The sequence below is a fragment of the Heterocephalus glaber genome, unplaced genomic scaffold (genome assembly GCF_053883595.1).
Source record: "Heterocephalus glaber isolate CG9 unplaced genomic scaffold, H.glaber_assembly_v1.0 deba00001729, whole genome shotgun sequence".
NCBI classification, from domain to species: Eukaryota; Metazoa; Chordata; class Mammalia; order Rodentia; family Bathyergidae; genus Heterocephalus; species Heterocephalus glaber.
In genome coordinates this window covers 977,607-1,554,322 of record NW_028258440.1, presented here as the reverse complement: position 1 = coordinate 1,554,322, position 576,716 = coordinate 977,607, and the positions used below count along the sequence as shown (strand labels likewise).

Here is a 576,716-nt window from a genome sequence, read left to right as displayed (position 1 = left end):
CTGTGCTCCCTCCCAAAGATCACGGACCACTCTTGCCCAGCGTCCTGCCTCTTACTAGAACACCCTGCTCCCACTCCTTGGCCAGCAAACATCTGTTCATCTTTTATTTAGGTCTTATGTCTCCTTCAGGAATCTCCTCTTGTTTCTGCAGCCAGAATACAGCAATCCCTTTTCTATGCTCCCATGACACCCTGTACATGTCTGTGCACAACACCTATCACACTGGGTTGAAATGAACAGCTCAGAGGGCCAGGGGTGTGGCTCAGGGGTACTGCACTTGCCTACCATGCACAAGCTCCTGGATTTGATCACCAGCACCCCCCCCCCAAGCAGAAGTCAGTGGCTTATGTGTCTGTGTCATCTGCTAAAAGGGTGAGATCCTTGAGTGCAAGGAGTTGTGATCATTTCTGAACATAATAGTGCCTAGCATTGGGCTTGGATATAATAGCCTAGCCCATTAAATGACATTTACACTGTTCTGAGTTGGGTTTTATGGTGGTTTTTTTTTTGGTTTTGTTTTATTTTGTTTTTAGCTACATCTCCAGCCACTTATTTCTTTGTTTGCTTATTTACTGACAGGGTCTCACTTAGTCACTAAATTGCCCAGGCTGGGCTCAAACTTGCAATCCTCCTGCCTTAGTCTCCCTGAGTGCTTGGATTATAGCCTGAGGAGTTTTAATGGGTAAGACCACAGTAAGACACCATTAGGGATCTTTGGGTTGAGGAGTGGTAGGAAGGAGAGACTAGGATACGCGGAGGCTCCCAATCTCCTTATAAGCACTATCATCTTTCATTTCTAGAAGCATTAGGATAATAGTCAAACAAATGCCCCTGTTGCCTGGGCTTCTCCAGGCATCCCACCCTTCCACTCCCCTTCCACCCTGCCCCACAGCCCACTTCCCACCAAGGGAAAAAGTGGAGCAGCATCTCCAATCTCAAGATGATCCCCTAGCTCACTGGCTAGACATTTGGGCCTTTGTCAGTCAGAGGGGCTTTCCAAGGCAACAGTAGACTTTGCTCTTCAGAGGGCCCCAGAGCCTTCTAGGGGCAGCCATGGCTGCTTGTCAGTGGCCTCACAGATTGCTTCAGGGGGCCTGAGCAGTGGGCAACCACCATGGTGCCTCAGTTCTGACTCACCAGGGGGCAGATTCCTCTGTGTGTTCCAGACTCATGTGCTATCCTACTTTATAACTGCCAGAAACTCTCCTCAAAAATGAAATTCTGGAATAGGGGAGCTGGAAAGGTCCCTAGCCGAGAACTTATCCAACTCACTCAGAGTACAGATGAAGACACAGGGCCAAAGCCTGAAAGGAGTTGATCCCCAACTCACTGGTTGATTGATTGATTGCAGAGCTGGGGATTGAAAGCACGAGTACTTTACCACTGAACTACACTCCCAGCCTTTATTTTTATTATTTATTTCTTTATTTCTTTTTTGGATTTGGAGACAAGTTCTCTCTGAGTTGCCCAGGCTACCTTCAAACTTGTGATCCCCCTGCCTCACCCTCCTTAGTAGCTGGGATTACAGGCTTGTGGCACAAACCCAGATCTTTGACTCTTGATTCCTAGTGCAGAGATCCTTTCAGCAGCCTCGCAAGTCCAGTGCCCTGGACTCACTCCTTCTGATGGTACTGCTACACTTTTGCTGCTGAGGGGCACAATGTAATGCATGTGTTTTTTTGCCAGATGTTCTCCCTGTTTTATTTGCTCACCAAAGTAGGTACCACATAGCTATACCCAGCCTAGGTCCTGTAAGGAGCCCCAGCCAGGTAGCAAGGCCACTATTGCCTCTCTTCCCCACCTGCCACTATTATGAAAGGTCTTGTGATCCACTCTGACCCCATTCCCTTCTTTCTGGGCCTTCTGTGAATATTCAGCCAGGTGGAAACCTGAGCCTAGGTCTTTCATACACAGGAAAGAAAGGCTCCCACAGTGGGCACGCCAGTGGGAAGGCCACACTCCTCCGGGAGGACTGCGGCTCCACCAGGGAGGTGTGGGAAGGTGTTGGTTGCACACTCTCTCCAGCCCTTTGGGGAGCCATCCAGCAAGGACACACATGCATCACTCTCCTGCCCCCCTCCTTTCTCTAAGAGCCCTGGCTGTCACGTGGCCTTCGTTCATTTGGAAGTCGGGACCCTATTACTCCCTTCCAAATCCCCTAGCCCTATTTGCTCCCAGTAAATTTAAACAACTGCCTGAGTGGGTCTAAACTCCCCTTTGTGCTATAATTAGGCTGGAACAAGGCTCACACCAAGACAGAAATACTGTACAGGGGCGGGTTATACACTGCTGCTGGTCCCCACAGTAGGGAAGTAGTGACCTTTTGAATGGGAGGATTAACACATTAGCACATAGATTCCTGTTTCCGGGAGGCTTGAATTCTAGGATAAGCACTCCAGCTTGGATGGGAGGGGAGAGGAAGGGGCAGCCATGCACACTGAAGACTTTGTGTGTTCCTGGGTACCTGGCGGGTAAACACAGGCAGCAATCAGGGAATGGCAGCCAAGACCCTCCCGGGCTCACCGTGTGCATGGCAAGCACTAGAACCCAGGACAGGGAAGCACTTCCTGTTGTCTCCTTCTTCCTTCCTCTCAGGCGGCATCGGGAGCTGGTGTGCTGTGGTGCAGCCCAGAGGCCAGGGTGCCCAAGGCAGAGCACCTGGAGAAGCCGTAGTGTGACCTTAGGCAGGAGCTTGCACTTCTCTGACTTGTTTCTTCATTTGTGCAGTAAGGGACAGTGATGACTGTTTCAGGAGGCTGGGAGGAGGATTAAATGAGATAGCATATAAAAGCACCTAGAAACAAGTACCACATTGCAGACCCTCAACAAATGGTAATGTGTCACCCCAGATAGGCTCTCCTGCACTCACACTGGCAAGGACCTCAAAGTCCCCACTCAATCTCAGCTTTACTCCCTTGCTGGCTCACTTGTTCTTTTTTTTTTTTTTTTTTTTTTTGGTACCGGAGATTGAACTCGGGTCCTTGTGTTTGCAAGGCAGGCCACAGAACCACTGAGCTAAATCCCTGGCCCCCATCGCTCACTTGTTCTTGTCTTTCTTTTCTCCTTCTTTTTCTCCTCCTCCTCCTCCTTCTCCCTCCCTTCTTTGTTTTGTAGTGTTAGGGGTGGAACCCAGGATCTCTTACATGCTAGGCAAGTGCTGACCCACTTGAGCCATGGCCCCAGACCTTGAATGTCATCTCTAACTCCATTTCTAGCTTGTCTTTTATTATATGAGGCCCAGTAGAAGTGGCTTTGGTCACCCAGCTCTCAGTGAAAGGGCTCAGGCCTGGAACAAGGTTGTTCCAAGTTGGTGATCAGCTCAGCCTGGCTATTCTCACAGGAACTCATTTGGAGGAAGCCTTCAAGTTCTCAAGGAGCATAGGGGAGGTGGTGGTGGAAGCTCCAGCATTGCATCCATTCATGGAAGTACGATAAAGTGGGTCCCTGGGTAACAGGTTTATTTAGAAGACACAGAGAAAAGCTGGAACATTACCAGCTTTATGCCCCCCCCCCCCCGCACTGGGGATTGAACTGAGGGCTTTCATACTGAGCTACATCTCCAGTCTTTTTTTATTTGGAGACAGGGTCTAATTAAGTTGCCCAATTATCCAGGCTAGGCTCAAACTTGTGATGCTCCTGCCTCAGTCCCACCAAGTGCTGGGACTGAAGTTCCATGTCTGGTTTAGAGCATTCCCTCTTTTCAAGGGGGAGAAGATGGGTGGGGAGGTGGGAAAAGAGAAAAAAATACCCTTAAAAACCTTTGAAATCTGAAAAGAACCTGACAGTAATAAAATTTGTCTCAAATTGAACAAAAACAAGATTCAGGGAAATGTCTCGGTTGTTGAGTTCCTAAAATAATTACCTGTTCCTGTACCCCTGGGGTAAGATTTGTGGCTTGGTGATCAGGCCAGTGCTTAACCCTGTGAAGGGACTGGAGTGAAGCCTCCCTCCCCCCACACCAGACTCTGCTTTACACACAGCATGGGGTGGGGTGGGGGCTCCTTTTCTTGGCTTTGCTTTCTCTGTTTAGCTCAGGATTGGCAGATGATGTGTCAGCACAAGGCACTGCATATCTGCAGGCCTCAGTTTCTCCCTCTGTAAACAGTGGATAACAAAATCTGCTCTGCCTGAATACCAGTGCAGGCATAGCAGCTGAGATTTCGGATGAAATCTTAACATTCAGCGAGCATGTATGTTCCAGGAGTGCTCCTTTAAGTCCAAGTTCTTGAAATTTTGCTTTGCAAATTGTAAATAGATTGCCCGTCCCTGACAATGTTTTTTTTTTTTTTTTTGGTACTGGGGATTGAACTCAGGACCTTGCACTTGTGAGGCAGACAGCTGAATCACTGAGCTAAATCCCCAGCCCTATGTAAAGTATTATTATTGAAGGTGGGATTCAGAAGTGTGAAGGCCTTCTTTGCAATGAATATACATTTGAAGGCCAAACACATGTACAGCTCAGATGGAGCTCAGGATGACTTTAAATCTGCCCCTTAAAACATCTCCATGTTGCGTCCATCAGGCCAGAATGGCTGAAATCTGCTTTGGGACTAGCAACTCTTTCAGGGGAATAATGATTTGTGGGGGGAGGGTCAAAGGTCAAGAATGCTAATTTCATGTCTTTTACTCTTGGAGTAGCTTTAGGGGACTGGCAAGCTAGTGAAAAATGGTTTGGAGTTTGTAAACATCTTGTATTTCCTTGCCAAGCTTTCTTGTTGGCAGCTAGCCCTTGGGGCAGAGGAAAGGACTTGATGCAGTGAGGGGCTAAACAGGTGGGGTGCAGAGCCTGCCTTGCACTCAGAAAGCCTGACAGCAGGAGGAAAGGCCAACACCTGGAGTGACTCCCCGAGGGTCAAGGCGGAGCACCTTAAGTCACTCCAGGAAGTGCTGCCTCTGGAGCCAGGCCCCAAGCAGGAGGTCTGCTCCCTTTGATTTCTAGAGCAAGAAATCCCCATTATGCCAGCAAAGCCTGGCAGTGTCCCAGGAACAAATAGCCACCAAGGTTAGGGTGCCAGGGTCTCACAGTTAGTCATTTTGAATCAGTTAGGACTTTGGATCTGCAAAGTTGGTCAGAGAAGCAGGATGCGTGGTTAGGACTAAATCAGAAACTTAAACACTCTCCTGCGTGGAGAACTCATTACCTTAGCAGACAACCTATTTAAATTTTAATGGCTCTGACTTCCTGGTAGAGAATTGAAATCACCCACCTTTTAACTTCTCCCCTTTGTTCCCAGCTCTGCCTTTAGGAACAACCTTGGATTAAATCTGCTCCCTCTTTCCCCAACAGACTTCAGCAACATTGTTCCTCAGACTCTCACATTTGGTTGTGGATTTGCTGTGGTGATATTTAGTTGTTTGGATGCCTTTTCATCTTGAGTGTGTGTGTGTGTGTGTGTATGGTTTTAGGGCTGGAACCCATGGTTGCTGTACCACTGAGTTATGTCCCCCCACACCCTTTTTGAGTCATTCTCAGTAAATTGCCTCAAATTTGTGGTCCTCCTGCCTCAGCTTCCCAAATAGCTGGGATTACAGGCACCTGCCACCATGCAGCTCTGTCCTGATGATTCTATGCAAGGAAGAATTTGATCCTAAGCAAGGATATGGCAGTCAATAAGGCATATGACTCAGTGTGCACTGTCCTCCAACTTCTGCAGAAGAAAAGGCCCCCTAATTTTTCCCTATCATCCAGAATGCTATGCTTCGGCTAACACAGGAAATGTTACAGTAATGTTTGGGAAATGAAATAGCCCCCAGAAGCAGTATCATAGAACCCCATAGAGTTTGTGCCTTTGCTATGGTAGTAGTAACACCCAAAAGACGTTTCCCACATTAAAGATATCTTAAAAGTTCAGGCATTTCAAAAATATGGCCCCATCCACCTCACCCCCATGGTCTTTGGCTTCTATCACTTTTAACAGGCAGTTTGCTGTCAAAAACTCAAATTTAGAGAAGGAAATCTGGGGACATGCCATAGAGGTGATTGCATCTGATCTACTGAGGGACATGCTGAGCTACTCCCTGGGCCACATCTGCTACTCCTGTGTGCTCCTAGCCTGCCTTTCCCTGCTGAACTGCCCTTGGTGTGCCTAGACTCTGGTCTCTCTGCTCAGTCTGCACCAGCCAACCAGCCACAATCATGTGAATGCCATTTAACACAACTGAAGCTGGGGCTTCTAATGAGCCTGTTGACCAAGTCCCCAAGGTCAGACAGTCAGCAACTTCTATTGAGGCCTTACCATGTTCTGAGTGCTGATCTAGTTGCCCTGAGAGGGAGAGGGGAACAAAAGGAATAAAGCCAGAAGCCCTTGTCTCCAGCGGGCTTACCAGCCTAATTAGCCATCTCCAAGCAACTCAAGGACCCTTAAACAGCTCAGACACAAGTGGGTCTAATAGGGAGAGGAGTGAGCCCAGGCGAGAGTCTAAGTTTCTTGAAGGGAGGGCCCGAAGCTTTGTGTCTCCTAAGGAAGAGCCTCTCTACTTCCTCATTAACCTTTTGTTTGGAGCAATTACAAGGACCTCAGGCCTGGCCAGTCTCTTCTTTCTCTCCACTCTCCCTTGCTTGAGAGTTCATTGACTTCAGATGGGGGCTTTTCAAACCTTGATGAGAGGGCTCCATAGGCCTATAATGTAAGGTACATCTATTTGGAGATCAATCTTAGGGATAGGAACATGAAGCCCTCCACCTCCTTTTTTGTTTAAAATTGTTCTACGGTTGCTGAGGATTGAACTCAGGGCCCTAGGCATGCTAGGCAAGAGCTCTACCATCCTAACCTTTTCCTTTTTCTTTCCTTTCTTCCTTTTTTTTTTTTGAAGTGCTAGGAATTGAACCCAGAGGCCTCCTGCATGCTAGGAAAGGGCTCTGCCCCTGAAGGTCTCCTCTTGAGTGTCTTCCCCCATTACCTCCTCCTTTATAATAATAAGAGAAGTGAGACAGGAGATTAGGGTGTGGTAAAACTGGCTGGAGAAGTGGGTGTGGCCTGTTAATTACAAAATCCCAGGACACATTTTGCAGAACAGTTCCAAAAACCCTACACATGGATGTCTTATGAGAATTTGAGCAGGTTTTGATAGGATAACCTGGACCTGAAGTCAGCCTGAGGAGTGGGCAATACAAAAAGGATGGTTGCCACTGAGTTTTTGTTCAGTGTTTGCTCTTGCGTAGATGGCCTGCCCTCATGATGTTGGATGTTCTTCTTTTCTTGCTTTTACTTGGCCAAACTTGCTCTGCAGAGCCTGTTTCTTTTCCTACCTTGAATAAAACTTTGCTACCATTTGCTCTTTTCTTGTTCAATTCTTTGCTCAGGGCAGAAAAAACCTAGAAACCATCTCCAGAAGGAGACTCTAAGACCCAAAATCCTGTAACAGAAGTAATAATAATAGCAGCTTCTAATTAGTGACTACCTCCTCTGTGCCTGGCACTTTGCCTTTAGTATCTCATTTAATACAAGTTTATATAAATTATTCCAATGGAAAGGATTCTGTTTAAATTAAATAAAAATTAAAATTATTCTTTTTTTATTTGCTCAGAAACCTTAATCTACAAAAATAAGAAGTCATTCTTCACTTGACTTAACAGTGATGAAAACTCACCCAGAGTCTTAGGTCTCATTTGGAGTTCTTCTGCAGGTTGGTGAAAATGAATCTGAAGAGGGCCCACATTATTGGATAGCACCTTCTGAAAATGGCTCACCAATTAAACGTCACCGGGTTCTGGGTTGTTCACCTCTCCCTCTGGAGTTAAATTCCAGGTTCTTCTCATGTGGAACAAAGAATTGAACAAAACAAGCAAAAAGCAGTAAGAAAGTAAAAGTGAAGAGTGGGAGAAGAAATTGGCTTGGCAGAGCGAGCTTGGGCTGAATAAAAGAAGAAAAAGCAATAAAAGGACACCCTGGAGAAAGTAGGGTGGGCTACTATGAAGCAAGTCACGACAGCAGGCTCTTTTGGGGTCTGTGTCCTTTATGTTGTCAAAATCTCAAGGAAACCTGTGAGAAGGTCTACATACAGGTCCTGAGAGGCGGTGCTAGGATACCACACCTCAGGCTGATGTTAAGTTTAGGCCATAAAACCTGCTCCAGTTCTCACTAGAAGTCCACGTGCAGGGCTTTGGGAAGTGTTTTGTGCAGTGTTTCAGGATCTTTGTAAATAACAGGTCACATCTAATTCCTCAGCCAGCTCTCCCATGCCCTAATCTCTTATATCACCAAGATAAAACCCAGAAAAAACACAAAAATTTCCCAATGTACAGGTCGGATCCTGCCACAAGACTTGCCATCACAGCACCATCTCCCAGTAGCAAAATGCTGGTAACATCTAGGCAGTGGAACATTTATTTATTTATTTATTTAGTATATCCTATTATTGGTACATTTTAGGTACACAATATAATGACATTCATCATTGGAGATATACACTTTTACATACTTTCTTCGTTCTTATTTTTTCCCCCTTCCCCTGCCCTCCCTTTAACCCCTCTATCCCTCCCTATTTACAAAGACTTTGTTTCCTTTTTTCATTTTCTCATATTAATTCCATTCCCTTCTTTCCTTTCCCCTACCCCTCCCACTTCCCCCTCCCCTTTGCCCCTTTTCTTCCTATTTCACATTATCTAGTGTACCTTTTAGTCCTTATTTACACTTTCAGTTTCTCACACCAGAGAAACTATTCGGTATTTACACATATGTGTCCTATTTCACTTAAGAGTATCACCTCAATGTGCATCCATTTAGCAATAAATGTCTCTAATCTCTCATTTTTGATGGCTGAGTAGTACTCCATTTTATAAAAATACCACATTTTCTTTATCCAGTCTCCAGTTGATGGTCATGTGGGCAGTTTCCAAGTTTTAGCTGTTACAAAATGTGCTGCTATGAACATGGGTGCACATATACCATTGTGGTATGATTATTTGAATTCTTTTGGAAAGATACCCAGCAGGGGAATAGCTGGGTCAAATAGACTTTCAGTCCTAGTTCTTTGAGGTATCTCCATACTGATTTCCACAGTGGTTGCACCAGTCTACACTCCCGCCAGCAGTGGAGCAGGGTTCCTCTTTCCCCACAGCCCCACCAGCATTTGTTATTGGTTGATTTCATGATAGCAGCCATTCTTTCTGGAGTGAGGTGGAATCTCAGCATTGTTTTCATTTGCATCACTGGAATGACCAGTGATGTTGAACATTTTTTCATATATATATATTTTTTTGTACCGGACTTCGAACTTGGTCCTTTTGCTTGGGAGGCAGGCGGCAGAACCACTGAGCTAAATCCCCAGCCCTTCATATGTTTATTTGCCATTTCTAATTCTTTGTCTGAGAAATGTCTGTTCATTTCAGATGCCCATTTTTGGATTGGGTCTTTAAATTTGGGAGGTCTGATTTTTTTAAGTTCTTTATAGATTTGAGATAGTAGACCTTTGTCTGAGGGACCGCTGGTGACATTTTTTTCCCACATTGTGGGTTGTCTCTTCACACTGCTGGTGGTTTCTCTTGCTGTGCAGAAGCTTTTTAGTAAGAAGAGATCCCACTTGTTGATTGTTTGTGCTAGTTCACGGGCAACTGAGGCTTTGTTCATAAAGTCTTTTCCTACATCAATGTCTTCAAGAGTTCTACCTAACCTCTGTTCCAGCTGGTTCAGCGTTTCTGTTTTAATATTTAGATCTTTAATCCATTTCAACTTTAGTTTAGTGCATGGTGAAAGATTTAGGTCTAGTTTTAATCTTTGGCAAGTTGAAACCCAATTTTTCCAGCACCGTTTATTAAAGAGGCTATCTTTCCTCTGGTGAGGGTGTTTGGCTCCTTTGTCAAAGATGAGGTGGCTGAGTGTGTCTGGAGTTGTTTCTGCATCTTCTAATCTGTTCCACTGGTCCTCAGGTCTGTTTCTTTGCCAGTACCATGCTGTTTTTACCACAGTAGCTTTGTAATGTAGTTTCAAGTTGGGGGTTGTGATACCCCCGCCATGTCTCTGTTACCTAGAATTGCTTTTGTTATTCGGGGTCTCTTCTTGTTCTGAATGAATTTTTGGATTGTTTTCTCAAGGTCTGTGAAATATGGTGCTGGGATTTCAATTGGGATTGCATTGAATCTATATAGCAGTTTTGGAAGTATGGCCATTTTCACTATGTTGATCCTTCCTACCCAGGAGCAGGGGATGTCTTTCCATTTTCTGATATCATATAGATGTAATGTTTCAACCACAATTTTGTCAGCATTGTCACTTGAAGTTATTTTTGTAATTGGCTGCTTGTGCAACTCAGTGGCCTCAATTGCAGAGAGCTTGCCTAGCATGTGCAAGGCCCTGGGTTCAATCCATAGCACAAAAACATTCTTATATTAGTTTTCAAATATTATTTCAAAATTTTTATGTCTTCCATTCCAGTTAAATGAAATCTTAGGCACATATTTAATTTGAGATCTGCATTTAATTCACATTTTATTTCCTTTTTTTTTTTCCGGTATGGGGGATCAAACTTGGGTCCTTGCACTTGCACAGCAGGTGGCGAAACCCCTGAGCTAAATCCCTGGCCCTATTTACTTTATTTTTTTAGAAAGTTTCTTGTTATGTAGTCTCCAAGCTGGCCTTGAACTCACTATATAGCCCATGCTGGCTTCGAACTTGTGATCCTCCTGCCTCAACCTCCCAAGTGCTGGGAATACAGGGATACTCCACCACTCTTGGCTTAACTCATACTTTAAAACCTAAATATACTAGAGGTTTATGGGTGTCTAGGGGCGCATGTGTTTATAGACATGCGAGCAAAAGTAAAACGTAATATTTAGTGAAAAGGGGCCCCAAAGAGAGAAATAGACATCCCAGCACAGGCCAGACATTATGAGGCAAGCCCTCCCCCCCCACCCCGAGATGCCAGTGAAAAGATCTATTCTGGATTAGCTCAAAGACTTCTCCTCCTGCCACACTGGTTAATGCCTCCACATATTTACAGTGAAGAAAGGGAGAGTCCAGCCATGTCTTCTACAACAGGAATCTGCTGTGGCTTTGCTGCTATTGTGTGAACTCTGACTTTTCAATCTGTTCTTTTGATACTTTCTTAAGTCCTATAAACCACTTCCAATATTTCATATCTAGATAGTTGACTAAATAAATCCTTTCCTGCCTACTGATTTTATATTTGGATGCTATTGCTGCTATTCTTCATCCCTTCCTGAATATGAAAGTTTCCCCCTGATATTACTTCCCTTCTATCCAAAACACCTCTATTTATTATAAAGCAGGGCTACTCATAATGAGATCTCTTAGTTTCTTTTATTTGAAAATGTCTTTTGTGTGTGCCTGTATGGTACTGGAGATTGAATGCACTCGGCTACAATACCAGCCTTTAAAAAAAAAAATTTCTGAGACAGGATTGTGGTAAGTTCTAAGTTGCCCAGGCTGGATTATTCGAATTTGTTATCCTCCTGCCTTAGTCCCATAGGGTGCTGGCATTACAGGTGTTCGGTGCCATGCACAAATGCCTTTTGTAGGACACTTCTACAATGGCCTTAGACCACCCCAGTTTGTCCCCTTTCTTGCTTGTTGATGTGCTGGGAATGCAATGTCCTGGGATAGGAGGGATGCCTGAGACAGCCTAGGCCTCATTATGGGGAGTAGGTACAAGTACATAATGTATCTTAATTCTTGTTCCTGCCCTTCCTTTCATCTCTCTCCCCCTTACTCCATCTCATTTACTTTCCCATTTACCAAAGATCTATCTTCCTATTTCCTACAATCTCTTCTTCTAAATTATTAAAAGATTTCTTATAGAAGAGAAGTTACACAATATTTAAGCTTATGTATCTGATTTATTTCACTTAACATTATGATTTTAGGGTACATACATTTTCCTACAAATGACTAAAAGTTTTCTTTTTTATGACTGAGTAGTACTCCATTGTATATGTATACCACATTTTCTTTATCCATTCATCTATTGACAGATATATAGAGTGATTACAAGATTTAGCTACTATGAGTTTTGCTGTTATAAACATGGGTATGATTACTGTAATATAATATTTTTAACTCCTTTGGCAAGATACCTTGAAGGAGAATAGCTGGGTGGGATGGAATTCCTAGTTTTAGTTTTTTGAGGAATCTCTAAACTGATTTCCATAGTGATCATCCTAGTTTACCTACTCACCAACAATATAGAAGGATTCCCTTTCCCCCACAGCCTCTCCAGCATTTGTTATAATTTGATTTCATGATGGTAGGCATTCTTTCTGGAGTAAGATACAATCTCAGTGTTGCTTTAATTTGCATTTCTATGATATGCAGAGATGTTGAACATTTTTTCATGTATTTATTCACCATTTGTACATCTAAAAAATGTCTATTCGTTTCAGTTGCCTATTTTTTGATTGAGTCTTTTACTTTGGGAGATATGAATTTTCTGAGTTCTTTATATATTCTAGATATTAGTCCAAAGAGGAGTAGCTGGCAAAAAGTTGTTCCTGTTCTGTAGGTTGTCTCTTTACTCTTTTGGTTGTTTCCTTTGCTGTGCAGAGATTTTAATTTAATATAATCCTATTTGTTAAATTTTATTTTTTTGGTATTGGGGATTGAACTTGGGACCTTGCGCTTGCAAGGCAGGTGGTGGAACCACTGAGCTAAATCCCCGGCCCCTATTTGTTAAATCTTGATGTTATTTCTTATGCAAATGTGTTTATGTTCAGAAAGTACTTACCTTGTCTATATCATCATGATTTTTACCTATTATATCTTCTAGCAGATTAAGTGTTTCTGTGTTAATATCTGGGTCTTTGATCCATTTTGACTTTATTTTGGTGCATAGTGATAGATATAGCTCTAGATTCAATCATCTGCAGGTATATAACCAGTTCTCCAAACACCATTTGTTAAAGAGTATCTTCCCACCAACATGAGCTTTTGGCCCCTTTGTCAAAGCTCAGATGGATTATTTCTTCACCTTCCATTCTGTTCCATTGATCCACATATCAGTTTTTATGCCAGTACCATGCTGTTTTTATCACTGTAGCATTGTAACATAGCTTGAAATCTGGAATTGTGATGTCTCCTGCTTTGTTTTTGCTGCTCAGGATTGCTTTTGCAATTCTGGGTCTCTTTTGGTACCATATAATTTTAGGAATTTTTTTCTAGGTCTGTAAGGAATGCTGTTGATATTTTGATTGGGATTGTATTAAATTCATATATTAGTTTTGGTAGTTTGGCCATTTTGGCAATATTGACTCTGCCTATCCGGGAACAGGAAATATCTTTCCATTTTCTGTTGTCCTCCTTGATCTCCTTTTTCAGTATACTGTAATTTTCACTATAGAGATTTCCCACTTTCCTGGTTAGGTTAATTCCTAAGTATTTACTTTTTCTTGATGCTATTGTGAATGGTATTGTTTTCCCAATGAGTTTATTATTGGTGTACAGGAATGCAATTGATTTTTGTGTGTTGATTTTGTATCCTGCTAAATTGCTAAATTTATTAGAACTAAGACTCTTTTGGTGGAATTTTCTGTCTTCCATATAAAGAATGATGTCATCTGCAAATAATGACAATTTGACTTCTTCCTTTTCTATACATGCCTCTTTTATTTCTTTCTCCTGCCTGATTGCTCTGGCTAATGTTTCGTGTACTATATTGAACAGGAGTGGTAATAGTAGACATCCTTGTCTTCTTCCTGATTTTAGAGGGAAAGCTTTCAGCTTTTTCCCTTTTAACATGATGTTGGCAGTGGCTTATAATAAATGTCTCTTATCAGATTGAGATAAGGGCCTTCTATACCTATTTTCTTCAAGGTTGATTTTATGAGTGGACATTAGCATTTGTCAAAGGTGTTTTGTGTATCTATTGAATGGGTCCTGTGAGTTTTGTCTTTGTTTTTGTTTATGTGATGTATTATATTTATTAATTTATATATGCAGAAACATCCTTGCATCCTTGGTATGAAGCCTAGTTGGTCATGATATATGGTCTTTTTGATGATTTGTTGTATCACTTGTCAGTATCTTGTTGGGGATTTTTGTGTCTACGTTCATTAAAGAGATTGGCCTGAAGCTTTCTTGTTTAATTGGGTCTTTCTGATTTTGGAATCAAGGTAATGCTAGCTTCCAAGAATGAGTTTGAAAGTACTCCTTCCTTTTCAATTTACTAAAGAGTTTGAGGAGTATTGGCATTAGATCTTCCCTGAAGTTCTTGCAGAATTCAGCAGTGAATTCATCAGGTCCTGAACTTTTCTTAGTTTCTACATTTTTTATTACTGCCTCAATTTCATTGCCTGCTATCGAACTGTCCAAGGTTTTTATATCATCTTAGTTCAGTTTTGGGAACTCATATGTGCCTAGGAATCTATCCATTTCTTCTAGAGTCTCTCATTTGTTTAATGGAAGCATTTACTAATTATCTGGATTTCAGCAGTATTTGTTTTGATTTCACCTTTTGCATTTCTAATTGTATTAATGTGGGTCTCTTTTTCTTTTGGTAAGATTGACTAAGGATTTGTCTATTTTGTTAATTCTTTCAAAGAACTAGCTCTTCAATGCATTGATTCTTTGTATTTTTTGTCTGAATTTAGTTAATGTCCACTCTGCTTTTATCTGGATTCAGACTATTCTGGTTTTTCAAGGACTTTGAGGTGCATCATTAGGTTATTTATGTGAGCTTTCTCTGTTTTTGTAATGTAGACACTCACAACAATAAACTTCTCTTTTAGAACTGCTTTCATTTTGTCCTATAAGTTCTTTTTTTTTTTTGTACCAGGGTCCGAACTCTGTTCCTTGTGCTCGCAAAGCAGGTGGTGGAACCACTGAGCTAAATCCCTGGCCCTTGTCCTATAAGTTCTGCTATGTTGTACTGACATTATTTTTTAATTCTATGAATTGTTTAATATCTTCCTTGATTTCTTCTGTGACTCATTAATTATTTGGGAGTGTGTTATTTAATGTCCAGGTGTCTGCAAAACTTTTGTGGTTTCTTATGATTTCCAAATATTTCTAATTTCAGTGTACTATATTCTGATAGCATACATAGGACAATTTTTATTTTACTATATTTTATTTATTTATTTATTTGGTACCGGGAATCGAACTTGGGACCTTGCACATGCAAGGCAGGCACCAGAACCACTGAGCTAAATCCCCAGCCCTTTACTATATTTATTTAGGCAAGCTATATGGGTTAGTATTTAGTCTATTCTGGAGAAAGTTCTGTGTGCTGCTGAGAAGTATGTGTATTCTGTCATGGTAAGGTAGCATACTTTGTAGATATCTATTAAATCCATTTGTTCAATGGTATGTTTCAGCTGTGATATTTCTTCTGATTTTTTTTTTTGTCTAGTTGATGTGTCTGTTTGTAAAAGTGCAGTATTGTGATTCCCCATTATGATTGTGTTGGTGTTCATTAAATCTTTTATGTTCACTAGTGTTTGTTTTACAAAGTTGTGCACTGGTATTCAGTGCATATATATTTACAATTGTTATCGCTTCCTGTTGAATTGTTCTCTTAACTAACATATAGTGACTTTCTTAACCTTTCCTGAGCAATTTTAGCTTGAAGTACATTTTGTCTGAGAACAAAAATGCTACCCATACTTGTTTTCAGGTTCACATTACATGGAATATTATTCTTTGATTCTTAGAATATGAATTTCTTTTAGGCTTAGATGTGTCTCTTGTCTGAAGCAAAGCATTATATTTTGTTTTCTGATCCAGTCCACAATTATGCCTTTTAATTGGAGAGTTGAGGCCATTTACATTGAGAGTTATTACTGAACAATACAGTAAGTTTCTAACTTATGAACGAGTTCCATTCAGGAGAATTGTTCAGAAGTCAGATTTGTTCATAAGCCAACAAAGTGAGTCTTATACAGTGCACCTGTGGAAGGTTCACAACTTGAATGTTTGTAAGTTGGGGACTTACTGTGTTGACTTATACTTGTCATTGCAATTTTTTTGTTGTTGATTTCTTTATTTTTTTCTTTTGTTTAACTGCTCACCCTGCTTGATGTATTCATTCCATTAGACTTCTTGGTATTTTTGGCTTCATTATCTCTGTCTAGGACATACTTGAGAGTTTCTTGGAGTGCTGATTTTGTGATTTTGAATTTCATAAGTTGCTCTTTGTCATTAAATGTCCTTATTTGTCCATCAATTTTGAAAGATAGTTTTTTAAAAAAAGTTTTGGTATTAATGACTGAACCCAGGGCCTCATGCTTGCTATGTAAGTGCTCTACCACTGAGCTGAATTCCCAACCCCTGAAAGATAATTTTGTAGGATATATTATTCTGGATTCAAAATTGTTTTTTTAAGGATTGAAACATTCCACTTCAAGCTCTCCTGGCCTTTATAGTCTGTGTTGAGAAATCTGCTGCAATCCTAATTTTCTGTGACAGTTTTTAAGATTCTGTTTTTTTGTTGGACTTCTGGGATTTTGATTATGATATGGGGAGTTTTATGATATGTGGGGAGTTTTTTCTCTACTCGTAATTCTTTCAGGTTCCATATGCCTCATTTACCTGTATGTTGAGTTCTTTCCCCATACTTGGAAAAGTTTTCTGCTATGATTTATGTAAACAGATTTTTTATTCCACGTGTCTTCTGAGTTTTCTCTAACTCCAATTTATCTTAGGTTGCTCTTTGCATCATATAGTAGCTGTTGGATCCATTCTCCTTGCCCATTTATTTTTTTCAAAGGTATATCTGAATATATAATATTTTGTGTCATTTTTGTCTTCCAGATCTGACATGTTCTCCTCACACCAATTGCTTCTATTGCTCAAATATTTAATAAAGCTCTTTATCTCCAGGATTTATGTTTGGCATCTTTTCATGGACTCTGCTTCTTTTGTAAATTTTTCATTCATGTTTTGAATGGCTTTGGTTAGTTCTTCTAATTTTTTTATGTCTTTTAAAAATGAATCATTTTTTTCTTATTAATCCCACTATCTGTTTCATTATATCATCTTTGAACTTGTCAAATTTCTTTGATTTCTCTTTGGTCATTTAAAACAGGTTAGTCATTTGGTGCTTAGTTTCCTCTCCATACATGACCCTTTGATCTGCTTTGGAGGAGTTGGCAGTTTTGGAGGCATTTCACTGCGTTTTTTCATGTTTCTATTTTTATTATGTTGAAAGTTAAGATCAAATAGTGAAGACAGTTTATTGTTGATATGAAGACCTCTTTAGTGAGGTTCTGTTTTCCAGTGATGCAATCTTTATTTATTTATTTTTTTTGGTACCAGGGATTGAACTTGGGTCCTTGTGCTTGCAAGGCAGGTGGCAGCGGAACCACTGAACTAAATCCCCAGCCCCTGCAGTCTTGATGTTGTTTGTCAAGAGGCATTGTCTACCACTTCAACCACTTCAGTTTAATTGGGCTTGACCCAATCACTGTATTGTAAGGAGAGAATTTCTATTGGTTATAATAACATCAACAGATTCAACCATATATCAATCATGAATGTTAAAACTTGTTTTTATAATTTTATACTTTTATCAATGCCCCTTACCTACTATATGATACTGCTATTTTTGGTTAGTCTGGGATGTGGAGGGTGGGCTAAATCAATAGAAAGATAGAGTAGTGAGAGGAATATCAATAAGCGAAAAAATAGACAGGATGTTGGACACTGTTGGAAATATTTTTATAGCTGGAGTAAAGGGCTAATGTGGGGTGGGTTTGAGAGAATATTTGTGGAGGTTGGAGGAGAGATACAGAGGGATAGAAGTGTACTTAGAGGGCCAGGGATTTAGCTCAGTGGTTTCGTCACCTGCCTCGCAAGTGCAAGGACCCGAGTTTGATCCCCAGTACCAAAAAAAAAAAAAAAAAAAAAAAAAGAAGTGTACTTAGAGATTGAGGGAGACTTTCTGGTTGTCAGAACCTATTAATATATTTGCAGTTAGTTTTGTTTGGATCCTCTAAGCACAATTTTATTATGGATTACCCTGAAATGCCCTTGAATAGTACTATTTAAGTTAAATCACTGGTTAATTCTTATTCCCTTTTGCACATATAGAAGCACCTGTTCTATATGTGGTGTATGAAAGGTTAAGAGGAAGACAGAGGAAACGAAGAGTCAAGAAAATGAGCAAGAGACAAGAAAAAATTAGGGAGCAGAGAAAGACAAGTAAATAAATAGGAAGAAGATCAAAAAACAGAGCCAGATAAGGGGAAAACCTTAACAACAACAAAAAAATAAAATAGCAAGAACTAGAAGGAAAAAATAGAATACTCAGAACAAATGAACAAGCAAGGAAACAAACAGACCTTCATAGAATTGCTATAGCATTAAACCGGAGAGTCCACACAGCTCCCCTTACACTGGAGTCATAGTCTGATTGTGAGCTGCCAAGCAGTTTCCCCACTGTGGATCACAGAGTTGCTTGCCTGGAAGTGGTGAGGGCTGCCAGTCTCTCCAGACCAGCCTCCTGCCTGCAAGCTGTGCTTCAGGCATGGCCAAATAAAGGCCTCTGTCACCATCCCAAGATCCAGTTGCCTCAGTTGATTTGGAAAGAAGCAGATGTGGTACAGTTTGCCCAACAACCAGTTCTCCATTGATTTCTGCCAAGGACCTCCCACTCACACTCCTTTCGCTGCCAAGTAAATCCCACAGTTATCTCTGTGTTTTATCGCCACAGGCTTTCCTTGCCTAGTACATCACCAGAAGTCCTCTGACCCAGGTGCCACTGTCCATTCCTCTGCTTGCAGTCTTCTGTCTCTGTCTCAAGAGTTGTGCTCTCCAACCTGCCTGCAGAACTTGGTGCAGCCCCTCGGCTTGGCCCAAGGCCCCTTTGCCAATGAGGGATGGTGGGTGGTGGGTAGGAACTCACACTATCTCATGTCTTTCTGGTGTTTAGGGAAACAATAGGAGAGTGCCTGCTCAGTTCTGGCTCAGCTAAATCATGCTTCTAGCCCCCATGTCTCTATTTGGATATGGTCTGTGGCTCTCCCTCAGTGGGACTCTCTTCTAGGATTCCTTAGCGTAGTTCAAATGGCTGTTGCTACCCTGGGTTCTGATATCTGATTTTTGAGACCAGAAACCTGGTATGTTTTATACCAGAATTTTAGCTGTCTTATGTCATGCTGCAACAGTAGCTTCATTTAAACTAAAACTGTAAAAATGGAAGATATTCCAATGTTGGTCCTTTCCAGTTTCAGCTCCCATCCAAAATTCACTTGTTTCTTTCTTCTCATTTTACAGAATTTCCAGGTGTCTTTCTTCCTAAAATATTTATATTTTCCCTAGAGTTTGTAGTTGATATCTTCAGGGAGGGTGCTCTGTTAATCACTTATTCTTCTGTACTAGAATAGAAAATTTTTTCAATTTCTGAATAAAAAAGACCTTGAAGTATTTACTCTCTCTCTCTCTCTCTCTCTCTCTCTCTCTCTCTCTCTCTCTCTCTCTCTCTCACACACACACACACACACACACACACAATTTTGTGTCTTAGTTACTTTCTCATTGTGGAGACAGAATACCTGATACCGATACCCAGGAGTCAAGGAAGAAAGTTTTATTTTGCCTCACAGTTTGTTGAGGTTTCATTCCATAGTCAGCTGGCTCCAAGGCAGGGCAGAGGAAAAACAGTCCACGGCAGGACAGGCGGGAGGTAGCGAACCAGCAGCAGGGAGCCTCTCTTTCCCTTTTATCCAATGCAGGCTACAAGCTTATTGGTTGGTGCCACCTACACACAGGGTGGCCCTTTCCATTATCCATACCCAAACACACCCCAAAATATGCTAAACTAATGACTATTTTGGTTATCACACACCTTTAATCAATACTCACCCACCTTAGATCTAGCCACCTCTCCAAAGTCCCATGAGGCTTTGGGGGGCCATCTAGATATAAGCTATAAACATATCCTCTTTAAAAGTTGTACAACAAGGAACAGAAAAGTACCCATCATTTCATTTCTAAAAAATACTTTCTATTAATATTTTGGCATAGTATTTCCTTCTAGTTTTTGTATATATATAACCCAAATGTTCATATATTGTTGTGGAATCCAAGAGACAAGAGAGACCAATGGGACTTTATTTCAGATTTAGGGTGAACACCAGCTCAACAGACAAGCAATGAACAAAGAAAAGTGTTAGTTTTTATACTTTTGGTTGAAGGGGGGTGGTCTTTTTAGTGATGTCAAGCAAGCTTATGGAAACAGGACAAAGTCAGACAGTTTTTTAACTTAGCCTTGAACAAAGACAGAGCCTTATGAATCACAGAGTGTCATAAACTTTGTTTATAGGATATAGTTGTCAATTTTATCTGTACCAGAACAAAGAGTTACAGCTGCAGGAAAGGGGGGGGGGAGAACTGCCCAAGGCTGGGAAGAACTTTTTCTTTAAGTGCTGCTTCAATATAAGCATTGAAAGAAATATTTCTTATACTAAAACAGGAGCACATTGTAGATATTATGCTGTAATCAGCTTCACTCCCCATCCTCCACACAATTTAGCAACATGTAATAAACACTGAAAAAGAGCTATTTTGGGTTTAAGAATAAAGCATTAGAGAGCTTAATGAAGATAAATTGAAAAATGAGAACTTTGATCTAAAAGGAGATGGTGCAGGGATGCACTTGAGGGTGAGGTCCACAGAAGGGCTTCAGGGCCCTGCCCTTGCTGCATAATAGAGCATAGGGAACAGTGTCTTTTTTCAGCCCTAACTACCTGAGGAGGAATGGAGCGTTTAGGATTGCACTGTGGTTTCTTCTGCTGACTGCTGGCTTTTAGAAACTCTAACAAGGGGAAGGCCCAGCCCTGGTGTCTGTGGTAACTAGGCCCACCACACAGATAGTTCTGGAGGACACTGGAAGTAACTGTGGTTCCTGGGTAGCTCCTCTGCCTGTAGGTCCTGATCAGTGCTAATCATTCATGGAAGAGGTGAAGGGTGGAGCACTGAGTTAGTGAAGTGCAGTTAATACTTGCTGAGTTAATTTGACTTTTCAGGTGCTGTCAATCATAGCTATGAAAGCTTCCTTCAGAGTCCAATTACATTATGAGAACTCACCTCTTCTTGTTTTGGTCCATCTCCCCTTGGATGGGTTTGGCCTGAGATATTCACTACTCTTCCCTAGCTATATATTTGTTCCAAATGTTGAGTCTTTGATTAGATGTTTAGACCTGGATCCTCCGTCTGATATTGCCAGTCACCAACTTCACACTCAGTATATTTAAGATCTTTATTTCTCTCCTGGGCTTACTCATCTTTTTACTTTACATATTTTTCTTCAGGACATCACTATCCCCCTCAGTTGTTCAGTTGCAGAGTCCTCATTGACTCTTCCCTCTCTCAGGCGTCTATCTTACTATCAACTCTGTCTTTTGTTCTATGAAGAGGAGTTCCTAAAGGGTTTGGAGTACAGGAGTAGGACGTGAGCAGATGTAGGCTTTATTATGGACAATGAACCCAGTGTAGAGGGAAAGAGACAGATGAGAGGTAGAGAGACCAGTCTGGAGACTGGCAATAGGCCACTTGAGATGAAAGCAGTAACTGGAATGGAGTAGAGAATCTCAAGAGACAACTCATAAGTAGAATACTTAGAAAATTTCAAAAACAGAGGGAGTCTTAAAAATTGAAAGGATGGTTAGTATTCAAGGTAAATTTTTTGTTTGTTTGCTCGCTTTTGAGACAGGGTCTTGCTACGTAGCACAGGCTGGGCTGGAACTTGTGATTCTCTTGCCTCAGTCACTGGAGTGCTGGATTATAGGTGTGTGCCTCCACACCCAGCTACGGTATACTTCTTTAAAGTAAACTTCTGGGCTGGGGATGCAGCTCAGTGATAGAGCACTTGTCTAGAATGCATGAGGACTTATGTTGGATCTCCAGTACTGCAAAATAAACATTTCAGGAGGTATAACATGCACAAAAGCTTCACTAATCACGTCAGTTTGGTGAATTTTCACATCGGCACACACCTATGCAGCTATGATCCAGATCCAGAAACAGAATATTACCAGCCTCCCAGAAGCTGCTTTAACGCCCCCTTCTAGTCACTTACTCCCCTCCAAGGGTGGCCACTTAACCTGACATTTAAAACCATAGATTAATTTTGCTGGTCTCTTAGCTGTGTGAATGGAATGCTGCAGTGTATATTTTTTTTTGTATCTAGCCTCTTTCACTTAACATTATTTTTGTAGGATTTCTGTACTTTTAAAAAACAGAAACAGTTCTTTCCTTCTCAGTGCTGTATAGTAGTCATTCTATAGTTAGCGAACATTCGAGTCTTTTTCTCTTAGAAACTCTTCTGAATAGTGCTGTATGAACATTCTTGTATGCGTTTTTGGGGTGTGTGTGTGTGTGTATTTATGTTGGGATTATAGAGTCAATGTTGCTGGTTCACAAGCTGAGCTTCCTCAGTCTTGCTGTCCTGTAGAAGGAGTGACAGGGAAAGCACCTTTAAGTGGGCATAAGGTGCACTCTGAGAATTCTTAGTGTATTACAGAACTGTATGATGGGAAGAAGAAATGAGGCAGTGCATGGTCTGATGTCTTCCAGCTAATGTTTTTCACTTGTCCTTTTCTTGAGTCAGTTTTTCCATCTTATATTTGTGGCTGACTTCTCTTATTTTCTTTTAGTTCTTTGGATCTAGCTCCATCCCTTTCTGGCTAGGCTGGTGGCAGCAATGGTAGAGTAGAACCATCTATTGTCTTGGATTTTTAATAACTGGGGAATTTGTAGCAGTCAAATCAGAATGAATTCCATTAGCCTTTGCTTCCCCTTATGTCTGCTTTTTGCACTGCCTGGGATCCCCACCAGTCATCAGCTCAGCATGCAGTCCTTACATTTTAAACCAGCCAGTGGAAAAGCGAAGGCACCTTATAATCACAGATTAAACTTGAGAAACATAAGCCTAGAAGCATCATCTTTCCAATTAGAAGGGAAAATAGAAGATGTTGTGATCCAGTGGGACCTTTAATGAATATCTCATTACAGTTTTAGCAAAAGTTTGGATGTTAACCAAAAACTGTCCATCAACTTGAAACTCCAGCAATTACCACTTTCACCTAGGACTGTAACTCTGTATAGGACCACATTTCATCGAGGAAGAATTATCTGGTGGCTTATATTCAGGATGCAGGTGTTTTGGGAGATGTTGAGTAGCTAACTTTTATAAAACATGCTGAGCCCTTTCTATGAAGGTTGTTTTGAGAAGACCCCATTGTTTTTAGCATCATCATCTTTTTGAGACACACCAGGAGTTGAAGTGTTTTCATACTAGTTTCAGAAATGAGGGATGTGGGACTTACCATGTTAATCCATTCCAGCAAAATGCCCAAGGATGCAGTGTGAATTGTGAAAGTGACTTAAAAAAAAAAGACCTTCTAAAAAGTCAAAGACCACCCAGTGCCAATTATGCCAAAAAAAATGCTAACCAAATTAGCACGTTGGCTAATTAAAAAATAAAGGTGAGAAGGAGTCAGTGAAAATGGTCCATCACCTTGATAAATAGTCCATCTATTTGAGTAGCATTTGCAGTGTTAATTGACACGTAGGTGACTCAGTGTCCGGGTGGCAAAAAATCAGTCCTGAGAAAAAGGAAAGAGAAAGTAGTCAGGGGCCAGGCCACAGAGCCCACAGCGTCCCACATCTGCACACAGACCCCAGGCCAGCCCTTTAGAACACCAGATGTTTGCACCCCACTTCCTGACCTCCCTTCCAAATGGCAGTTCTTAGAGTCCCACTGAAGGACTTTGCAGGCTGTTTGTTATTTGTGTGGAGAGCTGTGGATTTGACTTTTGCCTGAAATGACTTCCTGACAGAATTGGTTCCCAAAATGACAATATTTCACTAGGAAATGGTTTGAAAACAAGGGCCAAAATGTGACCATGGACTTCAGTGTTCTCCACGGGCCTGAGGCCCCAGCATTGCCCTGGGTTGGGGGTAAAGGTAAGGGGTAAGGATAGAGATTCCTAGGAACCAGAAAAGACCTTAATTTTAACATGAGTTATATTTTAGAACCCCTAGTGAGAAGCAAGCCTGGGAGAGTTCTTCCTCTGGTATGGAAACCACGCCAAGGGGAATGAGAGAAGTAAACGAAAATGTTGAGCCTGGCAGCATGAAAGATTGAGTAAACCCATAATTTGGTCATTTGCAAAGTGGCTGGAGAAATCTCCTTCTTACTGGCAGAGCAGACCCATGTAGGCGATGACATGTCAGTAATAAAGTGCCTGTCATTCCCACTTGCTCCAGGCTTTGGTTCTGGATGCCACCAGGAAGAAGAGACTGCTGACTTAAGGGGAGAAACAGACCAAATTACTTAAACTCAATCCAGTGCTTTCAACTCTCTGCAAGCCTACTCTGACTGTTGTTGACGTGCCCACATTGCTGTGAACAAAGGACCTGCCCTTGTATGACTTGCATGCCTTCTTGTAAGCCTCCTCTTTGGGGAAACTCTGTTAGCATGGAGTTGCACTTTATAGAGTCAAAGCAAATCAGCCTAGAAAATACTGGGCCCATTGTTTGCTTACTATAATGCTTGACACTGGAGGAGAAGTCTATCAGTTTGTTGGGGAAAGAAGAGGAAGACACAAAACGCCTAGAAAATGGAAGATGTTAATACAGCAGAGACCCAAGTGGGGGACTGTGGTGAAAGTGGACTTATATCTTTATGCCGTGGTTTTGGCGGTGCTGCGGGTGGAACCTAAGGCCTTGTGTGTGCCGGATAAGCACTTTACCACTGAGCTACATCCAAGCCCACATGTCTTTTTGGAGTCATCAATGAAGGTTCAGGCAGCAGAGGAAGAGAGTGAAAGGCATTCCAGGCAGAGAATTAGAGCATGAGCAAAGATTCAGGGGCAGTAATGAGTTTGGTCCATGCTGACTGGGTCATTAAGGCTGGAGTGAGGGAGGGTAATTAGTAGAGAAAATTTCAAGAGAAGGGAGGCCTTCAGGAAGGAGTTAAATGCCAGAGTGAGGACTTTGGACTGTGATCCCTACCAGGCAATATGGAGGACCCTGCAGAGGACAGTGATGTAGGGAAACCAAGGTTTGTGGCATCTCCCATGGCTGTGTGTGTGCAGGAGGAAGGGAAGGAAGAGGGTGAGGGTGTTACAGAGATACTGAGACACAGTGGTTAGTTCTCTGGGCGGGTTGAAGCTGGGCAGGGAAATGGAGGAAATGCCCAGCTTATGGATGTTACAGGCAATGGCTTTAGTGCCAGACTCGCCTGGGTCCACAGCTTCTTGTGATCTCTCACTTCTGAGCTATATCACCTTGAACCAGAAGCCTCTTGGGGCCTTGGCTTCCTTCTCTGTGAACAGGGGCAGATCCTCTTGCTCGTCACATGAAGAAAGGAACCATGCAGGAAGCACAGGGCAGGCCGGCTGCTCAGCGGCTTCTTGTGTTGGTGCTCACTGAGAGAGACTTCTGGAAAAAGAACCGACTGAACTGAGTAGGATAACTGTGGGCGACGAGGGAGTCACTGATGATTTCCATGGCTCAAGCTAGGCAGAACAGCAGCCCAACTGGCTGGGCCTGGGTGGGGCTGCTGACGAGCCAAGCTCTATTTTAGATGGAGTTTTCGAGGGCAAGAGCAACTGCTGCCTCCCAGTCATTTGTTTTATATGTACGGTATATTCATCTTCACAGGGCTCAGGCTCCAGGAGGGCCTTGTTTAGAGAAACACTGCAGGCAAGCAGGAGAAGGTATATTTTAAAGTGACAGCTCTAAAAATACTGCTCTCTCCTTGCCCTTTCACAGCTGCAGATTCCCAATCCTGATCCTCACTGGGAGAAATAATAAAATGCATATGTTTATAATAAAAATCATATTTCCCTCTTCCTGTGATGTCTCCCAGTTGTAGGTTCCCATCCGTTTGCTGTTTTACCTATCATTTAACAAATGTATTTTAGGAAAAGTAATCTTTTCCACTGACATGTCCTATAAACGTCACATCCTCAGCTTTGGTTCTCATTGAGGAACAGAGATGCATGTTTTGAATATTTTCAAAGATGCCTTTCACGCCATTCCCAGGCAAGGATTTTTCAATGCTTGGTTTGAGACAAAATACACAGACTATTCAGGATACAGTGATGTAGGTCCCATGGGCTCGACTGTCACAGGGCGAGATGAGAGTCTGGGGTCTGGGAAAATTAACTATAATTGGTGGCTGAATCCCAGGCCTCCATTCTTCTATGGGTCACCACTCAGGTGTGCTCAGTTTCAAGGCATACTTGAATGCCAGAACTTGGACCCTCCATGGAGTGGATTCAGTTGGTAAAAAGGGGTTTCTTATGAAGGGCAGGGAAGTCAAGGCCAAAGCAAGCCAGTTGGCTGGCTCAACACTCAGTGTACAAAGTGCAGAGAAAGCACCACTCTGTGGGAGAAAGAGAGGAGACCCAATCCAAGGGCAAGCACAGATCTGCTGGCATTTGGAGGGTAGTTGGCTTTGTTTGGAGGGATCTATCCATGTGTTTTTTTATGGATTAAATAAAATGTGTGCAATGCACTTAGTATGACACCTGGCACATAGTCCTTGAGCAAGCAAGGTTATGTCTAGTCTATGGAAAGAGCAAGGAAATAGATCTCAAGGCTCCTGCCAACTCTACTCTAAAAGTCTGACAGGGCTTGGGCTGGGGAATTGGAGTAGGGAAGAGAAGCAGAGATGGCGCAGTATGAGGCAGAACAGAGAAAAGAATGCAGGGAGCTGAGGGAGGGAGAAACAACAGGATGGGGGAGAAAGGAGTAGGCAGGGCTTGATTAGGGAGTAGGCAGGTGGGCACTTCACCTCAGTATACTTGCTCATTTCACTGGCTCATTCATTCATTCATTCATTCACCCAGCAAATATTTATTGAGAGCCTACTATGTTCTAAGAATGAATCTAGGTGCTAGGGACACAGTGGTGAAAGAGAGAGGGATCCTTCTCTAATGGAATCTACAGAGTCATGGTAATAGACAACAAAAAAGATCTGGGCATGGGCCAATAGTGTCGAGGTCCAGAGCTGGCCCATCCAAACCCTAGAACCCACTGAATAGGGGCCCAGACTTTGTCCATCTCAGTCCTTCGCAGGTACAACTTTTCCTGAATAATGGCGCCCAGCCCCCGAGCTTCTTGACACAGCCCACTTTGTAGGAAGGCACAATATACTCCTGACACTGAGAAAGATTTCTGGGGAAAGATGGGTTTTCTTACCCCTATTTCCAGTACTACAACCAGAAATGCATTTTATAGAGAAGGAAGCCTTACATTCCCCATCTCAAGGCCTAAGCAGACTAGAGGAATAAGAGCCTTGCCTAAGAATATCTGGATGCAAGGGGGCAGGAAGAAGGAGAGGAAGGGCAGGTTCTAGCATTAATTCTCCTAACACCCAATGGCTACTCTGTACCAAGTGAGATTACAGTAGACAGACAACAGTCTGTACCCTCAGGGACCTTACATTCTGCCAGGTAAGAAGCGAAATGATCAGCATGATGGAGGAAAAATAAAGCCTGACAAAGGAAAGAGAGTCTTGGGTAGAGAGTTTCAACTTTAATTGCAGGAGTCAAGAAGTTATTTAAATAAGGTAGGAGAGGGTGCAAGCCAAGCAACTCTGGGAAAATGAAAAGACCTACAGTAAGCCCTTGCATGGCATTTTCAAGGAATAATATGGAAATTGTTGTAGTGAGGGTGGAATGGATGAGGGGAAGCAATATAGGAGAGCACAGTGAAGCTGGGCATGGTGGGGCCTGGCTGCAATCTTAGCATTCTGGGAGGCTGAGGCAGGAAGATCACAAGCTTGAGGCCAGCTTGGGTAATTTAGCAGCTTAGTGAAAGCCTGTGTCTTAAACAATAACCAAGGGGTAGGGATGCAGCTCAGTGTGAAGGCCCTGGGTTCAGTCCCCAGTACTGGAGGAAATAGGGCAGACTAGGAGGCCACATAGATGGGGCCTTGTGGACAATGGTGAGGACTTTAGCTTTGACTGAAATGAGGAGCCAGGAGAGCATGCTGAATAGAGGAGTGACAATTTCAGGGGCTCAGTCTGGCTGCTGTGTTGAGAGTAGTGTGGGAGGATAAAGAAGGAAGTATGAGGAGGCTGTGCCACAGTGCGTGCGGAAAAGGAGATGATGGCTCAGGCAGGAGCAGAGATGTGAAGTGGTCAGTGTCTGGATACGGCGTGAAGATGGAATCCACAGCGTTTGCTAATGGATTGGATGTTGGGTTTGCGAGAAGGTGACAAGTCACAGTGATGCCCCCCATCTTTGATGATGCTGGTCCATGCACCTGGAAGAACAGAGTTGCACCAAGTGAGATTGAGAAGACTGGGTGATTTGGGGGAAGGAGGTAGACAAAGATCAAGAAGTTTTTGTGGTTGCACAAGAAATAATACCAAGAATCAACAACTGGGATCACATCAAATTTAAAAGCTTCTGCGCAGGAAAGGAAACCACCAACAGAGTGAAGAGACAACTTACAGAATGGGAAAAAATTTCTGCCAGCTGTTCCTCAGACAGAAGACTAATATGAAGAATATATAAGGAACTGAAAAATAATCGGACCACTCAAATTTAAAGACCCAATAAAAAATGAGCATCTGAAATGAAAAGACACTACTCAGATGAAGAAATACAAAAACCCAATGAATATATGAAATAATGTTCAACATCACTGACCATTTGAAAAATGCAAATTAAAACAACCCTGAGATTTCTATATTTCTCCAGAAAGAATGACTAGCATCAGAAAATCAACCAATAACAAATGCTGGAGAGGCTGTGGGGAGTGGTGGTGGGGGGCAACAACCCTTCACTGCTGGTGGGAATGTAAATTACTACAACCACTATGGAAATCAGTATGGAGACTCCTCAAAAAAACTAAAACTAAAAATCCAATTTGACCCAGCTATTCCCTTTCTAGGTATCTTCCCCAAAGAGTTAAAGAGGTCATATCACAGTGATGTATGCATATCCATGTTTATAGCAGCACAATTCATAATAGCTAAATCTTGGAAGCAGCCTATATGTCCATCAACAGATGAATTGCTAAAGAAAATGCAGTATTTACACACAATAGAATACTACTCTGAAATAAAGAATAAGCCTTAAGTCATTTATAGGAAAATGGATGCACCTTGAGACCAAAATATTAAGGGATATAAAATGGAGTACTACCCAGCCATAAAGAATGAAAAACTAGAGTCATTTATAGCTAAATGGATGCATACTGAGGCCATACTCTTAAGTGAAATACATAGGACACACATGTGTAAATACCGAATAGTTTCTCTGGTGTGAGAAGCTGAAAGTGTAAATGAGGGTTAAAATGATTAAAATGAATAATTGATAATTTGAAATAGGAAAAAAGGTCCAAAGACGAAGGGGTGAAGGGAGGGGAAGGGGAAAGGAAAAGAGGGAAAGGAAAAACTATGAGAAAAGAAAAGAATTAAAAATGTAAATGATATGTGTGTAAATAGGGAAGGGAGGAGTGGGTGAAGGGTGCACAGGTAATGGGGAAAAAATAAGAACCAAGATACATCATGTACAGGTACAAGCACCCAATGATAAATGTAAAGGAACTGTATACCTAAAATGTACCAATAAAAGAACTTAGAAAAAAATATTAAGGGAAGTAAAGCAGGCAGACAAACTTAAATATCACATGGTTTCTCTTATATGAGAAACACTATATATAAGTAAAGTACAAAATAAAAGACAGATGGTAGGGAAAAAAGAGAGAAAAAAGTTATTGTAATCTGGCATGGACAATGTACCTATAAGTGTACCTTGATTTAGTATAATTGTCTTTATTTTTTGGTACAGGGGATCCAACTCAGGACCTTGTGCTTGCGAGCAATGTAGCAGTACCACTGAGCTAAATCCCCGGCCCCTAGTAGAATTGTCTTATGTTTCATATTTTGGGGGCTGTTAGTCTGGCTGTTAATCTGCATTTATGATAATTAACTTGATAAGGACTTAAAATATAAATAAATTAATCTTTTAAAAAAGAGTTAGCTTTTTGCAGGATGATCACAAGTTTGAGCCCAGCCCAGGCAACTTAGAGAGACCAGGTCTCAAAATGAAATATAAAAAAGGTAGTTCAAAGCTCCCTGGATTCAATCTCCAGTACAAAAAGTATGTTAGGTTTCTTGCTTATTTATTTACTGCGGTACTGGACATTGAACCCAGGGCCTTTCCACAGAGCTACATCCTCACCCCTTTTATTATTTTTTACTTTGAGACTGGGTCTTACTAAGTAGCTAAATCGCCCAGGCTGGGCTCAAACTTGTGATCCTCCTGCCTTGGCCTCCCAGAGTGCTGGGATTACAGGTGTAAGGTTGAGATTCTTATCCTGTATCTAAGTGGAAATGTTGGGCAGACAGTGGACATACGAGCTTGGAGTTGATAGCTGGGGCCTGAGTGGATCTTCAGTTGACTGAGGGCAGCCATGTGGAAGCTGGGCCCCATGCGTGGGCCTCCCTTCTTTCACTTCTGCTCTCAGGGTTGGAGCTGGACCTGGGTGTGGGGTCCATCCTTAGCGCATGAAGCGGAGCATCCTCCTCCCTTTCCTGTCTTCTTGGCTTATCTTTCCCAGCTCCCAGTCTCTCTGTGCTATTTTGGCTCTTCAGAGCTCCTAACTCTAGGCCCCTCTCTCGTACTTTTTCTTTCCAAAGCCCCAGGAAAGTAGCAGCAGAGACAGGGAGCAGGCTGGACGCCTAGGCTGGGTGGAGCATGGTTGCAGTCAACCCAAGCTCTCAGGGTCACTGTCTATTGGCATCATCTTCAGAAGCAACTCAGAGGAATAAAGCGCTAGGGTATGGCAGTTAGTGAGTTCTTTGAACCAATCTATACAATTAACTTCTTCTTTAGAGATCACATTTCTCATGTTTGCAGAAAGGATTTTTTCCTGTGATGCTGTAGCAACATGTAAGTCACGTAAAATAGTGTGTAAATACTGGAGACTTTCTTGGACATTTTCCTGAGTCTTCTTTTCTGATTTCCTGTTTTGTATCACGTTGCCCTGCCCTGAGGTTTCAGCTGGCACTATCTGTTCTTAGCTACACCAAATGCAGAGGGTCCCTGAGTTTTCCAAACTCGGAAATTTCCAGATGGCATACCTCCATAACTTCAGAGCAGCTCAACTTGGTGCCAATGGCTTGAAGAATGAGCTGCTGTTTCTTAGTTGTGTGGCAATAGCACAAATGCTTTTGCCATGTGACCACGAGCCAATCAGAGAGAATGTCGATTTTGGGTGTCCTCGTGCATATGGAGATGCTGTAGTTATTAACCAGAATGAACTCTTTTTCCCTTGCCAACCCACACTATTCCTGAACTCTGCTCTTATGGAGTGCACATTTATGTACATGGATACACTTGTAGGAAGCATGGAATTATTTATTTTCTCATGAAGTTATTCTGACATAATTGCATAGAAACCTTATGGGGCTTTGGAAATCTTCTGTTTATGAGTCACAGAAATTAACTTTCTCTTCATAAGAGCTCTTTATAAAAAGGAAAAAAATAGAGCCAAATGCCTGTTCTTTGAACTTGAGTTGCCTTTCTGTGACTCGCTGAAACCTGAACTTGGATGCCTATTAGTTTTAGCCTTGCTTTAGCTTTGAATTTAAATTATTCTGCCTCTGCCCCAAGAGAAGGTCTGAAGCAAATGTTCCAACCTGGACCTCACCCATTTCTGAACTCAATCTGTTTCCTCTCTTGTCCCCATTGTCTAGGCAGCCCCCAAAGGGCCTATGGGGAGCCCATAGAACTCTGCAGCAAAGTGGCCATGCGGGTTTCATAAAACCTGTAAAGAATGTAGGTGCACAGGAGAGTATGATGCTGCCTAACATTGTAAGAACCACATTAAACTGACATCTACTAAAACATTTAACTGAAAATAAGTGTAAGGAAGCCCAACTAAGTTTTGATTTTTCCATAATGACTGCTTGAATTGTATTTTGTTTGTTTATTTTTGCAGTGGGGATGGAAACCAGGGCCTCATGCACTCCCACCACTGAGCTATACCCACAGCCTCAGTTTGTTTGTTTTTATAGTACCAGGCATCAAATCCAGGGGCACTTTACTACTAAACTACATTCCCAGTGCTTTTAAAAAACATTTGAGACAGTGTCTAGCTAGGTACTATGTTGCCCAGACTGGGATTGAACTTGCGATCCTCCTGCCTCAGTCTCCTGAGCAGCTGGGATCACAGGCACATGAGCACCCTCATGACCAGCTTCTGACCCTGGCTTATATGTAGGAATCCAACAACCCCTGGGCATCTCACATTCACATAGGATTTGAGTGGCTCAGATTCCTCTTTGGCATTAGCAATGTGCTCAGCACTTGTGCTGTCTCACTGTATCTCCTGAGATCAGGAAAGAGAAGGTCCCCTCAGTGATTACCGAGAGCTCTCAACCACTTCGCCTGGCCTCACAAGTCTTTTTTCAGCTTAACAGTAGCTTGACTTCTTAAGCTTTTCAGTGCACCTCTGTCAAACGAACAAAGGGCAAAGTCTCCAGAGACTGGACTGAGAACACATGAGGGACCCCTGCTGAGTGTGTTGTACTTGAAGTACTATCTCCAGACTAATCAGCAGGGGTCCGAGACAAGCCATGAGTTTTTACTTCTCCCCTTCTGAGAATGGAATTCTTGTTTTCCTGAGGTACATGCACAATTAGCATCACCTTCCTCTTTTCTTTGTTCAGAAATTCCTAATCCATTCAATCCTCTTCACCATTACATTCACTCTGTGTGGGTTAAAGATGAGTCTTCTCTTCTTTTCTTCCTCCTTTTTCTCTGCTTTCTCATACTTTTATTGTGACAAAAATAAATAACATAAACCAGCATGGTGGTGCATGCCTGTAATCCTAGCACTCTGGGAGGCTGAGGCAGGAGGATTGCAAGTTTGAGCCTAGCCTGGGTAATTTAGTAAGACTCTGTCTCTAAGAAACAAGAAAGGAATGTAGCTTAGTGTGAAACACCTAGGGTCAATCACCAGTAACAGAAAAAGAGCTATCTATCTATCTACCTAAAAAATAAAATTTGCATTTTATGTGTACAATTTGGTGGAATAATTGCATTTGCAATGTTGTATAACAATCACTTATTTGCAAAATATTTCACCACCTCAAACACAGACTCTGTACCCACTAAACAATAACTCTGGTAACCCCAAATCTACTTTCTGTCTGTATGAATTTGCCTATTCTAGATATTTCATATAAACAGAATCATGCATTATATGGCTTTCGGTAATCTGACTTATTTCATTTAGCATAATGTTTTCAAAGCTCACCTATGTTGTGGTACATAGTAGAACTTCATTTCTTTTTAAAGGCTGAGTGGTGTTCCATTGTGTGGATATACCACATTTTGTTTATTCACTCATCTGTTGATAGACAGGTGGGTTGGTCCTGCTTTTGGGCTACTATAAATAATGCTACTATTAGCATTGGTATACAAATAAATGTTTATGTCTGTTTTCCATTTGGGGGGACAAATATCTGGCAGTGGAATTATATGTGGTAATTCTGTTTAACATTTGAGGAACCACTAAACTGTCTTTCACAGCAGCTGCACCATTTTACTTTCCCGTCAGCATATCCTTACCAATAGTTATTATTTTTTCTTCTATTTTTTATTTGGTACTGGGGATTGAACTCAGTATCTCCCATTTGCCAGGCAGGCGCTGCACCACTGAGCTAAATCCCTGGCCCTACTTCTTTTGTTTTGTTTTGATACCGGGGATCTAACTCGGGTCTTTGCACTTGTGAGGCAGGCAGTGGAACCACTGAGCTTAATCCCAGGCCCCCTGGCCCTACTTCTTAATTAATCATTCTAGTGAGTGTGATGCGGTTTGGATCTGCATTTCCCTGATGACTCAGGATGTTGAACATTTTTCATGTACTTATAGTCATTTATATATCTTTTAAAAAAACATATCTATTCAAATCCTTTGCCCATTTTAACTGGGCTGTTTGTCTTCTTGTTGAATTTCATATATTTTTCATATACTGGATATTGTTCAAATTTTAGTATATATGCTGCCAAAGCAAGCACTATACACTGGATATTAAACTCTTCTCAGATATATGATTGAGAAATGGGAGAAATATTTTTTCCCATTTGTGGATTTTTTTTCACCCTTTTGACGGTATCCTTTCATGCATAAAGGTTTAAATTCTGATGGCCTTTACTTTATTTATTTTTTCTTTCGCTCTCTGTGATTTTGGTGTCATTTTCAAGAAACATTGCTAAATCTAAAGTTATACAGATTTCCATGTTTCCTTCCAAGTTTTAGGGTTTTAGCGATTAAATTTAGACATCTGATACATTCAACTTAATTTTTTATATGGCAGAAGATAAGGGTATAACTTCATTCTTTTGGATGTGGATGTCCAGTTTTCCAGTGCCATTTGTTGAAGAGACAATTTGTGACCATTAATGATGGTATGTCAAATTGACTGGACTAACAAACACCGAGCAAATTAGTAAAGCGTACTTTTGAGTGTGTTTGTGGAGTGCTTCTACAGAAGGTTGGCATGTAGGCCAGCACCCTGATTGAGGCTGGGTCTATCAAGTAGGCTTGCAGCCCAGATGCAATAAAAGGGGAAGAAAGAGGAAGTTGGCTTACATTTTAAAAGCTCCGTTTTGCTTGACTGGGCATGTCTTTTGCTACTGCCATCCCTTGTGGACACCAGATGCCAGTTTCATCAGCCTTTCATCATGGATTCACACCAGTGACTCTGTGTCCTTTGGTTCTCCTGAATGCAGTCTGCTGCTGTGGACTCTCCCACCTCTGATCCTATAAGCCTACCCAATAAATCCATATATATACACACAGACATACCTCTTTTAATGACCAAGTTCAGCTCCTGTGACTAAGTCGTTAAATACATTGGTCGCTAAATGAGGAATTGTATACAGGATGTACATTACAATATTCGGAACAAAGAAATGGTCAAAGGAAACTCCAACTTGATGACTGCTTTTATTTACATAACTCTTACATGAAGTACTGTAATGTGTAACAGAACATAAAACTACTGTATAAACAAGGTCTACTGTACAAAAAAGACACTGAGGCTCTATAAACAAGATGTAGAGAACTGTATAAAAAAAGATGGATCATAAGTCTGAGCGGCAGGCCATAAGTCTGAATAACGCATCTTTGTCTTTAAATCCAAACAATCTTTAAACAGGTAGGTCATTAAATGAAGAATATCTGTATATATATTTTCCTATTTACTCTGTTCCTCTAAAGAATCCTAATTAGGGCCAGGGATTTAGCTCAGTGGTTCCACTGCCTACCTCGCAAGTGCAAGGACCCAAGTTAGATCCCCGAAAAAAAAAAAAAAGGAATCCTAATCAACCACCAAAAAAAAAAAAAAAAAAGGAATCCTAATGAACACACCAGTCATTCTCCAATGAATGGTTTTGGCAACCTTGTTAAAAATCAATTGGCTGTAGATGTGAGGTTTTCTTTTTCTTCTTGTCTGTTTACTCTTTATTTTTAAACTGAAACATATTTGCAATTTGAATCATTTTTCATTGGAATGACTTTTTTTTTTTTTTGGTACGGGGATCGAACTCAGGTCCTTGCTCTTGCGAGGCAGGCGGCAGAACCACTGAGCTAAATCCCTGGCTCCTATGACTTTTTAAAATTAATTTTTTATTAGTACACATTTGTCATATATATTGATCACATTAATCATAAGGAATTTATTCCCCGTATATAACACATCCTGGTTCCCCCTTTTTCCCCCATTCTTTTCCCCTCCCTTCAACCCTTCCTCCCCCACGTTTTACACAAGCTTTATTTCCATTTTTTCCTTCCATTCTTGTTTTCTTTTTTCCCTTCCTTCCCTTTGCCCTCTCCTTCCTTCGTTCCCCCTCCCATTTGAACATGTTCTCCCTACCTTCCAATATCTATACTCCATTTACTCCTTATTTACTCTTTGCAACTCTCATACAAGATAAACAATGCAGCATTTAAACTTGTGTGTCCGATTCACTTCACTTATAGTCTGTAGATACATCCATTTTCTAACAAATGACTCAAGTTTATTCCTCCTATGGCAGAATAGTACTCAACTGTATATAAATACCACATTTTCTTCATCCATTCATCTTTTGATGGGCATATGGGCTGTTTCCAAGATATAGCTATCATAAATTGTGCTGCTATAAACACGGGTATGGATATATCATTGTGCTATGATGCTTTTAATTCTTTCTGGAAGATACCCAGGAGAATGGCTGGGTCAAATGAAACCTCTTGTTTTAGTTTTTTGAAGAATTTCAAAGGCTTTCTTCCAGTGAAGGTGTTTGGTTCTTACCTTTGGTAAGAAGGTGTTTGGTACCTTACCTTTGGTAAGAAGGTATTTGGTACCTTACCTTTGTTAAAGGTAAGGTAGCTGAGTGTGCTTGGAGTTGTTTCTGCATCTTCTATTCTGTTCCATTGATCATTGGGTCTGTTTTTTTTTTAAAATCACAGTAGCTCCATAGAATAATTTCAGGTCAGGGATTGGATTGAAATGCTCCCTGCCTTGCCTTTGTTGCCCAGAACTACTTTTGCTATTCTAGGTCTCTTCTGGTTCCATATGAATTTTAGAATTGTGTTCTCTAGTTCTGTGAAGTATGCTGTTGGTATTTTGATTGGGATTGCATTAAGTATGTATAGCAGTTTTGGAAGTATGGCCATTTTCACTACATTGTTTCTGCCTATCCAACAACAGGGGATATTTTTCCATTTTCTGATATCCTCTTTGATCTCCTTTTTCAGAGTACTGTAGTTTTCAATGTATAGGTCTTTCACTTCCTTTGTTAGATTGATTCCTAAGTATTTCATTTTTCTTTTCTTTTTTTCTCCTTGTACCCTATTTATTAAAAAATATACAGTATATATTGAGCATCTACTATGTACCAGACACAGATCTAGGCAGTGGAGATGTAATGGTTAATAAGCTAGAAGAGATATGAGCCCTTTTACAGTTGTAGCCAATCAAGATGTAAATCAATATATACTAAGACAATTTCAGATACATACTTTCTGGCTTGATTCCATTCCTTGGAACAACCTGTGTCACATGTATTTCATACAGAGCTGATTTCAATAGGAGGCATACCTGTCCTGAATATTAGATGTGTGTATTTAGTGAACTATTCAATCTGGAACTGGGGTCTGATTCCTGAATACTGACCCCATATTTTTCAGAAACCTGCTATTTTTCATAAGCTTCTCATCTAATTAGAATTTTAGGATTGATGATCAGGTTCTATATGTTGCTTCCTAAATCTCTGGGGCCACCAACAGGAAAACTCTATATTTGGCTTCATTTCCTGCTCCTTGGAGAACTCTTAACACGTTGCTGGTCTGAAAAATCCTGCAGTTCAGTTAGCTCTTCATCAAAACACAAGTACTGAACTCAAAGCTGCCTTATAATTCATCCTTTTAAAAAAAAGGTAAGGGCCGGGGATTTGGCTCAGTGGTGCCGCCGCCTGCCTCTCAAGCACAAGGTCCTGAGTTTGATCCCGGTACCAAAAGAAAAATTAAATAAAAATAAAAAATAAAAAAAGATAACATGAGGTAAGATATATTTGGTACAATCAGAAATAAATATTCCAGGGGCTGGGGATTTAGCTCAGTGGTTTCGCTGCTTGCTGTGCAAGCACAAGGAACCAAGTTCGATCCCCGGTACCAAAAAATAAAAAATAAAAAAAAAATAAATAAATATTCCAAATAGTTTAATTCACACAAAGCCTAATTTGGAAAACACAAGTGTACTGAACTATTTATTGAAAAAGGCTTTGTGTAAAACTTGCATCAGAAAATACCCATTAGTTATTAAATATGGGGGACAAAGGGATTGTGTACGAGAAATACTTTGGGGGGTATCTTCTGCTTCATCTTTTAAAAGTTCAGTTTGATTTTTTTCTTTCCTAAGCTAGGATCTCACTATATTGCCCAGACTGGTCTCAGACTCCTGGGATCCAATGATCTGTCCACATCAGCCTCTTAAATCCTGACACTACAGATGTGTATGTATCACCATGCCAGGCTCAGCTTAATGTTTTGAATTAATTATCTAGGATAAAATACAAAGGAATTCCACAGAAAAAGATGATGGCCAGAATGGTATTCCACCAGCCAGATTTTTGAATATTCTCTGCTCTGAAATGTCCTCTTTGTTTTTGTTTTTGTTTTTTGGTACTGGGGATCGAACTCAGGACCCTGTGCTTGCAAGGCAGGCGGTGGAACCACTGAGCCAAAACCCCAGCCCCGAAATGTCCTCTTTGTTGGCTAAAATTATTTTTAGGTCAATTTCCTGGTGAGCCTTGTTCACATTGCGTTTCAAAACCAATGCTGATATTTATTATTTTGGTTTAACTTTCCTTTTTGCTTCTTTATGTTTCTTCCAACAATCCATAAGCAAGCTGTTCGTTCGTGCCTCCCAAGAATTCTTGCTTATATTACTTCCCACATTTCTCCAGAGTAAGTCAGAACCATGAAGTCTTTCATCATTCTTAGAGCAAAAGAAAAATCTAGTGGTCTCTTTTTCAGGAAATGATGCTTCTTCGGGGCTGGGCTTTTTGTGATCTGCTTCTTCAGTAACATCTTCCTCTTCTGAACTGCTGTCTTGGAACCGAGGATCTTCTTGCCAGACGATCTTCCCAGGTTTCACCATTTCAACTTTATAGGCTTTTTCTTTTACATTTTTAGAGTATTTTTTCAGGTCTGCTTCTGCTATTCTGATGTTAACGTATGCAAAGACTGTCTGTGCATTTCCTTGGTCATCTTTCATGTGATGATCTCCACATCAGAAACTTCTCCGAATCTGCTGAACTGATTTTGTAGGTCTGTCTTAGAAATAGCTTGGCTAAGGCCACCCACAAAAAGGCGCTTTGTTTCTCTGTTGACTTTCATGAAAGCTGGTTATATACTTGGCGTATTCATGCCGTCTCTGAGCTTGTGCCCAGTGTTTCATTCTTCTTGATGCTATTGTGAAAGGTGTGGTTTCCCTAATTTCTCTCTTAGTGAGTTTCTCATTTGTGTACAGGAATGCTATTGATTTTTGAGTGCTGACTTTGTATCCTGCTATGCTGCCAAAATTGGTTATTAATTCTAGGAGTCTTTTGGTGGAGTTTTTGGAGTCTTCTGTGTAGAGTCTCATATCATCAACAAATAACGATAATTTAACTTCTTCCTTTCCTACCCATAATCCTTTGATTTCTTTCTCTTGTCTAATTGTTCTGGCTAATGTTTCCAGAGCTGTACTGAACAAGAGTGGTGATAGCGGGGATCCTTGTCTTGTTCTTGATTTTAGAGTGAAAGCTTTCAGACTTTTTTTTTTTTTGGTACTGATAATGGGATTGAACTCAGGACCTTGTGCTTGTGAGGCAGGTGTGGCATCACTGAGCTAAATCCCTGGCCTGAAAGCTTTCAGTCTTTGACCATTTAGTATGATGTTAGCTGTTGGCTTGTCATAGATGGCTTTTATCGTATTGAGATAAAGACCTTCTATTCCAATTTCCTGTAGGGTTTTTTTTTTAACCATGAATGGGTGTTGAACTTTGTCAAATGTTGAACTTTTCTGTGTCTATTGAGATGATCCTGTGATTTTGTCTTTAGTTCTGTTAATGTGGTGTATTACATTTATTGATTTGCATATGTTGAACCATCCCTGCACCCCTGGGATGAATCCTACTTGGTCATGGTGTATAATCTTCTTGATGATTTGTTGCATTCTGTTTGCCAGTATCTTATTGAGGATTTTTGCTTCTATGTTCATTAGGGAGATTGGCCTATAGTTCTCTGTTTTGATTGGATCCTATTCTGATTAGGGTATCAGGGTAATGCTTGCTTCCAGGATTCAGTTTGGGAGTATTGCTTTCCTTTTAATTTCATTAAAGAATTTGAGAAGTAGTGGCATTAGATCTCTAAATTTTCTGTAGAATTCAGCAATGAATCTTTCAGGATCTGGGCTTTTCTTTGTTGGTAGTTTTTAAGTTATGCCTTCAATTTCATTGACTGATATTGGGTTATTTAGAGTTGTGGTATCTTCTTGATTCAGCTTTGGGAATTCATATGTACCTAGGATTCTATTTCTTCTGAGTTTTCCATCTTATTAGAGTATAGATTCTCAAAATAGGTATTGATGATCTTCTGAATTTCTACAGGATCCATTCTGATTTTGACCTTTTCATTCCTAATTGCATAGATTTGAATCATTCCTTTTTTTTTTTTTTTTTTTTTTTTTTTTGGTACCAGGGATCAAACTTGGTTCCTTGTGCTTGCGCAGCAGGCAGCAAAACCACTGAGCTAAATCCCTGGCCCAATCTTTCCTTTTTTTGATAAGGATGGCTAAGGGTTCGTTAATTTTATTTAATCTTTCAAAGAACCAACTATTCAATTCACTGATTCTTTATACTGTTTTATTAGTCTCAATTGTATTAATTTTGGCTCTGATCTTTATAATTTCCTCCCGACTATGAACTTTAGGCTTAACTTGCTCTTCTTTTTCTAGAAGCTCAAGGTTCAATATTAGGTTATTTATTTGAGCTCACTATGTTTTTCTGATGTGGGAATTCCATAAATTTCCCTCGTACAACTGCTTTCATTGCATCTTATAAGTTCAGAGATTCTGTATTGGTATTATTGTTTAATTGTAGGAACTGTCTAATTTCTTCTTAATTTCATCTGTGACCTATTGGTTGTTCAGGCGGGTGTTATTTAATTTCCATGTGTTTATGTAATTCTTGTGGTTTCTTTTGCCATTGATTTCCAATTTCATTGCACTATGATTTGATAATATGCATGGGATAATTTCAGTTCCTTTGCACTTACTTCGGCATGTTCTATGAGGTAGTATGTGGTTTATTTTGGAGAAAGTCCCACGTGCTGCTGAAAAGAATGTGTATTCTATCCTTGTGGGGTGGAACTCTATAGATATCTACTAAGTCCTTTTATTCAAAGGGTTGGTTCAACTCTGGTATTTCTTTGTTGATTTTTTTTGTCTAGTTCATCTGTCTATTTGTGATAGTGGGGTATTGAGTTCCCCCATTACAACTGTATTGGTGCTTATATGATTTATGATTGTGATCTCTTCCTCTTGTATCATTTCCTTTTTTTTTTTGGTACCAGGGATCAAAACTTGTATTGTTTCCTTAACAAGTATGTAGTGACCTTTTTTGTCTCCTCTGATCAGTCTTGACTTGAAATCCATTTTGTCTGCAAATAGAATAGCTATCCCCTGCTTTTTTTCCAGGTTCTTGTGACATGGAGTATTGTTTTCCCATCCTTTAACTTTCAGTCTATGAATTTCTTTTTGAGTTAAATGTGTTTCTTGTATGCAGCATATTGTTGAGTCTTGTTTCTTGATCCATTTTAATTGGTGAAATGAGACCATTTATATTGATGGTTATAAATGATATGTATTGACTTATCCTTGTCATATTAATTTCCTGTTGTTGGTTCCATTTCTTTCTCTTTTGTTTAATTGCTTTCCTTGCCTTGTGGATTCATCCTATTGGGATTCATGAAATTATTGTCATAATAATTCTGAAAGTATCCTTCAGAACTTTTGGAGTGCTGGTTTGGTGGTCATGAATTTCTTCAGATGTTATTTATCATGAAAGTATCTTATTTCTCCATCAACTCTGAAAGATAATTTTGCAGGGTACATCAATCTCGGTTGGAAGTTGTTCTCTTTTGGGGCTTGAAATACTTCACTTTAAGCTCTCCTTAACTTAAGGGTTTATGTTGCAAAGTCTGCTGTGATTCTGATGGGTTTTCTTTTATAGGTGATTTGTTTCTTTTCTTTAACAGCTTTTAAAATTTTGTTCTTGTGTTGACTTTCTGGGATCTTGAGTATTATATGCCTTGGTGTAGGGTTTTTTTTTCTGATCATGGCTAATTGGAGTTCTGTATGCCTCACTTATTTGTATGTCAAATTCTTTTTCCATGCTTGGAACATTTTCTGGTATTACTTCTGTGAGCATGTTTTTTATGTCCTTTGTGCTTTCTTCAGATTTTTCATTGATTCCAATTAACCTTATATTATTCTTCCTTGCATCATCTAGCAGCTGTTGGATTGATTTTTCATGGTCCCTTGCTATTTTTAAGAAGCCTTTCATTTGATTATTGCTAACCACAGACCTGTCTTTCAGATCTGATATGTTGTCTTCACATTGGTTGATTCTGTTGTGTATACTTTCAGTAGAATGTTTAATCTCGTGGATATCTTTTTGCATCTGTTTTATGGCATCTAGTTCTTTCCTATGTTGGGCATTCATGGTTTGTTTCACTTTCCTAAGATCCTCTATATTTTAAAAATTTGTTTCTACTTTAGATTCACTAACCATATTTTTCACTATGATCATCATCTAGTTAATTGTGCAATTATTTCTGATTTGTTTTTGTCTAGAGCTTCATTCATCTGCTTTGCTACTTCTGCTGTTACCATTTCAGAAAGTCCAGCTGATGGATGGCTTTTGATTTCTTCCACCTCAATGCCCCCTGGATTTGCCTTGGGTGAGCTAGAGGTCTGGGATTGTATCTTGCTTCCATATTTTCTCATTTTCTGTTTTTTAAAATTTGTTTTCTGCATTGATGCTTGTAAATTGCTTATTGTCAGTAGCTTTGTTATTGGTATCAAGACCTCTTTAGGAAATGATTACTTTTCAGAGATATCTTCTATACATAGCTGGCTTTTGGTTTGTGAGTCTGTTCCAAGATCTTGCCTCTTTGATTTGTTAGGGATTAAGGTTTGGTGTCTATTTGGCCTAGCACCCAGTTCTTTGGTACTGGACTATGACATTATTTTTGACCTCCAGAAAAATCTCAGTACTGGCATACAAGGAAGAACAACTGATCACAACCAATGTGTCACATTGACTAAAGTAGTACAATCAGTAATAAACAATAACATCAAGCACAGTCCAGAAAATAACAAAATGTGATAACTATTAATTTGCCACCTTTAACCATAGGTACAAGCTTTATAGTTATATAGCAAACCTTTATAGTTATATAACAATCAGAAAATTATATACATCAAATATCCACTTAATGAGTGATTTTATCCTCAGGGGGAGAATTTAAAAGGCATAAGAGGGAAGAAATGGAGAAATAAAAAGAAGAGAAACAGATTAGAAGAAAGACTGAAGGGCAAAGGAAGATTACTCAAGCTTTGGCAAACTGGTGAAGAAAGGAGGGAAAGAAAGAAGGAAAAAACAAAACCAAGAACAAAAGAACACAAAACAAAAATACTAAAATAATGTTCACACTCATGAAAAAATAAAACCAATTGAGAACCCCCCCCAACAAAACAAAACAAGAACAACAACAATAAAAATAACAAAGATAACAAAGAAAAAGAACAAAAATAAATTTCTTTGTGACTTCAAGCCAGTATTTGGGGTAGTGTCCAAGTCAGAGCCAAGACCCATGCTGCATAACCCCAGTAAATCTGGATTAGGGTTAGGGTCAGGGGCGGGATAATCCCAGCAAGCATACAAGAGGTTTAGGGAAGAGTGTCAATTCTAGTGCTTTCAACTCTACAGAAGTTCAGGCTGATCCTGCCTTCTGGCTGTGGGGCTAGGGCCTGAGTCATTCAGCCAGCAACTCTCTGGGTGTCTCACACTGGCCTAACCATGGCTCCCCAACCCTGGATGTCTCCTGTGGCTGTCCTTTACCTAGTTCCTGTACAAATTCAACACTGAGATCCCTGAGTCAAAGCCAACCCATGGCTGCTCTGAGGCTCAGGTTCAGTTGGTCCCTCCCTAAAAGGAGGTCTAACGAAGTACCCTTCTCCAGAGAACTCAGCAGTCACCTGGACTGGAGTCATTCACTGGCTGTTGCAGCACACAGTATCCACTGCTTCACTTCACTGGTGTGTTTTTCCTTAGAGGCCTCTAGACTCACTTGCCCTTACCGTGTCTCTGTGGATTTGCTACTTCTCTCTCACACCGCAAGCTGGGAGTACATGCCTGTGAGCTCAGCGGGCGGGGTGGGGTGGGTGTATGCAGTTTGCCTCCTCTTCCTGTGCTGCACTGTCTCCTTACTTTCTCTGCAGGTTCTAATTTTCCCTTCAGATTCATCCTGGGTCCTGGGGATCAACTTCCCTCCTTCCTCTCTTCCCCAAGTTATTATTTTCCAGTGTCTGAGTTTTGAATCTTGGAGAGGATAATTTGTTGCTGCTTACCTCTCCACCATCTTCCCAGAAGTCCTTTTATTTCTACCCAAGGATGGTATATCTATAGAACAATTTGTAAAGAGAAAATGAAGCTTAAATTATAGTTTGGTAGTTTTTCCCATTAATAAGTACTTACTTGTTTGGATTGCTTGTCCTTTTATTCCTCTCTACAAACCTTTAGTTCATGTTATTACCTACTTATTTTTGGATTAAAATCTAACTTGTTCATAGTTTCCTCCTTCAGCACCTTCATTTTGTTTGCAAGTCCACTAAACCCTATTGTTGTCTTTCTACACTGCTGATTTTATCCTCTATTACTATATCCATTAGTACAGCTGCCCCTTACTAATCAGAAGACTTATTTTGCTCTCCAATTCCTCATCGCTCACCCACTTAGATTCATCAAATCTCAGTGCACCAGACTTAGGGGCATCTTGTCTAAAGGTTTTCAAACTGCCCTTCAATCACAAGGAGAAGCTTTAAGGACCACAATGGTAAGGGCCTCGCAGGCAGATATTGGCACTCCTACTTCTGTTCATGGCAAGCTATACAACTTTCATCTATTTTATAGGTTGGGGCTCAATGCACGGTCTTACTTGGAGAAGGGGTTAATTGCTAATCTTTTAGGTGCTAGTCAGTAATAGAGATTAACTTTGGATACGGAGCAAAAAGAACAGGAGATAACATTTATTAGAAAGAAATTAGAGGAGATGAAGGAAATGGTACCCCACTAAGTCTCAGAATGAACAGGAGCAGAGTAGCTCTAGGAATTTGATTTGCGGAAACCCAGAGACAGGCTTATTAGGCCAGGTCTGCTGGTATGAGTCACCTCCAATTGGTCTTTCCTCCTTTGTCACTTTACACTGCTATGCTGAAGAGAGACTGGCTTATCTTGGCTCAGCTGTTCACATTTGGCCTAGAGGAAGATAAGACATTTTCATAGACAATTCTACCAAGAGAGCATGAAACAGGAAAAAATTCTTGCTTCCATAAAGAAAATCTGGGTTTTCTGATCAGAAAAGTGTTTTCTAGAAAGGTAGAACAATAGATGTTCATTTTTAAGAAAAAAGATTTGAAACACCATGATTCAGACTAGGACTCAGAAAACTATAACTTATGGGTAAAATGTAGCCAGTGGTCAGGTTTTGAAAGGTGTGTGACCTGAGAATAATCTTTGCATTTTTAAAGAATTCTCTCTCCAAGATTCTCTCCCTCCCTACCCCCTTTTTCTCCTTTCATTTTTGGGATAATAGGAGATTGAACCCAGAGCCTCATACCTGCTAGGCAAATACTCTGCCACTGGGCTACACTACCAGCCCTTTTTAATTTTGAGACAGAATCTTGTTAAATTTCCCAGGCTAGCTTCAAACTCATGGGCTCAAATAATCCTTCTGCCTCAGCCTCTTGAGTAGCTAGAGTACAAGTATGTACTGCTACACCTGGCCTGTAAAGGTTGAAAAAAACCGAAGAATGGATAGAATATTTATAGAGTACATGTTTGTTAAGGGATTTGCATCCTGAGTATATGAAGAGCACACAGAACTCAAAAACAACACTAATAAAACAAAAACAAAAACTCAATTTTAAAATGAGTAAAGAATTTCAGTAGACATTTCTCCAAAGAAGATAAACAAATGGTTCAAGCGTACAAGAAAAGATGTTCAATATCACAGTTCATTAGGGAAACATGAATCAAAACCATAGAGGAGGGCCAGGGATTTAGCTCAGTGGTTTCGCCGCCTGCTGTGCAAGCACAAGGACCCAAGTTCGATCCCGGTACCAAAAAAAAAAAAAAAAAAAAACCACAGAGGAAGGAGGAGGAGCCTATCCTCTGCATGGTGCTCCCCTGGCCTACTCTGCACCCACAGATTCTGCCCTTGGCTGCCCCCCCCCAAACTCTAAGCCCATTATGTGTTTTGTTTCCCCTTGACCCCAGGCAGCAGACTCACCAACCAGCTAACCAACCAGATTATATATGAAGCCAATGCCTGTGGAGAGAAGGTGAGACTGAGAGAGTCAAAAGCTCCAGGGAGAAATAACAGACTTATTTGGCCCATAGCATTAGCCCCAAGAAAAGTCTACAGAGAAAATTGTGACTTGCTGCATTCTAAGACTACAGATCCTGGAAAGAAACCACTCATTCAGAAGCACAGAGGAATTTTAATTGACTCAACTTTTTTTCTTTTTCCCTTTTTCTTTTTCCTTCATTGGGTTTTTTGGGGGACTTGGTGTTTATTCTCTTTTCTCTTTTTAACTTTTTTTTCCTTCTTCTTGCATTTTTCTTACTTTATTTTGCCCTTTTTTCTTCTTTTTTGTTTGATTTTTTTTTCTGTTACTGTTATCTAGTACTATAGAAATCAATGGCAAAAGAAATCACAGAAATTATGAAAATCAAACAATACACAATTGAATAATCAGTGGGTCACAGAAGAAATTAAGGAAGTAATAAGATAGTTCCTAAGATTAAGTGATAATGACAGTATAATATACCAGAATTTATGGGACTCAATAAAAGCAGTCCTAAGAGGGACGTTTATAGCTGTGGATGCCCATATAAAAAAACCAGAATGAGCCCAAATAAATAACTTAATGATGCATCTCAAGGTCTTAGAAAAATCCTAACTCTAGTGCTAGTACAAGAAAGTAAATTATAAAGATCACAGCAGAAATCAATGAAATGCAGACTAAAAAAACAATAAAGAATCAATAAATTGAAGATCTGGTTCTTTGAAAAAATAAACAAAATAGACAAACCCATAGTCAGTCTTATCAAAAAAGGAAAGAAAAGTACAAAATCAATGTAATTTGAAAAGAAAAAGGTAAAATCATAGTGGACATCACTGAAATAAAAGATTATTAGAGGTCCTGGGATTTAGCTCAGTGGTGCCACCGCCTGCCTTGAAAGTGCAAGGTCCCGAGTTTGATTCCCGGTACCAAAAAAAAGATTAGCATTTATAGCTAAGTGGATGCACACTGAGGCAATACTCTTAAGTGAAATAAATAGGACACACATGTGTAAATACCAAATAGTTTCTCTGGTGTGAGAAACTGAAAATGTAAATAAGGACTAAATGTATAATAGGTAATGTGAAATAGGAAGAAAAGGGGCAAAGGGGAAGGAAGTGGGAGGGCTAGGGGAAAGGATAGAGGGGAATGGCATTAATATGAGAAAATGGAAAAATAGGAACAAAATCTTTGTAAATAGGGAGGACTGGATGGGTTGAAGGGAGGGCTGGGCAAGGGTGAAAAATAAGAACCAAGAGAGACTATGTAAAGGTGCAAATTTCCAATGATGAATGTCATTATATTGTGTACCTAAAATGTACCAATGATTAGAATGAATAATCGATAATGTAAAATAGGAAGAAAAGGTCCAAAGGGGTAGGGGTAGTGGGAGGGGCAGGGGAAAGGAAAGAAGGGAAAGGAAAAATGCTGAGAAATGGAAAAAATGGAAATAAAGTCTTTGTAAATAGGGAAGGGTGGAGGGGGTGAAGGGAGGGCTAGGAATGGGGAAAAAATAAGAACCAAGATGCATTATGTAAAGGTACAATTCCCAACGAGAAATGTAATTGTGTTGTATACCTACAATGTACCAATAAAAGAATTTAATACAAAAAAAAAAAGGATTAGAAACTACTTTACAAACCTGAATGCCAATAAACTGGAGAACTCAGAAGAAATGAATAGATTCCTAGATGCATATGAATTACCCAAATTGAACAAAATAGATTTAAAAACCCTGAATAATTAATAACAGGCAATGAAACTGAAGCCATCATTAAAAAAACTCCAGGACCTAATGGATTCATTGATGAATTCTACAAGAACTTTAGGCAAGATCTAATGTCAATACTCCTCAAATGCTAGTGAAATTGAAAGGGAAGGAGTATTTCCAAAGTCCTTCTGGAAGCTAGTATTACCCTGATTCCCAAACCAGACAAGGAGCCAACCAAAAAAGAGAGCTGCAGGCCAATTTCTCTAGTGAACATAGATGCAAAAATCCTCAACAAAACACTGGCAAACAGAATGCAACAAATCATCAAGAAGTTCATATACCATGACCAAGTAGGCTTCATCCCAGGGATGCAAGGATGGTTCAACATATGCAAATCAATAAATGTAATCCATCACATAAAGAGAAGCAGGTACAAAAATCATGTACTCATCTCAAAAGACACACAAAAAGCCTTTGATAAAATCCAACATCTATTCCTGATGAAAACCCCACAGAAAATAGCTGTCGAAGGACCTTATCTCAATCTGATAAAAGCCATTTATAACCAACCTACTGCTAACATCATAATAAAAGGGAGAATGGGCCGGGGATTTAGCTCAGTCGTTCCACCGCCTGTCCAGCAAGCGCAAGGACCCAAGTTCGATCCCTGGTACCAAAAATAAATAAATAAAAAATTAAAAAATGAAAATTGAAAGATTTCCCTCTACAATCAGGAACAAGACAAGGATGTCCACTATCACCACTCCTATTCAACATAGTACTCTAGACATTAGCCAAAGCAATCAGGCAAGAGAAACAAATGAAAGGGGTATGTATAGGAAAGGAAGAATTCAAAGTATCATTATTTTAAGATCACATGATCGTCTACTTACAAAACTCAAAAAAATTCCACCAGAAGATTCCTAGAATTAATAACCAAATTCAGAAATGTATCAGTACACAAAATTGACACACAAAAACAATAACATTCCTGTACACTAATAATGAACTCACTGAGAAAGCAATTAGGAAAACAATACCATTCATAATGGCATCAAGAAAAATTAAATACTTAGGAATTAACCTAAGCAAAGAAGTGAAAGACCTCTACAATAAAAATTACATCACTCTGAAAAAAAAGATTGAAGAGGACATCAGAAAATGGAAAGTTATCCCATATTCCTGAATAAGCAAAAAATATGGTCAAAACAGCTATACTTCCAAAACTGATATATAGATTTAATACAATCCCAACCAAAATACCAACAGCATTCCTCACAAATCTTGAGAAAACTTTCCTAAAGTTCATATGGAACCAGAAGAGACACAGAACAGTGAAAGCAATCTTGGGCAACAAAAATAAAGCAGTAGATATCACAATCCCAGATTTGAATTTGTACAGTGATAAAAGCAGCATCATATTGGCACAAAAAACAGACATGTGGATTGATGGAATAGAATAGAGGATGCAGAAATAATTCCAGGCAATTCAGTTATTTGATCATTGAATTGACCAACTAGGCCAAAAAGGGATACTGGGAGAAAGATAATCTTTTTAATAATTGATGCTGGGAAAATTGGACATCCACATGCAGAAAATTGAATATAGACCTATATAGCCCACCATGTACTAAACTAAAATAAAAATGGATTAAATATTTAAATGTTAAAACAGAAACACAATCTACTGAAAGATAAAATAGGTAAAACTCTTGAAGATGTAGGTATAGGCAAGGACTTTCTGAACAGAACCGTAAGGGCACATGAAATAGAACCAAGAATCAACAAATGGGATCATATCAAATAAAAAAGCTTCTGCACAGCAAATGAAACAACCAAAGCGAAGTGAAGAGACAACTTACAGAATGGGAAAAAATTTTTGCCAGCTATTCCTTGGACAGAGAGCTAATATTTAGAATATATAAAGAACTCCAAAATTTTTTCTTTTATATGAGAAACACACACACAATATATATATATTTATATTTAAATTTTAAATAAATATTTATATTTTATTTTTATTTATTAAATATATATTTAATAAATATATAATATTTTCTTATATATTTGTATATATACATATATATACACACACACACACACACACAAATAAAGACCAAAATAGAAGAGAGACAATCAGGAAGTGGAGAGAAGTCCAAATACTTCCCCAAATTACATATTCCTTTGTTTCAAAAATATTTTAATACATATGCTTATTTGTTTCATTTATACTACTAGTTTATCTTAGTTCATTGAAAAGAAAGTTTTGTGTTATTATCTATTTCTTTTTTTTTTTTTTTTTTTTTTTTTTGGTACCGGGGATCGAACTTGGGTCCTTGTGCTTGTGCAGCAGGTGGCGAAACCACTGAGCTAAATCCCCGGCCCTTTATGATTTCTTTTATATGAAATGAATAGAATAGACAAATTTAAAGATAGGAAGTCAGTTAGCGTTGGCCTAGAGCTGGGGGTGATGGAAGAAAAACGGAAGTGACTGCCATTTGTTTGTTTGATGTGTGTGGTGATGAAAATATAAATTGATTGTGGAGATGGTTGTACAACATAGCAAGTATGAAAAAACCCAATGAATTCTACCCGTTCAATGGGTGAATTGCATATGCAAATTATATCCCAATAGGGCCATAAAAATGAGAGAAAATTATGCAAGAAACCATTGGTTGTCTTTATTGCTTACATTATTTACTCTCTGGCCCTTCACAGGAAAAGTTGGCTGAACCCTGCTGCAGCCCAGTTGTCCCTATTTCCACGCCAGGACACTGACCAGAGGGGGCAGAGTATGGTACCTGCATGCTCACTTGGCTTCCTAGAGTTGTTCTTCAGCTCACCCCTTGTTAACACACAATGGAACCCTAAAGTGAGTTGTTTTTCCCACTACAGGGTTTGAAGATGAAACTCCTAGACTCTGTACCTAAAGGTTTCCCATTCTCAAAGTTCAAACTCTAGGTGAAAGTGGAAGAGTTGAGCAACTTTTCCTTCCTATCAGATGTTTCCAGTGGTACCTAGCTCTGTGCTACTTGGGATTTAAAAACACAATTTACTTCCCTCACTAAAGCCTAGTCTTCTAACGCCCTGCAACATTTACAAATTGCTTCAGTAGAAAAAAAAATCCTTAGAAAGTGTGCTAAGTAAGACTCTGTATCCCTTATCATAAAACATTTAAAGTAAATTTAAAGCATGGATTTAGAACAGAAATTAAAGGGTGACTCATCTTGCTCCTTCAGGATTAAAGGTGTGGCATGACCCTCTTGCCATTTATACAAATGGGCCTTGCTTGGCTCTAGGGAAGGTATTGACCTGGCCTCAGGGCCTGCCCCTCCATTCCTACCCAGGTGTCTTCGTTACTTTTTCTCATTGCTGAGACAAAATATCTGACACCCAAAGTTAAAGGAGGAAGGGTTTATTTAGCTCACAGTTTGTAGAGGGTTCAGTTCGTGGTTGGCTGGCTCCAAGGCAGGGTGGCTTGGCAGAGGGTCATCACAGAGGAAAGTTCATGGCAGGCAGAAGGCAGAAAAGCAGCAAGTGACAAGGGAGGACAGCAGCCCTCTTTCTGTCCCTCATAGTCTATCCAGGGTACACTTAGAGCAGGTAGCACTGACACCTAGGGTGGGCCTTTCCATTATCCACACTCAGAGCCACACCAAACCAATCCGTAGACTAATTTAGTAATCACACCCCTTGATCCCAGCATCACACACTGTAGATCCAGCCACCTCTGGAAAGCCCCACCTAGGACAACATGAGGCTTTGGGGGCACAACTAGACACAAGCCGTAACACCTGGTGTTAGATGTTTGTGGGGTTATGTGTTCCCCCAAACCCAATTAGACTGTGTTCTCTTTCCAGTGGGTAGGAATGTACACAGAATATGTTGGGGATGTTGTCATCCCACCCAGAGTGCGTCCTTTGAGGCCCTCTTTTTGGGCATGAGGAGGGCTCCTGGAAGCAGGGCCTTGCCTGGAAGCACCAGTCTCCCTGGAGTCTCTTCAGCTTTGCTACCCACAAACCTTTTGGCCTCTCCTCTGATTTACAGTGAGGGTCTAAACTGTCCTCATTCCTATTTCTTTGTGCCACCCCCCTACACACACCCCCCGTCCTTTTACAGCACCGGTGTTGGAACCTAGGGGTCTTCCACCACTAAGCTACATGCCTGGCCCTGTTTGATTTTTATTTTGAGACACGATTTAATTAAATTGCCCAGGCCAGGCTTGAATTTGTAATCCTCCTGAGATTATAGGCATTCGCCACCAGTGTTATGGACTGTGTCTAGATGTCCCCCCAAAGCCTCGTGGAGTCATGGAGGGGGTTTCAGAGGTGGTGGATCTAGAGTGTGTGGTGCTGGGATCAAGGGTGTGTGATTACTAAATCAGTCCACTGATGGGTTTAGCGTAGTTCTGGTTAGGATTAAGGGTGTGAGTGCTACGCCCGCCCTAGAGGGGTAGCCTATGTAAAATATAAGGGACAGAAAGAGGGCTAGTGTGCTGTCTCTTGCCTGCTCTGCCATGGACTATTTCTCTTCTGCAATGTCCCTCTGCCATGCCACCCTGCCTTGAAGCCAGCCTACTATGCACCGAAACCTCTACAAACTGTGAGCCAAATAAACCTTTCCTCTTTTAACTTGTGGGTGTCAGGTATTTTGTCTCAGCAACAAGAAAAGTAACTAAGGCAACCAGCCAGCTAGTTTTCCTTTTTGTGCCAGCCCAACCCATTCCATGTGCTCAACTCAGCCTTGGTTCTCTGGACTGTCTCCTGGGCGGGCACACAGGTCACTGGCTGCTGGAGAATTCTTGCAGCTTTCCTCGCCTCTTTCTGCATCTGGGGCTCCAGCTCGGCACTGGCTTTTCCTATCATGAAATGAAAGACTGGCCTGCAGTCTTCACGTTTTTTTTCCTAGCTTTGGGGTAAATTCAGTCTAATGGGATGTTGCCTGTACTTGTCCATTTTCTTCTTTCTCTTCCCGTTTTCCTTGTGAAGGTCCCACAGAAAAATCAATCAACACCTAATTTGAATATTTTTGAAAGTTTTTTAAATTTCTGAGGCAAAAATGTTAATGAGTAGAAATACATTCTTATACAATAACATGAGGTATGATTGGAGACTATGGTGAGTGTTTAAATTTTAAAAAATGAATTACAATAAAAGATATGTTGACATTAATCACCCTCAAAATACTCCCTCTCGCTTTGCACACACTTTCCTCATCATTTTGCCATTTTCTAAAGCAGCTCTGGAAGTTCCTCTTTCATGAGTGCCTTTAGTTGTGCTGTTGTGGCTACCTCAGTGTCCTGAATTAGTGTAAAATGTTTCCCTTTCGTGGTCATTTTGACTTCAGGCAAGAGCCAGAAGCTGCATGGTACCAGATCTGGGGAGTAAGGTGCATGAAGACTCATTGTAACGATTTTACAAGCCTGCCTTTCTGTTGGATGGCACTTGGCAGCAGCATTTACTGCCTTTTTCATCACACCTTGTAAAGACACTCATGAAAGAGGATCTCCAGAACTGCTTCAGAAAGTGGCAAGAATGATGGGATAAATATGTTTGAAATAGGAAATGTTTCGAAGGGGATTAATGAATGTCAAGGTGTCTTTTTCTATAATAAAATGTTAAAATGTAAACAGTCACGGTATCTTTGCATTATCCCTTTTACAGGGTATAGAAGAAGGGAAGTCCAGCTAGGGCTGAGAACAACTGTGCTCCTGGGATAATGCCTGGCACTTACATACATAACCTTGAAGATGCAGGCAGCCTGCACTAGAAATGCCCCAAATCATGGTAGGAAGCCTCAGATATCAGATATGAAATATTTATTTTCTGCCTTTCAGTCACATTTTCCAGCCCAGTTCTGAGGCTGGGAAACACAGAGACAGTCAAGCTATTTGTTTGGAGATTCTTCACTGAAGTTGATGAGCTTCTCTCTTTCCAGGAGTGCTTGGGAATGCCAAGAAACTTCACAGATGATTTCGCTGCTCTTGATTCTCTCTCGGGTCATTGTTGGCCTTCATCCCAGGCCTCCTCTGGTAGCCAACTCCCTCATTCCAGCAATCATTTCTTTGCAGGAGTTTGCTTCTAACCTTTCAGCGTGTGTCCCAAATATTTAGCCATGGACTCAATCCAGTAGGATGATTTTTTTTTCCTTAACTCATTTAAATCACTTAGGAAAAATGAAAGCTGTAAGCTGAATAAACATTGCAGTTGCCTCAGCCCAGTCACTCGTGGCTGGAGCCTCCCTGATGTGGCCATTCCTGGGGCCCCTTCCGTTCTGCCTCTCACCTTCCTGGCCTGTCCGAGGACACTGGGGCTTTAAGGAGCCCATACCACGTGCAGGGCTTCTTTGTACCCCGCCAGCCCACGGTGCTCCTTGAGCAATCAAACCTTGACTTTTCTCTATGCTCTTCTTGTTTTCCTTCAAGGTTTACTGTGGGGCGTGACATCCACATTGATTCCCTGACCCCTTAGCCTGACTCAGCTGCTCAGGCACAGAAAGAATCAGCTTCCCTCTGGAGGAGGGACGGGAGTGAGGGTTGGCACAGACGGGCCAGAGCTGCAGCAGGCTCCCTGGCTCTGTTTATCACTTGCTATTTTGAGACTTTCTTCCCATGGAAATGTCACAGGGTTCCAGTGCCAGAAAGAAGCGTGAGATGAGTTCCATGTGAGGAAACATTCCTAGTGTGTTGACACATCACGTTTATCTTCCAAGATTTGCTTAGGTGGTGTCTGCCCACAGAAAGTGAGGAGAGGAGAGGTCTGTGGGCATTGGAGTACCTGACTCCTGCAAGGCCCGAAAGGAGAGACAGGAAGGAAGGAAGGAAGGGAGGGAGGGAGGGAGGAAGGAAGGAAGGAAAGAAGAAAGGAAGTAAGGCAACCACTTGGTCCCACTTTTTTAATGTAAGCTAAGGGGACACGTGTATGTGGCCTCAATTAGGCATCTAACTGCTTTCCGCTCTCTTCAGCACTTGATGGGCTCGTGGAAACACCCCCAGTGAAGCCCTGTTTACTTAGTGGTTATTACTGCTGAAGCTCTGGGAAAGCTATGAGGAGTTTTTCTGATGCTAAGGTCACATATGGTTTTGAAGAGATAGACTTTTTATTCACATAGCCCTTCTGCTTGTAAGAGAGGAAGCACACATCTAGGATTTGCAGACAAAAGAACGCACTCCAGCCTCGGAGAAAGGACAGGGAGTCATGGGCAATAAGCAAAGTACCCAGGGAGTCCCCGGCCTGCTTTCAGGAAAAATAGAAAGCATATTAAAGACAGGGAGAAGCCATTTAGCCTGACTTTCTCATCTTTGGGGGATTTACTTTAATCACATCTTTCAGCTCTTTCACTATCCCCAACACTTCCTGATTTCTCCTTGAATAGATCTAGGTGTGTCTCTGGAGCCTGCGCAGTTCTCCTCTGGCTGGCTCTGTCACCCTGCCCCTGATAAGCTATTCCATATGGTTGGGGCTCTTTGTTCTCACAGTGCTAGGTTTTACAACTTCCCGTTGACTTGGAGTTTCTTATTTTTTTCGATGGACTCTTCAGGGATTTGCACCTCCTGCTAATACACAAATTATTTTCTCAGTTGTGTCATGCCCATGTTTAATTTTAGTAGCAATTTATAAGGAACTCTTCCATATAAGGACCGGTCAGAGAAATACATGGAGGAGCCTATGCAGAATCTCACTTCTCTAGGCAAACATCTCAGATACCATCTTGTGCAGCCTGCTCAGAAGAAACACACCCCAAGACTTTCGTCATAATAAATCAAAAGAGCCCAGGTAAGAATGTTTGGGGCCCACCTGTAGCTGTCTGTTCACTCAGTAGACTGGGCCAGGCCTGTTTTTCAGAGGTGAAGATAATCAGGAGGAAAGCATGTGATTCTGGGAAATGAACTGGAGCCTCCAGGACTAGAAGTTAGAATGGAATTGAGTTGCTTGTCCTCACTTCCCACAACAGATCACCGAGCAGCAGGTTGGGGTCACTCCATCACCGTTTATTTGATGCCAGGGCCTTAAATAATTTCAGTCTTGCTTTTTGCAACCAGCTTGTAACCAGGGCTAAAAATATAGGCAGCCTAAGAGTCGCCTGCACATCCATGCCAGGCTAATGTACCTAGCAAACAGCATGGTATAAAGCTGTGGTTTTACTGTTATATATTAGAATCGCCTGGGGAGCTTTTAAAACCTGCTCATACCCAGACTTCACCTCCGGGACTGTGCTCTAATTGGCCCGAGATGGGGCCTGGGTGTTGGGATGCTTTAGAGCTCCCCAGGTGATTCTAATGTGCAGCCAATGTTAAGAACCACTAGGGTGGAGGGAAGAACATAGCCTTCGGGGTTAGTCAGAACTAGGTTCAAATCTTGGCTCTGCCCCTTAACAACAGTGGACTCTCTTGAGCCTCTGTTGCCTTGTCCATAGTACCTTTAAGCCTCTAGGCAGACACACACCTGTAATCCCAGCTATTCAGGAAGCTGAAGCAGGAAGATGGAAAGTTTGAGTCCAGCCTAGTAACAAAACCATCTTAATCACTTTCTGTCACTGGGACACAATATCAGATACCCACAATTTAAAGGAAGAGAGGTTTATTTTGGTTCACATTTTCAGTCCATAGTCTTGGCTCCAAGGCAGGACAGCATGGCAAGAGGGGGATTGTGGAGAAGCCGCTCATGTCCTGGTAGCCAGGAAGCAGAGAGAGAGAGAAGGCAGGAGCCAGGGAGGGAGATTCACTCTACTAGGTCACGCCCCCAGTGGCCTGCCTATTCCAGCCAAGCCCCACATCCTGCATCACATTTAGCTATATGACCCCCATGATTCCATCATCTTCCAAAAGCCCTACCTATGAGCACATGAGGCTTTGGGGGGACATTTAGATATAAACCATAGCAAAGACCCCATCCCAAAATAAAATGAAAAGGGCTGGGGATGTAGTTTAGTGCTTCCAGGGTTCAATCCCCTGCACTGCAAAAAGACAAAAAACAAAACAAAAGGAAAAAAACCCCAATACTATCTCTATTGGAGAGAATGAGCTAATGTATATAAAATTCTTCCTGCCTGGCACACAAATCTCCACAACACACACATACTACCTTTTAAACCATTATGCTCCAGAAGTTTATAGACATGATCCCTCTTTAAATTTTGTCTAGGTTGAAATATATCAGGTAGAAAACCACAAAAGCTAATGAACTTGGTTCAACAATGAGAACTAGGTTTTCTAGCCTAGAATATATGACATTTTACTTCAATGACCAGAACTTAGTGAGATACACAAAAAGTGGTCTGCATAATTTAGAAATGTTTTGTTGTACAAAGAGCAGAAGAGGGAGACAGGATTTAACAACAATTCCTATGAAAATGACCTTGGGATTCTGAGCTGACCACAAATTAAATAAGCGTGGGCAGTGCCGAGCAACTGCTAAAAGAGTCAACACATTCTAATTCCCAGAAAAAAACAAAAGAGCCCGGAGTTGGCATCCACCCATGGGTATCTGTCACAGGGATTTGGTTAGATCCAGAGGAGGCCGATGGCGGAGATGAGTGCAATGTGTGTCACACGGAGAGCTGTTGAAGGAACCAGGGTTTTCGAAAGGCTACTTTCACTGTCATCAAATCCTCATGAAGGAGGAGGATTTGGCTGCTTCTGTGTTGTACCAGAGAGCAGGACTAAAACCAGTGCGTAGCAGTTATAAGCAGGTATGTTTCAGCTTATCATTAGTGCCAGGCCCAAGGAGATAATTAATTAATTTTAATTTTAATTTTAATTTTAATTTTAGACAGGGTCTGGCTATGATACCCAGGCTGGCCACAACTCCTGGACTCAGGCGATCCTCCTGCCACAGCCTCCCAAGTAGCTGGGGCTATATTTGTCTACCACCGCACTGGGCATAGAGCTCCTGTTGGCAATTCTAAGAGACTATGATTCTGGAAGAATCTTGTTTTCAGCTCCTTGTTTGTATGGACAGCTCACGATCTAGTGGAGGCTCTGTCAAGTTGTATGCTCATAGGCCAGTCACTTCTTTCGCCTGGGATTTAACAAAATGTTAGCTAATTCATATCAAAGAAGCTTGAAACATTGCTCCACAAATATTTATTGAGGATTTATTCTGAGCCAGTCGCTATACGAGACTTGTACTCGGATATTTCTGCCAACGAGGGCCATTTCAGTACTTATTAGCAGCACTTCTCTTTGTGACCTTTTAACACACATTCACTACAGCCTCCCCCATCAACCCACTCGAGGCCCAGGTGTTGGAACTGAACTAACGGAGACCCAAAGGGTTCTTAGACCAGAATAAGAGACGACAGAGGAAACTTGTTTATTTAGTTTGAGGAGGCCAAGTGGGAATCAAATCCAGATTTCCCCCTGAAGAAGATAAATGCTCCTTAGAAGAGGGCTTTTTAAGAAATTTCACTATAAGCAGCTTTTCTATATCAGATCTTTGGATCAAAAGCATATTCTGCACATGTGTATGAGTCTATAGGGAGGCACATGGCAGGTTTCAGGAACCTCTGGTTTGGTGCCTAGTTATATCCAATCTTGGCAAAATTCAGTCTGAAGTTTTTCAGTCTGCAGGGGTGGAACAGGTTAGGTGGGCTTTTTAGTGAATTGCCAAAGTACTTTCTGGAGTCATCGGGCTTGGAGGACCCTAACAGGAAGGCAAAACTGCAGTTGGCCTGAATCGCTCGCCGATTCAGTGGGGGAGCTGATGCAGTGGATGCTCAGTCCAGAGTGGGCCATGGGTCAGCTGGTGTGCCTCTGTTCTCCAGGAGCCTTTGGCATGTTCTGATCCCACCTCTGTGCTTACAGGGAGTGACATGCAGATGTGCTCTCAGGAGGAACAGCTGTGCAGCCCATGGTTTAGCTTCTTGCATGTAGCTAAGGGCAGCAGGGGCAACTTCAGGGGTTGTGTTCATTTGCCTTGGTGAACCTGGCGACTAGAGCAAGCCCCTTTTAGGCAGCCATCAGAGGCTTCTGGTTTCCATTATGCTCTGTGTCTCCATTGCCTGGACTTGGCCTGGTGGGGTCTGGGGCTTTCTGCTTTCCTCCCTAAATTCAGATTCATTCTGTGATTTGGGGCCTGAATAAGTGATGTCTGGATTTGCCCAGAAAGTCTGGAATGTAGGCTGCCTACAGTATGATGGGCATATTCCTAGCCTGGGAGTCTGGAGACGTGGGTTTTAGCCTCAGCTCTAAGTAGTAACCATAGCAAAACTTTGGTCAGTTTTCCTGTCAACAAAATTAGGATGTTGATCTGATTGGTACTTTAATTTCTCTCTCTGTCTCTCTCTCTCTCTGTCTCTCTCTCTCTCTGTCTCTCTGTCTCTCTCTCTCTCTCTCTCTCTCCTTTTCCATCTACAATTTCTATTCTATACCCATTTACTTCTCTGCCCTCCATCTTGTTTTCTTTCAGGCCTCCTTTGCTACCTAACCACTATCTTTCTTCTCCCTACACCTTTTCCAATCACCTTCTCTCTTTCTTTTCCTTCCTAGCTGTTTTCCTTTCTGTGCCCCTATTCCTATTCTCTGACATGCCCTCGCTCTCTTAAATAGCCACTAGAAGAAATGAAACATATTTTTTGAAGAATATTTGTTGATTCAATACTATGGTCCACTTTTAAAGGATCTAATGTGCGTTGCCTACAGGTAAAGCAGCTTCAGCATCTTCCCCTGCAAGAAGCAGTCACTGCCAAGAGAAGTGGCTTTTAATAACTAAGTATGACCTACACTTGACATTTGGTTTGTGGGTCAGTGGCCACCATGGAGGAGAGGTTCTCTACCCTTGGCTGTGGCATCTGACCCACTTGGTTAACTTAGGCTGTGAGTGGGGCGTTGCTAAAAATAGTTGGCCTGGGTGGAGGCATCTTCTGTGTAGCTTGAGACATGAATCAAAGAGAGAAAGGAGTGCCGCACTTACTATATTAAGCCTTGGACACATTGCAGCCTGCAGGTTTTGTGTTTTTTTTTTTTTCAAGACAGAACTCTTGTGTAACACTCCAGACATCAGCCCTCCCTGAATCCCTGAGACCAGGTGGGGATGATGTTCGGATGTGATGAAAAACTCAAATTCTGGACATTTTTATAAAAGATACTCACCAGTGAGCACATTACTTAAGTGGTTAGACTTTCATCAGTGAGCTCATCCTGGGGTAAGTAGCAGTGGGACAGCAAGTAGCAAGGACTTCACAGGGTCCTGAATGTCCCCAGGCTGCAAAATTGCCTCCAGGAGACCCACCCCAGGCCTAGACATACTGGACTATCCCTGCTTTTCCCATAGAGAGCCCAGGGTCAACTTATCCTCTGCTGATTGAAACGATTCCCATTCTCAATTTAGTGGCATGGGAATGAATAAAGCTTGAGTCCACATACTTGATTTCAACCTTATTACCCCTAGGCCCCTCCTTCTCTTGTTCCCAACCTCTGAGATTTGCCACACTCGCTGAGGATCTGGGCAACTGAGCATTCTTTTCTCTTACCCTAAAGGAAATTGTGTAATATGTAGCATTTCAAATACTCTTCTGCTCAGCCAGGCTCATTAGCTCTTTTTCCACTCTAGTGTGGATACATTTACAAATGTCACCTTAGCAACAAATGAAAATGTATTAGCTTCCCAGTCACGTGATCTAAGAATATAGTCAGCAGATGAGTCTGCCAAGGGGAGCAGAAGGAGCTGAAGTTTCCCACCATGACAAGATGATGGTACACAGGTGTGTGTGCTCATCAAATGTTAAACTCATCAAATAGTGCATTTCAGATTTGTGCATTTCTAGTGTGTAAATTCTATTTTAAAGAAAGAACAATAAGAAACTATTGTACTCTGATCAATGATACAATGTTGTTTTGTTTTTTTTTTTGGCACCAGGGATCGAACTCAGGACCTTGCGCTTGGAGAGCAGGCATCGAAACCACTGAGCTAAATCCCTGGCAACAATACAATGTTAAGATGTTTAGGGGTAAAGTGTACTCATGTCTGCAGCTTGCTTTGAAATTAATCAAAAACAGTGAGATAGGTTGAAATTAGTCAAAACAATGAAATGGATTGATGGCTGGTTAAGGACTGGTAAATGGATAAAATGTGATACTAAGCAAACGTAGCACAATATTAACTGAAAGCAAAAGCTATCCCTGGGGGCATCCAGCCAAGTGAGAAGACATTTGGTCTTCACCAGACCTTGCTAACTGGCACGGCACCCATTTTTTCCCAGAGTCTCCATCTGTGAATGCCCAGGGTCCAGTGGGTTGGGCACAAGACTCCTAAACAAGATCTGGTTCATCTTCTCCTGACCCAGGCACCAAATGACAACCGCAAAGCACTGGCAGCCTGGCTCCTCTGGGTCTCACTCCCTGCCTTCTGCTTGCTTGACTTCAGCACATTAATGGCTAGGAGTAAAAGAAACATGATGTGTTCCAAGCCCATTTGGTCACACTTTTCCAGAAACATGCTCTAGTCTACCCCTGATTTGATTGCCACGGGAACGGATTCCAACATGAGCTTGGTGGCAAAACAACTGTCCCAACCTTATAAGTTTGCAAGCTATTTTGGGGGGGTGGAGGGAGCTGTGCTGGGGATGGGATCCAGAGCCTTGCACACGCTAAGCAAGTACTCTAACACTGAGCTACACGCCAGCCCTGTTTGCAAAAACTATTATTTATTTTTTAAAGTTTTAAAAAAGTTTTATTTATTTATTGGTGCTGAAGACTGAACCCAGGGCCTCACACTTGCTAGATAAGGGCTCTACCACTGAGCTAAATCCACAACTGTAAAGCTTTTAAAGAGGAGCATCTTTCTTTCTTTCTTTTTTCAGAATTGGGGATCGAATCTCAGGCCTTCACATTAAGCTACATCCCCAGTCTCTTTTCATATTTTTATTTTGAGACAGGGGCTCCTGTTTTATGATGCATCTTTTCTCCTCTGAGCCCTTTCCCTCATACCTATTCTGCGTCCTATCCCACAGGAACACAGACCCTTAATAGCATCATCCCAAAGAACCACTAATGTCATCATGGCATTAGTTTCCAGCCCTTCTGTCCCACAGCTGTTGTCACTTGACACACCCTCACCCCAGCTCAGTTCGCCTAGGTGACAATGATTCATCCAACAAATGGATCTCAAATGCCTACTCTGTTCCAGACAGTAAATCAGGGGCTGGAGGACATGAGACTACAGTCAGGTGGGCTAACAGGCCAAACACAGTCAGCCTGCCCCTTGGCTTTCCCTCCTGCATGCACCTGAGGCTTCCACTCCACCCTGCTCCCAGCTCCTGAGGCTGCATGGCCAGCTCACAGCTCTTTCCTGAAAGGCAGACCCTAGTGTTGCCAACTGTATTAGTCAGCTTTCCTGTAATACCTGACATCTGCAATTTAAAGGAGGAGAGGTTTAATTTGGCTCACAGTTTCAGGGGAATCAGTCCATGGTCATCTGGCTCCAAGGCAAGAATGTCATGGCAGAAGGGCATGGTGGGGCAAAGCTGCCTATGTCATGGCAGCCTGGAACAAAGCAGGGAAACAGTGCCAGAGAGGAAAGGGTGAGGAAGCAGATATAGACGTCTAGCCCACGCTTCTATAACCTAACCAGACACATCCAAAGTGAGCTGCAAACTCTAAAGCCAATCAAGTTGACCATCTACCTCAACAGCCACACCAACTGCCTCCTCAACATCTTCTCCCAGAACTCCAACAGGTTTCCCTTACTGAGTGTGCTGCAATCTGAACTTGGGATTTTCCTTCTGCAGCCCTCTCCTTTTGCATCTTCTATCTGCAATTTCTTGCAATTCTTTTCAGACACAGATCACATTTCATCTCCTCATTGTACTTTTTTCTGACCCCTCCAGCAAGTTTACTGATCGCCTCCTAGGTATTTCCATTACCCTTTTTGCAACCCCCTATCATAGCACTCACTACACTATCTTGTCATTTCTTCTTGACTTGGCCTTCCCCAGTGTACTGCATGCTCCTTCAGGGAAGGACCTGTGTGCCTGATCACTATGGTACCTGAGCCTAACATTACATCTCATTTAACAGGAGCTGAGTACATGCTAGCTGAACTAAATGGAATTCAATGATGACCTCGGTCCCGAAAACTCAAAAGTTCACAGAGAGATTATATTTATATGAAATCTTGGAAAAAAAGCTTTGTCAGTTTTTTTGCGAGCAGGAGAGAAAGAAAAGAAGGTAGGGCTGGCTCATTCTAGGTAGAACACAAGCATGAGCAAAGGGTCTGAGAGTTAAAAAGTCTAGCATGTTCTCAGCATGGCAGGTAGTTTAGAGTGGCTGCAAGGATAAAGAATTGTTTCTAGAAGAGTAGCTGTGAGCTGATCATGAGGTGTCTCCAGTACTCACCTAGGAATTTAGATTTTAGTCTGTAGGTATTATCAAAGGAGAAGCATGGATGTTTTAAAGATGGGTATGACATCAGGAACTGTACTTTTAGAAGGTTACTGTGATGGTTAACCATTGTGTCAACTTCAGTAAGAAACACCCAGCTGATTGGCTTCGCATAGTTCTGAGTGTGACTGAATGATGAACTTATGGAAGAGGGACGACTCACCCTGGGTGTGAGTGGTACCAACAATTAGATGTGTAGCCTGAATGGAATAAAAAGGGAAAGAAGAAGGAAGTCTCGCTCCTGCTTCTTTGGAGGAGCTCCAGTCTTCACCATTGCCTTTGGACATCCATCTCCAGGCTTCCAGAGGAGACTCTTCATCTTTCTAACATAGACTCTTCAGCCTCCCAATGTAGACCCTTTAGCTTCCTCGCTTCCTGATACCAACTCCAATGGGACTTTGCAGTGAGCTCCAGGCCTTCCACCTTTGACTGCATCATTCAGCTCTCTAGTGTGCAGATGGGTCTTTTTCATTCTTCCGCCATTGCCTTTGGACTCTGCAGGCTGCCACTGTAAACCTACCTTGTAAATCATATGCTATTCTAGCGAATATATGTTATTCACTAGAAAATGTTATTCTAGTGAACTCTAATTGACACAGTTACCCTGTGTCAATGTAGAGAATAAATTTCAAGACTGGGGAAACAGGAGGCAGGAAGATCAACTAGGAGACTATTCTAGTAGTCTAGAGAGATAATGAGGGCATGGACCAAGGAAGGTATAGTAAGTAGGAAAAGAAGTAAAACTGAACACAGAAGAGAAGTGAAACTGAGCCCAGAAATAAGTCCCTTACTTTCCGTATCTGGTCTTGGATGTAGATTTCATGCAGGTGAATTACTTAAGTGAACTGAAAATAGTTTGAGCATGCCTGAGAATTTTTGAGCATTTTATTACCTAAAGTAATAAACTTTCATCAAACCTTTGTTGGGTTTATTGTCTATTTGTAAATGTCTAAAGCAGAGTGTATAGACTACTGCAACTGCATAGAAATATAGAATGAGGAATTAGGTGTGGTGGCTCACACCTGTAATCCCAGTGCTCCAGAGGCTGAGGCAGGAGGAGCACGGATTTGAGGCCAGGCTCCACTATGCAGCAAGACACTGTCTCAGAAGGCAAACAAAACAAAGAAATATGGAATGAGGAGCCAAAGAACATGCTGGGGTTTGGGGCTTTTGTGACTGAGTAGGTCTGGGCTTGTGGGAGTAGGGTAAGCACTGTCTGGGCATGTTGAGTATGTGAGGTGCTGCGAGACACCCAAATGGAGCCATCTGGGAGGCAGATGGGCCTGGAGCCCAGGAAAGAGATCTGGTCTGAAGATGATGATCGGGTGTGGCCAGCTTGGAGACAGAGGTGAAGCCATGGGGCAGATGAGATCACCCAAAGATAGTGTGTTTAGTGAGAACAAAACAATGCAGAGGACAGAACCATAAGGAAAAGCAAATTGGAGCAATGCGCAGAGCAGAAAGAGCCCATGAATGAGACTAAGAAGGGGAGGAAGAAATAGGACACAAAAGAATGGTAGGAGAAAAACCAGAAAACAAGGAAGGAGTTCCATCAAGAAATATTCTTCTCCAAAGAAGATATACAAATGGCCAACAAGCACATGAGAGGATATTCAACACCATTAGTCATTAGGGTAATGCCAATCAAAACCACAATGATGTACTTCTTCACACCCACTAGGATGGATGTAATTTTTAAAAATGAAAAATAGCAAGTGTTGGCTGAGATACAGAGAAATTGAAGGCCTCATACATTGCTGGTGGGAATGTAAAATTCCACCACCTTAGAAAACAGTTTGATGGTTCCTCAGTAAGTTTAACAGAATTACCAAATGACCCTGCAATTCCTTCCCTAGGCATATACCCAAGAGAATTTAAACATGTTTAAACAAAAACATGTACACAAATGTTCATATCAGCAGTATTCACAATAGCCAAAGGGTGGAAACAATCCAAATGCCCATTAACTGATGAAGAAGTAAACAAAATTGATACTCATACAATGGAATATTAGTCAGCCATAAAAACAAGGGATGTGTTACTGTTGCATGTTATAACATGGATGAACTTTGAATACATTATAGCTAAATCACAGATGCCAGACACAAAAGGCCACATGTTGTATAACTCCATTTATATGAAGTATTCAGAATAGTCAATTCCATAGAGGCAGAAAGCAGATTAGTAGTTGTCAAATGATGTGGGGAGAGGCCAATGCAGAATAACTCTTAAGGGTGTTGAGTCTCTTTTGGGATCTATGCAAATACCTTGGACTTAGATCATGGTTTAGATTACACAACTTGGTCAATATACTAAAGACTACTGAACTGTATAATTGAAAAAGTTTAATGGAATGACATATGAATTATACATCAATAAAGCTGTTACCAAACCAAAGAAGGATGCCTTGACTGGATCGCATTAGTGAATGGCGATGTCATTTGCTGGGGGAGAACAGATGGTGGGGAAGATGGAAATAAATAGATCCATTCAATAGGACAAATTTGAGGTGCTGACTTCAAATGAAGATGAGAAGAAGAAACAAAAAAGAAAGAAGGAATTCTAAGCTTTGCTTTTCTGAGGTGCTAGGAGAACCAGCCAGGGCCCCTGGCTGCTTAGCATAGAGTGGCAGAAGGGCTGAGGCAGCTAGTGTTTATTTGGAGCATCTGGCATTAGAAGTTGTCCGGTGGGGCAAGAGGATCTGAAGCAGATTTTGCCCAGTTATGAAGTAAGGGGATTTGGGAGGAGTCCTATACTGGGTCTCTTGGACCAGAGTCGATTTTCACACAGGTCCACATGTAGATTTTGTACTCTGTCATTCTACAGGCGTTCAAAAGCAGTCGCTGGCTCTTTGTAGAGCTCAGGATAGGTCATGTAGGGAGGGCTGGGACTTGGACTTGGTTTTCTTCTTACTCATCCTGGTAAACAATGGCATCGTTCAGTAATGGACAGTCTTCCTTAATGCAAACACATCTTCCTGAATGATCTGGCTTGCAGCTGCTATCTGTAGAGAGCATGTCCACACCATAGCAGTTGCCTCTCTTCCTTCTATATAACTTGTGTATGACCCTGCCAGGTGGATGCTCTAAGAGGTACTTAAGGCCCTGGCAAGTGTCCGCCATTACCTTTTCTGGGAGGACAGTAGTAGTGTCCCATCTGGCCTCAGAAAGAATGGATGGATAGAAAGGGTGGACGTATAGCTCCTCAAAACTGGGCTGGGGCAAATGGAAAAAACAGCACCAAGCGTAACCATTGGTGTTAGAATCTGGATCAAGTGAGACCAACGTGTTATGTGGTATAAGAGGAGCAAGTATCATTCCAGGGCTCCCAGGGGTCTGTATCAGAAAAAGCAGCACTTGCCCTGAACTCTGCAGGGGAAAGGAGGTCTGAATTAGGATGAGAGGCAGGAATTCGGGAGAGTAGGGACTGTTTGGGAATTGCAGTGGCGACAGGACAAGGTGGTAGAGCTACAGGCTTGGGCTGAGTGGATCAGAGGGCCCAGGGCTCTCTCACGTTGGGTCCTGGCAATGTGGAGCAAGAGCTGGTGGACCTGGGAGCGCCTTGGGTTAGGACGGAGGTCCTAGGTGGAGTTCATGTAATGCAGACTACAAAGCATGAGGGATTGTTAAGGCTGTGGGCTTGAGGATGCCCAAGAGGATATGATCCAGTTGAATGGTTAGAGGGAGAGAGCGTGAGGCCTAAAATGGAGACCAGGAGTGGGGGTAGAGTTGGCTACCGTGGAACAGAAGCAGAGGGGAAGCCATGGCAATGGATGACCTCACCAGAGAGGGCAGAGGAAAAGCCGAGGGCTCATGTTAGAACCCTGGGAGATGGAAGGGGCTGGCAGAGACAGTGGAGCAGGCAAAGGAGGCTGGGGAGTGGCCTGAGTGGCAGGAGGAATGAAAAGGGACAGTGACCGCGTGTCATTGGTGACAAAGTTGAATAGAATGCTTGAGAAGATACCTCTCCATTGGTGGAATGGGAAGTCCTCTGTGTTCCCGGCTAGAGTGCAGGGCGGAGGCAGGAGGGGCAGCCCACTTCCTCTCCTTGTTCAAGAGCAGTTAAGAAGCCACAGCTCGGTAACTCGGGACACCTTCTTGCAAGTACCTGGTGCCTCACTCTTGTCACTCAAGCCCCTCATCCTCCTCAGCTCTAGCCCTGTCTCTCTGCAATCCTAGCCCCAGGCCCACTGCTTGCTGGAGTTCCTGCATAATGCTGGCTCCCAGAGAGCTCAGGCCGTGCTTGCTCACAGCCAGCCAGAGCACTGTGACACCAGCTACCTGCCTAGCTCTGGACTAGCAGCCCTGGTGTAGCTCTTTAACCTCAGGACACTGGTGTGGTGGGATCCTTTCTATTGCTGTACTTTTTCTTTCTCTGCCTTATGCTGCTTTCTTCCTCTTTTTCTCCCTCTCTCCCTCCCTGCCTTCTTTCCTTTCTTCCTAGAACAAATACTTGTTCCTTTCTTTTTATTTATTATAATGCTTTTATTAAAAATAAAACTCAGATCCAGAAAACTATACAAAGCAAGCATATGACTCAGTGAATTCCTATAGTATAAGACAAATACCCCTGTAACTATCACCTAGGACATGATAGAACTTCTCCAGCAACTACGGAAGTCCTTCCACTTGCCCCATCCTAACTATAGTCCTTCCTTCAATGTAAGCACTGGGGTCTTCTTTTGTATATAGATACAGTGTCTGTTTACTGAGCAATTACTTCCTGCCAGGACAACGTTAAGCACTATTCCCGCGTTACATCTCAGTGACCAAACCCCTATGAATTAGATGCTGTTATTGTCTCCATTTTAGAGATGCAGAAATTGAACTTCACTTCAGGAAGATGTGGAAATGTGTCCAAGGTCACATGTTGTGAAAGCCAGGACTTCGTGGTGGTATATCAGCTTCCCATCCTATGCTTTACTTTTCCACTTTACCACAGGCTGCACCTTCCAGCTGAGCCCTGTGACTGATGCCCTAAGCAGGAGCTACCCACCTGCCCGTCTGCCTGTGCTTGCCTGACTTGGTTAGGATGGTGGCTGTCACAGAACTAAATCCAGTGGCCTCCCCAACAGGGACATGGTGAAGCTGAAGTAGCATCACTTGCAAAGAGCCTCAGAGAGGCTCTTACTCTGTGATCTGAACCGAGCCTTTCTTAGATCCTTAGAGGAAGTGAAAAGGAGATAGAGAGGGAATTGGAGAGGGAAAGAGAGAGGGAGAGGGAGAGGGAGAGAGAGAGGGAGAGGGAGAGGGAGAGGGAGAGAGAGAGTTCATCAACACATCTGCAACTGCCTATATTCTCCCCTTGTCATCTGATGCTCATGTCCCCCCATTACCCAATGGGAAAATAAACAGTGAATGGCCACATCAGTTAAAGTGTTTAGTTACGTAGGTTGGGAAGAATGACATTTGTGTACATTCCCAGAAGGCATGGATTAAAGAAATGACCTTTCCCTTGGTGTGAAACTAATCTGCTGTGCATTGGAACGCTGATGGCTTCAGTTGGGCCAGGCATTTGTTGCTCCAGTGTTTATGTCTAAGACTGCAGAAGAAGCTGAATGAAGCTTCATGTTAGGCTAGATTGATTTGTATATTAAAACATCACCATCTGAAATATATTTTCAACGAAGTGTCCCTTCCTGTAGCCATTCTGGTATTTTGTGAATGTACATGCATCTGAAAACATCAAAGGAATATAAAAGTGATCTTTGCGGGCCGGGGATTTAGTTCAGTGGCACCACACCTGCCTCACAAGTGCAAGGTTCTGAGTTTGATCCCTGGTACCAAAAAAAAAAAAAAAGTGATCTTTGCTATGAGTCATAGAATAGGAAAAAATGTCCATAGATCAATAATGACTATTCAAAAGACACAGGGGGGCATCATTGATGGAGCTAGTGCTCTTGTAATTAAAAACCATCTGGAACCAGAAAACAGTCACGGAACTAAATGTCAGGTATCACATTGTGAGAGGTTTATTAATTACTGTTAGTTCTTAATTAACTTCCTAAAGTTTCTCCAGGAATCGCTGGCTGTTAGTTAGAACAAACATATTCAGATGGTACTCTTCCCTTTCATTCTTATTTTGATATATATCATGGCTATTTCTGTATTAGTCAAAACATCCGGAGCATTTAAAAGTCGCACGTAACATGGTAGACCACATGGTTAGCTGGGCTCAATCTCAAGCACTAAAAAATAAAAATACAAAGTACAAGTACAAACTCACCTTTTCTCTATTTATTTCAGTTCTGGGAACTCTTGGCTGATTTTTCTTTCTCAAATACATAAAAATCAGTTTAAATTAGCTATGTCCATGGGGAAGGACTTCTTGTTACTCTGCACAATCTGAAATTTTAAAAAAGCATGTGGTATTATAAGCTCCCCAAATCTCCAGTTTCAGGAGAAATAATGGTGATCAAACATAGTGGTCTCTGGAGCTTCAATGACTTCCCCGGATGGCCACCACCACCAAAGACAGAAAGGGCCATAATTGTCAGCATGATGAGTTTGGGGCTGTGATTTGGATTTTTTTTTTTGTCAAATGCTTTTTTGGGGGATAAAAATCACCAGGGAAAATCTATATGATGTGGCATTTAAAACAAAGAGAACAGCTCCACTAGCTTCCCTATAGGCCAGAACAGTGGATTTCTAGTGAAATAATATCAGATGTTTATTTTTAAAAATATTAAACTCTGAACAAAATATCCTCTGCTTGATTAATAGAAAGTTTCTTAGACAACAAAATCACTAGCTGCATAAACATGCCAGGAGCTGTTCATTTGCTTCTAACAGCAATCCCCTTGCCTCCACTGTGGGGAAGGTCATTAAATTGTAACACCCAAATTGTGCCCTTCCCAGGTTCTGCTTACTTGTCTTACTTTCTCCCCTCAACCCGGTCTGCCCCAAAGAGTCCTAACCCCAATCATTGCCCAGGACACAGTGGTGGCCTAAGGCGATTCCATTTGCCAGTATCTGGGCAGAAGTTGTATGGAACCAGGCCAGGTTCGGTGGCTTCGCTTCGGCTTCAAAGTACTGATGTTGCCTCTTGGACAGTGACTTCAGAGCCAACCTATTTTCCTTTGCCCCGAGTTGAGCTCCCTGGGAGTCTTGAAACTCTTCCTTCTTGGCACTTTCTCTTCTCGCACATTGGGCTGCAGAGGCCCAGAGTAGCTCTGTTTTCCCATACATTCTCGGCGAGCCCCCTTTCTCTCAGAGGACTGCTCCAGTTATGTTATTCTTGGCCAGCCACAACCAACTAAAAGCCACCTTTTCATTACGTTGGCTCCCAGCAGCTCTGTTGCAGTTATACTTTCCATGAGAAACCAGCACCACTGGTACTGGGTATTAAATAGTTGTAAAAACACACAAGGAAGATGCAAATTTGGTCATGTTTTATTCAAATAGGTTCGCTTAAAAGTCTCATTTCCCTCCCTTCCTTCCCTCCAGACCAGTATTTCTCAAGGTTACAAATTTTTCAGACACAGAACTCTGTTTTAAGCTTTACTCAATGGACAACATCCATCATTCAAGGGAGCCAAAAATCGGAAAGCACTTTCCTGTCTTGTATTTGATGATTGCTGAGCCTGTGACAGTACCTGTACTGTAAGTCAGTGAACAGCTTTGGAGACAGCTAAAGAGAGCTTAGTGTTGAAATCAAACCTCACAACAGAGCTCACTGGACACTGGTTTTATGGGACATGATAACCAAGTATAAATGATGGATAGTTCATGGCAATGGTGGTGAATAATCAGATTTCTTTTGTTTTTATTTTAAATTTTGAGATAGAGTCTCACTAAGTTGCCCAGTATATGCCTGAGCAGAGATTGTCCAATGCACAGGCCCTCTGGTCTTCAGAGGGGCCTCAAAAGAGCTTCACTTGTATAGTTCACTTTATCCTTCTGCTTCCCAGCTAGAGGAAGGGATTGGGTTGGAAGTAAGATTACTTGTTTGTCACTACCCTGACCTACCAGGGTATGTTATGTGAAGAGGAGCAGTAGCAATTCTCAACCTTTTCTGGAACCATTTGGGTGGGCAATTTTAAAAAATACTGTTACTGGGGTCCCATTGCCAGATATTAATCTAATTGCTCTAGGTTGCTCCTTGCACACTGGGAGTTTCGAAAGTTCCCCAGGTGATAATAGGATATAGCCTAAGCCAAGAGGGACAATTTATAGCTACTAAGTAAGTTTGGGCTAGGAGTAAAGTTCAGTGGTAGAGGGCTTGGCTAGTGTTATTGTTTATATCTGCATGTCCCCCCAAAGACTCATGCACTCATAGTTGAGTCTTTTGGGAGGTTAACTGAATCATGGGGACATGATACTCATCACATGAGTTTATAGCTAAATGTGATATTTATCAGCAGGTTAGCTAAATGTGATGCTGGGAGGTGAAAGCGGGAGAGAATAGGTGGGTAAATGTGGGCATGGCCTGGAAGGATATATATCCCTTCTCTTCTCTTGATCCATTTCTGCTTCCTGCCTGTTATGCCATGGACTGTTTCTCCACTGCCACGCCCCTCTGTCTTGTCACCCTGCCTTGGAGCCAGCCAATTATGGACTGAAACATCTACAAACTGAGAGCCAGAATAAACATCTTCTCCTTTAACTTGTAGGTGTTGGGTATTTTGTCCCAGTAACAAGAAAGCGTCTAAGACACTTAGCATGAGCAAGGCCCTGGGTTAGGCAAAACAAAAGTTTATGCAAAATACTTTCAGGTTAGCACTTTCTAGACTACCTACCAGGAAGCTTTCAGAAGAATCAGAGTCAGTGGCATGTGATTTAATCCTGCCAATGATGGGGCCGGGGATTTAGCTCAGTGGTTCCGCCACCTGCTTCGCAAGAGCAAGGACTCGAGTTTGATCCCCGGTACCAAAAGAAAAAAAAAAAAAAAAGAAAGAATCCTGCCAATGAGTCTACTAGAAGGTCTCAGTCCCAAAGCATTTCAGCACCCCTGTGTTCTCTATAAGTTCTATATTCTGTGAAATGGCATCAAGTAACTCACTGTCTTCTCTGGGACTCCCCAAGATTCCTGGGCTCCAAAGTCTCACCTTAGGAAACTGAGGTCTGTCCTGTCCTGACCCTGTTGGGTTCTCCTCCTTGATAAAAATAAGGGAATAAACTCCACCTAGGAGCCAAGTGAAGGCTCCCACCATGGAGGGCTTTGCCTGAAGTTGAGAAGCATCTGTACTTGTTTCCTGTGGCTGCTGTAACAAATTACTACAAACTTGCTGACTTAAAAGCCACAAAGATATATTCTTTCATTAATCTGGAGATCAGAGGTCCAAAGTCAGTATTACTGGTCCAAAATCAAGGTATGGAGAGGGCTGTACTTCTTCTGGAGGTGCTAGGGAAGCATCTCTTCCTGTCTGTCTTGACTTCTGGTGGCTGCTAACCTTCCTTGGCTTGTGGCCATGTCACTCCCATCTCTTCCACATAGTCACAATGCCTTTTCTTCTCCTTCTGCGTCAACCTTCCCTCACTTTCTCTCTTATAGTGATGTTTACAATCACATGAGGGTCTACCCAGATAATCCAGGATAATCTCCCTATCACAAGACCCTTACTTTGAACACATTTGCAAAGATTCCATTCCATATAAGGTTTTATTTCCAGATTTTGGGGAATCAGGATGTGAATAACGTTCAGAGGGCCATATTTCAGCTACTGCACTTCCCGAAGCCAAGAATAGGTACTAAAATGGGTGTCATCGTGAGGAGTGAGCCAGTGCTGTTGGAGGAGCATGTCCCCACTAGCTTGTTAACGCCTATGAGAGGAGGCAGGATGCAGAGGTAAGTGGAGGGCTGAGGGCCAGGAATGAAAACCAATATGTTATCGGGACAGTTCTGGAAGAAGCAGGGGGTGGGGATAGGCAGGACTAGGAAGAGCAGACTAGGTGGATGCCTGTTTCTGGTATATGCTTCCAAGGGCTCAGAGGAGGGTCCCAAGCAGAGTCAGCTTGTCAGGAGCAGGCATCAAGTCCATGTGAGGTATGCAGAGTTAGCAGTGACAAGTCCATTTCCACCATGAGTGGAAAGAAGGGTACACGCCACACTGCCATCTTGCCTTTTGCCTTAGGAGGGTTTGACTCTTCACACCACTGACAGGTGTTCCTTTTCCCCCGTTAGTTTCCTCACTCCCCTTTCTTTTTTGTTTCAATTTCTATCATTTTTATTAATACATGTTTGTAGCACATAATGATTAACATCCTGGCAGGGAGTTGCTACGTGTACCTAACACATCTAAATTACTTTTGCATCACCTCTCCTATCTCTTGGTTCCCTTCCCTTTTGCAAAAGATCTTTCTGCCTATTTCCTATTATCTATTTTTATTTTGCTCTTTATTTATTTGTGCTTTTTATTTGTGCTCTCATAGAAGAGAAATCATGTTCTATTTAAGCTTGTGTGTCTGATTTATTTCACTTAACATTATGGTCTCACCCACTACTTCTAATGCTCCTGCCATGAACCCAGTGGACACGCCCATGTCTCTAACTCAGCTTCTCTGCGATCAAGTCCATTGTGGTGAGGGAGGAAAGGTGTGTGTGTGTGTGTGTGTGTGTGTGTGTGTGTGTGTGAGAGAGAGAGAGAGAGAGAGAGAGAGAGAGAGAGAGAGAGAATTCAGGGCTGTAGGTGTTATGGAAAGGTTTCTCTTTGAAGTGAAGAAGATGGGACCAGTATCAAAGATTCTGAGGAAACATTTTACATTTTTTGACTTAACATTATTTCAGTGACCATTTTAATGCACTGGGGAATTGTTGGTCAAAATGTTTTTTTTCTGTAATTTTGGCTCTTATAGTCATTAATGTTTGTTTTTAAAAGTCGAACACTAATACCATATTTAACCCATTATCATTTCCAGTTCACCAGAAGGACAAGATGGCACCTATTATTCCTTGACTAAACCACTAACCTCACGGCAACAACCATGCTGAAAATCTAATAATTCAGAGAGCTACTTACTTTCACACATTCTTGGCTCTGGCCTTGTTTCTGGACAGAAGGAAGAAGAGGAAGTGTTTCAGAATGCCACCACCTTATTGCATTGGGTGGGGCTTTATGAGAGATTGAACTCTTTTATAAGAGAGTAATAATAAAATTGGCCTCTTATTTTGAACACTTTGAATTACAGGTGCTACTTGCCATACGTGCAGCTGGCAGCTCACCCACATATTTCCCTCACCACCAGTTAGCCCAGGCAGAGCATGGGGGAAAAGCAATGTCCACTTTGGGAAGAACTAGTGCACTCCACATTTGTTTGGAAGTTGCCTTTGCAGACGTGGAGCCGAGGCCTACAGAAGCCACTCTCTCCTTGTCGCAGGGATGCCGCAGACCGCATCTGGAAATCCAGTGTTTGAACCCTGCTCTCAGGGAGACAGACAGGGCCATGTCTGCAACAGAGTCATGCAGAGAATATAAAAGCCAGAATAAACATCAGAGACTACCTAGTTCAGATTTGCAGACTGGTGGCCCTGCAGGTGGAATCATCACCAAAAGGTTTTATTTGGATCAGATAGGTTTTTTAAAAACTTTGAATCACAGTACTTGCTAACATTTTGACTTCTCATCAAAAATAAGGATCTGGCTAATTACAGATCCTTGTTACCCTGTGAGATGGGTCATATGTTTTCTTATTCACACAGCCATTCCCTGCCTGGCCTCCTTCCCTCAGGGACATTGCCTGCTGGGCCTCAGGGGCCGTTGCAGTTTGCACTTCTGCCATAGTTCAACCTCTCCCCTGACACACTCCTGAGGAGGCCGAGCCACACAGCACAAATATACTGTCCTTACCGCCGTTGCTGCTGTCTTGCAGCAGCGTGGCAGAGTAGAGACAGGGTGAACTAGGAGGCAGAAGACTGCTGTCTAAATTTGGCTCCACCACTCAACCTGCTGTGTGGCTTTGACCTCCTGAATTCCCTCATTGCATCTTTCCAGATGTCCCTGAAAAAGAATAGAGGTGATGTGGTGCCAGTGAGATTGCTGTAGACAAGCGCTAGAGCTTTTGTAAAAACAATTTTATTGGGGTATATTTCCTACACCCCTTTCTTTTTCCCCTCTCCCCTTCCTCTTTCTCTTCCCCCTCCTTCTCCCCTTCCTCCTCCTTCTGTGCTGGAGATTAAAACCAAAGCCTTGTGCATGCTAGGCAAGTGCTTTACTACTGAGCTACATCCCCGGCCACAATTTACACATTTAAAGTATGCAATTCCATCATTTGGAGCATACTACATTGTTAAATTTTGAAAATTGTGGTAAAGTACATACAAAATAATACTTGACAGTTTACTTACTTTTAAGCAAAAATTTAGTGTCATTAATTGCACAGTGTTGTGCAACCATCAATACTACCTATTTCCAAAAGTATTGCATCGTCCCGAACAGAAACTCTGTTACCACGAAGCAACACATTCCTGTTCTCCTTTCCCCTCAGCCCCTGGTAACATCTAATCTACTGTCTCTATTAATTTGCCTCTTCTAGATATTTCGTAAAAGTGGAATCATATAATGCTTGTTCTTTTCTTTCACTTGGCCTAATGTCCTTCAGGTTTGTCCATGTTGTGGCATGTATCAGTGCTTTATTTATTCTTATTGCTGAATATTATTCCATTGTATGCATATTTCACATTTTGATTATCCAGTCATATGTCCATGGCTCTTGAGTTGTTTCCACCTTTTGGTTATTGTATATAAGACTGCAAAGAACTAAATCTTTGGGATATATAGTACCTTGGAGTTGACTTTTGCTGAGTCATAAGATGCCTCTATCTATGTTGCACATTCTGAGAAACTCAGACTGTTTTCCAAGCAGCTGCACAATTTTACATTCCCACCAGCAGTATGAGAGAGTTCCAGTTTCTTCACTTCCTTGGCAGCACTTACTATTTTCTGATTTTTTTTTATAGCCATTTGAGTGGGTGTGAAATGGTATCTCATTGTGGTTTATATTTGTATTTCCCTAGTGGCTAATGGTGATGCAGAACAATCTTTTCACATGTATGTTGGCCATTTGTATATATTCTTTAGAGAACCAGCTATTCAAATCCATTTATGTATGTATGTAGTTAGTTAGCAGTGCTGGAAACGGAAGTCAGGGCCCCATACATACTAGACAAGCTCTCTACCACTCAGTGGCATTCCCAGCACCCTTTTTGCCCAATTTCTCTATTTATTTTTGAGTTTTGAGAAATCTTTATATATTCTAGATTCAAGACTCTTATTAACCATGTGATTTGCAGATGTATTTTCCCACCCTGTGGGTTATCTTTCCATATCCTTGTGCTATCTTTTGAAGCAGAAACTCTAATTTTTATGTTGTCTAATCAATCTATTTCTTTGTTTACTTTCACTTTTGGTGTTATATATAAGTAACCTTTGCCAAGTCCAATGTCATAAAAATTTACCCCTGTTTTCCTGTAAGACATTTAAGTCTTTGATCCATTTTGAGTTAATTTTTGTGTATAGGGTAGAGGGTCCTCTTTCCTTCTTTTGCACAAGGATATCTAGTTATCTCAGCATGATTTGTTGAGAAGACTATTCTTTCCCTATTGAATCATCTTGGCCTCCTTCTCAAAAATCAATTGACCATAGATATATAGATTCATTTTTGTACTCTCAGTTTTGTTCCACTGACCTATATGTCAATCTACTGCCAGTACCACACTATTTTAATTCTGATTGCTGTTGCTTTGGAGTAAGTTTTCCAACAGGAAAGTGTGAATTCTCCAACTTTGTTCTTATTTTTCAATATTATTTGAGCCATTATGTGTCCTTTGCATTACCATATGAATTTTAGAATCATCTTGTCCATTTCTGCAAAAAATAGCTGCGATTTTGATAGAGATTGGGTTGAATTTGTGGTTCTATTTGGAGAATATTACCAACTCTACTGCCTTGGGCTTTTTCAATAGCATTAGGTCCTGCTAGCTTCCCCTATTAGTGCCAGGCATTTAGGTGGCCGGTACTATAATAGCTAGAGAAGCCAATTACTTGTCCATTACTGAAATTTCATATTAGTTCTGGACTGCTCTGTTCAGTACAGATGCCATTGGCCACGTGTGACTCTTGAACACTTCAAATACCGACAAGTCCAGATTGACATGCGTTATTGATTACAAGACATACCTGATTTCAAAGATTTAGTACAAAAACACAAGTGGAAAATACCTCAACATTTTGTTTATGTTGATTGCATATTAAAATGATACTATTTGATAGTGATATATAGAGAATGGACAGCTAGCTTCCTTCATAGTGAGTGAGAGAGGAAGACAGGGCAGAGAAAATGGAAGCCAGCCTTTTTATTTTTTAATTGTGCACAAATATACATAAGAAAGCCACGCTCTTTAGCCTAATCTCATCATTTTTGCTCCATCCAATTGATCAGAAACAAGTCACCAGGTCCAGTCTGGATTCACGGGGAAGGGATCATGCAAGGGTGTGAATATCAAAGTGCCAAAGTATCATTGCAAGCTTTCACGGATGCTGCCTACCACAGTGGATCTGTGCCTTTTTCTTTTTTCCTGGGGAGAACTAAGCTTTAATGTGATTATAAAAAACAGAAAATTGGGCCAGGGATTTAGCTCAGTGGTTTCTCCACCTGCCGCGTAAGAGCAAGGACCCGAGTTTGATCCCCGGTACCAAAAAACAAACAAACAAACAAACAAACAGAAAATTAAGAACTGATTGGAAGGAATAGGTTTTAAATAAGGAAGAGATTTTCTTGCAAAAGTTCAAAGGTAAACACAAGATAAAACTGTTGTCAGCTTAAAAAATGTGAGGAAAGGGCTGGCTTGTGGAGGTACATACCTATAATCCCAACACTCTGAGAGGCCGAGGCAGGAGGATGGCAAATTTAAATTCACATTGGGCAACTTAGTGAATTAATGAGATCCTGCCTTTAAAAAAAGGCTGAGTATGTAGTTCAATGTGAAGGCCCTGGATTCAATCCTCAGTACTATCAAATGAAAAGTAAGGAAAAAGACCCATGTGCGACTAAAAAACCAGTGTATACTTAGCTGAAATGATGAAACGACCACAGGGTCTATTTTCTCATAATCTGCATGATTGACTCCAGGTCCATTAGATGTTCTGAGCTGCTAATGCTCTGTGTTCCCACAATGGGTATTTACTGCTCAGAAAGGTCTCATACATACATTTTCTTTGACTGTAGACTGGAGGTGCCAGTATAGACCACTTTAGGTCTGTACACAGTAAAGATGGCTTTACAGCTTATGAAGCCTTCTCTGGAGGAGCTCAGTTTCTCTCTACGATCTCTCAGGCAGGGCTCCTTGTATTTAATGAACCACCAGTGTCTCTGGAGAAGGTAGACCAAGGCCCAGGTTAGGCCAAATTTCTGTGACCCCAGAATTTAGTGTTTCTGGAGTTATAGTTCCAATCTAATTAGCTCCCACTGTAGGGAGTGTGCTAGTTTCTCCTCACTTATACTTACTTCCTGTCTCTGTCAACGTTTCTTCTTGGTTCTAAGAACCAAGTTGTAAACCTTTCCCAGAGCTGAGAGTCCCAGAGAAGGGCCTTGGCTAGGGCTCTGTGATGGGGGTGGATAAAAGGGAATGCCCAGCTTCCTTATTCTGCTAGCAAGTAAGAGTGAAAAGCGTAACACATTGGGCCAGATAGACCGTCATTATTGGAAAAGGATTTCTGGAATCAGTAGTTGGATTGTGCCTCCCTGTGATGAAAGGCTGAGTGAACTTGTGAGAGGCAGATCTCCAGATAAGTGCATTGCTAAGCTCCCAGGGGGAGAGGCAAGAGCCTGTGCGTGAGTTACTGCAGAAGAAAAGGACCATGCTTTTGAGCAAATGTGTTTTTTCTTCTCCATGGCCCTTGAAGTGAATCTCCATCTGTTTGTCTAAGGAAAATTCATGTCTTTCAGGGCTGGTAGGAAATGCCTATTCTAATAGCCTCTCCATCAACTGCTCTAGCATCTGTCCTCCAGCTTCCAGGCAATCTCAAGATTCCACAGTATCTTTACTGGTCTGATTCTTCTCACAAGTAGGAATGACAAGGTGAATTCATGATAAGAACCCAGGGGGTCTGAGATGGAGGAAGATCTGGATTCTGACCTGAAAGGTACTGTCTTGTTTCTGATCCCTCTCATGAGCTAGAAACCAGGAGAGCCCTAGATGGGAAGCCAGGAAGGCCCGGGCTGCAGGACCATCCCAATACCACTCATTTACCTTGCAGCCTTACTCTCCCCATCCCACTGTGGCTAATTGACCTCAAGGGCAATACTCCCCACCCCACCCCACAAGGTGTGATTTCTGTCTCCTCCTGGATGCTGCATGCAGGGGATGACATGCAGAATACCTTGCTCTGGGCCTTGGGCTGGCTGTAGTAAGGAGCTCTGCCAGTGCCCTTGTCTGAGAGGTACCAGCTCAGCTACTACCAGACCCTGGCCAGCCTCCCACTGGATCAAAGCACTGGAACAGGACTTTGGCCATCCTCCTACCCTGCCCTTGGTAACCCCAAATCCTACACCTTCACCTCCAAAGCTGCCACCCTGATTAACAAAAGAAAACCTGTGTGGGGACTCAGGCAGGAAATCAACACTCCCTGAGAGCCCAAACGGGGCCCTCAAATTCATTTCTCCTTGAAAAGCAGCATCTAAGAGCTAGTATGTCCTTAATCATCTAACAGTTTGATTCTTTTTTCCCACTCCCTCTCCCAAATCTAAATTGTTATAAGAATGTTGAGTGAGTTTGGACTTGGCACACACACACAAAAATGCCAGAGGTTTCCGGGGGAGAAACATGAAGCTGTGCAGCTTCTGCAGAATCCTTAGAGGAGGAGAATGTGGAAGGCACTTGAAACCAGGCCTGGCAGCTGCCTGCTCTCAAGCCTATGGTCTGAGGAGCTCAGTAAGTAAGGAAGTTGGGTGCAGTTGCTCTGAAAATTCTTTTAGATCTTAAGGCTGAAAGCAAAACAGGAGCTTCAGAAGACCTTTGGACCAAGCCACACCCGCTTGCTGGCTTCCATTTCACCTGGGAACATGGACTTCTGGGAGGGCCTGGTCCAGATCATGTGAGCAGGGCTGTGACTCACTGCGCTTTAAAGTACACCCCAGGCCAGAAGGTGTTTTTTTCAAGCAACAGGAGCAAGGCCTGAAGCTTGCAGACTAGGCAGGGGAACCACAGCGCCCAAATGTAGGGAGAAAGGATTTGCTGCAAAGCTCCTCTGTGTGAGAGCTGGCCTCTGCTGGGAGGGGTGTTGGTTGTGGGATGTGAGCGGCTGGACTTTGCTCACTGCTGGGAAAGGCAGTTGGTAACTGGGTAACTGAAGAGCTCATCAGGATCAGTTGGGTGGATGGACCTGGAAAGCTCTTGGAGACCATGAGTACTTTTTTCCTTGGGTCTGTGGCTGGCTTCTAGCACAGGCTTCAGCTATTCTGGCCAACTCTTTGGGGGCCTAAGATTCCCTCACAATTTGGTTATTCATAATGCATCTCCTATTAGACACTTCTCAGTGTGCTCTCAGTGTCCCGCTCTACTGTAACTGATACTCATCCCTAATTGCTGATGGCTTTGCAATGAACACAAGTACTGTGATCTTGAAAACCTAGATTATGACTCATGGTTGGCTGGTGGCATCAAATAAGTGACTACGTCCTGGAGATGACTATAATGTATGGACATCTCCTTGGCCTTAACTCCTGCCCCTGTCAAGAAATGAGGCGAAAGTGACTAAAAGGAAGGACCCTGGAGCTGGGCGTGGTGGCATGCACTTGTAATCCCAGCACTCTGGGAGGCCTAGGCAGGAGGATCACGAGTTTGAGGCCAGCTTGGGCAACTTGGCGATTTAGCAAGACCATCTCTCAAAATACAAAATAAAAAAAAGGCCCTGAGTTTAATCCTTGTACTGGAGAGGGAGGGAAGGAGGGAGAGACAGAGACAGAGACAGAGACAGAGACAGAGAGAATGAATATCAGAGAATCTGAGATCTGAGAGTCTTGAGCCCACACATACAAAAGATAGGGACTAGACTGAATTCCTACTGCCTGTTAGGTAAAATTAGGCCACTGGCAAGGCTTTCAAAAGTCCATTTTAGGAGAAATAAATCAAGAGATGAGGGAATACAGATTCAGAACAATTTCTGTAGCAGTCAGTTGTGCTCCTGGCCTTGGCTGTTTGAGAATTTTCCATAAATTCCCTTCAGAAGGAACATTGATTCTCAGCGTCAAATGAAGCCAGACTGTTCAATCAAGTGTCCATCTGAGCATCTTCTTTCTGAAAGTGATGTGTCATTCTCAAGCATGAGGAGAAAGGGTGAGGATAGGGAGGTTTGGGAACGCTAAGCTTCTTCCTTTGAAATGTGAAGCTCCTTTGATATGAAGACCACTGCTCATGTGAGGCTGAGGAGAATCCTAATCCCAACAGGAAGGCTCCTGAGAAGGTCAGGCCTTCCTGGACAGTTGTGAGGGCCCTTGAATGTGAGGGCCTCCCAGTCTTGTCAGGCAAGCTATGGGGTTCCCATGTCTTGCTCTCGTCATATCTAAAAATGTGGCATTGATGGTCTCAAAAATCTCTAAGAGACTGTCTTAGTCACTTTCTAGTTGTTGAGACACAATACCTGACACCCCCAAGTTACAGTAGGAGAGGTTTATTATGGCTCACAGTTACAGTAGAGGGTTGGCTGGATCCAAGGCAGAAACAGGCCTACAGATGGGCACGGCAGAGGAAAGCCGCCTTTCATAGTGTACAGGAAGGAGAGAGAGAGAGAGAGAGAGAGAGAGAGAGAAATGGGAAGAACCGAGAAGGGAGATATACACTTCCTGGTCATGTGGTCATGCCCCGGTGACCCGCTTCCTCTGACCAGGCCCCACCTCCCAACAGCAAGTCTGCTGTATCGCCCAAATGATTTGATCACTTTCCAAAAGCCCCTGCTTATGAATGCATGAAGCCTTTGGGAGAACATCTAGATATAAATCATAACAGGGATGTATCAAGCTATTCCAAACACTTTCCTATTCATTCCCTCGACTCAACCTCAGAGCCATCCTGAGAGTAGACAGTCCAGCACTTCAGGGAATCTATAGTGTTCTTAATGATGCTGTGGTTGACCGATGATAGTCAGTGAGAAGGTAACTACTTTTTGTTCCTAGACATTTTTTTTGATGGTACCAGAGACTGAACACAGGGCTTTTGCACTGAGCTACATTCCCTGCACCCTGCCCGCCTTTTAATTCCTTTGTTTTGAGACAGGGTCTTGCTAAATTGCTCAGGCTGGGGTTGAATTTTCAATCCTCTTTCCTCAGCCTCCCAGAGTGCTGATATGTGCCACCACACCCTGCTTGTTCCTAGACATTTTTGCCCTGTTGTGTCTTTGCAACCATATTTATAAATGAATCTTAGAAAAGTGTAGAGAGTAAAATTTCTTGTTGGTAAAATGGCAGAAAACAATATGATGTTATTCTAAGTTACGTGAGCCCCAAGGTACTAATGAATGCCTTATGGGTAAAGAGTCAAACCTGAATATGATTGAATTCTACATTTGATGAAAGGACATACTTGGTGCCCTTATTGCTGTATAAATGTGAAGGGCTATGATACTGCTTGTCTGGCAGAAAGTGAGTGACGTCCACCCCACTTCCAGAGTTTTGACCACTCAAGTGGAGGTCCATTCTGTAAAAAACTACTGTAGGGCTTCCAAAGGGAACAGTGCTGGCTGAATGCTCTAAGAGATCCCAGGCTGAATGACCTCGTTGACTGCAGACCTAAGTGACACCTTCTTATTTGGAATTTCTATCCTCCAGCTTCTGCTGTCACAGGCTCTGGGGGCAGGACATACCTTTTCAGATTTTCTGGAAGGATGAACATTGTTACTATCAACAGTGTGTTGTGATGGGAGAAATAGATGTGATCAGCCATGTAAATGTTGAAGCATAAGTCATACTTCTGTTTAATCCACGATAGTATAAACGTTCCAAAACAATTTGCATCAAGAGAGCAAATAAAACCCACCACGATTAAATGCCAGTAGCTTATGCCCTGCTATACCTCATACTTTTTGTCTTGCTGTACTTTTATTTCCTCACAGTAAAGTAAAATCTATAGATCCTCAATTGTCTAAACACATATATAAGCAGTCTCTATGATCCATGCAAATGGTAATTTTCTTTTCCAAAGAGACAGCATTTAGTGCCCCGGCTAAAACAATAAATCTGGGCAAAAATTTTATCCCAAATACTGTACCCCGAAAAGATTATGATGGTCCTGGGAGTATTTTCAGAGAGAACATTTCCTGCTTCTTCCATTAGTGAATTCAGTTCTTTCTGTGGTCATTTTCATGCTCATTTTGGCTTTTGGGTGCCGGGTGAAGGGGAGCCACCTCCCAGCCTGGCCAGAGAGAGAAGCTCAAAGAGGGTTACCTAATTCCATTGTGGGAGTTTTATCTGCCCGCTGGATGGTTCAGTGCAGGTCTATGTCTAGACTGATTTACAAAAGCACCAACAAAACAAAATAAATACCTAACATCTTACAGAAAAGGCACGGAACCAAAGAGTACGGTGCGGAGAACAATGCCTCTGTTGTGACAAGGAGTCTTCAGGAGGATGATGGAATTCCTGCACCCCAGGTTCTAATTTGTAAAGGCAACATTAAACATCTCGAAGCAGGCCCTGGCTTGAATGCATTAATTTGGAAAGGCAATGTGTTGTGTTAGATAAGGGATTAAAAAATAAACTGCCACTAGGATCAAAATGAACATCAGTGTAACCAACTCTGCATGGGCACAGATTTCAGAAAACAGCCTTTAGCTCACCAATGTGACCATTTGTTAATTCTGCTCTTTCACAGTGACAAGGTATATGGAATGTGATTTATAAGGCTCCAATTGAGTCAGCCCTGACTTTGTACTCACCTTGCTGTGTGACCTTAAGCAAATCTCCTAACTGCTCTGAGCTTTAGTTTCTACATCTGTAAAATGAAGGGGCTGGATTGATGATCATTTATCTTTGTCAGTTAAAGACTCCAACAAGGCAAAATAAACATAGCAATTTCACTGCATATAGCTGCTAAAAACTGGGGGATTTCACCCAAAAAAGAAAGCTGTAAAAATCATGTCTGAAGTGGCTCATAAATATGTTGTTACAAACCGAAGCTACAGTTGAGTGCTAGGTCACCTCCAAAATTCAAAAGTCAATTCTTACGTCACATAACCAAGGTTACACTGGTTTAGCCAATAGCCTCAAGTGGCTTGAGATAGGACATTTGCGTTGCTCATTTGTTCATTTGCTCAACATGTATCTATCAGGCACCTACTGTGTACCAGGCCCTGGAGACAAGATGCTTCTCACAGAGTCCTATGCCTTGTTCTCCTTTGCCCCTTTCTCCTCCTTCCTTCCCTTTCTTCTTTGGTTTTGTTCTTCCTGACCTCGGGTGCAAAGGACCGAGCTAAAGCTACTGCTCCGCTCATATTGTGTGATCATAGTTGCTCTGGACAAGGCCCCTCACTTGCTTTGTTTGATTTGCTAATTGAATCCTTTTTATTCCCAAAGCCCCCTCCCTTTTCCTTCTCAACAAAGGCAAATGTTCTAATGCTGTCAACAAATATCTTTTCGCTTGCTTGTATTTTTGGAAAATGTGTATCATTTTCTGGGCATATATTTTATTTAGTTATTCAAATAGTAAAAATGCCGTATAGCCTATTCAATGTCTTGTCATTTTTACCTACACTATGGTGGGATCTTCTCTTGTTTTATTTTTCTTTACCTGTTTGGAGAGATGGAAAGTGCTGGCCTGTCCTGGGCTGGAAGGGCAGGGCATGGATGGGGACAATAGACAGGTCACCATCACATGATGGTGCTCATGGGCATGATGAACTGCTTTACACACGTTTCGCATAACAAGCCAGCAAAACCACCTCTTTCACTTCTGAGCCTTTGATGAAGGAGTAGTTAATGGGCATCTTCAGATACTGTGTATTCTGCTGGTTCTGTTTTTCTTTTTTGAGACAGGGTCTCATTCATCTGTCTAGGCTGGCTTTGAACTTGTAATCCTCCTGCCTCAGCCTCCCAAATGCTGAGATTACAAGCATGTAGCACTATGGCCAACTTTCTTCTGGGTTCTTAACTAGACATTTATTTACAAATACCTGGAAATCTGGGCTGAACACACTGCTGGGCAGCTTAGGAGGTGCCTCATTCAATAGATAGTCTGGTATCTCAAAGATGGCTATGGCTACTTGGCTGTCCATCCTGTGATTGCTGATGTGGTACCCAGGGGATCCCTGTGATGCCGAGATGCTCTGAGGCATCATGACAACCAAAGGCCAGTGGCACTCCAAAAATGACCTCCAACATCTGAGATTGGGTGTGGAAACAGGGAAACTTCCAATGGATAGCTCCACCAGGGACAAGCCAGTACTCCCAATTCAACTGCTGTGAGAAGTGTGTGTCTTGTCATTGCTCTAGAGACTTGTAGGGTAAAGTTCCTACCAAGGAGTTGGCTATGGAGCCAATGAGCTGCCCGCTCACCACCCAAATCGCACAGCTTGATCCCCCTCTTTATTTAATCATGGTGTGAGAAGATCTCATATCTTGGCTCGCAATCTGGTGCTTTCCTCGGTAGTATGCCAAACCCCAGAGAACCATGATGTTGACCTTTGCCAGTATCTCTTCAGGGATCTTCTTGTCTTCATTCAATATCTGGCCCAGGGAACTGCCATCCATGTGCTCCACACAGATGCTGATCTCTCTGCACAGCAGAAGTCCCCAATGTATAGGGAGTTGCACTTGCACAGAACCTGCAGCTCAGATGATCTGGTTCTGGTGGCCAGCTTGACATCAAGGTAGATCAGCTTTCTGATCTTGATGAGGCCCAAAGGTGACAATGCTGTCACTACCAACTCCTAGCTCCAAGATCCTTTCAAAGTCAACATTTTGATCCCTTGGGTTTACCAATTGTGGCCTTCTGGGTGAGGAAGCCCTCCAGCTGATTCTTCTGCTGCTTTTTGAGTTCTAGATCCTCACACTTCTTCTGGAGGTCCACTATGTTTGCTTTGGTGGTGCCCTCAATGATGGGGGCCAGCCCTTGGTGATGGCAGGGTTGATGGTGAACGCCAGTAGCATTGGCTTCATCCAGGCCAGCATCGGTGGGCTATGGCTGTATCCTAAGCCTGCGCCAAGGCAGCCAAAGACAATGGCACTGCAAACCTTAGGCTGGGGCCCCTGAGTGGCACAGGACTCAGACTAAGGAGCCCGAGCAAGGCTGATACTGTAGCGGAAGCCCAGGAGCCGCACTGGTTTTAGCATCCTTCATGCTTCTTTGTGTACCTGTGGTTCATTGCTTCTAACTACTGTATAACCCTCCATGGTGCACCCCATCCGCAGTCCATCTCAGCCCTCACTCATAGAGGGCACCTCCTGTGGAGGCACCTGCAATGCCTCACCGTCGCAAGTAATGTGAAAATAAACTGCCTTGTGCATGGTCCAGTACGGACCTGTGTCCTACTGTTCTGCCTAACACACTCTTCTCCCTTTGTAAGCTAGGTGCCTTCTCTTTCTTCAAGTCCTCTATACTTTCCTTACAACCTGTACAATTTCTGTCATTTCTTCTATACTTTCTTCAAGGGATAAAACCCTTGCCCGCTGATCATAATATATACCCAACTCTGCTCTCCCAAACATTCTGTGCATAGTTCTATTACATGCCATGCTTACTTTTTTTTTCAATTTCTTATTTGCATCACTCCCCTAGCAGAAGTGAAACCCTAGGAAGGCAGAGAATGTGTCTGTGGTATATCGTGTGAAGTGTGATCAAAATATATGATGAATGTTCAAATTTTAAAAATGTATCATGTAAAAGACATTGCCATTAATCCCCTTCAAAATACTTGCCCTCATTTCAAATACACTTATCCCATCATTCTTGCCAGTTTCTGAAGCAGTTCTGGAAGCCCTCCTTCCTGAGTGTCTTTATAAGGGGTGATAAATACGGTAAATGCTACTGCTGAGTGTCGTCCAAAGGAAAAGTAGGCTCATAAAAAACATTACGGTGTGTCCTCATCTACTTTATTCACCAGATCTGGTGCCATGTGACTCCTGGCTCTTCCCTGCAGTCAAAATGACCATGAAAGGTCAACATTTTGAATTGATTCAGGACATCAAGGCAGTTGCAACAACACACCTAAAGACATGAAAGACTTCTAGAACTACTTCAGAAAGTGGCAAGAACCATGAGATAAGTGTGTTTTAAGTGAGGGGAGGTATTTTGATAGGAATTGATGGTAATGTGTCTTTTACTGTAATAAATTTTTATTATACTATTCACCATGTGTGATGGCTTGGTCTAGATGCCCCCCAAAGCCTCATACAGTCACCGGTGGGGCTTTTTCAGAGATGGCTGAATCTAGAGTGAGGGCAATGCTAGGATTAAGGGTGGGTGATTACTAAATCAGTCCACTGATTGTTTGGCACCACCCTAATCTCCATAGCCTGGATACAGTGTAAGGGGACAGAAAGAGGCTTGTCTTGTCCCTTGTTGTTTTGCTGCCTTCTGCCTACCATGACCTGTTTCTCATCTGCAATATCTGTCTGCCATGCCACCCTGCCTTGGAGCCAGCTGATTATGGACTGAAGTGTCTACAAACTGTGAGCTAAATAAACCTTTCCCCCTTTAACTTTGTGTGTTGGGTATTTTGTCTTAGCAGTGAGAGAAAAGTAATTAAGACAGAATTTGGTACCAGAATATCTTTTGATCACTCCTTATATCTCCTATATAACACAAGGTATGCATTAAAGCATTGTGCAAAAATACTAGGATGAACATTGCATTCATCAAACACTTATTAAGTGCCAACTGCATATCAGCCTTGGGTTCTATTTTTAACATGAATCTTGCTCCTCTTCCTCCTTTTCCTTCTCTTTCTGCTTCTCCTCCTTCTTTTCCCCCTCCCTTCTCCCCTCCTCTTTCTGTGGTACTAGGGATTAAACCCAGAGTCTTTGCACTGAGCTGTATCCTCAGCTCTTTTAAAAAATTTTATTAGTATATGTTTACAGGGCATAATGATTATATTTATAGTAGGGAGTTTGTACACGTACATTACACATCTTAATTCCTTTTTTCATCTCTTTGCCCTCCCTTCTCTCCTCCCTTCATCTCTTGTTCTTCTTCCCATTTGAAAGAAATCTCCCTATCTCTGATTTTTATGTTATTTTGCTATTTATACTTTGGATTTCTCATATGAGACACCATGTGATATTTAAACTTGTGTGTCTTTTTTATTTCTTATTTTGAGACAGGGTCTTGCTAAGTCATTAAGTTACCCAAGCTGAGCTTGAATTTAGGATTCTCCTGCCTCAGCCTCGTAGACTGATGGGACTAGCAGTATATGGAGGGTTGACACCTGCTTGGCATAAATCTTTCAAAATTAGTACATTAATTTCTAAATATATGAGTGAATAAAAAGCAGTAAGCTTGCTTTGTTGGTCCTGTGGCAAATCTACAAGACCTTCTAAATCAGAGATAGTACTGTACCCTTCCAAGAGGCACCTTTGGGAGGGAATCATCATGTCAAGGAAAGTGTCCTCAAACTTACTGAAACTTTTCCTTTGAAAAAAAAAACTTCCATTACCCATAGCACATTATTTGGACTCTTTAGGGGAAAGGCTTTGTTTTTGACAGCAGATTTCATTTTTGGAAACAGCTAAAAGCTGCTTGGCAGCAACACTAGTGAATGAGATGGATGATCAAGCTGAAGAATATTACTTTGGTTCCAAACAAGGTGTGAGTATAAAGAAATGAGGCTGATTTTCTTGTATGGCACATACACTGAATAGCAACTCCAAAAGAGGACTTCCAAATATGCCATGACTTGGGCAAGAAAAAAATCTGTATCCCAATATGTACACACACACAACACACACACACTCACATACAGTGTATAGTATCTGGCACAATATGTAGACAAGTACAAAGTCTTGGAATTTAGTTTTCAAAAATCAATTGTACAAGTGTGGGATGGAAAAGACCTGGTTTGGCAGATGTTCTTGTGAAAGCATCTGAGAGTCTCGGCCCCAAGCTTGTCATGCATTAGGAGTGTAATGTGGCAGCTCAGTAAGCATGTGCACTTTTGCACTGCTCTGCTGGAGGTCCAGGGCTTCCATGGGAACCTAATGACCCAATGTCCACTCTACTCAGGCTCCCCTTGCACCACGGGCTCATAGTCTCACAACACAAGAGGACCCCTGACCTTCTGGAGCATGGGATAGGCTGAAGGAGCTTACCAACATGGGAAGATGTGTTACAAAATGTAAACAACCCAGAAGAGACACAGTGATTAAAATTTATTGTTGAAAGATATCTGTGTGAAGAGTGAGGTCATCTTAATCTTAGGTTGCTCTTCATGGAAGACCAATGGGTGGAAATGACAGGCAGATTTAGCTCAACCTAATAAAGATTGGTTCCTATCATAGAAATGTATGTTAAGAATAATCTCATGTGTGAATACACATATGCAGAGAGGAAGAGAAAAATGATTGGAAGTATATAATTCATATATTTAATAGTAGGGGCTGGGAATCGGTAGAATGCTTGGCTAGCATGTGCAAAGCCCTGGATTTGATCCCCAGTACTGAAAAAATTTAATAGTCACTATCTATGGATGTGCTAGCTTTCCATCACTGTAGCAAAAACACCTGAGATAGGTAGCCCACAAAAAGAAGAGGGTTAGTTTGGCTGTTTGAGAAGTATCAGTTCATGGTCAATTGGCTCCACTGTTTTGGGCCATCATACTGGACAGCCCATCACAGTGGGAGCCTACAACAGAGCGAAACTATTCCCCTCAAGGCTGGGATGAGAAAAAGTGAGGAGGGGCTGACATTCCACAGTTCCCTTCAAGGGCAAGTGCCCAATGACCTAAGGACCTCCCACTAGGCTTTACCTCTCTGAAGATTCCAACTCCTCCCAATAGCTCTAACCTGGAGATGGAGCTTTTAACACATGGATCTCTGGAGAACATTCAACATTCAAACTATGGCAATGGGGTGTAGAATTATGGGGCAAATGTCATTTTAAAATTTTATATAACAATAAATTAGAATTTTTATTTCACATATTTCTTTGTAGTACCCCCCCCCCATAGAAGAAATCTGCTAAAAACTAGAGGTGTCTAGTAACCAAACTGGTTACTTTGTGACCCAGTGAGAGCCTTGCCTTATGAGGTGATCAAGAAAAGATTGTGGGATGAGCTATAGCATCTTTTTCAGTCTAGGGATTCAAAATCTGTTATTCAAGTATCAGAATTGAGCCACTGGGAATTCACATGGGCATCCAATGAGAAAGAGGTCTTGAAACTTCCAAGAACATGGGGTAACTTCCCAGCTGCCAGGTTTCTTCTAACAACAAAATAGTCATTTTAACATAATTCAAGTGTACAAAGCTTAAATCAAAGGGTAGAATAAACACTTCAAAGACGAAAAGCCACTAACTAGCTGTGAAACTGGATTCCGAACTAGAGCAAAAAAAAAAAAAAAAAAAAAGTGTAAGGGAATAGAAAAAAGCATCAACAAAAAGCTAAGAGATAGGCTATTGACAAAATAGTAAACACCAATAGGAGATGGTAGATTTGTCATGTTTTGTAAATGTCTGTGGTTATCTATTTTAATCCCATTGATGTAACTGAAGACACCAGGCTATGGTCATTGCAGGTTAGTTGTCTCTCAACTCATCACTCAGCCTGGATGGATCTTCACTGGGATTGTGTAAAGATGGCAGAAAAAATGGCTGCTAGGCTGGGGCGTAGGTACATGGTAGAGTGCTTACCTTACATAGGCAAGTCCCTGGGTTCCACCCCAGCACCAGAAAATGAAATAAAATAGACACTGGCTGCCCTTGTGTTATAGCTTGTGCCTAGATGTCCCCTCAAACCCTCATGTGGTCACAGGTGGAGCTTTTCAGAGGTGGCTGGATCTAGGGTGTGTGATGCTGAGATTAAGTGTATGATGCTGGGATTTGGTGTGTGATACTGGGATTAAGGGTATGTGATTATTAAATTAGTCTACTGTTCGGTTTGTCATAGTTGTGGGTGTGGCTAAAGGGAAGGCCTACCCTGGATGTGGATGGCACCACCCAAAGGGTGGGTAGCTTGGAAGAAATAAGAGAGGCAGGCTGCTGCTGCTTCACTGCTGTTGCCTTCTGCCCACCATGAATGGTTTCTACTCTGTGATGCCCCTCTGCCATGACACCCTGCCTTGCAGCCAGCCAATTATGAACTAAAACCTCTACAAACTATGAGCTACAATAAACCTTTTGTCCTTTAACTTTCTGTGTTGGGGATTTTAGCTCAGCAACAGGAAAAGTAACTAAGATACCTGGTCAGGTACTGGGAACTGAAGCATGTCAAATATGACCTCAGTATTCACAGAGTCCTAAGGGGTGTTGGGGGAACAGAACATTCATGACACCAGCACTGGGCAGAGGAACCAATATTTACTTCCTTTTAGGGCCAATGGTGCCACAAAACTTGAACAACAAAGACATAAAAATCTTGTACTAATTCTCCTCTTTATATTAGGGAAAATGGGTCTGAAGAGGAAAAGTGGCTGACAAGTGTATGTTAAAATGAACAATTCTCTTCACCTTCAGGGGTGGAGGAAGGGACTTTAAAACTGTTCTCTCTTGCTTGCTGAAACAAAACATGGTCACAGAGCTGCAAATTATTTTTACCAGGTTAAATAAAAACTTGTTTGTGGAATGACAGGGGCAGTTATTAGGTAACTGGGTTTTAAATCCTTTTGGTTTGGTGTTGCTAGAATCTCAGACTTGAGTCCAAGGAGCAAAGCTTTCCAGTGTGTAGGTTTCAAAAACCAAAGACCAAAGGCTCTTATTAACCTCATTCAAATACAGAAATAATTATGGTTTAAAGACAATGACAACTGGCTTCTTTAGCTTTTGGTCTTACCAAATATTACAAATCATGAAAGTCATGTTAACAAATGCAACTAATCGTGGCCTCAGTTTCAACAAAACCAACTGAAGGAAAGTTAAACCAACACTTCCAATTTCTGTGTGTGGCCACTTCTTCAAAAGACAACAATGGATAATGGATACCTATAATCTGCAGGAAACCAACAGAAGTTGTGTTAATAACAGTAAGAGGGGAAATGATAAGTTGTGAGAAATTACACCTTTTGCTTTCCACAAAGTTACCCTGTTTCACTGGACCAAAACCAGAGATTCTGATTGGGGCCATCTCTTAGAACCAAGGGGGACTTCCTATCCCTTCCTTGACGTTTGTTCATGCCCCTTCCCTGCATCTCACTCTTATACTGATGAAGTGATGAAGTGGGAGTTGTCATCTTTTAGAAGGAATCAAGGATGCCTCTACTAGTCTGATCCTGCAAAAAGGCAATGTGCTGAGCATTATATAAAGAATAAATGACAATTCCTTGGCAGCAGAATGTCCAAGTGTCAACATGAGTGCCATAATTACTTGTGATGCTGTATGTACAAAAAACAGAATTTACTGATATTACTGGGATATGGTTGATGGAAAGCCAACATTGGAATTAAAATTGGTGCCAGACCTTCATTCAGATCTATGAGAACAGTGATCAAATCCGTTTGGTTTGTCACTGTCTCCAGCATCTGGTACAGCACCTGGAACCTAGTAGGTACACAAAACCCAGCTGCTGAATAAGTGAACGCTGAAGAAGCCTACCTGAGGCCAAGAGTGAGAGTTACTTCTTACAGCGTTTGCTGATGACCACCTTTGCAAACTTACCCAGGGCAACTGCTGGCTCTGCCCTGTGGCAGCCCCTGGAGAGAAGTGACAGAGAACAAGCCCAAGGCAGCAGCAGCAGAAGCAGCAGGGAAGCATGGGGAATTATTTCCTTGTTCTGTTTATGCCCACCTCTCTGGCTGGGGGAAGGGAGAATATTAATCGTGCAACTTGGACATGGCCCACATAGAGGATTTTCTATTCAGGCAAAACATTTGTAGCAAGTGAAATTTATAAAGAAAGCCTAGATCGTGAATTTTTTTGTGATACCTTTGGCCTTACAGGCAAGAAACTCCAACTAAGGTTTCTAGATGGAGATTGTGGATTGGGTGTGTGGGATGGAAAGTAGCTTTGACTAAGGCTTGGGGCCGGGATTGATACTCACGCATAACACAGGCAGAGAGGTGGGTTTCAAGGATCCAGGTGGGGCCTGATGGGATTATCCTGAATAGAAGGTCGAGAGTAAGAGGGAGAAGGAGAGAGAGAGAGAGAGAGAGAGGAGAGGGGGAGAGGGGAGAGAGAGAGAGAGAGAGAGAGAGAGAGAGAGAGAGAGAGAGAGAGAGAGAGGAAGAGAATGGTTTACAAAGAAAGACTCCATACATTTTTATTTGAATATTTATTTTTTCCCGAAGAAATCCATGCAGAGAAAGAGAAAGAGGGAATGAGAAAGAGAGAGGGAGGGCAGGCGAACGAGACAGTGAAAGAGAGAAAGAGAGAGATACGGTAACAATTAGCAGCCAAACATAGGAAAATAATTTGGCACAACTTGATGGGTTTTTTTTCTTTGCAAAATGACAATCTATACTACTACTAAAATTTACTTTCCTCGTAAAGATACCATTTGATTTCGAAAACATAACACATGGTTAGTCTTCTACTTAATGGCTGGAGGAGGTATATAAGATAAAAAAAAAAGGAAAAATAAGGTGGCTTCCTTTGCGGAGGAGGACCACAGGGTGCTGCAGGGCAGCATGCATGCTGGGCACTGGGAAGTCAGTGCACTAGGAAGAAAAAGCACGCCACAGAGATGGCCATGCTGGTGAGGAGCTTCAGTGGGGAGTGTGCATTCCCAAGATTGTGAGAAATGATGACCTCATTGTCCTGCTGGTTCACATGTTGCTTGCTCCCAGGATCTTCATCCATATCCAGATCATAAGCCAGTTCTGCCAAGAAAAGAGAAGGATTTGAAATGTGGGATAACACAACAGAATCAGGTGTACACGATTCACAGCTGAAGCACTTGCCTTAGCTATTGGGAAGTCCCAGCTTTGATTTTCCTTTCTTGAGAGGGAAGGGTACAAAGAGACAGGAAGGAGGAGGAGAAGGATACGGGGTGGGGGGACATGGAAGGAGATGGGCAAAAGTGCTCCTTCCAGAGACCATAGCAGGAAGGAGGAGCAGGCCTGCCCTCTCCTCTGCTCCACCCACACCCAGGGTACACATCAGCAACATGTCCTTTTAGGCCAGGATGTGCTTGAAGTGAAGGTCATTTTCACCAGATCTTACTGGTATCAAAATGTTATGTGTGGGTGACCATGCATGTGTCCTTGAGTGTCGGCTGAGGTGGGAGTGTTGTGGGCTCCCTGTGTACTTGGCTGAGCCCAGTGCCCCATATAGATTTCCTTATCCTGAGAGCTTTGTTTTAATTAGAGTTGAAGATAAGAGTCATTTTCTGTTGAAAGTTGTTTTATTTTTCCCACGTAACTCTTTTATCTATTAGGTCTTTCTATTGCTCCTGAAACACACACACACACACACACACACACACACACACACACACACACACACACACACAGTCAAACTGACCTCATGCATAGGATTTAAACTAGTACCAAGAAAATTAGGTCTAAGAAGAGACTAGTGGGTAAGCGTCTTTCATTTTTTGACTGCCTATCATTTATAAATTCACGATTCTGAAAAGAAACTGGATGTCTTCAGCTTGGCCTGATGCAAAAGCCTCCCAAAAGGCAAATCTAAAGACAATGGTTTATTGGAAAATTCAAGATCATTGGCTCTGGCCCAGGGCTCAGTTCTTCTCAGATTTGCTTTACCAGGCTTAGACATCAATCTACTCCCTTGGCTTTCTGTAGATGCTGTTGTCAACGTTTGTATTTCAATATCTTGTGAAGGTGTTGTGATGCGAGCAACCCTGCCAGCCAGCCAACCGTCCTGTGGCCAAGGGCGCTGAAAAGATCTTTTGGGACACCGAGATGCACAGCAACCAGCCCAGAGGAAATGACTGGGATTCTACAGAGGGAAGGAAGGAAGGGGAAGGAAGAGCTCCTCTTACAGGGCATGAAACATGCAGTAAGTCACAGGAAACAAGTGTGGGGACTCAGCTGGTTCAGGATGTGTTCGGAGCAGAGCTGGGACCAGGCTTGCTCTGAGGCTGGCATTGGCTAGGGCAGGCAGCAAAGTCAAGGTGATCAAAGCCAGGGGGTCTGACTTCACAGACCGCAATCCCACTTCCTAAAAAGGCTGTGAGCCACCAGGAATGATGGGGGAACTGATTTTGCTGTGCTTCTACTGGAGGCAAAAAGAAAAAAGGATATTTTAGATCATACCTCCAGGCTTCTTCAATTTGTATGTATTTGAATACTAGTACAGATCAACTTTTTCTGTTTTGATTTACTACTTTTATTTTCCAATGCATAACAGTTCATATCCTCTGCCTTGTATTAATTTGAAGAATACATATTATAGTGAATCATCTGCCTATAATGCATACAAATATTTTTCTATTTTGTAATTAATTATAATTCTTTTTTGTTGCTGTACAAAGAAATGATGTCTTAACTTTTAATACATATATATGGATCTGATTACATTTTATGCCTCTCAAGCCAGAAAGCTTTTTCTTCCTGAGTGCTGATGATAATTCAAATCAAGTTTTCCAGAAACGTTCTTAACAAGGGAAGAGCAAGTTAGCAGACTGTAATATAGATCCTCTTCAAATAAATACATATAAACAAGCAACCAAAAAAGAGAAAAAGAACAAAGAGCAATGCTCTCCTTGGAAATCAGACCTCTTTCTCTGAAAGGTGAACTAGGGGCCCACAAGAAGGCTGAGGTCAGCTGTCAGCCCACAAGGATAGCACAGGCTTAGGTGCGATCGGATTTCACTAAAATGGAGAGCACATATGGCTGGATCTGTTGAAAGCCAACCCCGAGTCTCACAGCAGCTTCTCCACTAAAGTGAAGAGGAGTATTTTTAGGGCTGACCTGCATGAGAGCACTCTCAGCGTGGCCTCCGGATGATGCTCCTTGCCCAAGATCAAGATGAAACAACATCTAGTAACATTAACCACCCAGCTCCCCTTCTCTTTATTTTGTCCTTCAAACAATTCACTGACACAAAACAGGTGTGTTCACTACAGCAGTTATGATAAACCCAGTAGTTCTGTTAAGTCCAGTCATTTTTTGTTATTTCTATCTCTTGGACTCTATGTTTGGAAATCATAGTAATGATCTCTAATTATTGACTCTGCAATGTATTCCAGGTATAATTCCATAACATTTTATATGGATTATCTCATTTAACTCAACCGCTCCACCACATTTTGGAGTAGGTATTATAATTCCTTTCACTATGTACCAAATTGACTGCAATGACTAAGTAGTAATAGATTCTTATTTGAAACAAGAAAGCTCAAGTAGTGAAATATATACTGCCAAAGAGAACTTCCAAAAAACATGAGAAAAGCCAGTGTTTCCAACATAAAATTGACCTTGATTAAGTAAGACTTGATTAAGTAGCCTTGTTAAACTTTGTGAAATCATGAAAAGAATGCTGGCATTGGGTCTGTGAAGGGGAATTATCATATCAGGTCGGTTTCCCTGAGGAAATCAACAATAACAGCCAAGGCAATTGGACACTCTAGGCCCAAAGTTCAGCCAAGTCTTCCACCACTGAAGGGCACCCAGAGTATTCAGAGTGATCTATCCTGTGCTCCCTAAAGTGTGGGTATAGATGGCCTAAGGTTCTCAATCCAGCAGCAGCAAAAGTTTATCACCCAAGCCCAGTCAGGCTCCTGTGCCATAGACTGATGAGAATGCCAGCAAAGCCACACTCTGGGCCTGGGCCACCGTCATGAGGATTAGAGATGAAGCGGACAGTTTAGTATAACAAGGAAGCAGTAAGGGAGGTAGAGGAAATAGGATTTTGGTCAACGATAAATATTTCCTCTGTCCATTCACGGACAGGGGAAATATGATCCAATTTAATTCAACAAACAGTGCTAGCCTATGATGTTCCAAGAACTGAACCAGAAAGTTAGAAAAAAGATTTAGCGTTTGCCTCCAGGAATCCTACACTCTGGCAAGGGCAATAGACCAAGAGACAAACCAACTAGATGCTTGGCGGAAAGTTGAAAGGGCTCAAATAAAGGCATAGTAAAACATCATGGGAATAGAAGAAAGAGAGAGAAAAACTCCAAATAGAAGGATCTGAAGGTTTCTTGGAACAACGTGGATAGTCTACAGGGTAGTCTGGCTAGAACTATGGTAGAGGGGTCAGTTTGGACAAAGTTTCCACGAATGCAGGAGCAAGCAGCCTCCATGGTGTGAGGGGCCAGACAGTGAACACTGTTGGGGCCGTTTGAGTGCATGTGTGACCGTGATGAAGGTAAGGCAGGAAGGATCCAAATCGAGGTGGATTGAAAAGGCTACATTATTTGAACTATTCTGTGAGCAACAGGAAGCCACTGAAGTTTTGTTCTTATTTTGTTTGTTTTTTGGACTGGAGACTGAAACCAGGGCCTTTGCACTGAGCTACATCCTAACTCCTTTTAAAAATATATATATTTTTGTTTTGAGACAGGATATTGCCAAGTTGTTTCATTGACCAAGTTAGGCTCAAACCCAGGGTCCTCCTGCCTTAGCCTCCCAGAGTGCTTGGATTATAGGCATGCCCCACCACAATCAGCTCTTGATTTGTGTTTTTAGAAAGATCACTGGAGGACAGCCCTAAGTAGGAGACACTTGTCAGACATTTTGTCTTATTTGTTTTAGAAAAAGCAAGAAGCCTATGGGAACAGTATCTGGGGATCAGCCAGGAGTACACTTAAAAAGAAGCAGCAGGGCATGGTGATGCACATCTGTAATCCACGCACTCTGGGAGGCTGAATCAGGAGGATCACAAGTTTAAGTCCTGCCTGAGCAACTCAGTGAGACCCTTTCTCAAAGTGAAAAATGGGCTAGGGATGTAGTTCAGTGCAAAGGCCCTGGATTCAGTCTCTAACGCCATTAAAAAAAAAAGCTGAATTTATATACTAGACCAAAACATTTCTCAGTTTGTTATGAACCAGATGTATTATGGGAAATTATGGGACTCACCACAACCCCTTTCTTTAAGTCAGTCACATTTTTATATTTATCAATGATTTTCCAGAATACATATTTTGGTGTGTGGGGGCCAGGAAGGACATTCTCTGGCTAGCCCCAGAGACCTGTTTCCATTTGTAATCAGTGTAACTATGCCCAGAGGGTAGAACCAAGGAGCTGCACTAATTAGGGCCTCAGCCCGAACTCTCATTTTGCCTCCACCCTCTTTTGTGGTGTAGATCAGATGATCCCTTTAAAACAGCAGTCAGTCATTAGGGTCGGAGGTGTGTTTCTGCCAGAGTGGAGAGCCCTCCTTATTACTGAGTCTCCTAGTGCATTCCCTAGGGCCCTGGAGCTTGGCCACTGGCTTGGCCACTGACTTACTAGTTTGCCCTGGACAAGTTATTTCCTTCTGTGGGCTTCAGGTGCCTCATCTGGTAAAGTCATGGTGTTGAAGTGATGACTTCTAAGTTTCCTCCTAGTTTTTTTTTTTTTTTTTTCTGATTCCAAGGCTCTGTGGCCCAGGGAGGGGGCCACTCCACTGCAGGCTGTAATCATCCCTCTGCCTACAGCAGCCAATATGGCTGCCCCAGCAGGGCTTCCATAAGTAGGAAAATCCATTGCTTCTCTTGAGATGTTTCTCTAGTGATGTTCATCAGCTACCGAATTCTGAGTTCTCTTTCTTTTTCACAGCTGTTCTAATCTTGGGTAGCAGACCCCGGCAAGAAATAAATCCATGTTGGACTGTTCTGGTTTTGTTTTGAAATCTTAGCATAATAACTTCCACTGAAGCCAGTGCACAGAAAGCTTCAGGGGAAAAGTTGTTGAGCCTGCGGCGCATCAGGCAGGCACCCAGAGGCAGTGGAGAGGGTCTGGCAGCCAGGGAGATGAGCCTCTGGGGGCTTGAGTGTATTACAGCAAGCAAATGTACACCCTCTGAGGGCTGGGCATCAAGGAGGAAGATGCACTGCTCTGGAAGCTTCACCCACACCAACAGCAAGACTTCACAGGGCAGCCCGAAGGAAGAGCTGGCATTGAAATGCCAGGGGAGACAAGCTGCTGCTAAGACAAGCATGGGGATTTCTTCCTTGCCAGGGTTGCACTGGCAGATGGCTTTGCTGCTATCCCTGGCTTTGCATTTGCTGTGTACAGTTGGCCCCTTAATACATGAATATGTGAAATTTCGGGAAGCTGCCTGGCATACCCTGTGAATAAAATGGGGGGAATCTGCAAGGAAACTGCGTTCATGGGAATACTGCTCAGCTGCTGCCCCTTCCTGCAGAAGCCCTGTGGGCTCTGCCATTTGCTTCTGAATCCCAAACAGATCTGGGTTTACTTGTCCTCCCCTCAACACAAACCTCCTTCTTCCCACAACCATAGCTCCTCCTTTGTGAACTTGAAGATGTGAATGGCTGGGTGTGCACAAACTGTAATCACTCTGGGAGTCTGAGGCGGGAGAATCCTAAACTCAAACCCTCCCTGAGCAATCTACCAATCTGGCAAGACCATGTCTCAAAGTTTAAAAAGAAATTTTAAAAGGGGCTGCTCATGTAGCTCAGCGGTACAATGCATGCCCCTGGTTAAATCCCCAGTGTTGACAAAAAAATGTGTCAAATGACTGACTTCTTGGACTTAAGCAGAAGAAGGTGATGTATTTATTTATTTTTATTCTTAGGGGGTGCTGGGGATTAAATGGAGGGACTTTGTATTAAGCTACGTCCCAAGCCCTTTAAAAAAATACTTATTTTGAGACAGGGTCTCTCTAAATTGCCCAGGCTGGGCTTGAACTTGTGATTTTCCTACTTCAGCCTCTCAGAATGTTGGGATTACAGGTGTGCACCACTGTGTCTGGCAAGAAATTGACCTTACAAATGACACTCAGGTATTTGGGGGTCTAGATAGTCTTCTTATATATGAGATAAGGACAAACAAGAACACTTGAGGCCTCTAGCTTTGAACTGGTCTAATGGGACTCCTTTTAGAATGGGCCCATTTCACAGTGAGCCTTATTGACAAACAAGCAAGCTGCCAATCTTGTCTACTTAATGATTGTAAAACCTGGGAATAACCCAGTGGCATCTCCTGGAAGAGGGCTCGGGCAACGAGATACCCACTTCATCTTTTCTGGTAACAACAATGGTGTACCGAATAGACAGTGGCTTTTCCCCACTAGCTGAGCCACGATTTCTCTCAGGCCTGCTTCTCAGTCTGAGGCATGTGTATCTTCAGTTTGCATGGCAGTGTCCTGTGGGCACATGAACCCATGGCATGCTGCTTCCTGGAGATTTAGAGGACAGGCACTATTTTATTTTTTATTTTTTTCCTTAAATTCTTTTATTGGTACATTTTAGGTATACAATACATTTACATTTACCATTGGGTGCTTGTACCTGTACATGATGTATCTTGGTTCTTATTTTTTCCCCATTACCTGTGTGCCCTTCACCCCCTCCACCCTTCCCTATTTACATAGATTTTGTTTCCATTTTTTTCTTTTCTCATCATTTTTCCTTTCCCTTCTTTCCTTTCCCCTTCCCCTCCCATCAACCCTACCCCTTTGGACCTTTTCTTCCTATTTCAAATTATCAATTATTCGTTTTAATCATTTTAACCCTTATTTACATTTTCAGTTTCTCACACTAGAAAAACTATTCAGTATTTACACATGTGTGTCCTATTTATTTCACTTAAGATTATGGCCTCAATATGCATCCATTTAGCTATGAATGTCTCTAGTTTCTCGTTCTTTATGGCTGAGTAGTACTCCATTTTATTAAAAAACCACATCTTCTTTATCCAGTCTCCAGTTGATGGGCACTTGGGCTGTTTCCAAGCTTTAGCTCTTACAAACTGTGCTGCTATAAACATGGGTGCACATATATCACTGTGGTATGATTCTTTTAGATCTTTGGGGATGATACCCAGCAGAGGAATAGCTGGGTCAAATGGGACTTCTAATCCTAGTTCTTTGCGGTATCTCCATACCGATTTCCACAGTGGTTGCACCAGTCTGCACACCCATCAACAATGGAGCAGGGTTCCTCTTTCCCCACAGCCCTGCCAGAATTTGTTATTGGTTGATTTCTTGCTAGCAGACATTCTTTCTGGGGTGAGGTGGAATCTCAGTGTTGTTTTCATCTGCATCTCTCGAATGACCAGTGATGTTGAACATTTTTTCATGTATTTATTTGCTACTTTTACTTCTTCTTTTTTTTTTTTTTTGCTTTTACTTCTTTGTCTGAGAAATGTCTGTTCATTTCAGATGCCCATTTTTGAATTGGGTCTTTGAATTTGGGTGGTCTGATTTTTTTCAGTTCTTTATATATTCTAGATAGTGGTCCTTTGTCTGTACAGCTGCTAAAATTTTTTTCCCACATTGTAGGTTGTCTCTTAGCTCTGTTGGTAGTTTCTCTTGCAGTGCAGAAGCTTTTTAATAAGATGAGATCCCAGTTGTTGATTCTTTGTGCTAGATCTCGTGCTACTGAGGTTTTGTTCATAAAGCCTTTACCTATGCCAATGTCTTCAAGAGTTCTACCTAACTTATCTTGCAGCAAGTTTAGTGTTTCTGTCTTAATATTTAGATCTTTAATCCACTTCGACCTTAGTTTAGTGCATGGTGATAGGTATGGGTCTAGTTTTAACCTTTAACAGGTTGAAATCCAGTTTTTCCAACACCATTTATTAAATAGGCTATCTCTCCTCCAATGATGGTGGTTGGCTCCTTTGTCCAAGATGAGGTGGCTGAGCATGTCTGGAGTTGCTTCTGCATCTCCTAATCTATTCCACTGATCCTCAGGTCTGTTCTTTTGCCAGTACCATGCTGTTTTTATCACAGTAACTTTGTAGTAGATTCAAGTTGGGGATTGTGATACCTCCTGCCATGTCTCTGTTGGTTATAACTGCTTTTGCTATTCTAGGTCTCTTCTGGTTCCAAATTAATTTGTGGATTGTTTTCTCTAGTTCTGTGAAGTATATTGTTGGAATTTCAATCAGCATTGCATTAAATCTATATAGTAGTTTTGGAAGTATGGCCATTTTCACTATATTGGTTCTTCCTACCCAGGAGCAAGGGATGTCTTTCCGTTTTCTTATATCCTCTTAGATCTTTTCTTTCAGAGTGCTGTAGTTTTCAATGTAGAGTTTTTTTGCTTCGTTTGTTAGACTAATTCCTAGATATTTAATTTTTTTGGATGCTATTGTAAATGAAATTGTTTCCCTAATTTCTCTCTCAGTGAGTCTGTTATTTGTGTACAAGAAGGTTATTGTTTTTTGAGTGTTGACCTTGTATCCAGCTACTCTACTGAATCTGTCAATTAGGTCTAGAAGTCTTTTGGCCGAGTTTTTTGGGTCTTCTATGTAAAGAATCATATCATCAGCAAATAATGACAGTTTAACTTCTTCCTTTCCTATCTTTATTCCTTTTATTTCTTTCTCTTTTCTAATTGCTGTGGCTAATGTTTCCAGAACTATACTGAACAGGAGTGGTGATAGTGGGCATCCTTGTCTTTTTCCTGATTTTAGTGTGAAAGTTTTCAGGTTTTGACCATTTAGTATGATGTTGGCTGTTGGTTTTTCATAGATAGCCTTAATCAGGTTGAGATAAAGACCTTCTATTCCAATTTTCTGTAGCATTTTTTTTTTATCATGAATGGGTGTTGGACTTTGTCTAATGCTTTTTCTGCATCTATTGAGCTGATCATATGTTTTTTGTCCTTGGTTCTGTTAATATAGTGTATTACATTTATTGATTTACATATGTTGAACCATCCTTGCATCCCTGGGATAAATCCGACTTGGTCAGGGTGTATGATCTTCTTGATGACCCTCTGTATTCTGTTTGCCAGTGTCTTGTTGAGGATTTTTGCATCTATGTTCATTAGGGAGATTGGCCTGTAGTTCTCTTTTTGGGTTGGGTCTTTCCCTGGTTTTGGAATCAAAGTAACACTTGTTTCCAGGAATGAGTTTGGAAGCCTTGCTTCCCTTTCAATTTCCTTGAGGAGTTTAAAGAGTAATGGCGTCAGTTCTTCTTTAAATATCTTGTAAAATTCAGCAGTGAAGCCATATGGACCTGGGCTTTTCTTTGTTGGTAAATATTTTGTTAACATTTTCAATTTCACTCATTGTAATTGGGGTGTTTAGAATTTCTATATCTTCTTCATTTAACTTTGGCAGTTCGTATGTGTCTGGGCATCTGCCCATTTCTTCTGTGTTTTCCGTTTTATTAGAGCACAGATTCTCAAAGTAGGTATTGATGATCCTCTGGATTTCTGCTGGGTCTGTTGTGACTTCACCTTTTTCGTTCTTAATTGCATAGTTTTGTGCCTTTTCTTTCCTTTTTTGATAAGGTTGGCTAAAGGTTTATCGATTTTATTTATTCTTTCAAAAAACTAACTCTTTGATTCATTGATTTTTTTTGTATCGTTAGAGGACATGCACTATTTTATACTGAATCATGCAACGTTGTATGACAGTAGAAATGTACCATTTGCAAACTCACCAAAGACTTCATAGTACATTCATTTTTTAGTGGGACCTTCAGATTTTACCTGAGATCCTCAGGATCAAGATTCACTCTCACTTTTCTCCAGTACTTGGAGGACTTAGGTGGAAATGTCCTCAAAGTACACTTAGGCAGTTTGGGTCACCTGGGCTTTGTCAACTGCCATGTTGGGTATTCAGCCTCACAAATTCTTCCTTAGTCACTGGGCATGGTGGGGCATGTTTATAATCCCAACACTCTTGAAGGCTGAGGCAGGTGGATCACAAGTTTGAGCCCACCTGAGAAACTAAGAAATTTAGTGAGACCTTGTCTCAAAATAAACATTAAAAAAATGTTCTGGGGATGTAACTCGGTGTGAAGGCCCTAGGTTCAATTCCCAGTACCAGAAAAAAAATTCTGCTTATGTTTTCATGTAGCTCTTCTGTAACTTCTTTATCAGGAGGGCAAACACCATATTAATTGTCCCTAACTTGGGCTCTGACTGCTCAGCTTTCTAAAATACAATGTTTTCCAGGGGTTTCAACTGCTGCCTATGTTTCACTATTGTGTTGAGCCAGCATGCAAAAAGACAAAAAGAAGTCACCGAATTCTTTGAAAAAGATCAAATAATTTCATTGTATAATCTCACTATAATATGGGCCACTACTGTACTGATTGAGGGGGATCACAAGCCAAGACCCATTCTCAAGAAAGGAATGGCTCCATGAAACCCTGGAGAGTACAAGTGGGTAGGGAGGGTGCTGGCTGTCCTCCACCAGCCTCAACCACCTTCCAAGGGAGTGTCACAGACTTGCCACTAATGCTCTCCTGTCTACAGGTGCTTTTTACCAGAAGCTGCCTGAAGCCCCATGGGAATCAGCTTTTCAAAGCCTTTACTTCGCACAGAAGGACCTACTTCATTCCCGTGGGAAGTGCCGGGTCTGAGGGCAGTGAAACAAGAGGAGCTGGGGGCACAGACTCTATTTGGTTAGGCCTGGGGCAGAGATGGAAAGAATTGGCTTCGAGAAGGCAAGGGAACATAGCCCTTCTTTGATTTATGAACTCTTATTATTAGTAGTAGTGTTTTGCCTTTGTTTTTTGTTGTACTGAGGATGGAACCCAGGTCCTTGTACATGCTAGGCAACTGCTCTACCACTGAGCTACATACCCAGACATTTATTTTTATTTTTTACTTCCAGAAACAGTCTTGCTAAGTTGCCTAGGCTGGCCTCAAACTCATGATCCTCCTGCCTCAAGTCTCCCAAGTAACTGAGATTACAGATGTTTGCCACCACACCTGCCTATTACTATTTTGGAAGAGAGCATTTTAAAGAAATAAAGGAAAGACTGAGAAGTAGCTGCTGAATATGTCTAGTAGAAGATTACAGGTGATTTTTGGAGGAAGTTTTAGAAGGGTGGCTGGACCAAAACCCAGACAGTACTGAGGTGGGGTGAAAGTAAGCACTGAGAGTGAATGAAATAATGCACGGCCACCCTGACTGTCTGAGGTAGGTGGCAATGCTATTAGAGCCACAGCACCTAACCAGTATGTACAACTAAGTGTATTGGAAGGTGCATCCAAAGTTCCAATTCAAGACAGCCTTGAGATGTTCTGCTCTTGTTATCTTTGATGTATTAACAATCTGCAGTGGGCTCTCAGATACTTGTATGCCCATGTTTACTGGCTTGTTCTTCACAACAGTCAAAATATGGAACTGCAGATATGGCTCTTCATTGGGGAAAAGGGAAGAGGGCAATTTTTTTCAAGGATTTAAATCTGAGGCTAAAATTCTTCTAAAGACATTTCAACCTCAAGAAACTTACATTTGCTTTTCTGAATCACATAAATGATGCTGAGCTGAAATTATGCTTAAGAAATGAAATAAATACAAGAATACACTCTGTTCTCATAACTTTAAAAAACTGTTTAATGGTTTTGATTCATGGAGTGCTGGTTATAATATAAATTTCAAGCATGACACAGCTACAGAGGTATGCATCATTGGGCTTTGAGGATGTAGAAAACATAAAATGTCACTTATTGTAGCCAAATCCAATTACTGCTGAGGGGTCAGGAGAATAAGGGAGTGGCCTCCCTTGGAGCCCAAGTATATGAGGGGTTTACATGGACAGGAAAACTCAAAATCTGGTAAGCTTCCATTTAATGAGCCATAGTGGAACTTATAAAAAATGTACCTGAGAATCAAAAGGCTTGCAATGTCCTGGCAATGCCCAACAGTAAGGAAAATTACTCATACAACAGCCAAGGTGTCAAAATCAAGGCCCTAAAAATATTCAGACTGGGCGTGGGAACATCTTGGGCCAGAAATCAACAGCAGGCAGGTGTCCTCATAAATGAAAGATGAAAACTCTCCCTAAATTGTTCCATCTGAACATGTTCCTTAAATACTCCTCAGTTACAAAATTCCTCCCTCATCATCAATAGTTATTGGGAAACTGAGTCTTTTCCTCTCTGTTTACCTGGAAGCACACACTGGCACCCTGGCTCCATCCTTCTACTTCCCGCCTTCGGATCTGTAAGTCAGTGGAGGGTCCCTTCTCCCATCTACACAGGCACATCTCCTCTCTCTTTGGATGCTGACCACTGCTCCTCTCTCCTACAGCCCTCCACCCACCTGTCCTCAATGGCTCAGCTACAAAAGATACCATTCTTCTCCAATGGCCCACTGCTATTCAGGAAGGAGTGTTCTATTCCATGACCAGAGGAACAAGACAACACTCTTCCTGAAGCACGTGTTGAAGCACATCACTCTCTTCCTCTCTTCCTTTAATGAGTCCCTACTGCATGTGGGATAGACTCCTAATTCCTAAGTAGGGAATTCATGAGCTTCTCTAGTCCATCTTCTCTTGCTTTCCAGTTTCAACTGCTCATATATTTTTCTAGGTGCCATGTGCGGTAGTTGTACCAATGCTGAATATGCCAGTGATTTTCATGTTCCCATGTCCTTCTTAATAGTGTTCCCTAAGACCCTGGGCTGGTGTTTATAACCAGAGTCCAGGATATCCCCTCACCCACTGTCTCTGTTTCTCTCTCTGTCCCTTCCTCTTCTCCTTTTTCTATCGACAAGTGTATCTTTCAAGCCTCAACTTAGATGATACCTCTCCCAGGAAGCTTCCTTTCTAATCTCCGCCCAAACTAATCACTTCTCTTTCTCTGTTAACTGGATTGAACTTCTATTACAGCACTAACTTCCAATTGCATCATAGTAGAATCGGTCATTTCTGTGTTCCTCTCCTCAACTAGACTGAGTACCGCTGAAGTAAGAAATGAATGGTATTCCTTTCTGTAGCTCTCACACACTACTCAGTGAACACAGACACTTAGAATATGCTTGGTGAGTGATGGAATGAATGCATGAACCAATGGCTGCATGAATGAAAGCATACCCTAGGCTGCTGGGAGTGTGCAGGTGAAGGGCTTATCTCCTTCAAGCCACCCTTCTCAAGGGGCTCATCCTCACTAAATGATGATTTCCTCAGGGGAATGAGCTGCTACTGACTACAGTGAAGGCAAGACAAAGGGAAGGCCAGTGGTGGCTGGCTCAAACCCTGACCTCTAGATTTCAAGCACTTCTGAGCAATAGCCAGTTTTCAATACCCACCGCATTGTTTCACTGTGTTCAGTGCAGATGGAATCCACAAAGATTATTTTCTTATTCCTTCTGCTGCCTGGAACTTGATGCCTTGCTGTGAGAGCAGCTGACACAAACCGACATTCTGTGGGACACACTGAGCAGGAAGCAGGTTTTTTGGTGAGCAGGTTCCATTCACTTCTCACTTGGGACCTTCGCGATAGCATGATTGGATTCCTGTACCTTTGTCCTCTGACCTAGCCTCAGACTCTACCCACCCCCAGCCACCCTCCAGTGTTCCCATCACCATCGATTCCCCCGTGGAAGGGCTGCTGGTGACTGAAGTTTTAATGCCTGTCTCTGACATCAAAATATAGCCTCGTTAATAAAGTCCGTCGCTTGGCTATAATACTACAAAGCAGTAAGACTTCAATGCCTGCAGTAACACATCCCGGCACCCCACTCCGTTTGCAGAGGTCTGTGGGACGATGGCCAGGAAAATACAATTACGTGCTGGCACGGGAATAAAAACAATTCTTTAACCTAAAAGTTCTGTTTTCATCGTCCCTCCTTTTCCATTTCGGTATTCACTTCTTTTCTTTTTCCATTGCTCTTTAAACTAATTTCCTGTGTCCAATTGTTCCCCTCTCTTCTGTCTAGTGACAGCTCTACTAAACACTCTCCGGTCTCCACAGGACTCTTTTCCATATCCTTCGGCAAGGGGCAAGGTTGGAATCCGTGAATGGGTTTTGAATCTGAAGGTTGCTTTTGGAGCCAAGGTTGGTGGTGCACTGGTGAGGCTGAGGCAGGAAGATCACCATGAGTTTGAGGCCAGGCTGGGCTACATAGTGAGTTCAAGGCCAGCCTGAATTATATAATGAGACCCCATGAAAAAAGGATGCCCTTCTGTTCTTCTCACATTGATTTAAACTTGTAACCAGGGTTCTAATTCTTCTAGAAGAGCTTTGAATAACTTCTTCCTTCATCTTCCATGGGTATTTCCATCCCCTCACTGTTGACTTCTCAGCACCGTTTGTGATTCTTACCTCAGTTTTTCCCATTTCTCTGTTATCACCTGCCCTGCACCTGTGGGGCATAAACCCTTTTGTTATGTCCCTTCTCTTTCTCTAGCTTAGATGCTTCTTGCCCCATATCTTCTTAGTTATTGCCATTTTGTGATCATGTCTTTTCTTCTAAGGGGACTATGATTTGATTTAAAAGAAATTAAAAACTTTAAAAACCACCAGAGCAATCTGAAAACTGGACTTAAAAGAAAATAAAAGTTGGGTGTGTCTATGATCCCCACACTGTTGGAGGCTGATGTAGGAGAATCCCAAGTTTGAACCCAGCATGGGTAACTTAGCAAGACTCTGAGACTTTTGTCTCAAAAAACAAAAACAAAAACACAAACACACCAAACAAAACAAAAAATCAAGACTGAGGATGGTCATTGCGAAAGACCTGGGTCCAATCCCTAAATTCTCAGTACTGAGCTCCCCAAAAGAGCTTTCTCACAGTTAGCAAGGAGGTGGTCCTTAAGAGATCCCATGGCTCTTAGAGATGTTGGTGAAAGGATTCAAACATGAAATAGGGTGGGTGGAGGGTGAAGGTAAATAGCGCTTGTTGATCCTTCCAGCCCCGAGATTCTAGAATTTCATTCAGGTCTTGAGAGGCCTCATGTGGAGATACAGGGTGACGGGATAAGGTTAAAGTGTTCCTCACATACCTCCCTCTCACACTGTTTGGAGAGAAATCTAAAGAGACCGTTGGATCCTCTCTCAAAGAAAGAGAGCAGTGTTTTTTGGAGACTGTGACTAGTTTAGAGAGGAGGGCTTTAACTTTGTCATGGACTTACCAACCAAAACAAAATTTTAAGGGAATAAATACTGACTTGCCTGAAGTGGGAGAAAGAACCACATAAACTGTCCAAGTTGCTAAGCTAAGAGTTAACTCTCAGAAATGATGTGAATGTATATCAGGCGATATGAAACGTGCATGCACAGTTAGGTGTGGTTAAATAAAGACACAGCCTACATAGAAGATGGAGCAACCAATGCAGGGATTGTTTATACTCGCCCCCCCGAAAACACTTAGTGATTGGCAGGCAGTGGGCTTTATGCTCAGTGCAAGCATGCAGTATCATTGCTCAGGATTCAGAGGGAGAAAAGAACAGGTATCAGATGGAGAGAATTTTAGGGACATTAAGACATAAATTGGAAGAAGCCAAAGGGAAGACAACTGAGGTGAAAAGCTGGATGATCCGCACACAAAGAATTCTGTAGGCACTAGAACAAAGTAGGCAAGTGCAGATGGAGGCCAGGAAGGTGAAAACATGCCAAGTGGCCCAAACCCACAGCTATAAAGATGTAAAAGGGAAAAAGGAAAACTCTGCTACAAAGAGTGCCAGCCATCTCACTAAAAGGGGTGTAAAGACAGCGGGAAGATATTGAACCAAAATAAAAAGAAGAGTCACTTGTCAAGAAGTGAGCACTTTAATTAAATATGACCACTGGCAACCCTGGTCCTTATAAGGGAGATGGGGAAGAAGTTTCCCATTTTTTGTTTTTACTTAACTACAGAAGACATCAAGGGTGCCCATTACTGAAGACAAATTCCTCTTGTAACTGGCTAAGTTGAATTAAAAAGGAAATTGGCTGAGAAAGACAAGTCTTTCAGCATCATGGAGATCTCACAAAGTGAATGATGAGATTTCATGAAATTTTCGCGCTGAAATCTCACTTATTGCAGGGCCAATAAAGAATCCATGTTTAAACATATTAAAATACAACCAACAGCCCCAGATAAAAACTGGGGCTTTATAGCCTGCCATTCTAAACTTCTGAAAATATATACTAAATGATGATGGTGATGATGATGATGATGATGAAATAGAACAACCGATCTATAACTATCCAAAGGAAGATAGAACATAGGGAGGTAATGTTCATGGCTTGGTGAAAAACAAATCAAACACATAATTGATATCACAGATGGGGGACTGTAATCAGCAACCTTGTGGCACCAGTAACCTCATGTACTCCCTTGTCATTTTCTTTCACTGGGCTTTTCTCAAATTAATTAGGAAAAGGAGATTATTATACTGGAAAGTGTCTCTAGGAATCACAGCTTTCCCCAAACTACATTCAGTGTATTCTTTTTTTCCTCATTTACATTTTTAACAGTTTTATTAAGGTATGATTTACATATTATAAAATTCACCCATTTCAAGGAAATTTCAAGTTTACAATTCAGTGATATTTTAAGTTAATTTACCAGTGAGTGCAAACACATCGAAAGGTCATTTTAGAAGATTTCATCAGCCTAACAAGATCCCTCAGGCCGGTTTACAGCTCATTCTTCAGTGGATTCTTTTTAGCTCTTTGCAGCATCCAGTACTGCTGACCAATGCCTACCTGAAACTCGGTTTCCCCCTGTTCTCTCACCCTGCTTCTGGGTCCTCTCCCACTTTCTACTAATTCTCAGATTTCTCTTTTCCTTCTACTCTGTCCTTAAAGGTGGGTATTCTCTCATCTCTTCCTCCACCCTTCACTGTTCTCACTTGACAAGTCTTCCTGGACTCGCTCATCTGTGCCTCTGGTTTTATCTACCACTGAGGATCCTCAAATTTATCTGTAGCTGATACATCTTTCTGGAGATCTAACTTCTCTCTGGTCCTTTGCAACTGACTATCTGCCAGATGATTCAGGCTCAACGTTTTACCAATTGTGGCATTTCTCTTCCCTTTACTGCTGCTCCCCTGCTTTGCCCCCCACCCCCGCCATAAATGCCTTTTCTAGCAACCGGGGTGCTCAAGCCTTCTCCTTCTTCATTTTCAATAGCTGAAATAATCACCACATCCTATAATTCTATTCCTTTGATATTTGTGAATTCCTCTCCTTTTTTTTGCCATTGCTTGCTATTGTTTAGATTATGTTCTCATTACCTCTCCCCCGGGACAATTGTAGCAGCCTTCCAGCCTGTCTCCCTCCAAATCATCTTCCACACTATAAAGTTCTTTTATTTTGTTAATTTTTAATCTATCCAACATGTGAATAATTCTTGAAGCTAAAGATTCAAACAATACCTAAAGAATATACAGTAAAAACAACAAAGACAACAAAAACTCCTCTTATACTCCCTCTTCCCACAACTCTCCAGGGTTAACTACTGGTAAATATATTTTCTATGCATATTCATAAATGAGTTCATTCATGGAGAACCACTTCATCTTTTTTTAACTATTGCAAGGAATTCCATAAGATGAATATAACACAATTAGACATTTTCCCATGGATGGGCATTTAGGTTTCTTCTAATTTCTCCCTCTATAAACAATGTTTCAGTGACTATCCTTAGATATTCACTTTTGGTATGCGATGTATTTCTATAGAGCATATTCCTAAAATAACCCTGGCATGTGGGAATGAAGGATACATGGGGGATAAGTTTCAGGACAAAAGGTGGGGCAAAGCGGTTGAGGAAAAAGACTTTAAAAGAAGGGAGACTGATACATTTTTTTGTAAGAAAAGATAATGTAGAGGATAATAGCAAGGACATATAATGTTAAAGGACTTAGATGGGGCAATCATGTTATAATGCTATCACCTGAATGCAATAGGTATTTAAAAAAATATCCATTTAAAACAAACTATGTATTTTTATGATATGAAAAATCTGAATGGGCACAACCACTGTAGAAGATAAACTGAGAGTCACAGTGACCAACTGGCTGATTACATCCTGGAAATGGAGTGCTTTCATCATGGAAGCCAGCAGGACATTAGGCTACATATATAGGATTTGGGAACAAATTTTAGTATGTAAAGCCACCACGATGGTCCTTGGGCATTTTTATTTTCACAATTTTAAGATGTTGAGAATAATTCTCAGAGAGAGAATAGAAATGATTAAGGGGGTGGAAAACAGCTTCTTCTGAGAAAGCGCTAAAGAAAATATAATTGTCTAGTGACCCTTGAATCACTTTCAGAAGTGGTGACATTTTGGTCCTAAGACCCATGGAAAGTTTTTGATGTAGAGTTTTTAGATGCCAGTTGTATATTCACTGCTCAGCTTGCAAACCCACAGCTGCATAAGCAGCAAGTGACAATGCAGAGGGAAAATCAAAATGAGCAAACTGTAATTAGGTATGCAATGTCACCAGAGAAAGCAATTTACTAAAGGGATTACTACGTTTAAGATGAGTTCTTCTTAAAGAAAGATTGTTTTCTTCAATTGATTTGTCTCAATCGGTTCTCCTTATGCAGAGTTCCAGTTGGACAGCAATTTCTGGTTGTCTTTTTAATTTCTCTGCCAAGAGATTAGAGGAAGTAAGGCAAACCCCTCCAGTCACTATAATTTCCTCACAAATGGAAGAAGTATCAACAGCAGGCTGTAGAGACAGATTACAGTTTAGGTCACCCAGGGGAGAAATCTGAAGCCCCCTTTTGACTAACAACAAGGTAAGTAATCCTCAAATCTTTTTTCCTTACCTTTTTTTCCCTTCCTGAAGCCAAGACCAAGTTTAGGAAACCCCCTTTTCAATTTGATTTTTTTTTTTGGTTTTGCCTTTCTCATGCCCTAGCCAGCCAAGCAGGATTTAGAAGGTGCAGGGACCTCAAAACAGACTTAGCAGTGTTCTTCACTTACCATTCTCTCTCACCCTACCTTCTTTACTTCACTACATTTTTCTCTTTCCCTTATAGCTTCTTTCCCTAAAACCTCTAACCCTTGCCATTTCCTTTTTGAAATACCTTTTTGGTTAGAATAGGGTTGAAAATATATCAATGTCTGGATCCTGGTCTCTGTTACCATTACCAGAGTCCTTAGCAGACACTTCATTTTGATGTTTGATCATGAATAATAGTTTGAAGTGGCTGAGTGGTGGATGAGGCAGCCATAAGGGGATGGAAGTGTTATGGTTATGGTAAGTATATGTAGTAAAATGTAATTAGTTCTCCATTATACATTGATTGCATGCTAGGAACATTTAGTGATGTATGAAGAACCATGCAGCCAGGCACTGGGGGACACAGGATGAGCCAGGGAGCCTGTCCTGAAGGAGCTCTCCACTTAGAAGGAGATGAACACATGGTATAGGTATTGGGAGGCAGCACTGGATGGGAACTGGGCCTCTGTCCTTTGCTAGCCACTGTGCCAGATGTTGTGGTGACTACAGAGCTGAAAAAAACTTAATCTCGGCCTCGAGGAGCTCTTTAGCTCATGAGACAGATAATTTGAGCACAAAATCAACCCGTACTTCTAGACTGTTAATGCCACAATACAGGCACAAACAGTGCCATGGGAATTCTGAGCACGGGCAGAGTGTTGAGGGTCCTGAGAGTAGAAACCTGGAGAAGACTGATCCACTCACCTGTACTGCTCTGCCTGTAAGCAGAATACTTTGTCATTTAGCACCAAAGCTGTCCTATTTCTCAAGTGACAAAATATATGGAATTGAATTTATAAACCATAATTTGCTTCAAAAGAATAAGGTGTTGTTTTGCGTTTGGGAAAACTATAAACAATTCCGGTAAACACTACTTATGAACCTAAGAAAATCTCTCATACTTTCACATTACTCCCAACTCCTTTATATATGTCCATTTGTATTCTTTCTCTATTTTTATAGTCTCTCTGTGTGTCCAGTTGTATTCTCTTTCTCTCTCTGTCCATTTGTATTCTCTCTCTCTCTCTCTCTCTCTCTCTCTCTCTCTCTCTCTCTCTCTCTCTCTCTCTCTCCTCGATAAGCCCAAGTATTCTGGGAAGGATCTTGTGCTTTGGCCTTAGTCACTGACTGATTGACAGGAAATTCTAGTCAATAACCCCGGGCCGGATGTGCGGAAGGCCTGGATTGCCGGCCGGCAATGCCCTGTCAGCCGAGGTTCACTGTCACTGCACTCAGGCCATTTTCAGAGCCTGCCTCCCTCCCTGGTGTTCCCAGTATCTGAGTTGAGGGAGGTGGGGTGCAGTTGCTCTTCAAATGAAACCCAACACCCTTTCAAACACTGGGCAATCTTTCTACTTTCTCAGCTTGGTAGGCTCTGAAGATTTCTCTCCACATTTTTTCAGCATGATTTGAGATGCCAGTTAGTTGGGAGAGATTTAGGAGAATGTCTTTTAAATGTAGAGTCCTTTAAAAAGGAGTTCCCTTTCCCCTGGAGTTTTTGCCATTAGTTGCCAGTTTATTTGTACATTTTATGAAATGAGCACAATTAAAAGCTACACAGAGTTCATCTGAGATGTAATGCATCAAGGGAGTGACAAATCTTTTGTTGTCTCATATTCTTATTCTTGCTTAACGGAAGAACAGAGAAGGATTGGTCTTACTGAGGAAGGTTTTACACACACACACACACACACACACACACACACACAAACACATTTTTTCCTCCTTTCAAAGACCTTCTAATGAGAAGGGCTTGTGCTGGCTGCCATTAACTTCCAACTTGTCCCAGTGCCTTCTCCCGATTACCTATTTTAAAACATCAACTCACCTTAGGGGAGAAGCATATCTATACTGTAGTGATGGGAAGGTTTCAAAGGAAGACTAGTAAACAGACATTATCAGCTTGAATTACAGAAATTAGCAAGGCTAATGCAATGTCACTATTCAAAACAGTGCCAATTTGGAATTTCTTAATGGCCTCAAGAGAGAGAGTCTTTATACATCCTACAATCTCTCTCCATTCTTACCTAAATTCCTTCTCATAGATGTTGTGAATGGCCTGTTTTGTAGCCAACACAAACTTTGTCCAGTAAAATAATGTAAGGAACTCAGAATGAAAAGAGATTAGCTGTTCCTGGCTCCTGTTATGTTAAAGCAGAAATAATTTTGGCTTCTACTGATTCATAGACAAAGCTTGAAATGCAAAGCATGCTCAACTCTAGATTTAGCATGAAAAGGACCTTAAAATATGCCCCAGTGCAAGTAATGGACTTATTAAAGGGAGGAAAAGAGGCACTTTTCACACACTCCCAAACTCTTTAGTTCTGTCATATCAGTAATCTTGCCTAAGAATTTCATCCTATTTACATTTCTTCTCCCTTTAAATATCATCAGCACTCATATGGCATCAAATAGTGAAGCTTGTAAGACATTAATTTCTTTATGTTAATTATGAGAAAAATATGTAAAGTGCACAAGTGATAGAAATAGGAGCACTTGCAATGATTTCAATAGGAATTAAAAGTCAGTTCTGTAGTTTTAATCGAACACCTGATAATTTATCAACACAGATATTTTCGGAAGCAAACTTCAAGTGTCTCCTGTGACAGTTTTTGGCACTGTTCCAGAGCAAGTGCATTTTTCCATTTGGAAATTTAGTTTATATTTGATGACAAAAGCATGAACTGTACCAGTTGGGTGATTATGAAAATATTTGTTAAATCAAAATAACATGGAAAGCTTTCAAGCCAGAGTATATCACACACACACACACACACACACACACACACCCACACACACATTTTCTGTTTTAACCTTACAGGAAATAAAAATAATGAAAATAGTGCCTGAAAAACGTTTCTATATCTTGTAATATTTATGTGAAATTAAAAAGGCGAAGGAGTCACGAGAATCTCTCCAACCAGCATTAAAGTAAGGAGACAGCCTGGTTCCTCCCAGAGATAGTAAGATTTTGTCCTGACTTTCCCCATTGATTTTTCCCAGGATCAAGAATAAATTACTTAATGTCTATGCCTCAATCTCCATGTGATATAGTTAATACAGTAAAGTCTTCGATGGAGTTGGCCATGGGCAGGTCCACTGTGGTTAGATGCTAGTCTATTTCCACAGGATTAATTAGAAATGGGAATCAGCACAATAGAACCAGCATGTGAACAGCAGAATCTGGATAGGCAACTTGAGTAGCACCTCCCAGGTCACCTACCAGCAAGGCAATCACAATCCTTCAAATCGGAGCTTCTGTTTGATAATCTGCAAGATGGGGGCTATGCTATCCCATTCCAGGAATGTACAGGGAATTGAGACTATAATTTGCAGTTCGTGGATCAAAAAGTAAGAAATGGTCAGGAATGGGAAGAAAGAAAAAGGACAACTGAAATATGTTCCTATCCAAGAATAGAAATAGGGAAGAATTATGTACGGCCGAGTTTGAGAATACTTAAAATTTGTTTAGGAATGAATAGGTGAAGCTGGGCTACAGGAGTCCAAAATATTTGGAAAAACAGGCAAGCTAACTATACAATGCTATGATTGCAGGCCAAAAAAGACAACAGAGTTGTTTTGTTGAACTCCACTTTCTTTTTTCAAAAATCAATCCAACAGATCTGTATCTACATATCTGATACAAGAATATATATTAATGTAGTTCATTGTGGCGAGCATTAAAGTATTAAAATAATTAGATTTGCAAAATCTGCTCAAAAAGTAATTAAGGTAACAGCTAATTGATGATGATGATAGCTAACAGTTAAATCTAAAGTATGAAATATGTTATTATATTAAGTTCCAGCAACTATTTTGAAATACCAGGTCCCACACTGTCAATTATAAATCAAATTGTTGTTCCTCATAATTTTATTACTGATGAAAAGCTAGCACATGGGGTGGTTTTGAAATAAATACTTCCTTTTTCCTGTTGGGGAAATTCATTCTATTGGCTCTTCATTTTTGAAAAGATTCCCCTAAATTTTAATCCTCCATTGCTTGGACCCCAGTCCCAGGCATTAGTGAATATTTTACTTAGCCAGGCACAACCATACTTCCCATTTCCAGCTGCGGGAAGAGGTAGGGCTCTAGCCAACCGTTTTACCAGGTTTTATTTTCTACTCCCAGGCTGCATCTAGAATTACTTTGCAGGGAATGTGCTGGAGAGGCTAGGTCAAGTCCAGATCATGAAATCATAATTTAGTAGAAGAAGTAGGGAGCCTAAAGAGTTTCTAGGATCAAGCCTAGGATTTTTTTTTTGGGTGAAAAATTGTAATTTATTGAAACTCAACTCAAAAAATATAAGACGCTGTAGTGTACAATATATTACACAAAGCACATTCAAGTCAAGTAAGAACTCCATATCCCTTTCCCTAGGTTCCCCCACCCCGGGACCTTAATATTTGTTCCATATACAATCATGCACACTTAATTTGAAAAAGGAAGCCCCAGTATATTTTGATGTTATTAATTAGCACCAAACGAGTACAGTTCCATTTTTTTTTCCAGAAAAACAAAAACAAAACCCAATCAATAAACCACTGGAGAGCTAATGGACTCAGCCAATACTGCTGACATAGATATTATACATTCATGTAAATACACAGCCTATTCTACCCTAAACAATGGTGTGGCTGGTTCTCAGCCTTTGTTCATGTTGGCAACTGTCTCCATGTTGCAGTGTTGGAGCCAATCTGTTTCTAAAACAAAATTGTTATTTAGGAACTTCCTACACAAAGCTCATCTGTCTTTTTTGTTGGAAACAAGTCTAAAATCGGTGTGGAAAACTTAGATCTTTCAAGGACAACCACTGGCCGAAGATAATGAAGCTGTTTTAAGGCAAGCTCTCCACAGTCTGTTAATGCTTTGTCCAATACAACCCTCAGGTTTTCCAAGGAAGGAACTGTTGTTGTTTCAGCAACTATTAAAGGTGGGATTGCAGTCAGGTTCTCATGAATTGCAGAATCAGTGGAAGAATGAGGTATGTCAACTTCAGGGTCATTGTCATTGACCATGTTATTTGCCATAACACTCCCTGTTAAGTCACTACTGGGTGGTGAAGAATTACTTAATGTTAAGTGCTCTGAAGGCTCCCAATCATCAAAATCATCATCTTTCTCTTCACTCTCCTGAATAAATTTCAGAAATGAAGATTCAAATCCCATAGGTTTATAAGTCTTCAAATCAAATGACCTGGGCTGTGAATGCTTCCTAAAATTCTCTTTTGAGACATGGACTGAATTTTTTACAGTGTTTTCTTGCCCTGAATTATGCTGCCCAGTTTCTGAGTCTTTGATCCTTGGTAAAGGCAGCTGAAAATTTGTAAAGTAAGTCCCACTTTCAGTCCCATTGGGATTGGGTATGGAATTTTCTATTTTACATGGAGACTGAATTATCTTACATTGTTCTAAAGAAGTGGTTTCTGAATTATGGTTACATTTCAAAATTCCTCTATACAGCAGAGTGTCTGCATCAAACACTGGGGTGCTTTCTGCACACCCTTTTTGACCTCCATCCCTTTCACCTGGATGGGAAGAATCAGTTTTTTGGAGAGATGCATTACTGTCACCCAGGGAATGGCTGTGTTTTGCGTGCTCCGATGCACAGCTTGTACTGTCTTCTTTCTTTATACAGACTTCTTCCTTTATACAGGGCTCTGCTTCAGAGGGGGGCTCCTCCTTAATTTTGGTACTGTACTTAACACAAACAACAAGGTTCTCCATCTGTTGCTCTAAATAGGCACTACTCATCTGATGGGTAAGTTTGTAATGCCTCACTATGCTGCTCTCCAACTTCACCATGGATAAGCAGCCTTGAACCATGCATGGGTACTGTGTATGCTCGGCATGTTCTACACACATATGGAGGGCTTTAGCTCTTGTTTTAAAACTTATTGGAGCTTTCTTTTCTTTAGTTAAGCTACATTTTTTAGCTTTAGCACTAAATGACTGCCTGGCAGTCTGATGTTCGTGCCCCCGAGCTGTTTGACATACCTTTTCACTCCTTAGTAACCTTTCATTTGCTACTTTCTGGCTTTTGAACAGATCATCATAATAGTCCTTATGTTGGTAATATACATGTTGTGAGTAATTACTGCGGTGGGTGAAAATCTGGCCACAGCCATTAAGAGCACAATGAATTTCATAATCTGAAAGTATTTCTCCTTCAATATTATGCTGCTCCATCAAGTGGTGTTTCAACTTGCTGAATGTATAAAAAACAGCAGGGCACTGAGGCTGGTTACAGGAAAACTTTGCTGCAGATTCAGCTTCAGAAAGTACTTTTGGCTCTTCCATATGATCAAGGTTGTGAGAGTCACTACAGTGCTTTGCAAGAGCTTTGGAACACAGGAAGCGTTTATTACATTCCTTATATTTGCAGGCAAATATCTTTTTACATTTTACAAGTTCCCTTTTGGTTCCTGCTTTGTCTTTTTCTAAACACAACTGTTCTTTGTTGTACTGATGTACCGTTCTATAATGCCGAATCAAGCCTTTTAGATTGGTGAATGAGGAGTTGCAAGTTTTATGAATACAATGGAATGGTTTGTGGTATTTATTCAAAATATAGCACAGGTTTCCTTTAGCAACAGTTCGCCTGCTACCTCTCCCTTCTCTTCCTTCTTCTTCCCTATGACTGCCCATTGGTGATGAAATATCAGATGTTTTACTTTCTGTTTCTTCACAAGATGACTCCAGATCGGTTTCTGAACCGCATTCATCCTTTTTAGAATGGCAGTGTGGCTTCTCAGAGTTACTGCTGGGATTACCTCCAAGTTCTGCAGAACAATCACCTTGCAACCTGTCCACTGAGCATGGGCCTTCGTGATCACATATTTCACTGTCTGACAGTTTTTGAGGCGCTCTGTCACTGCCAATTTGATGCTTATTTTTATAATGAATCCTAAGATGTGTTTTTCTTGTAAATGACCTTTGGCAAATGTGACACTGGAATGGGGAATACAGATGTTGAAACATGGTTAACTGAAGGACTTTTTCTTTTGAATAATTATGCTTTTTAAGATAAAGCATTAACAAAGCCTCTCTGGTCACAAATTCATATTTGCATCCTTGAAGCTCGCAGAAAAAAGGCTTAGCGGCCAACTGAGCAAGGTATTGACTTTGCATGTTTTCATCTTGATTCTGAAAATTAAGGTCTGAGATAGCAGATGAGACCGACTGCAGAGACTTAGCACCACTGGATGGGTACCCCTGTAATGACCCTGAGAAAGTTCCATGTGCTATTGAGTTTTTCAAGCTTAAATGTTTCAAGCGCAACAGAAGCTCCAACATGGTGTCCTCTGTACATGGCCGTTTGGAAGCACAAATGGAGACTTCTGAGGAATAACCTTGATGTTCTCGTTTACATTTAGTATGAATACTGTGATCTAGACCTTCATCTGGGGAGTCACTGTTTGTATCTGAGCTGGGTTTAAGTTCTGCATCAAATTTTTCAGTTGTTTGATTATGTTCATTACCCAGACAAGGAAAGAGATCTTTTGTCTTTATCTTTTTGTGTTTGAAATGGTATGGATGAACCTTCCATAGATGCTTCTGCATACCTCTTGCATTTTTGTAGGTAGACCCGCAGCCATCAAAACCACAGGTAAACTTAGTCCCATCAAAACAAACTGCCATATTGGAGCATTTTTCTTTTAAATTGGAGGGCACAAATACTTTCTCATGAGATAATAATATATCCTGCATGGTTTCAGAGTGATCCAGTGTGTCAATTAACTCTTCATTCATTGATGCTGAAAAGCTATGACTTAACTGATCACTGGAATTACTGTCACTGTTTTCTTTCAGGTTTTCTGCAGTTTCTGCATCTGTCTGTGAACTAGCTGATCCTGCACAGAAAAGAAGATCTTCGGGTAACTGTGACTTATCAGTTTGGTCAAGCAGATGGGACTGATCAACACAATCTTGCTTTTTACCTGCTGCAGATTCTTCGAGTTTCACTGATTTCTTAATGTCTCCATTTGAACTTTGAACATTATGCATTGAGGGGTGATTCTGGTATTCAATTTTGGAATATAGAACTTTTTACAGCCAAGAAAGTTGCATGTGTAAGATGCATCCCTAAAATGTTGTGCTTCATGGTGGTAAAGCTGCCCCAAGTCACTGAACACAATATTACAGCCATTTAATTCACATTTATAATGAAGATCATCATGTTTTTGTTTATGATTAAGTAGTTCATTCACTGATCCAAACCTAGCATAGCAATCTATAGATACACACATATAAGGTTGGGGACCACAATGCACTTGTTCATGCTCTCACAGGTGAAAAGCAGACATGAAATGTCGTCGACAATAAGTACACTTCTCTCTTCTATTTTTCATATCCAAGTAATGCTTGGCATTTTCATCATTATTTTGGTGTTCAGCTTTAAGATGCACACTTAAGTATTTAAACTGTTTAAACACACGGGAACAGTCTGTACCAGGGCATGGGTACAAATCTGTCTTGCAGGTGGCAATCTTCTAACTTGCTGAATGTGACATATTCATGAGACTCTCCTTTGGCTTGTTCATTCAATGACTGATTCTGCTCCAGGGTTGAAGAGGGGCTCTTGGGACAAACACCCTTTTGAGAACCTTTCAACAGTAATTTCTTTCTAGAGCGGTCCCTTCTGCTTGGTGGCATTTTAACATGTTCCATGACATGAGGAACAAATATTTCTTTTCTTTTGAACTTTTTAATACAAACTGGACAAGTGTAAATGCCATCTTCCATATGCATCTTAGAATGATGGAGAATCCTGGCCTCTATACATTCCCGCTTACATAACAAGCAGAAAAACTTGTACTGAAGCCACCTTTGGTATCTTTCAGATGAACCAATAGGCTTTTTGTCTCTTTTCTCCTTTTGCTGATCTGCTAAATCTCTTTTCCTATATTGTTTATCTTCTTTACCTTCATCATAGTCACTGAGAAAGGACTCTAAAACATCTGTATCATTGATAGACATTTCATAACCACTTAAATCATCATCAGAATCTGAGGCTTCTTGTCCTAGGAGTTGGTGGCAGTGTCGTTTTAAGGTTTTCCAGTCCCAAAATTCAGGATCAAAAGGCCAGTGGGCTTTTAAAGCTAATAGGAGCTCACATCGGAGAGAATTTGGAACAGGTGCATTTTCTTCATCAAATTTTTGATCTGGTTGCAAATACAATTCTTCCAACATATTAAATCTATCCAAACTGGGTTCAATTAAGAATTCTGTAAGCTGACAAGCTCATCTGACTTCTAAATCTTCTGGTAAAAGACAGGAAATTGTTTTACAAACGGAGGCCTTCATTTCCTCATCCTCACTTGATTGGAGTTGAAGAGCTCTGATACATAGTAAAATTGACACTCCAACACCAGCATCTTGTGCCAATTTCTTCATGTCCACCAATTTCTTCAAAATTCAGCTCCATATTCCATATCCTGATTCTAATTTATTCACCATTCCTTAAGCCAGTAACTTCTTGGTAGATTTCAGTTTGTATAACTCTAATCAGGCAAAACAAATGCTGCTGTGTTTTAGCTATGACACCAAACTGCCGACAACACTCCAAAAAAGTATCTAAAGAAGAGTCAATTCTTCTTTGCAGTTTACTCCAAAAGAGAGTCAGCTCCCAAGAACAATATACACTTGCAGTTTGGAGCTGCTGGGTAAGGTAAGTCGTACAAAGAACAAATGCTGTGTTATCCTGACCCTCAGATTCCAGATTACATATGATGCCTAGTACTTCCTTGCAGTTGACTTTTGCAATCTCCTTAATAGCATCTTCATTAGGGAGCATGGAACATAAACATGTGATATAGGCTTGCTGAAAAGATGACACATGTGAAATTTCTTTAGATTCTGCACAGAGTTTTGATAAGGCAGTAGCCTGGGGGATGCAGTTAGCTTTCAACAAATGTTTCATTCGCATCTGTAGAAAGGAAGGTCCTTCTTGTGCAATCAATTTATTGAATTTTATTAAAGTTGATGATCTGATCTTCTCCTCCTTAACTTGGATGAAACAGATCGGGAATAGAGAAATGAATTATAAGCATAACTTCCTCCATTTCTACTGGCTGTTGAGACAATATTTTAAGAAGTACCGGGTTTTTCCACACCCCTTCCTTGGTAACATGAACCAGTATTTGTAGGTTATTATTCCCAAATTCCAACAGTGCTGCATGTGACTCCTGTAGAGTCTGAAGGAATGGTACCCAGATATCACATGGCAGTTCACTTTCAGGGACTGAAAGCAATAATTCAAAACGACTCAATACTAATCCGCCAAGTACTAGGAGGACATCTTCACATTCAGTAGTTAAAAATGGACGTGCACTGGCAAAGCTTTGGATGGCAAGTTGATACACCTCCAGAAGATACACAATATGTTCTGATGCATTCTTGTTGCTTGCATATTGCAATAAGGTCTGGCAGAAGCTCCGGCAGTAGCTCAAAGATGAGACCTCCGACACCTCCTGCTCCCTTAGCTCTGTCTCCAGCTGCCACAGACACGGTAGCAGGCCCGGGACTCCCGGAGCCGGAGATGGAGGGCGATGGCCCCGAGCCATGGACTCAGTCTCGGCTCCGTCTCTGGTTCCCGCTACTTCTGGAGGCTCAGCCCCGGCCCCGGCAACGACGGCGGCGTCTCCCTTTCCGTCCGCCATCTTCCCACGGCCCAGCCTCAAGCCTAAGATTTAAACCCACCTTGGAGAGACCTTCCACTGATTGCTTGCTTTGGACCCATTTATCAAACTTGAAATCTGCCACCAGCCCAAGAGCCTCCTGGGGGAGAGGGATCCACAGAAGCGACAGGGATCTGCTTCCAGATCAAGAAATCTGATGACATATTTTTCCAGTACTGGGAATTGAATCAGAGCCTTCACACTGAGTTTCACCTCTAGCCTTTTAAAAAAATTTTGAGACAGAGTCTCACTGAGTTACCCAGGCTGGGCTTGAAGTTGTGATCCTCCTGCCTCTGACTCGCAGAGTGCTGGGATTCCAGAAGGGCTCCATCACACTTGGCTTGATGACATTGTTATGTTTCTACCTGGGACAAAATATTGCCAAGCAGGACAAGCTGTTCCCCGCTTAGTGTAATTTCCTTTGTAATCCTTCCTTGTCCTTTGCCCTCTAAAGAGATTTGCTGACTTCATGCTGTCTTCAAGCTGATCAGGGGCAATCTTTTGGAACAGGCACCACTCAGTCACTACCCAGTTCTTTCAATAAGTCTTCTTCTGTTTGTCAAATGGAGGCTCAATCCCCATTTCTGCAGGACCAGGGCAATGGGTGCTCATGAGAAAGTCAGAGAATCTTGTTCCTTTTCAGTGATTCATATTGTGTACACATATGAAATATATCAGAGTGGGAGGTAGCGTGCTATCGTGGTAAAAGTCCTGGACTTGGAGCCAGTAAATGTAGCTGTCAATACCAGCTCTACTACATATCAATCCTGATTTGGGGTAAGTTATATAATTTTTCTGGGCTATAGGTTCCTCAACTATAAAACAGAGTTGCTGTGAGAATATATGAAAGCATTTAGCATGGTGCCTGGCATACAGTGGGTACTAAATAAATGCAAACATTTCATGAAAGGTGAGCAGGGATGGAAGATTCTTAACCTCCACTAGTCCTCAAGATGTAAAAGTCCTTTCAAAAATCCTATGTAGTTCAAGCCAAGTGCAGTGAGGCAGGAAGCTTTCAAGCTGGAGGCCAACCGGGACAACTTAGTGATACTTTATCTTACAATAAACAACAAAAAAAAGAGGGCTAGGGACGTAGCTCAGTGGCAGAGCACCCCTGGGTTTGGTTCCCAGGATCAACCAGAAAAAAAAGTTATGTACTTCAATCATGCAAGCCAATGGACCTAAGCTATATGGATCTTTAATTCTTGTGTAGCTCTAGATTTCTCTAAGGTAACAATTTACAAGTTCTTTCTCACAAGGATTTTGGCTGAACCAATACAAATATGCTAGTAACACAAACCCTAAGAAGAATGGAAGATGAACAATCAATACAACCACTACAGAAATAACAGGCAGATGCTCTTCTTTTGACTGGTTCAAAGTTGCTAAGTCTTCATGTTGGTATCTCCTTTCTAAACAAATATGTTGCTGCAGATGGTTTATATCCTTTCCATTAAGCTGTGGGATTTGAAATGTATGGGAGGTGCTAGGCAAAGATGCAGAAACTGTCACATCTTTAATATCCCGGTACAGTGCAGTCAGGCTTTTTCAACATCCACGGCCCCACGCTCTTCCGAATTGCACTCTCTTGACCCCCACACTAGCACTACAAGAATAAATAAAAGTATACCTTGGAAGTAGTTGTCACAACTGTTCTCACAAGCCACCAATGCCTTACCACTGTGTTTCTGGGATGAAGCCCAAATACATTGCTTCTTTTAGGCCTTCCTTCCCCCTACAAAGCAGGTACTATTGTAGTCTCTTTCTACTCACTGTTGCCTAACACTGTGCCAGGCACAAAGGAGATGCTCAGTAAATATTTGTGAGTTGAACTGAAATAACTGGCAGAATTGAATTACCTGTCTCTCATCACAGTTTCTTCATTCCTTGTGTCTTCTCAGTAAATGGCAAAAAGATTCCTATACCATTAACAAGGTTGCCTGCAGTATGCATACATAAGTAAATTGGGTGAAACTTGGGAACCACTGAAGATTTCTACTAACACTGGTTAAAGGGGCCACTCTCAAAGGACTCTTGTAGCTGTGGAGACCTTAATGGATTTATGCTTTTTGGTAGAACTGAGCCATGAAATAAGTTGAGATAAGAAGGAAAAAGAACTCTTGAGATGCCACGGAGCAGAATGGGAGAGCCTGATTGACTATGGAGTTTCATTTTAATCACAATAGAGTTTTACGCATAGATCTTGCCAGACTCTATTACGTTACTTTCTCATCCCCAGATGTGTACTACTGGCCCACTGGGTTTCTCTAAAAAGTGCTGTTTGTTTGGATGATGTTATGTCTTCTAGCAAGATGGACAGACCATCTGTCTGTGTTGCAGGTACCTGGGGGAGGGAGTGATGGATTCAGAAATGCAACTTGGGAACTATCATCCACCTCCATACTCCTGTAGGGTGGTTCTCCTCTGGAGCAGACACATGAGGCCTGTTCTCTATACAAGTACTTCCGTTAATTGCAGGAGGCTCTGGGGCTTATTTTGGCTTTTCACTTTTACATAAAGAAAGTAAAAACTCTACCCACATGGTGATAAAATGGAAGTCAAACATGTACTAGCACCACAACTTGCCTCCCCTCCCTAAAATCTTTAGCTGTACTGAACAGAAGCCTGGAAAACTATAAAGATCACCTGGAGTATCAAACTGATCATATCATGTATATAGCTGCAGGAATCCTATGCACATGAAAGAGTCACCAATTAATTTGTGCTGGGCGAGCTGAGCAGACTCAAGGCAAAATCATGTCTCAGGTCTCTTTTTCCTGCAGAAACCGTCTCATCCCCTCCCTTATCTTCCCTCTCACCACCAAATACACAGAGCCCACGGAGGCCAATAGCCCTGGATGCTACAATTTAGCTCAAGGCTGACTACTAGGCTTGAGAAATAGATTTGTTCAAAGTGATGAATGATTATCAAAAGCAAAAGTCTTAATGTCTGTTCAGATACTAACAGTTCTCAGGCAGACATAGAAGATAGAATAAAATTAGAACAGAAATTGTCTCTTTTCCTCTATTCCCATCCAAGTGTTACTGTCTCCTATACAGGAACTGTCTTAAGGGTCAGATGGTTAGAAGAAACCTTGGTGAAACTTTCTCCAATGTTTCTTCTGCACTAATGTCAGGAGGACACTTTAAGGAAGGCATTGTTGTCAAGTCCTTTCCATTCATTCAAATACTTTAGTGCGTGCATTCTGCATGCCGGGGCATGGGTGGAATCCTGAGTTTCCCAGGAAAACCCTGTCTTGCTTCCATCTTAGCATTCTTGTGGGTAAGAAAGACATATATATAACTATGTCACACAGCTGAATAGCCAAACTGTCCCACCCACTAGCCCCTTATTACAGTTCTAAGAACACAGAAACAACACACACTAAATGCCCTACACATTAAAAAATGGCTAAATTTATAAATGTGGTCAAACCACACTCTACTTAGAAGCTATCTTCCCATTTTTGAGAGCACAGCAAAGAACTGTACCTTCTGCCTGCAAAAAACCAAACTCCTATCCTCCCTGGCAGTCAAACCATTGGATCACAGCAGAGCCCTTTCAGTTGGTGGCTTTGATTCCATTTGAATTTACTGGCAAGTCTTTGAACTTATCCCTGCCTTATCTGCTGGAAATGTGCTCAAAAGCCCTTGAACAATGTCTCTGGCACTGGTGGCTTTTTTCTGCCTTTTCCTAGGAGCATTTTTCTTAAGGAAATATAGAATTGTAGTTGAACTGGAAGTCAGCCTGGAATTCAACATACTCCATATATTTAACAAAAAATGGGACTGCAGAGTGGACCAACCCTTCCCCAATAAAAACTATGGTCCATTTACAATGCATGAGTTTACCAGAGGGAAACTCTAGGAGAAACCAAAGCATTCCTTATTTATTTACATATAAAACATTTAATGATCTTTTGAATATACCAAAAACTTTATGGAACCTTTCAAAGAGACTTGAGAAAAAGGGAAATCTTACTGGCAGAGGATAAACAAACTACCAAACTAGTTGAGTGGATTCAGTCCTTAGCAAAGGATGAGCTCCAGGCCCTACCCAGGAAAACAAAAGCCTCAGAGGTTAATCAGAGAGCTGCAAAGAATCACCAAACACCCAATCTGCATTGCTCAACCTGATTCCCAATTTAGGAACAGAGAAAGCAGTTCTGCAATCCACAAAGGGCAGCTCCCTTTTGTAGGTTGATAAGGAAGCCATTGGAAGGCAAGTGACAGACACAACAAATGACCTCTCGGAAGCGCTGGAAAGCACTTCTCTCCCTCCACCATGTTCCTATTACTAAAGGTGTGTGCGTGCGTGTGTGTGTGCATGCGTGTGTGTGTGTGTGTGTGTGTGTGTGTATTCACTCCACAGACATTCACATAGTATCCTTCCTGGATCAGGTACGATGATGCTAACTACTGAGAGTCTATAGCTGAACAACACATATTCCCTGTCCACAAGGACAGTTACAATTGATGGAGCACCTACTGTGTGGGTTTTTAGCATATATGGTCTCCCTTAATACTTACATGAACCTCTAAGGCAGGTGTTAGTACCTCCATTTTATGAATTTAGAGCTTGAGATGCAGAGAAGAATTTTGTGCAAAGTTATACAATTTATAATTGGCTGTACCTTTATCTATTATGTTACACTGTCTGAATCAGGTACAGAGAAATTGAGGAAATAGAGGAGGAAGTATTTACTTCTGGGTTGGATAGGAGTGTTTTAGGATCAGGGAAGACTTTCTGGAGGGAGAAACACTTTTTAAAGTGAAGCTGGAAAACACAGACGGATTTGGGTCTGTGAAGACAGAGAGAAGGGGCTAAGTAGGAGGAATCACACAAAGGTGCTAGACAGGAAAGAATGGCATAGAGGTACAGAGGCATGGAAAAATGGGAAATCCCAAGGAAAGTGTGTAGACTGTGCGAGAAGATTTTAGACTGAAAAGTCCAACTAGAATGAAGTTGTGAAGAGCTATGAATAAATGAATCACAAACGAAGAAATGAATGACTAAGCCTAAAGCAGTTGGCCTATGCAGACAGGTTTTCAACACTGGTGTCACAATTATTTAGAAGCTGCTATGCCCCTTTGCACTTTCTGACTCTGGCTGAATACCAGGAAGATCTCAAGACCAACAATGAGACAGTAGGGGTGGGATGGAGTGCGTGTGTGTGTGCGTGTGTGTGTGTGCGTGTGTGTGTGCGTGATTCAGAAACCATGGTCCCAGTTCCGAAAAGCTAGGGACAAGAATTCCCTTTCTTCAGAGCAGAGTTCCCTGCTGGGAACCCTGTTTATCATCATTACTGTTTGTGGAAACTTTAATCGAGGTAAAGATACAACTTCAATTATAATTGCCTTGAAGCATCATTCCCTAAATGTTTCTCTAACCAGAAAGGCTTTATATTTTTCTGAGCAAAACTAACATTTGGGAATTAAACACCATATTTTAAATCACTCCATGTGGAATGGATGTTGGTATCTATTTTATGGTTAAATGTAAGACACATGTGATCATAAACACCTATCCATGCAGTGTCCCCATAGATATAAACAGTGAGCTCTTAAGAGCAATTTCCATATTGCATAACGAGTATTAGCAGATGGAATTTATTTCTAGATTACACAAATTTTAGTTACGCTAGAAACATCAGCCTTAACACATTTATATTGAAGAAGAGCATTTTAAAAACAGAGGTATTAACAATATGAGCTGAAATGGGCACATCTGTGGATGAGTCATTCTGAGTTGAACAAAAGAATTTCCTTAAAGGGATCCATTCTCCAAACTCCCTGCAGAATTAAGCCCCTCTGAGTATTGCTTCCTTCTTTTCTCAGTATGAGATTTAATGCCTTCACTAGCTTGATTTGCTAAGTAGAATTAGATACATGTTCTAGGTCTGAGAGCCTGGTGTTTGGTCCCATGATCAAATGCTTAAACTGATTCACCATTCCATGTTGGTCCTTGGCCATCTTTATATTGTTCTAGCCAGTGTACCCGATTTTATTAGTTAGAGACAGGATATTTTGCAGCTGGATTTTCAGAGTGCTCATATATGAACTCAATAATCTTGTAGGAGAAGTGGTTCTCCTGAATTTGCATCTCAAACCTACCTACTGTGAAAGTCTGTGATTTTATTATTGCATAGCTTTATAAACTTAAACATATGTGTATGGCATAAGTATCATGAGAATTTAGAAGCATGAAGAGATTGAAGTTTCTTTTTTTGTCTTTAAATCCACATCTTGGTTGATCATAATATTTTGATTTCTTTGATGTTTATTTGTATTACCTTATAAATCTATGAGTGAGAATGGTTTCTCTGACAAAAGGCAATATTGAATACCATTTAAAATAGGAAATTAGTTCCAGAACTTATTACTTGAGGCATAGCCATCTTTCAAAAATGGCATAAATGAGACCAACAGACAGTTTAAGTATCACGTATTCAGCCATTTGGTTCTGTGCATGTAGGTTGGCTACTTTTCTTGGATGTCCCAATGGCTCTTTTCATAGCTTATCTGATTAGGTGAGCAAAAAGGCTCAACACACAAGTTAGATGCTGTTTGATTTTCTGTTTCTTCTTCCTTTTTCTTGTACTAATTGGGTCTCTATGGCTTCAGTGACAAGTTAACAAACTAGCATGTACTAATATTTAAACTTTCCTCTCTTCTGTGCCATCTCCCATCAGTGGCCTGGGCTCAGGGTGGCAGAAAGATTAATTTAGAGAAGCATAACATGGCAAGACTTCTTTTTTTGTTTTTGGTACCCGGGATCGAACTCGGGACCTTGTGCTTGTGAGGCAGGTGGTGGAACCACTGAGCTAAATCCCCGGCCCCAACGGCAAGAATTCTTGTGGATAATTAAGTGCTGCCTTTATGGTTCTTTCTATATTGTGGGGTTAGGAATTGAACACAGGGCCTTGCACATACGAGGCAAGTACTCTACCACTGGGCTACACACTGGGTCTGCCTCTATGGTTCTAAAGGGCAGGGGAATTGAAATGGCAAAGAGAAGGCTTTCCATAAGGTCTCTTTTCAATCCTGAAATCTAAATGATAATTGTGAATCACACATTCTTTTCTGAAGGACATGGAGAAAGGATCATTAACTGAATCTTGTTTTTAAATATGAAGTTGAAGATGAAAACGTACCTATGGCTTCCTATTAATCCTGAAGATAAAATGGACTAGTTCACAGCCAAACACACATTCTTCTCAAGTTCACATGGAACATTCTCCAGTAAAGACCATATTTTAGGCCATAAAACGGGCCTCAATAAATTTAAGATGGAAACCATGCAAACTATATTATCTGATTATAATGTAGTGAAATTACATACACAATCCTACATAAAGAAGGATCAAAGAGGAACTCACAAGGGAAATTAGAAAATACTTTGAGATAAATTAAAATGAAGCTATAACATACCAAAACTTATGGATGCAGGGAAAGTAGTGCTCAGAGGGCAATTTATAGCTATAATCACCTACAATGAACAAGAAGATTTCATATCCATAATCAATCTTCCATTTTAAGACATGGAAAAGAAAAGAGAAATTTACACATAAAGCAATCAGAAGGAAGGAAATAATAAAGATTAGAGTTAAAAGTGATAGAGTACAGAAAAATAATAGGGAAGACCAACAAAACGAAAGTTGGTTTCTTAAAAGAGCAACAAAATTGACCATTAACTAGGTTATACAAGAAAAATCAAATTACAAGAAGACCTAATTATAAAAATTGAGGGCCAGCGGACTTAGCTCAGTGGCACCACACCTGCCTTGCAAGCACAACATCCTGAGTTCGATCCCCGGTACAAAAAAAAAAAAAAATCTAAAAATTGAGAACTAAAAAGGGACATTACTGTCAACCTTACAGAAAAATTTTAAAATGAATTACAAAGAAAGATTATGAACAACTGAAAACCAGAAATTAGATAACCTAGATAAAATGGATAAATTTCCTAGAAATACACAAACTATCAAAAACAACTTGAGAAGAAATAGAATATTTGAATATACAAAGGCTATGCTCAGATGGTTTTATTCACAACCCTTCCAAAATCGTGGAAGAGGAAACACCTTTGACTTACTCTATGAGGCTGGCATGATCAGTATTCTAAAGCCAAGCAAAGTTATCACACAAAAGAAAACTACAGAACAATATCTGTTGTAAATTTAAACACAAAAATTCTGAACAAAATATAAACAGAATAAATCCAGCAACACTGAAAAAGGATTATACGCCATGATCAATAAGCATTTATCCCAGGAATGCAAGTTTGGTTTTGTATTCGTGATGTGGAGAATTTAACACATCATATTAACAGGAAAAAGAAAAACTCCACATGATTATCTCATTAGATGCAAAAAAAACTTTTGAAAAACTTCAATATTCTTTCACGGTAGAAACACTTCACAAACCAGGAATAGAGGGGAATTCCCTTCATCAGGTAAAGGGCCTCTATAAAAACCCCAGAGCTGAAATCATACTTAAGGGTTAATGGATGGAAGCTTATAAGACAAGGATGTCAGCTCTGGTCTCTTCTGTTCAACAATGTACTGGAGGTGACAGCCTATGCCATCAGGCCAGAAAAAGAAATAAAAGGCATGCAGATTGGAAGGGAAGAAGTAAACTGCCTAAACTGTCTGTCTGTCTGTCTCTCTCGACAGTCTTGTTATGTTGGTGGACTTAAACGATCCTCCCGCCCCTGCCTTCCAGGCAGCACCGACATGCCTGGTATGTAAAACTGTCTTTATTTGCAGACAACATGATCCTGCATGTAGAAAAATTTTAAAATATCGTGAAAAAACTATTAGAACTAATAAATGAGTTCTAAAGCAAAGAGCAGAATATGTATAAGATCGAATATGAAAACCAGATGTATTTCCATATACTTCCAATAACTATCTGAAAATTATGTTAGAAAAATGATTCCAGGGGCCAGGAATTTTAGCTCACTTGTGCTGCTGCCTGCCTCACAAGCACAAGGTCCCGAGTTTGATCCCTAGCACCAAAAACCAACCAAACAAACGAACCATGATTCCATTTATAATACTATTAAAAATAAAATACATAGGAATAAATTTAACAAAAGAAGCATAAAATATATATTGTGACTACTATAAAATACTGTTACTAAGACCTAAATAAATGAAAACATACCCTCCGCTCATGCCTTGAAAAACTTAATATTGTTAAGATGTCAATATCCCTAAAGTGACCTACAATTTGCAGAAACTGACAAGCTGATCCCAAATTGCATATTGACATTCAAAAGATTCACAATAGCCAAAGTAATCTTGTAACAGAGAAATGAAGTTAGAGGTATCACATTTCTGCATTGTAAAACTTACTACATGTTTATAGTAATCAAGATAGTGTGGCACTGACATAAGTATATATTAATAGGATAGACTTAAAGAGTCTAGAAATAGAACTTCAAATTTATCATCAATTGATTTTGAACAACAGTACCATCACCGTTCACTGCAGAGTGAATAATCTTTTCAGCAAATGGGCATACACATGCAAAAGAACGAACTTGGGCACCTATCTCACATCATGTACAAAATTAATTAAAATGGATCAGAAATCTAAATATAAGAATGAAAACTATAAAACTTCTAGAAGAAGACATAGGTGCAAACATTCCTAACTTTGGATTATGCAATGGTTTCTTTGATATGACAGTAAAAGCCCAAAACACAAAAGAAGAAACAGATAAATTGGATACCATCAAAATTAAAACCTTTTGCACTTTGAAGGCAATCATCAAGGAAAATGAAATGCAATTCACAGAATGAAAGAATATATTTCTAACTCATATATCTGATAAGGATCTTGTATCCAAAATCTATAAGGAATACTTATAATTCAACAGCAAAGCAATAATCCAATTAAAAGTGGGCAAGTTGTCAAAACTAGACCTCCTAAAATAAATGACACAATAAAAAAATTGGCAATTGAAGTGAATAGGCACTTCTCAGAAGAAGAAGTATAAATGGACAATAAGTACATGAAAAAATGTTCAGCATCTTTAATCATTAGGGAAATATAACATCCCTGAGAGTCCATCTTACACCAGTAAAAATGGTTATCATCAAGAACTCAACAAACAACAAATGCTGGTGAGGTTGTGGGGGAAAATGAAACCTTCTACGTTGTTGGTGGCAATGTAAACTACTAGAATAATCGTTATGGAAACCAGTAGGAAGATTCCTCAAATAACTAAAACTAGAAATTCCATTAGACCAAGCTATTCTTCTAGGTATCTTCCCAAAAGAATTAAAGTCAATTATTGCAGTGATACATACATATCCATATTTACAGTAGCACAACTCATAACAGGTAAGTTAGAGAAGCAGCCTATATGCTCATCAACAAATTAATAAAGAAAATGACTCTATATATGATACACACACACACACACACACACACACACAGAGCTATAAAGAAAGATAAATTTGAATTTGAATCATCTGTAAGAAAATGGATGGATCTTGTGACCATAATATTAAGTGGAATAAATCAAGTTACAGGTTAAATATCACATAATTTCTCTAATATGAGAGACTAAAAATATAAATAATTTAAAGAGCAAAATAAAAGACAGATGGAAAAGGGATCTGGGAAAGGGGGAAGAGGGAAGGGTGAGGGGGAACAGGGTGTAAAAAGATCAAAATGTGATATCTTTATGTATCAATTCCCCAAGATGAATGTAATTACTATGTATTGCGAACATACACTAATAAAAAAGAATCTAAATAGATATTTTTTCAAAGAAGATACAAATGGCCAATAAAGGCAATGTTCACATCATTAGTCATCAGAAAAATGAAAATCCAAACCATAAAGAGATATAATGTCACAGTGCCTAGGATGGCAATAATAAAAAAGATAGTGTTGGTGAGGATATGGAGGAACTGAGAGCCTCATACACTGCTGGTGATAATGTAAAGTGGTATAGCCACTTTTTTGTGGCACTGGTGATTGAACCCAGGCCCTTCACAGTGAGCTACATCTCCAGCTCATTTTTTATTTTGAGACAGGGTCTCAATAAGTTGCCCAAGTTGGGTTCAACTTTCAATCCTCCTTCCTCAGCCTCCTAGAGTGCTTGGATTATAAACATGTGTCACCATGTCTGGCTTGGTATAGCCACTTTGAAAACCAGTCTGACAGATCTTTTTTTGGTACCAAGGATCGAACTCAGGACCTTGCACTTCCAAGGCAGGTGCGGTGCCACTGAGCTAAATTCCTGGCCCTTGACAGTTCTGAGAGTATTAAAAATAGTTATTATATGAGCTAGCAATTACACTCCTAGAATATCTTAGAGCAAGGAAAACATATGTCCACACAAAATCTTATTCATAGCAGCTTTATTTATAATACTCAAAAATGGGAAATTTCTATCAACTGATGAATGGTTAGGTAAAATATGATAAAGCCATAGAAATGAACTACTGATATACGTTTTGATAGGAATGAATCTTGAAAAATATTATACTAAGTGAAAGAAATCAGCCACAAGGGACCCCATAAAGTATGATTCCATTTATACAAAATTTCAAGAACAGGTAATTACTTACGGAAAGTAGGTCAGTGCTTATCTAGAATTGGGGGGACAGACTGGGAGGATTAGGGCATGATAGCTAAAAGATAGGGTTTCTATCTCAGGTGATGAGCACTTTCTAAAATTAATTGTGCTGATCACTGCACAACTCCATGAATATACAACAAACGACTGAATTCTACACTCAAATACAGTTGAACTGTATGTTTATATAAATTAAATCTCAATAACTCTCTTACTACAAACTCAGTTTATCAACCCATATCTACAATGAGATTTCATAGAAGGTTATGTAAATAAAAAGAATATTCTGTACAAACAGGAGATTATAAATTCTCATTGGCTACTTAGTAGAAATCAACAATAATCAGTGATTCAGTTTTTAAGTGTTTCAGTCCTGCTGATTATTTCATAATAGACATCTCTATGAACAAATTTATATTTTTCAGCTAAGATTGTAGATTTATAAAACTAATAGCTTCTTTATGGAAAATTTTCCAATCTTTTCTTGCCAGCAATGCTGACTGTGAACTAACTGAGCATGCCTGGGCCTAAGGAAAAAAGGAGTGTTTAACTAGATCAGATTGGCTTAACTTTTTACAAATTTCAAGAAAACCAATTTAGTTGGACCACAATGGTCCATCTACATTTTTTTTGGAGACACAGTCTTGCTGTGTAGTTCAGGCTGGCCTTGAACTCAGGAACATAGTGAGTTCAAACTTGCAGCTACCCTCCTGCTTCAGCCTCCCAAGTGCTGGGATTACAGGCATGCGCCATCATGCCTGGCTGCCATTTGCATTCTTATCTCTACCATCTTTGGTGGGAGAACCAAAAATAACAAGGCTAAAGGGTTGGGCCAGTGGAGCACAACCAGCATGTTGTGAGAATGACCAGTTTTAGGCCTTTGGTGTTGTATGCTGCATGTTATCCTTTTGTTGATCTCAGCACTGGGTGGAACACTTCCTGTGCACCTCAGCTAGCTGCCCTCTGAAGACTTATGACACAGGTGGAAGTACCACGAAGCAGAAAGGGAGGTAACACAATAGAGGTTAGTATGAACAGTTTCATGGCCTTTGGAGCCAGAAAGGTATAGGTTCCAATCCTGATGTGAGCCAATGTATTAGCTTTGTGACCTTGAGCCATTTATTTAATCTCTCTGAGCTTCATTTTCTTCATTTGTAAAATGGGGCTTCTATTACTAACCTCTTGTATAGTGTGCAGAGATTAAATCTAGTAATACTCATACCAATGTCAGCATGGAGAAAACAATTAGTAGTAAGTGCTATGATATTTTGGACCATTTTTATTATTGTCATAGCCAGAATAACATTAATTCCCACATTCAGTATGCATCTCTAAAACATGCAATTGTGTAACATACCAAGGACCTACTGAAAGCCAAACTTCCTCACAAGTATGCATTTTAAAATTTAGCACTGAGATGAAGGGATAATGAATAATTCTAAATGTATTATTTTAGCTGAGGCATTTGGCCCAAGAACAGCACAAAGGGCCTTTAGCTTGGCTGTCTGCTCAGTCTCCCAGAACCAAGATTATATGTTTCCAAAACTACCTTCTGAATAAGCTGTCCAAACCAGCTACTGCCCTAGCAATGACAGCCTGAGACATACTCAGTCCAGAAGGCTGTGAAGCACTAGAATGCACTGTGGATCAATAATCATAGTTCGCCTGTGGAGTGCAGGGGAGCAGACCCACATCTCCCAAGCATGCACGGTAAATTACTTTAATACCATATGTTCTTCAGTCCCTCCATGTTAGGCTCAGGTTCAGATACCTAAAAAGAACTAAGATTCATAGGGAAAACACAGGAGATGTACAGAAAGAGACAAAGTTCTGCGAATTCAAAATAGTCCAAGTCATTGGCCTGAGGAACACTGTTTTTAGCTCCTCCCTATACCATCTAACCCTAAAAGGCTGGAGAAGCTCTAATCTCCTCCTACTAAGGTTATTCTGATTCTAAGCATCAACTCCACGGGAAAGGTCAAGGGCCATTTGCTAGCACGGGAGGATTACTGCCATCATTAATGACAAATATTCATCAGCTACATGTGCTGGGCCATGCAGTCTGGTGGTTATGGAAATGAATTTGACATCAGAAAGATCTGGACATTAAAGCCTACCTTCTAGGGTTGCAATTGGGATTTAATCAATGAATGAATTTGAAAGTTATTAGTGAATCACCATCTGCTAGTTGGTTGTTGTTATGAATAGAATGGCAGAGATAAGGGTTTTGGAAAGGAAAGAGATGTCATGGAGGGCTGGGGCCATTGAGAATGGGTTCTGTGAAGGAGGTGCCTCTTAAAGCTTATAGACCGGAGAATGGAGGACATCACAGGCAGATGCAATGGCTTGAACAAAGGTGGTCTTGAGAATGGTATGCTTAGGCAAAAACTGCACAACTATAGTTTATTTTCAGCTGTTTCCAGAGGACACTGTGGGATCATTAGTAAATCCAATTTCATGGGCTGGGTTTAGGCTTATTAGGAAAGCTGGACTTGAGGTCCGAAAACCCTGGCAGCTGATACCTTAGCACACGCAGACTCCAACACTGAGCTTCATGCTCAGGCTGCAGGGCATAAACATTTGTCCCATCCTGGCTAAGGCACCTGAATTCTGGCTGTTCTTGCCACTGAAACACTGACATGGCTCACACAGCAAGAGGGTCAGATATGAAGCTAAGACGAAAAGAGCAACATGTCAATTAGCCCCTGAAACAGCCTGCTCCTTAAGCTAGTGCACTCCTGTAGCACTCAAATAAATGGTCAACCCAAAGTGCTTTGGAAAATAGGAAGTTATGCAACAAATGGATCAAATATAAACATTCATACATGGCTGTATGTAGTGTCATTATTGAAATAAGAAAAGGTTAATCATTGGAAACAACAGCACAATTTAGTGTGACATATTCTCTTACAATTAAATACCCTTCCCTAACCTTGCCCTTTTAATATGTTTTACAAGGTGGAGGTGTTTTTGTTATATCTTTAGTCAGATGAGGTGCTTTGAGGGAAGCTAGAAAGCTATCCAGGCCTCAACCCATCTCCTTTTTAATTTTTAGAATGGTAGGTGTATTGTATATTTAAACATTCATTTGGAAGTCATTTAGGTTATCATTTGGGTAGCTTGTTTTAATTTCTGTTCTTACTGACGTTTGCTCGTGTGAACAGAACAGAATGGTGAAGGCAAGATGGATTTATGCACAATGAAGTGGGCCTCCTCCCAGAGTGGTAAATCCTTTGGTTTCCAAAACATTAGCGATGAGCTGATATACCTTAGCATGCGTGGCTGGTGCCTGATTGGCTCTATTCTTACATCTAAATGACTCAGCGATGGGTTTTGAGCTTTTCTCACTCTAACATTCTCTCTAATGCCCATGATTGTGTCTGGTATTCAATATTCACTCCTGTCTGTGTAGTTTCATCTGCAAAACAGAAATAATAATGGTACCCATCCCACAGGGTTGTTGGGAGAATAAAATGAGTTGATTTACATAAAATGATTCAAACAAGGCAATAAGTCCCCCAAATGTGAGTTATTATTTCTAACCTATTATCTCCCTCAAGTTCTCTCTCTCAGTGATCTTGGTACCTACTTACCTGCCCAAGGTGGAAACACTGCTCTCATCTGTGACTGCTTTTTCTCCCTCATTCTGCCAAATCCGAACTGTTGGGTACTGTTGGTTCTTCTTAATTTTGCATCTTCATTTACTACCCTATCCCCAGAGTGAGCTTTCCAAAGTGCAAGTGTGGTTATGTCTCAATTCTTCCATCACTTCTACTGTCAGACCATCCCCAGTCCCCAAACACATACACTTAAGAGTCTTTCACTAGCAAACTCGAGTGCCACTTTCAAACTCCTGGTGTGCTATGCTGAGAAGGATTAGGAGGCCACATCTGGGTTCTGTCTACCATGGAGGGGGTGTTTTGCTGGGGAGGCCTGATGGCCCGAATGTTGTGAATTTATAGACCCTGCTACAGAATCAAGGCCGAGCTCCTTAACAAGGCAGGGAAGCTCTCATGATCGGACCCATAACAAAACTTCCAGCCTCACTTCTTGCTTCTCTCTCCTCTAGACACACCAAAGTGCGTATCATTTCCACAACCGCTGTGTTCTTTCTTGCCTCTATGTCTTTGCTCATACTTTCCAGCAAGTCTGCAATTTTCTCCCCTTTCTACCTGACTCCTACACATTGCTTCTTAGTCAGCTTAGTTTATGATCACCCCAGTCGGAGTTTTCAGCTTTTTCTTCATATTCCCACAACTACCTGTGCATACTGCAATCAATGCTTTAGCCACATTACATTATAATTATCCAGTTAGGTGTTTGTGCCCCTCTCATTGTCCCCTTTCCTCACCTCCAAACCAGACTAGGAGTTTTTACAGGCAGGTACTCTGCTTATTCATTTTTGTATGGCCAGGGCCATGTAACAAACACAAATTGAGCGCTAATTATGTCTTAGGTATGGGAGTTACCTGACCCCAAGTTGATAAATGCTAGAATGAATATTCACAAACCACTCCATCTAGGGAAAAGCTTTCACTGAGGAGGGAGGTGCATCTGAACAGTTTTAAAGACAGACAAGGAGAAATAATTATGGGCTAAGGGATCAGCATGTGAAGAATATTAACAACCACCATTTATTAAAACCTACCAAAGCATGGACAATGAACTAAGTGCTTTGTGTGTACTACAAATACAGAGCTTTACAAAGGTCCAGGAAGGCCTGAGAGACAAGAAGAGCAAGTGAGACACAGTGAGAGCAAGTTAGATACAGTGAGAACGTCTTGGTGGTTGGATCATAGGATGAGGTAAGAGCCAGTGGAAGACAAGATTGCGGAAGCGAGCCAGAGCCAGATTTAAAAAGGCAGGGTTAAAGGTTCCCATCCATCATCGTCCTTCCTTCCTGGGATCCAGGAGCAGCAGAGAGTGCCCTTCTTTCTGACTTCAAGCTGACTAGCAGCAGGAATATTATAACCTCTCCTTAAGGGAGGCTGACTTACTCTCATTCCTTAAGATAAACTTGATTCCAAACTTCTTTGCAATACTAAAGTGCTATCTGAAGCTAAAGCATGACTTGTGTATTCAGGTTTAGAAACCCTACAATTGAAACGTGCAGGATTTCCAGATACTACCCCAAATCCTTAAAACTAACCCCCCAATTTATTTTCCCTGTTCCAACTGTCATTCTATGTGAAGTGGTATGTAGGGGGAAGTAAAACTAGAACAGAAAAAATAATAAATGGAGAGAGAAATTCTACAGGGAAAAGTAAAGCTAGAAGAGAAAAAACTAACCAGAGAGACATTTGTGGCTCTATACTCCAAAAAATACCTAAGCCAAGAAGATATTAGTATAGAAAGGTACTATCTCTGGATATGGACTAAAAATGATGGAACATTAACCCACCGACATGAAATTGCTGGGTTCCTTTTCGTTACTGATTTAATCTTTCAGAATTGTATGTCACAGGCTTAGAAATCAGAAGCAATGTGCAGACACCCTTAATGCACTGCTTGCTACATACTTGTATAGAAAAATCTCCAGTGATCCAACCACATCTTGGTAGAATCTCGTTTCTTAGTCCTTCAGCAGTTGGTGGTGTATCTGAGTATGAGTAATATGGTGCCTCCTTGCACAAACAAGGAAGAAATGTTGAACAGGAGAGTGGGGGTGTGTTCCAAATTTAGCTTTCCTTCCAACCTCTGCCCATATGCTTGATGGTTAAAAAAAAAAGATTACTGAGACAACAAAATGTAACCTGATACTAGGAGCTCCACTCTACCTCTATGAAACCAGGGCTAATACCAGCACATGGTATTCATTTATCTCAATGTCCTCTGATATAAGAGGCTGAACTCTAAGAGTGGTCCTCAGTGCCCCAGGGAGCTGGCCTGTAAGACTCTCTCTCATCCAGGTTTAGGATAGGACTGATGAGATTCCTGTTAGTCAGCAGAGGCTTCAGAAGGATCCCGTCAACCTCAATAGGGAATGAGGAGTGACGAGAAAAAAAAACTTATGGATCTGGTTAACAGTTTCCAGGTTAAGGAATTTTCCAAGTCTAGGATTCCTAGAAGTCAGAGTCACTAAAGATGAGGAGTTCTTTCATTTGTCAGCATAATTTTGGAAGACAGGAATTTTTCTCTCATTCATGGTGAAAAGAGCTTTTGATTTAAGCCAAGAACCTTTAAGGATAAATGAAGGAAAATAAATTCTCTCATCCAGTGGTGTGCTGATCAATGTTTAACAACTGGTTCTCAAAAAAAGAAGTATATATACCATTTTATTTAAAACTTTATTGAAATAAAGAATGTGCTCAATTTTTTATCGACAAAAATATAATATAATATTCTATAGTAAAAATTCCATAGAGTCAACTGGTTCTCACAGAAGGCTTTCACTGATTTTTGCCAGACTCTTTGCTTTTGTAGCCAAAATGAGGTTGCAAATGATAAACAAGTACAGTTTGTACAGGAACGCTGATTGATCCACTGGAGCTATTCAAAAGTGAGATAACAAAGACATATATTGGAACTTCACTCCATAAGTGACAAGAGTGACTTCTTTGCTGAATCAGATATAGCTTTCAAGTGCTGGAAAGATGTTTCCTTGCTTTTCTGTGTTATTCACAAGGTAATGGGTACAGAAAGAACATGATTTTAAATTTAAACTGCACTATTAACAATTTCCCCATTACTTTCTTTTTTCTTACGGTACTGGTGATGGATCCCAGGGTCCTTGGTGAGGAGGGATACAAGGCAGAGACACAGAGCAAAGTTGACCTCCCTACTTAAAGTGTGGTGTGCTACTTTGCTATTTAGTGCTAGTCTGCAAGAAAAGAAGTATAGATATTGAAAGTAATTACTTAGAAGCCGTTATAATAATTTGACAGAGATATTTAGGTCTGTTGAATCTCACAGTATTTGTGGCTTGTATTTTGTAGGGCTTTTTGCCATTTCCTTTTCTTAGTAATTTATTTTTATTACACTCAACAAAAGCATTGGCCCATGACGATATTTTGGCGGGGGGATACCCCCAAGTTACATATTATTTGATATGTGCTGGCCTATTTTGTGTGGCCAAAATCAGAAGGGAGAGTAGTGCAGGAGATGAGTGTAAACAGAACAACCTTGATCTTGACAATTCAGCCTTAGAGCTTATCACTTGTAGCTGGGGGAGAGGCTCTATCTCAGTTTTGCTTTTCTACCAGAAGGGCAGGAAGGCCACAAGCCTGGAAATAATAGGGAGAAATGAGGATTGGATTCTCATAGTAGCAAAACAAATCCGGAGTCTGTGAGTGACAGAGGATGTTGATTGCTCCCTGGAAAAAATTTCTGCCATTCCAAAGGATTCATTTGCTTAGGAAAATAGTTAGACAAAATTATAACTGGTGACATGTGCTCAAATACAAACAACCAGAGATTCTCTTTTTCACTCTTTCCTTCCTCCAGCCTGAAAAACTGCCTCATCGATTTGCTCCACTATCTTGGTTTCTCTTTTGTTCTACTTACATATACGCATCATAAAATCATAGCACCTCAGAGCTATTCCGGACCTCAGAAATCAAGAACCCACAATGAAGGTATTTATTACTCTCTGACAAGTCACCCCCTTCCAGCCAATCTTCCAGATATATGCTTATTTAATTTCTAGTCAAATGCCTCCAGAGTCAGGAAGCTGATTGTTTCCTCAAGCAATCTTTTCGGTTGAGGAATAGCTCAAAGGGTGAGAAAGTTCATCCTTCTGTCAGTCAAAATATGACTCCTTGTAAATTCCATGCATTGGTTCCATATGCAAGACCTCTAAATAATAGAAGGTAGTATTTGCATTGCCCTGATTCTTCTCTTGTGCACACTGAACATTGAGACTTGTCGCTGTCCTCCCACTGCCCCTATTTGCAAATTTGTCTCTGTCCCCCTCAGTCTTCTCATTCTGCTTTCTAGGTTACGCACTCATCCCCTCCCTGCCTCCCTGTGTTCACTGGTACAGGGATCTCTTATCTCCTTGCTGACAATCTCAGCTGCTAGAAGCTGAAGGGCACTTTGAGGAAGCCTGTATAAGAAGCAACTGAGAGTGAGATCCACTTTTATCTTACCACACGTGGGTTAAAAGGAAGCAACTATGAAAAGTAAATGTTGCGCATGGGCCTGGGGAGGTAGCTCCATGTATTTACCAAGCATGCATGTGACCCTGGCTTCCAGTCCTCAGCACAGCAAAATAAGACAAGACAAAGTTGCACATGGATAAGGGAAGTGATTGTTTGTTTAGTGGTGCTGGGGATATAACCCAGGCCATTACACATGCTAGATAAGCACCTGACCACTGAACTACACCCTCAGCCCTGAAGTGTTTACTGAACACCTACTAAATGACAGTTACTCAACAAGAACCAGGAGGGAAGCAGAGGCTGGTGACTGACAGCTGAGCCATTGAGGCGAGATTGGGAGCAAGAGTGCAGAGAGAATCTCCTAATTTGTAGCTCATTGATGGATTTAAGCATTAATATACTTACTAAGGAAATAAACATAGAAAAGAGGTTATCCTACAAATTCCAGTGTCTGAGAACAGTCTGAGAGCATGGGGAAATCTCATTAGCACCTTGAGGATGAGAAGTGTCCACACAGGATGAAAAAGTTGTGCTTGCTCCCCTCCCAGGAACTCATGGGTAGCTGAGGAAATCACATTACTCTGAAACCCATCCTGAAGGTGCTAATGAGATTTCCCCGTCTCTCACACAGACTGCTCACAGACACTGGAATTTGTAGGATTGTCACTATTCCACTCTTATTAACTTAGTAATTGTATTACTGCTTAAGTCCATCAGTGATCTACAAATCAGGACATTCTGTCTGCACTAGTGTTCTCATTGCCCCCTTAAAGGCCATATACATTAGGATTGTTTTCAGAAAAAAAGGCCAAAATGTAGTTTTTAAAAAATCAGCAAGTATATTTGGAAATGATAAAACCATAAGCGCCATGGATCATTAAGCAACCTTTAGCCTGGTGTGGACGTAGGCTGGCTCAATGACAAGGCTTCCTTTCACAAAGACAAACCTTATAAGACTTGCAAGGAGCTTCATTCCTGCCAAATTGAAGGAGAAATCTCCTAAGATCTGACACAGACAAATAAAGGAAAGAAGTGACACCTGCATCTCTTCCTTTTGCCATCTTAACAAAAGAACAAAAGCTTAAGGACATTGCTGTCCGAACTGAAGAGCTATGATAGCGTGTGTGTGCACGCGCACGTTGCAAGCAAACACATGCAGTTCCAGGGCCCTCGTGGAAGTTCACTGACTGCAAAGCATTTGGTTCCTTTGAGTCTTTCCAGCAAGACTTCATTTCTGATCTCCATCTGCAGCCACTAGAACTTCCCACACTACTTGCTTACAGCTTCTATCTTGCTCCGCAGGCTCAAGATTCCTCATTACATTAGACTCTGCTGAATTGGGTCCCCTAAGAGACCACTCACTGTCTATCGGAGAACCTTCCAACTACCACAAAAGTTTAATTAGACTTCTCTATCTTTCTTTCTGATACTATATTTTCTTGCTGGAGAGCACTTCCCATCGGATAGCACATAAGCATGCTGTCCTGAGACCCTCTGGGGTGTTATTACCCTACAGAGATTGCTTCACTTCTGTTTGGCAGCTTGGTTGATGGCTTTGGCCTTGCTGCTTTCTTGCTGGTTCCTCCTACACTTTTCTGCCCATTGAGCACCAAATCTCCCATTCCATTCCTTTCTAGCCATACTAGATTACCACAGTGGAGTTGAGGCTCACTAAACGGGTCAACATGGCTTCTATCCAGATAAAATCAATTACATCATGTTGTCAAATTCATACATTCATGTTTCCCCTTAATTTGAAAACTGATTATAAAATATAAAAAAAGGTCTTAAATTTCTCACACTATCCTTAATACTTGCCTCATTCTTAGAGTTATATGTTATATGTATGGCCCACCAATCTACCTTACCCCTAATAAAAGCCGCATACAACAATAGCTCAGATGGGAAAGTATTACAGAGCACAGACCTAGAAAAGTAACCCTCCGAATCATCTCCTTGTAAATAATAGAGTTCCTGAAGTATCTCAGATTATAGTAACTTTATGGGAAGATTTTACCTTTTCTTACTCTCATCTTTCTTACCAGCTTGCCTGTAATAATTCTCTAGTCAACACTAAGGCATGAGGAAGGCCCCCTTTTGGGTACACTTCTCAACTGGCAGATGTTATCACTGCTAAATCTCACACCTAAGCCCTTCTTTGTGAGCCCCGATAGCTGCACAAAGCTCTAGAGTGACCTGGGATTGGCTGTCTTGTCAATCTATTAGCAAGAACCACCTGGTCTGTATCTGTGTGAAAAGTGCTATTATAGCGAGCTTTGCTTCCTTCAGCTTCCCTATGGCATTTAATCTCTAAAAGAAAAGATCAAGATATGAAAGCAAATTGCTTGTAGCTAAGAGCAAGACAGAATGGAAAGAATCAGGGGCCCTTTTCTTGACCTTCCCCAACGCATTGTCCACCCCTGCCCTCGTTGCCCCACTGCCACCAAAAAAAACAAAACATAACTAGCTGTGATTCTTTCAAGATGTAGGTGCCTACTACTGTTATGACTATGTGGTTATTTGCACAACTGGGCAGATATATTTGTCATTGTTCAAATATCTTCTCACTTCAGACCACCCTGGGCTAAAAGCAAGTTAATGAATAACTGAAAATGCCATCTTGGGGGTGGAGGATGGAACATATTTATAATGAACATTGTTGGCCAGATCACTGGGGACTTGATTTATAATATTAGCTAAAGGATTTTGGCAAATAAAATTAACTTGTAACTCAATGGCACTAAATAATATTAGAAGTATTACCCTAAATGAGCATGCTGCTTTACATTTTATTTAGTAAGCTTATATCCATTACCAAATGTGTTTCATTCAACAACTAATGGGGTGGGCAGGGTCAGCAAATATTTTATCACTATTTTTACAAATGAAGAAACAAAGGCTCAGAGCAGCAGAGTAACTTTGCCCAAGGCTACAACACTGGGAAGTGCCACAAACAGAACTGGGATTCAGTTTGTCTGACTACGGATGTAAGGCTCTTCCCATTATGTCTCAACCTTCAGCACCCTAAGAACTGGAGGGTGCCCCATTTGTCTGTCAGATGGGATCTACCTCCCAGTGGATACCATGGAGTCCTCTTACACTGAGGTCACACGCTTGAAGGATTATAATTTCAATAAATAAGTTTGGAAGGAGCCACTGAAAGATCTTGCCTAAGAGTTTCAGGAGTGGATTACTTAATGAGAAACAATCTGCAGTGTAATTATCAAAGATCTGAATGGTGGGTTTCTGAGTAGTGCAAGGGAAGTAGAACTATATTGTTCAAACTCTGGACACATTTTGGGAAATTTGCATAATTAACTCCTGGACTTGTTACCAACAGGGTCATATAAATATATAACTGTATCTACTATATTTTGAGCTCTGCACAAGACTCAACATCTTCCCCATAAAACTCCCCAGGACATTTCATTCCCTTATGAGCTTTGTACTCATCTTTTGGCAGGCAACATGATTTGTTCTAAATCATTAATATCTCACAGATGTCACCCATAATAAAAGGCCTATCATAAAGTTCCTCCATTGGTTTTACCTTTTTCATCAGACCAACCCATTAATTAATTTATCAATACAAATGTGGATTACACTCACATTTATGAGGGCATGACTTGACACTGTAGGAGTACAGTTAAGCCACTAAAGTGTCCTTCATCTCTCCTATGCATACAGGCTTGGTAGAAGTAGGAATGTAAGGCTACACTTAATCCAGTAAAAAACTAAACAATAAATAAAAAATAAAAATGATGGCTTAAAAAATATTTCCCTTGCCAGGTGTGGTGGCTCATGCCTGCAATCACAGCATTCTGGAGGCGGGGGGCTGAGGCAGGAGGATCGCAATTTCAAACCCAGCCTGGACAACTCAGTGAGAAAATAAAAAATAAATAAAAAGGACTGGGGATATAGCTCAGGCTGAAGGATACATTACTCCCCCTCCCCCAAAATCTTAGGTAGGGCTTGAGATTCTGCATTTTTAACAAACTCCAAAATGATACAAATGCTACTGGCCCATAGACCCCAGTTGGAGTAGCAAGGGGTTAGGTGATATTGCTGAAGGTTGGTTACGTGGTTTTATTTGCCTTTCATTGGTCTTTAAAAAATAAATACCTATCACAGTTCTAATTTACCTTTATAGGCTCTAGCAATTTATTAGCAGGAATGATAACAGACCACTAACTTTAATAGTAGATATTATTTTTCGAGTGTTTATTAGGTGCCAGGTACTGAGGTAGATGCTCTGCATGGATTATTTAATTTAATCTCCACAATCCTAGGGAATAGTATTGTTTGTAGTTTTTAGATGTGGAAACAGGCTAAGAGGGATCAAATAACTCACTTCTTTGAGTGTGTGACCCCTCCAAAATGCATGTTGAAACTTAGTCCCTGATGCAACACAAACTGTGCGAAATTAATTTCTTTTATTTATAAATTACCCAGTCTAAGATATTTTTATAGCAGCACAAATGGACTGAAACACCCATCAAAAGGGAAATGTGCTACCCTTGGTTCTAAGAAGTGAAAGGTTCAGGTGAAGACATAACCATGGGTTAGACATCAGGGAATGGCAATTTCATCAAAAATTAAACTCAACAATCAGAGAGAAGGGGAACCCTAAAATTTTATTTTAAATTTAGAAATAATGATTGTGGAAAAAGAGAACACTTGGGTAACTCTGATATGAAGAGCTTTAAAAGTGGATATATCCAGAGAGATTGGAAACTACTAAAAGCTTTAGTAGCATTCTGACTCACAGTTGTGCCAAGGGCCCAGTGTAGGCAGCCTTCAGTAAGAATCCTGGCTTGCCAGACTAGAAAAATCCCAGTGATTAATAGAGGGAAAATGAGATCTTTTCGAAGTGGAAATATAGCTTAGGATAAAAGAACAGTGAACTAGCAAATTTAGATGAAAAAGTAACAGAAGATAACTAAAAGACTGATAAGTAGCTCACCAGGGAATGAAGACAAAGCAATGAACAGAATCACAGAATCATAGACTGCTGGTGCTAGAATGGTCTGTAAGAGTTGTCTGGGCATTCTCTTTATTTTACAAATGGAGAAACTGACTTCTCACAAGTGAAAGGGGCTTGCCTTAGGACACTTGGAAGTTTGAAGCATAGCCATTGCCAAGAATAGAACCTGGGTATCCTGTACTTCATTCAGTGCATCAAAAGAAGGAATAACTGAGCCAGGGAAGCCAGCCAATAGGATCACTTGCTGGTGATGATGCAAAAGGTCTGCTTAGGCATAAAAAGAAGACACAAGAGAGTCTGAACATAATTTGAGCTGTACTCTTTGTTCCTGAGTTGTCTTTTGGAGGAGGCAATTTGGAGTGCTAAACGAAAAGGTGGAAGACACACATGATGTTCTAATTCAAGTTGACTAAGTAAACAGATGTTGATGAATCACCAGGACCTGATGGCGTCTTCCCAGATTTTGGGTAAAACTATGTAACTGCTGACCAAAATGTAGAGTGTGTCATGCCAAGTAACTATCGTGCCATGAGCCTGGCAAATTAGCAATGACCCTCTTTTCCATGAGGCGCATTTTAAAGGGGATCCAAAGAACTTTAGGTTGGTAGGTTCACTGATCATGTTAAGCAAGGGTAATATATGAGAGGCAAGGTATAATTTTCCTGTAAATTAAATTTACCACCTTTTGTATAATGTTTTACAGTTTGTCAAACACTCAGGGTTAAACATTCCTAACAAATTGATTAGAATACTTTGAGAAGATCAGTGAGCACGTAGACAAAGGGAAAGCCAGGATGTAATTTATTTAGATTCTGAAAAGGGCCTTGACAAGGTCCCACACCAAACACTGTTTTAAGAAGTTAACTTACGGAATTGCACAACAGTGTTTTGAAATGGATAGGGAATCATGAGTAAGAACAGACAAGGACTTTTCTGGAAAAGTATGAACAATGTGTCCCAGGGATCACCACTGGGACTTGTTAAAATTCAAAATCTGAGATGTAAGATCTCAATCTTTTTGAGCACCATCTCAACACTCAAAAAGTATTGGGCTCCACAGTATTTTGGGTTCCAGATTTTCAGATTAGAAATGCTCAACCTGTGGTATAAAGATATAAAGCTGACTTCAGTGTTTTTATCACCATATTGATGAGCAGAGATAGAAATGTCTGAATAGGCTTCTTTAAGGAGAGGCCTCTGAAACCTGGCTCTGAATTCTGATTCTGCCCTTATGATTTCATGATGTTAGGTAAGTCACTCACCCTCTTCTAGTATCAGTTTCCCCATGTGTGAAATAAGAATAATAACCATGATTCAGAGTGGTGTTGTGAAATGTGAGACAGTGCGGTATGAGACAATGCATGCAAGTTCTGGCATAGTGTTTGTATCACTGAAAACATTAAATAAATATTAGCTTCTAATATTTTAATGTTTCATCAACATTCTCCTACTAGGATGTCAGATTCTGGGTGATCATTTTATGCTACATGGAACCTGGGAGTCACTGTAGAACATTTTTGGAGATATTGGCAGAATTGGTTTTAGTAATTCAGAAAACAGAAAACTATGGATTGAGATGGTTGCAAACTATTTCAAGGAGGCAAACTAACAAATACGGAGCACCTGGAATGTGCCAGATACTGGGCTAGATGCTTTAGAAATTTCTCTACCCGATTTAATCCTGCAATAGTCCTATGAAGTTGGGATTATGACCTCCATTTGATGGGATGAGGGAATGGAGGCTCAGAGATGAGATTAATAAACTTGTTCTAGATCATACTAACTCATAAGAATTAAAGTCAGAATTCAAACACAGGTTTGCTCTGCCCCTATTTCCTTTTCACTGCATCATACTTGCATTGTATTCTGAATGACAAGTACAATTTAAGAAGAAAGAAAAGAGAAGTATGTATATAGAAATAAACATGGGCAATGTTTACAAGTTCATAGGGTACAAATACCGGTTTAAAAAAAAAGTGGAGGATTCCTGTGGGGTTAATTGTAGAAAATAAAGCCAGAAGGGTAGTTTAGGCTAGACCAGAAGGCTCTCTAAGAACTCCGCTAAGGATCTGAGCTTTATCCTCAAGGCAATTGGGACAGGATGAAGGCAGCTGAGCTGAGGAGAGGTACGAGATGCTTTAGAAAGATTAATCTGGCATCTGTGCATGAGGAATTGATGGAATCTTCTGTCCGGGTCCCTGATTCTTTGTTCCCTAATCTGCTAGCCTAAGGCTTTCAATACTCCTGCCTTAGCCTAGAAGCCTGGAGACCACTTAGGATATGATCACAATAGCATATGCTGGAAGACAGGGTCAGGGAATAGAAAAGAAGCTGTGACAAAAGTAGAAAAAAACAGCAAAGAAAGAATCAACAGGGATTTGGGGCCCAACTGCATAATGAGGGACAAAGGGGAAGAAAGAATCAAAGATGACTTTAGTTTAAGCCTCAGTGACTGGGAAAATGACAGTGGCATTACAAAAGTAAGGATATTAAAGGACAACCGATTTGAGAGGGTCAGTCAATATATCCGACTTAGGGTACAAGCTGAAGCTAATGGTGAGGAAGCCAGACCAAAGTGCTTAGTAGGCAGCTGGAGATGTGGGATGGTTGCTCAGGTGAGCAGTCGAGACTGGTGGTAATGATTTTCTCAATTATCTCTATAGTGGTATAATACTGTTCATCGTAGCATCATACACAATAGTCAAGAGGTAAAAAATAACCCCAGTATCTATCAATGAATGAATGGATGAGGAAACTGTGGTATTTACATACAATAGAATATTATTCCACCTTAAAAATGAAGGAAACCCTTCCCTATGCTACACAGAGAAGAAGCTTGAGGTCATTACACTGAATGAAGTAAGCCAATTGCAGAAGGGTAAATACTGCTTGATTCTGCTTTACATGAGGTCTCTAAAACCAAACAGTTCATAGAAGCAGGAAGTAAAATGTTTGCAGGAGACAGAGGAGAATGAAGAGTTGCTAATCAATAGGTATAAAGTTCCAGTTATATAAGATAAATAAGTTCTAAAGATGTGATTACAATATAACATTGTGCCTCGAATGAAAAATATTGTATCATGCACATAAAAATTTGTTAAGGGTGGGCTGGGGATTTAGCTCAGTGGTTCCACCGCCTGCCTCACAAGCGCAAAGTCCTGAGTTTGATCCCTGGTACCAAAAAAAAAAGAAAAATTGTTAAGAGGATAGATTTTAGGTTAGTTTTCTTTTCCTGCCATGAGAAAAATAGGACGTGAGTAATAATAATAAAAAAAAACCAGTTGAAAGAAGGAGTGTGGATAAGATCTGTATCTTCTCTGGAGAAGAAGGAAAAGAATGAGGTTTAAGAAGTGACCTCTGGACAACAGCCAGTTTCAGTGTAGGATTAAGAAGAAGAGCTAGTAGAGGAAGGGAGTTAGAAGGAAACTAGGGGCATGTACAGCATCTCAGAGACTGGGGGATGCAGGTTTTCAGGGAGAAAACTGTATTGCAAAGCAAAGAGCACTGTACTGGTAGTCTCAGGACCTCAGCTGGACTTCCAAATCTTCCATTTAGGGAAACCTTATAGCTTCTCTGAGCCCCAGTTCTCTTACCTGTGAAACGGAATAATGCTTATCCATATGAAAAGACTGTAAACTGTGATACTTAACAGAAATGTGAGGGGATTTTTGGTTTGGTTCTTGATCCTACTAGCCCTGTGCTTTTTTTTTCTGTTGTTATTGTTGTTTTATACAGCTTGCGAGAAAGAAAACAAAACCAACATGATGTTCGTAGAAGAGAGGGTCAGCTTATGGCTCTTCCTTTGAAAGTTATCCTATTACTGATTTTCATAAGATTCCCAAGGTTGCATTTCTTTTTATAACTGAGAAGAACCAAGGAAATGTCTAATAGGAACAGAGCCAACTGATTAGGTCAGTTTCTTTTAGACAGTCAAAGACAGGAAGTTACCTTTTTAACCCACTCAAGGCCGGAGATTTTAAAAAGGCAACCTGAAAACTTCATTTTTCTAGAGTGTGGTCATTCCTAGAAGAACTGAGGATATTGCGTGCTGAAGGGATTTTAGGGGAGGTATAGAGAGCAGATTCAATTGATTTTTAATTCCTGAGCGCCACCACTTTTAGCTCAGCTTTGAGCTAGCATGAATCAGTTACCTGCAAGGAAGCGGAGCTGATTCTTCACTTTCATCATTCCATCACCAGAGCCTCCGATGCACTCATCTTCATCATCGCCACAGTCTCCACTTTCAAACCCTTCCTCATCCAGGTTTTTATCCAGAGCTCTACCTTTGGGCACAGACATGGTTCTCAGGAGCTGAAAGAAAATAACCAGAAATGCAGAGGCCTCTCAGATTTCTCAGATAGGTCTAGAATAGGGTAGTACTAGCAGGAGGCAGTAAAATGTGTTGAACAAATCACACAGAAGCTTGTAAAAATCATTTTAAAATTTAAATAGGTATTGGCAGGGGATTTAGCTCAGTGGTGCCTGCCTCACAAGTGCAAGGTCCTGAGTTACATCCCCGGCGCAATAAATAAATAAATAAATAAATAGGTATAAACTGCTTGTGGTCTTTAGAGTTTCATACTCCTGGAGACTTCCACAGCATTCAGCATGAGTCTCCGATGCTTCACTCTACCTCACACAGTAGCCACAGTGTACGTCACATGAGGTCTTCCCAAACCATGGGATCTAGGTTTCTGAAAGTCTCTATGGCAGGAGAACACATTGATAAAGAACCTAAGTAATGATCAGCAAAGCATATGTATATGCCAGGAGCTCACCAAGATCAGGAAAGATCGCTATGAAAGTCCCTGAGGATCATATTTACATTCATTAAATTAAAATAATAGATGCTACTTGCCAAATGAAAATACTAGCAGTGCCCTTTTGTACACTTAAAATGAGTCCTTATAATTCTCATGTCCTATATCTGAAATACTAGAAAAACTTATTTTTAAAATAAAGGATAATGTAATTTATTTCTTTAAAATTTCAGATGATTTCCCAATGCCAGTACCAAGTTCTGTTTCTTGTACCTTCTATGGCTACATTCAGTTGCAGTTGTTCAGAGTAACACAGAAAACATGGGAAATGCCTCAAACCTCCAATCACCCCACTCACTTATCTCTAGCATTTCATACTCTGAAACTCAGAAGTTTTAGATATTTCCTTCTTCCACAATTTCAGAAAGATGCTGTAAAATTCATTTTGCTTTACTGTAGAGAATATGCTTACTAAGAGACCTATTTGTTTTGTTCTTGAGTGCCTGGCTTTTCAGTCCTTATGGTCAGGTCAATGCCTTCCTAATATTATGGGGCCCTGCCTCCCCACTGACCCAGAGACCCAGCCTGCAGTGTGAATGATACCTGAGGGCTGTTGTCACACTCCATTTTCTTTTTCCTCACCATCTCCTCCTAAGGCTTCATTTTAATATCCCGTGTTCCTACTCTAGCTTTTGTTCCATCATTCACTTCTAAGTCTAAATCTCAGTCCCACTCTCCCCTTTTCCTTAAATGACAGCCATCAAAAGCTTCTGGATATACAGAAAGTGAGATTATTGTGATAGTGGAAGACGTGGCCAGAAAAAAAGACTACTGCATACAGGGGCATGCTTTGGTGTCTGTGGTTTCCATTTTCTCTATTTATTGTCACTATGAAGTATACTTGTATGTTTGTTTTCCACCTGTGATTTAGCTGCTACCATAAGAGCTACTTAGAAGAAGCTATATGTCATAGAGAAATGTGGCTCTGCAGGTAATTTTTTAATGCAAAGAAAGAGTTCTTTCCTGGCCAACAACCTCTAATGGTGTTGGAGAAGCTAGTCACCTTATCATTTCTCATTCCAACACCACCTCCACCTTTCCACTCTAAAACTCCTCCCCCTCTCTCATTCTGCCACCTCCTCTATCCCATCATCCCACATACCAAACTTCAGAGCATATCAACGTGGACTAAAATAAGCTAGACTACTGGCTCTCAAACTTTGATCTCGGGACTCCTTCATTTTATTTTATTCTTGGTACCAGGGATTGAATCCAGGGCTCTGTGGATGCTAACTATATACTCTACCAAGACTCCTTTAGACTTTGACTGAGAATCCCAGAGAACTTTTATTTGTACAAGTTTTATCTATCAACATTTATCAATCTCCAAACTTCTGAGAAAATTTTAAAATAATTCATTTATAGCTCATTTAAATATAATAATAAATCCATGATATATTACCATAAACATTTAAAAATGAAAAATTAGTATATTTTCCCAGACATAAAACAATTTGTAGGAAGAGTGGGATTGGTTTATATTTTGGCAAATCTTTTTAATGTCCAGCTTAATATAAAATAGATGGAATTATCATATTTGCTTTTCCATTCAGTCTGTTGTGGATGAAACAGTCACAGAAAATCCAGCATCCCACAAATATGTAGTGGGAAAAGAGAGAAGCGTTTTAGTAACATTTTTCCATAATTGTGGATGTCCCCCACACACCAAAAGTTCAATAAGTGTTTGTGACGTGCAATATGAAACCATATCAATGAACATTTCATGCCCTGTTACCTTAAAATCTTTTGGTATGTTTTGAAATCTGAATGGACCTTTTACTCATTTTATATCATCTTGCATGGATCATGTGGAAAATACTGGCTCATTGAGCTACGCAGGTCCTCCAAATGTTGACACCTTTCATTATATGGTGTGAAAAAAATCCCATTCATTAAATATCACCTCTGATTTCATCAGAAAAGTCTAAGTATTGGGAAGCTCCAAAGCTTATGGTGGCAGATGCGAGTTTTCAAAAATTTTAGTTTTCTCTTGAAAGCTAGGAATTTATCATTGGCAAGAAAGAATATCAGTTGTTTTCCTTGAGCTGACAGGCTCTCTTTGTTCTTCTCCAAGAAAATGTCTAGCATATACTCGAGTCTGCAGCACCATAGTTTGTCAGTCATTCTCTCAAGTCAAACTGGAAAAAGAGGCGGGGTTGCCTCACCAAATACTCTCACAAGTGCTTTTCTCTGAGACATATGTTGACACACATTTTGCAGCATAAATCCAGTAAGGATACTTCGCATTTCATAACAGAATATTAAAAATCATACTCAAGGGTTGATGTTTCACAAAATTAATAACATTTTTACAGCTTTGGCAATGATAACCTTAAGTGAAACTGCCTTTTATTTTCCTGCAAGTGTATGCCAGTGATGATTATGACAACTAGTACGTTTTGCTGCCACTACCTTGAGTCATACAGCCGTGTCGACAGTCACTGCTCTTGTACCATTGGTGCAAATATCAACACAATAGAAAAGACAAATGACATTTTGGTATTATGCAAATAGTTTTGACCTTGTCGATTAATCGATTAATCGAATTCTGTGTTTCATGGACTCCCAGGGTCCACAAACCATTCTTTGAGAAGTGTAAGTCTAGCTTATAGCATCACTTCAGTTTCACCAAAATCCCCAATCTTCTTTCTCATCATTATTTCTTATGGGAAAACTGATTTTGACATAAGTATTTTATGTTAATTTTTAAAAAATGTATTCTTTGTGCATGTCATGCACTACTTGAATTAGAATTTTTTACAGAAGGGCAATTTGTGGTTCGGTAGAATAGTGAACTTGCTATTTCTCAAGCACATCTCATATCTTGGCTTGTTATTATCTCCAGTAAATATTACCTGAGAACATACTATGAGCTGTTCTTCATTTCTACTGAATGCTTTCTAAACTTTCAGGCCAAGTTCAAATGCTATGTCCTTATTAAAGCCTTCTTGGTGAACCCGACTCCCACCACTACTCCTTTTATCTCTACCCCCTAACACCACTTTTTGTATGAAACCTGGTATAACCTAATTGTATATATGACTTTTCTCTACCAGCAGACTGTGAGCTGCTCAGGGACCGCATCTTACATATCTCTGAATCTCAAAGCATTTAAAGTCATGTCTGAAACACAGTAGCCACTTGATAAATGTGCCACTGAACTGAAGCAAAACGAGGTGGCATGGTATCTTTAATTCTTTAAAAGCTATTTCCACAACCTCATGAAAAGGAGAAAGCCAAAGCCCAGATTAATTATGGAAGAACTTGTGAATGAATAGCTAAACCCTTCTGGAGGACCCTGGCTAAGACCTGTAGCTAATCTTTAAGAGACCGTCTTCCAACCTCGTGTACAATGCCCCCAGTATTCTCCGGTGGCTCAGTTTAAAACAAAGTGCAATTAAAAAAACAAACCTTTAAAACTCTGCCAGTGAAGTTACTTCTTTAGGTCTTAAATTACTAGCATTTTAGAGACAACTCCAGCATTGAGGAAGGATTATAATATACTTTTAAACCATTTTGCACAGACAGCTGCTGATTAGTCTAACATGCACATATTAACAAATCAAATCCAATAACTAGAAAGCTATTATTAAAGCAAAAATCTTAAGAGAAGAGACTGAAGCTCCAGAGTGTTAAAAAGAAAGGTAATAGGTCAAATTAGATTGCCAGCATGGACTAAGGAATTAGCACAGCCTGGAATTTAGCCCAGAAACCAAATCAGCTAATTACAATTCACAATATTGACCTTTTTGTTCCCTCTCTCACTCTTTACAATGTCTTTCAGACTGAACACTTGCTTTATAAAAAGAAAATTATGAGGGCCTTGCACACAAAAGCAGGTAACTTTTGGGGCCTAATGCTTTTGATGAACTGTTTACCATTTTCAAAGGACAGTATCCTGTTAGCTTTTTAAAAAGCTAAGCCTTAGAATAATGATTATCAATGTTAAGTATCTTTCTAAAGCACAAGCCTGACTATTTCACTCCACTCTCCCCACAGCAATGTGCAAATCTGACACCTTTGTCAGGCATTGCTTTCCATATAGCAAGGGTACACAAAGCTTTTCACAATCCAGCACTTGATTTTTTTATTATTCTATCTTAATTTTTAATACATCTGTGATACATACTTGTAATCATCTTGGTGAATTAGTATCTACACATACGGGATCTTGATCATTTTTATTCTTTCTTTTCCTCTTTCTCTCACCTTTCTCAACATAATTCAGAGTTTACTATAGCCATTAATCTCTGTGCAGCTCTTATAGCCACTAAGACTATCATAGATGCCTAAGCATACCATCAGTTTATATTTTTATTTTAAATATGTAAGTAGCACATATGGTATGATTGGATCTTAAATGTCCAGTTGAAAACTTGGTCACCAGTTTCTGCCCCTACTGGAAGGTGGTATATTAGGAGGTGTTCTTAGTGGGAGATAGTTAGGTCACTGGGTGTCTTAGTTACTTTTCTCCTTGCTGAAACAAAATACCCGACACCCAAAGTTAAAGGAGGAAAGGTTTATTTCGCTCACAGTTTGTAGAGGTTTCAGCCCATAGTCAGCTGGCTCCAAGGCAGGGTGGCATGGCAGAGGGGCATTGAATAGGAAAAAGTCTATGGCATGGCAAGGCGGAAGGAAGAAGCAAGCAGCAAGCCTGCCTCTCGCTTTTATGCCTTCCAGGCTACCCACATTTTGGGTGGTGCCACCCACACCCAGGATGGGTCTATCCATTATCTACATTCAAAACTATGCTAAATCAATCAGTGGGCCAATTTAGTACCACATACCCTTAATCCCAATATCACACACCCTAGATCCAGCCAGCTCTGAAAAGCCCCACCTATGACTACATGAGGCTTTGAGGGGACAACTAGACACGAGCCATAACACATACATATTCCGATTATTTCCTTAAAAGGCTAATAACCCAGGGGATATTAATGTACTATACTTATATTCTATGGGAGTGAGACTACAATTTCTATAAGAATAACTTAGAAAGCTAATTAAAAATGAGGCTTGCTGGGATGGGGGTGTAGCTCACTGGCAGCATAGGTATTTAGAATGTACAACTCCCTAAGTTTGATTCCTAACACAAACAAATAAATAAAATGGCTCCCTGGCCTCACTCACAGAGCTTCTGGTTTACTAGGTCTGGGGTTGAGTATAAAAATCTTCATTTTTAACTAGACCTGTCCTTCCAACTTACTGTGAGTGAACCAGAGACCACATTTTAAGAAAGGCTTCTCCAGTGTTAGAACTTCCCAGAACGCTCTGAAATCATCTTTGGACACAAGTCATCTTACCACCATGCATGATGGAATTCTTATTACATGGTTTTCGTACTATTTTTTTTTGTACTGGGAATCGAACTCAGGACCTTGCGCTTGTGAGGCAGGCAGCGGAACCACTGAGCTAAATCCCCAGTCCCTCGTACTATTTTTTAAAATAACTTTATTATCAAACACACATAGAAAAATTAAAACCACTCAAAGAAGAACAATGCAAGGGAAAAAAACTACAATAATATTCAAATACAGTAGAACTCAACCAAAACAAGACTGAAAAGCACTTAAACATTTTTCCATATAACTTAAAAAAGCATCTCAAGCACCAACAAGACACCAGAGGATGTGATTTATTTCCGAAAGATCCCCCAAACCAACATTGAACAAATAGTGGTCTGGAAAAAAAACTCCAGTTAGCTAGCAGACTCCACATAAGCCAAGCTTCTTGCTAATTTAAATTTCCATACAGTCATATGACACGTGATGGAAACACAATCCGAAAAATATTTTATTAGGCAATTTCATCCGTGTGTATTCTTTTACACTCAGTTTCTCACACTAGAGAAACTATTCGGTATTTACACATGTGTGTCCTATTTATTTCACTTATGAGGATGGCCTCAATATGCACCCATTTAGCTATAAATGTCTCTAGTTTCTTGTTCTTTATGGCTGAGTAGTACTCCATTTTATAAAAAAAAGTACTTTTAAAAAATGGAACTGCATTCTGACAATTTTCTTTTCACTTAGGTTGGTCTTTGTAGTTAGTGAAAAATATCCTTGTGTAAAGGGGACTGACTTCATTTAATTAGAAAGGGAAACATTTAAAGCTAGCTTTGGTACAGGTACTAAGGATTGTGTGATAAAAAGAAAAGAAGTCTGAAATAATTAAGAAAATTGAGAACACAGTGAAGAGAAAAATGAAAATGCTTTTTAGAATGTAACAGTTTTATATCTGTAGAGCCATATCCAAGATAACAAAAGGGCACTGCAGCAATGGACAACATGACTTGGCCAAAGCTCATCTCATGCTTGGCTGACAAGGGGCCAGAGAATCAAAGGATATATTTGTTGTCGTCAGGGAATCAAATACGAGAAATGAGGCCAGTGACAGCACCAATCACGATCTGTTTATATGGCATAAATACTATACCTCTTGTCATGATACTGATTGCAAAGATATGAGCCTTATCAGCCTCACACTGTGCTGGGGTTGAACACATGGTCTCTCACATAGTCCTCGAGTCTTCTCCTCTACCTGTGTAATGGGGAACGCTGTCATTCTCATTTCCCACACTGAGGGAAAACACTGAGGCTCAGGGAGGGGACATGACTCAGTCAAGTCAGTGAGTAAGTGATAAACATGTCATTAAAAATAACATCTTCTCCCCTCAAGTCCAGAACTCTTCAAGAAAAGCATGATTTAAGTAAAGACATCAACTAATTGGGGTCTTCATTTCACATTTTTTGCTATCTTGTCTTTTTTGCAGATAACTTCTTATTCAATCTCATTTTCTCAGATGCTAAGCATGAACTATAAGTTGATAAGGAAGGCTTTCACTGTTCGGGGGGTAGGCAGGGAGGGCGAGATAAGCACCAGGCACCTAGGGGCATTGGATGTCTCCTGCTTGTTTTCCCCAGCCTTGCCATCCACTGTGTCTCAAGTAACCAAACTATCTCATCGTGCACGGGTTTGTTTGGAAAAGCTTCAGACAGCTGGTTAGGATAGAATGAAAAATTCCATTACTGCTGGTACACAGCTAAGAGCTTTCTTAACTTTAAGCTCTTTAGCATTTAAAAAAATGAAGGATAAGTAACAAAATAGATACTGCAAATAAGGGGCCTGGTACATACTTGGAGGGTTTAGCTGGTTTTGTCTCTTTTGGCTACTCATAAACCCTCTGTAGGCATTTTTTAATATGTGGAATCCAGGTTACATTCTAAAGCTATTAAGCTGGGCTTACAAAACTGATTTTGAACAATTTGGATGTTCAGCCTTATACAACCTGCAAGGAATGCTTTGGGGGCCTGGCTTTCTGTGTCCCCAGCAATGTAAACACATGCTTTACTGTTTGTATTTGAGTAGCATAAGCTAATGGGAAACAAATGTGGGGACTCCAATGAATCCCAGCTCTTTTGGAATGCCATTAGTTTTTATATGTTGTACATATCCACAAGGTCTGGCACGTGACCTCTACTTTGCATGCACACTTTCTTTTAACAAATACACCAAACCACAGCCACAACTAATTGGAAACAATTGCAACTCACATTTGTGATGAAGCCAGAACCCAAATGTACAGGGCTCGAATTAATGGCTATATATGCACTTCACACACTGAGGAGGCACTAATGTAGAGCAGTTAAGAGTGTGAGCTCTGGAATCTGACCAGCATGGATTTAAATCTCTACTTAGCTTAATTATGAGCTGTGTGATTTTGGGAAAGTCATTTAGCCTCAGTTTCCTCATCTGTCAAATGGAGGATAGTATTATTAATTAACTACACAGGGTCACTGAAGTATTAAACAACACCATTCACAGTTCCACGGAGCCTTTTCTCGTAGAATTTCCCATTGTTTGAAATTAATTTTATAGCTCCCTGTTGCATCTCCACTAGAATAACAGAAGGAATAATGGTTGGTTTTGATTACCAGTGTCTACAGTGGTGTTTGGGAGAAAGTAAGGTAATAGTCAAATATATTCATTAAGTGGATGGATGAACAAATAAATAGAATAATGCATGTATAGCATTTAGCACATTGCCTTGTTCTTGGACATGTTAGCTCTGCTACTTGGATAGTGACAATGATTTTAAGGAGTAAGGAGGACCAGCCAACCCATAGCAGCAGACATGAGGAGCTTGTTATGAATGCCTTGTAAGGTAAAACAAGTAACACTCCATGGCCTTACATTGTGGCACCAGAGAGAAGCCTGGGGACTGGAAGTGTCTGAGAAAACCCTTCTGGATGTTGCTAGTAAGATTAAGGGCCTGTGCACCAAGGATGCATGCAGAGATGTAACAAGATGCAGAGAGACCTACTTCCTAGTGGCTATGCTTCCACATGGGATCAGCACAGTGCCCTGCACCCTGGACCCTGCCTCCACATCCACCCCTTACCCACAGCACCTGCTTTCCCCACCACTTCCAATTTTCTGTAATATTGCTTTATGTTATGAAAGTGATGCTGAAACTTAAGAAAATAAGTCTCCTAGATTAAATTAATGTCTGACAGTGAAAGAGACCAGGATGTAAAAAGCAGAAAACTTGAGTATGGAATTTAAACCATTTGGGTAAACCTCCTTTTCCAGTGGTACAAATGATTCTTTGTAGTTTTAAGATGACATCCACCACTTCAAAGTAGAAATTTTAAAAATAATATTACCAATACAGGTTGGGTTTCTCTCATCTGAAATGCTTGCAAACCTGAGTGCTTCAAATTTCAGAGTTTTTTGGATTTTGGAATATTTGTATATATATAAAATGAGATATCTTGGGGATGGAGCACACGTTTAAATTTGAAACCCATTCATGTGTCCTGTATAACTTATACATATAGCCCGAAGGTAATTTTATACAGTGTTTTTTTATGGTTTTGTTTTTGGTTTTGGTACCAGGGATCGAACTCCGGTCCTTGTGCTTGCGCAGCAGGCGGTGAAACCACTGAGCTAAATCCCCAGCCCCTATATAACAGTGTTTTAAATAATTCCGCGCATGAAATAAAGTTTCATGGTGTGGAGTTTTCCACTTATGTCATACTGACACTCAAAAAATTTTGGATTTTAGAGCATTCTGGATCTCAGATTTTCAGATTGGGGTTACTCAGCTTGTAGCTTAGAAACGTACAGTCTTTCATAAAAGAAGGCAGACTATGGTGGTCAGAAGCTCATAGTTTAGAGTCAGAAAACCTGGATTTAAATCTAGACTCTACCACTTACTGGCCTTGTCACTGGAGACAAGGCATCCTTTAGCCTCTCTGAGTTCTATTTTTCCTATTTATAAGACAAGTAAAAGTGATACTTCTACCTAATTCCTATACTGTATAACTGAGGGGATGAAATGAGGTATTTCATGGAAAGCACAAGCTTTACTATATGGCACACAGTATTCACACAGTCATATGGTAATATTATGTAGTAAAAACTATATGATTTATAAAACTTGAATTTTCAAACAGAACGAACTTTGAATGTTTTGTATTGGTTAAAAACTAGGTAGAGCTAATTCTGTGGAACACTGTAAAACATTACTAAATCTTAGTCCTTGTGTCATTACTATTAGCATTTTAAAAATTAATTAATTAGTTAAGCAATACTCAGAATTGAACTCAGGGCCCCTTTGAGGTACATTCCCAGCTGTTTTTTATTTTTTCCTTCTTTATTTCGAGACAAGTTATCACTAAGTTACTAAGCTGCCTGGGTTGGGCTCCATCCTGTGATCCACCTACCTCAGCCTCACATAGTGCTGGAATTACAGGTGTGTGCCACCATCCCTGGCTAGCATTTATTATTTTACTAATTTAAAGCACTTCCTTACCTGTTTTCTCAAGGGGTTCACTCAGGACCCTTTGGAGGCTGCAGGAAAAGTACTAGTAGCCTCATTTTACAAAATCAGGAAATTGGAATGGGGAGAGATTTGAGACAATGTGTTCATTTTTAGTCTGAAAACTTGTAAAAGGCTAACTAGAGTAAGGTTTATTAGGGTTTGGAGTGGGGCCATAAAAGAGGGGCTTTACATTCCAGCATCAACTCGGAAAGGACCTGGCCTAGCACAGTGCCTGATGCATAGTCAGTGCTCAGGATATGCATGGTAACGAAGAGAAATGAACAAACCAATGGGTTATCAAATGAAATGAGCCATTTATTCAGCCACTTTTGATTTCTCCCAGCTTCTGTCTCTTTGACTGTGGTCTAACATACCCTGGTATGGTAATAGCTGATTCCTGCCAGGGAGCTCTGGATATAGAGCTCAGACAGCAAGACAGAGGCATAGTCAGAGTGAGTGCCTGACTGCTGTCATTCACTTTTTATTGGGCTACCCTAAGAGGCAGGCCCCATACTTTACCCCAGGTGAGGGAGCCTCCTCCCCTGACAAAGTGAGGTGGAGTCAAAGAGGAAGGCAGACAACTGGTCTTTTACAGCAAATGAACCAACTAACCCAAAGGGATATGGCCCTGAACGGGGTTCCCAAGGCTACACAATAGGCCTCTTCTAAGCCCCCTCCCAGCTAAGCACTTGCTTTGCTAGGTTAGTCTGCATGTGTGTGTCATTTCTGGGCTCTGTAATGCCCTCCTTGAGGGTCTCCAGCCTTACTTGAATAAATCTCATTTTAAGGACTAAAAGGGTCACAATGTTGTAGTTATAAAGCTGGAGCCAAAACTGGTCTAGCCCCAAGAAGCTAGCCAGATCAGGCTGATTGGCCAGGTGTGGCAGCAAAGTGCAAACACAGAAAGGTTCCCTTGGCAGGCCACCAAGTCCAATTTCCCTCCAAAGGCCTCTGACCTTGGCTCTCCCCTTTGTTGAAGATTACTGACATTTTTGTCCCTAAGTCAATTTTAAACCACTGTGAAAAGCCACAAGGATAAAATACAACTTTTCCTCTCAAAGGAAAACCTGCTTCAGAGACATCTGCGCAATCCCATGGCACTGCTTGGTTTCCAAAGGAACTGCCTCAGTAAGATGAGTCCACTGACAAAGGGCGAGGGTCCCAGAGTGAGCGTGTACCAAGATATCACATATTTTCTCAGGGAACTGAGGTTATACAGACATGATCTGACCGTTTACTATTGTCCCAGTGCATAAAAGTGATTCATTCCAAATAGACAACTTGTGGTTATACTTTTGGGAAATGAGAATTCTTGCCTCTAAAAATAACCCATGTATGAACCACAGGAGCCATGTCATGGGGCATTGGGCTCGAAGAGTCAACCTCAGTGAGTGGGGGACAATGGTTCACTATTCTCCCAGAAGGCCTCTGGCCTGATGAGTATTAGCAAGACGCCTCTAGTTCCCCCAGCAATGTATAGATTGGGATTTATAAATAGGTTTGCAGTGAAAACAGCTTTCCTTTTCTGGTATGCCATTTGAAAAATACAAGATTTTAAGAATGTTTCAGGTAGGTAAGCCTGCATTATATTATTTTAAAGTACAATAAATGACCTGGGGCACCTGGCACAAGTAGCTGGTTATGACCTTCCAGTTTCTTTGCAGGTCAGAAAGTTTCAAACCTTCTGGCTTTCTAAGCTTTTAGCTCTGGAATCCTAAGGGGGGGATAGGCTCTCACAGGAAGCATGGGTAAAATTATTAAATTATTCATATCTAATCACATATCTTTAAAGGCTGAAATAGAAGAAGGCAAAGAATGGTGTTCTTGTATATTTTTTAGGCTCATTCATTAAGTGAAAGTTAACTTCAGAAAAGCTCGGGTAATACTTTTTAATATGAAAACCTAGAGCACACGTGAAAATACTGCTTTGTTTGGTAAATACGGCATTTAAGATGTTAAAAATGATTGACTCTTTCTGAAACCACCACATGTAGGTTTTGTAACAACTAGAACACTGGAATCTCAGGAAGACCGTTGACAAGCCGAGTTATGGACTGCAGCCACCAAATGATGCCCTTCCTTGTAGAAGAGTTTTCCTTTCTGTACCATAAGTTATTTGAATGGTTTAGTCAAACAGGGGATGAAGAAATGTGAGCTGGAACTGCTGATATTCTCCAATAGAAAAGTAATTTGAGTCCTGATTTTTGTTAACTGCTTAAGACACCATTTTAAAGCATATCCTTGAGCACTCTAATTTAACTCACGTTTGGCCATTAACACATCACATATATTCACTATTTTGTTGGAGTCTCAAATTAGATAAGTCTTTTAGCAAAATCCACAGCCATTTTGCATCTACTAATTATTGATATTGGTAAGAATTCTCTCAATTTAAGCTTAGTCAATTCTATCTAATACTTGAATGTTTTTTTTTTCTAGAAGTACAATTTTCTGCTGAGTTGATCATAAGCTTATAAAATAATTTCTATTAAACATGTGTCTAAACTCACATTCATAAAATAATAACACTTATTTTTCATCCACAAAACAGAACATTAGTTTAAGTATATCTATATATTAGCCTTGGAGTAACCTATATCAGGTTAAGTTCACTTCTCTGAAATAAGCATGGAGCTGGATCCTAATACTGCTACAAACATATCCGTTCCCATCTGAGTCTCTCTCACCATTTCTTCTTATTCATGAATTCCAAACCTCTTCAACCATTTCTCTGGCTGGCTCTGCCTAGGAATCCATTCCTCAGACAGGCCCCTTGTTTTTCCTAAGAAGCTTGTTAGAATTTAACCACAGGGTCTGGGAAGAGCATTATGTAACCAAGCCCAGCTAAGTTGTACTCAGTGTTGGGCAGAGCTCTCTCCTGTGCTATTTTGGCTAGGTATATGTTGGTAGAGATTATGGTGAATTCTTTTCTCTGCTGGGCCTCTCTGGTGAATACAGTGTGCACATTTTGCTTGTTCCTGGGGCTGAAGTGATTGGCTGGCTGTCTCACCTGGACGCCTTCTCTAGCCCACAAAATTATTTGGTGATAATGGTGGTGACAGAGTGACAAGAGCAGGAGAACGTAAGTGTGGGAGGGAGAAAGGACAGCTTATAACAGGCTATAGCCAACACATCCTTATAGTTCCACCTTTCTTTGTTTCTTTTCACTGAGCTCAGTATGTAAGAATGTCTTGACCAGTTCTAACATGGGCTTCTCCAACATCCTCTGAGATTCTTTGTGGTTATATTCAATTAACATCTTGCTTAAAAAACACCCCTTTTCCTCTCCCTTACCATTTAACTCTATACAAGTAATATACACACATTTGGAACATTGTGCTCATTCAATATAATTCAATAGCTATGGTAATTTTCAGTGTTGAAGAAATCAACCTGAATGCTCTAGCTAGAGGCAACAGGCAAGGAGATGGGCAAGAAACAGGGTACTTCTCAAAGGATGGCAAGTAGTATGACATAAGCAGATATTAGATGTGTTGAACATCCAGAAGTACTAAGTGTTATACTCAACAACTTACCAAGGGAATTAATAGGAGTGGTGACTTAGAATGGACTTGTGAGATCACATGGTCCAATCCCCCATTCTACAGAGTCCACACAGACAATTTCTCATTGCTAGGATACAATACCTGACACACACAACTTAAAGGAGGAGATGCTTAATTTGGCTCAGGGTTCAGAGGATTCAGTCCATGGTCAACAGACTTCAAGACAGGAATATATAGTGGAAAGGCTTACCAAAGCAAAGCTGCATAGTTTATGGTGGCAAGGAAGCAGAGCAGGGGAAAAGCACCAGAGAGAAAGGGGAAAGGGACTCTATATAGACCACAAGGCTGTTGTCCATGACCCACCCAGACATACCCACAAGTGTGCTCCACCATTTGACAACTGCATGTCAAAGTCAATCAAGTTGATATTCCACTCTAACCACCACATCAGTGCTATGGGTCATGCTAGATTTCTGCCTAATCCTTGGACATATCACAGGAGAATCAGTTGAGGGCAGGTAAAGTGAGAAAGATAGAAGGGGACTCAAGAGGTGAAAGATAAGTTTGTATCTGAGAAGTGGAAATGTTCTTCTTCCTAAATTCTTAGCCAAACCTGACCAGATAACAGGTGAAGGAAGGAATAGTATGGCCCCCAGGTGCATGTAGCAGGCAATTTCCAGGTTGCTATAGTAAGTGGTAGCCACAGAACCCTAAGCCTGCCCTTAAGAAATATAAGGACAAGGAGTTACCCTCTAGTAGGTGTGGAAATGTGGTAGAATAAGATGAGCTCAAAATGTTTTTTGGTTTATCTTTCCAAAAACAAAATGAAGTGAAATAAAACAAAACCCCAGTTCTGTGCATGAAGAGGACTTGTGGTTTCTACACACATACTATAAACTCCTCCAACCTTTCAAAGTCTTCATTCATGCCTCATTAGGTGGATAAATCGATCAGCCAAAATATATAGAACCTTTTTCCCCTTTACTCATCTGTCCCTCTAGTTTCAGGTAAAAGCATCTTAGAGCAAGGTGCAATCACACTGTGGCCCTTGTACATGCATTCAACTGAACATGCCATTTCACTTCCTTCTTTCCTTACACAAATTTAAGTATTTGGTCAATCTTATTAATATAAATGGTGAATTCCTAACTCATGGTGGCTTTCAACTAAATGGAAAGTTCAAATATATTGCTGCCATACTGATTAAATTTGGTGGGAGGGTTATAATTTATACATCTTTAAATAGCAACTATATTTTGGGACTACCCTGACATTTCAGATGGTCAGCATCTTGTGTTTTCATGTTTCCAGACAGAAGCAAGAACATATACAGTGCAAACATCAGTGAAGCTGTATAGACTGACTCCAAGTTTGAACTAAATTCTAGTATCACTATCAGAGACCTGACATCCGAGAGATTGAGACCCCAACAAATTCACATACATAAGTAGCTGCTCTTCTACAGGTGCTTTTATTAGTGGAAAGTAAATGATTCACAGCCATGGCAAGTAATGTTTGGAGGAGGGCCAGAGGGGTTTGGAGGAGGCTAATGTTGCTGCTAATAAAGTCCTTCTCCTTCTCAAAACATGTCCCTACCTCACCCTACCCCAGCTCCACTTCTGTTTCTTATTTCTAGGCAAAACAGCCAGAAATAAGATTTATTTTTCATTAACTCCACTGGGAAAACAGTTCCTTCACTTTAAGCATTTAGGGTTTAGTATTTTTATATAGGTCAAACCTGTACACTTGGAAATATTATCTTGCTTAGAGAAGCACACCCAAACACTGTGTTGCTTTGTGAGATTTTACTTTCTAGCTGTATGGAAAATAATTATCCAAGCCTATTATTTCTCACATTTCTGTCTCTTCATCCTTACAATTTCTAGCCCTTTTCACCACTCAGCCTAGCTGATGGGGAAATAACAAAGAAATAGTGTCTCCAACTGGACACGGTTGGTCTTCTCTATAGCTACTTCCCAGAGGACTCGGTTTTCTCAAATGGCCCCATAGAATCCCAAAGTCTGCCAATTCACTCATCAACTGGGTTGCCTCTTCCATTCCAGGACTTTCACCCTGCCAAAACTTATCCTTTAATTCACTCAGGACCTTGTTTTTTGTGATAAATTTTCCAAGCATTAATTTCCATGTCTGTCAGATGGAGATCATATCACCTACCTTTATGGGCTATCATGAGGACATAATTTTACACAGTGCCTGGGAACGCCATGGACAGGAAATAAACTACAGATTCTCTTGTTGATAGTGACTAATAATGGTTTTAGATAAGATTCCTCATTGGTAAACTTTTCCCTTATATCAGGCCTTCTGAGAGAATGATTCCCAAAGGCATGACTGGCAGTGGAAATTACACAGACTGAGGTACATGGTGGAAGAGATATTTTGGTGTAGACAGGTATCTTTGGATGTCCGTGCGCTTATCTCCCATTAGCACCTGTCAACTTCTCCTGTCTGCAAACTTTGACTTAAATTTCCTGTATTATAAAGAAAATGGTTTTGCCTTTTAAAAATCAAAACATTAAAAAGAAAAAAGCATCTGAAGTGAAGGAGCATGTAAAACAAACCTGACTAAAAATGAACTTCTCCCAAATGAAGAATTTTCTTAGGAGCCAGAAGTATATGCAAATATTTATGGCTTTTGGTGAATGTGACTGTTCTTCTACCCAGCTTGCTTCACCAAAGAATTTAATAAAAAATGTTCCAAGAGCTTTTACAAAAATTTTAAACCTATTTTAGTAACTATCTGGAACAATATCAAACACGAAGAATCAAAGAGACCAAACTGAGTTTGTACATAAAACAACATAGGAAAGTTATGAATGTCAGCAGGCTAAGGGTAAATGATAGGGAAACACATAAAACATATGCTATCATGGAAAGAGCCCTTGGCATAGGAGCTTCAGCTTTCTCATTTGTAAAATGGTAATAAACACATTTTTTGCCCTGGGAAAAGCACCAGGCTGCCTTTAGGAGCAAATGTAATAAACCTAAATAAGTATTTTGGAAACTATGAAATATAAGACAGTGGTTTTTATAAGTATAATGGTCCTACCAATATCATATAATTTCACAAGCATCCATTTACTACCTCATAGATAAGTGGAAATTTTATAAAAGGAATTTTAAAAATACGACTATTATCTATCTATCTATCTATCTATCTATCTATCTATCTATCTATCTATCATCTATTGAAACTGTACCTGAGGAAGCACAAGCATACAGTAGAGTTATTAGACAAAGACTTTTTTTTTTTTTTTAGACAAAGACTTTTTAAAAAAATTTATTTTTGGATGTTGGGGGTCAACCTCAGGGCCTTATGCATGCTAGGCAAGTGCTCTACTACTGGGCTAAGAAGACTTTAAATCATGCTACTTTAAATATGTTTAAAGAACTAAAAGAAACCATGTTTAAAGAATAAAAGAAGTATTTCATAATGATGTCACATTAAATAAACAACATTAATAAAGAAACAGAAATTATGGAAAACACCAAAATAGAAATATTAGAGTTGAAAAGTAAAATAACTGAATGAATGTTCAGTAGAAGGGCTCAACAGCAATTTGAGATGGCAAAAGACCCAGTGAAGTATATGTGCACTGAGATAACTCAGTGTGAAGACAAGTAAAAAGAACAAAGAAAAGTGAATAGAGCCTCAGACCGCTGCAGAACACCATCAAGCATATCAATGTACACATAACTGGCAACTGAGAAGGAGGAGAGAAATAGGCCAAACAAATCTATGAAGACATGATGGCTAAAAACTTCCCCATTTTCATAAAAAACATCAATCTATGTATCAAGGAAACTGAATAAGTACCCACTAGGATAAATTCAAAGAAATCCATACCTAGATATATGAATACAATGGTTGAAAGCCAAAGACAATGAAAAAAAAATCCTGAAAAGCCATGAGAGAGGAGATTCATCACACACAAGTAATCTTCAATAGTATTGATATCTAATTTCTCATTAGAAACCATGGAGGCGGGCCGGGGATTTAGCTCAGTGATTCTGCTACCTGCCTCGCAAGTGCAAGGACCTGAGTTTGATCCCCAGTACCAAAAAAAACAAAAACAAAACAAAACAAAACAAAAACTATGGAGGCCAGAAGGCAGTGAGATGACATTTAAAACACCAAATAAAAACCCTGTCAACCAAGAATTCTTTATCCCGCAAAAAAAAAAAAAAAAAAAAAAAAAAAAAGTAGCCTTCAAAACTGAAGAGAGGGCTGAGGGTTTAGCTCAGTGATACTGTATTTCCCTAGTATACATTAGGCCTTTGGTTCAATCCCCAGCTCCGCAAAAAAAAAAAAAAAAGTCAATGAAAAAAATGCTCAATATTATGAATCATTAGTGAAATGCAAGTCAAACCCACAATGAGATACAATTTCACAGTCATTAAGATGGCTATAAAAAGAAATATTAAAAATGGGAAAAATGGGAAATAGGTAAAATGGTAGAGCCACTATGGATAATAGTTTAGTTCTTCTTCAGTCACTTAAGCATAACATTATCAGATGATCCAGCAATTCTACACCTAGGTATAGATGTAGAATATTTCAAAGTAGGGACTCAAAAAGATATTTGTATACCAATATTCATAGTAGCATATCCATAATAGCCAAAAGGTGGCACCAGTCCAAACATTCTTGAAGAGATGAATGGATAAACAAAAAGCAATATTTCTGTACAATAGAACATTATTTAGCCATAAGAAGGATTAAGTGCTACAACATGAAAACATTATGCCTAAAAATGAAACCTGGGCATTAAAAAATAATGTGAATTATACGATGCCATTTATACGAAAAGGAAAATCCATATAAATAAAGTAGATTAGAAATTGATAAGATTTGGGAGGAAGGAGCAATGGGGAGTGAATAATGAATAAAATATTGGACAGTTATGTTTAAGTAGAGGAATTAAATTTACTCTTACTACTAATAAAAATAGCAACTGTATGAATGACTCTCTGGGTACCCAGCCAGAAATGTGGCATATGAGGTTGTTATATTTCTGAAATTTCAATCATATTTCCAGCTTCATCTTAGAAAATAAATATTACCATCCAATGTTTGTGGAACACAACTACACTCATGGAAACTAATGTTGCTGTCTGTCTGTCTGATAGATACAAATTCAACAAAAGCCCACTTCTTAATCCCGGTGAGGTGATTCAAAGGTTTATGTTTCATTCCATAGGTTTCTCACGACAGTACGTACATTGTTTTGGGAGCTTACTGTTACATAAACAGGAAAATAACCATCTGTAAACCCATTCAAAACACATAAACAAATGATTCTGTGGGCAATCTCTCTATGGGGAAATTGGGAATGCCTCTCTGGGCTCAGTACTACAAGTACTGAATTTACCAAGTAATTAATTCCTTTTACAAAAAGCAGCCTCCTAGGCTTCTTGTTTGCACGATTCTTTGACATTAGTAGATTACATGAGGAGCCTGGAGTCTGGGACTGAGGGAAAATATTGTTTAATCAGCTTGATTTTTAGTGTCACTAGCTTACCATCCACAAATCCACATTTATTTTTGTTGTTTATAATCTCTCCATTTGTACACCATTGTTTAGCTATCCTGAAATAATTAGACTCTACCTATCTCGATATTTGCATTCATAAACCAGTGGGGTTGTTCACTTATGGCTTCTCCCAAGTGACTATCAAAAACAAAATGCCCCAATTTAATTGTGCCCATGTGCTAAGAATCTCTGAAAAGAACCCTGAAATAAATAACTGGTTGATATCAGCACTGTCATCTTTGTTCATTGATTTTGATGGATTTAAAGCTGGTTAATAGCATACAGCCTTAAATATACAGATACCTATATGTTAATTGGCAAGTGGATAAGAACATTACTGAAGACTCCTCTTATTTCTTAGACAACGTACATTTTGTTTCCATTATACTCTAGCTGACCTTTCCTATCAAATCATATTTCCTGGTTTTAATTTAGTTCCATAGTCTATGTATCATTTACAAATGGGGCATATCATACATACAGTGTACCTATAAAGCCAGATAATTCACAATAAAAATTCCCTTCAGAATCTGCTATGGGCAACAAAACAAATCAAAGCCACCAAGTAATTCCAGTGGATATATTTGACCTAATTGCTATACGCTTACACATAAAACATAATGTGACATTACAGTTGACTGTACATTCTTACATGCTGTGAACACTGATTTATTTCAGGTTTTAAATCTCATGCTCAGCCTACAAATTGTATTACCTATGAGAAATCACATTCTGGCATTGAAATAAAATCCTTGTTGTTTGCTTGTCCAATAAATTGTAAACAAATCTGACCTAGAGTCGTAGATATACTGGGCCTCCACGGATCATTTTCTAATGAGGTAACATAGTGTGTTAAAAAGAGCATGAGGCAAACAGTTCTTTCCAGCTCTTTCAGTTTTTGAGTCTTGGGGAATATTTCTTTGCCTCTCTGGGCGTCGGCTTCCTCTTACTTATAAGAAGGGAGTTGAACAACATGAACTGTAAGTCTTCCCCAGCTCTGACAGGCTATGATTTTTTAAGATTGCTGAGGAGAGGAGAAAGGGAAATTAGTTTGGAATGATTTTTTTGTGTGTGTGAAAAAGAGTTATTTGGAGATTTTTTGGGGGAGGTATAATGTAAGGAAATTTGATCAGAATTTCTGGTTCAACACAGTAAGAAATACTTGCTAATCAAATGTTAATAAACTGCTTACAAGCTTCAAATCTGGAAAAGTAATTTTAAACACTTAGAAAAACAATTGGGAATGTCAGCTGCTTTTTCACTTGCTCCTAGAGGAAATTCTTGGTGTTTAACCATGACATCCTCCTTTAATTCAACTACAGTACATTTGAACCTACTAGCAACCTCTCGTTTTGAATTACACATGAAGACATTCAACCCAGAGAATTATCTTTCCTTTGATCTGAATTTTGTCTATCCAGATTTTCCAGTATAGCATTAAAGTTTTTATTGGAAATGCCTGCTATCTGTACCTTGAATGGCTGACTTCATGAAATTGTGACACTCTATAATCAAAGAGTGAAGACTGTTTCTTCTAAGAGTAACTTCTAAATTTGATGGCCTCTTCTCTCAGCTGCCAAAATGCTGGGCTGACCTTGCAAACAGGCAGAAGAATTGACTGTTGACAAGCAGAGATCTGAGAGGTGCTGGGTGGCCCAGTGCCCCAAACCTTGTCCTTCATAAGCTTTTGCAAGGCTTGGTATTTTATCTTTAGAGACACATTCCTTTGGGATAAACATTGATCACTCCAGGTGTCTCCTTGAAATCAAATGTCTGTTAGAGAGGTAAAAGTTTAAATCATTCACCAAAAGCTTAAATCACCAACATTTTATAGTAATATTTCCTAAAATGCATTCCTTAATACATTCTGCCAGTCCCACTAAATATTGGAAAAAGAGATCCATGTTCAGATAAGTTGGGAAAATAGCTTATACTCTGTCTCTTCACTGAGAGCCACAACGCAATTAGCATATTGAGGCTCTGAGAAGTCTTGCTGTAAACAAACTAAATTAATTTTGTTTGCTATTTCCTTATTTGAGTGTATCTAACATTTTAACAATTAATTATGGTAAAATACACGTAACATAAAATTTGCCATCTTAATCATTTTAAGCATGGAGTTCAGTAGTATTAATTATATTCACATTGTTGTGCAGCCAATCTCTGGAACTTTTTCATGTTATAAAACTAAAACCATATACCTATTGAGCAACAATTCTCCATTTCCTCCCCACAGTCCCTGGCAATCACCATTCTATTTTCTGTATCTGTGAGTTTGACTCTCTTGGATAATATCTCATACATTATTTTTTCTTACGTGATTGACTTATTTAACTTGGTATATTGTCTTTAAGGTTCACCCATTTTATAGGATGTGACAGAATTTTAAAAGCTGAATGATATTCTACTGAATGTGTACATCACATTTTGTTTATCTATTCATCTATTGACGGACACTTGGGTTGTTTTTATTTTTTCCTTGTATCAATAATGTTCCTATGAATATGGGGATACAAATGTCCCTTGAAGTCCTTGCTTTCAATTCTTTTGGATATATAACCAGAAGTGGGGTTCCTAGGCCATATGATTATTTAATTTTTAAGTATTTTGCAGTGCTGGTAATTGAACCCAGGGTTTCACACATATTAGGCAAGTGCTCTACCAATGAGCTACTCCCCTAGCCTTTTTATTTTTGTCGTATTGGACTTGGTTCACACACTCAATTCTCTCCACAGTTCTGGTTGCACACTGAACTGGACGAGAACTCAAATTTCCCCGTAAGGTCAACATTGAACCTAACCATTGAATTTGATTTGGTTCTCGTCCAACTTGATTTGCAACAAGAATAGTGGAAAGAATTAAGTTTGTGAACTGAGGTACCACTTTATATTCCTATCCCTTTCTATTTGTTTATTTTTAAAATTCTGAGATAGGGTCTCACTTAGTTCCCCAGGCTGGGCTTGAACTTGTGATTTTCCTGCCTCCATCTCCCAGTGTTCTGAGATTATAGGCATGCACTACCACACCCGGCTTCCCAGCCCTATTTTTAAATTTTTGAGGAAGTGCCTGAGCATTTTCCATGGGGGTATACCATTTTACATTCACATTAATGGTACACAAGATTTCTAACTTTTCCACATCTTCACCAAACAATTGCTACTTTGCTTTTTTAACAGCAGCCATCCTAATGGGTGTGATTATGGTAGTTTTAATTTTTAATTTACCTAATGATTAATGACACTGAGTATTTGTTCACATATTTTTTTGAGGAGCAATTTTACTAATAAAAGCTCTGTAGCACATACTTTAGGACACACTGCCAGGGAAAATGCATGATAATGATTGCTTTTAAGGATCAAGCAATTTTTGTTTATTGTATGAAAAATTAACATTTACTATTTTAAAAGAAACATAATATATACATAGTTAGTATGTACTTATCTCTGGGTAGTAGGATGAGGGGTGGACTGATTTGTTTTTACATATCTATAATTTTTAGATTTCTATAATGAACATAAATTATGTAATTTCAAAAGTTTAAGATAGATGATGGATGGATGGATGGACGGATAGATGGGTCAATGTATGCACTGATTTAGATAGATACATAGCTCAATACTTTCTAGTTGCTTTGGCCATAGCACAAAGTTTGTAACAATTCTCTCCTCACATTTCTTACTGTTTTTGTGCTCAGTTTAGTAGTCGCTTAGTTTCTGCCTTATATTAATTTCTAATTGTTCTTTCTGTGTGAATCTCTACTGCCCATAACTTACAAGGTATGGGTTTTATATTTCTCTTGTGTACCCTAGTAATAATAATATTTGCCAACTCCAACCATGGCATATCATCTAACAAAATATGTGTGTGTGTGTGCGCGCGTGTGTACATGTGTGTGCAAATGCTGTACTGAGTGGTGTGTGTGGGCAATCTGGGAGTTTTCACATGGATATTAAATACTGAAATTCACTCACATTTCCAATCATTTATGAGGCTAAACAGACAATATGATTAAAAATGTGCCCCTGAGCCAGGTGTGGTGGTGAATGCATGCAATCCCAGCACTCTGAGAGGCTGAGGCAGAAGGATCACAAGTTCAAGGCCAGTCTGGGAAACTTAGTGATTTAGTGAAGACCTTGTTTCAAAATAAAACAAAACATGAAAGGGGTTAGGGATGTAACTCAGTGTGAAGGCCTAGTGTTCAATCCCTAGTACTACATGAAAAATAAACCCATACCAAAAAACAAAGGCAAAAGTAGTGCCCCTGAATGAACCAAAACTGTTAAGCACCCACCCTGTCTAATAAAATTTTCCTAAAACCCTATGGGTCAATAAATACAATAAAAATAATTTCTCCAGCTGTAAATACATCAGTATTATAATTTCTCCATTTAATTTTTTTCACAATATTTTGACCTGCAATTTAACATTTTGTCAATTAAACATTGTTTGGTTGATTTTATGTAAACTGCTTTGTTCCTAAAATAACTCCAATCAGAATATACCATCTTATCTATTAGATTTCCTTCTCTCAACAGATGCTCTGAGTCCTCATTGTTCCCAGATTACATTCAGGTTGTCCATAACACAGAGAGCTAGACATCTGGGCCAAGGAAAAATGGGCAAAGCCATTTTAATCAGGTGAGGGAGGAAACACTGAAAGCTTGCCCTGCAGCAATTCTCACATGTGACATCCTGAAGGTGCTGATCTGGGCTCTGCTGGAGTTCTAACCCATGATACCTTAAAAGTCAATCTTAAAGTCTGATTTTAAGTATAGGGGATTTGCAGACCTGGGGTCAAGACTCAGCTATACTAATTTATCAACTAATCATCTTTGTACAAATTACTTAACCCGTTAGAGTCTCATGTATAAAAGTAGGTAATAAAAGTAATGCACTTCATGAAGCAACTGTGAAGATTCAGTGAGATAATGGATAGGAAAGCACTTTGTAACATTTCACCAAAAGCAGTTTAAGGTAACTTTACCTCTGATTTTGAGGAGAGAAACACTAGTTGTACTCCAAATGAGAAGACTAGCTGTGTTCTTGGAGAGTCTATGTAGCTCAGTGAATTACTCTGGACCATTTCAATCCTTTACTTGTTCAAAAGATAACAAATAAATCTCTTCAAAACAGTTAAAAGAACAAGCAAAGGGCAATTAATACTTATTAGAAGGGAGTGCGACAAATCTTCTGGCACAGTCACATTCTTTCCACATTTGTCTTCCTAATTATAAAATATCCATAAGAACTATTTTAATAGCCATTTCATCGAAGAACATATACAAATGGCCAATAGCACACGAAGAGATACTTAACATTATCACTCACTAGGGACGTGTAAATTAAAAGCACAGTGAGACACCAATATACATCCACTAGTATGTCTATGTAATCAACAAATGACAGCATCAAGTATAAAAGAGGGTAAGATAAAAGAGAACCTTATCCATTACTGGTGGGAAAATAAGATGGTATTCAGTTTTTCAACAAATTAAAAGCATATTTATCATAAAACCCAGCCACTACACTCCTAAGAATCTACCCCAAAGAAACAAAAACAGGTCTACACAAGACTTATATATGAATGTTTTTAGTAGCATTATTCACATTAGTCCAAATTGGGAAACAATCTAAATATCCATCAACTGGTGAATGGATAAAGAAAATGTGGTATATCCATAAAATGGAATACTATTTAGCAATAAAAAACAAGGTATAGATGTAACACAATCAACCTCAGAATCATTATGCTAAGTGCAAAGAGCCAGACATAAAAGACCACCTCATGTATAATTCCATTTATATGAAATATTTGGAAAAGAGAAATTTATAGGGACACAAAATACATTAGCAGTTGTCTAGGGCTAGGGTAGGAATGGAGTGTGACTGAAAAGAGGCACGAGGAAACTTGTTGGGGTGGTAGAAATGTTGTAAATTGGATTGGGGAAATAGTTACACACCTTTATAAAATCAGTAAAACTCTTTGTATGGCACATTTATAATAAGTGTAAGTTTATACAATATAAATTATACCTCAATACAGTAATTTAAAATATCTTTGTCAAAAGGGAGAGATTATGCTAGTCAATATGACGACTGAAGAACTCAAACTTAGTTTAAAATACCTGCTCTTGGAGTCAAAATCCAATGAGAACCTAGCTAGCTACCAATGTCTTACCAGACTCCTTTCTTACCTTAATACACTGGGCCCTTAACTTATGAACTCAATTCATTCGAGAAGGCTGGTTGTAACTCAAGTTGGTCAACTGAAGGCTCAGACTCCTCTACACAGCCTTCAAAGTCTCTCTCCTGTATACAGGCAGATCTCAGTGTCCTTAGAGTGACACTGGCCTGGGATTTCTCAATTAACTCCACACAGGAAAGGGTGCTGTAACGTTCCTTCCAGAACTCTTTAAGGGTTAAATCTGTATCTGAGACCATCTGGAAGCACAAGCGGCTGGCATTCAGGTTGTAACTCAGGACTTTGGTCAGAAGTTAAAACTATGACAGGCCAGTCATAACTCTAACGTCCACCAATACCTGTAATCCTGCCGTTAGCCTGGAGCCACATTAACTATGTGAATTTCAAGCTGACACTTTTAAAAACTCAATTACTACTCTTCTTGTAATCTCTTTTCCATATTCACATTTCTCGCTTTTCTCAATATTTGTGTTATTTTGCTGTGTCCCCCAGGAAATATATTTAAACTTTTTTCTATACTATGTTTGCGTTCTTTTCTCTAATTTCACTCGCAGGGCTCCTACACTCAAAACTTAACATCTATGCATCTACACTGGAGTAGATAGATCCTATGAGATGAGTAAGCTACTCTCCTTGTGAAATTAGTCATTTCCAACATTTCCAATGTATACTCACTTTTTTACTGGTGGCAAAATACTATTATTTATCCAACACCCCAGAAGTGACAAGACAGTGAAAGCGGACTAGTTAGAGTACTTCTTTGAGTTGTACTGTGAGGCCTGGAGGTCTCCGGGACACAGCCAAAGACAGAAGCAGCTAGAATAGTGACAGCTTTAAGCATCTACAATACATTGCAACCAGACAAGTTAGGCAAGTCTGTTTTAGGAAGGTTTCTATTTTTAAAAAACAGCTTACATTTTGAAAATGTGGTCGTAAGCTTTAGGTGTCAAAGACAAAAAACAAATTCCCTAAAAACTCTAGCCAATGTTTAAAATACACCTAAGAACATAGGCCAGACCATAGATGGAAGCACAATCAGCACACTCATTCAGATAACAGCGTGCTATGCAGAGTAAAGAAGATGGCCTGGATTCATATCTCTTTTTGTATTCTGCATTTGCTAAAAGTGAGACCTTAGGCAGAAACCTGCACCTCCCTGACTCTTAGTTTTCTACACCATAAAATAAGGATAACAGCTATACCTACCTCACAGGGCTGTGGGAATTAAGTGTGTTTTTGTATATCAAAAGCACTCTGTAAACAGCAAAGACCCATACAAATAGAGGCTATCTACCTTCTAGCAAACGCTGAAATTCTTTATATGTTATTCTGAATGTTAGGCCACCCTTTTAAAAAACATTCTGTTTTCATTTCCCTATCTCTAATGGGCCTTGTTGACCCTTGGCATACCTGGCTCTGCATATGGCCATTGCTTACTCTGCTGTACACATTAACGATTATTCTGAACAGTGCTTGGATCTGCTTCCTACACTTACACTTCCTGGCTCGTGAAAGAAAAAAATGCTGTTGCTCCAACGTTTCTATAGCATACTTCTCCCAAAGGGTTTCCACATGTATTGCCCGCTGGGTGAAATGCGATTGCTGTTTAATAGCACATAGCAACACGATACAACAGTCGAAGACAGGATGCGAGACAGGCAATAATGTATGCAGCTGAAAGGACAGGGGAAGCCAGTGTCAACAGATGCAATTACCAGATGTGAACTTTGGCCAAGAAGGTCAAGCCAAATACTCTTTTAAGAAGTGCCACAAGATCTTTAATGCCCCAAAGTCATTGCAGTCTTGGCATCATGTCTTACTCAAAACGGAATCCTTTGGAGCCCTGACCCTTGGCTGTTGGTTGCACTGATCTAGTTTTGAGGTGAGGGAAAGTGTCTCACATGGCTTCACTAGTAGATCTCCCCTCATTATTCAGAAGACAGGCTCTCTGGAAAACTTTTAAAATTAGAACTTGGCATTATTTAGGGTGATTTAACCGGAAGTTAGTTGGAGTGGATATGGACACAAGCTGCAATTTAACACCACCTCCCCTTGAGGCTGCCCATTCCCCTCCTTAACAGAGTGGGAAGAGCAATTGTTCTCCAGGCCCACACAGACTTGGAATGAGCCAATTGTCCTTAGTTTGTTCTCACTTTGACACTTACTTCCTTTCAATCCAGGACAGGTGCACTAGTCCTTGTAGTATAAGGTGATGGAAATGAACTGGGAAAAACGATGTTTAAAAGGCAACAGGTACCTTAATCAGCCAGATTCAAAGAAAGAATTAGGCAGCTCGCTTATAGTAAACTACATACTCCTGGGACTGCTGCTCTAAGACCATCCATGGGGATTTGTAGAATGCTGTCCAGAAGGGAATTCTACTGGGACCAAGACCGATTCATCCAACCACTATCTTTTAGACCTATGAAATTCTTACAGGCAAATAAGTATGTGTAAGCACCTGGCACTAAAAAATGAGTCATTACTGTTTTAATTGAAACTCTTTCCAATGCTGCAGGAAGTGTCAAGTATTTGTGTTCATACACGATGAGAAGGGTTTTTGTTCCCTAGGGAGTCTAAATGTGGGTCAGAGAAACTTCCCTTTCTCACACTTTGCAAAAGCAAAGAAATTTTGGCCTGCTCACTTATTCCATTTTGTACTATGAGGTGTTACTTAACAACATATGCACAGGTCTTTTATTCATAATAAACCAGGAGAAAAATCGATGACTTGGAATTTATTCTCAGTTAATTTTCTTATTTTCCAGACTAAAAGTGAGTTGCTTGTCTGTCAACTCTTTCTCCTCTGTCCCTGTCCTTCCCAACCACTAACGTTGATAAATGAAGTTTGTTCCTGATTTGTGGCAGGATTTGTCTAGGAAGGGTGTAACATTTGAAGGGGGGTGCATGTGCCAAGGCTTCAAGTTGGCTTCAAAGATGACAAATCACCAATCATGTGTCTTGTGCTTCCCTGCATCAACCCCCTGGCTGTACCCATGTATATTACATCTTTAATTCTGTTTTCCAAAGTATATGAATGCCTTGCTTCTAATTTACTTGCAGACCACCAAAAAGCAGATGCTGGGTTCTAACATCGTTGCCCAATGCACCTGGCTTGAAGGGAAAGATACAATACTCTTCAGACTTTTTTTTTTTCGGTAGTGCTCCTTATGAAATCAGGACCTTGTTCATGCCAGGCAAGTGACATAACACTGTGACACAGCCCCAGCCTTTCTTCAGACTTTTAATAAAAGTCCTGTTTTCTAGACTTTCCCTCCAGCTTCTGACACAAACAAATAATTGCCCAGTGTATTTCCACTCAACTTTCCCAGCTTTGGTTCTCACAATTCTCTCCACACACCTTCACTAATCAACATTCTCCAATGAATTGCACGTGCAGATATTAACATGTGCAGTTCCACACCTGTGTGGTTTTGCCCGATGCCCTTTTAGCCTTGAGTGATCTCTCCTGTTGACATTCTATTTATCCCCCAGGAACCATCTCATACATCATTTCCTCCATGGATTCCCGCCCCACCCCGTTCCTGCAGCTGAATCTAATCATTTCATCTGTGCTCCCACAATACTTTGGACCTGTCTGAAATCTCAATCATATTCTGCCTTGTATTATAATTATTCATGTCTATGTCTGTCTCCTCTATGAGGCCACAGGCTTTTTGATGGTGGGACTGCATCTGACTCATCTTTGTGCCTTTCTAGGTTCCCAGGGCCTAGCAGAGTGCCCTGCAGTCAGCGGCCGAATAAACAATAAACATTTAGAGTCAGAGCTCAAGTACTGTGTTGATTTATTGAACTGTCTGTATGTCTTCTAGCTGTTAATCAAGGAGCTTGGTACAGACCACAATCTCAATACAGAACACAGAACATCTGTGTATGAGTAACTCCAAAAATTTTTAAATGTCAAATTTTTGGAAATTGGTTAAAATTCTTTTGCTTGCATGAAATCTTTGTAGGCCTAGAAGTTAGGGGGGAAAAAATCTAAATCACTGCCTCACCTCCAAGAGTTTCTGCCACAAAACATTTTGCGGACCATTAAGAATGAGGGCTTCTGTTTAGGCAGTACTGGTTAATTTCTAACATAGAAAGTTATTTCTGGCCATAGTGTTAGTGGGTAGATTATTTTTTGCCTTTCTCAATGGCATCATGCCTTGGACAAACACTTCTTTCAGAGAATCTGTCTTTCCGAGGGGGGCTCAGTAATGGGAATTTCTGCCCCAGTGAAATGTGACAACCCTGCCACCACTCCAGCCAGTGTATCACAAGCTAGATTCAGGGTTTCCCTGCAGGATGCTCTTGCTTCTGCCACTAGAAAAACCAAAGAAATTACCTTTAATCCTTCTCTAGAAAAAGACTGAGGGAAAGCACCTTGGAACATACTCCTCTGATACGCAATAAATGCCATTTGAAAATGTTTCCCATGTCAGAAACAATAAATCAGTGGTATGCCAGGTGTCAATCTGTGGTGTATGTGTGGAGTTTTCTTTTCTTCTGAATCCTAGACAGCTTGGAATCTATGCCGTTGATATTCCAGCATGCAAGTTATTATCATGACTAACACAGACAGAATTACCTGCTGCTACATTCCAGGTATGTTTATGTATTTCCCTGTCTAACCTGCTTCCTCCCTCCAGCTGTCTTGGTGTGGGGGAAATGGGGATTTTTTCCCCCCTCCCTTGCATTTTTTCTAACAACTGTGATGTCAAATGCAATTATTTGTGGAGGAATCTGCTGTATGCATGGATGAAAGAGACACATGCAAATCCTCAACAAGAAAGGGAAATACCAGCTATCGGGAACTATGTCCCCAAAGCATGAGGCTCTGGCAGCCCCTACTGAAGGCCCCCTGTGCAGATATTAACAAGCTGAACACAATATGACTTTAGGAATGCAAAAGAAAAAACTGTTTAACATTTGAAAAATCTCCTCCTCAATCTGAGGTCAACCCAGCTAATAAAAAAGCTTCAAAAACTTCTAAAAAACCATGAATAAGCCCCAGATGTTCCCGTTCTCAGCTGAACTTTCCACCAAGTTACTTCGTACCCTCTATTTTTCACAAGTAGACCGATTTCAACCTCTTATGCTGTCCTATCTCTTTCCAAAGAAAATTGCCTCCAGCCGAATTCCTTCTCCCACCCACAGTAACTAATTGTCCATACTGTTATTCATCTCCTTTTCTGCAGAAGAATTAAACTGGCAAGACCCCTTAGTGCAAGGGTGGGGACCTTTTTTCTATCTGGGGCCACTGACTCACAGGGGGAAAAAAATCAATTAGGGGCCACACACAAGTAAGAAGCTGCTAGATTTAGTTTAGTTTTTGTTTGTTTTTGTGGATGAAAGAAAACCTTCATCTCATGACTTAAAAAAAAAAAACAGGCAGAGGAAAACTCCATTTAAAAGACATAATAAATAATAAAAATGAAATACTTTTATGTGTATGCTCTGCCAGATCTTGGGAATGAGGTGGTGGTCAAAAAGAAAGAGAGAGAGGGGGAGGGAGGGAGGGAGAGAGAGATTAGAAAAAGAAATAAAAGGTGAGAAATAGAAATGACAGAAATAAAGAGGCCAGGGGATAAAGGAGAGAAGGTGAAAAATAGACACAAAGAAAAAGAAAAAGGGCCATATACTGGGAAAGGCTTGGCAAGCTTCTAGTTCATGTGTAAGTTGCAGTAAACAGCTTCTTCCAACCTTGGCCCTCCCAGTATTGTGGGCATTAGAGTAAGTTATCACTGCCCTTTGAAATCCTTATTAGCTTTCTAACAGTTTAGGAAAAGTTCTTTCTGTGCTGAGAAACAGCTGCTCTGCTTTGATTTTCAAACTTCAAAGCTATTTTTTGAAATAAAGGTTATTTTCTCAAGAAGGTCTAAAGATTTTACACTTGTGTAAAGGAATGACTGAAAGTCTCTGACATTGCAAAGCTGTCAGATGGCCTTATCTTTGCCCTTTGAGAGATTAGGGCTGTCTTATTCCTTGGAGCCTGCATGTTACATTTGGAATCAGCATTTATTTCATTGATTTGGGTTTTCTTCCATTCAAATCAAACCCAGTTGGGGGTGTAGTTGGATGCTAGTATAGTAGGCCATATAAAGTGGAGATCACATGCACCTCTCTAAGTTAAGAGGAAATAGACCAGCCTTCACAGCTCTTTGTGCCCCTTCTTTTTCCACTGAAAGCTGAACTTCTGAATGTCTGCCTTGCAACTCACTAGGAGAGAGAAACTTGTTTCAAGCTGCTCTACTGATTTTAGAGCTACGTAAATGGTTACTGTACCCTGTTCCTGGAATATTTGGGGGCACATTCTGCTGGTGGCACATGAAGGAAAACAAAATGGAATAGGAAACTGTGTAGAGGAAGGGAAACAAAATAATGAAGTTTAGAAAATAGGGAAGGCGTCAGGGGATTTAGCTCAGTGGCACCATGCCTGCCTTGCAAGCGCAAGGTTCTGAGTTCAAGTCATTGGCCTCTTGAGTCTGATAGGAGGAAGGCTGGAGGGGAGCATAAGAGAAGTGCATACAACTGTGTAGGGCACAGTAACCTGAGAGAGATGATTTTAAGTTGGCAGAAGGGAGGCCCTACTTTGGATATCAAATTCTAAACTTAAGGAACTCATTTCCCTAAGGGGTGGAGGGGGAAAAATATAGAAATAAATTCTAAAATGTGTGGGTCAGTTTGCGAATGATGGATTCATAGTGGGTTTTTCTGGGAAGCTAGCTGCTTGGAGGCCAGGCCTACCTGTGCACACGACTGTTTGTCTGTAAGCAAGTAGTCCCGGGTGGTGTGGGTTACGGGGCTCGCCCTGGGTGTCATTTCTCTAAAAGGTTGTTGGTGCGGCCTTCAGAATTAATAAGGTGACGAAACCTGGGCTATGCGGCCAGGTCAGATAATATTCCTGCCACCTCCTCTTGGGGGTTTGTTATTTTTAAGACAGCCAATAGAGATGGAGGCAGCTCAGCTGGGTTCTGGGGGAGTCTTTGGTTTGCACCTGGGTGGTTTCAATTCTATATCTGTCCTCATCTACTTTAAAATTTGTTTATCTTGAACGCAAATACATTTATTGCTTTTTATGATTTGAAAAATTTGAAAAGGCATTTTGGCAGAGCAGAGAGGTAGAAAACAGAAAATGAAAATTACTGTAATCCTAACATTTTGATACACATTGATTACAGACTTTTTTTCTCCATACACACATATACATACACATTTATTTTTTGGATTAAACTTCAATACTGTCTGATAATTACTTTTATACTTAGCAATATAGCCTGGGTATCTTTCAATATGCAACAGTGTTTTCCAAAATAATTTTTAATGTCTGCAGACTCCTCCATTGTATGGAAGCAGCATAGTTCACATAACAAAACTCCAATTGATAGGTATTTGAATTGCTTTTTAATTTTTTGATACACACTAACAATGGCACTGAAATATTCTTATACAGACATCATTGTGGGTTATCATACTCTTTCTTTGGGAGAAATTGCTAGAGGTGGAAGTGCTAGTTTCCAGGTACTTCAATGGCAGTGTCATAATGGTTCTTATTCCCTCAACAGAGTAAAAGAAAGACCATAGGATTTTAAGTAAAAAGATGTGGTTTCAAGTCCAAGTTTAATCTTTCAGTCACGTATAATCTGAATGTTGGTTTTCTCATCTGTAAAAGAGAATATTAATGATAACTACCTCATAGGATAGTGATGAGGAATAAATATGGTAACATAAAGGATTTACATTGATGGATTTCAAAAATTTTAAAATGCTTAAGTGCAGCGAGTCTTATTTTCTTATTAACATCTCTCTGTTGTTAAGAACTTAGAAACACCTTTGGAGTAGGTCCAGTATCCTAGATGTTCCTCATACAGAGTGGGACTCCCAAATCTCCGAGGTCATGCCATTATCCAGAAAACTACTTCTGAATTCCCAGTCCTGATCCAGCTGTCTCTAGGGGCAAGTGGGTCTTTCAATCTAGCAGACATATGGCTACCATATATGTAGTGGCATTTGCCTCCCTAAAAGTTCTGTGCTGCCTAGCATTCACCTGGTGATTGTTTGCTATTGTCTGCTGTGCTGGGGAGGAAAGTTTATCATGTTCTCTTCCTCATTGGGCCCTCTATAAATACACCCAAATCGCGTGGGACTGAATTGAACACTGGCGAGAAACCAACTTTAGCAGGAAGAAAGAGATCAGTTGCATTACAACACAACTTGCAATTCCTTTTCAAACTTCTGGTGCTTTTGCTTTGGAAAAAAACTGCTGCTGTTCATCATTGCCAACCAAAGGCATTTATAGATTACGCGTTTTTTTTTTAAACCTACATGGGAGCACATGGCAAACATGGTGTTCTGGTGTTCTTTATGGTTGTGAGACATTCAGTCAAATTCTGGGATTCAGAAGTGCTCAATAAATGCCACTTGGTGTTGAGCACTGCCTTTCTCCAGGTAATTTTTCACCACTTTCCTTTAAAGACATAGTCACAAAGGTGATAGAGGGGAAAAAAAATCAACTTAAAATAGAAATTCTTAAATTCTGTGGAAGATAAAGGTGGATAGATAGGAAGGAAAGGAGTGAGAAGCCAAGGCAAAAGCAGTATTTTCTGCCCCAGGGAAGGTGGCATGGAATAAGTGGGAGTCAAAGAAATATGGGACTTGTAAAAGAAAGGCAACCCTTCTTTTTGTGCCAGAGGAAAAATGCTACATAAAAAAGTTGTTTGGGGATCAACAAAACAAACTATATAAAGTAAAATATAAACAGAAGTCATGTTGGAGACTAGAGCTATACGAAAACAAAGATTAAGAAAAAAAGATTATAGGTCCCTAGAAGCCAAGGGCAGCATTATCTTATTGATTTTTCCAGTTCCTGTACCTAACACAGGACAGATGGTGAAATAAGCAATGGCAATGGCCAGAGGACAGAAAAGAGTCTCGGACAAGGAATATTACAGGGAAGGAGAAGAAGGCCCCTGGGGATTGACTACAGGGAAGAGAGTTCAGGAACAGTGGCATCAGCAGGGAAGTGATAACTTAAAACAAGTGGGACACAGTAAGTCCAAAGAACGTGCTGAAAAGAAACCAAACTATCTACTAACCCGTCCTTCCTCACAGGGGAAAGCATGAGAAACGTGTGCAGTAAGGACAAGTGTGTAAAAGATTTTGATCACTTTATTCACTTTTGTAACCCACAAATAAGAAAGTTTTCTAATAGCTAGTTACCTACACCTGAGGCATGAATCACCACAGGACTTCAAGACCCAGGAAGACTGGAGTCTAGAAATAAAATAGGCACTTGAATTACTGTTTCATCTCAAGTGCTCAAGTCCCAACAAGCTGAGCTTGGAGTTGGAAGGAGGTAGCCAAGAAAAATGAAAAGTTCTTATTACTCAGGCTTTGACAGATAAAGTAGGTTTTCTATCTTTGTTCAATACCATATTTTAAAGCAACAAAATAGGCAAAACAGGAGGGAGTAAGCCACAGCCTGGGGTCTCTATTAAAAAAGAATTACATTGGATAAGAGCCACAACATAGCCACTAAGTAAGAGTCACAAATGGGAGACCGAATAGGATGAAACTTGGTGGATTTTCCAGCTTCTATCAAGTTGTGGAGCTTCCAAATTAGTGGAATGAGGAATTATGTATAATACATGATCTACCCTACTGTATTTCTCAAGAAGGTGAGCAGGGGCTATTCAAGATGACTTTTTTGGGGAAGACTCAATATTCTGTACAGGTTTTAAAGGCAAAACACCAATGTAAGTTTTTAGAATTGTTTCATTTGTTTGCTTTGTAGCACTAGATATTGAACCCAGGGCCTTCCCACTGAGCTACACACCCCCCCCAGCCCTTTTTGTATTTTTTATTTTGCATAAGGTTTGCTAAGTACCGAAATGGATTCAAACTTATGATCTGGCTGTCTCAGCTTCCCAGAGTCCCACCACACCCAGCGATTTTCCATTTTTTAATGGTTCACAGGATCTCCCTAGTTTTTGCTTTCCCTCTGGACATACACATACATTTTCTCCTCCACATTTATATCTGTCCCATGTGTAAAATACTTTCATCCCATCCCAAAAGCCCTGAAAGACTCAACCCATGACAGTGTCAACTCTAAGTCCAAAATCTCATCTAAATATCATTAACCCAGAAGCCCCAGATTTCATTATTCTAAATCAAGTATAGCTGAGATTATGTATATGGTCCATCCTAGGGAAAAATTTCTCTCCATTTGTGTACTTATGAAAGTAGAAAACTAGATATCTGCTTTTCAAATATGGTGGGGCAGCCATAGGACAACAGTTATAGATATTCTGACCAAACTAGGGGGGAAATCTTTCATTCGATCATGCAGTCAATGCATATTGGTTACTCCCATCTACCAGCCACTATTCTATCAGGTCTACAGTCCTCCGCTCTACCAGCTGAGCTATCGAAGGGTGCACAGCAGCCACTATTCCAAGAGCAGAAGGCATAGGCTGTAAACTAGCTCCTCTATTGTCTAACTGAAATACTTTGCTGGCCTTCGTGGCACCTGCTCTGACCAGTTAGAAGGGCACAAGTGTGTAAAGGAGAGAAGAAGCAACGGCCAGTGGCAGCCAGGGCATTGCGGTGAAAGATGAGGTCAGCTCCTTGTCAGCATGTGCTTAGATATAACTGAACAAGCAGGGCCCTATTTATAAAGTGTATAAAGTTCTGAGAGACTGTTGCAAGGAAATAGCACAAACTACACGTAGCTGCAGCAATTAGAAAAACACAGGAGTTAGTAACAAATAGGGAAAATGTGTTCGAAGAAGGTATGGAGATGGTGAACAGTCACTACTTCCCTCTGGTTGCCCCATTCCTCTTTGTGAGGCTGTCACGAAACACAGTGGTCTCTCCAACACATCTAAGCACCCACAGTGGCAGCTGAAGAAAAACACTATAATCTCTCCCGATCTTTCTCACAGTTTCGGTAATTTTTGAGACTTCAGTGAATGGATGGCACTCAGCATTCAACAGCCAAGGAGCCACTTTTAATTGGAATCCTGGCTAAAAAAAGTGTAACAAATTGATTAAAGGGTAATAGTTAACACATTCATCAGGGAATCTAAATACCTCATTGTGAGAACTTTTGCTTAAGGTTCAATGAGGGACAAATCTCTGCAGGTACTAGAATTTTCCTTTCATTTTCTACTGTGGGACCTGGAGAAGCTACTGGTTTGCTTTGAGAGGATCACACTGTACTATCTTCTTCTACTGAGGTCCAAACTACTGCCAGCTATGAGTCCCTCCTCTGTCCTGGCTAACGGCCAAAAGATGATTGGCCCAACTTTAGAGACAAAGCAATTCTCATTCGCTAAACTATTTCATCAGTTGGTGGAAAGGAAGGTTAATGAATTTTAATAACAGGCTTCATTTCCTTGCCTTGTAAAGCCTGTCAGGCTTAGCTGGACTCCTTGCCTCCAATTTCTGGTCTCTAAAACACCCTTCACGCTGCCAGCAGTTATCATCACAAAACATTGCTCTGACAGGACCATTCCCATGCTCCCATCCTTCACGGGCTCTCTACTGCCCACTGAGGAAAGCTCATATTCCTTACTGCACTACTCATGGCCCTCTGAAAGTCTGAACCACCTTTCCAGCCTCACCTTCCACTCCGGTTGTGGTGTCAGCCCTCTAGCTGCATAAAGCTATGAATACATTTTCCTGGCTTTGTGCTGCTGCTCACACCACATTCCTCTGCCAGGAAGGGCCTTCCTTCCAATCTCTGTCAAAATTCTCCTCATCTTTCAAAGGCTGGCTTAAAGATGACCTATTTTGAAGTCTTGTCTAATTCCCTCAGTAGGAAGTCTTCCTTCCCTTCTTTGGGCTAGCATAGTTGTAGGTTTGTATTTCTCTTGTGACACTTAGCACACTAGGCCTTGAAAGCAGGGATGTGCCCAAGTTATCTCTGCACCCTCGTGCACAGCCCCTACTCCCAGAGTTGGCACACAGAGCTATTCAACATTGGATTAATAAATCTAGGTGGAGAGGATATATGCATAATGTGATGACAAATGTGTAAGTGTGTGGAGGATTCTGTGTGTCCTTATCAATAAAACCCATCAAGCAGCAGTACACAAAACATGGGAATAGATAAACTAACTCCTACCTGGACATGGTGACACACACCTATAATCCCAGCACTCTGGGAGGCTGAGGTAGGAGGATCACAAGTTCAAGCCTAGCCTGGGGAACTTAGTGACTTAGCAAGGCCCTGTCTCAAAAATAAAAAATTAAAAAAAGGTCTGAGGATGTAGCTCAGTATGAAAGCTTTGGGTTCAATCCCGAGTACTACAAAATAAAAATAAAAGTAAAAACAAAACTCCTAAATAGTATATAAAAATTGAGCTTTATTTTTGCCTTATGCATTTCATTTTGTAAATGAGTCATAGAAGTAGAGTTTTAACTGACATCCAAGAACAGCAGACAAGAACAAAAGCCATTCAACTTAGCAGACACTCAGTTCTGAGCTCAATCTCAACATCTTATAATGAAACCTGTAGCTTTGAGAATAATTTGTAGTGTGAGTTATCAGATTGCAATTATTGATCAACCAATTTGCCGCACAATAGGTCAGAGAATGACATAATTAAAAAAGAAATCAGGAATAGGAGAATTGCTCCCCACAGAGATATCCTTATCCTATATTTGTGTCTGGCAAACAAAGGCAACAGCACCAGTGGGTTCTGGTCTGGAGATCTTTCAGCTCTCCACTGTCTTCAAGAATCCATATGCAGCTATAACGAACTGCCTCTAACTTGGCTTAATCTTTTGTATTAGCTCATTAATGAGTCTGGATTCCTTCCCCATTTTCCTTGGTACCTCAGGCAGGGACAAAAGCTCAGGCAGCAGGGGGCAGCTTTCTTTTTGCCTGACAACAAGTGGTCACTGGTCCCCTTGTGGCTCACAAAATCCACAGTTCTTTGAAGGCAGAGCTTGTGGAATGGGTCTCATCTGCCCCAGGCTCTGCAATACAAAATAGAGCTTTAGGAATTTGGGCCTTAAGCAGTGTTCTGGCATCTGTGACATCACCTCAACAGCTGACAGTGATGGTTCCTCAAGAAAGCTCAGCAGCCCCAAGCCCTGTGAATTCTTTCTGCTCTGTTGGCATGTGGAATATACACACACTCACAAACATATTCTATGCTGCTCAAAATCATTCTAAATACCTCCTGGAAGACATCTGCCAATAAGGATAATCATGTCACATTTTAAATATAGGAACCTTTCAGTGTCTTCAACCAGAGAGCAAAATGCAAAAAGAAATGTAGATTAACTTGCCTTGAACTTTATAGCACTGAAGTCTCTCTACTTGAGTCTAGCCTTCTATGAAAGGTCCTGGTGGGGCTGAAGATTAAAATGGGACTTTTGGATCATGTGCTAAGCTCTCGAAGCTGTGCTCCAAGGGCAGTTTGCCTATTTATAGAGCATTTACTTCAGGGCAGAGTTCAAACTTGGGAAAATCTAAAGAACTCAAATTTAAGTATATTCATATATATATATATATTTAATTTACCAACTTCGTTTTTTATTCAGTCACTTTGAGCCAAACTTAACTTTAAATAGTTCAAAAATCTGTTGAGGTTTGGCTAGATATATTTTTCCAAGAATCTTTAGAATTTAGCTTATATTTAGAATTTTTAAATCACTTAAACACCCCAAACTATAAAAGCTACAGTCTCTCCATTCCAGAAACGGACAAACTGAGGGCACAAGACTCAAATCACTTAAAAGGTCATTCTTGATTGTCCCTTATGATAACTCTTTATATAGCAACAATATGAAGAAAAAGAGTAGCTATAATTTTGAGTGTCTACTACATAGCGTATCTAATACTTGTACTAACCATTCAAGATATGTAATAGTATACCCATTTCACAGATATTAGGAAAACTGCACTTACGAATGTTAAATAATTTGCTCTAAAGCCAAATAACTCCAAAGTGGAATATCTATCAACTAAACATAGATCTGTTTGGCTCTAAAGCTACTGTTCTTTATCCCAAAGTAGATATCCTAGTGCTGTAGCCCCAAACTTCTCACTGTGACTCTAAATCATATGCCAATAATGCTTTACAACTAAAACAGGTATTATTGGTTTAATAGAAATTCCTGTAGAACAGTGAAGCTTACAATCGTCAAACAGTCCTTTTTAACCTTTAAGCAGGGTAAAGAGCATCTTTCTAGTCATTTACTTCCATGTCTCTCCCTTCTTATCTATCTGTCTATCTATCTATCAATCATCGTCTTCTCTGCCAATATTCCCCACATCTAAAAGGCTGTTAGGTGATCACTACATTTGAGGGATATTGTTTTGGATTAGTGAAGGTTTTATAGTCCCTCTTGCTGTTTCCATCATAAGTAAAAATAAACATGCTTTCTAAGTTGGGTTTCCCCTATCATGCTTATGTGCTTGTGCTCATGAATCTAGAATGTAATACTTTACACAAATCCCTCTAAAGTTTTACCTTGGTAGTTTTCTTCTGTCACTGCAGCCTGCTGAGATATTTTTGGATCCCAACCGCATTATTTTAGCTAATGCTACCTTCTTTTATGCCATCACTTAATATTAGAAGCATGCCTTCTCTGTCTTCAGTTAAGTCACTGGTAAAAACTTTAGGCAATAAGGGTCAAGTACAAAGCAAACAAGTAAAGGCTTCTCTCCAGACTGGTATCTGTTTGTTAATAATGTATTCTTCAGGTTTAATAATCAATTAGCTAAACATTTATCAAACTGGATGATCACTTTGCCAACATTTCTTATTACTCACTTAAAAATAAATCCTAGGAATCTCTGTCAAAAGCCTTGCTGAAATCCAGAAATACCAGTCTGTGCCATTCCTCTGATCCAGGAAGATACATGCACACATAAGGGGAAGTGGCCAGATTTGTTCTGAGTGAGCCCACTGTGGCTCCTAGGAATCACCATGACTACTGCTGACAGCTCATGCTCTCTACAAATCTAGAATAGAATTTTGCTATTATCAATATCAGCATCCCTAATATTGGTTTATGATTTCCACAATCCAATGTGCACCCATGAATGTGAAAGTAAATAATGGTGTCCAACTCCCATCTTTTAGCTCTTCTTCTATTTGTTGTGATGCCCTGAAGTTTACTGACAGGGATATCATGATACTAACATAGGACTCCTCATTGCCCTCTGACACAACTGACCTGAACTTGGCCCTAATTTTTCATGGCATATGATAAAAGTAGTTACTTAGCTTTCTGTGGGTTTTGTTAGCTACTCACCAGTAATATAGAATGCTGTGAGAAGGGAGGACTGAGGAAACTATGGACTCTGAGAAAACATCTAGATGAACTTATTAAGACTATATTTTAAAACTCTTAAGAAATTATCCAGTAAAAACCAGTGCATATAATAATGTGATTTTCACTTTGGACATTAAATAGAACTCTGCTGGAGACACTCCATTTAACAGTTGCTATGCGAAATCACTGTGGTTGGTATCTAAGGAAAGCATACAGTTAGGAATACAGGATTGACTTCATTAACAGCATCTAGTCTCCACTACGTACCAATCATGAGCACAAATGTGTATGGTCATGGGTCAAAAGAATTTATAGTTGAAAGGTCTCAAATAATGATGGATATACAGGACTGGGACTAAACTTTTGTCTGGGGCAATTAACAAGGGCCTATCATCCAGAGCCAAGCATGTCTGGTGTGTGTAGAGAAGCTAGTTCAAGACGAAAAAGCTCACTACTTTCTTCTCATTGCATTTTGCCACAATCTGAATGACATGGGTAAGAATTAGCACTGGGAAAATAATGCAATGACAGGATTTCAGAAATGCTTTTCAATAATAGCATTCAATGTCAATGGTCTTTACTTCCCAATCATACGCCACAGACTGGCAGGTTAGATCAAAAAACAAAACCCCAACCATATGTTACTTGCAAGATACATACCTCATACACAAAGTAACACACAGAGAGAAAGTGAAACTATGAAAAATTGACACTCCATGTACCTGCAACCTGAAAACAAGCAGGAGAAGCTTCGCTATTTTCATACAAACTAAATACTGATAAAAGGAACAATTTAGTAGGAAGAGGTGACTATTATACATGCATCGAATGTTGGCACATCCAATTTCAGAAAACAACTACTGGACAGATATAGACCAATACAATAATAGTGGGGAAGTTCAACACCCTACTCTCACAATAGATCAACTAGGCCAAAAAAAATCAACAAGGAAATACCAGAGTTGAAGCACACAATTGAACAAATAGACTTAGCTGGTATCTACAGAGTGTTTCATCCAACAACAGCAGAATATATATTTTTCTTAGTGGCACACAGAATTTTCCCCAAAATAAACCACATATTAGGCCATAAGTCATGCCTAAATAAATATAAAAGAACTGAAATAATATCCTGCCTCCTATTATATCATAATAGTATATGCAGAAAAAGGATAAACAAGATCAATAAACCCTTAGCCTTAGCAAAAGAAAAAAGACAAGACTCCTATCAATGCTATTAGAAATGAAAAAAGGTAAAATCACAATGTACACCACTGAAATCTACAGAATTACAAGAAATTATTTTGAGATCTTATATTCCAATAAATTGGAGAATCTAGAAGAAATAAATTACTAGACACACATGAATTACCAAAACTGAATCAAAAAGATATAAAAACACTTAATAGACCAATAATAGGCAATGAAATAGAGACAATAATAAAAATCCTACCAACTATAAAAAGCACAGGATCCAATGGATTCACTACTGAATTTTACCAGAACTTTAAGGAAAGAACTAACACTAATACTCCTTAAACTCATCCATGAAACTGAAACTCAGTCCTTGAAGCTGGAATTACCCTGACACTAAAACTGGACAAGGAACCCCCCCCCAACAAAGAAAACTATAGGTCAATTTCCTTAATAAACATAGATGTACTGCCTGCCTCACAAGCACAAGGTCCTGAGTTCGATCCCCGGTTCCAAAAAATAAAGTACAGAAAAACATAGATGTAAACATCTTCAACAAGATACTTGCAAACAGAGTATGACAAATCATTAAAAAAGATCATACATCACAACACTGACATTCCATCTCACTACAGAAAGAATGGCTATCATTAAGAAATCCACCAGTAACAAATGCTAGCAAGGTTGTGGGGAAAAAGGAACCCTTCTCTATAGTTGGTGGGATTGTAAATTAGTACAACCAATATGGAAATCAGTATAGAGATCCTTCAAAAAAACTAAAACTAGAGGTTCCATCTTAACCAGTTATTCCCCTTCTTGGAATCTTCCTGAAAGAGTTCATAGTACTGTACCACAGCGATATATGTACACTCATATATGTTTATAGCAGCATAATTTGTAATAGCTAAGTCTCGGAAACAACCCAGACACCCATCAACAGATAAATGGATAAAGAAAATGTGGTTTTATATACAATGGAGCACTATTCTGCCATAAAGAAGAATAAATTTGAGATATTTTTAGGTAAATGGATGTACCTTGAGACCATATTTTAAATGAAACAAGTCAGACACACATGTTTAAATATCACATTTTTTCCCTTGTGTGAGAAACCGAAAGCTTAAATAAGGACCAAAATGGCTGATAGATATTGGGAAGTAGGAAGAAAATGTTTAAATGGGAGGGTGACAAAGGAGGGGGGAGGGGAAAGAGAAGGAAGGAAAAAGGAAAATAGAAGGAAAAAATGAAACAATACTTGTGTAAATAAGGAGGAGAAGAAGTGTTGGAGGGCAGGGAGGGTAATGGGGGGAAAAAAAGAAGAATCAAGGTATATTATGTACAGGTACATATGATTCCCTATAATAAATGTGATCATTACATCTATCAAAAGAGTACCAGTAAAATTAATTAAGAAAAAAGAAAAAGTCACCTTCATCCCAGGGATTCAAGGACATTTCCACATACATAAATCAATAAATATACTACATGAAAAGAATAAAAATCACATGATCACCTCCGTAAATGCAGAAAACTCTTTTGACAAAATCCAACATAAATTCAATATAAAAACCCTGATAAAAATAGGTATAGGAGGACCTCACTGCAAACTGATAAAAGCAGTTTATGACAAACCCACTGCCAACATCATACTAAATGAGGAAAAACTGGGAGCATTCTCTCTAAAATTACGAACTAGGTAAGGGTGTCACTTTCACACTCCTGTGCAATGTAGTATTTAAATTAGCTAGAGCAGTCAGGCAAAAGAAAGAAGTAAAGGAGACATGGATAGGATAGCAACAAGTAAAACTATTTTTACTTCCAGATGACATGATCCTTTACATAGAAGATTCAAAAAAAAATTCACTGGAAGACATTTAGAGCTCATTAACAAATTCTCCACAGTGGCAGGAAACAAAATCAACACACAAAAATCGATAGTGTTCCAGCAAGCCAAAAAGGAACCCCCTGAGAAAGAAATCAGGAAAACAATCCCATTTACTATAGCTTCAAAATAATTGTCTAATAATTCACCTAACCAAATAAGTGAAGACTTTTATAATAAAAGCCATAGTACTCTGAAAGAAATTGAAGAGGATATTAGACAATGGAATGACAGGGCCGGGGATTTAGCTCAGTGGTTTCGCTGCCTGCTGCTCAAGCGCAAGGACCGGAGTTCGATCCCCGGTACCAAAAAAAAAGACAATGGAATGACATCCCCTGTTCCTGGATATACAGAACCAATATTGTTAGAAAGGTAATATTACCAAAAATAATACATAGATTTTAATACAATTCCAATTAAATTACCAATTCATCACAGAGGTAGGAAAAAATAACACTAAAATTGATATGGAACCAGAAAAGACCAAGAATATTTAAAGCAATCCTGAACAAAAAGAGCAAAGCAGGAAACATTACAAGCCCAGATTTCAAGTTATATTACAGAGCTACAGTAATAAAAATAGCATGGGACTGGCACAAAATAGAAATGGTGATCAGTGGAATAGAATTGAGGATGCAGAAACAATGCCACATACCTTTAGCTATCTGGTTTTTGACAAAGAAGCCAAAAACAAATACTGGAGAAAGGATAGGCTTTTTATTTTTAACAAAGAGGGGTGGGAAAACTAATTATTCATGTAGTGAAGAATGAATCCATACTTGTGTCTCTCACTGTGTACAAAAATCAAATCAAAATGGATCAAAGGCATATATATAAAAACAGAAGCACTTGAATCTGCCAGAAGATAAAATAGGTAAAACTCTTGAAGACACAGGCATAGGCAAGGATTTTCCAAACAGAACCCCAGTTGCACAAGAAATAATACCAACAATCAACAAAAAGGATTGTAGTAAATTAAAAGGCTTCTGCACAACAAAGGAAATAGCCAACACAGTGAAGAGACAAGCTACAGAATGTGAACAATTTTTGCCAGCTATTATTCAGGGGGCTAATATCTAGAATATATTAAAAAAAAATGCAAAATACTAGGTCCCTTAAAATAAAACTCAATCAAAAAATGGGCAATTGAAATGAACAGACCATTCTCAAAAAAAATACAAATGGCCAATAAGTACATGGAAAATGGTCAGCATCTTTGGCCATTCAAGAAACACAAATCAAAGCAACACTGAGATTCCCATCTTACTCGAGAAAGAATGGCTATCATCAGGGACTGCAAAACAACAAATGCTGGTCAAGTTGTGGGGAAAAACAAACTCTTGTACATCATTTGTGGGAATGTAAACTAGTAAGTACAACCACTATGGAAATCAATATGGAGAGTCCTCAAATAACTAAAAATAGAAATGTCATTTGACCCACCTATTCCTCACCTGGGTGTCTTCCCAAAAGATTTAAAGATATCATGTTACAGTGACACAAGCATACCTATGTTGACAGCAGTACAACTCACAATTGCTAAATCAGGGAGGCGACCTATATGCTTATCAACAGAAGAATGGATAAAGAGAATGTAATATATATACATATATATATATATATATCTCACACAATAGAGCACTACTCAGTCACAAGGAAGGATAAATTTGAGTAATTTATAGGAAAATGGGTGGATCTTGAGATTGTAATGGTAAGTGAAATGAACCAGACACAGAAGGATAAATATCACATGGTTTCTCTCATACACGAAACCTAAAATATAAATAATTTAAAGAGCAAAATGAAAGATAGTAGGGAAAAGGGAGGCAGACTTTGTGGAAATGGAAAAGGAATTTGGGAAAGGAGGAGATGTAAACATGGGGGAAGTAAAACTGATCACGATGTGATAGTATGGGCACCAACTCTCAAGATGAATGTAATTATGTATTGCAAAGATATACCAACAATTTAAAAAAACCTAAAAATTTAAATTTGAAAATATCAGATTAAAAAACAAAAACGCAACACTTTGGCTCCCTAGTACTAGAACAAGGACCTTCAATTCTCACTTCCAATAGGAATCATGTTACCCTCCCCCCAAGTCATTCATATTCTCCTGTTGGGTCTCTGTGTTGACCCATGTTCATTTTAAGAGGTTGCTGGTGGAGTCTGGGGGACTTTTTTGGCTTCCTTTTGTATTGTCGACATTTGATGCATTCATTAAATGAACGCTCAAATAAAATGGCTTACATGTAATTAAACCTTTTATGTGAGCTTGCCGAGCACCTTGAGATTTTTATAGGTTTTATAGTTGGAACCTCTTAAGTGAAATCTGACAGAAAACTAATAACTAAAAAAGACTTTGAAAAATTGATCTGTTCTGATTTCAACAGGGATGGGGGACTCTAAACAACACGTATCGCACCTCTCTCACATTCTGTATGGAACACAATATGAACACACTGCCCTAAACAACTAATCTGCCTGGCATATAAGCCCACTGACTAATATGATGCGAATTTTTCTATTCTGGAAGAAGGGAAGAGGCAGTAGGTAAATTAGTATAGGGCGTCCCCTAAGGTGGAAGAATTGAGATCCAGGGCTTGAAAGTGAAAGGATGACTGACTCTGAATGCAGACAAGAGCCTCAGTCAGCTTCTGTAAGAGGGTTTAAAGCTAGAGCAACAGGTCCTGCTGACTCTGCCTGCTTTGGGTTCAGTGATCCCAGCAGTGAACGGATCCACCCTATGTATCACCTGCTCAGTGGGTTTAATGAGGTGGTGAGCAACAAAGTATACTTGTTATGACCAAACCTAGTTAATATCCATAATGAGATAAATAATTAGCAAATTCATGTCTCATACCATGCAACCTTTTGTTCCAAAGATGAACTGTTCAATTATGGGCTGTCATGATTTTGAGTACTTATATGCAAGAAAATGTGTTTGCATATTTGCAAATGTGTTTGCACTGTACAATAGCTTAAGGTAAAAGAGTATGGTGCTACAGAATATCAATCTGTTTATTTCCCAATCCCAGTGATGTCATTTACTGGCAGTATGGCTTTGGACAAGTCATTTCCCTCGCTTGGCTTTAATTGTTACCTAGACCTTATGACTCTACACTTATATAACTTGACCTTTCAGCTTAGAAACTGGTCAGTATTGAGCATGAAAGGTGCTTTAAATAGAATCTAAATGCAGAAATTAAATGACAGCAGCAAAGGTTGAGTCTTTTGAATTGATTGATCAATTAAAATATATAAATATATATAAAATGCATAAATATGTGTATATATAGTTTTCAGTCTGTATATGCTACTGTGTTAGTTGCTATATAAAAAAATAACTATATATTTTATCCCATCCTTAAGGAGCTTATAGTTCAAAGATAAAACATGTTCATAAATACACATAGGTGAAAAGTTATCTCTGAATTCCCCAAATTATATATATATATATATATTTATATATATATAGATAGATATATTAAAGATTTATAGAGAGCAACCATTTGTAACTGTTTCTTAAAATACTGAGCTGGATGTAAATGTAATAAAATATGAGACTCTATGGATTTCAAAGATAATTTAGAAATATATTTTAACTTTGTAAACCTGGTTGTCTATACAGTTTGGTAGATTTCCCCTTTCATAGAGAATTTGTCTCTCTCCATAACTAACACTTCCAATGCTTCTACTTTTTAAAAACTTATGAGAAAGTACAATCAGTAATGAAAATAATTAATGCATTTTCCTGCATTGCTCAATCAGGAGTACCATAACACAGCTACTCACAACATGCTAGCTCGACATTCCTGAGTCATCTTCCATTTTTGAGTAATTGAATATGCAAGGACTACAATACATGATCCAATTTAAGTACTTTTAATCCTGTATATTCTAAATATAGCAAATGGTTCATTTTCAAAATATTTAATATGAACTACTTGGGAATTCTTTTTGGTGTGGAGTTATTAAACTGTACATAATAATTAAGATATTAAAAACACATGTTTCCCAAAGCCACCAGACATTGTAATTATTTTTCAGGCTATTAAGCAAAATGACAGACTATTTTTTAATGATAAATGTATTTTGGAATGTATCAGCTAATTCCCCTTTACTTCATGAAATAATATGTTTCTCCACAGAGTCTAGGTTTGGTATTTAAAGACTAATTCAAATTGTCCTTTTGTGACTCAGAAGTCATTCGTTGGCTCTTGTTAACACACAATTGTAGATGCTCTGTCTTACACACACACGCACACACACACACACATACCACACACATTCTGGTTTCATATGGAAATGGCAATTACTAGAGTTCTGCCATGCCATTTGTATGTGAAGAAGCATGATATAATTGCACCTGCAGAAGATCTTTTATTTAAATTCAGATTTTAAAAGGTTTCTTTTATTTAGAGATTTTAGATCAATGTTAGTTTTTCTAGCAACTATGGGACGAGATTGATGCTTTATAATTCACTGGTACTATTGTGAGAACACCATGAAAACAAGTTACTTAAGATTGTTTTCGGCGGAACACGCTGAATCAGCCTGCTGCAGACAGGCAGGTCTGCAGACGCCATACCAAGCTCGCCAGTCACGCGGAACACGCCGAATCAGCCTGTGCCTGGGCAGCAATCCACTGGACACCATCCCCCACCCCACCCCACCCCCGCTCCTCTGGCCTCTTCTCTGTACAGCCACCTGGTTCCACACTACAAAGATGCAGAGGACACCGGACCACCAGACCACTGTACTGGGTAAATCTTCACCTCCCATCAGGACCGGGATTATCTTCAGGGGAAGGGCAGCTGGAACCTGCAATACAACTCTGCAGAGTTCAACCCTACGGGAGGACAGGGAGCTCAACTTGGGACTTGCAGCCAGAAATCTGCCTGAATCTCACGGGTCTGCGACTAGCTTGCTGAGACTCACTGACTTATATCTGCACACTGCTACCCACGTTGTCTTTTGTGACAGCAGAGACATATCCTGAAAGAGGCCCTTCATCTTCATTGTTATTTCTTATTCCCCAAATTAGTATTATTAGTTTCTTTTTTTTTCAATTTTCTTTTCTTTTACTCCTCTTATCTTTAATTTTTTTCCTACTCTTTGCAAATATTTGTTTTTCCCTCCTTTTTTTTCTTTTCCTCTTGCTTTTCTCTTTCCTTTCTCTCTCTCTTACACTCACAGTCTTGCTCTCCCACATTGTTCATCTTCCCTTTTTGTCCCTGTTTTGGTCCTCATTCAGAGTTCTTCTTTATTTCCCTATTATTCTCTTTTTCCTTCTCACCTGTGTCCTCTGACCACACTGCTAACCTTCCCCTATCCTTCTTTCCATTTGTCCCTCCCTCTCCAACCCCTTCTAACTCCCCATCCCAAAGGGTAAAGTTGTTATATTGAAGAGTTTATTCACTATATGTTGGGTTGGTCCTCGATCTTGATTTAATTCATACAGCTAAAGGTGATAGATTAATAACTACCACAAAATGTCATTTTCAAAGATGTACTTGATGTAGTGGTGTTGCTGATTGTATCACTTGGGCTAAGGTGTTGTTATTGATCTAGTCAATGAACCTTCCTAGTATAAGGAAAATGAGATAGCCTTAGAGTCATTAGAGACTCAAAACTTAAAGACCAGCTATGTCTGGAAGACACCTCTGAGAAGCAATCATTCCATAAGGGTTCTAAGTGCAAGCAACAAAGATACCTACAATAAGCAATTTCAAACTATCAACCCAGGAGTTAAACCAAGGACAGTACCAAAAACAAAAATGAGAAGACATTTAAGCAAGGCACAAACTCAGACTTCCACCCCACCAAGGGTAAATCCTGGGGGAAATGAGATGGAAAAGTCCCATAACCAACCACCTGGATACCCTGAACTGATAGCACAGGAAGTAACAAAAAAGATGAATGAGGCTCTAGAAAAATTCAAAGCAGAAATAATCTCCTAGATATCTACAGAGATGGTGAGCAGAGTAAAAGACATGATTAGAGGATCTAGAACAGAAACAGATAAAAAAAATAGATGAACTCAGAAGCATGCTGGAAGTCAGGAATACCCAGCATAAGAAAGAAACGGAAACCATGATCGCCCAACATAAGAAAGAAATGGAATCCATGAAACAGATTCAAACAGGTATTCAGGAGATCAAAAACTCCACTGAGAGTATCCACAGCAGATTAATGGAATCTGAAGATAGAATATCAAATACAGAAGACAGGATCGCAGTTAGAAACCATGAAAATAGAGATTTCTTAAAAATAGTAAGGGACCACGAGAAATCAATCCAACAACTGCTAGATGATGCAAAGAAGAATAACATAAGACTGATAGGAGTCCATGAAAAAACAGGAGAAAGCATCATTGACATAAAAAAACTGTTCACAGAAGTAATAGTGGAAAACTTCCCAGACAGAGGTAGGGAACTGGACATACAGATAAGTGAGGCATATAGAACTCCACCAAGCCATGATCAAAAAAAAATCTATATCTAGACATATAATAGTCAAGATCCCAGAAACCCAACAGAAAAACAAAATTCTACAGGCAGTTAGAGAAAAGAAACAAATCACCTACAAAGGAAAGCCCGTCAGAATCACAGCAGACTTCTCAACACAAACCCTCAAGTCAAGGAGAGCCTGGAGTGAAGTATTTCAAGCCCTAAAAGAAAATAACTTCCAACCTAGACTGTTGTAGTCTGCAAAATTATCTTTCAAAATTGATGGGGAAAGTAGATACTTCCACAAAAAAGAACACCTGAGAAATTTCATGAACTCTGAACCAGCACTACAAGCAATTCTAAACAATATCCTAGAAAAAAGCAATGAAGGCCACAACTCCATGAGGCCCAACAGAGGGAAGCCACCAGGCAAGGTAAGACATTAAAGGGAAAGGGGGGAAAAATAAGAAATAAAAGAGCCAACAAAAGTAAAACATCATGACAAGGATAAATCAATATCTATCAATTATAACCCTTAATGTTAATGGCCTCAATTCACCAATCAAAAGAAATAGACTGGCAGAATGGATGAAAAAGGAAAATGCAACAATATGCTGTATACAAGAAACACACCTAACTCAAAAAGAAGCTCATAGACTGAAAGTAAAAGGATGGAAAACAGTTCTCCATGCCACAGGAACCCAGAAGAAAGCAGGGGTAGCAATCCTATTTGCAGACAAAGTAGATTTCAAACAAAACTAATTAAGAGAGACAAAGATGGTCACTATATCCTTGTGAAGGGAACAATCCAAGAGGAAGAGATGACAATCATAAATATATATGTACCAAATATGAATGCCCCCAACTCTACAAAACAAATATTAATAGACATGAAAAACCAAAGAAACACTGACACAATTGTAGCGGGGGACCTCAATACCCCACTATCACAAATAGACAGATCATCTAGACAGAAAGTTAACAAGGAAATTCTAGAGCTCAAACAAGCTACTGAACAAATGGACTTAATAGATGTTTACAGAGAGTTCCACCCCACAAAATCAGAATACACATTCTTTTTGGCTGCACATGGGTCATTCTCCAGAATAGACCACATGCTAGCTCATAGGACATGTCTAAGTAAATGTAAAAGACCTGAAGTTACCCCCTGTATATTATCAGACCATAGTGCAATAAAATTGGAGATCAATAACGTAAGAAACCACTAAACCCCAACAAACACACGGAAACTGAATAACTCTCTCTTGAACAACCAATGGGTCACAGAAGTAATTAAAGAAGAAATTAAACAGTTTCTACAAGTAAATGAAAATGCCAGTACAACATACAGGAACCTATGGGACACTATGAAAGCAGTTCCACATGGGAAATTCATAGCAGTGAATGCCCAAATTAGGAAAACAGAGAAAACTCAGATAAATAACCTAATGCAGAACCTCAAGCTCCTAGAAAAAGAAGAGCATAATGAATCCAAACCTCGTACAAGAGAGGAAATTATAAAGATCAGGGCAGAAATCAATGCAATGGAGACTAAGAGAACAATACAAAAAATCAATGAATCAAAGAGTTGGTTTTTTGAAAGAATAAATAAAATCGATAAACCTTTAGTCAACCTTATCAAAAAAAGGAAAGAAAAGGCACAAATACATGCAATTAAGAATGAAAAAGGTGAAGTCACAACAGATCCAACAGAAATCCAGAGGATCATCAATACCTACTTCGAGAAATTCTACTCCAATAAAATGGAAAACACAGAAGAAATGGACAGATTTCTAGATACATATGAATTGCCAAAGTTAAATGAAGAAGATATAGAAATTCTAAACACCCCAATTAAAATGAGTGAAATTGAAAATGTTAACAAAATATTTACCAACAAAGAAAAGCCCAGGTCCATATGGCTTCACTGCTGAATTTTACAAGATATTTAAAGAAGAACTGACGCCATTAATCTTCAAACTCATCAAGGAAATTGAAAGGGAAGCAAGGCTTCCAAACTCATTCCTGGAAACAAGTGTTACTTTGATTCCAAAACCAGGGAAAGACCCAACCCCAAAAGAGAACTACAGGCCAATCTCCCTAATGAACATAGATGCAAAAATCCTCAACAAGATACTGGCAAACAGAATATAGAGGGTCATCAAGAAGATCATACACCCTGACCAAGTTGGATTTATCCCAGGGATGTAAGGATGGTTCAACATATGTAAATCAATTAATGTAACACACCATATTAACAGAGTCAAGGACAAAAACCATATGATCATCTCAATAGATGCAGAAAAGGCATTCGACAAGATCCAACACCCATTCATGATAAAAACCCTACAGAAAACTGGAATACAAGGTCTTTATCTCAACCTGATTAAGGCTATCTATGAAAAACCAACAGCCAACATCATACTAAATGATCAAAAACTGAAAACTTTCACGCTACAATCAGGAACAAGACAAGGATGCCCACTATCACAACTCCTGTACAATAGAGTTCTGGAAACATTAGCCACAATGATTAGAAAAGAGAAAGAAATAAAAGGAATAAAGATAGGAAAAGAAGAAGTTAAACTGTCATTATTTGCTGACGATATGATACTTTACATAGAAGACCCAAAAAACTCCACCAGAAGACTTCTAGACTTAATTGACAGATTCAGTAGAGTAGCTGGATAAAAGGACAACATTCAAAAAACAATAGCCTTCTTGTACACAAGTAACAGACTCACTGAGAGAGAAATTAGGGAAACAATTCCTTTTATAATAGCATCCAAAAAATGAAATATCTAGGAATCAATCTAACAAAGGAAGCAAAAGACCTCTACACTGAAAACTATAGCACTCTGAAAAAAGAGATTGAAGAGGATGCAAGAAAATGGAAAGACATCCCTTACTCCTGGGTAGGAAGAACCAATATAGCCCAAATGGCCACACTTTCAAAACTACTATATAGATTCAATGCAATGCCAATTGCAATTCCAACAATATACTTCACAGAACTAGAGAAAACAATCCAAAAATTCATTTGGAACCATAAGAGACCTAGAATAGCTAAAGCAATTCTAAGCAACAGAGACATGGCTGGGGGTATCACAACCCCCAACTTGAAACTATACTACAAAGCTAGTGTGATAAAATCAGCATGGTACTGCCAAAGGAACTGACCTGAGGATCAGAGGAATAGATTAGAAGATGCAGAAACAACTCCAGACATGCTCAGCCACCTCATCTTTGACAAAGGAGCCAACCACCATCATTGGAGGAAAGATAGCCTATTTAATAAATGGTGTTGGAAAAACTGGATTTTAACCTGACAAAGCTTGAAACTAGACCCATACCTATCACCATGAACTAAACTAAGATCAAAATGGTTTAAAGATATAAATATTAAGACAGAAACACTAAACTTGCTGGAAGATAAGTTAGGTAGAACTCTTGAAGACATTGGCATAGGAAAAGAGTTCATGAACAAAACCGCAGCAGCACAGGAACTAGCAGAAAGAATCGACAAGTGGGATCTCATCTTATTAAAAAGCTTCTGCACTGCAAAAGAAACCACCAACAGAGCTAACAGACAACCTAAAATGTGGGAAAAAAATTTTTAGCAGCTGTACCTCAGACAAAGGACTACTATCTAGAATATATAAAGAATTGAAAAAAATCAGACCCCCCCAAATTCAAAGACCCAATTCAAAAATGGGCATCTGAAATGAACAGACGTTTCTCAGACAAAGAAGTAAAAGCAGCAAACAAATATATGAAAAAATGTTCAACATCACTGGTCATTCGAGAGATGCAGATGAAAACAACACTGAGATTCCACCTCACCCCAGTAAGAATGGCTGCTATCAAGAAATCAACAAATAACAAATGCTGGCGGGGTTGTGGGGAGAAAGGAATCCTTCTCCATTGTTGGTGGGAGTGCAGACTGGTGCAACCACTGTGGAAGTCAGTATGGAGATACCTCAAAGAACTAGGTCTAGAGGTCCCATTTGACCCAGCTATTCCCCTGCTGGGTATTTTCCCAAAAGAATTAAAAGAATCATACCACAGTGATATATGTGCACCCATGTTCATAGCGGCACAGTTTGTAATAGCTAAAACTTGGAAGCAGCCCAAGTGCCCATCAACTGGAAACTGGATAAAGAAAATGTGGTTATTTTTTTAATAAAATGGAGTACTACTCAGCCATAAAGAACAAAAAACTAGAGTCATTTATAGCTAAATGGATGCATACTGAGGCCATACTCTTAAGTGAAATAAATAGGACACACAGGTGTAAGTACCAATAGTTTCCCTACTGTGAGAAACTGATAGTGTAAACAAGGGTTAAAATGATTAAAATGAATAATTAATAATTTGAAATAGGAAAAAAGGTCCAAGACAAAGGAGTGAACGGAGGGGAAGGGGAAAGGAAAAGAGGGAAAGGAAAAGCTATGAGAAAAGAAAAACAAATGGAAATGAAATCTATGTAAATAGGGAAGGGTGGAGGGGGTGAAGGGCACACAGGTAATGGGGAAAAAAATAAGAACCAAGATATATCATGTACAGGTACAAACACCCAATGGTAAATGTAAAGGAACTGTATACCTAAAATGTACCAATAAAAGAACAACAATAAAAAAAAAGATGTGAGGGTTTTTTTATATAATGGAGTATTACTCTACTATAAAAAAGGATAAATTTGAGATATTTCTAGGTAAATGGATGTGCCTGCCTCGAGACCATACTTTTAAGTGAAATAATTGGACACAAATGTTTAAATATTGCATTGTTTCTCTGGTGTGAGAAACAAAAATGATAAATAAGGACCAAAATGTATAATAGATACTGGGAAATGGGAAGAAAATGTTCAAATGGGAAGGGGAACAAAGGGGGGGAGGGGGAAAGGAAGGAAGGGAAAAGAAAAGAAAAAGAATGAAAGAAAAAATGGAAACTAAGCTTTTGTAAATAAGGAGGACAAGAGGAGTTGAAGGGGTGAGGGGGTGGGGAATAAAGAATCAAGTTGTATTATGTACAGGTGCAAATTCCCTATGATGAATGTGATCATTATGTATATCTAAAGTGTACCAATAAAATTAATTTTATTTAAATGCTGGGATGTAGCTTAGTGGGAGAGTACTTGCCTCCCATGTGCAAGGTTCTGGGTTCAATCCCCAATACCAAAAATATTTTCCTAGGTATTCTATTCTTTTTGTTGCTGTTGTGAATGAAATTATTTTTAATTTCTTGAATCACAGAATTTATTAATTCATTGTAACATTTTTTGCAGAATCTTTAGTGATGTCTACATAAAGGCACATGTCATCTGTGAACAGAGGTATTTCTAATTTTCCTTTCCAATTAGAATATCTTTCCGTTTTCCCTTGACTAGTTACTCTGGCTAGGACTTCCTATACTATATAGAACAGAAGTGGTAAAAGGAGCAATTTCCTGATCTTAGGAGGAAAGCTTTCAGTCTTTTGCCTTTGAGTACGTAAGCTTTTTTTAAATGGCTTTTATTGTCTTAAAGAAAGTTCCTTCTATTCCTTGTTTGTTGAATTCTTTTTAAATCATGGAAAGGTATTGAATCTTGGCAAGTTCTTTTCTTTTTACTACATTTAATGAGGTGATCGTGTAATTTTTATTCTTCATTCTGATAATGTGATATATCACAATTATTGATTTGCATATGTTGACCCATCCTTGCACCCCAGGGATAAATCCTACTTGGTCGTAGTGCATGGTCCCATGACAGTATATAGTAATGTTGGATCTTTTTTGTTACCCGTTCAGCCACACTATGTCTTTTTTTTTTTTCCTTTTTTTGGTACTGGGGATCAAACTCGGGACCTTTCACTTTCGAGGCAGGTGGTGGAACCACTGAGCTAAATCCCCGGCCCACAAACTGTGTCTTTTTATTGTGGGGTTTATTCCATTTACATCTAAAGTAATCACTGATAAGAAAAGATTTAGTATTTAATTAGTTGTTTTCTATTTTATAGGATTTTCTGTTCATGTTTTCATCTCTGGCTACAGTCTTTTGTGTTTCACTGATTATTTTTGCATAATGTTAGTGAAGTAAATCAGACACACAAGTTTGTATTGATACGCTTTGATTCCTTTATGTTTATTTTTATGCATTCTTTATAGATATTTCCTTTGCAGTTACCATGGGGCTTGCATAAAGCAATTTATAGTTATAATAGTCTATTTTACGCTAATAGTACCTTAGTCCCTGGTGGGGAAAAAGAAACCCTTCTACATTCCTGGAGGGAACGTAAGCTAGTACAACCACTATGGAAATCATTATGGAGATTCCTCAAGAAAATAAAACTAAAATTTTCATTTGACCTAGCTGTTGAACTACTAGGTATCTTCCTGAAAGAGTAAAGACATCATATCACAGTGCTCTATGCATACCCATATTTATTGTAGCATGATTCAAAATAGCTAATTCTTGGAAGCAGCCTATATGTTCATCAACAAATGAACATCAACAAATGTGGTATGTACACATAATGGAGTAGTACTCTGGCATAAAGAGGGATAAAGTTCAGGGATTTGTAGGAGAATTGAAGGGAGGAGAAGCGGAAAGGAAAAGAGGGAAAGGAAAAACTATGAGAAAAGAAAAAAAATGGAAATGAAATCTATGTAAATAGGGAAGGGTGGAGAGGCTGAAGGGTGCATAGGTGATGGGGAAAAAAATAAGAACCAAGATACATTATGTACAGGTACAAACACCCAATGATAAATGTAAATGAACTGTATACCTAAAATGCACCAATAAAAGAACTAAAAAAAAAAAAGATTGTTTTCTATTTTACCTGAGAGCCACTTCAAAGATTCTTTAAAAAAGACAAAAACATGCTTAGGAATGTCCTGCGTACTTCTCTGTTATTTAACAACTTTACTAATTAACTTACTAAAAATTTTAACTTTCTATTGAAAACATTAATGTCTTCATTACAACAGACTCTGCCAGGCATCTTGAAAAACTTTTCCAGTGTTTACAGAAAGGGGTGGAAGTCGGGATATTTTACACCATTTAACATCATTCTATGAATTAGAGATAGAACACATAAAAATTATCTGCTGTCTGCAACTCAAACTTATGCCACTGAACTCCTTGGTTTCCACACCATACAGTATGATAGGTTCTTTTCTACGAATCATCTCATTTGGGGTTTGGTAAATGACATGTTTAATAGTTCTTTGTTGCTAATTCGAGTGATTCAGAGTATAGAAATGACTGTATGAGGCACATAAAAAGTATTAGGCCAAAATCAAAAGTTTCTATTTTTTGTACTCCTGCTCATCTGTTATGCACGGATCTTGCTAACAGGTGCACTGTGTCTTTATAGAAGTAGAAAGAAAGCACAGAGAATGAAATCAGTAAGCTTGGGTTATAGGTCTAGTCCTAGTGTTTACTTATTCTTCTAGTGCCTACAGTTTCTTCTGGTCAATGTAGGTAATAATGCCTGCCTTGCTTTCCTCTTACAGTCATTGTGATCAATTTACCTAGTGTACATGAGACAGCTTTACAAATTGAATTGTGCTACACAAATATAGGACAGAATTATTATCATTTATGCAGAGTCACAGGATTAACATAATTCAAAGACAGGTCACCTATCTGGCCCCAGAGGAGGGAAACTTAAGGGTGATAAATACAAAACTGTTTTGATAGTTTAATGTTTTCACAGCCTAATAGGGACAAGCCAGAAGAACAGGAGAACTGGGTGGGGGAGAAGGGCAAGTTTAAATTCCATCTGCCTAGAGTGGAAGACTGGTGGGAAGGGAACAACCTCTAAAAAGATGACAGGTTACAAAGTAGAAAGGGGTGACCCGGGGATAGGGTGTGTTAGAAAGACTAGCAAAGCAGAGAATACAGTCACAAGACTTGTTCACAAGAGCGTGCTGGGTTAAAGCCTGACCCTAAGCCACAAATCATGCAATCACATGGCTGGAAAGAATCCTAAGAGACCATCTCGTCCACTCCCCCAACCATTCAGCAGGACATTCAACCATCCCAAACAGATGAGACTTTATCCCACTTTGAATGAAAAGCTCTGACACCAAATGGGCAGGTATTTGCTGGTTTGGCTTCAACTGTGTACAACGGGCAGGAAAACAATTTCTGGAATTTCATTTGAACCTGAACTGAAATGGGAAAAAAAATAAATGGCTAGATTTTCCTTGGGAACAATAACTTCTATACAATTTAGGGATTGCTAAATTAGCACTAACTACTAGATATTTTAAAGAGAGAGAAAATATTACAAACAAAACTGGGTTAGGGATTAAACGGCCCACACCACATGGACAAGAAAGTATTAATGGTTATTCTTGGTATCAGTATCTGCAGTCTTCTCTCCATGCAGCAGCCCTGGAGGAGAATAACACTAACAAAAACAACACAGCCCAGAAAATTCCAGGACTGACATTGAGAACTTAAAAGAGTTCAGTTTCTTTCCTAACACAACACAATAAATCCTCACACAAGTTAGAAACTGAAAAGGAAATAAAAAGGTCCTCAATTCTAATCGTGGGAATGTTACACATGAACTCTGGCTTGGAAGGAGGAGGGGATATTCCACACCTGCAAGACTTCCCAGGAAAGGGCCCTGGGTCTGACCCTGAACCCATCTGCTCAAGGTTACACTATGGGACCGTCAATATGGAAATAATGTTACTTCATTCCCTTAGTGGGTATATTATTTCCAGTGCTATCAACAGCAACCATAATCTGAAAGGAGGCAGCTGAGAATTTCCACAGAAGAAAGTGAAGAGTTATTTTTGGATGTGTTCAGAAATGGTCTAGCTACAGTTCCTCAGGATGGGAACACATAGGCACAATGTATAGATAGGGAGAGATCTCTGGATCTACAGATAAGTAGTGCTGTAGGTTAGTAGGCAAAGCAACAAGCAAAGGGCTTAGGAAGATAACATTATACTCCTAGATTCACCATTTACATTCATGCGGACTTGCACAAGGCAACTTGATTCTACGTCCTCATCACCAAAACTTTAGGCCAATTTATTCAGGCAATCAGTGAATCCAGATGCTTGGCAGTGTATACAAAACAACATCTGGATGATTGATTGAATTTTCAACTGAACTCACTGGATGTTTTGGCAGCATGGCCACTGAACCTTTAATGATTTCCTGCCTCAGTTTCCCTAGCTATAAAAGGGGACAAACATTATTTATTACTTACCTCCCAGGGAGTAGCAAGGATAATATGTCCAAAGATAACAATGAGTTCTTGAAAAGAATGCTTTTGTGACATTATACAATTCCAGGTTGGTTATTTTCCCCTAAGCAATTAGTCTTTAGAACACAAATACTTTGAAATATGGCTAAATGTTATACAAACATGACACATTGTCATTATAATCAATACCACCACCACCACCATCATCATCATCACCATAAATTTCTTGTTTATGACTTCCCTAAACTGTCTCACTTTCAGGTTGAATTATGGCCAAAATATGAATTTTATGTTTTGGCCATATAAAGCAACATAAATGAGAAGAAAATCAATGTGGGTGTTTGGAGGCCAACCAATTTTAACAGCTCAACTTAAACAGGTAAAACTGGTCTCTCACTGAGAATTAATTGGTTGTGTGATGTTGTTTCTATGGAAACTGAAAATATTCACATATATATGTCTGACCAGAGATAGAAGAGAATTGTAATAGCCATCTGTCCCATTCTGACTATATATACCTCCTTCTCCATATGAACTGGTTTCAGCTTTATTGTATTTTATTTTACTTCATGTGGTCCTGGGGATTGCACACAGGGAGTGTTGAGCTACATGCCTAACCCTTTTTATTATTAAGATAGGGCCTTTATGAGTTTCCCAGGCTGGCCTCAAAGGTGCAATCCTCCTGCCTCAGCTTCCTGAATAGCTCAGATTCTAGGCCATGTACCACCATGCCTGGCTTGGTTTCACCTCTTGTGATTAAAAGGTAGAAGAAAAGAAAATAAAGTAACAATATTGGAGAAAAGAGATGCCTCAAAGGGATCTACAGTCATATCAAACAGGACGAGCAGACTTAGACTGGCAAAAAGTACTGGAATTCCCTTTCAAAGTAAAATCTTGCCTGTAGGGAAAAGTTTGAATATAATCTTAATAACTACCATTTAATAGTTGCTTCTCAGGAACATGCAATTATATACATCTGTGTGTGTATAATACGCATACATGTACACACATACCTACACAGAAACTTCTGATAGCTCTATCATACTACCAACGAGAGAACTAAAGTTCAGAAAGATTAATTGATTTGCCCAAGGTTACATATTTGCTAAGACCCACAACTAAATTCAGATTAATTTAGATCCGAAGTCCATATTCTCTCCACTGTATATGAAGCCTTTGCTGAAAGGGCTTGCTATAAATATTTGTAGTGACTGCTGGATCATATAGAAACCCTTGTCTGCTGTCCTGTTTTCTCAGGTAGGATCCACCAGCAGAACTTTGTCTGATCTTTCTTATGACTGTCCCTTCTTTTCTTGTCTTTCCCTACTCTAACCCTACGCATACTTACAACAGATCTTAACACTTGCCCCTCCCTGGACCCTTCTTTCTGGCCTGGCCCACCAGAGCCTAAGCATATTGTCCAGAACTAATAAGTAACACCCCTCTCCATCACAGGCTGTCCTTTATCTTCAACCACTTTCTATGCATGTGCTTCCCTTCCCAAGGAGGCTGCGGGAATAGAGGATTAGACTTGTTTTGGATCCCGATGTCCCTAGCATGTGGCTGAGTACAACATGTGTGCTTAAGGTCTACTGACCTATGGACAGGATTCCTCGTGTAGGATTAGGGAAATAGTGGTGGGCCCTGAGATTTTGGCCTCACCAGTGCTTGGATCGAATGATTTGAGTAGAGCCACCATGACACGTTTAGTCTGAGATAATCTGGAAATCATTTGATAGACAAATACTACCAATGTTCGCAGGTGAGGTACATCATGTCCTGAGTTCAGCATTTTGTGCTTCACATTGTCTGTACTCTAACCCCTTCAGAGATACATTTTTAAATAATCCCACTCTATCTAACAAGTCTTCATTGAACTAAGTGAGGCTGTGCTAGCACAGAAGGAAGGCTCGGTCATGTAAACACTGCCATTAGCATGTGTTCAGCAATGGGAGCAACCCCCATAAGTACTTACTGTGTGCAGGGCACTTTATGAGACACTGCAGCAGTTACACCCCAATGTGCTGTCAAGACTTTCACAGTGAAACTGTAGTGCAATATACCACTAGTAAGAAGCCCGTGCAAACATTTTTCTAAAAGACACGAAAATTCCACTGCTATACTTCACACTAAAAATCAAAATTATTCCAGTGTATTCACACAGAAACCTCTGTACTTGTGTAAGGATTTTAGTTCTATAAAGTTCTTCCTAGATACAAATAGAAGCCAGTGGTGCCAGGGTCCTCCCATTCATGGATCATGGAGTAGGATCACTGTCACGCTGGCATATGGGAGCCTTTTTGGTGGCCTTTTTTATTGTGCCCACAAAGCAATCACAAACAGATGCTACAACTAACTTCTATTCGTGTCTTGTTACTAAATCCTTACAAGAGAAAAAACTATGTGTACAGGTCAAGGGAATCTGTGGGAGTCTGTGCATGGCAGTGAGTCAGAAGTTGGCAAGAGTGCAGTGAAATTGGACCCCTTGTATCTTGCTGGTGGTGGGGAAAACTGATGCATTCTCATTGGAAAGCAATGTGGAGACAAACATTAAAACACTCATATCCTTTGGCTCAATAACCAATGTTTTAAGAAAATCTGAGATGAGGAGAAGACACTATATATGAAGAGATAGCTTTGTGGTAGTATACAATGGGAAGCTACTTGAATATTCAGTGAAAGTGAGCTGATAAAATATGATGAATCTTATGCAGCCACAACGAATGATTAATATGAAGATTTGTAGCAACATGTGAAAGTGTTGCCAATAGTGTCGTTTTTTTTTTTGGTACCGGGGATCGAACTATAGCGTCATTTTTTTAAGAACTAGAAATCTTATATACTTCCGATTATGAAAAAGGTCTATGTGTGATTCTCTGAACAAATATCAGAACAAAACAGGTAAAAATGAAAACAGTTGGGATAGAGTAGTGGGATTCTGAGAAACATTTTTCCTACTCTTAAGTGAAATAAATAGGACACACATGAATAAATACCAAATAGTTTCTCTGGTGTGAGAAACTGAAAGTGTAAATAAGGACTAAATGTAAAATAGGTAATGTGAAATAGGAAGAAAAGGGGCAAAGGGGAAGGAAGTGGGAGGGCTAGGGGAAAGGATAGAAGGGAAAGGGATTAATATGAGAAAATGGAAAAATAGGAACAAAATCTTTGTAAATAGGGAGGAATGGAGGGGTTGAAGGGAGGGCTGGGCAAGGGTGAAAAATAAGAACCAAGACAGACTATGTAAAAGTGCAAACTTTCAATGATGAATGTCAGTATATTGTATACCTAAAATGTACCAATGATTAGAATGAATAATCGATAATGTAAAATAGGAAGAAAAGGTCCAAAGGGGGAGGGGTAGTGGGAGGGGCAGGAGAAAGGAAAGAAGGGAAAGGAAAAATGCTGAGAAATGGAAAAAATGGAAATAAAGTCTTTGTAAATAGGGAAGGGTGGAGGGGGTGAAGGCAGGGCTAGGAATGGGGAAAAAATAAGAACCAAGATGCATTATGTAAAGGTCCAAGTTCCCAACGAGAAATGTAATTGTGTTGTATACCTACAATGTACCAATAAAAGAATTTAATACAAATAAAAAGAAATATTTTTCCTTTATTTTCCAGGCTTTCTCTCTCTTTTTTTTTTTTTTTTTTGGTGTTACCGGGATCGAACTCAGGACCTTGAGCTTGCGAGGCAGGCACAGCACCACTGAACTAAATCCCCAGCCCTCCAAGCTTTCTCTTATATTGCAATATTACCATGATAACTTAAAATTGGTGAAAAATGGAGATCAGCCCTTTTTAGCAGAGAGATCCTTTGAAGAAAATAAATAATATAGCTGCCCTTTCAAAAGCTCAAATGTACAGTTCAAATAGTGAACATCGTCCATCTTTCACTTTTTTGCCATTTCCACTTGTGCTGGGTATACAACATACCTGGTTAATGTGCTTCAGTTTGTCAATGATTTGACTGACCACTGGCTCCGGGCCCTTCATTTTCAGTTCATGGAGGTTGAACTGATTTTTCATCCCATTCCTTGCCGCCTTTTGGCTGTATCTGTAAAAGTGAAAGAAAACAGGTTTGTCAAAGAAAGTCCCAACCAATGGGAAAGTTGACTGTATTAAGCATGGCCAGTGAAGCTGATGATAAATTCTCTTCAGCCTTTAAACCATGGGATGATCCCATGGTATGAAAGTAAACCCCTCCAGGTAGAGTTCATCTGCAGTGGAGAATATTCATTGAACAGTCAAAGAATAGCAATTCAATCTTCTTCTTGTCTATGTGTTGGGGGATACAATACAGGACAAGATAAGGTCTCTGCCCTGTTGTGCTCTCAGTTTAGCAGGGCCTCTAGCAGAGTAAAGACCAGTGGCAAGGCAGAGTGATAGCAGCTGGGGGAGGTTCAAGGTCTGGGGTGGTGAAGCACACCAAAAGGACCTTACCTCACTGTGTTTTCTGATCACTTGATGGTGACAGGCTATCCTATGCTCTCTACCCCTTCCTTCTTCGCTCACCATTTCATTTCAGCCTTGCAGAACCTGGGTTTCTAATCAGGAGGCTTTCTCGGGCCATTTGCAGCATGCATTATGCCTGCCTGCTTCCCTCCGTGCTCTTCCCCAGACACAGAACACCAGCTCCGGGAAAAATCTTTCAATGTGCTGCAGAAGAAAACACAGGCTTCCCTTCAGCACAGCAGTTCCAAGCTATCTATGGGCATCCTACCCACATGACAAGGGGGAATATTTCCAGTCCTGGGCGCTTCTACTTTTATCTCCAATGGGGAGCTTTACCAGCTTCAACTGGGTCGGTATTTCACAGCTGTGGTGTTCTTTTGGGGGGCATTCATTTTCCCAGATCTCTACGTATTTTTCAGTTATTCCACAGTTTGCAAAGTAAAGTGAACAAATACAAATAAAAAACAAGAAACAGAGTTCCTTTCCTTCTTTCTCTTTCTCTTTCACCACTACCAAAGAGGTAAAAAGGTTTTGAGCTCCTTTTTGCTCTCTCCTCGTTCTGACAATAGAAATGCTTTCTTAAAGAAATGAAAGGAACCACAAGTCTTTTGCTATCTCTTTACATACCCTTCTCCCCAGTTACAATAGGGTGGTCAGGGTTAAGGGCAAATTCACACTTTTAATTAAAAATAATAATGCTCATTGTAATCAATTCAAACAACACAGAAATAAAGTGCAAGCAAAAGTTCCCCACTATCTTGCCTTTCCAAAGCAAAGCAGGATCCAGAGTTTTGACAGATATACTTGGAAGAGATTTTGCATGCATATGTTAATATATAATTTTAATCAAAATTGAAATCATGCTATTCATTTCATTTTATATGTACTCAGGACTAATTTCCATGTCAGAACATACAGAAGTGCCTTGTTTTTATTCCTCTATATGGCTATATCTTATTTATCCAATCCATCACCGATAGACAATTGAGTAATTTCTAATATTTTGCTAATACAAATGATGCTTCAGAGAACATCGCTGTATACTGATATTTGCATTTTGCATTTCTATCTATAAAGGATAGATTCCTAGAATTGAATCAATTTGAATTTCTAATCCCAAATCATGAAGTGTGATGAATAATTAATACCATTATATTCTACACGGCACTTTACAAAACAGTTTGGTATCACCCAGCTCATGTGAGCTTCTCCCCCACACTGTGAGGTGGGTAGGGTACTAAGTTTATCGCTGAAAATTTCACGACTTCAGAAGATATTGATCTGACTCTGTTAGATACTTCCTTCCATGATGTGATGTGATGTATATGCCGGTATTAAAGTCATGCTTTCAAAAACATGCTTGGTAGCAGAGAAGGGTGAGAAATGTAGTTTGGATTTTCATAATTAAAAGTTATCCTATGAAAAGGAAAACATTTTAGAGTAAAAAGCTGAAGAGAATATCTGATTGCATTTCTTATAAAATGGCACCCTAACATATCTAGCATATTTTTTAAAATTTCAAGTCTGATTTCCATTGTCGTTTTTTCCAGAGAACAGTTTTTCTTCAGTCCTCAGTGAGTGAGCTCTGTGCATGGGCTTCGGTGGAGGTCAGGAGGCAGCACAGAAGGTCTGGACAGGAGTGTGGCTGTCAGTCTTTCCGGGCCTCTCTGTATCAGCTCCTGTCCACCTTGCTGTGAATGGCGCCACCCACCCCATGATGCAGCTTTGCACACAGCTTGGAGAACACAGAGATACTGCTGACACTCCCTTGGAAAATGTCCTAGATGTCTGTGGGCTGTACTATCTTTTAAATGACAAACTTCTTAAAGGCTTTGTCCTTAGGCACCTAGTGACTGCAATTCATTCCTTACACTGTTTTTTCTTTTGTTACCTTGGAAGTGAGGATCTGAGCGAGAAGATTCAGTGCTGGGTGGGGCCTTGTTGCATAGCAAAATCTGTAGACTCACACAGAAAGCACTCTTGAGCAATGGGCATCCACAAGGGCAAATCACTTTACTCACAACTTCCAGATTACTTAGCATTTCTACTGAAATCTAGGATGGAAGGGTATTCCTGGAATTTATCTGTCCATGAAACAAAGTACCTAGGAGACTATTTAGCAACCTGGTAGAATAATAGTTACACGTTGCCTAGCAAGCATTACAATATCCTACCCACCCATATTTAATTTTAAAAGTTGGTTGAACCTGGAGGTGAGGCTCAGTGGTGGTGCATTTACCTTACTTGTGTGAGGAATGAGACCCTGGGTTCCATCCCCAGCATCCCACCCCCCCAAAAAAATCAGTGAATATACAGACCACCAACCATTACCTACCAACTGATACCAACTGATACCAATTGGGGACTCTTTAGATTTTTCATTGTGAAGTCAATGAGCTCACAACTAGCCTCCTCTCTTATGTTCAGATAATACTATTAAAATATCATCCACCTCCGGAAGATGTTAGCTCCATCTTTCTTTACTCCTACAGATGCCTGAGGCAGAGACTCTATTCACAGATAAAGACCTAAGGCACATTGTAAATCTTCTAAAATGCACTTCAGGAATGTGTCCCCAGAGACCTCTCTGTGGATTTGTTCATATCAAAGCTTGCAAGCCACTCTTATGCCCACTCCTACAAAATAAGTATCTTTTTGAAGCCAACTATCCTCGTTGGAATATTGCAAAGACATCAGCCAACTTAGTGATTTTACCCTACTGTACTCCCTCTTTCCAAACTATTATGAATATTAAATCAAATTAGTCTCACTGCTGATCCCTTGTGGCCCTACTGTAGTAGGACCATTCAGGAAAGTACCCCTTTAAACTCTGCTTAAAAAGAATTTTTTATCTTCAAACTACAAATAAGGACCAAACATTGCTAGGACTAAACATTGCTCCCTGGTCCTACAGTGACTCATTTTTTTAAAAAAGTGTTGGGTTTAAAAGTTTGCCAAGTATTTTTGATAGTTGAAATAGCATCCACTGTTCACTCTATCCATGTGCTATTTAAATCCTCAAAGGACTCTAGTAAATTAAGCATGGTTTCTGGTTACAGAAGTGTTGGGAAGAGCTGGCCTGTGGCTTAGACCTAAAACTTTGCTTTTATTTCATTTACTTCACAAAGCAGTAACAAAAAGTACTAGCTCGACTGATGTCTGTAGTTGCTAAAATTTAGTGGTACTATTTAAAATCTGTGTTCTTCTACAATCCCTTAGGTATCTCAATACCTCTCCCTCAACTCTCAGTATCTTCTTTCTTTCTTTCTTTCTTTCTTTCTTTCTGTCTGTCTGTCTGTCTGTCTGTCTGTCTGTCTGTCTTTTCTCCCAGGGTCCCAGTATCTTTTACTGTTTCTCATCTCTATATCCTTTTCTCCTTAGATGGAAAAATAGTGAACCAAATTTGAAGAGCAATGAGTGTGATAATGGAATATGACACAAACATCAAAAGAGCAAAGTATATCTATGTGTTAATGAGGATCCAAGTCCAAGATACACTGTAACAAATACAAAAAGCAGCAGTTAAGAATGTACAGTCTGCTTCCATTTGTGGTAAAAATGGGTCTGCATACACATGACAGTCTTCCCGCTCTTATCTGTGGTTTCTGCAGTTTCAGTAACTTATAGTCAGTCCTGGGATCTATTCCTAGCAACCCTCCCCAGAAAAGAAAGAAAAAAACAAAAAAGAAACTCGTGGCCAACTGCAGTCCAAAAATATTAAATGGAAAATAACAGAAATAAACATTATAAGTTATGTGGTGTTCTCAGTAGTGTGATAAAATCTTGCACCATCTAGTTCTGTCCTGCCCAGAAAGTGAATCATCCCTTTGTCCAGCGTATCCAGGCTGTATACAGTACCTGCCCACTAATCATTTAGTAGCTGTCTCAGTTATCAGATTGAGTGGTTGGGGGTGTGTGTGTGTGTGTGTGTGTGTGGTGGCGGCAGTGACATTCACATAACTTTTATTACAGTATATTGTTCAACTATTCTATTTAATTATTTTACTGTTGATCTTACTGTGATCAATTCACAAAGTAAACTTTATAATAGGTACATATGTACAGGAAAAGATATAGTACAGTTTTCTCTCTGTAGCCAACAAAATTGGTTCCAGGACACCCCTACCCATGGACACCAAAATCTGCAGTCTCTTGCGTAAAGTATGTGCATATAAATTAAGCATATGTAAATAGTTGTTATACTGCATTGTTTAGGAAATACTTACAAGAAAAAAGTCTATACAGGTTCTGGACAGATGCAATGTTTTCCCTAATATTTCCTCCCATTCTTTCTGTGTGTGTGCGTGTGCGTGTGTGTGTGTATGCGTGTGTGTTTTGTGGGACTGGGGATCACGCTCATGGCCTCATGCATGCTAAGCATAAGCTGTTACCACTAAGCCACATTCTCTAGACCTTTCCTAATATTTTCCATCCAAGGTTGGCTGAATCTTTAGATTCAAGGATCACCTGTTTACACATGATTCAATACTATCAATGGTTTGAGGCACGCACTAAGGGACTTAGAACAAATTCCTCATGGTCAAGGGGTGATTACTGTACTCTCTTACACTCCATAAATGTTCAAATATGTATAGAAGAAATTTAGATGAATACATAAGAAAATGGTAGTAGCAGTTATTTCTAGTAACTGAGAACAGGAAGATTCTGATAGTCTTCTCTTTCTCTTTTATGTCTTTCTGTATCTTTTATAATTTTTATCATGAACTTTTTTGTTTTACAGTGTTAGGGAGTGAACCCAGAGCCATGCACATGTGAGGTAAGTGCATTACCACTAAGCTATATTTCCAGCCCCCTATCAAGAACATTTTTAACCTTTATAATTATTTGAATTTCTTTTTAAAAAGCAGGGTCTCTCTATGTAGTCCAGGATGGCCTTAAATTATGATCTTCCTGCTTCAGCTTCCCAAGTGCTGGGATTACAGGCATGTGCCACCAGCCTAAGTCTTATTAACTGAATTTTAATGAGTAAAATTTTATATAGCAGTTGATTTAAAATTTTTCCAGCTTTCTTGAGGTATTGTATAATTGATCAAAACTGAATAGATTTATCATGTGCAATGTGATGTTTTGATATATGTATACATTTTCAAATGATTCTCACAAACCACATAATTAACATATCTATTAATTCACAGTCATTTTTTTCTTTTCTCTTGTGGTAAGAACATTTAAGATCTACCCTCTTACTGAATCTCAAGTATACAACATAGTATTGTTAACTGTGTCCACGCTGCATATTACATTCCCCAGGCAGTTAATTTTTCTAAAAGTAAAAGACAAAAAAAGCAGAAGAAAAATTAAAATGTGGGGCAAACTCATATGGTCATGGATTAGATTTTGTTAGGTTAAACACAGACCATGTTTTCTATTCTTAAGTGAGCTAAGTTCTGTTAGTGAAGATGTAAATAAAAATGTATACGATAGGGCTGGGGATTTAGCTCAGTGGTTTTGTCACCTGCTGCGCAAGCGCAAGGACCCGAGTTCGCTCCCCGGTACCCAAACAACAACAACAACAACAACAAAATGTATACGGTACAGCAGGGCCCTGTGGCACACACCTGCAATCCCAGATACTCAGCAGGCTGAGGGAAGAGGATCACAAGTTCAAGCCCAGCCTGGGCAGCTTAGTGAGACAATGCAGCTCCCATCAGCTCTATTTTGAAGATGAGGAAACTAAGACACAGAACAATTAAGTCACTTATGGAAGGTCACACAGCTAACCTGTAGCAGATTTGCAATCTGAACCGTGAGAGGACAACTCTAGCTGCCTATATCCTTAACTGCTATGCTGATATTGCTTCCTTAGAGATAACTAGTGTTGATTAAGTATTTGACATTTCTTTGTCCACTGCTCCACTGCAAGAGCCCACACAAGAGTGATCTGTGATGGTCTGCAGGACTCCCAAGAGCACCTGCAGCACCAGCTCTCTGGACTTACTCAGTAGACTCCTGGGCTTGCTTCTTAAAAGCTCTTGACGAGGGCCTTGTTCATGGAGCTTCTTCTGTCAAACTGAGATCTGACAGTATCATTATTCAGTGAAATGGAAGATAAGGTGTTGAAGTTAGAGAAATAAATCATTCAGCTCCACCACCCCTACCATCATGACAGCAGACAAACACCAAAGGCGATCTGAAGATTTCACATCTCTAAGGATGGGAAGAAAACAAATGCAGGAGAATATTGTGCATAATGCCTCCCTGCCTTTGTCACCTGAGCTACAGCAAAGTGACATATGTGATGTGTCCCCAGGGGATTTCATGTAGCTGGCACGCTCTGCAATTCAAGCCCAGAGGGAACCGGTTAGGGGTGCCTCTGTAGGTTCGAGTTAATTCATTCAGCATTTTGTTTCCATAGGCCCCCTCTGAGTCACTGATGCACAAGGACTCCACAGGCCCTTGAATGAGCATAAGCCATCATGGCCGGCCCAGACGGTGTCAGGAAGGGACACTCATTAGCCATGGGGAATTTAAATGAGGCGTTATCTGCTTAGTAATACTCATCTGTAATTTAATTAATTGTCCTCTTCTCTGCATACAGCCTCTTTCCTAAAGCTTTGACATGCCTCTGGCAAAGAACACTGGCCAGTGGAGGAGGAAAAATAGAGTGACAGATGGGCTTGCCTCCATAGTCTGTTTTCTTAACTGGACATGTCATGTGCGATGGCAGAGGTGTCACCTTTAAGCATTAGACATGGTGTCTTCTTCCCCCATCTAGTTAGGATCCACTTAGCACAAAACGATTGCCATAATACTAAGAAAACCCTATTTGTGCAGTGAAAAAGAGAGACATGCTTCCCCCTTTCAGGCAGATTGGTTAGGGATTGGGGAGGTGGGAGGGAGGGGGACCTGTGTAAAAGCTATACAGAGAAAAGGAGCCTAATTAAAACAGGACATCTGGGCATGCTTGTTTTGGGACAGTTGAAGCAAAGAGAGCACTTGTAGAAGAGGAATAGAGTCAAACAAGCGTAAAATGGGCAATCTTTTCTTCCTATTTCTTTGCTGGCTAAGGCAGCAAGGGTAGAGTGGAAGAAAATCAACAAATTCAAATGTAGACCTTTTGAGATCAAAGCGCCCTCGGGCATCAGCTGGTCAAATTCACTCTGCATGGATGGAGAAACTGAGAGCCAGAGAAGGATTGTTCTAACTGTTAGTGTCACAAGTTCCATATTTAACAGAAATCCTTTTCCTTAAAGATTCTTCCAGTGCACCCTGCTGATTTTTAACACTGCTAGTATTTTTTTTTCTTTCTTTTTTTTTGGTACCGGGGATCGAACTCGGGACCTTGAGCTTGCGAGGCAGGCGCTGGAACCACTGAGCTAAATCCCCGGCCCAGCACTACTAGTATTGATTAGGACACGGGAGCTGCTAGAAAATTAGCTTTCCTTCTTTCCCTAGGCATTAGAATGGTGGCAAGTGTTGGAGAGCAAGGCTCAGAAGGATTAGCTCCCTATTCAAAAATGTTTGATTTCACAAAAGTTGAAATTGCGGTCCAGTTATCCATGACTACAATAGCAGTTGCCGATCTCACATTCTCAGAGTGCCATCTAATGGAAAGACTGCAGCACTACAAGTACTCCTTAACCCAACTGTGATTTGTGGGACTGTTTCCTTGGAAAATAATTCCGCCACAATAAGCTTTGGGATCATGGGATCATTTAAAGAGCATAAATAGCTTCAAAAACCAACTAATACACCCGTTGCAAAAACAATCTTATTAAGAGACTCTAAGAAAATGTTATTCTTTTCTCAGTTGCATTCTTGATTTACATAAATGCACAGAAAAATAAAGCAAAGATGAAAATAGCTGAAAATTTTAAATATGCTTAATGAGAGTAGCAACAATTTGCTTATTTATTTATGCTTATATTCAATGAAACATGTTGTTCGTAATTGTCAGCATGGCCTTTCAGAAATTGCAAGTAGATTTTTGGTAGACCAAAAGCAGAAAATAGGAAAGAAACCAGGGGTCGCAAACCTATTTGCATCTCATTTAGTGGAAATTAGCGACAGAAGGGAATAACTGCACTGGAATCCATTTTTTGCCTAGTTTCAAACCCCACTGTGAAGAAGAACTAAACGATTGGTCTTAGAATATAATCAAGGAATCACTTAAACCCAAAGCAGCAAAGAATATTTTCCAGCTGGTGGGGAAAGAGCGAGAAGTTAATGCAATCCACCATAGGCAGGAAAGTCTCTGGTGGTGAGGAGCGGTCTCCAGCGGAGAGGAGAAGGCAGCGGGGGAAATGTCTGTGACAGCATCACCTGTATGTCAGTCTAAAGAAACAAATTCTGCAGAGGAGCCTGGAGTGAAGGAGGGAAAAGGGAAGCAAGACCTGCCCACATGATTTTGAGAACTGCAAGATAGCCAGATGTGTGGACAAGTTGGTGAGACTCTGTGTTTAACTCGTAAAAAATAAACAAACAAACACACACACAGAGAAATAAAAATATACAATTCAAAGCTCAACAATATGAGAAGGAACAAAACAAAGAGTGGGACAGGGACTTATCATTCAATCATCCCAAAGTCATTCAACCAAGTCCTTCTAGCTCTAAGAACTATGATGATTTTCTTGTCCTGCTGAAGTTAAACCAAAAGGAGATGATCCATACTTGTCTTTAATTTAAGCATATTTTTAAAATTAGATTTTAACTCACAAAAATATCAGAGTTATGCTGGGCATGGTGGTGCATGCCTGTAATCACAGCACTCTGGGAGGCTGAGGCAGAAGGATCACAAGTTTAAGCCTAGCCTGGGCAACTTAGATTTTGTTGCAAAATAAAAAACTGAAAAAGGGCTGGAGGTATAGTTCAGTATTAAGGTCCTGGGTTCACTCCCCAGTGCTGCTCCCCCTCATCAGAGTAAGAAAGGACTTTGAAGTCATTCAGTCCAGTGTCCTCCTCCTACAGATGGGAAAACTGGGGACAAGAGAGGCCAACCAAGCAATAGCCATTCAAGTTATTATTGTCATCAATATTAGTGTGGCATGAATGGGGTGGTAACTCCCCTCACTCCCTACAGAATAGCCAAGAACAAGGGAGCAGGGAACTGGTCGCATACCTCAACAACATGTGAGGGCACCTTATGAAAGTGACTTAGATGCAAAATAATGATCGATGATTATGTTTAAAGAAGTTAAATTCAGTTCTGCACACACCGTTTCCTGAGGCCAAAAGTACATAATCCATTTTCAAAAGGCTGAGTCGTGTGGTTAAAGGAGCACAGAGCTTGGCGTCAGAGATACAGATCTGAAAGCTGGTTCTATCACCTACTGTGTGACTTCTGAGAGGTAATTCAGCCTTGCTGCCCCACTGCTGCGCCATGGGAGTGATGCCGCTTGCACTGTTTGGAGGATCACTTGGTATGGCGAATGTTAGTAAGTTGAGCTCACACAATCAGCACTACATGGGTAAGTTACAAAGAAAAGAGTTTTAATTTGGCTCATGGTTCTGGTGTAAGCAGAGGGCCATGTGTGACCATGGTCTACTTGCTGGCAGAGTCCTGAGGCAGGGCAGGGCATGGCATGATGAGAGACCTAGCCATGTTGCCTTCTAAAACAGAATGACTCTCCCAACAACCCGTTCATCCATTCATGAGGTCAGAGCTCTAATCACTTCTTTTTTTTTTTTTTTTTCGTACTGGGGATCGAACTCAGGACCTCGTGCTTGCCAGGCAGGTGCGGTGCCACTGAGCTACATCCTGGCCCTCTAATCACTTCTTGAACATCTCAGTGCCCAGCACATAGAAAGTTCTAAATGAAGTGATGATGATGATGATGATGATGATGATGACAACGACAACGATGATGTGAAATCACCAAACACAGTGCTTGGTGTGCAGTAGTTACTCAATGAACATTATTTGCAAAGACCTTAAAAGATTCAATAAAAAATGGGCAACTGAAATGAATGAAGACTTTGCAAAAGAAATACAAATGACCCATAAGTACATAAAAAAATGTTCAGTGTCACTGGCCATTAGAGAAATGAAAATTAAAACAGCACTGAGATTCCATCTCACTCCAGCAAGAATGGCAAACACCAAGAAATCAAATAATAGCAAATGCTGCTGAAGCTGTGAGGAAAAGGGAGCCTTCTACATTGTTTGTGGGAATATAAACTAGTAGAACCACTATGGAAATCAGTGTGGAGATTCTTTAAAAAACTAAAACTAGAAATTCCTTTCAACTTAGCTATTTCTCTTCTAGCTATCTTCCCGAAAGAGTTAAAAACATAATATTACAGTGACACATGCATACCCATGGTTATAGCAGCACAATTCGTAACAGCTAAATCTTGGAAGCAGGCTATATACGTCCACTAACAACAGGTGAATGGATAAAAAAATGTGATATGTATATGTAATGGAGTACTGCTTTGCCATAAAGAAGGATAAACTCGAGCCATTTGTAGGAAAATGGATGCACCTTGATACCATAATGGTAAGTGATGTAAATCAGATACACAGGCTTAAATACCATATGGTTTCTCTCATATGAGAAAACCAAAGTATAAATAAAGAGCAAAATAAAGGAAAGGTGGTATTTATATACAATGGAGTACTACTCTGCTATAAAAAAGATAAATTTAATTCATTTGTAGGAAAATGAATGTACCTTGACACCAGAAGATTAACTGAAATAAATCAGAAACACAAGCCTAAATAATGCATGGTTTCTCTTATATGAGAAACCCAAAGTATAAAATAAAAGATAAATAGTAGGAAACAGGGAGGTAGATTTTTTGCAAAAGAGAAGGGGACCAAAAGGTGGAGAGGGGGGGATAAAAGAATGCAGATGTGCTATGTACATACACCAACTCCCCCAACAAATGTAATCATTATGTACTGCAAACATGTACAGAGAGAGAGAGAGAGAGAGAGAGAGAGAGAGAGAGAGAGAAAAGAAAGAAAGAAAGAAAGAAAGAAAGAAAGAAAGAAAGAAAGAAAGAAAGAAAGAAAGAAAAAAAGTTCTTCAGAGAATCAGTTAGGAGACTAAATGAACCTCCCAATCAATAGTTAAGAGAAGCTTCAAATTCTCTCATCCCTACACTGAGAGAACGTAAGAAACTGGGGTCTCAGTTGTCTTCAGGATGGCTCAAGGTAAAGTGTGAATGGAGGCAGAGGTGGGAATGGCTGGCACCAGGGAACATGGGCAAGGGAAAGTGCATCTGCAATTGCCTTGGCACTGCACTTCCACACTGATATGTGAGTGGCTGGCACTAAGCGTTCAGGCCTAGTTGAAGGAGCATCTTCACAGAGATGTCTTCATAAAGCTTCTAGATGACAGGCATTTGAGGGAGAGCTTGGCAGACAGGACCTTGAGTGGTGCAAAATTAATTTTAGCCCATAGAAGACAAGTCGTTTGTTCACCTGTGGCACAGGGCAGCCCCCACTCCCAGCTTCCAAGTGACCAACTTTGTGCGTCAGAAGGCACATTCCACTCCCTCCTCCTCCTCCAGCATACATTTCTCTTCTGAATGTTAGCAAATATTCTCCTTCCACTTTGCATAACTGTCACAAGTAATGAATTAGATGGCTCCTGAAAACATGTGTTATTTCAAATCTCTCTCTTCCAAAATGCTGCCTTGTTGGCTGCAGGTTCCTGCAGGGTCCACAACAAACATCTATTCATGAACGCAATGATCTTCACCATGATGAACAGCACCCTTAAGGCTCACGTATGATCACACTTCATTGACGCAAGGCCAGTTTGGGAGAGAGGCAAGGCTGAGGTAGGGAAAAGTATGACTTGTGGAGTTTTCTCTTGTTCTGCAATTCCAGTATATGCAGTAGCACAAAGTAAAAGCTCCTCATTGCTGCTGAACTTCAGTTAACATACTGCGCAAGGTCCTGAGCAAAGGGTACAGCTGAAAGACTTTAAAAGGAAGCTAAGCATTTCCTGCTTTAAGCGCCTCGTCTTAGCCACAGTTGCTTGGAGGCTCAAAGACTTCCACCTGGATGTTTAGGCCTACCCAGATGCAGAGCCAATGGTGACAAAGGCAGGAAGGTGTTAGCTTAGCTGACTGTCAAGCCCCAGGCTCTGGAGTAAGTATTGTTCTCCCAAAGCCATTACTTCATGTTTTTGGAGTGGGCTCCAGGTGTTCACGCATAACTTCCTCTTGCCTCAAGATGTTTTGTGTTTCCCTTGGCTGCAGGACCTCAGCTCTGTCCTGTTTTCCTCGTCTGTATTCATCTCTGGGTCTACTGCCTTTCCCACTGCTCGGCACACTGTAGGCTCGCAAATAAATGTCTACTGAACTGACCTGAGATGGAGGTCTTTTCCTAAAGCTCAGCTTAGGTGGTGGAGACTCTAACTGACTCTTGCCTAGTCTTTGTCAGTCTTCCTTAAGGCCACAACCATTGACTGGGGACCTACCATACACTGGACCTTTAGTCTGGACCCTGTCAGGGAACCCTGCCATTGTATCCCACTCACCAAATCACCCCACTTTGGAGACCAATGGCTACTTGGAGAATGTCAGTTTGTTCCCTATGCCTCACTGAATGTTACCATTCAAATGGTGAGGACACATCCTACTTGGGCCAGCCAACCAGTCAGGTGAGTTCCTACAGCTCAAGTCCTGCTCCTAGCCTCAGGCCCATTCCCATAGACCAATCACCATGTTCCCACACAGAGCCTACAAAAGATAGACACCTATTAGCAATATCGATTTGAATTACAAACTTGTTTCTAATAGTACAAATTTTGCTCACTTCAGTCTCTGAATTAATGGGATTTACTGTTGTGAAAAACATTTTTTGACATACTTGTTATGTTTAACATAGGCCAGGGTTTCAAATTTAGTGGTGAAGCATCTAGGTACCAACTTTTTGTTAGGTTAGAGAAAGAATCCACTGTCTTCCGTTTGCCACAGAGCCAGCCAAGAACAAATGCTGTCTATTCAGTATTTACCTAGTAAGGATCTAAGTTCTGCTCAGCCACAGAACCCTAGTTGCTGGAGATCCTGAATTTTCCAATGTCCTGGCCCATTAATTCTAATTTGGATGTCGTGGACCAGATGCATTTTTGATTTTGGCAAATTTGATCTTCAGAAAACGAAACACTCAACTGATGACCATGTTGGAGTTGCACTGCAAACCTATGATTGAGGGTATGCAGCTCTACTACAGGCTGAAAATCCCATATCCAAAATGCCTGAGAAGTGCTTTGGATTTCATGTTTTTTTTCCAATTTCAGAATATTTGTGTGTACGTAATGAGATATCCTAGGGATGGGACACATGTCTAAAGATGAATTTCATTTATGTTTCCTAGATACCTTATGCACATAGCCTAAAGGTAATTTCATACAGTACTTTTAGTACACCTGCATTTTGACTGTGGCCTGTCACATGAGGTCAGTGTGGACTTTTCCACTTGTATTTTGGACAATTTGAGATTTTCAGATTAGGGATGTTCAACCTGTACTTCATGGCCATTTGACAGACATACCTTTCTACTCACAGCATCCGGAGAGCTGAGACTGGGTGCTGGCATGTCTGACAGGAGGAGAAGACTGGCTAGGATAAGGTGACACAGCTAGCCATGCCCAAGAACCCTGAAAGGTCTTCTCTGCGGAAGCAGAACTGCCATTTCTGTTGTCCTCTCTTACAATCAATTGCTGAGTCCCAGAACCAAGGCTACAGTCTGAGCCCTGAACCATCAGAAAGAAACACATTCAGCAAGTCCTGACCTAGTGGCAGTGATGGGCGTGGGCAGAGGGGAAAAGCCTACTACTGCCAGCGTGGCAGTCTCAGAATAGTTCTACCATCCACAGGCCCAAGCCTGGCACTGTCACACTCTAGTTGCCAGCAGTAAACTAAAGATGAAGAATAATAAAGCAAGGGAGAGGTGAACTGAAGTGTCAAAGACTCCCAGCCCAAGGGCCCCAGTAGCTGCAGGTGCCCTCAGCTTCTGCACTCTTTGCACCTGCTCTGCTGTAAGAACAGGGGACCTATTGTGTGAGGCTGTGCGCTTGGAGGTGCTAAGCAAGTGAGAAGTGACTCTTTTCATCAGAAAGTAGCTGGGGTTCCAGGAAAACTTTACTAAGCCAAATAAAAGTGATTGTAAAGCACTTGGTAAAATATAAACGACTACATAGAGACTTAATAAAAGCTCACAGCAATGCACACAAGGACAACTAGGTCAAAATTATCCAAGCTCTCTAGCCTGGAGGGTCTTGGAAAAAGTAAAAATTGGCTTCCTCCTTCTAGTTTTCTCAGCCACTTTGTATTCTTCGGCTCTTACCTGCCCTTCAGCCCTTGGCACTTCTCTAGATGTATCTCTCCCATCACTGACACATCTCTGTGGCTAGAGGACTTCTAATTTTCATTCTGGGCAGTTGTGTCAAATACTATTTGAAGCAACAGACATTGAATTCCATTTCTTTTGCTCAGAAGCCCCATTGCAGCTATGCGATGCTATAGGGGAGACATTTTCTTTAAGTTTTAATTATGTGAATTTCACCCCTCTAGTCTTTCATATCAGAAACCGAGAACGAGTCTGACAACATCCAAACAGCCAACCCACCTCCTTCCCTGTAGCCCCAACCATACCTGGAAGAGTAAAATGAAGAGCTCACTGGTGTCTTAATGAGAGTGATTATACCCTGGGGCTCCTTTTCAATCACTTTCACTTTGGTCTATTTGGAAAGCCATCTGGGACAGAACTGGAAATTCAAAGTCATTAAGGTTCCTTTGTGGCATTCCTCCCCTTTTAGATTCCTCTCTCCCCCTAAAAAAATCTCAACATAGGATAGCATAGGCTAACAGAGATGGAAGGAGCTTTAGAAAACATTTTGTCAAATTCCTTCATTTTATTAAAAAGAAAGAAAGAAAGAAAGCAAGCAAGCAAGCTAAAGGACAGTGGCTTGTCCAAAATATCAAACCACAGTAGTGCTAGGGTCCATATTTGACTCTTCGCCTAGGGCTTAAGGGGGCTCTTTTGCATTGGCTCCAAAGTTCCCCATGCATGGCATTATTATAAGAGCCATGGTAAGAGCCATGCATGCAGAGGAGGCTGGTTGGAAGGCTAGCCTTAGAAGCAAAGGAAGGTTATCCTCTAGCAAGGGTCTGGAGTATCTCTAAGGCAAAGAGCTCCTTCTTCCAGGGGATGCCCGCTGTCACTCCTGAGAGGACTCAAGAGCAGAGAAGTATGGCGGGAGATGAGGGAAAGGTACTACTCCTCTTGTGGGTCTGGAGCTGGGAGGAATCAAGGCAAGGACGGGATTTAGCAGCACAGATCTGAGAAAAGCAGGCTAGAACCCCCATTCTGGGTCTGCTGGACTAGAAATTAAGATAAGTTCTGAACACATTCTCATCCAGAAGAGGAAGGAGGCAGAAGAGTTTTGAACCTGGAAGGAGAGAAGCCAGGCGTCTGGTAGGCAGGGTAATGTACTAGGTAAGGGCTTGGACTGGCTGTGTTTAAATCCCATCTGCCTAACTTATTAGTGCTGTGCCCTCTGGTAATTTACTTAATCTCGTCAATAAAATCTGAAAACTGGAGGTACTAATAATATTCAACTTAAAGGCTGTTGTGATAATTAACTTAGTTAATACCTGCAAAGTTCCTAGCACAGCGCCTGGCATGCACTAAGATAATGGCTATTATTAAAATTAACCACCTCTACTAGTTCAGTCCTGCTTTCTGTAGTACGACTGCATCACTGGGCCTGGGGAGCGCAAATACAAGAGAGCACTGCTCAGGATGCTTCAAGGAAGAAAAGGGGAGCAGAATTAAGAAGTGAAGGCAGATAAACCAACAGAATGAGTGGTCTGCAGCTTCCCCAGCTCTTCCCCATCCCTCCAATGTGATATCCCTACAACTGCATTTTTCCCCCATATTTAGGAGCTGCTAGAATCACAGGCTCCAAAAGGTAACAAACTGTCCCTGGTTTGCCTGGCCTGAGAGGTTTCCTGGGACTCGGCACTTTATCTGTGGAAACTCCCATGCCAACTGGAACAGATGGATCACTGTAGAGGCCAGAGGGTGTTTGCTGTTTGAGATTATTATTTGTTAAACTAGAGTGCAGAACACTGCTGCTAGATGCTACCCACTGGGGTTTGGAAAAGCTGGGTTATCAAGAAGCCATGCAGAGGGATTTTTAATGGGACTTTCTTCATGTCTATGAAGAAAAAAATAAGAGAGTTTCTTAAATAAATAGGCTTCACCAAGGGACCATTAGCCAATCTGAGGATGGTGATCTTCAAGCAGGACAGTCACACAGCAGCAGCCTCATTATCAATGATTCTCATTTGTTTGCTTTGATTCTCTGATACATGCTGTCTTTTTCCCAAGTTCAATTCCCAGCACTATTATATGCAGTTGAAAGTAACAAACGTGCATTTATTTTTAAATGGTCTGTCACTCAGACTTTCCATTAATTTAAACTGATTTTACCAATCTCCCAAAGTATTTCCTTATCCAGAGCCAACTGGTTTATACAACAACACGGGTTGACTTGTTTAAAAATAGAATTTGTGGGGATAGGTGGATTTGGTTAAAGAAAAAAAAAATGTAAAGTAGTATTTCTGGAGTGATTCACAGAGAGAGAAAGCTGCTCAGGATGCTGCTGAATAGACAGCAGCAGTTTGTAAAGAGAATCCAGCAATGCTGTGTTCACTATCCAGTACACAGTTCATCTATTCTGGTAGAACGTCTCCCATATGGTATCTACTCTTTTACATTAAAATCTAGTTTTATAATTTTGAAAGATAAAATCTAGCTTTATAATTTCTGGGATGTGTGGGGGGATTGAACCCAGGAACCACAGAGCTATATCCCCAGCCCTTTTTTATTTTTAAATTTTGAGATAGGGTCTTGATAAGTTGCTCAGGCAGGATTTGAACTTGCAATTCTCCTGCCTCAGCTTCCCAAAGTACTGGGATTGCAGGTTTGTACCATAGCACCCATCTCACATGCATTTTCTTACTGAAGGCTTATAACAACATTTTGAGGTAGGCAGGGGAAGCATTACTTTTACCATTTTTCTGAAGGAGAAAAGAAAGTACTGAAGGTTTAAGTAACCTGTCCAACACACACAAAGTTAGTAGGTCAGTTACCCACAAATCTGTGTGTTGGTTTACCCACCAAATACAGGAAAAATCCATGAAGAGTTTACACTACAACTAAATAATAAGATATATAGGTAGAAGATATACAATTTGTCTTCAAGGAGCTGGTGGAAGATTACAGACATGCAAAGTTTTTCAATAAAGAGTAACTGCAGATATGCTAGGGAGAAGTCGAGGAGCTAGGAGACTAGGGCACGAGAGACAGAAGGATTCAGAGTTCTCAGAAAAGGTGACATTAAAGATCAGTAAGGGTAAGTCAGCCCAACAGCTAGGCCTCATCTTAGTCCTTCCTGATAGTATTTTAAAATTAGCTTCAGAGCTTCTGTTCTTGCAGAGTACAACCTCCTACTTGTCACTCCAACCTAAACTGCTGCACTGCTACCTTGAATGGAAGCATTTTACTCTGGCTCCTGCTGAACAAAGAGTCATCCGAGCCCTGGACTCAGAGCTGTGCCCAGAGTCAAGAAGAAAGATGACAAAATGGGCAAACGAGGGACTCAAAACAAGGAAGAATTCATTTGGGTGGCTTTTAAGATCCATCTGACCATGTGTATCATTAAGATATAATGGGGCAGGCCGGGGATTTAGCCCAGTGGTTCCCTCACCTGCCTTGCAAGCGCAAGGACCCGAGTTCGATCCCCGGTACCAAAAAAAAAATATATATATATATAATGGGGCAAAAGGTAGGACGCTCCTATGACACTTGAGCTACAAATTAAAATGCAAATTCCTTCACATGGAAATGAAACTACATTATGAAGGAGACAAACCCAAGGATCAAAGCCACACTTACATAAAATAATAAAATTCACTGGCTTGAAAACTTGGGAAATCATGCCTGATTTTAATGATTGCTCTCCTTTTCCACAAAGGCTACCCAAAGGTGACAGAAAGGACTTCAGAGTACTCAGCAACTAGATGTGACCTGTAATTAGACTCATCCTAGTTTCTAGTGTAATTCAAGATTACCCAGCTCAGTCACTATAAAGAAGTTCTGGAGGAATGGTTTAAAATGGCTTTGCTATGAAACAAGATATTGAAGAAGAAGACTCTTAGTTGAAAATCACTCTCCTTTAGTTCCCAGTGGGCCCCGATGCTCACAATTTATACTGACCTGGTCCAAGGATAGGAATTTTGATGTTTTTGCAGGAGAGAAAGGCAATAAATATGAGAGGAGGCAGATAAGGTTGTTGTTAGTTAATGGGTCATCAAAGGGAACTAAAATCAGACCTATCTCTGTCTATCTTCCAAGTAAGATCTGCAAGGGCTGTTTTCGTAAGCCTTTTTGGGCATGTGTGGTGCTGGGGATGGAATTCAGAGCCTCTTGCCCACTAGGCAAATGCTTGACCATGGAACCAAACCTTCAGCCCCAATAGGCTCCTTTAAGACATGGTAATCATAACTACCACTTTCTGAGGGCCTAGTACTTCCCAAATGCTATCCCCGTCACTTCACAATCTGCCTGAATCTGCTTAACAATCTACTAAGCAAGAAATTACTAACCCCATTTTAAAGTGGGCAAACTGGGGTTCAAAGAGAAAAAGATATTTTGTAATGGAGCAGGAATTCCAGCCCTGGCTTAGGGACTTAAACATTCTGCACTCATGGTTATCATGTAACTTTGAAACTTATCTTTGTGTGCTTTTTGTTAACCCTCAACTCTTTGGCTATGTTTTTTTCTTTATCAATAACAATCATCAGAGAAGCTCAAGTAATATCTTGTACTTGCTTAAGTATAGGAGGAAAAGGCAAAAAAGAGAAGAGAGGAATTTCTCTCAAATAAGCCACCAAAACCCTGGGGCAAGAACTGGGCCCAGCAGCTAGACAGAAGTGGCACCTGCCAGCCATTTCCTGAAGAGGAGAAAAACCACCCCCACACCCCCACAAGCACAACCACAATAATCACAATAGCCAGCTGGGGTCTGAAAGCAGTGCCACCAGCAGGAAGCTCCTAAGAAAGAGGCTTCCCTGAAATAGCTCTCCTTGTCCTTCACTCTCCAAGTCCCAAGAGTCCATTTTCTGCGGTGCTTAGTGAGTGACCACTGGAAACAACTCTTCTGAATCAGAGTAATTAGAAAAATGTGTCAGGGGATGTTACTGTTTGTGAAGGTCAGAGGCATTCTGACAAAGTGACACTGACCTCACCAAAGGAAGGCCACCATCTGCCTCATCAGTAAAAGGTCAGGCGACTCATGACACATAGAAAGAAGCCTTGTTTCCATCAGTTCTCCACCTAACTTCCATGCTCTCTGAGGGGACAGATTTTTAATTTCTATACATCTACCAGAATGTGTACAGCCCAACACAATGGGCTTATGTTGTATCCATCAATGATGCTGATATCACCTGAACATTCTAGGAGCTTCTCTTTGGAAACCCCACTTAAAGCTTCTTTGAATGTCACAAAAGTAAACAGCTTTGTTATTTCACCCTCTTACTCCAAGGGGGCCCCAAATGGTGTAAGTCTGCTTGATCAGTCATCCCATTCAGTAGTTTGGTTCCCAAAGACCCACAGATATTTCCGAAAAGTGCAGTTTACGTTTAGAGGAAGAATCACTTATATCTCTTCATCTCTGCTCTGGACATTTCCCTTGCTTGCTCAACCATGCTATAATGGCAATGATAACATCAACAACAGCTGTCATATGTCCAGTGCCTATGTGCCAGAATGGATCATGACAACAGTAGGCATCATTACTCTTCCTTGCAGAATTTGATGTTATAATAAACTGCTCAAAGTGCACAATTAGTGTCTGAATTAAGAGTAAAAGCTCCATCTGGATCTTTCTAAAGACTGCGCTGTACCCAACGTACACCAAGCACCTGGCTCACATTTCCTAATCTCTTTGGGTCTTCTCACTATGATCCTGAGTCTGAACCCCTGATGATGACCTGGCTGAGAAGGAGTCAGGTGCAGACTGCAGGGACCAGTTATAAGACTGCAAGTCTTCCCCACAAGAAGGTGCAGAAAAAGTATTTGGAAGGCTGGAAGGATTAATAAAGTCAATCAGTGACCTGCCAAAGTACCTTCTTTGCTTTGAAGAACCAATAACACAGAGGAGGGACAGAAGTTCTCATATGTTAATTAAATAACTTCTTAAAAGCAGGTATTATCTTCATGGCCCACCACTTAAGCTTTCCAGGCCAAAACAGAAGAAATCTGTTGCATGGAGCAGTGACAGTAGAAGACATGCCTTTTCCAATCATTACAATCACCTTACAAAGAGATTATTAGGAGGGAATGTTCATTTGTTGACAGTCCAGATATGTTAGGACCTACGTTGGAGGTCTCCAAATGCTCTCTGTATAACAAAATTATCCAAGTAAGCCCGGAAAGAGCTGACACTGTGTACTAATAGGGTACAATTTGCTTAAAGTAACAGGCCAGCCAGCCTTCAACAGGTGGTCTACAGACATCAGTATTGTGCTATGAGAACATGTCTTCCTGCCACTCAGGACATGACAGTCGACCGAGTAGAGCCCATCCTGAATGTGGGACATGCTATTAAGTCATCAGTCAGCAGGATAAGCTGTGCTTTTTCTCACTCAATACTAAAGGTAAAGCTACTGTATGTGACACCATAATCTTAAGGCATAAATGTCACTGTATTGTTATGGAGTAGGTCCTGATAAATAGTAGTCACTAAGGACTACTTTTATGAGAAATTGGTGATGAAAGATATACCAATCTGAGCTCTTAGGCAGATTAATACTTGGAAGTACCCCCAAAATGTATTTGTCTTTCCCTACCAGGATTTTTTAGAATCCTTAGCTGCCATCAGTATTTCATGCTATATCAAATTGAGTCATTTTCTGCAAAATTCATTTCTCCTTCAAAGCCTTTTCATGACTTATCTAAGGTAGGGAGAATATATAAACTGCCATACTAGCAAGCAGACTGATACTGCAGTACTTTCATTTTAGGCCATACACTCAGGCTAACTAACATGATAATTCTCCAAATTAGAAAGAATTAAGTGTTGTGTTTTCTGCATCCAGGAAAAGGACCAAGAACTGTGTAGATGGACAGTGATAAACCAAATACTAAAGCCCTACTTGGTCCCCTCTTCGTCCTACCAAATTTTCATAAATAGAATTTCTTACAGAATAGAGGGCCAAGGACGAACTAGTCATGAGAAGAGAACTGGGAGGTTGAAGACTGAACTCTTGGTTTTTAACCCTCAAACCATCCCGGGGCTGTTGAGAAGAGCTACTGAGCCTCAGCGTCAGCATGATTTTAATCTGACTTGTGACTAAGTAACCTCTGACTCAGTTGTCACGATGGCCTGACTCATCAACACTAAATGTTATTTCCATTACCCATCATTTATTTTCCCTGTAGCTTCTTGCTCTTGACTAAGTATTTTATCTTATAGATTTGTTCCTCTGTTACTGCTCTTTTTTTTTTTCAGAAGTGCTGGGAGGTGAACCCAAAGCCTCACACACATACTAGGCATAGTACTCTTACCATTGAGCTACACCTCAATCTGCCCTCATTACTGCTTTCATTGGCTGTCTCATTATTTAAAATTATATGTACTCTGCCTTGAGCCCTTTGGAGAAAAGCCACACTATAAATCTAAAACTAATTCCAAACAACAAATAATAAACAGCCTACATTAGCAGTAGAGCGTAAGAGCTATGTATAGCAACTGCTGCATACCACTGGCCTCTTCTGATGCAACTGTAATGAGACTTGCTATATATATATATATATATATATATATATATATATATATATATATATATATCTGAATATGTACACACTCCAGCATGCAGATCTTTACTTAATTCCTTTACCAGCAGATAGAAGACCTGGAGGTCTTTTCCCTCTTGTTATATAAACCTGCGAAAAATTTGCTAGTGCTAGAAATCTGCCCTCTCCCCAGATTCCTCAGAGCACAGTATCCTTAAAATAACTACATTGTAAAATAGAATCAAGTATTTTTCGTTGTTTTTCATAGATCATAGGGAGAAGAAGAGATTTCATTCACTCCAGTTTTTTGCACATATCAGGAAGTGAGTGTTAAAGCTTTTCTTGTTCAGTTCTTCTTGCTGATATACCATAGTCTATATCCCTCCAGCTCAGCAGAAAAGAGAAAAAATAGTCTCCTTACTCCACTTTTTTCAAGCATCCATAAGGTTCTGAGACAAGAACAAAACACTTTGAGAACTAAAATAATTTCTTTGCATATCTTCATATCCACCTTTCTAAGTATACAGAGAAATCCTGGAGAGGCATTATAAACATTAGAAAACTTAGCTGGTCCATGAAAAGAAGAGAGAGACTGTGTGTGTATAAAATTTCTCAGGTGAAATAAAAGGTAAAATTGTGATGGAGAAGATGCATCTTAACAAAATGAGCTCCTTGCAGGTCTCGGGAAGAACTTATGAGTGTCCCAGGGTCATCCTGAGAAAATACAAGATGAATACGGATTCATAACAGACAGAAGTATCTATGTTGAACTGTTAGCCAGAAGACAAGGGCACCATCCTGGAGCTGACATCTGGATCTAGGCCCATCCAACCCAGCAACATCATGAATGAGCAGCGTGAACAACTAAGGCAGGCTCAAAAGGAGAACTAAAGCATCATACCACAAAGTCAAGTACAAGTGGTTGTCTACATATGGATGGTTGTACCTCCAAGCCCCAGAAGGTGTGCTAACTGTAGGAGAGGCCAGATACACACAGGACTGAGAAGAAAATACCTGGGGTAGAATGACTGCTAAGGAAAAGAGAATTGAGTCCATGTGGATGGAGATGTTAGCGTTCAGGTGGTAGCCAAGGATGATGGGGATGTGAGGCCTCAAGGTTTGGCCAACCTGCCTTCAGGGTTAAGGGTGAGCCAAACGGAGTCCAGAAGTAGTGACAGAGGTCTGATGGAGAAATAGCCTCTCAAGATTGACATAAAAAAAAAAGATTGACATAAAAATGGATGAAACACCAATGCATGAATAAATTAAATGTGTTATATATAAAACAAAATATTTGGCTATAAAAGGAATAATAAATGATTGATACATGCTAAAACCTGGATAAACCTCAAAAGTATCATGCTAAGTGAGTAATTCCACTTACAGTAACACCTTGGTTCAAGAACACTTCCGTTTGCAAACAATTTGGTTCGCAAACAAGTGTTCAGCAAAGTTTTACCTCTATTTGCAAACTCTGCTTGGTGACAAACACAACCACAGCCATTTTCTCTACACAAATACAAATGCAGCCATCTTCCTCAAAATCATAAAACAAATTAAGTTCGTCAACCAAGGCACTACTGTATATGAAACATCTAGAATAGGTAAATTCGTAGAGACAACAAGCAAATTGTTGGTTCAAAGGGCTGGAGGCAGGAAGGACTGGGGAGTGATCACTAATGGACACAAGGTTTCCTTTTGGATTGATGAAAATATCTTGGGAAGTAGATAGACATGGTGTTTATACAACATTGTGAATGTACCAAATGCTACTGAATAGTAGACCTTACCATGGTGGATTTTATGTTATGTGTTTTTGCCTTGACACACACACATGTTCAATGAAAATGAATGGAGCCTCTCAAATTCCTCTAAGGAGAACTTTCCCTGGACTTCTGCGCAAAGAGAATGCTTGAATTTCTTTCTTTTCCCTTCTCATTGGGTTCCGAACTCCTCAAAGAGGGCAGGAGCTGGATTCCTATCACTGGATATCCAAAGGCCCTAAATACATAGTAAGAGCTCTTGTGTTGAAAGATCCTGAATTGATAGATGTTAAATACAAAGATAAAACAGCATTTTTTCTCAAACTAGGCTTTACTGAACATGTATGGGTTTAAATAATTTCTCTGTTACACTAATTTATTTATTTATTTAGGTAGTTCTGGGGATAGACGCAAGAGCCACATGAGTTGTACTACTGGGCTATAGCCCCGGCCCTGTGAACATGGATTTCAAGACAAACTTGATTACACGATAAAACTGGCCTTGCAAAGTACAGACCATCCAGAAGAATGAAAATTTCGGCGAGTTATCCAGATACGTGGCCTAACAGTTTTAAAAGGGTGCCTGAGAATGTATTGACCTAAATAGTCACTCTTGATATGGCTATTATAGGGCCAATGCACCCAGAGCCTATATTTACCTATCAGCGAGCCAAGCGTTAACTTATTTCTGTGGGTTCCTCTATTTTTCTCTTGGTCTCAGGGACTCCCCAATTGAAATTCTCTGTAGTTTCACAAAGGGAAAAGCCGGAAGTTTTTCCACCTTTGGCAAATGGAAGGTATGTGGGAGGCTCACATGAAAGAGGATACTTCACATGGGTCACGTCCCTCGCTTATTAAAAGATTTCTCAGCTAAACCATGGAAGCCAAGCAAATGTTATCTCAAGCAAAGATGGAGCGATGGCTGGGAGGCGAGAAAGACAAATGATAGGTGTTAGTGGCACTTCCTGTGAATTTCTATTGATTAACTTTCTAAAAGATAACAACTGGAAGGATGTGAAACGTGGCCTTATTCAGAGAAAATGGATTGCTTAACTCTTCTTCAAGTTGAGTGATGCATACAAGAGAGTACAAACAGTTCTGATAACCCAGTTGTCACAGATAATGCTCAGTATTTTCTTCAGCATTGATATTTTCCTTTTTGATCAAGTATCTCCGATGACAAGACTCATTCTGTCACAATTCTTGATTTTCTTAATTTTTCTTGTTTAAAAGTAAAGCGTTTTCAAAAGAATACAAGCACAATTTATAAAAATAACAAAAGTTACAACCCATTTGTCACTATGGAGTAGCAACTGTTACTTAAGGCTAAATTAGATGGGAAGCTTAATGAAAAGGTCTGGAAAGAGGTTTTAACTATAGATGATGCACGAGAGCAAAGCTAATCTTTGTAAATGATACAAATAGAGGGCACACATGTCCTCAGGCTAAAGAACTTCATATTATTAAGTGTATATTTCTGAGGAAATTTTTTCAAAGAAATCTAGTTTGACACTATTCCCTAGTCTCATCATTGCATTAGGTCAGTAACACAAGTACAGGTTAATTATAACCCAAGGTTACTAACCAAGGGGGAGTCGCTTCCTGGATTATATTACCCTTATTCTGTGTGCCAACATGTTTATTTTTTTCCTCTTCCTTCTTTCTCCCTCCTTCTCTTCTTTGTTTCCTTTCTTTCCTTGATAGTATATGTCAACAATAGGAGTTGCTTTGAAAGAAATAGATTTTTCAGAAGTAAAAATTAAAGACTTTGTAATAACAAATTACCTCTGTATTGCAATATATCTTATTACTTTGTTCAGCCCCCTAAGGTATTTAAAGTTAGCAAATTAAACAGAAAAATTCAGTTAACAGGGGCTGAGGTGTAGCTCAGTGGTACAGCACTTGCCTAGCATACATGAGGCATCTGCAGCAGCACACAAAATTTTTTTTTTCAGTTTTTTCTTTGGTGAAAAGTGCATTTGGTTAACTTTTAGACTCAGGCTTTGGATTATGCTAGTTGATAGAAGAGAACTTTCTTGGTTGTAGGACATCTTTCACAAAAGTATACGGCCATGAAGTAGTTAATGTGAACAAAATTCAATAAAAATTTCCACTAATTCAAAATACATAGGCCTGGGAAGATCCTCTTGAATTAAGTAAAACTAGATCAGCTGATTTTTCCCCCTTAACCAATAGAAGATGTATTCAGCATGGTTGCATTTTCTTTAAACAATTACTGTACACCAATGAAACCAATATTGCTGCTTGATACACAGTAGGTGCTTAAGTGTTCCTTAAATGAGTAAATGAATGAATGAACACATTCATAAATTTATTTATTGTGAATTAAAATTTCTTTTTAAATAAGAAACCATGTTAGAAGATATGCTACTTAAGTACTCAAGAATTGTTCATTTTTCACCATATTAACTCAAGAATGGAAAAGTCACTGAGGTAGTTTGTTGTCAAGTTTATATAAGAACCACATATTTGGGCTGTATTTTCTTTTTAAAATGATACAGTGTTTGTTTACACCAATTTAAAAATAAAGTTGAATAAATCAAAGACCAATTGCTTTTCCCTGGCTATTAAAAATATTGAATAAAAGGTAAGTATGTTTTTATGATTCTACTTAGTATCTCATGAGCTTTTGGGATGACAAATACACACTAGTTCTCCAGAATGGAGTAGGTTGCATGAGACCATGAATCTTTCCAGTCTGGTTCACATTTGCTACAGGGAAGTCTGTCACCATGCAACTTCGGTGTCTCAGCCAGGGTGGCATGCAACCCCATTTTCACTGCCCCTGTCACTAAAGCAGCCTTGACAAGAAACATGCTATTTCAGACATGAATTCCTTCTTGTATTGAGAGTTAGAGGGGGAAGGGAGGGGAAAAAAGAGAAGTACAGTAACATGCCAGTCTCCTAGGGGCTTTAAATTTATGGCCTTACTTAAGAGAATTAACAGGCACAACAGCCCTGCTAGTTGCCCTTCCCTTACCAAGGAAAACCTTGAGACTTTCAAGGTTAAATGCTTCAGGCAAGGCCATGCACCGGAAGTAGCAGGATCGAGATGCAAACCCCAATATATCTGACTCTAGAGCCTTCCTATGTCCATAATTTTGCATTGTGAAGAAATTTGATTCAGCATCTCATGTCCTGGAGCTGGGGCCCACTAAAATGTAGGCTCTTCAAAGCCAATAACTTGCCTTTTTCACCTTGCTCTATGCTTAACATACAATATCTCAAAACAAACATTGAAAGTATCAATGAATGAATAAATAAGGAGAAAACAGACTATCAGAGTTGGAGGGGACCTAATCCAACCATCTCATTTTTTTAATGGAGAAACCAAGGCCTAGTGAAATCAAGTCACTTTCATTACGTTAAGATATTAATTAGTGAAAGACTTGGATCTTGATTTCAGGTCTTTTTTGCATTCTTCTCCATACCGTCCCAGTACACGTACAAATGGTTTTCCAAGCATGCTCATCAACTCCAAGTGGTTTAATAAGCATTCCACTCTCTTCATTTAATTTCTTAATTGCAAGTGATTCCTCACACATGCAAGGCAATGAAGGTTAGCCCACAAAAAGGAAAATTCTGCGAGAACTGGGAGTATTGTCTGTTTTGTTCAGTTCAACATGCCTGGCACTTAGTGCTCAGTAAGTATTTGCTAAATAAATGAAATAATTTCCTTGTCGGTGGTGAGAAAATTCTTCAAAGATGATCATAGTTAGCATAGACTGTACTAATAGATCCTCAAATGATCAAATGTTTCAGTGAAATTGCTCAGTGAAATGGTATTACTCTTTCTCTATCCTTTCCTTTTAACTCCAACTTCTTCTGTAAAATGGGAAAAGATAACAGTATACATTTCATAGAATTTTTGCAAAGATAAAATAAATACATGCAAAGTCCTTTGCATGAAGCATAATACATAGTTAACTTGCAATACGTGACAGCTATTAGCATGAATATGATTTCTTCAAATAAAATTAAGGGATCACAAATGAGGAAAGAAATGCAAACACACGAAAAAGAGTTGTTTTCCATTTTCTCATATTAATCCCATTCCCTTCTATCCTTTCCCCTAGCCCTCCCACTTCCTTCCCCTTTGCCCCTTTTCTTCCTATTTCACATTATCTATTATACATTTTAGTCCTTGTTTACACTTTCAGTTTCTCACACCAGAGAAACTATTCGGTATTTATACATGTGTGTCCTGTTTATTTCACTTAAGAGTATTGCCTCAATGTGCATCCACTTAGCTATAAATGTCTCTAATTTCTCATTTTTTATGGCTGAGTAGTACTCCATTTTATAAAAAAGCCACATTTTCTTTATTCAGTCTCCAGTTGATGGGCATTTGGGCTGTTTCCAAGTTTTAGCTATCACAAACTGTGCCACTATGAACATGGGCGCACATATATCACTGTGGTATGATTCTTTTAATTCTTTGGGGAAGATCCCCAGCAGTGGAATAGTGGGGTCAAATGGGACTTCCAGTCCTAGATCTTTGAGGTATCTCCATGCTGATTTCTCTTTGTAAATAGGGAGGAATGGAGGGGTTGAAGGGAGGGCTGGGCAAGGGTGAAAAATAAGAACCAAGAAAGATTATGTAAAGGTGCAAATTTCCAATGATGAATGTCATTATATTGTATACCTAAAATGTACCAATGATTAGAATGAATAATCGATCATGTAAAATAGGAAGAAAAGGTCCAAAGGGGTAGGGGTAGTGGGAGGGGCAGGGGAAAGGAAAGAAGGGAAAGGAAAAATGCTGAGAAATGGAAAAAATGGAAATAAAGTCTTTGTAAATAGGGAAGGGTGGAGGGCTTGAAGGGAGGGCTAGGAATGGGGAAAAAATAAGAACCAAGATGCACTATGTAAAGGTACAATTCCCAATGAGAAATGTAATTGTGTTGTATACCTACAATGTACCAATAAAAGAATTTAAGAAAAAAAAAGAGTTGTTTTATGCTTTACACTTTGTAACATGTCCCTGGGTACATACTTTTTTATATGTTCAAAGTTCCTAACTTCTATAAGCGCTATACATCATACATAGCATCTGTCCCATCATACATGCTCACTTTTGTTTAAGGCACTGAGCATTAAGCCCACGGCCTTCGCACCGACCTACAAGCCCAGCCCTTTTCAGAATGTTAAAATTTTGTGACAAGGTCGAGCTAATTCACTAAGTTGCTCAGGCTGGGTTTCAACTTGCAATCCTCCTCCCTCAGCCTTCCAGGCTGCAGGGATTACAGGTGTACACCACCACACCAGGGTTTTACGTATGTTTTGTATAGAAGTTCTCTTGTGGAATTAATTGAGGTAGGTAATTAACCTTCAGACAAATATATGATGATGATTATACCTCAAATACTGCTATATTTAACTTTAAAATGGTTACCTCTCCACAAGTTCTTGTCCATTCCAGCACAGGGTGTCGTTTTCAGCCACAGGGCTATGGCTGCAGATGTAGCCAGGCAAAGCACTATAGAAGCTGATGAAAGATTTCAACTTCTGAATTAGTTCCCTGAAAGAAAAACAAAACATCGGCGTGTAAGAGGAGAGTAAACCCAGTATGAGAAAAGTTAAATTTCCTTATCAGCATGACAGAAAGGCTCTGCCATGCTGATTAGAGCAATAAATGATTTTTAAAGACATTCTTGGCTATGAGGCTACAAATTAGTTTTTTAAAAAAATCAATAAAATGATATTAGGGGAAAAATGTTGCCTGCCATATAAGGTGCTGTTCTTATCAGAAGGATGATTTAATTCCAACATCCATTTTCTAACATGTTCAGCAGCTTCTATTTTTTGTTCAAAATGATGTTATCTACATTCTCAAAGGTGCTGATTACAAGGCACACTGGAGCGCCACACATCTTTTGGTTTCTGAGTGTAATTGAGTGCATTGATTATAATTTACAACGCTATTACCCTGGAGATAGCCCCTTTCCATACAGGATCTGGCTAATGGTTGCAGATCAGAATCACAGGGTGCTCAGAACAGCATAAGCTCTATGAAATTTTTCTGATAATACAGTCAGAGAAACCCACATTGCTAGAGGAGGAAGGTTTCTTTGTTCTTTGTCTGTATACTGTGGTTCTTGTGAGGTGATGGGAAAGGAAAATGGTCTAATATATTTTATTATTTGTTTGCTGCTGTTTTTATACTGTTTATGATAAGACAAGCAGGAGAACATACTGTATATGAAAATGTGTATAAACACACACATAAATACTTGAAAAATTTCATGCCTATTATGTACATGGACACACAAGTGTACATATTATACAAAGTAAGATTCCACAGAGTAGAGGGAAGTGAGTATGTTTAGAGGAAATGCTTAAATATCTATGTAACAGATGTTCAGTGGTAAGCAAACAGAAATAAAATATAGTTTCCTTGCTAAGGCAGTGCTCCTGATAGAAAATTAAAGTATTCCTAACATCCAAGACTGTAAGTATACCCAGTTTTTGGAAATTCTGGTTAGAGAATTTTCTGGCAGTGGTGTAAATCCTTAAAAACTGTCTGCAACTGTATTCCTCTCATTTCCTCTTCCCCTCCTTCTCAACCCTCATCCTTGTTCCCTTGGACCACTTCCCTATTGGACACATACAGGATTCTAATAACTCCAGTCAATGTAAGCATTATATGGCATGACGTGAGCTAAGACAAATAATATCAATAGGAATGAAAAAGCTGATAGGAGGAGGTGGGGGGAGATTAGGAAAAAAACCTGTAATGTGCGATGTAACCACTCCTCAAGATGATTGTAAACTGTGTGAATTGCAAACATGTAATAATAAAATAAAATAAAAAATTTAAAAAATTGTCTGCAGGCTAAGAATGGACTGGCTTGATGTACAGGCCTTTGGAGGAGCCAGACACTTGATTCTCACATGGATATTATTCCAAGTCCTGAGCCCAGAAGTATCTTCTGGGGGTTGTTCCCAGATCTGGCAAAAAGGAAGACTAGTGGAAATGACCTTCTTGCACTTAATGCCATTTTCTAATTTTTTTTAACCACAAAATTATTCATTTCAACTAATGACTTGAGAAAGACCACGCATGAGAGAGAACAAGTAGGAACGCTAGGTCTAGCTCTCAGCACATGTTTACGAAAGCTCATTTCACAGACAGGGTGATGGACAGAACAACCCAAGAAAGGTTACTGGGACATACGTAAATCCTCGTGCAACAGTTACTTCCTGCCGTGCCCATCCTGCCCTCACAGCCTTCTCCTGGTGGAATAGGTCAACATTATGAAAGAGTTTCCCTTAGGCCTCCCCTTACCTTCACACCCACTCTCACTAACATAGCACATAGAGAGAAAAACTGAACCCACAATAAGGCATTCCAAATTAATTTCCCTAGAAGTTGAAAACGAAAGCACCCTGAATTCCTCCCTGCATCTCAACTCTTGCAGTTTTCTTAGTTGGTCATAAACAATCATTGACAAATTGAAGAAGGTCCCAATGAGGTTCGATCTGAATGTCAAGGAGATAAGGGATTGTGATAACCATACCCCCCTTCATTTTTTTGAGACAGGGTTTCTGCTATGTAGTTCAGGCTGATCTTCACCTCATTATGTAGCCCAGGCCAGCCTTGAACTTACAGCGATCCTCCACAGATGTGCACCACCACATCTGGCAAGACTTTCCACTTTAGTATGGAAGGAGACTACCTGGAATGATCAAGATAAATATCTAAGGAAACCACAAAGTATGTGGATGATGTAACATAGTCTGGGTCATCACATTCTAGAACTCAGGGAAACACTTTGAAATCTGAACATGGTAACTTGGAGAAGAAATAAAGGGTCATTCTACTTCAAAGAGTATTAGTTACCTCCAAAGGACATATAGGACGGACATACAAAACTGTAGTCTGAAAACTTACTTATGAATTAGTTATTTTGAATTTAGAACAAAGTTTCATTTAGCAGCCATATTATACTTATGGTTAGGTTCTCAGATCATCTCCTTCAAATCTGTGATAAATAGTAGCTAAGAACATTAATTCTTGAGTTCAACCCAGCTGAGTTTCCAAACCCAGTTACTCCTGTACTTACTCAGCAGTGAAACCTTAGGGCAATTCTAAATTTCTCTAAGCTTTGGTTTCTTTGTCAGTAACATGACGACAATGATTATACCTATCTTAGAAGGTTGCGGTCATGATTAAATGAGACAAGGCATAGATTCCCAGGCGGCATCCACACAAATAAGCACTGGGTCATTCTTTCACAATGGCAGTCATGGCCAATGCTACCATCATGGAGTGTGTAGAATACATATATATATATATATATATATATATATATATGAAATATAATATATATGAGAAATAGATATTATATTCCAGATATATATTATATTCCAGATAAATCTATGCATGCAGGATAATTTTTAAAAATTTAAGTTTCAGATAACTTTGTATTAACAAATTAAAATCCCTCCTCTTTTGAGATGGGTACTAGTAGGTACAACTATTTCTTTTTCCAACAGATTTTCCCTGGTATTCTTTTTTCAAAGACTAGCTAGCTGAAATACACACATGTGCGGGCATGCACACACACACACACACATACACACACACACACACCCTCAGAAAAACGAGCTAGATACTGGGCTGAGTAAACCTCTTGACTAATACTGTACAGCAGTTGAATGGTTTTCCTTTTTCTGAGCCTCGTAGGAAAGTGGTGGTGGTTTTCCCACAAAGATTTATGTCTAAGAATATATGCATCAGATGGGAAGGGCCAAAACGAAGTCAAGTTTAAAAAGACAATCATCAGAGAAATGCAAATAAAAACTACAGTGAGATAGCACTTTACACTCATTAGGGTGGTTACAATGAAAAAGACAGACTACAACAAGTGCTGGTAAGGATGTGCAGAAATTGGAACTCTCACACATTGCTGGGTGGGAATGCAAAATGGTGCAGCCACTGTGGAAAACAACTTGGCAGTTCCTCATGAAGTTAAGCATCGAGTTACCAGATGACCCAGCAATTCCACTCCTAGGTATATATACCCAAAAGGATTGAAAGTAGGTACTGAGACAAGACATATTCATAGCAGCTCTACTGACAACAGCCAAAAGGTGAAATAAGACAAATGCCCACCCACTGATAAATAAATAAAATGTGGTATATACACTCAGTTGAATAATATTCAGACTTCAAAAGGAAAGAAATTATGGCAGCATGGATAAATGTTGAAAATATCACATATACTAAGTGAAAGAAGCCAGTCATGAAAGACTATGTATTATATGATTCCATTTATATGAAATGTCTAGAATAGACAAATTTGTGGAAACATAAAGTAGACTCACAGTTGCTCAGGGGTGGGGAAAATAATAAGATAGAAGAAACAGCTAAAGGGCACAGATTTCTTCTTGAGATGATGAAAATTTTCTAAAATTGTGGTGCTGCACACCTGTGATCCTAGCTACAGGAGAGGCTGAGGCAGGAGAATTACAAGTTTGAGCCCAGCTTGGGCAGTTTAGCAAGATCCTGTCCTAAAAACAAATAAAAGGGTTGGGGATGTAGCTCAGTATTGCAAAAGAATTGTGATGTTGGTTGTGTGAGAATATACTAAAATCAAATGAATTATACATTTTAAGTGGATGAATTATATGGTATGTGGATTATATCTCAATAAAGCTATTACTCCCACCCTTCCAAACACAGGGTAGAGAACAAAATGAGAAATATGTCTCAGAGAAAGAGAGGCTTGTCTAGTTGAGGGCTGCACCTTGGAAGAATGGAAGGAGACAGGAGAGCTTGGGAAAGCAGAGTTGGATGGATATAAACACACAGGTGAGTGACGAGAAGAGAAATTTGTAAGCTGAAACTTCAGCACCATAATAGCTGTAAAAAGTGGTTAAAATCTATTTCTTCATCTTTAAAAAAGTCTTTTGATTTTCTTTTTTATTGTAAAAAATATATGTTCTTAAAAAATAAAGAAAGATGGAAGGAAAAAGGAACATTTGTAGTCCCACCAATCAGGGTTAATCACTATTAGTATTTGGTTATATTTCCTTCTAGACTTTTCTCTTGAGTAAACTTTTACATTTATTTCTTTGAATCCTTTTCTTGACAGATTTGTTCACTGAGTTCTCTCTGCTTCTCAGTGTAAATTATCTCCATTACCAGCTACCTAGAATTAAGATGGATTTGATTAGAAAGGAATCTCACAATAATGAGAGAGGGACAGGGCATGACACAGTGCTAGAGGGCTTATCTAGCATGTAGGAGGCCCTGGGTTAGAGCCCCAGTATGGAGGGAGGAAAAGGGGCTGCTTCTCAAGTAATTCCCAGCCTTGTGGGACAAAGCAGTATCTTCCTCTGGAGAACAAAGAACAGGGCTCCCGCACAGCCAGTGAACTGGCCAAGACCTCAGAGTCCCAAAGGATAGTGTTACAGTGCAGGCCATTCCTTTATGCAAGACCTTCTGCATTACTGTAGGAAAATAAACCTTAGTTTCCAAAAGAAACTCTTAACTCTTCAAAATAAATCCAGACATACTATTTTGGAGGGTAGAAAAATACTTTCTAAACTGTTGGCGAGTCAATGAGCTTTTCAAAGTACAGTGAGCACAGGTGATAATGTCCTTTGACACCATGGCAGCAGAGTGTGACAGGAGTAGTTTACCCCTGCCAAGCCTACTGTGCCTCTCTCATTTCTCCCCTTCTTTGTCTCGACCTGTCATTCCTTCCTAAACTTGCTCCAGCATGGGAATTGAGAGTCTATTTTATTTTTAACTTTTCTTTAATATAGCTTGATATCCCCATGCTTGTAATTTAAAGGGTGACAAGTTGAATATCTTTATTTATCTCTTTAAAGAAAGATGCCTGAAATTAAGTGATGTATTAGTTACTCATGTATGGATCAGTCTAGATTCCTTTTTCTTTGTGCTAATAGTCCCTGACACACGACAAAAAACCTCCACCCATGAATTATGCAGCCTGTTCAATTGTTCCTAGAAAGTCTGCATAATCAGTTGCTTGAGATGGGAAAACAATTTACTGAAGGAAATGTCCTTTGATTCCAATTCCACTTTATTCTAAAACCATACATGCCAAATATAGCACTGACATATAAACAGGGGAGCTGATGGCTCTCACTAAGAATGAACCCAACATTTGCTTACAGCAGTCTGCTCAGGAGAAAGAGTCTCTTTACAGAGGCTTCCATTCCGTGAGTTGAATGTGGAGCTAAAGGACAGGGCTCCTATGCATGCACGAGCATTTTTGAAATATTGTGGCTAGGTGCTCGTGATCTTCCCTGGTGGGCTTCCATCATCCTGGAGAGGGGCATCCCTTTCTTTCGTTGTGGGGGAAGGGACTGCCTTTGCTTTCTTGCAATGATTTGCTTGGGCAGGCATCAAAGCAGTGCTAATTGGAATCCACTGCAAGTAAAAACAGTCTTTCATCCCCCGCTGCAGACCTTGAACTTTTAAAAAATTATTATTAAGGTTCTTTATTTCTTCATGTAAAGTAATATCAGCTCATTATTTATTGGAAACAAAGAGAAGTACATTAAGAAAAACCGAAATGATGCAAGATCATACCTAATTCTGCTGCAAGGAGCTTTTGACACTTTTGATTCCAAACTACAAATTTCTACCATTCTGGAAACGAATATACTTTTTCTCATTCTGTTTCTTTGCCTGGAACACCTTCCTTTTCCTCCTCCTCTGGGCTGAGCTCAAAATTGCCTTTTCCAAGCGGCCTTTCTTGACTCTCCCAGGAGAGTTGCTAAGCTCCCTATCGGTGTTGCTATTCTTTCTCTGTTTTGGTACTCACCCCCAATATATGAACTTACTTATTTGTGTGTCTGTCTTCCTAAATAGACTAGGAGCTCTTCCACTCACTAGAGCCTAACCCTTATACCACACTGCACCTATTGATGATGTCAACAAACGTTGAAAGAAGTGCAGTCCTATTTAGGGCAGAATGACTTATATCAGACCTGAAACTTGTTGATTCACTTAGGACATACCTTGTTGTTTTGTTCACAGGATGAAAGGAACCACTGAGCTTACAAAGCTGCCTACCAAAACCTTGAGAGGGGATGATAGTAAGTTCTGATTCTGGACCAGGAAGCTGAGATCAGCTTTTGTTATTTTCTTTCTAGGGCATTTACTAGTGTCATCTAATCCAATGCTCTTTTAGACCGAGTTAGAGGGGTAGGAGAAGAGGGAACATGCAGGAAGCAGAGGGATGAAACACACACATGTAATTTCACGAGGGTGGGGGACTGTGACTTTATCACGGGTGGGAGTTGAGCCAGCAGCTTAGTATATAAGAGCAGGATGAACAATTCACCTAAAGATATGAGGTTTGGAAAAGGGAAAGGTATTACTTATGTTTTCTACCAAGTAGTATCTGGGATACAAAAATGACAAGGTAAACAACATCCATGGGAAGTGGTGAAGGAGACAGGAAAGTAAAGGAGAGAGAGGATAACAACTGAGTTTGATGAAAATCCTGGACATGAAAGGGGCTCTGAAGTGAATCGCTTCTATTTTGATTGTATTATCTGTGCATCTTATTGAACCCTCCTTGCTTTAAATCTGATGACAGACATTTTCACTAGTGATTCCTTAAAGTAACCCTGAGTCGCATCCACAGGCCACCAGTTGAGTATAAACTCGCCTTTAAATTGAACTAAGTTATCTCTAAGATTACTTGTGTTGCAAACTACCCAGTTGGGGGCAGGCAAAACAAACAGATGCCTTCTGAATGCTACCAGAGGAATCTTACATTTCTTTGGGTGTTGATATTTTAATAAAGCAAAGGGCTTTTCAACTCACATCCCGATTGAGGCAAATTACTCACAATCTTCACAGACTGAATGCTACAATAGGGTTTTTTCTAATTATCCTATTTCCCACCACTAGGATGGAGAATGGGCATGGGTGTGGGGGGTGCTGGAGGCACACATTTTTCTAACAGTGTGAAATGCTGTGAAGAACATACTGAGAAATTTATAGAGGTACCAGCACTCTGCCAAAACAAACCTTTCTAATAACATCGGATAGTAGAGGGCAGTGCATTTAGCAAGAGATCATCTTAACTCCCACTTTGCCCCTTTCCCTAAGGGTTTCCAGTGACTGAAGGAGTTAAATGAAGTCAGACTCCTGTTGTTTTGCTTGCTTCTGCCAGAGAATTCAGAAAGAAAGGCTCAGTCCCAGACTCTTAATGCTTTAGTTTGCAAAAAAATGATGAGAAATGGGCTGGGGATTTAGCTCAATGGCAGCGCGCCTGCCTGGCAAGCACGAGGTCCTGAGTTCAATCCCCTGTACGGGGTGGGGGAGAAAAAAAAGGATGAGAAACATCACGGGGCAAGTTCAGGCTCCCAATATCCAACCGCCATTCACTCAAGCCTACAGGTTTGGTCAATTTCTCCTGCTATCTTTTCTTTTATTTGGTGGTTAGCTATAAGTTCAAAAATGAATTTAAACAAGTATAGTGCCCAGACAAAAACCCTTTTATCAATTCTTATTTGATACGGTGAGGTTGAAAAGGATTAGGTTCCACAGAGCTCAAGACAGAAGGCATGGGAGCAGGCCCTTAATACACCTCTCATTTGTAAATGTGTCTATGTTGACAGGTTAATTTCTTTCTTTTAAAAAAATTTTATGTATTTTTATTTTAAGCTATAACTGATAACATAAAAACTGTACATGCTGACAGGATAACTTCAAAATAAGACTGGGTTGGTGCGTTTATTTTTGAAAAAGCTCCAAACTCATATAGCACAAATTCGTACAGCACTTCCTTCATGAAGCCACTATGACAATTCCCCTGGGCAGAAGAAGTTCTGTCTATGTAGGACGCCTGTGTGCTCTGGACATTCTCTTCCTTTAGCACTCATACAACTATTTTGGCATTATTTTTATTTCAGTCTATTTCCCCATTAGACTGACCTGGAGAGAAGAGACTTTGTCTTGGTATTTTCACTACTCCTCATGCATTCTAGCACCAATAAGTATTTAATAAATTTCTATTGAATTGAATAAAGATATATGGTGTGATAAAAAGAAGATGAATGTTTAAATTAAAAATGATTTATTAAAGTAAAAGATAGCTCTAAATACTCCCATCAATTTTAACTCCCTTATCTCATCATTCTTGCCGCTTTCTGAAATAGTTCTGGAAGTCCTCTTCCAGGAGTAGCTTTAGTTAATGCTGTCACGGCTACCTCCATGTCCTGAATTGATTCAAAACATTTAGCTTTCATGGTCACTATGACTTTGGGAAAGACCCAGAAGTGCCACAGTGGAAGATGTGGTGCATAAAGTGGATAAAGACACACTGTAATGTTTGCATAAGCCTGATTTTCTGTTGGATGGCACTTGACAGCAGCATTCATCCCACTTTTTAAATCACACCTTGTAAAGACACTCATGAAAGAGAACATGCAGAACTGCTTCAGAAAGTGGCAAGAATTATGGGATAAGTGTGTTTGAAGTGATGGGGAGTATTGGGGGGGGTTGATGGCAATGTGTCTTTTACTGTAATAAAATATTTTAAATTTAAACATTCACTGTATTTTTTTCATCACAACACACACTCTCATTTCAGTCAAATATAGAAGGAATTCCACCAGTTCAAGATCTATGGCTTAAAGGGACTGACAGGTTAATTCCTCAGGTGGTCCAGTTCAAGAGTGAAAGCAATGGAGGAAAATGGGCAGAGGGCAGGCACAAGCTAAGAGCCTTGATATATGGTCTAATTATGTCTTCCCAGAGAGATAAAAATGTCCCAGAGAACCCTCAAGCTACAGAAAAATGGTTCTCAAACATTTTGATGCCAGGAGGCCTATTGTGGTTTTAAAATATATTCACAAATTCCTTGATATTTGTCCCTTCGTAGAGCTTAACTCCCCTCCCCCTTGAGTATGTATTAGAATTAACACCTCATATGAACAGTCATGAAAGAGGACTTCCAGAACTGTTTCAGGAAGTGGCAAGAATGATGGGATAAGTGCGTTTGAAATGAGGGGACATATTCTGAGGGAGGTTAATGGCAATGTGCCTTTTCCATGAATTTTAATGCCAGAAATGATGGTGTGCCACTCCTAAGACTAGGTCATAAAAGATATCAAAGCTTTCTCTTTGCTCTCTTCCACAGATCACTTATTCTGGGGAAGTCAACTCCCATGCTGTGAGGTAATTCATGCGGTCTATGTGGTGAGGAACTGAGATCTCCTTCCAACAAGTAGCAGTAACTTGCTAAATTTCTAAGTGAGCCACTTTGGAAGAAGCCACTTCTAGCCTCAGTCAAAATCGCAGCCCTGGGCTAGGGATGTAGCTCAGTGGTGGAGCACTTTCCCAGCATTAGTAAGGCCCCGAGGACAATTTGTAGCACTATACAACACAGTAAAACAAAACCAAAGGAACAAATCAGAAAAAAACCACTACAGACCTGGGCAGTATCTTGAATGAGATATGAAATTTCATTTAGAACTTTGAGAACCACCATCTAAGCCATTCTCATGTTTATGACAAACACAAAGCTGTGAGATAATACTTCTTTGTTGTTTTAAATAATTGTCTTGGGATAATGATTAAATCCTTTTCCACTGAAATTTATTGTGGATCCCCAAAAGCTTTAGTTTATATGGTATATACTCATCAATATGTACTGTTTTAGAAATTAAAACTCAGAAAAATTTCAATATCTGTTTTTAATTTAAAGCTAAAAATTATAGACCCATTGCATGCTAATATGAATAACACTTTATGAAAAAAAATTAATGAGGAATGTAACAGTTTCACTTTTGCAGGAAATTTTTACTGTCTGGCTTGATAGGGGATAAGGTTCTACTACTGACTTTTATGCAGCGTTACTGCTTTCTCTCATCCTAAATTGTACCCTATACGACTAAGAATTATCATTTCAAAACCTCCTATAGTACACTGAGAGGAATGGAATAATTTGGTCCAAATCTCAGATGTTACTTAATTCATCTGTTAATTTCCCATCTATAGGCCAATCTCTTACAACCTCTTCAAAGTTAAAACAAAGGAGAATTCATGCCTGCTCTTATTGAGCTAGGATTGGCTACAAGTGCAATCCTTTTAAGTAAGGCAATTCTCCTATAGTTGTTTTGGGCTTTCCATCTGATTTCTACCCCCTAATCATAAACAAGAAATTAGAATAGAGTTGGAAGGAACTTGCATGGGGGAATAACAATAAAGGGAATAAAACATGTTTTATCTCTTGACTGTTGTTCTATAAAATATGAACCAGATCCTCCACTTTATCATTTTAAACGAATGTGAAGTGTGCAGTGTTTACATGTATGTGTCTTGCCAGCTTCTTTCTGGAGAACTTAATCCTAACTCAAGTTAGTAATGGGAAAAGCCATAAACTGAGCCATGAAATTGTGAGACCTAATTGTAAAAGATCTTGAATAGGAAAGCCCATACTAACCCTGTGTCACTGTACTAGCTATTTACATATGGGAGGTTTACATTTAAATATAGTTTGCATATAATACAATATCTTCATTTTTTAACACTGACAGATGATGGCATTTAATTAAGCATTCTACTTGAAGTACTAAATAATATATACTTAAAGGATTTTATTCCAATAGTTTCTGACCTTAAAACACAATTTCTAACTATATGGTGAAAGACAGAACAAATCCTTCTCACCTTCTTCGGCTGGATAAAGTTTCTTCATGTTCAACACGAGCAACTTTTAATACTTTCTTGTCAATAAACAGTTCTTCAGGATAATAAGCAGATCTATACTGGCGTTGTTGAGAATGGGCACACAACTTGCCAATCTGAAAAAAAGAAATGAAGTATAATTGTATGATACTTTCACAGACGTGATAGCTGTAATAAATTCTGAAATGCACTTCAATTCCTTTCCCCAATTTCCTTTTAAAGAGCAGAAGAACAAAGCTATCGCTACAGTCAAAAGAGATGATGAGGTTTTAAAAAAAGTGACTATTGGTCTGGCACAGCCTACTCAGAGATTTACTAAGGTGAAAAATACCTTTTTTACTATAATGAAGTGTGCATTTGAGAGGGCCCTCTACACCAAGTCCCATGCTACTGATAACTTTCAAAGGTGCCTGGCGTTTATATGTATGAAGAAGTTCACAAAAGGGAACTGCAAAGTTGAGGAGGAATTTTTATAGGAGATGGAGTATGTAAGAGGAACTGTACGTCAAGTAGCCTGTTAGTACAAAGAGTGGCTTTCAATGCACAGAGGGCTCCGATACTGAAGAAAATTTTGTTACAAGACTTGAGCTAATGTATTCTGAAAAAATGTCAGTGTGGTTACTTCTCTGGCTCTCCTAGTTCCCCAAGGGAAAAAGGCAAGTCTACCAACAGCCAGTTTCACCAGCTGTGAACCAGATATCGCTGAGCAAGCCCAGGATTGAGAGTATTAAAGAACACAGTTCTCAAGACAGCCATCCAGGACTGGGGATTTAGCTCAGAGGCACTGTGCTTGCCTCACAAGTGCAAGGTCCTGAGTTTGATCCCTAGTATCCAAAAAAAAAAAAAAAAAAAAAAAAAAGACAGCCATCTGCCTCCTTTCCTCCATCCACTCCTTCTTTCCTACCAACTTTTATCATTCATTTAAAACATTTTATTGAATACCTCCTTCTCAAGCTCACTTTGAAAATGTACACGTACAAATGATTCTTTTAAAGATTGCATTTGGGGGCTGGGGATTTAGCTCAGTGGTTCTGCCGCCTGCCTTACAAGTGCAGGGTCCTGAGTTTGATCCCCGGTACCAAAAAAAAATTCCATTTGTTCTCTTGCTTAGCTCCATTCTAATTTCTTTGGTTAAATTAGCTGTAGATTTATTTTCTCACTTTCAGACACAAGCCTAAATGAACTGCCATGTAAAGATATGAACATTAACTTTCTTCTGTCTTCCTGTCAGTGCCAGAAACTATGTCAAATAGTATCACTCACATTTGTAGATGAGGAAATTGAGGTTCAAGGAGGTGAAGAGATTTGCTTAAGGCAGAGAGGCAGTGGAGTCACTTGCCTGCCTTTGAACCCATTTGTCTGACCACAAATCTTTTGCACCATGGTACTTGATTTCCACATGCTTACATTCTATTTTGAAAAAAGAACCCCCCACCCCCTACCCCCAGTCCTCAAAAACATAGCCAGCCGGGCCGGGGATTTAGTTCAGTGGCACCGCGTCTGCCCCACAAACGCAAGGTCCTGAGTTGGATCTCCAGTACCAAAAACAGGAAAAAAAAAAAAAAACATAGCCAGCCAACACAGCCAAGGTTAACATACAGAGTTTAAACTTTCAGGAAAAATATTAGAAATATCTTATAAGGAAAAGGGCTATGTCGTTGTCACTTTTGTACCTTCACACCATTCAAACCCCATTTTTCACACTGTTAGGTGAATTAACTGAAGTGAATTAAAGGAATTTCCCATTATCGGGCCCTGCATACCACTCTACTGATTAGCCAGGGCTCTGTGTTTCTCAAGATCCAGCCTCTGGATTTCTCAAGATGGCCCTGATCACATTTACTAAGTTACCAATCTTTATATAAAGGTATAAATGGCATTTAGTTTGTATAGCTGTGGAAGGCTTCCCATATAAATACTATTTTTTCTGAGACAGGGTCTTGCTAAGTAACCCAGGCTGGCCTTGGATTTAAGATCTTCCTGCCTCAGCCTCCCAAGTAGCTGGGATTACAAGTACATGCCTGGCTTAAATAAATTCTTCAATTAGAAAAATATCTAGAATCAGCAGCAGAATCACCTCCACTGATGAATGACAGCACCTATCATTTGATACTCAGACTAACTAGTCTCAAAATTTTATCCTAATGAGAAGGAAATAAGCATTATAGACACTTGAAAATATGTCATCTGGGTTTGGAATGTATGCTACTGAATTTTTTAATGTGTGCTTATGTAATGCTATTTGACTTAGGATAATATTAATTTCAAATAGAGAATGTATATTCTCTGAATATGTCTTCCCTGGTAAGTGCTTTAGGCCAGGGGCTGCCAGCTGGACTGTGCAGTTAAGCCCCAAGCACTTCCAAAGTATATAATACAGATACCAACAACTGAGGGCAGACTGCACACTATAAAATTATGCATACAGACATGTATGTTTATAACATGTATACTTATGTTTACTTCTTGTACATGTTACACTGCAAGTGAAATATCAAGAAAACTTTATTTTTGTTCCATAAATATCTGTTTATTGTTCCATGAATATACATCAATGTGAGAGTTTATTTCACCAGGACCAAAGTGCTCTTGGCATAGTCAGGTACACAGGATATATCCATTGACCTACACCTGTTCTGAATCCAACACCAAAATAAAATCTTTCATATATCTTTTACTGTAACTTGTCTACTTGCAACCCACAGCTGTGAAATCTCCCTACACATTGAAAATCAGTGCCCCTTTATATCAATGAAGACTAACTGGGCCACAGCAAGAGACCCCTGCCCCAATCCACTGGAAAAGGGTGCAGCTGAGGCAAACGTAGGAAGGTTAAAAACGAATGAGAATATAGCCAGCCTGCAGTCGGACCTTTCCTCCCAAGCCACCCAATGTGGCATTAGCAAGCAGTCTTCCCAAGGCTCTGTGTCGGGTAAGGGCTAGACAATGGTGTCGTGCCAATACCCTCACTCCCCCATCTGAAATGTGCCACATCTTATCAGACAGGCTGCATTTTCTTCCACAAATCTACCATGAAGAAGTCTTCTCATACACAAAACATTTGTCAAATGTATCCCACTCCCCTTTGGGATCTTCTCCCTACATCTTTCACCTCCATGCTGTGTGAGCTAGAGGTGAATAGTATGAGCTTATTTTGAGAAGTGGGCACTAAAAGAAAACAATTTACAAAGAGATGCAGCATTCACATTAAAGAAGTCCTTTCAGCCTCACACTTGAGAAACATCAGGCTGTGCTGGGAGACCGGGTCTTAATTCTTCAGATCTACTTGCTAAAGGAGCCAGCCTCCTAAGTGGCATTTCAGAATTCAGTAGCCTGCCAGGAGTTTCAAGCTCTTAAACAAGAAGTACAATCCAATTTCCTTTCACTGAGTAATGTACCTAGCCAAGAATGTTGTTACTTTTAAATACGGTTAGTTGGAGTGAATTTATTGGCTAGGTGGGTATCTCTATCAAAACATCTGGAGTATGATAACTTTTTGTTTTCCATTTTCCATGATTCCTAAAGGTGCCTTCATTTAGGTGTCATGATCTGTGGCAGGGAAAGCAATAGTGCCCTGAAGTGTCACAAGTCCTGAAATTTAAGAAGGTAGGGCCTCTCACTGTATTCCAGTCACAAGCCACTCTAGTAATCTTAGCTCCATCTCTCTTCCATCAGGGTCTAGGGGCATTGTCTTTGTACATACATGAAGCAAGTACATTTCTAGGGGCAGGCGAGATACAGTGAAGAGCCCAGCAGGCTGGACATCAGGAGATCGGACCTACAATCTCACTTCTTGTTTTTCACTGACACATTAAAATTGTACATATTCATGGGCTATGGTGTGATATTTCAACACATGTATACAATATGTAATTAGCATCGCTTCTTGGCCTTTTGGCTAAGATCAAGTGCAATATGTAATTAGCAAGTCAGGGTAATGGCATATCCGTTACTGCAAATATTTATCATTTCTGTGCATTGGAAACATTAAAATCTTCTTTTCTAGCTATTTTGAAATAGACAACAAATTATTGTTAACTACTGTCACTATACTGTGCTGTAGAACACTAGAACTTATTCCTCCTATCTGTGTTTTTGTACCAGTTAACCAACCTCTTCATAACTCCCTTCCTTGCAAACTTTCCCGAGCCTCTGGCAACCACCATTCTACTCTCAACTTGCATAGATTGTTTTTAACTTCCCTATACAAAGGAGGTCATGTGGCACTTGTCATTCTGTGCCTGGTTTATTTCATTTAATATAATGATTTTCATATACAGTCCCAGTATATGCTCTAACCTGGTGTCACAACTTCATTCCGCCTGTAACTCTAGCATGACACAAAAGAGGAAGATATGGCATTTGAAGTGCCATAATTTATTCTAGGCTCCCTTGTAAAAAAGGTGAAAATTACTTTGGTAGTGGAGTATGCTATTTCAGGGGAGAAAAAAATTATTTTCTTTATTCACTGACCAGTTCATAATGGAAACACCTATAATAAAAGACAGATTAACAAGAGAAAATCATACAAATACATGGGAGCCTTCACAAATGAAGGTCCAAAGAAACAAGGAAATCTGTGTGTTTTTATGCTAATTACGATAAAGAAGTGGATAAGAGTGAAGTGTGTTTGGACAAAGGTGCTATGATCTAATGGCAATATACTGGGGCAAACATGGCAAATCCTCTTTCTTCATATTCTTCTCTGTATCTCCAGTTACATAGTAGGTACCTCTCTCATAAATGTCTTATGATGTTCTTCCTGGGAGAGTCAGCCAGGTTTTACGACCTACTTCTGGGGAGACAGGGCAAGGGAAAGTGAGAGTGACCTTCCTGTACCTGCTGTTCTTTTGAATACCAAGGTGCCATATTTTGGAGTAGTGTGTCCTGAACCCAGTCATTACTAAAGATTTTCAAACTTTGGCGTGATGCAGTTCACACCTGCACCCTATAATCATTATGCCAAGAAACGCAAATACTTCATTGGTTAAAATCTAACCATATTCATTCTAAGCCTCCTACTTGCTGTTGGTTCTGGGTATTCTCGAATGACAGAATTGCAGACTTGATCTTTTACTTGGGATGGCTGAGCTTTAGTGAAAGATAGCCTATATTGTAAGTTTCTCAACAATATCAGTACTCCACATTTTGAACATAATACATTACTCCAGCCTAGTGCTCTACAAGTAACTTCTACATCTATTCTCCACTCTTTCCAGTGAGTCCTGCAAACCGGCGCCCCCACCATGAGGTATACAGAAAAAGTATTATTAATCCCATTTAGGAGATAATGAAACAAGTTCACAAATGCTGAGGAATTTAAACAAGGTTGTAGTGTAAATGGGAAAGCTGGAACCTGCACACTGATGTGTCAACTCTAAAAGTCGTGTTTTTGTTTTGGATATTTGCCTCTGTGCCATGGATTTCTGCCATAGCATAGACTCTGGGGTGCCCCGGTGAACAGCGATGATGGTGAAAAATATGAAAACATACTAAAAAGAAAAACTAAATTGATTCAAGACCAATAGAAAAATGACACTCAATTTTAACCTAGGCTTCAAGAAGTAATTCTAATAACTATAAGCCAATAGCAGAATAATTTCAACTACTTCCCGTCAGCTGAGAGTCAATTGTCAACCACACTGAAGCACTGGGTATCAAACTCTATGGGAGAGGCAGCTGCCAAAGTGTTTCATTTGCTATTTGCTGCTTGTAGGCTGTTCCTGGACCCTTGCTCTTGAATTCAGATTCTTGAGTAAGCTCTAAAATTTTCTGTAATTCCTACAATCAGACCAGGGCTAGGTCTGATGTCTGACTTAATTGTATCCTTTATAATTTTCTTCAAAATAGAGATTCCAGTTTAATCCTATGACTGAAAATTTGCAACAACTTCAAGCTTTTATCAGTAATAGCCTAAAAGGTTAGAAAGTTGGGGGTGGGAGGTGTTGCTACTACATTAATGTGTATCTTTGGCCCTCTCCCACTTTTAACTAATCCTTAGGGACCTATTTTGGTCTAGATAAATGGCATACTTTACATTTTCTTTCTCAAGAAATATGTAAGAGGTGTGCCTATGTTTTAACTTCAATGGCCCACAAAAGCAGAAGGGAGAGGAGAGAGGTGGGAAATCAAGGAAAAGGCATGTGGGAAGAAGCAACAATAGAAGAGTTCTCATCATTGAGTCCATGACAGTAGAAGAGCCATGGACACATGACACTGTCCTTGGCAATCTGATAGTCTTTGAAAGAGATGATGGCTGTCTCACAGAATTGTCCTCAGAGATCTGCACAATTCCCTCTCTGGAGCTGCATCTGAGGCAATCAAGATGGTAGGTTCTCTTGAGGACCTTTTCAGTTTTACTCAATTATAGAATAACTTGTCCGCTACACCTAAGCTCATTACTGTGATTCCAAAAATTGTTTTTTGAGAAATGTTGCTAACTACTTAGTATTTTAGTCTTTGGTCATTCATGGATTCATCAGATCCTTGAAGAATAAAAACTATAACCTCTTCTAGGGTTATGTAATTTAAATACCAACTTCAATCTTGTGGTCTACTTTAGATGAATATTACAGTAGCATTTGATTTGAGGTACCCTGGGGTAGAGTTGGGAATTCCAAAGGTTTCCAGTTAAAATAAAATAATGAACTTCATTCTCTTAAATCATGTGTTATGCCATTGTACAATTTTGTTTAATTAAATCTTAAAAGTTTTTAAACAAAATATACATTGAATTTATGTGATGTATAACATAAACTTTTTAATAGTAGTAACCATGCCCATTTAACAATTTTACAGGTATAATAAAAATGCTAATATATGTTAATGTTTAGTCTGTGGTTAATGTTTTGTCTTGTTAATTTCCCCAGGGCTTTTATTACTGATTTAAATCTGCCACACTACTCAACTGATTGTACTGCTTCCACAAACTGCAGGGAAGTAGCTCAAATGAATACTGATTAACAGAAATGAACAAACATTTGGCTAAGCAAACCATTCTTATTACATGCTTGTAATCATTACATACATTTTCTTACAATGAGATGGGTATGGCAGGCGCTTTCCACTCACGTTTTCTCCAAAAAAAATATGCATGTGAGCATCAAATTAATTTATAACCTTGTACTTCAGGAAGCACATCATTATTAATTAACTATTGATTGATCTGGATATAGAGCACAGAGGATAATGAACAGACTTGGTGACAAGGTAAGCATTTTTTTTTACCCCACGGACATTTTGCTGTGACTCATTATTAATTGCTTGACCATTAAAATAAAAGCTCTCTAATAATCTGTAATGCATTATGAATCAAGCTATGTTAAGAAATCAGGTGCCATTGTTTGAACATTTTATACAAGTCAGCTCTTGAAATTGAAATCTAAAAGGGAAAAAAGGAACCAAAGTCCTGCAGATCAGTCTGGTGCTAAACTGAAACAACATTTACCATTATTATAGTGAAAACAGCACACAATTTGGAACCAGGAGACCTGGGTCTCAGTTACAGCTCATTCTCTTACCATTTTGATAACTTTATAGACAAGTCATTTAACTTCTTTGAAACTCAATTTCCTCATCAGGAAATGGAGATAATACAGTAAGTACAACGCCTGCCATACCTGGCTGTGGCATTGAGGATCAAATAAACCAATGGTTGAAAGTGTAATGTCTCTTGCATCCACATAGAAATCCAACTAGTTCATTATATAAATGAAGAGAACTTACCTCGTGCTTTAGTGTGTCAGAATAGTGGCGTGGCTGGACAGGCACATAGGTAGCTATAGGTAATTATTTGGAGGTACTGTTTAACTTGGGACTTTAAAAGACAATGAAAGGATTTGATGAGACTGGCTCCTTATTCTGAAAGGGCACCACACATTGTTTGCCCACCTCTGATAGTCTTGCAGGCCCATGCTTTGCTCTGGGAAACCAAGAATATCCCCTTCTGTTCTTCAGAGCTCCACTTAAAGATAGGTGCTGCTTGATTTCTATGACTTACCCTGTACTGTTATCCCGCATGTTTGTGTCTGAATGCTGTGGGGATGGCAGGCAGGCTTTAAATACTCCTTCTGTAGAAGAGCCTTGCTTTCTACTAATTTATATCTACCACAAATGGAGTCTGAGCTAAAAATGGAATCTTGCATGTGTGCCTAACCCTTTTTAAGCAATACAAATTGCTTCCCAGCATCAGGAGCCCATGTCATTATTGTTTAATCCTACAAAACCAATAACGTGAGGGTTAAAAGAGTAACTGTAGCTTTAACACTAACTCGGACCCTAACTTCATGTACTCAGTAAACTCAATACTGAATTCAAATACTATCCCCCAAATCCACTCATCTCCTGTGTTCTTTGTCCAGTGGAATGACCTCTTGTTCAGTTGCTCAAGTCAGAAGAAACTAAAGGATTTCTAAGGATTTTTCCCATTCCCCCACTTCCCTGTATCCAGACACAAAGTTTTGTATTTTTTTGTCTCTTATAAAGAACTTTTAAAGTTGTACATTTTTCATCGTCCTCAGGGTTAGGGTGTTTCTCAAATTTTGATGTGCATATAAATCACTTGGGAATCATGCATATAGACTCATATTCAGTAGATCTAGGGGTGAGATCTGAAATGAGCAGCAAGGGCTTCATCCAGTAGTTCTCAGAGTGTGGCCCTAAAACAAGCAGCATTAGCACTCACCTTGCCAATGAATGTTAGAAATCCAAATTTTGAGACCTCCAATTTAAACCTACTGAATCAAAAACCTGGAAGTGTGGCCAAGCCATCTGATTCTGATGCACCACCAAGTTGGAGAAACAACCGCCTCTTAGTGGCTCTCTCAAGCTTGATTTCAACCTCTTTATTCATTTTTTTCCTCCAGCAGTTGGGGCAGAACTCAAGGCCTCATGCACGCTGCTAGGCAAGCACTCCACCACTGAGCTACACTTCCAGCCTTATTTATTTATTTGGTACCAGGGATCGAACTCAGGACCCTGCACTTGTGAGGCAGGCGCGGTGCCACTGAGCTAAATCCCCAGCCCTCTTTCTTTCTTTCTTTCTTTTTTTCTTTCTTTCTTTCTTTATGAGATATAGCATCACTATGTTGCCCAAGCTGGCCTCAAACTTGTGATCTGGCTGCCTGGGCCTCTGGAGTGGCTGGGATTACTGATACATGCCACCATACCCAGCTCTCTACTCCATTCTTTGCAGTCCTCTGAGACCCTCTCAGGGATCCTAAGGCCAAGCCTATTTTATAAGAATACTGACTTTATTTTTCCTTTTTACTTTTATTCTCTCTTAAGTGTTCAAAGGAATTTTCTACAAGCAATATGATATAAAATGACATCACTCTCTGAAATGAGGTGTGATAAAAAATATGGCGAATATATAATTTTAAAATTTTATTAGAGTAGGGGCTGGGGATTTAGCTCAGTGGTGCCTGCAAGTGCAAGGTCCCGAGTTCGATCTCTGGTACCAGAAAAAAATTTATTACAGTAAAAGTCACGTTGCCATTAATCTCCCTCAAAATAGTCTTCCTTACTTCTAATACACTTCCATCACATCATGCTTGCTGCTTTCTGAAGCAGTTCTGGAAGTCCTCGTCCATGATTGTCTTTTTCATCGCTGACTCCATGTCTTCAATCTATTCAAAACATTCACTCTTCATGGTCATTTTGACTATGGGGAAGATCTAGAAGTTTCATGGTGCCAGATATGTTGAATACGGGGATCAAGACACACCATAATGCTTTTATAAGCCTCCCCTCTGTCGGAAGAATCTCAGCAGTGGCATTTACCTTATTCTTTTTATCATCACTTATGAAGACATTCATGAAAGAGGACCCCCAGAGCTGCTTCAGAAAGTGAAAAGAATGATGGGTTAAATGTGTTCAAAATGAGAGGGACTATTCTGAGGGGGACTAATGGCAATGCGTCTTTATTATAATAAATGCAAAAAATTAAACATTCACTGTATCTTTTTTTGATCATCCCTTGTATGTGTATTCTAGAATGTTCTAAGATAGTAGGCAGAAGGTACAGATATGAGCATTTCCATAGGTTAACTTTAGGTTATAACTACTATAATCCTAAAACCTCATTGTCATTTCATAAGTTGTCATTTTGATGTTTAGAAGTTTTCTGCCTGTGTGAAAATGTGAGAAGTGAATACACTTTGTAACCTGATTTTGTGATACTTTATATGTTTTTGAAAAATTCTAAGTTTTTAAGTTTACCTATAACTTTATAAGTTTTATATGTTATACAATAAAAATATTCATTTACCAAATATCTTTTCTGATACTTAAGAATGGATGATTGGCCTCAAAGATGGAGATTATAAGCCTCATTTGCTCATCTGATAGCTAAAATATATAGTCCAAAGATGCTTCATGACTTATCAGAGAGTTCTCTGAGTCATGAAGAAGAGAGATCTTCTTTGTAGATTATAAATAAGAAACAAAAATATGATGGGTGCTAGAGATATAGCTCACATGTGAGGCCCCAGGTTTGATCCCCAGCACCAAAAAATAAAATGACAAAAGCTATCTCTCTCTCTTGAATATATAAATACAAATGATTTATCTTATTGTGTTTGATGCAACAGAACATTTAAGAATAATATTATACTGTAAGCTAAGTTGTAGAGTTATACAAAAATCAATCATTCAGAGTTTAACAAAAATGGAATTCAATAGTTAAAGTAAATGTTATGAGCTCTTTAAAAGTCAAAACTATTACAGCTTTTCCAAATAGAAATGAAAAAGCTACTGAAACATACTATAGGATAATTTATTGCATTACATTAGCTGGAGAAGTACACAAAATAGTGGAAAAAAACTAATAAACCACTGTAGGGTTGATATTGCTGAAAGCCTGCTGGATGAAAAGTCAGTAGGTGGAATCAAGCCACTTTCCAATGAGAAATGAACTCACTGAAGTAAAGGTCTTGCTACAAACATAAAAATGGAGTTAATATACCTTCTATGGATTGCATTTTGGTCCTTCAAATAAACAAATACACAGGCATGCGCTGGAATTGCTATTTTGCTTACATTCATCTAATGCCAGCACCAATTAATTATCAAAGATCTATTATGTGAAAGCCTGGTGGGGGGCATTAGTAGTGCTGAAATAGTCCAAGTGTTGAATAATGTTAAAATGCATGGTTTTTCCTCAAACAGATGTGATGACAACTGCAATGATGATGCAGAAGCTGTAAGAGGTAAAACCGCCAGGCATCTTACAGTGACTCAGGGTAATGACACCAAATTACAACAGTAGTCGTTATAGTTTCATAGTGAAGGACACATTTTTTAAAAAGCCTTCACTGGCCGGGGATTTAGCTCAGTGGTTTCGCCGCCTGCTGCGCAAGCGCAAGGAGTTCGATCCCCAGTACCAAAAAAGCAAAACAAAAAAAGCCATCACTTAAGAATGTACTCGAAGAAGTAGTAAAAGCTAATTTTAGTAAATCTGGGCACTACACTTTGCATATTTAAATATTACGTTTGATGAAATGGGAAGGATGCGTACTGCACTTACGCTGCATACATCCAGAGGAAGCCCACACATATGACTGAGCCATGACATCACCGAGGTACTTTTCTCATGAGACACTTTTTTATTTGAAAGACTGACAGACAAACTATTATTCAAACTTGAGTACTGGCAGGGATTTTCTCAGAAATAAACAAAGTGAGCCTGTTACTTCAAGGAAAAGAACTGAACGTGTTCTTAGCCAATGATAAAAGTTTGCAGTTTCAAGCAAAAATTACAATATAGGAAAAGACGTATCTTTCTGAAGCTTGACAACTTTCTTCTACTTAAAGCCTTTTCTGCTATGAAGAGCAGTGATACTCATGATTATGATGTTATAAAATGAAGTGTGTTCATGTGTGGCAGATCTGCAGAATCCAGTGACCCATATTTTTCAAACAAATAGTGCATCATGATCCCAAAACCACACAATGAGGAAAGATTCATGTGTAGTGCAAGATAGATTTTAATGTTAACTAAAAGTAAAATTTAATTGATATACTTCCTCCTTCCATATCGTAAATAACTCTTAAGAAACTACTTGCCATATTTTTGTGTAGTATCAGAGAAAACACCCTTAATTATCTGAAAAGAATATTAAAACACTGTTCCTTATTTAACTGTGTATCCATTAGAGGGCAAATTTTCCTCAATCCCACCATTTTGAGTGCAGAACCACATATTCAAAATCCAGTTGTCAACTGTTAAATGTGAAATTAAAGAGATTTACAAAAATACAAAACAATGCTATTCTTTGTACTATTTTGTTTTAGAAACTTTTTAAAGAAAAAATATATGCCAACAACTTATGACTTTATTATTAATTTTAAGCGAATTTGTAAATATTTGAAATTATTGGTTTAACTTATAATAAAGTAAATAACAACAGATGTATCTTATATAAGTACCTCTCTTTTGAGGCCTTTGTAGTTTTGTTTGTTTGTTTGTTTTCGGTACCGGGGATCGAACTCGGGTCCTTGCGCTTGCGCAGCAGGCGGCAAAACCACTGAGCTAAATCCCTGGCTGCCTTTGTAGTTTTTAAGATTGTAAAGGGTACTGATTTTACAATAATCTTTGCTTTACACTAACACTCAAAATAATTTGAAAATTTATAAGTAAACTGTGGATAAATCCAATTAATATAAATAAATACTATTTATGAAGCTATTAATTAATCACCTACTATGTGTTGGTTCATGTTTTAAATGTTAGAGATAATGCAATAATAATCTTCCAAAGAGGGCCAGGGATTTAGCTCAGTGGCACCGCGCCTGTAAGCGTAAGGTCCTGAGTTCAATCCCCGGTACTGGAAAGAAAAAGAAAAAAACCTCGCAAGGGTTGATTGGCTTCCTGTGGTCTTTATGTTAAGATATATATCTTTACTTATAAGATTCTTATCTTTTTCCTTATAAAACTCCTAGTTTCATGTCTCACCCTGTTCTTGTCACAATCTATGCTGTTTCTTTCACAGCATTATGAGCCTTTGTACATGTTTCACTTTCTACCTGGACACCATTTTCCTTGTCCGCTGGTGCCAATTTATATTTTATTTTCTTCCAGAAGCCTTCTGTACTGTTTCCGACTCTGAATTCTACCAGCTCTTACAATCTCCTACCACCTCTATACTTCCCGCATTATGGCACAGACATGCACATGTCCCTAGGTTTTATTCCCAGCACCATGGGAAAATATGCTTTATCATCCATAGACATTAAAATATTACCAAAAGGACATTAATAAAAATTCAGAGTAAGAACCGTGAAAAATTTTCTCCATCATAAAAGTAAAACCAGCAAAATTTGACAGAACTAAATATTTTTGTCACAGATTTATTAAGTACTCTTTTTTTCTCAGATTGTTATTCATGTTTATGAAATATAGCCAAAGTAGATTGTTTGACTTTTTGCAATATATTTAATATATTTTCTGCTTTTTCTTTTTGTATGAGTAAATTCAGTGGTACTGTCTCAAAAGGTATTTAAGAGTTGATACACCTAACATCTATAAGTACAAAATATTCCACTATTCTCTTTTTAATTCATCTATATATGTTACTTTTTAAAGCAGAATGAGACCTGGTCCATAATTTTAAAATGACAAAAACTTTGATCACCACCTTTTCCTCTTAGCATAATTAGTGTGTATATTTTTGGCCTATCTAAAAATGTTGCATGTCTCGAAACATAAGTAGGCCACCCCCCCAAAAATATACATACATACATACAAATATTCCATACAATCTGGAATGAGAGCTAAATTTTTACGAGCTCTGGAAATTAACAAATGGATTACAGCAATACGAGGAGCATTTATTGAAGAAAATGCTGAATGCTGGTAAGAACAGTGAATTTAGCTAGGCGAGGTAGCACACACCTGTAATCCCAGCATGCTGGGAAGCTCAGGCAAGAGGATCCCAAGTTCAACTCCAGCCTGGGCAAGTTAACAATTTAGTGAGACCCTGCCTCAAAATAAAAAATAAAAAGAAGCAGGGATAGAGCCCAGTGTGAAGACTTTGTGTTCAATCCTCAGGGTTGCAAAAACAAAACCCAGTGAGCTCTGTGGCATTTTATCTTCCTTCTTCCCACTTAACCATTCCCAGCTCTGTGGTTGTGTTGAAAAGTAGCACCCCACAGTCATGGTGAAATCCAGCAGCCTGGCAGCCACTGAAGGGGGGCAGAAGAGGGGTGGAGTTTGTTCAAAGCCTCACTCTCAGTAAACTGTCATTGGTTTACCTGTCTGATGGTTATCGAAATGACCCTATTATCAATCAAGGCTGTCTTTATTTGAACTAGTATGGAGTTCACCTGGTCCAAAAGCCTTTTTCTTTGGGGACAGGTGTAAAATCAATTAGAGGCAATTAATTTAACTATGCAGTGACCTTGTGAAAGCTGACAATAGTTGGAGAAAATGATAAGCAAAACAAAAAGTTTAAGGGAAAAACTGGGGAGTGAGATATCCATAAGGGCCAAAACACTTACATATTCCTAGGGATCCAGTAAGCTCAAGCAAGCATAGGGATGTGTGCAAGCAGAAGGCGGTACTATACTCATGCTCAAGAATGACCTAAGAGAGCCCTATGTCCTCACCTCAAGCTGACCAAGGGTTTCTGTGCACTTAGAGAGTGAAGACTTAAGCAGAGTTATCAAGTTTCAGGTGAATGTTAAAGGTAGACCCCAACATATACATAGAGCCCCTCAACAAAAACTTTTTGACTCTAGACATTTAGGCAAATCACTGTCCAATTATTAACTGACTACCACTAAGCTAACTGAACAAAGATTTCAGTGGCCATACAAGACAAAGTATACAGACTTTATAGAATTGATTCAGAAAAGCCAGCAATAGATAACTACTGTCACAATAACAGAACCCAATGATAGTCTGGGGAAAGAGAAGAATTGAATTTTCAGAGGTGCTACATGATATTAGTTCAAAATCTAGTCTTTGACAGAAAGTTATTACACATCCAAAGAAACAACAAGGCATGGCTCATAGTAGGGGAAAAGAAATCAGTCAAACTACTGGCCCTGTGGAAGTCCAGATGTTGAACTTTCTACATAAGGACTTTAAAGCAGACATTAAAAATATGTTCAAAACTGAAAGAAAACAATTTCTAAAGAAATAAAGCAAAGTAGGAGAACAAGCTCTTGCCAAATAGAGAACTTAGACAAAGAAGTAAAAATTGTAAAAAAAAAAAAAATCAGAAATTCTAGATGTGAAATTTATTTTAACTGTATTTATAACTGAAAGGAGGAATTCAATAGGCTCACCTTTTGCAAGCAAAAAAAGAATTGTCAAACTTGAAGTTAGGTCAAATGAGATTGTGTTGTCTGAGGGAGGAAAAGAAAAAAGGGAATGAAGAAAAATAAAGTCTTAGGATCCTGTGGAACATCATCGAGGGTATCAACATACATGTAATGGAAGCTCCAGAAAGAGAAGAGAAAAAGGAAGATTGATAAAGAATATTTTAAGAGACAATGGCTGAAAACTTCCCAAAGATGATGTGTTCATGTCCAAAAAGAAAAAAAGAAAAAAACAAATTCCAAGTCGGAGTAACTCAAAGACATTCACAGTCCATACATCATAATCAAACTGTCAGAAGACAAAGACAAAGAGACTCTTGAAAGCAACAAAAGAAAAACAACTCATTGTATTCAAAGGGTCTTCAATAAAATTAAGAGTTACTTTTTGATCAGAAAGTAGGATAAAAGAAAATGGCAAGAGACGTATTCAAGGCACCAAAAGAAAAAGACTTCGCGCAACAAATTTATGTCATTCAAAACTATCCATTGAAAATGATAGAGAAATTAAGATATTCTTAGGCAAAGAAAAAATTGAGGGAGTGTGTTGCTAGCAGGTATGTGCCACAAGAAACATTAGGAGTCCTTCAGTATGAAATACAAGTATAGCAGACCATAGCTTGAATCCATATGAAGAAATAAAGAAAACTTGCAAAGTTTATTGTATGTGTTGATATGGAAAATAATATACATTTTTGGTTGCAACTTTTTTCTCTTGTCTGATTTAAAATACATGTGAATAAGCAATAATTATAAATATGTGTCAATGAGCGTACAATGTATAAAGATATAATTTATATGACGGTAATAATAGCTCAAGGTGGGGGAAGAAATGGAGTTATAGACGAAAAATATTTTCATATATTATTGAAATTACTTACATTACACACGAATGGATTGAATGGATAAAATAAATTTAAAACGACATGGTACAAGTCTATGTTGTCTATAAGAGACATATTTTGGATTCAAAGACACAGATAGGTTGAAAGTAGAAGGATGGAGAGCAATATAAGCTACATGAACTATAATTAAAAGACAGCTGGAATAGCTATAGAAATATCAGAAACAACATTTTAAGACAAAAATTACTAATAAAGACAACAGAAGACATTTTAAAATAAGTGTCAATTCATCAAGATGTGAAATTTATAAGCTTATATGTACCTAACAACTGAGACCAAAATACATGAAACAAAACTGACAAATTTGAAGGAAGAAATAGACAATTCAACAATAGTATTTGTAATCTTCAATTTCCCACTTTCAATAATGGATAGACCAAACAGGCAGAATATCAACAAGAAAATAGCTGGGGATTTAGCTCAGTGGTTCTGCTGCCTGCCTCGCAAGGGCAAGGATCCAAGTTTGATCCCCGGTACCAAAAAAAAAAAAAAAAGAAAGAAAGAAAAGAAAGAAAAAAAAACAGAAGACCTGAGCAACACCATAAACTAACTGGGTTGAACAGAAATCTGTAGAACACTCCATAAAACCACAGTAAAACATATTTATCAAGAACATCTAAAATGTTTTTCAGGTCGGAACATATATCAAACTATACAACAAGTCTCAATACATTTAAAATTTTTGAAATCATACAAGTTTTGTTTTCTGATCATAATGGAATGAAATTAGAAAATAGCAGAGGCAAGTTTGAGGAATCATATATATGAGGAAATAAAATGTACACAATCTTAAATAACCAATAGGTCAAGATAAAATGCCAAGAAAAATTAGAAAATACTGTGAAATGAATGAAAATGAAAATACAACATAGCAAAAATTGTGCAGGAGAAAATAAGGCTTACAGAGAAATTTATTGCTCCAAGTGCCTATTTTAAAAAGAAGATCTCAAATGAATGAACTGTGTATTTTAAAGTAGAAAAAGAACAGAAAATTACTCAAAATAGGCAGAAGGAAATAATAAAGATTAGAATGGATATAACAAATAGAGAATAGAGAAACATTAGAGAAAATGAATGAAACTAAAAGTTGGGTTCAGTTTTGCTTCATGTATTTTGGGCTCAGTTGTTAAGTACATATAAGCTTATAAAGGCCAGTATCACCCTGATTCCAAAATTAGAGAAAGACATCACAAGAAAAGAGAACTACAGACCAGTATCATTTATGAAGATAGACTATAACATTCTCAACAAAATAATAGCAAGCTGAATTCAGTAATACACCACTGAATTTGGAACACCACCTTAAACCACATATAAACATTAACTTAAAGTGGATTAAGACTTAAACAGCTAAATATATCTATAAAACTCTTAGATGAAAACATAGGTGTACTTTTTTTTTACCTTGATTTGGCATTGTTTGCTTAAACATGGCATTGGAAGCACACGCAATCAATATGAAAAAAACATGAACCGGACTTCATAAAAGTTAAATCATTTTTGTGCTTCAAAGGACGCTATTACAAATGAAGACAACCTATGGAATGGAAGATAATATTATCAAATCATGTGTCTGATAAGGGTATAATATTTTGAATACATAAAAAACATAATTAAAAATAAAATAATATTACAAAATGGTAGTCTGATGAGCTCCTTATCTGATGCTATTATGCATTTATACTTCATTTCTTTCTTTCTTTTTTTTTTTTTTGGTGCCAGGGATCGAACTCAGGACCTTGTACTTGCAAGGCAGGCGTAGCACCACTGAGCAACATCCTCGGCCCTATACTTCATTTCTAGTAGCTTGCTGAGATTCATGGGTTTATCTCTCTATATTTTATATAATTAAGTCTGATTTAAGATACAATTTCTGGGAATGTATGGCACATAAAGCCAAGACTGACTACTATGCAACATTATATACCACCCTAGGACAAAATCCCAAATCCCATACAGTAACATCCCTGCCTTCCCAGAGTGTAGGATACCACCACATAGCACAGGATGTCAGGAGAGAACAATTTTCTATCTTATTTCACTCACTGTCATTAAATTCTCAAATGCTGAAAGAGTACTAGATGGGATAAAAGGAGAAAACATGAAAGGACATCACGTGTCATTTTCGCCCCCTATTTCTCATGCAAATAGTAAAAAAAAAAAAAATGCTGCATTCAAAAAGGCATCATTCCCAAAACTGTGTGGGAAGTAGTGTACTTGGTAGGCAGCAGCACTGGTGCAAGATTGTTCTGAATATAACGCCAGCCAGAGCTATGAGTCACAGTCCATTTAGATGAAGGCATCATGTCCGACCAGTACCTTAGGTGTCTGCTGACTGGTTTGCACCAAAGTTAGAATCACAATGGCTCCCAAACACTTCTGGGATGAGTTTTGAAAAGGACATGATTGAAAGGAAAGAGAAAAAAATCAGGTGAATAGAGAAAAGTTGTGACCCCTGAATAGAAATAACACAAAGAGACTCGTCTAGTGCATTGCCCTGTGTGACAGCAGCACTCGACACTGCTATCATCCTAGCCCTTCTTGTCTATAGACGCTATTTTCACTCTCTTCTTCAATCTCTTCTTTTGATCAGTTCCTTAAATGTCAGCCATGCTTTCTGGCAACCAACACTGACTTCTCTCTTTGCTCATTCTATTAATGAGGGAATACCACTTTGGCAGCTTGTGATTTCTTTCCTCCAATATTTGCCCAACTCCAGGTGCCCTACAAAACTTTGAGCATCACCTAAAACTGGATTTTCCTTGCTATCTTCCACATATCAAGACACATGGATATCGTGACAATTCCCTCTTTTATAGGTATATGAGTGAGGTTCAGAGAAGGGCAAAGATTTACATGTGACGTGCTCCTGGAAGTCTACCTCTGTTGAGTTTCACTGTCAGCGAAAACGTTTCAGGAGCTTCCCCAAACACAATGGAATCTAAACTCAAACAAAAATGGTATCTAGACGAGTTTCTGTGTTTTTATTTCCTGTGCTCCCCTCATCCACCATTAGTGTAAATGACTGAGAGGAGAGCTGTTCTAGCCTAACAGACTATCCAAGAACTGAAGGCATTCCAGAACTGTTTAGTGAAATACATATGATCGGCACTCTCATAGCTAACACTTTGGTTGACCATAGCTCTTTATTCTTCATAAAGCACTTGTTCACAGTAGGATATCATATAGGAGCTTTGTAACCAGATCTGTAAAGTAAGATAACATGCCTATGTTTATCAGTTGAGGTTCCAAGACCTTAAGTGATTGCTCAAGGCCACACAATTAGCAAAGGACAAAACAGAGCTTTGAAGCCAGGACCTAGATCTCCAGAGCCTAAGATGATAGCTTCTAAGCCCTGATTGATGAAACCCTTCTGGGGTGAGTGATGATCCATAATTCAACCAGCTGGAGATTTTTAATCTTCAGAAATTATGATCTTCAAGAAAATGGAATAAGTAATGAATAAGGAGAGAAATAGCCCTGGCCAAATGTTTTCTTTATTTTTCCCTTAGCAATGAATAGTCTCAAGTAATATCTACATCATATGAATCTCCAGTTGGACATGAAGGTTAAAAAGTGAGGCTTATTTCTATTTATGGTAAACAGTACTGATAACTTTGATTAAAATTTATCTTGGGAGACCCAAATTTGAATGCTAAAAGTTATTTACCACTCTTTCTGTGGCAGTGAATTAGGAGTGTGAATATACAAGTCTACAATCCTAGCCCTGCTATACTAAGATTGCATATCTCTGCTAAACTTGTCTCCTTTTTCTAGGCTTCAGTTTTCATACCTATAGAATGAAAAGGATTGGATTAAACAATGCCTTCCAATTTTGGCACCTTAATTCTATGGTCCTAAGAGCAGGACTGATACAAGAGATAGGAAATAATTTCTCTTTGAAATTAGAGGATGTCTCCTTTTTCCATCATCCTGGCATTTTGTCTTGGAGATAGTTCAACAGCCATATTAAAGCTGAATAAGACTTGGACAGAACTCTGTCTGTTCCTTGTGCCACAATCTTTTAGCTAGATTCATAACTGAGTATTTGATGTGACAAAGAACAATGGAAAATAAAGAAACAGCTACCTGGAGGCCACACACAGATGGGATGCAGTCTATTAGAATGGTACACTTCCAGGAGCACCTGGGCCCCAGGGCATATTTGAGGGTCAGGCCACAAAGACTCTTCCATTGATTTTAAATGGTGCCCAGAATATTGTGAAGATGAATAATCTCAGTGTGCTGCTACTCACTCAACTTGGACAAATCACTTAGCTTCTCTGTAACACAGGAGAATTTTCAAAGGAGAATTATTCCAAAGAAGAAACGTGATTTCAGCAAAACATCCCTAATACACCATCAGATTCTTCCCACGAGGGAGTTGTTTACATAAGTGACTTCTACACAAAATGTTGATAGATACAATTATGATAGTTCCACCGTTTGTATGGCAGGTGCACACTCCCATTTTGACTAGGGACAGCTGAAACATATTGTTCCACTTGAAGCAAAATCAAATTACTTCATTTTGGAGTTGATTTACAGGGAGTGAGAGCAAGGCCACAAAGACATAGGTCCAGAGGAGGGCAAGTATGAGAAAGAAATGAGTTACTGTGAATATGACTGAAGAAGAAAGGGAGGAAAAGCAACACTTGGTTACACATAGCTGGTGTTAATAATTCTTCCATCTTTTCCAGAGTCAGCCTCTAGCCTTTCATGAAGAGGAAGAGAAACAAAATGATATTCTCACCCTTTAAAGCAAGGGCACAGGTACTACTGTTAGTAATGCTGCCAGGGAGAATAGGCAGCTCAGACAACTAAAGTCCAATAGAGTCATGGGGAAAAGACAAGATGATGATTAACTTCTTTTATATTGATTTTCCTTTAGCAACTTTTGATTAACTGACAAATCAGCAGGGCTCTTGCAAGAATCATGAAATCATATATATCTGGGGCCAACGGGGGGCGGTGTAAGAACAGATGCATGAGTACTCCATCTATTCAGTTCTATTAAAAACTCATTGCTTGGTGCTAAGAAATATCACCAAAGATTGTTTTTCTAATAAAGGCAATCTCTTCACTCTCTTTTTGCTTATCTAGGCTTTTCTAATATACAAAACAGTATCTGTCTCATGCCACAGCCAATGACACTCATGAATCAGAAATGGATTGTTTTCTTCCGAATGTTTGTAGCTCAATAACAAAAGAACACGCTAGCATTCAGGTTACAGCTCCTCTGCAAAAGACTGCTGGGTAGGGCTCCCTTAGGACAATGCTTCAAATGTCAACTCTAAGATAGGGAATCTAAATTAGTGAGTCATCATAAACATTTAAAAAGCAAATAATTAATGGTAATAAAGACAAGCAAGAAGCAATGACTACATGGAATTAACATTCAGTTTTCTGGATCACTTCATAAAAATATGCCTCCTACAAATGGCCAAAGAGTAAACAATGTGGTTAGGCATTCCTCGGAGTGTTTTTGCTGTCACCTACTCATTTATATGCCTAGATAATCACCTGCCTACTCGATATACTGTTTTTCATCCCCTTCTGGCATCTCTCTCAAGAAGCAGTCACATTTACTCTCTAAATTAGTCAGCTTTCCTGTTGCTGAGACAAAGTACCTGGCACCTACAATTTAAAGAGGAGGTCTATTTGGCTCATGGTTTCAGGGGATTCAGTCCATAGTTTAGTTCAAGGCAGGAACATCATGGCAGAAGTGCATGATAGAGCAAAGGTGCTTTGTTCATGGTGACTGGGAAGCAGGGTATGGGAACAGCGCCAGAGAAGAAGGGGTAAGACACCAGATATAGTCCCCAAGTCATACTTCCATTGCCCTGTTGACATACCCAGAAATGTGTTTTACTAATCCCCTAGGTAGCTTCCAGGTCAATCAAGTTGACAAGTCACTCTTATTTTTTTAAATTTCTGGTACCGGGGGTCGAACTCAGGTCCTCACGCTTGCGCAGCAGGCGGCGAAAACACTGAGCTAAATCCCCGGCCCGACAAGTCACTTTTGATCTTATGTGTTCAAATATACTTTCGCCTAGTTGCATTCATGCTCATAAATCTTTCTGATGGCTCCATTCATCCAAAGAAGACTATCTATAAGTGGATGCCCTTATACATTGCCACCGTGTGGAAGCATTCAAGTGTTCTTCCTTTAGACCTAGATTTCCTACCTCCTGGCTTGTCTCACTCTGTATTGTCTTCACTGCTGATATGTGTATACTCCTTGAATTTGCTCCCCAGTTATACAGTCGGCAACGTGGGCCATGAGATAAGAAGCCTGACTTGAGTCTCTGAAACATGACCATCTGGTCTCAAGTCTCCTGTTTTACTCAAAGGGAAAGAAAATATTTTACACCTCTAAGCCTACATTTCCTCACTTGTAAAATGCGGGAAACAATGCATTCTATTTTATGTCTCTGTGGTAACAGTTACATGAAGGAATATATAAAGTGCCTAGAATGAAGCTTGATACACAAAAGGCACTCAACACACAGCAGTCCCCTCTCTCTATTTACTGCATTTCTTTGTTCCTATTCTACTCGTTATCTTTACCTACACAGTGCACTTTTTAACATACTTCCTAGTCTTCCTTTTGACTCTTTCTTGCCAAGGTTATCTCAGGATTCCTGATGTCTCTTCTCTGATCTGATTCTTTATTTCCTTGTTGGAAAAACAATGAGGTTGAAACCCAAAATACAAATAAACAGCAAAATAAAATAGAGATAATAGGAAATAGGGATATAGATCTTTTGCAAAAGGGAAGGAGACCAAGAGCTGAGGGAGGGGGTAAGGGAAAGGGATGAAAAAAAGAATCAAGATGTGTTATGTACACATACCAACTCGCCACAAGGAATGTAATCAATATGTACTGCAAATATATACCAATAAAAATGAAAAAAAAAGGAATGAGGTCAGACTCAAGGATCTCTATGGGTCTTATGAGCAGCACTATTATGTTCATAGCCTAGGTTCCAATGTTACCTAGGCAAACAAATATTCTAACCACCACATCATAAACAGGTTAGATAATCCTCATACATCATAGAGGAAATTGTCTTACAGGAAATTCTTAAGGCCATTTCACCTTATACTGAATTTTTTCTGATCATCAGAAAATGCACACAAAATAGTTAAAGGAAAGACATTTGTCATTTCAAAGAAAATCTCTGGAAAGAAAATATTTACTACTAAAATCTAGATGAAGCCTTGGTCCTTTGATTAAAAACAGAATTGATGGCCACCTCATCTTTGACAAAGGAGCCAACCACCCTCATTGGAGGAAAGATAGCCTATTTAATAAATGATGCTGGAAAAACTGGATTTCAACCTGCCAAAGATTAAAACTAGACCCATACCTATCACCATGCACTAAACTAAGATCAAAATGGATTAAAGATCTAAATATTAAGATAGAAACACTAAACTTGCTGGAAGATAAGTTAGGTAGAACTCTTGAAGGCATTGGCATAGGAAAGACTTTATGAACAAAATCTCAGTAGCACGGGAACTAGCACAAAGAATCAACAACTGGGATCTCATCTTATTAAAAAGCTTCTGCACTGCAAGAGAAACCACCAACAGAGCTAACAGACAACCTACAATGTGGGAAAAAATTTTTAGCAGCTATACTTCAGACAAAGGTCTACTATCTAGAATATATAAAGAATCGAAAAAAATCAGACCCCCCCAAATTCAAAGACCCAATTCAAAAATGGGCATCTGAAATGAACAGACATTTCTCAGACAAAGAAGTAAAGCAGCAAATAAATATATGAAAAAATGTTCAACATCACTGGTCATTCGAGAGATGCAGATGAAAACAACACTGAGATTCCACCTCACCCCGCAAAGAATGGCTGCTATCAAGAAATCAACCAATAACAAATGCTGGCAGGGGTGTGGGGAGAAAGGAACCCTTGTCCACTGTTGGTGGGAATACAGACTGGTGAAACCACTGTGGAAATCAGTATGGAGATACCTCAAAGAACTAAGGCTAGAGGTCTCATTTGACCCAGCTATTCCCCTGGTGGGTATCTTCCTGAAAGAATTAAAAGAATCATACCACAGCAATATATGTGCACCCATGTTTATAGCGGCACAGTTTGTAATAGCTAAAGGTTGGAAACAGCCCAAGTGCCCATCAACTGGAAACTGGATAAAGAAGATGTGTTTTTTTAATAAAATGGAGTATTACTCAGCCATAAAGAACGAGAAACTAGAGACATTTATAGCTAAATGGATGCATATTAAGGCCATACTCTCAAGTGAAATAAATAGGACACACGTGTAAATACCGAATAGTTTCTCTAGTGTGAGAAACTGAAAGTGTAAATAAGGATTAAAATGATTAAAATGAATAATTAATAATTTGAAAAAGGAAAAGTTCGAAAGGGGTAGGGGTGGTGGGAGGGGAAGGGAAAAGGGAAGAAGGGAAAGGAAAAATTATGAGAAAAGAAAAAAAATGGAAACAAAATCTATGTAATTAGGGAAGGGCACACAGGTAATGGGGAAAAAATAAGAACCAAGATACATCATGTACAGGTACAAGCACCCAATAATAAATGTAAACGTACTGTATACCTAAAATGTACCAATAAAAGAATTTAAAAAAAAACAGAATTGACATGGGGCTTCCCCATTCCCAGGGAAATAAGCCTTCTAGGTTCTGTTTATTTGCTTCTGTATGTTTTACTGAGTTTCCACTTTGAGTCTTACCACTTATGCTAAAGGCAAGGGGAAGAAGGTGCGCAAGGCTGGCTTTGGTTCTCCCCACATCCAAATGGCTATCCATGCATGCCAGTGGCCTATGTGGAAATGCAGACCCCTTTGGCGTCACTTTCTAGATAAGCTAAAGATCTGCCTCAAGAGACAAAACAGCCCATAACAGGCATTCCTTTAAAATTAAATTGGAATCTGTTATTACCAGTGCATTTTTCTTAAAGGAGAAAGGAAAGAGGAGGAAGAGGGAAGGAAAGAAGGAGTGAATGGGAGGAAAAAGAGGACAAAGGAAGAATAGAATTTCAAGAGAAAGCCTATTACCTTATAGCTTCCCAATGTGGGTCAGAAGCCATTATATGTATCTCTGATGTTATAGGCCTGGGCTTCCGTGGTAGAGCATTTTCCTAACAAGTGCAAGGCCCTAGGTTCAATCCCCAGCACTGCGGTGTGTGGAGGAGAAATAGGACCCAAACCCAACTCAGTGAATTTGCCCAGATCTAAGCCCACTAACTTAAAAAATGCTGATCCAGTCTAGTGGCCCCACATCTATGCATGTCCTTTGGCTTAGCATCTCTTTAGCAATGTTATCTAAAAACAAAGATTGAATACAGTATGATTTTTTGAGCTATGAATCAATGCAGTTTGAGACAGTAATTACATTTTACTGTAGAAGCTAGCATTTAGCTATTTGTATGCAATTTATAGTTAAATATAACCTGAGTCTTGATGGGCAATATGGTGAAAAGCAGTGCATTAGCTTTTCTACCACTGACTTCATGAAGGCATTTAAGAAAAATTGGTACTCATAAAACTCAAGTAGAAAAATTATTAATGATGTTAAGGTCTCTTAATTCTACATTTCCCTAATAGCAGTCTAAAAGCAAGGGTACAATGTTATAGAAAGTGATTTCTTTAGAAATAGGACCAGAGTTTTTTCCTCCCAGACTTTTTGGGGTGTTTTTCTCCCCAGAACTAGTCCAGGCCCTCCCAGCTGTTATATCTTCTATTTCCAAACTTGCCATCTATGCAGGCAGATGGGACAAGGTGGGAAGCCTGACCTGTCCAGACACTATGCTGCCTTCTTGCTGCCAAAGCCAGCTGTGGTGGGGCTGGAGGAAAGGCAGTATGATGGAGTCCTTTATTCCGGGGTTGATGTAAGGTCTCAGGATGGTACTGCACAGGAAATGTGTCTGGGCCATTGGATGAGTCTGGAACCAGAGTAAGACACTATTCCCTCTCTTATTCCTCAGCCTCCACCCAAGCCACAAGCTTCTGTTGCTCCTTACTACCAACCATCTGCTCCTCACAGACTATTCTATAATCACTTCAGTGGTTTGAAGAACTTTGACCCAGGGAAAGTCCTTCCAGGACACCTCTCTGACTGCCTCAGGTGAGCTTAGGTAATAGCTCCTTTATCTGTGCTCTTGGAATGCTGGTTTCTGTGACTGTGTCCCTCACTAGACTATGAACTCTCCTGAGGGCACGTGCTGTCTTTTTTCATCTCTCTCCCTGTCACATACCTAGTGTGGAACATATTAGAAATATTCAACAAATACTCATTGAATATAAGCATGGAGCTATGACCTTGATAATATTGCCTACTGCCACTTAGCCAATTCATTTGCTACTGAGGAAAAACCATATCAAATGAAATCAGTTCTCTGAAATTAACTAGGTAACAAAAGAATCGTCATACACATTGTCAAACATTTAAGAAATAATATTCAAATGTTCTTTTCTACTAATATTTTAAAATATTAGTTTAATTAACACTGACACTTTGAAAGTCTTAGAAATAATCAGGATCATTAGTGTCAGCCTGACAGAAAAGTATAAAGAAAGTTTCTGTAATATAGTCCAAGCTGCTTTCACAAGATTGTCTGGAAATAAATAGCTCACTGTGAAATTTATGACTTGCTTTATATATTAATCAATGGTACAGTGGTGCTCTAACAAGGTTAAAAGTGTTCTGTGATTTCCATTATTAAGATAATTTCAATCAAGCAGCCTGAGTCTAACAGCGTAGGTCATTCTATAATTCAATTGTACTAATGACTATGGCATGCATGCAAACAAGAGAATAAAAAAGCCTGAGAGACCAAACCTAGAAAAAATGCTTTATAAAAGAAACACAATGATTTGCTTCTTGAATTTTCAATGACCTTTATAGTACTCATCTGCAAATGAAATAGAATCATTCCTCATGGCCCCAACAGATACCTTTTATTCCTGCCCATCCATTTCATGTAAATTATATATGCTGACCTTTGATTGGCTATAACTGGAGCAACAGTTTTATACTGATTTGCTTAGAGTTGTGCAAGAGTCTAAACAGGGAGAAAGAAGACTGACAGTTTCTATTTGTTATTTCTACAGTGAGCCGTCTTTCAGTGATTCTCCTTATCTCAATTGTACATTTATATTTGATTTTTTTCCTCAAAAAGGAACCCTCAGGTAATGGAAAAACACAGATCCAAAAATACCTTAGTAAGAAATTTTATCCTCTGCCTATTTTATTTTTTTCTTCACATGAAAATGCTTATAATAGCCCATAGATTGAAATCTGTATTAATGATGCATCTATTGTGATTTCTAGGAATCCTACAATCAAAAAGCAAAGAAAATCAAGAAGCATTTTAAACGATAGTTTGAATATCTTTAGGTAAATGACAGAATTCTAAAAGCAAACCTTAGAAATATATTTACTGTATTATATCAAGGAAATGGGGAGTGCAGCAGAAAGAATACTGGCCTGATTTTAGGCAAGGGTTTTAGCGCTGGTTTCATATTAACTGGTTCATCTTTGGCAAATCCTTTGTCTCAAGTCATATGCCTTGGCTCTCTTGTCTTCAAAGTAAAGAGACAAGACTAGATCTTTAAATAAGGGTCTGTTCGAATGTCAGTCTCTGACTCTAAATGAGAAGTGAAGAAGAAATGATTTGAAAGAACCCCAAACTTTTATAACACCTAAAGCACACAGGGAAGAGGAAAGGCCAAGAGAAGATCATGTTGTGCAGGATCAGAGACAGGGCAAATGTTTTGATAATAGAAACAAAGGTCCAAACCCAAGGTCAGCATTTCCCGAGGATTTTTAAGAACAAACCAATAAGGACAGAGCTCATGATCTGGGAGGATACTTCCTGTAGCACTTCTAATGGAGCATAACCTGAGTTTACAGAAATACCATGAAGCTAATTCCAAGAACAAAGTTCCAGGTTCTATGGTCAGCATTTTCTTTTAGGTGCACACATACATGTGCCAAGCTGGATTATTTGGCTATATTTCTACACTTAAATGCTTCACTTTCTCCTACAAGTTGATTTTTCATTTGGCCAATTAGCCAAGCAGTACAAAGCAAACATCCTGAAATATTTATGGATTATCCTTTGATCCCAGGACTCACAGATGCTACAAAACTGCCCACTTAGTATTTGCTTTTCCTCTCTTTACAACAGGCAGCCCTTATCTCATTTGCTTACTGTGCCCAGTTTCTAACTCTCACTTTTTTACCTTGCTGGCTTATTTCCCAAATTCAGCCAACTAAATCTCCCTATTCTGGCTTGGAAAGATAAAACAAGGAAATGTCTGCCCTGTCTATGTTAAGCCTCCCTAGCAGCTGGGCTGATAGATTTGTTTCCTTTTTTTTTATTTTTTAAATACAACAGCCTCTTTTGTTTTGCAGAGTAAAGCTCCTGAAATAGATGTCTTCACCTGCTGTTTCTTGAAAGTCGTGTGTTTTCTTACAAGTTATGTTTAATGAGTATTTCCTCCTTCTTTTTTGTACTTTCCTTTCAAAATCCAAGGCCAGGATTCAGGATAGTTGGCTAGGGTGGGTATATATAAGGATTCTGGCTACTATTCTAAGCTGGGAAGTCTAAATGTATTAAGAAAAGTGTATGAAAGAAGGAATGGAGAAACAGGCAGGTAATTTAGATCCAAGAAGTCCCATGGCCTATATGATTAGGCTGCATGGGTCAGGGACTCTGATAAAGATCTCTGAAATTGGAGGCTAGAAACTCAAACACAGAGTCCTGGCAAGAAAAAAGCAGGCTCTGCACAATCTGAATGGTAGGCTCATGGAATTCACAGCAAGGAAACTTGAATCCTAAGCCCCTTATTGTCAAAGCCAGAGAGTAAACCAAAAGTTAGGGGAATGAATGAAGGAGCTGAGAAAGCATGCCTCACCTGACCAAAAAAGTCCAAGTTTAGTTTAGATCAGTTCATTTGGAAGTCCCAAGTAGGGCAGGCACAGAATTGAGTGATTAAGAAAATTTAAGAACTGGATGGAAGAATGAATGATAACTCTTCTTTGAAAAGCAAAGGTAAGGAAAGTCTAACAAATTTTCAAGTGATGAGAAGCAGTTAATCATCCTTATGATGAGTCTGATCAGGCAAAATAATGGAGACAGATCAAGGTAGATGTACGGATGGCTCCACTCAACTCACAATCTCCTAATCTCCAGTCAAAAAAGAAAATCATACACCATTCAGGGGAAAGAGGTCTACATCACCCAATGTGTCTTTTGAAATGGCTCAGATTCTTCCAGTCTCTGTGCAGCTTTTCCCTTGCTTGGTTCTTTAGTTTCGTCCTTTACTTTCAGAACTTTGATACTAAGAGTTCACATTCAAACTGGAAGACTTTAAAAAAAATTTACCTTATATTCTTTGTGGGCATAAAACTATGATAATTAACTGCATATTAACTACTTGTCACAAATTAATATTTGATTACCCAAAAATGTGCTCTAGATCTGTAGTGTATCAGAGAGATCACATCTTTTGTTTTCAGTCATTTTACTTTCACTTGTGGGCACTTGTCAACAGGGGAGCAAAAAGGGGAATTGTATTTGTAGAAACTGATATTCTTTCAGATACACTTGTGAACTCCTTCCCAGAGGTGAGGCTGGAACTTCCCTGACTAATCTGCATTGTGTAGACATTGAACACATTTTGGTACCGGGATTGAACTCGGGTCCTTGCGTTTGGGAGGCAGGCGCCAGAACCACTGAGCTAAATCCCCAGCCTGATTGAACACATTTTGAATCCAAGTTGAAATGATATAAAATATCTTCTTAACAATTTGTAAAATATTGATTACATGCAAAAATGATGATTTCTGGACACAGTTTAAATAAAATATTACTAATTTTACTTATTTCTTCTCATTTTTAAAATGTGGTTATTGAAATATTTAGAACTAAATACGAGACTTGCATTTTATTTCTGTTGGGCAGTACTAATCTGGATATTCCACTCAAATACAATGAAGCTAAATGAAAGTATGAAGTACAATGAATTGTAGGGAGAAAAGATTAGAATCTCAGAAAAACTGAGCATAAAAGAAGTGAATGGCTACAGAACAAGATTCAGAACCACTTAGCAGGACTGATAGTAGGAAAAGTATACTTGTACCCCAGGAAGGTACTCTTAGGAAGGAAGACCATTTTCGAACCCTAAGAAAACAGTTATTTGGCCACCAGAGTGGACAGGGTATTTGAGGAAAGCCAACAGAGTAGGATGTCTATATCTCACTCATCAAGTTACTATAAATCTACTACAGATTGTGATAAGATATGTACTATTAACTCTAAAACAACCCATAAGAAAATAACTCAAAAATATAGTTAAAAAAAACTTTAAAGGAATTGAAATTCTAGAAAATATTCACCAAATGAAAAAGAAAAAAAGCAAAGGGGGACTAAAGAGGAAAAATTAGAGATACAAAGAACAAAGTAAAATGGCAGCTCTAAATCCTACCTTATCAGTACTTACCCATACACAGTATTACATAGGAATGGATTAGACACTCCAGTCAAAACACTAAGAAAATACTAGAATGAGATGTCCTTACTGAAAAATTCTACCAAATATTTAAAGACTTGATATAATGCCATATCAATTCCCCACCCCCCCAAAGAAGAAAAATATCTCTACTCAAATCTATGAAGCCAGATACAGACCAGAAGAAAACTATAGATCAATATTTCTTATGAAGCTAGATATAAAAATCTTCCACAAAATCCTGGCAAACTGATTCTAGAAACAAGAAAAAAAATTGGACTGGGCATGTATCTCAATGGTAAAGTAACTGCCTATTATGTGCAAGGACCTGAGTTCAATCTCTAGCACCACACACAAAAAAAGATCATACACCATGATCAAATGGTACTTATCCCAGGAATGCAAGGTTGGTTTAACATCTGATAATCAATATAATACACTGTATTTGTAAAATAAGGAACATATCCAAAATGAGTATCACATTAGTTTCTGATGATACATTTGATAAAATTCAATATGTTTTGATAATAAAAATAAGAACTTAACCTGATAAAAGATATGGATGAAAATCCCATAGCTAACACTATTCTTAATGAAGGACTAAAGGGCTTGGATCAGGAAAAAGACAAGGATATTCACTCTTGCTAGTTCTGTTCAGGATTATACTAGAAGTTCAAGCCCAGGAAAGAAAGAAAGAGAGAAAGAAAGAGAGAAAGAAAGAAAGAAAGAAAGAAAGAAAGAAAGAAAGAAAGAAGAGAAGAGAAAGGAAACAAAAGGAAAGACAGGAAAGAAGGAAGGAAGGGAAGAAAGAAAGGAAGGAAGGGAAGAAAGGAAGAAAGGGAAGAAAGCAAGGAAGGAAGGAAGGCAGGCAGGCATCTGGATTAGCAAGTGTATTAGCCAGCTCTCCTGTCACTAGGACAAAATACTTGACACCCACAACTTTAAAAAGGGGAGGCCTGGTTTGGCTCATGGTTTCAAGGGATTCAGTCCATATTTAGCTGAGTTCCAGGTGGAAACATTGTGGAAGGGTGTGACAGAGCAAAGATGCTTTGTTTATAGTGGCCGGGAAGCAAAGCAGGGGAACAGCACCAGAGAGGAAAGGGGTGTGGGACCAGATATAGACCCCATGGTCATGTTTCCATGACCCATCCAGACATACCCAGAAATGTACCTCACCAATTTCCTGGGCCAATTCCCAAAACCAAATGAAAATGACATTCTACCCTAACCAGGCATTAACTCATCCCTTGTCAACTTCATACCAAAACATATCTCCTTAAGCCATACTTAATCTCCAAATAAAGACAATAGCAATTTCATAATTCCATTTCACCTAATACAACTGTTTTGCATACCACTGGAAATGCAACAGTCCCTTCCTCAAAGTATCAGCAGTGCCAGTATTTTTTCAAAAGACCAAGTCACAACTTCTTTTGAGACTCAAGGCACACTCTTAGCTGTGCACCTCTGTAAGACTGAAAAGCAGGTTACATAACCCCAAGGTACAATGGCACAGCATAAACATTTCCATTCCAAAATGGAGGAATGGGGGAAGAGAAAATAATTGGACCAAAACAAGATCAGAATCAAGCATGGCAAACATTAAGTCCTGCAGCTCCATATCTGGCATCAAGGGCACAAAGTGGTAAAATATGAGTTCTAAAGGGTTTGGATGGTCCTGTGACCTTGCTAGCTGCAGCCCAAATGGCCTCTCTCCTGGGCTGGCTCTATTCACAGCCTTCATTCAGCTTTCCTCAGTAGATATTTCACATTTCTGGCATCTCCAATTTCCTGGGATCTCCATTGCACTTTGAGCTTTATTCCTACAGCTTTATGCACTAACCTCGTAAGATCTTCCATGGCATTCCAGCTCTTCCTTTGAATTTTGCATGCCAGGAAATCCAGAATCATACAGAAGATGCCAAAGTATGCCATTGGCAGAAGCAGTAGCCAGGCCCCCTTGGAACATGCTGGCAGTGATCTCTGAGTGTTGGGTGGCTGAATATAGTGAAATGAATCCTGCAGAATCAATTCCCTAGGAGGCCCTTCTTGAGCAGGGGTCCCAGGTTTATACTTTGCACCTTCGGCCTGAAATAGGTGGGGTCTAGCTGATTTCTGAGATGTCCTCAAGGCATTTTTATTCTTCTCTGTGTACAAAGTACAGTGGTACCTTGGTTCATGAACTTCATTCATTCCATAATTCTGGGAAAGATGACCATGTTCATGTTCATGCAGGAAATATGGCCACGGTCATGATCATCTCCCGATGCAGAGTTTGCAAACAAAAACAGAATTTTGCCAAATGCTTCTGTTTGTAAAATAAATTATTTGCAAACAAAAGCATTTGTGCACTGAGGTACCACTGTACTTGATTTCTTTTTATAGCACGAATCTCCTGAGCAACATACCCCTTTCGGCCCCAATTTCACATGTGGTTCTTTTTGGGTTAAAATGTAAGTTTTAAAAAATTTTCTGCTTTGCCTTTTGCTGATGATTATCATTATAATTCTGGCTAAAAATAGGCAGAAGTACACATGCTACAGCCTGAATGTTGGGCTGTCTTGAAATTTTCTCCACCAGATTAGTTTAGTACCCTAAATCTCCAACTCTTGCTAAGTCTTAAAATATGAGTGAAGTGTAGGTAAATTTTCTACCAGAGTGTAATACACATGTCCTTTAGTTCAACTGCCAAAGTAATCCTTGTTCCCTGCCAAAACCTGTTGAGCCTTTAGTGTCCACATTCCTATCAGCATTCTAGCCTTCTGAGCTCCAAACAGAATCACCCATTAGGCTCTGCTTATAACATTCTAAAGCTTCTGTAGTTTGCATCTCCAGACCTTTCCAAACACTTCTCACACACCAGTTCCATAGGGTTCTAAACCACATGGTCAGATATAGTCACAGTATTAGCCTTACTTTTCTGGTACCAATTTTCTGTATTAGTCAGCTTTGCTGTCAATGGGACACAATACCTGACAAACCATAACTTAAAAGAGGGGAAGTCTAATTTGGCTCATGGTTTCTGGGGATTCAGTTCATGGATGATTGACTGTAAGGTAGGAACATCATGGAAGAGCATGATGGATCAAAGATTCTTGGTTCATGGTAACTGAAAAGCAAAGCAAAGGAACAGTGCCAGAGAAAAAGGGGTGCAGGACCAGACATAAACCCCAGTGTCATGTTTATTCATATTGTCAAGATGGCATTACTCCCTAAGTGATCTACAAATTTAATGTTATCCTTGTAGAAATCCCAGATCATTTATTTATAGAAATTGACTAGATGCTCATAAAATCCATATGGAATTGTGTGGGACTCCAAATAGCCAAAATAATCATGAAAAGAATGCTAAGGATGGAGGACTCACACTTCTAATTTTCTGAACTTACTACAAAACCACAGCATTCAAAGCACAGTGACACTAGCATAACAGATATATAGATCAATAAAATAGAGCTGAGTATCATGAAATAAGCCCTATAATTTAAGATCAATTGATTTTTGATGAGGGTGCCAAGACTATTCAATGGGGGAAAGAACACTGTTTTCAATTGGTGGTGCTGGAACAACTGGAGAGTCACATGCAAAAGAATGAAGTTATAACCCTACCTCACATGACACACATAAATTAAATCAAAATGGATCACAGACCTATTTCTGAGAGCTAAATCTATAAAACATTAGAAGAAATCATAGGTGTAAATTTTTATGACCAATGGTATTATTTTATAAGCAATGATTTCTTAGGTCTGATACATACAGACATAGATAAATTTGACTTCATAAAATAAAAACTTATGTTTTAAAAGACATTATCAGGAAAGTGAAAAGACACTGCAGAATATGGGAGAAAATATTTCCAAATCACATATATGATCTACAATATTTTGGAATATGTAAATAATTCTTATAATTTAGTAGCAAAATGACAAATAGTCCAGTTTAAAAATTAGAAATAGTAATCAAATATTTGGCTAATAAGCATATGAAAATTATTCAACATTATTAGTCACTAGGGAAATGCAAATTAAAATCACAGTGAAATCCCTCTTCAAATCCACTATATAGTTGCAATCAAAACTACAGATAATAATAACTTTTAGTGAGGATGTAGAGAAATTAAAACCCTGCTACCTTGTTAGTAGACATTAAATTGGCTCAACTGCTTTGGAATACAGTTTTGTACTTCTTCAAAAGGTAAATATAGAATTTTCATATGGTTTACAATTCTCCTAGGTGTATTCCCGAGAGAGATAAAAATATGTCTTTGTAAGTTTTTTTAAACCATCCTAGGTATTGAAATCTGCACCTCATGCATGCTAGTGAAGCACTCTAAGCCACATCTCCACCTGAAAATATGTCCACACCAAGATTTGTCCACAAATGTTCATAGCAACACTATTCATAATAACCAAAAAACAGAAAAAAAAGAAACAGCCACAAAATGATAATCAATAAAGTATGGTACACTGTAATATTATATTCAGCCATAAAAAGGCTGAAGTGAAATAGTGATATATGCTAGAACATGGGTGAACCTTGAAAACATTATGCAATGTGAAAAAAGTCAGAAGTAGAAGGCCATGGTGTGTATGAGATGTCCAGGGGAGACAATTCATACAATCAGAGAGTAGATTAGTAGTTGACAGAGGCAGTGGAGAAAAAGGAATGGGGAATGACGCTAATTGGTACAGGGTTTCTTTGGGGTAAAAAAATGTTCTAATGTTGATTTTAGTGATGATTACACAGCTCTGTGAATATACTAAAAACCACTAGATTGCTTACTTTAAATAGTGAACTGTATTCATTGTGAATTATACCTCCATAAAGCTATTTAAAAAAGAAGTAATGAGGTATACCATTAATTCAAAAGAAAAAAATGTTTGGATTTGAGATTAAATTAATTTAAACCTAAAGGTGATCCAAACAATAGAATATTAAATACTACAAGAAAATGAGCTATCAAGCCATGAAAAGACCTGAAGGAAACTTAAAGTTATATTACTAAGTGAAACAACCCAATTCGAAAAGTCTATATACCTTATGATTCCAACTATATAAAATTCTGGAAAAGGCAAAAGCATGGAAAAAGTAAAAGGATCACTGGTTACCAGGGTGAGTGGGGAATAAGAGAGACATAGGTGGAACATGGATGACTTTAGGGTAGTGAAGTGATTTTGTCTGATGGTGGATGTGTGTCATTATACATTTTTCAAAATCCAAAGAATGTACAAACCAAGATGAAAACTAATGCAAACTTTGGACTGTGGGTGATAATGTGTCAGTGTACGTTCACCCATTTCAACAAATGTACTTGATCAGAGTGAATAGCTGGAGGAGACTGCGTGTAGTGGGTGGGGAAGGAGTATATGGAAACTCAGTAACTTTCGGTAAACTTTTCTGTGAACCTAAAAGTGCTCTCAAATGTAAAATCTAACAGAAAATAAAACTAACCAAAAAAGGTAAAGAAAAAATGTATTCCTGCCTTTATTACTGAAGATTCATGAGCCCTTATGGTTTTTCACTATCCCATCAATGAACTCCATACAACTTTAGCTTGCTTTAAGAAAAAAATAAATAAATATCTACTTTATGTAAGACGCTGTATATTAAGCGGATGAAGAAGAGAGCATGGTAGCTCCATATCCTAAAACACGCTTGATTTAAGAAAACTGTAATAAGTCATAGTTGAGACATAATGCATTTTTCTATGTTTTTAAAAATTTAGTTGTCACATTTGTATTATGCTAGCGTGAGTGGCGCAATGATTATATTCAGTAAATACTGCAGAAGATGTGTACTTGGAAAAAGTCATTTCCAAAAAGTCAAAATGGTCTGATTCACTTCCCATCTTCTTTATACTCCTCTAACACTTCCTTAGTCTCTTTCCCCTTGCTTTCTCCCTTTCCTTCCATCAAAGGATTCAATGATAACCCAAATTCCAAGAATCACAAAGGTAGTTGCCATTCATTATAAATGGAAGAAGACTCTGAGGGAGCAGGATAGATAAGAACAGATAAGAAAATTCAGAGATCTAATAAAAGGTTAATATCTAAAACTAGGGGATATCATTAAATTATGCCAAAGATATGTAATAGACATCTATTTATTTTTATACCAACCTAAATTTAATCATCCTTTAACAGTGGTACCCAGCAAAAGCAATTTAGCATTATATGCACAATTCACACTCCAAAACAAAGGAGTCATAAACACAGCTTGAATCCTCCCTCTACTCCCAGATTTCAGCAGAAAGCTGGGGAAAAGAAGATAAATGTTAAAAAAAAAAGAAAAAAGAAAAAAAAAATCCCCATCAAGAACTGAGACAGATCACATTGCTTTTTTCAGGTGTCTTCTATGAAGAGCACTATAAGCAGCTAGAAAACTTGTGTGTTCAACTCCATCTGCTTGGTGGGAATAGATCTACTTGAACATTTTGGGGAACATGACTGAACCTCCTGGTTATTTTTGGCAAGGGTTGGCCAAATGGAGGAAGAAGCCTGCAGCTACATGGACCCAACAGGCTTGCTCAAAGACATAAAGATCGGAATGGCAAGACTAGCATTAATTTCAAGTACTTAGCAGAAGTGTGGAGAACCTGACCTTGCAGCCTCAACTGAAAGAGCTCTCCTAACATTAGGAAAAGAATTCAGAAGCTCAGTTCAGTGGCACACACCTATAATCCCAGCAATTTAGGAGGTAGAGGCAGGAAGATCGCAAGTTTGAGCCCAGCCTGAGCAACATGGCAAGACCCTGTCTCAAGATTTAAAATAAAAAAAGTCTGGGGGATGTTGCTTAGAACTCCCTGGGTTCAATCCTTAGTCCTGAAAAAAAAATCAGAAATTTTCATGCAGCCTAACTGGTTTACCTTCCTGAAACAGATTCTGTTTACTGTGTTGCCAGCTCCTAGCACAGAAACTTTGTCATAGGAGCTCATCGAATGCTGTATGTTTTAACGATGCTGCTGCCAATGAGAGTACTGCAAATATGAACACCACCATGTGAGGGTTTCAGGGAGGCTACTTTGTCTCACAGTAGATGAAATGGTTCATGTTATATGTAAGAATTTCACAGTGCTACTAACTTAGTTATTGTTGGTAATTTAAAAAAATAATTATTGTTATATGTTTGTGATACATAATTCCATTCATACTGGGGAATTGGGATATACACATAACACATTCTGATGATTTTTACTCCTCTGAGGTTGGCATTTTTATTCCCAATTCATAGATGAAGGAACTAAAGCTCTTTGTACAACAAGCCCAATGCCACTAAGATAAGGAAGGGCTTCGAGGAGACTCACACTCCTAACTCCTGAAGTTTATGTTCTTTCTCCTATGTTTCATAACCTTTTCTTACTCTGTTCCTTGTAATGCCAGGCTGACCTGTTCTGGCCCAAGTTATAGAGTCCAGTTCTCCACGTTGAAAGCTTTGTTCTTAAAAATGTCTATGGTGCTATTAAAAGTGAGTATTTTTTGTAATTTATTATTCTTGATATCTCATGTAGTCTTTGGTCAATGATAACTGGAGCTGGGACAATTCTGAATGGAGTCTTTCAGAGAATAGTTTAAGTCATGCATTAATTTTTTAAATCAATGTATTACAGATTCAGGAGAAGTGGTTGGGGAGGAAATAGACTTTATAACTTGATAAACACAGATGTGTGAGGGAAATGTTTCCACCAATGTGTATTAGTTCACCCTCTGTGATCTGGGGAATGTTAACATTCTTCTCATACTGGTAGGAAATCTACCATGGATTCTGTAGTGTCTGTCAAGTTTGATTATATTAATTTGTCACAATTATTGATTTACTTTTAATCAGAGTAAGGGCACTAATTTAGTTTCCTGTGTTTTTGTCTAAAGTACTTTAGGTCTAGAGAACTTGTGAAGAGACTGCTCGAAATGATTTAAAGTGTTCACAATTTTAAAAAAATCTGCTGTGGAGTTGCAAGAAATGCATTCATCTGGCATTAAGAATGTATTGGCAAGAATGACCAATTGAATGAATTAGGAATTCAGTAAACAGGGAACTCCTTCCATGTTTAGGAAAAGATCATTTTAAGGTTTTCTGCAGAATCCAAAAGCCACAGAGCTTGGTATTTCACAATTCTTTGGATTTCTGGCCTGAAAGGAAGAAAATGCAAGTGCTATATATCTTTTAAAGCATCGTTTAATACTAAGCTAATCAAAATGGATTTTTTTTTAAAAAGTAAATTAAATAGGTGCCAATCCTGGGAGAGGGCTGAGCTCCAAGCAGATTTAGAAAAATCTAATTAGGATTAATTAAAACAAGTATGAAGAAGAAAAGTTAAGCCGGTTGGAAGTTTCTATGTAATTCCCAAAGCCACATGTAGAAAACAAGATGAATAATAACTGAGAGAGTTGGCAGGAATGAAAGACCCTGAGCAATTTCTGGCTCTCCATCCTACCTCCTTGCCATCAAGTGAGTCAGTCAGCTTGCATTCAAGGCTAGGGCCTACCCATATAATCTAAGCCTGGGTCTGGCTCTGGGCAAGAAAAACACCTTAGGCAGGAGCTCTAGTTGCAGATAGCAGCTGAAGCAGCCTTATAGCTGGCACCTACTTCCAAGTCTCTGCCTTCCGTCCTTGACCAGTGAAATGGTAATAACAATAGTCCCCTTCTTATTAGGATTGTTGTAAACATTAAATGAGTTAATTCAGTAAAGAGTTTAGAACTGTGTGAGGCACATAGCAAGTGCTTAATAAAATATCACTCTCATTTTTTCTTTCTCTTCTCCCTCCCCCTCCCGCTCCCCCCTTCTTCATTGTGTGGACTAATAAGATAGCTATACTAGGAAGTTGCTATTTCAAGGCCTCTAGCCTGTAGCACAGAAGGCAGAGATCCTATATAAAAATTCTGATTTATGAATTGATATTATACTTTATGATACATAGAAGATGATTATATAAGGTCCAGCATACACATAGATATTTCTCCATACAATTGTATCACATAAGTTGTGATCCACCTTCCTTCCCTTTCTTAGAGTGTTCTGATGATAAATAATTGTGCAAAGTGCAGTGAATTTGTTTCTCAAGAGAGCAAACACATTAGAGAACCAGCAGAAACAGAAATGGAGTTCCTGTGATCCCTGAAGCAAGATCAAACATCATCACTCTAAATAGACTACAGGGCCTGAATGAATGAGCCATAGAAAAGGTACAACTCTGTAGGAGAAGAAGGGATAGACAGGCAATTGGAATACAAGTACAATGGTTTCCAAAAGAGGTCAGTGGGCTTCCTTCATAAACACTATGCACTTAGGTTTTATCCCGTGAAACTAAACCTCTAACTTAGATCTGATCATTCATATTTTTTGGTAGCAAAGGAAAAACACACGCCCAGAAGTGGAAAAGGTATGTATATGTTGACAGGTTGATTTCTATGCCAAATCAAAGTCTCCTTCAGCTATGCTGTAGGAGATAGATCGATAATAATTCACAGCATAGGCTTGAGTTTAAAAAAAGGAATCCATTTATTAGCTATATAAGAATACTAAGAACAAACTTTTTAAAAATCACATATATGTATATAATTTTTTCTTTGAAAATAAGATAGCACATTAACTTCAAACAGTGCTTTGGCTGCATATTTTATGAGGGTTATTTGTACCACACATCTTTGATGGGCTCTATTTGCAGCTGAAAGTACAAACATACCGATTACAATCACTCTTTCCTACATTTAGGAACAAAATTAATTATCTGCAGAAAGCAGAAAGGCTTAGATAGACACTCAGTCAGTAAATGATAATGGACAGCTCCCAAATATAATGACTCCGTTTCCTATTGTATCTGTTTTAGGTATTCTGAGTGGAATGAAAACGGAAAATTAATTCACTTTCTGAATATTCTTCAGAAAAGATTTGAATTGGGTAAAAAGGAGGCGGCTGCAACCAGCCCCCAAAGGAAGCAAGAAAGCAGCATTCCTGGATCATTCACTTCCCAAAGGGACATTTTTTAAAGGACATTAAGAAATCTGTACTTTCACCCAAACAACATTTATTTGTTTTGCCCCATTGACACCCGCTCCCAACAAAGAAAAGAATGTTAAACTGAAGACAGGACAGTGCCCAACACAATCCTCAGCAAATTGTGGCTGCAACTAATGATGAAGTTTGTATTTGATCCTACAAAGGCTGCAACACGCTGAAAGACATTTGCCCAGAATTTTCCTATCGTGGCCTTTTGTGACATTAAGATTACCCCTACTTGTAAGAAAATTACAATACTACACTGCAGCTTCTTTAAAAATGCTTCTATGGTGTTCAAAACATAGTTTCAGGTTTTTGAGGGGGCAAGAGGATTGGTCCTTTTAAGAAATGGTCCAAGTTGTAAAATATTTTCTACTGAAGACCTGAACAAGATAGCACTAAGACTTTCCTGAGCCGAAGTTACCTGTGGTGCTATTGTGAATGAATGATTAGCACCACATTTGTGAAGAGTAGCTTTACTGATAGTGAAGAAAATGGTAATAGCAAAGTCATTACTCTGTGTACATGACTTCATGGTTTTGAAAGCATTTCATTTTTTGGAATGAAGAAAGTAAATATCTAGGGACTTTTCATCCCTGTCAAGGTAGAAGGCTATTTTTACCATATTCTGATTCCCTGGTCACCCAACATTTTTTTAAAAAGGCATTTTGGACCCCCTCACTGATGTCTCGGGTACACATGCCTTCCCAGAATATTAGGGCATTAGGGATTTTGATATCTTCTTTGTATTCTCTGAACAGCTGGAAAACCGCCACTATTCCCAGTCTATGGATGTGCCTTCTGCTGTACTCCAAGCAGGTGGCACACAGCCCTGCCTTTTGTACAGCCAAGCAGAGTTTGGCTACTTGTCTTCTTCTAATTCCTTGCCTGGTCCTACAAAAGCACTGGGAACAAGAGAGGCTCTTGCAGCCACCGAAGTGTGGGGAGCTATGCACTGGCAGACAGTTCATGGATCCCTTATTCTTTTGCATGGCTTACAGATGCACTGACTGCCTTTTGTCCCAGACTATCCTATTCACCTATCTTTGTATGGGTAACACCTTTGGAAGATATGGTATCTTCTTTCAGAGAAAAGGCCAAGTAGACTTACCACCTATTATAAGAGATTTGAGTTCTTCAAGCTTAAAATTCCTCTCATGTAATGCAACTGTGTATGCAAGAGTCATCTGGTCCTCTTTGCTTTACCTCATGGGCATGGGGTCTTAGGTGTAAGAAACCAATGCTGATATTCTGGCTATTGCCATTGCTGTGAGTCACAGGTGCCTTCATCTCTGATCCAGGGATCTCTTGTCTTTAAGCAGCATTCCTGAAACTGTGACAAGGTAATTTGTTACCTTGCAATTGGGGCAAAAACCTCAGATCTTTCATAGCTGTCGTGGATGTGTCCCTGCCACACCAGCCCACTGACCATAGAAAAGAAGTAAAACTTCTTTCCAGAAAGCCAGAACAGGGGTCTGGGGGTGTGTCTCAGTGGTAGAGCACTTGCTCAGCATGCCCCCCAGAACAGGGAGAGGGAGAGGGATTATAAACGACTGAACATCATGCTGCCACTTTCTGTCAAGGCAAAGGTAAGCAATTCTATGAAGCATCTACCTATATGACCCATAATAAGTGCATATATTTTTTTCAGGATTAAATTAAAAAAAATCTTTCCTTGTGTGATTAGTTTTTGAAATCTGCCTTGAAATTAACATTCAGTACTAAAAGTCATACCAATTTTTATTTCATAATCTTTTGATAAATGGGTCATCTATGTTTAAAAATTGTATCTTTCCCCCATGGGAATCACCCACCGGAGCCAGTTTTACTGTGCGTAGGAAAAGGACGTCAGCCTGTAAAATTCTTTGTCTTTCCAGAAATGGACCTCATATCACAAAAGTCACGTATTATAGTTCTGTGTGCTGACCTGCTGACACTAATTAGGTAGTGAGACATTTACTTGTTTTTATCACTTTCAGATCACTTGGTAATGGAAACAGCTTGTATAAATTCAGACAAGCTATCCCTATCTGAGACTAAAATATGAAAGTCCAAAGTGATAGCATAAGGAGAAAAACACTGACAATTTGACACCTGAGAAAGGACCTCAACCTTCAAAAGCAGAGGAAGGAAGGGATAATCTTGGAAATTCTGATGAGTTACAGTCACTCACACAGGCAGCAAAATATAAGAATTTGATAGAATGGGGGCCGGGGATTTAGCTCAGTGGTTCCGGCGCCTGCCTCACAAGCGCAAGGTCCTGAGTTTGATCCCTGGTACCAAAAAAAAAAAAAGAATTTGATAGAATGAATTATTATTGAGGATCAAGAGGAGAATCTTCCCCAGAGCTTCCTCCTATATGTAAATGAACAGACTTGATTGACAGTAGCTTCAGAAATTCTAGCAAAGGTAATGGATGTACTCAGATACCAGAGTACGCTCAGTTCTAAGGAGGCAGTATCACTACCTAAGGAAACTGTATAATGGAGATCTGTGTGTTCATAATATTCAGAATTAAAGGCAGATGCATTAAAAAGTATCTGTTGGTTCAATTAGTAAATCCTCACAGTTGCAACTGGAAGATAACCAATTCCTAGCTGCTGGCACTGCTCATATGGATTCTAGGCAAACCCAGTTGCCTGCATGACTGGATCTCCTATCACCTACCAATAACTCACCAATAATTCCCCCGTTGTCCTAGAAGTCACCTGTGGCTTTAAGTGTTAGAAAGATGAAAAATCCCATGCCTTTTAGTACTTCATTGGAAAATACTAGATTAAAATCTCCAAGGAGGGAGAATAAATTAAAAAACTGATTGTGCAGCTGGAAAAACAGTAGGGAGTAATACAGGGTATTAAATAATACAATAAAAGCCTATTTAGCTTGTGTTTAGGGAATGAAGATTTGAGGGAAGAGAGAGAAGAACTACTTGAGAGAGCAATTGAGAATAAAGTTTAAGAGCATGATGAGCCCTAGAATCACATATCTAGGTTGGAATCCTAGCTCTGCCACCTCCTAGCTCAGGGACCGCTGAAGGCAGCAACAGAGTCATTCATGGTCATTTTTCCAGACTGCATATGGGTCCCATGTCTACCACACTGCTTCCATAACTGGATGCTCGATAAATATTTCTGGGAATGAATCCTCTTTCAAGTACAACGAGGAAAAAAGGGCAGAAATAATGGTGACAGAAAAGGTTTCAATTTTGCGCAACATCCAATGAAGCATTCTAACAAGCCAAAGTAATGAAATCCTGGAGATGATGCACTGACACAGAGACACGCCTAGATGATTCAATAAAGAAAGTACATGAGTACAAGCAGAAACATAAAGTGCAAACAGCCATGGAAGGACATGTGAACAATTACTTTGGTGGGGAAAGAAAATTAACAAAAAGCTCTGGAAAACTTTCTGGGAGAAAAATAAACATCTATCATGCCAATTATTGGTCATTTAATAAATGGATGAATTAGCCAGGCCTGGTGACACAGGCCTGTAATCCTAGCACTCTGGTCAAAGCAATAGCATAACGAGTACAAGCCCCGCCTGGGCAACTTTGTGACTTAGTACAACTCCGTCTCAAAATAATAAATAAACAAATGCAACTTAGTGAATTAGTACAAACCTGTCTCAAAATTATATTAAATAAATAAATAAATAAATAAAAGATCTGGGGTGTAGTTCAATATGAAGGCTCTGAGTTCAATCTCTGGTGTCACACACACATGAAAAAAGATGAATTATAGATGAAATGTACAAAGGCTACACACACAGTTCATGCACAAGTATAGGGTAACAAAAATCAAAATGATTTTCAGAGCAAAAATAGTTAAATTTTAAAAAGAAGCCATGGCATTCAGCAATTTGGGTGTAACAGGAATGTTGAAATGCACGTTGCTTCAATGTATAAAATGTAGAATTCAGTAATATGCTGATAAATTTAACAGTGATGCTTTCACTGTTACAGAGTGAAACTGTATTCACTTGGTCCAAGATATTCATCCTATTTCATCCTCTATGAAGTGACAAAATGGATCTATTCACAGTCGCTTATTAATAGCTGTTTGGACATTTCAGTACAAATTCTCTCTATTCCCACCAATACTCCCAAATTCATGCACACAATTTCAAACACTTACCAATACTTTTATTTCATTTCTTTGGACTAAAATAACATTAAGAAATCTTGGCAATTAAAAATCGTCTTGGGCCGGGGATTTAGCTCAGTTGTTTCGCCACCTGCTGAGCAAGCGCAAGGACACGAGTTGGATCCCCGGTACCAAAATAAATAAATAAATAAATAAATACCATCTTAAGGGCTGGGGATTTAGCTCAGTGGTGCTGGCGCCTTCCTGGCAAGTGCAAGGTCCTGAGTTCCATCTCTGGTACCGGGAAAAAAAAATCTTCTTAAGGGGCTGTGGACAAAGCTCGATGATAGAACACTTGCCTAGCACACGTGCAAGGCCTTTGGTTCGATTCCCAGTACTGAAAACAAAACAGTTTATAAAAAGTCGATTTTCCATTTGCCACTTAGAATTACATAGAAAGATAGGGCACTGGAATGGAGCTTAGCAAGTACTTGCCATGTTCCTGAACCTATTGTTTTATTTAATCCCTTATACCAACTCCGTTTCATAGAAGTATCTGAGGTCCTAGTTTTGCCACTAACTGTCTACGGAATATAGCCATTCACTTCAACCACCAAACAAAGTATCTGGATTTGCTCTCAAGGGGACACCAGAACCAACTGGGACACTATTGAAATAACTGGTTCTCTGGCCTCCCCACAGACCTATGATATCAGAATCTCTACGGCTGGACTCCAGAAATCTGTTTAAGAAGTTCTCCAGGTAATCGGACGATGAGCCAAGTTTTGGGGAAAGGGGTGCTTACCACCTCAAGGGTGCTGCCGGCAACAACAGCCCAACATTCACCTGCATGGCTTTAACTCTGAAGGGTGGAGAACACTCCTAGGAGAAACTAAAACACTAAGAAGTCATACTTCTGGAAAAAAAAAATCTAACAGTGTCACAGGCTCTTAGGAGACCAAAAGACCGTCACAACTGGTCAAAGTCCCTGTGTGGCATGCTTCATCCTACAACTCACAGCGAGCTAAAAAGGCTATGCAGGTTAAGCTCAGGAAGAGTACATTTTTAAACAGGTCTCTTGCCACAACTGAACCTCGGGCAGGACTGACTGCAGAGTTTTCCGCTTCATCACAACAGGAAGGTGAGTGTCCTCCAGCAGAATCTCATTAAGGCTTTGGTTTTAAATCTGCTTTTGCTTTGGGCCATTCTGGGGGTTTGTTTATAAGAACACAGTTCTGCAGTCTACCCAACCCTCCCTTCCCCTCACCTCTATAAATGGCCCTGCCCCTTTCTGGACCTTACAGAGTATAGGGTGGGACACACCAGGCCAATAATTCCCCCACCCCCACCATTTGATACATATTAGGTAGACTTGGTGATCATAAAACAGGAACAAGGCATGGTTTACATACGCTTTCTGGTTTAGTTCAGGCATTCCCAGGAGGTGGCAGACTTCATGCTCTCATAACCAGCTGGGAACTGGGAGCAATCAGGCCCTTAATGGCCAAAACAGAAAGGGACTGCATCACTGAGCACCTCTTGACAGCCAAGGGCCTTCCTACTGAATGATAATAACAAGAAATGTACCCCCCCCCCATGCATATGCACAAAGGACATGTACACAGGCACACATACATCCCTACATGCATTCACGTAAAATGTAGCAGGTTTGTAAGCCTGAAATAGTTATCCAGTTTAAGTTCACTATGTCTTTGCAAAATCATAATAAAGCTTTTAAAGTGAAAGACTAAAAGAGTCTAATGAGGGACAAAGTTGTATGACAGAAAGAATATCAGATTGTAGCAGAAGACCCTGGATTTTACTTCTGATTCTTTCATTAATTATATAACTTTAGGTGGGCCTCTTTGAACTTTATTTCTTAATTTGTTAATCAATGGGACAGGATGACCTAATTTCTCACAGTACTTCCAACACTCACATTATAGTGAAATGTTCACTATGGTGAAATTTATTCAGTTATATGTTTATCTACCAACTAGATTGCGACCTTTTCAAGATTTAAGGCCTACATTTTGGGTAGTTTGGAATATCCAGCACATAACAAAGTATCACAAAGCAGATGTTTACTAAATGTTTACTAAATAAAACTTTATGTCTAGAACAGTGTACTTAATTCGTTACCAGCTCTCCACCTCATGTTTTTTTTGTGATAAAAGCTCTAGAGGAATATATATATGTTCTAAATCAGTTATCTTGCTGTCAAGTGACCAATAGTACAGGCAAGCACGAAATACTCCTATACTTTGTCTTTAATGTTATCTTCTTTTTTTGGTTACTAAAGTCATTCCCAGCTGGGTGCAATGGTTCACACCTATAATCTCAGCTACTTGGGAGGCTGAGGCAGAAGGATCACAAGTTCTGGGCAGGCCTGGGCAATTTAGCAAGACCCTGGCTCAAAATAAAAAATAAAAGGGGCTGGGGGAAGTAGCTCAGTGGTAGAACGCTTGCCTAGCATGCTTGAAGCACTGGGCTCAATCTCCAGTACCACAAAAGGAAAAAAAAAGGCATTCCCACAGCACTAGCACCTTTGCTTTGTAACTGACACATGGTGGGCCATCAATCAGAATTAGGGAATGAACATTTGAATGCATTTACTTTTCATTTTTCTAGTTCTGTGAAATTTACTTTTGCACATGGCCCCAGAATCTGGCCTCAAATTATAAAGCAGTCAAGGGAATAATTAGCCAGTGAAGAACACCATGATTAGATAGGACATTTCTGCTCATTTTACTCTAAAATATTTTTCAGCAAATATGTTTTAAATGGCCAACAATGAGAATGGGGTGATTAGAGCAGCCCCATAGTAGCCATGCCGATGGTTGCATCATTTCCATCTTCCTAGTTTAATTCACCAAAGAAACCAATTACCCCTATCATTTTGTACTTACAGAGTTTAAAGACAAGGCTAAATGGTCCAATCTGCTCTCCACATTCTGGATATGCAATGGCTCAGAGTACACAGCAGTCGCACTGTATAGAAGCTAAGTGCAAGAGTCAACCAGGCCAATCAAAACTGGGTTGGAATCCCAGCTCCTCCCACATAACTAGCTTTGAGATCTCGGGCAAGGATCTTAACCTCTCCAAGCCTCATTTCTTTCTGCGTAAAAGGGAGACATTATGATGACCTTTCTCATGGGTTCTGTAAAATAATATTATGATACTGCCCAAAAGAACACCCAATATGTAGTAGGAACTCAATGATGGTAGTGTATTCTACTATTTTGATACCCTTTCTTACAAAGTTGGCAGCATTAAAGAATTGGTCACAACCTTAAGAGGACCTAGCTGGTAGCTGTTGGCTATTTACTCTGCCCTACATTGCAAAGATGGCTCCTGTGGTCCCTTGACAATGTATGACTGAAACTAAGCAAACCTGTGCCTCATTACAGAACTGTTCTTCTATATAACAAATTCCATGAGCTTTAGACCAGTATAATCATGGCTAGAAACATATATGTTAGGGAATATGGATGTTTTGTTTTCTTATACTCTTGTGAAGCTTTAATTAATGAGTATTAGCTGAGTCTCTTGTGCTTAAATTCACTGTTCAATGTGGTAATGTGATATACCTGATTAATAAGAGCACAAGAATGAAACTAGAATCAGAAAAATTGATGATAACCAAATTAAAAGGAGACTCGATCAATTTCTCAATCATGGCTCTTCCACTCACTACAGCTGGGTGCTTATAGCAAGTAATATCACTTAGCTTCGGTTTCCTCATTTATAAAATGAAGATAATATCTCCCACTTCACAGGACTGTCTCGAGGATTATGATAACTGACAATAATGGTAATAATAACTAACATTTATTGAAGACTTACAAGTACCAGACAGATCCTAAGTGCCTCATCCCATATCATTGCCTATGAAGATGTTCTTTTTATCCCTATTTCATGTTATCAGAAAAATGAGGCTCATGAAGATAAAAAGACTCCCCAGTGTCCATAGCAAGGAAATAGGGGGAACTAAAATTCAAAGCCAGGTTTTATGACTCTATGGACTGTCATTTCTACATATTGGCTAGCTCTGTGAAGTTACTCAGTCCATCTGTCATCCTAGTCCATCCTCTATTTACTCACTTCTCTTGATCATAACCTGCTGCTGGGCAGGCCACCCTACCCCAAGAAGGCCTAGGCTGACAACTGTAGACTGATACTCACAGTGGTGGTCAGCTTGCCTCCATTCTTCTGTGCATACTGGATAGAATCATGGATTGTTGAAAACAGACCAAGCAGTACATTCTCCATGTCGTACATTCTGTACATGCCAGTCACTAGTTCTTCAAGAGAGACAATGTATTCTCTCCAGTACTTGTCGATCTCCACCACACCTGCCATACAGCCTTGCATGACTACATTGCAGTAGCCACCACAAGGCTTAACCATCATCAGTCCCTGGCAATAAGAGCAATACCACATTCTGGTGAGCATCCGGCCACAGTCCTTACTGAACTTCAGGTGATCCGTTGTGTTGATCACTTCAATTCCAAGATTCAGGGCCTGAAGAAAGATCCTCGTGACTTGGAGTGATTTGGAGACCTGGGTCATAATAAGCTTAGGGAAATTCCCAAACACTTTCAGGTCACGTCTTGCTCCTCGGAGGCACTCATTGATGTCTAAGGCTGACTCAGGCAGGCTTGGATTCATGAGCTGGGTATAGATGACTGGAAACAGGCTGTCAAACAATTCATTGACCATATCATCCACGTTGATATCAGAACCCAATATGTAGAGAGACACATCTGTGAAAAATTCACCCACAAACTCAAAAGCTTGTGGAGTCAGGCTTGGATAGTTGTTTTTGAACATGGCATTGGTGTAGTTCTTGGCATGGCGAACAACAATTTCAAAGGCCTCTGTAAAATAAGAGATAAATGTCCATAATTTAAAGCATGAAAATCCAGGGTGTAATTGAACTTGATATTTCTCTATTGCTGTGGTGATTAAAGTCCCATTTGCCTTTAATAATTGACTCACATTCATTTTTGGCATTGCCTATACTTCAGCAGTTGTTTGCTCCTATAAATCAATTTTCCTATCTGAACATGAAGTGCAAACTCTGATGCACACATAAATTCTTAAACACACAAATTATATTTCAAAAGACAAATGCCAGGATTCAGTTAACATTTCAGCCTTTCATGAAAATATTGATTAAAAATTGACTAAATGCGAAGTTATTTCTCTTTCTCTTATTGATTTATTCACAGAAAAGAAATTGTATTTCAAGACATTTCATTTTTAGACAGAGATAAATATTTGACAACAAACCATATACTATATAAACTCACATAACAATGTAAGCCTGTTAACCCCAGAGGAGAGGCAAGTTATTAGCCAAGAATAAAAGCTCTCACGAATTTAATCATTTTGGTAGATTTTCTCCAGATAACTTTAAAGGGAGCTATCTGACAGATTGCCAGACCTGGAAATGGAATTTATCCACTGAAGGGGTGTCTGGATGGAAAAAACAATCTGTGCACTTATCTATAGATTTGATATTGAAAATAATTTCAAGCTGAACATCTGGAAGGATAACTGCTAAGCTTCCTTGGTAAGTTCAGCTTCCACATGACTTGGTAGCCTGATCTACTCTACAGAGACCACAAATACATGATTACATCTGCTGCCTCAACCCCTTGGCATAAGGCCCAATTAGTGGCACTGGTTTGAGAGAGAAAATAGTGATGCCACCATCTCATTTTCTTCAAACTGAAATACTGTAGTCACAAATTATATCCTCAATAATCAAGAGTTCCATATTTTTCTGAGGGAAGGAAATAAAGCCACAATAATAGCTTTTGTCAAGAAGAGTTTAAAAATAAACAACAATAACCAAGTTTCCTGAGATGTTTAAATTTAACTTAGAACTTTCTTTCAATTCCTTCCCAAATGCAAAGGTCCAGGACAGATGTACTCCAAATGATGTCAATTCATGAACCTTGAAAAATCAAATTATCACCACTCCCAGCAGTTTCTTGGGATCACTTAGTCCAACATTTCAGTCATCTGTGGCAGAACTGAGCTCTAGGTTGTGCCACCACCATCTGCCCTAAGATCCCTCACAAGGTAGAACATGCTCCCTAGATTCTCCCTTTAGGCTTATAACATGCCCAGCAAAGTTGAACAGATGCCAGTGAAATTCTATGGAGCTTCCAAGCCCACTTGAGAAAATAACTTTAAAAGAGAACCTAACTTTCTTCAAAATTTTTTGGGAATATGTGTGTTGGCTGTAGGTCTGAGCCCAGATGCATTACAGCTGTGACTGGGAGCCATTGCTTTGTACTGATTACTTCTACTTTATACCTGAGTGACCCTGGGGAAATTTTTCCTTTGCATCAATTATTGCATGTTAATGTGCTTGTTTTATTTTGCTTAGAACATAAGTGATTCCTAGAATGTTTATCTGTGTTATAACAATCTTCCTGGCTGCCCATGCTACTTGACTCTCAGTCCTGGAATCTAAAAGTTGGATGAGAACAAAAGATCTTCTAACCCAGTGCACAGGACCTGTCAATGAAATCTTTAAAATTATCAAAAAGTGTGAGATGTAAAACTCTTTCTTCATTTTAATTTCAGTGAGCAATTATGCATTACATATTAGGGTCTATGCTAGGTACTGGGGTACGTAAGTGCTGGCTAGATGAAAAGAAATTATATACTACCCTTGTCTCAGAAACATTAACAAGCTATCTGATTTAGAGTTTAGAAAACATTTCTAAGTATATAATGACAGCTACTCTTTACAAAAATCTTTTGAGTTTGGTACTGTAACTGCTATTTAACATACGACCAAATCTTGGTAGAGTGAAAGTACCTTCCTGGGGTCACATAGGTGCAAAGTAGAAGTAATCAAATTAGTGTCTCTCAGTGACAGTTACACTCCAGCTGCCCTCAGACCTATAGCCAGCACACATATTCTCAGAAACCTTTGTAGAAAGTTAAGTTCTATTTAAAACTCATTATCTTCCCATTGGCATCGCTTCTCTAAATGGAAATGTAAAAGAAGAAATTGTGGCCCAAAGAACAATAAGGCAGAATGGCATTCACTTTTGCCTTGGGGTACCATGAAGTAAGATAAGGGAGAAGACTGTTACCTCTGGAGATCTCAATCACTTAAGCCATGGGAAAATGAATTCTCTACAAAGCAAATTTAATCTTAAATGGATAGTGCATCTGTTCTCTAATGCACAAGATATATGGCAGGGAAATCCCATAGATTCTACTGCCAATAACCTTCTTTCAAAGTTTCTGTTACCAGCACTGCTGGTTCAATAGAAAAAGAAAATTACAAAAGATCATGAACTCTTCTGCAGAAAGAATAACAACAACATATACTGCAGGGGAAAAAGGCAGGGCATTCCTATTGAACCTTAAGCTCACATGTGCTTTCTGCTCCAAATTCCACAGCTCAGGATCCCTTTTAGCACATCTCTGAGTTTTACCCAACCCCCTCACTTCTCTGTGAGAGGACAATACAGCAAACCATAAGTGTTCAAAGGCTCCTGGTGGACTTATAGGATCCAACACTAGGTGAAAAAGGATGCTTGGTTTTTCTAGGCAACTTGAGGTTTGCCTGAAATGATGTCAAAGGCTAAAATAACTTCAAGGAAGTTTAGTCCATTGATTTTTTTTTTGCTCAGACAATAATGAACATTTTAGCTACAAGAGGTTTCCCTCTAACACTTTCTTGGGAAGAAGTCAGAAGCTAAGTCCAGGAAACACTGGAGCAAACAATGTATAAATCAGAGCTATCATGAAAAATTTGGCACTGAACATAAAGTGTTCTTTTCCTTAAAAAACAACATATAGAGAGATACATGATGCAGATATAAATAGACCTAAAAAAACAGTTAATATACATTCTGATATAGCAAGGTTTCTAGATATCTAGATACCTCATCATCATCTAGGTCACCATATTTGAACATGCTCTAGTGTTTTCAATGATCTCCTTAAATTATGGTGTCCTCAAAAGGACACAATTCTCTAGATGTGGTTTGATAGCTGAAGTGTAGAATCGGGCTATTACCTGTCTTTAAATGGTTCAGTGACTTCACTACCCTCCAGGACATATAGCCTATCACTGTAGCAAAATGACTATCCTTAGTATTTGGTACTGATATTCCTGCTTTAGGACCCAGGCAGAAGGAAATGTGTTATTATGAGCCTTTTCACTAGTAGGGTGGGCATTTTTTTTCGGAGGAGAATATACTTGAGGTTGGAAAAAGAAAAGAATAAATGAACTACTGAAACCCTTTCAAGCCCCGCAGAATAAGGCACTCCTTATAAATGCAGGTTATTTTTTGAAGGCAATTTTTCCAGCACTATAAGAATGACAAATCCTTTCTAAAAAGATCTTTTTATGTTACTAGGATAAATACCTCATAAAGGGTTGAACTAAAAAGTCTTTATTTTCAAGCATAGCTACCTTAATGGAAAAGGAGAACTAGTATTTATGAGGTACCTGCAAGGTAGATGCTAGCATCTGTGGTAAACTTTCTAACATCGGTCCTTTTATTCAACTTTGACATAAACATATATATTTGAATTCATTTTTATTTTACTGATGAGAAAACTGAGGCTGAGAAATTTAATAACTCATGAGAAATTAAATAACTCATGTCACAAGGTAACATCTCTATTTAAATGTCAAGGAATACAGTTGAATGTAAGAACACTCAGCATAGTTTTCATGAATTTCTAGAGGCTGAATGTGAATTAGTTTGAGAACAAACCCCTGAGGCCATAGATTTATGCACTTTCTACACTTCCATGAGTTTTAAAGAAGGGAAACAGAAGTTCTCACAGTGAATGTCTAAAAAAAATAAGAAATGAGAAAAGTAATAATTTTTAAATATATCATGAGCATATTCCATAACAAATGCCTGCTCTTAGTAGACTATACAAATTTACAAAAGCTTGATATACTGGGAGGAAGGGAAGATAGACAACTGAGCCCTTCTAGATTTCCTGTCATACCTGAAGGAGAATAAAAGGAGCAAGAAAAAATATCTGCGAGTCACAGCCTAAGGATTTATGTCCAATCAAATCCTGAGGTTAATAATAAAATTGTAGACAATTTCCATTCTTCCTACACCTTATCACTTGATCAATTAAAGCACAGTAAGTAACAGCACATTACCACTGACAGTGCTAAAAGACACAAATCCTACTTAAGAAAGAGTACTTAGGGAAATCCAAAACCAATAGGTAAATGAAAAAAAAATCAAAACAGCAGTAGAGGAAAATGAAACCTCTAGCACCTACAGCTACAGCAATCATTAAATAGCTCAGATCTTAGCCAAATCACCAAAACTTGACATTGAAAGTCTAACTACTTCCAATTCCTACTAGTCAATCTATCAGGTCTTGCTTTGAACAAGCAATTCTAAACCATGTTAAAACATAAGAAAAGCACATACTGAAAACACAAAGCACTTAACAACATTCAGATATGGCACAGATTTGGGGGATGGGGAATTTTATCAGATGGGGAATTTAAAACCACTATGATCAATATGGTAGGGGTCTAATGGTAGAAGAACATTCAAGATAAGATGACTAATTTTAACACAGAGATGGAAATGCTCACAGATATCAAAAGGAAATGGTAGAGATTAAATACACTAATACAGAAATAAAATATGCCTTTTATGGGCTTATCAGTATACTAGACAAAACCAAGGAAAGAATCAATGAGCTTGAAGATATATCAATAGAAACTTTCCAAACAGAAATTGGGAAAGAAAAACATGAAGGAAAAAAGAAATAGAAAAGAATATACAAGAATTGCTAGACAAATTCATAAGGTATAAAATATGTATAATTGTAATTCCAGGGGAAAATGGAGCACAGGAAATATTTGAAGATATAATGGCCAACATTTTTCCAAGATTTACGAGAGACATCATCCAGAGATGCAGGAATCTCAGATAATAATAAGCAGGATGGCTATAAAAATATTAACCCCTAAGGATATATTAAAAACTGCAGAAAACCAAAGACAAATAGAAAAATCTTAAGAAGCTGGGGGTGCAGCACCTTACTTATAAGGGTAAGAATTACATCAATCTTCTCCTCAGAAACCATGCAAGCAAAAAGAGTAAAATGAAATATTTAAAAAGTGAAATAAAAAGAAAACCCCACCAACCTCAAATTCCACATCCAGTAAAATTATCCTTCAAAAGTGAGAGAGAAATAAATGTGTTTGTAGACAAACAAAAATGGAGGGAGTTTGTCACCAGTAGACCTGCTTGGGAGGAATATTGAAAGAAGTTTTTCAGGAAAATCATATAGGTCAGGAAATCAGATCTACATAAAGAAAAAAAGAGAAGTAATAAATAAAGGTAGAATAAAGCTTTTTTCTGTTTCTTACTTAATCTAATAGAAAAATATATGCTCAAAGTAAAAATAGCGACAATGTACTTGGTAATTGTAGAATTTGGATAAGTGGAATGAATGACTGCAGTGTTCTAGGGGATGGGGGGAGGAACTGGGAATACTCTATAACATTATATAGTACAATACCAGGCATTACAGTGCTACTTGCAAATGGACATAGAATAGTGGTAAATGCATAATTGCAAATTTTGAAACAACCAATACAAAAATTTAAAAATAAGTATAACTGATATGCCAGGAAAAGATAAATAAATTAAATTATACTTAATGTTCAGATAAAAGCAGAGAAGACAGAAATAGAAAGGCAGATTTAACAAGAAAAATTCAGAAGTCGGGCACGATAGGATGGGCCAATACTCCCAACTATATAGGCAGCTGAAGATCACTTGATCCCAGTAGTTCAAGGCCAGCCTGGGCACTAGAGAAAGACAGAGTGGGGGAGGGGAGGATAATAAACAGAAATCCATTACAAATAAGGCAGATGTTAATCTAACTACATAAATTATCACTTTATATCTTGTTTTAAAATCTTTATTAGCATATACTTGGTATACATAATGCATACATTTATTGCGGAGAACTGGTACTTATACATACTGCATCCCAATCCTTTGTATTTCATCTTGCCCTCCTCTTCCTCCCACCTCTCTTCATCCTCAGATCCCCTTTCCATCTTCACAAAGTCTATCTCCCTGTTTCCTATCATCACCTTTTATTTTTCTCTTTAAATTATTTATACAATGGGTTTCTCATGTAAGAAAAGCTGTGTGATATTTAACCTTCCGTGTCTGATTTGTTTCACTTAGTATTGACTCCAGGTGCATCTTTTTTCCTACAAATGACTGAAGTTTAACCTTCTTTACTGTGGAGTAGTACTCCATTGTGTATGTATACCACACTTTCAATCCTTTTATCTGTTGATGAACACAGAGACCACTTCCAAGATTTAACTATTATGGACTGAGCTGTTATAAACAAGGGTATACATGTATCACTGTAACACGATTTCTTTAAATCTTCTGGGAAAATACTCAGAAGCGATATAGGTGGCTCAAATGGAATTTCTATTTTTAATTTTTTTGAGAACTTTACATGCTTATTTCCACAATAGCTGTACTAATTTACATTCCCATCCAAAATGTAGAAGGGTTCCTCTTTCCTCACAATCTTGTTAGCAGCATTTGTTTTTTTATGAATAATCTACATACACACACACACACACACAATGGAACACCATCCAATGTCCATGGATTAGAAGAAGCAATATTTTAAAAATGCAACCCAAAGTGTGATTTACACATCCAGTATAATCCCTAGAAAATACCGATAGCATTCTTCACAGAACTAGAATAAACACTTCTAAAATGTATAGAGAACCACAAAAATCTGAATATTCAATGACATTTTGAGCAAAGAGAACAAAGCAAGAAACATTAGTGTACCTGACTTCAAAATATACTACAAAGGTGTAGTAATCCAACAGCATGGTATTGACATAAAAAGTCAACTAGAACAGTGGAATAGAACAAAGACCTTAAAAACGAAGCCACACATCTATAGTTAACTGATTTTACTAACACACATTGGAGACGAACAGTCCTTTCAAAAATGGTGCTGGAGGGCCCAGGATTTAGCTCAGTGGTTCCGCTGCCTGCCTCGCAAGCACAAGGACCTGAGTTCGATCCCTGGTACCAAAAAAAAAAAACAATGGTGCTGGGAAAACTGGATATCCACATCCAGAAGGATGGAATTAGACCAGTATCTTTTACCAGTTACAAAAGTATCAACTCAAAATGGATTAAAGATTTGAATATAAGACCTGAAACTATAAAACTACTAGAATAAAATATTTAAGAAATGCTTCAGGACATTGGGATGGGAAAGGATTTTTTTTGCATAAGACCCCAAAAGAACAGGGAATAAGCAAAAACAAACAAATGGGATTACAAAGTAAAAATCTCTGCATAGCAAAGCTAATAAGCAACAGAGTGAAGAGACAACCCACAGAATGGGAAGAAAATGTTTGCAAACTGTTCATCAGACAAGGGATTAACATCTAGAATATATAAGCAAATGAACACAATAGCAAAACAAAAACAAACAATTAAAAGTAGGTAATAGAACTAAATAGACATTTCTCAAAAGACATACACATGTCTAAGAGGAATCTGAAAAATTCTCAATAGCACTCATCATTAGGGAAATGAAAGTATCACCACAATGAGATATCACCTTAATCCAGTCAGAATGGATATTATTAAAAAATAAAAAGAAGGGCCAGGGATTTAGCTCAGTGGCACAGTGCCTGCCTTGCAAGCGCAAGGTCCTGAGTTTGATCCCCGGTACCCCCCCAAAAAAAGTAAAAAGAAAACGAGTGCTGAGGCTATGGAGAAAAAGGAACCCTTGCACACTGTTGGAGAGAATGTAAATTAGTAAAGTTGTTGAGGAGAACCGTATGAAGGTTCCTCAAAAAATTTAAAATATATCCCACAGTCCCACTACTGCATGTATATCAAAAAGTAAATAAAAGCAGTCAGTCAAGAGACATGTGTATTCCCATGCTTATATGTCCAGGTACACCATGGAAAGCAATTCAGTCATAAAAAAGAATGAAGCCTTATGATTTACCACAATATGGATGGAACTGTAGAACATTAAGCCAAGTGTAATAAGCCAGGAACATGAAGACAAGTATTGTATGATCCCACTCATATGTGGAATCTTTAAAAGCTGATCTCATACAAGGGCTGATCAAAACTCACAATATGTGCTTAAATTTAAAAAACTATTACAGTGAAAGACTCATTGCCACTAATCCCCCTCAGAATATTTCCCCTTGTTTTGAATATACATATCTCATCATTTTGCCACTTCTGGAGCAGTTCTGGAAGTCCTCTTTTGTGTCTTTAGGACATGAAATTTAAAAATGTATGAATATAGCTGCCCAATGGCATCCAACGGAAAAGTGGGCTCATAAAATATCATAATAAGTCCTCATTCAACTCATTCACCAGATCTGCCACTGTGTGACTTCTCGTTCCTTCCCTAAATACAAATGACCATAAAAGAGAAGTATTTTGGGATCAACTCACGTCACTGAGGCAGCCATGACAATGTAACTAAACATATGAAAAAGGACTCCCACAACTGCTTCAAAAAGCGGCAATGATGAGACAAGTGTGTTCAAAGTGAGGGGGAATATTTAGAGGGGATGAATGGCAATGTGTCTTTTACTTCAAAAAGCTAAAAAAAATTTAAACATTCATCATAACTTTTGATCACACCTCCTTGTGTAAGCTGAGAATACAGTGGTGGCTACCAGAGGCTGGGGAGTGGGGGGTGTGGGTTGACCAGTGGTTACTAAGTTATAGTTAGATAGAAGCAAGAAGTTCGAGGGTACTATTGTCCAGTAGTGACTATAGATAATAATTATTTGTATATTTCAAAAAGCTAAAAAAAGAGTTTTAATGTTTTTACTGTAAAGAAATGATGAATGTTTGAAGACAGAGATATATTTCCCCGAAGATTACATGATACATGTTTATCCAAACATCACATAGTGTCCCATGAATATGCATAATTTTTATGTTTTTACATATTGATTATCATTTTTAATTTAAATTTTAGAAAGGAAAAATACTGGAGTAGCCACATTTCACACAAAGCATACTTCAGAAGAAGAAAAATAATTAGAGATAAAGAAAGAAATAACATAATGACATTGGAGTCAGTTCTCCCAGAAGACATAACAGTCTGTAAAGTGTATGCAGCTAACAATACAGCATCAAAATACGTAAGGCCAAAGCTGATAGAACTGTATACAAAAATGTAAAACTCTACTATTACACCTGTAGATTATAACATCTATCAGTATTTACCAAATTAGGCAAAAAATTAGTAAGAATATTATGTAGTTTAACTGAATAGCACTGTCTATTAACTGTCTGATATTTGTAAAATACTTCATCTACCAATAGCAGAATACACATTCTTCTCAAGTAGAAATTTCATACTGAGAAATAACATACACCTTAATAGGGCTGGAGGTGTAGCTTAGTAATAGAGTGTTTGTCTAGTGTGTTCAAGATTCTGGATTCAATCACCAGAACCAAAAATATTTTTAATGAAATTAAAAACACAAAAATTATACAAAGACTGTTACCAAATCACAATGGATTTGAACTGAAAGTTAATAGCAGAAGCAACTATTTCTCATCACTTGCAAATACTAAAATAATAACTTCTACAAACAGATGCAGGATAAGTGTATAACTCCACGATAGACCACTTGCCTACCATGTGTGAGGTCCTGGGTTTCATCCCTAGTACTACAAAAGAAAGGGTGGGGGGAGGTAAGGAAGGGAGGGAGGGAGGGGGAAAAAAGAATCTCAAATCAATAATCTCATATTCTACCAAAGAATTCTAGAGAAAGAAGAGCAATATAAATATAAAGAAAGCAAAGAAGATACAGTAAATCCTAAAAGTTAGGGCAGAAATAAACAAAATTGACAGACAAATCTAACAGATCTCAAGCATGGTTCTTTGAAAACATAAATAAAAATTTACAATATCTAGCCAAGCTAACCAAAAAAAAAAAGACAGAAGACAAAAATTTGCTAATATAAGAAATGTAATGGGAGACCATCACTACTGATGCTGTGGATATTAAAAGGCTAATAGGTGAATATTATTAACAACTCTATGCCTAAGATCTTGATTAATTTAATGAAATGGGCCTATTCCTTGAAAGCTATAAAATACCAAACTTACAGAAGAAGAATACATCATCTATCTTAATTGGCTTGTATCTATTAAAGAAATGGAATCAATAATTATTAATCTTCCAAAAAGAAAGTACCCAGCCCAGAATGGCTCACTGGTAAATTCCACCAAACATTTAAAGAAGAAAGTTACCAACGCTCTATAGCCTTTTTGAGAAAATAAAAGCAGAGGGCATGCTTCCTAATTCTTTGCGAGAACAGCGTAACTCTAACACCAAAACCAAATAAAGCTTTTACAAGAAAATTACAGACCAAGTCTCATGAACATAAATGCAAATGTCCACAACAAAATATTAGCGAAACAAACACAGCAATGTCTAAAAACATCCCTATACCATGTCCAAGTGGGATTTATTCTAGATATGCATGGCTGATTCAATATTTAAAAATCAGTTGATGTAATTCATCACGTCAACAAGTTAAAAAAGAAAAGTCAATCATATCAATTGATGCAGAAAAAAACATTTGCTAAAATCTGAAATCATTCATGATTTTAAAATCTCAGCAAAATAAGAATATAAGGGACCTACTTCCTCTACTTGGCAAAGAATATATATGGCTATCACCATACTTAAAGCTGAGAAGTTACCTGCTTTTTCCCTAAGATTGAGAACAAGGTAAGGATGTCTCTCTCATTGTACTTTAAGTCCTTGCCAATGCAATAGAGAAGGAAAGAAAGTAAAGAAATGTACAGATAGGGAAACATACAAAACTGTAATGAAAGACAATCAAAATTAATAGAGAGATAATCAATGTCCATGCATATGAAGAGTCAGAAAGAACTTAATACTTCTCAATATGATTTGTAGAATCAATGGACTCCCAACTGAAACCTTTGGAAGTTATTTTGTGGATGTCAATACTAATGTCTATATGAAAAGCAAAAATCCCAGAAAAGCCATCACAACACTGAAAAAGAACAAAGCTGGAAGACTACCACGACCCAAATTCAAGAATTTCAATAAAGATAATGTAATTCGGACAGGATTGTATTGATAAAAGAATAAAGAAATAGGCCAGGGATTTAGCTCGGTGTTGTCAGTGCCTGCCTGGCAAGTGCAAGATCCTGAGTTTGATTCCTGTACCCCCCCAAAAAATTAATGAAACAGAATATAGTGCCTCGAAATATATACACACAAATATAATCAACTAATCTTTGACAAAAGAGCAAAGGTTATTTGGGAGAGAAAGAATATTCTATCCAACAAATACGGAACATTCACATGCAAAGAATTGAATATAGACAGACACAGACCTTTCACCATGCATAAAAATTAACTCAAAAGAGATCCTGGACCTAAATGTAAAATTGAAAACTACAAAATTTCTAGGAGATAACAGAGGGAAGATCTTGGTGACTTAGAGCTCAGCAATGAGTTTTTAGATATAACATTGAAACCACAACCAAGTAATAAAGAACATCTGCTTTGTGATGTTAAGAGTACAAAGAGAAAAAGATTAGTCAAGAGAATAAAAAGATAAGCCACAGACTGGGAGAAAATATTTGAAAAACACATCCATGGTAAAGGTTTTATATACAAAATATAACCAAAATCAGTTAAAATTTACCAGTCAGAAAAAAATTGAAAATGGGCAAAAGACCCAAATAGACACTTCATTAGGTAAGATAGACTGATATCAAATTTACAAAAACAGTATCTTATGCCATTAGGGAGCTGCAAATCAAAATAATGAGATGCCACTGAACAAATAACAGAATGGTTACCAGCCATAAAAAATGACAATACCAAAGGCAACAGGGATGCAGAAACAGGAACTCTCATTACTGGTGGGAATGAAAGATAGTACAGCCACTTTCGAAGGCAGTTTGGCATTTTCTTATGATACTGAACATATGCTTACCATGTGATCCAGCAATTGTGCTTCTTGGTATTTACCCAATTCAAGGTGATTTCAAAACTCATGTCCACAAACAAACCTGCACGCAAATGTTTACAGCAACTTTATTCATAAGTGCCACAAACTGGAAGCAAGTAAAATGCTCTTCATGAGTTAGATGATAATTAAACCGTAGTGCATTCAAAAAACAGAATATTATCACCAGAATGAAATGAGCTCTCAAGCCATGAAAATACATGCTGCAAATTGAAATGCATATTACTAAGTGAAAGAAGTCATTATGAAAATTCTATATGATGTATGATTCCAAACACATCGCATTCTAGAAATGGCAAACTATAGAGGCACTAAAAAGTTGAATTGCCAAGGGGTTGAGAGGGCAGGAAAGAGGAAGGAAGAATAGTTGAAGCATGGAGTTTGAGTTTGGTGAAACTATTCTGGATGATATTCTAATGGAGAAAACAGGACACATACATTTGTCAAAACTCATAAAACTGGCCAGGCGTGGTGTCGCAAGCCTGTAATCCCAGCAGTTGGGAGGCTGAGACAGCAGGATCGCCATAAGTTCAAGGCCAGGCTGGGCTACATAGTGAGTTCAAGGCCAGCCTAAACTGCATTTAAAAAACTCAGAGAACTGTGCTATGGGCTTTAGTTAATAATGATGTACCAATATTAGTTCGACAATTGTAACAAACATGTCATGCTGATATGAATAATATTAAAAATAGAGGCAATGATGTACAGGGAAAAGAGAGCACATAGAAACCTTGTATTATCTGCTGGATTTTTCATTAAATCTAAAACTGTTCTAAATAAAGTTTATAAAATTTTTACAAATGAAACACTTTGACATTGGAAATTAGTCCTTGACAGAACTAGTTACCAGAACCAATGAACAATGTTAAATCACTCTCTTTCTTTTCCTTCAATCTGCTTTCACTTCTTTCATCAATTAGGGAGTTTTAGCCACAATAGATGCCATACGGTGTCAATGTATTTTTAATTGGAAAAAACACTGGAAAAAATTAATGGACCAAAATACCCAACAGGTAACATATTTCAATGTTATTTTTGAATGCTGAATGATTTTTTAAAAACCAGCCACACAGAAATGGCAAATTTGGGTTGTAAGAAAAACCCTACATTGAAAAAAATAATTTATAGCAGACACTGCAAGCATTGTTCCAATTTTTGTTGGATATTTCTAGCTTTCTATGTTTCACATTAATTTAACTACAATAGACCAAATTTAGAAATAAGTTGCTATTAAGTAGATGTCATTTGTGCAGGCCCATGAACAGCCTATATATGGATGAAGTCTTTTTAAATTTCACACACTAGGCCTCTAAATACAAGGTACATTAACTAGAAGTAGAGGAATGAGTGAAAGAATGGAAGAAATATATTTTTCATGGGCAACTACATATATTATTAGATAGACAGATACAGACTTTCCCCTCATAGGCTATTACAGACCAGAGAGAATAATTACTTGTAAAATAATTCATTCAAGTGTCCTTAGAAATAAGTGAATATCCATAACTACTAGAAAATTTATGAGTCTGCAACAGTTGACCACCCTTTTGCTCCATTAGCCCAATTAGGCCTTATCGTTTACCCTCCATTAGTTTTCCTGAGCAACTAGTTTACTTTCACCTTTTGGATACTATAATTCATGTAACATAATTTTTCTCTCTTCACATTTATGACTGGAAAACACAGAGCCAAGTTTATAGTCTAACTCTATCAAGTGTAATAAACTTCATGTCAAGCATTTTGTGTTATAACCTCACTTCAGGTTCCATCTTACTTTCTTACCTGTAATTTTTCCATTTGTTTGTTTTCCCTAAGTATTTTAGTTTTCATTATGTATTTTTATTTTTATTTTATTTTATTTTTACTTTTTTGGTACCAGGGATCGAATTTGGGTCCTTGCACTTGCGAGGTAGGCACCGGAACAACTGAGCTAAATCCCCGGCCCACATTATGTATTTTTATTATGTACCTTTTTGTAGAACACTTTAACCTCTTTTGGGAACAAGGTGGGATGCAAATAAATATGTAAATAAATAAGGAGGAGAAATAGAAAGGAGCTATGCCTATCACTGTAAGACAAAATATCGTTGCAATAATATATTATCATGTACTGATGTAGCAACTATAGTAATATTTGTATTCATAAATGACCAGGATCAACAATGTCCTTCCCAGCAGCTCTCAGGGCCTTCTTTTCCCACTCTTTAGCAACATCCTAAAAATTTGTGCCAAATATATGTGTATGTGTGTATGTATGTGTATATATATATATACATACATACATACATGTGTATATATATCTATATACATGTGTGTATATATATATATGTTACATATATGTATATAACAATTTGAAAGTTAGATTGGTACTGAGGTGGTTTCACCAAGGTTCAGAACATCTCTGTTTTCACAGTGAATTAGGAGCAAGAGACTCCTGAGAAAGCAGGAAAGTAGCTAAACAGAAAATTGTAGGAGAGCAACAAATAAAAATTTGTTTCTTAAATTGATAAAATTTTATTTTAAAGACGAATTTGACTTGCCAAAGCCAATGTAGTTTAGAAATCTATTTTATTATGAACACACCAAGAATAATTTTGATTTTTGTAAAAGAACTTGTGAGTCAGCATTTTCCATGCTATCTTCTTGATGATATGATAGATACTTGGTCTTTTTGTTGTTCTTCTCTTGTCTCTCAGGAGCTCATGTGAACCAGCCAATTCTTGAATTATCAGAAGAAACTCTTATTTATTAAAGGTTCTCATAGCTAATAAATGACACTCACTAAAATGGGTCAAATTCTTAGAACTTTAGTTCCCTCTTTACAAAAGAAAGTCTAAAGGTATCCAAAGAAGTAAATTTCTAAAATTCCTCCAAAAATCCACATGCTAAATAGTTTTAAGGTTCCCAGAACTCCCCAAATCATTCAGTTAATTAAAAATCTTTCTTTAACAAAAGGTCTCCACACAAGGAACGTAAACATTATGTACTGCAAACATGTACCAAAAAAAAAAAAAAAAAGAAAGGAAGGAAGGAAGGGGATCAAGGGTTGGGTGGAAAGGGGAAGGAGGGGAGGGAAAGGGGATGAAAAAAGGAATGAAGATATGTTATGTACATGCAACAGCTCCACATAAGGAATCTGAATGTTATGTACAACACGCATGTAGTAATAAACTAAAATTTTATAAAAAGGTCTTTCTCTAAGGAGTATATGGGGAGGAGGTACGGATTATCTCCAACAGCCATGAAAAAAATGGCTTATTTCATAGCTAGAGCAATAAATAAATAAATAAATAAACCACAAAGACTTCTTCTATGTCTGATTATTATTTTCTCAACTTGTGAAATTTTTGCTTCATAGTGCACGATCATAGTCACGGCTAAAGACTTTCTTCTTTTAATCACTTACTATTGTTAACTATAAATTAAGAAAATAAAAATAAGCTTTTAGGGATGAGTTAAATGACAGATTTTGCTCCATAAAGAAAGAATAGCTTCATTTAAATGTTTAAGTGTAAACATTTCTGAAAGTACCTTCATCTAATAAAAACTTGTACTTCTTTTCAGTTACCAAAAGTATACTGAAAAGAAAGAGCAAAAGAGGTAGAGGATCCTTTGTGTTGCTAGGACAATTAATGTGTACATTTCACACAGTCTTCTTTTTGTCCACTCTTTTTTTCCTCTTTAACCACTTACTCACGAAAGAAAGACCTTAAAAAGGGCACCTGTCAATAGTCTATGCAACCACTGTGGTTGGAAAGAATTGTACCAGCAACTTGTTATTAAGGCTCTCACACTACTGTGTGTTTTTGCAAGGCTTCACAGTCAAAGTTTTAGTGACTGCAAAAGCAAGAGACTAGACTCCTCTTCCCCATGGTTACTGAAAGGTACATTTCCATCCCTTCCTTCAGTAATGAGAAGTACCAGATCTGAATTCACTTAAAATTTACACAAACTCTCTCTCTCTCTCTCTCTCTCTCTCTCTCTCTCTCTCTCTCTCTCTCTCTCTCTCTCAACAAAGGCCTAATTCATTCATCCATTCAACAGGTACTCACTGAGGACTCATTATAACAATTTATTTTCAGTTTTTACAGGTAGAGAGCCACTGTCTGCTTTTGAGAAGGATAAGGTAGATCTGAGATAAGAGATGCACACTCTGAAGGTTTGGGATACTGCTTCTCCTGCTAAACCATACCAAACTCTTTCAAGATATATGTCCATTCCAAATTTCAACGTGTTGGGCATGGAAATTACCCCAGGACTCTCGCATGGGAAATTAGCAACATTTAACTACTTGCAACATTAACCAACCATTTAAAGACAATTTATGAGGCATCTTAGCTGTCTTATTAATTTATTGCACTCAGATAAAATATATCTTTTTTTTTAACATTTACTGAATGTACACTATCTGCTAGGCTGTGGGAAAAAACCCATACAAACTACATGGGGTCCCTCATCCCTAAAAGCCTGCAACAGTCAGGTGTGCTGAAATACTAGACAGCCTATCTCAATTGAAATGCATAAAATAACATATAGATAGAAAATACTTTTCTGAGAATCTCCTGTAGCTTAAATGTACATAGTGTAAATATACATAGAGCTCAGCATACTATATCTGTAAAGTGCTTCGTGTCATTCCAAATGTTTAAAATCTCTGTACTAATTCTCTTCCTTCTCTATCACTGAAAGTAAGTGTGTTTGTGTGCACTGGGGCATGCATCTGTGCGAACAGTAGCTAAGGGAAACACTGTTATCCCAATTTCACACATGAGGTAACTGAAAACTAAGATTGGCTTTAAGTCAGATTGCTATGTGGTTGATGGTAGCAGGAACAGAGCACAGGACTCCTGACTCTCTGGACAGTGCTTTGCCCATTATTTCCATCTCTTCAATGACAAATATTTAGATTATGTGTAGGTATAATGAAAAGTTAGCATTGTTGAAGCATTTGCCATCTTCAGACAGTTTCAAGCATTTAAGTGAATTAATTTTGTAATTATCAGAACAATCTTGTGAGAAGTTAAGTAAAAGAGCCGACATCTGAATATATGCAGTCTAAGGCCAGGGATTTAGCTCAGTGGCACCACGCCTGCCTCGCAACTGCAAGGTCCTGAGTTCGATCCCTGGTACCAAAAACAAACAAAAAAACCCCCCAAAAACTAAAAAGATGAGTAAATGCAGTCTAGATCCAGAGCTTACCCATTAAACCACCATGCTATGTGCCTCAATTGACAAGTAGTTTTCTGTTTTTCTTTTCCTTTTGCTTGATCAGGTTTTTGGCTACCCTGGGTACATTGGATATATCGGAATAATAACTCTGCAATGTGGTTAAGATGTGAGAAACAAAGCAAAAGCAGAATGATTCTAACTACAGAACTTAGTAGGAACAATAATTTCCCAGAAATAGATTACTTTTGGTGCCTTATCATCATGACGAAACAGAAATTCTAAGAAAATAAGTGAAAAATGGTCAGTATTATGTATTTCCTAGAGACTACTGATACAGAAGTGGAATCTCAGAGCTCTCTCCTCTAAGTCTATAATATGTAGTTGAAAAGCTAGCCTTTACAGAAACGCTAGGCCTTCTGTTGAGCCACAGTTCTCCAAGAGCTACTGGCAGAGACTGGACCGAGGGGCCAAGATCGTGACAGCTTTGTAGGGCTCAGTCTTCTGCAGGGTACTCCAGCACATGATGCACAGGGAAAGGAAAGGTTGAGAGGCTTGAGAAGCAAGGAGGGCTCATGAAAGCTGGTGTGATTAACTCAGGGAGCAAAGGCTGCTCATGTGCACTCAGTGGGCTGTGGCGGCAGGCAAAAACATGGCAGGAAGGTGAGTGTTGCCACAGGGACTCCATCCAAATTTAATGGCAGGTAGGGAGGAGTGGTACCCAAACAAAGGTCATCCATGCAGCTTTCCTCTGAACTTTCAAAAGGAAGGGATGCTTTATTTTTAGCAAACTTCCTTTATATTTTATATGCTTTATAATGTGTTTTTATTTCCACATGGGAACCGAGGGTGTGTGTGTGTGTGTGTGTGTGTGTGTGTGTGTGTGGTATGATTCTATATGAGAAAAAGGGGAGGGGTGCACTAAAGCAACTATGATTTGCATTTACCACTTGACTGCTGGAGAGTGACAAATGCTGGATACTTCTCAGAAATTCCATAGTTTTTACAGACAGAAGGCATCAAGTATCCAAAGTAAGAATTCTTCCTCCAGGAGGAACTTGAGAGTAAGTAAAGATATTCTATATACCGTCTCAGAATTTTCTTCTTTCTTCCAGCAGGTATTTGACAATCGCTCCTTAACGATGCCTTTCTTTTGTTAAAAAAGGAAATTATTGTCATGTACACCAAACTGAATTGTGTAAATACTTGAGAACTACTATTTATGGTGTCTCTTCTACTTTATACTCCCCACCCCTTTCTTTCCACCTTAATTTTTGGGTGAGGGACCAATTTAACTGGCATCTAAATTGATCAGATACAACAGAAAAGAGTTATCTTCACTCTCATGTTTGTTGCAGTATTATTGGCAATAGCCAAGATACAGAAACAACCGAAGGATGTTGATGGATGAATGGATAAAGAAAATCTGGTATATGTATACAAAAGAATATTATTCAATCTTTAAAAAGAAGAAAATTCTAGGGGCCAGGGATTTACCTCAGTGGTTTCGTCGCCTGCTGCGCAAGCACAAAGACCCAAGTTCAATCCCCGGTACCCCAAAAAAACAAAAAGAAAACAAAATTCTGTCACTTGTGATGCCACACATGGACTTGGAGAACAGCACACTAACTGAAATAAGCTAGACACAGAAGGGCAAATAGTACATGATACCATTCATATGAGAAATTTAAAATAGATTCATAGCAGCAGAGAGTGGAATGGTAGATGCCAAAGGCTTCAGCGAAGGCAAAAGAAGTAGGTATTAACCAAAGGGTATATATTTTCAGTTATACAAGATGATCTCTAGATAAATAACTTAGAGATCTTCTAGAGATCTACTGTCCAGTACAGTGCCTATAGTGAACAATAGTGGATATACTTAACATTTTGCCAAGAAGGTATAGAAAGGGTTCTAGTCACAGAAAATAATAATAATAAATTAAGAAAATGGTAGAAAACTTTTGGAAGTAATAGATATGTTTTTGACATGGTGATGGCTCATACTTATCTCCAAATTCATGAAGTTGCCCTGTGCACAATAAACATATGCATCTTTTTGCATGCAAATTATACCTCAGTGAAGTAGAAAAAATCCAGTGCCAGAATGATTTAGGAGGCAAGTCATCTAATTTCTTCAGGCATAGATAAAATATTAATTGGTATCTATTTGCATGAAACCAGCTAAATTCTAAGGCTTGGTTACTGCACGAATTCTAGACTGTGGCAATTGTTAGGGATTTCATCAACTATCCGAAGAGCCTAGAAGTCTAGTGAAAATTCAAAGAAATGAATTATAAAAACATTTTTATAAAAACAATTAAAGTACAATTATATATAAACAATAAATGAAATAATTTTGTACTGCAAATGTATACTAATAAAAATTTTAAAAGAATATCTAACTAAAGGGAAAAAGTTTCTTAAGTCTCCAATATATAAAAGGTATGCAACTATTCTTGAAATAATGCCAGATGCAGTGACTTCGCTGTCTGGATTGTACTATACAATGATGACATATAAGGTTAATGAATAAGAACCAGGTGGCCTTGTGGAATTAGATCCTCTGAACAATCTTGAACAGTTGATTATTTTAACTAAATGTGAAAAAGGATTTAACAGCAGGTTGCAAAAATGGAGATCCAGTCATGGAGATGATCCTAGAATTATAATCTAGAAGAAGTGTGGTGAAAAAGACAAGCAACCACTCCCACAAATACAAATGCTTGATTCAGTTTCGCTTTTGTGTACTGAGCACTGCTGGCAGGCATCATCTGTAATATCAGCATCTCTGAGAAGACCCCAGGTCCTTAGCTAGAAATAGAATGCCAACCACCCCGTGCTACCCTTGTGACTTGCAGGGTCAAGCATAAGGACACTTTTTTGTTGTCGTTTATCCCCAATCTTCTAACAAACTACACATCTTTATTTGCACAAGACCAAGCCCATGATTCTGAACTCTGGCAAACTTCTGGCAGCCCTCAGCAGTACTTCCCCATTGCTATTACAGATCAAGAGAGGAAGACTGAGGTGGCTTTTCGATTTTCTCTTAGGATTTCACCCTCAATGGTTCACAATAAATTTCTTTCCTCATAGCTTTGCTATTTCTTGCCCCAAAGCACAATTTAATATTTAAATCTGAAGGCAATGGGGGAAGGGGTGAATCAGAGGGGAGACAGTTTCATCTGGACAGATGAACAAGAGACAATATGCACTCTCAAGGCTCAAGCCATATGAAGAGAACATCTGTGGGAAAGGAAATCCAACTGTTGTCCAAGCCAGCACCATTTGTGTACACTGACATTTTGTGGGTTCAAAGGAAACAGTGCCTGAATTATTAAAAGAAATGGGCACCATTTTAAAATGATGCTGGGAGTGATCTGATATCTAAAGCAGCTTTCTGCCAGAAGGCCCTTTGCCACAGTGCTGCATTCGAGAGGGTTTATTGTAAATGGGCATTTTGAAATTGATCCATTGCTGTAATTTGGCAATGTGCCTGGAAAGGCTGAGTTTGGGATTGGGTGCTTTAAACAGAGCCACTAACATACAAGCTACCATTGCTTTCCCTAATGAGGTCTTCTGATCCTGTTGCTTAGCACTTTTCTTAAACATGCCTGGGGGCCTCCTTGGTACAGGCTTGGTGGTGTCCCCCATGCCAGTGTAACGGGAGACGGAACAATTGCACCCAGTCCTCTTCGACTGACCTCAGTAGCCTCACCTGAGCTATAAATCTCAGCTCATGGGCTCTAGAGCAGTGGAGATGACATCACTGAAAATGCTACCTGTTTAAAGAAAAAAGAAAACCCAAAGGGAAACGCCTCAAAATGATACCGTTCAAATTTGAGATATATGCCACAAAGACAGGAATTAAAATTCGTTAGTCATTTTCCCAAATCTGCATGTGGACATCACTAAAATCAATGCCTCTAGCCTAGAATGACCAAACTACAGCAATAAATACTTTTCCATTCTTCCTTAAGACTATAAGTCTGTGGGGCACAAAGAGGGAAAGAAAAAACTGATGCTGTGCAGTGCTGGAACACCATAATGTTAATGTTCCATTGGAATATTAATGTAAATGATATTCAAATTGCCCCTGTAATCGGATCATAATTAGCTTACCCTCTTCCTATGCTGTGTCTTTAAGCTTTTCAGAACTGTTCAGATATGAGCATTCACTATCAAACAGCTGCCAACACTTGTATTTGCCAACAAATTCTAGTATACTTCTTTCTCCTGTGTCCCTTTGTTCTTCCTCTATTTTTCTTCTTTCCATCCGCCCCTGAAAGACTGCAAGGTAGAGCTCAGTGGATATTTCTAGGAAACAAAAGTTTACTTGCCACTTCTCAATGTTTGTTATAGTAAAATGGCATAGGATGCTTGTTTTGCTTCTTTTTTTTCTTTTTTTTTTTTTCTTTTGCCAAGAGGTTAGGTGAGTCAGCTCACACAATAGCTTACAAACATGTTTCCAAAAAATTAACTGGGCCAGATGAGAATGCTACTTTATTTGAATATATGTGCATCAGTATTGGTAGTAAACAGAGGTATTGATGCATGCTGCCCACACATGCCAACACCAAGAAAGGTCTGCTGCTGCTGACCAGCAACCAGCTTAACAGATTCATCACTACTGGTCCCACCTGAGCTGCAATTCTATCTCTTTCATTAGCTTTCACTTCATTAGGCTGAGGTTATCATCATAACCTATCCCCCCATGAATGTTATGTGCCCTTTTTTCATGAGATTAAACCACCTTTTGATCATGAGATTAAAAGGAAAGTTCATTTTGTTCTAAGAACAAAATGGCTCTTGTGGAGACAGTGCCGATACCATCAATCCAGGTTGAATGTCACTGGCTAACATGATGTCAGCAGATGAATTTCATAATGACGATGAGATAACAACAGTAACAACAGTAACAACTCCTATCACATTCACACATCTGGACTAGGCACTACTGTAAATCTCTGCCATTTTATTAATCTCATCCTCACAGTGTCCTTTAACGTAGGTACTATTACTATTCTCACTTTCAAAGACCAGGAAGCTGAGGCTCAGAGACCAGGAGTAACTTGCCCAAAGCCTCATAACTAAGTGGTGCAGAGCTGGTCTTCAAAGTGAGCTCTTCCACAGTCCTCTCTGGTGTCAACATGGGAAATTAAACATTCTCTTTGGAGGAGAGGTGACGGCAGTTTGAAATGGCACATTCTCTGGGAATAAAACTTGCAGTGACATAAAAACAAGGTAGGAGATTTGTGTTTTTATTAAAAGAGTACAGGGGTTAGTCATGAGGGCTGAGTCCAGGTGGTCTGGGGACCAAGTAGGAAGAGCAGGGTCAACTCACAGAGAAGCATAATACCAGGCAGAGAAAATGACTCAACATGTCAATAACTGAGCTAACTTAAAATTGAAGGAAATGCAAAGAAAGTAAAAGCACTGTGTAGAAGGAAGGAGAGGGCTTCTTCTAAAGAAACAAAGCAGCATTTCAAGCAGGTGTTTGCCTGGCATGACCAGAATGTCTTCGGAAATGAGCAGAACTGTGAATTTGAGCTGGTTCGTGGAGTATCAGCTCTCACATGCTAGTGACAATTCTTTCTCCATTAAAAATATCCAAACAAAGGGAAAAGTCAATAAAGTGAGCATTACAAAAGAGGAGTGTGAAGGGCTCTAACTATGAAATGGTTTCCATGTGGCAGAATAATAATCATGTGGATTGTTCATCTTTGAATTTCATTCTTGGTTTCCAATACATTCTCTCATCCCTTCTTTATCTCTTGCTCTGCTGAGTATTTCTAAGGAATTCTTCATGTTTATATACAGGCCCATCTCAAATAAACCACCTATCACCATGAATAGGTCTTTTTCTTTTTTTTTTTGTACCGGGGATTGAACTCAGGACCTTGTGCTTGAGAGGCAGGCACCATGCCACTGAGCAAAATCCCTGGGCCCATGAATAGATCATTTTGTCTTTCTGGCCCTCAGGGAGAGAGGACTAGCTGAGTGCTAAAATCCCTTCAAGCTCTGTAATTTCATAATTTTTGTCTATTTCTTAATAGTTACTTTTTGGACAATGTTACACATCAAATCCAGTAACTATACTTCAGTATTTTGCTAAGGCACATAGAAAGTCATACACAACACACATAAAAAATCAGACTCCAGCAAGCATGCACAGAAGACATGAAATGGGGTTTTGGTTTTATTCTGCAGAATAAAGAAAGAAACAGAGGGAGTTAATTGGCTGGAGGATACTGGCAGACTGGCTGCTAGAAAACCTCATTAGGCTTGGAGATCGACCCTCCATGGAAGAGTACAGACTTCTCTCAGGGGTAGATTCACATCAGCCAAACTCACAGAGAGCAATGTTGAGAATTTTAAAACACCCAGAGTTTGGAGACTCCAAACTCAACTTCAATTGTATCCCATAAATATGCAGAATTATTACGTGTCAATTAAAAATAAAAATGTATGGGGAAAAAACCTTCAATTTTGAAAATGTCCTAGATTTACTGAACCCACAATACCAAACTCTCCAAAGATTACTTGGAATACAGCTAAACACCAGTGCACCAATCTATAATGACATTTATCTTTCTTGAGGTGACAGATCCTCAAGTAATCTCCCTACCAGCAAACAACATGGGCAGCCAAATTATAATCCAAAGCTTGCTTAGTAACTGGAGAATTGATATCAACTCAAGTTGTAAAACTCAATTATGCCATCATATTAAGCTAGATCTCTATAAATATGATATTCTAAACAAAATCATAACAATAGCTAATACTTATTGAGGGATTTCTAGGTGCCAGGCACTGTGTTAAATATGTAAATTATGTCCTTTTATTCTCACAATGGCCCTTTTAATCATGGTCAGTACCGTTACAAAAATTCCCATGTCACAGATAGTATCTGAGGCTTAGAAAGGTACAGCCTCTTGCCCAAGGTGAAGAAGCAGTAGGCATAAAATATGACCCCAAAACATCTTGATAGGAGACGCCACTTATCACCACTTTGCATGTTGTCAGTGTACCCAGCCCAGAGTCTGAGAAGGCAGTCTCTCTCTTGGTCAGAGTGGCCTGATCAGGGCTACTATCTGTCTCTGAGACTTTCTCTTTTTCATCCGCTACATGAGTGACAGCCCTTGACCCCCACTCCCTGATTGGCACATTCTTTCTTCAACTGTGTTAACACCGTCAATCAGGCTACTGTCTGGACTTTTTTCCCTCAGAGCCACTAAGTCTGTCGGCCTCTGTCTCAGTTTCACTTTCTTTTTTTTTTTTTTGGTACTGGGGATAGAACTTGGGACCTTGCACTTGTGAGGCAGGCACCGTAACCACTGAGCTAAATCCCCGGACCATTTTCACTCTCTTTTTGAAATTTAAAAAATAAAGTTTGAAGTAAAAATAGTAAGTCATCCATATTCTCACCAACTAGTATCAATAATAGCTGACTTTTGGCAATCTGTTTTCAGTATTTTTGCCTATATTTATACTTTGTTTAGACAAATAATACCTGACCACATGTTCTTTTGTATTTAGACTCTTCAAAGGGAATTTACATAGCTCTGTTCTCATCCACAACTTGTTGCTTTTGTTGATCCTCAAGCTTAACTCTTAGGGAGAAATTTCATTCTTCTCATTTTCAGGGTCTCAGGGAAGCCCCTCTCAGTGGGTTCTATGTCCCAACTACACATTATCAGATATATAAGGCTGATATAAACCAATAAGACTGGCATTTTATTACTATAAGAGCCCAAGGTTTTACTGTCTGTTTAGCTTACCTACCACTCTTAATTGTCAAAAAATCCATTGCAGCATAAATGATTGCAAAAATTGGTATCATGAAAGGTCAGTGACTACATAGTCTTTTCCCAACAAAGCAGAAGAATATGTATATTGACAAGGAAATTATGAGGTCGGACATAAACAGTTCAGTCACATGAGTGGCTTTGGCTGAGTTCAGAGTATCATTCTGAAAAAGAGAGACCTTGCAAGTAGAAAAATAACCCATTGAAAAGGCATCACAGAGACAACTCTAAGAATCATAAGCATGATTCATGATATCTGATAACTACAACATTTACTATATATTTCAAAATGAAACATTAAAAGGGGAGGTGGCCTACGAGTTTAAAGAAAGGTGCATACTCAGAACTATTTTCAAAAGTTGTCTGTGGAAAGGATAAGACCACAAAGTTAATGGAAAATAAAATGCCTCCCAGAAGGGAAAATCTGCAAGTATCAACAAGTGAGCACAGGGAACAATAGTCAGACATCTTTTCTGTCAAATCAAAGAAGCCCTTTTCCAGCCATGATACGTTACACTTTTAGGGTTGTAATTATAGTTACTTTTAGTTTATCTACTCTAAATATATCTTTCTAATGATATATATATATATATATATATCAGAAAACTAAGAGGATATTGTAAAGCAAATTTATTGCTGCTTCTGAACAAAACACTTTCCAAAAGAATCTCATTACAGGGCCTATGGGTAGCAATCAAGTGACTTGCGTCCCCTCCTGGCCTTCCCGAGAATGACATAAAGCATTCCTCATGCTTCAGTCCTTCACAGAGCCCTTTTCAAAGCTCAGCTTGGCCCATCTCTACTATGCACAGAACAACAGTGAGTCCTGTTGCTAGCGCTTGAGACCATCAACTGTATGACGCCAACATTCTTCTCTGGCTTCAGTTGAAGTGGCAACATGCACCTACACAGGTGATTGCTACTGTGCAGAAATCATTAAGTGCCTCTTCATTGAAATGTACCCCTGACGCCAAGAACCTTTCACTATTATTCATTATTTCCTGTTATAGCTCTCTCTGAGTCATTTGGTTGTTGTTTTTTTTTTTCTTTTGGTACCGGGTTTGGAACTCGGGTCCTTGCACTTGCGCAACAGGCGGCGAAACCACTGAGCTAAATCCCCGGCCCACTTTTTGATTTTTTTTTTTTTCCTTTTTGAGTCATTTGGGATGGACATCTCAGGGTCGTCAGTTCCACTGCTATCTTCCTGTTGCTCTGCCACACTGCCTTGTTGTTATATCTTTCCAGCTAGCCATTTCCCTCCACCCTTGTTGGGAGAGTCTAAAAGTCAAAAGAACGTTGGGTCTTGTGAATCCCCAATACCTTGTGACCTATAAGACAGTTCAATCACAATCCATGTACTTCTTTTCATTTTCATTCTCTTTCGTTTTGAGAAATGGGTGTGCTTAAAATAGAGTGCACAGTGCTGGGGATGTAGCTCAGTGGTGCCGCGCCTGCCTGGCAAGCGCAAAGTCCTGAGTTCAATTCCTGGTGCCAGAAAAATCAAAACAAAACAAAACAATGAGTGCACAAAGTAGGCAATGACATCTTTTCTTTTATTAATGCAGAGACCATAGCCATTTCAGGAACTAAGTTCCGATTCTCCTGGTTTCTACTCCTCTTTCTCTACCCCTCTCTTGGTCTCCATTCCTCTTTATTCCCTTCTTATTTGAATTCTATATCTCAAGCAATTCCTGTAAGATAGGATTCTGCTGCTACCTTCTTGCACTGAACCTTTGAACTCCAAATTCTTGTCCAGAAATCATGACCTCACGTTATCTACCTCCCTTTCCCATCTGCATGAAACCTGACTCCAGTGGACCTGATGGGTTTAAAACTTGCCAACAACTTCTTGGCGGGCCCAACACTCAAAATTCTGATTTCAAAAGACAAAAACTTAACATGAAAATGTTAATAGTCATAATTCCTCATATATTCTTTGTATCAATTCTGGCTGTAAGAGTCTTTGTTTTTTAGCTTTTCTGTCTATTCTCATCTATTGCTTAGATTGGAAGTCTTTGATATAAGAATTACATGTGTCTAAACCTCGACAGGACCTTAGACATCATCAAATTCACTGACTTCTAAAAATTGTTGGTTTGTAAACCTATTATACCACAATCTCCTGAGATGCTTATGAAATATAGAATTCTTAGGCCCTACAACAAACCTATAAACTCAAGAGTTTCCAGGCATTGGTCCTGAGAATCTATATATTAACAAGATCCCCAGGCGAATCTAATGTACAGCCAGGTCTAGGCACTTTGATTATCAAAGCCCATCATTTCACCGATGAGGACATTGATAGGAGCAGAAACAAAACTTCAAGTCTCATCAGCCCTATTTCGTTTGTACTTTTTTCATCATACCACTTTCACTCCTGCTAGTATTTTGGAACTGTTTTACATAAGAGCTAGTTATAAAATCCATTCGCAATCCAAAGCTTGTTTGTAAGGAACACAGTGGCTTGTCTGTTGCACTCTCTCAAAACACTGCTTTGAGGCAGGTTGCACACTGCCAAAGACAACCAGCTCACATTAACTACTGAAGATTTATGATTTCTCCCCTCCAAAACTTACATGGCTCGGAAGCATGAAAGACTGTTGAATGTTTCAGCAATGCACTGGAGCTCGAGAGAATTATAATGAGATGATTATCCGAGCTATCTGAACTTCTTGTTAACCCTTCTTTATGAAGTCAATGGAAGGAGAAACAGTGGGCCAAAAACAGAATAGAAAAAAAGCAATAACAAAGAAAAGACTGGTAGGTCCTGCATATCAGACAGCCCCCTTCTTCAGTTGCTTGCAGTTGAGCTATAACTCACATCAGAACAAATTCTGATAAACAAGTTTTTCTATTAAGAACATTTTGGAAACAATATTAGTAATGGACCCACTTAGAAAATGGCATTAATTTAAACAGCAATGTGATTGTTAGATTTTATAAACAACTGAGAATTTAAAATGGTTTTCGAGTACTTCTTGGCTGGGGCAAGGTGACCATAAAATCTACTGTAGCACTAATCATGATCTTCTTGACAAAAATGAGAAAGGTCACTTCGGACTTAGTTAAATATGGTGGTTAGACATGTAAGAAACACTCAGCCAGAAAGAGCAGTTTGTATTCTTGGCCAGAGACTATCTGGATGCTTCTGAGAGTTTGTTTTTTATATAATAATATTATAGAGCTCATAAATTAATTGCCAAATGACAAGCAGAACTCTTAAGAATCATACAAAGGGCAAGGGATTTAGCTCAGTGGCACCGTGCCTGCCAACGTCCTGAGTTCAATCCCTGGTACCAAAAAACAAAAAAGAAAGAAAAGAAAAAGAGTTGTATAAAGATGTGATGAAGGCTCAGGGCTTAGATAATGCTCAGAGATGACATCAAATAGTTGCATTTGTGTTTAGCCATATCCAAATGTAATATGGCTTGGAAAGCACACTTGTTTGGCAGCTGCCTACAAAATCACAGGACATCAAAGATGACAAATCTACACTGTGTGTGTAGTGGCTAGAACTAAGAAATTTTAGTTATTCATTCTTTCCTTCTTTCTTTCTTTCTTTTTTTTTTTGTACCAGGGATGGAACTCGGGTCCTTGAGCTGGCGAGGCAGGCAGCGGAACCAGTGAGCTAAATCCTCGGCTCTAGTTATTGTTTCTTAATTCTCAACTCAGTAGTATTTTGTTCATCTCAAAAGAGAGAACTGTTATGCACGTTTACAATTTAATGAAAAAATATTAGCAGTCTACCTGGTTTGGTCTCTCCTTCCTATATACTCCCTCATGGTATGTTCTGTGTACCTCTCACACTACATTGTACACACTGAAGTACAATGCCAGTCTATACTTACAAATCTATCTCTCTAGCTAGACTACCAGTGCCCTGAGAGCAAGGCCTATGTGTCTGCTTTACCTTAAGCCTGGTGCCTTGATAGGTTTTGGGTATGTAGGAGGTTCTCACATATATTTACAAAACTAAGAGATGAACGAATGGACAAGTGAATGAGAAGTCCAAGTATGCTACCTACACATCATGAATGGTTTACACTGTACCAAAATGAATGTGAAAAATATAACATTTAGTTAATCCATCGAACAGCTTATCTAGATGACACCAAACAGGAATCTGCTTGCTTGTTCCTGCCTTCTAAACTAAAGACATTTCAGACGATGCTGCCACCCAATCAGAGTTGGATATGAAATGCCATTAGACTACTGAACAAGACTTTAAAATCTGACAGACATCCAACTTTTAGTTTTCCAACCCCTAGAAAACTGCATAGCCTGCAGTTATGCTTGGTATTTTGAAAACAAATCTTTATTATCAAAGAAAACTACAGGCATTTGCTAATATTATCTCATTAATCTTCAAAAGATAGCTATATAGCAACAGAAAATTTTATTGACGAGGAAGCAATTACAAAGGAGGATAAGTGACTTGCTAAGTTATTCATTCCTGACTCAGTTGACATTTGACACTGTTGACATTCCCCTTCCTAAATTGTTTTCCCTTGACCTCCAGGACACTAAACTACCCTGGCTCTTTCCCTCTGAGGAATTTAAGCTTCTTTTCAGTAGAATGAATCTAATGTTAAATCTAATCATTTGCATCACTGCAAATCGTCTTTAAAATTGTGTTTATATGTGGATAGCTATATTTACATACTTTTTTTATTATTTTTCGAGTAAATGACAGTTGTAGTATAGTAGTTAAGAGGACAAATTCTGTGACCAAGATACATCCTTTCAAATTGTGGGTCTGTCATGTGCTAGATATGTGACAGTGGCTCAGTCACTTAACCTTTCTCTACTCTAGATTCTCTAAAATTGGAATAATAATAGTACCTAACCCCTCACAGGGTTGTTATGCGTATTACAATGACATACATGTATATAATACTTAGAACAATGCCTGGCATATAATAAGCACTCAATGTCAACTATTATTAGTAATACTATTTCACACACATTTTTATATAATACATGGTGCTCCATTGCGTTAATATATTACACACTGTTTAGCCAATTTCATCTTGCTTGATTTTAAGTGAGTTTGCAAGTCTGCAAATTCACTGAAAAGTTTAAAAAAAACAGGCAGTAGGTTGTAGCCATCATGTTTGTTATTCCATGTCTTTCTTCTCTTTCTCACCGTATCTTAGTCCTATGCATCCCCCTCTGCTGCACTCCCATACCCCAACCAGGCCCTTGTACAATCCTTGCCCAGGCACTCAGCACCTCATAATTTTTTTAATGTGGCCCAATTAGGAGCATGGTGAACTAATAAAGCTCCTAGCAAAGTGGAGTAATGTGGCATTAGATCACAACGCACCTAGCAATGTCTTACACATGGTGCATTTCTATAAATGACATATGAATGGATGCAATGAAACGGGCATGCAGACCATATTAAAGAGGAGGCTAGAAGCAGGCTGGGGCCAGGCTGGGAAGGGATCTAGACGCTATGCTAGGGAGTTTAGGTTTGCTCTTATAAGGTATGAGGAGCCATTAAAATTTTCTAATCTTATAAAAATGGGATTGGAGAGAAAGTGACTTAAAGGCTAGAAAAGTAGTTAATAGCTTCCTATTTACTAGTACAGTTCATTTCTCTTTAGCTTTAAGAAATTTATATTAAAGTTTGAAGGTGCCCCTTACACGATTATTTCAGTCTCCCTTTTTTATTTGCCCCCCACACACAGACACAAGGAGGCTTTTTAAAAAAGTGTAAATTTGCCTTTTTACTTTGTTTTAGTAACAGATTCTGGTTTTCTAGAGGACCCAGCCATACTTCATTTTAAATACCTTTCTGTCCTATAACATTTAAGAGAAACAATTTATATCCAAGATCATCAACCTACCTCAAAGACAGGTAGTTGCTGGTGACCTGGGAAACTTGGAGCAGAGCTAATTGTGAGTTCCATCTGGCCAGTTTCACAATAATTACCAAACTCCGAAAGCAATCCATGGGAACATATAATTACCTACCAACTTGCATTCACAAGACTGGGTCTTCAGTCTCAGTGAAAAGCACCTGTTGGAAATCTGGTCCCTAGCTTAGGAATGAAACAAGTTATATTGCTAGTGGTTTAGAAGATCATAAATGGGCAATATTATCACCTTGATGAAAACCCACTCTCTCTCTCTCTCTCTCTCTCTCTCACACACACACACACACACACACACACACGTCATTACCCCCATCCACGCCATATAAATAGTACTTGTAGACTGGTTTCCCAGAACGTTGGTGACCAATGGGTACATTCATTTTTGTCTGCTCAGCACAGGGAACGCACCTTTTTAAACACCTATTTTTCTGACGGGAGATCTTCTAAGAACCACCGCAAAGTGGAGTGGGAGAAGCATAGCCTCAAAGAAGGGAGTCCGCTGGAGGACCTGGCCATTTTAGAGACATTAAATGAAGTGGTACAAAGCATTGAGAAATTGAAAGATGAAGTACATTGTATTTTAAAGGTACTCTTTCTCTTTGAGTTTGATAAGCAAGGATGGGAATTACAGAAGGCCTTTGACGGTGCTTTGCAGCTGATGGAAAGGTCACTTCCAGAAATTTGGACTCTCACCTACCAACAGAATTCAGCCATCCCTGTTCTAGGTCCCAATTCTACTGTAAATAGTATCATGGCCTCTTATCGACAGCAGAAGACTCCATCCAGTTCCTGTCCTTGATGCTGAGCGTTTCATATCACCAAAGATGGACAGAAGAACCCAGGGGAAACTGAGCCTGCTAGAGTAACTGATGCAGTAGAAAGGCTCCAGCAAAGACCTGTTCCCTCTCGTTCCTAGTTGTCCTTCCATCCTTGCTTCTGGAAGCCTGGCAGTTGAGAACTGGAAAGTGTGATGATCGCATTGCCTACAGCTGCCGTGTGCACCAGCCCTCAGTAGACCCCAGACAATTCTATTCTTATTTTGGTGAACAATCACTAGCAAAACTTTAAGCTTTAGCCATAATTTTTAAAGAATTATTGTTCTTGTAATTAGTGCTGTCTGAGAGCATGGTTACTGTATATATGATAATCATAAGATTGGGCCTTAATTCCCAGCTACAGGTTTGATTCATATTAGGACTGTGGACAAGTCACATAACTGATTTGTACCTCAGTTCTTGTCTATTAATAGGGAATAGTGTTACATGGCTTCTACCTCAGAAATATGAAGACAATTATAAAAATGTTTCTAAATTGTTTTATGTTAATGGAAGAGAGCATTATAAACAACAGGCTATCAGTGGTATCAAATTTGTCAGATATAATCGCTTAATTGGCTTCTTTTCACCTTAAACAAAAAAACAGAATAGAAAGTTAAATGTATCACCTTGCCCAGTTTGTACATTTCCAGTTTTCATTGGGCTAGGCCCCCTGTTCACTGTTACAGGGACTGTTTTATTGTCTATGTATTTTCTGCTACAGAGTAAGCTGTGTCAGAGCTGGAACAGATTAGAATTTCTGGAACACTATCAGGCACATTTGGTGCGGGTGAGCAGTGCATGTAGTATGGCATTCATGGTTGCAAATTATTCATTATTGTCCAAATACTGCTTCCCTAACTGAAATGTTTTTGTCAGTGTCTAGGCCATTTCATCTGTTTTCTTTCTTTCTTTCTTTCTTTCTTTCTTTCTTTCTTTCTTTCTTTTCTTTCTTTCTTAACGGTATTTGACTCACCTCTGTTTCATTCAGTTTCTCAAGAGAACTTTCAGTTATTTTTTTTTGAAAAATGAGAATGTTTTCTTTTTTTCTGAGTCTAAAAAATGCCCAGTTTATTTTGACAAGAATTTTGTGGCTAATCCTTTGTTAAAGTTAAAAATTTCTCCCCTGTTTTTAATACAGTACCAGACCTTCATTACTGTATATAAATTAATCAGAAATGCCACTTTTGATCCCCAGAGTATAAATCTACCTAAAATTGTAATTTCAGAAGACTTTTCTTAAGTAAGATGTTAACTATAGAATCTAGGGGTATTTGCTGTATAATTCACCTTTTCTGCATATGTGAAAACTTTCACAAATAATAGAAAAAAAAGACAATATATTGTGCTTTGGACAAATCTTTTAACTCATAGCCATAATGGATTTGCTATAATTAGATATCCAGCTGTGAAAGGCTGGAAGTGCTTTGTGACTACTCTTTGCTATGAATAAATGAACATGGTAACTTATATGGCATTTAACATGTTATGATTCTTTTGCTTTGAATAAATTATTATTATTATTTTTTAAAAACACACACACAGTTAGGGCCGGGGATTAGTTCAGTGGTTATGCGCTCTGCCTTGCAAGCTCAAGGACCCGAGTTCGATCCGCTGTACCAAAAAACCCCACAAAAAACAAAACCCCACACAGTATACCTGGACTGGTGTTAACCAAAAGAGAAAGAGAACAATGAACTTGAGTATCTCAACAAAAACTTCCAAAAGGAAGATTCCAAAGGATTTCTGTTTTAGTATCATAGTACAGTCAGAGTGAATAGCAACTCATCAGAGATTTTTCCTCGTAATGGCTCATTCCAAATACTTGATTTTTCTCATATCTCAAGCCCTGTGGAATTACACAACTTTTACTGACTTATCGAAAATTATTTAATAAATGATGTTTTTGGTATGTGAGATATTATTGTATTTCCTCCTCCATTCAAGCCTTGTGTTTTGTTTCCTTTTAGTTTGGTATTTTTGTTATTATTTTCTCTCTGAATTGATCACCTGCATCTACAGAGCTGCTCTATATTTTCTTTCCAACTGTCTCACTGATGACGAGTTCTCTGGCAATACAGGCTAGAAGAAAATCTTTCTCAGTCTCATTTCCTTTGCTTCGAAAGCAAACCCATTTGCCTGCTTCATCCACAACAATGTAATGAGACTGTTTTCCTACCACATTCATCAGTCCTAATGCAAGAAGAGTGAAAGGCCAGGGCAGATGGCGACTGTCACAGTTGGCTGCCTACACTGCCAGGATCACAGAGCCTAGAGCTTAGCCGGGTATCAGGGTTCAAAATGAGGCAACAGAGGATTCCATGAAATTACTTTAAGTCCAGGCCAACAGAAGATAAATAGCACACTTTTTCTACAAACTGAGAAAATAACGTACAACATTATCTTTATTAGCTGATGTTTTCTATTAGCAAAGATGAACTTCACATTGTTTGGCAGAAGTGAGACATTGGGGTAGACTTTTCTAAAACCCTTGGATGAGGCTAATGAAGTCAAACCAAGGTGTAAATATTCTGAGTGGGAAGGTGCCAAAGAGCAAGTTGGAAGTGAGGGAACTGGACAAGACTAGGGAAATGCAGTAACCAAAGCTATCCTTATCTGATTAGCCTCCATTCCTACTGCTCCCTGCCACATACTGCACTGAAGGTGCCTAGAGCCTGAAAGAGAATGAGGCATGATTTTTGTCCTGAAGGAACTCCTATCTGCTATGAAATCCAATCTACTCTGTTACGCCCTGAACAGCTTTTCAAGGGATTCCTGGGGGCTTAAGTCTTCCTGGAACTTCTAAGGACAGAAATGCATAACTTTTGGGGGTCAGAAGCACTATCATTTGCAAAGACCTCCATGAATTATGCAAAACAGTGACTCATCAGAGAACTCACTCCCACAGTAACAATTGTTCCTCAAAGAGACAGCCCTAAATGCTATCTGAGGGACCCTACATATTGAACACCCCAGGCGTTCTCTTCTGTCTTCTCTGTGGGAGACAGAGGACCAGTCCTAAACCCCTGGCCCAGCACCAAAGCCGTATCATGGCTAATCACACATCCTGCAAGCTCCCATTCTCTGCTATGGGCTAGGACCTTTGCCATAGTTACTACCACTTGCTAAATTTCATCTCTACTGAGAGTATAATAAAAAAGTGACTATCATGGGAACACTTGTTAGAGTAATCACGCTTGAAATTCTGTGATAGAAATGCAAACCTGTGGTTACCATTTAGTATACAGAATGAAAGGACAGCCCAGCAGACAAGCCAGTTACCTTTGGAAGCACTCAGCACTCCCCTGGTTTAACTCAAAGAAACACAATGCCTTGTCAGTATGTCACTTCACATTTCCTATTCACATTTCTGCTCCCTCTTCTCTCTCTGTCTCTCTGTTTCTCTCTCCCTTATTATTTTCACTTCCCCCATTACCTCTTTTTTATCTCTGTCTAGCACCTTATTATATACAATGGACACTCAAGTTATAACTGGCCTGACATATGAACAACTTGGGTTAATTAGGTTAATGGAAGATTCATCTTCCTGTTATTATCTATAGCGTGTACCCAGGTAAACATCCAGATCTCAGCTGTACTGACTTACAACCAACCCTCCCTTGGGAACCCATCCAGTTCGTAAGTCAAGAGTCCACTGTATATTTTGATTTTTATTAGCAGCTTACTATAAAACAGGAGTCGGATTCTGAGCAGTTTCTGGTTATTTATGGCTGCCTGGTGGAGTTTGTGTGTCCATTCTAAATTTAAACACAAATGCATTACAGATCACTCACTTTTATCAGATTACCCATGATTTTACTCCCACTGACAAACAAGGAATGACTGAAAGGTTTAAGACTGGATGTCTACCAGTCGCTCGCGTAGTTACAGACAGAAATCTGCCACAAGAATATGTCACATCTATGTAAACAGGCTGCCAAAGCTTTTCATTCAGACAGCAAAGAAACAGGTCAGCAGAGGCCAGATCTGACAGTTTATCAGGTCAGGATTTTTTGGCAGATGTCAAGGGGTCAGTCAGTAGGCAGGTGGAAGACAGAGAGGCCTGGATGGCCACAACAAACATCAGGCCAAAAAAAGAAAAAAAAAAGATGTCCAAGTTTCAGGTATCCTAGGGCTCGGCTTGGTCAAGAGAACACAAGCAGATACAGGCCAGAGAGCCAGGTAACTCTAGATCTGGAAGTGCTGAAACCACAGCAGTCCATGATACAACCTCCCCTTCCCAGCATTTCTAAGAGCTACTAACAGCTGTTACTTCACAGCAAAACAGGTTGCACTTCAGGAAGCATCAAGCAATTTCAGACCATGGCAGTTAGTTTGCAAAGCTCTTTGGGGCTCTGTAAAATGAGATAGGAAGTGTGCTTTTATAGGGCCTTAGAAGGATAAGCCAACACATCTCAGGTATCCACAGCTGAATGTCCTTGCTTTCAAGTTCTTATTAACAAAGTTAAGTAAAGTAGGTGAAGATGCTTGATGTTGATATACTTCATTGTCCTGCCCCTTTCTTTCACTTCTCTGTAGTGACTGCAGCTGAGTAAGAGGACCTTTAAACACAGAAACACTTTTTGCCTTCTAGCTAGCTAGCAGAAGGCCCCTGTGGGTGAAGGGGATGATGCTGTCATTCACCAGCAGGCTCTAGAGTAGCACAGCTGTCTGAAAGGGGCTTTCAGGAATAGATCCTAGCCAGCAGGACTTCTTTCATGCTAATTCATCCCCAGAGCCAAATGTGTACCAATACAAACCCCAAAGGCAAAGACATTATTGTAAGAGGAGCCAGCCATACCACTGCTCTCTTACATTGGCATGGATAATCAAAGGCTGACCGTAAGCTGTTGCATTTGGATCCTTGGAAAACAAAACCAAATTTTATAAACACTTTCTTGGCCATTGTTTTAAGGGGACAAAACTTGATATTGGTTTGTATGACACTTATATCTATTAAGAGTTTTAGGGCACATAAAATAGTATCACAAGTCAGAGCAGATTGGATTCATTAATGGAATTGGACTGCCTCTCTAAACATCAGAGCAGCTTTTTAGTAAGGAGAAACCTTACTTCCTCCACTTAGTTGAGCTGGAAAATTAATGTACTGTGCTTCTGATGAAACACATAATGAACATTTTGAATTTTCATCATCTTGCTGGAAAGTGATTCTTTATGTTCTTATTCCAAATTTACAGCAAGTAAATTTAACATTCCAAAGCTGCTGAGCCTTTTTAAGACCTCACTATCAATTTGTGGGGCCCTTTAACTGATTCTGGAATTGATTAGTACTTTCTGGAAAATGCACGGGTATCAAATTGCTTCACTTCAAGATAAATCAAGTTATTTGGAAAAGTTACACTTTTAACCATTCATGTTTCTCCTAAGGAAAAAAAATAGCAGTCTTTACTTAAGTATCCTGTAGAGAAGCAGGGACCCAAACTGGCTCTCCTACTACATAGAAAACTTACAATCAGGAAGGTAAAAATCCCAACTGGAGCCCATTCTGACCAGCTCCTGAGCAGAGCAGATTTCAAAGTCACCAGTGTTCTTTAGTCAAGAGCCACAGGTCACAAATGGTACTACAGAGCACTGTGAACCCCAAGAATATGGAGACTTTAAGCACACATTCCATTTCTAGGAGCTTTTCTCCATGCAAAGCTGCATGTTCATAACACGCAGAATTTTGGCACACTGACACCATTAAAAAAGGAAGGGAGCATAATCGTTCCTTTAAAAAGATATTGTGATATAATTTATACCTCATAAAATTCACTCCTTTAAAGTGTACAACTCATTGCTTTTTATATATTCACAAAGACATGTAACCATCATCATGATCTGATTCAAGAACATTTTCAAGAACACCAAAAAGAGGCCGTGTATACATTAGTGGTCACTCCCCATTTTCTCCCTTCCATCTCCCAGCTGCAGGCAACTACTACTACTCTACATTCTTTCTCTATGGATTTGCCAGTTCTGGATAATTATTTCTTTTTGCATAAGTGCCTTGTTTTATATTTTGTTTTTAAGTAAGCACTGGATTTTTCCCTGCAGGCAACAAGTCAGTAGGAAACACTGAGGTGTTCCCATTAAAAATTCAGATTTCTAAAAGTATGAGATCTTTCTTGGAAGAAACTTCCCCGATGGGGCTTTACTTGTGGATGTAGATGGCTGCTCTTCCTTCTTTGGTTGGGTTCTTGCTTTGCTGTTTGTCAGAGACAGGAAGTATGTCAAAGTCAGTTCCAGCCTTTTTGTGCAAAGCAATATACTAGGTTCTAAGCCATGGCTCTACCACTTTTTACAGGTTCACAGGATTTATTTGGATGACTAAATGAGATAAATATAGACAGATGATAGCTAGATAGACAGACAGACACTATGCCAGGCATTAGTAAGATCTCAGTAAGTAGTATCTAAAAATTAAATACCCCCTGTGTGCCAGCAACTAGATTTTACATTTACTGGCTGCTTACTTACTGGAGCTTAAGTGAACACTATTGAGAGGAAAGATGGGATTCTGAATACAAGGATCAGCAATGTCTCTGAAAGATAGCAGTGTAATGAGATGACATGATGTCTGATCCAGTATGTGAAATTAACATCACATCAGTAAACATTAGCCCCAAATTAATTTGACAGGCAAGGTTAGTTGACATACCTAGGAAATTAAAATCCAACATGTTACTTCTGCAAAGAATATTATAGTCCATGAAAATCAGTATGTTTCACCCAGACGATACAACAGTCAGTTTCTCCAGTACTACAGCCATAGCTATTCATGCACAGTATAATACAAAATCTATAGATCAATAAATCATTTGATTTATAAAAGGTTACAGCAAGTCACCAGGGACCGAAGGTCTAGAAAAGATAAATATCTCTCATCAAAAGGCTACTTTAAACATAATGCTATAAAAATAAATAATACCTATTTTACAAAGAACATGTGAAAACCCTTATAGGATTTTTAAACACAAGCAAACATCTATCTTTGCTAATAAAAACTTCAAAGTCAAATATTTTAAAGCAGCACACATAGTCAATCTGGAAGGTGGACAAAAACAAGGGAACAGCACACGTCTTTACCTGTTGTGAATGTTTACCTCCTTTCTCAGATTTGGTGGACAATAACTTGACGTACTCACAAAGCAGTGGGAGCTCAGCAGAATTCTGTTGGTATAGTCTTTGCAAACGGAGATTTTTCAAATCTCGCATCCATACTACCCACCAACCTCATGAAATTATACCCAGGGAAGAACCAAACTGGAGCTCCTAACACTTACAAATCCCAAGGAATGAGGAATCTGACATTACTGTTTATTACTAACCCTATATTGGAATGTAATTTTTTCTCTCACTCTTAAGCAACAGCCATCTAGATGAAACACTTCTGAATTCTAGTTAGGTTCTGAGGGTCCCCTGCCAAAATCCATGATTTATGAAGCAGTGATTAACACTTAGAATTCTGCCCCCGACCAGTTGTGGGTGATCTTTACTTTGTCCAGGAAGCAGGCTTTGGTTCTAGATAGGGGAAACATTGCCTGAGTGGTGAAGAACTTCTAGGATTTCAACTTCCCATTTCTCTCCAGTGTAGAGTTTTCAAGAGCGGACTAAACAGAGAGTGGCAGATAAAGGGCCTCAAGCTGCTACCAAGAGGTTGGTTATTTGCTCAAGTCCTTCTAGGCCATTCCACTATATTCTGTAAATCAACTGATCTGGTTTCTGGTCCTACATTGCCAGTACCCTATGACCAGAAGAAGTAGCTCAAATCATCTGTGCTTCCCTGTCCACACCTGTAAAATGTGGAAGTTGAACTAGTTGATCTGCCTTTCTGAGCATCCTATGATTGAATTTATATGCCCTTGACCACGCTGTTTTAGTCATGAGGAATTGGAATAAATACTATGGGGCAACCACTCTCAAAGAAACCTTAATCAACAAGACCGTGACTTAGACTTTCTGTAACATTATTGCCAGGCACTGTGTTAATTCCTAGAGATGAAAAATGAATATGACTCCACCCTCAAAATGTATCGTAAGCTTCATACATAGGATCCAGAAACATTAGCTTCACAGGAAATTCACTTCATCCAGTTTCCTAGGTAGATATCTAGCAATCAGATGGGGGCCATAACAGAAATGTAAGGGGAAAATTCTGCACCTAGGATCTAGAAAATGCCTAAAAGGTGGGAAGATGCAAATCGAGTTTAAGGGGCTATTTGGATCTGTAGAAATGACATCAAGGGATTCAGGTAGGGGGTTAGGTCCCTTCTCACTATTATGAATTCTCTAAGCTCTGAAGCCAATCCCCTCTTCTCAGGGAGAGTTCAGCCTCACTGTTTCACTTCAGATATGAGTTATGTCCCTGACTTACTCACGGGATCTCTCCTCTCTTATTTTGCTATTCTCACCTTACGCCATGCCCAGTTCTCACTCCTGTGTACCTCACCTGGTAGAAAAGAATGCAGCAACGCCCTGTGCTACTTTTGGCTAGAATAGAATAGATATGTGACGCTCAGCAATTACTTTTGAAGTCAAACCTATTTTCTCCTTCATTCTCTCCTTCCTGTTCATCTTCCTCTTCTTCGTAATACTACCACCTTACATCTGGACAGTTTCCAAAGTTCTCTAAGGATGCTGACACTGAGGCTCAGAGCCCAGAAACAACTTGGCCAAGACTATATGACCTATGAATATGGGAATCTTTAAATATTCATAAGAACATGTATCTGATGATAATGAAGGATGTCACCAAGAAAAGCCAATGGTCCAGACAGCCACTATGACAGGGATGGCTTCACTTTGACAAACTTATCATGGTTCAAAATTTGGTCCTTAGCTTTGTTCATCCAGAAATTTGGTTTTGGCAGTGTTTCAGTGTTCGTCTGACTCATTCTAAGGAAGCTCTCATGAGACTGGCGTATGCAGCCAGAATGCCAAGGCATTTATTCACAATATGAAGTAGTGCTACTTAGAGGACTAAATACACTATCTGGCCACACTCTCCATAGATCAACTATGGGAAAGAAATGAAGTATGATCAGAACTTTGATTGGTGAGCCTAGAATCATTGCAAGGTGAGTTAGTTGAATCATGTAAATGGTCAGTAGCATCAAGACTTTCTAATCTAATGAATCACATCACAATGGAACTAAATCTGCCAAGGGAAATAGCCCTAGAAACCCTTGTCTTTGGAACTGGACACACCCTGCACAATGACCTCAGCTACTCTCCTGCCTCCATTCTCACTGACACATCACTTCAACTATTGGCAGTACCTTCCAAAGACACCTCTCTGCTTCTTGTTTAAGTTTAATTATCAGAGAACAAACTGCTTCCAGGGTCTTCAGGGGACATGTCTCACTTTTATGGACGGCTAACAAAGACTAGGTTTTCTGAATCTGAGTCTGCAATTCTTTTACCTGACTCTTGCTTTCTTGACATCAAACAAGGATGATCCCATATCCCTCCCAGGGTTATCACAGCAAAAATGAAATAAATGAATAAACAAATGCTTTTAAAGTACTGTACAAATATGTCATTATCATTTTAAAAGAAGCATAAATAAATAATTTTGCTATCCTTCAACTTTACCATATAAAGTGGTAAACAAAAGCAGAGAGAACCTAAGGGAAGAATTTCCAGAAAGGTAAAATTCTCAAGTCAGCTAAAAACCTGGGGAACTCCTGTTAACTACTGTTTTTTTAAGCTCCCCAAAGCTAGCACTTATTTCCAAAACAGTGCTGATGTGAGAGAAACGCAATGAAATAAAGTCAAAGAGTACAGGTTCCTCCCAGCCAGGGCTGGGAAAAGGGCTAGGGCAATCAGTGCATGATTAGCTGTTAACTGATAAATGAGCCAATTGGCCAAATGACATGAAGAAGTGAAAATCAGCCAAAAATAAGATACACTGGCTGATTTACAACAGAGAAAGAGGGAGAGGAAGCAGGAAAAAGGGAATGAAAATGAATTCCAAAGCTCTGAGAAAAAAGTACAAGTAGCAAAGTTATCCTGGCAATCAGCAAGCACCAAAGATAAAGAATTTCTTCCCCTCCCACAAACCACATGGAATATTTCTTCCCTGAGTAGAGGAGGTGACGGTTTCCTCAGGAGATTGATTACACTCATACAGGCTATACTAAAAGTTGACCTCAGGATTATATTCATCATATTTCATTTTGAACTCTCATTTTTTGATTGCCACCTGTGTTATTCTCTGAGTGGGGCTACAGAAAATGGTATATTATGGTAGGTGATAAAATATACTTATCTTTCAGAGGAACATATTTTCTGCTAGAAATTTTCTTACTCCAAAGACACTGATTAAAAAACAACTTCCCTCTGGTAAAACAAAAACTAGAAATAAAAAAGGCTAACCCACTTACTTATTACACACCTGTGCAGCCTACTTGTGTATGTTAAAAGGAATGTCCATAGCTAAGCTTTCAGATGTGACATCACATCTGCATATGTTATGGGTTATATCTAGATTTCCCCTAAGAGTCTCGTGCACTCATAGGCAGCACTTTGTAAAGGTGGCTGAATCATGGGGACATTATAGCTAAATGTGATGTCAGGAGGCAGGGCCTATTCAGAAGAGGCAAGTCCCTGGGGGCAAGACCTGGAAGGCTGTATCTCCCCCAACCTAGCTCCTCCCTTCTCTCTGCTTTCTGGCCACCATGATGGGATCAGCTTTCCTCCACTATGCCCCTCTGTCATGTTGTTTCTTCCTGCGAACTGGCTGAGCATGAACTGAAAAGTAAGCCAAAATAAACCTCTCCTCCTTAGAGCTGTGGGTGTCAGGTATTGCGTCTTAGCAGTAAGAAAGTAACTAAGACAGCGTATGACTGTAGGTCAACTACACAAATCCTCCCATCCAATCTTTGAATCATTATATAAAAAGAAACGAGAACAAGTACAGTCCCCTGAAAGGAATGGGAGTTGAGAGGTAAAAGCTGGGTGTACCAAGGGCATGACAGTAAGTGTGGGTGGTGTGGGATCTCACAAAGCAGCATCTCCTCAGTCTGTCCTCGGTGACTGGATTCGCCTGTGCATGTGGGTTCCAGTTCATTAGTGATTTGACCCTGTCTTTGAAATGAATGACCTTTGAGAATCATCGCTATCACTTGGTGAATAATAGAGACCTTCCATCCACAGTGTTCTCCTGTCTTGGCTCCTTTCAAATCAAGCCAAAATAGCCTCTCCCCAACCTCAACACAGAGCCTAGAAGAATGCAAGGAGCAGCCATTCCACTGGGTGTGGGGGGTATTGACCTGGCACTGCAGGCCTCCTGGAAATTCATCCTCTAAGGCACACAAGGCATATAGCACTCAACCAGCTATTCCAGAGGTCACAGGTTGACAATGTCATATTTGAGCAGTAGAGTGCCATTCATGCAGTTGACTCATGACTTCTCTATCCACAACACACCTGACAGACACACGTTTTGACATTAAGCCCTTTAACAGGAGGGAATTCACCTTAATGCATGTTTGTGTGTCCTCTACTGACTCGAGGTCTCGCTGTCTACCTGACAAACAGAAGCAGTTTGATAATGATTCTGTCTGTTATTTTATCTGAGTGCAGCCTACACAGAAAAGTACGGGCTTCAGAATCAGGGGACATGCATTCTAGTCAAACTTCTGCCCCAAAAGAGCCGTGAGCCTTTAGGCAAGTCTCTTTTCCTGTCCCAGCCTCAATTCCTTAAACAGGTTCCAGGTGGCTCGTTTCCTTACTTCATTCAGCTCTTTTTAAAATATTTAACCTACGACAGTCTTTTCCTCACCGCCACATCTAAAACATCATGACCAATCACATCTCTTTAATTCCACTTTATCTTTTCTTTGTAGCCTTGCCATAAACTTAAAATGGCCTTATTAATTTATTTTCTTGTTTGTTATCTCTTTGCTCTCCATCTCCACCCAGCAATAGAATATAAGCTCCAGCGAGGTGGGGACTTTTGTCCTTTTTCACGGTCGTATCCCTTACTTCACAGTACTATGTCTAACACAGAGGAGGTGCTAATACATATCCAAAGTTAAAACTGATAAACATAGTAGATGCTCAATAAATGCATATAGGCTACAACAAGGAAGACAGTGAAATGCATGACAGTCACACCTTGAAGGCTTTTCTGGTAAGGATCTGACATTCGAACAGGGATCTTCACACCTGCTTCCAAGTATCAGAGAGTGAACTCAAGCATCTGTCTCCCCCCAGTTCCCAGAGTTCAGAACTCCACTCTTCAGCACCTCTCCGAGCTGGACGCCGGAGGGCAGTATATCCACACTTACTGCTTCCATCCAGTAGCGGGCCAGAGGTAGGGGAAATCCAAGTTCTGGCTAAATGGCAGTACTCTGGTGTCAAATTGGCATGTCAGGACCGGCGCCTAACTGCCCCCCGATGTGAGAAGCTGCAGACTTCAGGACAAAGGGTTCAGTAAAGATTTCATTCAAAATTTGTAATGTGGAAATCAAATGAGAACAACAGACCCCAAAACCATCTGTTCTTGCCAAAGCCAGGACGGACTCCATGGCTAGCTGCCAGAACCGTCCCGAGTCGTTCAGTAGTGCACACTAGGGGAGGGAGCACCATTTCCTCCTAACAAAAGACCATTATGCAAAGGGATGCCAAATGCAATCTCCCTTTTGATGTTTTCTTTTTAAAAGAGTAATGTAATAAAATGATAATGATAATCTTTTGGCTTATGATTATTCTGAGTACACATACACACACACACACACACACACACACACACATATACACACAGCCAACTCCTGGCATAAAAGTAAGCTGATGTGACAAGCCGATTATTTGCCTCTCCAATAAATTTATCATTGTGACTTTGTGAAAAAGCATTTTAATTAAAACACTGTACACATTATAACTTGGGTATTTTTTTAAAAAGTATAATTAAATCCCAAGATGGAACACCTTGTTACAGCATTAAAGGTATACATGAAAATATATTCAGGAAAACCTATTACAGTTAACAAATATGGGCTTATACACATAATTTCTAAGAAATTTAAGGACTTAATGAATATCCAAAACCATTCAATATGTGTACTCTTTTTTAATATGTGAACTTATGATGGCATATTATATTACTTTCAAATTTTTGACTACTCTGATGTATACATTTAAGTTTAACATTGCCTTGTTGTGAAATAAAAAGGTTTGATGCTCTTAGTAAATATGCCCTTAGAACTAAACAGATTTTCCTCATATTTTTTCATAGTCACCAAACCCAGAAATATCCTGATTCTGCGCCCTGGGTGGCATTCTTTTATGAATTCCAATCTTGCGTACAGCCTCTCAGGCCACAACTGTATGACTACTCACAATACAAACAGCCTATATATTTGTGTGTAAAACCAACAGTCTCTAGCTTCGGCACCATCACTGCTGTGGACCTCTGAGAGGCTTTGGAATGATTTTCCTTCTATAAACCTGCATAGCCTCACTGTAAGCTTTTGATGAATTAAAGTGTTCGTATGGAATGAGATCAGCTTAGCAGGCTTGTCCCTATGAGTTCCTGTTAATAAAGTTGAGAGTGTTTAAAGCCTCAGGGGTGAAAAGAAAGAGCTGGTCCATCTTGTGCTGTCAGAGGTGATCATTTTCAGTTAGCCCCTTGATAGTACCAGTGAATGTATCCCTTTTAGCATCACTTAAACCGAGCTAATATAGCAGGAGGCTTCTCCTTCATCTGCACAGCAGAATGAAAGAAAAAATAAACAGCTCTAAACTTAGCAAAGTAACTCCACGGAGAATTGGAAAAAGCAAGCCCTCTAAAGCACTTCTTTTTCCTTTGAATAAGACACGTCCAGGAAGCAGGTCTCATTTAATGTTCTTTTCCTTGATGTCCTGGATTCACTTCACCTGGGTAGAGGGTGGACAAATAAGGAATGCCCGGTGTCTGTTCCATTTTTAACTTATCATTTCTATGAAAGCTTTAGTTTTTAATCAAGAGAACAGGAAATAAGCTGAAAGCAATAAAACACAGAACAGAGCAGGGCCTGTGAATTCCAGCGAAAAAACTCAAGTGCTTGAGAATGTCCCTAAGCACAAAGGGAGCCTCGTTTTGTGCAAGTTGCTAAGAAGAAATTCAAGGAGTCAAGAGATAAATATAGCATACTGAAAATATACAAAGGTTGCATCAGGGTCAGTCACCTTTTTGGCCTCGAAGGCACAGAATGGTGTGTGGGGAGGGTGCCCTATGTGCCTTTTTATTTTCTCTTCTCCTTCCTCCAAGCACTTCACTAGCTGTCTCCTCCAGTTTCCACTCATTGAAACACCACAAGTAACTATCATGAATTGGGGTTGTAAAGCTGCCTCCACGATGGCCTCAGGCATCCCAGAGCCTAAATTTATCCAATCTTAATTATCCAATCTCAACAGAATCCCCACTATAAATGCTCTTCCCTATAATAGGCTGGCTACTAAATGGTTGAAGATGTTAATGGCTTTTCGTCTAGTTTAGGGAAGAATTTTTAAAAATCTATTTAGTGAGTAGCAAATAGAAGAACAGATTAGAAAAGGCAGAGACAATGTTTCTGTATTGGCTCCAATGGTACATTTTTGTATACCTTTATCTGCATCGATCACAACATACTGAAAAATCTGTTTATCCATTTGTCTTCCCCATTGGCGTGGGAACCCCTAGAGGATTAGAACTGTGCCTCATCTTCTTGGGTCAGTATTTACCTCAGAGCCTGACACATAAGTTGGCAATCTGAAAAGCATTTGGTGGACTGAACCAAACTCTGCCTCAACAGTCAATAAATGGTGGATTCAGACTAAGATATGTGAACTGGAAAAAAAATCTGATGTGTGGATCATGAAATGTTTTTAAAAAATTAGTACCTAAGACACACATGGCTATTATAGCCCATAAACAGCTGATATAATTGAAAGAAGCATTTAAAAAGTCATTATATTCCTCAGAAAGAATGTCCTTTGGAAAGCCTAGCTTTTATCCGGTGTCAGAGACCATGTCCTCCCTTCATGGTAATTCACATAAAGTGGTCATAGCCATGAAAAACTACAGAGGTGGAGAGTCGGCTTGTGCTCTGCTAGGATTAGATATTCAATAAGTGGATAAGGGTCACACATGGTCCCAATTCCAAATTCACATTGCAATTCCTGGTCAAGGTGGGGTGAGACAAGAGAAAATTTCCAGCTTCTATACTGAACAACCTGGCTTAGGTCTGATAAGGTAGACTGTCATGAAAACTACTCAGTGAAATGTAATTTTTCCTTCAAATCTTCAAAACAACAACAAAAAACAATATAATTAGTTTACTATCTTGTATATGTATCTAAATACTTATAGACTTAAAAAATCTGTTTTTCAAAGGTTATATTATGAGTAATATAAATTTTCTTGAGGCTTTTGAAAAGCACATTATATGTTGGAAGACCTAATCTATTTTTCTGAACTGCTACAATATGAAAAATGGCAGACCAGCTCTCTCCTAAGAGTCTCCAAGTAAACAATCATCATCAATATCATACATGGACTCTGGTACATGTCATGGAGCAAGAGCCCTCATGGGCAGGGAACAGAGCCATATTTCATAGTTTAATATTTCAGTAATTTAGATTTCCTCTTTTAAAATTTAAAAGGTATAAGAGCCATTTGCAACACTTACCAACAAAATTTTATTTCTGAAGTATAAAAGGATTCCCAAGCTGATACAAGTACGAGTACCACAGTTTTAAAATATAACTTTCTACCATGTATGACAAATCCAAAAATGTGTATAAAGAGAAAGGTACTGACAATTACACCTTTCATAATAGTTAAACAAAACAAACAAACAAAAAAGCTGAACTTGGAGAAGACAAATTGTTTTAAGGTACAGTAATTAGAAATTGGATATACCTTATCTGAGACTCAAAACAAAAACAACTTAAAACACAGCCTTCTAACCAGGGGTGGCATGCCTGTAATCCCAGCACTCTGAGAGGCAGGAGGATTCCAAGTTCAAGTCCAGTCTGAGCACTTTAGTGGCTTAGTGAGATCTTGTCTCAAAAAACAGAAAGACTAGGGACATAGTTCAGTGAGAAGGCCCTGGGCTCAATACCCAGTACTATTTCAAAAAAGCTAGGCTTCTCTAACTCTGAAACATTCTCTATTTCTATAGATCAGTGCTTATTGAGATGCGGTTTTTCTAACATCCATTGCTTTGATTAATTTATTTGCCACTCAAATCAGGATTTAGAGGACACAGTGTTCCAAACTAACAGCCCAAGTAGTACAGTTTATAAACTGTCAGAAATAACATTTACTTATTTTAGTTTTCTGAAAATTATAATTCTTTTTAGCTTTTTGTTTTGTTTTGGGTACCAGGGATCGAACTCGGGTCCTTGTGCTTTCAGGGCAGGTGATGGAACCACTGAGCTAAATCCCTGGCCCAATTCTTTTTAGCTTTGCCTGCACAGTTAAACTAACTCAACTTCATTGCTACTATGTTCTTGAGTGACTACAGATGATATCTCTTTATGACTCCCCTAAGGAGACCAGCTTTGAAGCTGGGGAGGTTCCTAAGCAGCATCGTGCTCAGCATCAAGTCTTCCTGGGCTTCTCATCTGCTCTCACAGTTGCAACAACTGGACCTTTGGTAATTTCTTGTGATTTATATACCTCAGCCACTTCCGGAAATTCTGCTCCTATCTTGACATTATATGGTACCTGATTGAGTCCTTATTGGTTTGTTGGACAGAACCCTGGTTCCCCTGGACTGCCATGCTGTTGCTCCTTAGGGTCCTGCCCCTGAGCCTTAGATTAATAATCTAGGCTCTTAACTATAGTCAGATGGATTCGGCCAGAATCAGATGTCCTGACTGGGTGCGTACCTGCCTTCCCAGCTAGACTTTGCACTCAGGAGTGAAGATCTTATTATATTCATCCCTCATTATCAGCAGAGGGATTGGTCCGAAGACTCCCATGGACACCAAAACCTGTGGGTGCTCAAGTCCCTGATACAAAATGGTATAGTATTTACATATAACCTACACACAGCCTCCCGTATACTTTAGATCATTTCTAGATTACTTACAATGCCTAATATAATGTAAATGCTATATAGATAGTTCTTACACTGTATTTAAGAAATGATGACAAGGGAAACAGCCTGCATATCCAGAACAGATGCAATTTCTCCCCAAATAACTTCAATCTTCAGTTGCTTGAATATGTGGATATAATAAGTCAAAGTCTCAAGTTGACAATTTTTTGTCTCAGTAGAGTAAGTCTGTCAAAAAGTCAAGAAATCCCATTTTGTACTGCTTCTTTAGCACAAGGGAAGAAAGAACAATTTGAAATTCAACTGGAGCTCAGTAACAGATTATGATTTTATATTTAAGTTAATCTAGCTAAACTATAGAGAACTCTCAGATTTGCTTTCCTGAAAGAACAGAATAATTAAAAGGGCTCTTGGTCAGGCAGATGATGAGATGATGGCGTTCGTGAGACAATAGTCTGGTCCATGCATCTTCAGGCTAGTTGGCTTAGATGGGTCCATGTGGTGGGTATCCACATGATGAATGGGACCCCTTAACCTGCCACTATATCCCCATCTCATATGCTGTGGTACTCAAAATTTCCATCTTAACTGATGCTGGCCAAGAAGTAAGGAGCAAGACTCAGCCCTCCGATAGCCAGCACCAAGATTGGTAGGTATTGAGCACATATGACTTCCATAGGTCACAGGATAAACATGCTCGTCTGAGAGAGCTTGGCCTATCCACTTAGCATATTCACTTACCTTTTAAGAACAGAACACAGAAACTTGTGAAGGGATCAGAATGTAAGAAAAAGCTTTGTAAACAACAAATTCCAGTGTTACCATTGGCATTCTAACAGTGATGAACACCTTGTTTTTTAAAATCCACCTTAAAAATACATTTCTTAGAAAGCTACCTTTCATACTGACCTTTGCTTGCTATCCTCTTTGAAAAGGCAACTAGTCCTTGCAAGGAAAAGCCAGTGAGTCCTCTGAATCTGGGTAGGAATGAGTTTATCTGAAGTTATGCTCACTGGGACAGAGCTGAGATGACAGGCAGACAGAAAGGAGGTGGGTGTTTTGTTTTGCTCCAAGGCTGATACTTGTTAAAAGTAGAATGAGACACCAGCAGAGCCACCCTCTTATTTTGTGGTGCTCAGTACAAAATGAAAATGTGGTTTCCTTATTCAAATAAAAGTTAGAATTTCAAACTGGCAACACGGAGCACTAAAGTAAGCACTGAGCCCTTCTGAGTGACTACACAGGTTGCACTTTCCTAAAGGCAGCCGTGGGTGGGAAGGTTTGAAGTTGAGAACATTAAGACAAAGTCATCTTTTTTGTTACTGGAAAAGCAAGTCAGAATAGGTTTCCTACTGACTGTAAACTCCACAAGGGCTTGGCTTGTATTATATTCATCTTTGTACATGTGCTATATAGAGCTACATAGCTTCTGTACATGCTGTTCATTCCTACGACTGAAATTCCTTTTTTAAACATTCTCTAATTTTACATGTCAAATCCTTATTGATCTTTAAAGCTACGGTTTAGCCATTTCTTCTCCTGGAAGACTTCCTTGCCACTTTTTCTTCACCTTTCATGCAATGCTAGCATAGTCATCTCTGGTAAGACTATCATCCCACTTTTGGGAGAATGTATGTTATACTGAGGAAAGGACTTCACATAGCTGTAGCCTAACAGATCAAACATCTGAAGCTATAAAAGGAAAGCCAGAGTCTTCTACTAGCCTCTGTCTAGAAGGATGTGCTGTACTGCTTTCCAGGTTCCCCAATAAATCAGTGTGTCAACAGAAAGGACACACATGACTATAGAAAGATACTCTAGCCACCTAGAAAGGCAGCACCTTTCTGAACAGAGATGGACAATTAATCTTGCATTTTCTTTGACCTGTGGTACTTCCAATCTCTTCTTTCTGTGACCTCCCAAAGATTGACTGCCTTAGGGAGAATGAAATAGTGTAAAAGAAAGAAAAAAGAAAACATGCTTAAATAGTCAAATTCAGGATTTAGAACAGATAAAAATTATGTTGTCTTGTGACTGGAAGACTGTTTTGGATTCATCTGACCTCCTCCACCATCCAATTGCTCCCCAGAGCCACAGAGCTTTATTGAATGTACTACAGAAATGTCTTGTTTCTCCAACACAGAGGACAAGCAACATTTACAAATTCTAAACCAGCCTAGACATCAGAGATTACACACCAGGGTATTCAGATTTCTGTAGACACAAGTAATGATCTCAAGCCCTAAATCTGATCTAAATCTGATCACATCCAGTGTATTGCAACAATCATGCATGTACAACTCAGAAACATGATTACTTTGGTGTCACAAGACAGACAGTATATTGACGAATACTGTCAATCTAGCATGTTTAGGCTCATTTTGTTTTGAGGCCTTTTCCTGATCATTTAAAAAGAAGAAACAAAAGGAAAAAGCATATGCAAATAGCTTTGCAATTTCCTAAGCATTCTAGAGAGACTTTCTAAAGAGAGCCGTTAGTTCTGTGTACAGTAAGAAGGACTAGTTTGATCCCAAAATAGGGCCAACAGTCTGCTTGCAATTCACTAAGTTAAAAGAGCATCCTGGAAGAAAACCATCAATGTCTTTGAGTAGGACTTCCACATCAAACTGAAGTCCACCTTCTTTGCTAGAGGAAATAGGAAAAAGTCACTTTTTAAAAGTATATCTAATCCATTTCAAACAGTCAAAGCTGTGATTATGCCATCCCTGATTTCATTTGAAGTCTACTCATTTATGACATGTTCCCTCATAACCAATTAAATGAATAACCAAGCAGCCTTCTCTAAAAGAACTAGATTCACACACTAGTAATGAGGGTTTGGAGGAAAGGCAGAATTGATTAATAAATTCTGAAACTTCCTTGTAAGGAATGCCTAGCAGGAAAAAAAAAAGGCAAAAAAGTTTTTAAAAGGGGATTTGTTTTCATTCAAACAGAAATGTCTACCACCAAGAACTTTATTTCTGAAGCAGCCATAGAAATTAAGACAAGTGGTCCTGGTCTTTGAGATTCCCATTGAAATACATTTTCTACTTTTTAACAGGTTCAATTGAGAGGACTGTAAGCAATGGAACTACTGCTTGTTTCCTCCCTACTTGAAGGTTCACAGGTCTTATTTTTCATCAGGATATGCTTGCAAATATGTGCTTTCACAAGCATCTTATTGCTTAGGAATCTAGTAAGGCTATGTAAAGTCTAATGCAATTTTATCAAATTCATGCAGGAAAAAAAGTTTTCCCCTCACTCCTGGGAAATAGCAAGTTTGTTTTTTTTTCTTTAAAAAAACTGTCAGTAAAAGTAGCATTTCCCTTAACAAATGCCAATCTTTGGTAATTTCAACTAAATCTATGTCATCTCTCGAAACTTTCATTCCAAGGAATTGTAATTAAAAGGTCAAGAACATCGAAATATAGCACAACATGTATTAGCACATCTTGATTAAACAAAGAACACTTAGAGATACATTTTGTCAAGGCTGTAAAGATTCTTTATACCTCAGGCATTTAAATGAACTTCACTAATAGGTCTCTTAAGCTTTTGTTTTTTATGTGTCGTCTCCATGAAGTCTGCATTCTAAGTTTAATTGCACATGAATGAATTAAGCATCTCTCTGTGTGTGTGTGTGTGTGTGTGTGTGTGTGTTAAAAATGGTGATAGAATGCAATAGAGAAACAGAAAATGGGCCTGGGAAAGGAAAAAAAAACCTTTTTGCCTCTTGATTTCTGTGGGCCATTCCCAACACACTTTACAATCATAAATCCCAAGCACTGTAAGCCTTCCCCAATATGAGGGTCAGTACAAATAGAACATGCAGATGAATAATTCACTTGTTGAAGGTCTGGACACAAGCAATATTTCATGGGATTATGTACTCTAATCATAAAAGAGGCACATTTATAAATGCAAAAGCCTTCTATCAGTCAGATAAAAGTTAAGGAACTCCACTTTGTTTACATAGACATCCTTTCTCATCAGCACTTGAAAAGTTAATAGCATTCTAAGGAGAGGCATTATGTTCTAAAGAACATAATATACTGGGCCAACTCTGTGACTCAGTCCAGCAAGCAAACAGTCTTGCATGAACTCTGTGGTTTTCAAGACTGTGCTTAGTAATTTCCCCCCATACAAAACTCATGGTGATGCTGATCACTGCCCTGTAGATTTGCAGAACTATTTCAAAGCCTGTACATGTATATTCTTTTACCCACATCACTCCTCTTCTTGAATCTACAAGAATGATGAATTTCAAGGATCTTGTATTGAAATCATTCCAAGCCTCAGTTTCTTGTCTATATAATGCCAGTGTTAAACCTGTCCCACCCTCCCTATTGTGAGAAATAGATAAAACATATAAATGTTCCCTGAAAACTCCCTCCACCAAAATGTCAGAATAACATTTCATCAATATAAACAATCTATACAGTACACACTAGTAACTGATCATTTAGAAATCTTTCCAGGTTTCATATCTAATGAAAATTCCTGCCCAGAGAATAGGGAATGTGTCCAGCTCCACTAGAAAACATCTGTGTAGGTGACCAGAGGGAGAGAACGAGTAACATACTTGAAAATGTAGAAAGGATGCAAGGATACCATGAAAGAAATTCAAAAAGTAAAGTATGTCTCCAATAGAGGTGAGCCAAAACAAAATTCTGGACTAAGTTGATAACCAATAAATATATAATTTGTTTTAATTGCATATCTGGGAATTTGGCCCAACTTGTCCTTCGGAGTTCTCTATAATAGTCTAAAACTATCTTATTTTAGGCTTAGAAGTTATCTGAGAAGGTAGGTGTGGCTCCTGGCCAATGCAAAGTATTCTGACCCTTTGGGGCCTGTGATAGGCATTGTTCCCTCCAACTTCCATTTGACTACTTGGATTAGCCTTTAATGTGCCTGGAAGTAATGACTCATCCCAAGACATGGTTAAATGGGGAAAATGCTTGATAGGTCCATCTATCTCAAATGAGGAATAGATCTGAATCAGGGAGCCTGAAGTGTCCCTGGTTTACACTTAGATCTGGAGATAATCATTATAGGAAAACATCTGAAAGTTGACCTCAGATATGGCCTAGCACTGATACCTCATTCAGGTTATTTGTATCAGAACTATCATTTAACATATATTACTGTCCAAAGACAAATTTTTCTCAAATTCCAGGTACAGCTTTGCTTATCAATATGGCATTGCTTCTTGAAATAAAATAATGTTTTCAGCACAGAAGCCATTAGTAGTTGTTAAGTATACGTATTTATGTAATATAATAAAATTAGCTCAGCACCCTGATTTTTAAAAATAATTACTATTCTTTTATATGTCTTTAGAAAATATCCAAAAATTACCAATTCCACGTCTGGGTTAAATCCACAAAAAATAAAATAAAAGATTCCCTTTTCTTTCAGCAGACAAAAAAATCAAACCCAGGATTGCAATACAAATGGCTCCACTATTTCTAGCGTTTTCATAAATATTTCCTTAAAATATATCTTTAAAACTTTCCTTGTTTTGGAAACTACCCTCTTTTAAAAGGATAGGAGGAGAATCTTTCACATTTTATGATACCCTTTAGAGACAACAAAGCAAGAGCCAAGTCCTGAGTTGATGGATGAGCCAATGAACTAACCTGGCTGCAAATGGGAATGGCCTGGGGAGCTTGTTAAATAAAAATGGGAAGGCCTGCTCCCAGATGTGCTGAATCAAAACTTCCAAAGGCAGGACCAAGGAATCTGTGTTTTTAAATAGTTCTAAACATCTGTATTAGCTCAGCCCATCCTCAGGTATTATCTGTGCTCTCCTCTGAGAATTCTCACATCTCTCTCTAGCTCTGACCTTTCTACTGAGCACCAGACAAGCTCCCCTGGGCATCTTAAGGGCAACTCAAAGCAACAAGACCAAAAGGCTGAATCCACCTCTTTTCCTCTCCAACCGGCTCCTTCTTCAAGTCAAATCTCAGATTGTTTTTGTTAAGATTTTATTTTAAAAACAGAGTGGTGTCAATAATAGACTCACTGAGAGAGAAATTAGGGAAAAAATTCCTTTTACAATAGCATCCAAAAAAATGAAGTATCTAGGAATCAATCTAACAAAGGAAGCAAAAGACCTCTACACTGAAAAGTACAGCACTCTGAAAAAAGAGATAGAAGAGGATATAAGATAATGGAAAGATATCCCTCGCTCCTTGGTAGAAAGAACCAATATAGTGAAAATGGCCATACTTCCAAAACTATTATATAGATTCAATGCAATGCTGATTGAAATTCCAACAATATACTTCACAGAACTAGAGAAAACAATCCAAAAATTCATTTGGAACCAGAAGAGACCTAGAATAGTAAAAACAATTCTAAGCAACAGAGACATGGCTGGGGGTATCACATTCCCCAACCTGAAACTATACTACAAAGCTACTGTGATAAAAACAGCATGGTACGGGCAAAAGAACAGACCGGAGGATCAGTGGAATAGATTAGAAGATGCAGAAACAACTCCAGACATACTCAGCCACCTCATCTTTGACAAAAGAGCCAATGAGCCTCACTGGAAAAAAGATAGCTTATTTAATAAATGGTGTGGGAAAAACTGGATTTCAACCTGCCAAAGATTAAAACTAGACCCTTACCTATCACCATGCACTAAACTAAGATTGAAGTGGATTAAAGATCTAAATATTAAGACAGAAACACTAAACTTGCTGGAAGATAAGTTAGGTAGAACTCTTGAAGGCATTGGCATAGGAAAAGACCTTATGAACAAAACCTCAGTAACACAGTAACACGGGAACTAGCACAAAGAATCAACAACTGGGATCTCATCTTATTAAAAAGCTTCTGCACTGCAACAGAAATCACCAACAGAGCTAAGAGACAACCTACAATGTGGAGAAAAAATTTTAGCAGCTGTATCTTAGACAAAGGACTACTATCTAGAATATATAAAGAACTAAAAAAAAAATCAGAACCCCCAAATTCAAAGACCCAATTCAAAAATGGGCATCTGAAATGAACAGACATTTCTCAGACAAAGAAGTAAAAGCAGCAAATATATGAAAAAATGCTCAACATCACTGGTCATTCGAGAGATGCAGATGAAAACAACACTGAGATTCCACCTCACCCCACAAAGAATGGCTGCTAGCAAGAAATCAACCAATAACAAATGCTGGAGGGGGTGTGGGGAGAAAGGAACCCTTCTCCATTGTTGGTGGGAGTGCAGACTGATGCAACCACTGTGGAAATCAGTATGGAAATACCTCGAAGAACTAGGGCTAGAGGTCCCATTTGACCCAGCTATTCCCCTGCTGGGTATCTTCCCCAAAGAATTAGAAGAATCCTACCACAGCGATATATGTGCACCCATGTTTATAGTGGTACAGTTTGTAATAGTGAAAGCTTGGAAACAGCCCAAGTGTCCATCAACTGGAAACTGGATAAAGAAGATGTGGTTTTTGTTTTTTGTGGGTTTTTTTTGGTACCAGGGATCAAACTTGGGACCTTGTGCTTCAGAGGCAGGCACCAGAACCGCTGAGCTAAGTCCCCAGCCTAAGATGTGATTTTTTTATAAAATGGAGTATTACTCAACCATAAAAAATGAGAAACTGGAGACATTTATAGCTAAATGGATGCGTATTGAGGTGATACTCTTGAGTGACATAAGTAGGGCACACATGTGTAAATACCAAATAGTTTCTCTAGTGTGAGAAACTGAAAGTGTAAATAAGCACTAAAAGTTATAATAGATAATGTGAAATAAGAAGAAAAAGGGCAAAGGGGAAGGGGAATTCGGACGGGTACGGGAAAGGGAATGGAATTAATATAAGAAAATGAAAAATGGAAACAAAGTCTTTGTAAATAGGAAGGGATGGAGGGTTTGAAGCGGGGGCAGGGGAAGGGGGAAAAATCAGAACCAAGAGAGAATACGTACAGGTGCAAATTTCCAATGATGAATGTCATTATAGTGTATACCTAAAATGTACCAATAAAATAAATTTTTTTAAAAACCCTTATTACTGTACGTTTTCCCTTTTCTCCATACTGCATATATTTTTTAAAAAGCACTGTACTCTAAGAAATCTCCACTTAAAAAAATCTGACAGGTGTATTTATTATATTATCTGGATGCAAAGGTGGAATACTACCACTAGATACTATATAGGTATCCATTGAAATTAGTTCTGATTAGTGTATCAGTGACATCACAAAGACATATTCCACCATCAGTTTTTTTCCAAGTGACAAATTATTTACCTTGTTACACAAAATCAGGCATATCTGGGTCAAAACTGGCTCTGGAGTTGTGGTGAGTATAAGAAGAGGAAAAAAAAAATCAAACAAATACACAAAGTTGTGTCACAAACTTGACCACAAACTGGTAGTGGGTCATCTACAGGGCTTCATCTTTGGCCACTCCCCTTCACTCATCCCCAAATATCCCCCATCCCATCTCATACTAGGAAAAATATAAAGCTGAATGACCTAGCCTAGATATCCCTCTTCCTGAACACTTGAGGAAAAGAACTGAGCCCATAAAAAAGGGAACAAAGGACTTGGGACAGTGTAATATAAATTCAGATTATAGGCCAAAGTTAGAGCTAGATGCAAGACAGCTTCTCTTTGAATCTAGTCACTAGTGAATTCTTCCTTCTCTGCCTCACAATACACAATTCCCTACTCTCAATTACGACACAAAATGATGATACAGTTGGAAAAAGCTCAAGCTTGGGAATCAGCCTAATCTAGTCACCTTGCTGATTACTGTTTATAACTTTAAGCAAATTTATTAACCTCTCTGACACTCAGTTTCTTCTTTTATAAAGAGATGATACTGAGGAAAGCAGAAGCACCACATCCAAGATGATGGATAACAGGAGGCTGTTAAAAAAAAAGAGCATGAAGAACGGTACAAATGCAGAATTAACAACTTCCCAAATATCCAGGCTGACAAAGTCAATTGAATGAATTGGCAAGGCCTATTGTTCCTGATAACCTTTCCATTAAATAAAGGGGCCTTCAAAATCAACTTTCCAGCAGAATGCTCATTCAAAGCACTAAAGATCACATTTAAAGCAAGTATCTATCACCCGAACATCAATGAAAAGGGATAAATCAGTCTGCCAGTAGTTAGTGCTGAAAATCGGAGGCTATCAACTAAAACTGATCAAATTAATCTAGTACCTCAAATCATCTAGCCTTCACAGCACTTATGAACATCCAAGTCCCAGCACCCACTTTGGGCTAACCGAGTTGAAGAATAAGAACTGCAAAATATTCCGTAAGTCTGCTGAAGAATTATGGCCAAAAGCGACCTATGGACTAAGATCTGTCATGAATTATTCCAGAAAGTATGAGCAGAGCCCTGAGTAGTGCATTTAGGCATCGCATAAAGCAAGACTGTAGAAAACTGACATGTGCCACCACCTGGCATTTGCTTGTGGCAGTTACTAACCTTCTACAGTTTCTTAATCAAAAATGTTCCAAATAACCTGTAAAGGAAAGATTTAAAATATCAGAAGTTTAAAATGGGTGTGTGTGTGGAGAGAGAGAGAGAGAGAGAGAGAGAGAGAGAGAGAGAGAGAGAGAGAGAAAACAGTTAATAGTATTAATGGTACCTAACTCCTAATTCCTAAGGTTATTGAGAGGAGTTAGTGAAAAATCACATGTAAATTGCATGACATGTAGCAGGTCCTGTATAAATAGTATTTATTGTCCTAATCATCAACATCACCACCACCACCACCACCACCACCACTACCATCATCATCATCATCATCAAGTGCCTTAAAGAATTAATTTAAATTTCTATTTTAAACTTTATTGTTTCAAAGTATTAGGTTAAAACATATCAAATGGCCATTTCTGCAGATTTAAAAAGTCAGTTATCAGCAATTTATGTGGTTCATCCTAACATTTTAAGAAGTCTACCCTAGGAAAAGACTACACTATGTCTGATACTTGAATAAAGATGGGAAAGACACAGCCTGATTCCTTGGAACTAAGGAAAGTGAAGGACTACATGTGGTTTTAGGATGACTACCTGATGCTTAGTGCAACTAAATAAAATACCCATGGTTCTCTATGACACAAGGAACAAAAGCAGAATGTGGGAAGTTCTCTATCTTGTTTTCATTTTTATTGCTGGAGTTCCCTACAGGCCCATAACAATGTGATTTCCTTCTCTCCTTCTGCAACAAGACAAAGATACAAGAGTCACTGAGGCTAATATCAAAATTGATTAGGAGTGATAAGATCACAAAAATCTTAAAATTTTATCCCTAAGTTAGAAGTGTTTGGTCTATCTTTGCTGAGAAGTTACAACCAAAGTAACAGTATAGTGATCAAAGCAGAACATTCTTCATTTGAAGTACTAACCTGAGTCAGTAGTCAAGTTCAGTTAGGAAGTTTTGCATGGTTCAAGTCTGAAGAAATGCCTGGTCTTGATTTAGCACTCTGATCAATTCTCTTGTTTATACATTGAAAGAAATTATGCAGATTTTCAAAACATTTCAAGAGGTGATTGTTAAAATTTGGATCACTTTAGGGAAAAGAAAAAGTATGAGAAAAGGAAAAAAGTGGAAACAAATTACTTGTAAATAGGGAAGGGTGGAGGGGGTGAAGGGAGGGCTGGGAAAGGGGAAAAAATAAGAAACAAGATACATCATGTAAAGGTACAAGATCCCAATGATGAATGTAACTATATTGTATACCTAAAATGTACCAATAAATACACTTAATAAAAAAAATTGGGATCACTTACTTTAACCCTGTGGAGGTCGTGGATTGGGTGTTACTCCTTCCCTTACCAATATATAAGAGTTTGTATCTCTCTGATCAGCAGTGACTTCCAAAGGGTTAATGGAATTCTAAGGGTTCATTTTCAGGAAAGGCTAAAGGAGTGAGAAAAGAATTCTACAGCACATTCACACTTCAACAAGCACTGGGAGAAATAGTTTGAATCTAACACATTTGCTTGAGTAACAGGCACAGGGCAAAAGAAGAAGTAAGAGTCTCTAGAGGGTGACCTTGCTAAAGCAGGCAAATGCTGATTAGTGGCTCATAGGCTAGTAGCTTTTTCTGCAATGGAACAGGCTGACAAGGGGACAGGCACAGTGAAGGGATATGCACCAAAAACAAATCATTGACATGTATTGGGTATGTATCACGTGGCCAGGCACTGTGCTTGAGAGATGTACAAATGTGCAAAAGATAATGTCAAATGGTAAAGCTAATTTGCCTTCATTCTCTACTGCCATGGTTCTCAAGGTGTGGTCTCTGGAACAGCAGCATCGACATTACCAGGGAGCATGTTAGAAACATGAATTCCTGAGACCTCCCCTGGACTGGCTGAGAAAATGCTAGGGCCACTGTGATGTGTTTTAACAAGTCCTCCACGGATTCTGAAGCAAGATCAAGTTAAAGAACCACTAATGTGGTACACTGTCATCTCCAGCTTGGTTCCCTGCCTCACAAACATTTCTACCAATCCAAAGCAACATCTGAGCAAACAGAAAGCAACGCTGTTGACACTACCAGCCAACTGCGGAAAGCTAAGACACGAAAATGGCATTGCCATGACTTGGGTACACTACCATGAAGCGATCATGAGAGTAGCCTGAGAATAAGGAGGAGAAGTGTCCACAAAACACAAACATTAAAATGAGACAGGGCCCACAGGGTTGTTCCCTAGAAGAAAGGCAGAGTGCATAATGAAAACCATGCCCTCAAGACAAGGAGAAATTCACCACACTGCCTTTCCTTCTTAGTCTCAAGTGACAGTTTGATTTTTCAAAGAAATCCATATGTGTTGGGGAAAGAAAATGGGGGAGGTGCATCATTCAATCACAAAATATAAATCATATCTTAGAATGCTTCATAAATAGAAAACTGAGTCAATAGACTTTGGGCCATACAGAAATTGAGTACAAGAACACTGCGGCCAGTGGGGAAATATACCTGGTCCTTATAAGCCATAATATCAGGGAGGAGGAAAACCCAGAATCATTTATGTTTGAAAGCAGGGCAGTATAATGGAAAAAGGCTGGGATTTTGAAGCCACCCACTTCTGCATTCCAATTCCACTTGCACCACTTACTAGCTGTGACACTATGGGCAAGTTTCCATACTTTCATGGGATTTTTGTGAGAATTAAGTGAGACAATGTATTTAAAGTGCCTAGCGCACAGTATTATAAAACCAGAAAATAACCAAATACCTATTCTAACTTTACAAATTTATACCACCACCTACAGTTTCTACTGTATTCCTATACATGCCCCCACATACAAAAATACATAATGCACAAAATGAAATTTCATACATAATAAATATGATAGTCCTTGGCTTCAAGTATTCCCAAATACAAACACCAAACATGTATACACGCCAAAGAAGTTTCGAATGAATTAGAAAGTTGTTTTGTACAACTGGGAGACTAGCAATGGCAAACCACTTGCTTAGCATTCACAAGACCCTAGGTTCCAACCACAGCACCACAAATAAGTTGCCTTATTGGGACAGTCTCTCACTATGTAGTCTCTCACACTGGCCTTGAACTTGCTGTGTATCCTGGGCTGGCCTAGAACTCATGATCCTCCTGCCTCAGCCTCCTAAGTGCTGGTATCACAGGTATACACCATCATGTCTGGTTCAAAAGGTGCTTTTTTAATCTTCTGAATCAAGTCTCATTTTCCTAATTATTTCCTTGTTACATGGCTAATGGAGTGGAGAAAAGCCAGGAGATGGAGAAACACCACAAGGAAATGAGTAAGGAGAGGAAGACTTTTAAAATGTCAACTACACACACTGTGCAAAAGAGAAACAAGAGTAGTACAGAAGCAGATGACTCAGAAAAGTAAATAATTGACTAACCCACAGCTATACTTACACAATTGTATAGGCCTCCAACAACAAATGTTCTAGGAAGCTCACTTACAATGAAGTAACTTATGCTAGTGTTCTTTTTTAAAGTGGTTTGTTAAAATCTATAGTTTGTGAAGCCAAGTGGCTGGCTTGCCTGGCTATCCAGAGGTTTAATTTGAGGGGGAAGAGGAACATCTCAGGGTGATTAATTCACTAGGTAGAAAATACCAACTAGCAAGGAGAAAAGGAGAGAAGATAGAGCTAGAGACCACAGCTATACCCCACATCCCGACAGTCTAGCCTTAGTTATCCTTATAATCCGAATGTCCACCAGTGCTGTGCTGTCACTCCTGGTCACAGAACAGTCTCCTACTAGGAGGCATTAGACAAACATATGAAAGAACTCACACTGGCTTGGAGAATCAATAGTGACACTCAGCAATGCTATTTGGTCAACAAATGATTATTGAACTATACATAAAAGGGAAGTGAGATATTGATTTTAATGTTAAGGGCCTTGTATCAATCACATTCATATTTCCATTAGGATTTGACAATATTTTTTGGACAATATTTTTATTTTATAGGTCTGTGTTTCCCTGTGTCCTAAAACTCACATGTATAATTTCTCTATCATCTCTATTACTGGTAATGAAGTTTCTAACAAGAAAGTGTGCTGTTGCAGCCCATCCTCTTCATTACTAAGTGCATCACTAAGCTCCTTGTCTATCACCAGGGCAAATGAATCTAATGCGTGAACAAAGACCAAAGAAGATACACAGGATAACAGCAAGAGGATACTGAGCATTACGTTTATAAATTTAATCCAAGCTTCTGGTCAATTTACTTTCAGTTACATTTTGTTCAGTTTCAAAACACAGCTCAGCCACAGTTGAGAGTTGCACTCATTCTCACCTCTTACCCAGAAGCACAAGCTCAAGTTCATTATCTGAGGAAAAAATGTACTCCATTGCCTTCCCTTGCTGGTTACCAGATAATCATCCAAGTATGGCTAGTCTGAAAAGTGTGCCTCAGAATCAATGAAAGATTCACTTGCTTCCAATTTTAAAAGAAAAAATAATTTTGAATTTGAACTCTGAGTGTTTCCATATCTAATTGGCTTTGCTTCTATGGGTTTATCACCCTTCCTAAACTATAGAAAAGTGGGGGAAAGACCTCCAATGAGTTTGCAATAGGGCTTCAACCACTATTAGTGTACACTTACTTAGTTGTAAAGCTCTGGTTTTGGAGGGAAGAAGCGCTGGAGATTCTACTGAAAAGTTTTATGTCTGAATGCTATTCACTGGACAGGAACAAACTATGAGAAAGAGGTAGCTTTGCGCTCTATGTCCTTTCACGTTGCTGGAATGATGAGGCAGGGGAAATAGTTGAAAGAGATCTGGGCTGGAAGTTGGAAAACCTGGATCAGAACCAGTGATTGCTGCTTCAGTCTCCATTTACTCTTCTAAAGAGAACAGTCTAGATGCTTTCTCAAGCCTCTTACACCTAGGCATCCAGGTCATCTATGTGAATAGCACTAGTCCTGGTTTATACCTTGCAGAGCAAAAAATCTGTTAATTATTTCAGCACTTCCTTTCACTCTAAAAAGTGTCCCTGTTTGGACAATAATTTATACTGTCATTCTCTCTGTAAGTCATTCAGAAATAGAGGTTTTGTATTTCGATATGCAGCTCTAGCTAATTACATCTCTGTAGTATAACATGTAAAATTACAGAGCTTCGTTCCTTAAGGAAGGAAGAAGGGGAAAGGAGAATAGAAGAAAAGGAGAGAGAAGATGATAGAAGGAAGGAAGAGGGGAAGGAAGGGACTTTAAACTCAGTGAAATAAAAAGAAACAAATTTTAATAAGAGGAACACGAAGTTGAGATGCACTCATTTGGCGAAAGACATATAAAGACTCTCCTAACTGAAATTGGTGTGGGTTTTTTTCCCTTGTTTTTTGTTTATTTCAAAACAATTATACAGGAAATTCTCCTATGTAATTCAGCTCCTGTGAGGTAATTTTAAATCTCTGTTGCATATCTAGAGAGAGTTATTTATACTCTGCCTTATGGGCACTGATGTTGCTTAAAGGGACTCATTCCTTTTAACATCAAATATCATTTACATACAGTGTAGGTCAATGCACATAAGTTAAACTGAGAGCAAGAGGTCGAGTTGTAAAGTTAACCATTTTAGAGTCACCTAATCAACACAGCTGCTCTGGTAGGCTGAAATCTGCCTCATGTATTCACAAACAGTTCCCAACAGAATAATCACAAAGTTTAGGGGTGCTAGTTTAAACTTGTCATGAGAACTTCAGGCTTAAATGATTTAATTTTGAAGCTAGTTTAATTCTTAGACAAATATCTGGACCTAAGTAAAATGTGTAATTCTTGCGTAAATATTTTAGTTAAAAGCCAAATAAGGCAAAGAGATTTTGCTGAAAACAGTGATGAAAGACCCCAATCCTCTTTTTCTGGGATGAAAAAAAGGTCTACAGAGAGCTATTGTGAAACTCAAAACTCTAGTTAAACTAATGAAATAGCCCAAAACTTTAACAGACATCATTATTATTGGACAAAATTTTATTGACCCTATATTGAAATTTAAATGCAGAATCTCCATTCTTTCAAGCTAGCGATGGATATGGACGTGTCTAATGGACTTCATCATGTAAACATACGCAGATACTCTGGTGAAAACATATATAGCAGACAGGTTTAGTTTCAAAACCATTTATCCTTCTAGCTGGAAGGATGTACTCTTTATTCCAAAGCCATCTGAGAAACAAAATGCTGTTAATGTTTAAGCTCAAATGAGTTTGGATCTCACTGTGGTTGGATTAGGCTAGGTATACAGATGTGTTTGGAAAGCAGTAGCCTTGATTTCCATAAACCTATGGCAAACTGGGGTGGAGGGTGATGGGCACAGGGAGGTGGTGTGGAACAACTGAGGAAATAAAAAGAGGCCTCAGTCCAGATCTCCCAGGCTTGACATTAAATTGATCTCACTGCCTGGGACAGACTCAAGTTTCTTCAGTTATAACTGGATTCGTTTCCTCTTGGCTGTGAGCCTGCCTGGCAGTTTAGTTTCCAATCTCTCTACTCTGTTCACCACCACTACTCAAATAACAAAATCTACTGCCTGTAAATAGGTAAGCCTATTTAGTTTCCCTAAAACCAGTTCTCTTCTGTTCCCCGCAAAAGGAAACAAATAAACACAAGATGTCCTACCTCCTGTGAGCTTGTCTCTGACTCAGGAAGCTCATGTTCTTTGACTCTAGGAATCATATACCAGATAATCCAAGAAACAATCCTGTCCAGTGTTAAATTCTCTAGGTCTTTAGATAGATGTTTACATACCTCTCTAGGCTGCAGTATGACTATCAAAGTCACCTGCTTAAGACTTGTCTTCTGCTATAAGCTACGCTACTACCTGCCCCAATCTGAGGCTCAGTGTAGTGAAGGAAACATCTCCTAAGAAGGGGCCTATGCTGAACATTTTATCTGGGAAACTCTGTTTTCAGAGAATTCATTTGTCAACTTAAATAGCAAAGGTAGCAACTCCTGACAGAGTTTTTGACTTTACCAAATTTTCCCCATGGACTAGAAATCTAATTAAGTTTTCCCCGTTCTTGGCATGGCCAGTGCCTACTCATTCTGGCCTCCAAAAGCAGGCCTATAAAAAAGAGCTTTCAGCTCTTTTGGATCTCCTGGTAGCTGCTTAGCAATGCCTCTGTTAGGGCAAAGAATGTTCAAAAAGTAAGAGCTGTCCTAGCTCCTTAGCTAAAATGAACATCTACATCTTACTTACAAAGTTGATCACCATTCTGATAGCACTGGCTGTAGCAGAGATCAATAGATCTAATTACACTGGCCTATGTACTCTGAAGACTAATCCCTGGGGAAAGTATTACTGGTGGAAGCACTATGTGCAGCATTAAATATTAATGGCACACTCAGGTTTTTTGAAAGGATAGGTAAAGTCAGGAGATAGAAATTGGAAACAAAAAACAAAAAACCTTTGATTCTCTGGCCAGCATTAGAGAACCAGACTGCCAGTGAATGTCAATATCACGTCAATAATTCTGACACAGAATGAAAGAAATGTGGTGTACAGCCACCTATGAAATGGAAAAACACCAGGCCACATTTCTGGTGAGTTGCACAATTAATGAGGGTTTGGAACTAGTGGTGCACAGTGCAGCCAACAGTAGACAGTCCTCTGGTTAATATTCTGGAGGGCATGATAATGCTTCTTCATCCCACTCTCCTCACTGGAATACCCTAGTAGACTCGGGTCCTTGCACTTGAGCAGCGGGCGGCGAAACCACTGAGCTAAATCCCCGGCCCTCTAGTAGACATTTTAATGTCCACACAGACATGGGCACTTTGTGGGAAAGGTGGATGAGCAGCATTAAGATGCCACTCTACAATGCACAGGCTTCTTGAGCATAGATGGCATGTGCCATAGAAAAATGGCCCCTTAGCTCCAGGATGGGGTTCAACCAAACAAATGTCAGAAATTTAAAGGAGCCGAATCTGCTGTTGTGGTGTCAAGGAATGCAGAAGAAACATCTGCAGAATGGCATCTTGCAGGCTGTTAGGGCACACAATGAGGTTTGGAGCATGGCGAACCGACAGCTGTGCTTTTAGTGGACATTTTCGGACGCAGAGGTCACTGGAGAAATATGTCAGTTGGCGTGGTAAGTTACCCTATGCTAAGCGAAACCAGATCAAATTTTTGGCTGGTTACCCAGGACACTCCAGGATACCTCCTCTATAATACGATTTTCAACCCACATCCTCCTTCAGCAAAGGGAGTATTTGTTTACTTGGTTTTCCCTTTTCTCTGAAGCACACATACTTTGTGGGGCTCCTTGTCAGAAATAGTTCCCCACCCTGGAATGAAATCTGCTGATGTGGTTTCCTAAAACTGAGGCTTGTCTGCTCACTAGGAGAGACAAACAGTTTCAATTAAGGACAGCACATAAGCTTTGTTTGAGATGCTACATTCTGTCAAAGCCCAAGCAAGCCAGGGCAAGTGCACATAACAAAGTTTTAAGGTCTGTGGAATAGTCATAGTTTTATCAGAATCCCAGAGTCCTGGGAGGTCAACAGTGGAAGAGACTCAGAGTTCCACTTTGCTTGATGCTCTTGTTTAACAAAATTTTTCTGGGAATGAGGAGCATGAGGCGCCCAGCCCAGCACAAGTACATTTTGGCAGCAGGTTTTTAGCAGCACATTTTCAGACTTTAAACTTTGAAAGTTTGATAAGTCAACCAAGTTGATAAACAAATGTATCAAGCAACTACATGGGTACCACAAACTGTCACAAGAGAGCAAATAAGAGCAAGACCTAATTTGTACATGTAGGTACTTTGATGGAAGAATAAATAAAAAATAAAAGGAGCAGCAAAAAATCTAGTTTCATATTTTGCAATACTAAAAACCTTTAAGTAGCATGCAAACCATGCAGAACAGTATATAAGGCACTATTTGAGTAGTGTAGACAATAAATGCAAAAGAAATTAGGAAATGGCAAGATCTGTGGGGACTGTGGCTGTAAGGGAAGAGACAGGAGCTGGGGCTTGAAGGAAGACTGAAGGAATGAGGTCAGGCAATGCAGAATGAGGAAATCACATGAGCAAACTTTCAGAGGCAGTAGTGAAGCATGCATTGTGAGAGGACATTTAGGAGAGATAATTTGATGTACACTCCTTGCTGGGAGCAAGCCAAGATTGGTGAAGTAACAGCAGGGGCCAGTTTCTGGCAGGCCTGAAAGTTCAGACAGAGGATTTTATGTGCTGCGAGCTAAGCATTAGGGAGACATTTTATGCTCTTGAACAGGAAATAATAGCTCTCTCCTGAAAGCTTACAATGTGCTAGCACTGTGCTAAGTCCCTTACATGGATTATCTCATTTAATCTTCACAACAAGCATATGGGGTAGGAATATGATTACCCATATTTCCAAATGGGGAAAATGGGGACCAGAAATATTAAGCAACTTAGCTAAGGGTTACACTGCAAAGAAAAAGAAGATCAGGACTAGAACGTCGATTTGCCTGATTCCATGACCATGAATACTATGCCTTTAAATACCATGTTCTAAGTGATCAAGTTATTTTTCAAAATATTAATCAGGAGTTTATTGTAAAACAAAGATTGTTACAAAGCAAGCATACTGGCTAAGAGCAATCTCAAGAATCCAGACACAAGAAGAAGAGGTCTCAAGACAAGATGGTAAAAATAACAGAGGACGGACAAATCCTAAGACAATGTTAATGTATTGGATGTACAAGAGAAGGCAAAAGATGGCTTGGAATGGAGTACTGGCAATAGCAAAAGATGGAAAGAAGGGAGGAAGAGTAACCACCTTACACAGATCTGGTATAAAGGAGGATGTTAAGGTTTAAGCATGTTGAGTTCATGGGGACAATGGAAAACAGAAGGTATGAGCCTGAAGATACAATATAGGACTTTTGTTTTGGTTGTGGTGCCTAATAAAATCTATGAACCCATTCTCTGGAAAATGCACATGTGTACATACATGAAAACTTGCATCACATTTCAGAGGACCAATGACTCCTCAAACCCCACCCACTGAACCTTTGATATAGCACATGTGCAATAAATTGAGGATGGAGATGTGGGGATTGGAGACTTATTCATAGTGGGTATCATATGAACCTGTCTTGGCTTCTAGGATCCTGCCCTTCCTGCCTCTTCTCCTACCCTTCTGATCACTATTTTTTTATTTCTTGCATTGGCTCCTACTCTTTTACCTATCCAGTAAAATTGAGAGTTAACCAAGAATCTAGAACATCCTTTTTTTCTCTCTACAGATTCAACTGATTAACTTGTATAGAGATTTTTGTAAGGATCAAATGAAATAATACAGAAGTTCCCCCTTAGCTGCAGTTTCACTTTCCACTGTTCCCATTACCTCTAATCAAACACGATAAAAACATTAAAGAAACAATGTAAAAATAAGCAATTCATAAGTTTTCAATTTCATGTCATCCTGAGCACTATGATGAAATCATGCACTGTCCTGCCCTGTCCCACCAGGGAAATGAATCATCACTCTGTGTACACATGCTGTGTATGCTACCTTTTCATTAGTCACTTAGCAGCCTTCTTGATTATCAGATCAAATATGGTTTGTGTTCAAGAAACCTTCGTTTTACCTAACAATTCTTATATTACTTAATAATAATCCCAATGTATAAGAGTAGTGATGCTGGCAATTCAGATATGCCAAATAGAAGACATAAAGTGCTTTCGTTACATGATAAGGCAAAAGTATTTAATTTAATAAGAAAATAAAAAATCATATGCTGAGGTTACTAAGATGCATGCTACAATAAGATATTTTGAAATGATGTTAACATGAATTTCATTGATAGTATATTGTAGTACTCATCCTATTTTATTACTGTTTTAATCTTTACTCTGCCTAATTTATAAATTAAACTTTATCACACGTGTGTATGAATAGGGAAGAAACATGGTATATATAAGGTTAGATACTTTCCTTGGTTTCAGGCATCCAATGGAACCTCGGAACATGTTCCTAGGAGATAAGGGGGAGGATGTGCATGTACTTTGAACAGCAAGTCCTTGGTTTGTAAAATGTCTTCATAAGTGACAGCCATGACAAGAACTTGAGAGCAACTGAGTGAACTTTCAAATAACTCCACTATCAGGACAACAGAATACAAAGTTGCTTGGGTGAGACAAGGAACAAGCCATCAAAGTAGTTTTGAGATGTTTCAAAAAAGACCAATGTTACCAAAGCTTTCTGGAGGAAGAGGAAGAAAGAGGATGCTTAGTGGTGTAATGTCCCACAACAAGGAGGAGGACAATAATGCTGAATTTAATTTGAATTCAAAGATACCTCAAGTTAAAAGTAAAAAAGGAGACTTCTTACCCAAGAGCAAAACAATCACTGCCAAGCAACACAGTGATGAAACTCCTGTCCAATAGGAGGCCTTGTACTGACACAAAAGACACCTGTTGTAATGGTAGTGAAAATTCCTAGTTTATAAGATAAATTTGATCCTTCTACCTCAGGAAACTTGGAAAATAAGCCCTCCAACAATATTCCAATAAGCTCAGAATACAGTTTTGAAGTTGAAACCTCCGAGGTTAAGCATCTCTCAGAAGCTAATTCTCCCATAATCAGGTTCCATGCATTTGGAACAATTACTGAGCCAAGAACTATGTGCAGACCAGGTTCCAGCAAGCTTTAAAATGAAACAGCACTCTCTTATCAGTCCCCAGCCTTCTCAAGGTACAAATCAGTTCCATGCTCTTATAGCTGCAAATAAAAGAATCAGGCTTCTTGTAAAAATTGGCAAGGTTTCTTCAAGTTTCAAGGAGCACAGCTTTTTTAGTTTCCTAAGCTATGGTGAGTGTTACTCTACAGTGTAACTGAGAAACTTCTACAGCTTCTTAGCTGTAGTTTTAACTTTCCTACAGCAAATGTGACAATTTTAGGGATCTAGTAGATAAAACTAGAGCTCTAATGATTGACTTTAAGTGCTTTCAGCTGCTCCTGAGTAACTTATTAGAAGTCAGCAACATTCCTGGGAAAGCTTGTTTATTTTTTTCCCAGCAACTGCATATTATCACTAGAAAATATGTGTATGGAAGAGGGAGAAGGTGGAGAGTATTTGAACTGTTTCTGTAAATAAACAACTCAGTGAGTATGATGCATAATTCCTAAAATTTGCATCTGCAAATTTGCATTTCAGATTTCTCAAAAATTACAATGCAAATAGCTGGCTTTTCATTCCTGCTTCTCCCCCTCCTGTGATCATCCCCATTTCCAGTCATGATTCACTAAATATTTTTCCCACTGGAAATTATAAAATGATATCCTAGCTCATTGTTTCATTTTATATTGAGCTTCATTGGGTTTTCAGACATTTACACTGTCAGCTCTCCTTCCCTTACTGTAAAATCTTTTTTATTGACAATTCAATCATGTCAAGTTTGGAAGAGGAGAGGCACTGATTTGATCAGCTATCATTGGATTTACAATATATAAATGACAGCACCATATCTGGCCCTCGTCTAAAGCAGCTGCCTTTTATCGATTTATATTCCACTAGCAAGGAAGAAAAATTGCAGCACAATGTAGTGGTATGGTCTAAGATCAATACCAATTTTTTTCTTAATGACACAAAGGCCAAGATAAGGACAGCATAAGTCAAAGCTAGACAGATCAAATTTGCCCGATATCCCTTTCAATTACTGAAGAACATGCACAGGGATGTATAACATTAAAGCAAAGGAGAATATTATTCCAAGTGGTTTAAAATTACGATACCAAACAAGACAGCTTAGCATCCTCCAGGAGATACAGAATTGAAATGAGACAAGAATGGAGCACCACCTACCCCCAGTCCCTGCACCTTGATCTAAAAGCAGTTGGGTGTTTCCAGACTTAGTCTAACTACACTGATTCAGATGTGTAAACCAAACAATGAAGATTTAAACCAGGACTTCAGCACCAAATGCCCTGGAATCCTTAAGTAATGGTATAGAACAACAGGTAACGAAGAGTGAAATACACTGGTTGCCCCCACAATAGAATATGTGTTACTGGAAGTTAAAAAGCAAATTACCCAAACAGCTTAACAAGTCCAATCAAGTGACAGGCCACATAAACTGGCGCAAGTTGTAAAGTTAAAACTATCTCCAATGGGGCAAAGGAAGGCTTCCAATCCCCAAATGAATCTGGGATGATTCCCTATTTCAGCAAAATAGGAGCTGGGTCGAAGTCAAAGTATTTCTTTCGAAAGATGATATTCTATGATTCCAAACAGTGTACCATGTTTATCATAACATGGCAAGTTAGGATAAGATCAGTTCAGAGGAATCCTGCACTGGAGACTCCTTTTGTGCTTTTCTGTGTTGATGGATTTTTAAGGCCTAGTACTAACACTTACAGGGTGAAGAGTTTTCCATTATTGAACTAAAGGCCCCTGCTACTTGCACGTCTTTCTGATAGGCCCCTTCCCTTCCATCCAACATAAGACAAACATGGCTATGCACTTTAAATGACAACAATTTTTGAATACAATCTCAATACAGATGGAGTCAATTATAGATAAACTGAGGTGTTCAAGAGAAATGTTTATGAAATCCTGCAAAGATTTTGTGAAATACATTGTGAAAGAAATTAAAATATCTGATCAGTGGCATAGTGATGATATTTGAGGACCTTCTACCTCTCAGCCTTCTATTTCCAGGTAAGAACAGCTTAAATGATCTATTAAAGGTAAAATAAGAACCACAACAGATTGAAAGAGCATGGATCTTTGGAATCAAGCAGGCTTGATTTCCATGCAGATTTTGCCATGGACTCAGTGTGATTAATCTTGGGCAAGTTACTCAGCCTTTCTGTATATAAGTGGCAGGCACAATGACAAGTGTGCTATAACTGTATCTCATTTGATCTTCACAACAATCCTATTAGGTTAATTTTAAAGATGAGAAAACTGAAGATTAGCAAGTTTAAGTAAATTTGCTTGAGGTTATACACAGAGGTAGAGTCTACATTCAAATCATAATCTATATGGTTCCAAAATCTATCCTTACTAATACTGTCATTGTGCTACAGGCCTTTAGTCTAGCCTAAGCTTGTCCTGTTTTCCTCATTGTCTTTCTGATCACCGAGTGTGTTAGCTTCATGTCACTTATGATGAAATACCTGACAGAATCTATGTATGAACTAAAGAGAGATTATTTTGGCTACTCATTAAGTAAAGACAGGTTTATTTTATTCTGGAGGTTCAATTCCAGAATTAGGCAATCAAACCTGTCTGGGCATCTTGTCTGGGCAGCACATGATGGTTGGAGTGCCCATCAGAGTTAGTAGTTACATCTCCATCCGGGAAGCAGAGAGAGATTAAGAAAGATCAGAGATCCACTGTCCCCTTCTATGGGATATCCCCAATGACCTAAGGACCTCCAACTAGGCCCCACTTCCAAAAATTCTACCTCCTTCCAATAGACTACTCTGGGATCAAGCCTTTGACTAATGGACCTTTGAGGAAAATTACACACAGTCAAACCATGCCATGAGGAAATCAAGTTGAAGCCACTAAGATAACCACAACAAAACTGTAAAATCCCATCTTTAATGTGAGTGGCCAATAACAACTTAGATGTAGGGTCAGGAAATGCTTCAGAATCAAACTTGGGAACATCGCTTCTTCAAGTCATGTTTCTTATCAGTGTCACCATGACAATATATCTAACTGGAAAGAAATGTGTCCCAAGCCTAAGGACTAGAATGGAAGTTTTAACAAGAATGCATAGGGAGACATACACCGTATGTCTTAAACAGTCAATTTTGACTTGATTTTCTATTTGTGCTGCTAATGTATTTTTTTCTTGCAAATTAGTGCAATATTTACTGATCATGACATCAGATGATGTAGTTTAGCTGTGGGCAACAGAAGTAGGCATTCAACCTGATGTGAAGTAATCAGAAACGGGATGCTTTGATTTCAATAAAATGTCATGTTGGGACTTTGTGCAGCAGTAAAGTTGAGGTTACCAGATGGGTTGTAGGGCTGGGAGATTTGGTAAAACTATTCTAGTGGTTACAGTTAGCACAATCAGGTTGTCAGAAGGCCAAAGAGGTAAGACAGAGAGAAAGAAATATACAAACATCAGAAGTCAGAGCAGGCAGGGGAGTCATGTGTTTGAGTGGAGCAAGTGGAAGGAAGTCCATACAAAAAATATTAATTAGGACACCTATTGTGTACCTGATACTCCCACAGAAAGACAATATCCACTGTCCTCAGCTAGCAGCAAAGAAGGTAAATAAGTCTGAGCAGTGAGAGCTCTTGATGGTAAAGGGCAACCTGTAAATTGCTGAGCAAAAAAAAATTAAAATTAAAATAGAGGAGCAAGTAGTTGATGAGTTAAAAAGAGTAAAGGAGCCGGTAAGGACCCCCGGGCTCGCCCACCAGCCTCCAGTTTGGCCGTGCACTTGGGGAGAGCAGGTGCAGGCTGAGTGCGCCCTGCTCAATCCAGCTTGTTCCGCACACTTCTACCACGAAACCCAACCAGAGACCCAGCCGGAGACCGAGCCAGACACCCAGCCAGAAACCGAACCGGAAACCCAGCCGGAAACCCAGCCGGAAACCCAGGTGAGGACCCCTGCACTCGCCAACCAGCCTCCAGCTTGGCCGCACGCCTGCAAAAACATCCCCCGCCCCCCAGCCTCTTGGCTGTACAGCTATTTGGAACCACACTACAGAGGCAAAGGGGAGCATAAAGACAATTTTCCTGCGCTGCAGAAGTGAACAACAGAGAGAGGGCCTCTCTCAGGCTCCCTGATGAAAAGTGAAGCCCACTGGAAAAGTGAAGAGAATCTCTGCAATAAAGGCACACCAGACCACCGTGCTGGGTAAATTGGAGGGATCATCACCTCCCATTGGAACCTGGACTATCTTCAGGGGAAAGGCAGCTGGAACCTGCAATAGAACCTTGCAGAGTTCAACCCTGCAGGAGGACAGGGAGCTCAACTTGGGACTTGCAGTCAGAAATCTGCCTGAATCTCATGAGTCTGTGACTGGCTTACTGAGACGCATTGACTTATAACTGCACACTGCTGCCCACGTTGTCTATTTTGACAGCACAGACATACCCTGAAGGAGGCTCTTCATTTTTATCTTTTATTTGTTATTTTCAAAATTACTATCTTTTTTGCTCTTATTTTTAGTTTTTTTTCTTCTTTGCTATTCTTTTAAAATTTTTATTTTTCTCTTTTTTCTTTCTTTTTTCTTTCTCTCTCTGTCTACCTCGCTCAATTGCTGTTCCACATTGTTCTTCAACTCCCTCTGTGTTCCGTTCTGCCCCTAATTCATATTTCTTCTTTATCTTTCTTTTCTTCTCTTTTCTTCTCTTGCCTGTGCCCTCTGGCCTCACTGCTAACCTTCCCCTATGCTTCTACTTACCTATTCCTCCCTCCCCAACTGCTTGTGACTCCCCATTCTGAAGGGCAAAGTTGCTATATTGAAGAGTGTATTCACTATAAACATCTAAATATTAAGACAGAAACACTAAACTTGCTGAAAGATAAGTTAGGTAGAACTCTTGAAGGCATTGGCATAGGAAAAGACTTTATGAACAAAACCTCAGTAACACAGTAACACGGGAACTAGCACAAAGAATCAACAACTGGGATCTCATCTTATTAAAAAGCTTCTGCACTGCAACAGAAATCACCAACAGAGCTAAGAGACAACCTACAATGTGGGAAAAAAATTTTAGCAGCTGTACCTTAGACAAAGGACTACTATGTGGAATATATAAAGAACTAAAAAAAAAATCAGACCCCCAAATTCAAAGACCCAATTCAAAAATGGGCATCTGAAATGAACAGACATTTCTCAGACAAAGAAGTAAAAGCAGCAAATATATGAAAAAATGCTCAACATCACTGGTCATTCGAGAGATGCAGATGAAAACAACACTGAGATTCCACCTCACCCCACAAAGAATGGCTGCTAGCAAGAAATCAACCAATAACAAATGCTGGCGGGGGTGTGGAGAGAAAGGAACCCTTCTTCATTGTTGGTTGGAGTACAGACTGGTGCAACCACTGTGGAAATCAGTATGGAGATACGTCAAAGAACTAGGGCTAGAGGTCTCATTTGACCCAGTTATTCCCCTGCTAGGTATCTTCCCAAAAGCATTAAAAGAATCATACCACAGCGATATATGTGCACCTATGTTTATAGCAGCACAGTTTGTAATAGCTAAAGTTTGGAAACAGCCCAAGTGCCCATCAACTGGAAAGTGGATAAAGAAGATGTGGGGTTTTTTTATAACATGGAGTACTACTCAGCCATAAAGAACGAGAAACTAGAGTCATTTATAGCTAAATGGATGTACTCAAGTGAAATAAATAGGACACACATGTGTAAATACCGAATAGTTTCTCTAGTGTGAGAAACTGGAAGTGTAAATAAGGATTAAAATGATTAAGATGAGTAATTGATAATTTGAAATAGGAAAAGGTCGAAAGGGGTAGGGCTGGTGGTGGGAGGGGAAGTGGAAAGGAAAGAAGGGAAAGAAAGAATTATGAGAACAGAAAAAAATGGAAATGAAGTCTATGTAAATAGGGAAGGGTGGAGGGGGTGAAGGGCGCACAGGTAATGGGGAAAAAATAAGAACCAAGATATATCATGTACAGGTATAAGCACCCAATGATAAATGTAAACACATTGTATACCTAAAATGTACCAATAAAAGAATTTTTAAAAAATAGAGTAAAGGAACGCAATTAAAGACTCCAAAACTAAAATCTCAGAGTGACTTGTTCAAGCATATTCGAACTTGGTCCAATGCCCAGCACATAGGAAATTTTCAACACATTTCTTAAAAGTTGCACAAGGGGCCGGGACTTTAGCTCAGTGGTTCCGCCACCTGCCTTGAAAGCACAAGGTCCCGAGTTTGATCCCCTGGTACCAAAGAAAAAAAAAGTTTCACAAGAAGGGTCATGCCTAAAAATCAAAGGATGTAAGTGTTTAAGTATATACTGAGTGGTATTTGTAGGCATATATCTGTATAGCAATATTTTCAAATGAATCATTTTTATCATACAATAACTGCAAAATTATGTTAAGCTAATGATTAAAGGAAGTCTCAATATAGTTCACCAGCTGTTAACATGTGTACTACATTGACCAGTAGGCTTTTTTACTCTATCAGAATAAGTAACTGAATTCTGGTAAATATAATGGCCAATTATTAGTATTTTAAATTTTTGTATAATCCTGGAACATCCTTAAAATATAATTATATGTGAAGAGCAACACTGTCACAATCTTTCCATAGTCAATTGTATCTGTCATTTGGGAATATTAGGAAGTGGATAGTTCTGTCCAAATTGTAGTGGAATAAATAGCTGCCTCATTTCTCCACTGAAACATTTATTTCAATTTGTCTCAAATTGTGCTTGATAGAAGTAACCTGAGGCTCTTGAGTCAGAAGACAAAGTTATACCACTTGCTGGCAGAGCAACCTCTCTGGGCTTCAATTCTTTCACCTACATAACAGAAGTAATAATATCTACCCCTTTTAGTGTATGTATTGTTCATCAATGTATCCATCAAAGGTCTGAAGATTGTGACAGACACATAATAGCAAGCAGATACTCAAGAAACATTTGTTGTTTGGTGTTAAAGAATTTCAAACAAATATAGTATTTTTGACCCACGAAATTTGTGTTTGTCTGGAAGATGCTCATGTAAAAGATAAATTATTTTGGGCTGGGGACTTACCTCAGTGGTGCCACCGACTGCCTCACAAGTGCAAGGTCCCAAGTTCAATACCCAATACCAAAATAAACAAATAAAATATTTTGATAATCGTATGATTGTCACTCATGCTCAAAATCATTTGCTGAAATAAGACTGCTCTGCTCTGATTTAAGATTCATCTTTGAATTGGCATCACTTTACTCAGTACATTTAACTATATATTACAGAGTTTTGCATTTTTGCCTTTCTAAAAGACATGCATAATTATCATTCACCAAACATTCACTCACATTTAACAGATAAAATTAAGCTAATTACTATAGGCTATAAATAAAATCTAGAGCCTTGTAACATAACATACAAGACAGTCAAGATATAATCCAACATTACTTGACATAAAAAGAACTAAAAAATAAAATCTGAACTCGTGTGAGCAAATGTAATCAGTGACTGCCAACACTGAGATGATACACATGATGGAGTTGTCAGAAAAAGATGGTGAAGCAGCTACTCTAATGCTCTAACAAGGACAAATATTCCTCTGTGGTAAGGAAAAAATTGAATGTCTTAGCAAAGAAAGTGAAGGTATAATTAAAGACCAAATAGAAATTTTAGTACTGATCAACACAATCAAAAATTTAAAAACTTAACAAAGGAGGAGTCAATAAACTTGAAGATAAGGCAATAGAAATTCTCAAATATGGATGACAGAAAAATATTGAAAGAAGAAAATTAATAGAATCTTAGGAATCTGAGGTACCACAACAAAGTCTAGTTTTCATGTCATCAGAGACCCAAAACAAAAAGGAAAGTGGTACAGAAAAATATATTTGTAGAAGTAGAGGGTAAAATTTTCTACATTTGGAATATATATTGACATATTCAAGAAGTTTAGCAAATGGCATGGTAAATAAACCCAAAGGAATCTAAACCCAGGCAGCTAATGTAGACTAAAAAAAAGGAAAATAACTCTTGAAAATGGCTAGAGAAAATGACATATTTACAGGAGTCTAACTACTTGAATGGCTCTAGGTTTCTCATAAGAAACCATGGAGGCAAAGAAAAAAGCAGCATATTTTAAAGGACAGAAAGAAATGAATTATCAAACCAGAATTCTGTATTCAGTGAAAATGTCTTCCAGAAATGAAGATGCAATAAAAAATATTCTCACCTAACTGAGATCTAAGATAATTCAAAGTTACTGAATGCTCTGAAGGATATTCTTCATGCAGAAAGGAAATGATAACCAAAAGAAAAATTGGAAAATCAGAACTAAAGTAAGAGGAACAGAAAAGGTAAATAGCTAGAAAAATAAAATAGTCTCCTGAGTTCATTAAAAGCAAACATTATATGGGCCGGGGATTTAGCTCAGTGGTTCCGTCGCTTGCCTTGCAAGCGCAAGGACCTGAGTCCGATCCCTGGTACCAAAAAAAAAAAAAAAAAAAAAGCAAACATTATAACAATGTCCCCTGTGATTTTCAACATGGATGAATAATATAACTGAAATATATAAGAGGGAGAAAAACACTGATATGGTGGAAGAGTTCTGTATTTATATTAAAGTGGTTAAATAATTGATTTTTTTAAAAGTCTATAAAAATTAAAGTATACATACTGGAATCCCCTAAGAAACCACTAAAAAGTCCAAAAACTATAGAAAGATGTATAGTGAAAGGAAGATAAAATGAACTAATAAAATAGTTCAAGTAATCCAAAAGAAATAAGAAACAATAAAAAAAGAACAAGAGATAAAAGAAAAAAACATAATAAAATGATAGGTTTATAGTCATACGTATTAATAATGATATTAAATGTAAATGGTCTAATGTCCCAGTTAAAAGACTAATACTGTAAACTGCAAACTGTCCACAAGAGAAAGATTTCATAGATACGAGACATGCCGAATCTTGGTACGAATGGTGAACTTTACAGAATTTTAACTTGCTCTAGATCCATTTCCTGCTCTCCAGATCTGCAATAGCCTTGAAAAATAACAACCTACATGCCTTGTACAACCTGATAATCACTCGAAAGAGCAAGATGAAGTGGAGCTTTCATGAAGCCTCATTCCCCAGAAATTGTCTTTACATTATTTGACCTGTGAAGAGATTCCCTGGAAGGCCCAAATTACAATACTGTCTATACCTGATTTGATTTGGAATTCACACAGTGTGCAAAGCATTTTACCCCAGGGAGCATTTGTGGAAAAGTAATACTCAGAAGTGTTTTAGCTTCATGAATTCTAAAGTGGTAGATACAGCTGGGCAAAGGATAGACTAAGCAAAAAGCTTACCAGGAAAAACTGGGGAAGGAGATAGCTACTGGGGAACTGAAAGGGCTGGGCCTGTGCTCATTCTCAAGAAAGACCCAAGAAGGCACTCAGCTCATAAATATGTTTGCCCTTGAGGCTCTGGGCAGGCAAGAAGTGATGGTTAAGGCAGAGCTCTCAGCTGCCTGGCTAAGTGTTGAAGATGTGCCCCAAAACACACACAGAGCCCCTCAAAAACACTGGAAAATGACTTAGTTTCAGGCATTTAAGGAAATCTCTATTCCATCATTAACTGACCACTAATCTAATCCAGCAGAGACTTCAGTGGCCACACATAGGCATTACAGAGTTAGTTCAGAAAACTCAATGAACAAATAAATGTAATGAAATCAAATAGCAACAAGAACACACAGGGAGTGGAGGAGAATCTGATATCCAGAGTAGCCACACTATATTATTTAAAATGTCCAGTTTTTGACCAAAAATTGAAAGACATTCAAGGAAATAAAATATTATGGCACATGCAAAAAGGAAAAAATTAATCTGAACTCTTCCTACAGAAGCACAGTCATTGGACTTACTTGGTAAGACTTTGAATTAGCTATTTTAAATAGAGTCAAAGTGCTAAAGGAAATAATGTCTAAGGAACTAAAAGCAAGAATGGGAATGATGTTTCACAATGTAGACAATATAAATAAAGCAATAGGAATTGTATTAAAAAGAATCAAATAGAAATAAAAATTCATTAGAAAGGCATGGGAAATCTGAGTGGACAGAAGAAAGAATCAACAAACTTGAAGATACAGCAATTGAGATTACTTGATTTGGAGCAAAAAGAAAAAAGAATGAAGAAAAATGAGCAGGGCCTCCAAGACTTGTAGGATACCGTCAAGAATGGTACCTCAGAAAGAGGAGAAAGAAAAATTTGCAGAAAGATTAGTTGAAGAAATAATGGCCAAACACATTTCAAATCTTATGAAAACATCTGTACATCCAAGAAGCTCAACAAACTCAGGAAAATGCAAAGATATCCACACTTAGACTTATCACAAAACTTTGAAAGACAAAGACAGAATCTTGAAAGCAACAAGAGAGAACTGACTTATGACAAAGGATTCTCGGTAAGGTTAACAGTTGATATCACATCAGAATCCAGGGAGGCCAGAGGACAGTGATAAACACATTCAAAGTGCTAAATGAAAAATAAAACTGTCACTGGAGAATTCTATATCCATCAAAATGATCCTTCAAATGAGAGAAGGATGTAGAGTAATTACTTAATGGTTACAGGGTGTTTGTTCTTTGGGGGTAATGAAAATATTTTAGATGTAGACAGATGTGGTGATTGAACAATATTACCAAGGTACTAAAAGTGTCACTAAATTGCTTACTTTTAAATGGTTAATTTTATGATATGTGAATTTCACAGCAATAAAAAATGAAGGAGAATTTAAGATATTCTTAAGTAAAAATTGAAACAGTTTGTTACCAGTAGACCTGAATGATAAGAATTATTAAAAGGAGTTCAGTGGTAGGGCACTGGCCTGGCATGTGCAAGGCCCTGGATTTTGTTCCTGCTACTGCAAAAATAAATAAGTAAATAAAAATGAAATAGTAAAGGGAGTCTTCCAGGCTGAATTAATTTATGGTAACCAGGCAATGACTCCAATCTCCATGAAGAAATAAAGAACACATTAAAGGTCAATGCATAGGTAAATATAAAGATGATATAAATGCAGTTTTTGCAGTTGGGCATGGTGAAACATGCAGGTAATCCTAGCTCAGGAGTAGACCACTTGGCTAGTAGGCATGAGGTACTGGATACCATCACCAGCACCGCAAAATAAATAAATATTTTTTGTTTGTTACTCCTTTTCCCTCCTATCGGATTTAAAAGCAGTTACATTTTAAAAATATAAATCTGTGTTTATGGGCACACAGTGTGCAATGTTGTAATTTGTAATGATAAAAGCATAAAAGAGATGGAAAAATGGAGCTAAGACCAAAGTTTTTATTTAATCAAATTGGTATTAATCTGAACTAGAAAATTATAAATTAAAAACTTAATTATGGCTGGATGCAGGGATGCACACCTGTAATCCCAGCTACTCAGGAAGATTGCAAATCAGAGGTTAGCTTAAGCAATTTATGGAACTCGAATCTAAAATAAATCGAACAATTGTAATGCGGAGGGCAAGCACCAAGAAAATAACTCAAAAATATGCACATTAAAAATTATAAGGGAATTAAAATAGCACTGTAGTAAAACTATTTGAAACAAAAGAATGCAGGAATACTGGAACATGACTATTTACCTATGTAATACTGTTTCCATAAGACATATAGGAAATGCATAATAAAATGGCAATCATACCTTATCAGTAATTAGATTTAATGGAAATTCATTAAACTCTCCAAGCAAGCTCACCTAAGTGGTATCTAAAAATGTTGAACTCCTAGAAGCAGAGAGTGGAGCAGTAGTTAACAGTGGCTGCGGTAAGGGAGTGAGTGTAGAAAGGGGAGATACTGGTCAAAGGGTATAAAATTTTCATTGGACAAGAGGAATAAGATTTTAAGATTCATTGCATAGCATGGTGACTATAGTGAATATGAATATATTATATTTTTAAATTCCTAAAACAGATTTTAAGTGTCTTCACCACAAAAAAATAAGTGAAGTGAATGTATATTTTATATATATTTGTATATTGTAAATATATGCAATTATTTTTGCCAATTAAAAATATAAATAAATGTAACTGGATTGAACAAGATACAGGCGCAGCAACCAAAATGTCTCCAATAAAAAGCAGATATTGGAAGGATAGGTGTAAAAATGCTGTCTAACTGCATGGAGTCTTCAAGAGATATACTTTAGATTCACAGACACACAGGTGGAACACAAACAAGTGGAAAAAAGATATAGCTATTCCATGAGAAAAGTGACTATAGGATAGCTGAAGTGTCTATATTAATATCAGTCAAAAATGTTAATACTGTAGAGAAAAAACTTCTATAATTATGAAAGTTATCCTGTCAAGAAGGTAATGCAATTATAAATAAGTTTGAATATGATAAAAGAGCCACAAAATGCATGAACCAAAAACTGACAAAACTGAAAGAACACACAAACCAACCATGATAGTTGGAGGCTTTAATACTACACTTTCTATAATGTAATAACACAACTAGACAGAAAATTACCAAAGAAACAGAATATTTGAACAGTATAAATAAAAATTTTCAAATACAGTACCAAGCAAACCTCTATAGAGCACTCCTTTTCTTTCCTCTGGCACTGGAGGCTGAATCCAGGATCTTTGTGTTGAGCTACATCCCCAGCTCCTCCCCTGACCTTATTTTGAGACAGAGTCTTGCTAAATTGCCCAGGCTGGTCATGAATTTTGTTGTTGTTGTTGTTGTTGTTGTTGTTGTTTTGGTTTTTGGAGGAGGTGTGAACTTTTGAACCTCCTGCCTCAGCCTCCCAAAATGCTGGGATTACAGATGTGTTCCACCATGTACAACTAGAACATTCCTAAAAGAACAAAATACATATTCTTTTTTTTGTTTTTGTTTTTTTGGTACTAGGGATCGAACTCAAGTCCTTGCGCTTGCACAGCAGGTGGCGAAACCACTGAGCTAAATCCCCGGCCCAAACACATATTCTTCTTGGTAAATGTCAGATATTCTCCAGCATATAACAAAAATTAACCAACAATATTAAACAAATTTTCAAGCATGGAAATGATACAAAAGATATTCTCTGAATATGATGGAATTAAATCTAGAAATCAATAATAGAAGGATATGTGAGAAATTTAGAAATATGTTGAAATGAAAATTAAAAGGATAGAAAATGACATACCATGCAAACACTAATCAAAAAATAGCTAGAGTGAAGAAGCTATTTAATGTAGCTGGAGGCTACATTAAAATCAGACAAATTAGATTACAGGGCAAAGAAAACTATGAAAATAAAAAGAAACACTACATAATAATAAAAAAAGATCAGTTCATCAATAAGGTATAGCAGTTTTAAATGTGTATTCACCTGACACAGCTTCAAAATATCTATAGTCTTTCCTAAGAAAATCCAAAGGACTCAGAATAACCAAAAACTTTTTTTTAAAATGAAAGAATAAAATTGGAGGAATCCCAGTGCCCAATTTCAAGACTTATTATAAGTTCCAAGTCTTAAGAGACTATATAGTATAGTATTGGTCGAAGGACGGACAGACAGATTTCCAGAATAGGACTGAGAATCCAGAAAACAGACTTACATACACATGGTCAAATAAGTTTGACAAAGATTTAAAAGCAAGTCAATGGAACAAAGAAAGTCAAAGTGGTGTTTAAAAATAACTTATGGAAAAATAATGAACTGGTCCTTGAAATCATACTTCTTACAAAAATTAAATTGGTACCTCAGGTCATGAATGTTTTTGTTCATGCACAATTTGCTTTGCAAACAGAAGCATTTGGCAAAATTTTGTTTTTGTTTTTGTTTGTGAACACTGCATCAGGAGACAAATATGACAGAGGCCATCTTCCTCACACAAACATGAATGTGGTCATCTTTTCCAGAATCACGGAATGAATTAAGTTCATGAACTGAGGTCCCACTATAATTCAAATGTAAAATGTAGAACTAAAAAAATCTTTGTAAGAATACAAAGGAGAAGTTTTTTGACCTAGGCTTATGGAAAGAGTTCTTTTACATGACATTAAAAACACAATCTATAACAGAAAAATACTGATAATTTGGAGGACTTCAACAGAATTAAAACTTCTGCTCTGGGAAAGACACTTTAAGAAAATGAAAAGACAAGCTACAGACTGAAAGAAAATTTCTCCAGATCACACATCCCGTAAAAGGCTGTGTCCATACTATATAAAGCTCTCTATGTAATGCATCTCTAAGGGCATTAAGCTGAGAGGGGGAAAAGCCAGTTTCAAAAGATTATTGTATTATTCCACTTATGTAACATTCTTCAGTTAAAAAAAATTATATTGAGAGAATAAACCAGTCGTCACTAAGGGTCAGGGTGGAGGAAGAGTTTGACTGTTATTTGTTGTGATGAAATAGTAATATATCTGATTTTGACAATACTACTCAAACCCATACTGGCAACAAAGTTTCACAGAACAATACTTGAATAGCATGCATGTAAAAACTAGGTCCATACCTGATTTAGTATTGTGTCAATGTCAATTTCTTGGTTTTCACAATGTACTAAGATTCTATAAAATATTATCATCATCATCAAGGGAAGCTAGTTGAAAGGCACAGAGGAATTCTCTGTACTATTTGTGAAATTTCTTGAATCTTAAACCATTTCAAAATAAAAGGACCTATTTTTAAAACCCAACAGTGGGCCAGGGATTTAGCTCAGTGGTTCCACCGCTTGCCTCACAAGTGCAAGGTCCCAAGTTCAATCCCCAGTACCAAAAACAAACAAACAAACAAAAAAACCCAACAGTAAGGAAACAAACATTCACTTTAAAACTGAGCTAAAGATTTCGAAAGAAACTTTGCCATATGATACATATATGGCCAAAAAGATCAACTCATTTAATTTTTATAATACTTGTATGAGGTATATTACAATTTATTTTCCACACAAAGGAACTGATGTATACTGAAGGAAAACAGTTTGTGTAAAATGACAAAGCTTCCTACTGGTGAGGCTGGGATTAAAGTCAAGTTTCAGTCTGACACCAGTGTCTGCTCTTAATCGTGCTCAACTGCACTTTATGCCTTTGAAGACACTACTCCCTATTAATAAACCTATTTCAGGTAACTATAAACTACTATTTTTTGAAGAATTTCCTTAAGATTTAGCAAGATAAATTCTGATACCCATTAGCGAGAAAGAGACAAAGTGAAAGATCTTCCATAATTTATACTTCAATTTCCCACATACTATACTGATTAGCACACATGGCTGGCTTATCTCCATTCATTCTGTTTGTTTTTCTTGCATAATAAATCCATATAAGCTTGCTACTTAAATATAGAGAAAATGAGCCTTTACCATTGACAAAATTGCCAAAGGAAGTTTGAGTTTTTTACAATAGCTATAGGAGGAGAATCTGAACTTGTTCATTGGTATTAAAATTAATTTCTAAAAGCATGCTGGACAGTTACTAAAAAGATTATTAATTTATGCAGCCTTGATTTGTGTTTGTTCCTACCACATTTCCTTTGCCTTCATTCAGAATAGTTAACGAAAATGCACACATGCTGAAGTGCTGAGCAAAGACAAAAAGCAAGTGATACAAAATCCCTCTTTGGGGAAAAGAAGTAGATGTTACAGAGGGCCATGCTTAATTATTGTTTTGAAATAAAACTTACCAGAAAAACTAATTAGGTGGTGCTGTTTAAACCTTATGATTTCTGAAAGTTCTGATTTCACTTTTATGGGAAAATAGAGTCAGATATTTTGTTGCAGGAGGGAAATGGAACCTATAGGTTTTTATAGTTAGGATGTCTTTGGATCAGCTCCTTTTATGTGTTCAACATAAACCCTAAAGTGAAGGAGTGCTTTCATGAGGTAGACAGGAAATAAGAGTGATTAGAGGTTAAAGAATGCATAAGGGCAAGAATGTATATAAGGAAAACAGCTAAACAACCCTGCACACGTTCAGTGACCACTGCCAAATCTACGTTAATGTACCATACACACCTGTATACTATAGGTACATCATTTGAGAAGCAAACTACCTCTTTATATTTAAAATGCATGACTCTACCAATGATTTGAAAGTAAGATGGCAAAAGTGCACTAGGGACTAGGAATAAGTAGGCAGGGACCACCTGATTAAAACTGGCAAAAAGTATGACACATTGGCCATTCATTCAACTAACAGGCACTGAGTATCTGCTAAGTACCAGGCACTGGAGTATGTGCAGAAGATGCAGAAACGGCAACGAGCTAGTCACTACCTGTTACTAGGAGCCCCTAATCTGATGTGGGAGATCCCAGATTACTTGGAGAAATTCAAGTGGCCCTGTGTGGCTGGAGTTTTACAATGTATGTAACAAAAGATGAGAGATCATCAAAACAGAAGCTAAAAGAATATGAAGTGATTGCATACTGAAGGGCTTTGTATGCCATGCCAAAGTGTTTTATATTTTATCTTTTGTTTAAACACAATCCAAATTTTAGATATACAGAACAGTAAAATGCAAACTAAAAACCAATACCTCTAATTCCACTATACAAAGCTGCACGATATCTCTGTTTCTGTATGTGTTTATCTACTATCTCTGTCTTCCTTGATAGGTGGATAGATTACTTATAGTATATATTTATTATATATGTATATAAAGTCAATGAGTCCATAATCAGAAATACTTGTATATACACATACACATATGATATTTTTCCAATTTAAAATTTTATTATGGATATTCACCCATGTCATTAAATCATCTTCAACAACATCTTTTTAACAGCTACACAGGATTCCTTCATATTGTTCCTTCATAATTTAATCAGTCCTTATTGATGGTTATTTCCTATTTTTGTAATTATGGCAGGAATTATTTTTGAAATGCAATTGTTTTTGCATTCTCATGACAGCTGTTGCACAGAAGCATGGCAGATGCAGGCCACACAAGGGTAGAACGTGGAAAAAGAAAAAGAGAGGAGAAGATTATCAAGGGATAAAGAAGAGAGAAATCAGTACATGGAGAAAAAGATTCAAGTACAGTGATTTGTAGTAGAGTGAATATAAGAAGGAGGAAAGAGTCAGTTACTCCTTCAAACAAGCTATATGAATGCCCACTCAAAACATAGGATAAGTCTATAAGATTTACATTGTGGCTTCCATGCTAACTTTTACTGGTCAGTGGTTTCCTTGAGACATCTGACAGTTGAAAAAGAATCAAGTGAGTATATTAGCTAGATGAACACCCACATTTACCAGGTTCTACTTCTGTATTAAATTAAATTATCAGAGTCACAAGTACTGTGACCATATTATCTCAGTCTGCAAAGAAATGTCGAAAGTGAATTACAATTTAATATTATACTCTCACCCCTTATAAAGAAGGTCAATACAGGAATTATCCATTTCAGTAGGGTTGTTGTTCTTTTGCAAAACTGTAGTTGAAGATGTCCACTATAACCTATTATCTCTCACCCAAGGGAGCATATAATAAATTTCAGGATGAAATTTGTCTGAGGAAAAGAAGCATACATAGTTTTCTTCAGCAACAATAAAAAACTATGCAAGCCAATGTATTTTCCTGTTTACTTTTGCTGCTAGGAAACAAGATTTGGATTGGCTTGTCCAGATACTTCATGGCATCCGTTCTTTCTGGTTCTTTCAGTTGGTCTCCTTGGTTTTTAAATTTTAAAGATCTTATATTTTACACTTTTTAAATTCTTTATACTATCTCAGATCCTTTTCAATGCATATGGAATGAAATAATCTTAAATTAATTTGGCCATCTCTTTTTTTGTTTTGTTTTTTTTGTGTGTTTTTTTTGTTTTGTTCTGTTTTTGGCCAGCTCTTTTGTAACAACTGGACCACCTGCTACTAAAAAGTGGCTCAATGGCTGTCAATATCTATGTTGGGGTCTTTCGCACTTGATATTCATAGGTGATACTCTTGATTAGGATGTAATTAGGCAGTCTCTATATGATTAACTTTTTGAAGTGTGCCATTCTAATTTGTTTCCTTAATAGATATGTAAACACATCAATTCTAAAAATACAGTGTCTCAAGATGTCTAAATGACTGTAATAATCTTAACTCCCATCTTTAATGAAGCTAAGCAGTTCTTTTTCTGTGCAGAAAGCAGAAAACAATGGAATGAGTTAAATTCAAAATTGCATGAAAGTGCTCTCCTCTCTACCTTTGGTGTGAAGAGGAAGGACTTATAGGGACAATTACTTAAAACCCTTAATGGCTCTCTACTGACTTCAGGATAAAGTTTAACTACTATGGTAAGATATGAATACTACAGTGTTGAGGAAAAAAGGCAGGTCCCAGAACAATATGATCCCAATTGTATTACACTTGTATAAAATAAAAATATGCAATAAAATGGTAAAAGGATTAGAAGTCATTCTTTTAAAAATGTTTCCTTATTTTTCCAAAGTAAACATATGTTCCTTCTGTTATGAGAAAAAAGAATCGGCCTTTAAGAAGTTCAAATATTCACATATTACAGAATTTAGAGATGACTAGAGGTAAGTCACAGCAAGTAGAGCACTACAAAATCATTTGACCTCTGTCTTCTTTAGATCTGGGTATACCTCAGCTGGGAGAGGACAAGTGACATCTGAAAATGACCTTCTGGCAAGGAATTACTACACAGATTTAGCCCTGAGGTCCAGCCTGCCCCATAGGAGTTCAACATTACTTGCACCTTTAAGAGCCTATGAAATATAGTCTGGCAATGCAGCCTTCTCTCAAGTTAGAATTCCTAAAATCAGACAAGAAAGGAACAAAATAAAATTGCTTTAAGGAAAAATATTTTTTAAAAAACAGATCACTTTTGGACTTTCATAGCTTCACAAATCAGTATTTCTGTAAATTTCAGACTGTATAACTTACCAATTTTAAAATAACATTTCTACCTATGTGAAGAAAACGTGGCAGATAGAAAGAGATCTTTTGGCTGGCCTCCTAGCTTCTTGGTCCAGAAGCTTATTAAAGGCTATGTCAGGAGACCAATTTTTCTTCAGGGACTAGGAGTTGGCCTGCACATCCAAATTCCACATCTTTCCTTCCAACAGAATGGTCTTTTCCTTCACAGCCTTAAGCCTCTCATGTGGGTCTACATAAAGCTTCAGTCAAGTCAGTTATTTTTTTGTTTTTACGTGGCAGATGGCGGTAAATCAAACTGGCATATTAACGTTTGAGCCATGGGGGCCCTCAACCTCAGGTCACAGGCAAAATGATGGTGACCGAGAGATATCCTCCATGATTTTGTGGCTAAACATTGAGTCCTATATGGAGTACAGACTTTGTTTCGGAATGAAAAAGTAGTTTCAGAACCAAATTCTTCTAGATAATAAAGACGGTAATGACCATGGTGCTTTGTACTGTCGGGAGTAACTCCCAAGGATAGATCAGACCAACAGTCTTTTATAGATTTTCTTGGCCCTAGCCTGTGTTAGGACACAATTCTCCATGGCTCTTGAGTATTTCCACATCTTGTGAACAAAAGCAGCATGTCCTTGTTCTCAAATATTTTTTCAAGGGTACTTTTATGACAAACAAACAGCCTTGAAAGATAGAGATAATGTCTTAGGCTTGCTTACAGCCTTAGAAGGTAGAGAATGACTAGTGTTCAGTATAATAAAGATAATGTCATCTCTGGAGCAAAGGGTCGGTGTGCTTACTGCACATTATAAAAGATTTGATTTTCTTATTAAGAATGAGGCTCCTCTCCCATAAAGTAACCCATGAGTGTGAAGATATCATGTGGTCTCTGCACATCATATTGTGGGTACATGGGGCTCAGAAAATAAGGTAAAATACTGATATTCTGGCTACTGCTACTGTTTTCAGCACTAAACTGGTCTTTGACTCTGATCCAAGTCTTGTGCCTACTGCCAACATCCAAGAAACTGTTTGAGGCTAACTTGCTGGCTTACAAGTAAGGTAAAAACCTCAGACCCTTCACGGTTCTTAACAGTCTGTACTTCCTGGCTATAATCCTACCAAGTACATGGAAGGAATTAGGAAGAAAGAAAGCAACCTACTACTTAACAGTTACAGGATGGCCATTCCCTAAGATAATCACTGTTCTGTAATAATTGCTGTGCTTTTGACAATTATTAACTGGGCAACTGGGGCCTCCAGATCAAAAAATTTCATCAGTGTTCGATGGGGGGATAGTGATAGAAAAGAGGTTTAAACCTAGCCCAACCTATACTGAAGGGCAGGCTTAGATGAGGTAAACTGCCTGGTGAAAGGACTCCTTGGAAGAATTAAAAATCGCAGGCACAAATCAGTTCTGTACATGGGAGACTTTTGGCTTAACTCCCAGACTAAATACAGTCAAGCCTCTTTTGACATTTTATTCAATTTATATAATATCACTGTTAGAAACATAAAAAATTCAGAATAACCGATTCATTGTTGAGGTTCTGTGGCTTTTTGTTCATTTTTGTTTTCAGCTCATTATAAACCATTCTATATGCCAATGTAGTCTTTTAGTGAAATTATCCAGAAAAAATATAATGCAGGCCTCGAACCTTTTATTCACCATTGGCCATGTTCCAAAAATTAACTGCAAAAGATGTTATTTCCACTTCAAAAAACAAACAGTAATTCTTAAATGCTTTCAGAAAGCTGAATGGATTTTTAGAATTACTAGATTATGGCTTTACTATTTTAAAAAGTCAGTAATTCCATCTTAACGGGGATTTACATTATTCAAAATATGTCATTTTAACAGTCTACTTAGTCTACTTTCTCCATCCTAAAAGGAACTCCATTTCTAATTCATAAGTATTCTTATTTTTTGAGACTAATATGATTCATAATTTATTGTTTTCTTGAAATAATAGACTATACCAAGAAACCCTCATGTTCACTTTTAAAGATGAAGGGAGGTGGGAGAGATGTTCCCATCTTCATTTCTATGTCTTGCAAATCAGTCAAGGCTCCTCACTGTCTTTGCCTCAGAGGATCCCAAAAGTGTTTCTGGAAACAGATGTGATGTAAGCCTCACACTGAGTACTTGGGTCTTCTTGTTCCCTAAACACATTAACTTGACATTTGAAAATATTGTGTCTGAAAGTTATTATCCCACTTAAATTTCTTCAGTTTTTCTGATCAAAAAAACAATCTGCAGGGTGTTGATGAAAATAATAGTTTAATCAATTTTTACATACAGAAAAAGTTTATATCACCTTCCTCTTTACACATTCTCTTGGTGGTTGGCCAAATTTATTCTTCCAACACGGATTCAGATGTTTACTGAATCTGTCAAAATCACAGCAACCTCCTTGCTCCTGGCCCAACTGAAATGCAGGTTTTGGTAAAGTTAAAGCAGTGCTGAGGGACATAATCCTGTGGGATCTTCTCCCCCAACATCTAACCACCTTCTGCAAGGAAGGTAGTAGAAACCTTTTTAGCAGGTCTCCTTTAACTCCCTTAGTGCGAGGTAGCAAGAGCAGCTCCACTGGGCTGATGGTGCAAGATTACTAACCCAGTGCCAAGGGAGCAGACTTCAGCAGGCAATCGATCCAATTCCCATATACACTGAAGAAAAATCAGCTTTGCAGGACAAAGTTCTAGCAGAAGAAAGAAATACATAGTGCTAACAGGTTGCTCAAGTGGGCTTTGTCTCTCAAGGTCAGTGTCTTCAGACGGAAGCCCCCAGCTTCCATATATATATGTCCATATATATAAACACCCTGCCAGCAGCATCAACACACTATCTGCTTCTCCTTTCCTGAGACTATGCTGGGAGAGCCGACTAGAAAAAAAAAAGGAAGAATTTAGGAACCCGTTACTCCACTGTTTTCTTCTCTTAGCCTCCATTGCATTTTTGGCGTCCCCTTGTGGGGAGTAGCAGTATTAAAGCACGCCTTGCAGAAGGACCCAGGACCTCTCAGAAAAATCTGGGAATTTTTTTAAACAAGTCAGATGTGTTAACTGGCTTGACTGTGGTAATAAATTCACAATGTATATCAAGTCATCGTCTATATTATATATAATTTTTTCAATTATACTTCAATAAGGCTGGGGGAAGATAAAGGACTCAAAAGGGCATTTGAATGAAGGTACATAAGTCATAAATATTTTGGGAGTGAGTCATAACCACACGACTGGTATTGCTCTTTGTTTCCCAATTTAAAATATCTACATCATTTGAGAATCTCAGAACAGTCATGGTATCTACTGGCTAATGGCAACTAGAAGTATAGCTCAACACTCTCAACTATGAACATTAAAATAGAAAAAAAACAATGAACTATACATTAGGAGACCTATATTCTAGTCCCAGCTCTGTCACAAGCTTATTGGATGACTTTGGGGGAGTCACTTAGCCACTTCAGTTACTATTCTCCCATAAATGGTGATAACTGCTTTCACAGATGCTTCACTGAACTGTTGAGAGCTTCAAAATAGAACAGGAGAGTAATAGCAGAAGTTATAGTGTCTCGCATCTAGCATATGTAGATTTATAGTGTTCCTACATGCCCTTTAGAGTTCCCTCTAACTCAGTGATTCTAGGCAGCAGCATCTCCTCCAAGAAAGCATACAGCAGCCACTAAGATAGGAGAGGCCAGAAGAGGTGGAGAGGGTACACAAAAAGACCTTGAGCACAGAGACATCATTCTCAACTTCATTTCTTACTACTATGTGACCTGGGGAGTCTCAGCTTCCTTTCTCAAATCAGTTAAAGATAACAGAACCCATCCCATGGAGTTGTTTTGAGGGTTAAACAAGATAATGCACACATACCACTTAGCACACTACCTGGCACATAGAAAAAACTCAGTAGATGGTAACTGTCATCACCCCCCCACCACCACCACCATTCTCTTGCCGGTCCTTGGATAGAAGTTTTAGTGTAAGCCTCTCAGCATCCGTGTACTGTATGGACAGTACAGGTCAAAAGACAAAGCTGGAGTTCTGCTGGTGTTGGAGCAAGAGGTGGCTGTAAAAGATCTCATTAGAATACCCAATAATGGACTTTTTGAAAAGGCATAAATTTGTCCTCATCCCAATGATACCTAGGATTATGGGCTCCTTTTGGCAGTTGTGAGCATCAAGATCTCAGGGAATAGTTTTTCTGGCTCATAAATAAATGGTGCAAAAAAAAAATCAGGGCATGGTGCAGCATGCTTGTAGTCCCAGCACTCTGGAAGGCGAGGCATGAGGTTCACATGGGCAACTTAGTGAGGCTGTGGCTCAAAATTTTTTAAAAATACATGAAAGGGCTAAGGATATAGCTCAATGCGAAGGTCTTGGGTTCAATCTCAGTTACTGCCAAAATGTATGTATGTATGTATGTATGTATGTATGTATGTTATGTATGTATGTATGTACTTTGGCCCATTTAACCTTGATGCATTACCTATACTTTAAAAATTCCTCTCAGCTGGGCATGTTGGCATGTACCTGGAGTTCAAGGCCAGAGTGGGCTACAGAGCAAGACTGTGTCAAGAGAAGAAAGATGGAAGGTAGGTAAGGGAGGGAAAAGAAGAAAGGGAAAAAAGAAAACTTCTTCTATCAAACTTATCATACTTTATACTTATAATTTGTTTTTGCCACCTTGGCATTCCACTATCCTAAAAAACATAAAATGCCCACAGATGGAGATTCACAATGCAAACACTCCAGTATCAACTGCATGCCAGACATTAGGTTAGGCAAAGGATTAAAAAGATAAGAAACTGGTCCTACTCTCAAGGAGTTCACAGTCCAGCGATGAGGCAAGCTTTGCATCCAGAAATAGGGTACAGGAAAAGCAAGCTTAGAGAGGAGAGTGGTCACTTATTTTTTTGTCATCATAAATTGATTTGCAATGTCTTTGAAGATAGGTACCTGTAATGTAAGAAAAAGGCTAAAGATACATATTTCAGTCCTCAGTAGTGACCATGCATGAGGGCACACAGGTAAAGTGTGTACAGTGAGAATGCAGAAGGATCAAAGATAAGCCTCTCAAGAAAGGGTAGATGGAAGAAGTAATCCATAAAAGTAACAGACAAAATAGAGGCAAGGAAGAAAGAAAAGGACCAGAAGTGAATGCCAGCCAGAAACGACCTAAGGAGTTTCTACACAGAAATTTATAAGAAGGAAAGTAGTAGCTACTATTATTGTTGTTATTTTTTTTATCACTACTAGTACTTACAAGGTTTTTTCCTCATGTGGCTGGTGTGGCAGTAGCCTCTCAGATGGCCCCCAGTATTTCCTGGTATGCATGCTATTGGGTGGTCCCCTTCCATAATGAATCAGGCTTGGGCCTGTGTGAGCACTAAAATACAGTGGAAGCGATCATGCGTGATTTCCAAGCCCAAATTTTAAAAAGGCATAGTTGCCACTTTAGTCTCTTGGATGGCTTGCTTTCAGAAAAGCCAGTTGCTATGCTAAGAATATTCCAGGTCACCTATGGAGAAGCCCATGTGAGAGGAACTGAGACTCCCCAACTACAGTCAACACAACTTGCTAGTCACATGAATCAACCAGCCCCAGACAAACCTTGTGATGAGTGTAGCTCCAGCCCACACCTAACCACAACTCAAGTAGAGTCCTCCAGCCACAAGCATCCAACATAGGCATTTCCAAATTCATGACCCACAGAAACAATGAGATAATAAATAATCATTGCTATTGTAGACAAGTAAGTTTTAGGGTGATTTGTTATATAGCAATAGACAATCATACAAATGGTTCCCTCATATAAATCTAGACAATAACTTTTAAAAACCTGGAAAGTTTTTGGGGCAACTATACATTTCTTGTACAGAGTCATTTTTGGTACATTTCATTGTATTCTTTCCCTATCCTTTATGTTAGTTTATATATTCATACTACATAAACTACATGGCAAATGGCAAGCATCTCTCCTTGTTTTATATATCCTTTAAGGACGAGATGAAGCCCTAGAAAATAGATCTCATAGAAGACAATCATCATAAGAAAGCAAGGAGAGTAATCGACATATCTTCTAAAACAGGGAATATGGTTGGCAAAATATACCTGTGAGGAAATAAAAGCTAACCATGACCTCTACGGCCAGTAGAACCTAAAAGTCATGATTGGGTACGGAAGGAAGAGGAATTTTAGGGGCAATGAGGAAATGTCGGTCAAGAGTATCAACTTTCAGTTATAAGTTCTGGGAGTCTCATATACATCATGGTGGCTATAATTAATAAAACTGTATTGTATACTGGAAATTGCTAAGATAGCAGATCTTAAGAAATTCTCACCACTGGGGAAAAAGTAACTATGTGATGTGATGGTTTTGTTAATTAGATTGATTTTGGTAATCATCTTACAATGTATATGTATACTGAATTATCACACTGTATACTTGAAGCATGTACAATTTTTATTTTTCAATTGTACCTCAATAAAGGTAGAAAGAAAACACATGACAGGACAGTCCCTGATGAGGCATAACATACTTACTCTGCATAACAAAAAACACGAGGAGATGATTAACCATACAAACATGGGGATGTTTGTATAGAGGTTCTAGAGCAATAGGACACTAAACATAGCTATTGGTGAAAACTTACTTGTTGAATCCATTGTTTCAAAAAAATTAAGAGAATAAAAAGGAAGGTAAAAGAAAAGAAAAACTCAGAACATTTTCTTTTTTCATCCAAGGGAGGTACACCTTATTTCACAAAACCTTTTATTTCCTTCTCTATCCCTCACCTACATGCTTATGGAAAGTGGAGGAAAGATATGGTTGCATTGCAAGAACAACACCATATAAGGGAAAGATCTGATTTTAAATATTTTTTCCCATTTATAAATGCACCCAACATATTTAGTTCAAGAAAATATTCTCTGTACATGAAGGGAAAATCAATCTGTGTGGCTGCTACTGGAAGGAGCTAGAGAAAAAAATGACTTGTTTAGAGCCAAGCCCTGAGAATCCTGCTCAAAAGGCAAGGACGATGTAAGTAGCAGGGGAAGAACAGAAGTATAAAGTTCTCTTTGTGCACTCTTTGGTGAGGGTAGGATGCTGCCTTCCAACTTTAGACAAATGACTTTGCTTATATATGCTAATTTGACCAGAAGAAACACACGCTGAGACTTAATAATATATCCAATGAAGTGAAAGGGGAAGTCAGGCTGGGAAGGAGTAGGAATCTGTGAGGAAAAGGACAAAATGTCCAAAAAAAGGGATGAGGAATGCATAGCTACAAACTACGGTCATGCTGAGTCAAAATAAAAATAAAAATAATAATAATAATAATAATAATAGAAATAGGCCTGGGATAACAATGTTCCTGGCTAAGAGGCAGAAATTGGGAGTACAGATGAAAGCTTTTCTTTTGCCAAAGATGAGGAGAGCTTAGGAAAAGTTCAGCCGTGCACAAAAAATAATTGACGGAGAAAGAGAACACCCATTTCTCAGACCCATGGGGAAACGAAGCTCTTGTCTGAGATCAAAAAGAGCTCCAGTAGTTGAACATAAATACTTAGGACCTTTGTTTGGCTCCCTCAGAATTCTCCCTTGAGTTGAACAAAGGCACCTTCCCTGGATTCCCTGGAGTTCAGGAAACTGCGGTTAGAAGTGACCCTAAGATAACTCTTACACATATTTGGTAATGTTCATCAAAATAAAAGGATAGCCGGGGGATGTAGCTTTTTCATCTCCTGGAAATCTATTTGCATCTGTTTTATGGATTCAATTTGTTTCCTATGTTGGGATTCCATCATGTTCCTGAGCTCCTCTCTAGATTAATCATGTCTTGCACTAGGGGCACAATTTCTCCTGTTATCTGAGAAATTATTTCTGATTTCATTTTTTCCAGATCCCCTTTTGTTGCCAGTTCAGTGGGTCCAGGTGGTTGAGTATCAGAGTGTTCCATCTCATTTCCCTTTGGGGTTGCTGGAGGTGATCTGGAAGTCTGGTTTTGAGACTTATTTACGTATTTTCTCATTTCGACTGAGGCAGGGTGCTGTTGGCACCTGCGCGGCTCACCTCCTCTGAGCTGGGAGAAGTAGGACAGGGGCCAGGAGCGGCGGTAGGGATGGCGGCCCAAAAGCCCTTTCCTCTGGGCGGGGAATGTAACTGCTTTCTTTTTAAGTAATTTTAAATATAAGCTAACCCTGATACATATGAAAATAATCCTCCTTTCACCCCAATGATACACCAAACTTTAAAGCTATAACTTCTCTTTCAAGAGCTGCTAAAAACGTCTTGCCAGAGATTCATTTTCCAACAGCACCCTTCTGAAATGAATGATGAATACTGATTTTTATCTCCTTTCCACATGACATGGATAACAAAAGTACATATTTGTTTTCTCTGCCATTCTTTTCATATTTCTCTCCAAAGACCTGAAGGGATGGTGGCTTTCACAGTTATCATAAATCTATTACACTGAACTTGTGACCTACTGTAGATGAGAATCAGAACAACATCCAATATGAAAAGACAGAACTCACTAAGTTCTGCAAAACTACCTAGTTTCACATATCCTCAAAAGTAGCTCCCTTTATTTTTTTAACATTGTTGTAATGACCATTAGAGATTTTCTATGGTTTAGCCCTAATGAACACAAGTTAGATTGTTTTTGTACCTATGAGTTACAAATGAAGAATTCAAATATATACTGTTGCCAACTTTGAAATCGTTTCATCAAACTAAGTCATCACCTAAACCAGATTTGCCTGTAGAGCTCACTCAGAATCTTCCATTCTCCAAGTTGCTCCTTATGAGAACTAATAGAAAACAGATTTTTGTTTTTCTAAGACTGATGCCTTAAATATTCTTTATTTTGAAATTTCTGGTATGTGACTCCCCTCCAGCCTCATAGCAAAGAAAACACAAAATAATCAGTTTAGGTGGATTTATAGAATCAAATTTCTATTATATATAAATATACGAGTGTATGCCTATGATAAAGACAAGGTAGAGACCACAGACATCCAGCAAGGCAAAACTCCTAAAACATCTTATAATTTCTCATGAAATTATGTAATTATACAAGTTACCACATACAGGGCATTTATCTATAATTTCCCATCTGTAATAAGGAGTATTTCATTTCTTTCACTAAAGTGTGTGTTTTATCCTCTCTTACTCTAGAGTGTATGAAGACAACTTTTTAAAAAGTGCTTTAAAAGGGCCAGGGATTTAGCTCAGTGGTTTCACCGCCTGCTGCGCAAGCGCAAGAACCCGAGTTCTATCCCCGGTACCAAAAAAAAAAAAGGGCTTTAAAAATTCATTCCCATATGAAGATTTCTTCCCCTACCGCAAGCTTCATTACTTAAGCAGAATATCTTATCATATGGATTTCAAATTTCATATACTCTCAGTTTCAGGTACCACTGCACATGTACTCACTGAATGCAGACATCCAACTGCATATATAATAGTTTTATAAATGGAACAAGTTGGCTTAAATTGGAACAATTTTAGAAGACTTTTCCATTGCCTATTTTCCATGACAGCTCTCCAGCTCAAGGCTTTCAAATCTTTAAGAAAGATCTTTCCCAACAACAGTGAGCACAGGGACATATCTACAAAAGAGGAATTTTTTTATAAGTCATGCTAAAAAATAAGAATAAGACTCCAAACTAGAATGAGTTAATCCTCAGGGTTTTGTCCATTTACAGAGAAAAGCACAATGCAGAGTGCCTGACTTGGCGGGGAGTCAGAATCAGTATTAATATTTTGGGCTGCCTGCTTCTTTTAATGTACAAAGGAAGTTGATCATAAGAAAGGAAATTTGTGTTAAAAATACTATTCAATAGAGACAAAAGAAACATCTACTTGCAGGGTCCTGTGTCTTTTTTTTTTTCTGAAAACAAAAGCGAGATTAACAAAAGAAAATCAATGCGCCACATCAATGAAGATAGGAGTGTCATTTCAAATACATAAAGTGATAAAGGGAAATAGTTTCTGTATTTCTTATGCAAGTTCAGTCAAGATTAATAAAAACAAAAGTGGAAAGAGATGTTGTCTGTAATTATCAAGAAAATAACCAGGTCAGTCAAGAATTCAAACTTAATTCAGACTCAAACCAAAATCAGAGTCTAATGACCCTTTATGGTCTCTGATTCTTTGGGGGTTTTTTTGGTGAGGAGTAAAGAAATGTAGAGTCCTTGTGAGAGAAGAGGTTAAAGCCAACATGGGGAGGGGCCAAGAAGAAACAGAGGAAGAATATGTTATCTGAAAAAAATCCATCATACCCCTTCTTCCTCAAAGATTCTATGGTGTTCCTCGCATAGAGCACACAGATAGAGAAGTATAATGGACTGAGAGATGAACCAAGAGATATGCAATCTTCACATAAACTAACTGAAGTGGCCACAGCAAACAAAAAGCAGCTTTGAAGCATGAATGCTGATAGTATGCAGGAATATCAGTGCCAATCACAATCCCAGTGGAAGGTGAAATCAATTAGAAACAGACAAGAAATCTAGTATTTCCAGTGACGATTTTTTTCACGAAACTCTTTAAATGTGTGAGATTCAGGGACTAGGGTGTGCCTCAGTGGTAGAGCACTTGCATAGCATGTGCAAAGCCTTGGGTTGAATCCCCAATCCTGAAAAAAAAAAAAAAAGTGATGTTCAAAGGCACACCCTTCCTTTTTGTTCTATAGCCCTTATAAGAGCATGTGGTCCCATAATCAGTACCAGAAAGGTACACCTTAGTGTTGTGGGGAAAAGAGGGCTGACACATTGCACTTAGCATAATTGCTGACACACACTCTAAATCTTTGTTGGAGGGCAAGAGGAAAGGCAGATGTATAGAATACAGAGTATAGAAAAAAGATCATGAAAGGGTTGCACAACACGGTTTGAGAATACAGGTAATGGTAGTGGAAGTATTTAACTGGGATAAAATGGAGGAAACATTTCATAAATCTTACAGATATTATACACGTGGCTGATCTCCATCTCTACTAAAAACAGAACAAGATAAAGTAAGTTTCTAAGAGTTACATTAAAGATAAATAAGTCTTGAGCAGATTACTAAGGGAAACTAAAGATATTTTCAAATAAAATGTATTCCTGCCTAACCATGATAAACTACGCTGGACAACAGACTAAATAAATTCACTGAAGTTTCCTAAGCCTGTGATACCTTTCTGATCCATTCTAGTAAGAACTCCAAAAATTCAAATGCAAAATTTGGAGAGACTATGGAAGTACATCTGTCCTGATCTACAAAGTATAACAATAATATCCCTATAATTCACCATAATATAAGTATTCAGCTGAAGACAACCATTTCTATTTCATCAGCCTCTTTTTTTGTAAGCTCCCTTCAACCACTTTGAAATGTTTTCCATCTGTCAAAAAAAGTAACAGAAAAATCTCATTTCCTGTGCCCAGCCTGCCTGATCCTTGCAGGAGACAAGGCCCACTTAACTGTCACCTGATCCTTTGGTCCAGTTCTCACCTGATCTCCGTACTCCCCTCAACTGTAATCTCACCCACTCCTAACTTCACAAAATGCTGTGTTTATGTCTCTTACTACATTTGACATATCCCACCTTGGATTGTTAGTGGACTGTGTCTTCTCATTTCTACTGGAAGAGAAGTCTCTAGAGGGCAGAGATCATGGCTGACTCATCTGTGGATCCCGGTGACTCTCAGGAAACTGCCTGTGTACTGTTTAATGAAGTCAACAATAGTCACCTTCTGTACTGAAAGATTTGCCTAATGAGTACTTCACTGACTGGCATTTACCAAATTCTCTATTTCTTTCATTTCACGTCTGAGTTGTGCAAAGTATTATAATGAGTACAATCAATAACTTTCACTTCAAGCCCCAAGATTACAATTTCGAACCTCAAGATACTAAAATTTTTGTTAGTTGGATATGCTCATCTCTACAATATGACTTATGTTTTCTTCTTTTAAAATAAAGCTAGCTGAGCTGTTCCTTAAAGCTTAAGATGAAAAAGAAAAGTTCAAGCTTTATGGTTCAAACCCAGCAAATTCACAGGATTCTCATTAGCTCCTCCACAGGTTCTTGTAAAATGGTTTAAAGAGTGGAGGTTCAGAACTTCACACAATTATCAGAACCTCCATACCCCGGGAAGTATCCTGAAGAATGGGAATAGATCACTTTTCTCAAATTTCAGGGGTTGAAGGTAGAGAACAACTGTTAATATCACTTTACCAAACAAAGCAGTAGTATTTACTTGGTAACCCTCACTAAAACATTGCCGGTCTCAGTCAAAAGCTTCCCAAACAAACAATGAAATGTTAGCTGAAGCAATGGGATCAGAATCGTGCAAGTTCCACTTAATAACAATATAACAATCATGCAGTTTTAAGTATGCAAAAGACACATCAGCAACAACTTCTCAGCATAAGGTACCAAAGTTGTGGTTCGGGTGAGAATAGTCGTCACCTATTGAACATTCTCTTCTCTCCAGTTAGGAGTGAAATAAGACTAACACTCAGGATTAAACATGAACAGTCATTTGTTTAAATGAGCCATTCCAATAGTCCTTTCTCAAAGATTCGACTCTTCATTTATATTCAGCTGTTCTCTAGAAAGGCCTCAACCCTGGCCTATATGGGTATCTATTCAAAATGGGTACTTCTCACATGTGATTTCTCAACTTTGCCAAGGCTTTACAAAGGCACATCACTCCAATCACAGTGTCATCAAAGTTTTTCTTTACTTGTGATTTAAAATTCGTGTATTACTTAGCTCTCCCGGTATTGCACTACCATCAGACTCTTCAGGTAAATCAGTATTTTCCTATATCTGATTCCCTTCCCTACATCCCAGTACACTACTTACAGTGGAGATTACATAGGTTTTGTGCCATCAGTCTTGTTCTCTCAATTTAAAAGCTATTCCTTCAAAGTAGGCCCCATTTCTTCCACTTATTTCACACTATTACCCTAAAATCTCTCTCCTCTAGACTCATTTCCAATGACATTAATATACATTCTACTATCCTTTCCTGCTGTTATCCTCCTCTCATACACGGCTCCATCCTCATCTGAATGCAAATCCATGATGAAATCAGCTATACACTTTCCAAATCTGCTTACATCCCTGCAGACTGGGAAGATTTTTCATTGTTTCTACTGTACTCCAACCCTGAGTACTTTTCAGCAACTTTCAATGTCATGCATCTCCCTAAGACTTCTAAATTGCTCATATCAATTGGGCTTAAAAGAACAGATGGAAGGGAATTCAAACATTAGAGAGAGCTTCTTGACCATGAGAGAGTTAGACTTAAACATTGGAACAGGCTACTGACAAAAGGAAGATACAAAATATCTATCCTTAGAACCCTTTTTAAATACAATGAAAAATCCTGCTCATTTAAGATGTAGGGATTTGGGCTCCTAAGCAGAGGGATGAACCAAATGGCTTATTTATGTACCTTTCAGGCCATATACCCTAAGATATAGTCAACTGAATTAAAATCTCTCAAATTTTGCTAAGAATGTGCCTTTGATTCTTGTAAAATGTTGAAAAAAAGCATTAAGAAAACACAAGCCAAGGTAGTCTACCAAGTGACCCGTATTTCATTCAGTCTGAGTTCTCTCCAGAGCAGACAGAATGTGTAACTTAATAAGGCCTTTGAGAGGTGGAATAGTGAAACAGACTCATCTTCCTGCATTCCCTTAAACTGGTGCCAGACAGCCTCAAGAAGGGACGATGGGAATAATTAGAAAATCTTTATTGGCTCTGTAATATTGTTTAGCCAACTAGGTGCAATCAATTGCTATGGATATTAACTTTACTTTTGAGAACACATAGCTAAAATGGGATTTTTGAAGACTGAGGCAAGATTTCCTCATTCTTGGGGAACTAAATAGGTCCTTAAGTTTTAAAATCCTGGAAAGCAACAAATCACTTCTAATGAGCTGCCATTTGCTTGTAAGAGACTAAAAGTGGGAGCTTCGCCAGTCAAGAGAAGAAGAGCATGCTGAGATGGAGATCAAGAAGCTGGTAGAAGATTTGCTAGAGCCAAGAAAGAGGGAAACATGCAAGAGTTGGACTAAAGGTCACCAGGCTTCCAAGAGGGACACAAGAGCTGGCATTTTACGCTTTCAACAATAAGACAAGATAATGTCTGTAAAATCTGGTGCTTTCAAAGACTGCTGTCTTCTTTCATTAATATCGCTGTCACCTGTAACTTCTCCTTTGCCTTACCTTGCAGGGCCTTCACAGGTAACACTACTGAAATACACTAATACAAAGGGTAAGAATTATCAGGAAAATGTAGAGGTGATTCCAAAGAAGGTACAGCATATCATTAATATTTGGTTGACGTGATGTGCAAGTTTTTTTCATTCTAAACATTCTAAATTTAATTCTGAACAATTCATTCTTTATAATACCAGTGACCACCTACTACACAGTGAGAGGCAATGTGGAGTATTAAAAAGACATAAAGAGAAATATACCTTTTGAAATTGGACAAATATGAATTTGGATTCTAGCTCTGCCACTTTTTAACTGTGTGACCCTGGTGAACAAGTCAGTTAACATTTTCCAATTGTTTCATGCGTAAAATTGCCAGGACAACACACCAAGAACTACTGTGAGTCATGTACACACAGCACAGCACCACATAATAATGGTTCATTTCCTTTGGGATCTCCTTCTACTTAATAATCCCTCCTTTCTCCAGCCTCCTCAGTTTTTCCTAATCTGTTTTGTTTTCCTCATATTCTGCTTCCTCGGCCTTGTCTTTTTTTTTTTTTTTTGTACAATAGTCTTTCCCTTTCTTCCTTTTTTTTGGTACCGGGAATCAAACTCAGGACTTTGCACTTGCCAGGCAGGCATGGTGCCACTGAGCTACATCCCAGGGCCCCCCTTCCTTCCTTTCTAAGTGCAGTCTTACTCATGCAAAACCCTAACAACTAGCAGAAATTATTAGGAGTGATTAGATACCTAGCAAATTAATATGACGAGGCACATTCTCACATGCTTAGTGTTTGAATGCTAAAGCATAACAACAGGTTTGATGATCAGTATGATATCTTTCAGAATTAACATTAAGCACCTAGATGCACAAAGCATTATGTTAGATACTGAGGTTGTAGAGATGAGAACCATGTCTCTGCACTCTGGGGGAGACAGACATAAAAACAAGTTAATATAGCATGTGTAAGAAGTGCAAGAGGGGCTGGGGACTTAGCTCAGTGGTTCCACCGCCTGCCTCGCAAGCGCAAGGTCCCAAGTTTGATCCCTGGTACCAAAAAAAAAAAGAAGAAGAAGAAGTGTAAGAAAAGAGATATGCATGAAGTACAGAGCTGGCAAGGAAAACAGGGAAACCAAAACTGCTTCATGGGATTGCTGTGAGGAGCAGGGAATGAGCAAGAAAGATCTGATAGAAAAAGACACTTGTCTCAGTCCTAGCTATGCTCTTGGACAAGTTATATTACATTGGCCAAATCAGTTCACCTCTTTGCACTCCAGTTTTCTCATCAGAAAAATGAAGCAGACCTCAACAACATCCACTGTTATCTTTTAGCTTTACTGCTCTATTTCCCAAGCAGGAAAATGAAGGGAAAATAATTCTGGGTTTAGTATTTCCTCTTCTATCCTCATATTTCTTCTTATCCATTCATTTTCCTTTGTATCCAACTGGTCATTTCGAGTAGCTTTGCTTTTGATTCATGATGAAGCTGTGTTTGCGGATTTCATATCATGGTGGCTTAAGGGATCTTTTAGTAAAAAGAAGTTCCCTGGTATGGAAAGATCTTTTTTTATTTCATTATTCCTTACAAAAAGAGATGATAAAACCAGTCGTAATCAATGGTTTCCAATTCTGGTTTCTAGGGATTCTTTTATTCATATGACAAGACTTCAAAAACTATTTTAGTAACTTAACATTGACCCTCACAAAAGTTCCACTTCCATATTCATTTAACAAACATTTATTAAAGCTTTCTCTGTCTCAGACATTAGGCCGGGGACTATGAAGATACCGAAATGATTAAGATATGCCCTGGTTGTCAGGGAGCTTATGATTTATTTAGCGGCTGTGGCACTGAGCCCAGTGCTATATTAAAACATATTAGCAAAGCAATCTTTGTTCTGTCACAACTGGAGCCATGAGTCCTAAACACATATATGTGGTTTTGCCTAGAAGTTGTGCATTCAGTAGGCGTTGAAAGCCATATGTCAGAAACTGAGTTGTTAAAAAAAAGAAAAGGTGCAACCCCATTAGCAAAAAAAATGCATGTTCAAACAATGTGAGTCTATCTGTCTTCTAGCAAACTGGCAAAGACAGAAAAATATAAAATGCAATGTCAGTGAGAGTGTAGTGAAATGTGTCCTCTCATATACTGCTAGCAGAAATAGTAAATAAACTATAGCACATCCAACATAAATTCTATGCAACCATCCAAAATAATGTTTTCAGGTATATTTAATGATACAGTAAGATATTCATGTTGTAATATAAAGTGACGATAGCAAGTATTGAACTGTACGTACAACATAATGCCATGATAATACAATATTTTCTCTTTATGAACACATAGGAAAAAAGACTAACAGGCCACATACCAGAATGTTAGCAATTATTATTACTTGCTGGAATGATTACAGGTGATATTAGTGTTTAATATATATTTTAATATTGCAAATTTTCTGCAACAATACTGTGTCTTTCTAATAATTAATAAGCATTAAATTCATAGAGAAGGAAGAATATATACTAAAATGTTAATAGCAATTTTCCTCAGACAGTAGGATGTTACCATGAGTTTTTTGTTGTTTTCCATATTTTTAAAACGTTCTACAGTGAACATGCATTAACTTTATAAAATTAAATTTGGACCTCAACGAAGAAAAAGTGGACAGTCAAATGAATTAGCAACTACTAATTTGAGCAGGATTATATTACTTAAATAAGTCAGTTCTGCTGCCATAGAACTATGCAATACTCTTTTTTTTGGCTCTATCACCACTGATTATGGTTTGAGGCAGGTCACTTAAGTTGTGTATGCCTTAGAGAATCAATAATGACTGCATGCTTCTAAGGGATACTGTGATGGTGAGTGTGATAGCACTGGTGAAATGCTTAGAACTCAGGAAAGAAGGATATGCAGCAAGTAGTAATGGATATTTTAATTATCTACTGTGTAATGATTCTGTTTAGAATGCCCTCAGCAATTTCATCCATTCTCATTCAACTGTCACCTCTGAACAGAGGGCTCCTAAATCTTTATCTACCCCTCTCCACTACGCACTTTTCTCTAACTCTCTTCTCTTCCCCTATTCTTCTTGTCCTCTGGCTTCTTTTTCTTCCATCTCTTGTTTTTACCACAAATAACTTCATATCAATTTAAATTGACTATGAATTAATCATGGACTTGATTAAACAGTTTCTCAGATCAATACAAGTTTGTTTAATTAACTTGGAAGTGAAGTACATAGAACTATTTTAAATTTATCATTCTTTGGCTCCTACTGGGTATAGCTATCTATATAAATTTCACATGTTAGAAAGCATTAAAATATAAATGTAATCTGCCCTTTCTTCCTATGAGGACAGCAGCAAAGGCTCAGAGTTCAAGTGCTCTGCTCTCAGGGTCATAGAAGCTGTGTTCTGCCTTGATCCCACCAACCATCCCAGGGTGTGGTCTTGGGTAAGTTACAATCTTTTTCTGGAACTGCAGACTGGATCATCTCAAAGGGCCAGATGTTAGATACAAAAGTATCTGAACAAATGGGAAAGTGGGAAACACCACTACACAAATGACCAGCCTCCACTGTTGAGCAGATCCCACCTTAACAGTGTTAGGCGCAAATCAGGAGCTCAGTACAGACAACATAATTGGCATGACACACTACACACAGCAGAGGAGCCCACATGCCAAGTCATCAAATAACCCCTACCAGCAAGTACAGTCCACTAAGGCTTTTGGCAATTATTCCTGAACAATAAAGCTGTCAGCTCTTATTTTTAAAAGTACTTACAGATAAAAGGATGAAAGATGGGAGGGGGCTACTCTTGTTATAAGAGTGGGTTAGCAGAGCTGGAGGGATATTTTAATCTACCAGACAATGTGCTGAGATGGTATGGTAAATGGAAGATGAGACTGTTATCAGGATGAATGGCTATCGGGGTATAATAACGAGCCACATATGTGTAGAAAGTCTAATAAGTGGTACAATGGGCAATTCAGGAAAGGAGGATGGGGAGAGAATGCCATGATCTGGAGAAACTTCCTAAAGATCATTTATCTTCCCTCCACCATCCTATCTCATACCAAATAGAGTCTTCTCTTTACACCATCTCCTGGAACTACCCTTAGGGCCACTGCTAGCACAAGGGTACCTCTGGTGCTAAAAGCCCCAGCCCCCTGGGGGCTATCCAGCTAGAAAAAGGACGACAGGATTTCGAAGAGCACTCTCTCTGGGTGGACTCATTAGAAAAACAACTTGTGTAGCACCACCCTGGCTAAATTTCTGCTCCCCTTTGCATTTCTCAGCCTGGCACCTACCATATTCTAGGACCCTGATTCATATATTTTCTTTGTCTGTCTGTCTTCTCTCTCTGTCTCTCCCTCCCTCCCTTCCTCCCTCCCCATCCCAGCATTACTCCAGGACCAGATTAACCAGTTAAATTGGCACACATGTTAGTTCTCATTGTACTTTGGATTGGAACTAGATTCATTCTTCATTGACTAGAAACTAAAGGTTTCAATAAACTAAAGGTTTGTTTTAATGAAAAAAATATCATTTTGGAAGATGGAAACAACAGTGGTTCTCTTTTAATGCTTTGTGGGGGGAGTAATATTTCCAAAGGCAGGTTTCAAGTTAATATTTTGTCCGATAAACTATACCTTAGAAAATAAGGGTCTTTTAGTTTGGTAAGTATAGCAAAGGCTCTATGTATACTATATCTCTCTTGGAGAGCAAAATCACACATTATTGAATTAAGGCTCTGTTTGACACACTATTTCCCCAAATTATTAACCAGGGAACCCTTTTGGAAGCCCTCATCTTCCATTCAAGGCTTTGTTCCCAGGAGCCTTTCCTACAGCACTGACCACATCTCTGCTCCAGGCCAGGCAACCCGCTTGGAGAGGATTTTCTATGACAGTTCTTGGAACCTGAGGGAGGGGTTCCTGGAGAGCAGCAATTCCAGACCAAAATTCCCTGGCTCCATTCTCCTTGGGAATTCCCTCAGGAGGCCCGCCCAGGTGCTCATCTGTGTGAAAGAGAGCTATTGTGAAGGACTTTGGCTCCGCCAGGGACCCCTAGGGGCCCGGTTGGGGTTGTAAGGGTAGAGATGAAGGGGAAAGCTCGGGTTGCTTCAGATACAGTGAATGACTTTAGCAAACAAGATTTGGAGCTTGGGAGAGCAGAGACAGAGCCTGTCTGTGCAGGTTTCGGGCTCTTGACAAAGAGAGAATTTTTATAGAGATTTACAGGCACCGTCTCCACCATCACTTATTTCTATGTCAAGATTTTCAGTTTCCAGAGCACTACTGGAATTATCTCACTGGATCTTTGGCAATTCTGCGAACTAAAAGGGAAAGCAAATGTCAGTGGACTACCTAGTATATATGAATCGCTGAGGCTTTCATCCATATGTTAGCTTAGCAAACAGTTTAAATCTTCCCAACACTGGGACAGTTAATGCCATTATTATTCCTCCTCTTTCCAGATTTTGAAGCTGAAGCTCCAGGTGCCTACTTTACAAACAGTCACTGGGCTGCTTGCTGGAAACACAATGGAGAAACAGGCAGATGAATTCCTTTCCTCAATGGATTCAAGCCTATTGAGGGAGGCCAGCAAATAAGCAGCTCTCAGAGAATTCTGTGAAAAAACTAAGACAGTTAAGAATCCTTAATTAACAGCTAGTACTCAAAGAGCGCTTACTCTGTGCTAAATGCTTTGAATGTATTATAGTATTGAACCCAAACAACATTCCTATGAGGAAGGTTCTGCTCTTATTCCCATTCTAAAAGGAAGAAACTAAGACTGAAAGACATGAACTGTTATAGAGTTGACCCCCTAGAACAGAGTACAGCCATGATTCTAACTCTGTTTGACAATACAGTAGATCTGCAGTTAACTACAAATTATAGAGTCCTGTGGAAGGAGTTATCCTACAACATGTGGTAAATCATCTTTTTAAAAGGTTGGAATATTCATTTTAATCCAATTGAGAAAGGGCTTTGTTTGTATAGGTGTGAAACTGAAAAGGCTTATAAATGTAGTTATCATCTCATCATGGAGACTAATCTGCATGTAATCTGGTTACACTGAACTTGTTTCTGCTAGGGCTGCTGCTCTGTCAACCAGACAGAGGCTGGGTGTGGTGGCTCAGGTCTGTAATCCTGGTACTCAGGCATCTGAGGCAAGAAGATCGCCTGGGTTAGGGAGTTCAAGGTCAACCTGAACTTCACAGTGCAACCCTGTCTCAAAAACAAGACAGACAGAGAAGCTATGCCTGGGACCATTTAAGTTACAAGGATGAAACTGCTTAAGCATATCTGAAATTTGGATCCCAAGAGATATAATCTGGCCAGTTTGCATATAGAGTTTCAACTTTGGGTTCTTGTTTCCATTAAGATTAATAACCTCAAAATTAGCAGTTTGGGCATGTTTTCTGTTTCAGTTTAAAGGAGAACTAGATCGTGGATGATATTTAGAGATGCTTAAAGAAACTTAAGAGTTTAGAAAGCCCAATTCATACAAGAAGTTCTCGGCTTCTTAAATCAAACTCATAAATTAGTCTCATATGTGAACATGACCTTGCATTTCCTCTTGATTGGCTACAGTCTTGGTATTTTAGAAAGGGGGGATTAATTTTTGTCCTTTGGTAATAGAAGAGTGTAACTTTTGTACTCTACTTTCAAGAATGGAACAGTTATTTAATAAGTCATACCTATCTTCCTGTCTCACTTGCATATAGCAAAAATCATTTGCCAGGCTCCCCCCACCATAAAAACACGATCATTTCTAGATGCCAACCTAGAGATGCATCAGTATATGGTTAATGTTCAACCAACAGACAGCATAAAAAAGATAAAATAGCCAGCTCTCACCTTTATAAGGTGCTAAGTCATAAACTACAACTATATCATGGCTGTATCTTTTTTGAAAAAAAAAATCCTCACTACGTTCATTACAGAGGAGACTAACAGTTACTCCACTGCCTCCTAGACTTCCATATACGGTTATGCCCTGCACAACCTTAGAGGCTGCCTTTCACGTGGACTTTCACGAAATATGAAAGTGCAGAGCACAACCTATCCAATTACACACAGCAACCTACTACCTCTGCACACCCTCCACGGCACTGAACATCACTTGGGTAGTTTTGATTTTGCACACTAAACATGCTTTTGCTCACACAACCTCTCAGCATTGAACTTTGGCTCTGTTTAGCAGCACCAGGAAAAGCAAGAGATCTCTACTCATTGCTTAGCACTGCTTTTCTCATGTCCATTCTGAGAACATTCAACACCATTTGGATTCTTTATTAGGCATTAATGAAAACAATAAACAAATTTGGGTCAATAGTAATTGGTCTTATGTAGAAAATGACAGCTAGTCAATTATTTTTGATAAGCCCCTAGAAACAGCAAATAAAACATCTGTACAATAACCACTTGTCAATAAAATAGTCATAAATCCAGGTCTCAATATTCTGACCAATGCTCCATGGAAAAAATATTTTTCTTTAAGCACAGGAACCCAAGAATGTTGAACAACAATGTCATCCTTCTCTACAAATGAACATTTTGATAATCTTGAAAGTTTCTTCATGGCTCCACTACATGGGAACATTTTAAAATTTGTTTCTGGCAGGCTTTAAATAAATGGATGTAAACATCCTCTGTTAAGTGGTAGCCTTTGCAAACAGATGCTGGGGGGAACCCCCAAGTGATGCGATGTGATGAGTGCTGAGAAGGCCATAGAAGTAATAAATGTTGTCATTCATGTTTGATCCCTGTGCATTTAAGGCACTGTGCAACCACTATTAGCATCGACACATGCACGTACGCATGCACACACACCCCAGGTTAACATGAAAACATTATCGAACAGAGATAACACATTAAACCTCTTTTGATTACTGGCACACTGCCCTTCTCATGGATAGTGTCTGGAAGAACAGGAGCACCCAGCTAACTTAAAGTAGAAGGAGAGGAAGGTAGGGGAATAAATTCCAGACCTTGGGCACAGGTTATTTTCTGGAAAGGATACAACAGGTTGGTGGTGTAAAGGTGAGAAAGACAGGGTAGGAAGAGGGACAGTTAGGGTAGTATTTTAAAGGCATATGATTGGGCACCTTAGGAGGAGAAATGAGAAGGAATGACAGATGAAGGGAAGGTTAAAGGGCATGAAACCCAAATTGCGCTCACTTCATGGTTTTGACTCAAACCATTCTTGATCCCATTTCACAGGGATTGACTCTAAAAAAATTTCCCATAATAGAATTAGGGAAGGAGGCTGTTATTTGGTATGTGTTCCTGGAAGGCTCACATTAACCAACAGTAGCTCCCAGGAATTTATAGCAAATTTATTCTCCAGCTGTTGGCATAGCATGATGGTGGGTAGATACTAACAGCTGCAACTCCCCTAGCCGGCCCGTCCTTTCCACCTGGCCCCATCACTGTTCAGCACTATTCCTAATCTCTGTGAATAGTCAATGCTCACAGCTCTGCAGCCTTGTCTGTGCAGAACTCAACCGGAACTGAAAGATTGGCTCTGCTTCCTGATTTTCAAAATATTTTTTTCTTGAGAGGGTAATTATGAAGTTTTGGGGAAATTCTATGGGGAATTGTATACAATTTACCAACACTTAATTTGAAATTTTGCTGTTGTAAAAGACTTATTTATAAAGCAAGAAAGTTTCTTATTCAAATATGAGAGTGAAACACAACTCAAACCCTTGAATGAAATGGAAGTAAAATGCCAAGTGTTAATTTTGGATCTTATTTCATTTTGAATTTCCTTTGTATTTAAATTGCTTATAGGAACATACCTGGTGTTTCATATAGATTACAACTTACCAGTGGGGAAAAGGGTGTTCCTGTTCTTCCTGGATTGACAATGTGATGTGTACACCATAAACTTCTTCTTAGACAGTAGTACTTCAAAGGTAGTATTGTTATCTATGTTTTAATTTGACGTGTCCAGCTGTTGCCCTATTTAAACGTTCTCGTCCTTCAATAAAATTCAATTACATTTATCTGTAGGATGTCTTTTTATTTATATCCTACACAAAATAAAAACATATTTTAATGTTAATGTTTTCTCTCTCCGTAAGGTAAAAATTCAAGTCCATCATAGCAAACATAATTTTTAAAGGGGGTAACTCATCACACTGTGATTTTGGCAGTAGGAAGCAACAATAGTCATTCCTGGTATTTATATGTAAGCAACAAAACAATTTGATTAATGCGCACTATTGCAGATGGCATTTTGCAAAATAAATTACTTTTGCAATTTTCATAAAGTAAATGAATATAAATATTGTGATTCCATAATGGAAAGTCATAGGCAGGATCTCCATGGAGCACCTGCTCTATAATGAGCTGTGTATGTTTTTACTGAATCAAACAAAAAAGAAAAAAAAAACCACTTCACAAAGGAAAATGCACTGATGGAAGGGGAAATAAGTTTGAATTTTGGTTGCTGCAATAAAAGTCCATACAAAGTTTGCTGACTTAAAAATGTATAGGCAAATGTAAATTAGTTGATTCATTGTCTCAGTAGAATACAGTGCCCTTTTCATCTATTTTTACATGTAGTAAATGATACACAACCAAGCTGATAGTTACAAAAACCTACAGCACACATCTAATTAAGCCCTAGCACCATTATGGCATTAAATCTTAAACACAATTAGGAGCGCCAGGCAATTCACTGCATTGTATACCAACAAGCTCAACCAAGGTACTTTATGTGAGCCAGACCCACTGGACCGCACTGGTTTTAATAGACAATGTTACAAGGGACATCTAGGGCATTTTTCTATCCATTTAAGCAGCTCTGTAAAGCAACTGTTACTTGCCATGCAAATTTCTAGTTTTAAGCAGTAGCCAGCTACTGAGATTACTAAGATATATAGACAATTTAAGTATGAAAAATTGAAATAAAAATAGGCCAGTGTATGTAGTATTTCCAGACACAATCATCTGAAGCTATTCTTCTGCCTTCCTCCATTGAGCAACAAGGAAAGGAAGAAAATGATACCTAAACTGAGAGAAACTAAAGAGAAATGACCTCATGTTCCATTAACGAAAATCAATACCGTATATATGCAAAGTTTCAACAGTGCATCCATATGCAAATTGTAAATATGAAGCAGCATTCCTTCAGTGCGCAATCAAGCATTCGTTTGGTGTGTATTTAGGGGATTTTCAGTAAATTGCAAGCTTTAATCTCTGAGTTATGGGAAATGGTCCCCTTCACCTCCTTTAGCAGTTACCTATGGCAGCTATTAATGCCCACAAGCAATGCAGTGACCCCGGCAGTGGATAATTCCACAGTGAATATTTAAGTTTGAAGGTGAAAAATGAGGTATACTCCCCTCATAACACTTCTTTTTATGACTGTCTTAATTCTCTGAAATTTATTCTTTTTACTAAAAGCACCTAGAAGGTAATTGAAACAGATTTTCCAGATATATTTCTAGATTATCTTAACCTACAATAACATATTGACTCATTCATAATATTTTTAGCAAATACAGGAAATAGAACTTCCCTGATTTAAAAATACCCCAACTAACCTGCTAATTCATTATTCTTTGGGGAAAAAAAAACCTCAAGTCAATTTAAAAGATATTCTGGATTTTTTTAAGAGATCAAGGTACAGCCCCATAACTTCTTTAGTCAATCACTAGGACAAGAAAGGGAATAGGTAAATAAGACATGGAAGTGGACCTGTGGGGACAAACTACTAAGGAAAGAGCCAGTTTCTCTCAGACTCCGGGCTTACCGTTTAGTGCCTGAAAAAGATCACTCACTCTAAGACTCCTTTGTGGCTCAGGATGGCTGGGTAGGTCCCAGAAAGTCAGCTTCAGTAATGAGTCTTCACAGAACCAAATATTGAATTACTGGATTACTAGGCCTAGGAAAATAAATGCCTCAAAGAGAATTCATAACAGTTTTCACAGCAAAGAGATTAGCAGCTAAAACTGCACTTTGGGAAAATGAGAAAGGGAGATGAACAAGTCACTAGCTATCCTGGAAGCAAATGGGCCTTGTGGAATCGCAGGTGGAGCAGTCATGGGTGTCTACCTAGAAAAGCAGCTCCTGGAAGGCAGGCCTCCATCTAAAAAATGTTCTTTATCCTCATAATGGTAGTGCTTAAGATATACTTGTGGAATAATGTGACAAATGGTATATACTAGCCTACACTCACTTGTTCATAGAGTCAAAATGAAATAAGCAGTCACTACAGGCAAGGTACTGCAGTGAATGATGCAGGACAAAGAGCCTGTCTTCCCTCTAGGAGCTTATAGTCTAACTGATAAGACTGAGTATGTTTACAACTACAGTCAGGTATTGCTTAACAAAGGCAGGCGTTCTGAGAAATGAACCATCAGGCAAATTTGTCACTGTGGGAGCATTATACAGTGTGCTTACACAAACCTAGACAGCTATGACATCACTAGGTGCTATAATTTTATGGGACTACTGATGTAAAATGTGGTCCATCACCGACCAGAAAGTTGTTAAGTGGTACATGGCTATAATTGCCAAAATAAGATAAAAACAATAACAAGCCAGATGTGATGGTGCAAGCCTGTAATCCCAGCACTCTTGGAAACAGAGGATAGAGGATCACAAGTTCAAGCCCAGCCTGGGCAATTTAGTAACTTAGTGAGATCCTGTCTCAAAAAAAAAAAAAAGACTGGTAATGTAGCTCAGTGTGAAGTCCCTGGGTTCGGTCATCAGTACTGTAACAACAAAAACAAAAATACAAGGTATGAAAAACAGACTGCCGTAAAGGGGCATGGGTAAGGTCTAGAGCAAGGGAAGAGGAGTATCCACTGCAGGAAAAGGAGAGGACCTCATGAGAAGGTGTCATTAGAAAAGGGCACCCTCTCCTGGGCCTTCGCCAGAGTCCCTCAACCCGACCCTCCTCCCTCTTCAATGAGCAGGAGGTGCTGGTTTCCTTCCCTGTCTCTACTGGCAACACTCACTCTTTGACTCAGTCGTTCTCTTGGGCTGCTGCCAAGCAGAACACAGCTATATAGTTTCCCCTCTTCCCCATCTGTATCTACTTAAGCCCAGAAACTCTTTTGAGGTTTCATAAAGGGTTTTACAACTAATAACTGGGGAGCGGGGAGACAAGGTTTAATAACACACACAGAGAAGTGGTAAGAAATCTAAAAAGTCCCTGGAATAGCTATCACACGTCTTCCCTCAGTGAAAGGGAGGTGAAGTTTAGCCTGATTTTCTTAGTAACTTATACTGAGCTCAAGTTTTCTTCAGATATTTTTCTTCATCCTTGTTCCCATCTTTTTCTTTCAAACACTTAAAACTTGAGGAAATGTAGCAGGAGAAAATCATACGTCCCTAGTAGTACCCAGGACAGTGTCATACAACTCAGAAAATATGGACTACCTTTAATATCTTTTGATGTTGCTCACAAAAATACCAAAATAGTCATCTTAGGTCAGAAGATGCACGGTACCTAGGAAGAAATAAAGAGGTTTGGAAAGAATACCTTGCATACTCAACCCCAGTAAATAATAGCAAATATCACGAATATAACTTCATTCAATGTGCACGCAGCATCTATTGTTAACAGATGTCCTCATGAATCTTTTCTTTAGGGTCTGTACTAAATCATACCCCTTGGGGTTCAGTAAAAACAAGCAACTCTAAGCTCAATGGGAAAGACTATTGACACAAACCATGGCAACACAAACATATTTCTAGCATGAATGGCACAGCCTACTTTAATAAGAAGTACAGAATAATAACATGAACTTTCCCCCTCCTCCTTCTCCTCCTCTTCCTTCCCCTCCTTTTTCTTTTAGGTTCTAAGAGTAATGAGAAACTGCAGAAATCATCACTGTATATCACATATGTCTTCAATGAATTCTCACACATGAAAATTTTTCAGTGATGACATACCAATCATCATTCTAACAGCAGTAAGTTAGGGAATGGGGAACCCCCTTTTTTCAAGCCACATTTGGTAAGACAATTGGTTTTATTAGTTGCAAAGGGAATGAATGGTGAGAAAATGTATTATTTATGTAATCAATTTTCTTATTCTAAATATTAGATGCTCTTGGTTGTCCCCCAAAGTCCTCGCTGTGTGACTTTCCTCTATCCTCATCCTGCCAGTTCCCAAATCATTTACTTTCTCTGTTCCCATTCCTAATTTCATGACTTTTGTCTCCAGGAAGTTCAAAGTGTTACTGGAAAACGTCATGCCATTTTGCCATTTGATGGTATAAATTCTCAGTATCTCTTAAATTTAACTGAGCCCTAGCTGAGGCTGGACAAGGCCCTTTGTGAATCCAGGGCCTTTGCACTGAGCGACACTCCTACCCTTTTTTAAAAAATTTTCATTAAGATCTAAGTCTCTCAATTGCGCAGGCTGGACTCAAACTTAGAATTGTCTTGCTTGAGCTTCCCAGAGTGCTAAGATTACAGGTGTGTGCCCCCATGCCTGGCTGACAAGGCTTTGATTTGTATTTTGCTGATTACTTGTCATCTACCAGGGCAGCCAATCTAAACCTTTCCCATTGGTCACTGTTCAGAAATTTCCCAAATCCCAAACCCAATTCTGTCTTCCTCAATTTTAGCACATACTTCTCTGATGAAACTGAGGATATGAGGCATGATTTGCTATGATTCTCCCAGCCTCTTTTAGTTTCTCTCCCCCGCCTTCCCCTTCTGTCCCCAGCTACCACCCTCTCCTTCCTCTTTCACCCTCAAAACTGTCACTGACACTCATTTACTCAACTCCAATCACTGTGACATTCATGGTCATCACTAATGAAATTAGAGTCTCAAAGGTCACCCATCACTTCCGAGTTTCTAAATGTAATGGCTACTTTTAGCTTACATCTTTTTCTATACATCTGTGACATGACACTGATTCTTCCTCAGTCTTTCTTCCTTCCAGGCCAACATACTCTCAAGGTTATCATTCTGATTCTCTGCCTATTCCTTTGCCAAATCTTTTTATTCTTTTGCCAGATCTTTTTTCTAAAAACTCTTCTTTGGCAAGCTTTCCTGACTTCAATGATGATGCCTTACGTGGATAACTTCTAGATTTTTCTGAAAGTCTCAACCTTTGTTCAGAGCTTTAGGTCTGTCTTTTTGACTCCTTCTTACCCATCTCTCCAGATCTGGGCCACATGTAGTGTAGACTCAACATAACCAAAGGCATTCAGCACCTTCCTTCCCATAGTGCCTACCCCACACTCCTTATCGCTTGAACTGACTTCACTATTTCTGCTCATGACATCACTTATGTCTCTTTCCAGTAACTGGTAACTCTCAAAGTAAAAAACTCTCATTCTTTCCTTTCATTCATCCTTATCCATCCACTCACCAAGTTCTATCAGTTCTCATTTCCTCAGCATCATTCATCGCCATTTCTAGTTTTTTGTTATCTCTACTGTTACAGCTTAAAGTAAGATCTTTGTCTCTTACCTCCTATGTCAGAGACAGTGTTCGCAGGGTTTTAGATAATGTATCTCACAAAAATGGAACATAAAAATCTTTGTTCAATATGCCATTTTCCCTATAGATGATGCCAAACAGAGTACCATCACCACAAAGTGGTACTCTCAAAGAATTTCCTTTTAAAATGTAAAAGCCTTGATTAAAAAACATCACATGAGAGATCATATATTTTAACCACATATAAAATAGAATGGAAGAAGTATTAGGTGACAAATACTGGCACTCCACCACCCTTTAATAATGCAACTATACAGTACACAATAAGCAGAATCATATTATTTCTTAGAAAGAAAATGAAGCCAGGCATGGTGACACATGCCTGTAATCCCAGCACTCTGGAACTTGAAGCATGCAGATCACTGTGAGTTTGAGGACAGCCTGGGATACACAGTATGTTTAAGGCCAACCTGAACTACATGGAGAGACCCAAGAAAGAAAGAAAGAAAGAAAGAAAGAAAGAAAGAAAGAAAGAAAGAAAGAAAGAAAGAAGAAAGAGAGGGAGAGGAAGGGGGAGGGAGGGAGGGAGAGAGAGAGAGAACAATAGAAATCAGGCACAGTTGCACATACCTGTAATCCCAGCATTAGGGAGGCTGAGCTAGGAGGATCAGAAGTTCAAGGCTAGCCTTGGTGACATAGCAAGTCCTAGGCCATTCTGGATTACATAGTGAGACCAGAAAGAGAGAGAAGGAAAGGAGACAGACATACAGCTCTTAAAACTTCCTTCAAACCTGTTTAATGTCCAAGAAAGCTGAAGGTGATCACAGGTTACATTTTATATTAAATGTCTCCAGGCACATCATACAATATTTCCCTCAAAGATTTTTTAAAAAGATGACAGGAAGGGAATGTGCAGTTTCCTATTTCAAGTACCCATAAACCACATGTATTTTTTCCTGGGGGCTCAAATATTCTCCTTGGTATATAAATGTCAAGGGAATGTTAAAGAATGCAAATGTCGCTTCTTGCAGAAGAAAGCAGGCCATATGTTTACCTGCCTGATAGTCTCTGTGGGCATCTTGATGTCCCTAAAACACAGTATTATTTAAAGAGACATCCCAGTTTTTATAAACTTACATCATGGTCATTTGGAACTCAAACTATTCTTTCAACAAATAACGCTGGGGTATAAGTAGGAGAGACAGCAACTAAAAGACTAAAACAATTTCTCTTTCAATGCAACCATCCTTTCCTCACTCTTATATTGCTCTGGGACTCTGAGAAGTATGGGGATGGAAGGAATTACAGATGAGAGGAAAAGAAGAGAAAAGAAAATATGAGTATTGCTTCCAAATGTTCGCAACTTAAGTGAACCTAGCCGCTTATCGTGAACATTTGCCTACTGGCTGCACCATCTTCCTGTATTTTTCCCTTCAGTTTTAGCTGTGCTGTGTGGGTTTAAGAATTCCTGGTGCCACTGACTCCTACAGTATCAGTCAGCAACAGCGCCACTGGGAGAAGAAATATGGCTGATCTAAATGCCCTGGGATAGGGCATTTATTAATTGTTCTTTGGCCTCTCTTACTGTCCCCAAGTCACAGATGTTAAAAATCATCTCTTCTAAGTGATGGCTGCCTCCTTCACTTAGTGCCAACTACCAGGATGGCTAACATGTTTAAAAGGCACTCACAGAGAGAGCTTAAAAGTCTTTCCTTTCCCTTATATTTCCTGGTACAGACTATTTTCCTGAAATAGGGGATGTGTGGTGCCTAATAAAAAGCTGAATTTGCTAAGAAGTTTTTATACCCTCATAAAGTAGCTCTAGTGAAAGGGATCTAAACTGGCAGGAACTGTACCGGTAACAGACAGCTGGAACCTCCATGCCACATATTCTTCTAAACTTTAGTTAATGGGCCCTGGCCGGCTGCCATCCCCAAAGTTTACTACAAAAGTAAAATGCAAGACTAATGAATTTTAAAAATGGTGCCAAGCATAAACACTACCCTTTTGGCTTTCTTTGGTCAATGAATAAATATCACAGAAAAAACTCCAGGCTTCCAGGCAGGCCAGCCAACAAAAAAATGTAGGCAGTACTGTGTTACTCCCAGTGTGTATCTTTCACTCCAAAACCCAAAGAATAAGTTAGAATGTTACTGAGATGTAAATCATCCACAAAGTAATAAAATGAACAAAATGGTGCCAGGGATATAGGCAAAGTGCTTTTCTTCCTATATTGCAAAATATTATTCTGGATCTCACAGGTGACATGATAGAATAAAGCAAGAGAAAGTTAACTGTTACCTTCAGTGTGACGGAGAAGCCGCTATATGAGGGCAGCTCCAGCCAGCCTGGGCACTCCAGGATAGAAAGATGAAGTTTGAGAAGGGATATAATCAGTTTGTCAAATAATAATGGATAGTGACAAGGTACACTGAACTTGTTCACAAAATTCTAATGCATTACAGCTCAGGGAGACTTCTGAAACTAAATAAAGATAAGCTTAAATAGATTAAAATGAAAAAAATAGATTATGGCTGAGTAGTACTCCATTTTATAAAAAAAAACACATTTTCTTTATCCAGTCTCCAGCTGATGGGCATTTGGGCTGTTTCCAAGTTTTAGCTATTACAAACGGTGCTGCTATGAACATGGGCACACATATATCACTGTAGTATTATTCTTTTAATTCTTTGGGGAAGATTCCCAGCAGTGGAATAGCAGGGTCAAATGGGACTTCCAGTCCTAGTTCTTTGAGGTATCTCCATACTGATTTCCACAGTGGTTGCACCAGTCTGCACTCCCACCAGCAGTGGAGCAGGGTTCCTCTTTCCCCACAGCCCCACCAGCATTTGTTATTGGTTGATTTCATGATAGCAGCCATTCTTTCTGGAGTGAAGTGGAATTATAGCTAAGTGGATGCACATTGAGGAGATACTCTTAAGTGAAATAAATAGGACACACATGAATAAATACCGAATAGCTTCTCTGGTGTGAGAAACTGAAAGTGTAAATAAGGACTAAATGTATAATAGGTCATGTGAAATAGGAAGAAAAGGGGCAAAGGGGAAGGAAGTGGGAGGGCTAGGGGAAAGGATAGAAGGGAATGGGATTGATATGAGAAAGTAGGAACAAAATCTTTGTAAATAGGGAGGAATGGAGGGGTTGAAGGGAGGGCTGGGCAAGGGTGAAAAATAACCAAGAGAAACTATGTAAAGGTGCAAATTTCCAATGATGAATGTCATTATATTGTGTACCTAAAATGTACCAATGATTAGAATGAATAATCGATCATGTAAAATAGGAAGAAAAGGTCCAAAGGGGTAGGGGTAGTGGGAGGGGCAGGGGAAAGGAAAGAAGGGAAAGGAAAAATGATGAGAAATGGAAAAAATGGAAATAAAGTCTTTGTAAATAGGGAAGGGTGGAGGGGGTGAAGGGAGGGCTAGGAATGGGGAAAAAATAAGAACCAAGATGCATTATGTAAAGTTACAATTCCCAATGAGAATGTAATTGTGTTGTATACTTACAATGTACCAATAAAAGAATTTAATAAAAAAAAAGAAAAAAGAAAAAAATAGATTAAAATGAGTAGGGGTATGGGAAATATATTTAAACATTAGAAACTCATCATATTACTCAAAAATAAAGGTACTACTGAAAGAAAATACGCTGTTTCTGAAAAACTGGGTCAGACATATCTACAAGACTTAAATCCACAATGACTTCTTGAATGGGGATACTTTTTACCAAACCTTCTTCAGAAGCAGACTCCTCGCCTAGAAATGATCCAGTTCTAATTATGACACCTAAGAATAGGTTCAAGGTTTACTTGAAATTCAATTCATTCCATATTACAACATCTTCCTTCTTTTAATTCAGGGGTATCAGTTAAGGAACAAGGTTATTTTCCTTTGGTTTTTCAAGTAAAATCTTACATTTCACTCATTGCATGTTCTTTAGGCACCTGGGCACCTAAAATCTTTCACAATTGCATTTTGAGAATGCATAAACCATCTGTTCTAGTGTGAATCTAAAATGTCCCCTACAATCGATATGCTTGGGGCTTGGTTGCCAGCTGAAGCACTTTCAGAAGATGACCAGAACAACGGATCTCTAACTTCAGCAGTGGGTTAAAACAATGGATGAGATCAGAATTTGATGCATTACTGGGAGGTGATGGAAATAGGAGGTGGGGCCTAGTTGAAGGGAGTGGGTCATGGGGAGCATGACCTTGGGGACTATATCGTGTCCCCAGATCGCTGTCTCTTTCCCTCTCTCTATGCTTCCCAGCTTTCAGGAGGCGAACAGCTTTCATCTGCTACACCCTTCCACCATGATATTCAGCCTCACCACAGATATAGAAACAACACAACCAGAAAACCATGGACTAAAACCTCTGAAACTGTGAGCCAAAATAAAATTTTCCTCCTTTAAGTTGTTATTCTCAGGTATTTTGTCCCAACAACAAAAAGGTAACACATCATCCTATTTCTTTATCTCAAAGAAGCTCTTTTTCACATTGTGTGTGAACTTTTGTTTGGTTTGACCAATAACATTTTCAGCATTCAATGTCATGTTGTCTTTATTTTGCGTCAAAAATTTTTTTATTTTATTCCATCTTACAAAGATTTCTTTATGTCACTGAACCATAACCCGTTTGTTTTATGCTTATATTTCTTTTGCTATAGTTCCTTTTACACAGCTATCCTATTTTTCCTTTTTTTTTTTTTGGTACCGGGGATCGAACTCGGGTCCTTGTGCTTGCACAGCAGGCGGCAAAACCACTGAGCTAAATCCCCGGCCCCATATTTTTCCTTTTTGAAGTCCTCTGACCATGGTCCCTCCCATGTTTATTGAGGACAAACTAAGAGGAAATAACTTTAAATCACAGAATAAAATATTTCAGTTAGATATGTCAGTAGTACTTAGGATGATGCTATGTAATAGGCTGGACAACAGGCGATGTTTTTATTCTCTACCCAGCATAGAGCAAGTCGCAGGAAATTAGGCCAGCCTCGCAGTAGCTCAAGTTAGACCTTTACAGTATGACCTCATTATTTAGTTTGAAAGTGAATTTCAAAAGCAGACTCACCCATAGTCAAATGTAAGTATAAACAGACTTTCCAAGTCACACATAAATGACTTATGCATTATCTGCCATTTGCAATCACCCATACCTCTGGTTGCCTGCCATTCATTTAAAACATGACAAAATTCACCTAAGAATATTTATTTGAAAGGTAAAATTCTAGGGTCTTCCTTTTAAAAGAACGTGCCAGATGAAGGCAGTGGGAAAGATCATATAAGAGGAAAAATAATGTGACAAAGACTGATTCTGGACCCTTTCTGGCTAGTGGAGTGTCTCATACGAGGGCTCGTATATAAGATCACTTGATTAACAACTTTTACTTCCAAACATCCAGAAATATATACTACATCATTTAACTAGGGAGCAGTGAGTTTAAAAACATACAGCTGGTCACCTTGATCCAATGAGATCTTAACCACTGTGGCAAAATTTTCTAATCCAAGTCTCTTATTTCCAACTGGCCTCGCCTCACTGGGTGGCCCACATAATATACAGAGACTAAAGAGAGAACTGTTTAAAATAGGACACCCTGAAGGGTTATTTTACAATGCCACACGTTGTACAGATTAACTTGTAATTTTGTTCTTTGAGTGTTACTTTAAATTAGACAAGTTTTTAAAATTTATTCATACTTATTGAGTTCTAGGCATATAGCCCTAGAAAACAGCTGGGAAATGGAAATGAGGGTATTCTTCTCCGACTGCCTTTTCAACTTTCTCTTCCACTATATTATTTCCTTTGAAGAACCTTTTATTCTGGCCCAAATAGGTTTTTGGCACCTACCAAGCTCATTTTTCTCGCCTCAAACACTTTGCTCAGGCTATTACATCTACTTATAATGGATGTCCTAGTCTCTCGTATCCTTTTCTTTTTTTGGTCCTAGAGATTGAAAGCAGGACCTCACACATGCAAAGCAAAAGCTCTACCACTGAGCTATACCCTCAGTGCCTCTCATATTCTTTTATCAACAGCATGCTTATCATCCAAGATCAAAGCAAAAGGAGATAGCACATGTACAGCCTCTTTGCCATGCAAACTATATTCTCTTGTGAGTAGAAATAGGATCTTATATATCAGCCCCACAGAACCTAGAATAATTCTTGGCACTTAGCAGACTCTCAGTAAGTCCTTGTACGTTGAATGAACCTATGATTCAGTATCTGTCTCAGGTAACATGAACATTCTTGAGAGTCTAACTTCAGTAGATGCACTAAGTCAAAATATAGTCCCTGCTGCCTGAAAACAATTAAGCAATAAGATCTACACTATTATCAATATTTGAATTCACTATAAGCATCTTGATAAAAATGTTTTTTGCCATTTTCTGAAACACTGAAGAACTGCTATATTCAGAAACATTATTAGGCTATTTAGATCTTTATTACTAATGCCATTGAGATTTACCATCTACCCCAAAGGTTGTTCAACGCAAAACAACTGAAGTGAAAAACATTAACGCCACATTTTAGGCAATCAGTATAACATGATCCTAATTCCTAGAGATCGTTAATCTTTTGTCAAACACAACAAAATTCATATTACATAAACTTTTATTTCATTAAGATAATGTGATTTGAAATAACAATGGCAAGAGCCTAAAACAGAATACAGACTCTCTTAGCACTTAAAGCGCCCCCTCCAGGCCTATCAGGGTATTGATACAAAGGCTTTAGGCAACACACTCCTAAGCCCAGAAGCAATGATACATATTAAGCACTTAGGGGGACTCCAGAGTAAGGTGATACAAAAGAAAACATAGCCCCAAATAAGATTAAGTGTTATCTTGGCTTTCACAATCTGAATGTTGTAGTTCCAATTTATGTCCTATCTATCAGGGAATCCAGAGCAAAACAATGTTATCACATTGATTCTCTTAGCCAAAAAGCAAGAAGCATTGGCCAGAGTCCAGATATTGCTCCCAGGTGACCTAGAAGTTTGAATGGGCTATATCATCAAAGGCCATGGTTTCAAGCTGTTCTAAGAATTAAGTGCTAATGGGGAAAAAATGAAGACTACTGATGCTGTTTGTCCTTTTTGGTATTATTGTCTTATTTTTGTTTGGGGGAAGGGGGTAGGTATTTGTTTTATTTTCTCCATTTGGTTTGGTTATGTTTCATGTAAGGAGACCATGTTTAATTTCTCTAACCCATCTCATTCTGAAGCTCTCACCAAAAAATCATTTTTTGCCTTTTTCTAAAAATGAGAATCAACCAAAGTAAATTCTGTAGATGTTAAGGGTTACTTATGATGGTTTGAGAATGAATTTAATCTTGACAGAAGTAATCTTTTCAATGTCTTGATGCTGAACTGGAAGGACTATTACTTGACAATGAATAATACTGTAAATCAGCTTTTGGTGACCAAAAAGCTACAATAAAATCACTGTAGGCTATTATTTCTCCATTAAACATAACCTCTGTAGCAGATATTTTAGGTGTTAAGTCAGAAAGCATAATGAAAATTTAAAAGAATGCCTTTGGGAAGCAAGCCCTCACTGTATATATCAAATTCCACATATTAGTTTTTAATAATAATAATAATAATAAAAGGTAAATTTATTTTAAGACCATGGCTTCATTGTTTGCCTTCACAGACACCACAGCTAAATCACTATAGATCTGTCACCATATTTTATTACAACAGTGGTAGTGTGCAAAGAACACAGATCTCACTCTGAAAAACAAATCCTTAGGTGACCTTGGGCAAGTCTTGAATCTCTAGACTGGAGCTTTTGCATCTGTAAAACTGAGCTAATACCAGCTGTTCTCTTCTCACACACTTTTGGCAGAACTAAACTCAAACAACTTCTCAAAGTGCAATTTGGAAACGCATCACAAAACTTTTGTGGATTTAGTGGCAGGGTGTTTATCTAGCATGCACGAGGCCCTGAGTTCAATCCCCAGCACTAGAAAAAGACAGAAAGAATTTTTACATCCTGATCAAAGTCTTTTGGCCCATTAATGCTGATCAAAGAATCAGAAATGCACCCAAATATTTATGTACAAGAATGTTAATTGCAGCACGCACTCTAATTACAAGCATTGGGAGTAATCTAATAGACGCTTAAGTAAAACCAAATTATTCCACATACATACAATGGAGACTAGGCAGCCATAAAGAATGAGATTTTATAAAGATATTTAATGAACTAGAATGTTCACTAAAAATAATTCATGAAAAAAACGGATTTCAAGGCAGTATATATAATACATTGCAACCTATAATGCACACACAGACAAAAAAGACTGAAAGGAAATATACCAACATATTAACTACTGAACTATTGCTATCTTTGGGTAGAATATGAATAGTTTTCTTGTCTTTTTATACTCTTCTTTATTTTCAAATTTTCTTTAAAAATATTGAAATAATTTAAAAATGTTAAGGTAATATTTTCTCTCTAACTCCATTTTTTAAATTATGAGATATTTGGAAAGGTATATTTGTAAGCTCTACAATAACATTACAGAATAAGATCTTATTGTTAGAGAAGTCCATGTCTTCATTGTCAACAGACAAAAATTACATGATTCAACTATGCAGCAAAGACTAAAACAAAAAGATGTTTCTGAAAAGAACTGGGCTGAAGGATCCACCAGATTGACCTTGTAAAAAGTACAATACCACTCCTATGTTGGATTCTGAAGTCCCCTAGACCTTCTCCTTATCCTCTTTGTGGAGGCTATTACTAGTTCTTCCTAGTAAAAACACTTGTTGGCTATATTTATGAAAACGCTGGTGACCTTATTATTTAGCCAATGTATTCTTAACTGTTTCTTTGCCTTTTGTCTCCTCCAGAATCAAAGCTATACAGCTACCAAGATAACAATGCCTGGTACCTATCGAGGGCCTTAAGGTAAGACTCTGTAGAGTAACTCTAACTGCTGATCACAAGTACAACCCTCTTCAGCTCTAAGTAGCCAGAACGGTCTTCGCCCTTTGCCCCCGGGGTCACAGCAGTTAGGGGTTCTTCTTCAGAGGGGGGAATATTGCAGATAGCTAAGTAGATATCTTGTAGGCAGGTAGACAGGACCAGCCCTCCAGGAGGCAGGATCTTCCTATGTAGTCCACACTGGCCTCAAATTTGCTGTGTAGCCCAGGAAGGACTCAAACTTGCCATCCTCCTGCCTCAGCTTCCTAAATAGCTGGGATTACTGGGGTGTGCCACTATGCCTGGCCTTGTCTCATAGTTTAAACTGTATAAAAGACAAAAGTATCAACCACTCTCTTTTAAGAGGATTTTTCTATACTGTCCCCTAAAACTAAATAAGGAAGGAAGAAACAGAAGTCTACTAAAGAGAAAGCACTATAAAGGAGGGCAGCAGTCCAATGATGCTTCCATTCCAATGTTTACTGTCACAAATCTGAGAGAGAAAAAATAAACACAACTTTTATGGGCACAGTAGCTAAATTTGAGGCAAATGGTAATCTTATCCTCATGATAGAAATCCAGGTCAGGTCTTCCTAGAGAAATTAGATATCCTGATAGAAGCCAGCAGTGAAGGATCTCATATTTAACAGATGCTATTAAATAATTTTTCACTCACTCAACCTCAGAAACATTCACTTGAACTTTCAACAACTTATTAATATAAATTGAAAGCAAAATACTGCTGTTGTTGTATGACTAGGGCCACTTTCTCAGAAACATCAACCTGCCCTGGCAAGTCACCAAACACAATGGACCACATATTCTCTCCCACCTTTCCACAGTAAAGATAAAAAACCTGCAGGCAGCATCTTATTGCTTTCAACCACACACACTGAATAGATTACAACAACAACCACTTTGCACATTTGACTACTGATTTTTTAAAAAGGAAAAGTCCATTTAACATTGTCCTTTGCCTTGCCTATTTGCTAATAAGGAAAATTATAAAACGTGACCCACTGTGCTATAGAACTGGTTGTTAGGAAACTGTGAATGAGGACTACTCAAAGATCAGGAAAAAAATCAGAAAGACAATGAAAATAAGCCCAAGTGTAAGAGGAATGTGTTGCCACTTTTATCATCATTTCCAGTAATTCTGGAATGAAGTTCTTCCTCATAAAGTGAGTTAGATATTTTCCAAGTATCATTCTGAACCACAAAGCTTATTCTGAGATCTAAAAAACAAAAAGGTAACGTCAGTTTACCAGCTTAATATGTCATGACCTAGTCTATATTGCTATTTTCTGAACATATCCCAATTGTTCAGGGAAACCCACCGAAGTTACTTGTTTATAGCAAGTAATATGCTTCTTCTTAAATTTGTTAACCAATCTGCAATCATTTGAAAGCTCTCTGCCCTGAGATATTTCAAGAAAAGCAAGTTTGTTAATGATTTGGTCATGCTGCGATTCAATACCAGCAACAGAATCAAGCCTTAAGCCCCACCAAATTCTAAAATACCTTCCTGAATCTCTCACAGTATTGCGAAGGGCTTTGCCTGCTGTCACTGTGCACATACAATTTCCATCAGTATTGTGTGCACATGCACCATTTGTCACTGACACTCATCTAGAGACACAGACAGACATGCTCCACTGGAGGACCGATTTCCAGAAAGAAGAGATACTTCAAATGAGAAAAACAATCTACTCTGCGTGTTCTAATTGACTGACTATTGTGTATGATTTGAAAGAGAGGGAGGAAGGAGATAGGGAAAGCAGTAAATGGATTTTAATCTATAAAGTTAACATTAATCCGTGCAGCATTTTATTTTCAAATTTAAATCCTTTCCATTAAACTTAATTTACCCAATTGTTAATTAATTAGCAAATGAATTTAGCAATCAAATCACCTACTAATTGGATACTAATGAAAACTACTTAGCTGCTTGTTTTCATGTTGATCATCATGTATATTTTACCCCAGTGAACTATACACTAGGCTTCTGGCTAGTGAAACTGTACTTTCCATTTGTCTCTCTGTTACCTGGATCCTCAAAGGGTAAATTTAAAAACTGAGTCATTTTTCCCTCCCTCTAGGGTCAGGGATGGTATTTGATGCAAACTATAAAGCAGCACAAAATATTCACGTCAAGGAACAAGATCACCCAGCTCCAAAAAACTCCATATGCCACTGTTTACTGATGTGCTAGTAAAAGAAACTGTTTCCCAGGTTGCTAGCTGAGTCTTCTAAAGATCTGCCAGTTTTCAATACAAAGCCTGAAACTGGGGTTGGAAAATCTGGAGATGCTTTAGAAAGGTCTTCATAGGATGACAAAAGCCCCCCTCCCTTCCCTCCTACCCACAGCCCTCCTCTCTTTGCCTTTCTTCAAGGCTAAGGGATGTAGCCAGAGGCAGGCCTTCTTCCTGTGGAATGTATGGCTAATTAAGTGACAGTCCTTAAAGCACTCTGGGCTCCTTCAGTCTGGGGACCACGGCTTCAAATGAGGGCCTTCCCATTGATTCCAGATAACAATCTTGAAATCCTTTCTCTTTCCTCTATAAACACAACCCAATGACCTGCTTCCTTTTGTAACTGGTGCCAGACCCCAAGTTGATTTCATCTGCTACCTTTCCTAATCTCTGGCTTGACCTGGGTAAGAGGCTTTTAAATGGGGACGTTGACTAAAATATTTTCTAAATGCTACTGAGCAAAACAGCCTTTATATACTCCCTGGGAATGCCTATTTTTGTTCCTGAAAGGCACTAGACCATGGATGTGCTATTTAGAAACAACTGTTTAAATGCATCATCTTATTTTTCCTAGAATGAAAGACAAATAATTTGGTTTGGCTTCCATTTAAATGGCCACCAGGTATTTTCTACAGCTCTTTATAGCTTAGCTGCCAGTCGAATTCACAAGGAGTTACCACTTGACTTACTGACAGGAGTTACCAGTCAATAAGCATTTACTACAAACCTGAAGAGTAACCCTGAACTTTGCCCCAAATCATGAGAAATGGTACAGACCAAGTCTTTGCCTAAAAAGAATTCATAATCTGGCTGTGTCATCAAATCATCATCTGGCCTTTAAAAAGTTCTGTAAAGAGGAAGGAAACAATGAAGAGGCCAGAGTAAAAATGAGAAGACTCCTGCTTAGAAGCAGGAGGCATGGTGAAAGAAAGCCTGTCCGACTCCTGGAGAACCTCATTTCCAATTGTATTCCTAGTAGGCCAAAGAATTATGAATAGACTGTCTCAAGGTGCTCCTGCTTTCTCCTCCCCAGATGGCCTAAGATCATATCCCTCTTCTGCTCAAGTAGTCCTCCCAGGCCCATCACAATGTCTTAAACTGAGACATCACTTACTTAAAGATAGGTTCTGAGCTTTGCTTCAAATGCCTTCAAAGTCTTCAGCATAAATTTACAAGTACGTATTTGTGTATATGTGTGCATGTGTGTGAATGCTTATGTGTGTATACAAAATCTTTCCCTAATCGCCTTTTCAACATATAAAAAAAAAAACCCTGAAAAGGTCAAGAATACCTGTATACTGACTCTGCCTTTATTCGGGGGGGGCTCTCAATACTTATAGATGCCACTTGTACTCCTTTCCAATACAATTATAGCAGAGGTGGTAGAGGTACTTACTCAAAAACACTACTGCTCTAGAATTAGCAAATGGCCCCTTTTGTACAATCTACCCTATACTTTCATTTCTGTGATCATTTATTAGATTGCAGATTAGCATGACCAAATCAAAACCCTGTGGTAGGCACTTATTTAAATAAGGTTCTAGAACAATGGTCATTTATGCCATCCTGCCATTAAATAGAATTTTATTTGTAATATATACGGAATACATATGTACTGAAAGGACACAGAGTTAGGTAGAGCAATATAAAGTCAAATTGTATAGAATATATAAAGGATAGAACCATGGAAGGCCATTCAGCTAAAGAAACCATTTAAGTCACTATGTTATGTTAAGGTAGAATTAAAAGAGGATTGAGACAAGCTCAATCTCTAGACACTTAAATTCTGAATACCATCAAGTCTACTTGTAAGGCATTCATTACTGACATTCTTCTCCCAGAACCCACCCTCCCCTTACTTACATTAATTTTAGCTTTCATTACTGAATTCCATTTGTTTAGAGGAAAATGTTTTTCTTCAACACTGCAACCTTAATATGCTAACTGCTTCAGATATGTGTCACATGAGTTGTAAAATCTGTTAAAGTGTTAAAGTAAGGCTCTCTTCCACTTTCTGGCTCTTTGTCAAAGATACGCTAAATGTTCTCTTAAATTTTTTAAATTATTTAGTTCCTAAAATTACAATTATTGCTTATGCAATAATTAATCCATGGCTTGCAACAGTGACTGGTGAGCCTTTACAATGGCAATGATGGTTCATTCACAGATGAAGTTTTAGCCTATAGTTCAGAGCTCACTGAGATACCAGAACAAGAAAAGTTTCCAGTCTCCACTTCCCAGAGTCTCATTCCTCCAGACTGCAAGAAGTCCCCAAGACTTCAAGAGATTTAACAAATTGCAAAAATAGATATAGCAAATATTAAGGCTGAAGCTAGCTTTAGGTGATAATATTAACTTGTCATTTATTTCCTATGATGTGCAAGTACTATATACTAGGTGTTTTGCACATATTCCCGTCCCTTATACATATTAGGAAACTGGGACACTGAAGTAATTTGCTCCAAAATACAAGTCAATAGTTGTTATTGGTCTGACTGCAAGACCCCAGGTGCAGTGTTGTAATTGTGTATCTGTTAGGGAGAACCTCAAGCACCTTAGTAGCCAAGAATCTTCCTGAAAGAGAATTTTAAGTCATCTGTTTGTAAACATACAAATGTCAAAGCTAGAATCTGGCATTCATTTGAAAGGTCAATGGAGGTTTAACATAAACCATAATACATGAAAATTCACCTGAAAGCCTATCAGAGATGAACTATTCATTGATCATATGTCAAGGTGAGAAAGGTACAAAATCACAAAATCAAAGTCTTGTTCAAACTTAAACTGGGTACTCCGGACATTTTCTGTATACTCTCAAAACATTAGTTCCCCGGGCCGGGGATTTAGCTCAGTGGTTCCGGCGCCTGCCTCGCAAGAGCAAGGTATGAGTTTGATTCTCAGTATCAAAAAAAAACCCATTAGTGCCCAATTCTCAGTATTGTACATTAGTCTATTATCAAATATTAACCAGACATTTTGGATAGAAATATTATCCTTTTGTCTGTCACAATTACATTGCGACCATGGCACTAAATATTTTATTCTTACAAACAAATGTCATTTGACTTAACTTCAAATTTTCCCCCTTCTCACTTGATTCCATAATGCTTATGTATAACTCTTGCTAAGCTGTGTTTTGGTAATATCTGACCAATGTAACAATTCAGTGTCAGAGAGTTGTGACATGTAGTTTATGGACCAGTTCCTTTTAATGAAGAAACCAGAAATCCTCCCATCTATTTATCAGGGTCACAAATTTTCCTGAAAAATATTATTTGGATATACATTATCTTCAAATATCCAGAATGCAGAAAATAATCAGAATATAATCAGAGAAAGGTATCTCAGTGGCTAAAATGGAGACTACTCCTGCAAACCAAGTCTTCATTAGGACCTGAATTCTTTTACTTTACCCAAAATCCAAATAAACTTTGAAAACAAGTTTTCAAGTCCTCAACAGATTAAAGGCTGCAAGTTAGAAAGAGAGTGGAAAGTTACTAATAGTTAGTTATGATTTAGATCCAAAAATGTCCTCCTGGACTCATGTATTCAGAGGGGGCGCTTGCAGAAGGTGGCTGGCTCGTGAAGACAGAATGTAGCCGAATGTGCTGCTAGGTGGGGCATAGTTGCAGGAGGTGGTCACTGGGGCCAAGACCTACTTATCATTTATTCCTCCTGTCTAACTGACACAATGCCCTTTCAATAACATGTTTCCATCCCCCCACCATGCCCTAGTCCAATAGTGGCAAACCTATGGCACCCGTGCCACAGAAGGCTGTTTGTACTGATGAAAGCTCTAAAAGGTTTGCCATCATTGCCTTAGTGTCTGGTAACCACCACTGTTCTCCCTGCTTCTATGAGTTCCACTGTTTCGGATTCCATATGTGAGAATATGCAGTACTTGTGTTTCTGTGCCTGCTTTATTTCTAACATAATGATGGCCAGCTTCATCCACATCATCACAGATGACATAATTTTCCTCCATTCAAAAGCTGAGTCACATTCCATTGTGTATATATACTACATTTTCTTTATCCATTCATTTGTTTTTTGTTTTTTGTTTTTGGTACCGGGGATCGAACTCGGGTCCTTGCGCTTGCGCAGCAGGCCGCGAAGCCACTGAGCTAAATCCCCGGCCCCTCCTATTCATTTGTTGATGGATATTTGGGTTGATTTTGTATCTTACACTTGTGAATAATATCAAAGTGAACACAGCAATGCAGGTATCATTTTGATATATTGATTTCAAATCCTTTGGCTATATACAAGTGGGAATGTTGAATCACATGGTAGCTCTATTTTTAATTTTTACAAGAACTACTGCTCTCTTTTCCAAAATGGCTATACTAATTTACACTCACTAACAGGGTATAAGTGATTCCTTTCTCTTTCCATCCTTGCCAGTACTTGTTCATTTGATAATAGCCATTCTCATTCTAACTGGGGTGAGATGGCATATCATTTTGGTTTTAATCTGCATTTCTCTAATAATTAGTGATGTTAAGCATTTTTTCACATATGTGTTGTCCATTTGTATGTCTTCTTTTGAGAAATGTCTAGTCAGGTCCTTAGCACACTTCTCAGCTGGGCTTTTATTTTGCTGCTATTAAGATGTTTGCGTTTCTTATATATTTGGATATTTACCCATTATCAGATATATGACTTGCAACATTTTCTGCCATTTCATCAGTTGTTTCTTCACAGTGTTAACTGAATGCTGTTATGCAGAAGATTTTTAGTTTGATGTAAAGCAATCCTCTCTTATCAACAGTTTAATCTTCTATTATTTTAGTTACTGGTAGTCAAAATGATTAAAAATATTTAGTGAAAACTTCAGAAATAGGGCCGGGGATTTAGCTCAGTGGTTCCGCTGCCTGCCTCGCAAGCGCAAGGTCCTGAGTTCGATCCCCAGTACCAAAAACAAAACAAACAAAAAAACCCCTCAGAAATAGACTACATTCAGACAATTTTGCTTTTGGTTAACTATTATAATGGATTTATTATTGGTTAGTGTTTCTATTGTTGTTAATCTTTTATCATGCCTAAATTACAAATTAAATTTTATCATAGGTATGTATGTATAGGGAAAACATAGTATATAGGGTTTGGTACAATTTGTGGTTTCTGGCACCCACAGAGACTGTGGAACATAGCCCCTCTGGATAATGGGGGACACCGTAATCTCACTTGCCTATTTTTTAGTTTTGTTCCCTTAACTCTTGGGGTCAATTCCAAAGAACCATTGCCCAGGCCAGTTATATACATTTTCCTCCAAATGGAAATTTTAATTCTATTTTATATCCTGTCCACAAAAACCAAGTATGTTCAAAAGAATGTATTCATATTCCTTTTGGACCAAGCTCATTTCATCTCCAAACGGGATTCAGAGTGGTTGCATGTCAACAAAAAACCAGCTTGGATCTTTAAAACTGACTTTTGGTGACTGGCTCCATGTGACAAGGTAGTCACAAGGAGCCAGCCAAAGCAACTGAACTGAGTTTGTATCTGCTGATGTAGCCTAAGGCAAGACTAGCTTATTATTAGAATATACAAATCTCATTTATGATGTAAATGGAGCAAAGATTTAAGCTTCCTCCACACAACAATGGAATGGAATGTACTAACACTTTCTGAAAGACTTTACACCAGGCTGATAATCAATGCTTAATGAGGTCCTTTTCTCTAGACTCAAGACCTTTATGTTACTGTCATCCTGTTAACCATCTCATTTTTCTCAACTTGAAAAGCTTTGTCCTCTCACAAAGGCCCATCACTATGTGAAAGTGACAGTATAATTAATTTTTTCAGTGAAAGCCAACTTGTTTGCTCTCAAACATCCTGCAGTTCAGGAAATGTCAAAATGTCAGAGTGTGTAATTGGAAATAAACTCTGCATTCCACTTCCAATCACTTTCTGTAAAAAAAAAACAAAACAGGAATAGCTAGACATCCAATGGAGAAGCCAGAGAGGGATGTATAGAACCACTCCAAAAAAGTGATTCAATGTCTTTCTTATCTGATAAATGTCATCAGTAAATCTTAATCTATTTGGAGTTAAAACATAACACCCTACTGCTTCTTGTAAAATCCTGCCACATCTCCAGAAGTTGGTGCAGGTGTATGTGTGTGTATGCAATGCCAAATTCCACATACTCTTTTTTTGGATTTCTTTTAATAATAACATTGTTTTATCTACTTTCAAAATGTCTGGCACATAGTATGTCCTCAAGAAGTCACTGTGGAATAATTTTAGAAAAATCAGAAAATACAGATAAAAAAAGAAAGCAACCCACAATTATCCTTCCATTTAGAAAGAACTACTGTTACCTTCTTTTTATGCATATAAAATACATTTTTATAAAAAATTGGATCGTACTTTATGTACTATTTTCTTATTTAAGAACAAGTTGTCAACATTTTTCTGTGTCATGAATTCTCACACAGCATCACTTTAAGTGGTATACTATATTCTATTACATAGATGTCCAAAAACAACCAATCCCTTAATGTTGGAGACCCAGGTTATTTCCAGTATTTCACTTTTTTAATGTCACAATAGTATAATCCATTCCTTATGTGCCACCTTTGTTGCTTCCTTAGAATAAGTTCTTGGGTGTGAAGAAAATGGAAACAACCCAAATGACTATGAACTGATGAATGGATTAATAAAATGCAAATATGTATCAGTCCAATGGAATATTATTCAGACATAAAAAGAAATAAGTACTGATACATGCTACAACGTGGAAGTATCTTGAAGACACTGTGCTAAATGAAAGAAACCAGACACAAAAAGCCTCATACTGTATAATTCTATTTATTTCATAAAATGTCCTGAATAAGGAAATCTATGGTGGGGGTGCAAGAGTTGAGGGCTAAAAGGCTACTAGCTGAAGTGTAGAAGGGTGCCTGTCTGGCAAGCGCAAAGTCCTGAGTTCAATCCCCAGGGTGGGGGGATAAATAAATATAGTGTAGAAGGTTTCTTTTGAAGTGATAAAAATACTGTGAAATTGTGGTAATGGTTGCAAAACACTATACTAACAACAACCGAATTGCATATTTTAACAGGGTCAATTTCATGGCATGTGAGTTATATCTGAATAAAATTTTCAATAAAAAATTCTGAGGCATTTTATTGTTTGTCCAATGGATATGCCAAAAATGTAAACACTGATATAAAAGAACTATTTCTTAAAGTAAGCTAAAATTAATTTCCCTTTGAGAATATTCTGAAGGTTATACAACACTCAGTAAGATCACCTAGATGGAGACTTTTAAAACTTTACATTACAATGTTAGTATCTTGCTGGGTGTGATAGCACATGCCTATAATCTGAGCATTTGGGAGGCTGAGGCAGGAGGATCATGAGTTTGAGATCAGCCTGAGCTATGTAGCAAACTGAAGATTGGCCTGCATTACACACCAAGACCCTGCCTGGAAAAAAAAAAAATCTCATCTGGTCACGGTGGCTTATGCTTGTAATTCCATTTACTCATGAGCCTGCAGCAAGAACACAAGCTTGAGGCCAGCCTGAAAAGTTTAGTGGGACCCTGCTGCAAAATAAAAGATAAAACGTTCTGGAGGTGTAGCTCAGTGGTAGAGTACTTGCCTAGCATGTGTGAAGTCCTGGGTTCAATCCCTGGTATAACAAACAAACAAACAAACAAACAAAAAGGTAAATCATAAACACCTATAGACTTGTCACTTACAAATTATAAAAATCCAAACAGGACAGGATGCTTTCTTAGAGAGAGAAAAAAATCTATATATACAATATATATACACATACTTACACAGAAACATGCGTGTGTCATTTAATGACAGTGATATGTTCTGAGAATTAATTACATTATTAGTCAATTTCCTGACTTTGTGAGTATATAGAGGGTACTTACACAAACCAAGACAGCTACCATGTCACTAGGCAGTATAATTCTGTGGGACCACCAACCTATCTATATACGTGGTCCATTGATCATAACTTCATTATGAGGCCTAAGATTATATATGCAAACATTTCTTAAGCATGAGGGAAAATCAATGTTTTCAGCAGTCAAAAAGGTTACCTGTAGCATCATTAAATAAAATGCCAGATTCTGGGTCAAGACAGAAATGACAAAGGAATAAGACAGTTGCATCCAATTCAACCAAGATATTGAGGTGCTTAGCATGTGTCAGATGCAGGACTAGCAGCATATCAGACACTAGGATCAAGACACAGTCTAGTGTTGCTTCTATGACTTCCCATGGGGAAACACTGCACCTCTACCCTCCCAGCATCCCAAGTGGAAAGGCTTGGGGAGACACTAGAAAGGAGCTCCACAGATACTAGCACACTAGCTCCTTATTTGTAAGCAGCACTGTGTTAGAAAGTTGTGGCAAGCCTAGCACGGTGGTGCACAGCTGTAATCTCAGCACTCAGGAGGCTGAGCCAGGAGGATCCCTGTGAGCTCAAGGGCAGCCTGGGATACATAGTGAGTTCAAGACCAGTCTGAACTATATAGCAAGACCCTGTTTAAAAAAAATTTTGTGGCAAAGCAACAATCCTACTAGGCTCAGAGCCAAAAGACCAGTTTAAATCCAAGCTCTTCCTTTAGCTAGTATATCTATACAAGTCCTTGAAACATTAGGAGCTTTGAATATTTCATCTAAAAAATGGGCCCGCACCTCACCAAGCTGTGAGAATTAAGTGAATAGATAGATAGATATACATATCTATCTATCTATATATATAAAATCTGAAGTGCCTGACACACAGAAGAATCTCCACAAGTGTTAGATGAATGCGTACATGCAGATTATTTATTACTGCAATGTTTCTGAACACAAAGCCCTTCTCTATGAGCACCACCAGGCTTAGTCCCTGACTCTGAGGACTGTCTCCTCTAAGACATTGCTTTTTAAGGTTCCCTTTACTGTCTCTGAACAAAACCTCAGAAAATACCACTTTACTTCCTGAGCAGAACTTTAAAAAGCAGAACTACAGACAGAGCCTTCAGTGTACATTATACTTTTTTCTTGGTGCCCTCTTTATTTCAAATGCCACAAGGAACTCATTTTTGCCCCTTCGCTACTCCTCTCTGGTATGCTGTTCCCATGGGTGCCTCCTAAGTGGTTCAAGCAAAAAAGCCCATCCTTGCTCAGAAGTCAGGGCAAGTTAGAGCCACAAGTCAAATACCTTCCTGAGACCTTTAACCTTGCTGAATGTATTGGGAGAGTGATGAAAGCCATTCTGCATACCAGGAAGGTCTAATGTCACAGCTTACAACCTGTCCAAACAGGATGCTAGGACTTTTCTTTTTTTCTAAATAGTGATCAGGGTGGCTCAAAACTAGTATTTCTATGGTGACACTCTCCAGCTACACCATAATGAAAAGGAAGGAAGGTCATGCTGGAAGGAGCCTAAGAAACCACTGTCAAGAGCTGTCTGAATGAATTCTTGGGGAGAAATGCTTTGTAAGTCTTTGTGATGAAAGTTATATATCTCAGAAAGGACTGAAAGAAGGTGAACAGGAAGTGCCCACCCACGTGGCTACTCAGGAAAATCTTGGCCAGCAGGGTGCAGGTTTGGTTAAGCAAAAGCCACCAACCAGAAGAAATGAGAGATTTATATGCATGTTTAGTTACTTCATTAGGTACTGGCCTAAATATTTCTCAAGGCCCTGTTTTTCTTTTTTGTTTGTTTGTTTGTATCGGGTCCTTGTGCTTGCGCAAGGCCCTGTTTTTCAAAGAGCCATCAGCACCTTCTTAAGCTCTTAATCAAGTTACACTTTTGAAGTGTCTATTGTTTCTCAGTGATTTCTAAAGCCATCCTGACACTTGTTGGGGAAAAAGACTGTACTTTCCCATTAGATCTAGTCTACTTAGTCTTTTAATATCATCTTCACTCTATATTAGAAGGTCTCCTTCAAAGTGCTTACATTTTAAAAAAACTAATCATTGTAATCAATAAAGTGATGTGTGGCAGTTCTCTAGCTCCTATGTATCAGCATCCTTGTAGAGAAGGTATGTTATCACACACAAGTTAGCCCTCGGGAAGCTTGAGAATCCTATGAAGAATAAATACCCATGGTGTAGTCACATCCAATGTTGTAGGGTATAGTGATAAAAATCTTCTTGAGGAAGGAGGTCCCCTTCTACCTACACTCCCTTCTTTAGGGTGTTTTGAAGACATAATAGGCCTATCAAAGGTTTGAGCTTTTGATGTTACGATGCAAGTTCATAGGCCGCTGACCCTTGGAACTGCAAACACTTACCCTGGAATTGGCTCAGGGGTCTCTCTCAAGGTATACGTGAGATAGTCCCCATGTGCATCCTCTTACCTCAAGAAAATACAAGTTTAAATTGTTCTGTCTTCTAGTTTTTGTAAGAGCTTGTTTGAAATTCATTTCAGATTTGCTAGTTATTTTTGTACTGTCTTACACATATGTAATTCTGATAATGCTTACCCAATATTAAAGCGATATTTTCTCTCTCTTCTATATTGTTATGGAGGACCTTTTTTTGATGGAACTGTTTTAGTTCTGTAAAGATGATAAGCTGTGAATGTGGGAGTTGTGATTGAAAATGCATACAAACACCTGAAGAAAAAGGGGGAACACCATCATTATATGGAAGTCTATTTATTTGCAATTCTGAGGATTAAACTTGGAGCCTTGTGCATGTTAGGCAAGAGTTCTACCATTGACCTACATCTCAGCTCTCAGAAGCCGATTTAATACATTTGATCCAGGCACCAAAGACATCTGTTGTTTTCTTTCAAGTGCATCTTCAGTCAATCAACATTTTCTGAGCTCCTACTATGATCAGGCCCAACATTACAAATAAAACATGGTCTGGATCCTGGAAGTGTTTATTGCACAGAGGGGGAACCATCAGATCACTGGACCCCTACACATCTACTTCAGAAAACAGAGGTCTACTTCTGCTCAAAAAGACCAATCTTATACACTAGCTAGGACTTTAAATGGGGACTAATAGTGAGACTTTTGATACCTCTAATTGGTAGCCTATTCTCCCTTTTGGCAGCTTAGACTGTTAGAAAGTTATTGCTTGGATTGAGAAAGCTATGCCTCCTTTTACTTTCATGCATACTAGTTTGCCTCCTCCCACTCCAAAGCAACAAAATATTAGTTCAGTGCTATTCTGACCTAGAGTCCTTCATGGCTCCCTGAATCTCATGCTAAAAAGATTCGGTTATTTTATTTTTTCTCATATAATATCATACGTTATTTTTAGTATACCGTGGGGCGGGGGGGGGGCGTGTTTCTGAGGATTGAATTCAGGGAGGGCTATGCTATATCCCCAGCTCTTTTTTAATTTATCTTTTCAAGTTTTAAGTCAGGGTCTCATTAAGTTGCCCAGACTGGCCTCAAATTTGCAATCCTCCTGCCTCACCCTCTCATGTTGCTGGGATTACAAGCATGGACCACCAAGCCAGGCTTCCTTATTTTCAATATTTAAAAAAAAATCTCAGGTAGTAGCATATAGAGGTGTTATTTAGGGGGCTGGTAGTTGGACCCTAATGACAATTTACAAGCTTATTCTGATGGGAAGAAAAGGATGCATTAGGACTTCAAATAATAGTGTCCCAGATTGTAGTCTTTATTGTCAAGTACAAGCAAAATTAATAATTCATATCCTCTTAATGTACAGCAAATCACATAACACCTTCGTCAGTTTTAGAAAAGTCTTTAAATGGAGTATATATACAGGGCTCAAAAGCACAAAAACAATCTGTAAATCCATCCCAAACAATCAGGCTTCTTGATTACTAAGGAGACTTCCCTCACTTACAAGAAGAGCATCTGTCCTTGCTAAGCTTCTCTGCAACTGGACACAGTAATGGTCACCATCGTTTTCACTCTACATAGAAACATTCACTCTCAATGAATAAGGTTCAAAAGCCCACTATCCCCGTGGATTTAGAGTATGAGCAAAGAATCATAGTGTTGGGCTCGGGATTTAGCTCAGTGGTTCCAGCGCCTGTCTCAAAAGTGCAAGGTCCCGAGTTTGATCCCCAGTACCAAAAAAAAAAAAAAAAAGAATCATAGTGCTTCTCCAGTCCAACAGTTTTTAATTAGATGAAACTGAGTCCTAGAAAGGAAAGGTGGCCTGCAAGTGGCAGAGCCCTGATCTCTTTGCTTTCTTCTCCATCAAAATGTCACTAAGGCTGGTGATTTAGCTCAGTGGTTTCGCCGCCTGCTGAGCAAGTGCAAGGACCCGAGTTCGATTCCTCGTACCAAAAAAAAAAATGCCACTAAGTTTTTTTTTTTAAATTGCCAAAAGGGCCAGGTGTAGTGGTGCTTGCCTGGCCTCTCATCACTAGGGAGGCTGAGGTAGAACAATTGCAAGTTCAAGGCCAACATGGGCCACGTAGCAAAAACTTGTATCCAAAAGAAAAAAGCTGGCAAAAAGCATCAAGAGAAAAATAATTCGCTGATAGTCTTGGATAAAGGCTGCTAATGATCAAAGTTGTGTTCAGTGAATTTGGATCTCCCTTGTCCACTACCACTTCTCCACTTTTCCCCTCCTTTTAACTCTGTACAAACGAGTACTTTCTGTATCTACCTAAGGCAGCAGAGGCCATTAAATGCATACACTAAATTAGACTAAACATCATTCACTTACCATCCACTAAATGCCAAACATTCCCACTCACATGATCTCATTTATTCTTCACAACAGCTCCATGAGGCAAGAGCTAGTACACCCATTTTCCAGATGAGCCTCCGCAACTCCACTCATAGAGCCTGCCTTTAACTCCAAGTCCAGTATTCTCTTTACTACTTTCTTTGTGCACTTTTTTTATGACTTTAACAATGAACTGCCAGGCCTGGTGGTTCAGGTTTGTAACTTGGAGCCTGAGGCAGGAGGATGGCAAGTTCAAGCCAGACCAGGTAACTTAAGTGACATAGTGAGACCCTGTCTCAAAATAAAAAAGAAAAGATGGGCTGGGTATATAGCTCAGTGCAAAGGCCCTGGGTTCATCCCTGGGCACCACAAAGACAACAAAAACAATGAAATGATGCTGAAGGTATATTCCAACCACACTTTTGCTTGTGTCATAAACTGATTTTTTAAAAATGTCATCAAGTTGAAATTCCTTGGTGAAGAGTCAAAAGGTCCAACTTCTAGCCCCCCTCTTGATTATCAGGCTGCTATAGTATCTCTAGCCATAGTCAGGGCAGCAAAATCTACTGGATTCTGGCAGACTATAAGAAAACTCACAGCCTGAACGAGAGAGAGATAAGATAATCTCCCTGAACATGCTCTTCTGGATGGTGCCAGGAATCCCTTAGTCAAGTAAAAATAACAAGGTGGCTTGAACGCTTCAAATCACTTTAGCCGCAATAAACCTTGACACCCAAGCAGGGGTATCAGGCAACCACATGGACCATTTATACCTCCGGGTTGCTGTGAAAGGGAAGGAGAGAATTTCCTAATCCGGACATTGAAACACTAAGTGGTAACCTCCCATTTGTAACCGATGAGTTTTCACAAGGACAGGTGGGTAATGGAGGATGAACATTCCCTCCCAGCATTTTTAATTAACTGGTTGTTGGATTTATTGGTCAGCTCAGTGGGAAATCAGAACCTACTGTTTGGGGGCTATTTTTATAGCCTTCTGGAGTTGGGTTGCCTTAGTACAGACACCTGGCTCCAGTCCTAGAAGTGGTTGGATCTGTATTTTCCCTTTTAAACAGCAACCAGTGAACAGATTTGAGCATTGCAGACAGCTGGCAGGAATCCGATATAATAAAGGTGTTTCTCACCCTTCCCACTTTGGCACCGCTACCAGTTTGTCCCTTTGCATCCACCAGCAGGTCACAGATGAAGGCAATGCAGTTAAAACGAAAAATAAGCTCTGTAAAACCTTAGAAGCAATGGGCTGTATCCATCATCACTGTTTTTATAAGCTATAATCCCAGAATACGTCGTGTCTAAATGAGCAATGTTCAATCTTCTCCACTCTGAATCCCTCAAATCAGAGTTTTAGTTCATTTCCTCTTTTTCTTCCTTCAGATGAAACACTGTTTAGGAAAAACAAGAGCATTTTTGCCATGGGAGATCTTTTTACAGTATACACTAACAACTTTTATGCAGATATTTGGGTGGTAAATTGTAATCCAATGCTTCTTTTGCAATAAAACTACTACAGCATTAAATTGACACAATAGAGACAAATTCTACTCAGTTGAGCTTTGGTCATGCAGGCAGTCACTTTAATGTGGGAGATGAATTAAACTCCTCCTTGGGAAATCCAAGGGTAATGACCAAAACACAATGTGATTGAGCTAATTATCAACCAGGTGTGCTTTAAGGAGTTGATAGTTCAATCTATTACTGCTAAGTGCACAAGACAGTTTGGGGGAGCAGTTTCTCAGAGTGGTCAGACACTGCAGCTTCCGAGAGGGCAAAAGACATTTTTGCAGATCTGACACCATGATGGACCCAGCTAAATCCTTTGCAACCAGACACCCAGGGCCAGTTCAAGAACATGGACAATTTTCCAGACTCCCCAAGGCCTCAGAGAGTTGGCCATTCCCCGAAGTCCACAGCAGTCTATAAGCAATAGGCTTCCATTGCCTGGTACCGAACAAGTTGGCTTTTCATTTGTATACGTCTGGTCTTCTCAGCTAAGTAAGCTGCTCAAAGGCGCGCACATGTTTTTTTGTATTCCTCATGATGTCTGATCCTATTAAGTATTTGCAGATTGAGGTCTTATGGATAAAAAGTAGCTTTAAAATAATTACACAATGCTGTATGTATATTCCTTACATTTGTTTGTCTTTGTAAATGGAGTACTGTACGTGAAACATAAACTGTTTAATGGCTCTGGTTCATTATAATGAATTTCAGTCTCATACGGTGTGGGACACAGACCTGGTGGTATATTGACCTCACGACATTTCTGACAAACCTTGGCACATATGACTGTTTCTCTGAGGCCACATCTACCTTTTTACAGCCATGTCTTGTTCCTTCCTCCACTGTTTATTGCTACTTCCCCCATTCACACAACTTTTTACCCTGCTTGTTCCAGCACCTCAGAAGCCTGACATTCACAGACACTACCAACTCCAGTACACATTTCTTCTGGTTGTCAAATGTCTCCATCAAACTGCACTTTGCCAGTCTTCTTCAGTGAATCCTAGTTGACTAGCCTCTACGGTCTCTGTGAACAGGCATCCCAGGGAATGACATAATACTGTATGTAAGTTCAACCTCCCACCCTCCACAGTCACCCAACCCAGAAGCCTAGTTCAAAAAATGCTCAATTGCCGGGCATGGTGGTGCACGCCTGAGATCCCAGCACTTGGGAGGCTGAGGCAGGAGGATCGCACGGAGTTTGAGGCCAGCCTGGGCTACATAGTGAGTTCAGGGCCAGCCTGAACTACAAAGGGAGACCCTGCAACAAACAAAACAAAAAGCTCAATAAACAGTTTAACTGAACTTTGGGGTTCCTGGTTGCCCAGCAGATGCTGGAAAAACCTGATTCTCAAGGTGCTCGGTAAATAATTTGACTAATGGGCTAGTGGATAATTAAATTCCACATAAAGTAGAGAGCCAGGACAGACAGACAGACAGACAGACAGACAGACACACACACACACACACACACACACACACACACACACACACACACCCCATTTGGCCAAGGAAGCTGGCTGCAAGTATTCAAGCAGGCATTGTCCTAGCAGACACCCCTTGGCTGTTTAGCACAAAGAAACTTCAGTATTTGCATGTTAAATGTTATATTTGCATTTTGAAGATAACAATCAATCAACTATTCCTTGATTGGCTAGACAAAGAAGGTCCCCTGTAAAAAGTCCAAGAGAAAACAGATGTGTTTTCAATAAAGAAGTATAATCAAGTGGTGGTAGAAAAAACACAGTAGCAATTCTACACTTTTCTTAAAATTCAGAGGTCATCTAGACAGAATAACTACGGTGCCTGAGGGGGAAAAAAGCAGATATGGATACTTTACTCCATGTGCAAGGTCTGGGGATTAAGCAAAACAAAGATACAAGGCTTCCTGTTCTTTAAACATTTCACATCTTACATCGTACTAGTCAACTGAAAATTAATTTCCTTTTCATAATGCCCTTCTACAAAACAATGAAGAGAAGGGAAATGAATCCTGAGATATGAGATCTATTTTGAAGTTCTCTAAGAGCTCCTCATTATTTTGCCAAAACATTCTCTCCTGTGACCCCTCTGCTCAGTTACAGTCCATGTTCTCTTGACTACCTGGTGGTGACAGTTATTACCACTAAGCAAAGCAGGCTTCCACATAAGCTCCAACTGTGTCAGAGTTGACAAAGAGCAAGCTACTAATACCAAAGGTCCACCAATCACTTCACAGAAGAATTTTTCTACAAAGAAGTATTCATTTGAAAAAGTAAAATATGATTTATATTGTCCGTCTGTCTTTGAAAGAATGGGTCCTTAAATTGATCATATGACAATCACAGAGGTTTTCCAGGAATTTCTATTCAAGTCAAACATATTTCTGTCTCTGAAACAGATCAAATAAAAAATTATTGTATTTGGGCCAGGGATTTAGCTCAGTGGTTACCATGCCTGCCTCACAAGCGCAAGGTCCCAAGTTCAATCCCCGGTACCCCCTCAAAAAAATTATTGTATTTCTGATTAATCCAGTAACATTGCTATCATGTCCACCAAGAGCACCACTTATATGCTGTAAAGACATCTGAAACGTACCATTTGATTCAGAAATTAACTGTAAGTCAAATAATTATTATTTTTGCAGGAAAAATAGCAAAAAGAAGACACTAACTTAAGTGAATTTTTACACCAAATATTTACTTCATATTAGAATAAACTCATTATTTTGAAAACATCCTCAAACATAAGTACCAATTGTTTTATTCCATCAAAGCAATGGATTTGGTCATTTCATATCACATATTTTACAAATTCTTTCTAGACTTTCTTAGTGAAAATTGAATACCTGACAAGGGGGATGAAAGGTAATTCTTTACTTCAGAAAAGAACTTTGATGCAGATGTTTGCAGGAAAGCTACTACTAACAAAATGTCAAAAATGTCTCTCTTTACTGCAAGTACAACTGATAGAGAAAAGGCCTGGGTATCCCTTAATTTTCTACACGACCTGAAGCAAGTGACTTAAGACTCTCTGAGTCTCACCCAGAATAGCAAAAGCAATTCTAGGTAACAGAGACATGGCACGGGTATCACAACCCCCAACATGAAACTATACTATAAAGCTACTGTGATAAAAACAGCATGGTACTGGCAAAGAAACACACCTGAGGACCAGTAGAACAGACTAGAAGATGTAGAAACAACTCCAGACACACTCAGCCATCTCAACTTCAACAAAGGACCCAAACACCCTCACTGGAGGAAAGATAGCCTCTTTAATAAATGGTGCTGGAAAAATTGGGTTTCAACTTGTGAAAGATTAAAACTAGACCTATATCTCTCTCACCATGAACTAAACTAAAATCAAAATGGATTAAAGATCTAAATATTAAAATAGAAGCACTGAACCAGCTGGAACAGAGGTTAGGTAGAACTCTTGAAGACTTTGGTGTAGGAAAAGATTTTATGAACAAAACTTCAGTTGCCCATGAACTAGCACAAACAATCAACAAGTGGGATCTCTTCTTATTAAAAAGCTTCTTTGGAAACAACCCAAGTGCCCATTAACTGGAAAGTGGATAAAGAAGATGTGGGTTTTTTATAAAATGGAGTACTACTCAGCCATAAAGAATGAGAAACTAGAGACATTTATAGCTAAATGGATGCATATTGAGGCAATCCTCTTAAGTGAAATAAATAGGACACTCATGTGTAAATACCGAATAGTTTCTCTAGTGTGAGAAACTGAAAGTGTAATTAAGGATGCACACGGATGAAATGGCCTAATAACATAGTTCTCGGACTGTGTTTCCATCAGGTGTCATATGACTGTACGGAAATTTAAATTAGGGAGAAGCTTGGCTTATGTAGAGTTTGCTAACTAACTGGAGTTTTTTTCCAGACCACTATTTGTTCAATGTTGGTTCTGGGGATCTTTCTGAAACAAATCACATCCTCTGGTGTCTTCTTGGTGCTTGAGATGCTTTTTTAAGTTATATGGGAAAATGTTTAAGTGCTTTTCAGTTTTGTTTGGTTGAGTTCTACTGTATTTGAATATTATTGTAGTTTTTTTCCCCTTGCATTATTCTTCTTTGAATGGTTTCAATTTTTGTATGTGTGTGTGTTTGATAATAAAGTTATTTAAAAACAAAAAAAAAGCTTCTGCACAGCAAGAGAAACCACCAGCAGTGTGAAGAGACAACCCACAGTATGGGAAAAAAATCTTCACCTGCTCTTCCTCAGACAAAGGTCTACTACCTAGAATCTATAAAAAACTTTTAAAAAATCAGACCTCCCAAATTTAAAGACCCAATCCAAAAATGGGCATCTGAAATGAACAGACATTTCTCACACAAGGAAGTAGAAATAGCAAATAAACACATGAAAAAATGTTCAACATCACTGGTCATTTGAGAGATACAAATGAAAACAACGTTGAGATTCCACCTCACTCTTGAAAGAATGGCTGCTATCATGAAATCAACCAATAACAAATGCTGGGGGGGCTGTGGGAAAAGAGGAACCCTACTCCACTGCTGGTGGGAGTGTAGACTGGTGCAACCACTGTGGAAATCAGTATGGAGATACCTCAAACAACTAGGACTGGCAGTCTCATTTGACCCAGCTATTCCCCTGCTGGGGATCTTCCCAAAAGAATTAAAAGAATCATACCACAGTGATATATGTGCACCCATGCTCACAGCAGCACAATTTTAACAGCTAAAACTTGGAAACTGCCCAACTGCCCATCAACTGGAGACTGGATAAAGAAAATGTGTTTTTTTTTTAATAAAATGGAGTACTACTCAGCCATAAAGAACAAGAAACTAGAGACATTTATAGCTAAATGGATGCAGATTGAAGCCATCCTCTTAAGTGAAATAAATAGGACACACGTGTAAATACCAAATAGTTTCTCTAGTGTGAGAAACTGAAAGTGTAAATAAGGACTAAAAGGTATAATAGATAATGTGAAATAGGAAGAAAAGGGGCAAAGGGGAAGGGGAAGTGGGAGGGGTAGGGGAAAGGAAAGAAGGGAATGGAATCAATATGAGAAAATGGAAAAATGGAAAAAAAGTCTTTGTAGATAGGGAAGGATGGAGGGGTTGAAGGCAGGGCAGGGGAAGGGGGAAAAATAAGAACCAAGAGTGATTATGTAAAGGCGCAAATTTCCAATGATGAATGTCATTATATTGTATACTTAAAATGTACCAATAAAATAAAATTTTAAAAAGACTCTCTGAGTCTCAAATATGTTAGAACTTTGATTAGTATAGAATATAGTTGAAACTTAACCAACTACGGTGGTACATGCTTGTAATCCCAGCACTCATAAAGCGGAGGCAGGAGGAGTGCAGAGAATTCAAAGACAGCCTGAGCTACATAGTAGTGAGTTCAAGGCCAGCCTGAACTACATAGCAAGACCATGTCTCAAAAAAAAAAAAAGAATATAGTTGAAACCTGCTATTGAACTTCACCCAGGGATAGGGCTACATAATATATAAGGTCCTATCCATTTCTAAAAATTATGGATGAAGATAACATCTAAATATATGAACCTATTTTAAAATATTTTGTATCAACCATGGATTTGAGCCTCGTTATTTCATTAGGTCACAGAAAATACAGTGATACTTCAAGCAAGTCTTTACAAAAAAAGTTAGTTTTCTTAAAAGAAAGGCCTTGTGAAAATACTTCATTGCTATTTCTCCTTCATTTTTTTCTATATTTTAAATTTTTCCCATAAAGAAATAAATTACTTTTGTTCACAGAAAAAAACATTCACCTTGGTGTGTAAGTTTAGAGGGGAAAGATAGTGGCAAGGAACATTTTCTTTTCATAGTTCTGATTATAAAAACCATAAATGTGCATTATGGAAGTGTTAAAAAACAATGAAGAAACTATATGTGATTCAACCATCCCAAATAATCTATATTAATATTCTAGTATGTTTCCTTACAATATATACTATAAAGAGATCAAATATATTGCTTGATGTCTTGATTTTTTCACATTTATCATTTTGTGTGAGAATTTTTCATTGTCATTAAAGATCTGAAAATACCACTGTGGGAATGGTACTGAGGACTGAACCCAGGACCTTGCATATGCGAAGCACAAACTCTGTAAATGAGCTAATCTCCAGCCACCGAAATTACTGTTTTAATAGCTTTATGATAGTGTGCTACATACAACCATTCCCCTGTGTTTAGACATTTAAGTTTTTTCGAATTCTTCACTGTTATAATATTGCCACAAACCCCCGTATAAATGTTTTATTCTGCACATCTGTACTACTGAACCGAGACTTGTTTGTATCTCCTTTGCAACAAGCCATAGGCAGAGAACAAAACAGCACTGCAAGTCAGAGCTAATTGGAACTATTCCCACCTCTGCCCTTTCTTGCTTGCCTTTCTGGAGCTCAGCTTTCCTCTCCCTCACTGGCCTAACTCTAGCTCTGGATTCTGATTGCGCCTGATCTTGATTCATGGAGCAGAAATGGCAGAGGAGAGAAGCAGAGGCATACAAGACTGTGGAGCGGGCCCAGTGACCTGGCCCACCTTAGGGTGGCCAAGAGACCACAAGATCTCCACCCTGGTAGCACCTGAGCACTGGGCAACAGCTATGCTACTGTTGAGGTGCAGTTCTCCAATGTAATTTAGAGGACAGAGTAGAAATGCAGTTGAAGTGTTTCAAATAACTCAGTGCACATTAACGTTCCCATCAATACTCACTTTGCATTTTCTGATACATCCCACAAGATTGAATAGCAATCCCTTCTTTCATCTACCAATTTTTTTCTTTGAAATCCAGGAACTTTACATGTCCCTATGCTATTTCTTCTACTGGTAAGAAACCTTGTGACCACAACTGGACCATGGACATCTTGTTAATAAAAGAACCAGTCTCTCAAGCAGGGTCTCCTTCAGAGCACTGCAAATTAATTGGAAAACACAAAGGACTAGAGAATAATAAAATTAAGTGCTAAAACTACTGTCAGGCTGGCGCTAAACGCTGAGGTCCAAAGCAGGGAAGAGGCCACTGTGAGATGGAAAAGAAGGAGGATTTAGTCATAAAGATGGGTAGACTTTGGCTACTCAGAGAAAGATAAGGAAGAAAGTCCCAAGGCTAACAAAACCACTGAAAAGGAAGTGCATCCCCACCAACAAGCATTTTAGCATGTCTATCCTACAGATTAAGATGTTGACCAGAATGCAAGAGGCAGTTAGGCAAAATAAACTGCCTAGCAATTGGTTCAAGTCTAGTTTATCACTAGAGGTTTTAAGAAAGTACATTACAGAGGTGAGACTCAGCTACTTCAAAGAGAAACCTAAGCCCTTGATGAGGCAGCCCTAAATAAGCAATAAAAAAGAGAAACTAACAAATAACATTGGAGCCTAGAACTGTATAAAAACAAAAGTAAATTTAAAAATCATCTTTCCTGAAAGAAAGTTGACATCTAAGTGCAAATGGCCTCAAGGGCACCTCTCTTTTGCTTTCTGGCCATTTGTATGTGGCCTTATGCACATGGCAAAGAAAGCAAATTTACACATCATCTTCACCCTGTGGGGTACCATCTGCTCCTTTCCCAAAATAAGTTTTCCCCTGTCCTCATCAAGCACAAAGAATTATATGTTTAACTACCAGTAGATACTTATTCTTAAAACTATTTTATTTTTAAAAGTCAGAGGTTGAAAAACCAAGTAATCAATAACCCCGTTTCATAGGAAAGTTGGAACAAAAGAAAGAGCACATCATCTCCAGATATTGGCCAACAAATTTTGGACATACTAGCGAAAAACAATCATAAAATTGTGCTGTCTCTGCCATAAATCACTCCAGTAGAATTCTTTCTGAATTATTCTTCTCTATCTATATGGAGATCAAAGGGACATTAGTTATTCCCCACTGAAATAATCTACAGCTTCCAAAGAAGTTATCTGAAGACAAATGATCAAGCTATTAACACTTGCCAGACCATGGAGACTGAAAAGTTAACTACAGCTGAGGTGAAAGAGGCTTTGAAGTACACAGCTTTCAAGTGGTCCAGATCTCCCATTTAAGAATACTCTTCCCTGCATAATCACACCTTCAAGTTATCATACAGAAAATCTCTTAGTCAACTGAATTTGCATAATTTGGTCAGCATCAACCATTTTAGGACATCTTAAAAGAATATGCATATCCAATCTCCTCCCAAAGTCTTTTGATTCTTTGGTTTTGTAGAAATGCCAGTCCAATGCTACATGAAACTTTTCATTTAGCAGAGATTTGGAGAGAAAACAAGATATTTGGCCAGTTCTAAATAACAGTTTGCTTCCCACTGTGACAGACAAAAGAAAAGGCTTAATATTTAAAATAAAATAAATGGCCAGAATAAAGGCAAAAATAGATAAGGATGGGGCCGGGGATTTAGCTCAGTGGTTTCGCTGGCTGCTGCGCAAGCGCAAGGACCCGAGTTCGATCCCTGGTACCAAAAAAAAAAAAAAAAATAGATAAGGAACCGAAATAGTTCTTATGGAGTTCATCTTTTAATAATATCCATACCATGCTTAACATGCAGTAAACATGAAAACAGAAGACATAATTCCATAGAATTCCACAGAGACAGATATACACACTAAGGGGAATTACAATTTACAAAAAGCAGGGCCATGAAATGTGAACATGCATAAAAACTCCACTTTCTTCAAACCTGGATTGCCTTCAAACTTTGTCAGTGAATCTAGATCCATTACGGCCTTTACCCCTGCAAAAATACTCATATCTTCAACATCATGGGCAAAACTTAGAATGATCCAATTCTGAGGTCTGTGGTTTTTTACAGTGGAAAGGAAGAAAGAACTTATGCAAGCAATTTAACAACTAAGATAACTCTGCCATCATTAGAGAAAGAAGAGGAAACAGGCTTCATTAATATGCAGTGACAAACTGACTTAAAAACATAAGAAACAGGGGCCCGGGGATTTAGGTCAGTGGTTCTGCCGCCTGCCTCACAGGCGGAAGGTCCCGAGTTCGATTCCCAGTACCAAAAAAAAAAAAAAAGAAAGAAAGAAAGAAATGAAGCTTGCATCGAATGTGGTTGTGGCTGGGGATGTAGCTCAGTGGTTCCACCGCCTGCCTTGCAAGTGCGAGGTCCCTAGTTCGATCCCAGGTTAATAAAAACCCAAAACAATATACATATGCCTGTGAACATGCCTTCTATGCTTTAGGAGGTCAAACATGTATTAAATTAAATGACGGATATTGGGAAAGCCACTAGTAATTTTAATAGAAGGGGAAAATTGGACTGGATTGAATGTCCAGAGTGATGTATTAGTGCAAATTACTTGTAATGGATACATTTTCACCATATACAGAGACCTGACAACTAGAACTTTGATACACTTGAACAATATATAAATGTACATTGAAACAAATTTAGCAAAGATAACACCTGATTTCCAGATCCTTACAGTGTACATCAAGCAATTCAGCCTTATCCACTTATAATTAATCTCTCATTCTTCCCTCCTCCCCTCCCAAAGCCAACCATTCAAAACTTTACTCAGTACCTGCTAACTGCAAGAGAGTTTTTTACTTCTTCTGAAAAACAGGCCTGGTTCTCTGGTATCTGGGATGCTTATCATTTTACTTTTTTGGAGTTGTATCACCTTTTATTTGCGATCTTTCTTAATATACCTTTGATCTAAAAGTGAGTCATGAGTGTATTTGCATATATGTTTTGAGAAAAAGTGAATTAAAATTAATTTCAATTAAATTTCGAATGGAAATCTATTTTCTTTTGAAGATGCTTGGGGTTTATTCCCCTTGTAATTTCATAATGACCTTCATATCACTAGAGATACACAGGAGTGTTGAAGACCTGAATTAAAATTTCAAAGCTCTTGGGCCGGGGACTTAGCTCAGTGGTTTCGCCGCCTGCTGCGCAAGCGCAGGGACCCGAGTTCGATCCCCAGTACCCCCCCCCCCAAAAATTCAAAGCTCTATAGGTCTCTTTCTAGATGTAATAAGGAATAATTTAAAAGGGACAGTTTTAAAGAGAAAATTTTAGAAAAGCCAAAAATACTTAATCACTGTACCACTGAAAAACACCCATTGTTGACATTATAGTATAAGACTTATGAGAAGATTTTTCTATGTCCGGGTTTGTTTTCACACAACAGCATCATGCATATATACAGCTTTATATCCTCTGGAAACTACAAAGCTTTATAACATTCTATCAAAGGGATATATCACAGTTTATATAACCATTCACTCCTCTATTATTAAACATTTTTATTGTTTCCAACTTTTTGTTATTGTAAAACACCTCTGTTCATAAGACTTCTTTTTCTGCACTCAGGATAACTTTTCCTAGGAAAAAGTCTCCAAAGTAGAATTATTGGATCATACAATGAATATTTTTCAGGCCCTTGATAATACATATTGCCAAACTGCTTTTGCAAAAGGGTTGTACCAGGAATGTATGAGTGTGTCATTTGACTAAATCCTCCCTAGAAGATATTATTTTTAATATATTGTTTTCCTAATTTGTGAGCAAAAAATGGTATCTCATAGTTTTCACTTGTATCTCCTTGATACTAGTGCCAGAACTTCAAACCTTTTACTAAAAAGGGTTTTCCTTTGGAGAAAAGGCCTTTTAACCAGACATGCAAGTCTAGTATCAAGTCCTAGCAGAGGCTAAAAGAACATCACAGTAAGGCCTACAACAGCAAACAACACCCCCCTCCCCACCCCCCACCCCGGGTCAAAGAAACATTCAAAATTTTAGGAATTTTAAAAAATTCCTTTTTTATTGTTTTTGTTGTTGTTCCTTTATTTAATGACTATAGATGACAGGCAGTACAATTATTTATTAGTCTTCCCCAGCTGTATGTAAGACCTTTGTGAAGAGAAATTTCACTCTTTCATTATCCAAACACTGCTGAGGACTCACTCTGCAGAGCACGGTATGGTACGATGTCCTACGAATGTAAGAGTGAACACAGAGTCCTTATCTGCTCTAACACAATCCTAGTCTAGCTCAGTATGGTGGCGCATGTCTGTAACCCCAGCTACTTGGGAGGCTGAAGCAAGAGAATAGCAACTTCAAGTTCAGCCTGGGCAACTTGGCAAGACCTTGTCTCAAAACAACAGTTTTTTAAAAGGCTAAGGATGTAGCTCAGTAGTAGAGCACCCCTGGGTTCAATCCAAAAAACAAAGTACAAAAAATCCTCGTCTACTAGGGAAGGCAAGAGGGCTATTCAGGGGACTGTGAAACATATAGCAAAGGAACCTAACCAAGACTGGAAAGGTCAACTCTAAACTAAAAAAGCCTAAAGCCAAAGCTAAATAGCTCCAGTTTTTAACCATTTCTCATTTGACATGATTTTCAGACCCATCCTGGTCACTCTTTTCTGGATACACTCAACTTTGTCAATGTTCATAAAATGTGGTGACTATATTTGAACATAATACTCCAGATGTGGTCTGAGCAGCACACATGCTTCTAATACAGCCTAAAATTGTTTTTGCTTAAAAAAATAAGCTACACCACATTGTTAGCTCATATGAAACTTGTGATCAACTAAATCCCCAAGAACTTTTTACATAAACTGCTGCCAAGTCACATCTCTCATATCCTGTACATACGCATTTTTTTTAACCTCAACTCAAGACTTTACATCTATCACTGTTAAATTTCATCTTGTAGGTTTTGACCTAGAGTTTCTACAAGTTGAGATCATTTTAAATCTGGATTCTGTCATCCTGTATATTAAACTACGGCACCCAGCTTTGTGTTATCTGCAATGTGAAAAGCCTGCCTTTGTGATCAGTTGACCAGAAAGCTATTCCTTTATGGCAAGGGCCACAATCTGGACATATATTTATTCCTCACGGTGCTTACTCTTGAACGGAATAGGCTCTCAGTTTTTTTTTTAAAATTTTATTTCTATTAGTACACATTTGCAGTGCATAATGATTACCTTTCTCGAGTTGGTCCATGTGCATAACACATCTTAATTCTTTTTTCATCCTCTTCCCCTTCAGCCTTCCCCCTTCCTCCATCTCTTGGTCCCCCCCTTCCCTTTTGCAAAAGATCTATCTCCCTGTTACCTATTATCTACCTTTTATTTTGTCGAATGTAAGAATGCTCGGGTAAGAGCTGAGAAATAGTTCTGTGGTCTTTCACTAAAAACATCTTCCTCGAGATGATATTCAATCAGTTGTTCAACCAGCTGTGAATTTGCCTAATTGCAAGTTATGTAGTCAAATTTCACAATCTTATGCACAAGGATATTAGAGAAGACTCGCAAATGTTTTACTAAGATCAAGACATCCTCTATTTTTATTTCACATGGTGGTATGGTTGTTCTGATGCAGCCATTATGATGCAGCTATGACAAAGGCTACCAGAGGCTGTGCATCATTTACCTCCCTAATCCTTCCCTCAATCCTTAACCAAATTTTGGGTCATTCTCACTTTCTACTTTCTTCAATACACTTTTACATAGACATCTCTTTTCGGCTTTAGATTCTTTACATTTCAGGGGAAATTTTTAAAGAATAATTTTACAGTAAAAATTTTACATTAAACTGGCAATGATGGCACATGTTTATTATCCCAGTTCTTGGGAGGCTAATGTGTAGGAGGATCACTGCAAATTTGAGGCCAGCCTGAGCTACATAGTGAGTTCAAGGCCAGCCTAAACTACATAGTGAGACCCTATCTCAAAATAAAAAGGCATTGAGAACAGGAAAATTTCATATATTTATAATGAGAAAAACCAGATGTATTTTTAAGTTTGCTTAGCTTTAAAAGAAGACAAACCTCTAAAGAGCATACCAGCCCTAGGCTCTTAAATCATCGTATTAATGTTTTACAATTTTTTAAATAGCAGAAGTGAATTATTTTCCATAGGATTTTGCATGGAATATTAACGAGAGAACTGACAGACATTGATTCAAGGATTCCTAGGGAATCTGAGATGATAGGACCATATTGTGACCTAAATATTCTCCCCTACTCCACTCATGTTCCTTGAAGTTTTGGAATCAGAAATTTCAAGAAACAGACTATTCAAGAAATAAGAAGAATAGACAGATACTATGCCCAAAATGATTAATGGCCTTTCAAAGATGATCAAGTGTGGGAAACACATAACTGCTGGTGATGTGTGCTTTGTCTGCCAGATGGTGAGTGACGGCACACACTATCCCTCATCTCTTCTCTACATGACACCCATTCTATCCTTGATCCCTGCTCCCAACCTTATTTCTGGTGTCCGCCCTCCAGATTGAGAGATGGGGTGAAGCCGCTGGACGGGGTAAGATTGTCTGTTTTCCACATTACTTGGAAATAGAAAAGTAGTAGAATATTTTATTACTTTGCTCTGTGAGCTGCTATAGATAACACCCTCATGTCAAAATGGTCTCATCACAAAGTTTCCAGCACAGGGCCAGGGATTTAGCTCAGGTTTCGCCCCCTGCTGCGCAAGCGCAAGGACCTGAGTTCAATCCCCAGCACCAAAAAAAAAAAAGTTCCCAACATTGAGGCCGGGGATTTAGCTCAGTGGTTCCACCGCCTGCCTCGCAAGCAAGCGCAAGGGCCTGAGTTTGATCCCCGGTACCAAAAAAAAAAAAAAAAATGATAGGGGCTGGGGATTTAGCTCAGTGGTTTTGCCGCCTGCTGCGCAAGCGCAATGACCCGAGTTCAATCCCCAGTACCAAAAAAAAAAAGTTCCCAGCATCAATATACCTGATCAAAACAAGCATGTTAAAATGTCAGGTAACTACCTGTATGATAAAGTGAAAAAATTACTAGGAATTAGCTGACTTGAGTGCGAGTTCCAACTTCCACCAGTTGTCTCCTGGGCTTTGAGAAATACTATTTCCTAATGTAAGCCTAGCTTCTTTGTAAATAGAAAGTTTGGTCTAAATGATCTCGAGAGTTTCTTCTCCAAATATGATTCTCAGACACTCTTTTACTGCTATTTAACTATTACATTTGTGATTAGCTTGCCTTTAAGCATCCCTGGGAAAAGAACATACATGTCTCACGTTTATATAGAGGACATCATACAACCTAAGCACAAAGTAAGCACTTACAATCATTTTCAATTGAACTGGTTTACCTATTTATGGGCTAAACTAGCTATAACTAGGCTTCTATCCAATTACTTTACTCCAAGGAACATAGAACATCACAGGTAACCGTGGCTGCTGGTCAGTCTCTAATCAACATCAGGTCAAACTCTTTGCTTGCAGAACATAAGGACGGCAGGGACAGTCCACAAGGGCTGAGTCCCCAAATGAGCTGGGCACAGGGTCTTCCATGACCCTCTTTGGCCACATGGAGTGATACTTCCTAGTGACACTCCGTGGACTTCATCTACTTCCCACTGCTCTGACCCCAATGCTCTGTACGCTATAAGACAGGGGGGAAAAAGTGGATTGCAGAGATACTGTGTTGTTAATATTTTCTGTCTTAGAAAGTTTTCTTTAAACAGTTCAGTGATTTTTTTTCCATTTAGAGTTTATTCTTATCAAACTTTTACTTATGCTGACTGCTATAGGGAACATATCCTAACCAAGCAATTTTTAGTCTTTCTTTTGTTAAAAAAATAAATTCATTCTACAAATCTTACTTGAGCCGGGGATTTAGCTCAGTGGTTTCGCCGCCTGCTGCGCAAGCGCAAAGACCCAAGTTTGATGCCCAGTACCAAAAAAAAAAAAAATCTTACTTGAACCCCAAGTATATGTTAAGCATTGTGCTAGTGTGAACAATCTATATATCTAAATCTACATCTCTATCTATATCTATATACAGTACATACAGGGCAAATTTACATATTTATTCAACTAGATGTAGATTAAAATCCTGAAGCCCCCTTTTTCCTTTCATGACAATGATTAAATATACAGGTCCTTAGTTTTTTTAAGGGACATTCTAATTTCCTTATTAAGAAAACAATTCACCAAAACCTAATCTAAGTACCTTTGTCCTCTGATTCTATGCTTCCATCCTGGTCAAATCTGATTAAACAGTAGTATCTCTACAATTCAGGGCACTCGTACTGACTAATAGAAGAAACTGGCACACAAAACAGATAACCAAAACTTCTCAATGAGTCTACACATTCTTTCAGCCTGACTTCACAAGAATGGTATAACTGAACTTTTGACCCTGTACTGCTCCCATTGAAAATGATGGCAGCTATGGCAGATTTCTGCTTTTTAAAAATGAAATGGTCACAGAGGTGCTAGTAGAAGAAGAACAGCCCTAGTAAAGCATTGGGTTTGGCATGTGGAGAATCCTCAATGAGATGATATGGCATGGTGATTTTGTCATGGGCTTCAAAAAGACATTCAGTTTCTCAGTTCTCTGATTCTTAAGTAGTTACTAAGCTTTAAATTTTGTTGCATTAAAGCAACTACACCACACAGAGATGGAAGCTGACCCTCACCAATGGGCATTAGGGCCTTGTATTATACTCTGTGGAAGTGGCTTTTAAAATCATTACTTCAACACATTGCTTTGTCCAGGTCAGCTGTGAATATGTTCCACATCAACGGTTGCTAATACTAAGCAACCAACACTTTTAATGATTTTCTTTTAAAAACGTATTGAATTGAAAGTTACTTCTATCCTATGGCTAAATCACACACATTCGAGTAGCTTTCAATTCCAAAAAAGAAGAAAGGGGCAGGATTACACCTGCGCATTGGAAACTAGGTAGAACCAAGAGTAGCCCCACCTATGAATGGGGCAGGCCTGGGAACAGACAGTCTGAGAAGTGAAGAAAGCAAAGCTAAATCCTGAGAATTTTGCTTTTAACTTGGGGCAGCCCAGAGCATATATCATGTGAAAGCTAGCAGACTTTTAGTGCTTATAATGGTTGAGAATTGCTCATCTGTATGGTAACTTGAACTTTAATTTTCAAAATTTGGCATTGCAATAAATTAGCCTTGGAGGATTTGGAAGGCATTTTCTTGGGGGTTAGGGTGCGTTATTCCTGAAAGTGATGTAACAGCAGGTGGGAGAATGACTGACATTGCCTTAAAGAGAAAATAATTAGTTTGGAGCCAGAAAGCAAAGTATCTGTATTTGGATTTGATGATATTCAGTTAAGATATAAGACCTAAATGGAAAAATGCAAAGACAGATAGACAGACAGAATTAATTTATCTGAGCTGGTTTCTTCATCTGTAAAATGGTATCTTAGTTATTTTCTTGTTGCTAGGACACAATAGCCATCATCTACAATTTAAAGAAGGAAAAGTTTATTTTGTCTCACAGTTTGTAGAGGTTTCAGCCGACAGTCAGCTGGCTCTGAGGCAGGCATGGGAGAGGGACATCACAGAGGAGGGTTGCTCATGACATGGCAGTCAGTAAGCAGAGAGAGGAATCAAGGTAGGAGGGAGGGAGATCAACTTTTCCAGGTCACAGCCCAAGTGACCCACCTCCTCCAACCAGGCTTCACTTCCCAACATCACATTTAGCTATAAACCCATCAGTGGAGTAATTCACTGAAGCATTCATGCCCCCATGATCCAGTCACCTCCCAAAAGCCCCACCTATGAGCATATAATGTTTTGGGGGACCATCAAGATATAAACCATAACAAATGGGTTTAATACTACATGCCTTGAAGAGTGTTGTGAGGATTAGAGATGATAGATATAAAGTACACTGCACAATGCCTACTCAAAACATTTTTCATGTATTATTAAGGCAGAAAGAAATACAGGACTGGGGCATGAGTCAGAAATCAGAAGTGGAGAGTTAATTATATTGAAGTAGGAGTTGAAGCCATGAGATGAATGAGGAGTAAAAATACTAGGGCACTAAAGATATCTGTTTGGTGGACAGTCCCATTTGGATGGGAGAGGAAGAGGAAGAAGGTTTGCCATCACAAAGGAGAGCAGGAAGACTCAGAGAGGTGGGAGGAAAGTCAAATTCATTTAGTGTCATAAACCAAGGAAAGAGAAACACTCAAGTGGGAGAAAGAAGTGAAGAAAAATAAGCCCCAATGAATGCAGCAAAAAATCAGTTGTTGGAAACTTGCAAGGGTGCAATTTTAGTAGAGAGGCAGAGGTAGAAGTCAGATTACAAGGTGTTTCAGAATTAGTGGTAAAGAAATGGAGCTAGCAGATGTAAACCACTCACTTGAGAAGAGAAAGTCAATAATATCTCAGGCTGACAGCTGGACCTGGTCCAGACGTGCAAGAACAGACCTTTGCCATAAAGACTTAAATGTGGGATTTTAATATGGAATTTCTGATGGCTGCAGGTATAGAGGAGCCTCCCAAGGGAAAAACACAATCCTCCTAAAACTAAATATGGCTTTCATAAGCTCAACAAAGAGAGGCCAAGCTTGGTTGTTTCTTAAATCTCTACGGCTTCAAGATAATGCCACTCTATTGGAGGGACTGAAGAGAAGGAAGAAGAAAAAAAAACCTGACAGAAAAATTGAAGAACATACAAGATTGGTGGAGAGCCTGCTCTTTGGCGGCCTCCCTGCAGAGTTTTTGTTCTCGAAATTCCAAGACACCCCCCCCCCGCCCCGCACCGCCCAAAAAAAAGAATCTTAAAGGAGTCTAACCTAATCAAGCCTCCTCAGGTTAAAGAGGAAAAAATAAAGAAACTTGCCTATTAACTCCAAACCAATTACCTCCTGGTTCCCTTGTATTATAGAAAGTCTCTATTTTCAGTGAGTAAATAAATAATCCCCCTCCTCCTCTGCTCCCCCTAAAAAAAGCATAGAGGTTTTCTCAAAAAGCTGGTAAGGTCCGCAAAGTTGATTAGGGCTTGTTTATTTGAAGAGTTCAAATAAAAGGCATTTGAATGGTCAGGAATGTTTGAGGACTATTAAGATGTGACAGGAATCACTAGGGTAAACATGTCTTGCCTCCAGCTTCTTGAAGCCTCTAATCCCTATAACAAGCAAGGTCCTACATAAGAGAAATAATACCAGCTATCCTGTATTGAGCAAGCCTGTACCATGTGCCCTTTACATGAATTGTGTCATTTAATTCTCACAATAGCACTATGAGGTTAGATACTATTAACCCCAGGGATCCAGAGCCCCTGGGATAACCTCTGAGGTCAAAGGACCTCCCAGGTGTCACCAGCATTAAATACTCTATAGTATACACTGTCCCTTATTTGTACTTTCTTGTCCCAGTACAGCTTGACTGCTTAGTTTTCAACTAGGTAAGAAAAAATGTAAAAATCAAATTCCCTACATCTTGACCCCACTATATTTTATGTCACACTGGCTTTGGGAATAAACACCCAAGTTCAAATCCCATCCAATTTGTGTGGTCTTGGGCAAATGACTTCTTCAAATGGACAAAACTGGTGCCTCCTTCACAGTGTCATTATCAAGACCAATACACTAGCATAGAATAATTATGCAGATATTATTTTACAATTTTTGAGCATTACGTAAAGATTTGTTTTCCTCACTCAAATAAGACTTCTTTTTATAGCATATATATGTGTATGATGCTGCAATTTTTTTAAAAAATACAGAAACTTAAAGGGAAATAAAAAATTAACTGTTATTCCACCATCTAACAAAAAGCAACCAAATACTTCACTGTGATATATATGATTTTTTGTATGTATGTATGAAGTCTGATCAAAATATATGGTGAATGTTCACATTTTTATAATTTATTACAGTAAAAAAATACATTGCCATTAGTGCCCTTCACTTCAAACACTTATCCCATCACTCTGGCCATTTTCTGAAGCAGTTCTGGAAGTCCCCTTTCATGAGTGACTTTAGGACATGTGATCAAAAATACAGTGTATAGGGCCAGGGATTTAGCTCAGTGGCGCCACACTTGCCTGGCAAGCACAAAGTCCTGAGTTCAATTCCCTGTACCGGGAAAAAAAAAGAAAAATACAGTGACTGCTCCTGCTGAGTGTCATCCAATGGAAAAACACTACAGTGTCTCATTATTAACCTTTTTGCCAGATCTGCCACCGTGCAATTTCTGGCTCTTCCTCAAAATCAAAATGACCATGAAAGATAAACATTTTGAATTGACTTAGGACAGGGTTGACAAACCTACAAGATGCATGCAGTAGTGAGCTATTTGTATCATTGAAAGCTCTAAAAGGTTTGCCATCACTGATTGAGGACATCAAGGCAGCCACAACAGCACAATTAAAGACACAAAAGAGGGCAAGAATGATGGAATAAGTGTGTCTAAAGCAAGAGGGAATATTTTGAAAGGGATTAATGGCAATGTGTCTTTTACTGTAATAGACTATTTAATTTAAACACCGTATTTTATTATACCTCATATATAAATTTTATTTTGTTCTTTATAAAATTTTAACATTTCTAATAATGATTTTTTCATCATAAGATACGCTTTGAAAATATAAGAGCTTCATAATATTCCACTGAATGGATTTCCCATACTCAATTTAATAGATGCAACCCTGATTTCCTTAAATTATACGTGGTGTTTGACCACCATTCTTTTCACTCCTTCTTTCAGGGGTTTCTGGTTTTATTCTTACTTGTTGGATGTCTGAGTAGAGTTTCAAATGTTAGGTTTTTCAGTTAGGTCCTAGGAAACTACCATCTTGGAAAAGGATACAATATTATATACTTTCAATCACAGGTACCTAATAATGAAATGCTTATTCTAAATATATTAACTAGACATGGTGTTACACCAGCAGGACAGTCTCAGTCCAACAGACTGGTTCTTATTAAGATAGCTAAGATGAAATGGTTCAATATATTGTGATCCATCCAGACAACAGAACATTTCCTAACTACTGAAATGACGTGGATATCTGCCGATACGGTGGCACAGGCCTTTAATCTCAGCGCTCTGGGAAGCTAAAGCAGGAAGATAGCAAGTTTGAGTCTGGCCTGGGAAATTTAGCGACTTAGTGAGATCCTGTCTCTAAATAAAAAATAGAAAAACTAAAAAGATCTAGGGATGTAGCTTAGCGCAAAGGCCCTGGGTTCAATCCCCAGTACCCACACCAAAATGATGTTCACATCTATGCAATAAAATGGGAAAATGCTCATAATACATCATTAGGTTGTTTAAAAATCAGGGTATGACTAGAGGGATAGATAGCTCAGTCATAAGAGCATGTACTTAGTGTGCACAAGGCCCTGTGTTCTATTCCCAGTGCTAAAAACAAATTATACCTGGGCCTTAGTATCAGGGGTTAATTATATTCTTATCTGTATTTTTTAAGGATCATGTTTTGCCTTGTTGTTACCTTGCTGAAGTCTGAACCCAGGGCCTTGTACATTCTAGGTAAGTAGTCTACAAGTCAGTATACCCCTAACTCTCTTATCTGTATTTTAAAGCTTCCTAAAATTAACAGGTATTATATTAGTATATTATTCTAAGTTTTTTTAAAATCAAAATTATTAATTTGTTATGCCCCCACTGTGGTATTGTTACCATGCCTTAATAAATAGTCTGGGGCATCAAGACTTCCTTATATCAACGATAATAAATAATCCTGAAGGAATTAAGTACAAGTTTTTAAGTGGAAACTAAAATGTACCACTTCTTAGCATTATGCCCTTGGCAAATTATTTAATCTCTCAGAGCTGCAGTCCTTGTTTCTAATACAGGGAATAGTCTTACCTACCCAACAAGGCTGTTCCGACTTTAAATGAGACAGTGCAGATGCAAGTGCATGTATTCATACTTAATGCAAAAAAGCCAGTTAAACCTGGTTCTAATACCTTTCTCAGCAAGCTAGGAGGTGAGAAGTGAATCTCATTTTAATTATTCAATTCCTGCTCTGTGTTTCTCTTTTCATTCAGTGTGTTCCATGTGTTCAGTCTAAGAAAGACTATACAAACAAGAGAGATGCTAACTAGAGTAGAAATTCCTGAGGCAATAAGGGTAAAAATGTCTGCACAGTCCTTGTATCAGGTGCAAATTAGAGATGCTTGGTCACCTTGCCTTGCATGCTTGAGGCCCTGGGTTCAATCCAGAACAACATGGAAAAAAAATGAGAGAGAGAGAGAGACAGACAGACAGAATTTGATCACAAACTGAATCTAAATTAATACAGTAGATTGCCCTCAATGACTCCGTAACCATGACTTAAACCAAAAACAGAAGAGAACTTCAAGTTTAAACCTCAAGTTTCAATGGTCCAGTGTTAATACGGCCATAGGTGTCAGAGGTACACATTTGAGTTAAGCTTTGGGAGGAAATGTATTTACAAGCATGATTAATAGCCATATGGGAGGGTTAAAGGAAACCCCACTGAGTTCATAACAGAAGAAAAGGGCCATACAGTCAATGTTAATTATGCTCTTGCTTGCTATATGAGTTTATGAGAACAGATCTGTCCTCTACTGTGCTAATGAGCACCTAAAACTAAGGCTCTGTCATGTACATTTTATTACTGACACTGTTTTTTCTAAAGCAGTATCATATTCATCCTATAGAGAAAAGGGGAAAGCGTTTTCAAGGGAAACTTGCAGTAACAAGAGTACAAAGTCTCCAATCCTTCCTTTTCGTCCTTCCCCACTCCTCTCTCAAATACTGCTGATTTATCATTTTATAACTCAGAACTTCCAAAACCCAAACTGAAAGCTGTGATAGTAATAAATATGAATACCCATCTGCTCGATCACTTTGAGAAGAGCTGGAGCTCTAAACCCCAAATACAGGACACTAAAAAAGCCCGCCCTCTGGCATATTTCAGCCCACACATTCAAAAAGGGAAAAAAGTATTTTGAAAAAGTAATCTCTGCAATCAAAAATCTCATTTTAACGGTCACAGTTTTATCCAACATTCAGAATTGCACCTATGGTCAGAATTGTACAGTGGATACATCTTTCTAAAAAATCATATAATGAAGAGCTACCTATGGGGCCAGGGATTTAGCTCAGCAGTGCTGTACCTGCCTCGCAAGCACCAGGTCCTGAGTTCGATCCCTGGTACTGCCATTAAAAAAAAGAGAGAGGAGAGCTACCTAGAAGTCTCAAATCGTAAGATGATTTATTTTATTCCTTTATGACTACTTGAGCAGGAGAGGAGTCAATGGGCTTCAAAAATCCTTTATTTTTCTAGCAGCTTTCATGCAGAATAATATACATTCATAATGAAATATAAAATTATAAATTGCCAAATTGATTTTGCATCAGTGTTAAAAAGTCCTAAGTGACTAACTGTCCTAAGATGACCTAGTATGTTACAGAAAATTCAAAGCTGTAGTATACTGACAGTTAAATTGGTTTAGCAAGAGTTCATATCACTTGGCTGAAATGCATCATTGGCCTTTTTATCGTTACATCTTATTGCAGCTTTAAAAATAAAGCAGATGACAATCTAGTGAAATGTCTCCTTTACTGAATCAGGTTCCTGTCCTTTACTTTATTGCTATGCCTAGTTTTCCAAAAAAATGTTTATAAACTGCCTCTGCTCTCTAATATATTTTGAATAATGAAATTTATTTTCCAACTTGATCTTTTCATGCCACGAGATAGGAAAATGCCAGTGTATGGCCCATGTGAGGAACCCCAAACAGATGGCATGAAGGAGTTAAAACATGAGTGGATGGCACCTTGACATTTATTGCCGTCTAGTGCAAACCAGAATATATAATTTGACTCTTTTACAGCATTAGGAGGGCAATTTAAATGCGTTAGGACTTGAACTATCAAAAGATGCTGTCTCCTGTCTCCAGATGTAATTACAAGACAAGACTCTATTAAAGCAGTCTTATAAATATGAGAGGAGCTGAGACTGTGAAGGGTGACAAGCAGAAAGAAGTACCTACCCAGTGGTGGCAGTTCATTTTCTGACAGAACTGTGCCTGGGCAGAACAGAAAGCCAGCACACAGACTAGATAGGATACTCTCTTTCCCGAGCTACTGGTGTCTTCAAGTTCAAATCAGACCCAACACAGTAAGCCAGAAGCAGAAATGACATTCCCACCACTGAGAACATTCTAGGCTCTTTGCCTCCATTGCACTGCTGCAGATTAAACCAGCAGATTTCAGTCATTAGCCCCGTCCACAGAAAAGCTACTTACCATATGCGAAGGGCACACAGTGCTGGGCAATAGTGCATTGTAGTAATTCCAGACCACACCAGGTTGGTGCTCCCTAAATTCCTGTGGGTGGTGATTCTGAAAACTTCAACTTTCACTTGTTTTTTACAACCCCCACCCTTCAGTGGTATTAAAGTATAAGTAAATGTGTGTGAGTATTTTTGTAAAAAACAAAATAGTTGTGAGTTTCACAATCTTACCTGCAAAGTTAAAGAACAAGAATCTCCAGTTACTTAACAGTAAGATAGTTTCTTTAAACAAATAATGACCCAAGTAGCTACCATATTAAAGAATCACATAGAAAAAATGATAAAAAGGGAAGGGAGGGAGTGGGCTAAGCCTGCCATTATAAAAACCACAGGACTGAAACAGATTCCCAGCGGGGAGCTAAGTTAAAGCAAGCGCAGGAGGCAGCAAGATGCTTCTTTCTAATAGTAAGACTGAATGTTGATTAGGTGCAGTGCGCAGGTTCCTGCACACCACTCACAGCTATATAAATTCATCTAACCCTTCTGCAGAATGACATGGTAGTAAGCATCAAGATCTTTTTAAATGTTTATATTCTTTGACACATATATCTTCCTTTTAATCTCTACCCCCAAGGAAATAACAGGAATGAGCACAAAGATATACATACACAGGTAGTCACTGTAGCATTATTTACACTAACATAAAATTGGGGGAAATGTAAATGCATATCGCTAAGTGGCTGGTTAAGTAAATTATACAAATTAACAATCACATTTCAGTGGACTTCTGATGGCATATGAAAATATGCAAGCAAACCATTGGAGGAAAGAGGGTACAGTTCAAAGTGTGTATATGGTAGAAAGTATCACAATCCTTATCCCAATTCTATGTATTTTCAAAAATATCTTCAGATATGGTGTAGTGAAATAAAAGACTGTTGAAAGAAAGAGAGTTTGGTCATTTTTTTCCTTTGGGTATTGAGGATCAAACTTGGGGCCTCTCACATGCTAGGCAAGTGCTTTACCACGAAGCTACATCCCCAGCCCTTTAAAATTTTTATTTTGAGAGAGAGTCTCACTAAATTGCCCAGGCTCGACCCAAACTTGGAATCCTCCTGCTTCAGCCTCCTGAGTGACTGAGATTGCTAAGGTGAGTCACCATGACCATCTGGGCACTTTTTTTTTTTTTTAGAAAACATTAATGTTTTAAATAACTGTAGATTTACAGAAGAATTACAAAACTGCTTTCATCCAGCTTCCCCTATTTCTAACATTTTACCTAATCATAGAAAATTCATCATAATTTTTAAATTAACATTGGTACATTACTATTCACTAAGCTACCATTTTTATTTGGATTCCCTCAGCTTTCCCACTAATGTGTCCTGGGCCCCAATCCAGGATTCCATAATGGTTTACTTGGTCACATAATCTTAATAATATCATTTAAGCTTTTGTCTCACACAAGAATCATACAGTGTCTTTTCATTTAATCAGCTTTCTTTTGAACTTACCTACTTCTATTATCTCACACAAGAATCACACAATGTGCTTTCATTTAATCAGCTTTCTTTTTAGCTTACCTTCTTCTATTATGAGTCATAGAATTATAAAGAAGATATCATTTTTGAATAAGTCAAAATATTCTGTTTTCTTGATTTCCACATGAATTAGTTTTTTCTCAGAAGTCTTCCTGAGACCTTTATATTGTTCCTCTCCTCTGGTCCCTGCCCTTAGCTGTATTCTTGACCACCTAACAATCAGGCTCCTGGTGCCTCATCACCAAGACTGTCCCAGCAAGCTGGTCCAATCATCTTAAACAAAAGAAAAAGTAAACACCAAACTGAATGCAGTGGAACTTTGAGGTGGGGAGTTATTATCAGTAACCTCAATCTTGCTAGAAACAACTTCTGGATAAAAACCAGCTCAACTAATATTTCGTTAGCCTCTGTATATGTGATTTCAGAATGAGGTAGAAAGGCTGAGTAATTTGACAAAAACTCATTTAGCTAATAGAAGGCAGAGCACTGACTCCAACTCCAGTTCCTGTGTGACTCCAAATCTGTGATCTTAACTACTCTATTATTATGACTTTCTGGAAAGACACTCAATAAGTGATTAAGCTGATTCATTCTAATTCTTGCTCTTAAACTCTAACTCTTTCAACCCTGAATTGAACTCTGACCCTAACAGCAGTCTGACTTGATCTTTATGGCAACGTGCCTTCTTTCTTTTACCAAACCTTGGCCCCAGCTACCCAGGTAGGTTGCACTGTCATTCCAACCCAGAGATGTGATGTATCTCAGTCAAGGTCAGTTAGCATCTCCTGGATGTGTCTGCCTCCCCTGGTTGGGAGCCATCCTAACTCTCCTCTGACAATAAAGAGCCTCTGGTGTCCTTTGTTCTGTCAACCAGTCTGGTTGCCATCCAGCTATTAAGCAGTTCTAGAATTCCTCCTGACCTTCCATTGCCCTCTAGCAGTTGCCAGTCTCTCTGCCCCCATTTGGAACACGAGACCTAACTTTATTCTTTGAGCTCTATACACCACCAATTGGCTTGGGGAAGTTTGGCTGAAACAACCTGAATCCCTTGCAAGAATGACACTTAAGCAGCTAGTAGCTTAAGTAAAATGACTTTCTTTTCTTCCTTCCTATAAGAAGGCTGGAAGGAGGGCCGGGGATTTAGCTCAGTGGTTTCGCTGCCTGTTGCGCAAGCACAAGGACCCAAGTTCAATCCCCGGTACCAAAAAAAAAAAAAAAGAAGAAGGCTGGAAGGAAAGGAGGTAGATAGCCTCATCATGTTCTTTTTCCTCCCACAAGAATCTCTCAAGAGATGCTATTCCCCAAATAACGCTGTGGAAGATCTAGTGTGTTTGTACTAAATGCGTCCCAGCTTACAAAGAGCAATGGAAGATGCTAGAGCTTGTGTAGTATAAAAGTACTTGGACCTTAAGGTAATGAACACATCAGTGACTTGGCCCAGTGGATAGTTTTTGTAACTCTTCTAGTCACTATAATGGTGACCTTAGGAACTACCAGCTGTGCACAGGTGGCAGAAACCTTTGATGGCTGGTTTCCTCTTCCCCAGTCATTTAGCAGCAGGAGGGGTTCTGGGGTGGAGATGGGAGCAGCTGTTTATTCTCATGACACTTCCTACTGGCTGAAGACAGCTCTGTAATTGGCTCCTCCTACCCCCTTCCGAAGATCTAACTTGTTCTCTGGGGACAGAAACAGTCTGAAGTTAGATAGGTTATGTGACTTCCTCAGGGTCAAACACTGAATCCCTAGGATAAAAAAGTCAACTTCCCCCAGCTCTGTCTTATTTCTGGGAGCCAAAGTGGGTCACCACTACCACCAGCCCCTTCCTGCCTTTTCTGGGCTTACTCACTTGACCCTCACTATAACCCTATGGGGTGGAGCTGTCTACGACTCTGTTTCAAAAATGAGGAAACGGAAGTTTTAAAAGAGTAATTCTTTTGCCCAGAGTCACACAGAAGTAGAGGCAAGACTTGAACTCAGTCTTAAAACTAAGACAACTATTAGGACTAAAAGCATACATCAGAAAAGAAGCCGTATTTTCCCCATCCAAGCATCTCTTGCCAAAACACACACACACACACACACACACACACACACACACACACACATCAAGGATTGTTTCTCTTTTCCAACAAAGAGTAATTTAATCTCCTTTTAGAAAACAAAATATGACCTTTCAGTCAGGGAAAGGACATGGGCTGAGAACAGAAAAGCAAGTGAAAGTAAGACTCAAACTTGGTGAAACAAAGTAGAGACTGCAAGCTGGAACCTCTGATTAGAGATGAGATATGGCAGATCTCCAGCACCAGGCCCTCATTTGTGAATTGCCCCAAACATGAATTAAAGAGAGAATCGCCTAAAACCTATCCTATCTAGAATCTCACCCAATCCCACCCCAAAATATACAATAGAGCTTGTCTAATCACTGGAAGGAGAGGAATTATTGCCTATCCCCTCTAGCCTTCCCTGAATTCCAGCACGAGTCAAGGCCAGGAACCTAAAACAGCAAGAAGGAAGACTGGAAGGATCCCTAAGAGGAAGGCTGTACATCCTAGCCAGCGGAGCAAAGGACTGGAAGACCACCCTGAAGAGTAGGGTATCAACTGGAATACAACAGCTGCTTGGGTCAAGGCTTTCCAGCCCTAGGGTAGGCAGTGGCCTGTGCCTACTGTTTATTTGCATTGAAAAAGTACCTCACTCTTAAGCTGGATCTTCCAAAGATGATAATATCAGCTCCCATTTAATTATGGAAAGAGAACAGTCAAAATAAGCAGATGACTCTGGCCTTCCTTTTATTGCCACAAGTAGAAGTTCACTGATGATTGACAGTGACAAATGCCAGGCTTGCCGGGGGCGGGAGGGTGGTAGAACCCTGAGATGTTCTGTTTGGTCATTTTCTGTCTTGTAAGTCACTCATCAACATTATTTTTAAAAGGGAGCGATCACCTTGATATTCTTAAGAGTCTAAATTTGGGAATCACTGTCAATACCAATGGTTTTTTATGTGACATTAACATATGAGGACTTTTTTTTTTTTTTTTTTTTTTTTTTTGGTACCAGGGATCAAACTCGGGTCCTTGCGCTTGCCAGGCAGGCGGCCGAACCACTGAGCTAAATCCCCGGCCCTGATGAGGACATTTTTTAATGAAAAATGTATTTTATACTTTTCACTGTAATACTTGGCTTCAAAATATTACACTATGTGTGCTGGTACAGGATTGCAATTGAAATTCCAGGCACTTTTAGGAAATGCTCACTACTTTTGAAGCTATTTCCTACCAATGAGTTTATTACACAATATATAGAACCCAACTGGCCACTTTAAATGACTCTAGAAGGCAATTGTCTATCAAACCCCTCCATAATGGATTTTTTTAAATTGTTAAGGAAACTCATCAATCCTCAGTAATCATTTTAAAGTAAAAATGATTCTCTCATAACTAGAAGCTAGTGCAGCCCCTGCCCCCACTTCAAAAGCCATGACGATGAATAACTCCAATTTGCCCCCAATTCTAGAAGTGTTAATTACCTCCAGGATGCTACACATGCAGCTAAAAAGCCAGATGACCACGAGCAATTAGCCAATCAATTTGGCTTGAAATTGCCCCCAACACAATTGGCTGAAAGCCATGCGTGCAGGCTAAGTGGGCAGTGACCTATTTGAAAGGAAACAAAAGGTTTTAGCCACCCACACTACATTAGTAACCTGCCATGGTGCCCAAAATTACCATGATTCTAATCACACCTTGGGACTTAGGCATTGCTCAAAATACAAATAGATTACTCATTGTCAAAACACGTGTTAGTCCATTAGCACCCATTACCACAGTGAGTAGCTCTCACCTGGGAAGGCTGAGGGCAGTGTTCTCAGTGAATGCAGAGGCTGGGACAGAGGCATCCCAGCATGAGGAAAGGTGACAAGGAGAGGAGCCTGTGGTACAGGAGATGTAGGGGAGGAGGGCAGAAATAAAACCCACTTCCTTAAACGAGAAAAGAAAGTGGCTGTAGCAAATATTAATTTCATCAATCTAACATCAATCCTAAGCAAGATTTCAGATCATATCATCAAACAGAAGATTTGTGAGGACTTCAAAAAGGAAGAGGCATTAACAAGAAGCTGGCATAGTTTATAGAAGCAAGTCATGCCAAAGAAACCTCCTTTTCTTTTATGACAGGAGTATCGGGCTGAAAACCAGAGAGTGGGCAAACTGCTTCGAGATTTCAAGAAGGCCTGCAGTGGTGGTGAACGTACGGCACACGTGCCACCGTGGGCTGTTTGTATCATTGAAAGCCCTAAAAGGTTCACCATCACTGGGGACAACGGGAATGCTCATGCCCAAGACAGGCTGCTATGGACCAGCTTATTCCTTCAGTACTGATGGTTGTAACCAAAGGTGCTAATGTATAGATTAATGTCACTCTAATAGGAAGCCTCTAGTGGGGAACCTAAGGGATCTGCTTGTATAGCATTTTTATCAATGACTAATGTGATGGCATAAATGCTGCCCTGATCAAATTTACAAATTATATAAAGGTAGAAGTATTGAGACCCTAGAATTTGGGCTCCAATTTCACAAGATGTCATATTAATATAATATGAAAACCCCAACATGAGTTGAAGGGCAGTGAAAACAGTTTGGAGGGTTTTTTTTTTTCTCTTTGTGTTACTGAGGATGGAACCAAGGGCCTTTTGTACACTAGCCAAGCACTCTATTGTTGAGCTACAACCCCAAGCCTAGTTTGGAAAATTTTACTTGAATGTAAGTTCAACACTCACAGAACTTATTAGTAAGTGACTATTTGGATGGTTGCCTCAATATAAGTATAACATGTACACCATAGGAGGTGATGGCTACCATGCTCCCTCTGGATAGTTCTAGGTACCACATTCATCAAGTAGAAGCCTATCCACAAGAGAGCAACCAGTATTGTGTCAGTATTGTTGCTCCTCCTCCTCCTCCCCCTTTTTTGTTTAGTACCGGGGATTGAACTCCAGACCTTGCGCTTGTGAGGCCGGGGTCAGAACCACTGAGCTAAATCCTAGGCTCTTTTCCCTCTTTATACACAGGAGAGAGACGAGCCTGGGAAAATTCAAGGGTGGGCTGGCAACCCCAGGGCCACCCAGGGACACGACACTATTCTTGCCTTACCTACCATTACAAAGTAGCCACCAAGCAAGAGAATAGTGAAGTACAGTATAATCTTCTGTAAGACACTAGCCTGATATCACTATGGTAATGACCAGCTATTAATTTACAGCTGAAGTTTATTTTCCAGGTAGGTCTTATTTTCAGGGAAACACTGGTTATAGTCTTCATGTTGTAACACATCAGATCTTTTGACTCAGTCCTCCTACATGCTTGCTACTTTGTATCCTTTGACTTATATCTCTATTTTCTTCCCTCCCTCCCCACCTGATGCCCACTGTTTTCTCTAAGTATTGACTTTTTTAAAGATTCCACTTATAAGTGAGATCATGCAATCATTTTTTTCTATATCTGGCTTGTTTCACTCAGCACAGCGCATCCTAGAGATCTATGTATGTTGTGGTAAATTGCAGGAGCTCCTCTTTTTTTAAAGGCTGAATATACTATCACACATATATGACAGTTTTTAACCACTCGATCACTGATGGACACTGCTATGATTTGGATATTGTTTGTTCCTCCAAGGGTTCATGTGTTGGAAGACTTGTCCCCAAAGTAGAAGGATTAGGAGGTGGTGTGGAAGTTTTAAGAGGTGGAGCCTAGTGAAAAGCGATTAGGGCACTGCCCTCCTAAGGAAATAATGTAGTTTTCATGGGACCCTGGTTAGTTCTCATGAGGGAATTGTATAAAGAGCAAGCCTGAGCCTACCCCAACCTCACTCTAACTCACTGTCTATGTAGGTGATCTCTCCCTCTAGCACATGCTCTGGCCATGATGCCATATGATGTGACATAGGTAAAGGAGCCCTCCTCAGACCTGGTACCATGTTGTTTGGGTTCCAGCCTCCAAAACTGAATTAAATGACGCCACCTGATATGACATAGCTAGGGAGCCCTTCCCTGACCTGCATTATGTTGTTTGGGCTTTGAGACTCTAAAACTGTGAGCTAAATAGGCCTGTTTACTTGATGAAGTACCCAGGCTCAGGTTTTTCATTAAAGTAACAGAAAATGAACTAATACAAACACCTAGGTTGTTTCCATATCTTAGCTATTGTGAATAATGCTTCAATGAACTTGTGAATACAGGTACCCTTATGAGGTGATAATTTCATCTCCTTTGGCTAGATAACCAGAAGAGGGATTTCTGGGACATATAACAGGTCTACTTTTGTTTTCCTTAGGAAAACAAAACTAATAGCTGTTCCAATTTCCATTCCCACCAACAATGTCCAAGAGTTCTTTTTTCTCCGAGCCCTCATCAAAACTTCTTTTGTCTTCTTAATAAGTTACCCTAACAGTTGTTGGATAATATTTTCTATTGGTTCTGATTTGCACTTCCCTGATAACTAGTGATATTGAGCACCTTTACATATAGTAGTTTGCTATTTTTATACCATATTTGAAGAAATATCTGTTCAAATTTCTTGTCCATTTTCAAATCATTTTATAAATTTTCTTGCTATTGAGTTGTATCAGTTTTTTTCAAAAGCTTGGATATTAACTTCATTATCTAATATATGGGTTGCAAATATTCTTTTCCAAATCTATAGGTTTTCTTTTCTTTTTATTGTTTCTTTTGCTGTTCAGAGATTTTTCACTTAATAGAGTCCCATTTATCTATTGTTGCTTTTGTAGACTGAGATTTGGTGTTAAGGAGCTTTCCCCTACTTTTTTTTTTTTTTTTTGGTACTGGGGATCAAACTTGGGTCCTTGCGCTTCCGAGGCAGGCACCAGAACCACTGAGCTAAATCCCCGGCCCTTCCCCTACTTTTTTTCTAAGAGTTTTATGGTATCAGGTCCTATGTTTAGGGGCTTTTTTAACCATTTTGAGCTGATTTTTATACATGTTATAAGATAAGGGTCCAAATTTAATCCTTCTGAACATGGAAAACCAGTTTTTCCAGAACCATTTATTGAAAAGACTATCCTTTCCTTGTTGTATCTTTTTTAGTATCATACTTGAAAACTCGTTGGCCATAAATGTTAGGATGTATTTCTGGGCTTTCTACATTTTATTTCTGTACTGTTTCATTTTTTTACATTGTTTTAATACTGTATCAATTTTTTTCATCTTGAAAATTACCTTTGTAATTTGAAAAAAAATAATGAAAGTGAGGAAGGAAGAATTCCCCACCTTCTCACCTAGCCTCCTGAGAATCAACAGAGAGCCCTTGTGAAGTGGTCTAGCCAGCCTTGCTTAACTTCTCTGCTTTACTCAATTCCCCATTTTTGAGGGGTGGGATTGGGAGAAGACTAGTTCACAGGGTAGTACATTGCCCTAAATGGAGGGACAATTTATGAATAAGCAATTCTCTCAAAAGTTCAAACCCCTAGGAGAAGCAACAAGCCTTTTGAAGTTTTTTTCATAAGAAACAGCAGCAACACCCCCTAATAAAATTAGGTAATATACTTAACAAACTGTAATTGTACCTCAGTATCCACAAGGGATTGGTTCCAGAATCCTCTCAAATACCAATATCTCAAATGTTCATATGCCTTACATGAAATGGCATAGCTTATACATATCCTGCCAAATCTTTAAACCATCTCTAGTTTGCATATAATATCCAATGCAATATTAATGCTATGTAAATAGTTGTTATATTATTTAGGGAATAATGACCCAAAAAAGTCCATATACACTCAGTACAGATACAATTGTTTTTATATTTTTCTTCTCAAGTTGGTAGAATCTGTGGATGCACAAATCATAGATACAGGGGGCTGACTGTACTTGACATTGTCAAGAAAACATTTCCGATGGGAAAAGTCTGTCACCTGAAACAAATGGAAAGTCAGTAAGATGAATGTGCTAATTCATGTAAAAATAAAGGCAATAAAAACCTTGGCACACATGTCTTTTCCAGCCAAATCCACCCAGAAAACACATGCACCCAAAAGTTGTTTAGGAAAAGAAAATCAGATAACATTAAATAAACAGATCGACAAAGTACCCTAATAAACCACCTGTGAGTTCCTCTTTGGTTAGTCACTAAAAAAAAAAGTGCATTTCATGAATGAAAGGTTAACACACACACAAAAAAATCACACATGAACCAGTTTTTCTAATTGGAATGACAATGGGAGCCAACAAAGAGAAATGGAAAGAGAACTAGAATTAGAGTTCTAAGGCCAGTTTTCAAACTGCCACTTGCCAACAGGAGCGTTCAGGTCAGAGGTTTTCAATGGAAGGTGAATTTGTTCCTTAGAAAGTATTTTTTGGTATTGCTGGAACCTAGAGGATAGAGACCAGGGACGCTACTGAATATCTTCTAATACACAGGCCAAGTGCCACAACAAATATTTATCTAATGTCGATAATGCTGATGTAGAGATACCTTGCTTTAGTGGGTTATTTCACATCATTCTATCCCTGGCTTTCCTACCTGGAGAAGAGGAACCATGTGTCTTACCAAAGTAGAAATGTTTTAAATTATTTCATTTTATACAAATATAGTATTATCTGATCTCAGGGTCTTTTTTTTCTCTTTGTACTTCAAAACTATCAGAAATGCCTGAGAGCTATCCATTTTCACTTCAAACTTTCATTTGGATTTCTAGAAATTCAAATCATTTCAAAAGTAATTTAGCAATGAGCCACAGAAGACTTCCTGGTGAAGTTAGCACGTGAAGCCAAAGAAACTAGAGAGCTGGGTGTGGTGGCACACACCTGAAATTCCAGCACTCAGGAAGCTGACTTGTGTTCCAGACCAGCCTGGGCTACATAGTAAGCTCAAAGCCAGCCTGAACTACATAGTGAGTCCCTGTCTCAGAAAAAAAAATGACATAGAGCAGAGGCTGAGAGACCAGACTCTCAAGTAAGAGTGTCTTGGGATTCAAATCTGGCACTATTATATAATAATTCTACGATCATGCCGTAGCACATCTGTAAAACAAGGTACTAATAGTCCCTGCTACATACGACTGTTATGAGGATTCGATGAGTTAATGCATATACTCAGGACAGTACTCAGTACATGGTAGGCACTCATTTAATATTGGTATTATTTTTAACAAACCAGATTAGAGATATACAAGGTATTATGGGACACAGAAGAGGGTATCCTAATTCAATGGAAGTGATGGTCAAAGAAATTGTCCTGAGGACCGGGGATTTAGCTCAGTGGTTCCGGCGCCTGCCTCGCAAGCACAAGGTCCCAAGTTCGATCCCCGGTACCAAAGAAAAAATAAAATAAAAAGAAGTTGTCCTGGGGAAAATGGTCCATCAGTTACATGTTAGGAACTGATGAGCTGCTGGGCACTACAATAAGGGTACAGAACTGGAGGCAGGGAGGTCAGTTAGGAAACAATTAAAAGGTCCAGGTAGACAAGGCTTGAGACCAAGGCAGTGGCTGTAGTGATGGGGAAAGTGTATAACCAACAGGGCTTGGTGACTACTGCTAATGGGAGACAAAGAAATCCAAAAGGTAGTAAGCAAATAGTAGCACTGGATCAAGGTGCTTACCCTTCTGGCTTCCACTTTCCCCATCTATAAATGAAAGTAATACCACTCCTACCTGATAGAATTATTAGAAAGATTAAATACATTTTATTTTTCAATCCACAGCATAAAATATATAATAGACAGTAAATGGAAACTTTCATTATTATTATAACTATTTTAACTGATTTAATAGCCCTGAAAGAGGCCCCTAGATGACAGCTGGCCCCAAGAGTCTTAGTATCAGGAAAAGCCTGGCTTGTGTTACTGCTGCACAGCAGAACGATGACTAAAAACTCCATCTTCTGCCTCCTATTCTGTGGTGTGCTTTTCCCCTACTATACTCCTCGAAATGATTGGTTGGAAGATGCTCCTCTCTCAAAGATGTAAGTGAGCTCACTCACACTGACAGCAGTGTTCTCCTCCCACGGCCAGCAACAGGATCTGAAAAGACTGGAAGACTGCCTTTTCTTCCTTCTACTGGCTGTAAACATTGCCCAGATTTCATAATCTAATGGTTGGACTTCACCTTCATTAAAACAGAAAGCTCACCGTACATAACTGAGTGAATAAAACTGCGATTTCTAAAGAAGATAGGATTTTTAACTATATCACTTCCCAAGAGAACTAAATGGTAGACAGTAGCCTGGTTATGGTCAGAACAAACACAGCTGGAATTATAAATCATGCAACTGCTGTAGTGTCTCTGCTGCACTATAGCCTTTATTGCTATTTGATTTCGTTAAAGGGTATTTATTATACTGAGTTGACAAACTTATGGGTAAAGTTTCTAATTCTGCAGGCCCAAAATCACCCTCTCTTCAAAGGAACATAGGTGAGGACAAAATAACTATGCTTGAAAAGGGAGATGGGGGCCAATATCTAAAATAATAGTTGTTCCTTCAAACCAAGTAGAAACTGAGAGGTAGCAGAATAGCCAACAATCAGTATTCAAGTGAATATTATTAAATCTTAGGTTCCTGCACTTAGTGCTACTAAAATAACTGAGACTACTTATTTGAAACCATTAAATAATCATAAATTTAAATCTATGTGTTCAGACTAGGATTTTTCATAGTATCAAATTAGAGCTGAGTGGAACTGCGAAGATTAGCTAGCCCTAAGATAAACTGTTTGGGGGACATAGGCCTCTCTACGAATCTGATTTAAACTATGTAGTTTCTCTCCAGAACAAAGCCACATACACAAAACATGTTACATGCAATTGCAGGGGCTTAAGAGTATTCATCCATGAACCTCTGTTAAGGACCAATGTATTAGTCGACTCATTGTTTTGGAACCTCAGAAAGGTTAATGTGTCCAAACTCCCTATAAGAAGACAGTCTCATATTTTATAATGTTGCATATGCGTGCATATAGTGAAGTTTGTTTTAATATGCAATTTTCTAATACACATTTTCATATTCTCATAACTAATACAGATTGGATATGTAAATACTCCATTTTATGGATAAGAAATACAAGGCTTACAAAGTTCCACAAGCATCTGCAGAAAATCTACTGTGGGTATATACCCATCAACACTGAGTGAAGGAGCAGAGATACAGAGATGAACTCAAAACAGACCCTCAAGTTGTTTTCAGTCCAGTGAAGAGAACAGATATCTCCCACCCCATCCAAAGCACATCATTTCTCCTCTGGTAAGTGTCAATATAGAGGAAGGGAGCAAGGAGTTGGGAGGAGGTGGAATGGGGCCATGCAGTCCTCGCCTGACCTACAGATCTGGTAAAGGATCCCTAAGGGGTTCAGACAAATTGTCACAGGTCCCAGAACCAGAAAACAATCATGTTGGAGCTGGACCTTCTGGGTTCTGACACGAAGGCTTCTTCAAGGAATTTTCAACTAAATGGAGCTGAAAGTTCACCTCTTGGGGCAGAGCTTCAATCATATCAGGGATAGAAAATGCCTAGCTCTTCAGTTTTCAATAAATGTCACTCTCGGTACATGCTCAATACATGCAAATTTGCTTTAGCACATAAAAGTTAATTAGCCATGACTCAACTTGTACATGAGATAATTCAGTAGGTAAACCTGAAACACTTCCTACGCAATGGTGACCATGTTGCTATACTCAAATGCTCTCCCTCCACATCTCAATTCTCTAATCTGGCTTCCTTTGTGTTTTGCTATAGTGCTAGGTATTTATCCCTTTTCCTTCCTGTTACGCTGGTAATCAGGGCCTCTGAATGGCTCAGTAGAAAAAAAGAAGACAAAAGTCATGCTTAGAGGCCATACAACTTTCTTGTAAGTACAAAGGCGCATTTCTACTATAGTCTCCCTGTCCATATTCAGGATGTTTGGGGAAAGAATAATAGATGAGTGAGGGGGTGGAAACAGCTACATGGACGGACACAGAAAGAACTATGCAGGATAGCTATATTTAAAATATCTTTTGCTTCTTGCCTTCTCCTCTCCTTGACCTCCCACTGCCAGCCACCTACTTCTATGCTCCATCCCACCTCCAAAAAAGTCCTAGCATTTCTGAAGCAAGATGAATTATTTCCCTTTCACAGTCTCTGCAGCTATAATTTTAGCGTTGTGTTTAATAATCTGCAGTGCTCATGCTTTATTTGAAAATTGTTGATTTCTCAGTTGAATGTGTTTTTTTAATTTCATTGAATTCTTTAATTTTTTAATGACCTCTGGAGACCAAAATTTTCTGTAGCAATATATCAAGATATCTCATGGAGCAAAATTTACAAAACTGAATTCTACCTAATTTGTCTGTTACAAGGTCGGATCTATCCACAGGATGCCTAAATAATAGTGATAACATAATAATAAAACCTAACATTTCTATGACAACTAAAGCATAATCATTGGATTCTCGTAATTTGAGATTTGGGTAACTGAGATTAGCGTAGTTCCCATTTTATAGATGATGAAAATAAGGCTTGGGCAGGTAAAGTGTTTAGCTCAAGGTCACACAGCTTCCACACGACAGAAACAGGACAAGAAATCAAAGGTAAAAGTTTTTTCCCACATGCTTAAACCCCTAGGATAAAAAATTTCACAGCTCTCTCACCTTGACTTAAAAGTACTAACAACAGCTTGTGAAAAATGAAAAGCCTTGAAGGAAGGCAGAATAAATATCTGAGAGACAATCACTGATCTTTTATCTTCTAGACTTCAAGCTGAATCAAGTTCTTCAAAGAAAACCCAATAAAGCCCAGACATTTTCATCATAACAAAATAAATAATTCAGTCGAGTTTCAGAGGACTACTGCATTATGATTGGCTATTTGATATATTTGTGACTTAGCCGTCACTAAACTGATTAAAGCTAACCGGATTGACGCAGTTATGTCGACAGAGACTTTGACACTAGGAGTTATGAATGGAAAGTGTAAATAAGGATAAATAACCTGGAGCTTCCACATTTATTCCTAATGGAGAATTTAGCACTTTCAAAAGTCAAATGCCTGATAGGCTAAAAATTATAGCCTTTGGTCTATCTAGTGCCAAAGAAACAGCTGCGATCCATCACCCATCCTCTCTCTAGGGAGATACCTACAGAGAGAGCCCAGGCTTCTTCCAGACAGGAGGAAGCCTTGATTATTAAAATTCACAAACTCTGATCTCCCAGAGGCTGTAGAAATGATCAAGTATAACTCCAAATTTTATAAATGAGAAAACTGAAGCCCACAGGAGTGACCTTAATTGCCCAAGGTCATCCAGTGAGTCACTATGGAGTCAGAATCATAAGCCATGTCTTCTTAGTCCTAGTCCAATGCTCTTGTCACACTAGACCACACAACACGGAAAACTCCCTACCCACCATGTGTGCACACACTCCCGCACGCACACACATTCATTCTTAATTATAAACGGACCTACGAAGATAATGGAAACCATATCCATATTCTTTGTGCTGAATTACTATTGGTATCAATAGAAAAAGACCCAGGACTCTCAGGTATTAAACTGTATCCAAATTTTCAAGTTCAAGTCCATTTCATGAACATAAATTAATATCCCATTTTAAGCCACACTTGCAAATACCTAAAGGAAACATACAGTCTTTGGTTTATCACCAGCATTTCTTGTGTGTGTGTGTGTGTGTGTGTATGTGTGTTTTGCAATATTGTGATTTGAACCCAGTACTTCATTCAGTCTAAGCAAGTGCTCTACCACTGAGCTACATCCCTGGCCCCCAGAATTGCTTTTAATGTGTACAGTATGAGTCCATATTTGTAATCTCTTTCTCTTTCTGTGTGTCTTTCTGTCCCTCTGTCTCTGTCTCTCCGTCTCTCTTGGTGTGTGTGTGTGTGTGTGTGTGTGTGTGTAGGCATGCAGAGAAAAAAGTCAAAATGCTTATGGTAACCATGGTCATGCCTGGAGGTTAGGACTCTGGGTAATTGTTTTAGGGTTTTCTAGGTATTGAACCCAGAGCCTTGCACATGCTGAATATGTAGTTCTAATTCTAAACTATATCCCCAGGCTTCTAGGTAAGTCTTTTTATGTTGTTTTAGATTTATCAGAATTTTCTAACTTCTCTACTAAAACTAACACCTATTATTTCTGTAATAATCCTTATATTATCCTTATCAATAGGGTGATATAAGAGGAATAATATTTGAAATGTTACAATGAAATACTCAGACATCTAAACTCGGTATTTTTTTCAGGCTCTGTTATAACTTCACAACATCAAGTCATGGTATAAAACCTGTTAAATTACAACTTCTCTTCTTGGAAATTGAAAAAACTTTAGATCCAATGATCCTCCCTCTCTGGGTGTATATGCAGCCCATAGAGCAAGCAGGGTAGTTTATTAAGTTACTGCCCCCAAATGGCATCTCATTGAAATTCAGGAAGTTGGCTCAACATAGGATGCTGGTAGAGCACTTACCAAGCACTAGTGAGGCCCTGGCCTCAATCCCCAGCATCCAAAACAATAAAATAGAAAGACAGAAAGAAAAGGATTAACAAACAGATGTTTTCCTGGAACACTTCACTAACCTGAACTGATGAAGGAAACGATGACTTAAGTGAATGAAGTGCGATTTACAAGTACTGTACTTGCCAAGAATGATAAACACCAGCTCACATTTACTGAGCACTTACTATATACTAGGCACTATCCTAAGTTTTACATGCATCATATTGTTTACTCCTCCTAACAACTGTGCAAGTTTAGGTCCTATTAAGCCCATTTCAGAGATGAGGAAGTTGAGGTTCAGAGAGGTTAAATGGACTCTTCTAGGTAAAAAGATTTAAGTCCAAGTCAGTTTATTCCAGAATCCATTCTCTTAAATACTACACTGCTTTTTATTATTTTTCCATACTTGGAGTAACTCAAACCCACTGCTAATAAAGTGTTCCCAAGTAGAGGTTCTATCAGGTTTGCTTTAATAAGCAAGGCTCTTTGTAATTAGCAGCCCCAATTAATGGGCTTGCTCAAGTCCTCCAACCAAGTTAAACATGCTTTTTTGCAATCTTATGTACACCATTAATTTGTTTAGCAGATTCTTTCTTCATATATGTGATGAAAGTAAACTTCGGTCCACATCAAAATTATCACAATATTCAAATTAACAGAATCTGAGTTAATGAGAGTTCACTCTAGATCATTAATTTTTACAAAATATTTACCTCCTGCCTTGAGTTCACTTCTGCTATTTCAGCATTTATTGCCTGTATATTTAAGGTATAAACATATGTTTGCACTGCTGCAGTTTTCACATAAAAAGATTCTAACTAGGGCCAGGGATTTAGCTCAGTGGTTCCATCGCCTGCCTTGCAGGAGCAAGGTCCCTAGTTCAATTCCTGGTACCAAAAAAAAAAAAAAAAAAAAGCTTCTAACTGCCTTCAAAATAAAAGGAAAAGGCCTAAGTATGGTCCTAGTTAATGGTGAGATATTTCTAACATAGTCTCCAAAGAACTGGGCTTTAACAATTTGTTAAAAGCGTAGTCTGGCACTAAGTAAGCATACAACAGAAAAAAATGCTCAGGTTGGTATACGTAATAACACTTCCATTCAATTTTCTTTCTAAAGCTAAGTTTAATGTTCTGGAATTTTGGTGCCTGAATTAATCCATTTATGCCGAAGACTACAATGTTTTGAATTTTTGCATGAAATTCATGTATTTTACCTAGGAAAGTTTAAGGAACAAGAATTTGAAGAGAACAAATGTATTGTTTCATTGTTATGGGTGTTTCAAAAATAGAACACTAGGTATTGAAGGGTTAATAGCTACTCTACCCAAAACAAATAAGCATAATTACACTGCAATTTCTTAGCTTCTCTCTCCCATGTACATCTTAGCTAAAGTTCCAGATGGAACTGGGTCTTTATTTCAATTAAGTCAAGTCACGGTCTCAACCCTCTCATGTCTACATTCATACAACAGATCCACCAACTTTCAACCAAAAAAATGCTTGAAAATAGAATCACTGTGTACAGAGCACACTGGACTCTCTTGAGGGAAAACTGCAGTGTACATAAATCACAATCGATTATACTTTAAAATTATTGTATATTTCTATTACTGCTCTCTGTAGATGTCTACTATAATGTGCATAGGCAGAAAATAACATTTAAGGTTTCTAGGTTCAGTGTTACTCTAAGTAGACTTCATAAGTGAGGAAATGACAGACCCACATGTTCCTCTAACATTGCAGTGCCTTCATTTTAACTAGGCCAAGAAAGAGAGGCGCTGTGTGGTATGGCTAACTACTTAAGGGAGTAATTTCACCGTACAAGTATAGCAAATTTATTTCAGTCCTAGGTATCACTTTCCCCATTAACTCAGAAGACCAAAGAAGCATAACCTCTTTTCTTTCATCCCTGTCAAAGTCAGCAAGTTTCTCAGGAAGCAAATACTATTTAAATCATTTTCATAATTCTAAAATGCCTGTAAGACAAGTCCAGGGTCTAATTATACCACTTAAATTTGTTGAAGATGTTTGGGTTTTTCTTTTTTTAATTTCAATAACGAAAAGAGCCCAAGGGTTTAAAGTCCTAATAATCTAATAAACTTTGCTAAGTGAACATTGTAACAGATACGCCTGGATGGGATTTTGTAAATACCAGACAATTTCCCCTGATCTTTATCAGGGAAAAGAAGTCTAAATCTTTGGCAGGAAGAAATTAAATGTAGTGCAAAATAATAACATCTGGCCAGATTGTGTTTGTCAGGGTAGCAGCCCCTTTAGATGTCAGACTGAAAAGTACTAAAATGAACTCTGAAGGGTGTGTGTGCAATTCTTTATGAGGCAATAGGAAAGGCTGCCACGCTGCCGTAGAATACTCAGGGTACAATTAACTTACTCTAGTATGTCCCTACAGAGAACTGTTTCACGTCAATGGAATTTGAAGCTTTTTGCCAAATAAAAGTTTGGGGCCATTCTTGGGGTATTTTGTTTATTTCTCCATTACCATACAGCTTCCCAACAGTACTTTCTATTTTTCAAAACCCTCTGTGATCATTTTAATTAGTTGTAAAAGCTTATTTTTATCTTCTAACTCTAGGAGACAACACACAACATAGCTCAATGAAAGGGTCAATGACTTTGAAGTTAGAAACTTAATGCTACCACTTACTTGGTTACGTAGCCTTAGGCAAATTGCATAATAGCTCTTAAACCCAGTATCCACATCTGTAAAATGGGGAAAATAATACCTAACCACTATGAAGATTATGCAAGTCTAGTAAATAGTAGACTTTTCATAACTTGTTTCTTTTTCTCTTAAGTGATTCAAATAAGTTCAAATGTCTAAACTCACCAACTTTCCAGAGGCCTCCGACCTTCAAAAATGTTTAATTTCCGCAGACATTTACTATCTTCTCTTCCTATCAAAACAAAACCCCCAACTTTCAAGCTTATATTTGAAATAATATGTATGTCATTTAAATCTCCCCTTCCACTATAAGCCATCTCAAGCATCTGTCAGAGGTTGCCAGAAAGAACATATTTTGTTTTTCCACTAATGATTACTTTGATGCATGAGATACTTTAATTGGTTTTCCTGCCTGATTTTTTAAATCTGGCTTTTAAAGAAAGAGAATTATGGTCATCTCCCAATAAAATAAGGTTTTCCCAATAAACAACTCCTTCTGGAATGTGTACCACAAAATAGTGTTAAGTCCCTGATTTATCTGATAGGCTAGTGTATCTGTTTCAAATGTTAACTGCCAGAAAAAATATTGTTTTCCAGTCCCCAAAGAACAGAAGTGCGGATGGAAGACTTTGGGGTTTTCCCTAACCTACAGCTCTATTGGTCAAGAATAGGCACTTTGGCCTTGGTGACTAAGTTTCTTAAGCTGCCTTTCAGAGTCTGAGGCCTATAGAAGTAAAGAGACATACTACAAAAATCAAAGAATAGTTCCAGGGCCTACTTTCCCAGCTGAGAAGGATGGGAAAGATGCCCAAAATTCACACTCAGGGGAAACAGACTGGCAGCGGGCTACATTTCACCACCTTCTAAGAGTCTGTCCAGCTACTAGGGCAAAGGCTGTGGTGTCCTTGTAGACCAAGAGTACTTCCTGTTAAAATGACCAGAAAAGTTTTAGATCTAGGGGAAGGAAATGTAATGTTAATGTCAGTACAATACATATGAACTCATTCAGAGTGGTTGTCAGTGTTAGAAAAAAACTAAATCACAACTACAATAATCCTTTCAAATATTCAAAGCATTTTCATATACATTACCTCTTTTGATCCTTAAAAGCTCTGGCAGGTTGGAAGGTCAGGTGTTACTGTTACACTTTAAATTACTTACCCACTTTTACACAGCAAGGATCAGAACAGGAAATAGAATACCTCACTGATGCATGCTAAAGTTAATATCAACGATTAAAGAAATAACATTGGAAACCAAAGGAAACTATGAAAGCATCTGACTCAAGGTGTTTTTAGGCACCTCCAAAGAGTGAAAAATTGAACTAACAAACCAGTAAAAGCAATTTATAACATATAAAGTGAATTAGCATCCTGAATATATAAACAGCTGTTACAAATCAACAAAAAATAAAATAGCACATATGGAAAAATGGATACCTAATTTTTAATGAAGACTACTGATGAGAAAAATCACAAAATAAAGTACACAGATCAACAATTTCCTTAGCAACCAAAGACTACTATATTTTCACCTAAATTGGGGCTGTTGTAAAACAGCAAGTGGCAAATCGTTAGGATGATGGAAATTCATGCATTGCGAGTGAAAGTGAAAATAGGTACAAACTTTATGGAAATCAAATAAGCAATAAATGTGACAAACTTTAAAAACTGCATATCCTCTGACCAAACAATTCTGGTACCAGGAATTTATTCTAAGGAAATAAAAATGTAAATTAATTAATCCTTAAACCTCAAGGGTGTGCCTTAATATTTCATTATAGCACTACTTATCTCACTGTGGTTTACAGAAAGCAACCACAATTTCCATCAACAGAGGGTGGTGGATTAACAACATATGATAGGGCCGGGGATTTAGCTCAGTGGTTTCGCGGCCTGCTGCGAAAGCGCAAGGACCCAAGTTCGATCTCCGGTACCAAAAAAAAAAACCAACTTATGAGAAATCCACATTACTAAGTACAGGGTAGCTCCTAAACACTATTCTATTATATTACAAAAAATATGTTATTGACATGGAAAGATGGTGATTACTATATTACATGAAAAGGCCATTTTGTAAAAAAGGAAATATATAACCCTGTAGCAACAAGATGAAAAGTATTCAAGATAACATGCCAAAATGTTCATAGTGGTTATCCCTTGGCAAATAGAACCTGAATCATTTTATTTTCCAGTTTTTCACTTCTTTATAGTTTTTTCAATTTGTCTAATAAAAATGTAGCACTTATCTGTGTAGTTGAAAACTTGCTTTTAAAAGGAATATCCTGAGTTTGCCCTAATACTTTTAAAGGCTCACAGTAATAATGAATGAATAAATAATGCATTGGTCTCTAGAAACCTGCCTTAACAAATAGATAAGAATACTTTCTAATGAACCTATTGATTTTGATTTCTTAATGCACACTGAATATTTTATTTAAAGGTAGTCTCCTAAAAGTTAATTAATGACTCCTCTCTAATTTATTTTTGGTACTAGGGACCAAACCCAGATATGCTTTACTACTAAGCTACATCCCTGGCCCTTTCTATTTTTTATTTTGGGACAGAGTCTCACTAAGTTGCTCAGGCTGGCCCCAAACTTGTAATCCTCCTGCCTTAGCCTCTCGAGAAGCTGGGATTACAGACATATACCACTGCTCCTGGCATTCTTCACTACAATGTTGTTTACCATACGCATTTATCAGACAAGTCCTTTCACCAACCTGAGTCAATATTAGTCCTACCTATATCAGATCAAATTCCCATATGTGAATAAAATTCCAAATTATAGATCAAAGAAGTGCTACTGTACATAGATATGAAAAATGAATGAGAACATTGCTCTTCATCTTCAGAGTACCAATAGTTATCATTGATTAAGGACTTATTATATATCAAAGAATATGGTAATTGCTTGACAAAATTTTGGCTCATTTGCACAGCTGCATAAGGCTATAATTATTATCCTTATTTTGTGAAAAGGAATTATGTAACTAGTTCACAACAAAAGTAATTGAATTCAAGATTGTTTTGACTCTACAGGCTGTATATCCTGTCATTTTGTCTTCTGCCATAATATCAAACACAAAACTCTATCTAAGGAAACAAGGTCATATGAATGATCCTCAAATTAGAGGATTTAGCCACCATGTTGAAAGAGAACACATACTGTAGTGATGTAAGAGAAAACACAGAATTTTGAATTCAGCTTTCTTGGGCCAAGCAACTCTTGCCGTTCAGCATTGAGTTAGCTTGCCTAAATTACCAAATTTCTCTTTCTTTTTTAATGTTTATTTATTTTCTATTAGTACATGTTTGAAGTACACAGTGTTTACATTTATCTTAGGGAGTAGGCATATCTTAACATATCTTAGGATGTTCGTTCCTTCTTTCCTTCCTTTCTTTTTAAATTGTAATGCTAAGGATTTAACCAAAACAACACTGAGCTTCATCCCCAAATTTTGAGACAGAATCTGAGTAAGTTACCCAGGCTGGCCTGAACTCACGATCCTCCTGCCTCAGCCTTCTGAATAAGCTAGGGTGATAGGCATGAGCCACAATACCCAGCCAAGTTTCAGTTTCTTCATGGGATATACATGACCTTTCGAAAAGAATATTAAATTAAAGGGCCGGGGATTTAGCTCAGTAGTTCCACCACCTGCCTCGCAAGTCCAAGGATCCAAGTTCAATCCCCAGTACCAAAAAGAGAGAGAGAGAGAGAGAGAGAGAGAGAGAGAGACATTGAATAAACGTTTGTTTCTCTTTCCTTCTGGTTATTGTGGATGGATGGTAGAACATAAGAGCATATGTGGACATGCTTATATGTGTTGACATTCTCATGATTCTTGGCTACAACGTGCAAATCTGTGGCACTGAACCTTGTTCACCATGCTCTGCGAAGGACAACCAGTAAGCGTGAAAGTGTTTAGCCAGAAGCAAAGACCAAAGCTCAGGGAAATATAAGATATTCCGCCTTAGGCAAGCATCAACCCACTATCTCGACATTTATGATCTTGCAACATTTTATAAACCTAGGAAGGAAGCTAGAGAAGTAGCTCCATGGTAGAGTGCTTGCCTAGCAAGCAGAAGGCCCTGGGCTTGATCCCCCAGTACTGAAAAATAAAATAAAATAAAACAGAAATAAATGCTGTGGGCAATAGGTTCTGTCTTTTTTATTTGGTCATAGTGGTATCTGTTGCAGGGAAGAGTTGGAAATCTGCTTCTATAAATACTACGTATTTTAATTTTGTGGGACTGTGTGTATCTTCCCTTAAACATTTCCTGTTTTTCCTTAGGTTACAGTGGTGTCTTCAGACTAGACACAAGCCCTATCCACAGATCTTCCCACAGAGAGCTCATTATATAACAAAACTCGCATTAATCAAATAGCTACACATCCACCTTTACAAATTCCTAAGTGGTAGAAAGGAAAAGCACAGGTTGTCAGGAGAGGGAATTGAGTGGACCCTGATCTAATTCAATGATTACATTTCAGTTAATCAGGTCCAGAACTTCAACCAAAGGAGGGAAGCATTTTAAGCATTCTGATTTTCTTTCGACATTTTTGTTCTCCTTTCTCTCCTAATGCAACTCAATGAATCAGAGTATGTCTTTGCTAGTTAGATCTCAGGGCTACATTAACTCATTCAGACCACTAGGGGACCACTGAGAACCTGTATACTGTATAGTCTTAAATACACACATACACAACAGAGAAAAAAAGAACTCACAAAAGTGTTAAGAGGTTATCTCAATGTTAGGAATTATGTGAGAGTGTATTAGAACATTTTCATGTTAATTATAATTATGCCAAAACATAAAAAGCATTTAAAAATGTGTATGTACCAGTTAGGTGACATTCAGTCCAGCAAAGATCTATTTCACATACCAGTATGTTTATCAAAGTACAAGAAGAAGTAATGAAAACAATGGCTACCATGCATGTGATTCCTATGGGCCAGCATAGAGCTGAGTTCCTCACTGTCTTCATCTGGTTTAACCCTCTTTAATCAATGGCTCAGAAAGAAGTGACTGGCCCTTAGTAGCAAAGAGAAGAGCAGCACATGCTCAGCACACTGTGCCCTTCAAATTCCCTGCTAGGCATCTGGTCCTTTCAAGAAGGAAGGCCGAGTGAGAAGTGATAAAGCTAGCCAGGAGTCCAGAACGCTGGTGTAATTTGAATGTGAATTTAATTGAGAAAAAGATGTGTGCTGATTTACCTAACTCCCTTAGCTGCCCTTCTCTTTGATAAAGAGCCACATCTGTCTGGAGAATTCATACAGGCGTCCTCTTCCAAGATTCTCTACCCCCTAGTCGAAAACAATCCTTTCCAGCCCCGCACTCACATACATCGGTAGATTTCCTGTGAAGCTAGTGGAACATGAGCTCCAGGGACTTGCACTTGTGAGGGCATTTTTTTGTATTTTTAATTTTGTCTTCCTTTTCTGAAAAAGGACCCTAATTTGTATATGCTTTTAGCCTCTACAAAATCTGGATCTAAGGTTACTCTCCACTGAAAACTGCTAAAGTTTTTCTTACAGTATTTCTCTTAGTAGGCTTTGAACCTACAATAGTCATGTATAAATGTCTTAAGTTTCTGCATTTTGAACTACTTGAAGGTAGGCATGAAGTAGATTTTATCTTTGAATTTACCAAATACCTGCCTTCAGATGTTCTAGGTACTTGCTCAGCAAATGTTTTCTAACTAAAATACAATAGGCTTCACTTGCAAGAAAGCAAGCTAGACCAGAGGAGGCTGCCCATAACCATGAAGTAAAATACATGGACACTGCATAAAACATGGTAGGTAAAGGGAGAGACACCGGAGCTGTCTTTCCTGGGTCTGATTCCTGTCTGTGCCATCTATTAGCTGTGTTACTTTAGACAAATTACTTAATCTCCCTTAGCCTCCACTTACTCACTAGTGAAATGAGGCTATAAATGTACCAAATTCATGGGATTGTTGTATTATTATTATTTTTTAAAATTTAAACCTCACAAGTAACCACTTTAGAACAGCAAACTTTTGTTCCTCTCTAACTTTATACAGGTTCAGAAAAGAGCTGTCTGATCCTCATTCAAACTCTGAACTTTTTTTTCCACACCAGTCTGCCTAACCCCACCCAGATTCACTTGAATCCCGTCCATATGACCCCAGAGTCAGCACTCCATTGCTTAAACTGAGAAGCAAAGTGAGTAAAGGTGTGGAACTCAGATGTGCTGTTGCTGGTGGTCTAGGTGAGAGCTGATGGAGCCTGGAATGGAAATCAGAAGGCCTCAGCATGTGATAAATGTAACTGAGTCCCACAGAGGATGGAGGAATGTAGGCAAAAGATAGGAGGAAATATGATGGAAGAAACAATTTCTGGAGACTGACTGAAAGGTGGAGTGAGGGAAAAGAAATAGGAGCTCATACCACAGCTCCTGGAAGCATCTCACAGTCCACGACGGAAAGCCATTTTTAATTTCAACGTTACCACTTCCAGCTTAGAGGAAAACTGTTTCGACCTCCACTCTACTGACAGGAGAATTCAAATCTCTCAAACATATGCTTCATTACTCCCATATCAGGTACTGCAACTCAGCGAGACAGAAAGAGGAGGAGGAACATATGTTTTCAGAAAGTAAACAAACCCCACTGGGGGAGAGATCACTCTAAGCAAAAGTGCTATTCTTCTGGAAGCTTCTAGAGGGCAGGGATAGCATCCTTTAATTTTCTTGGTTGGTCCACTAATGAGAAAGATGAGCAGCAAGAGTTCACAGTCCTACTGAATTACTGAATCAAAGATATGGGCTGGGGTAAAAGAGTTAATCTGTATCAGCATAATCTTGTCACTTCACGGCTGGCTCCACCACAGTCTGCAGGCACACGGAGTCATTTTCTAAGCTCTTTTTATTAAACAGTTTTCAGCCTAATGACTGACTTTTCTAAATCAATAAGAGGGCACAGGAAAGGATTGAAACTCTCCCAGCCTCTGGCTCGGCTAAAGCCACAGAATTTTAAAACTGAACTGAATCCAAAAGTTCTTAGTTTAAAACTGAAATGACTTTAAACACTCAGTTTCCAGTTGTTTTTCCAATAGCACTAATAATTAAAAGAATTGCATTTTTAAAAAACTTTGTAACCAAAATATCTCTTTGAGTCAGCACCATAAAGTCCACTAATTAAAGCCAGCATCTTCTGGGCTCTGATGAGAAATTTACCCTTTTATAATGGGATTATGAGAGTTTTGCTGCACAGATGAGTGGCTTGATTAATGATTTACATTTTTCAGGACATATAGCCTTACTCGTGGTCATGGTTTGTGTTTCTAAAATTCTTCTATTCAGTTGAATGTTATTGTATTTAGCCCTGGCAAATGAATTAAGATCTGATTAAGACATCAATGTAATTATCGTCTCCTGTACATTAGTTTCAACAAAAAAGGAGGGAGCTGTGACAGAATGGCTGGCCGTTTGAGTTGCAGACGCAATAGGAGCTTGGGCAGGAGAACTGTCAGGCCAGTCAGGGGGAAAAATTGTGAAATGGAGAGAAATTGCTCAGTACTCACTTTATACCCCCACAACATTACAAAACCTAAATTAACATATGATTGAATAGCAAAAACATGTTTATCAACATTCAAGCAATTATTTAGCCACATATTAACTGTGAGGGAAAAAGCCTCTGCTTGAATAATGTCTCCAAACTGTTCTTTCAAGCAGAAATGACTGTAGAAATTGCTCTGAGCGATGGAGAAGGGTGTTCTAAACAAGGTCAATTTTCTTTAAGGGGAGTGGGAGATATGGGAATCTGAGAGAAAAGAATACAAGAACTGCCAAGAACAGACGGGAAGAGAGAGCAACAGAAGTAGCAGAGAAGCACTGCCCTCCTCCCTGTCCAGAGGCATCTTTTTCATCTCCTCCACAAGTGGAAGAAAGAAAGCCTCCCAGCACTGGGTGTGGATCAACCCTGAACTTAGACCCACCTTTTCATTCTCTCTGCCATGACAGTGTGGATCAGAAAATGCACTTCAAGTACGGCTTGAACACAAAATACTCTTCCTGATCTAGCCGCTTATTTGTGTACAAAATATACCAGACACCAGCCAGAAGAGAAGCTTCTGGAAGCTTAAAGAGACTGCACTATTGACATTTCAAACAGCAAAGCTTCACATCCACAACTGCATAAAATGCATTTCTTTTTCATGGGGCCCTTTGCCTAAGTACTCTCCTACTTGGGCACCGGAGCTGTCTGTGTATCTATTGTGTATAACGTAGCAAAAGTTGTTGAAGTGCATCATGAACTCCAGCCTTGTCTAGCTTAATGTCTGTATGATAATGCTTCATTTATTTGGTACTACTACCTGGGGTAAAACAGTCCAAATAAATGAACTGTCTAGATAACTCATGTATATAGTGTTTTATGGGTTTCAAGATACTTTCACATACATCATCTCTAAGAGTTAAGGACTGGAATTTTATCCCCATTTTACAGAAAAGAAAACCACCCCAAATCATAAAGCTCTTAAGTGCATACGTAGAATTAGAACTTGGATTATCAGACTCCAGGTCTAGAATTTTTTCTATTGATTTTTTTCTTTTTTTTAATTCTAGTACTGGGGACTGAACCCAAGGATTACTAAACTACATCCCTAGTTCCCAATGCCCTTTTCTTTGGAGACAAGTTCTTGCTAAGTTGCCCAGGCTGGCCTGGAACTTGCAATCTTCCTGCCTCAGCCTCCTGAATGCTAGGATTATAGATACGCATTGCCATGCCTGGCTCTTCCACTGCTTGTAAGCACCAATAAACTATTTTAGCCTTGTAAAATGGAAATATTAAGAAAAAAAGAATGAGCATAATTTGATCTTTACTTACTGATTCACAGCTATCATTATAGACATCAATTGTCAGACCTACTACATCATAGGAGCCACTAAGGCATGTAGGGATAAATTCATCTATAAACACCCTAGCTGCAACATTTAGTGTGTTGTTAAGGTTAATTTTATGTCTTCAAACCTTATTGTCATTTGTTGCTTCTTTCTGCTCACATGCACCTGTCCCTGGGAGTCGTCCACAATTTTTCTCTTTAACTGTTTAACTGCTTTATCTGGTTTTCTTGTTAGAAAGCCAGAAAATGAAGCCTGTGAAGAACACGCATTAATTCAGAAGAGTAGCTTCAAGCAGGACCCAAAGAGCTCTCAGATGAATCAACTATACAAGCGGGAGCTCCATGGTGTTTTGTATGTACAGCAATTGTTACTGCTTAACCACTATTCTTCCTCCCTGATAAAGAGAGTTCAAGTTGTAGAATAGCCAAGTTCTAGTAAAAGAGCAATGTTGCTGCATTCTGAAGAGTCTGTTTTCACTCAAAGCCACTGATGCCTTGGGGAAGACTAGAATCATCCAATATACAGAAGAACCCTGGACTCACCCTAAATAATTCCTGTAGTATATGTCTTAGAGTCATAGTGAAATTCTACCAAGAAAACAGAACTCAAAGCTTGGATATAGAAGTATCAAAGATATTTTAAAAACTAGAATTCTATCTCATTTTTCTTCTCAAGGACCACAATATCACCACTTCTTTATTTTGCTTTACCTCAAGTACACTAAGAACAAAGAAATCTGTATCACATGATGGCCTGGAAGAAGCTGTGGCATAAGTGAGTTTCCTCATCTTAAAGTGGTGATAATTACAGTACAGACCTCATAGAGCTGCTGGGAAAATTAAATGAGATAATTATGTAAAAGTAAGCATCATACATTAGGCACTTAATAAATCTCCACTATTATTATTATCATTATAATTATTATAAGGTAGGGGAGAAGGAACGGAGATGCATAAAGGAAAATCTACTTTTAGTGGAGTTTTTCAAAAAGAATTAATTAAGCAGAAACAAAAAACGATTGTGCTGCCCCATTTTACTAAGCACATCTAAGTAAATTAAATTTAGGAAACGAGGCAATGCAAAGATTGAAAATAAAGAACAACTTTTTAAATGCTTCAATCATTATCAAAACAACATTAGCATTAGAGCACTCCAGCCACTGTAGCAAAGTGCCCCAGGCTCATTTATGAGGGCAAAGGCTTCCTGCAAACAAAGACATAAAATCCAAATCGAGGCAGTAAGGATTGCTCGTGGAACTGTGCACATATTTGCAGAAAGGACTCACTGCTTAAATACCCCCAATGTGGACTACTGAAAGAATCCTAAAGAGACTGTGGGTCGAGGCCAAGATCAAGATAAGCTTTCTTCAACTTCATTTGGTGGAAACAGCTGCCACATCAAATTTCATACAATGTAATAGGATAATTTTCTCAATAATCTTGTCTACCAGATTATTTTAGGGGAAAAACAGTAATGCCTCTCTATTGCAATTCATTTGAATAATAAGTAATTATAAGAAAAAAGGAAGTAGATACGCTGTTTTCATAGCAATTGATAATACATCATCTTGTGGTGGTCTCTGGTTTTAAGTCTTCTCTCTCCAAATATTTGTTATCAAAAAGATTTGTGGGTAGTCTCTCCAAACATGGCACAAATTGCTTGAGGTTTGGGGCCATGACTTGTTTTTTTTATAGGACCCACTTTTTTTAGTGAAATGGGAAAATGATAAGAAATGGGAATATAACAAGCAAGAATGAGTTTAGATATCATTTAGCATCTCCATGTTTCTTTGCTAGTCCTTTGACCCTAGTCTTTTGGCCTGTTCCTACTGTTCCTACAACTCAAGGATGTGGAGAGAGAGGGGTGGGGAGAGAATACAACTAGCAGGTGTTGTTCCTACTTTCCACCCTCTGTTCACTTGAAAAATGTTCATCTTCCATGTTACAGCAGCCATTATCTGGAATCTAATCCAACTAAAATATTGTCAGAACTTACTCTCTCCTAGTCTTTTGTTGTTCCAGTCCTAGAAAACACAATCCATAAAGTACAGGACTGGACAAAAATATGAGGGTTGAAACTCAGGTCCCTCAGTGGACAGCAATGACAGCTACTCTGCATACTGGAATACCATACTCATCACTGTCCCAAGCTCTCCATCCAGGTAATGGTTCTTAGGTAGCATCTGGGGACTTAGTTTTTCTAGAAATTACATAAATCACTGTCATATCATTCTAAAAAGGCACCTGGATATTCCAAAGAGTAAGATTCATATCTCTACTTCAACCCAATTCTCATCACTTCTTAACAGCCCACTTTCAACCAGTAGGTCAACTCCAAAACCAATCTAAGAAGTACATGAATGGTACGTGTATTTTTAAAATCAGTTTAAATTATTCATTCTATCACCAAACTGTTAGTTTCAACCAACTCTTCACAAGAGCCTGGCTGCATAAATAGATTAACAAATACCTCAAGCTTATATAATACACTTCAAACAATCAACCTAACGTCCCCTGAGTCTTTGACCCGAGAAACTATTGTGAATGTATGCTTTATTGCTAATTTGCATAACTTTCTTAGCTAATTCTAAGAATTTCATTATAATATACTAAATGAGCTATAATCAACCCACCTAACAATTCAAAGAGATTAATTCTTGTACAAGTGCCATAAATCTTAAGCTTTGCAACATCAAGTAGTTGGAAGTATTTCCTATTTGACCCCAGTCCTCTTTTTGCAGGACAAGAAAATGACAGTTGATTCTGTGTGCTTAAGGAAGGGTGAAAGTCTCCATATCCATAATTAATCTTTCCACTTGTATGAGGCAGCCTAGTGAGATAGTTAAAAGCATTGATTCTGGGGCCAGGGATTTAGCTCAGTGGTTTCACCGCCTGCTGCACAAGCGCAAGGACCTGAGTTTGATCTCCAGTACCAAAAAAAAAAAAAAAAGCATTGATTCTAAGAGCCTGGTCACCTGGGTTCAAATTTTGCTATCATGACTTAGTAATTATGTGACCTTGGACAATTTAACCACTCTGTGTCTTCAGTTTTCACCCATTAAAATGAAGGTACTCACATTAAAAGCACTGTGTATTACAAACATGTACTAATAAAATGTCTTTTAAGTAGCCAAAATAATAATAAAAAATTAAAATAGGGATACTAACAGCTACTCATAGTGTGAGGATGAAGTGAATTAATAAATATATAAAGCACTTAAAAGAGTACCTAGCATATAGTACTAAGTGCTTCTTGCTGTCACTACCACCACCACCACTATGATCATCGTCATCATCATCCCTATCTAGGTCTTTGAAACTAAGGGGTCCTCCCCATGCTGCTGTGATGCTGCTCTAAGTTAGTAAGGACAATGTAATTTGCTGCCCATTCTGGTAATGCCAGAGCAGCTTTCACAGTCACGCATAAGCATAACAGGAACTGAAACTCACAAGGAGGGAAGAGGCAACCACTCACACAAATGGGAAAACGTCTGGCCAGCAAGCCCATTTCTCCCTATCAAATGGAAATGTTCCAACTCCAGAAGGAGTTTGTATATGTTCTACAGGTATCTAATTTGCTCCTAGAGAAAACTGGGCTTGGATTTTAAGCAAATTTAGTTTTTTAAAAACCAGTCTTATGGATCAGCTGAGATAAATTATTAGTCTTCCTGTGGAGATTTACAGCTGTCACATACAGGTAAATAAACTGTCCTTGGACAGTGATTTTTGACAATACACTTTTCCAAAGATTGAAATAAAGCCTCTCTAAAAATTATTTTTTCCTTACCAGAATCTCTCACTGGGAGATTTGTTTTATATCAAGCATTAACGCTAGAATGGTAATTTACAAATTACAGTTAGCATTTGAAAGCCTTGTGCCCAAATAATGATGTCACTGAGCAACACATCTAAAATGACACCGAGAACTCACCTTGGAAAATTGCAGCATTCTGAATAATTACAAACTTGAGCTCCATACTTGCAGATTGAAGCAATTGTTCCATGTTCAATCGTGCTGTTAGTTGGTATTTTTCTTCCATCTTTCTTGAGCAGCATGTTGGGCCCTTGGGGAGACATACTTGCAAATCTGATCCTGAAACAAACAGGGTTTTCATGTTTCAGTAAGCAGAATCTCTCTCTGTCTCACACACATGCGTGCACACAAAAGCAAACAGGGCAAAACAATGCATCTTTCAAACTACAGTAAAATCTTGATTATTCAAAATAGTGTTTATCTCAATTAATCCCTGCTTTCCCACAATTGTTCTTATAACTTATTATTTTAAATAACCATCAAAATTAATAGCCTTGGTTTTACTCATAAATTCTGCACAAACTAATTTATAGCACCAAATACAGCTTCTGAACACCAATATTTGTCTATTAAAAGATCAATCTTCACTCTTATAATTTATTTTTTCTGATTATAATTTATGAATAAGAACACACTCAAGAAACAATTTTTTAAGATTCCAGTTCTTTCTAAATGAAATGTATGTCTGGTCAACTCAATGTTGCTTTTCAGAATAACTAATGAAAATATCAGTATTATATCAATGTCATGTGATGTTGTTGCTTTAACTAAAGGTCTGGAACAAAATACAAGTCATTCACACATATTTATTTATTCAATGATATTATATGCCAATCACAGTGATTATAACAATATTACAAAGCAACGTCCCTGCTCTCACAAAGTTTACATCCCAGGGGACAGTAAACAAAAGTATAAGCCTGATGTTAAATGATGATATGTACAATAGAAATAAAGTAAGGAAAGGAGGACAAACTGTGGCATATCCACAGTTTTTATTTAGCCATAAAAAAAGGAAGTTCTGATAAATGATTACCAAATGGATGAACATCAGAAGCATTATGCTAAGTGAAATAAGCCAGATCAGAAAAAAGTGTATACTCTATGATTCCATTTACACAAAAGGTATACAAAACATTAAACGATAGTGAGAGAAAGCAATTCAGTGGTTATTAGGGAGAGACGGAAGGCAAGAAGAGGGTCAGAGGGAGGGAATACAAGGTTAGTGAGGAAACTCTGGGGAATTCTGATACATTCATTATTTTTATTGTAGTGATGACTGAACATGGGTAAACACATCAAAATTATCAAACTGAACCCTTAAAATATACATTGCTTACTACGTATCATTTATACCTCAATAATGCTTTTAAATTTTTATAAAGCAAGCAAAGGGAGATAAGAAATATGGTGGCATGTGGTGGTAGCAAGAACTTGTCTGGTTTTATAAAGGGTAAGCAAAGAAAACTTTTTTCATAAGGCAACATTGAAGGAATGATGAAAAAAGTGAGGGAAGGTCCCATACTTTTATATCCTCCACAAATGTTAGCAAATATTAAAGTTCAACTAATATTAACCCCAATCTCCTTCCTTTCTGCATCTCCTATTTGTTTGTTAGTGTTGGGGATTGAACCGAGGGCCTCATAGCTGCTACACACATATTCTTCTACTGTGAAACTTGTTTTACTCAAACTTTCTCTTCAATGAGCATTTATTGAGCTCCTTCTGTGGTGACCATGAAAGTGTGTACCTCAGCACCTCAGCTCTCCTGCTGTGGGGAGTAATTGATTATTAGCCTTAGCTGCTGTTCTCTGATTTCAGCACCATGTTGTACAAAGGCCACAATCCCTAAGGCCTGCTCTCAACCAGTGACAGAGCACGGCAAAGACACTAAGTCCTGTGAGACGGAAGACTTTATTTACAGAGAATTTTGGCTTCAGGGCTCCCCACCAATTTTGCCCAAACATTCTTAAAACTATAGGGTGGTCTAAGGATCTTCCTACTCAACTTTCCTTCCATTCCTCTCTACTCCACAGAGATATTACCTATTCCATCCTCTAATGGCTCTTGCGGGCTCCTTCAGCACCTTACCTATTTGCCTTCACAAGTATTTTCCCCAATAACTCTACTGTAAATCCAATTCCATTTTGGATTCAGATGCTAATCCAACTGGCACCTGCTTCACAGAAGACTTGAGTCCAACATAACATTTATGTGCCAGGTACTACACTATATGCTAGAGGGACAACTCTGAACAAGAGAGACTTGCTCTCTGCCCCCATGGAGCTCACTATCTACAGGATCTAACAGAGAAAAATACCTGGTCATGCAAATGAACACATATCTACATAGGATGATAAAAAGTATATATGGAATATAACTTCTCCAAAGTCTTCTAAGGTCCTCGGGAAAGTAAAGTTCAATAAATCCTACTGAAAGAAAGCCTGAAAGCATATTCAGACATTTTAGACAGCTTTTTGAAAACTGGAGTTTTAAAGGAAGGAGACTAGTTACCCATAAGTTACTTAAAAGTTACTTTTTATAACAACATTTTAATTGCCTAAGAATTCCAACCGTTCATGCTCTTAATATATATGCCGAATTTTTCTTTTCTTAATTTATGAATGAAATTTATCAACTTTTGCCACACATGACATCACTGGATATTGACTGGAAGCTCTCCATTCCCCCTGCTCAAGGGAGCTGCTGACAAAAGTAGAAAAGGAGAGCACAGATAATACATATCACCAAACCTAATCCAGCACTGCAATTTATGGTACTGGATGGAGAGGTGATATTTAATGTCAAAATACAATTTGGGGTCTGGAGACACAGAGTTCAGATTTATCTCCTACAAATGTCAATCTCATATAAAAGCCTTAAACTGATTTTAAATATGGTCTAAACTTAAAGGCTTTATGATTATCTTCAGAAAAAGAAAAAAAAGCCAGGGATTTAGCTCAATGGTACCGCCACCTGCCCCACAAGCGCAAGGTCCTGAGTCCAATCTTTGGTACCAAAAAAAAAAAAAGTTTAAACAAAAAAAAGTAGAGCTGCTAGTTCAAGCTCATTGTGTTCTTTCTACATGAATTTACAAAATGTAGTGCTATTCTAGGAGTAGAAACTGATGCAGTTTACTGGACCGAGAAGGGAAAGCGTCCCTTTGGGGAAGAGTGGCTAATCTAAATTTAAACAAGGTTGGTTGGGACACACATGTAGATACAAAAAATCCTATATAGCAAAGACTTTTCCATACACCAACTTCTCGTCCATTTAGCAAAGCTTTCATGGTAAACCAAGGCCTAAGTAGTACGTGTTTTAAATCTCTGTAATTATATAAGTTTATAAAATTAATTGTTATAGATCAAATTTTTTGTGTTTCCCAATTTGCCTTGGGGATGACTTTCAGTTTTCAAGAACTAGTGAGTTTATCTGGCAGAATGGATGGCTGTTAATATTGTTCCAATTTTCACCAGCTCAAGCTAGTGGGAGTTATAGAAGAACAGGGCTAAGATCTATTCTCTGTAAAGTGTTGTGAGTTGCTAAGATCTAATAAGGTTAACAAATTGTTGTTCAGTGAAGCTCAAGAATGACTCTGAATTACCCCCATTTGGTCTGCCTTTGAAATGATAATTCATAAAGTCACTCAGAGCTTGAGTAGTGTGCCCCTTCCCTAAGCTGGTCAAGTTTCATCATTGTATAAACTACTATCACATCAATAATCAGGTTACCCAAAAATACTTCAAGGAATAAAATCTCAAATGAGAACTTTTCAGAAAACATCTCAAATGTCATGAAAAAGTATGTTATATCCAAATGTAAATGTACATATAGCGATATTTACCTTCTTTTAGCTATCACTGCCTTCCTAATCAATAAGCCACTACAACTGATCTAGAGGCTAACAGTTAGCTATAGATTTGCTGAAATAAAACATCCACAAACTGATAAGAACTCAGGATTTGCAAAGGAGAAGAAAAATACATACCTAAGGGGAAAATATTTCATTTTAAGTACATTTAATGTAAGTTCCTGGTCAGCTTTTACAAATCCTCACAAGTCGGGCATGGTGGCACATGTCTGTAATCCCAGCACTCAGAAGAGGCTAATGCAGGAGGATTACTGTGAGTTCGAGGCCAGCCTGGTCTACATAGTGAGTTCAAGTCCAGCCTGAACTACATAGTGTAACACTGTCTCAAAAAACCAAAATCAAACAAAATAGAAATTCCCACAAGACAACATAGAAAGCCGGACATGCCTAAATGAAACAAGAATCATTAAATATAAACATTACAATGCCATGAACATTTGCATGAAACAAAACAGGAAGATATAGAGAAAAAATTAGAGGGAATCCTCATCAAATGAACAAAGAATTATGCAGGGAACTGAATCTCTCAAATAAGATGAATAAAAAATAAAATCAAAGGCAAATGACTAAAGAGGTACACTGAGAACTACTACACAGTTGTATGAATAAAAGCCAAGAAGTCAATTCAAGAAAGAAGATGTAGCCAACAAAAGACATAGTAAATAGAAAATCAATCTCTAAGTATATGAGGGACAAAAGAAAGTTAAAGGAAAATAGCCCTTTTATTAGATAGAAAGAAAAAGAAATTGTGGACCACATTCATCAAAGAGAGGTGCTCATTTTTTTAATGGAATTCAGTGGGGAAATAGAAAGAAAAACAAGCAATATAGCCTAGGATGGCAATAAGGAGAAGACTTAGCAATTGCCTATTCAAATGAACCAGAAAGGTTCAGCTTTTGGGGGCTTAATAACTTGCATTCCCAGATGCTAAAAAAAATAACTGAAGTCATTACAGAGCTGCTAGTTCCCATTTATTTTGAAGGATTATAAAGTACCTTCGTACTATAATCTCCTCTCCTAGACTGTAAATTCCTGAAGAACAGAAAATGACTCCCATGTCCTTTGGGATGGCCAGGCAATCCCATTCAGCCCTGTGCACATACTGTTGAATTAATGAGGGCTATAGATCAAGAACACTGGCAAGAACTCTGTGTCTGTCTGTATCTAAAGAGAGGGAGTAAAAACAGATAACCCTGAAAATTTAACATCAGCATATCATAAAAATCAATTTCCAAATAGCTGGGAGATACACAAACACATGTTCTACTTAAAGGAAATATGAAGTAATGTATTTCTAGTTTTTCTGAGGTGATGCCTTGCTTGCATATTGGGTCCAGTTCTGAGATCTACAACTGAAAGGGGGATATTTGAACTATGGAAGCTTTTCCTCTGGGGAATTTTTCCCATGTGTAAAACTGGGCATCTTCACCAGTTGCCTCCCTTCTGAAAGCTACAGAAGGCTCTCTTCAGATGCATACTCTTATGTTGGGGCATCTCTTTGAGCTCAGATCTGTGGCCTGGCCTTCTTGACCCTCATCATAGACTCCTTTGAGCCCAGCTCTAGCTCTTTGTTGGCTCCATTTAAAGACTTGATATTTTATCGGGCCCTTGGTTTTCTTAGGCAATTCTGTCAGGACTGAGACGTCAGTTCTTTTTTCTGTGAAGTCCTAGACTCACCACACTCACTTGGAGACTCCATTTTAGCCTGAGCCCTGGACATAATTGGAAAAGGAAAGTCAACAATGTGTATGGGACTGTTTCATGTCCATTCTATTGGAGTTTATTCCAAGTCAGTCAGTATTAATGACCTAAAGTGTAGCAGCATCCTAGGCACCAGTGGGCAGATAAGAGCTAAAGCATTTGAGGCCCCTTTGATCAAGTTGCTTACAATTTAGCCCTTACTTCACCACTTGCCAGCTGTGTAAGCACGGGTAGGTGACTCAGCCTTTGCATCCCTTTCTGCCCTTGTTTATAAAATGAGATTATCAATAGTTCTTATTTTATAGGGTTATGGCAAGGATTAAGTGAGATTATGCATATAAAGCTCATAGCCTTCATAGTACAAAGTAAATATTCAATGCGGGTTAATTAAAATTAAACAAATAAAAAATAAATTCATGCTGAAAGACCAGACTTTCACACCCCGAAATAGCTAGAGAACAGTTAAGGTTGGTATATGGTTATGTGACAAAATATGCAGTAAATTTTCCGAGGTGATGGAAATAGTCTACACTGGAGTAGCGGTTACATGGGTATACAGATTTGTCAAAACTCATCACTTCCGATAGGTGCATTTTATTATTTGCAACATATGTCTCTATAAAGTTGATTTTTAAAACATGCAATAGAGACAATATTTGCTAGATAAAAGAATGCTCATCAGAGGCTTTAAGGAATCAAAGAAAACTTCTAGGGAGACATGGGACTTGAGCTAAACCACTAAGTATAGGAAGGATTTGGAGAGGCCAAGGCCGATAGGTGAAATGTGTCTGGCACCAGTGGAGTAGCTTGCTGAGGCTAACCTTCCTGGGGAATAGTTAGCTTATCAGGTAAGATAGGCCCACATGTGAAGGGCCTCAAATGCAGGCAGTCCTGTGTGCTTGACCTCAAAGGAAATAATGGACCACTGGAAATTCTCAAGTGGAAGCATAATATGATGAAGAGTGCTGTTTAGGAAGATTAGTCATAGGCCTGAAATTGGGAAATGGACTAAATAACCCCTCAAGGTCACTTTCAGTCCTCCTATTCTCTAATTACCTTTATTATGTTCTATATGTTGGTTATTTTACTAGACTGCAATTTCAGCTAATGACAAGAAATTGTGAAAACTGCATTAAAAAGCATTAAAGAAGAGAAGAAATATTAATGTAGACCCTGATCCTTATACTTTTCAAAGAGCATATAAAGCATATTCAAACAGGAACAGAGAAGAATGCATTGTCAGGGCTCAGTAACAATGAAAATTGAAATCCTTTCCATATATATGTATGTATGATGATTTGACAAATTTCATTGCCAAGGTCTGCTTTTTTTTTTTTTTTTGGTACAGGGGATCGAACTCGGGACCTTGCGCTTGCGAGGCAGGCGCAGGAACCACTGAGCTAAATCCCCGGCCCTGTCTGCTTTTTGAATAGCAGATTTTTTTTTTGCTAACAAAGGTACACTGCTGAAAATAATAATGTAATATTATCATTAAAGTAATATAAAACAAAAGAATTAAAGATTGCTTCATGACTTTTAGGGAAAATAATACATGCCTATTAAAATTACCCAAAGGATTAAGTATAGGTTGCTGTACTAATAAACCAAAAAGATGTATCAGGCATTTTTAAAGGTGTTTTTTTAATGGAGGACAAGTCAATTTGCTATTCCCAAAATATTAACTTTCCTTAGCATGTCATAGTGACTTGCTATTAGAACATCACCTTTTCCCCTAATTAATCATTATCTAAATCAAATCGTACATGCTCATTAATTTCTAACTAATCAAGATAGGAATACAGATGAAAGAAATGTGTGCATTTGCAACCAGTGGGGGAAATGATGATAGCTTATGGAGGAAATCATTTTAGGGAACCCAGCTGAAGGTTACCCTCTGTTATTTAGCCTGAAAGAACATGACCTTGCAGAGGGCACATATGGGCATCAGACTTTAAATCAAAGACCATGCCTGGGGCCACCACAGACTCTGCTTCTGTAAAAGGCAGGCCAAAATGTCGCTACCACACTGGAGTACTGGAAGTTACAGCAACCTTGGAGATAAGCCATTCTCTAAGCTTCAGAATTAAAGAGTGAATTACCTTTATCTCTCCTGGAGACTGTCAATTAACTGCCTATCATTTCATGCCTGGTAAAGGTTGAATCCCTGATCACGACACTCTCCCACAAAGAGGTTCTTTCTGGACTACCTTCTCAACCAGCAGTCAACATGTGCTCTGGGAATACAAATTCACTGATTATATTCAGCTTGCCAAAGTGGTGAATGATTCATTCAGCCAACATTCTACTGAATGCCTACTTTGTGGGCCAGGGACTATGCCCAATCCACAGAATTCAATAATGAACAAGATACACTCTTTACCCTCAAGTTCACAGGTTGGTCTAGGAAATGGACTCCCAAACTAATTAGACACCTCTCAGTGACTCTGGCTACCTTACTCACCTTCATCTGCTGTAGCCAAATGTCACCCAATCCCACTGGCTCTTCATTTTAAATGTCTCTCGTCATTGCCCTCTTCTACATTACTTCCTTCCACTTGGGTGACATAACCTCCAAACTAGTCTTCTTGCCTACCTTTCTTCACCCAAGCACCAGAAAGATATGTCTAAATTACATTTGTGATCAAGTAATTCAACTTCTTAAATAAAATCTCCCCCAAAAGGGAGCAAGGGTACAGTGGTATAAAAGTGGCTGGCCATGTTCAGGCACTGCCAAGGAACCTGGCAGGAATAGAAGGAAAAGTAAAGTGGTGGAGAGTTACAGAACCACTGAGGAAGAACTAACTATGTGAGTTCTCCTCCAAGATGACTCCTCCTTTGGGTTTGGATCTTTGGAATGGATTTTCAGCAAAGGGAATATTCATGGAAACAGAAAGAGACACACTCCAAAAGCTTCCTGCCTTTTGAATTCCCATGATACTCTCCACTGTTTATAAATATGATATATTTCTTACATCGTCTGCCTTGACTCACATTTGTATGGCTTAACAACACTAGATTTAAGTTCCTTGAGGGAAAGATCCTTGACTGACTCATCTTTCGAACTCTAGGGGGAAAACTGTGGTTCGGGCTTGAAGTCCTTCCTTTTTCACTTGGAGGTAATGCCAGGACTTCAAGAGACTTCAATTTTAAAGGAACCAGGCCAGATTAACTGACACAACTAGAGTAACTTTTAGAAGAGTGGCAGTATTCATACATACACATTCTTGATTATTTTGATGAGAGGAAAGTCCCTAATAAAATGAACATTTGGTTAGAGAACTATGTCAGCCACTCTGGAGGTGGGATGTAGAGCCTTTTAGTTTAGAATTCTGCCCGAGGGACTTAAGCTAAGGTAATATTCCTATCTCCATTACTCACTCCTTCACTAATTATTATTCTACTCAGATAAGTAGTTGTGATCTGGCATTTCGGAAGATGTATAATTTTATTTTTCAGATACAGTCTCCAAATAAGCAGACCTAAGGCATAGCTGAGAATTTCAACACCCCAGATCCAATCCAAGTGTCAGGCCCCTCCCCCTGTGTAGGAAATCACATCAAGGAGAAATGAGTGCTTCTCTATCAAGACTAAAGCATTATTATCTGCTCTGCTACCAAATCAGCTGTGCAACTTAAGCAAGTACCTTCTAAAATCCAGTCTTGTTTTCCTCAAGTGGACTGGGCTAGAGAGTTGATGTTTTTGAGTTGTAGGTACATCAATGTTCACTAGGTCCACCCCTGACTGGGCAATGGGAGGACACAAAAGAAGCAGAAAACTAGCTTTCTCCCTTTCAGAAAGGCTTTGTCAGTAACACTGGAGTATACATGAATGTGGATATACGACCAAGGCAAGACAACAATTCGGCTTTATAGCACTGCATCCATCGTAGTAACTACATACCCTTCTACATATCTCTTCATCTCCAGAGGCCAATTATTGACACAGAGCTTCCTAAGAGGATGGCATGCAGTGACAAAGGGAAGGACTCTGAAATCAGGGAGACAAGGTTATAAACCATGAGCCACTAGCCACTTAACAGCAAAGTTACTTAGTCTCCAAGCCTCAGCTTCCCTATCTATGAACTAGGGATGACAGCACCTGCCTCTCAAAGTGACTGTGAGGATTAAATTAAACTCTTATTTAATACTTCCCAAACACATTCCTCCGTTTCCTGCTCCCCTGTCTTGCTCATGCTATGCCTCTCCCTGGAGTGCTCTTTTCCCAGCTTCAGCTATTAAAATCTCATCTGTAAAGTCTCTCTCAAGTGTCTCTTTCATAATGTTTTTTCTCCTTTCCCCTCTAAATAAAACCTATGAGCTATCATCTCAGAATTTTCAGCACACTATGTACCTCTCTAACACTGTCATTTGCAATCTACTCTTAAGTTCTGAGTTTCCGTGGGCCAGAACTGTAGTTGGCCATCTCTGTATTCCCTGACATGATTAAGAGCCTGGTATAGAGTTAACATAAAACTGCTTGTTGAATTAATGAACAAATGGTCAATAATAAGAGTTGTCTTCCTATTATACATAATAAGCTCCCTGACTCTTGAAGCATTTAAGCATAATGTGAGTAGCAATATCAGAGATACCACAGAAGGGTCTCCTGTACTAGGTAGGAGGCTGAACCTGGTGACTTTAAGATTCCTTTCTCGCCGGGTGCGGGGGCACACGCCTATAACCCCAGCACCCAAGAGGCTGAGGCAGGAGGATTGCCATGAGTTCGAGGCCAGCCTGGCCTACATAGCGAGACTCTATCTCAACCCTTCTCCAAAAGATTCTTTTCTCTGTGTTTCCATGAAGGCCATATTCTACCTCACTAATTTACACACCAAGATGTCATTGGTACAATTTGACAATGCATCAGAAGAGAGATGTCCCACGACCATAAATGGTAGAACTGGCCCTTCTGTTATAAGCAAATATGATAGCATTTCTTCAGAGAATGTCTCCTCTGTGACAAATATATATTTACCATTTTGCATGCAAGTTTTGCCTAAAACTCAGTAAGCCTGAACCTAAAACGGAGTCTCTTGCTTCACAGATGTTTCTGACTTCCAAAACACCCTGTTGCTGTTACTTCAGCAAATTCCCAGAACTGGGTGGAAAGCTGCAGTGAATTAAAAGTGCGCCAAAGGCTGGGGATTTAGCTCAGTGGCACCATGCCTGGCTCGAAAACACAAAGTCCTGAGTTCGATCCCTGGTATTGGGAAAAAATGAAAAGTGTACCATCACCTTGATCCTACAGATCCTGAGAAAAGACTTTTCTGGTACACAATAAGCAACAATTGCCTTTGCATGGTTAAAATGTTTAAAAAATAGTGTATTTTTAAGAAAAAAAAATGAATCACAAGGTAAGACACAAAATCCTTACTGAATAATATGTCTGTTCTGCTTCAGAACACATCTTCTGATCCACAGTGATCTGAGCAAGTCATTTTTACATTCCAAACCCTCAATTTAGTTACTTATAAAATGTGTTAACATTTACCTGTTGCTGGACATATATGCTGTTTCCAAGATTTAGCTATTATAAACTGTGCTGCTGGGGTGGGGATTTAGCTTAGTGGTTCAGCTGCCTGCTTCGCAAGCATAACGTCCCAAGTTCGATCCCTGGTACCAAAAATAAATAAATAAATAAATTGTGCTGCTTAGTAAACATGGCTGTGTATGTATTGCTGTGATATGATGACTTTAACTCTTTTGGGAAGATATCTAGAAGAGGAATAGCTGGGTCAAATGGGATTGCTACTTCTAGTTTTTTGAGGAATCTTCATTCTGATTTCCATAGTGGTTGTACTAGTTTACATTCTCACCAACAATGTAGAAGAGTTCCTTTTTCCCTGCAGCTTTGCCAGCATTTTTTATTACTGTATTTGATTTCTTGATGATGGCCATGATGATATCTCAGTGTTGTTTAATTTGCATTTCTCTAATGGCCAGATATGTTGAACATTTTTTTCATGTATTTATTAGCCATTGGTACCTCTTCATCTGAGAAATGTCTATTCATTCCACTTACCATTTTTCAATTGGTCTTTCATTTTGAGGGGTCTAATTTTTTTTTTAGTTCTTTGTGTATTCTATATGTTAGCCCTCTGTCTGAGGAATAGCTGGCAAATATTTTTTGCCATTCTGTTGGTTGTCTCTTCACTCTGCTGTTTGTTTCTTTTGCTGTGAAGAAGCTTTTTAATTTGATATGAGCCCGTTTGTCAATTCTCAGTATTATGTCTAGTGCCATTGGGGTTCTGTTCAGAAAGACCTTGCCTACACCTATGACTTCAAGAGTTTTACCTGTTTCATCTTCCAGTAGATTAAGTGTTTCTTTTTTAATATTTAGATCTTGGACCCATTTTGGTTTTAGCTTAGTATATGATGAGATGTACTACATTAAATCTTCTGTAGGTGGTTATCCAATTTTCCCAGCACCATTTATTAAAGAGGCCATCTTTCTTTCAGTGTATGTTTTTTGGCCCCTTTTTCAAAGATCAAATGGCTGAATGTGCCTTGGGTTGTTTCTGCTTCCTCTATTCTGTTTCATCGATCCACATGTCTGTTTTTCTGTCAGTACTATATTGTTTTTACTACTGTAGCTTTATAATATAACTTTAAATCTGGGACCCTAATGCCTCCTGCTTTGCTTTTGTTATCCAGGATTGCTTTTGCTATTCTGGTTCTCTTCTGATTCCATATGAATTTTAGGATTGTTTTCTCTAGATCTGTGAGAAATGCTGTTGGTATTCTGATTGGGGTTGCATTCAATCTACATATCAGTTTTGGAAGTATAGCCATTATGACTACATTGTTTCTGCCTATCCAGTAATATGGTATATCTTTCCATTTTTTGATCTCCTCTTTGATCTCCTTTCTTTAAGAGTGAATGAATAAAGAAAATGTGATACTTATACACAATGGAGTATTACTCTGCCACAAAGATGAATAAATGAGACATTTGTAGGTAAATGGATGTGCCTTAAGACCATAATACTAAGTGAAATAAATCAGACACACACACTGAAATATCACTTGGTTTCTCTTATATGAGAAATCCAAAATATAAGAGTAAAATGAAATATAATAGGAAGTAAGGAAGGGGAAAAAGAGGTAGAGGGAGTGGAGGAGGGGGTTGAGGGAAAGTGGATGGAAGAAAAAATTGAAGAAAAAAATGGAAATAAGAGCTTTGTAAATGGGAAAGGGATCAAGAGTTACAAGAAGTGAGGAGAGATAGTAGAGAGAGGGGATGGAAAAATGATTCAGATGTGTTAGGTCCATGTACCAACTCGCCACAATAAATGTAATCATGGGCCGGGGACTTAGCTCAGTGGTTCTGCTGCCTGCCTCGCAAGCACAAGGACCCGAGTTCAATCCCTGATACCAAAAAATAAAAAATAAAAAATAATAAATGTAATCATTATGTACTACAATCATGTACTAATAAAAAGAATTTTAAAAGAAAAATGGTTTAATAGCGGTTGCTACCCCCATCACGCTCAGAAAACATACTGACATTTCACAACCAATTTTAAGTGCCCCTCAAACACTTCCACTTAGTGTGGAGAGCTCTGGTAAATTAGTATTATTCAAGAAGTCCCAATACGTTCTTTTCTATAGTGGGTTGAATGATTTTTTCTAAACAGATATGTCTATGTCCTAAACCCCCAGCTTGTGAATGGAGTTTATTTGGAAAAAGGGTCTTTGTAGATGTAATTAAGTTAAACATGGAGAGATAAGGTCATCCTGGATTATATGAGTGCACCAGAAATCCAATGACAAGTGTCTTTATAAGATACACACACAGAAGCATGGCTATGTGAAGCTGGATGTAGAGACTGAAGAGGCTGGGAAAGATTCTCTCTCAGTGACTCTAGAAGGAATGCAGGCCTGCTGCCACCTTATTTTGGACTCCCGACTTCTAGAACTCTGAGAGAACAAATTTCAGTTGTTTCTGTTTTTTGTGGTACTGAGAATCAAACTGAGGGGCACTCTACCACTGAGCTACACCAGCTGGTCCTTTATTTTTATTTTCAGACAGGGTATAGCTACGTTGCCCAGGCTGGACTCAAAGTTGCCATCATTCTCCCTGGGCCACCCAAGTAGCTGAGATTACAGGCATGTGACACCATGCTCAGCAAACTTCAGTTGTCTTAAGCCACCAAATTTGAGGTAATTTGTTATGGCAGCTCTAGGAAACTGATATACCCTCTTCCCCTCTATCCCACCTAAAAGAATCTGCCTAAGGTCATCTAAATGTTTCGTCACGGGTAAGTTACTATTGTCCCTAAGCCGTTTTCTCAAAATGCAACATTCCTTGAATAATGTTAAAAGATTAAAAAATTCACTTGGGATCTTCCTCTAACACTGGGAAAGAAAGGGGGGCGGGCAGTCCAGGGACTGGGGGAGATATCAAAAAAAGGAGAGAAAAGTCAAGAAAAAGATGAACGGAGACCAAAACCAAATTTTATTTAGGGTAATTCCTGAGAAAGTAATATTGACAGAATCCAAATATTACTTTACCAGCAATAGTCCCGTATTATAAGGAGGAAGAGGCCTTGCAGAAGCAAACATAATACTGCCTCAGTTGTTGGCCCATGTTCCAGAAAGTTAGTTAGGAGGATGTTCAGATCAATCCAAATACCTCATTTTCGTTGCTCAAAGGCATTTGTTTTCTTATGCTTAACAAATTAGGCATACTTCGGCTACATAACAAAAAATTTGTTTCAAGCTATAAGTAATTAATCAAAAAGAGAAGCCAGGCAACAATGAAAGATGCCTATCAGACTAGACCTCCAATCTGACACTGAATTTAAGTTTCTCTTCACATTACTCCTACCTTAGTCTTCAACATTTCTGGAAATGCTGTTTAACTAGCTCCTAGGCAAATCTTTCCGATGCCCAATTGCCCTTACTGTTAAGATGCTTCTCCCAGCTCTAATGGCTAACCTAAATTTCTGTTTCAAGCCATTGCACCTTGTAATTACATTCTCAGCCACTGTAAATAATCTGTGCCCTCTATTACATCTTTCCTCTTTCCCTATGATAGGAACCTGTGGAAAAGGGAGTTAGTTGCCTTGTTAGTACAACAGACACACTGCACCAGAGCAAAATGCAACCAAAAGAAAATCAAACACTAAGTCTTGATCCCTGAGTGGGAGGCACCATTATTCATCTCCTTTTTCTCATCCTTCAGCTGATCTGAGTGTCTACACTGATGGTAGAGCACATGCTGGGTAATAGCTGTGTAAATGCTCCCATAATTTTGTACATCTTCAGCATACTTCTGTTCATACACTTCTGTGTTAGAACTTCAGTGTCTGAAGGACTGAGAAGGTCAGATTTTCCTCCTTCTCCTCTTTCTCTTCCCACCCTCAGGTAATAAGAATCAAATCCTGGGGCTGGGGATTTAGCTCAGTGGTTCTGCCGCCTGCAGGCGCAAGGACCCAAGTTCAATCCCCGGTACAAAAAAAGAAAGAATCAAAATCCTCAGTAATTGGCCCTCCTCTTGCATGTCACTGAAGTCTAGACTCTGTGGCAACCCCTTCCTGCAGAAGAGATTTAATGGAGGAGAAAGTACACAGGAAGGGAGTTAACAAGCAAAACACTGCATTCCAACTATAAGAAAGTTGGAGACACAAGGAGATTTCGGTGAGCTGAGGTGGAAGCTAAAGAATATTGCTTCAAACACATACAAACATTGGTAGGTTCATTTTTAGAACCCAATGTTCCTTCAAAGTAAGGAAAATCTAAGTTATTAATGCAACACATAGAAGACTTTTCAACAATGTTCAGTAGTGAATTTTTTCCTCCTTCCTTTCTTCAGGAGCTATGAAAAACAAAAATAAATTATCCAAACAGGTGATTTGGGGATTTTTCTTCCATTCCTATGATTTTACTGAAGAACTCAAAAATTGCTAATAATAACTTCATTTTGTCGTCAAACCATCGGTGATTCAGACACAGCTCTCCAGAGTCCAATGTGGGCTCTAAGAGGCAGTGCCAGGAGGACTCCAGATCACGCTGAACCAGCCAAGCTGTAGAATGCTATTCTTATATGAGCTGCCTTCGGCTCCTGTTGAGACACAGTAAGTAATCTGACTCAGGAATATCTACCTTATTTAATTTTTACCCTTGTTTTAAGGAGAATTGAAATAAAGGAGAAACAGTGACACAGGAACTATGGGACCAGTGATCCCAAGCTCTCCAGACTGTGAATGTCTAATAAGTGCTGTTTGCAAAGTAGCTAATGTTATTGTGGGCTGAGACAGCAATGGAAACAGGTTGGTGCAATCACTAATGCAGGTCAACTCAAAGGATTACCTTCACTAAACAGGGAAAGAAAAGCCCACCAGTGACTCCAGGATGCTGTGCTCAATTCAGGATGCAGCATCCCCACAGAATGCTGTGCTGCTCTTCCCATCAAGAGATATGGTGACCCTTCCATGCCTGGCCTTCATCTTCTTCTTACATGTCTATTTCCTCCACCCACAGCGGGGAGGCCAAAGTATTTGACAGTGGATCCTTAGCACTTCACACATACCAGATTCTCAAAACTAGCTTCTGGAGTACCATACTTCCTAGAAATATTAGCCCATCACAAGAGCAATGGTTAGGAACATAACTCTGGAACCACACTAACTGGGTTTCATTCATTTCATACATATTTGACCTTGAACAAGTTAGGAAACCTCTTTAAATCTCAGTTTTCTCATCTGTAAAATGGGGGAAATACTACTACCACCTGGTAATGCTGTGACGAGGATTAAGTGAGATGCTGCCCATAAAAGGCTTAGCACAGTGACTTGCTCAATGAACATTAGTGATTAGCATCCCCCCATCACCACAGGTACTCAATAAAAACTTGCTGAATTGAAGTCACACCAGTGGGAATGACTAGCAGATGTGAAGGCAACCTAGCAAGCCTCTTCTCTTTTCTCTTCTCTTTTGTCTTCTCCTCCCCTTTCCCCTCCCCTCCTCTCCCTCCTCCTCCTTCCTGTCTCTCTCTCTCTCTCTCTCTCTCTCTCTCTCTCTCTCTCTCTCTCTCTGTTTTGCCCACCTCATTCTGCACCAGATGACCTCAAATTTTTTTTTTTAGATAGAACAGAGGATGCTCAGGCTGGACTATTGCTAATACTCAGTTTTTCATTCAGAGCAGAAAACCAAGTCTGGCAAAGTCAGGCACATGATTTTCAAAAAAATATGACAAGGCCATTAAAAACTCTAAATGAAAGTTGTATAATGAGCACGAATCTGAATAATTTAAATTTCCTCTAGATCCAGTAATTCTAGCAATATCTTTATATATATTTTAAAGTATCCTTTTGCAACTTTCAGGAAATCGAGGTCCTAAAAGATAGTAGAATTTCCTCAAAGGTGTGGGTAGGAAGGTAGCACACAATTGTCATGAAAAGTAACCCCTGAAAATGCACAGGATTTTATTACCAGACGAATGCCTGAGGAGATTACTAGATTTTTAGGGTCTTTACTATAAAGGGAACAACCTGCATGCCTGGAATAATTAAGAAGAGACTCAATTATCTAGTAAACTGAAATTTCCAACCACCCTGCTTACCTAAATGAGAAAAGCTGCTTAGACTACTACACTATCATTACCTCTATTTAGACAAGCCTTAGCAAAGATACACATGGAGCTAAAGAATGGGGCCCCACATTCTTCCCTCGGCCACAACAATGCCTGTTTATGTAAATAGGATTTTCAATAACACAATGGAATTTGAAAAAAAATGTTTTCCTTATTGTCTCGGAAAAAAATTCAAAAAAGGAAGATGAGAGTCAAGGGGCTTTCACTAAGATGGGCACTGAATACCCTGGACTATTTATTCTATGCAAGTTTGAGCCAGGATTCCAAGTGGATCTAAGAACTGGTACTGACAATTTCTCCTTTAAAAAAAAGAAAGTCAGTACAATGTAAGAAGGCACAAAGCTTTCTCTGATTCCACAGCAAGGTGAATGCATATGCAAAATCCAGTTTAAAAAGAAATAAAAGTAGTAGTAGATATTTGTTTGCTTTTACTTGGCAGCCCCTTCCTAAATCTGAGCCAAAATATAAATATACTTGCCTTCATCATCATCACCATCTGACAATCAAACACTCGCACATGACCATTACAACCTCCATGCACAAAGTAAAAGCTCATTAAAGAATATGTAAAGGCTATTTATAAAACTAAACAAGGAAGGAAAAACCTGTTAGCAAAATTAATTAGACTGTTTATACTTTTGACAACTATTACTCTTGGCTTGAATTCACGTGTCTAGATCTTTTCCTGACAACTATTGATGCCTGTAGAGATACCAGATTTCTAGTTTTCCACTGACCTTGTAGTTTTTTTGGCTCAAAAACTTAGGTTCTGACCTATACTCTGTATAGCAACCTTTCTGTTGCTTTTTCTGCAGCTGATAAGAGGCAGAAATCCTTCTTCCTCATTAGACCATTAGCTGCTGTTAAGCAGAGGGCTGGGGAGGGGGGCCAGCTCAGTGGCCCCGAGGAATGTGCTCCACTCTACATATAAAGCCAGCCCAGATTTGGGGTTAAGAATTTAACCTTAAAAGGCTGACAAGTCATAAATTTACCTGAGGTTCATATATGTGTGTGACTTTCACAGTTTATATTTCCTAGCCAGGACCCAGAGTCAAAACATGCTCCCTGATTAATGAATAGTACTAATTGTTTTTCCTGACTCAAGAACATTCATCTTTATCCATAATATTTTCTTAACAAACACACAGCCACACACTTAAAACTCTCTGGCTTAAAGGAGTTTGGATAGTTAGTTAGGAAAAAATTAGGAAGAAGAGCCTAGTGTTATCCATTATGTGGTGCTACCATTTTGGTAATCAAGTCTGACTCCAAAAGCTTCCATTTCATTGTGTTCCATCAGGCGAACTGCAAAATAATGTCCTGTAAATCTAAACATCTGAGATAAAGCAACTATCTGTGACTCTCTACACAAAAAATGTCTTCTGACACATTTGGTCTTACTTATTAAATATGTATACATAAGCACATAACCTAACAACCTTGGCCAAGCTTGGGAGTCAAAACACAGGACAAACAAAAGATTCCCATAAGTATAAAGACAAAGAAAAAATACTGAGGAAGAGTCCAGTTGGAATACAATCTCAAACCTGAAGTCAAAAATTGAAACTGGGACAATAAATCCCCACAAGCAAAACAATGCCCTTGAAACATGATAACTTCATCAGGGAAAATCAGACTGTAATTTGGTTAGCCTACAACGAAGGTGTTAGTTTTACCCCACACTAGCAATGTTTCAAATGTGCTCCCTTGTCTTTAGAAAAAAAGGAAGGCGAAGGCATTTGATGTAAAGAGAGCGAGGTGGATTTCTAAGAACAAAGATGCAATTTGCATTTATTGAGAATTATGACAAAGTGAGAGGAAATATAAACTACATAACAATAATCTGAGATATTAAAGCCAAATATATCCAAGCTTGTCCTAGCTGTACAAAAAGCCTTTTGAATCTTCAGTTCTTAAGAAGTGGAATGTAAATTTATTGGTGCACATTTTAGAGCTCTTCATTTCCAAATGAAAGAATAGAATTTTACAATATCCCTGGTAACCAGGTACTCAAACCAAGCAAGTGGGCAAAATAGAAAGCATATTTTCTCTCCAGAATCACTGGGTCTAAAAACACATAGAGAAGGCAGAAGAGGACAGAGGAAGAAAGAGAGAGGAAAGTCAGAAGCTGTAGGAAAAGGAAACACAACTTAAAACTAAAATGCAGAGGAAAATATCAAACACTGAACTCATCTATTTCTTTACAGAACAAGAAACACAAAACCATTCAGTAAATATAACAAACCATGAAACACTTTCTGTTTTCAATTACAACCATTTGAGGGCGCACGTGAGGGTGCAAGGGAGGAAGAGGAGAAGAGAAGACGTGCAGAGCAGTCTGACAGACAGATGAAGAAGGGATGATGAGATAAGAGTACAAAGCTTATCCAGAACAACCCTTGTTCCCTTTAGGCATGGGTGTTAGTTAAGGAACATAGGGTGCTCATTACCACTGCCCTGTGAAACACTGGTGAGCTTTTCAGGAATTTGACCCATAAGTATTAGTTGGTAGTAAGTCTCACTGCTGCTACCACTGAATTTGAAAATAAAACTGGATATAGTTAGGGAAAGACTGAATGACTGAATAAACACTGGTTCCAGTGGCACCTTCAGGCTTTGTGAATGAGGCAACCTTATTTCCTCAAAGAACAAAGAAAAGGCAATCCGACAGCTTCTGAAGGCCAAAAAGAAATCCTTTAGGCAATGTTATTAAATTGACCCACAGCACTGAAGTTTCAAAGGCAAGAAATGACTTAGATTTTAGAAATTAACATTTGTAGAAAACCGTCAAAATGCTATGGGGGAAATAAACTCTTATTGCAGAAATAAACTTTGAGGTTTGAAACAAAGCAGAATATCTCTTTCTGAAAACAGCCAGGCCTACTGGAAACCCTGGGCACAGTTCTTCGATGGCTCTTTGAAACCTTTCAAAAGTGCCCATCAACTGGAAACTGGATAAAGAAAATGTGGCTTTTTTATAAAATGGAGTACTACTCTGCCAGAAAGAACAAAAAACTAGAGTCATTTATAGCTAAATGGATGCATATCGAGGCCATACTCTTAAGTGAAATAAATAGGACCCACATGTGTAAATACCGTATAGTTTCTTTAGTGTGAGAAACAGATAGTGTAAACAAGGGTCGAAATGATTAAAATGAATAACTGATCATTTGAAATAGGAAAAAAGGTCCAAAGACGAAGGAGTGAAGGGAGGGGAAGGGGAAAGGAAAAGAGGGAAAGGAAAAACTATGAGAAAAGAAAAAAAATGGAAATGAAATCTATGTAAATAGGGAAGGGTGGAGGGGGTGAAGGGCACACAGGTAATAGGGAAAAATTAAGAACCAAGATACATCATGTACAGGTACAAGAACCCAATGATAAATGTAAACGAATTGTATACCTAAAATGTACCAATAAAAGAACTAAAAAAAATTAATAAATAAAAATAAACAGGAAAAAAAAAAAGTTCCACTCTGACTTCTGGGTATAGCCAGAGAAGATACACTGTAAAGTGCCTGCAAAAGAGAAAGTGGGAAACCATACGGTCGCTAGAGTAGGAGTAAAATGATCTCAGGATATATTTGCTTTTGACCACATTAAACCAAAGCCTACACTGGAGGTTGGATAACACCGCCTTTGTGTCAGAATTATTAGCCACCTAGCAGAGATACTGCTGGCTCTCTCTGACCCATTTATTATCATGTTCTCCTTCATTCTCCCTCCTTTCCTCCTCCCTTCCTTCTCTCCCCAATCTCTCATTTCCCTCCCTCCTTCACTCCCTTCTCCACTCTCTCCCTTGTTTCCCCTCTCCCTCATACATTTCTTGTGTATAGTTCTCAAATATCACTTTAATGAAGGAATACTTAAAGCAAAAATATGAGAAATGAAAAGGCTATTAATCTACTATGTGCAAGATACATACTGCAAGCTTGTATGTATCTTACCCTCATTACACATGGAAGCAGCCTTTCTCAAACTTTCACACGCATACAAATCATCTGGGAATCTTGTTAAAGAATGCAAATTCTGATGCAGTGGGTCTTGGATGAGGCCTGAGGTTCTGTATTTCTTACAATCTCCAAAGTGACGCCAAGGTTTCTGGCCCATGGAACACACTTCACAGAGCAAGGTTCTAGTCAGAAGAATAAAGTCCACTACATGAAAAATTACAAGAACAAGGAAGAACTAAGGCACAAAAGTACACAGACAGCGGGGCGAAGGGGGGAAAGAATCACATCTAGTCACGGAGAATCATAGAGTGATTTATGAAGAAGGTGGCACTGCACTGAGACTTTGAAAAGTAAGACTGTACCAGACAGTGATGAGGGGAAGACAGGCAGATGATCTATAAGAGAAAGCATGGAATCAGTCAACTCTAGAGACCCTTTAGTAACGAGGCACCAGCCTGCTGGGTATAAATAGAGGGCACACATGCCAAGAAGATAAGACTGAGAGGTATGATAGATGTACCCCTTGCAGGAATTAGCCACCTAAATTAAGTGTGGGATGTGTAAGAGAAGTCAAATACGATTCCAGAGTTTCAAGTCTGTGTATAAGGCAGAGATGTCATCACCAGAAATGTAGAAGGTTGGGGAGAGGCAAGTTTGTATAGATGGGAAAAGAAAATGATGGAGAAAGTTTTGGCTCTGTTGAAAGTAAAGCACTGACAAGACTTCCAGAAGGAGATGCTTGGCAGACAACTGGGAGATGTTGTGCTGGAGAGCACGGACGAGGTCAGGTTGTAAAAAGATATGGGAATCCTTCAAAGAGCAAAGATAATGAAGTCATGGGAACGAATGTGGGAGGGGGCAGAGACAGTGGGAAGGGCGAAGGACAAACACTACTGGAATACTTACATCTAACAAAGATAGGAGGAAAAGGGCAAACAAGTAAAGATAAGTCAAGTAGGACCAGATTCCAGAGCATACAGTGTTGTGCAAGTCAAAGGAGTGTGGGAAATTGGGTCAAAGACTATATATTTCCCCTCAGAGTCTTACTGGTACACTCGAAAGAGTATGAACTATGGTCTGAGAAAAACCTGGATATAAATTCTGGCTCCATCACTTATACCACCTTTGGGAAAATAATCCTTTCTGAACCTCAGTTTCTCTATCTGTAAAATGGAGATGACACCACCTCTACTTCAGATGTGTTGTGTACATTAAATGAGAGATCATATATACAGCAAATGGAATGCAGCAGGCACTCAGTAAATGTTGTTTTCCATGATCTTCTCTTACAGGAGAACCATCCCATCAACTGAAAATTGGTCACAAAATATCTACCAGAAAACAAGGACTTTCATGTTTATGTTTAATAAAAATAGAATCCCTGGGGCCAGGGATTTAGCTCAGTGGCACCACACCTGCCTCGCAAGCACAAGGCCCTGAGCTCAATCCCTGGTACAAAATAAATAAATAAATAAAATAGAATACCTGATGAAGGCAACCTCTTAAACGACAGAAAAATTAAAGAAACAATTTATGTCTGAAAACTAGAAAGATTTATGACTCTCTCTTCCCCAGGAATCAAAAAATATTCCCATCTCTACAAACATGTAAAAGAGATGAGCCCAATTGCACAAGTATTCCTAGGCTTTGCTTAGAACCACATGTTTCAGAGAGTAACCCACAGTGGAATACAGACCACCACTCCAAAAACTACATACCTTTACAGCTTTCATTCTCCAGAGTGGAGAGCACTTCCCAGGAGAAAGGGAAAAGGGGCCATCATGTTGGAACCAGGCAAGTGTCCCTTGAATTAAAAAGCTGTAGATAATTTCTGAGTGCTTGCAAGGTGTGAACATGAGATACAGAAAAACAAAACTTACACAACACTATTATAAGGTGTGATTGTGAAAGACTGCCCACTGCTAAGAGTAACAACAACTTTCAGTTTAAATAACATGCATAATTATTAATTACTGCTATCAAAAATAAAATGAAATGTGATACCTTGATTCTAATATTTCTCTACACAGAGATCTGTGTGTGTGTGTGTGTGTGTGTGTGTGTGTGTGTGTGAGAAAGTACATTATTTTACTTGCAAAGGCTTGGACCATGACAACATATACTCATATCTTCTCTTAATCAAGAGAGTTCTTCAAGGTTTTGGCAGGTTTTTTTAAAATCACCAGATGTTGGCAAAATACATTTTTTGTTTGTTTGTTTGTTTGTTTGTTTTTGGTACCGGGGATTGAACTCCGGTCCTTGCGCTTGCAAGGCAGGCGGCAGAACCACTGAGCTAAATCCCCGGCCAGGCAAAATATATTTTAAGGCATGTCAACGTGCAGAAGCCTGGAAAATATCATCCACGCCCATGACTTCCAACTTGAGCCTATAAGCTGATGAATCTCATCCATGCTTCAAGAGTATGTACACTCTTTCCCTGTGACTCATTCATTCCCAGAACCTCAACTTTTATATGCTGATAATTTCCCAGTATGGACATCCAGCCCTGATTTCCTTCTCTTCTGTCCTTCAAAACACAACTTGAACTACCTTATTGACATTTTCTACTTCGATCATCAGAGGCCCCCTCAACTCAACATGTTCAAAACTGAACTCACTTTTTTATCTTTAAAAATACACTCTTTGGTGACATACACCAACTATCCCAGCACTGGGGCGGGGTAGGGGGTCTGAGGTAGGAGGATTGCTGTGAGTTTGAGGCCAGCGTGAAATACATAGCTAGACCCTGTCTCAAAAAACCAAAAATAAAAACATACTCCCATAAGCAAGGTATGGTGGTCCATGCATGTCGTCCCAGCTTCCCACAAGGCTGAAGCAGGAGAATCATTTGAGCCCAGGAGTTCAGGGCCTGTCTGGGCAACACAGCAAGACTGTGATTCCAAAAAATACACAGGCTCCTCATATATTTAATTTAGTCAACAAATATTTACTGAGCACCTATTATGTGCCATGGTCCCCCTATCCAGAAAAACTAGAAGTTCTAAACTTGTCTCCTTTCCTCACATCTAGTCACCAAGTCAAACCTACTCTATTCCTCTTCTCTCTCAAGTTCAGTTTTTATTCTACTTCCTGCCCTCAATCCTCTCACCGACATTACTAAAATTCCCTGCCACCCCTCACTCTCCAGTCATCCTCTGTACTGAGCAATATTTCTCTTCTCAAATATTTTCATGGTTCCTTATCATCAGTGGATACAACTCAAACTGTAGCATTTTCTTTACTTACTTTTTTAGTTCATATTCCCTCCCCGCCACTGACATGTGTACTCCAACCAATCCAAACTATTCCGGTCCAACAAATGTGTCGCTTTGTCTCTTAACTCTCTATCTTTCAAGTAGCTTACATGACAGCCCTTTGAAGGCAACTGGGCATCACTGCTCCATGACTCAACATTTTTCAGACCCCCATATGGTGCCTATCTTGAGGGATTGTGCTGGCAGCGATTTTAGCCTGTTCACAAACTACTAGCTCAGTACTTGGCCCAGAATCAGTGCTCAATAAATGTTGGTTAAAGTAAAGAATGAATGAAAATCTCTTAAATATTTATGCAGAGACAGTATATAAAGTTCATTAGTGAGTTTCTTTTCACTGAATTGCTGTTTTCCAAAATAGATAAATGTGGTCCCCAATACAATCACGATGAAATCTAACCTGGAAAGTGGCTCTTGGGTCACATTCTCATTTCCATCAACTCCAACATGCAACGGAGTCAGTGCTGAAAATAGTTCTCCAACATGGGTCCAATTCATGGTATGGGTTTTCTGTTCCTACTTAATGAGGATCACATCTCTATACTTGGGGATAGTATGGAACTTGATAAATAAGCAGATCTATGATACCAGTGACAATCAGTGCTATAATAATTTAGGCCCAACCCAACTGAAAATTATTTTACTTGATCTGTGGAAAGTTATACCCCCTAGGTTTTTTCAGTGTACGGTAGGGTTATCCTTGACATTGTTAAAGGGCAAAGATTTATAGAGATATCCTATGAGTGTACAAATGTGTATATGTGAGCTCATCCCTGGAATTCAGAATCTACAGACACTTTGTGGTGTGAATCTGAGATATATGAGAGCAAAGCTTTCACTACACAAATGTAAGGTATGACTGTGAAAGACCACCCACTGTTAAGACTAACAATTAAAATTTTTCAGTTTAAATAACTTGCACAAATTAATCATTGTTATCAAATAATTATCTATACAGGGCCCCCGGGGATTTAGCTCAGTGGTTCTGCCGCCTGCCTCACAAGTGCAAGGTCCTGAGTTCGATCCCCAGTACCAAAATAATAATAATAATAATAATAATAATCTATACATATACTTATACATATGTAATCTATGATGATATATATAAACATATTCAAGCACCACGTTTAGGTAAAACTGCAGTTAAAAATCTCTCTACTTGTCACCTTCTCTTCAATCTTCAGTTTGAAAGTAGGACAAGAAGACTCCCAGGACAACAGAGAATAGATAAATATGCTTCAACTCTATCAACTCTTCTTCAGTCTCTGCTGCAAATCAGTTTGGACAGTTATGCTTTGTCAGGGAATCAGATATTCTATAGTTATATGCCATCCTAGGATCTCACTGGATAGTGGTCAAGTCCTTAAGACTATGTTTTCAAACACTCATTCTTACATTTATTCTCATTAATTAATTAATTAATTGCCCTGATAACTACACAGGGCACTCTACTCATCACTCTAGAGGTTATCGTAATGAATCAAACATGGTTTCTGCATTCAATGAGCATACTTTGGAAAAGGCCATGAATAAGCTACGTACTTTAAAAAACACCGCTATTGAGTAAGAAGTACAGATTAAAATATTTCTGGGAACCAAATGCAACTGAGGCATCCCCCTGTATTATCTCTGCACAAATGCAAATTTCCATGTTCAAATATTTCCTGATCCTTTCCATCTGTGCTAGTTAACTGTCTGACATGCCGCAGAGTAAGGGTGTTTAATCTCCTCCCCATAGCTATCATTCTCTTTCCTTGTTCACCATGTTTCTCTTGGCTTCAATCACCCAAACCAAAAATTGACAAAGAGTAAGAGAGATTCTCAGGATGCCATGATACATAATATAAATACTAATCATGTCAGATTTGGGAGCAAACGAGCAGAACCATAATTAATGAAGAGAATATGCAAACAGAATTCTGATTTCTTTTTCAAATGAATATCATCATTTTTTTTCTTTCACTTTCTTTCTTATTTGGGCCTCCTTCTGAAAGAATCTCCTGATGTCTCTTCTGTAGGCAATTAATTTAAAAATTGACATAATGAAAAAAATTGATATAATGCATACAGAAATTAAGGAAACTCTCATGAGGCCCTTTACCCTACAAAAATAAAATTTGCATGGCTAAAAATCCACTTCGTCCTTTTAAAAGTACATTTATCCGTCTTAATACTATAGGTAAGAAATACCAAACACTGACAAAAAACTTAAGTACACTCAGTGTATATTTCTGTAATTGACATCAGGTTACATTATTTTCACAAACGTATACAACACAGATCTAGAGAGTGAAGAGAAATATCTAATATGTGTATAACTTTATTCTGTCTTTAAATTACTTATAATAGCCTTGGGAACAAGCTCAAAATTCTTATCTCTTGTAAAATTCTTCCAGGGAGTTATAGTGCAGCCAAATGAATTTAACCAAAGTCTTTTATCACTTACCTAAGAACAACAAATGGACTTTTGATCTGAAAAGGTGGTTACTCTTTCAGAAAGCTTAGTAAAATAGTAAAAAGAAATCAACACTTAAATATTGACTTTATGGAAATTTTATGTTTGCAATACATTTCTAACTCTAACCCTTCATTAGTTTACAAATAGGTATTGAGGACCTATTAGTAGTATGTACCATGCTAGATCTGAAGGATACAAGCTGAATAAAAGACAGCCCCTAACCTCAAAGAGATTACAGTCTAGTAGGGAAAATATAGATACATATCCTAGTGAACATGTACCTTAAAGTTGCCATAATAAAGACTTCTACTTTTCCAGTAATAAGCTTATTTTCAAATGGCAGACTCAAAAAGGCCCAAGTAGGTGTTACTCTAAACTTGTGGCTGAAATTTTGAAAAATATAGAATATTTTAAAAATCATTTCTACTGAGAAATGCACATCTTTTGTCTTGCAGTGCATGTGTGGAACACAATGGGAGGAGGTTTCTTTTATAATGGCTTTGACTTCCCTGTCCCTTCTTATTGCCACTTTCACTTTTATTTTATCTCCCTTCCTATCAATTATTTATCAATATAAGCCCATTAAGCATGCTTCAAAGAGTTTAGTAGATTTACTAATCTAGCATATAAATACAATTTCAGCTACTAAAAATAATTAACTGTTTGGAACATTAGCAATGCATTTAGGTCCTAACATTGGCTTCTTTTTATTCATGAGGAAAAATATAAACTCTCAAATGAGGCTTTGTCCAGCTACACACTAAGAGAGGCAAAAGCAAAAATGCCTTTCTTGGTAATCAATCTGGATTCTTTTTGTTTATTTGTTTTTAAAAATGACAAACAAGGGCCGGGGATTTAGCTCAGTGGTTCTGCCGCCTGCCTTGCAAGCGCAAGGACCCGAGTTCGATCCCCGGTACCAAAAAAAAAAAAAAAAAAAATGACAAGCAAATATTTCTAAAAATTGGTACTTGGAAAATTGATCTTTAATTGGCCTAATCTTAAGTAAAGAACTTTGTATATTCATCAAGATATTCAAGTGAGATTACAGTGTTCCATCGAGCACCACATACACATACACACACACACACACACACACACACGGAATTTCAAAATGCACATTTTCTCTGCTGATAGGCCCACCTTCACCTTGCTTTCTGAATTGCATTCTTCTTGTCATTATATCTCAGAAGGTAATTCCCATTACTTAAGGCTGTCTCTAAAGCCAGTCTGGGGCCCACGACTCAGATTCTATTTTCTGATGTTCATTTCTTAATGGAGTGCTGGGGATCCTGTTTCAAGTCAGACAGTTTTCTAAACATGAGCTAATGAATGGGGGATTTTTCTGCCCACATTTTCATTAGACGTTAGATTACCAAAAACATCAAATTCATTTGCAAGCTTGGCTAGGGCTAAATAAATGTTGGCTGTTGGAATGGTCTCTTGAATTGAGCCTGTACATGAATTCTAATCCCAGGTTAGAGAAACCTGTGAGGTACTTCAACAGGTCCATGCATGTGTTGTAGCTCAACTCCCAAATATGGTAGTATCATTAACAAGAAAGGTCTAGCTGACATTAAATGAAAGTAGGCTTGATTTAAGAGATATTCTACAATTTACGTGCTGTAATAATTGTTGATCTTTGGTGATACTAAGCCAGTCATAAAAATGCTGCTAATTTGTTCTTTGGGTAACTCAACATTAATAAGCCCTGCCTGATGATAAGAGTCAGCAGCTAACTCAAATAAGCCTGGGTCTGCCTCCAGCTAAAATATATGTAGCCCAAAAAGTTTGTCTATGCACCCCAATAATGTGCCATAACATTTTGGACTTAGGCTGTTAAAAAAGAAAGATGACATATAGTTTAAGACAGTATGTGAGAGTTCATGGAGAATAAATCCATAATGATTTAGAAATTCTATTTTCATCAATTATTAACGAATTGCTCTATGATGCTCTTAGCATTGTGATTAACACTGTTCAAATACAGTGCTTTCCCTTTAAGAAGCTTATAATCTAAAACATACAAATAACCATATGCAGAAAAAAGTTAGAGATCAGAGTAAAAGGAAGCATTCACAAAAATGTACAAATTCAGCGTGCCAGAACTTTTCAGTTGAGCAACATGATCCCCAGTAAAATTCTTTCCAAATGATGTATCGTGTGCACAAGTTATAAGTGATTATCTTCAATTTTCTTAGAAATGAGTAATAAGATACCTCTTAAGACCCATGCTTTTGTAAATGCATCAAACACTGAAATTGGCATGGTCATTGATAGCTGCCATTTAAGGAGAAAACATATTTTATGTCTTGTCTCATACCAGATAAATTCAGTACTCTTTCCTCCCAAGTTGGTAATAAGCAGCCTTTTTCTAGGTTACAACAAATAGCAAACATTGCAACTCTAAGGATGGAAGTAGCAGAATGCTCAAAAATATTACAACAAAATATTAGATACAACCCATAAGAAAAAAAAAAACCCACATTGCAAATCTGACACCATCTGTGTCATCTAGCAGCCATCAAACCTTCTTCTGTCTGTATTTCCTAATGCTTACAAAATGGAATTTCCTCCAAGAATTGAGAGAACTTTTCGAGATGGCCGCCCTATTAAGACACTTCTCCCTATCTCCCACTTCATCTCTTCAGTTCTTTTCCCTTGCCCAGGCTAGCTATTGTGACCATTTCAGCCAATTTCCTGGAGGTATTTTCTAGCCCTTTTCACCCTATTTAATCCTACAAATTTCCTGGGAAGCCTGTTTACTTGTATGCTCCCCCACTAGACCGTGAGCTCCTTGACAAAAGAGACTGCAGCTCCCTTCTCTCTGCACTTTCCAGAGCCTAACGCAGAGCCTGCCAAGGAGTGCGCAGCCTCACACTCTTTGCAGAGCCAGGTGCCCTCCCAATCCTGGGCAATCTCTCCCATCCCACTGCTAACTCTCCCTAAGCACATCTCAGCCCCAACATCAGGATTAGCGTAATAAATAGACCACATTTGAAAGCATTCCCCAAAACCTTCCAAGTTAGTACACAGTAATGCAACTTTTTGAAGTTTTAACAAATCACCTGCTCACCCAAATGTCTACTGCAATCTCAGAGGAGAGAAAACCCTCACACACTTCAATTCTTATTCTCTGCCCCATTATGACCGCTAACTGCTTCAGCCTAATTGGAGAACCACAGTGAGCAACCCTGATACAGTTGCTAGTCCTCACACTTTAAAAATGCCAAACTCTCTCTTTGTTTCAAGAATGTTGCTTTTTAGTTTTATGTTATTTTCATCTATTTTAAGAAACTCCAAATAGAATTTGGCTCTTCCAGGGCTGCCTTTTACCCATCTGGGCATTCCGGCCTTCTGGATTGCTTCTTGCAGTCTCCAAGGTTTCTCCAAGGCAAGATCCCTCAATCTTTTGGGAGTTGCAACACTACCATGGTTTGTTTGATTTTTCTCATTCCCATACGTCCCTGCACCACCACCCCTCACGAAAGTGGTGTATGGCATTCATAAAATGAATTACACTTGATTTTTGTTTAGAGAACTTTTTTTCAGACTTCTGTAACATTCCCTTTGAGACAATTGGAAACATCATTGTCTGATTACTAGCTCACTTCCCTTGCCTAAAATTGTATCCATTCTTGATTGCGCCTGTGGGTAGGTTAAGCAAAACAAAATAAACATCTAGACTTATGAGCTCATTGGCTTTTTTCTGAATTTTTCTAAATTAAATAAGGGCCAAAGAGCTGCACTGAAAGTCAGTTATATGGATTTTTCTGCCAAATGCTAACTCTGTGTGCCTGGTTTCCATCTGTGGTGCTTTCCAAGTTACAAATCCTTTTTTAAAAAAAAGAAAGACTGGAGTATGAAGAGATCTATGGATTTTGGGGACATGCTATTTAGAATTGGTATCCTGTACCCTTGAACATTCTAAAAGAAATGGGAACATGAGTTTGTAATCTTGTAGATCAGCTTTGTGGAAGTGTATCATAGTACTTCAGCACTGGTGATTTATTTTTTAGGCTGGCTGATTTCAAATGCCATTTATTCTCATCCGTATTAGCATAAGAAATGTACCTTATCCAAGCTAACCCAATTCTGCTAATGGAAGAAGTTAGCAGTCAATCCCAAATGCTCCCCCTAAGTGAAACAGGACATTCTTGAGGATTTCTCCTTACTGTAACCGAATCTCATTTTATCTGGGACAAAGAAAGCTTTAATGTAGTTAATACAGTGTGGCAGGCAAACTGAACATAGCTTAAAATATAGATGGGGGAAAAAAGTCAAGTGGTCATCGCAAGGGTTCATATCTATCAAATAATTTGCAGCTCTCTTTCAATTTCCAACCACTGAACAACAGCAGCAAATTACACATTTATTCACTTTGAAATTACGCACTTGCCATTGTATTTAGTCTACCATTATTGTCTCTTCTCTGAAATACTGATGAGCTCTCTCCTCACATGGACATTAGAATTTTCATCACGTTTTCCATATCTACAGTGACCATATTTACCCAAGTAAAATTCAGGACACATGGTTTCATGACAGGACAGAGTATCTGAAAACTGCATTGCTCCAGAAAAATTGAGGATACATGGTAGCTATATGGGTATCAACATATTTGAATTTTGGTTTATGCTCCAATATGAGTGAGGACAGGGCCTGCCACGCAGAAGGTGCTTACCACCATTCATGTTTGCTAAAGAGAACTGAAGTAGGTTCCATCGAGTTTATATGGTGAACGTCCTTGAAAAGAGATTTTTCCTAGAGTTTGTAAAATAGGAGCTGAAAATGAAAAATCTGTATTACAAATAAGTATGATCATCCTTACCCCAGGAGAAAGGGAGGGGAGGAAACAAGGCCAGGCCAAATCTCTTGCACACAGTGTGTGGGCTCTCCCTATACTTCTACACAGATTCTGTAAAGAGGCAGAAAGCCAGGGAGCTGGGGGGGGGGGGGGAGGAAGGGTGAATGCCTGTATGAGTGAGTGTGTGTGTGTGTGTGTGTGTGTGTGTGTGTGGTGGTGGGGGTGCTGAATGAATATCTGTACTTTCCTCTGCTCTTCTTCTTCTTTTAAGCACCACTTTTACTCCCTGGTTTCAAATCACCCAACGGTGGCCCCAATCCCAAAACCTGGACCCCATTCATCCAGGGGGGATTCAGCCTGTGAGAACCAGTTTTTACATTATCAACAAAAGCATGTTCTCTAGCCTTACCAATCTAATTACCATGGCACTTCCAGTGGAGAGATTCGCCTGTTGTTTCAGCTCTGTGGAACTGATTCATAGGTTGCCCCTTACAGCTCCAGCACACGCCCACGTGGCACGTTACTAACACTCAACAGTGGAAGAGGTAGTTAGTTCTAACCTCTCTTAGAGCGATATCCTGCAAAGCAATATTTAGCATATGTGCAAATGCATTTCAGCCACCAAAAGGGGTGACCAATTACCTTTGCAACTAAACAGCGGGTTCTCTTGGCTCTTTTCATCAACCAAAAGAAAAGGCTGAGGGCGCACTGGCTGCCTAGGTAACCTCCTGCCAGTGAACGCTTGCTGGCAGCGCTCACGGGGAGCGCATCCGTATTCACAACTTCGACCAAGCATCAGACCTGCCTCCCTGACTTGTTGAGAGCCATCAGCCAAGTTTTGGCGAGGGTTGCTCCCAGATCTCTCCCAAGCTCGGGACGCGAGCCTCGCTGGAAGCACAGTGGAAAAGAGACCCCGGAGGCCACAAACGTCTCACCATTTGTGAACACAATCGCCTTTTCTCCCGAGCGCACCTCTGATAAATTAACCTGTTTGAAACCTACTCTTTTTGCCCGCATAGTCAGTGCAGCAACTTGTCCTAATTGGATTCTAAGGCAAGCGTTAGGTGCCCAACTGCTGGACAGTCAATCAAAGAAGGCCATTAATATTCATCTGTTGACAGCAGCAGCCCTCAGCTAAGGTAAAAATACGCCCTTACAGCACGATCTGATTGTGCAGAACAAAAAGCAGGCGTTCAGTAACTTCCTCCACCTAGAACCATCTCCCCTTCAGGGTCCAGCCTGTCAGATGAATCTGGGAGGGAGAGGAGTTAAATCATCTTGGACTCCTACCCCACAGGCCAGCACCACCAATTTTGAAGCGATTTTGCCAACCTAGAAACGGGACGCTGTTCTGAAGGGAAAGGCTCAGTCCTCATGACGGGGGGGGGGGGCTCTTTCTCAAAAGTTTCCTTCAGCATGTCTTCACCCACAACTGCAGATTCCCAGATCTGTCCTCAACTTTGCCTGTATTTGGGCCCGCGTGCCTCGGGAACCCAGACTGGGGACAGCAGGGCGTGGGGACACGTTGGGGAAAGGCTGGCAAGAGCCGCGGTCATGATAAGGCTGAAATTCTCACATAGACGTGCAAGCAGGGGTGAGAAATTCCCGAGGTAGCAGCTCCACTTGAGTTCCCTGGGGTTGAAGAACTAGTTTCCACCTTCCCGCCCTCCCCAAAAATGAGCACTCGTGGGAAGGCGACCCCCTGCGTTCCTCCTGATTTCATATTCCCTGACAGCAGCGCGAGCCTGGGTCGTGCGAACAAGGTCCATACAAACCCTGTTCCCCCTCTCAGGAGACCCAGGCACACCGACCGCTCCCAGGTACCCAGACACAAGGCGCACGACCCGGGCCCCGCGGGACTAGCGCTGGCCATACAGCCTTGCGCCCCTGGGCTCCCCGCGGGGCGCAAGGAACGCGCGAGGGGCCCCTACTCACCTGCCACGGGGGTTTCGGGGACCCACTTGAGTCCAGGCTGCAGTCTCTGGAAAAAGGAGCGAACCTGGTGACAGGTGGCGTCCGGAGGCGGCGGGGGCTGCGCCTGTCCCAGGCACTCCAAACCCAGCAGCATCGCCACTACCAAGCACGCGGTGCGCACGGTCCTAGCCATCCTGCTTCGCGGGGAGCTAGGAGAGTGCGAGAGAGTGGCAGCCGCCGGAGCGAGAGCCTTCCCGGGACTCAGCAAGCCTGGCGGTGGCCCTGAGGAGAGAGAGACGAGCCACGCTACCCAGCCGCTGCAAAAGTTTCCTCGCAGCTACCTGGGCGCTGTGCGAGGGCGGGAACCGCTCGGCAGCGCGGGGCGGGGAGGGGCGGGGCGGGGCGGGGCGGGGCGGGGCGAGGCGGGACGGGGCGGGGCGAGGCTAGCCGCGCGGCCAGGGGGCGTTCGCGGTCGAGCGGTAGCTGGCCCTCGGGGTGCTGTGCGCGGCGGGAGCGCAGCGGGGACGAACGGGGTGCCTCGGCGCGGGACCTCGGCGGGGCGGGGCGGGAGCAGGGTGCGGAGCGCGTGCGGTGACTTCCTGCAGCCCAGCTCAGCTGCCCGTTCGCCGCCGCTCTTCCACAGGGCGCTCTGGCATAACTACTGCAGAGGGGCTGCAGGCTCGAGAGCGCTGATTGGCTTCCCAGCAGCCATCCCCTCTGACTGGCTCTGGGAGAAGTTCCCCAGCCTCACCCCTCCTTCCCGCCGCTCATTGGCCTACAGCCAAGAGGGCTTTTCCCTTTAGGATTTTTGCAACCTCCTCCTACTTCCTTGGGGTGGGTGAGGGTCCCATGGCTTAGGTGCTCTTCTGTTTCGCCACGGGCCTCCTCCCAGCCAGATGTACCTCCTCTCTAGCCACCAGAGCCACGCGAGGTCTGCTTCACACAAAATCCATCTCTTCGTCCTGCATTCTGAGGCTGGCTGTCCGCGAACCGTTTTTCCTACGCAGCTCTGGCTGAGTTCTCAAAACCAAAGGAAAAATAGTCACGTTCAGGAGCACCTGGGGACCTCTGGGATTTTCACAGCCTGCCTCATCTTTGAATACTGTACTTAAAAAGTCCGGAAGCCCCCATGGCTGGCTAGGTTTAATTCAATGGAACCACACGAAGTCAGAAAAAGCACTTGATCCCGGGATGTTAAAAGAATCTATCTCCTGCAGGATAGTGCTGGGTGAAGCAAAGTATGACTGGTGACAGTGATATAACCTGGGGCTTAAAACCATCTCATTCATGTAAAGTCATTTGACAGAGCAAATTCATTAAGCTGGAAATAGACGTTTCATAGGCGGAATAGAAGACTGTTTGAAAGATCTCCTAGACCTCAATCCCCAGCTCTCCCTGCTTAAATTTCACGGTTAGAAATCCAGCTCTTTATCCTGCTGTGCAAGCGCAAGGACCTGAGTTCGATCCCCAGCACACACACACACACAAAAGAAGAAGAAATCCAGCTCTTTGAGAAGCAAATCCCCCTCAGAGGAAGAATGACTCTGTGCTACCAAGTAACTGCCTTTGTGCTACCAAGTAGGGGTCTTTGGGATCTTAGGTCTCTGTGACCCCCTCACACACACATACACCCACACAGACAGGCCTTAGTGCAATGCCATGTGCACAGTAGGAGCTCAATAAGTATTTCTATGAGTTAACGACTGACTTCGGTGTGAATTAGTTTATCACTGGATCGCGTTGTTTTTAACCTAGATGAAAGTGGGTTTGGAGAGTAGAGAAAAGGGAGAGCCTCAGCACCAGGAATTGTCGGGGTGTGCTAGGTCAGGGGCCAGGCCGTTGTGTCACAGGACTTGTGGGCTGAAGAGGGAGCTCAGCAATAGTTCATTCATTTATTTGTTCACCTGTTCATTCCATAACAAGTATTCAGTCCTACTATGTGCCAGACACGGTGAGATACAAGAAGACAACGGAGATACAAAGATTAGCCTGTGGTACCTGGCCTCAAAGAGCTCCAAGCCTAGTGGGGAAGACAATGTTAAGACACTGTGCGTTAAGTGCTAAGATGGAGGGCGAAGGGTGAGAGGGTGGATCAGACAAAGTGTCCCAGAGGAGAGGATGCCTTCAACTCTGACTTGAAAGACCTGTGGACTGCAGGTGATAAAAGGTGAGGGGAAGGGTGCCCAAGCAAAGGAAGCAGCCTAAACAGAGAGGACAGGGACCATTTGGAGGGTGGGAAGCCTGAGCAGTGACTTCAGGCTGAGGAGTTCAAAGGGTGAAGGTGGGAGAGGCAAGCAAGGGCCAGATTATGCCCGAGTCTGGAAGCCATGCAGAGCAGCCTCGGGAAACACCTAAGGCAATTTTAAGCAGAGGGATGACATGATCATATTTGTCCTACTAAAAGGTCTTTCCGATGGTATTGTGGAGAAGGAACAATATCAGAAGCGAGGAGACCAGTTAAGAGTCTCTGAAAATAATCCGGACAAGAAATGGTAAAGGCCTGTGGCAGCAGAGGTTTGAAAGAGGAAAATATCTTTAGGAGATAGAAGGAAAAGGCTTAGTGATCAGTGTGTAGGGGGAATGGGAGCAAAGGAGTCAAGGACAGGAGGTCTCATTCACTCCTTTTCAACAAACATTTGAGGGCTGCCTATGTATCTGGCATTCTTCTACTTCATAATTTTGCCTGAGGCTAGGCCTGCGCCTGCATTGAACATTTGACAAATGACATACCCACTTTAAAAGAAACACCAATTAAGAGTCATAATTTGGCTGGTGAGTTTGATATGTTCCACCTGTGGAGCCCTGTGACCAAAGGGCAGATAGGAAGGCAAGCATTGATTGAATTTCATGACCTCACAGAGGAAGACATGACCTCCCATAAATTCATGATCTTCCAGAGCTCATGCAACTAACTACAAAGGCCACAGTTGTTTTCAACTACTGGGTACTGAGTACCTGGAAAGGGTGGACTATGGCTTCTTTTTTTTTTTTTTTTGGTACCGGGGATCAAACTCGGGTCCTTGCGCTTGCAAGGCAGGCGGAACCACTGAGCTAAATCCCCAGCCCTCTATGGCTTCTTTTTAATGCATACTTTTCTGATACACTTTGTAGGGACCAGAGCAATGCTTCTCAAATGAACTGTGTGCATCCCTGGATTGAATGAAGTAGGCCAGTGAATTTTGGAGGTTTTATTTTCATACATATTCATTGTAATGATGTATTAGAAAAAAATATGTATAGCTAGTGCATTCAACCCCTGGTTTGCTAGGACAAAGCTACATAATTAGTGCTGTGTGTTATTTATTTCAATAGCAATGTGAGCTGGTTTAAAGAAAAATATGAAATATTATTGGGAATGGGAAGATGCAGCAATATGTGTGGGAGTGGTATGTAAATGCCTAGGGTGCAGGCTACATCACAGGCTAGCTGGCTCTGAGGTTTTGGGATATATATTTCTTTGGCCTGGAAGCTTCTGTTCCCACTTCAAGCAGCTACCTCAGGGCTTTTAGCCAACCTATGGCAAGAGTTAATAAAACTTGCTATGCTTAAGGAGTGGTTCCATTTTTATAAGCACCTCTCAAAGACTTTAACCTTCCTGCACCCAAGTGATGACTCTTACAGTGGAATTTCAAGCACCGAAACAGACTTTGTGGCACAGGCTTTTGGTCAGGAAGGTTTGCAGAAATGCCAATGACACAAAATTTTACTGATGAAAATCCCTAACCCAGGGCCAGGGGTATAGCTCAGCCACAGAGCACTTGCCCAGTGTGCAGAAGATCCTGAGTTCCATCCCCAGCACTGTAAAATAAGGAAGGAAGGAAGGAAGGAAGGAAGGAAGGAAGGAAGGAAGGAAGGAAGGAAGAAAGAAAGAAAGGAAGGGAGAAAGGAAAGGAAGAGGCAGAAAGAAGGAGGGGAAAAAAGAGAAAAAAGAAAATCCTTAAGGAAAAGTGTAAAATCTGTTACATTATACACTGAATACCACCTAGATTGATGACCACAAATTAAGGCTGGGTTTTCTAGATGGGCACAGTGGCACACTTTTGTAGTCCCAGATCCTCAGAAGGCTGAGGCAGGAGGATCAGTTGAGCCTAGGAGTTTGAGGCCGACCTGGGCAACACAGCAAGACCCCATCCCTAAAACAAACAACAAAGACTGGATTTTCATTCTGTGCTTTACATAAGCTGTCTTATCTTTCAGGGCCCCCTTCCCCTGTGATAGGCGTAGGCACAATGACTCATCTGCACTCTTCAGCAGGGAGAGACAAAAAGAAACAATCAGCCTGGAAATACAAAAGGGTGTGCTGATTGAGACAGTGCTCATTTTGGACAATTCATGGCTCTGTGCTTTCAGGCACAATGAAAGCATTTAGATAACACCATTGGACCAGGGTTTCCTCTTTGGACCCCCGTGGGGGGGGAAGGCTACCTAGCACAGCAGGCCCAAAAGAACTTTTCTTCACCTTTCCTTCCTAGTCTCCAGTTTGAAAGAATTCGAGAATTCCCAGCTGTAGCAAGCAGCTATTATCTTGCTGGAGCTGGGAGGAGAGTCTGGTTCCATGGCTCCAAAAGCAGCATAAATCAAGTTTTCTGGGAGAAGGTTAAGAAAGGGTGTTCAACAGCTGTAGCCACGGGAGGAGCTCATACACAGCCTTGCATATGGCCACACACGCACACATTGTTTGTGTTGGACCCAGTTCCTTTTGGGCCCCCTCCCCAGGTGATGTCCTCCTCTTCCCATCCCCCTCAGGTACACACTCTCTTCTGCCTTTCACCCCACTCTCAAAATGTGCTTTCAGGGAAGAAACTTTCAAACTCATCCACTCACAATGTATGTATGTGCTTGATGGGATATAATGGGGCTGCCCACCCAGGGGTACGAGTATTTTAACAAGGATCAAAGCTTTAAACCAGAGGAACAGAGCTCTAAAAACTGTGGAATTCCAGGCATCTGCCAGTGGGAAAAGAGTGTTTAAACTGAGGGGCAATGAGGCCTTTTTTGGTGCACCTGAAATCACATCGTGTAGACAGTTGCTTATATGTTAGGCTGTTGCTGCTCACAGTCAACACCTCGGAGCCACACCTCCGCTCTCCATGGCACACAGCCACTTTGTCTCCTCTTCTCTTGCAGTGTAAGACTCCTTTGTGGGGCAGAGGGGAGGGGGGCGCCAGGCACACTGATCCCAATTCTCCCAAATGTATAAGCTCTGATCAGAGAATGAATTATGGTTCTTTGGGAAAGAGTGTTCATTCATTCACCCCAGCCAGCAGGCCACTGCAATGTAAATGGTAACTTTGTAAGTTGAAAGACTTAAAGCCATTTTGAAAATTGCATAATAATCCTGGGCAGAATTTGGCTCCATGTGTATGGAAAATTAATGGAAGCGGCTAAGATGCTTGCATTGTGAGTTGTGGATGGATAGCCTCTCCTCAGACCTGGGACTATGCTTTGCCTTCACTAAATCCACAAAATATACTGAGGTTCTTATAAGTCAGAGTCCAAGGCTTCACGGAAATTATTTATGTTTTTACTTTTTGCATCATGTCGATTACTACAATTAAAAAATTACTCTATTCTGCCTTTGTTTGTATAAGGAATATTTATCTAGATTCCTAACGTATTGCTTTGTACCCCACTTTGTTGATTTGTTTGGATTGGGTAGATATACTGTATGTATAGCTAACATTTTGTGTCTCCTGCATAGGATATTTGGTTGTCTATAAAAATTTAAGTGGTTTATAGTTTAATGATTGTGACTACGATGATCCTCCTGCCTCAGCCTCACTAGTGTTAGTATTATAGGCATGCACCACCATGCCCAGCTGAGAGTATGGTAGCTCTAAATTCAAATGCTGGTGGTGTCCAAGGCATGGCTTTCTGTGCCACATGGCAATTCAGACATACTTTGTTTTGCTTTGAGTTATTGTTGATCAAAAAACACAGTGCTTCAGGTAATATGACTTATGTATTTTGATATATGGTGTATAGAACCCGTAAGTAATTTCACTAAGTTTTTTCTTGGTCTTTATGCACTGGAGCCTGGGTCTCCACAAGTCAACCAGCATTGCAAGTTCTTTTGTATTCTCAAAAACATATGGGAGGACATCAACAGCCACCACCACAGATAGCAAATTATACATGCAATAACCTTTCCCATCTCTTCTCTCAAGCCCCATCCACATTCCTAAGTCTTGTGGAATTTCAAAAGCAGCAGATCATAAGAAAAGGCCTCTGTGCCTGGTAATGCATGTCTTTAATCTGAGTACTGGGGAGGCTGAGGCAGGAGAATCACCATGCATTCAAGGCTAATCTGGGCTACATAACTGAGTTCAAGGACCACCTGGACTACATAGCGGAGGCCCTGTCTCAAAATACAAAACAAAACAAAAAAGGCTATTCCAAACATCACCCTTAACTTTAGTTATGATGAAGACTATCCATTAGGAACTGTGGTCTGGGAAAGCAGTACAGTCAGGACTTGTAGCCAGTGTGTGTTACTATTTTGTCTCCACCATAACTTGAGACCTTTAGATGAGCAGGGATTTATACTCTTTCTCTGTATTTACTCTACTAGTTTTACCCACAGTGCAGTCTGTGCACTGGTTGCTATCAGTCTGTAACAAAATAAATACAAAAATCAAGAAGAAGCACTGAGAAACTTTTATAGCCTGTTGATTCTGCTGCCATTTGGAAGCACATGACAGGTTGGCCCCCCTGATGAGTCTAATAACTGTTTAAAATGGCAAATGTTTTCTGTTCCCGTTTCAGTTTTTTTCCTAGTCATTCATTTTTACTATAGTTCCCAAAACTACTTTTCCAAATTAGGAAGAAAAAAATCAAATCAAAGGACCTTTCACTGTAGGTAGTTTGAAAAGCATTGGCCTACTATGTGCACAGTACTTTCCCCTACTGTGTCCATGGTACTAAATGTTTTTCAATGGAGCTCTGAGATGCTTTTGTTTTTTAACAAAAGTAAATTCCCACATCCTTATTCATGGAGAGTTCCTATTCAAATCATAAGACACAAATACTCTAATAATGAGTAGCCTTCTTGAAGATAAATTTCTAACTAAAAGATTTTTTTCTATAAAAAATACTCTATAAGAATATTTTTCTTCTTTGGTTCACATTTATTCAAGAAATACTCAAAAGAAAATAAATATAGTTTACCTGAGATTTTGCTTTTCAGAAGATCTTGGTATAAATTATGATCATCTTTTTTTTTTTTTTTTTTTGGTACCGGGGATCGAACTTGGGACCTTGCACTTGCAAGGCAGGCGCCAGAACCACTGAGCTAAATCCGCAGCCCTTAGTATAAATTATGAATGGAGGTTGAACTCCGTAGCCTTTGTATTTTATTTTATCAATTATTTCTTCTATAATTTCTATCATGTTTTCTGTTATAATAAAATAGCCTGTGTACCAGAAAGTACGTCCGCAGAGCAAGATGATAAGATCCAGAGGGAAGTACTGCTTCCTTGGAATGCCTGCATCTCATTCATCCTTACTACATGTCAGAAGCATAGCAAGTCTCCTTTGCTATAAATAAATTACATGTCATTACTCAGAAGATTTACACTCTGTTGGATGTCTCCAGTCCTTCCCTAACTCTTGTTAAACTTACGGTTAGTACCATATGGTTTGTTAGCAGCTTTTTGTCTGGTATTGTTTTGAAGACATTTTGTGAGGAAGTATCTTGTCTTTCCCAAATAGATTGAAATAATCAAAAGAGCAGGGAAACAGTAGTCAAAAGAGTTGATGTCTAGTTGTTGTTCTGCCACTCTGAGCATTAAGGCCCTGGATCAGTAACTTCCTTTTACTCTCTAACGTTCTTCCAACCTCTAACCGTCTGTGTCTATGAACTCCTTGAGGGAAGGAGTCTGATACTTTGGTATCCAGCATCTACAACACTGCTTAGGACACAGTAGGCCTCCAATACACGTTGTTAAATACAGGTCTAAAATACATCCTTTATCACACAAACCCCAGTAATGGCATCACAGGAACTACTCACAAAATATTTGTTAGTGGATTGGTGTTCTTAATCAAAGTACTGTATAACAACATTAAAAATCTAGTTTTTCTCCTAATAAGCAGGATAATAATGGTTATCGTAAGCAACGGTGCAAGAGTGGACATACAAATATGCATTCTTCTATCATATTTTTATCATTAGAATCTAAATCAGAGGTTTTTAAATTAACTCACTAAAATTTTTAAACTGGGAACTTGTCATATAGCTTCAAATCACAAAGTACTAGCTGAGTGAAGTAGCACACGCCTGTATTCCTGGCACTTTGGGAGCCTGAGGCAGAAGGATCCAAAGTTCAAGTTCCATCTAGGTAACTTAGAGACTCTGTCTCAAAATAAAAAATACAAAAGGGCTGGGGATGTAGCTCAGTACTGGAAAAAAAAAGGATCATAAAGTACTAAAGGTAAGAGATGATGTTTATCTAAATCTCACTGTATGAAGGTCTAACAAATTAATATATTATTTGGAAATGATGGTAGTCAACTTTTAGGAGGGTTTATTATTTTTTTTCTTACCAAAAACTCATGTCAATCCCTTCTATGGAATTCTTTCTGAAATGCATTACATATTTCCTTGCCTTACTAAACACAGTATATGTAATCTAATCTAACCTATCCTTGAGGCTCTGTTATATCATTTTCAATTTTCATACCATGTTTTGAATATACATAAATAGTGAGACATTGTGCTGGATCTGCCATGAAAAATGGCAACAAACCCCATGAAATGATTTTTCTCTTCCTCTTCAATGTACGATGTGGGCTGCTGTACAGATATATGCCCTCCTGCATTAGTCTGCCTTTTACAAATTGCATTTCTGGAATCACAGGCTAAAGTAGCCAGCCTTTTCTAGGCTGTTCTTTTTTTTTTTTTTTTTTTGGTACCGGGGAATCGAACTCTGGTCCTTGCGCTTGCGCAGCAGGCGGCGAAACCACTGAGCTAAATCCCCGGCCCATCTAGGCTGTTCTTTTTGTTACAACTTCAACTTTCAAATCTTTTCAACTCATTCTTCAGTTGATTTGCTTTAACTTATGTCGCAACACAGTGATCACAAGGGCCAGTACAGTGCTGTGGCATGGGCTTAAGTTCCAGGGTCAGATAGTCCTGGGTCCAGATTCCAACTCTGTTACTTCCTAGCTGGATGACCTTGGGAAAAAGGCTTTGTTGAGCCTTCACTTAAAATGTGAGGATTAAGAATTTAACCTTCTAGAGCTGAGGGTATAGTTCAGTGGTAGAGTGCTTGCGTCATATGTAAGAGGTTCTGCGTTCCATCTCCAGCGCCATAAACATAAAAGAAACAAAAATCAAAGAAAAAATTTAATCTTCTAAAGATAGCAAGTGTTAGCAAGGATGTGGAGAAATTGGGAAACTTGGACACTTGTGGGAATATGAAATACTGTAGCAGCTATGAAAAACAGTGTGGAGATTCTTTGAATAATTAAAAATATAACTAGCATGCCACTTCTGGGTATTTATCCAGAAGAATGGAAAATAGGATTGCAAGGAAATATCTGCCCTCCCATATTTGTTGCAGCACTAGTCACAGTAGCCAAGATGTAGAAACAACCTAGATGAATGGATAAAGAAAATGGGATACATACATATGTAATGGAAAGTTTCCCAGCTGTAAGACGAAAACCCTGCTACCTGTGACATGGATGAACCTTGAGTACATTGTGTTAAGCGAAATAAGCCAGACATACAATGACAAATACTGCATTATTCCACTTGTATGAAGCATCTATGTGGTCAAATACATAGAAGCATAGAGTAGAATGATGGTGGCCAGGGGCTGGGAAGAAGGGAAATGGGGCATACAGTTTCAATCACGCAGGATGAATATGCTCTGGAGATCTGCTCTACTGCATACTTAGAGTCAACAATAAGATATTGTACAATTAAAATTGTGTTAAGAGAGTAGATATCATGTTAAGTGTTATTACCACCATAAGAATAAAAACTTTACCTTGGTCTCTGGATAAATAAATCCATGAAATAACACAAGCATAGCACAATGCTAATTGTGGAATATAGGTGGCAGATACATTAGCTCCCACTGTAAAATTCTTTCAGCTTCTCCATATGCTACAAACATGCAACCTTGCAAGGTCTTTGAGAGCACTAGTAACACTGGCAAAGAGTAAGGTTATTTCTCTCAAAGCCATCAAGCTGGGTTTCTTTTTGTGTACTGTAACAAATATTACTGTACTTACCCATTTACTTATATCCATTTATTAACCATAGTTATTAAACAGTGACTATATTCTAAGCAGTGGTTATATAGTGATGAGGATTGGATTTGTTTTTAACCACTATAGTAATCAGGCATAACTGAGATCTTGAGGTTTTAGTTGTGAGTTCATTTTCAGGTTTACCTCAATGCCAGCTTTGGGGGGGTGCCAGATTATCAAGGGTTTCCAGATGTATAGATTTGCGGGAGGCATACACCCTCAGAGGGTCTCCTTTGACTTCACACCTTGGGCTCTAGCTCAATCTTCCTGCAGTTTTGCCTTAAAACAAGCCGGTGTGGAGGGTATAAGGGCTAAGCAGTGTTCAGCGATGGCCTGGGTGCAGCAAGGGACCTGCCACAGACCCAGGAATTCTCAGACACGCATTTGCCTTTCCATTTCCCAGGGCTTAACCTCTGCTGTTTGGCCTCCCCAATTACAATTACATTTCCAGCCTGAAATTTTGGCCTTACCCTCAATTCCCAGCCTTAGTAATGACTCGTATTTCCTGGATATAACTACAGGAGCTCAAATTCACTTCTGAAAAAAAAATGTTCAAACTTAAGCTTGCAGCCAGATCTACCCCAGTTTTAAACTTCACCATACCATTTCTAATTTACTGCCTTGTGAAATATCATGCCATATTTACTTTCTTTTCTCTTCATCTCGATGCTAGGCAATGAAGTGACTCTTCTTCAGAAGAAAAAGGCCAATGATTCCTTGACAACGGGAAGCAATGCCAGTCTCTCAGCTGATAGTTTATGTATGGAAAGAAAACATTTATTCCACATATGGGAGAGAAAGTTCATCTTCCTTTGTATAACTGCTCTGATGGCAAAAGGTCATTTAATCACATGCAAGCAACCAGAGAAGATGATAGTACAAAGCAGGATCCTGTGTACTTTTAAACTATCTGAGGCTTATCAAATATCCCTACACCACTCAAGGATGGGAAACTCTCAGATAGTTAAAGAGAAAGATCAAAGAACTTAGGATGCAATTGCCTATTGTCATTTTTTCACAGCGATAGTTTAGTTCTTGACCCTAAGATGTGATCAGCAAAGTATCTTTCTAGAAGTAGAATTGTATTCACGCCTAAAGTAGCCACTATTCTGGAATCCACACAGAAGATTTGCATTTCACACATTAGTTTTGTTGCAAACAGAACTTATAATATTGCTGATGTACTTTAACACATTCATGGTATCACTGATATTATAAATGTTGTAAAGCCTGGCAGATTTCCTTTCCCTTGTTCTAATACAGCATTATTATTAAATCTTAAAAGTGAGGCAGTACAGTATATACATTCATAGCATTTTTGTTTAGAATTTACTCTTTGGAGTGCTTCGATCAAAAAAGAGATTACAGTAATAGTCACACATAGTACAAACACTTGATCTGACAAGGAGGGCCCGAGTTTCCAGGGCTACTTAATAATCCCAGTTGAACTGGCTCCTTTTAAAATCTCTTACATTTGTTTAAGACTTTGTACTTGTCACAAAGGCCTTTTTTATAACTTATTTAGACTGTTCTTTCCAACAGCCCCATTAAATGATCCAGGCACTCAAGTATTATTACTCCCATAGTATTGAGGAAAAAGCCCCTGAAATTCAGAGAGGTAAAGTGATGATTCTAAGGTCACACAGCAAGTCAGCAATGAAGACAAGACCATATACCTCAAGTCTAACAACAACAGCATAGAGAATCTGAACAAGTCATGTGGCAGTGCTTTCAAAACTTAATGTCATAGGGGAAAACTTTTGAATATTATCCAGATGTCTTGGGAAGGCTCTGAGGAATCAGTACTCATCTTAAAGAGCCAGGGATGAGAAATGACTCGTTACAAAAAACATGCCAATTTGGGATTTACTAAATGAGAGAGAAAAGTTGGGGACAACATAGACGGGGCCAGGTTTGAGAATATTTCTTGTGTTCTTTACTTCACTACAATGATATTTGCACAGACAGGAAACGTATAGTGTGGACAGTAGAAAAGAGATTGTGTCATACAATTCACTCAGAATTTGCGAGGGGAAAATGTGGCAGACATTTTGGAAATCACCCTTGCATTTCCAATTCAAATGTTTTGAGAATCTTTTCTTCCTTATACGTGAAAAACCTAAATGTAAATTGTTCGGGTAAAGTCTGTCTCTGTTCTACTTTCCTCCTGTTATCAGTAAGGTAAATGAAGAAATCAAAATGATAAGTCCGAAAGAAGTAGCCTTTGAAAGCATCTGAATTGCATTTCCTTGGGCCAGGGGAATTTGACAGCTAATTATGAGAACTACAGATGATACAAAACTCGGAATTTCTCAGTGTATAACAGTAATGCCTGAGTGAGGAGAACCTATCCCATTCACCACAGGAAATTCACCGCTTCCCTCAGGAAAAGGGGATCTATGGGTCAGAGTCTGGCCTTAGGCTTCCAATGAAGGGGTCAGATCTGACTGAAGCCCTCTTCTTCCTCCTTTAGCAGACTGAGAGGAACACTAAGCTCCTCAAAGGAGAGCTCCCCACAGGAAAGAAAAGTCAGTCTAACAGGGAGCTAAACCCATGAAGCCCAGTTGCCAGAATCCCTCCACAGGCCACCCAAGCAGTGAAGAAATTCATGGAGAGAAAGAAAGAAAGAAAAGACCCACAGCCCTGAGCAGAGCCAGCTGGGAGGGATGTTATTACTTTATTTCTGTTTTCTTAACTGTGTGTGAGTGCTTGTGTGTGTGTCTGTGTGTGCATGCGTGTGTGTGAGTGAGGGTAAGTACGTGTGTGTTTTGAGGGGGAGGGAGGATTGATTGCAGAAAATGTCTGGATCCACAGCACTCAAGATGGAAACATTTGTAGATATAATTTCTCCTAACTTTCCTACACCTTCCTTCCCTTCTACTCCATTTCCCCAGTGGCTATCAAGAGCTGTATATATCTGACCACAAAACATCCAGTCAGTTCAAGTCAAAAATGCAGCCAGCCATCTGGATTGACTCAAACTCTGTCTACACACACCAATTGGCTTGGGGGTAAAAAAATGTAATTCAGTGGAACAACTGGTTATTTTTAAAACAACGAGTTGAATTCAGACAACCATCCAATTAGCTGATTTCAAAATGCCCGTTTGGCGACTTGAAAAGGGTTATTTTCAAAGGGTCTTGTGTGTGCATAAACAACCTGAATGCTATTAAATTGACGAGCTATTTTAGAATCAAGTAGATAAGGCCAAAGTGGCTAGACTCTGTTTATAAAGGGGAAAACCTGTTAGAGTAGCAGTCCATCAAACACTCCAAAGGTGATGCCTTCTGTTCTAAGGACGACAGGGACAGAGACAAGCACCTCCATCCTTTCTCAGAGAAGCCTCCTATGCCTTGTTCCTGGATGTGCTGTGCCAGTCCAAGGCCCAAGATTCAGAATCTGAAAGGCAAATGTGCTCCTATTAGCTATCACTGCCTAACATTTCCTCATGCACACTGTGATGTACACTCCATACTCACCTTTGATGGCTTTTGGTCTCGCTGCATATAGCAAGGAAACCCCCTCTGAGCCATCTGACCCAATTCATAATGAGGTGAATCCATTTAAACTGCACAGTGATATCTCCCTCAGCTTCCTCCCTCAGCCCCCTAAAACGTGAAAGTTCTTTTCTTGGGTTACATTGCTAAGAAATGATTTAAGGGGGAAAAAAGGTTGGGGGGGATCTCCTCCTGAAGAGAATTTTATTTGCACTTCCCATGCGTAAAGGGCATTCAACCGTGTTGGTCATACAAGAAGTTTTAGAGAAACTTTCTCTTCCTTGCATTAGGCTTAAAATATCACCCGGAGGTGGTGCTGATGGCTCCCTTAGAAAAGATTTCTTTGACATCTAAGACACAAAAGAGGACTTCAGCAAATGCTTGGAGTGAAATGAGTGGTGCCTAAGTGCCGACTCTCCAACCCCAGTGAGGAGCGTTTACTAAGTGCAACTTTTGTTTCTGCAAATGTCTTACTTGGGTGTGTCTTAATCCCAAATGTTGTGGAGATTTTGTTTTATTGTGCGTCTGTGTGTTTTTCAAGCATTTATTTTATCAGAAAGGACTCCCACAATGGAAGCATTCATGCCCATGCTGTGGCTGAGTCTTTAGGTTTAAGACTAGTTAAACTGCCCCAGGTAGAAGTGTTTGCAGAGCTACAGGAGTAGAGAATGCCAGGAGTTGAAAGGGGCCCCCTTAAAGTCCATCCAAGCCAGAGGAATAGCTTCTCTTTTCCTTAAGATCTCAAAGACAGAAACTCCACATCTAGGTTTTTTTTTTTCTACAAAAAGTGTAAGCTGTGGAAGGAATAATTTTATAATCTATACTTACTTACATTATTTCCTTTTTTAAACATTTGCTTTCCCAGTTTTTTTGGTTTTTTTTTTTTTTTTTTTGGTACCGGGGATCAAACTCGGGTCCTTGCGCCAGCAGGCGACAAAACCACTGAGCTAAATCCCCGGCCCTCCCAGTTTTTAAAAAAATTAATAAATAGCAAAGTCCTTTGAAAAATTCAATCAATAGAAGCATTTCTCCTCCTTTTGAGGCTCCACGAGGGACATCTATCTCAGGAAATTGTACTAGAAACTGTTATGCTTCTTTTAAACAGTGGGTTTGCTTTTATTTTATAGATGTTCGGAATCCAGACATCTTTCTTTCTTTTCTTTCTGTCTTTGTTTCTTTTTTGGGGGGGGGGGGCTGTTGGAAAGTTCAGAGTCAAATTTGTGGTCCATTTTTAATTTTTTTCTTTAATTGTTGAAATATTTTTGAAGTGCTATGGATAGAACCTAGGGCCTCACCCAGCCCTGCATTTGTATTACTTTCTTAAAATATATTCATACATTTGTTTCCACTTAGTAAAAATACGAAATGCTTCGGGAATTTGTGTGTTACCCTTCCACGGGACCATGCCAATCTTTCTGTGTCATCCCAGTGTAAGTATATGTGCTGCCAAATCAAGAATTGGAGTCCACTTCCCACCAATGAATAGGAACTCACTCCGGCTTCGCACTTTCCGTATTTCCCCTTCACCCAAATTTCTTCCCTTAGTTATGTTTTTGTGTCGTCCTTTCTGGTCTTGTTGGTTTGCCTTGGTGTTTGTAACCACTATAGTAAAACAGGAGTAGAGGCTTACGCCTACCTGGATCCAAGCTTATGTCAACCTCTGACTCTCAATTTCCTCCTTTGTAAAATGGAGATAGCAACAATAGTTCCTACCTCAGGGGATCACTATGAGTGTTAAATGAGAAATTATATGTACCATTTCAGGCTGACAGTAAGCCATATATTTTTGTTATTAATGTTTGAACTTTGCTACCTTAAGTCATTTGGGAAGTAAGAGGGACAAAAAATAAATATAGTGATTTATTTCCAAATTCAAAGTTTCAATCTTTTATCTCCCCCATTCTTTCTTTTGAATGAATTGTGTTGCAGTGAAATCATTTGGTGCTGTTTCTGAAGCTAATGAAACTTCTACTATATCTCAAGGGTTTGCTTAATCTTTTTAAAATTTTTTAAGAGTTTACTTGATCTTAAGAATCAGCAGAAAAACACAGATTCCTAGTGTAAAATGCCTAAAATGATTTTTTAACTTTTTTAATTGATTTGTTTAAGAGACTGGATCTTTCTGTGTTGCCCAGGCTGGCCTCAAAATCCTGGGCTCCAGTGATCCTCCTGTCTCAGCCTCCTAAGCAGCTGGGACCACAGGTGAGCATCACCACTCCTGAATCCTAAATTATTTTATAAATGAACCATGTATGATTAGATGTTTCCAGAACTGAAGTCTTTTTAACGCCACACTTTTTCCAAGAATCTAATCACATACATATTTCCACACTTGTTTCCCATGAAGGGTCTCTTTAACATCTTTATTTTTCTACTCATTTTCCCTTCAGTGACTTTTATACTATTTCTTTCTACTCTTTTATTTCCTGTTCGGCCACTTGAATGTGTCTGTCTTTTCCCAACTATCCATGAGATAGCAAGCTCCTCCGCATCCTGCACCCCACATTCTTCTGAGTTAAGTATATCAGAGCTAAAGCCATCAGCCTGTTTGTGACTTTTTCCGGACTAGAGATATATCTACATTAACAGAAAAACAGTTACTCGGTAATTGTTCCAATCCCTTCACAGAGAAAAACATCTGCAGTCTTTTTTATTTTATTGGCCTGCTGGATGGCTCTACTCACAGTCAGGAGGGAGCCCCACCCAGCACAAGGCTCTTCTTTGGGCTGGGGGAGCAATGCAGACTTCAGAGCAAAGTCTACAAGAAATGGTGGTGGGGGAGACAGAGAGAGAGAGAGAGAGAGAGAGAGAGAGAGAGGGAGGGAGGGAGGGAGGGAGGGAGGAAGGAAGGAAGGAAAAGAATTGAAAGGAGAGAGAGGAGAAAGTTTTATTCACCTTCCTGTTTTCTATGGATAGATGCCAAATCCTTCATTTAAATTTCCCCCCCTTTACTGTGCCTTTCAATTTTCCTTTGAATAAATGATCTACCACTTCTAATTTTCTCAAAAATCTCCCTCTGTAGCTAATTCCAGTGTTTAATCACCTTGACAGAAGAAGGAAATAAGGTAAGTATAAAGGAAGGAAAGAAGGGGGAGGGAGGGCAGGAAGCGGGGTGAGAGACTTGTGATTAAAACCCCAAGATTTTGCTATAATCTGAAGACTGTTGTGGCTATTTCCCCTTGTGATTCATGTGTTGCTAGGATAGTACATGTATGTTTGAGATTAATTCTGTACAAAAAGATCTTGCCACTTAGTCATCACCATCCTCATCTTTTTAAAATATAAGCAAGTCTCAGCAATGCTTCTTTCACGTCAATAAACATTACGAAGAGAAAGTTCAAGCTCTAAGAACATGGCATTATCATTAAATCTAAATACTTGCTGAGTACCTACTGAATTGTTGGTCTGTGTTAGCCTTGAGGATATAAAAAATTGCTTGCCCTTAGGCACCCACGCATACACATGTACTCCCACATATTAAATACAGAGAAGTGGCTGAGGACTAGAAGGATTATAGGAATTCTGAGGAGGGAGCAATTCTGTTGCAAGGGCTCCAGTGGTTACAAAAGGTAAGACTTGGGAGCCCTGAAGAAAGGGCAGAAAGCCTGAGGGAGTTAATGTGAATAAAGACCAGGAAACCAGAAAGAAAATAGTTTTTTTGTTTTGGAGGAACAATTAGTAGACCATTTGTTGGGAGCAGACAGTTTGTGTAGACTGGAAAAAAGAGTGAGAGATAATAATGCAGCCATAGACCTTATTCTGCTTATAGAAGGCCTTGAATGCTATGCTAATTAGTGTAGCCTTATCCTAGGAGCAATAAGGAGTACCACCCTCACAGATAAAAGAGAGCAGGAAACCTCTGGGGCTTCTGGGTACCTTCAAAGAAAAGAACCGAGGACATGGATTACAAGAACTTTGTGAAATGTATAAATGTTCTCCATATTTGTAACTTTGTTATCGCTTTATGGCTTCAGTATTGCTTGGGAGGACAACAAGAGAGTAGCTAGAGGGATTACATCCTACCACACAGGCTAGTCTGGAGGTGAAAAGGGCCCTAAGAACTGGTATCAGTAGTGGTGTTTTTAAAGCAGAAAGGCAGACCAGAGAAATAGCTGAGCTCACAGAAGGGAGACAAAATGTGTTATGTTGGGAGCCAGCATTGTAATCCAAAATACCTTTGAGGGCTTAATTGGAAGGAACCCTAGTTTCCTGGCAGTCCTTAGAGTTGCTAAATTTCTCCAACAGCTTCTCTCAAGCTAGTTAAAAAGAGGGGACTTACATGGTCCTTATTAAATGAATGCACCATTTTGTGAACCCCAGAGAGCTCTGAGAATATTCTGTAGAGACCACTTTGTTCATTTAAGTGGGATTGACTGAGTACCAGCTAACATGTAGGTTAATTTCTTGACTTCCCGAAGTTGAAGGTGTTGTTTGGACAATAGTGTTTCCCGATCTCCTCACTTAGATTTAAGGCAAAAGTAAGAAAGAAAAATAATAGTTTCAGGCAAGATTTGATTGTGGGCTGTTAAAATAAGCAGTTAATTTGGACAATCAGACACTACCTTCTGCCCTCTCCCTAATTAAAAAATGTCTTCAATATCAGTGAATGGACATGCAAGACCCTCTGAGAAAAAGTCTTGTTCCTTCACAGATCTTCTCTTTTAGCTGAGCAGCTCTTTCCCAGTCCAAAATGCATTCCATTCCTCTCTGTGAGTAAAGGAGCCACTGGCATTTAGCTGATGGGGCACAAAGTGATTGGGAAAGAGCTTGCTGCTGTCTTTCACCAACCCTAACCATTAGCCAAGCAGACAGAAAACACTGATTTCTTAACAGATTTTCTTGGTCACTTCCGTAACAATTTTGTTCCTAGTCCACACTAGGTACTCAATAAGGACTTGCCAAACAAAGGAATGAATTAATGAATGTCAGATACTATTTAGGTTCATTCACATTCCATAGAAAAGGAAAAAAAATAGACAAAAGGCCCCAGCCCCATAGAGGTTACATTCTAATGAGGAGAGAGGGGTCTACACTAAGAGCATGGGAGATGTGCAGTAAATATGTAAGGGAATAGGAGATTCTTTTTTGTTGTTTGTTTGTTTTTTGTTTTTTTGGTACTGGGGATCGAACTCGGGTCCTTGTGCTTGCGAGGCAGGCAACGGAACCACTGAGCTAAATCCCCGGCCCTGGAGATTCTAATATGATAGTCCAGCCAGTTATGTTTCTCATTCTCAGTTTCATTGGGAAAATACTATTATCCTTAAATTATTATTATTATTATTATTTTTTGGTACCGGGGATTGAACTTGGGTCCTCGCGCTTGTGCAGCAGGCAGCGAAGCCACTGAGCTAAATCTCCGGCCCATCCTTAAATTATTAAACTTACAATTAACATGATGCAACAATTCACTCCTAAGTATATGCCCAAGATAACTGAAAACATAAATTCAAACTGATATCTAAGCACCAATGCTCATGGCAGCATAATTCACAACAATGAAGAGGTGTGAACAACCGAGGTATCCATCAGCAGATGAAGGGATAAACAAACATGTGATACATACATGCAATGGAATATTATTTAGCCTTCAATAGGAAGGAAATGTTGAGGCATGCTATAGCATGGGTGAACCTGGAGGACATTATTAAGTGAAATGAGCCAGTCATAGGAAGACAAAACCTTTATGATTCCATTTATCTGTGGTTCCTATAGTAGTCAAATTCATGAAGAAAATAAAATGAAGTTTGCCAAACACTGGGAGGAAGAAGGAAAGAGCAGTTGTTGTACAAGAGGTAGAGAGTTTCATTTTTGCAAGATGAAAAGTTTTGGAGTTTGGTTGCATGACAATGTAAATGTGCTTAACACTATCCAGCTGTAAAGTGATTATAATGGTAAATTTTACATTGTATCTTGCCATAATTAATAATTTATAAATTCTTACTAAGCATTCTTTTTTGTGAGAGTTGTACAAAGATTAGAAAACAGATGCTTTGCTAGAGGTTATATTGTAATACAGGCCCTTCATGTTGTGGCCAGGCATGTCAAGGCCATAAAGACAAGAGAACACAAACATCCAGCCTAGATATGGAGAGGTAGCTGAATATTTACATTACCCAACAGAGCAAAGGTGAGTGCATTTTGGGCTGGAGGGAGGGCAGGCTGTCCACTCCCTTTGGTGTGACTGGATACTGCTCCTGATCCATTCTCAAAAGTATATCGACTCTGTGGCTTGTCATAGATTCCAAAATTTTAGTTCTTTCAGTTGAATCTCGAAGGATTAGGAATCTCCTGCTCTACTTTAGAAATAGGTAAATAACATAGGAAGGGGTAAGATTGTTTTCCGGGTAAGATTGTTTTCCAGCTAAGAATTTGTTTTCCATTTTTCATTATAGGGCTCCAAAATGAGAGAGCAGGGGCAGAGGGTATTGGGTGGACCATTAAGATCAACTTCCTGCATGTCCACACCCAAGTAGAAGAGGCTGGGTAGGCAAAAAGTACTGATGTGGCAAGTCCACACTCAGGCAGTCTTAGGGGAGCTCTCTGCCTATCAGGTCATGGAGAACAAAGGAAAAACATTTCGGGATATTAGCACTGATCAGCCTCCAGAGGCACTTCCATTCTTGCCACCAGAAGCACTCTAGCAGAGGCTGAGTAGGCACAGGGCTACTTCTCCCATTCCCATGTTGTCTTACGCAGAGGCAGCTGTATGTACTTCCGGTATGTTACCCTCTCCTCAGTCCCTGAGGTGCTGCCTGCTGTGTGGGACAGAGTCTGGACAGAGATCTCTTTAGCATTCTACCAAGAAAAGGTTTATTAGGCAGGGTTCTTTAGAACACATCACAAATCCATTTTCATCTTAAAAGAAAAAACTGTTTCTAAGAACTTCAGCACATTGTTTATGAGTCAATGGGTACTGCTAATAACAAATGGGTCTTATCTATTCATGAAAGCAAGACGCTGAGGATCTCTCTTGGGAACCACTGTGAGCAGTTAGTTTGAATTATAGTACATATGGACCTCAACTAATAAAAGGGCATGTTTTAAAACATTCCAGAATTCCAACCTGTCACTAATTCAGATTGGTTTGCCCGTCCCCACCCTCCATTAGGCCAAATAGATGAGATTGTGCTGATGCAGATTTTTCAAGTAGTTTGCAAATAGTGAAGTCCCCCACCTCCCTCTCCCTCCCTTTCCCTTCACTCCTTCCTTCCCACTCCCTCTCTCCTGCCCTCTCTCCCCCTTCATATATTGTTTGACATCTTACTATTAGGATCAATAGGCAAGAATTTCTCCCAACTTGTTATTGACCTGGATGCTCACTATAAAGTTACATTTCTGCCAGGCATGGTGGCACAAGCCTGTAATCCCTGCATTCAGGAGGCTGAGACCAGCTTGGTCTGCATAGGGCCGAGTTCAAGGCCAGCCTGAAGAACATAGCAAGACCCTGTCTTATAAAAATAATGACAAAAGTTACATTTGAAAAGAATATACAGACTCTCTTGCCTAGTGCCAAACAGCTTTGTTTTTCCTTAGCTGACTCTCTTTTGCTTCCATGAAAGTCATCATTTAACTAATGTCAAATTTAATTAGCTTACATTCATTTGTAAACCTGAAGCACAAATGCTCACCAATGGGAAAATTTAGAAGTATCCTACACATGAAATCAATATCTCAAAGAGACATCTGCATCTCCTTGTTCACTGCAGCACTATCTAAAATGGCCAAGATGTGGAAGCAATTAAGTGTCCATCACTGGTTGAATGAATAAAGAAAATGTGATATATATAATATACATCATATATAAAAAAATGAAATATATATGAATATTATTCAGTTATACAAATAAGAGAATCCTGCTATTTGCAACAAGATAGATAAATCTGGAGAGCATCATGGTAAGTGAAATAAATCAGACACAAAAAGACAAATGCTATATGATCTTACTTTTGTGTGGAAACTAAAATGGTTGAACTCTTGGAAGCAGAGAATGGGGAGATGCTGGTAAGAATATAACATTTCAGCTATAAAATGAATAATCTCTGAATCACAGAATGGTGGCTGTAGTTAATAATATGCCACTGTTTACTTGAAATTTGATAGGAGAGCAGATTTTTAATGTTCCCTACACACATGCATACACACACAGTGGTAACTATGGGTGATAATGGATGTGTTCATTAATTGGACTGTGGCCAACCAGTATGCAGTGTATATCAAACTATCATAGAGTACACCTTGAATATATACATGTTTAAATTGTCAGTTAAATATTTTTAAATTCTTTTAAAGAAAGTATTCTAGAAGATGCTCTGTCCAATTTTTCTCTTTGAAACCCCCTCAGATTTCAATACCTGGTTGATGCTACTTTTGAGATCACCAAGCCATAAACCACATGCTCAAAGAAAAGCTAGCTATAATCTATTTGACAGAAATGAGGAAAAACAATATTTAAATGAGAATTTAATTTTTCTAATCAGATAAAGAGCACTTCAGCTATAAAGCCCTGTGGAGCCCATTCATGCTAAGGGTTCTAGGATGTAATATATGCATTAGAGTTCCTCAGGAAGACATCAAACCAAGTTTAGAAGCTATAAATAGGTATGTGGATTCACATATATCTATATATCAATATATGTGTATATGGAGAGATATATATGAACTGAGAGTTGGGTTTGCATCCTTCATCACAGGATTGAAACTTGCTACTGAGAACACATCTTCAGTGCCCCAGAAATCAAAATAGGAACAGAGATGTTGCTCTGGTTCTGACTCTCATCACCAGAGAGGGAGTGTCAAGGCTGTGGCAAGAAATGTGACTGGGGTCTGAGGCAGTTTGGTCCTGAGAGGAAGGTAGTCTCAACTGAGCTTTGCAGCCCAGATACTGTCGGAGTCCTCACTTCTTAGCATCCACCCCACGAAATAAGCTTTAAAAGCTTACTAGGTTTTATAACGAGAACGAGAATCCCCTTCCGAGCAGTTTCCAGCCTGTGATAGACAAAAGTAGTACAGAAATGTTCATTGTTAAGCAACCAAATATATGCATTGAGGGAAAGAAGAGCATAAACATTTCAGCTTCAAAGGTAAACTCAATGAATTTGAGATGGACAATCTTATAATTAAGACTCCAACATAAATTTTAAAAGTATAAATATATACAAGTCAATAGAAAAGGGCTCAAATAAAAGCAGTCGATGATAACGGGGGCAAAGCAAGTGTGAATGAATCTTGTTTTTGTTTTTGTTTTTTTGGTACCAGGGATCGAACTCAGGTCCTGGCGCTTGCACAGCAGGTGGCAAAACCACTGAGCTAAATCCCCGGCCCTAGTGTGAATGAATCTTAAGGAAATACTTTTCCTATTTAAGTGATTTTTTATTTATACAAATGAAATATGAAGTCTTAGCTGTTGTTGTTCTTTCCCTGACTGCAGTGGGCAACTTCTATGCCTTGTATAAGTTCCATCATGTCACCCATAATGACTTATTATTGGATTTCTCTGGTTTCACATCTGTGTCATCTGCTAGACTTTAAGCACTTTGAGGACAGGATGTTTTTCATTTTTGTGTCTCCAACACCCTGATTCCGAGCCTGGTACATAGTAGGTGCTCAATAATGTTTCTGAATGGATGATATCCTTTAATGTCCTGTGATGGAAAGAGCAACAGTTAAACAAATGTTCCTGTGAGAGTTATGTCAAGCCAATTTAGGGCCCTGCAGAAGAAAAAGAACTGTAAATTCCCAGCTCCTAAATCAAAGGTTGAAAGCTCACTCCTCCCTAGCCATAGCTCCTTGATATGGCTGCTGATTAATAATCTGTTACATCCTCGAAAGGGGTCATTTCAAGGTAACCCAGTGGAGCTCCCATGACCTATTGACCTTGTTATATCACCAAAAAGGAGCTAACTTTGGGTCAAAGGATAGCAGAATATTTTGCTGTGATTCACATATTACCCAGAAAACTTTGGCTTCCTGGAATTCATAATAAAAATTTCAAATCCACAGCAATAACTTTCAAACTTCAGAATTCTTGCTAACACAGCAGAGTAACACTTGGATACTATGCCAGGCCTCCTGACCTTTTGTTAATTGCAAAATAAACAGATCTCCAATTTAGCAGGGACTTCTCCTTTTATGGGCTCCCTGCAGTGTAGGCACTGCTTGAATGGTATTTATTTCTGCCATATTTGCTTTCCAACACTTGTTCAGAGCAGGAGGCAGGTGTCTGAAAATGGAAGGAATAGGAACTGGAACAAGAGGAGAAAAGCAGGTGCCTTAACATCTTGAATAAAGTGTCCAACTTACTTTTCAAAAGAGGCTGAGGTGCTGCAAGGATGTACACAGATGAAACCTTATTTGAAATAATGTTCAAAAACCATTTCTGAGACATATTGTGCCCAGTCCTGCTCCACATAGTTCACCATCCATTAGGCAAACCACGTTTATACAAAGTGATACGCACTGTTACAGAAGCATGGAGCAAGGGCTAAGACAGCTCAGATGCTACATAACTGTTCTCCTTTAGCCAGTGCTAGTGACTGGTGTAGTAATAAGGCTGGGAAGGCCTGTGGTGGCAGCATGAAGGTCTTGCTGCAGGTTGTAGGTCTTCTCAGTTTTGCAGGATTAGAAAGGTAATGTTTTGTGCTGCTCTAGGGCTGATCATACTCCAAGGGACTGACTCATTATGAATCCGAAAGACTCAGAATACTAATACTAATAAAAGACTAAAATGGATTTACTATGGGCCACAAAATAGTCTAAATACTTTACATGAGTTATCTCATTTAATACTCATAGCAACATGATAAGTAAAGCACTATCACCCCCTTCATTTTTAAGTAAGTAAACAAAGGTTTTCAAAGGTTATGGCTTGTTCAGGTTGGTCAAGCCAGGATTTTCATAGTGGTCTGTTTGATTCTAAAGCCCATCTTCTGAACATTTATACACTCAGTCATTCATTGTTTTATAGTGAAAAACAGAGTTCTTGGCCACTTTGTTCATTCTTTCCCCAAAAAGGAAGATGATGGAAACTGAGCTCTCCTGAAGATTGATGAGTGCCAAAATCAGGAGAAAGAGCTCAATAAATATCTTACATGAATATATACTTAGGAACTCTCAAATCACGCTAGCTTAGTGAATTAGACTCCTTCACCCCTGCTCAATAGGTCCCAGACTTTAAGTTGACCAGTCAGGACACTTTTTCCTGTTAAAATTCCAATAATTAACATGAACTCTGCAAGCCTACATTTCCTGGCCTTGAGTGCCCATATTTGGGCCCTCTCTTAAACCCAATCAGCAACTAGGGTCTCAGATACTATCTTTACTCAATTTCTTCCAGCCTTCTTTTAAAGGTTCCTTTCTCAAATTCTACCCCATTGCCTTAGGGCTGCTCCACCTATGAGACTGGCCCTCCTAGAACTCTTGATGACTTCAATTTTACCTGAGTTACCCATGTCCTTTGAATTACCAGCTATCATAATCAAAGCTCAATAATTTATTCATTAAACTAATCTTTACCTCGTGCCTACCTTATGCCAAGCACTGTGCTAGGGGCTAGGGATATAGAACAATCACTTAGATTTATCAGTCAGGTCTGGACAGAAAGCAGATTGTACATTCAAATTGAGTAATCTGCAGATAATTTCATAAAGGGGAAATTTACAAAAGCAGGAGTAGAGTGGAGGAACCCCAGGAGAAATGGAGTTGTACTTTGGAAATAGTAACAGCAGGGAGCCACCATGTCCCTAGGCTTGAAGGGCAACGACAGAGAACTACATGAAGAGTGTGGCTTTAGAAGAGCTGTGGGCCTAAGTGGAGGTGATATAGTTACTGCTGATATTCAGCTCATCAAGAGAGAGCCTGGGGAATAAATATCTCAACTTTGTTCTCTCCCCACTCTCCAATCTACAATTGGTGCCAAACACAGCCAGAAGCCAGGAGGCAAAAGGAGCTCATTAATACAATCCATATAGGTCAGTCTCCTGTGGTGCAGAGCAAGGTGAAGAATGGATCTGAGGGCTGGGATGTAGCTCAGGGGCACTGTGCCTGGCTTGCAAGCACAAGGTCCTGAGTTCGATCCCCGGTACCAGAAAAAAAAAATGGATCTGAATGTCCAGTACCATTCAGCAACAAAATTATTTTCTTCCTAGACCCAATCTCCTCTACTCATGGTTCCTTCCATTTTCTCCCTCCTCTTTAACTCCTACTGCCGAAGACTCAGCTTGTTATCATTCTATGTGAGTCATCCCAGTCTTAACATTAAGTGGGCTTCCCAAAAACTCCATGACTAATTAGTGACATAACCAGATCACACATCTGACCTCCTTACCCTCAATGCAATGTATTTTCTCCCATAATTACCTCATATTATGTAAGACAGCTAAGTACTAGTCAGATGATGATGATTATTATGATAGCTGTCATGTTTTGAACTGTCATGGTGTGTTAGAAACTATGGCATGTGTTTTACATATAATGCCTCATTCTGAGAACAGTGTGGCTTCCATAGGTGTCTAATACTCAGGCAGAAAAGGTCCTTATTTCCAGTGGACAAATGAGACTAAAGACCAGCTTCTTACCTTTACACATAGCAGAACATTTTTATGGGTCCCATTTCCATTCTGCCTCTGTCACCCTTGAATTGCTGTGTACCAGATGCAAAGAGGATGTAGTTAACACATTCTAATTATGAGCTCTAGGAAGAGAGCTGCTTTTATGGAATGCACTCCTGCTGCCACTTTGGCTTCTGTTACAGACTGCTGAGTGGGCTAAATGCTCTCTGAATGCCCAAGGGGCACCCTCGAGATCTGAACATGCAAACAGAGAAGGTTAATTATGGAACTTGAGAACCAGCATGGTTCTAGTTAGAGCCTTAAAGTCCTGAAAGGCAAGGTAGGTGTTTGGGGAAAACCTCAGAGTGCACCTAAGGGTCAAAGCAATTTCATCAATCTAGTTGCATTCATCTAGTAGAGGCCCTGCCAACATTACAGAATCAGCAAAGAAGCCAACATCTCTACTTGCTAGGCCTTCCCCAAAGAGCTAAACAAAAGCAAAGCAGGTACTCTTACATATATGCAGAGCCATTTACCCTTAAGTATCAAATGTTTGTCCAAGAATGTATAATCTCCATCAGCTTGGAGTCTATTGTCTGCTGCCCTCCCCAACTCAACTGTTCTGTAGCACCCAAGAGCCTGATGTATAGTAGGGGCTCAATAAATATTTGCTAGGTGAATGGATGAATGAAATGGAAGGTTTCTTCTGCTGCCCAAAGACTCATATTAATTCCTATGGCTATCTCAGTTGGAAATTTCTCTGGACATCTGGAAGACACTGTCTCTCCCATTCACTCCTGTACTGCATTTAGTACTTTACCTTTCCCAGCGTGTTTTCCAATTATGGTCAAAATAAGTCCTTTTCCTAGCATTTGTTCAGACTGAAACTACTCAGAAAAGTTGAATAAATATATTAGACCTCTTTTAAAAATGTAGAGATTTACCCTTTTGCATTTGGATACCTTAGTATTGTAACTGAGTTTCAGAGAGTTCCCAGAAGGAGAAGATAACAGGCCTAAGCCTCACTTGACACACAGTTAATGTTAACTGTTTCTGTAAATGTTGACTCTGCACTACCGAGCTGTTCATTATTCAACTGCTGCCCCAGCTCTGGAGATGTGGGGCAACTGACAAGATGGGTAATGAGCTTTCATTTTCTTTATACAAAGTTAATTAAGGAAGTCGGTGGTCTCCACTTATTTTGCAGCTTATTCAGATCAGTAATCTCTCTTCCTTGCAGAGAGAGTCTTTCCTATGGCTGAAGAGCCAGGGCCAGAAATAGAACAAGTTTAGCTGCACTGTATTGCTCAGGGGAAGGACATGCCATTACACCAAGGATTTGCAAGCTGGTCAATTTACAGCAAGCAAGTCAAACCAGACAAAGCAGTGTTCTAATTTTCTAATAGATTTTCTTTCCAGACACTTAACTGAGATCACCAAGGTGATCTACTTACACTAACTAGATTTCCGTCAAACTTGCAGAACCTTCTAGTAAGTTCTTTGAGACAGGGACCAAGTCTGTCTTATTCACTGCTGGAGTCTCAGTGTGTAGTTCAGTGTCTGGAACATAGTAGGCAGCCAACAAAGTATTGTTGAATAAATACTTTCTAGACCAATTTCTAGTCCATTTACTAGCTCAATATTACAATAAATATTTTAGGAACCTCCCTGAAGAAAGACCAATGGTAAGAGTGACGATAAGCAACTTCTGTTCTTGTTTGATCCAAGCAGTCATCTGTGTGAGTTTTGTGGTTATTCATTCATGTAATAGTTATTGAAACACATACCATGTGCCAAGTACAGGAGACACAAGGGTGAGTAACTGTGGTCCCTGCTGTCATGGAGATCAGTCTTTCCAGGGAACAGACAATAAAATAATTACAATGCTATCTAATAAGTGCTAGGAGAGAGGTGGCCCTGAGGGGCAAATGCACACAAAAGAGGGACATCCAATTCAGACAGGGAGATCAGGGAAGACTTTATAGAAGAGGTGAGAATTAAATGGATTTTTGAAGGCAAGTGGGAGTCAGCCAGATGAAAAAGAAGAAAGGCATTCTCAGCATGTTTTAGGCACAGACAGGTAAAACTAGCATGATTTTCCAAGGAGCTAGAGATAGCTGATAGTTACTGCCAGATAATCATTTGCTGTGGGATGCTAGCCTGTGCAAGGTAGGATACTTTGCAGAAATATCTCTGAATTTTATTCACCAAATGCGAGGAGCACCTTACTTTCCCCCAAGTGTGACAACCAAAAATGCTTCCAGACATTGCCAGATGATCTTGGTTGGGGGACCGCCCCCAGTTGAGAAACACTTAGAGTCAAAGGTATGTGTGAGTAAGTGATTAGAAACGAGGTTGGAAAGCCAGGCAAGGTCCAGGTCATGAAAGTCATGTGTGCCATGATAAGAAGATTGGACTTTATCCTGAAGATCACAAGAAGCCCTTGAAGGATTTCAAGCAAGAAGATAATGTCCTTGGATGTGGGTTAGGAATGTTGCTCTGGCAGCAGTGTAGAATATAAATTTGAAGGGAATGTGTGGCAAGACTGGAAACAGAGTAATGAAGTAGGAGACTCTTGCAATCATTTAGAAGTGATGAGAGCTAGTGTCAGGGCAAAGGTAATGGGAACAGAATGAAGGAGGAAGATCTGAGAGCTACGAGGAACATTCAAATCTTTATGAGTTAATGATTCAAAGATGTCAGGGGATGAGGGAAACCATGCAACTTCCAACTGGGTAGTTTCAATGATAGGTTAAGTTATGGGACCATTTACAAGCACAGGGACCATGGGAAGAAAATCAGATTTGAGGAGGATCATACATTCCATTACTGACATGTTGAGTCTGAGCTACTATGGGACTTTCAAGAGCAAATGTCCATAGGGAATTTGCTCTACTGGAGAGGGTTATGCAGAGAGTTTTGGGAGGCACCAGGACAGATGGTTTCTGAAAAGGAGCTATACAATAGCCTGTCATATACGTCACATTTACTACTAAACTGCTTCAGAGGCTTCTCTTGCCTTCATTCATGTAATGAACATTTACTAGGTACCAGATTTAATGTAGGTACAGGGGATACAACAGAATGTAAGACAAGGTCTTGCCTTCCGAGTTCTAACAATCCATAGAGGGACCCATACAAGTCAACATACATTGGTAATGCAATTTGCTAAGTGCTATGGCAATGTATACTGCAAAAGTAAGAGAGGAGAGGCAGCTAATGGAATGAGTATAAGTACAAAAGGCGAGGAAAGGAAGTGTATTGGTGAAAGGCAATATGAGGAGAGGTGGAAAATTGTAACCAGCTGTGAGAATTCAACTTGCAAGCCTCCAACTATGGCAGGGTGTTTCAATCTCAGAAATTTGATATTTTGGACCAGATAATTCTTTGTTGTAGGGCTGTCTTGTGCATCACAGGATGTTTAAGAGGATCCCAGGCCTCTACTCACTAGATACCAGTGGCACTTTCCCCCTACTTGACAACCCAAAATGGTTCCAGATGTTGCCACATGTCCCCTGAGGAGGACAAAATTACCTGGTTGAGAACCTCTGAACTACAGGGAACATCACTGATCAAGAGTCCCAGATGTTGTGCTCTGAAATTCATCAACCTGTTTGTACAAAGCTGCACTTCCCAGGGGTTGTTTCTAGCTGAGGGTCTGAGCAGAGCATGCATACTAAGGCAGGCCTGTTGTGAAGAGGTACAGACTCTGGCTCACATTTGCCCTGACCCAAGTTTTCTTTGACTGTATGAGAGTCTAGGATGTTCCCACCCAGCCTCTACACTTCCCCTTTAAACCTAGGGTCAGATTTACCTCACTGCCTGATGACTCTCGCAGTCACCTCTGGCTTCCTCCCATTCTCTTTCCCCCTAATGAAATCCTTGTACTTTAAATCCCATCTTGGGCTCTGCTTCTTAGAAATCACAAATCTGCCTCTCTGAAATCACAAATATGTGGGTTCAAATACTGATTCATCTCACCAGCTGTGCGAACTTGAGCTTGTTGCCGTATTTCTCTGAGCCTCAGTTCACTCATGTGTAAAGCGAGGGTAATAGTATCTGCAGAGTTCACTCATATGTAAAAATGAGGGTAAGAGTATCTGCTTCAGAAGGCAGCTATGAGGATTAAATGAAATAGCACATTCAAAATATTTAGCATAGTGCTAGATACTATGTAAGAGCTCAGTAAATTCTGAGTTATGTGCGGATTAGGTGTTCTGAGTCAAGTGGACAGGAGGGAACATCAGCATGATGGTGAGAAATGTCACAGAAAGGTGGGAAGGGACATGAAATGTTATAAGCATTTCAGGGTTGCTGAAACAAAGCACAAAGCAGGAAATGACATGAGTGGCAGGCAGGTCCCAAACAGAATAATTATAGTCCCTTCAACCTTTGTATTGCAAGTTACATTCTCCTGTTCTTTCATCATCTCCTTGGAGCTTTCTTCAATGTCACTACATCTGCCTTTAAGCTAAAAATGCAAACCTTCACAAAAGCTCCATCCAAGTTCTCTAATTCAGAATCTGACTAGTTTGGAGTGAGACTGCAGGGTCTGTTGCTTCACAGTTCCTCCCCCTCGGGAGTCCAATTTATACAGCCTTGAATGGGGATTACTTGGAGGGAAAAGATCTAATCGCTACTTGGCCCTTGCCCTGAAAACTCTTTCATTCAATCCAAAAACATTAACAGGAACCATTTTTCCCCTAAGGAGAGTTAATCATTGCCCCAACCTCCTCCTCTCTGCTCTCCCCTCCCCCTCACAAGAATAATCCAAACATGCTCATGAGCCTGAGAATTGAAAAAATCAGCAATAATGTGGCAATATGTGGATGTTCACCGGCTAAGATTTGAATTCTAATCCGAGCCCCATCACTGAGCAGCTATCCAATCTTAGGCTAGTGAGCCTCTGAGCCTCCCTTTCCTTTACTATGTAATGGAGGCAATAAACGGGCCATGGATGAGATAGCATTTTGGAAACTACAAAGTTCTAGACAAGTTATTATTCAACTGGTGTCACTTTAGGGTCTAAAATTGCCTCTCTGATGCCCTTCAGGGTGCTCTATGCCTCACATGACATTCTCACCCAGGCAATAGATATGAAGAAATCCAGCTGGTCTTATAAGCAGACAGAAGAATACCTGCCCAAAGCCTTTGAGAAATTTTTTTTAAAAAGTGTAAGCAAAAAAGAGTTGGTAATTCCAAGCTTTGGGCTGGTTTGTCATTCAATGGGATTCCCTATACCCACTTCTGAGAATTTAGCTATTCCGCTTCCACTTCCATTCTCCCTAGCTTACTTGGCTTAGGACTGACTTCATCCATTCAGGCAGAAAGTCATTCTCTCTATATTTTTGTCTCCTTATTTACTGACTGTCTTCCATATTATAAATGTAACCTCTTCAAGATCAGGTGTGTGTGTGTGTGTGTGTGTGTGTGTGTTTTGCTGTTAGATTCATTGGTATATTTCCAGTACTTTGCATGGTATCTGGCACATACTAGGCACTCAATCAATCTCTGAATGAGTGCATCAGTCAGTGAATAAATGCGTGAATCAGTAAGTATCTATAATGCTTCCTAGATGGACTTTCATCTTCTCTTCTTTTTTTCCCCCATCCTCTATTCTTTAATCTTGTACGCATTTCCCTATCAGGCTGTACCCGGGTGGCGGTAGGGGTAAGAGGATATCGACTTTGAAGAAGTGGTGAAGGAGCATGAACTCCACCCACAGGAGTGGAAGAATAATAGTGAGATGCCTTAACGTGTCTCGAACCATCTACAAAAAAACTGTGTGGAAACTGTAAACACAGGTAGACTTTTTCAGTGTTTTCGGAGGAAAGCCAATCCTACAAATGCTCCTCAACAAAAGGGTTCCATGATCAAGTACATTTGAGCAATACTGCAAGTTTAAATCTACACTCAGTGCACCCACAGATTTGTGATATACATCCTCATATTAAAGGCTTTGGGATGTCAGATAGTAAAGGAACGCACTCAATTATGGAACACTTTTATCATATAATACTTGCGGAAAATATTTTAGAAAATACTGGTTTAGGAAATAACCACAGGAAAGTTATCAGCTTTTTGGAAGCCTTAAATCACTTCCCCAGGTTTGTTTTTAAAAATTATTTTCTGCTTGTTTCCACTTAGTTATCACCAGTAAAGCCCAAAAACAAAAGGGAGCTTTAAAGGGAAAGGAGCCTGGGTATGTAATAGGAGCCAACGAAATTGGAGTTAAGAAAAAGGCTTGAGAGTCTGGCTCAGGCAGAGAGGAACCCAAGTAGAAAAATCAGGTAGTGGTATCTGTGAAAAATCAAGCTTCTTATGAATCACTCTCTCAAAGACTAGAATAAGTCTCTCTCTCTTCACACTCTACTGAAATTGTACTCACCAATGGACTCTTCATTGCAAAACCCGATGTACATTTTTCAGTCCTTAGCTCTCAGATGTATCTGACACACTCAGCAGTTGTTCATTTTTGATGAAGACTCTTTACTTGCCCCCGTCTCCGTGTCCTCAGGTCTGACAATCCTTAAACAGCAGTGTTCTAGAGGCTGTGTCCCAGGCTCCCTTCTAACCTGACGCATCATCCCGATGGCTACTCTCACTCCTCTCAAGGCCTCAACTACCATCTGTAGACTGATAGCTCCCCAGATGTATATTAGGATCATGGCCTTTTTTTCTTTTCTTTTCCTTCCTTTTCTTTGTGGTGCTGGGGATGGAACCCAGGACCTGACACATACTAGAGGAGTGTTCTGACACTCAGCTACATCCCCAACCCATATAACATAATCTTTTCTGTTGGTTTTCAAGTCTGTATATTCAACTTCCTTCTTGTCATTTAGATTTGGATATCTCAGAACTACCTTATACTCAACATCACAGAATTTGAGTTCGTCCTCTTTCCTTAAGCTCCGAGGACAGCACCTCCATCCTCTTAGCAGCCCAAGTGAAAGTTCTAGAATCAACCTAAACTCCTCTCTCTCCTTCTCCACATTTCATCAATCATCAAATCCTGCCAATGAAATTTCATAAGTATTTTTTAAGTCCATCCACCTCTTCATCCCTATTGCTACTGTCACACTTTCATTGGGTTGTCAGGTTCAGACCAACACCTCACTGGACTCACTGCCTCTGATGTTGCCCTTCTCCCCAAATCCATTTGGTCACGTCACAAAAGAATGCAACTCACTCTTTGCAATACGGATCTTAATATCTCTGCTTAAACACTTCAGAATGCCCTGAAGAAAAATCAAAAACTCTTCCACTTGATTTCCAAAGGCCTTCATAATCAGATCTTACTTTCATAATATAATGTGATGATTAGAGTTAAGCAAGACTGATTGGGTTCAAATCCAAGTTCTACTAGTTAGTGGCTGTGTGACTTTGAGCAGGTTAAATTCTCTATGCCTCGGTTTTCTTACCTGTACAACAGAAGGAATTATAATACATACCTTGTAGGATTGTTATGAACATTACAAAAGTTAATATACACATAGTTTTCAGAATAGTATTCTGTGTTAGCTTTCAGTAGTAGCAATATATCTTCAAACTTATCCCTTGCTACTCCTACCTACCTCTCTCTCTTCCCCTTTTGAAAATTTTTGTCTCATGCCATATGCTCATTTTAAACTGTGATGGCTTTTAGTATATTCACAGAATTTTTTGTTCATCATCATGATCAACTTTAGAACATTTTCATGAACCCAGGAAGAAACCCTAAGCCCCTTAGCCTTAAGCAACTATTAATGTATGTCCTTTCTCTGTGAATTTACCTCTTCTGGACTTTTCATATAAGTGGAATCATATACTATGTGATCTTTTGTGTATGCATCATGTTTTCAGAGCTCCTCTGTGTTGTAGCATGTATCAGTGTTTCATTCTTTTTCAGGTCTGCACCATGTCGTCTTTCATTACCTGACCTTTATATGTGGCATACCCTCTGACAGTAATACCTCGTCTCTACCACCAGCCCCATCTGTATGACTAAGTCCCACCCAAACTTCAATTCTGTTGTTCAGATGGAATGATAAGATTTCCTCCTGGAAGCTCTGTTGATTCCCCCTGCTGGCCTCCCAGTGTACCCAGTTTGGATTCAGTACTGCTCCCTCAGTATCTTGCACTTTCTCTTGCTACTTGTTTATTTATCTGTCTTTCTATTTGGCATGTAGCTGAAAGGCTGGGGCCATGTGTATATACTGCTCATATCCAGTGCCTAGCAGAGTATGTGGCACACAGTAGGTGCACAATAACTTTGATGCATTAGTGAAATGTGACTATGAGTCGCCATTCAGAACACAAAAGTGGAAATTCAGGGGGGAGAGTGAGCCTGTGGAGTTTTTCTGTTGTGCTATAAGACTAAACTTTCTGAACACTGCTGTCTTCAAACCATATGTTGTCAGATCGTGGGCCTGTTTTTCTTCTGCAAGATGAAGGGTTCATCTGAGTAATCCCTACAATCCCTTTCAGCTCTGACACTGATTGCTTACAAGTATATGTTTAATTAGTCTCATAATTATGAAGGCAAGCCAAAAGCAGGACAAATGCATTAAAATACACTTCTATCAAATTAACGCAAAATGGCATGATACAAAATAGTACATGTTTTTCTTAAAGCATTAACAGTGTGGTATTAACTGAGGTCAGGTAAACAAAAAAATTAAAATGATGTCTCACATTAGAATGGATAAGAAATATAGCCTCCATCAACAAGAGGTTTCCAAATCCTCTTTTAATCAGTTCTATCTTGACACTTGATTGAAATATTAGCTGTAAGTGCACCTGCATTTATCAGCATTTAAAAGGCCTGAATTAATTTCCTTACGCTGGTCTGACTTTGTAAGATGGAATGGGAAGAAGGAGGCACCACTCCCTCTCAGAGAAGCACTTTCCGGCTCCATCAGCCAGGTCTAAGCTATTATGTGTGGGCTTCTTGCTAAGGAACATCACTGCAGCTCCCTCTAGATCAGCACTGCTCTCCTTTAGAGCAGCCAGAGCCAAAGGTGAGCAGAAACAACCAGAAAGTTGAGAATTACAGCACATTCTACATGCTGAATCTAGAGATTCAATAATAGTAACTTCCACTTATGGAACACAATATTGACCCTTTAGACATGTCAACTTTTGTAACGTCCATAACAATCCATGGGATTATTATTATTATTATTATTGAGATTTTAAATGAGAAAACTGAGCCAGAGAAGGTCAGTGATTGTCCAAAGTTGTGCAACTAATCAATGACAGAGCCAGAATTTAAAACCAGTCCTTTCTGAATATGGCAGTGAAATCTATAATGGTGCAGGGATATATGCCTCCCACTATTTAATAATTGTTATGTATGTATCTTTTCCCCCCACCTTATTATGTGTTCCCACTGGGTTTGTACCACCAGCACCTAGCATGATTTATTGATTTCTTCAAAACAGATGCATTCAGTGTATACTATGTGCTAAACCCTGGGCATGCAACAGAGAACAAGGCAGTAAGATCCCTAGTCTAGTGGAGCTCACATCCAGGTAAAGCAGACAGACAAGTAAATACACAAAATTTTCTAGGAAAAAAAATCACAGTATGTGTTTAAGAGTAATTTGGGAGACTGAAGGTACAACTCGTTGGTAAAACATGTGCTTAGCACCTGGGTTCAATCCCCAACACTACAAGAAGAAGCAAGAGGAAGGGGTGGGGGAGGGGAGAGGAAAAACTGGAGGAGGAGGAAGAGGTGAAGGAGGGGGAAGAGGAAGAAGTGGAGGAAGAGGAAGAAGTGGAGGAGGAGGAAGGGGAAAAAAGACAGCAACAAAGCAGCTGAGAGTTGCAGGTGAAGGGAGGACATGGGGTGCAGAGGAGAGCAGAGCAGTGGTTTTTTAGGCTAAACGGATCGAGAAAAGCTTCTCTGAGTAGGTGACAATTCACTTGAGCTGAGACCTAAATGATGAAAAAAATGATGGGCAAGAACTGAAAGACAAGAAAGAGTCAACCATAAGAAAAGTCAGAAGAATGTTCCAGGCAGAGAAAGTAGAAAGTACAAAGGCGGGAGAGGGTTTTGCAGGATGACAAAGAAGACTAACAAGGCGGGGGTGGGGGGGACACGGGACGGGACAGGACCGGAAGGATGAGCCTGTCGGAGCGGAGAGGGCCGCTCCCGTGGTACCCACGTTTAGGACTGGGACTGCTGCCCCCTACTGATTTCTGACGGGAGTCAGGATTGGAGAAACGTATTTTTCAAGGAAGATATTTAGAGGCTTTGGGAAGAAAACCAAGGGCCTTTCCAGATTCGCTTTTTCTTTTTCTCTGGGAATCCCCTCCTTTGCAGTCAGCCCACTACCATATTTTCCTACCCCACTCTTTCCTGTTTCCCACTTTCTCTTCCTTCTCTCACACGTAACACAATTTGAGCAGAAACACTCGCCTTCAACAACTCCTGGTCCCATGAGACAGCCAATGTATGCCTTAGTCCTCCAACACCCAAGACTGTGACTCACAAAACAGGAGGGAGTAGTGGCGACAGTGGCAGCAGCAATGTCCCAGCTTGAGCTTAAAGCTCAAAGCCTTCTTCTGCTTGACACCTGGAGGGAGGCAGGCAATTTTAGCTTAACTAAAGCAGCGGTTTGGAGAGCTGAACTTCTTAAACTCTGGCGAGCAGTAAGGAAAGCAGGACTCAGAAAAAGCAAACACTGGGGAGCAAGAAGTACAAGTACAGCGTCTGCCCCAACAGCAGACAGGCCCGGTGGAGGACTCAGTTTGAAACACACACACAGGTTTCAGAGAGTACCACAGCGCCTTTTCCTCTCTTGAAAGCTGGTTCCAACAGTTCTTACTCCCGACTGCCCCACTGTGGAGAAACGCTGTGGGAAAACGTTCAAGTAAGGGCTCCCTGCGAGGACCTTGCACTGCCCTCGCCTGACTTCAGAGCCCTAGCAGCCCTTATTTTCCATTTCCTCCACTGTTGAAGGAGCTCAGAGGAAGGGCTTTTGACACCTGTGCAATAGCGTCGTCTTTACCTCTCTTTATGAAAATTTAAGGCCAATAAACTAAAGTAGACATTGGACTTGGCATTTTTGAAAAAGAACAAAAGTTGCACAGGAAAAGAGGAGAAAGGAAATAATAAAGATGAAAGTAAAAATAAATAAATTAAAGGTTGTAAAAACTGAGATTAATAAATTCAAGAGCTGGTCCCTTGAAAGGGCTAATAAAGTAGATAAAATTCTGGCAAACCTATGCAAGAAAAACACACACAAAATTAGAAATGAGAAAGAGGCTCTAACAGCCAATATAAGCAATATTTTTAATTGTGAGGAAATTCTATGCACAATTGTATGCTAATAATTTTAAAACTATAGAGTAATGGATACTTTATCTTACAAAATGTAAAATATTAAAATTCATACAAACGGAAAATCTAAATAAATTATAACAGGAATAAATTGAGAAACTTGTGACACAAGGTTGCTAAACAAAAGAAGTACTCTGAAACTTTCAAAGAAGAAAACATAGAAAAATTAAGATGTACCTAGTTCATTCCATGAAAAAACTATGGTCCTGATTCCAAAATCTGATAAAGGTGAAATAAAACATGAAAAACAGAGGCCAATATGAATGATATTGTAGTTTACATATCCAAAAATATGTTTAGTAAACATATATATATATATATATTTTTTTTTTCTTTTTTGGTACCGGGGATTGAACTTAGGACCTTCCACTTGCAAGGCAGGCACGGTGTCACTGAGCTAAATCCCTGGCCCTAGCTAACACAATTTAACAAAGCTTGAAATCAAAGAGCAAAGCATCACAATCACAAAGGATTGATCTTTTGAAAGCAACAATGGTCCAGCCTAGGGCACTCCATTAGTATAATGCTAAATATGGACTAAATCAGTGCTTCCCAAATTTTTCATAGCATATGTAAAAAATGAAGATAATTTTGGGACCACAGAGGTATGCAAATGAGGCTGTTCCTAGCTGGAGGTGGGGAGAAGGGATTTCTGGCAATTCCAAGCCCACTGGCCACAATGAAAGTTGAGAGGATGGATATATTGGCACATCAATAACTAAGCATGTTTTTCACAGTATTTACCAAGTAGTAAGGCAAGGGAATGAACCAATCAGAATGTGCAATGAATGCTGAGCCATAGCATTTCATCAGGGTCTTGCTGGTCCCTTGTTGTGCCAGGTCTCGTGCTTTAGCTGGTAGGAGCAGAGCAGGTATGTGGAAGGACTTCCAGGAAATAGCTGGGGCCCTAGTAGCCTGCTATGGAATGTTTCACTGTTTTAAGTGGCATGACTGTTGTGGTGTGTGCCAGCTGAATATCAACACTACCCACAAACTACCGCCAATTGTGTGCCTGGGTTGGGAAGTACTGAGTTACACTGCACTCTGCATATTTTAGTACTTATCACGGTATATTGGCATGACTGGCATCGTGGCCTTCTACTGATGAGTTGGTGACATTATTCATGTTGTCTCTCCAGCACCCTCACAGAGTATTTGACATATGGTTGAAGCTTAATAAATGTTTGGCAGATGGATCAAAAATCATTTCCAAGAAACAGCCAAAAGAGGAAATCATAGCATTTAATACATTCTGTAAAACATGATATGAATACACACACAAGACATATGAATAACATGATAAAGAACATTGATTTTAAACACAAGGCAAAATTATGCGTAACTGAAGAAATGTTCAAAGTTTTTCTCTGAATTGTGTTCACATTTCCCCACAAGGCCACTGTTGCTCTCTAAATCCAGTGCCACCTCCAGCACATGGAACTGAGGTCTAAGAGAAGGGATAGGTAAGGAAGA

At 39.2% G+C, this 576,716-nt stretch overlaps 2 protein-coding genes, 1 non-coding gene and 1 pseudogene across 3 annotated transcripts; all 4 read right to left on the bottom strand.

Moving 5' to 3' along the window:
• Positions 1-85,458: 85,458 nt before the first annotated feature.
• Positions 85,459-86,403, bottom strand: LOC147821571 (dual specificity mitogen-activated protein kinase kinase 2 pseudogene; annotated as a pseudogene).
• Positions 86,404-93,497: 7,094 nt separating this feature from the next.
• Positions 93,498-537,986, bottom strand: Gpc3 (glypican 3). The gene is made up of 8 exons (XM_004860081.3): positions 537,637-537,986; positions 504,168-504,329; positions 305,995-306,689; positions 256,965-257,098; positions 245,691-245,816; positions 216,203-216,323; positions 152,467-152,626; positions 93,498-94,059 (listed from the first exon to the last, which is right to left on the bottom strand). The coding sequence occupies exons 1-8, from the start codon at positions 537,806-537,808 to the stop codon at positions 93,890-93,892; spliced, it is 1,740 nt and encodes a 579-aa protein (XP_004860138.1). The 5' UTR covers positions 537,809-537,986; the 3' UTR covers positions 93,498-93,889.
• On the bottom strand, positions 117,546-123,741 carry LOC101711600 (zinc finger protein Rlf-like). Its single transcript, XM_013077901.3, is given in 5 exon segments — positions 117,546-120,996; positions 120,999-121,426; positions 121,428-122,344; positions 122,430-122,948; positions 123,010-123,741. Coding segments are annotated over 5 exon segments (5,790 nt in total). The 5' UTR covers positions 123,616-123,741; the 3' UTR covers positions 117,546-117,676.
• Positions 537,987-552,726: 14,740 nt separating the features above from the next.
• LOC147821570 (U6 spliceosomal RNA) lies at positions 552,727-552,831 on the bottom strand. Its single transcript, XR_015446840.1, has one exon. It is a non-coding gene; the product is annotated as a U6 spliceosomal RNA (small nuclear RNA).
• Between the last annotated feature and the right edge of the window lie 23,885 nt (positions 552,832-576,716).

What these genes read in the sequence shown, in the direction of transcription:
- Gpc3 (XM_004860081.3), bottom strand. Translation starts at nt 537,808, where the DNA reads ATGGCTAGGACCGTGCGCACCGCGTGCTTGGTAGTGGCGATGCTGCTG. An exon ending in CCCCGAAACCCCCGTGGCAG is followed by an intron (nt 504,330 to 537,636) that starts GTGAGTAGGGGC and finishes TGTTTGTTTCAG; the next exon opens with GATCAGATTTGCAAGTATGT. An exon ending in GAGGCAAGCTGACCACCACT is followed by an intron (nt 257,099 to 305,994) that starts GTGAGTATCAGT and finishes TCTTTTTTTCAG; the next exon opens with ATTGGCAAGTTGTGTGCCCA.